Source organism: Peromyscus maniculatus, chromosome 12 (genome assembly GCF_049852395.1).
Source record: "Peromyscus maniculatus bairdii isolate BWxNUB_F1_BW_parent chromosome 12, HU_Pman_BW_mat_3.1, whole genome shotgun sequence".
Classification (NCBI taxonomy): Eukaryota; Metazoa; Chordata; class Mammalia; order Rodentia; family Cricetidae; genus Peromyscus; species Peromyscus maniculatus.
In genome coordinates, this window is record NC_134863.1 from 24,534,035 (window position 1) to 25,110,750 (window position 576,716).

Below are 576,716 nucleotides of genomic sequence, written 5' to 3' on the forward strand. Positions count from 1 at the left end.
AGATGTAATGTCAGAGAGCATTCTTAATCGCCACCTAGAAGGGGCTCTTGTGATTATTTAATCTCATATAATGGTTTTATTTGGTCCACGTGGAGAGAGGGCTATCAGTTCCCCTTGTGTGAAGAGTGAACAGTGTTCAAGTAGACTTTTATGTGCAGAGGATCTAGGCTCCAGAGCAGGAGCTGCTTCCCAATAGGCTGCCTCTTCATGGAAAAAGGTCATAAAAACAGAGGGCTCTCTGTGTGAACACACAATTTTGTCTATGTAGTCTTTTATTTATTTATTTATCTGTTTGTTTATTTTTGGTTTTTGGAGACAAGGTTTCTCTGCATAGACTCACAGAGATCTACCTGCCTCTGTCTCCTGAGTGCCATCACATCTGGCAGGTGTGAGGTTTTTTAGTGTGTCTGTGTCGATGTCCATGTCTGTCTGTGTTTGGTTTGGTTTTGGTCTAGCTATACAGAACAAAAACAGGTGAGTATTTTATTTGATAGGATAAATAGTGGCGGGGGAAATAAAAATAACACAAAATAATTTCTTTTTAAAAATCATCATAACTATCGAAGCATGATGGCTTACACCTGTATTCCCAGCTCTATGTGAGGCTAAAATAGAAGTATTGCTGTGGGTTTAAGACTAGCCTCGGCTACACAGAGAGACACTGTCTCAGAAATACCTACCCATGGGCCGGTGGCGCACGCCTTTAAACCCAACATCGGGAGGCAGAGCCAGGCAGATCTCTGTAAGTTTGAGACCAGCCTGGTCTACAGAGTGAGATCCAGGACAGACACCAAAACTACACAGAGAAACCCTGTCTCGAAAAAACAAAACAAAACAACAAAAAAGAGCCGGGCAGTGGTGGCGCACGCCTTTAATCCCAGCACTTGGGAGGCAGAGGCAGGCGGATCTCCGTGAGTTCGAGGCCAGCCTGGTCTCCAAAGAGAGTTCCAGGAAAGGCGCAAAGCTACACAGAGAAACTTTGTCTCGAAAAAAAAGGAAAAAAAAAAAAAGAAAAAAAAAGAAAACCCAAAAACAAACCCTACCCATCCCCACTCCACTATCCTGAAAATTTAAAATCTAATAAATTAGAAAAGATCGCATCCTTATATTCAGCTTCCTGGCAGAAGAGGTTAACGAGCTGCTCTTTGAGAGGCAGGGCACCACCACTGTAGAAGCCTGGTGACAGCTGACAAGGTGCTATTGAACCTTTGGACCTTGCTCAAAGCAAGCTGGACAGGTAAGGTAGCTCCAGCTTTTAATCCTAGCTACTCTAAAGGCTGAGGCAGGAGAATCACTACAAAGTGAGTTTCTAAGCCAGCCTAGCTACATACAGAGTGAGACTCTGGCAGAAACATAAAGCCAGTAAGTAGGGTTGGGAGACGGCCAATTGGCAGTTTCTGTTATGCAAGTATGAGACTCAGTTCGGCTTCCCAGCACCCGTGTGAAAGCCAGGTGCAGTGGCATCCGTCTTTAACTGCAGTGCCTGGGATCAGGTAGGGATGAAGACAGGCAGATACCTGGAGCTTACTGGCCGGCCAGCCTAGGAGAATTGGTAAACTCCAGGTCACTGAGAGAGATAGTCTGAAAAAACAAAGTGAAAAATAATAAAGGAAGGTCTCTGACATCAACCTCTGGCCTTCATATGTACACACATACACACACACACACACACACACACACACACACACACACACACACAGTCAGAACCGGAGTAGATGCATGCCTATAATTTGAGCATGTGGGAAGGAAATGCAAGAGAATCAGGAGTTCAAAGACATAGTAAGTTCAAGACCAACCTAGGCCATTTGAAACTCTCTATTTCAAAACAAACAAAAAAATTATTGAGCATTAAAGGCTAGCCTGGGCTACAGAGTGAAGCCCCACCCCACCCCTGCCTTCATCTGAAAACCCTAAAAAAATTAAAAGTAAGCTAGTAATAAATATGCAGTTGTTTAACTGGTCATTAGGAGCCAGTGAGATGGAAGTATACATTCAGTTGTGGGGGTGGGGAGTGGGGTGTTACTGATTAAAATGCTGCACAGAGGCCAGGCGGTGGCGGCAGGCAGTGTAGCTGCCTGACGAGCCACAGAGTTTTTATGTTATCTGGAATCCCTTTCCAACCACAGATCTTCTCAGGCAGGAGTCAACAGCAGAATAAGGCTAGATTTTTAGATCTGACATTGTGTGCATCCACCTTTCAGTTTTACTTTGTAGCTTTAGCTTAAACAAGGACAAACATTTAATCCCTAAAACTCTTGAACTTGGGGTTGGGGAGATGGCTCAGCAGTTAAGAGAGAATACTGCTCTTGAAGAGGGCCAGAGTATGGTTCTTAGTACTCACGTGGGGTGGCGCACAGCTCCAGATTCAGGGAATCTGTGGCCTCTGGCCTTTCTAGCACCTACACACACACACACACATACACACACACACACACACACACACGACATAAAATTTTTTAAATTAACAAAATGAAAATTTAAAACAAAGCCTCCAGAACTTAGCCAGGCCTGGTGGCTTTATGCCTGTAATCCTAAGATTTGGGAAGCTAAGGTCCAGGCCAGCTTGCCTTACATAGTGAGAGACTTTGTCTCAGAACAAACAAGCAGACAGAAATCACTTAAAATTGTAGATGTTGTTCCCAGACTAGGTTCAAAGCTGAGTTTATTCAGGGGGCATTCTTTGCTCTTTTAAGAAATACTGTTTCTATAAAATGAATGTATTTCAGCTGGGCATGTAGACACATTTCTGCGATCTCAGTACCCAGGAGACTAAGACAGGAGAATTGCCATAAGTTTGAAGCCAGCCTTGGATACATAGTGAGTGCTGGGTTAACGTGGTTACACAGTAAGACTGTGTCTTAGAAAACAAAAAAACATGTCACAGGCCCACAGTCTGTTCTCTACCAGCAATTGTGGGCTCTTGGAGGGAAATGTGTTTCTTGGCTTACTGATGGGAGTTGTGTCTTCAGAAGGGCTTTGCCCACCCTCTGATTTGTTTAGACCTAGTATAAATGTCTCCAAGGCCGAGTGATTTTTCTTTTCTTTTTTTCCATTTATTTATTTATTTTTCTATTATCAGCTTGATACAGTATAAATTCTTATCCTAATAGTGAAATGTTTCACTGAGGCTTGCCCAGCAATTGAGTAAAACCAAAACTTATTCTAAGCCACAGTCATCCTAGGGTTCCCCCCTGCTACATAGCCTCCCTGGTTCTGTGGGTTGCAGTCTGATTGTTCTTTGCTTTATATCTATAATCCACTTATGAGTGAGTACATACCATGTTTGTCCTTCTGGGTCTGGAGTGATTGTTTTTTTCTTAGTGAATGTCTATAAGTACTTACAATACCCGACTCCGCTCTCCACATCAAGGAACCTGAGGAAATTGATGCAGAGGATGAGATAGAGGACACCTGTGACAACAAGGAGGATGACCTGGGGGCCGTGGAGGAGCAGCGCAGTGTCATCCTGCATCTCCTGTCGCAGCTCAAGCTGGGCATGGACCTAACGAGAGTAAGTTACCGCTCAGGTGCTAGGAGGCCGGGCCTCTGCTCCTGCGCCTTACTGCTGACAGCAGCCGGCCAGTGTGAGGCTTCAATCTGCAGTCCTGGAGCAGGAGAGACCGAGGCCGGAGGATGGGAAAGTCACGGCCAGCCTGGGCTACTTAGATGTCTCTCACAAACAGATTTGGGTTTCATTGAAGGCTGTAAATGTAGAGATGAAAGATTGTTTCCCATGCTCATCTGTTATAGAACTTTAAATAGAAAGCTTTTTGCCTTCAGAATTCATTTTTCATCACTGAAAAGTCAAAAACACTGTTCTTTTGTATGTGTGGTTGGGAGCATTGTTTGTTTTAACTTAGACTTACTGTGCTTGATAGGAGCTTTTCCTTTATTTTTTATTTTTATTTTTTTTTAGACAGGGTTTCTCTATGTAGTAGCCCTGGCTGTCCTGGAACTCACTTTGTAGACCAGGCTGGCCTCGAACTCACAGAGATCCTTCTGGCTCTGCCTCCTGAGTGCTGGGATTAAAGGCGTGCGCCACCATGGCCCGGCTTGCACTATGTGTCTTTATGTGATGTGTGTGGTAGTGCAGGCAGGAGTCAGTTCTTTCCTTCAAACGTAGGTTACAGGGATTAAACTCAGGTGCTCAGGCTTGCAATACAAGCCCCCCTGCCTACAGGGCCATCTCACAGCCCTTGATGAAAGACTTAAAAGTCATTGGGTTCCATCAGAATTCTACCAAGGGCAGGCATTTAAGAATTAATTCCCTTATTAATCTACCACTTAGACTTCAGTTGCTATCATTCTGTTCAAGAAATACTTTCACATAATATTAGCAGTCCAGAAGAAATACTTATTTTACCAGCTATGGTTCTAGTTGAAATAGTGTAGCGAGGGATTATCTGGTTAGTATGGTATTTCTGTTCCTTACTAGACTTGAGGTTTAAAAACAGCATTGAGGTTTATGAGACATGAGAACACTTACGAAGAATGTTCCAGTAACTCAGGTGGAAAGCTCTCTTTGGATGTAGCTGTGTTGTGTCCTTATCTGTTCTTTATTAACTAAGAACTTACACTTTATTGTTAATTGAGCACCGTTCACACACATTTAAAGGACTGGTACTTCCAGGCAGTAAGGAGTGTGACTAAAATGCTGTCACATCTTCCTCCCACCCCCAGCAGACCGAGCCTTGAGTCTAGTGCAGACGCTGCTGAGGATTGGAGCAGCAGGGAGAAGATAGCCCGGGCCCAGCCTGGGTGACAAACAAGTGACTTAGCTCCCTTCTCTTCCCTTTGGGTCTTTTGATTACATTTGTTTATTTGATAGATGAGTGGAGTGAGTGTGTGTGTGTGTGTGTGTGTGTGTGTCTGTGTGTGTCTGTGTCTGTGTGTGTGTGTGTGTGTCTGTGTGTGTGTGTGCACCCCAGATGACAACTTGCAATAAGATAAGAGGGCTCTCCCTTCCACCATGTGACCCCAGGGACTGCACTTAGGTCATTGGCTTTGCAGCAGCTTTGAGCTAGCTCACCAGTCTCCATTTTGATGCATTTAAAATGATAATAAATGAGGATAGTTAAGCACTTCATAGACAGTTTGGGAAAATAAAGCCGGATCTGGTGGTACAGGCCTGTAACCTCAGCATTTGGGAGTCTGAGGCAAGAGGATTGCCATGAATTTGAAGGCAGCCAGGATGAGTAAGAGGTAATAGTCTCCCATCGTTCCTCTGTCCCTAATGCACAGGATTCTCTTCCAGTCGGTCTCTAAGTGTTTGGCTTCTTTTGCTTTTCTCGGTGATCGTTCTTTGAGGTGCATTGCACACAGAGGAGACCGAACAGAACAAGCGTTTCCAGCAATGGTGAAATTCAGGAAACCCTCCGACACTAGGCTCTGAGTGGTGCCGGAACTTGGAGTCTTGGCGCACCCTCCAGTTGTGGCTTCTTCCCGTGTCCTCCGTGTAGTGCCTCCCGTGAAGTTCAGTCAGTTCTACTTTCCTTATGGCTCTAACACGTGTGTCTGTACACCGTGACGATGTTCTTTGCCTTGTATGAAACAATCTGAAGAAATAATTGTGAGACATCATCATCCAATATACTACAGGCTGGCCCCAAACTCACTGTGTAGCCCGGGCTGCCCTTGAACTTGTTACTCTGCTGCCTCACCCTCTAGAGTCCTGTACTATCGCAGTGTGCCACTCTGCCGAGGCTCTATTACTTGGTTTAAGAAAAAGTGAATGGCCACCGCAAGTTTAATTAGCTTAAAGAAAGGGCTGTTTGATAGATGGCAGCTTCCAAAAGGAGGTAAACATCTGAGGCACTGGCTTCAGCTTCTTGTAACACCTTGCAAGAGTTGTTTTCTTCCTGAAGAAATGAGAAGGTAGTGTGTGAATCCTGGAAAGTACACGGCTCTCAGAGTTAGAGCATTTGGTGTAAACAAGCTCCTGGACATCCTGTGGGAGGGGAGGGTTAGGAGCTGTGCGGTATTCCCCACTTCTAAGCAAGCTGTGGCCTGTCTCCAGCTGTGTGGAGCAGATGAAGCCAGGAGGCATCTGGTGGGTGAGCATCTTCCCGAAGCATAAAAGACAGCAGAGCCTGGGAGGAAGGAGCTGGCTCTGGAGCCTCTCCAGGAACCCACAGTGCAGACTGCTTAAGATTAACCCTTCTAGTTCCCGGATCTAAATAGTGTTCCTTTTTCTCCCCTTTCTGAGTTCTTCGGGGCTTGTCTGTGTATGGATTTACTTGGTGCCATTTTAATGGACTTCCAGTAAGAGGGGAGAAGCTAAGCATTGTTAACTGTGTTAGCTATCCGTCCAGTTCTGTCACTTTAAAGAACCGTGATAGTCTCGTGAAAGCTCCAAAGATCATAGTTTAAAATATACATCAATGTAATTAATTTAGTTATTTTTATTTTTCACATTTGGGTCTGGGCATGGGCACAAATGCCAGTGTGGGTCAGAGGACAACTTGCTTCTCTCCTGCCACAGTGTGGTTCTGAGGATCAAACTCTGGTCTTCAGACTTGGTGGCAAGTGCCTTTACCTGCTGGGCTGTTGGGTTTTTTGAGACAAGAGCTTCACTATGTGGCTTAGGCTGGCCTTGAACTCTTGATCCCCCTGCCTCTGCTTCCTGAATGCTGGGATTACAGCCTGAGCCATCATGCCTGGCTCTTTATTATTGTTTTTATTGTATTGTTTTATTTACATTCCTTTTTTTCATTCATATCATTTCTTTCCTTTAAGAAATTAACAGAGCCAGACGGTGGTAGCGAACGTCTTTAATCCCAGCACTCGGGAGGCAGAGCCTGGTGGATATCCCTGAATTTGAGGCCAGCCTGGTCTACAGAGTGAGATCCAGGACAGCCAGGGTTACACAGAGAAAACCTGTCTCGAAAAACCAAAAAAAAAAAAAAAAGTTCTTAGATGATAGAGATAATTATTTGTGGATATGTATGTGGATTAATTCTCCTTCTTAATTGGTTTGCATTGATGTTTTAGGTGGTGCTTCCTACATTTATCCTGGAGAAGCGTTCCTTACTGGAGATGTATGCAGATTTCATGTCTCATCCAGATCTGTTCATAGGCATCACCGATGGAGCCACACCCGAAGACCGCATGATCCGCTTCGTTGAGTACTACCTGACCTCCTTTCATGAAGGCCGAAAGGGAGCCATTGCCAAGAAGCCGTACAACCCTATCCTTGGGGAGACCTTCCACTGCTCCTGGAGGATGCCCAAAAGGGAGGTGGCATCCAGTTTGAGCAGCGGCTCCTCCACCCCAGCCGTCACAAATCATGCTCCTCTGTCGGAGGATGCTCCCACCCAGGGGGTCTCAGACTGCTACACTGTCAGATTCGTGGCTGAGCAGGTCTCTCATCATCCGCCAGTCTCAGGATTTTACGCAGAATGTGCAGAAAGGAAGATGTGTGTAAATGCACATGTCTGGACTAAAAGCAAGTTCTTAGGCATGTCAATAGGTGTGACGATGGCTGGAGAAGGTGAGTAGAAAATCGATCTCCGGTCTTTATATCAAACTCGGTACATTTGGAAAGGCTGTGGGTATTGGTCGTAGAGTTTTGAGATTCGTTTGCATGTGTGTGAGTGTTTTGCCTACATATATGCAAGTGCGCCGTGTACACGCAGTAACCACAACTGGAGTTACAGGCAGTTGTGAGCTCGCATCTGGGGACTGGGGACTGAGCCCTTAGGTGCTCTGCAAGAGCAGCCAGGGCCTGAAACTGCTGAGTTAGAAATCTGAAATGTTGCATGTACTACTTTTTTTGCTCTGGTTTGTGCTCCAGAATAAGTGTTGACACACCAGAGTCATATGCTATTACTATGGACAAATAGAAATTCTCCTTGAAATTATAATTGTGAAAATTTAAATATAAAGATTTGGGGGTTGTTTGTTTTTAGATATGGTCTCGCTGTGTGTAGCTCTGGCTGGCCTGGAACTCACTGAAATTAAAGGTATTCACCACTACACCTATAAAGTTTTTTGTTTTTTTGTTTTGTTTTGTTTTTTTGTTTTTCAAGACAGGGTTTCTCTGTGTAGCTTTGGAGCCTGTCCTGGAACTCACTCTGTAGACCAGGCTGGCCTCGAACTCACAGAGATCTGTCTGCCTCTACCTCCCGAGTGCCGGGATTAAAGGTGTGCACCACCACCACCCAGCAAGTATTTTTATTGTAGAAACTTTGCAGCGTGGTGGCGCACGCCTTTAAGCACAGCACTCTGGAAGCAGAAGCAGGCAGGTCTCTGTGAGTTCGAGGCTAGCATGATCTACCAATCAAATTTCAGGCTAGCCAGAAGTACATAGTTGGACCATGTTTCAAACCAACAAACAAAATCAGAGGAGGAAATAAAAGCATCACTAACCCATTAATCCAGAGATAGATAATTTGAACTGACTTTTAATATTTCTTTCGGTGCCTATATGTTCAGTTTTAGTTTTTAAGATTAGGAGAGGTGATGGGACATGGACCTGTGAAGGATGGGCATTCTTTGTCACGTGCTTCCAAAGGAGCGCTGTTCTTGCTAGTTTTTAACAGAGCAATCTGGCAGTATAGCCTCTGCTTCTCAAATATGTAAGGAGGAGCATGTGCCATTTCCAACTCTTTGAATCACGAGGGGAGGTACAGTGACTTCTTTATTATCTAATGCCTTCATGTATACAGTCACTGCCTTTTGGAAATGAAGCTGCCATTTGTTACCCTTAGCAACAAGTAAATAAAATGAAGGAATGGAAAAATGGTGAGATGCTCAGTCTGTTAGGTGCTTGCCTTACAAACATGAGCACCCAAGTTCAGGTCCCCAGCACCATGACAGGAGAGCCTGGCATGGCAATGGGTAAGCAGTAAGAGACCGCCTCAAAAGGTGGAGCTGGGCGGGGCAACACTCAGAGGCTGAGGCAAGCAGAGCTCTGTGATTTCAGGGCTAGCCTTGTTACAGGGAGATGCTGGGTGTTGACCTCTGGCCTCCATACACATGCACAAGCAAGTGCACACACACACACACACACACACACACACACACACACACCACTCACACTCACACAATTAATTGAACTATAATAGATAAACATAGACGTTCTAACGAAGCTTTGGTGTACTTAGTGTCTTACACAGGTCAGTTATTCACTCTTATAAATCCCTTTGTATACGTTTTGGCTACTTTAATATAACATCGTTAATATAGAAGAAGCCCCCAATAGAATAATATTTGTTTTAAAAATCATCATTTCAATCTCTTACACCTCTTATAGCTTCAGAATTTAGCAAATAAAACATGGGATGATCATTGTTCTTGATGAAAAGATCACGTCTGGGTCTTTCACATATGTAGACAAGAATGAAGAACATTTTCTCATCATACTGTAAGTGACTCCCAGGCTGCTGGTGACCAAGCCTTAGCATGATGCTGCACAGCAGAGCTCCCCCAAGCCCAGGGCTTTATTTTATTTTAGGAGCATTGGTGGGACACTTAGACCGCTTGCTCTGTAACAGTTACAGGTCCCATGAACCCCAGAGGAACAGGAAGGTCACGGTGAAAGTAACCCTGATTCGGTGTTGTCTGGAAATGCTCCTAGAGGTCAATACTATCAGAAGACAAATGAGTAGAAAATAAGAATGTTTATTACTAGACAGGGAAAGAACTGTTTCTTGGAAGAGACGTTAACCACCCTCATGCTTTTACACTCAGGTGTCCTTAGTCTGTTGGAGCACGGAGAAGAGTACACGTTTTCCCTGCCTTGTGCCTATGCCCGGTCCATTCTGACCGTCCCTTGGGTGGAACTGGGTGGCAAAGTCAGCGTCAACTGTGCAAAGACGGGGTACTCAGCCAGCATCACTTTTCACACTAAGCCGTTTTATGGCGGCAAACTGCACCGGTAAGAACACTTCAGTGGTGTCTGGCTCTTGCTCTGCTCTCTGACCTTGTATTATATATAACTCCTTGCTCTTTTCCTGCTGTGTCTTTTGTGGAGGAAACTGTGCAACAGCTCTGGCTGTCCTGGAACTTGGTTTGTAGATGAGGCTTTTCTTGAACTGACCGACGTGTGCCACCGCACCCAGCTAACAACCGCACTTGGGCACGCACACACACACACACACACACACACACACAATAGGAAAGCAAGCACGATCTAGTTTTAAAACAGTAATGATGTTAGCACACTAACTCATGCAATGTCTTACTTGCTCCTATGAAATCGCTAACGACTTGTAAACTAGATGAGTACGTGGTCTGTGGCACAGTTCAGATGAAGGGAATTCAGAATCAGATTCAGAGCTCAGTGAAGGAAGCCACTACTACAAGCCAGGGTAAAAATATATCTGTAAACATGAGACTGGCAGGAGCCACTCAGGTTGGAGGTGTGGGTCCAGGTGCCGGTCCTCGGTGGACTTCGGATTCCGTCTGGGAATCAGCTCCTGTGTCCTCTCCTGCAGTCAGTCTCTGCAGCGCTGGCTCGTCCAAAACAAGTTTTCTAATAGGACCTGGAGGCTGCCCACTCTTTCCTCAAGACTTTGATGGCTGTTCTGGAAGTGTGGGGTACTTTTCCTATAAATTCTTTATCTAAAAATGGCATCCATACAGGAATATACAAAGTCATGAATTTTCACGGAGTACAAGTCTGAGTATCCTTACCCTACCGCGGTAGATTCCTGACATTCCCAAAGACTTTCTCTCCCTCCTCTCGTGGGCTAGCCTGCCACCCTCCCACTTTGGGTAGCCACTATGTGATTTCTAACACCACACATTAGTTTTAAACCCTGTATAAATTGTATCATACACTGTGTTGTCTTTTATACCCTACTTATTTTGTTCACTGTTAGGTTTTAGAGATTTATCCATGTATACTTGCAGGGTTTTTTTTCTCCTTACCAAGGCCATTATCCCATTGTGTAACTATGCCACAACTGAGAATTCATTCTTGTTTGTTTACTTTTAAGTGTGTGTGTGTGTGTGTGTGTGTGTGTGTGTGCGCGCGCGCGCGCGCGCGCGCGCGCGCGTGCCTGGGAGTTATGTATGTAAGTCACGAGCATGCAGGTGCCCACAGAAGCCAGAAGAGGGTGTCAGATCCCCTGGAACTGGAGTAACAGGCAACTGTAAGCCACTCAGTGTGGGTGCTGGACACCAAAACGGGTCCTTTGCGGGAGCAACAAGTGCCCTTAACCACTGAGCCGTCTCTGTAGCCTTCATTCTTCATTTTAATTTTGACAGGTGTTTATGTAGCTTCTAACTCTTGGCTGTGACAAATCGTCCTTCTGGATAGGGTTGGGGATGCGGCTCAGAGGTAAAACAGGTACCGAGCATGCACAAGGCCTGTGTTCTCCTACCAGCACACACCCCCTCGTGCTTGTATGTATACACAGGAGTGCTGCGAGCAGACGTTGGTGAATGCATATGCATGAGAAGAATGTATAGCACAGGGAACAGGCTTGTCAGAGGTACCCATGTTGACATGTACAGTGAGTTAGATGAAAAGATAGTGTGGACATTCTTAAATTAGACTAGAGATGGGTGACAGTTGTGTCCTTTAATTTCCTTATCTTCTCTGGCTGCCTGTATAGTATAATGACCAAGTTTAGTAACTATGAAGAGACGGTCTGGTCTGTCCTGTAAGTGTCTGCTAATGTCGCATTAAACTGTTGTAAAAGAGTGTCATCAGGAAAAGGTACCTGTGTAATTCAGTGCTTGTGGGCAGAGACTTGGGAGGTTATGTGATGAGTAGAAAGGCTTGGGAGGTAGCTGTATCATCCCGGATTGTGTAAGGCTGTAAAGGTCTCATCAGCCAGCTTGGTGGCTCACTCCTGTGGGTTCAGTTACTTGGAAGGCTGAGGCCAGGGAGGATGGCATGAGCCTGTTTGTTTGAGACCAGCCTGAACAACATAATGAGACACTATAACTAGACTGTCAGAAGAAAATCAGCAATTTTTCTGATTAGTCGATCCGCAGTCCTCATGTCCTTCGGGTTACGTGTGCCTAGCAGGAGGACTAGTCGTTCTCAGTCCTCGGTGTAGTTCTGGTTACGTGTGCCTAGCAAGCGGACTAGTCATTCTCAGTCCTCGGTGTAGTTCTGGTTACATGTGCCTAGCAGGAGGACTAGTCGTTCTCAGTCCTCGGCGTCCTTCTGGTTGCGTGTGTCTAGAGAATGGGAAGAAGAGGTGAGTACTCAGCACCATCTCTTCACAGCCTGTGGTTAGAGCTGAGTCTTCCAGGAGTGGGAAGGTGTTGCGAGTGGGATCAGAGAGGAGATCTGCAGAGACCGCTCAGCGGGTAAGAGCACTGACTGCCCTTGCAGAGGACTTAGGTCAGTTCCCAGCACCCACAGTGCAGCTCACAACCATCTGCAACTCCAGTCTTGGGGATCCAGCACCCTCTCTGGCCTCCGCAGGCTCCAGGCATGCACATGGTGCTCACACATATATACAGACTAAACACCCATTCACATCAAATAAATAAATCTAAGTTTTTTTGAGAAATAATGAAGTGACCTCTTAACAAACATTCTGTGTGGCTTCTGAGGAACGCTTTGCAATACACTTCTGTTTGTTCACATGGTTTGAAATACAACCTAGAGTTCCCGCTCCTATAACCAAGCAGACTGTAGCTTTGCCCTCTGTGTCCAGGGAACCCCAGTTAGCAGTCACTTCTGACTCACCATTTGGAATGTTTGCTCTTCACTCCAAACCATCATGCACCCTGGCCCCCAGGATCGGGCCCCCAGATCCTTGGTTATTGGGCTCTTTGCCCACCTGCCTTGAGCTCAGAGTTTGCAGCTCCTGCCCTTCCTTCCTTCCTTCCTGGGGTCCATCCTGTTTACACATGGCAAGTGCTGCCTCAGTCCTTGGGATGCCCTGGGCCTCCCAGGTTCTCTTTGGGACCCAAATAAATCAGAGTCCCTAGACATCCATTGGACCTTAACCTTTACCTTCTGCCTGCTGTTCCTGAGTTTTGAACTGGTCTTGCCTGTGTCCTACAGGAAACATAGACTTTGTTAAACGTGTTGAAGCCATTTTTCTTTGTGCCTTCCACCTAGCTGCCTCAGCACTGCTGTCTGTGGCGGCCAGGTGACGCCATTCATAGGTTACCACTTTATATGAGCTCCATGTACGTTCTTAGACTACTGCTCCTCACTTTTCTGGCTTAGCCAGGGAACTTACAATTTTAACTGTATTTAGTATTTTTCTAACTCTTAATGATTTATCCAGGTTTTGTATTGAATTTAAAATGGGGTTTTTTTGGGGGAGGGTGCCTAGGCATGGTGGCACATGCCTTTAATTCCAGCACTTAGGAGGCAGAGGCAGGAGGATCTCTGTGAGTTTGAGGCCAGCCTGGTCTACAGAGTGAGTTCCAGTTCAGCCAGGGCTACATGTGAGAAACCCTGTCTCAGGGAAAGAAAATCACTAATTAATAAATATTGGGTGCTTGATCTCTAGAACTGCAGATCTTTTAGGTAGATGGGCCGGTGGGAGAGAGCTAGATTATAGTGCCGTCACATTTTTAGATTGTAACAAACACGTTAGACATGATTTTCTGTTGATACTGATGAAGTCCAGTGTGATGCCTAATAGTCTTTCTGAAGAATAACCCTGACACACCGGAACAGGCATCTGGGGATCCGGCCCGGGATTGGTTCTCACTGACTTGGGGACTGACAAGTGGAAACGTGCTCTGTAACTAGTCTGAAGTGGACTTGGAGATGTGTCCCTGGGCTTCAGAACTGAGGGGGAGCCTTTGCTTCCCGCCCTCTAGAGTCACAGCTGAGGTGAAGCACAGCGTCACCAACACGGTGGTGTGCAGAGTGCAGGGAGAGTGGAACAGCCTTCTGGAGTTCACCTACAGCAACGGCGAGACCAAGGCCGTGGACCTGACCAAACTGGCCGTGACCAAGAAGAGGGTCAGGCCCCTGGAGAAGCAGGGGCCCTTCGAGTCCAGGTAGGTCACCCTCGCCCAGTCAGGCCGCGTCCCTGTGTCACCGTCTGATGGGGAAGAGTTGGTCTGATTTACTCCACTTTAAACCCCTTGCCAGCTGTGACATTTTGTGGTATATAATCACTTCAGTATGAAAAATTCTGTCAAGTTTTTGTCTCCTGCATTAAAACTAACCTTGGAACTGCCAGTTGCCTGGCTGGCAAGATGGCTCTGAGTGAAGGCTCTTTCTGTGCATGGCCGACAACCCGAGTTCCGTCCTCAGAACCACGGAAAAGGTAGAAGGGAAGCACTAACTGCACGAGGCTGACCTCTGACCCTCACAGCACACTGCAGCTCCTCCCCCAAAACAGTGAAAATTCCAGAAGCACACTACCACTGGCCAAGTTTTCACGTAATATCAAAGATCTGAATTACTTGAAAACTTCATTAAAATATTCTCTTTTGCAAGCCGGATGGAGTGGTGGCTCACACCTTTAATCCCAGCACTCTGGAGGCAGAGGCAGGTGGATCTCTGTGAGTTCGAGGCCAGCCTGGTCTACAGAGTGAGTTCCAGGACAGCCAGGGCTACACAAGAAACCCTGTCTCAAAAAACTAAAAAACCGCCGGGCGGTGGTGGCGCACGCCTTTAATCCCAGCACTCGGGAGGCAGAGCCAGGCGGATCTCTGTGAGTTCGAGGCCAGCCTGGGCTACCAAGTGAGTCCCAGGAAAGGCGCAAAGCTACACAGAGAAACCCTGTCTCGAAAAACCCAAAAAAAAAAAAAAAAAAAAAAAAAAAAAAAACTAAAAAACCAAAAGCAAAACCAAAAACCTCACAGCTGTGTCTGTCAAAGCCAGCTTTTCTTTGTCTGCTTACACCAGAGTATCCCAGTAGACCGGATGTAGAGATGGATACTGTTATTAAACCAGACACTGAAGAGGTAGATACTGCTGGATTGGAGTTCCCTAAATCCATCTGAAGGGTTTTGGTATGAGTCTTCTGAAGAAAAGTTTGACTGCGTCTTCAGTGTCTAGGGCTTCCACAGTTACTTTTTTTGAGTCAGTGTCTCACTGTAGCATAGCCTTGGCTGGTCTGGAACTTACAGAGGTCCACTTACCTCTGCCTCCCAAGTGCTGAGATTAAGGGTGTGCACCACCACGTGAGTCAAACTTTGCTAGTTAGTATCTTTTTTTTTTTTTTTTTTTTTGGTGTTTTTGAGACAGGGTTTCTCTGTGTAGCTTTGTGCCTTTCCTGGAACTCACTCTATAGCCCAGGCTGGCCTCGAACTCACAGAGATCCGCCTGCCTCTGTCTCCTGAGTGCTGGGATTAAAGGCGTGTGCCACCACCGCCTGGCCCTTGTAATGTTAAAGTGAACGTTTTAAGTCAGACTTTTTTTAGCAGTGTGTGCATGGGCTCTCTCTTTCCCCCTTTCCCTGGGTTCTGAGGCTCAAACTCAGGTCACCTGGCATATGCTGTGAGTGTCTTCCCCTGCTGAGCCCGGGGATTTTTCTAAACCTGGACAGAGCCTTATGTATTGAGGCTTAATGGTCCAGATGGTGTCTGCCACAACTGCTCAATTCTGCCATGGTAACAAGAAAGCCACGGACTTGCACGTAAACAGCTGGACACTGTTGGAAGGTTTTCTCCACAAAAAACAGGCAGTGGCCACAGTGTGACTCCTGGCTAGATCATCATGGTTTGTTTGTTTGTTTCCCTAAATGTTTAATGCAACATGTTTTCCTTTAAAGGCTGTTTTATTTGTATCCATTCCTTTGTGTTTTTGAACAGTCTCTGTAGTCCAGACCTTGAGCTGCTCCACTCATCTACCGCATAGCCGGTATCAGTAGTCAGTTTCTTTATTTTAATTGCTGAATAGTATTCCATTATGTGGGTATGTCAAATCCGGTCTGCTGCTGATACACATTGCTACTAATACACATTGAGGCTATGATGAATCATAAAACTGAACATTTTACAACCAGCATTTGTGTAGACATGCGTTTTCATTTTTCCTGGGGAAATGTCCAGGAGTAGAATGGCTGGACTGTAGACTGCTGTTTTACAAAGTTAGTGTACCATTTTACATTCCCGTTGGTTTTGGGTTACACTTCAGTCTCTCCACATCCCCCGGTGTCTCTCCTACTCTCACTCTTAATAGGAATGAAGCGCTAGTGGTTATGATTCATAGTTCCCAGTGACCAATGTGTTGATCATATTTCATGGCAATCTGAAGTTAACAAGGCATTGGCCATTTCTGTCTTATACAAAGCATGTTTTTTTTAATTGGATTATTTGTCTTCTCTTTATGTTGTGGGAGTTCTGTGTACCTCAGGCTGGCCAGGAACTCTGTGTAGCCTTAGGATAGCCTTGAACTTCTCATTCTCATGCTTCTACCTTCTACGCACTAGGATTATGGGGTGCAGCCCATGCTCAGGGTTATATGGCGCTGGGACTGAAAGCACTACCACATGTGTTGGACAAAGCATAGCCTCAGCCTTTTAAAAATATCTCATGTTAGTTAATTTCTGAAAGTTGCCTAAAAACAAAAGTTTTTTTTTTTTTTTTTTTTTTTTTTAAGGAAACTTAAGAAAGTGCTTCTTAACTGAACTTCTCAATTTAAAATCCATCAACAGTAGCCACAGTAATCTGGGCATTGACAACAGGACCCTGTCTGTGCTCTCAAAATTCATAGCTCTGAAGTGTAGATCTGATTTAGGAAAATGTCATGTTACAAATTACTGGGGGAGAGAAGGAAGGAGAAGCTGTGGTCAGAATAAATAAAAGAAAAAAAATACTGTGACTCTTAAATTATCCCTTTTTAAAGAATGTTTGTAAAATGGGCTGTTTTCTATTTTAGACGATTGTGGAAAAATGTAACAGATTCTCTGAGGGAATCTGAAATTGACAAGGCCACGGAGCACAAGCGTACCTTGGAAGAACGCCAGAGAACTGAAGAAAGACATCGCACTGAAACAGGCAGACCCTGGGAAACCAAATACTTTATCAAAGAGGTATGTGCTGCACGCGCTCAGAAAGAACTCTGGCTTACCTGAGTCGCTAGCTCTTGTCCTCATTTTTAAAAGAAGTCCAGCTGGGGGCTGGGGAGACGGCCGGTCAGTGAGGCACAAGGCAGGGTGAGAAATGGTGAAGTGACGGGGCTTAAGTTGGGTGGGTTCGCATAAACTGGTCCTGGGGATTCTTTGTTAACCCAGGGCCCAGCGTCAAAGACAAGGCTTACTCAAGACAGCTCCCAGGAACCTGACTGGTTGTTACATTAGGAATGAAGTGACGGAGACGTGGGGAATACAGAGTTCAAGCCTGACTGCCGCATGCTCTGAACACGGGCCTGCAGTCCTCATTAGCCTGACCTGGACTGCCACACTCTGCTCTGTCTGCTGCACTCTGCCTTTCTGCCTTATAACCACAGCTCTTTCCTCCCTCTGCTCCTCGGTCTTTTCTTCATGAGCATGTCCTTGTGCTCTGCCTGCTCCCTCTAATTCTGCAGCATCTTGGCACATGGCAGAATTGCTGCAGGTGACCTCTGCAGCGTTACGTGCTCCAGAGTCACGAACGGTGTTTCCACACAGCACGGTTGCATTCCCTGACTCTGACAGAATCGCTGACACTGAGGTGGCGGGGAGGGCGGGAGTGCTGCCTTCTGCTCACGATTCAGGGCGGTAGTCTGTTTTGGTGGCAGGCAGGGACAAGCTGAGAGCTGGAGAAGGGTGGTTGTGTCACCTTGGCAGTCAGGTCAGTAGGAAGCAGAGCTGGGCACCCCCCAAAGACCCCAACTCCCCCAGCAGCCCACTGCCTCCAGTGAGGCCTCACTTCTGAAAGGTCCCATGGCCTCCTAATCACACCGTCAGCCTGTACGGGACAACCCACATTCAGACCGTAGCATCCCCCTAAGCTACAGGCATGGTCTAAGGTCTCGAGCACGGAGGCCCTGGAGAGCTCCATTTTGCTGTTGCTCCTGGCTGGATTTCTGATTGGAGATGCTGGAGGGTGCTGCTTTAATCCCTTTTCCTTGTTTCAGGGAGATGGCTGGGTTTATCACAAACCCCTCTGGAAAGTAATTCCATCACAACCAGCAGAGTGACACATGCTTTCTAAGACTGGACCAAACGAGGTTCTCCTCTGTGTACCCCAAGCCCTCTCAGACAGAGTTGTTGCACTGAGTGACCTGCCTCCTAATTTGTACAGCCTGAAACTAGCTGAACACGAATGTACTACTCGGGCCCATCATCCTGCAGCAAGACCAAAGTGTTAAGGACCCGCGATGGGCTTCTCGGCAGCCCGTTCACCAACACGAGCAATACCATCTTCAGCCTTCCACCCACCAGAACATGTCATCTTGTATCCGGTAACAGCAGGGAGAACCCAGTGACTTTGGTTCCAGTGTAGGGAAGAGTAAAGTCTCTTGCAGAGGTTTCTGCTTTCTGTTACTGAAGTAGTCACTGTTCTTCTAAACCCAGCAGGAGGGAGACAGACGTGACCGACAAGTGGATTCAGCCATTGTGCCTGAAGTCAGTGTTCACACATCACAAGGCCTCTTTTCCTCCCGAGGCTGTGCCTGCCCCCGAGGAAGCCCATCACTTGCTCTGTTGGAACTCTCTTTTAAAAGTGTATTTATAATTAGAATTGTAACCATGGAGGAATTTTTTCTTCTGAGCATTTTAATATACTTGAAAACAACATTGACTTGAAAAATTTCAGAACATTTTTCAATACCTAGTTTTATTAAATATTACACTTAAGAGACATTTTTTTAAATGTGTTCATGTCAATATGGGATTTTGGCCTTTCTCAAGAACTAAGGCATTAAAAAATAGCAAATATTAAAAAAGAAAACTGTTACTTTTTCCTTAACCTATCTTCATTTATAGGTTCATATTCAGTATTATGTGCTATCTGAGCAAGTTTGCTTTATCTGACCTCTGTTCACTCAAAAGTTCAAACTGAAACCTGTTCATATCTGTCAGTAATTCAATTATGTCTGTGACTGAGTGCACGTAAAGTATGGTTTTATTTTACTTTCAAGGAAATTTCAATGCTAAAGAAAGGGTGTGAAATAAAAAGCAGGAATTTACATTCAGGTACAAATTGGTTTTTGTAATCGGTGTTTTATTGGAGTTGAATTGCTGGCAATGAGCAGAATAGTGCTAATTATGGTTTTCATTTCTTTGAGTATTTGCTGAGCACCCACTCAGGTGCTGACCCTTGTTACTGCGAGCTACCTTCACTGTCCAGAGTGGTGCCTTACCCTGCTCCTGCCCATGGTCTTCCAGTCGGCGTGCGCAGCACGCACCTGTCACTCATCGGCCGTGCCGGGCGGCTGCGCCTGTGCTCTGAGAAACTCTTTGTTAGAAGGGTTAAAGGGATGAAAACAGCGACAATGATTTTTCAGCAAATTGTAAATTAAAAGAATTGGTTTGTGTACAACCATTTCGATGACTCCCTTTTCATTTTTGCTGTGAAGTGCACTGAAAAAAAATCTCAAAATGAGCTATAGTTCATGTGTTGGGAAAATTGAAAAATAAAAAAATAGAGAACAGCAGTGTTATTGTCTGCTTTATGAGGGGAGAGAAATAGAAAGTTGGTATTTGTGACATGTGCTACCCACCCACCCAGAAGCCATCTCTAACTGATAGCCACCTGAAAATGAAAAATTAGTTCTTTCCAGGGGAATCTCACCACAGAAACAAACCGCTCTTAAGGGTAGGCCCCATGGCCAGATGGCCAGCACAAATGAGCTTAATGGCATCTTTGGCTTTGTTTTTATGGGATGCCTAAATGTGCAGACGTGTGTTGTGTCTGTCTCTGTGTCTCTGTATGTTTCTTATGTTTTTTCTTTGGCTCTTTTTCTTGTTTTGTTCTATTCCAATTTGTTTTTGTTTTATTGTATTATTTTTGTTTGTTTGATCTATGAAACAGGATTTCTCTGTGTAACCCTGGCTGTCCTGAAACTAGCTCTGTAGACCAGGCTGGCATCAGACTCACCTCTGCCTTCTGAGTGGTGGGATTAAAGGCGTGTGCTGCCACCATATGGCTTATTGTATTTTTATTTTATTTATTTATTTATTTAAAGATTTATTTATTTACTATGTATACAGCATTTTGCCTACACACCAGGAGAGGGCATCAGATCATTTTAGATGGTTGTGAGCCACCATGTGGGAATTGAACTCAAGACCTCTGGAAGAACAGCCAGTGCTCTTAACCTCTGAGCCATCTCTCCAGCCCTGTATTGTATTTTATTGTTACTCCTTAGATGCCTGTTTGTTTTCTAATGAGAGGGTGTGGGAGGAGTAAGGGGAGGGAAACTATACTAGATGAAAAAATTGTCTTAGAAAGGGTGTGTGTGTGTGTGTGTGTGTGTGTGTGTGTGTGTGTGTGTGTAAAACAGTTGAAAAAAGTTTAGATTTGGTGGTTGGAGAAGGATTGATTTTAAACTAGTACATGCTGAAATCCTGAGGCTAGGGTGGGAGCATTGTGAACTTGAAACAAGCCTACGCTACATAGCAGGACCGTGACTCCAAATGGAAAAAAAAACAAAAAACAAAAAAAACTTAACCCTTCAGAATCCCAAGCTTGTTTTTGTTGTTATTTTTGAGATGAGTCTCAGTATATAGCCTGGCTAGCCTGGAAAACTCTGTGTAGGCATGGCTGGCTTTTAACCCACAAGAGACCAAACCTGGCAGTGGTGGCACACACCTTTAATGCCAGCATTCAGGAGGCAGAGGAAGAACTCAGAGGATCTCTGAATTCTAGGCCAGCCTGGTCTACAGAGTGATTTCCAAAACAGCCAGGGCTACACAGAGGAACCCTGTCTCAAATAAATAAATAAATAAATAAATAAACAAATAAATAAGAAAATAAATAAATAAATAGATAATACTCTCAGAGACCCACAGAGAAACCCTGTCTCAAATACATACATACATACATACATACATACATACATACATACATACATACATACATACATAACTTTCAGAGTCCCACCTGCCTCTGCCTCCTGAGTTCTAAGATTAAAAGAAAGCTTGCACCACCATGCCTGGCTAGATTTAATGAGTTTATTTTATTTTTATGTATGCTTGTGGGTAACTCAGGCCCTCTGAGAGAGCAGCCGTTTTTTCTAGACCTCACCTGTACATGCACATGTGGAGGCCAGAAGAGGATGTTGATCTCATGGAGCCAGAGTTACAGGTGTTTGTGAGCCTGCTGATTTGCATCTTGGAAACCAAGTCTCAGTCCTCCAGAGGAGCTGTAAGTGCTCTTAACCCCTGAGCCATCTCACTAGCACCAATATTTAATGAGTGTTTTAAGGGTCACAGTTTTTTAATTTTTTGAATTTATTTTTATTTTATGTGCATTGGTGTTTTGCCTACATGTATGTGTAAAGATGTCAGATCTTGGAGTTACAGACAGTTGTGAGCTGCCACGTGGGTGCTGGGAATTGAAAGAGGTCCTCTGAAAGAGCAATCAGTGCTCTTAACTGCTGAGCCATCTCTCCAGCCCCCAAGGGCCACAGTTTTTAACTATTAATGTGTCCGGCAGTGGTGATGAAAACCTTTAATCCCAGCACTCAGGAGGCAGAGGCAGGAGGATCTTTGAGTTCTGGAACTCAACTACAGAGCGAGTTCCAGGACAGCTAGAGCTGTTACACAGAGAAACCCTGTCTCAGGAAAAAACAAAACAAAGAATTTTAACTATTAATATACAGAAGCAAGAATGCCTGGAGCATACTTTGGAAGCCAATTTAATAAACTCCCTTTTTATGTATGACACACACTTTGCATTTATCAATTCTGTCCCTGTCTTAGGGTTTTTAATGGTGTGAAGAGACCCCATGACCAGAGTAGCACTTATAAAGGAAATATTTAATTGGGGTGGCTTGCTAACAGTTTCACAGGTTTAGTCTATTATAATGGGTAGCATGGTGGCATGCACACAGATGTGCTGGCTACATCTTGACCAGAAGGCAGCAGGAAGTCGACAGAAAGTCACACTCAGGGAGCTTGATCAAAACAAACAAACAAAAAACCTTAAAACCTACCCACAATGACACTTCCTCCAGCAAAGCCACACCTCTTAATAGTGCCACTCCCTATGAGGTTATGGGGACCAATTACATTCAACTATTACATTGTTCCTTTAGAGAGCTCTAACATGGCAGCTCAATAAAATAATAATACAATTCAATTGGGTATGGACATCTGCTACATTCCCAGTACTTAGGAAACTGAAGTAGGAGCATCTTGCCAATCTGGACTCATAGCCTGACAACCTCGATTTTATGCCTGCTACCTACATGGTGGAAGGAGAGAAATCGCTCCTGCAAGGTGTCCTCTGACTTCTGGGCACCAGTGCCAGAAGCTGGGAACCTCACGCGAGAGGGACCTGAGATGCAGCGCCAGGCCCACCCTGATGGTCTAGAAGTTCCTGGAGAGCTGATGGAGTGAGTCCACATTGGAGGGTCAATGGAGCCTGATATGTCTGGACCCTGGCACCAGCCAAACTGCACCAGCTGAAGATGGATGAAGCTGTCTTAGTCACTGTTCTGTTGCTGTGAAGAGACGCCATGACCAAGGCAACTCCTATAAAGGAAAGCATTTAATTGGGGCTGGCTTTCAGTTTCAAAGGTTTAGTCCATGATCGTCATGGTGCATGGAGGCGTACTTGCAGGCACTGGAACTGTATCCTCATCCATAGGTGCAGAGAGAGAGGGCCTGGGGTGGGCTTTTGAACCCTCAGCTCCCCCAGTGACACTTCCTCCAATAAGGCCACGCCTCCTAATCCTTTTCAAATAGTGTCACTCCCTGATGGCTGAGCATTCAAATATGTGAGTCTGGGGGGCCGTTCTCATTCACACCACCACAGCTGGCATGTGTGCAAGTGAACATCTGCTTTTCATTCTGCCCAGGCCCCATCTTACTGGATGTAGGTCTCCCCTCACTTCGCTGACCCACATGCCAGTCATCTCTGGAAATACTCTCACAAACAAATCAAAACACATCTAGGCACCTTTCAGGCCAGTGAGTGATTCGTCATTTACAGGCCGAATCCAAGTCTAACATACAGGGCAGGAAGAGGATCCCAGATGAATGAAAGGGAAGATCATTTTAATTTCCCAGAAGGCAATGGTATAAATCTAAACTTCAAATGTCAGAGATACCCTACAGATTAAGAGGAAAATAAGGCCAAACCCAAGCACATCACTGTAACACTGAGATGAGGAGATTCTGGGCTGACAAGATGGCACAGTGGGAAGAGTGAGGGGCCACTGCTGCTAAGCCTGATGCCACAAGTTCAAGCCCATGGGCACCCATGCCCATGCACATACACACTCTGGTAGTTTGAATTAAAATGACCCCCAAGCTCTTAGATTTGAAGGCTTGGTCACCGGGGAGCAGCACCGTTTGAAAGGATGAGGAGGTGTGGCCTTGTTGAAGGAAGTGTGTCACTGGGGGTGGGCCTTCAGGTTTTAAAAACCCACGCCAAGACCAGAGTCTCTCTCCTGGCCAGTGGATCAGGGGGTCGCCCTCAGCTCCTTCTCCAGCACCTTGTCTGCCTGTGTGCTGCCACGCTCCCTGCCATGGTGACAACGGACTAAACCTCTGAAACTGTAAGCCAGCCCCCAATGAAATGCTTTCATTTTATAAGGGTTGCCTAAGTCATGGTGTCTCTTCACGGCAACAGAACACTGACAGATATACAGATGACACACTGACAACACAGATACACACATACCAAATAAGTAAATAAATCTTTTTAAAAGAAGTACAATTTGGGGCTGGAGAGATGGCTCAGTGGTTAAGAGCACTGGCTGTTCTTCCAAAGGTCCGGAGTTCAATTCCCAGCAACCACATGGTGGCTCACAACCATCTGTAATGAGATTTGGTGCCCTCTTCTGGTCTATAGGCAAAACATGCAGACAGAACATTATATACATAATAAATAAATAAATCTTTAAAAAAATTATAAAAAAAAAAAGTACAATTTGGCCAGGCGGTGGTGGTGCACACCTTTAATCCCAGCACTCGGGAGGCAGAGGCAGGAGGATCTCTGTGAGTTCGAGGCCAGCCTGGTCTCCAAAGCGAGTTTCAGGAAAGGCGCAAACTACACAGAGAAACCCTGTCTCAAAAAAACAAACAAAAAGAAAGAAGTACAGTTTATTTATATTTTACTGGTATCCCGCCCTTTTAAACTAATTACTTCAGGCAGCTTTTCTGTAGATTCCTATTTTCTACATAGATGATAATTATCTGAATAAACCAGCATAGTTTTACTCTCCTTAGCCACTTTTATTTTAGTTTTTCAAGACAGAGTTTGTCTGTACAGCCCTGGCTGTCCTGGATCTCGCTCTACAGGCTGGCCTCGAAATCAAGAGACCCACCTTCCTCTGCCTCCCAAGTGCTGGGATTAAAGGTGTGCACCACCATCACCCGGCTAAGATTTGTTTTCATTTGATGTGTATGGCTGGTTGTTTTTTTTTCTGTGTGTATATCTGTATACCATATGCATGCAGTGCCCACAGAGCCCCAAAGAGAGCATCAGATCCCCCAGAACTGGAGTTACAGATGGCTGTGAGTCACCACGTGGGTGGCTGATACTCCAACCTGGGTCCTCTGGAGCCAGTGCCCTTAACTGCTGAGCCATCTCTCCAGCCCCCAACATTTTTTTTTCATTTTTCTCTTTTTCATGTGTATGTGTGGGTGTTTGCATTCATTCATGTATGCATGTTGGCATGTGTATGGGCACACCCGTGTGAGAGTGTGTGTGTGTGTGCACATGTACAAGTGCACATGGAGGCTAGAGGTTGCTATCAGGAATCCTTGATTGTTCTGCCTTAGCCACTGAGGCAGGGTCCCTCAATCAAACCCAGAGCCTGTTGATAGAGACAGTCTCACCAGCCAGCTTGCTCTGGCCATCCCATGACAGGTTTAGGGAGAGCACTGAGCGGAAGCAGCAGCCAGGGCAGTGACAGGGGACAGCCCGGCCCAACGCCTTCCTATGCCTGCTTTTAGTGCAACAGTTATGACTTCCAGCACCAGACCGAACAGAAGCAGAGGCAACAGACACATCTTGCCTTGTTCTAACCTTAGAGCAGAAGCAATCTTTCATCATTAAGTGTAATGTTCTTTATTGGTGCCTCTTATTGCTTTGAGGACATTCCCTTGAATCCTTACCATGCAAAGATTTTTATTGTTTTTTTTTTTTTTTTTTTTTTTTGTGTGTGTGTGTGTGTGTGTGTGAGAGAGAGAGAGAGAGAGAGAGAGAGAGAGAGAGAGAGAGAGAGAGAGAGAGAGAGAGAGAGAGAGAGAGAGACAAACAGACAGACAGACAGAGACAGGATCTCAAGTAGCCCAGGTTGGCCCTGAACACCCAATCTCCTACCTCCCAAGTGCTGGGATTCCAGGCATCATCCACCACACCCAGCTTTCCCAGAGCCCCCCCACTGTCCTGAAGCAGCTACTCTTGAGTTCAGTCACAGACCATTATTTGCTGTAAACACAGTATGATGAAATCATACAGAATGTACTCGTGTTCTTCGCTGTGATCTAGTCAAGTCTGCTTGGAGTCTAGTATTCCCCCTCCCTCTCGACTGCTTAAGAGTACAGCTGTGATGACTCCCATTCACATTCACGCCGATTGATCGTATCTATGAGTCTCCAATTGCAAAAGGCCACGCATGCCAGGAGGGAATTACAAATCACTGGTTGCAACTCCTTTCTGTGACTGTGGGCAAGAGGTGGGCTATAAAGTCTACCCCATAGAGATTTTATAGCTTTCTATAATTTTATTTAATTCCATTAGTAAAACTAGCTATAATCCTCATGAGAGTTGGGAATTTAAATGTCTCAGTTTAGCTAAATGTGGGGTATTTATTCTGGTGAGAGACTCTCCCTCTGAGCTTGGTGTTTAAATGGCCTTGTATGTAGCTTCCTTTGAACTCAGAGGACACTGTGAAGTCCCAATATCCAGACGGAAAAGCTATTAGCTGGCTAGCATGCAATATTTCTAAGACCAAATACTTTTTTTTCTGGAAAAATCCTGTAGTAATTGCCTAGAGGTTAGAAGGTGAGAAACTGCAGACTAGAGGCCGAAGGATGGTGTTTGTTCCTTGCTGCATTCTGTCCCAGGCCACCTCTGTCCCCAGGACGTGCGTTAGTGTCTCTGAAAGCTTAATTAAAATTTAAAAGAAAAAGGAACTAAAGTTACACTACTGAGTCATCCGTGGGGTACACATAATCTCGGCACTTGTGAGGAGGGGGCAGGAGCATCAGGAAGGAGTTTAAAGTCACCCTCTGCTACGAGGTTCTCTGTCTCAAGAAACAAACAAAAAACAGCAAGCACCAAGAGGACCGAACAAGAGACAGACAGACAGGCCTTTCCTCCCTCCTGACCACCATACCCACTTCAAACAACACCATTAGATGACTTTCCTCATTTGAGGAAAGAAATATTTGAAGGATTTTTGTTTTTCCATTACTGAGAGTCAAGCCCAGGTACTTGCTCATTCAAGGCAAGCACTCTACCACTGAACTATACTGCAACCCAGGGAAAACTACTCCAGGAGACATAGCACAGTGGTAGAGCGCTTGCCTCAAATATACATAAGGCCTTGGGTTCAATTCCCAGTACTGTACAAAGAAAGAATAAGAGAAACTGTCCAGCAGTACTTGAGTTCATTTTCTCCTGGAAAAGGTTCCAAGCACAGATGCTGTGGGCGACAAAAGGTCTGTGCACACAGATAAGCACCGGAGAAGCCAGAAAAGTTAGCCACACAGTGGGATGAGGTGCACAGTGGCGCTTCCTGAAATGCTGGGAACGAAGGTAGTGTACAACCTGCTGATCTTTTGCTGTCTGATGAGCCAGGCTCTGCCCAGATCTTCCAGAATTTACGCTTTACTTATCCCAGACCTTTTCCCCCTAAACCTTGAGCCTTACTTCTAGTCCATAAACCCCATCCTTTTAAGAGATGTCCCCTGTACTTTACAACAGCCTACGTGACTTCTGTGTTATCTCAGGGCCAGGCCAATTCTGGCACCCACAGACATCTTGTTTACCTCAGTCAGTCTCCCTAGTAGCCAAATCTTAGGCACTATCTCTGAGTCAACAATACCCATTCCTGTCAAAGAAGCCAGATGTACTTGTAAAGAATCTCAAGGTAAACATGTCTTAAAATGGTTGTGCAATTGGGACTGAGTTAATTGTTATCAGAAAACTTCTTTTCAAACTGTGCTGTTCTTAAATGCAGCTAAAGTAAACTGATCTGGGTCAGACTCCAAGAAGTCTTGGCCCACATTGTCTGTGCAAATTGTGCTGACAGAGTCTCGTTCTTACCTCGCCTCGATTGTTTTTCCCTGACTGCTGTAAAGCCTGCAGGAGACTGCCGTGGAACAATCTTTGTACACTATAAATATGTATTATGCTCATTGGCTAATAAAAAAGCTGACTGGCCAGGCGGTGGCACACGCCTGTAATCCCAGCACTTGGGAGGCAGAGGCAGGTGGATCTTTGTGAGTTTGAGGCCAGCCTGGTCTACAGAGTGAGATCCGGGAAAGGCCCCAAAACTATGCAGAGAAACCCTGTCTTGAAGCTGATGCTGTGGGATGTTCTGTATGCTGTGAATGTGTTGCTCTGATTGATTGATAAATAAAATGCTGATTGGCCAGTAGCCAGGCAGGAAGTATAGTATAGACGGGATAAGCAAAGAGGAGAATTCTGGGAAGTAGAAGGCTGATTCAGGAGACGCTGACAGACACTGCCACCATGAGAAATAAGATGTAAAGTACCAATAAGCCCCTCCAGCTTCCTTTCCCATCCGTTTCCTATGTGTGCACATGCATCTATGTGGTGTGTCACAAAGACATGACATGCTGTCCTTGCCAGAGTCACCTCCTTTCTCTCCGGACATCCAGTGCTTTGAGGGACATCAGGGCAGAGGCTGAGTGGATGAGCCTCTCCTGGATCCTGGTTCGCAATGGGGTAAAATCCAAACCCACTCTCAGGTGTGTAAAATTATTGCTTCCAGCCTGAATCACCCCCCTCTAGACTGAATGAGTGTTCCTTCCCTTCCAGGAAGCCTTGCTCTGAATAAGACAGGAATTTTCCGGAATGTACTTCCAGGTAGAGAGTTTCTACCCAGGTGTGGTGGCACTCACTCACCTGTTTTCGCAGCACTCGGTGGTGGAGGAGGTCCAACAGTCTGGGGCTAGCCCTGGGGACACAGTAAACCCCTGGGTGGGAGCAGGGGAGGGAGGCCAGAAGGGCTTTCTTTCCCAATTTTCTGCCAGGAACTCTCAGTCCTCAGTAGACCATACTTCCCTTCTCCAAGAATTCAAGCCAGAGCTTTCTACCTGCCTGCCCTACCCCTTCCTGTCTCCTTTACTGGGGAACTATGTCACACACCGACGCACCTGTTGTCACCCCCTGGCCTGGAGGTGGCTACACTGAGTTTCCTGCCCACTTTTGAGACTAACTGGCACTCTGTACGGTCATAGGCAGCTCACTCAACTGGCCGGGCTTCAGCCTCCCGCCCCTGTAGACGTGCCCGCCTCAAGGAGGCTCAGCTGGCTCTGGGTGGGACGCTCCCCACCCCCTCTAGCTATCGTGGGAATCCGAGCTCCGTTTCCGCTCGGGTACGAACAAGCTGTTGGTAGTGACTATAGCCAAGATTCTCTCTCCACGCCTGCACAATGAGGGGTTAGATTAGGCAATGCCTTGATTTATCCACAGAAGGAAGAAACAAAACAAACGCACAAAACCCACTTTCCACTCCCATTCCCCTGGGGCCCGAGGTCTGTGGTTCCTATGGTTAATCAGCTGACTCAGAGCTCTGGTCTCTGACCAAAGGGAGGGAGGAGGGCAAGGTGGCTCAGAACCTTCTGTTAGAGGATGAAACCGGGGAAACACCAACAAGCCCTCCGGCTTCACTTGCTTTTAGGAACTTGCACACAGTGGACTTTAAAATCACCAGCGTAGGGCAGGTGAGGTGGCTCAGGCGGTGAGGGCACTTGGTGCCAAGCCTGACAACCCGGGTTCGAACCCTGTGACCCACACAGTGGGAGGTGAGAACAGTCCTGTAAGCTGTCTTCTGACTTCTACATACATGGCCCGGGTGGGAAAGCTAACATGGGCCGGAGGCCAGGAAACTAGAAAGCTGGCCCTCTTGACTAGCTGGCTTTAATAAAGAAGAGCTAAGACTTATTATTTGTCTTATTATTTCTCTGATCCCTCCCTTCCCTTCCCCTCCCCTCCCTTCCCCCTTCCCTCCCCTCCCCTTCCCTCCCCTCCCCTTCCCACATACTGATTTATTACTTCTGCAGACTCACAGTAAACAGCTACCAGGACCAGTAGGAAAGGCTGGGGGCCATCATGTCCATCTAAATTACAGTAACTTTTTATTATAGAATTCTACATGGCCATTACAAAGGTCATGTAGAAATAGATCTATTTATGAGTTGCTTTCTGAGGTAGCATGAGATTCTGCCCAGGCAAACCATGGCCAGGTCTCAAAGTGTCTGCATGAATGTGTGTGCATCATATGCATGCAGTGTCCAAGGTGGCCAGAAGAGAGCACCAAATCCTTTTTTTTCCTCTTTTTTTTTTAAATTTTATTTTACAATACCATTCAGTTCTACATGTCAGCCACGGGTTCCCCTATTTTCCCCCCTCCCACACCCTCCCCTTACCCCCAGTCCACCTCCTCCAGGGCAAATCCTCCCCCGAGGACTGCAATCAACCTGGTAGACTCAGTCCAGGCAGGTCCAGTCCCTTCCTCCCAGACTGAGCCAAGTGTCCCTGCATAAGCTCCAGGTTTCAAACAGCCAACTCATGCAATGAGCCCAGGACCTGGTACCACTGCCTAGTTGCCTCCCAAACTGATCAAGCCAATCAACTGTCTCACCTATTCAGAGGGCCTGATCCAGCTGGGGGCCTCTCAGCCTTTGGTTCATAGTTCATGTGTTTCCATTCATTTGGCTATTTTTTTCAATAATTGAGTAGAACCGAAATTTATTATAAGCCACAGTCGTCCTAGGGACCTCCATACTATATATATAGCCTCTATGGTTCTATGGGCTGTGGTCTGATTGTTCTTTATTTTATATCTAGAATCCACTTATGAGTGAGTACATACCATGACTGTCTTTCTGGGTTTGGGATACCTCACTCAGGATGATTTTTTCTAGTTCCATCCATTTGCCTGCAAATTTCATGCTTTCATTGTTTTTCTCTGCTGAGTAGTACTCCATTGTGTATATGTACCACATTTTTTTCCATCCATTCTTCCATTGATGGGCATCTAGGTTGTTTCCAGGTTCTGGCTATTACAAATAGTGCTGCTATGAACATAGCTGAGCATGTATCTTTATGGTATGAATCAGCATTCCTTGGGTATATGCCCAAGAGTGGGATGGCTGGGTCTTGAGGTAGTTCGATTCCTAATTTTCTGAGAAACTGCCATACTGATTTCCACAGTGGTTGTACAAGTTTACATTCCCACCAACAGTGGAGGAGTGTTCCCTTTGCTCCACATCCTCTCCAACATTGGCTGTCATTGGTGTTTTTGATCGTAGCCATTCTAACAGGTGTAAGGTGGTATCTCAGAGTCGTTTTGATTTGCATTTCTCTGATGATTAAGGATGTTGAGCATTTCTTTAAATGTCTTTCAGCCATTTGTAGTTCTTGTTTTGTGAATTCTCTGTTTAGCTCTTTAGCCCATTTTTTAATTGGACTGTTCAGTATTTTGATGTCTAGTTTCTTGAGTTCTTTATATACTGTGGAGATCAATCCTCTGTCAGATGTGGGGTTGGTGAAGATCTTTTCCCATTCTGTTGGCTGTCTTTTTGTCTTATTGATTGTGTCTTTTGCCCTGCAAAAGCTTCTCAATTTCGAGAGGTCCCATTTATTAATTGTTGTGCTCAGGGTCTGTGCTGTTGGTGTTTTATTTAGGAAATGGTCTCCAGTGCCAATGCATTCAAGAGTGCTTCCTACTTTCTTTTCTATTAAGTTTAGTGTAACTGGATTTATGTTCAGGTCTTTGATCCACTTGGACTCGAGTTTTGTGCATGGTGACAGATATGGATCTATTTGTAATCTTTTACATATTGACATCCAGTTATGCCAGCACCATTTGTTGAAGATACTTTCTTTTTTCCATTGTATAGTTTTGGCTCCTTTGTCATAAACCAGGTGTTCATATGTGCATGGATTAATGTCAGGGTCTTCAATTCAATTCCATTGGTCCATATGTCGGTTTTTATACCAGTACCAAGCTGTTTTTATTACTATAGCTCTATAGTAGAGTTTGAGGTCAGGGATGGTGATGCCTCCAAAGGTTGCTTTATCATATAGGATTCTTTTAGCTATCCTGGGTCTTTTGTTTTTCCATATGAAGTTGAGTATTTTTCTTTCCAAGTCTGTGAAGAATTGTGTTGGGATTTTGATGGGGATTGCATTGAATCTGTAGATTGCTTTTGGTAAGATTGCCATTTTTACTATGTTAATCCTACCTATCCATGAGCATGGGAGATCCTTCCATTTTCTGATATCTTCTTCAATTTCTTTCTTTAGAGATTTAAAGTTCTTATCAAAAAGGTCCTTCACTTGTTTAGTTAGTGTTATCCCAAGGTATTTTATATTATTTGTGGCTATTGTAAAGGCACCAAATCCTTTTGAACTGGACTTACAGAAGGTTATCACAGCAGTCTGTTATGGGTGCTGGAAACCCACAATAGTAGTTATAACTTTGGATGCCACAAAAGGATGTCTTTTGTGGGGCATCCATCAGAGAAGACTACCTGAGCATGGATTTAAGCCAACAGAATGTATTTCTTAGACATCTGGGGGCTACACTGGGTGTTTGGGATCCCAGTGTAACACTAAGCCTTTCTTGGGGTGAGTTTTTAGGCACAAAACCACATCTTGGGTTGACACACCTCAGTAAGCAAGAACAGTTAGCCAGAAGCAGAACTACAGAAGCCAAAAAGCAAGGTTAGTACATTTAGAGACTTGCCCAGAACTTTGGTGGGTTAGGTCTTGACAGGTGGTGCTGTCTACATGCTGAGTTTTATAGCCTGAATGGTACTTTCATCATGGCATTGGTTGTGCTAAAATCTGGGAGCTTCTTACAGGTGCTCTTAACCTCTGAGCCACCTCTCCAGCCCAAAGCTGGATTTTCTAATTTTATATCTTTACTTCTTTGGATACAGGATCTCACTTTGTAGCCCGATCTGGCCTAGAACTTTCTATGTAGTCCAAGATGGCCTCCAACTTGCCATTCTTTTGTCTCTGGTTCCCAAGTGCTGGGATTATAGGCATGTGCCACCATAGGAGGCTCCTTTTGCTCCATTAGATTCTTCAGGAACCCTTTTGGATAGGCATGTCTCTGTGAGCTAGAAGCCAGTCAGAACTACACAGTGAGACCATGTCTCAAAACAAACTTTACCAACTCTCCTTGCTCTCATTCTGGTATTGAAGCCAGAGCCTTGTACATGCTAGGCACCAACAGGTCCTTGTGGGTGTTAGGCAAGCACTCTACCACTTTGCTACCCCTAGTCATGAAGCTTTCATATTACAGAGCAAAAGAAAGTTCTGCCGGGCAGTGGTGGCGCACGCCTTTAATCCCGGCACTCAGGAGGCAGAAGCAGGTGGATCTCTGTGAGTTCCAGGCCAGCCTGGTCTACAGAGCGATTTCCAGGATAGCCAAGACTGTTATGTAGAGAAGCCCTGTCTCAAAAAACAAAACAATACAGAAGTCCTGAGTTAAGACACTTTGGAACTATTTTGGTGGGAACATCAGGTAGACAACACTAGGAAATTGCTATTAGGTTTTTGTTTTTTTCTTTTCTCTTTTTTTGGTTTTTTGAGACAGGGTTTCTCTGTGTAGTTTGTGCCTTTCCTGGAACTCAACTCCCTCCGCAGTCCAGGCTGGCCTCCTGTCTCTGCCTCCCAAGTGCTGGGATTAAAGGCATGCGCCACCACCGCCTGGCCTCGCTATTAGTTTCAAAAGATACATCCCCAGCCCTGAAATTTTTTCACACACAAAGGGATATAAAGGAATGAAGGTATCAAAGTATCCAGTGAATCTGCTCAGTTTTAGTATTTATTTATTTATTTATTTATTTATTTATTTATTATTTTTTGGTTTTTCAAGACAGGGTTTCTCTGTGTAGTTTTGGAGCCTGTCCTGGAACCCACTCTGTAGACCAGGCTGTCCTCGAACTCACAGAGTTCCTCCTGCCCCTGCCTCCCAAGTGCTGGGATTAAAGGCCTGTGCCACCACCACCCAGCTGGTTTTTATTTTTTAAACAAAACAAACAGTACACAGTGCCATGACCTCCTTCAGAGACTGCCTCACAAGCCCGGAGTCTTTCTCTTGCTCCCACTCACTGCAAGGCGAGCCCAGCGCATAGCTGACATCCTTCTGGTTTCAGGATCCAATGTTCTGAGACCAGAAATGGGAAAAGAGCACGGGATGCTGAGAACCAATCTACCCCTCCTGTGATTAATACGAGTCTTCTGATTTAAAAGTATGTTTCCTGGGAGTTTGCCTGGTGTAACTAATTCCTGGTAAACAAGAGAATACCTTCAAACTTAAGCTTTGTGAGGAGGGGAGAGGATAGGGAGAAGGGTCCCTGCTTTAAAGGAGTCCAAAGGCTAGCTAGCTGAGGGAGATGGACGTGAAAACCAATTATTATAAAATAACATGGCGGAGGCTTTGGGTATGAACTGAACTTTTCCAGCAAGAGGGGGGGAAGGGGGAGGGGGAGAGGGGGAGAGAAGGAGAGAGGGAGAGAGGGAGAGAGGGAGAGAGGGAGAGAGGGAGCGAGCATTCCAGGAGGAAGAAATTGTGATTCATAACTTGAAAAGGCTGTTTCGCCAGAAAGATTAGTTTGGGCCCTTGAAAAACGGAGAGCAGACTTTGTACAAAAACACCCACCCGAAGGTCCTATGTTTTGGCTCCAGCCAGTGAGCTTTCCCTTCAGGTCACCACAGTGAATCTTGTCAAGGGGTAGGCTCAGCAAATTAAGGACACTTTTGTAGAACGTTATCAGGTCTGTCTCCTGATTAACTTCTGTGTCTCAGGCTTAAACACCTTCAATAGGACTCTCTGCCCGCCCTCAAACCCTCAAGCGTTATCTTCTGCTGACAGTGTTACTCAACCCTCTGAAAGTTAATCATTGATTAGCTCTAGTCTTTGCGTGGGGAAACAGAACTGTGACTGCAAGGCAAGGGTGATGGTCGAGACGACCCTTCCTTTCTTTTGAATGACACAGTTACTTGAAGGGACCCCCAATTTTAATGATTTCTCTTTCTTTCTTTCTTTCTTTCTTTCTTTCTTTCTTTCTTTCTTTCTTTCTTTCTTTCTTTCTTTTTCTTTCTCTCTCTCTCCCTCTTCCTTCCTTCCTTCCTTCCTTCCTTCCTTTCTTTCTTTCTTTCTTTCTTTCTTTCTTTCTTTCTCTCTCTCTCTCTCTCTCTCTCTCTCTCTCTCTCTCTCTCTCTCTCTCTCTCTCCCTCCTCCTCCTCCTCCTCCTCGTCCTCCTCCTCGTCCTCGTCCTCGTCCTCGTCCTCCTCCTCCTCCTCCTCCTCCTCCTCCTCCTCCTCCTCCTCCTCCTCTTCTTCTTCTTCTTCTTCTTCTTCTTCTTCTTCTTCTTCTTTTCTTCAGGCTGGCCTGGAACTCAAGAGATCAGCCTGCCTCTGCCTCCTGAGTGCTGGGATTAAAGGCATGCGCCGCCACCGCCCAGCTATGATTTCTGCACTTATTCTTTGAGTTCACTTGACCTTCGTTTCTTTTTTTTTTTTTTTGTCTTCACCGGCTCTCCCAGATTTCCAGTTTCGTAGCGGACCAGTCCCTCTGTGGATTCCCCTTTGCTCTTCCTCACTTCCCTCCATCAAGTCCTGGACGCTGGCTGGGTCCCCACCTTCTGTGTTCTGGGCTGCTTGGGAGGAGCTTCCGTGGGCAGGGGCGGGGCTACAGAGGGTGAAGGGGCGGGGCTACAGGGAGCAGGGGGCGGGGCGAGGCACGGCACAGGCGCACTGGGCTCGCGGTGCCGAACGGCAGCTATGGAGCAGGCACCTCCGGACCCCGAGAGGCAATTGCAGCCGGCCCCCGTGGAGCCGCTGGGGGGCCCTGGCGCTTTGCTGGAAGCCGCGGTCGGTGAGGAGGAGACCGAGGGCAACCGGGAAGACAGCTCAGGGGTCGACACGGTGAGGAGAGGGGCGGCAGAGGCTTCGGGCCTGGGGCCGGGCCTAGCGGGCCCTGCCGGGCTGTCCCCTGGCTGGGACTGGTGGGCGCGGCCCCGGAGGCCGGAGGATGACCCTGAGCTGAGTGGAGACGGACCCCCGGGCGCGGCGCACGGGAGGGCCCCGTGGGCACGGTCTCCTGCGTGGCGTGGCCCGGGGGTTGTCAGTGGGCGCGGCCCCCCCGGGATCTGGCCACGGAGAGGCTGGCTGCGGTTTCCGGCCGGCCGAGGGGGTCGCTGGGAGGCGGCTCCACCCAGGGGGAGCGGGGAGTGTGCGCAGGGAGGGGGGCTGGGCCTGCTGCCCCGTCGGGAAGTGGACTTCAGCGTGGTGTTGAAGGGACAGACGAAGAAACGTTTGTTGAACTCGTTACTTGGCTGTACATTTGGGATCAGTGCCATGTCGTCCCCCCCCCCCCCCCCGCCCCCCGAAGACGGATCTGTTCTCTCCCTCTTCCCCCGCGCCCGCCGTCGTAGCTTTGAAGTCCCCTTTGGTTCCCTGTGCTTTTTTTTTTTTACTGATGGAGGAAAGGCGGGGAGTGTGGCGTTGTCTTGTCTGTGAATGCGTCCATCCCTAAGGGCCTTCACAGAATTGTAGACTCTGCTGAACAACGATTAGGGAGCTCATAATGGCGCCCCCGTATTGGAACTCCCTGCCCCTCTAGAGGCTCGACCCTCCGGGCATGGCCTATCCAGCCAAGTTGCTGCTGCTCCTGTTCCTAACTCTTTCCCCTCCCTTTTTTTTTAACCTCCCCCACCCCCCACAATAGGTGTCCATGCTAAAGAAACCAGTGTGCATTTGTATGAACGATGCCTTTCTAGAAAGGACTAAGTTTCAAGACGAACTAACCAGGAATTTCTCAGCAGCGTACTTATGAGTTAAAAACTTTAAATTCTTGCAACAGTTTTAAGTTCACCGTAAAATGGAAAGGAAAACGGAAAGATTATACGATAATGCTCTCTTCTCACATTCAGACTTCTACTTTATCAACACTGGTTTATGTTAAACTCGATGAGCCCACATTGGCACCCCAAGCCCATAGTTTAGAGTTCACTCTTGGTAACGAATGTTATGTGGGTTTGGGAATATGTATAATGTATAATGATCCATCAAATGCTATCGTACAGACTCTTTCAGTGTCCTAAAAATCCTGTATTTGGCCTGTTCTTCACTCTCTCCACCAAACCCCTCACCCACGGGTCCTTTTCTTTTGTTTTCCATCATTTCCATTGTTTTCCCTTTTCAGGAATGTCATGTAGATGTAATCATAAGTATGCAGTATTTTTTTCCTTAAGCTTTGTCTCTTTGTGTCACCATAGCTGGCCTGGAATGCATAGAGATCTGTCTCGAGATTAAAGGCATGAGCCACCGTGCTTGGTGACATTAGCTTCTTTTTTATTATGTGTTTTTTTTAAGGGGATCTCTTTCTGAGTATGGCTGTGTGACTCTCTGGAGCTGTAGTTACAGGGGCTGCCCAACATGGGTACTGGGAACTGAACTTGGGTCTTTATAAGAACACTGTACACTCTTTTTGTTGTTGTTTTGGGACAGGGATTCTCTGTGTAGTTTTGGTGCCTGTCCTGGATCTCATCCTGTAGACCAGGCTGGCCTCGAACTCACAGAGATCTGCCTGCCTCTGCCTCCTGAGTGCTGGGACTAAAGGTGTGCGCCACCCCCCCTCAGGTCACTATGTACTCTTAAGGTTTATTTTTTGTATGTGAGTATTTTGCCTCAATCAATCAATCAATCAATCAATCAATCTCTCTCTCTCTTTCTCTTACTCTTGTGTGTGTGTGTGTGTGTGTGCGTGTGCGCGTGCGCACGCGCGCACGCACGCGCGCGCGCGCACACACACACACACACACACACACACACACACACAATTGGGTCCTCTGGAAGTGGAGGTAGGGATGGTTGTGAGCCACCATGTGGATGCTGGGACCAGAATCTGCGTCTTCTGCAAGGCCACCTAATGCTCTTATTTCACTGAGCCACCTGTCCAGCCCAGATTTAGACTATTCTCATGTGTTTCTGTTTTGTCAAGTTTCCATGTAGTTCAGGGGTGGCCTGGAACTCCTGATCTTGGTGTTTTTGCTTTGTTTAGATAGAGTCTCACTCTAACCCAGGTTAGCCCTGAAGTTTTGCAGTCATCCTTCATCCTCCCAAGTGATGGGGTTCCAGGTTTGAGCTGCTGGACCGACCTCTTACTTGATGATGTGACTCTAAGTATCCCTAAAACATATATTCTTTACTTTTACCTGATTTTGAAGTTTCATAAATGAAATCTGTATGGTTTCTTTCTTTTAGGGTTTATCTCAAAAGTGTCTTAGCTCTTTTATTTTCATAGCTCTGTAGTTGTTTTTTTTTTTTTTCTGTGCACTCCACAGTTGATTTACCTTTTCTGTTTATGGGTAGTTGGATAATGAAAATTTTGCTGTTTCAAAGAGTTATTACTACCATGAACTTGCTCTTAAATATCTCTTATTTTAAAGAGTTCAAGGTTCCAGTCGAAATGTAGGAGCAGAATTGCAGGGTTGTAGGGTAGTAGTGTGTTCAGCTCCTGCAGTTAGGTGGTGCTAGATTGTTTCCACAGTGGCTTTCAATTTACACGCCCATCGCTAGTGGCAGATGTGTCCTTACGAATACTGAATACTGAATATTTCCAGGGTTTAAAATGTTTCCCAAACTTATGGTTATGTGCCCACCTCCACTCACCTCCACCCCTTTTCTGGTTCTGGGATTGAATCCAGAACCTCACACCTGGCAGGCAAATGCTTTACTCCAGAACTGCACACAGCCTTTGTGTCTTTTGGCTACATCATAAGGACTTTGAATTTGATCATGATGATAAAACTTTATTATTTTGTGAACATACTTAGATATTTAATCAATATGAACTTGCAGTATGGAATCTAAAATTCATTTGTTCATGTTAATTTGTGTGTACATGTTCATTTATATACAGGTGCATGCACGTAGGGAAGAGCACATTCATTAAAAAAAAAAAAAAAAAAACAGCAACAAAAAACTGTGGTCAATCCCAGCATTTAGGAGGCAGAGACAGGTGGAACTCTGAGTTTGAAGTCATCCTGGTCTACATAATGGGTTCCAGACAGACAGGGCTACATATAGCGACCGTCTGAAAAATAAACAAGAAACAAAAACCAAGAAGATAAATATATAAACCCCCAGACAAACAATAACAATAATTTAGAGAAGGAAAGAAACGGGAGAGGAGTCCAGTCTCTAAGAAAAGTATCGTATAGTCCTAGCAGGAGGGAAGAGAATCTGGGGAGAATGGAGGTCAGAGCACTCCTTCTCAGGTTGAAAGCTTTTCGGAGTTGGGAGACTGGGGGGGGGGTGGCGGCGGGACTGGGGGGTTGGGGCTTGTGTCCCCTGAGTGTGTTTGCCTGAGGAATTCGTAGTGGTTATTTGAAGGGAAAGGGCCCTAGGCCTGGGAGTGCTGGTGGAACCGAGAGAGTTTGCTCAGCCAGTGCTTAGAGACATTCCCATGCATGATTAACACCTTCCCCGATGGACAGCAGACCTGAGTGGAGCTCTGCAGGAGAGGATAACGTAAAAAGGAAGAGAGATTTTGCAGGTGCCGTGTTATAGCTTAACTTTGAAGGTCTCCAAAAGGATGTGTTTTAGAAGTTTGTTCTAGGACTCCTCAGCCTGAAAAGACTCTCTAGCCGAAAGGGCTGTCCTCAGCCGAAAAGCTTTAGTTCCTGTCCCCTCGGCCTTATATACCTCTCTCCACACAGCCATATCACTTCCTTCTTAGGGCTGGGATTAAAGGCGTGTGTGTGCTTTCCCACGCAAAGGCATGAGATCTCAAGTGCTGGGATTAAAGGCTTGTGATTCCTAAGTACTGGGATTAAAGGTGTGTGCCACCACTGCCTGGCTCTGTTTCTCTCCTAAACTCAATCAATCTCATGTAGTCCACAGTGGCTTTGAACTCACAGAGATCTAGAATGATCTCTGCTTTAGGATTAAAGGTGTGTGCCACCTCTGCCTGGCCTCTATGTTTAATCTAGTGGCTTGTTCTGTTCTCTGATCTTCAGGCAAATTTTATTAGGGTACACAATATATCACCCACCACAGATGAGGCTATAAATCCTTTCAAAGCCTACCTAAGTGATGGGCTTCCTCCAGAGGGCTTCACCTCCTTAAGGTTCCATAACCTCCCCAAACGGGCCACGAGCTGGGGACCAAGTATTCAGATACATGAGTCTATGGGGGACATTTCTCATTCAACTACCAAAATACCCTACTGTCCTTTCTCTTACCCCGCTCCCTTATTAGGACATGAGTACACTCACCTCCCAGCCAATGTATTCTGCCTTGCTACAGCCCCAAAACAAGAGCCAATTCATTAGTCTGAATCCTGCAAAGCTGCAAGCCAAAATAAACCTTTCTTTTAGATTGACCCCTCAGATATTTAATTTTAGTGACAGAGTGCTGACTAATATTAGTTAAGCTACAAATGACTAAATCATACTTTTTAGGGCTGGGAATATAGCTTGATTTGTAAAGTGCTTGCCTAGGATGCATGAAGTCCTGCATTTGCTCTCTAGCATCCTGTAAGCTAGACAGGCTGGTACATGTGGGTAATCCCAGCATTGAGGATGTGGAGAAAGAAAAATCAGAAGTTCAGATCATTCTTGGCTATGTAGTAAGTTTGAACCCAGCCTAGAGTGCTTGAGACTCTTATCTCTAATAGGTAAGTAGATAGAATTTTTTTTTAAAAGATTTAAATATTATACATAGAGTATTCTGTCTGCATGTATCCCTGCAGGCCAGAAGAGGGCACCAGATTTCATTACAGATGGTTGTGAGCCACTTTGTGGTTGTTGGGAACTGAACTCAGGACCTCTGGAAGAGCAGTCAGTGCTCTTAACCTCTGAGCCATCTCTCCAGCCCTAATAGAATTTTAAAAATAACTTTTATTGTGTGTATGTGCACATGTGTGTGTTTATGTGTGTGAGTACAAGTGTTTATGTGTGGTGTATATCTGCCTGTGGAGGCCAGAGGACAACTGTAGGTGTCCTTCATTCCTTAGATGCCATCTACTCTGTGTTTTCTTCTTTTGTTTTAAGACAGGGCATGGTTGTCCTGGAACTCACAGAGATCCGCCTGCCTCTGCCTCCCATGCTGGGCTTAAAAGGATGGGCCACCATGCCAGCTCCCACCTTGTTTTGAGACGGGGTTTCTCTATGTAGCTTTGCGCTTTTCCTGGAACTCACTTGGTAGCCCAGGCTGGCCTCGAACTCACAGAGATCCGCCTGCCTCTGCCTCCCGAGTGCTGGGATTAAAGGCATGGGCCACCACTGCCCAGCTAACAATACATTTTCTATTCACACTATGTGTGTGTGTGTGTGTGTGTGTTCGTGTATGTTTGAGACTTAGACATTGACTTCAGTTGACAGGCTCTAGTACTCAGAGATTAGGTAAGTGTACTTTTAGTGAGAAAAGCAAAGACTTGTGTAAATCTGGAGCTGGACAAGGTTGCACATGCCTTCAATCCCAGCATCGGCAGGCAGAGGAGGCATATTTCTGTTGTGAGTTCGAGGCCAGCCTGGTCTATATAATGAGATCCAAGACAGCCAGGGCTACATAGAGAGATCCTGTCTCAAAACAAAACAAACAATAGCAGCTTCAAAAACAAACAGAAAAAAAAGAGTTGCTGTTTACAGCTTTAGCTGTATGTGTATGCTTCATTCTGGATTCCTGATCCTGTCATCCCAGTCTGGGTTCTTGAAGTCATGAGGTCACAGTTACTTGTTGTTGGCCTTATGAAGGTGCAGGGAAGCGGGTGTGCTGGTTAATTTGTGTCCCCTTGACAGGTAACTAGAATCACCTGGGGAGAGGGACTCTCAGTTGAGGAACTGCCTCCATCAGCTTGGCCTGTCTGTGGGTGTGTCTGTGAGGCACTTTTGTGATTGCTAACTGACAGAGAGGGGCATAGCCCTCTCGGGGTGGTGCCAGCCCTGGACAGATGGTGTGGGTTTGTATAACAGAGCAACTGAGAAAGCCAGAGGGAGCAAGAGCCAGTAACAGTAACATTCTTCCATGGCCTCTTCTTCAGTTCCTGCCCTGACTCCCTCAGTAATGGACTGGGATGGGAAGTATGAGCCACACAAGCCTTTTCTCCCTCAGTTGGTTTTGGTCAGTGTTTTATCACAGCAACAGAGAGCAAACTAGAGTAGCCAGTGAAGGTTCTGCTCCAGTTCTACAATAAGGAAACTGAGGAAGAAAGGTTCAGTCACTGCTCAAGAGTTACACAGGAAACCCCTGATAAAGTTTCTGAGAAATTGGTACTTCTCTGATACTTACAGAGCTTTCTTACGGACCACCCCCCCAACAGAGTTTTCCTGTGTAGCCTCAACTGTCCTGGAACTCACTCTGTAGCCTAGGCTGGCCTTGAACTCAGAACTGAACTTGGGTCTTTATAAGAACACTATGCACTCTTTTTGTTGTTGTTTTGGAGACAGGGTTTCTCTGTGTAGTTTTGGTGCCTGTCCTGGATCTCACTCTGTAGACCAGGCTGGCCTCGAACTCACAGAGATCCACCTGCCTCTGCCTCCTGAGTGCTGGGACTAAAGGCGTGTGCCACCACCGCCAGCTCACTTATGGACTTTTGTTTTTTCTTGGTATCAGTGTCTGTTGGGCCTGAGGCTATCTGTTGTTGTCTTGTAATTTCTTTGCCTTGTCTTTTATTTGTCATTTTTCCGTTTTATGCCTTGTATAACTAATGTTTTATGTCTTTCTGTTACTTACCTTAGTCTTAGTTTTCAGTTGTTATGACAAAGTACCATGACCAAGGTAACTTATAAAAAAGAAAGCATTTAAGTTGGTGGCTCACAGTTCTACAGGGTTAGAGTTCCTGACCACGATGGCTGGGAACATGGCGGCAGGCAGGCAGGCAGGGAACTGGAGCAATAGCAAGATGTAGCAAGAGCTTACATCTTGACCCACATGCACCAGGCAAAGAGAAAGACACTGGGATGTCATCGGCTTTTGAATCCTCAAAGTCAGTCCCTAGTGACACACCTCCTCCATCAAGGATACGCCTAATGAATCTTCCCAAACAGCTCCACTAACTAGGGACCAAATATTTCATATATATGAAACAGTGGGTTCATTCACATCCAAACCACCACACATAGGGAGTTTGAAGTATTTGTATTCTTTAACTGACTTTATTTTTATTCTGTCATATTTTATGCTAACTTGGGGTTCTATTTATTTATTTAGTGCATTGGTGTTTTGCCTGTTTATATGTCTGTGTGAAGGGCATCAGATCCCCTGGAACTGGAATTACAGACAGTTGTGAGCTACCGTGTAGATGCTAGGAATTAAACCTGGGTCCTCTGGAAAATCAGTCAGTGCTCTTACCACTGAGCCATCTCTCCAGCTCCATAATCTGGGTTTCTGTTTAGGATTTAGTCTCATAACAGACTAAATGAGAGGTGTATTGTTTATTTTATTCTCTGCAATGATTTGAAGGTTGTTTATTGTTTTTTTTTCTTGAAACATAACTGAAACAAAATTTATGCTTCATATGACCATTTAAAATTGTTTTAGAGTATGTCTATAGTTCAAGGCCAGCCTGAGGTCTTTGTATTTTGAAATCTCAAATTTATAATTTGTACTTGGGTCATTGTGACAGAAACAACTTGAGGATTGATTGTAGCTCTTTGGTGTAACTGACTACTTGGCTTCATTCTGCCTGAGCAGAATAGTGGCCAGAGCATGTGAAGGCGGTTGTCCAGGGAGGAGCTGGAGAAGACAGATACCTACTTCAAAGACACTGCCCAGTAACCTAATTCCTCCGTGCAGGCTGTCCTTCCTAAGGTTTTCTTTAAATTATTTATTTATTTATTTAATGTTCACTGGTGTTTTGCCTGCATGCATGTCTGTGTGAGGGTGTCAGATCCCCTGGAACTAGAGTTACAGACAGTTGTGACCTGCCATGTGGGTGCTGGGAATCAAAGCCAGGTCCTCTGGAAGGGTAACGAGCTCTTAACCAGGGAGCCATCTCTCCAGCCCCAACAGGCTGAGTTACTCCACCAGTGGAGGACTCAGTATTCAACACAACAGCCTGGGGGACATTGCATAGTCAAACCGTAGCGTATGCAGGCTGTGCCTTTCTCTGAATCTGAGAGATCAGGTCTCAACGTGCTGCTCTTTATCTCTTCCCCAAGGATACTTCAGGACGAGCAAGGACAGTGTCCTGTGTAACCATCCGAAGGACAGCCAGCACCATCAGGGGCGTAGCATGCCAAAGCACATACTGTGTGCTGTCAGCTGAGAACACTTTGCCAGTTGGGTCTTAGTGTCCTTTAGTAGAAAGGTCAGTGCTGCACTGCTCATCCCAGGACTTGTTATTTCTTGGTTTCTTCTAGCCGGAAAAATCACTTGGTTTTTACCTTTGCAGTCTTAAATCTTTTCAGCATTAGAGAATGTTTGTAGAATTTTCCTCCGTTTAGGTCTGTCTTCTCTCTTTATTGTCAGGTCCCATCAGACCTGTTGAACAGTACTGAGTAGGGGAGTGAGCATTGAGAAAAAACAGATACAGAATAGACAAAGACAAAAAATGGAGTCAGGAGGGCTCTCAGTCAGTACTGCAGCAGCCCTGAGTTTATTTCTCACAGCCTTTTTATACCCAAAGTGGGGGGGGGCAAAAGAACCCCCTCCTCTCAAGGACACCATCGTTCAAGGAACAAATGAGCATAAAAACCTCCTTAATTCTCAAGACATTTGGCAACCATGCCTTTGGCGATACATCCTGTTATCCAGCCTTGAGGGGCAAAGACCTTGAGTCAAGATGGAATCAAGCCGCAAACTGGAGTCACTGTGGACTCCTACACTTTATGATTAAATTGGTGATTGGGTTCACTTTAGCAGAAATGCTGGCCATGTGGCTCCTGAGCATATTCCATTTTTGTCTGGATATATCTTCTTAACTTTGCAAATGATCTTCTTTGAGTGTGAGTGAATGAGTGTGTGTGTGTGTGTGTGTGTGTGTGTGTGTGTGTGTGTGTGTGTGTGCGCGTGTGTGTGTGTGTGTGTGTGTGTGTGTGTGTGTGTGTGTGTGTTAAGATATCCATGCTAGCCTTACACTGCTGATTCTTCTCTTTAGCCTCCCTAGCTGGGATTCCAGGTATGTGCCACCACCCCAACTGTCTGCCTAAGCACCCATATTACTTCACCCTTTTTCTGTGTGGAATTTTATGGGGACACACCTTGTTCCTTATTTAACTTTGTGTAATTTACTTGACAGTACAGCTTCATGGACTGCTTTTTCTTTTTGAAAATCATCATCTTCAAGGTCTAGTTTGTGGGCCAGTGAGATGGCTTAGCTGGCAAAGGTGCTTGCTGCCATGGTGATGACCTGAGTTTGACCCGGGGAACAGGGTAGGAAGATTTGATTCCTGCAAGTTGCCCTCTGACTTCTGCACGTGCACTGTGCATGTGCACCCACCCCTCCCTACATACATACACATGTGCATTAAAAAAATTTAGGTATAATTTGTACTCTGAAAAATGCATCCACTGTAAATGTGCAGTTCAGTGATTTCTACAACCATCTTCACAATCTAGTTTTATTTTTGTTTGGGAGCCTAGCCTTTAATGGTTGAGCCGTCTCTCCAGCCCCACAACCTAGTTTTAGAACACTGCTCTCACCCCAAGTTCCCTCCTCCCCCGTGGTGTTCAAGCTCTCCTTCCTACCCTCAGTCACCAACAGTGTCGTCCAGTCTGCTGTCGTTGGAGTCTGGCTTCTTAGATGCAGAGGAAAGTAGAAGGATACAGACTCAGTTTGCCCTCAACAGGAACAGTCTTTTGTTGGGTTGAGAGGTCGGTACATCCAAACCAAGGGTGCAGGAGAACATGCCATGCCGGTCTCTGGTCCAGAGCGGGGTGGGGTGGTAAAGGTAGGCCTGGAAATTGGTTTTCACAACTTGGGTGATGAGTCAAACTGTTTTGGGGACCACTGGGTTCCAGGGTGTATGGTGGTTACTGGCTTTTTGGATTTCCATGGGCAGCAGATTTCTTGAAGCCTTGAACCTGTTTAATGACCCTGTATGTGTGTGTGTGTGTGTGTGTGTGTGTGTGTGTGTGTGTGTGTGTGTGTGTGTATGTTCCTTTATTACTTACTTATAATATTTTTGAGGTTGATCCTTATAGCATGCCTTCCCCTCTCTCCCTCCCCCCCCTCTTTTTTTAAAGACAAGGTTTCTCTGTATGGCCCTGGCTGCCCTAGAACTCACTCTATAGACCAGCCTGGCCTGCAGCTCAGGAATCCACCTGCCTCTGCCTCCTGAGTGCTGAGACTAAAGGCATGTGCTACCACTGCCCAGCTGCATTCCTTTTTCTTACTGAATAATTTTTTTTTTGGCATTTTATATTTTGTTTATTCACCATTTGATGACATTGTGGTTGATTTGGGTTTTAGCTCTTAAGAATTTTGTCTGTTCCCCTGAGCAGATTTGTAGGACTGTAATGCTAATCATATGGTAAGTTTTTGTTTAACTGTTTGAGACAGGTCTCACTCTAGCCCAGCAGGTCTAGAAATTATGGCAGTGCTCCACAGAAAATACCTCTGTAGTATCAGGCTGGAGTGCTGTAATTAGACATGAACCACCATGCCTTTAACTTTCTGAGGTACTGACACTGTTTTCTTTTTTAACATTTTCGCTAGCAATTGTGTAATGGTTTCTTGTTGTGTTAGTTCCTTTTCTATTGCTGTGATGATACACCATGATCAAGGCAATGGTGTGTGCTAATTTTATGCTACCTTGACATAAGCTAGAGTCATCAAAGAGGAGGGAACTTCAATTGAGAAAATGCCTCCATAGTATCTAGCAAGCCTGTTGGGCGTTTTCTTAATCAGTGATTGATGTGGGAGACTCAATCTATTGTGGGTGGTGCCACCCCTGGGCTGGTGGTCCTATGATCTATAAGAAAGCAGGCTGAGCAAACCATGGGGAGCAAGCCTGTATGCAGCACTCCTCCATGGCCTCTGCATCAGCTCCTGCCTCCAGGTTCCTGCCCGGTTTGAGTTCTTGTCCTAACTTCCTTCAGTGATGTGTAGGTGGAGTTTTTTGTTGGGACCACCAAACAGCTCCCAAATAACCACACAGAGACTCAATTATAAATGCTTGGCCGATAGCTTAGGCTTGTTCCTGACTAGCTCTTACAACTTAAATTAACACATATTTCTTATCTAAGTTCTACCACATGTCTCATGGCTTGCTACTTCATTTTCTACATGTCCTGCTTCCTCTGTGTCTGGCTCAGGACACAAACTGGCCCTTCTTCCCAGTGTCCTCCTAGTCTGGCTCTCCAACCCCATCTCTTCTTGCCCAGCTATAGGCCTGTCAACTTTATTAACCAATGAGAGTAACACATATTTACAGTGTACAAAGATTGGTCCACAGCATTTCCCCCTTTATGTCTAATTAAAAAGGAAAGCTTTAGTTTTAACATAGTAAAATTATATACAACAAAAACATTTATCGGGCTGGAGAGATGGCTCAGAGGTTAAGAGCACTGGCTGCTCTTCCAGAGGTCATGAGTTCAATTCCCAGCAACTACATGGTGGCTCACAACCATCTGTAATGAAATCTGGTGCCCTCTTCTGGTGTGTGGGCAAAAATGCAGGCAGAACACTATACATAATAAATAAATCTTAAAAAAAACCCAACATTTATCAAGTAAGAATTACAGTTCATTTGTATTTGGCAAAATTAGAGAAAATATTATTTATCTTTGTGAATCTAAAGTTTTATACCTAATTTATCTTCTATCATAACTAAGGAAAACTATGACTATCTAGTCTTCAACTCTATCAAAGACTCCAGAAGGATATAATATTACCTTAGTAAACAGGAAGGGCAGAGCAAACAACTTTCAAAACTATAGAAAGGACAGAAAAGCTGGTTGCTTAGACAGTCACCGAAGGTTCCTCCTTAACATTGGGGCGTCTATCTTTGGCCTGCAGGCCTAGAATATCTGACAAACGTTTTTGTGAAACAGGAATTTTGAAGGACTATCTTACCTTGTCTTGGCAAAGTTTGATAGTCACTTTCTTTTGTGTCCTGCTTGTCCGATTTGGACAGCATACTGTCAGCAGTCGAGGCAAGGGCAGTTGCTTTGCCACAAAGAAAGTAAACTTCAATGCCCGTCATCTTCTCTGAAGTAGGTTGGTGCTGCCAGAAGCAGATGTGTCTCATTGTCATGAAAAGCCTTATGTTATGAAAACATTTTAAATGTCATATTCTGTAGGTCTTTGAACTGTTTGAAGATCACCTATCTATCTAAAATATATCTCTGTATGACCTTGAGAACATATCTAACATGACTATAAGTTTGATAGTTATAGATGACTATTAACCTGAATTTATTATCCCAAAAACTTTCAAAGACTAAAACTTCACATAACCTTTTTAAATGAGCTGTGTAGGTAAAATTCCTTAAACAAAAATAGAAACATACACAGTTTAACAAAAATAATCTTAAATTTCTATCAATATTACAAAAATCCATACCATTGTAAAATATTTGAGACTAGTCTAGGTTGTTTAAAAATACACAACATTACCCCCCCCCTTTTTTTTAAAGATTAATTTATTAGATATACAGTGTTCTGCCTGCATATATGTCTGCACACCAGAAGAGGGCACCAGATCTCATTATAGATGGTTGTGAGCCACCATGTGGTTGCTGGGAATTGAACTCAGGACCTCGGGAAGATCTATTGGTGCTCTTAACCTTTGAGCCATTTCTCCAGCCTACAATCCACCCTTTCATTTCATCATTTTTATACTATATCTTCCTTTTTTTTTCCTTCAGAAAGAGCCCCTTGAATCTAACTCCTTTGTTTAGCGTTTTCCTGACCATGACCAATAACAATTTGTAACCAACCTCCTTAAGCAATGACAAACATCTATAACACATTGGATGACCAAAAAGCCATCTATCATACCTCTTGGAATGTGCGTGTCTTGTTCTCAACACTGTTTCCTGTTGTCTGGGAGTGCTGGCATCTTTAGGAAACCCTGGGAAAATTGGGATAATGGTTAAGTTCTGGGAGAGGTAGCTGTTATTATTTGTTGTCCAGTCTCTGTGCAGTGGAAAAGTGCAAGCCTTAGCTGAAGTCTGGCTGGAGTAGCCTGTGAAGCTGGACCATCTCAGCCAGCAGCCTTGAAGCTGCTCAGGATGCAGAACTCTGAGGAAACTGCAACAGAAGCATCTGAGATGTTAGATCACCTGGGCCACCTGTTTTCATTGGTGTTTGGTTTCCTTGGTCTGAAAACACAAACTTTTAAAGGTAGCATTATGTATTTGTATTAATGCAAGTGTAGACTGTATGTTGTACACAAGTCAGCCAAAGATGATTTTTTGTTTTATATTTGAGCAGGTAAAATATATGTTACATGTTTTGTAGTTTTTCTAGGTTTATTTCTTTATGTCTGTAGCCAGGATTTTCAGGAGATCTTCCTCAATCAACTGATCCATATCTACCTGGAATGAATCCATAGCCTCTCATTTCCCATGGAAATAAAAGCAACACACCTTTTGACTTCTATTTTGAAGTCAAGATATTTTTTAAATATATAGGTTGGTTTAATTTAGCAGCTTTCATGATCCAATGTCTCTTAGCAGCTATCTCTCTTTCATCAGCAGTCAAAAAATTGAAAGACAGCACAATAACATGCATGATTCAGACTCGGTGTATTTCCCATCTTTACATGGCTTATTTATTTTTTTCTATTTTGCTTTACTCCTTTTTAAGGACTTTATTATCTTTAAACTTTTAAAATCTATGACTGTATATATCCTTTGTCTTTTCTCTCCCAAACCTATATATATTTTTAAACACACTGTAACCCGATTGAGTTTTTTTTTTCCCATCTTGATCTGTCTTTACTGAGCATCTGTATTGTTTTTGATCACATGAGATGAATCATAAATTGTTATGTCAGCTGCTGGCACTGCTCTGTTTAGTGCATGGCCCTAGCACGTGGCAGTTGGTGGCTGACTCCATCCCACAGGCAAGGGCCAGGAGATGCCTCTCTGTGCTGCAGCCTGGGTGAGAGACGAGGAACCCGCCACGTGCCTTAGCTTATGGCATGCTGGCAGGACCCATGCCGGTGGCTCAATTACAGGTATTGGTTATGTTAAATTTTGTCCATTTTATGCTACTAAGGAGGCACAAAGAATATGATATACATCTACCAGCCTGCTGGTATTGTTAATGAATGAAAAAATAAATAAAAAGGAAAGGATATGACTGCTCCTAGGTATAGTATAAGAGAAAGTTTACTGTAGATAAAAGGGGGAGCTTAGCCAGAGGCAGGGACATCTGGGAGAGTCCAGAGTGGACATGAACCTGAGCCATATGAGGAGAGGGAGAAGGGAGAAGGGAGAGGGGGTGTCTTACTTAGGGTTTCTATTGCTGTGAAGAGACACCATGACCATGGCAACTCTTACAAAGAAAAGCATTCAATTGGGTGTCTTACAGTTCAGAGGTTCAGTCCATTATCATCATGATGTGACATGGTAGCGTGTAGGCAGACATGATGCTGGAGAAGGAGCTGAAAATTCTTTATCTTGTACAGGCAACAGGAAGTAAACTGAGATACTATGCGTGGCTTGAGCATTTGTGAGACCTCAAAGCCCATCCCCACAGTGACACCTTCCTCCAACAAGGCCATACCTACTCCAACAAAGCTACACCTCCTAATAGTGCCACACCCCATGAACTTATGGGGGCCAATTACATTTAAACTGCCACAGAGAGGAACCAGATGCAGCAGCCAAGAGGGCAAAGGTACAAAATGGGTGGGTAACCAAAATGGCTAGATTATACAAGGAAGAGCCTCTGGGGGAAGGGCAGCCCAGCCCTTGGGCTAGGGAGTTCAGGGTAGAGACAAGCTGTTCCAGCCATAGCCTCTAACAGGTAGGGACTGGGGGGTGCTGGGAGAACCTGGAGGCCAGGTCCACTTTGATATGTTAGGCACCTCAGCCATTTGTCCTAGGATTTGAGACTTAACAGATACATGCCTGTGTACATTCTTTTGGTTTTATTATTTTTGAACTTAATGCTTTTTTTAATTTTGTGCTTATTATTACTGGATCATGTGACAGGCTAAAAATCATGATTAATGTGTTATTTTTTGGGCTGAAAAGGTGATTTGCTTTATCAGTACAGGTAGGTGCTTTTAAAATTCAGAGAATTCTCACTGGAGCAGATGGCGGTAAATCAGAAAGCATGGCTGTAGGCCAAGAGTGTACGGCTCTCTCAGCCAGTGTGGCCTTCATCACCCTGGCTTGTCTCGGGGAAGTTTTTGAGCTCTCTTCTGACTGAGGGCTTCTTTCTGTCTCCCTTTTTTTCTCTTCTTTATATAACTATACCTTGTTTTTCCATGTAGTGTCTCTCCCTGACCTGGAGCTAGCAGATTTGGCTAGGCTACCTAGCTGGAGATGCTCCTGTCTCCTCCTCCCCAGTTCTGGAACTGAAAGAGTATTTCAGTTGTGAGTGCTGGGGATCCAAACCCAGGTTCTCATGCATAAGCAGCACACACTTGACTGACCAAGTCATCATCACAGCCTGTGTAGCTTTTTAAAACTCTTCTGAGAGCTGGAGAGATGGCTCAGGGGTTAAGAGCACACTCTTGCAGGGGACCCAGGTTCGGTTTCCAGCACCAGTACCAGGTGGCTTACAAGGGTCTGAAGCTCCAGTTCTAGGGGATTTGCTGCCCTCTTCTGGCCTTTGCAGGTATCAGGCCTGCACATGGTACACATACATGGTGGCATTCATATGTACATGTAAAATAAAATAAATCTGAAATGTTGTGCTGTACCTGTAGCACTGCTGTTATCTCCTCCTTACAGACTGCCCTCGATGATTATCTGAGCAGTTTTTAGACTCCAAACCCACCCCTGAATTTGAGCAAGGGAGAAAGAAAGCTTAAAGCCCAGCGGCTCCACTCCCTCTCCCTTCTCCTGTGCTTGTGTCTGTCCTGCCTGTCCTTCGCCTTCCTTGGCACTCCCCAGCCTGAGGGCCTCCGTCTGATACAGACCTGGGAGAAAGGAGACTGAAAACTCTTTTGTTTTCAGATCTTGTTCTGTGTTATCTTTAAAGTTAACAAAGGCGCAAACAGTGAGTTTCCTTAGTGTATTTTAGCATGTGTGTATCCTTACTTTTTTCCTAATACATACCCCCTCCCTGCTGCCTTTCCGGAAAGGATCTGCTTTATTGGGGGGGGGGGAGTGTTGCCCACATGTGCACAGAAACAAAGGAGAACGTCAGGTGTCCTGTGCATGCACGGGAACGTGCATCCCCTCCCTCCTCCTCCTCCTCCTCCTCCTCCTCCTCCTCCATCTTATCCCTTTAGACGGAGTCTCTCCTTGAACCTGGAGCTCACTGGTTTGTTTTGTTTTGTTTGTGTTTTGAGACGGGTCCTACTGTAGCCTGGAAAGGTAGTGTGTGCTACTTGCTTTGTTTGTGAAGTTTGTTTTTTTTTTTTGTAGCTTTTTTCCTTTTTTTAGTTGAGGATATGTGACTGCTAGTTTTTTTTATTTTATTTTATTTTTTATTTATTTATTTATTTTTTGATTTTTTTGAGACAAGGTTTCTCTGTGTAGCTTTGTGGAGCTGAGGACCAAACCCAGGGCCTTGCACTTGCTAGGCAAGCACTTTTCCACTGAGCTAAATCCCCAACCTTGACTGCTAGTTTTTACATCAACTTGAAGCAAGCTAGTCATTTCAGAGGAAGGGAACCTCAATTAAGAACATGCCTTCAGGGTCTGGACCAATACCTGGGGCCACACTGCTGCTGGGGCCAGACTACTGCTCTGAGTGGCCTGTGCTGCCACCACTGGGGCTATGCGACATCTAGGTACGAGCTGCTGCTGAAGGCCATGTCTGGGTCTGTGGCCCTACACTAGCAAAGGTCTGAGTTGATGTCCATGACTGCTGTTACCACCAAGGGCCATACGGATACCCAGGGTCCGGTCAGCCACCTGAGACCATGTTGGTGTCAAGAGCCATGTTGCCACTGGTGCCATACTGATTTGGATGGCCTGTGCTGCCACTGGGACCATGGTGACATCTGGGTCCAAGCTGCTGCCGAGGGCCATGTCTGGGTCCATGGTCCCGCTGCAGCCAGGGTCTGTGTTGATCTTCATGGCCCATGTTACCACAGGGGGTCATAGGAACCACGAGTGTTGAAATCCAAGGGAACTGCTGAGCAGGCACTGCCCACCTGACCCCAGGATAGCTGGTTCTGCCCCTCCCAGGAGAGATGGCCCCACACGCCACCACAGGCCTGGGAGAGCTGGCCCTAATGGCATACGCATAGAAGAGTTGGTTCTGCCCCTTGCCTGAGGGAGGTGGTCCCAGCAGCCCAGACTGACCAAAGCAGCTGCCACCCAGACCCACATGCAGGGCTTTGAGTTGACTCATCCCGAAATCTACCCCATCTGTGACTTGCCAGAGTGTGCGATGGGACTGGTTCTTTGGAACCATAGCCTCAGGATCTCCATGACTGGGGCAACAGACTATTCAAGAGGCATTTTGGTGAGGGTCCAGTATTGATGGTGTACCAGAAGCCAGAGGCCTTGAACCTGACCAATAACTCATTGCAGTGAACATTTGCAAGTGCAGCTGAGGGGACCAAGGGGTCCACTTCGTGACACAGCACAGCTCCAATGCCACTAAGACATAGGAAGAGGTGTTGGAGAGGCAGCAAAGACTGAGGACCTAAGTGGGTTCTTTGTTTGTTTGTTTGTTTGTTTTGCTTGTTTTTTCAAGGCAGGGTTTTGCTGTTTGGAGCCTGCCCTGGAACTCTCTCTGTAGACCAGGCTGGCCTTGAACTCACACAGATCCGACTGTCTTTGCCTCTTGAGTACTGGGATTAAAGGCATGTGCCACCACCACCCAGCTTGCAAAAATAATGTTTTTTTTTTTTTTTTTGGTTTTTTCGAGACAGGGTTTCTCTGTGTAGCTTTGCGCCTTTCCTGGAGCTCACTTGGTAGCCCAGGCTGGCCTCGAACTCACAAAGATCCGCCTGCCTCTGCCTCCCAAGTGCTGGGATTAAAGGCGTGCGCCACCACGCCCGGCTCCAAAAATAATGTTTTTACAGACAGAATCTGTGCATTTATTGTCTGTATGTGTTAGCTGATACTTGGTACTTGACAATTCATCAGATGGTCTATCCAGAATCCTCTGCTTGTCATATAGCCTCAAGGTTTTTATTTTTGCAATGATGAAACTTGAACTCAGAGCCTCAAACATAGTAGGCAGGGCTCTACCCTTGAGCTGCACCCCATCTGAAGACTTTTTCTTACACATTCTTGTACAGATTTATCCTTGGTTACTTACACGAAATGTTGACTGTGTAATAATTAATATATGGTACCTATTAAAATACCTTTCAAGTAGTTGATAAAGAGAGGTTGTCACTTGCTGGTTTTTTTTTCTTTTCTTTTTTTTTTTTAAGATTTATTTATTTATTATGTATACAGTGTTCTGCCTGCATGTATGGCTGCAGGCCAGAATAGGGCACCAGATCTCGTTACAGATGGTTGTGAGCCACCATGTGGTTGCTGGGAATTGAACTCAAAACCTTTGGAAGAACAGCCAGTGCTCTGTTCATCTCTCCAGCCCGTCACTTGCTGTTGTTATTTAGTAACCTGTAACAACTTAGGAAGTATATATATATATGTGTGTGTGTGTGTGTTTGGTGTGCGTGTGTGTAGTTAGAGTGTAACCTTGGTTGCCATCCTCTCCTACCTTGTTTGAGATAGGGTCTCTTACAGTTCTTCAGTGCATAGGCTGGGCTAGTTTGCCCAGGAGCTTCTGGAAATTCTCCTGTCACTACCTCCTGTGGTGCTTTAGAAGGAGCATTGGAGTTACAGATGTGTGCTGCTCATTCAGCTTTTACAGAGAGCCTGGGGATTCAAACTCAAGTCCGCATGCTTGCCTAGCAGACACTTTACGAACTGAGCCGCCGTCCTGGCCCCCAAACCACCTTGAACTGTTGACCAGTGCTGGGTTTACTCGTGTGCCTGTGGGTTTTCCAGTGCCACCCTCACTAGCGGTTTGTTCCATTGTTGGCATGACTATAGTACCCTTTGATCACGTCCACCCTGGTCTCCTCGTTTATCAGGACCGTCTAAAGGCTTTACTGTTCCATTTATTTTTGTCCAGATGACGGGAAATCATTTTTGGTTGAAGAAAATAGAAATCAGTGTTTCCGAGGCAGAAAAGAGAACTGGAAGAAACGCCATGAACATGCAAGAAACGTACACTGCTTACCTCATCGAGACGCGGTGAGTTGCCGGGATGGGGCTTGATGGTAGATGGGAGGGAAGGGTTTTCTGGTAGCCATTGTCTGTGGCTTAACAGTTCAATAGCTGTTAGGTTGAGAAACTAACTTCCTTCAAGGCTTGGGTGTGTTTTCTTGTGATCGGAAATTGTTTCAAGATAAAAGTATGGGAATTTGTCTTTTAGAGCATATGGAAATGTCTTGGAAAGCAGTATGTTGTTATTAAATTCTTCTAGTTTGGAAGACAAGGCCAATGAAAACATTTGTAAGTTAGGATAAGATTAATTTTTCATGTTGAAGTTGGGAATCTGAACTGAAGTCTTTTCAGACATAGTTAATATGACGTAGTTAATTAATACCTCTCTAAACTGGACTGTGATCCAATATTCCTGTGTTTCTGCCATGGGAGGAGCCATTTCTGTGTTGTATATTTCATATTGTATTTCCTTTTTATTAATATGTAATTAATAAGCTTAGTGGTAAGCATATTGTATTTGTCTTAGTTATTTGTTTGTTGCTGTTTAGGCAGGGTCTCTATGTAGCCCCGGCTGTCTTGGAACTCACAGAGATCCACCTACCTCCTGCATCTGCACCGGTGCCCCCGTGCCCAGCCTTATGTATATATTTGCTGCTTACATGTAGGGCATGGTTAAGCACAACTGTAAACTAGCACTAAGAGCAAGAGGGTAAGGAGTTTAAGGCCAGCCTGGGCCATATAGTAAAATCCTGTCTCAAAATGATAATAATGAGAACAATAGCTGCTAAGACCTGTAGTGTGAGGGCTAAGAGATAGCTTCATGGTTACAAGTATATACTGCTCTTGCAGAGAACCTAGAGTTTGATTACCAGCACCCACATACAGTTGCCTGTAACTCCAGCTCCCAGAATCCAACACCAAGGCTTCAATGACACCTGCATGTAAATGGCATATACACACACAAAGACACACATAATTAAGAGTAATAAAATCAATCTTTTTTTTTTTTTTTTTGGTTGTTGTTGTTTTGTTTTTTTGAGACAGGGTTTCTACATGTAGCTTTGTACCTTTCCTGGAACTCACTCTGTAGCCCAGGCTGCCCAGGCTGGCCTCAAACTCACAGAGATCCACCTGGCTCTGCCTCCCTAGTGCTGGGATTAAAGGCATGCGCCACCACTGCCCAGCTAAAATCAATCTTTTTAAAAAGGGCAGTAGTGTACCATAAATCTAGTTACTGGGGAGGCTAAGGCAGGAAAATTATTATCTTTCCTCTCTTTTTCTCACTAACCTAGGCCTCATAGGCTGCCAGCCCATCCAGAAGGATCTCTTGTGGTGATATATTGTGTACCCTAATAAACGTGCCTGAGGATCAGAAGACAGAGCCAGATTAGACATAGAGGTCAGGCAGTGGTGGCACATACCTTTAATCCCAGCACTTGAGATCTCATGCCTTTGCTTGGGAGGCACACACACACACACACACACACACGCCTATAATCCCAGGAAGTAATATGGCTGGGTGGAGAAAGGTATACAAGGCCTGAGGAAGCCGGCGGTGGTGGCACACGCCTTTAATCCCAGCACTTGGGAGGCAGAGGCAGGCGGATCTTTGTGAGTTCGAGGCCAGCCTGATCTACAGAGTGAGATCCAGGAAAGGCACAAAGCTACACAGCGAAACCCTGTCTCAAAAAACAAAACAACAACAAAAAAAGTCGTGAGGAAACAGGAACTCACTCTCTGAGGAATTCGTAGAGGTAAGAACTAGTGACTGGCTGTTCTGCTTCTCTATCTTTCAGCTTTCACCCCAATATCTGGTACCAGGTTTTTTTTTTTATTAAAAGAACATCTAAGATTCAAACAACAATCTCTTGAATGTAGGCATTTGAGGTCAACTAGACCAGCATGGTAAAACCCACCTAAAAACCAAAACAAACTAACAGATAAGCAGCTACTGTGCTGAGCCTGACATGATTAGAAAGACTTCTCTAATGACTGATCCAGGACTAATTAGCTTCTTCTCTGTCACTGTGTCCTGGTGGACAGATGCACATTGTGGTTGTATGTGCATTTCTTAGAGGGAAAATAGGTTATTTTCAAGTGAATACTTGGAAAATAAGGAGGTCTTGATAAGGTTTCAAAATATTCTGCAGCTGGGCATGGTGGCACACTCCTTTTCTCTTTGCTGGGCATGGTGGCATACTCCTTTCTCTTTGCTGGGCATGGTGGCACACTCCTTTCTCTTTGCTGGTTATGGTGGCACACTCCTTTTCTCTTTGCTGGGCATGATGGCATACTCCTTTCTCTTTGCTGGGCATGGTGGCACACTCCTTTCTCTGCTGGGTATGGTGGCACACTCCTTTCTGTTTGTTGGGCATGGTGGCATACTCCTTTCTCTTTGCTGGGCATGGTGGCACACTCCTTTCTCTTTGCAATCAGGAGGCTGAAGCAGGTGAATCTTTGTGTTAGTTCCAGGTCAGCCTAGTCTACACCGCGAGTTCCAGGCTAGTCAGAACTGAGTAGGAAGACCTGTCTTAAACAACAGCGGAAACCAAAACCCTTCATTCATGATAGCAGCAGAAGTCTTGCGTGCCTTAAAATAGCCTTCACACGCTCTTACCCTAACTTCCTCCCAACTGCAGTTTGGACTTTGGTGTAGATAAAACATGAGGTGCCTGCCAGCTCTGAGAAGGAAAAAAGGAGACACGAGTTGTAAGCTTTCTTCCTTGGCTGGAGCTTTTAGAATGTTTCTAATATAGCTATTTCTCATGAGTGCAGACGGGTTCTCTGTAATGGAAGGAAAGCACTCAGGGCGAAAGCTTTGGACTCCGATGAATCTGAGTGCACAACACACAGAGCGTGTGTTTGTAGGCAGAGTGCAGCTGCATCCTCATTTGTCAAATGGGCACAGGAAATCTGTTTCCTGGGGTTGTAAGTCTGAAGGAGGTGTGTAAGACGAATTGCTAAACGGTATTGTTAATAAAAAACCCGGAGTCAGATATTGGGGTGAAAAATTGAGAGATCAGAGGAATAATAGGACAAGCCATAGACAGCCTCACCTTCCTGACCTTCAGTCTTTGTCCAAAGAGACCTACTTCCTGTACACCCATGCCTATATTCCTTTCCTTTGGCCATCTCACTTCCTCTGTCCGCCCAGCTACGTCACTTCCTCTCTGTCCGTACAGACCTCCAGACCTCTATGGTTAGTGCTGGGATTAAAGGCATGTGCCACCATGCCTGGCTCTGTTCCCAGTGTGGCCTTGAACTCACAGAGATCGGGATGGATCTCTGCCTCCCGAATGCTAGGATAAAAGGTGTGTGCTGCCAGTGCCTGACTTCCATGTTTAACATAGTGACTGGCTTTTCCTCTGATCTTCAGATAAGCTTTATTGGGGGACTCAGATAAAATATCACCACAGAGGTGGGATTGTGTGCTCTGGTTTGAAGTAACAGAAATGCTCTTGGATTCCTTTTCAGGTCAGTTGAGCATGCTGACGGTCAGAGTGTCCTCACAGACTCCCTGTGGAGGCGGTACAGTGAGTTCGAGTTGTTGAGAAACTACCTTCTAGTGTACTACCCCCATGTTGTTGTACCACCTCTTCCGGAAAAGCGGGTAAGACGCAGCAGTGGAGCTGAGAAGTGCCTGGGGTTGAGCCATTCATTTATCTGTCTGTCTTTCTTCTTTTTTGTGTTTGCTTTTCGAGATGGGGATTCTCTGTGTAGCCCTGACTGTCCTGAAACTTGTTCTGTAGACCAGGCTGGCCTTGAACTCGGAGATCTGCTTTCCTCTGCCTTCCATATATCTATATTTATATCTGTTTGTTTGTTTCTTCTTTTTCCTAAATAGATAGCTCTAACCTGCTCAGTCTGTATAATGTTATTTGTATGTGTATGATTTCAGGGTTGACCATTTGGTAGCTCTTCCATGGGAAGGACTGTTTCTCCCACTTTGAGCATTCATTAGTTGCCTAAAGTTTTCTCTCTAGGGCGGAGGCCCCATACATGATCCCCTTCCATGCTAGCATGTGTATTAGTGCTGATCTTGTACAGCCTTGTGTAGGCAGCCATGTTCATAGGTGTTGCTTCTCTGTTGTTCCCAGGAGATGGACTCCCAGCAGACTCCTGGTCCTCTGGCTCTCAGTCTTCCCACCCCTCTTCCCGATGTTCCCTGAGCCTTGGGTACAGAGATGTGCTGCAGATGCAGCGTCAGTTAGGGCGGGCCACCGCAGGGTCACTTGTTCTCTGCATTTTGATCAGCTCTGGTTTTCTTCAGTGGTAAAGAGAAGCTTCTTTTATGAGTGTGTGCTGGATAGTTTTATATCAGCCTGACACAAACCAGAGTCATCTGAGAGGAGGGAGTTCCAGTTGAGAAAATGCTTCTAGAAGAATTGAGCTGTAAGCACACAAGCCTGGGGGACATTTTCTTTTTCTTTTTCTTTTTTTTTTTTTTTTTTGGTTTTTTGAGACAGGGTTTCTCTGTGTAGTTTTGGTGCCTGTTCAAGACCTAGCTCTGTAGACCAGGCTGGCCTCGAACTCACAGAGATCCGCCTGGCTATGCCTCCTGAGTGCTGGGATCAAAGGTGTGCGCCACCACCGCCTGGCCAGTCTTAATTAGCGACTGATGTGGGACTGAGATAGGAGGGCCCAGCCTGTTGTGGGTGTGGCTATCCCTGGATAAGAAAGCAGGCTGAGCAAGCCAAGAGGAACAAGCCAGTAAGCAGCACCCCTCCATGGCCTCTGAATCAGTTCCTGCCTCCAGTTTCCTGTCCTGCTTGAGTTCCTGTCCTGACTTCCTTTGATGATGAACAGTGATTTGGGAGTGTGAGCCAAATAAACCCTTCCCTCCCAAGTTGCTTTGGTTGTGGTGTTTTGTCTTAGCAATAGTAGCCCTAGCTGAGATGGAGGGAGGGTGAGAGCTGTACTTACTTGTGGTTGAGCCTGTTCCTAATGGTTGTTCTGTTTACCCAGGCAGAGTTCGTGTGGCATAAGCTCTCAGCTGACAACATGGACCCGGACTTTGTGGAGAGACGGCGGATAGGCTTAGAGAACTTTCTCTTGAGGGTTGCTTCCCATCCTGTCCTTTGTAGAGACAAAATCTTCTATTTGTTTTTGACACAGGTATCTTCCTTTTAATTAGTCTTGAAACATTCATTTGAGTTAGACTTTTAAAAGATTATAAAGTGCTGATTCTTGAGACTTTTGAAGTAGCTTTTGGTAGGCACTTTATTGTGCTTGCTTTAGTCTGAATTGTGGGCTGTTGGACTCTGTCAATAGTTGAGGTTTTTTTAAATTTATGTATTATTAATGTGTGCGTGTGTTGTATGTTGTCTTGAGTGTGATATGGGGAGGGAGCACACCTGTCATGGCGCACATGTGGAGGTAGAGGCCAATTTTGTAGAGACCGTTTCCACCGTTACATGGGTTCTGGGAATTGATCTCAGTTGCCTGGCTTACATGGCAAATCTTTACCTAAGTACAGAGCCATCTCAGTAGCCCCATAGCTAAGCTTTCAAAAACATCATTTATTTAATTTTCTGTGTATGTGTGTGTGCCTGAGTGTATGCACAGCATGGGGGCAGGAGCTGGTGCGGGTCAGAGCGGGGCTGGATCCAGGAACTGGAGTTACACATGGTTGTGAGCCACAGTGTGGGCTCTGGGAACTAAACCTGGGCCTTCTGCGAGAGCAGTAACTGCTCTTTACTACTGAGCCGTCTCTGCAGCCACATCAGAGCTATAATCTTTACACTTAAAGATACTGTGACTTTATGTCTACTAAAATTCCCTAAATGAAAACTCAAAATTAATCTTCAGCGTTAGGAGGCTGAGTATCTAAAATCTTGGATGTTTTTCAGACTTTTGAAGTTCGTACTGTATGTTTGGTTTTGACCTCTCCCATATCACTTGAAATAAGAACAAAGTGGTAGATACTCAGTTTATTTCATGTGGAACATTATATAATGCTTGCTTGGCTTGTCAGAGATAATCTCTAAAGCTGACTCTGATTTTTAGGAAGGTAACTGGAAGGAGACTGTGAACGAGACTGGATTTCAGCTGAAGGTAAGGATATTTGTGTGAATCCACACCACACCCCTTTACAGTTCCCAGCATGGTAGCATTCTTTAATGGAGACGGGGCTTCGTTTGACTGAGTGAGTGGTGGGAATCAGCTTTGCATCTAACATCATTGGCAGGGTTTTCAAGAAAACACCTCAGTTCACTTTGGATTTGTGTAATTTTAGTGTTAGTTGGGCTATACACTTATAGTTTCTTAATCCTACCAGAAAATATTTTAAATCAGTAATTTAAATTCAGCCTGTCCATTTTTCCTACAGTGTACCAGCACGTCTACATTTTCATGTCCTTAAATTCTAGCTGACCACTTCACTTGTTCTGACTCCCACAGTCACTTAGTCTGGGAGGCAGGACACTTAGGGAAACCCACACTTGGTTTTCCCAACATTGGTAGACCTGGGATGAGACCTTAGGCAGGCTTCTGGAGCATGAGACGTGGTGGGCAGTTTGAAACGAAGTGTGGTGAAATGGCCTCTGTTAGTGATGCTGGTTCATAGTCATTAACTTTGGTGTTTGGAAAAGAGAACTTTGCCTGGAGATGGAGAGGCTCAGTGATGAAGAAATGGAGCTCTCCAGATCTTCCTGAAGGACAGCTAGCCCAGGTTATTGCATAGTCAAAAGGATTTGTCTGCTGTGAATCATGGGAGTGGGGTAGTGTAAGTTTGTAAAATATAGATTGAATATTCCTAAATTGAAAATCTGAAATTTGAAATATTGTGAAATACTAAATATTTCAAAGTTTAAACCATTTTAGTGGTGTGATTCCGTTTAGACTTAGGAAAATTCTGTGTTTCAGATTTTACAAACAGGGCTACTCAATTGGAAAGTCTGAAGACATTGTGAAGACCCAAACATTTCAGATAAGAGACACGGAACCTGTATTTAATATAAGATAGTAAATGATAGCCAGGTGTACAGGCACACACCGCTAATCCCAACCTAGGAAGCAGAGGCAGGCGGATCTCTGTGAGTTCGAGGCCAGCCTGGGCTACCAAGTTAGTTCCAGGAAAGGCGCAAAGCTACACAAGAGAAACCCTGTCTCGGAAAAAAAAAAAAAAAGGTGGTAAATGATGAATCAGTTCAGCAATAGTACACCCAGACAAGAACAACAAACCATGTTAGTAATTTAAAAGCACTTCCAGCTAGGCTTGGTGGTAAATAGTGAAATCCCTTGGGAGGTAGAAGCAAGAGGATTAGAAGTTGAAGGTCATCCTGAGCTATGTAGTAAGCTTGAGGATAGCCTGGGCTACCTGAAACTCAGTGTCAAAAAAACAAATACCAACTCCTGGAGCTTCAGACAGTGGCATATAGGAATTTGAAATTCAGCACAGAATAAACAGGAAACGTAATTAAGTGTTTGCTTCTAACAGCAGTTTCTTGATTGTTAATTCAGCACTTGGTGGTGCTTAGAGGGAAGTTGTCGTTTTAGTTTAGGAATGGATTTGAAATAATTCGAAAGTTTTATAAAGATTCATATTTTGAGTTTTCTGATAAATATTCTAAGATATATTACAAGTGAATAAGGAAAGATACGACTAATATCAAGTTATTTGGGTGATTTTCTGTACATAAGAAGATATTTAGTCACTGATTTGGCCATTAGTCACTTATCTGTCCTTGTACTCAGTTTTGTCCCCAATTTGGTGACATTGAGAAAATACCAAAGTTTGTCTGTTATTATAGAATGTGCTCTTTACAGAATCCTTTAAATCTTATGGGCAGGTGGCTTTTGAAGTATTTGTTTTGTATTCGCATAGCCTTGTGGTTTAAAACTTGTTTTGCTTTTATAAAGTATTTAAAAGGTAATACTTAATATAATACATAAAATTAATAATTCAAAAAGTCATGTGTTGAAAGACAGGAGATATTCCAGAAACTTATTTATTGCTTATTTTATTATGAATTCTTTCTGTTTCAAGTCTTTCTTCCATGAAAGAAATGACATCTTTTTGGACAGCCTCATAATGCACAAGTATACACACATGCATGTATATATGACACTGTATACATACATTGCTAGGTGTACACACACACACACACACACACACACACACACACACACACCCGGTCACATTTAATTTATATAAAGCTTGTATATCTAGCAGTTATAGTTCATCTGATCACTGAACGCTCCAATTAGGCACCACTGAGTTAGTTCTGCAGTGTTCAGATGGATGTAACGTGGGGTTACTGCTATACTTTTAGAAATAGTTGGTCCTCTCAAGCCTTGCTTCATGTTTTGGACATTTATATAAATACTCATGGATTATGATTCTGTGGAAGGAGAGCAAAGGATGTGTCCCTAGAGTAATGAGCACATGAAGTAATTGGTGAAGAGGAAAATTGTTTTCATTCAGTTACCATTGTCCGTCATGAGACTGCACTAGTGTGTGTGCCCAGGTCGTAATGAATAGAGGCAGATTCAGAAGACTTGGGAACCCTTCCTTATGCTTGGAGGAAGGAATGTCAGAGACAGGGTTCGGGCCCTCTGCTAATTTCTGAGATTGCACATTCTGGGTACCTGCAGAGTGTAAGGCGCTCTCTCCTCTAAGTGCTGTGCAGGCAGTGACTGGCACGTTCTTAAGCAGTGTGTAATGTGGTATTAAGGGAGGGTAAGTCATTTAAAAAGGTACTTTAAAGCCGGGTCACAAGGTGAACTTTAATCTCAGCACTCGGGGGCAGAGACAGGCAGCTCTCTGTGAGTTCATGGCCAGCCTGGTGTACAGAGTTTGAGAGCCCAGGTTAGCCAGGGCTACACAGAGAAACCTTGCGAAAAACAAAACAAAAAAATTTTTTTTGAATAGTGAAAAGCAGCATAAGAGAAGTAGACTGTGATTGTTGTTAATTAGACAGTAGGATTTATTTTCTGGAGTTATTTTTAGATGAGTTAGCCAGACAGTGGCTAGCAACACAAAACACAACCCCTTCCCAAAAGGATAAGGAAGTCCTCTAAGGCACACGTGAGCAAGTGTGGCCTGGGAGCACAGACTGGGATTTCCCAGAATGATGGCGGTGCTGTGGGGTGGGTCACAGAACGAGAGTCATACCCAGTGCCATTCGTTGTCAAACCCTGGGAGGGGGACAGAGAGCGGGGGTGGGTAACAGCCGAGCCAGGAGAGTGCTGCTCTGGGCCAGACGCCCTCGGAGGGCCTTCTTAACCTTTGGGTGGTGGAAGCCTGAGGTCTGCTAAGAACACATTCCGAGGGCTCTACCTGATAGTCCGAAGCTAGCTCCATTTCCCCAGAGAAGGGACTAGAGTCCAAGATCGTCTTGGCTGTCAACCTGTAACCTATAATTCCAGCTCTACACAGTCACAAAGTTTTCAACATAGAGCTGGAGTTACCCCACCCCCACCCAGGGAACTTCAGCTCTCATGGCTCACAGTTGTCATCCCAGCATTTGTGAGGCTGGGGCAGGAGGGTCATGAGTTCCGAACCACTCCAGGCTGTATATATGAGGAGAGCCTGACTCAAGAAAGGTGTGGACAGACTTTATTATCCAGATGGACCCTTTGTGGAGTATGGAGTGTACTGGGTATACAGTATAGAGGGCACCCTTACCAAGACAAGGACAAGAGGCACAGACTAGGACTATTTTGGGCAAGCTGGCCAATAGTCTCCCTTGAAGAGATGATTTTGAGTTGAGATCTGAATGATAGGACGTCTGCAGTGGAGCCAGCCTCAAGGTCAGAAAAGAACAGTTAGAGAGAAGCCCAGGCTGGAGAGTTTCCTTGGCAAGGTTTAGGAGAAAATGGAGAAAGCAGCTAAAAGTCTTGCCACAGCAGCCTTGTGCAACCCCAGAGTCAATGTGCATTCAAATTATGCTTTTTAGTGAAAAGAAAAAAAAAAAACTGGACAGTCCAGATCGCACAGGATGACTTCAGATAAGGCTGTTTAAAAGGAGAAAAACGAAGGTGCTATGAGCACCGGTAGGTTAGGGGCATCTTTGGGTGTTGAGTGGAGGGAGTCTGGGTAGGTAGATGCAGAGTAACCTGTCGGCGCTGCAGGGGGCCAGGAGACTCTTCAGAGTTGCCTTTGAAGGAGTCTCTGGTTTGGTCACGGTTTAAGCATCTCCTCTTTCTGTGTGATCTTAGAATGAGCCATGCTGATGGACCTAATCTGCCAGACATACTTGGAAAGGAAAGACTTAAAAGTAAGAAAAAAGAAGTTTTAGGATAAGAAAGTGAGACTTGGGGCTGGAGAGATGGCTCAGAGGTTGGGAGCACTGGCTGTTCTCCCAGAGGTCCAGAGTTCAATTCCCAGCAACCACATGGTGGCTCATGGCCATCTATGATGAGATCTGGCGCCCTCTTCTGGCATACAGGCATACATGCAGGCAGAACACTGAATACATAGTAGATAAATAGATCTCAAAAGAAGAAGAAAAAAAAGATTTGAACCTGGGCATGGTAGCGCACGCCTTTAATCCCAGCACTCAGGAAGCAGAGGCAGGTGGATCGCAGTGAGTTTGAGGCCAGCCTGGTCTACAGAGCTAGGTCTTGGATAACCAGGGCTACACAGAAAATCCCTGTCTCAAAAAATCAAACAAACAAAAGTGAGATTTTCGAGCACTGGAGAAATGGCTCAGTGGTTAGACACTGGCTCTTCTCACAGAGGACCAGAGGTCCAATTCCAGTACCCAAGTGACGGTAGCTCAACCACCTGTAACCAGGCCCAGCAAGTCCAGTGCTGCCTTCTGGCCTCCATAGGCACAGGCATGTACATGGAGCACAGACATGCCAGACATACATGTGGGCAAAACACCTCCGTACAGAAAGAAAGAAATGTATTTGTTTATTTGAAAGTGAGATTTGAGAGGTTGAAGAGATGGCCTAGCAGTCAAGAGCACTTGCTATCTTTGCAGGAGACCTGGGTTCTTTTCCCAGCCCCTACATGGTGCCTCAAAACCATCTGTCACTCCAGTTTCAGTCTTTGGCTTCTGGGCACCAGGCGCCCATGTGGTACACACACACACACACACACACAGGCAAACACTCATATACATAAACAGAATGGAATACATCGTTAGGCTTTTCAGTGTTCATTAGCTAGCTGTGCAGAGCCCTGGCCTCTCCTGGAGCTGTGGGCACTGAGTGTGGAGGAGGAGCTCAGTTGTTATTTGTTCCTATTTTCTTAGCCAAGTGACTCGGATGTCCTGGTGGTTTGGGTTACTTTGTTGTGTTAACTGAGAGTATTTGTAATTGTGGGTTGGAAATTGGAATAATATAAAATCTAAATGAGGATAGAGTTTTGTTTTGTTTTGTTTTTTTAAGCCAAACTACGCCGGGCGGTGGTGTCACACACCATTAATCCCAGCACTCAGGAGGCAGAGCCAGGCGGATCTCTGTGAGTTCAAGGCCAGCCTGGGCTACAGAGTGAGATCCAGGACAGCCACCAAAACTACACAGAGAAACCCTGTCGGGTGGGGGGGGGGGCACAACAACAACAAAAAACCAGAAAGCCAAACTACATTTTGAATTGATGTATAATTGAACTACTTTTTTTTTGATGATTACTAATTCCTGTGCCTTAGGCAAAAAAGTTTTGTTGTTGTATTTTTTTTTTTTTAAGATTTAAATTTATATTTTCTATGTATGCACCACATGCATGCCTGGTGCCCATAGTGACTAGAAAAAGGCATTCGATCCTCTGGAATTGGGATTACAGGCAGTAAGTAAGTAGTGAGCTGCTACGTGGGTGCTGAGAACCGAACCCAGGCCCTTGGGAAGAACAGCAAGTGCTCTTAACCATTAAACTATCTCTACAGTACCCTGATTTTGGTTTTTTGTTTGTTTGGGTTTGGTTTTATGTGTGTGTGTGTGTGGGGGGGCGGGTATTTGTTTTTGTTTTTGGAGATAAGTTATGTAGTTCTGCCTGAACTGGAACTCACTTTGAAGACCAGACTGGCCTCAGAGATCCACCTGCCTCTGCCTCCCAAGTGCTGGGATTAAAGGTGTGCACCGCCACCTTTTTGTTTTGTTTTTAAGACAAGATCTCTCTACATAGCCCTCACTAGCTGTCTTGGAACTCACTATCTAGACCAGGTTGGCTTAGATCCACAGAGGTCAACCTGCCTCTACTTTCCAAGTGCTGGGATAAAGATGTGCATGCACCATCATGCTTGGCTCAGTTTTCTTTTTTCTTTTTAAGTAAAAAATTAGGATTTGAGTATGTTAAGTATACATCTCATGCAGTGAAATTCTTATTTAGTATTTATCTGTCTATCTCTTCTTAGGGAACAATTATCTAGAAATAAGTTAAGATGTGTTGTTTTGTAAGACGGGCACCACACTGTCTCACACGTGTACTCCTGGTGCTAGGGAACTAGAGCTAAGAGGGTGAGGAGTTTAGGGCCAGCCTGGGCTACATGAGATCCTATCTCGAACACCAAAAAGAAAAGGATGCCTTTAACACTTCAAACTAGCTATATAGTAATGTGATGCCATCTAGCTTGCTTTATTTAGCATAGCATTACTTTAATGTAGGTATTTTCATTTTTTTCTTTTTCTGAGACATTGATTATGATAAGAAAAATGAAGGCCCACTTAGTTTGGATTCCACCTGAAAGGTACACTCAGAGCATACAGGATCTCCATAAAGCAGCAGGTTCACAGCCTGCCTAGGCAGGTCCTCGCTTTTCTTGGCTTAGAGATAATACAGAGCCATTGTCATTCCTGGTGCATTAGTGTTTACGGTTGTTTGTGTTGGAATCACTGAAGGCCACATATTCATTCTGACTTATAACATGCTTGTATAGTGTTCTCAAAAAAAGCTATCCTTTTCCAGAATGTTTAATGTGCTTACAACAAATGATTAAAAAAAAGTATTTGAACATTTAATTCTGAAGGGAAAGTAAAACTGTTTGAATTTTATACCCTGAAATGTAATTGTATTAAGTCAACAAATTATTTTTTCCAGGCAGACTCCAGGTTAAAAGCGCTTAATGCAACATTCAGAGTGAAAAACCCAGACAAGTAAGGCTTTGCTTTAATAACAGTTTACAATGTTGTTTTGAGTGGTGCCTATCAATCTATTTAATTTTTCATTTCTGAATGTATGCACTTAATTTGCTAAATATTTTGAATAATTTACAATTAGTGAAACCTTAAAAGTCTAAAACTGATTTTGAAATTCGGTAATTTAAGGTTGTGTCTGAAGTTATAGAAAATTAGACCACTGCTTTTTCTTCTAGAAAGATTTACTAAATGTTGAAGATATCAGAAAAATGAGAAAAGTAATTTCCTGTAGTTTTTCCTGCGTGACTGCTTATCAAATGTGCACAGTTTAATAAAATTATGTATTATATATATACAATAACAGTCTAGTTTGTATGCCAAAAAACCTGAGGATAAATGTACAAGTAAGGGTCCTTGACTTGATGACCGTCAGTCTGTGTTCTTGAGAGCTTTTCTGCCCTAGATGCCAGGGTTTGCAGCATGCCTTCTCGGGGATAAGACAATCCTAGAGATTTAGTTTAGCTCGCTCTGATCTGGTGGGTGGGCCAGCCGCTTCCTCACTTGCTCCTCCACAGGAAAAGCACGCTTCCGCTTCCGCTTCCGCTAGAGGTGGTTTATAGTTGCAGCTGCTTAGGTAGATGCAGATGGCAAATGGGTTAGGATTTCTCTAGTGAGTCAGTCCTTCAGCACTAATTCCTCGGGAAGCTAAATTCTTATCAAATGAAGTCCAAGTTTGCGCAGTTGATCACCTGTCCTGTCTAACTCTAATTTATACACTGACATTACTAATAATAATGTGGTGGGTACATTATTAGTAGGGACTAATAATGTTTTGTGGTAGGGATAGAACCCAGGGACTCTTGCATGCAAGGCAAGCCCTCGCCACCAAGCTAAATCTGTAGGCCTCCTTGACTTTCATCATAAATTTTGAATATAAAATATAAATGAATATCTCCAAGGTTTTGATCATTAGAAAATGGTAATGGCCAGGTGGCGGTGGCGCACACCTTTAATCCCAGCACTCCGGAGGCAGAGGCAGGCGGATCTCTGTGAGTTCGAGGCCAGCCCGGTCTGCAGAGTGAGATCCAGGACAGGCTCCAAAACTACACAGAGAAACCCTGTCTAAGGGGGGGGGAGTGATAATGATAACCATTGAACTTTTGTTTTGTTTTTTTAATTATGTGTATGTCTATGGGTATAGGATCAGCAACCATACTTATTTCCATTTTGTTGTTCTCTCTCTCTCTCTCTTTTTTTTAGATTTATTTATTTATTTATTTATTTATTTATTTATTTATTTATTTATTTATTTATTTATTTATTTATTTATTTATTTATTTATTTATTACGTACATAGTATTCTGCCTGCACATGTCCCTGCAGGCCAGAAGAGGGCACCAGATCTCATTATGGATGGTTGTGAGCTACCATGTGGTTGCTGGGAATTGAACTCAGGACCTCTGGAAGAGCAGTCAGTGCTCTTAACCTCTGAGCCATCTCTCCAGCCCCTTGTTTATTTCAAGACAGGGTTTCTCTATGTAGCTCTGGCTGTCCTGGAACTCCCTCTGTAGACCAGGCTGGCCTTAAACTCATAGAGATCCACCTGCCTCTGCCTCCCCAGTGCTGGGACTAAAGGGATGCACCACTACTGCCTGGCTAGTGTGTGCTTTAAAATATATATATATTTATTTATTTTTATTTTATGTGCATTGGTTTTTTTGCCTGCATGTCCTTCTATGTGAGGGTGTTGGGTCCCTTGGAACTGGAGTTACAGACAGTTGTGAGCTACCATGTGGATGCTGGGGATTGAACTTGGGTCCTCTGGAAGAGCAGCCCCTGGTTTTCCCTTTTTAAGAATGTCATACCAAATCATAGGTAGCCTTTCAGATTGGCTGCTTTCATTCAGCCGCCGTGGAGGTTTTTATAAGTGTCACAATGGCATGTGTGGCAAATACTCGGTATTCTGTAGATTAGAACTAAAATTCTAAGTTCCACTAAAGGAAACAAGCTAAGTTGGTGACACTGGTGGAGGAATATTCCTCAGAGGATCTGTTATTTTTATTGATACTTTAACATTAATGTTTTGCTAATTAACTTTTTTTATTTTATTAAATGTTAATGCAATGAAAAAGATTTTGTCAATTGAATTTCTTCTTTTTTTACTTTACAAGGTTATTTGAATTACTGGATTTTATTTATCCATATTGTTGGTTTTTAGAATTTTAGATGGGCTATGGCCAGTAATATTGTCAGAGTATAAAATCATGTCTAGTTGCAAGGAAACTTATTTGCCTTAAATTCCATTATAAGAGATTCTTAATATGTAAATTCTCTGTTCTAGGTCTGAACAGATCTAGATTAATAATTAAAACAGATTAATAATAATGTGAAACAATCACACCATTATTAAAGTAGTATGCATCACAAAAATCCTCCAAAACCAGAATAATTATTTCAGAGAGATGACCAAATGCTGTTTCTAGTTGCTTTAGCAAGTGTGTTTTCTCCCAGACTGATGTGACTGGTAAAGCAGCAAGAAAGGACCTTAGTCCAGGGGTTCCCAGCCTTCCTCTGCTGCGGTCCTTAATATTAATACAGTCATGTGTGGTCACCCCTGTATAAAATTATTTTCATTGCTACTTCATAACTGCAATTTTGCTACTGCTATGAATTGTAATGTAAATATCTGTGTTTTCCGATGGTTTTAAGGTGACCCTGTGAATGGGTAGTCCGACACCCTTGGGTTGTGACCCACAGATGCAGAACCAGTGCCTTAGGGTTCTGTAAATGTCATTTCTCTTGTGTTGACAGTATAAGTGCACCTAAGGTTGATTGTGGCCACTCATTGCCCGCTTACGTTGTATTGCAAATAAACCAAATCCATTAAAACAAAATCTACAGAATAAATCAGCCAGATTACTTAAATCACATGTTCTTTATCTAGTTATTTTTAAATCTATTAGTTTGTTTGATTTTATATAAACAAACAGTTCTAATCTTGTGCCCATCATAACCTTGCCAGGAAGTTTCATTTACTGTGATTGCTGGTTTTTCTTGTGTGGAAAAACAAAACACTGTCTTCAGTTAAATCACATATAAAACCATCATTTTTCTTTTAAAGGAAAACAAATCACATGGTCAGATATTTAATTATGAGTTTCTTAGGTCTTTTGTGTTTGTAGATTAATTGGAGCAGGGAGGATAGAAATTAATATAGAGTTGGAATTGTCTTTAAGTGGCTCGGGTCAAGGGTTTTGCAGTATAGTAAAATATGGGTAAAAGTGATTGCCACGTAGGCTTGACACCTTACTTTGATCCTAGAATCCATGTTAAAAAGCTAGATGTGGAGACTGGAGAGATGGAGGACCCAGGTTCAATCCCCAGCACCCACATGACAGCTCACAACTGTCTGTAACTCCAGTTCCAAGGGAGCTGACACTGTCACACCAATGCACATAAAATAAAGTTCAATAAATTAAAAACAAAACAAAACCAGATGTGACGACGCACATCTGTAATCCTAGCACTTTTATGGTGAGATGGGAGATGTAGTTAGGAGAATCTCCTAGAAGTTCACAGGCTAGGTAGTCATGACAGAAGGAAAGAACTAACCCCTGAAAGTTGTCCTTTGACCTCCACATGTGCACCATAGCACACCCGTGCTCACATTCACTCAAGCACAACCTCCACATGTGCATACACCATAGCACACCCGTGCTCACATTCACTCAAACACAGTAATAATAAATAGAAAAAAAAACACTAAAAAACAGCTCTTCAGATAGGCAGAGCGGTAGGAACTGGAAATGTAGAAGCTGAAGGAGGAAGGTTGGGAGCTGACATTTGTGAATTCTTAGTCATGAGACTCATAATACATTGAGCTCCTTTTCTGTGGGGTTTATTTTAGGTGATGGTTGATTGTACAGATTGTACAAAAGGTGTGAGTGAGGCCTGGAGAGATGCCTCAGTGGTGAAGAGCACTGGCTGCTCTTGCAGAGGACCTGGGCTCAGTACCCAAGCCCCCACATGGTGGCTCACAGACATCTGGACTCCAGTTCCAGGGGATCCCATGCCCTCCTCTGACCTGTGTGAGCACCAGGCACACACATGGTACACACACATACATGCAGGCAAAACACTCACACATAAAATGAGTAAATCTCTAAACTTTCTTCCTGTGTCAGGGAGACAAGGTCTCACTGTATCTGGCTGTCTTAGAACTCACTGCGTAAACCAGGCTGTCCTTGAATCCACCTGCTCTCCGCCTACCGAGTTCTGGAATTAAAGATATGCTCTACGATGCCTGGTTAAAAACAAACAAACAAACAAACAACAACAAACCTTCCGAAAAACGTTTAAGAGATTTGTATGACTTGACACCTTCAGTGTGATAGGATGGGGAAGACTAAAATCGTAAGAAAATACGAGGATGTGAAGTCAACAACAGTTGATTCCAAACTGTTTGTGCCTTTGTGCTCTCAGATTGAAGAGGAACAGCCTGTGGGGAGGTGATTCAGATAATGAATGAGATTTGCTGGGTGGGGTACCCCTGTCCAGGTTGAGAGGGTGCAGTGATTACAAAGTGCGGGAATGCAGAGACTGGGAAGATGGAAGGCAGCCTGTGGCTGGGATGACGATGGGACTGTTGTGAGAAGAATAGATGAAAAAAAGATGTAGACAGCCTCAGGCTTACGTTAGAATCTCTGAGTGTTGGGAGATGACAGAATCTGGCATTGTGTACGCTTCTTTAGTCTCTCTAACAATACCTTGTCACTAAGGTCATTAAGAATCAACTGTCCTTAGTTTCATGTGCAGACTGTGCTGGATTTTGGATCTAGATCTAGATCTCATTTCTGGAAAATCCATGCCTCCATTTCTTAACTGCTGCCTAAGGCTTGATGGATTCTTTGGTCTTCACCATTAAGCCTTCCCATCCCCAGTATCGAATTCCTCTGAAGATGCAGGGTTCGTTCTGCTGACCAATGCTGTGGGTATTTAGAATCTGAACTGTGACTCTCTGGGGATAGGATTGATACCGTGGGGATCCTGTTCCCTCCCTTACCTTTACAAGGAAGCAGATGGTGAAAGAGTGGTGGGTGGTTGTCTGCTCTTTTGGGAGGCCCACCACCCAGCTCCCAAATAAATCACTCATGGAGGCTTGTTCTTAATTAGGAATGCCTGGCCTTAGCTTGGCTTGTTGCTAGCCAGTTTTTCTTAACTTAAATTAGCCCAGCTACCTTTTGCTTTGTGGCTTTTCTCATTCCTCTTTCTTCTGTAAATATTACTCTTACTCCATGGCTTGCTGTGTAGCTGGGTGGATGGATGGATGGCTAGCCTCCTTCTCTGGCTGCTACTTCTTCCAGATTTCTCCTTCTGTTTATTCTCTCTGCCTGCCAGCCCCGCCTATCCTTTCTCCTGTCTTGCTATTGGCTCTTCAGTTCTTTATTAGACCATCAGGTGTTTTAGACAGGCACAGTAGCACAGCTTCACAGAGTTAAACAAATACAACATAAACTAAAGTAACACACCTTAAAATAATATTCTACTACAAATGATGGGCCTCGGGCATTCTGTCATTGAGATGCAAGAACCTCTGGATCACTTAATTAGGTGGGCTGCATGTTTAACTGTTTTATAGTCTTCTGAACTTTTTCATAACCCACTGTGACATTAAGAATTTTGTAGTTAAGCCTGCTCTAAAAGGAAAGGGCATTAGGGAGTCAGGCTTAGGGACTCCAGAGGAACCACATATAAAGGATTTCTGACTCCTGGTCCCCAGTACAACATTTGATAGAAGCTATACAGAATAGTGCACACCCTAGCCAGGCAGGCAATGGTGCACACGCCTTTAATCTCAGCACCCAGGAGGCAGAGGCAGGAAGATCTCTGAGGTCAAGGCCAACCTGGTCTACAGAGTGAGTTCCTGGACAGCCAGGGCTACACAGAGTAACCCTGTCTAGAAAAACAAGGGAAAAAAATAGTGCACATCTTTCATCTCAGCTCTTGGGTTCCAGGACAGCCAGGGTTATGTAGTGAAACCCTGTCTCAAAAAACAAAACAAAAAACAGATAAATAAGATTTGATAAAGGACTGATAGGTTTAATGATTTACCTCCTACCACTTCAATGTGTTAGTTTCTACAGGAAAATGCTACCAGCCAAACATTGGCTGTGTATAAAGAAAGGAGTTCACAATTGTTTAGGATAATATCCTGTTTTAAAACTTTAATTTAGACATCTAGAGCATGTTTGACTACGTACTGTACTCCAATAGCTTGTCAGGTATATGTGCAGATTGCTGTATATGGAAGATTATAACATGAAAAGTCTCAACTTGGTCCCTATCTGTCTATTCTCACTTCCTTCCCCAGAGTTTGATATCTCAGAAGTCTACAAATGTCAGCAAAATGAGTCCATTTTCTGCCTCTCCCTCCTGACTATAGACGTCTCTTTCCAGTAGGGTTGACTCTCAGTGGCAGTCGTACTTGCCCTCCCCTTAGTGCCCAGATTATTTCTCAGCTGAGAAGCACTGCCTTGAGAGGAGCGGGGGCTGTGTAGTCAGAGGTGGATTCCCTCCCGCAGGCCAGCAGCTTCTGGTGAGATGAGCCGTGGGGACTGTCAGCGGGAGCTCTGTGTCCTTTCCTAAGCCGCCTTAAAGAATTGAGACCTTAGGATCCCAGAGATGGTTCAGCAGGCAAGAGTGTTACTGTCAACCAGGTGGCAGTGGTGGCACATGCCTTCTATCCCAGCACTCGGGAGGCGGAGGCAGGCAGATCTCTGTGAGTTCAAGGCCAGCCTGGTTTACAGAGTGAGATCCAGGACAGCCAAGGCTGTTACACAGAGAAACCCTGTCTAAAAAAACCAAGAAAAGTGTTAAGCGATTCTAAAGAAGAGGATGGGATAATGTGGATTTGAGAAAGCTTTAAATGGACTAGCAGGAGTGAAAGTGAGGTCTTCCCACCTGATGCCTTCGGTTGTTTCTGTGGAGAATGGCCTTAGAATCCTGGTTCTTGAGCTGGGAAGATGGATCCATGGTTTAGAACACTTGTTGCTCTTCCAGAGGACCCGTGTTCAATTCCCAGCACCCACATGATGGTTTATAACCACGAGTAGACCAGTCCCAGGGTATCCAGTGTCCTCTTCTGACCCCCTTGAGGGTGCAAGTGGTATACATCACCATTCACATAAAATAAAACATTTAAATCTAGGCTGGGTGGTGGTGGGGCACGCCTCTAGTCTCAGAACTCAGGAGGCAGAGGCAGGTGGAGCTTTGTGAGTTCCAGACCAGCCTGGTCTACAGAGCAAGTTCTAGGACAGCCAGGGCTACACAGAAACCCTTTTGGGGGGTGGGGGGGATCTTAAATCTTGTTGTCTTTAGAGAATAGAGCTTTGAGTCTTTGTGAACAGTGGGAAACAAAGGTTACTAAGATTGTTAAGAATGTTGGAAACTGCTATTTAGCTTGCAGTATATTTTTTAGCAAGGTTTTCCTTTTTTTTTGTTTTCAAAATAATTTTCCATACCCACAGATTTTTATCTCTTATCTTAGTCCCATGATGTAAATTAAGAAGTTTGCCTCTTTCCTTGGCTTTCAGTATGTGTATGTACACTGCTTGATTTTAGACTGTTTCTCTGTTTGTATTGATTTGTAACGTTCAGGGACAGGGACAGGGTGCAGTTACATAGAGTGAGTTTCATTGTCCGAGGCACTGCCGTTTTGTACACAAACTCTGTGTGTTTTCCCGTTGCAGAAGATTTACTGAGCTGAAGCACTACAGTGATGAGCTGCAGTCCGTCATCTCCCATCTCCTTCGAGTCAGAGCCGTAAGTGATCAGAGCTCTGGGACGCATCGCTAAGGACAGCGCTGGCCGCTGAGTCACGTGCTTCTGAGGAGGGGGTGGCACTTATGCTGGATGACTGATTGCACATTTAAATTAGTAGGTGATAAGCAGACTGCCTTGTAAGAGAAGTGGGGAGGCTTGTCTTTAGAAACAGCTTGAAGAATTTGAGTCCGTTGTTTTCCTCCTGGTGTAGAATGGTGTAGTTGACTTGACAGCTTATCAAAAGGCCAGTCATTTGAGAGTGGAATGTAATAATGGAGGATCTGTAGAATAATGCCTCGGCCTTTGAGGTCTTTGAAGCTTTGTGGGATTATTTATGGATGTTAGGACATCTTGTGTCTGTGGCCCTTTAAGACAGGGTATTACTGTGCAGCCAAGGATGGCTTGAACTTAGCTATCCTCCTGCCTCACCTTTCTCATTGCATATAGCAGCACACCTGGTTCTTCGTGTGTGCCCCGAAATCCCACTGAGTACACTTACTTAAGGTACTGTCTGCCATGGCTAAAGGGCTGAGGAACAACAGCCATTGTACTTGCACATGACGTTGGTTGCAATGCACGTGGGGAAAAGTCTTTTTCAGTAAATGGAGTACCTGGAAAATTGGTTATCTAATCTTCCCAGAGACTTTCGAACCCGAGACAGGGTTACCAGGTGTAGGGTCACATCTTGTGGGCTGAAAGCTTCTGGAGAGGGAATACATTGACTAAGAGCACCCAGCAGTGAAGAATGGAATGCAGGGGCAGTTTTAGATGAAAATAGGTTGGCTGTATAATAATAATTGAGGTGGGTGCTGGGAAGTACGTGTGCAGTCTTCGTCCTTTATGAGAGGTAGAGGTACACTCTTGCTCTCTATACTTTAAATATATATTTTTTGATGTGTTGAATCTCCTAGAACTGGAGTTAAAGATGGCCGAGAGTTTTCCATGTGGGTGCTAGGATTGAACCTAGTCTTCTGGAAGAGCAGCCAGTGCTCTTAACTTTGGAGCCACCTCTCCAGCCCTTCTCTCTAGTCTTTCTTTGTTTGTCCCAGTCTTGGGGCTCGAAAAAAGGGGCCTCATGAATGCTAGACAAGTACTCTCCCACTGAACTACCCTTTTCTATACTTCCATATACTTGAACTTTTCCATGATAGCGTAGAAAAATAGGACTGGGGTGTGTAGCCCTATGGTAAAGTATACGACTAGCATGTTCAAGGCCTTGACTTGCATCTCTACACACACACACACACACACACACACACACACACACACACACACACACACACACACACACACACACACAGATACTCAGTGAATTGGTGAATTGCCCTGGTTGTCAGAGTCACCTGATGGAGGGCATGTCCTTATCTCCTGAGGCACAGTAAAGATTTGGAGCACGCTAGTCTCACAGTTCTACATAACAGCTGCACTCATGGGGCTGGGCGATGGCTCAGGTCAAGAGCACCTGGTGCTATTGTGGAAGACCAGGGTTGAGTTACCAGGGCCACAGGATGGGTAATAGCCATCTGTGACTCTAGTTCCAGGGGATCCAATACTTCTTCTATACTCATACACATAATGCCTAGGCATACATGCCGACAAAACACATGTACATGTAACTAAAAAGAAATCTTTTTTTTTTAAAGATTTATTTATTCATTATGTGTACAGTATTCTGCCTACACACCAGAAGAGGGAACCAGATCAAATTACAGATGGTTATGAGCCACCATGTGGTTGCTGGGACTTGAACTCAGGACCTTGGGAAGAGTGGCCAGTGCTCTTAACCTCTGAGCCATCTCTCCAGCCCCTAAAAAAAATCTTATTTTTAAATTTTTTAAAAATTTACTTATTTATTTAATGTATGAATGCTCTTTATGCAAGAAGAGAGCATCAGATCCCACTAGAGATGGTTGTGAGCCACCATGTGGTTTCTGGGACCTCTGGGAGAGCAGCCAGTGCTCTTAATCCTGGAGCCATGTCTCCAATTTTAAATAAATCTTTTAAAGAAAGAACTTGAATTCAACTACATTTCTATTTCCTATTGCACTCCATTGCTTCTTCTCCAGACGGAAACACATTTTTAATAAAACCTTGCTAAAATTCTAAAAATACACGTTTACTTCACTAACATTGTAAAGATGCAAATTATAGTCACTGACATCATATTTAACATTATTGTGTTGTTGTCTATAAATATGGTAATGTCTGGAGTTTGCAGCACAGTAAGAGGGTGGCAGGAGGGATCACACACAGCTCCTTCCTTTGGAACCTTTTTTCAGGAGTCTTTTTTTTTTTTTTTGAGATGGGTCTCACTGTGTAGACTTGTCTGGGCTAGGACTCACTCTGTAGACCGTACTATAGTTGAACTCAGAGATGGACCTGCCTGTGCCCTCTAGTGCTGGGATTGGAGGCGTGGGCCACTAGGCCCAGCTAGGGAGTTTAAATCTCAGAATCTCTGAAATCTGTTAGGAGACTCAAGGAAGAAAAGGCTGTGTGTGTCCAGCTTTTAAAGTTCACCATAGCCTGTCACAGACTGTCCTTTCCCGTGTCATCATGTCACAGACTGTCCTTTCCAGTGTCATCCTGTCACAGACTGTCCTTTCCAGTGTCAGCCTGTCACAGACTGTCCTTTCCAGTGTCATCCTGTCACAGACTGTCCTTTCCAGTGTCAGCCTGTCACAGACTGTCCTTTCCAGTGTCAGCCTGTCACAGACTGTCCTTTCCAGTGTCCGCCTGTCACAGACTGTCCTTTCCAGTGTCATGTCACAGACTGTCCTTTCCAGTGTCATCATGTCACAGACTGTCCTTTCCAGTGTCATCCTGTCACAGACTGTCCTTTCCAGTGTCCGCCTGTCACAGACTGTCCTTTCCAGTGTCATGTCACAGACTGTCCTTTCCAGTGTCATCATGTCACAGACTGTCCTTTCCAGTGTCAGCCTGTCAGAGACTGTCCTTTCCAGTGTCAGCCTGTCACAGACTGTCCTTTCCAGTGTCATCCTGTCACAGACTGTCCTTTCCAGTGTCATTCTGTCACAGACTGTCCTTTCCAGTGTCAGCCTGTCACAGACTGTCCTTTCCAGTGTCATCATGTCACAGACTGTCCTTTCCCGTGTCATCATGTCACAGACTGTCCTTTCCAGTGTCATCCTGTCACAGACTGTCCTTTCCAGTGTCATTCTGTCACAGACTGTCCTTTCCAGTGTCATTCTGTCACAGACTGTCCTTTCCAGTGTCATCCTGTCACAGACTGTCCTTTCCAGTGTCATGTCACAGACTGTCCTTTCCAGTGTCATGTCACAGACTGTCCTTTCCAGTGTCATCATGTCACAGACTGTCCTTTCCAGTGTCCGCCTGTCACAGACTGTCCTTTCCCGTGTCATCATGTCACAGACTGTCCTTTCCAGTGTCATTCTGTCACAGACTGTCCTTTCCAGTGTCATCCTGTCACAGACTGTCCTTTCCAGTGTCATCCTGTCACAGACTGTCCTTTCCAGTGTCATCATGTCACAGACTGTCCTTTCCAGTGTCCGCCTGTCACAGACTGTCCTTTCCAGTGTCATCATGTCACAGACTGTCCTTTCCAGTGTCATCATGTCACAGACTGTCCTTTCCAGTGTCACCTGTCACAGACTGTCCTTTCCAGTGTCACCTGTCACAGACTGTCCTTTCCAGTGTCATCATGTCACAGACTGTCCTTTCCAGTGTCATCCTGTCACAGACTGTCCTTTCCAGTGTCCGCCTGTCACAGACTGTCCTTTCCAGTGTCAGCCTGTCACAGACTGTCCTTTCCAGTGTCATGTCACAGACTGTCCTTTCCCGTGTCATCATGTCACAGACTGTCCTTTCCAGTGTCATCCTGTCACAGACTGTCCTTTCCAGTGTCATTCTGTCACAGACTGTCCTTTCCAGTGTCATCCTGTCACAGACTGTCCTTTCCAGTGTCATCCTGTCACAGACTGTCCTTTCCAGTGTCCGCCTGTCACAGACTGTCCTTTCCAGTGTCATCATGTCACAGACTGTCCTTTCCAGTGTCAGCCTGTCACAGACTGTCCTTTCCAGTGTCATCATGTCACAGACTGTCCTTTCCAGTGTCATCATGTCACAGACTGTCCTTTCCAGTGTCAGCCTGTCACAGACTGTCCTTTCCAGTGTCATGTCACAGACTGTCCTTTCCAGTGTCATCATGTCACAGACTGTCCTTTCCAGTGTCAGCCTGTCAGAGACTGTCCTTTCCAGTGTCAGCCTGTCACAGACTGTCCTTTCCAGTGTCATCCTGTCACAGACTGTCCTTTCCAGTGTCATTCTGTCACAGACTGTCCTTTCCAGTGTCAGCCTGTCACAGACTGTCCTTTCCAGTGTCATCATGTCACAGACTGTCCTTTCCCGTGTCATCATGTCACAGACTGTCCTTTCCAGTGTCATCCTGTCACAGACTGTCCTTTCCAGTGTCATTCTGTCACAGACTGTCCTTTCCAGTGTCATGTCACAGACTGTCCTTTCCAGTGTCATCCTGTCACAGACTGTCCTTTCCAGTGTCATTCTGTCACAGACTGTCCTTTCCAGTGTCATCCTGTCACAGACTGTCCTTTCCAGTGTCATCCTGTCACAGACTGTCCTTTCCAGTGTCCGCCTGTCACAGACTGTCCTTTCCAGTGTCATCATGTCACAGACTGTCCTTTCCAGTGTCAGCCTGTCACAGACTGTCCTTTCCAGTGTCATCATGTCACAGACTGTCCTTTCCAGTGTCATCATGTCACAGACTGTCCTTTCCAGTGTCAGCCTGTCACAGACTGTCCTTTCCAGTGTCATGTCACAGACTGTCCTTTCCAGTGTCATCATGTCACAGACTGTCCTTTCCAGTGTCAGCCTGTCAGAGACTGTCCTTTCCAGTGTCAGCCTGTCACAGACTGTCCTTTCCAGTGTCATCCTGTCACAGACTGTCCTTTCCAGTGTCAGCCTGTCAGAGACTGTCCTTTCCAGTGTCAGCCTGTCACAGACTGTCCTTTCCAGTGTCATCCTGTCACAGACTGTCCTTTCCAGTGTCATTCTGTCACAGACTGTCCTTTCCAGTGTCAGCCTGTCACAGACTGTCCTTTCCAGTGTCATCATGTCACAGACTGTCCTTTCCCGTGTCATCATGTCACAGACTGTCCTTTCCAGTGTCATCCTGTCACAGACTGTCCTTTCCAGTGTCATTCTGTCACAGACTGTCCTTTCCAGTGTCATGTCACAGACTGTCCTTTCCAGTGTCATCCTGTCACAGACTGTCCTTTCCAGTGTCATGTCACAGACTGTCCTTTCCAGTGTCATGTCACAGACTGTCCTTTCCAGTGTCATCATGTCACAGACTGTCCTTTCCAGTGTCATCATGTCACAGACTGTCCTTTCCAGTGTCCGCCTGTCACAGACTGTCCTTTCCCGTGTCATCATGTCACAGACTGTCCTTTCCAGTGTCATTCTGTCACAGACTGTCCTTTCCAGTGTCATCCTGTCACAGACTGTCCTTTCCAGTGTCATCCTGTCACAGACTGTCCTTTCCAGTGTCATCATGTCACAGACTGTCCTTTCCAGTGTCCGCCTGTCACAGACTGTCCTTTCCAGTGTCATCATGTCACAGACTGTCCTTTCCAGTGTCATCATGTCACAGACTGTCCTTTCCAGTGTCACCTGTCACAGACTGTCCTTTCCAGTGTCACCTGTCACAGACTGTCCTTTCCAGTGTCATCATGTCACAGACTGTCCTTTCCAGTGTCATCCTGTCACAGACTGTCCTTTCCAGTGTCCGCCTGTCACAGACTGTCCTTTCCAGTGTCAGCCTGTCACAGACTGTCCTTTCCAGTGTCATGTCACAGACTGTCCTTTCCCGTGTCATCATGTCACAGACTGTCCTTTCCAGTGTCATCCTGTCACAGACTGTCCTTTCCAGTGTCATTCTGTCACAGACTGTCCTTTCCAGTGTCATCCTGTCACAGACTGTCCTTTCCAGTGTCATCCTGTCACAGACTGTCCTTTCCAGTGTCCGCCTGTCACAGACTGTCCTTTCCAGTGTCATCATGTCACAGACTGTCCTTTCCAGTGTCAGCCTGTCACAGACTGTCCTTTCCAGTGTCATCATGTCACAGACTGTCCTTTCCAGTGTCATCATGTCACAGACTGTCCTTTCCAGTGTCAGCCTGTCACAGACTGTCCTTTCCAGTGTCATCCTGTCACAGACTGTCCTTTCCAGTGTCATTCTGTCACAGACTGTCCTTTCCAGTGTCAGCCTGTCACAGACTGTCCTTTCCAGTGTCATCCTGTCACAGACTGTCCTTTCCAGTGTCATCATGTCACAGACTGTCCTTTCCAGTGTCATCATGTCACAGACTGTCCTTTCCAGTGTCAGCCTGTCACAGACTGTCCTTTCCAGTGTCAGCCTGTCACAGACTGTCCTTTCCAGTGTCATCCTGTCACAGACTGTCCTTTCCAGTGTCATCATGTCACAGACTGTCCTTTCCAGTGTCATCATGTCACAGACTGTCCTTTCCAGTGTCAGCCTGTCACAGACTGTCCTTTCCAGTGTCAGCTTGTCACAGACTGTCCTTTCCAGTGTCAGCCTGTCACAGACTGTCCTTTCCAGTGTCCGCCTGTCACAGACTGTCCTTTCCAGTGTCCGCCTGTCACAGACTGTCCTTTCCAGTGTCAGCCTGTCACAGACTGTCCTTTCCAGTGTCATCCTGTCACAGACTGTCCTTTCCAGTGTCATTCTGTCACAGACTGTCCTTTCCAGTGTCATCCTGTCACAGACTGTCCTTTCCAGTGTCAGCCTGTCACAGACTGTCCTTTCCAGTGTCATCTTCTCATAGACTCTGTCCTTTTCAGTGTCCCAGCACTTGGGAGGCCGAGGCAGGTGAATCTCTGAGTCCGTGCCTAGCCTGGTCTACAGATCAAGTCCCATGGCAGCCAGGACTTCATAGAGAAACCCTGTCTCAAAAAACCAAAAACCAAAACAAGAATAAACAAAAAAGCCAACCAAAAAACTGCTAAAAAGAACTGTGGCAGCACAGTGAACGTGTCGGGCTGTGCTAGCTCTGTTTATGATGTGGTTTGAAGGGTATTTTTCTTTCCTGGTTTTTCTTGATCTCGTACTAAGCATGATCATTGGGTTTTTTCCCTACTCTTAAAAATGTATATGGATTTTTCGAAAGTAGTCTGTATGCAACTTCCACCTAACACCAGTTTCTGCTAATATTTCAGAGAGTAGCAGACCGACTCTATGGTGTGTATAAAGTGCATGGAAACTATGGGAGAGTTTTTAGGTAAGTGTCTTACAGACTTTTACAGACATTTCGCTCTGACTGGATTTTTGGCTTTAAAACCCTTACAATGTATGACTCAGAGGAGTACATTTTATTTATTGATTTATATTCTCTAATTGTAGTGTGTATGTGTTCACATGTTGGATGGTGTATACATGTCAAATGTGTGCACGTGTGTGTGGAATCCAGAGGTTTGTAGTAAGGTTTTTCTTTGGGCCACCAGCCTCAAATAATGATATGGAGACTTATTATTTATTAATTATGAAAGCTCAGGCTGCTTAAGCTTGTCCCATTAGCTCTTTTAGCTTAAATTAACCTGTTTATATTAATCTATGTTTTGCCTTGTGGCATTTTACTTTTCTTTCATCCTGTTATGTCCCTCTGTGTCTCATTGGTGTCTTTTTCTCTCGAGCCTAGAATCATCCCAAGTTCCTCTCTTTTTCCCGGAAGTCCCGCCTATCTCTCCTGCCTAGCTATCAGCCATTCAGCTTTTTATTACACCAATCACAGCAACACCTCCTCACAGGGTGTACAAATATCCTACAACAGAGGTTAGCATTGGGTATTGTTAGATCATTCTCCACCTTAACCTGAGGTGGGTTCTTTTACTTGACTCCAGAGCTCACCACTTTGGATTAGTCTGGCTAGCCAACTGGCTCTGTCCCTGCGTCCCAAGTGCTGGCATTATAAGTACGCTGTCACATTAGTGTAGTTGTAGCTTTCCAAGCTCTGGTCCCCGGGCTTCCCTGGGAAGCCCTGTATTCCCAAAGCCATATCCCTCAATTCCTGATCCTTTTGGAACAGGCTTTCACCCTGGACCTTCCTTACGTTGTAGCCCAGGCTCATCTCAGACTTGTAACACTCCACCGTCTCTGACTCATGTTGAGATTTACAGCCACGTTTCACTGTCCCTGGCAGAACTGTAGCCACTGGTGTCCTGTGGGAGTAGTTTTCACTGTTCAGGTAAATACTTTCATTTTAAAGCCCTTCTGTAAACAGGTGGTGCGGAAATTGTACCTGCTGAGTGAGAAACGCCCAACTGAAGGGGCCCAGGGCCTTTTACTTTCTCCGGTGATTGATTGCCTGGAGAGAATGGATCCCTGGAAACTGCTGTCCAATAGGATTGGATACTTTCTTTCTTTGCTTTGTTTTTGCCATTTTATAAGACTTTGGCCAGATGAGTTTTTCAGTCTGTGGTGTTTCAGTGATTAGAATACTTGTGTGAGGGTGGGGGTCAGCACAGGGTCAGAACAGTTGTCGAGTTTCTGTGAGGCCCTGGGTTCAGTCCTCAGTACCAAAGTGGGGAGGGTGGGATAGGGAAGTATGTGTGTATGACTTGCATGTTTTGGTTATTTAAATGGTTTGTAGCTTGGTTTATATTAGGGGTGTTTTGCCTACAAGCATGCATGGGTACCACATGTGTGCCGAGTGCCTGTGGAGGCCAGAAGTTCCTCTGGAACTAGAGCTACGGTATTGTGAGCTGCCATGTGGCTGCTGGGACTCTAACCCAGGTCATTTGAGACAGGGTCTTTCTGTGTAGCCCAGGCTGACTTGGAACTCACTCTGTAGACCAGGAGGCCTAGAACTTAGAGGATCTGCCTGCCTCTGCCTCTGCAGTGCTGGGGTAAAGACATGCACCACGATCCCAGCTTGACACGCTTTTCTTTTGTCAACTTTCTTTGGGGGGTGGTCCTTTTCTTTATTATTATTGTTTTGTTGTTGTTTTTTTGAGTGTAGCCCAGGCTGGCCTTATTTTGTCATGTAGTAATAAATGACCTTGAACTTCTGATCCTCCTGCCTCTGCCTTTCAAGTGCTTGGATTACAGGATGTGCCACCACATTTATTCTGCCAACTGCACTATATCCCTAGCCTTGTGTGTTTGTGGTCTTCCCTTTAATTACTAAATTTTAAGGGAACACCAGTATACTTGAATCACAGAAAGTAAATCCCAATATGGGTCCTAGCTAGAAAAAGATCTGTTAAACGCCTCCGTTGATTAACATGGGCTTCTGTCTTTCCCTTCCAGTGAATGGAGCGCCATCGAAAAGGAGATGGGTGACGGCCTGCAGAGTGCCGGGCACCACATGGACGTGTGAGTGACAGGAACTGGGTGCGGGCGGGGGGGGGGGGGGGGGGGGGGGGGGGGGGGGCGGCGGACACGACACGACAACGCTGCTGACTCCCGGTTACAGGTTACATCCAGTCAGCTGCATTTACAGTCAGGCTTGGTGTGTGGGGATGGGGCTTATTGCTCCTAGGAATGCAAGATTGCTTAATCCTTGTGTTCTGAAACTGCTCTAATTCATGTAGTAACAGAGTAAAGATAAAAATGGTGGTGGTGGTGGTGACTCACGCCATAAATCCCAGCACTGGGGAGATCTCTGTGGGTTTGAGGCCAGCCTGGTCTACAGAGCGAGTTCCAGGACAGCCAGGACTACACAGAGAAACCCCGTCTCCGAAAACGGAAAAACAAAGCAAACCTGTGTGTCCATTTCCGTGCACACAGAAGTTACTTGACAAACTCTAACCCTGTTAGCAGTAAAGTTGCAGGACGGCCTTCCCCTCCCGGCCTCTGCTGCCATGTCACGTAGCAGGGACCAGCCGTGGGGAGGCTGCAGCTCTGAGGTCCCCCTGATGAGCGTGGGCCCTCTCTGGCTGAACAGACCTTACTTAAGGCTGAAAGCTGTTAACTGGAGAAGGAAGGAGTCCAGGATCTAACCCTGAGGCACCAAAGCAGTAGCTGAGGAGCATGAGGAAGATTCAGAAGTGGAGGAAAGATGCCTGGAGCTTCTGTGGAGGCGTGCTCAGGGTGCTTTGCAGAGGACTGCTGAGTGCTTTTCTGAAGGAGCAGAGCCTCTGGACCAGAAATTTCTCACTCACGCTCTGGGTGAGAAAGCTGGGTTCCTAAAGAGTAAAGAGTAGAAATTCTCACCCAGACATGGTGGCGTGTGCCTGTAGGCTTGCTTACTCCAGAGGCTGAGAGGAGAGGGGCGCTTGAGCTCCGCACCTGGAAACCAGCCTGAGCACTATAACAAGAGTCCATGAATAAAATATATATACCGTGCTTAGCCGTGGAGGAATGAAACGCTCATGTTCCGAGGTCAAGGACGGGGCAAGGTTGTGTGTTCTCACCTCTACTAGTAAGTGCATTGGTGCCTGTCAGTGAGGGGGTGAAGAGTGGAGAAGCGGTGTGTGCGTTAGAGAGGAAGACGTGAAACTGTCTTTGTCACAGTTGAGATCTTTTACACAGAAAATAGTGATGAGTCGGCCGATGAGTTCGTGAAAGTTCAGGAGATCACGTGATCCCTTCAAAATCAATTATTTTCACACACTGCAATCAACAGCTGGACAGTAAAGTTAGAACAATACTGTTTATAACAACACATGATATGAAAGATTAGAAAGCCCCACCCACACTGATGGTAACTATGTAAGTGTGAATTCCATAATTGGGATTGTAGAGTCATTATTGAGGTGCCCGTTCTTGGGGGACTGGAGCTATGGCTCAGGGGCTGAGCACTGGATGCTCTACCAGAGGACCCAGGTTTGATTCCCAGCACTCACGTGGTAGCTCACAACCATCTGTATCCCTGGTCAGGGGTGTCTAACTCTTGGCCTCTGGGAGCACTGCACACACACAGTGCACACACACGGTGCACACACATGCCGGAAAAGCACTCATACACATAAGGTCTTGTTTGAAAAGATGTCTGTTCTCCTAGAACAGCAGGCCTAGTAAAAGTCCCACTGATTTCTTCTTTCCCTCAGTGGTAATTAATGAGCTGAGTCTGAACCACATGTGGCATCACACACCTTTAAGCAAAAACAAATCTGAATTTCAGGCAAGTTCCAGGACTAGAGAGTGAGATCCTGTCTTAAAAACAAAACAAGAAAATGATCTAAAATTTATATGATGTTGAAATAGCCAAAACCAGTTTTGACAAAGAATCCAGCTTTCAAGATTGACTGTAGAACTATATTATGACTATAAAGAGTTCAGTTGAGGGGCTGGAGAGATGGCTCAGCGGTTAAGGGCACTGGCTGCTCTTCCAGAGGTCCTGAGTTCAAGTCCCAGCAACCACATGGTGGTTCACAACTGTCTATAATGAGATCTGGTGCCCTCTTCTGGTGTGCAGGCATACATGCACATACATGCAGGCAGGATACTGTATCCATAATTAATAAATAAATAAATAAATAAATAAATAAATAAATCTTTAAAAAGAAAGGAAAGCCAGCAGGAAGGCTGATGAGGTAGTTCAGTGGGTAAAGGCCCTTGCTTCCCAGCCTGATAACTTGAGTTTGGTTCCCAGGTGTCCCACACCCTGGAAGGAAAGGACCAACTCCCAAAAGTTGTTCTCTCTCCTCTACCATACCCTATGGCACACATGTGCCCCCTTTATATAAATAAAATGTAATTGCCATATTTAAGTAGCTACTTAAAGCCAATAATAGAAAGTTCAAAAAGGTCTTAAATACTCTCATGAAAAAGATGAGTATGTCAGGTGATAGGTCTGTGACTTAGCTTGAGTCAATCATGCCACAGGGCCTGTCTGAAGTCATCATCAATTTTACATTGTGAATGCACAGTCTTTGTCCATGCAGCTTAAGCTGCTGGGTGGTGGTGAGAAAGTATTTTATTTAAATATTACTTTTCCATATTCCATAGTCAAGCTAACTAGCTTTTTTTGTAAAGATTTAAAAAAGTTATTAGCTGGGTGGTGGCGGCGGCGGCGGTGGCGGCGGCGGCGGCGGCGCACGCCTTTAATCCCAGCACTCAGGAAGCAGAGGCAGGTGGATCTCTGTGGGTTTGAGACCAGCCCGGTCTACAGAGCAAGATCCAGAACAGCTAGGGCTACACTGAGAAACCCTGTCTTGAAAAATAAAACAAACAAAAAATGTATTTATGTTTATGTGTGTGTGTATGTGTGTGCGTGTGCCTGTGCATATGTGTAGGAGCCATGTGTGTGTAGATGCCGCAGAGACCAGGAGAGGGTGTGAGATCCCTGGAGAATTCTAGTTACCAGTAAGCTGCCCCATCCTTAAAACACTAATTCTTGTGGACACGGTTGGAGTTACTCATGTTTCTTAAACAGGTACGCGTCCTCCATTGACGACATTCTGGAAGACGAAGAACACTATGCAGACCAGCTAAAGGAGTATCTCTTCTATGCAGAGGCCCTGCGGTGAGTCCATGACAGCCTCAAATGTAGACAAGAGGTTGCTTCCTGAGTCAGGTCACAGTGTCAGACCCCTGGCAGGCCTAAAAACCAGAAGTTCTGCCCTTCGAGCATCTTCTTGACAAGAGCTTCCTGTTCGTGCTGATGGCCTGCCTATTTCTTCCTGCTTTTCCCAGTTTGAAGATTGGGAGCAAAATACAGACAGAGTGTAGAGCCCTACAGAGACAAACAGAACTCGCTGCTAGACAGATTTAGTGGATAAGAAAAAGTTAGCATGTTTTCCTCCCTCCATGTCTTAATTGCTTTCTGTTGCTTTGGAGAGACACCATTACCAAGGCAGCTTACAAAAGAAAGCATTTATTTGGGCTTGTGAGGGTTAGTCCGTGAACATCATGGCAGGAACATGGCAGCAGGCAGGCAGACCTGGTGCAGGCACAGTAGATTAGAGTTTACATCTGATCCACAAGCAGCAGGAAGAGAGAAACGGGGAGCTAACTTGAGTGGCATGGGTTTGAAGCCTCAGAGCCTTCCCCAGTGACACACCTACTAATCCTTGCCAGACAGTTCCACCAACTGGAGACCAGTCATTCATATATATGAGCCTCTAGGGGCCACTCTCATTCAGACCACCACTCTTTCTTTCTTCCTTTCTTTGACCTTTTTTTTTTTTTTTTTTTTAAATTTAATTCAAGTTAGAAAAACCATTTTCCTGAAAGTGTTAGCTTTTGATTAGTTTTTTCTGTCCCTTTGAAAAGAATCCTGTTGGAGGCAGGGCATGGTGTGCATACCTTCAGTCACAGTGCTCAGGAGGCAGAGGTAGATGGAGCTCTGTGAGGTCAAGGCCCTCCTTGTCTACATTGTGAGTTCTAGGTCAGCCAGGGCTACATACTAAAAATAGCCTGTTTCCAAATTGAAGGAAAAAAAAAAAAAAGAACTCTTGGTGGGGCTGGAGAGATGGCTCAGTGGTTAAGAGTTTGTACTGTTCTTCCAGAGGACAGAGTTCAATTCCTAGTACCTATGTCAAGCAGCTTACAACTAACTACCTGTAACTCCAGCTCCAGGAGATCCAGTGCCTCTGGTCTCTGCACGCATCTGCACTCACATGAACACACCAACACACACACACACACACACACACACACACACACACACACACACATACACACACACAAGTAAAAATACATCTTTAAAAAAAAGAATTTCACTGGACAGACAGAAGAGCTGTATTCATTAGCTTGTCAGCATGAAAGCTTTTTGGTAGGTGGTTAGCTTTTTCCTTGCCTGCTTTGTGTAGAGGTAAGTTTCACCAAAGTGTTTTCAAGTTACGAAGCAAAAGAAACTTGATGAATACAGTGAAGTTCTGTGTAGTTCCTACAAATTACAAAATGATTACTGTGTGTTGACATGAAAAGGTGCTCACTGTTTGTGGCTAAGTGTGAAAGTGTAGGCACAGTGAGGTGTTGGTATGTGTTATAAATGCCTAGCTGGGTTTTGGAAGGTTATCCACACTTAGGTGTGTGGATTGTATGTGAATAGTGTGGTTATAAGGTGTTCTGGTACTGTTCCTATTTTGTGCATTTCTGTATTAGAATTGTTAGAATAAGCATAGTTCATTATTATGATGACTTAAAGCTATTTCTAGATAGAAAAGGAAGACAACGTTGAGATCTTAACCCTTTCAAAGAATGCTCACTTGGCACATGAGACCACAGAGTGAGCTCCTGAGTTGGGGATGGTGGTGCATGCCTGTAACCCAGCAGCTCAGGAGGCAGAGGCAAGAGGGTTTGAAATCCAAAGATAGCTTTGACTATATCTAATGAGACTTATCTCAGAAAGAGTTTGAACAATTGATAGTGGTGTGTTTATTGAAAATAATTACATAGTCCATCTTTTTTTTTGTAAAGTTTTTATACTTAGATTCTGTTAGATTTAATTTTCAAGGTTGGACTACTACTTTTTAAACTTGAAAGTTGTGTCACAAAAGCCCTGAACCTAGTTAGGCATTATAAATGCCTCTCCCTGCACCCCTAAAACATTTCTGATATGTTAAAGAAGCTAGAAAAGCTTAATGACTGTGCTTGTTCACCCCAAGGGCTGTATGCAGGAAGCATGAGCTTATGCAGTATGACCTGGAGACGGCTGCTCAGGACCTGGCTTCCAAGAAACAGCAGTGTGAGGAGCTGGCCACTGGGGTGAGTGCTCTTCAGGTTCCTGGTGATTGTGAAGCGAGGGTGTGGTGCAATGTGCGGGGATGCCTGTGCCTCTCAGGGGGTCAGGAAGGAGAACTTTATCAGTTTTTGGTTGCCTTTTTTTCCTGGAAAGGTATATTACTGATTATAAAATCACTGCATAGGGGTGTGTGTGTGTGTGCTCTCTCGTGCCCATATCCTGCATGAGTGCAGTACCAGTAGAAGGCACTGGATCCCTTAGAACTGGAGTTGAAGGCAGTTGTGAGCCACCATCTTCCAGATGTGGGGCTAGGAACTGAACCTTGTCCTCTGAAAGAACAGCAGATACTCTAACCACTGGACCATCTCTCCTGCCTCTTTTGGTTGCTTTCTTGGTATAAAATGATAGCAGCCATCAAAGCTGTGCTCCTTTTAGTTCTGTCTAGTTGGGTAAGGTGTTTTACAGGAATTTTAGATCAGGAGCTGGGGAAATGCTCAGTGGTTAAAAGAGCTTATTGCTCTTGTAGAGGACCGGAACTTCCTAGCACTTAAGTCAGGCAGCTCCCAACTGCCTTTAACTCCAGCTCCAGGGGATCTGATGCCATCTGCTGGCTTCTTTGGGCTCTGAATGCCCCTGCACATGCCCACACACATACATACAAATTTTAAAAACTTAAGATTCTTTTAAAACTTGGTTTACTTTGGAAAGCCTTACCCAGTCAGAATCACCTCCACCTCTCACCAGTCACCTCTCCTATGAAGGGATTTGTCCTCCTTAATGCTTATGGTGTGGTGTTTACTGGGGTGATATTGTGTTCCCCAAAATATTGGTTTACTTTGGAAAGCCTTACCCAGTCAGAATCACCTCCACCAATCACCAGTCACCTCTCCTATGAAGGGATTTGTCCTCCTTAATGCTTATGGTGTGGTGTTTACTGGGGTGATATTGTGTTCCCCAAAATATTGTGCACCCTAATAAACTTACCTGGGGTCAGAGAACAGAACAGCCACTAGATACAGAGGCCAGAAAATGGTGGCACACACACCTTTAATCCCAGCATTCCGAAGGCAGAGATTTATCTAGATCTCTGTGAGTTCAAAGCCACACTGGAAACAGCCAGGCATGGTGACTCACGCCTTTATCCCAGGAAGTGATGGCAGAAAACAGAAAGGTATATAAAGTGTGAGGACCAGGAACTAGAGCCTTTTTAAGCTTTTAGGCTTTGAACAGCACAGTACAGCTGAGATCCATTTGGATGAGGACTCAGAAGCTTCCAGTCTGAGGAAACAGGATCAGCTGAGGAACTGGCAAGGTGAGGAAGCTGTGGCTTGTTCTGCTTCTCTGACCTTCCAGCATTCACCCCAATACCTGCCTTCAGGTTTGTTTTTATTAATAAGACCCTTTAAGATTCCTGCTACAGTGTACTGGTGAAGAGAATTCCATATGTTGTATAAAGCTCTCTGTCCTGCCCAGAGACTTGACTAGAATACGTCGTCTGAGATGGCGGGAGACAGGTTCTAGGAACAGGGAAGAGCAGGAGCACACAAGTGCTTCAGTTCTAACAGTGCCTTCCGGAAGTCCGGTGTGGTGGCACCTGCCTTGAATCCCAGCACTGGGAGGCAGAGGCAGGTGCTCTCTGTTGGGTTTGAAGCACCAAAACAAACAACCAAGCAACCAGTCCCATAATGACCATTTTCAAGTAGTGTCAAGTATAATTGCATTGTTTACAACCAGTCCTTAGAACCTGGACATTTGACGAGACTAATTCCATCCTTGTTGAACAGCCCTGGAGGCCACAGTCCACCCCTGCCCCTGATTCGACCCTTCTAGACCCCTCGTCAGTGCGGTCAGACACGCTTGTCCACGTGGCTCTCACCAACCCTTGTCACGATGCCCCCGGGCTCACCTCTCTTGTAGCCCATGCCGGAGTTCTCTCCTTTAGCTGAGTCATGCTGTGTTCACGCCTTGTCTGTCCACGTTTCTGTTCCCTTTAGACTATAAGAACATTCTCACTGAAGGGAATGACTACCAAACTCTTTGGTCAAGAAACTCCAGAGCAGAGAGAAGCCAGAATAAAGGTGCTAGAAGAGCAGATAAATGAAGGGGAAGAGCAGCTGAAGTCTAAAAACCTGGAAGGCAGGTAAGACGCTGTGATGCTTAACGAGGCTAGAGGTGCCGGATCGTGTGTTCTTGAGTGACAGCTCCTGCTTGGGTCACCCCTCCCTAGAGTGACCTGTGTGCTGACTTCAGTTGGAGTAACAGAACTGTGTGTAAGGGGGCAGGGAGGGGTGGATAGGGTGGCAGCTCTTTATGCTCCCCACATTCTCTGAGCCTGTCTTCAATCCCGTTTAACAAAACCCGATCATCCTGCGGAACACAGCACGGTGCCACTTCCCGGGGAGCCGCCCAGACCGTCACGTCGGAACTCGTTCTCACCGTTGGTACTGGGTGGTAGGACGGACCTTCAGAGTCAGTGAGAGTTGTGCCCCCTTCATACATTGCATAAAGGCTTGGAATAGTTGTTCCATAAATATTCCTGGAAATTAGGATCTCAGAGATCGGCTTCCTCATTTGGCTATTTTCCTCTAAATGAGAAATAGATCAACACAAACAAGAATCTGTTGTTTTAGTCAGGCTTTGTGGCCCACACCTTTAATCCTAGTACTCAAGAGGCAGAGGCAGGTGAATCTCTGAGTTCGAGGCCAGCCTGGTCTACAAAGTGAGTTCTAAGATAGCCAGGGCTACACAGAGAAACCCTGTCTCAAAAAAAAAAAAAAAAAAAAATTTAAAGTGTGCCTTCATTAATTTCTAGAATTGTAGACTCAAAAAAGTCAGTTCTCAATATAATTAAAAGTTACCTATAGGGACTTTTTGTTTATTTATTCATTTATGGATTGATTGGTGAGGTTGGCGGTTTCGTCCCACTGTGTTACTCAGGCTCGTGTGAACTCCCGGGGTCCAGCTCACCTTCCACTTAGCCTCCCTAGTAGCTGGGCTACAGGTACCGCCACTGAGCCCAGCAGTCAGAGGTGAAGACCCAGCTCGTCCTTTAAGATGTATTTCTTTTTATTTGATCTGTGTGAGTGTTTTACCTCTTGTATGTGTGTACACAATGTACGTGCCTTGTGGCCATGAAGGCCAGAAGGGGCTGTTAGGTCCTCTGGATCTGGGGTTACAGACAGCTGTAGGCTGACATGTCAGTGCTGGGAACTGAACCCCCGTCCTCTGCAAGAGCAGCCAGTGCTCTCAACCACCGAGCCACCTCTCCAGCTCCAGGTTGTCATTTAAATCATACACCTGCTAATCAGGATTCATAATCAGTGCATATTTTCCAGTGGCCCAAGGCAGGCATTTCCTGTGGGGTCTGTAAGGCTGTAAGTGGTCAAGGAGCCATCCATATCTGTTTGAAGGTGGAACTGTTGTGGCAAAAAGTGTTAATGTACACAGAAATAGGAAGCATGATGTGGAGAGCATCCAGATACTTCTATTTCCCCTGACATACATTTTAGGAAAATACAACTGTTCTCCCCCCTTCCCCCCCAGGATTTCTCTGTGTAATTTTGGAGCCGGCCCTGGAACTCACTCTGTAGACCAGGCTGGCTTCGAACTCACAGAAATCCACCTGGCTCTGCCTCCATTAAAGATGTGAACAGATGTCTGTTTACTCCAGTCAGGGCGCAGAGGACACACCAAAGAGACAGTTCACCCTAGCTTGGTGAGCCTGTGAGTTCAGGGCGGTTGGTTATCTACAGGACATGGGTGCCGACTGGGGAAAGCACAGCCCGGAGCTCCTGCCCAGCTTGAGGCGGCTCCCCAGAAGGGAGCCTCTCCCCAGGAGGGAGTCTCTCCCCAGGAGGGAGTCTCTCCCCAGGAGGTTGCTCACTGCCTCTGTGACCTGGGGAAGAGCTTGTAGTCTTGCAGCTTCCTGAGAGTCCAGAGCCTTCTGAGTGTCCTTCGGTAGCTGCCCTCCTCCCTGTAGAAAGAGGGTGTGTCAGGTTGGGAAAATGGCTGCTTGAGCTGGTTGGTTGGGTTTGTCGTGTGCAGTGTCTTTAAGGGGGAATAAGCATGGCTGTCTGTTCTATTTCAGGGAATTTGTGAAGAACGCATGGGCTGATATCGAGCGCTTCAAAGAGCAGAAGAACCGAGACCTGAAGGAAGCCCTCATCAGCTATGCCGTCATGCAGATCAGCATGTGCAAAAAGGTAGCCAGCCCCAGGACAGCTGCATGCTCAGGAGGGCATGCCTGCTAGGGGGGCGGAGTTAGGAGAGCCAGTGCCGCCCCGTAGAGCAGGAGGTGGGACGACGGAGGCGTGAGAGCCTCTCGGAAAACGGCCCTGTGGGTGAAGGTGCTGCTGTCAGGACTGCCTGCTCACACTGGATTCCCACTTCCACACACTCACCGTGGCATGTGTGTGCCACACAGAGAGAAAAATAAAAATAAGACAGGGTTAGACATTGAGTAAGCTCTCTTACTAACTTCTCCTCATTCACAACTGCATTGTGACGGAAGAGAACTGCTAGAACCCACTATTTGGCCCAGGCTAGCCCAAAACTCACTGTGCAGCACAGGCTGACCTCAGACTCTGACTCCTGCCTCCACTTCCCAGGTGTTACCATTACAAGCACAAACTGGATGGGCAGTGGTGGTGCACCCTTTAATCCTGGCACTCAGGAGACAGAGGCAGGTGGATCTCTGTGAGTTCAAGGCCAGCCTGGTCTAAAGTGAGTTCCAGGACAGCCAGAACTGTTACAAAGAGAAACCCTGTCTCAAAACAAAACAAACAAACAAAAAGATTACACCATACCTGTGCCTAATAGTTTGTTTTTCTTTAGAAACTTAAAATTAAGTGCCCAAAGTTAAGATTAACATATTAGTTTATTCTTGGCTAAATATGAGTGTCTATATTTTACATAAAATGTTGTTGTCGATGTATCATTATTGATGAACTATAACTTAAGTTCCTTGACTGTAATCACATGACTGAATTGCAGTAATGATGAAAAAGCAAAAGCTCACAAGTCACAAAGCTTTTAAAGTAAGTAGCTGGGCTGGGGGTATAGCTCAGTTAGTGGGGTGCTTGCTGAGCACGCACAGAGCCCTGGGATGGGTCCCCAGCACCACATGCAGCTAGGCATGCAGATGCACCCTTAGACCCAGCACAGGGCAGGTAGATCTGAGGCGGGAAGACCAGAAGTTCCCACATACTAAGTTGAGGAGTACTCTGGGCTAATGAGCCCCTCCCCTACTCCAGAGCAAAAAGTGCATAGTACTTCTGTTTTTGTTCAAGTTTGTAATATGGGTTAAATCTAATCAAATCAACTAGGCTAACGTTTTTGGACTTTCTTTACTTCTTTAAAAGATGTATTTTGATTTCCAGTCGTGTGTGTGTGTGTGTGTGTGTGTGTGTGTGTGTGTGTGTGTGTGTGTGTGTTTTACGTATGGGTATGTGCACATGAGTGCAGGTACCTGAAGAGGCTGGAGGCAGCAGGTCCCCCACAGCTGGAGTTAATGGTTGTGAGCAGCCTGATGTGGGCACTGGGAACCAAATTCAGGTCCTCTGCAAGAGCAGTACATAGTCATAGCCACTAAGCTATCTCTCTAGTCCTAGGCTGAAGTTAAAAAAAAAAAAATGATTGGACAAGCATGGCCATGCATACCTTCAATTCTAGTGCTCTGGAGGCAGAAGCGGCCAGGTCTTTATGAGCTTGAAGCCAGCCTGGTCTGTATAGTGAGTTCCTGGCTATCGAAGGCTACATAGTAAGACACCTGCCTCAGAACAAACAAGCAAGTTAAAATTTGATTTTTCAATTATTTTACAGGTTTTCTCTCTCTTTTTTTTTTTTTTTTTTTTTTTTTGTTGAGCTGATGATAGAACCCACTATCTAAACCCCCAACCTATTTTACAGATTTTAAGCAGCATAAAAATAGCACAGATAGCCGGGCGTTGGTGGCGCACGCCTTTAATCCCAGCACTCGGGAGGCAGAGCCAGGCGGATCTCTGTGAGTTCGAGGCCAGCCTGGGCTACCAAGTGAGCTCCAGGAAAGGCGCAAAGCTACACAGAGAAACCCTGTCTCGAAAAACCAAAAAAAAAAAAAAAAAAAAAAAAAAAAAAAAAAAAAAAAAAAAAATAGCACAGATAATGAAAATTTCAAAGTCCCAAGCACCAGGATTCCTTTTAAAAATTATTCCTCGGGTATACCTCAGTGTGTGTCCTCTTGGATATTTTGGTAGCTACGGTCACTTAGAAAACACATACATTTCTCCTTCTCCCAGACAAAACTGTTTTGTATGTGCTCACGTGACCCTCTTCTGTAACAGTGCTGAGATGGATCACATTTTTTCTTTTTTAAAAAAAGGCTTTAGCCGGGCGGTGGTGGTGCACGCCTTTAATCCCAGCACTCGGGAGGCAGAGCCAGGAGGATCTCTGTGAGTTCCAGGCCAGCCTGGGCTACCAAGTGAGTTCCAGGAAAGGCGCAAAGCTACACAGAGAAACCCTGTCTCAAAAAACCAAAAATAAATAAATAAATAAATAAATAAATAAATAAATAAATAAATAAATAAATAAATAAATAAAGGCTTTATGTAGAAGGTGGGCCATATGCATGTGGGTCCTGGTGAGCCACCTCACCTGCTCTCCATTTCTTTTCTCAGGGTAGCACCTAACAGGGTGACCCAGGGTGGTGGAGTCTCCTGTCCTTCAAGCAGGGTCATGTCCCCTGCAAATGGGGACAGTGTGACTTCTTGGTTTCCGTTTGTGTCTCTTTGATTTCTTTTCTTGACTCACAGCTCTGGCTAAGATGTCAAGACTGTTAGAGGGGTTTTCAAATTCCCCAGTCCCTGTGATGTTGGCTGTAGGTCTGTTGTGCAGAATCACATTGTAAAGTTTCTTTTGTTTTCAGGGCATTCAAGTTTGGACCAATGCTAAGGAATGTTTTAGCAAGATGTAATCCTGAGAAGTGACTTTCTCTCCAATCAAGTGCCCCAACCGAAGCACAAGTAAAGAGAAATCAGTTGCTCCCTAATAAACATAAAAGCATACAGTCAGTTGAACACATCAGCTTTCTTTAACTTAAATGTACTCATGTTCATATAGCACAAAAGGATACATTTTATTTAATGAAGAATAATTTGAGGTTTGGGGGACTGGTGCTGATTCCAAAAGTTAATTTAATAAGATATACCAACAGATTATTCATCAGGCTTCTGAACCAATGACTGAGTGTTAGGGTGTTAGTTAATTTCCATGTGCTCCTCTCAATACCAACTGTTCCAGATCTTTTCATGTAGGGGGTTCTTGCCAAGATGAGATTCCGGTATTGACTTGGTAGGACCCACTTCTGCTGTAGGGTTATCCTTATAGTTGAGCTGTTTGGTGTGACAAAGCTCAGCAGAAACTTGTTGTGAAATCGGAGGTCTTCTTCCCTGTTTGTAGACCCTGTACCATCTGCGTATACTAGACAATGCCTTCAGTTTCTGTTTCACCAAGATTTTGATACTGGTCAGAAATTTTATACTGCCAACAAAGAAGTCAGCTTCTGAAATATGCAGTGGGGTAAATACATTATTATGATCTAGGAATTGCTATAGAGAAAGTTTTAATTGAACACTATTATCCTCAAATAATTGTTAACCTCGGCAACGAGCCTCAGTTTCTTCCGCTTGGCTCTGTGCACATGGCATTTCAGGGTACGAGATGTAGCATTTTCGTGTGTAAGACACTCGTAGTGAACACATGTGGGCTGGTACCTTCATCATTAATGTGCTTTTCTATTGCCTGGCTGTGATTTTTGTAAAGATAAATTATGTTGTTGTGTTTTAATGTGTGTCTGTGGTACATGTTCAGAAGCCAAGCACTCTCTCTGCTAGCTTGCAGAATCTTAACTGTGCACTCGTTATTTCTAATGTTTTAAAACTATACTCAGTACTGTTTAACATTTGACTTTTTTACATGTTTAAAATGTTGCTGGATTTTTGTGCTGTTTGCCAAACTTATACAATAAATAAAGGAAGTGTGTGTTTATTTCCAGAAGATTCCTGTTATTTTATGATGATCCATACATGAAAATATATGATTTTCTGGTAGAAAATAATGCATGTCATATTTTGTTCTAAAGTGACCTAAATGTTGGTGTTTTGAAACGTAGACACTAAAATTAGAAAAGACTTAAAAAGTTTTGCTATGGTTTGGTTCTTTTTGAGATAGGATATCTATCATGTAGCCTTTGCTAATCCTGGAACTGGTTATGTAGACCAGGCTGGACTCAGAGAGATCCACCTGCCTCTGCCTCCCAAGTGAGTGCACCATCACACCTGGCTTTGTAATGGTTTTAGAAGCAACATTTTTAGAAGCAAAAGTCATCTGTGTGAACACAGGTAGCTGGAAGGTTCCCTGTAGCCGCCGGGCCCTGCAGTCAGGATGAATCTCTCTCCCCCATGGTCTTGCAGCTGTTCAGAGTAAACGCACAGGGGCTTATATTATTTACACACTGTATGGCCATGGCCTATGACTCAAACTTCTTGCTAGCTAGCTCTTGTAACTAAACTCAGCCCATTTCTATTAATCTATCTGTCACCACGTATTTTACCTGTGTGCCATCACATGCTGCTTCCTGCACGTTGGGATGGCATCTCCTCTGCCTCTGCCTTTCTTCCTGTCTCTCTCCTGGATTTCCTGCCTGCCTCTGAGCTGCCTTGCCATAGGCCAAACAGCATTATTTATCAACCAATCAGAGCAACACATATTCACAGCACACAGAAAGATATCTTACAGCAAATACACATTTTCTTCCTATGTGTTCTAAACTCTTAATACCGTTCTACTTGGTAGTTAAAAGTCACAAGCCTGGGGCTTGGGTTATAGCTCATTGTAGAGTGCTCACCTTCATGTGTGCAAGGCCCTAGCTTCAGTTCCTAACACCCCTACACACACACACACACACACACACACACACACACACACACACACACACTAGTAGAGGACAAGCTTGATCTCACTGTGGTGGGCCACGCCTGTAATCCCAGCACTCACCTGGTGGGGGCAGGGGGAACACAAGTTTGAAGTTAGCCTGGGCTACATAGTGAATTCCAAGCCAGCATGAGTTACAGAGTGAAGCCTTCCTTCCCCTGAGAAGAAGCCTCTTCCCTAAACTGGCTGTAACAAAACGTGGCAGATGGATGGTCTGTGTTTTGAAAGAAGAATTAAGGCCAGCTGTGGTGCTGTGTGCCTGTAATCCCAGCCACACAGGCTGGGACAGTAGGGTCCCTTCAACCAGGACTCAAGGCCAGCCAAGCCAGTGTACTCAGACCCAGTCTTAACTCTTATCTTTTTAAATGTGTGTGTGTGTGTGTGTGTGTGTATGAATATGGATTGGGATAAAATGTGACCTTTTCTAAAACATGCAAACATGCTTGATTGTATTTGACTGGGGACTGTCTTGATGGGTTCTGTTACTCAATTTTACAGGACTCATAAAGGAATTTTACAGTAGAATTTACTTTATATTATCTAGAGAAAATAATCTAGGATCAAGGAGACAGCTCAGTGGATAAAGCCGCCGCCGCCAGGCCCACCAGCCTGAGTTTGAGCCTGAGACCCAAGTTGTAGAGAGAATGACCTTTGCAGATGGCCATCTGACAACCACCCGAGCGCCATGGCACATGGACGTGGCACACACATACACAAAACCCTTTTTAGTATGTAAAAATCAGAATGGATTAGTAAAAGCCAGGTGCTTTCCAAAGATAAACATAGAAAGATAATAAGAACAATGACTAAAACAAGTGGCCCAGTGAGTTAACAGAAGTACTTACTTACAACAAAGGCGGGGGGGGGGGGGGGGGGGGGGGGCGGAGTTGGTAAAGGTAAAACTTAAAAGCTTAAAACTAACTAAAGTCATATTTAACCTTCATTTACATCCGAATTAACCATCACCTACATGGGGAAGCCTGAGGATAGGAATATTGAAGATACTTGATTCAACACCAGGATGGGACACACGGACACACACACACACACACACACACACACACGCACGCACGCACGCACGCACGCACGCACGCCGTGTGCACATAGGGGTAGAAAAGGTGGCTTGCACTGATGCTCAGATCACAAACATTCAGCAGGAGAATCTCGGGTACCATCAGGAGTGGATGCAGGAACTGGAAGACTGGGACAAGCTATGAGATACTGTGTTCCCCAACTTTGATGTGCTTATGAATCATGTGGTCTAGGTGAAATGTAAATTCTGGTTCAGTTACTTGAACTGGAGCTTGAGAGTTGCATTTCTCTCGATGAAACTGAAGATTCATTTTGGCTAGTCTGGCAGGCCAGGGATCTTCTGGTTTCTGTGGGTACCTGCAACGTGTGAGTTATATGCATACAAAGTTTTGTTTTTAGGTTTATTGTTTTATTTTTTATATGTATGAGTGTTTTGCCTACGTACATGTGTACGATTTGAATGTCTGAAGCATTAATTCTGTGAATGTGCATGATGATGTTTCTGGAGATTTACATTGGTCAGTAGACTGAGTACAGAAGGGGTACCCACCGCAGAGGGCGTGAGCAGAGTTGTCATATCTGTTGAGGGTCCACATACAACAAAAGGCTACTCTCAGTCTAAAACAACCAGTGTGGTTGAGGGTGTAGAGAAACAGGGACCTTGGGAAACCAGGAATGTGAAGTGAAACCTGATCCCTGGTATAAGACGGTATGGCAGTCCCCCCTCCCCAGAAATAAAACTAAGCTGGGTATGTCTGCACATACCTGTAATCCCAGCAGTTGGAAGAAGCAGGAAGATCAGGAGTTCAAGCTTATCTTCAGTTACATAGCAAGTTCAAGGCCAACCTGGGCAGCATGAAGTCTCAAACCAAAACAAAAGTTTTTTTGTTTTGTTTTTTAGACAGGGTTTCTCTATGTATCCCTGGCTGCCCTGGAACTTCTTCTGTAGACCAGACTGGCTTTGCACTCCTGAAAACTGGGATTAAAGGCGTGTTCTACCACTGCCTGGCCTCAAAACAAAAGTTTTAAAATATAATCACCAGGCTGGGGATGTGGCTGTGTTGGTAGAGTGCTGGCCTAGCTGGGGAGAGTCCTGAGTTGATCCCTAGCACCGGAAAAATGAGCCTGGCCTGTAATCCCAGCTCAGGAGCTGGAGGCGGGAAGATCAGAAGTTCGAGGTCATCTTTGGTCACTTAGTAAGTTTGAGGACAGACTGGCCTGCATAGGATGACCCTGCCTGCCTCAAGAGGAAGGAAAACTAGAACCACCATGTGAGCCAGTACTGCCATTTCTGAGTGAATACCTGAAAGAATGGAAAACAGGGTTTCAAAAGATGCATGCACCCATGCTCATAGCAGTATTCATCACAGCTAAACATGGAAGCAACACACATAGTTATTGATGGACAAATGGAGTTTTTAAAATGAGCTATGTGTGTATAATGGAGTATCATAACCTTAAAATGGAGAGAAATCCTGACACACTGTGAAGTGGGAAAACCTCCACTGCGTTACGCAGTATTAAGCCATAAATAGACAAATAACTGTGATTACAGTTTTGTGGTACTGAGAGTATCCCAACCACAGGGACAGAAATTAGAAGGGTGATGACCGGTCCTGGAGGTAGAATTTCAGATTAATAAAATGGAAATAAGTAAATATTGCCATCATTGTATATAACATGATGAATGTAACTAATACCAGTGAACTGTACATGTGAGATGATTAAAGTGATGGATTGAAAAAAAGAAAAAAAGAAAAGTGTGAAACAGGTGTGCATGCAGCTCGATGCTGGTGGAGGTCCTAGGTTGCTAACAGGTCAGTAGGTGTGTTGTTCAGAGTGTGTACATAGGATGTACCGGTAAGAGTCCCGGGTGCCAAGTGCAATTGTTGGAAGCAGAGTGTGCCTACAGCCCAAACCAAATGCAGCCCCAGGTTACTAAGCTTCTACCTCTGCTTTCCTGCTTCACTGACCTCGACTCAGAATCATGTGTGTATGTGTCAGGTAGAGAGGAAGAGGAGAGAAATCTCAGTTTTATATCTGTGTTCCTATCTATGTTTATAGTAAGTAGATTGATGTAGCAGATTACACCTCATTAGGACTGTCACATCAAAAATACTTGCCAGCCCCAGGCACTGTGCCTTTTGCTGTGTCTGGGTGCAAATCACTGGAGAACAGCTGGCTTCGTTCTCTGCATCTGGAGCAGCTCAAACGAGGGCTAATTCCTGAGCTTGGCTCAGCAAAGCCTTCCGCCTCCATCGCCTCCCATTGCACAGCACATCCAAAGAGCAGTGAGGGCCAGAGCTTCCGTTCAGAGCTTACTGGACCCCGAAACAGAGCCCGTTCTTTCAGAGAGAGGATTCTACAATCTTCAGAAACCTAGATGGATTTCCTCTCGTTTTAAAGACGAACTTCGGCCAGCTGTGTTGCTCACACCTGGGAGGATGAGGCGGGAGGATCATCCAGAGTTCAAGGCTAGTCTGAGCTACAGAGTCAGACCTTCTCAATCAATCAATCAGGAGGAAACCAGCTAGGTGCAGTAGCTACTTGGATCTGTAATTCAGCTATTCCTGAGACTCTGAGGCAGGAACGATCACGCAAGTCCATGAATTCCTGACCAACCTAGGCAACATGGTTAGATGCCCCCCAAAGCCCTCCCAAAAAACCCCAAAAAGCCATGAGTAATTAATTAAGACTAGAAGGGAAATGTCTTATTTGTGGTTGCATAGCCAATTGAAGCAGATTTTCAAGTTCTGGGTAGGGTGTCTCTCTGTCTCCTGAGCCTGTGTGGCTTTCCCAAGTGCCTGTGGCGGCGGCTTCCACTGCCTTCTCGGTAGCCTGGGAGGGTGACCCAGGAGGGATAAAGTGCGGCCCTTTGCTGTGGGCCGCAGGAATATCTTAAGAACTCAGCTGGTTATGGCAAAGTCACTACCTGGAGGAATCAGGGGATTCCTCCAGATGAAGCCAAATCCCAAGGAGTTTTTGGTGTTACTCGGCTTGTTGTATATCAGCTGTCTTCTGTTATGAAAATCATGTGTGCCTTCATAGATTTCCCAATTGACTTTTCCCTAAGAAGGGCTAACAGTGTGGACTGATCACTCTCTGGACATACACATTCCAGGTATTTGGAGAACAGCCTCAGGAAAGGCTTTCTCTGGAATCCGATATCTCCCTTAGCCACTTTCAAGGACTAGCAGTAATAACAGTCCACATGCAAGTCTCCTGATTTAAGGTAAATTCCACAAGGAGACACCACCTAGGTCAGGTGGACGTTAAGTAATAGCTTTACACAATTTAGCTCGGACCCTCCTTTCTTACAGCCTTACCAACTTTATAGACCGCTAACTCCTTACCTAACCACTTCTAGGAATATTTAGATAACCTTCTGCACTGACAGCTATGCTCAGCCAGAACCCCAGTTCAAGCCTCCCTGTAATTATCATCATTGGCAGCATCCGGCCAGGTCCATCCCCAGATGGAGGAAAGTACCTTATCAGAGATACCTCCATACTTTCTAAGAACAGACTTAACCATCCAGGCTACCTGTTTGAGAAGGCCTGGCGGATATACCAATTAAGCCTTACTTCCTCCTTTCCCAAACCTTACCTCTAGTTCCAGATCTCCCTTTAACTATCACCAGAGGCATCTAGCTGTACACAGGTTGCCTAGCGACCGAGCACACTTTCCCCCACCCTGCAGAAAAACGGCGGATAGCTTGGACAGATAGGAGTCACAGGAAAAAAGAAGACAGTTTTATTTTCTCCCATTGACCTAGCAACTTATAGATTCTTAACATTTTCTACCGATTACGTTTAAGATTATAGTTAAGCACATAAGAGCCCTCTTCTTAGATATTACCTGAATTCAGCCTTTAGTTAATTCATTTCCCCATTGGTCACTTCCCTTTGGGGTTGCAAATGATAATTAACGGTTATTGCTTCTCAATGTGATTCTTATCACCCCTCCGTTTGACCCTGGAAGCCTGGCTTTATATACCAGGACTTCCAGGGCACGGAGAGTCAGAGAAAAGAGTATGGGAGAACTAGACGGGTAAGAACTTGAGAGGAACAAACTGAGATGGGGAAGAACTAGATTGAAGGGCTAGAAGAGAGGACTAGAGGAACGAGATGGAAGATGAGGAAGAGCCAGATGGGGAAGTACTAGCTGGGTAAGAACAAGATGAGAAGGACTTAGATGAGGCAGAGTTAAGACGAGAGAATTAAGATAGAACTTAGAGGAAGCAATAGATAAATATAGAGAGAAATCAGGCAAGAAAGGAGCTAGACACAAGAACAGAACTGAAGCTGTGTATAAAGGATGTTATGCCAGAGGAATTAAAGCAAGTGGACTATAGAGCTCGGTGTGCTGAGATTCTGTTTCCTGAAAATAGTCCTCGCCATTAGTAGTTCTCTCTCCTGAGCCCCTGGGATGTATAATATTAAGGCTGGTCCCGCTAATACTATACAAGAGCCCTGAGCCTGGTAGACGCTACTCTGAGACCTGTGTGGGAAGGACCCAGGAAAACAAGTGCCTAAAAAGAGGCCTGAGGTGAATTCTGCTGCCTCAGTCACCCAGGGGCTAGAGGGTAGAGGCCTGCAAATTCCTCTCCAGTTCCTTCCTCAACATGAGCTGGTACATGTGACACCCCAGCAGGAAGCCAGCGATGACCTGTTCAAAAGCGTCCCTAGAGTGTCTAGAGACATGAGCTAGGCCCCACAGAGCAGGCCGGGTAGGCCTGGAGGTGTGCCTGACCCAACCTGCAGGCTTCCCAGCAGCCCCGTTCAGGAACTGGCAGCATCTCGGGAGCTCTCATAACTGCCTGACATCCTAGCCCTGGGCAGCTCCTCTGTGTGCCCAGCTCATGTTCAGTGTGAGGGATGTCCACTGGCCCAGGGGTAACCGAAGCGCCCTATCCTCTGGTAGAGGTGGAAACTGAAGCTCTTGGTGGGACACGTGGATATCCATGACAGGGACACTGGCAGGAAGCAGGCTAAGGAAGAAAGAGCAGACCCGGGAGGCAGTACGCAGACCTCATGGCCTGGGTTATGTGACTGTAACAGAAGATTCTAGATAGGATAAAGACATTTTCCAGGTGTAATCTCAGCACTTTAGGAGGCTGAGACAGGAGGATTGTTCTGAGTATAAAGTCAGGGCTACCTAGCAAGATCTGTATCAGAACAGCAAAACAGTTCTGGCGACTAGGAAGCCTAAGACAAGAGAGGCTGCATCTGCCTTCTAGATGTATCATCACGTGATAGAAGACAGACAGACAGACTACAGAAGGAATTGTGGGAGGATGAAGTGGGCATCAGAAGTGGAGGGGCACTCTCAGCTCTATAAAGAGTATGAGACCATCCTGGGCTACATGCAACCTTGTCTCAAAAACAGGTAGGTAGGTAGGTAGGTAGGTAGGTAGGTAGGTAGGTAGGTAGGTAGGTAGGTAGTTGGAAACCATTCCATGAATCAAGTTATCCAACAAGACAAATAGATAAGAGGACACTAGGCTGGCTATGAGTTCATTTGATTGTAACAACCTCCTCCTTCTTATAGTTTTGTTTCTATTTTAAGATATGGAAATTAAAATTCAGGGAGAAGACCTCTGTCCAGCTGCTTACCTTACTCTCTTGTGGGCGGTTCCAGACTCTAGCCCGGGCCCGGATTCTGGTGGGTGTCCCAGATGGCCAGCCCTACACTCTAGGAATATGTCACTAGGTGGCAGCAGAGCCAATGGACCTGGGAGGAGCCTCTGGTTGAAATGTTTTTTTGTTTTGTTTTTTTCTCCTATAAAAGTAGCACTGACTTTTATTGACGTGGCTAAAACTAGATCATTCAACAAAATAAACATTAACCAAACAACCACATTCCTTGGGGTAAAAAGATAATAAAGTAAACAGACCTTTAAACTTGGACCTTTCCACCTGGATTTCGGCAATGTAATTACTCAGAGGAATCTCTCTTCTGGGGACTCAGCCCTGTAGCAGGAATCTTAAAGAGTTCTTATTAATAAAATCAAACCTGAGCCAGGTATTGGGGTGAACTGGAAGATCAGAGAACCAGAACAAGCCAACGCTAACCTCACCTGGCCAACTTCTCAGCTGGTCTTGTTTCCTCAGACTGGAAGCTTCTGTGTCCTCATCCAGAATGAATCTCAGCTGAACTGCTGCTCAAAAGTCTGAAAGCTTAACAAGGCCAAATGCTTAACCAGCCAAATGCTGCTAGTTTCTGGTCCTCACGCCTTATATACCTTTCTGCTTTCTACCACCACTCCCTGGGATTAAAGGCTTGCTTTCTGGGATTAAAGGCATGATGAGTCACCATGCCTGTCTGTATCCCTGAACACATGGATTTCTGCCTCTGGAATGCTAGGATTAAAGGTGTGTGCTACCACTGCCTATCCTTTATGTTTAATATTGTGACTGCTCTGTCTCTGATCCCAGATAGGTTTATTAGCATGCACAATATTTGGGGGAATACAATCACACATCCCGATTACGATGCCTCTGTCCTGAACTGGCTCAGCCCCAGGGATGCTGGCTGTGAGATGACCCTTCCCTGGGAGAGGGTGTCAGAATCGGGACCCAGGGTGTAGACAGTGGGAGCATGGGGGCGGTAAAGCCTTGCCTTGCAAGAGGTGCGGATGTGCTTGCCTGTCTTCTAAGGGGGGGGGGCTCCCAGGTCTGGGAGAGAATCCCGACTCATCACATATCCAACCACCTTTTTTTTGTGGCGAAGCACATGCCATTTTTTCTGATCTATGCATGTGCAAGCCTCTCGTTTCTTCATTCTCCCAAGTGTGGCGGGTAACTCTTCTCCCTTTGGAATACAGTTACAAAAAGGATCCAGCAATGGTGGCATATGGGCATATATTCCCAGCCTGGGCATGGCAAGTCCCCTTCTGAGAAGGGTCGGAGCATGGTTCAACGGTAGAGTACCTGCCTAGCATATATGAACTAGAATATACTGAGATTCTTACCACACAGTGCACACACACACACACACACACACACAAAGTGCATGGCTTTCTTCATGCCATAGTCATTGTGTGTGTGTGTGTGTGTGTGTGTGTGTGTGTGTTTAGGTCAGAGAAGAACTCTGTGGGGTTTATTCTTTCCACCTTTACGTGGGTTCTGGGATCAAACTCAGGTCATCAGCCTTACATACAATCTTTTTACCCACCATCGCCCCCGCCCTCCTCTCTTTCTTTTTAGCATGGGGATTTGCTTGCTGAGTTCCCTCTCAATTGATAGCATCTTTTTTAAACCATTTACACATCCAAAATATTTTTGTAAGATTTTTTTAAAAATGTATATGGGTGTTTTGCCTGCCTGCTTATCTGGGCAGCATGTGTATGCAGTGCCCATGGACGCCAGAAGAGGGCATTAGATCCTCAGAACTGGAGTTACAGAAGGTCGGGAACCACCACGTGGGTGCTGGGAATTGAACAAGAGTCCTCTGAAAAAGCAGCCAGTGCTCCTAACCGCAGAGCCATCTCCCCAGTCCACATCCAAATTCTAGAACTGCCTCACGGCTGAAGCAGAACACGGACAGGACTTTCCTAAGGGTCCTCCACACCTTTCTCCTGTCTGGACACTGCAGTCTTCAACTCCAAGCCATCCCCTGCAGTGTCCCAGGCTGGGGGAGGACTGCCCAGGCCCCCTGCCTAGGGATGGTACTGTTCACAGTTGGCTGGTTCAATTAACAGCCAAGAATATGCCCCCATAGATCCTCCAAAGGCCAAACCAATGGAGGCAATTCCTCACTTGAGGGGTATCCTCAAGCATGTCAGGCTGACAGCTGAAGAAGCTAACTATGACAGCCCATAAGAACATGGTCCTAAGCCGGGCGGTGGTGGCGCATGCCTTTAATCCCAGCACTCGGGAGGCAGAGCCAGGCGGATCTTTGTGAGTTCGAGGCCAGCCTGGGCTACCAAGTGAGTTCCAGGAAAGGCGCAAAGCTACACAGAGAAACCCTGTCTCGAAAAACCAAAAAAAAAAAAAAAAAAAAAAAAAGAACATGGTCCAGTTCCCTCAAATAACCCCCGTGCCTTGCCACCTTGAATGAAAACAAAAATTATTTCTTTTTTACGATAAGTGACTGGAGGCTCTTCACGCTGCTTTGAAGCTTATGCCCTGCTGGGATTCCCCCTGCAGCACGCTACAGACCCCTACAAACCCTAGTCATGGTTACTTTGCTCTCTGACAAGAAATAAATGGGGCCAACGAGATAGCTCAATGGGTAGACACTTGCCCATAAGTCTGCATCCTGAGTCCAATCCCTGAGGCCTACACAATGGAAGGAATTGTCCTCTGACCTCCACGTGTGTGCCATGATGGGCACACACACATTCTCTCTCTCTCTCTCTCTCTCTCTCTCTCTCTCTCTCTCTCTCTCTCTCTCTCTCAATGAATGGCTTAAAAGGTCATTTTTCACTTGACTGTGGCTGACAAAGCAGGTGGCCCCAGAGCCAGGCCACGCCCACTCATGAAAGAGCTGCCTTGAGGGTGGGACCTGTCTCCTCAGGAAGCATTCAGCTTAGGACTGGGATGCAGACATCTCTTTTCACATGGTCGCTCTCTGCCTAAGACCAGCCTGGCCCCACCTTCACGGTGTTGTAGGGACGGAGATCTTTGAACTCACTCGCCTAGGATGGATTGGTCACAGCCAGGTGCTGGTCATACTGTACCTGTCCACTCTACAGCCAGAAAGGTTTCCAGGCCCCAGGCACTGCCACAAAGCTGGAGGCTGCTCCTCACAGCCCATGTCTGCACAAGTAAAATGGTGGCCCAGTGGTTTGAGGAGTCCCCACCAGTCAGCTAGGATCCGGTCTCCCCTGAGCCATGGCTACCCCATCCTCTTGACATCCTAGTCCCAAACCTGGCAGTCTGGGCATGGGGCCCATGCCTGTCATACTAGCACTTAGGAAGCTGAACAAGCCGGTTGATGTGACTTTGAGGCCATCCTGGGCTACATAAGTGAGTGCTAGGCTAGCCCAGGCAATGTAACAACATTCCCAAGAACCATGCACATCTGTGTTCCCAGCAGGGCCTCTCTTTGCCTTGAGAAAACAACCCCACTTTCCCAGGATTTGTGAGAAAACTGAAGCCGGAGAGAAAAGGCAGCTTTGCCAAGTCTGCAGCCCCACATCTGGACACAGATCTTCCTCAGGGATCACAGGGCTCAGTCAGAGTGGTCTCACTAGGAGGACGTGGGCATCAGAGCAGGCCAGTGAGGTCTGAGGCGGGAGCTGGGCTGCGGCTGAGCCTGCTGCTGGTGAAGGCCAGGGGAGGGAGGAGCAGAGGCTCATGGGAGACTGGGTTTTCGTTTTTGATGGGAACTTCCCTCCTGAGCTGTGCAGTGAGACACCCAATGAATCAGAAACACTGCTTTTTCGAGGACTTGAAGGAACTAGCCTGTGCTGGCCCATGAGCTGAGGGCTATTTGGAAACGCAAATCCAAACCAGGAGGCTGGCGGACGTGGAGTCCATTTATTTGCAATCGAGAGGTGACATTAATTTGTAAATCCCCATTTGGGGCCCTAACTAGGCATACACGAAATGAATGAACTCATTAGTGCAAATGTCCGCAGCCGCTCCCAGAACAATTACTCGAGGAGGGAGCGGGAGAGCGGTAGGGACTTGAGGACCGAGTTCTTTCCCCGACATCCATGCTGAGCTGCAAAAAATCATGGCTACAAATAGCACAAGGCCTTCGGGCAACCATGACGGTGCCACACCTGGTCTCACCGCAGCTTCGGCTCGCCCAGAGTTGACCCCTACTTACTAGAAAGCTCCAGGCCCCTTCCCAACGCGTTCCTCCCTGACCCCTGGGGTGGCTGAGAAAACCTGGCTTCAAGGTGCTGGGTACAGGTGAGCCCCGGGGGCTGACTCCAGGTTGGAGGGTCTCAGAATCATGGGGTGCAGGATAGGGCATCTTCTGGAAGCTCCTCATCACGGGCCAGCAGAGAAGAATCTAGAGAAGGGAGTGCGTTGGGGGTGGGTGGGTGGGATGGGGATCCTTCTACTTTGATATGTTTTAGATCTTTTAAAAAGAATTAATTTAACTGGGCAGGGTGGCACACGCTTTTAATTCCTGCACTTGGGAGGCAGAAGCAAATGGCTTTCTGTGAGTTCAAGGCCAGCCTGGTCTACATAGACAATTTCAGGCCAGCCAGTGCTATATAATAAGGCCATGTCTCAGAAAATTTATTCATATTTATTATTAATATTATTATTATTTGTAGTAGTAGTAGTGTGTGTGTGTGTGTGTGTGTGTGCTCACACCAGGACACACATACGAAGGTCAGAGGACAGCTCTGAGAGTCAGTTTTCTCCTACCATGTGGATCCAGAGGATCCAACTCAGGTTGGCAGACTCGGTATGAAGTGTCTACCCTGAGTCATCTTACTGAACTCTGCTTTCGTTTTAAATACACCCCAAGCCGGGAGGTGGTGGCGCACGCCTTTAACCCCAGCACTTGGGAGGCAGAGGCAGGCAGATCTCTTTGAGTTCAAGGCCAGCCTGGGCTACATAGTGAGTTCCAGGAAAGGCGCAAAACTGCACAGAGAAACCCTGTCTCGAAAAATACCAAAAAAAAAAAAAAAAAAAAAAAAAACCACCCCAAAGGCCCATGTGCCAAAGGCTTGGTTGCCAGCCAAGGCAGTCATTACTGGGAGGAGCTAAAAACAGCTTCCTAGTTGTATTTTTCAGGTAAGCCGTGAGCTACAGTATGGGGGGGAGGGGAGCTGCAGTGGTGTGTGGGCTTGACCTGCAGCATGGCAGATTCCTGCCACAGTACACAGAGGCATCTCCAAGCTGTGCAGTATACTGCGTGTAGTGTGTAGTGGATTTAGCTTTTGCTAGTGCAGACAAAAAAAAAAAAAAAAAAAAAAAGCAGGTTTCTGGGCTACACGCTGCTTTAACGGAGGCATAGACCCACTGCTTCCAAGAGTTGATGGTACACATGGCCCAGAGATGGAGGTGAATTACCTCTGCCAGGTTGAAAAGCTGAAATGGGCAGAGTCAGCAGCCAAGGCTTCTGCTTTTTTACCTAGCCAGTTTAACAATTTAACATCTCTCCTGGCCAGAAAAGGATTATACATTCACAATAATGAAGATTCAGGTGGAATAAGACTTTAAACAGTTTACAATGTGTGTAAAAATGTACGTAGGCTTGAAAGAAAGAAAGAAAGAAAAAAAAGAGGATAGACAGTTAAATAAAGAAATAGATAGTTTTAAAAAATAAAGTCCTGGGGCTGGGGATTTCACTCAGTGGTAGAGCAAGCTCAAGGCCGTGGGTTTGGTCCTCAGCTCCAAAATAAATAAATAAATAAATAAATAAATAAATAAATAAAGTCCTTAAAGAGACAGTAAAAGTAATTATAAAAAGTAAGCCATGTGGGGCTGGAGAGATGGCTCAGAGGTTAAGAACACTGGCTGCTCTTCCCGAGGTCCTGAGTTCAATTCCCAGCACCCATATGGTGGCTCACAACCATCTGTAATGAGATCTGGCTCCCTCTTCTGGCCTGCAGGGACACATGCAAACAGAACACTGTATACATAATAAATAAATAAATCTTTAAATAAAACAGTAAGCCATGTAAAGATGGAAATCACACAAGGAGTCTGGATTACATTGTCTTTGGGATTTCTAACTGCAGAAAGACATCTGATTGTAAAGTCTACTGAGATAAACCAATATGTATATTTTAAAGGTATCTTGACTTCAAAATTTGGATCTAAGGATATGTTGCTTTGGAAAGGAGGCTCTGCTTTTGTTTCCACAGGAAGCAAGAGGCTATGGAATTGTTCCAGGTTAAGATGGATCACATTTGATCAAGTCAGACGTCCTGAACCTTAACAGATGGTACCTATCAACAAAGGTTATAGCCAGTTTTCTCAGGACTTGACCATAATTCTTAATTTTCTCAGGATCCCCATAAGATTGCCAATGCCCTCAATCAACAGGAAGTAGTATGAGAAGCTACACTCCAATTTCCCAAAAAATTGTTTATAAATGTTTGTTTTTATTTAAAGAGGGTTGATTATAAATGCAATCTCTTTCTAAAGAAGAAAAGAGGATATGGATATGATGGGATGAAAGGGTAGATTATTGAATCTACTTTTAAAGAGCAACTTGTTTAAAATGTTTTACATTGTTATAGATTTTAGTACATTACAAATTTAAAGTTAATTTTGTTATACTGTATGTATATTTCTACTCTTTTTTTTTTTTTTGGTTTTTCGAGACAGGGTTTCTCTGTGTAGCTTTGCGCCTTTCCTGGAGCTCACTTGGTAGCCCAGGCTGGCCTCGAACTCACAGAGATCCGCCTGGCTCTGCTTCCCGAGTGCTGGGATTAAAGGTGTGTGCCACCAACGCCCGGCTGTATATTTCTACTCTTATTTAAAGTATTATGCTTGTGCAGCTCATTGAAATTGTAATGTACAATTAAGAAATACAGATTAATAATTAGTCATCTATGGTAGTCACACTTATAGTTATGTTAGTTTAATTTTCTAGGTATACATTGATATATTTCAATTAGGTAGGTAATCTTCAAGCACTTCAAAGACCTACAGAATGTGGCATTTAAAATGTTTTAAAAACTTAGACTTCTCTGGACAATGAGACATGTCTGCTCCTGGCAGCACCAATTACTTCAAGAAGAATGATGGACATTGAATAAACTCATTATAAAGTTTGCTTTCTTTATGCCAAAAGTTAGTCACTGGGCAAAAAAGTGCCCTTTGCTTCAACTGATTGACAGTATGTTGTATTAATTGGACATGTAGGACCCATAGAAAGATGACCACTGAACTTTGCAAGGCAAAATGGTCTTTCAGGTTCCTGCTTTAGAAGAAACTGCCAAAAATTCTTCAGGACACAGGAAGAAGCAGCTAAAAAACTCTAGGTCTATTGGCTGAAGATGGAATGCCTCAATGTTACAGAGGAACTTTGGGTGACTGTCCAGGCAGGCAGCTGTTTCTGTCATTTCCAGAATTTTGGAAGTTGCTTACAATGCATTTCCCAACTACTTAGGTAATATTATATCCTTCTGGGGTCTTTGATGTAGTTGAAGACTAGTAGTAGATAGTTATAATTTTCCTTGGTTATGATAGAAGATAAATTAGATATGAAACTTTAGACTCACAAATATAGGATAGATAGAATATTTTCTTTAATTTTGCCAAATACCAATGTGTTGTCAGGGGCCAGAAGAGGGCATCAGATTCCCTGGAACTAGAGTTAGAGACACTCCTGAGTCACTATATGGGTGCAGGGAGCCAAACCTAGGTCCTCTGTGAAAGCATCCAGTGCTCTTAACAACTGTCTCTCCAATCCCACAATTCTATTTTTTTTAATACCCAAAAGTCCTAGGCAGAGAAAGGGCCCACATGGTAGGGGCTGAACAGTCTGCTCGGTGACTCAGCATGCAGAAGTCCTTAGCACATGTCTCATGCAGCGCCTGTGCCAAATGGGAAGCTTCAACCCTCTCATTGAGAGCCTTGTCATTTGAGTGAGGTCAGCCCTGCCCAGTGCCACCCAGAGATGCTCTCCAGGGGACATCAGGTAGGTGACAGCCAGTCAAACACTAGGGCTTAACAGCTCCTTCTGGAATAATAAATATTGGTTCTTGCCTCAGTCACACTCTGATGTTTACACCTGTGTGTGGCAGCAGTTAGCTCTGCTGTCTGGATAGTAAGTAAGTCCAGCTCCTAAATGGACATTGAAGGAACTCATTATAGAGTTTGCTTTCTTTATGGCAAAAGTTAGTCACTGGGCAAAAAAGTGCCATTTGCTTCGACCGATTGACAGTATGTTGTATTAAATGGACGTGTAGGACCCATAGGAAGATGACCACTGAACTTTGCAAGGCAAAATGGTCTTTCAGGTTCAAGTCTCAGCTACTGAGAACTAAAACAATATAAAATAAAAAAATAAAAATCAACCAAAGCCTATGTAGCCTCCTCCTCTAGAAGTCAGGAGAATATACAATGTTCTGTCCCAGGACAGTTGACAATGGAAAAGAAGCAGTTTAGTCCTCTAGAGTCCTGGCTAAACATCAAATTACCATGATGTGTCTGTGGAGGTGGGGGATTGGAGGGAAATGTCCAACATCGCCTGCCAAGGGATACTCAAATTGGATAAATACAGCCCAACCTCTCAGAGCATCAATTTTGGTCTAGGTTCTAAGGAAGAAAACACATTTTTGCTATAAACACATTATGAAACTGACTGTAAAACTCACATGGATTTTTAAAATATAAATTGCAAATTTTCAAAGACATTTTTAGCTTACAGCTGGCCTTTTTTGGGCTATACAACCTTTCCTCATCCGCCTCCAGCTTGGATGCATGTGAGGGTGCTTTCGTGGCAAAGCTGAGGCTCTGGGGAAGGGCCTCAGAGGTGCAGGAACTCTGAGGGTGACAACGATCCCCCCACCCATTCCCGTGGGCGCATAAACATTTGCTTTGCTTAGGAGCTGATGTCTCACTGTGAGCTTTTGGGCAACTTCCCAGAGCGCCCTCCAGGCGAATGGGTTCAAGAGGCTTTCTTCATAAACTGTTAGATATGGTCCTCGGCTTCCCTCCATGTCCTCTCTACAAGGAGTCATGTTATAAATTCCCGCTTGATTCCAGATCTCCGCTACAGCTGCCTCCACACAATGAGTTAGAATTCTTTGTCTTAATTGGACAATGAAGATTATGTAACTCACTGTGTTCCTTTCTGCTTCCTTGCCAGGCGGCTTGGAACCAAACTCTCCAGTTTTGTAATGCATTCAACCCCGCGCCAGAAAATGCACACCCATATCACCATCAGGCGGTTTGTCCCGTGCACACTAGATCTGGCTCTAGGTTGTAAATGGCGGGCGGGAGGTGCGGGGTGGCATGCTTTTCGGTGTAAATATGCTTCAATGAACTTTCAAAAGAATATGATAAGTTTGTAATTAAAATTAAGATGCATGACCAAAAGCTCTCAACACAAACTAAGACAAAAGTCAAGCCTCAGAGAAGAATACCTGTTTGTCCCCGACTCTCACCCCATATAGTCCTGTCTGCCCTTGATGTGTTACCTGGGCTGACCTTGAACTCTGACCCCTCTACCTTTAGCTTTAAAGTACTGAGATTACAGACTGCATGCCTGGTTCATGTGGTGCTGGGGACGGAAGCCAGGGTCTTGAGCGTGTGAGGCCAGCAGTCTACCAACTGAGCTCCACCTAGTCTCTGATATTTTTTTTTCAAAAGGAAAATTTGTGCAAATTAAAACAGATTTTGCAATGATAAAGAGTACTGAAGCCGTGGTGGCATACAACTTTAATCCCAGCACTTGGGAGGCAGAAGCAGGCGGATCTCTGTGAGTTCAAGGTCACCCTGGTCTACAGAGCCAGATCCAGGACAACCAAGGCTACATAGAGAAACTGTGTCTTGAGTCCCCCCCCCAAAAGAAGTACTTTGGTGAATACCTCTGTGCATCCTTTCCTGATTAGTTCCTGAAGGTATTTTGTGGGGGCTGGAAAGATGTCTCATCGATTAAGAGCAACTCTGCTCATCCAGTTCCCAGCACCCATATCTGTGCCGGCAATCACCTAAACTCCAGCTCCCAGGGATCTGCTGCCGCCATCTTCTGGGGTCTGCTGCAGTACGTACATATACACATTCACATGCAGACAAAACACTCGCATACATAAAATAGGAAAAATAAATATTTTCAAAATCCTTAAAATCCATCTCTTCCCAGGCTAGGGGTGTAGCTCTGTTGGTAGTGTTTTGTAGTGTGAACACATGAATCTTTGTTCAGTCCCCAGCATCACCTAAACCTGATGTGATGGTGCACACCTAAACCTGATGTGATGTGCACACCTAAACCTGATGTGATAGTGCACACCTAAACCTGATGTGATGTGCACACCTAAACCTGATGTGATGTGCACACCTAAACCTGATGTGATGTGCACACCTAAACCCGATGTGATGTGCACACCTAAACCTGATGTGATGTGCACACCTATCGGCAGCAGTAAGTTTGCTGCCTTAATTTTAAATGCCCTTTTTTGTCCTGTCCCAGTTAAGTTGTTTGTGTGAAAAATGTGCAGTTGGGTTCCGGAGGGTGCTGGGGATCAGTTCCCCTGTGGTTTTCCCTGTTTGGAAAACAGTGTCCGGCTTGCCTCCGGATACAGAGTAACCAATCCCTGACCCCTGCTGTTGGAGGGGTACATAAGCCCATGTTGGTACGAATAAAGAGAGCTGCTTCCCTGACAAACTGAAACGGGGTGTCTAGGGTGCTGTTTAACCTCGGTGTCCCTCGCCAGATTTCGTGCTCCAGCTGCCCGGGCCACAGCAAGTGGAGGTCACCACCGGGACCTGGAAAGAGGAGTAAGCGAATGAGGCTCACCCTACAAGGAGGGGTGGAGGATTGAAACATTGGTACGTACCATGGGTAATTCTACTGCAAAAGCTCAGTTGGCCACTGAGGAACAGGAATTAAGTTAAGTTAGGCAAGGAACAGGAATTAAGTCTGGCTGCGCACTTACATTTGTGGACACCATAGCTGAAGCAAGTCCTTGGTTTCTGACGGGAGGAGGTTTGAAAGATGTTGCAAGAGAAGGGCGCAGATAAATTTCCTACAGCTGCATTTTCTCTATGGAGACTTGTGAAAGATGCTCTTCTGAAAGTGGAAGTGAAAGAGCAACTTTCAGAGTGCGAGCAAGCATTCGCTAACGCTCAGGAGGCAGAGATGAATGAATCTCTGAAAGGGGAAAAGGAAGAGGTCGAGGTCCCCTGTAAAGAGCGTATAAGGATATTTGTGAAAGATTTAATGGATGAGGAAGAAGACGATGATCTTGCCTCTGTCTCAGATTTAGTAGAGGAGGAAGAGCAGCTAGAAAAAGAGAGGAACTACAACAGAAATTGTGCCGTGCAAAAGTGAAAGCACAGTCAGCACCTTCTGTGCCTCTATTGTCTTGACCCCGCCAAGAAATCCTCATTGGATAGGGGAGGAAAAAGAATCAGAGGAAAGATATAGGCAAAAAAAAGGGGGGGGAGGGGTGTGGTATGAAACATATCCAGTCATTGAAACTCAGAATCAAGCTGGACAGGTGGTCTGAGAGCATGTTCCTTTAACTTTAAAAGATGATGCCTCGGGGAGAAGCTGAGCCATTATGGAGTTTAGTAAGAAATCCACCTGTGAGTATTGATAGCCCTGTTTTTCCTGCTGTATTTTCTTCTAATTGGACAATTGGTACTGCTGCCAGCAATGTAAAACTCTAAGAAGGTTTTGTAAATATTACTTTGCAGTTAAAAAAATACTCTTTGTTTTGAGAAAAATAGTACAGCTGGCAAGAATAATACCAATGATACCTCCTTGAATCTGAAAGGCAGCTTTCATGATTGCCTAGTCCTGAATAATACTTCTTTGGAAGACTTTGTAGGTAGTTCCAGCATGTCCCATGCTGTGGGTTTCCAAGTGCTCCTTTCCCTTTTGTTGTTTGGAATGGTGATGTGGGAGGGGAGGGACTACTAAACTGTTCAGTTCTAAATTGTAGCTTGAATAATTGCTGGAGTGCAAATTGGTCCCATGCAATGATTGTGAGAATACCTGCAATTGCAGTGATGCCTCTGGAGAGTCCTTCTGATCAGTTTCCACTGCTACTGAAGAGGACAAGAAGAGACTTTGGTATCACTGCTGCAATTGTTGCAGCTGTGGGTGCATCTGCTGTTGCTGCTACAGCTGCTGGGCTTGCATTATCTCAGACTGTTCAACAGGCTGCTGTTATCAACACATTATCTGAGAGGGTGGCTGGTGCCTTGGACATTTAGCAAACATTGAATGGACAATTACACTTTGGAATCCTGATGCTTAATCAGCAAGCAGCACTGTTACAAGAACAAATAGATATGTTGTGGATATGCCAACATATGTTAGGTGCTTATGGAATGCCAGAAGTTTGTATAATGGAACATTTTTGAATTATACAATTCAGTTAGTACATGCCATTGTAAGGATTAATGAAACTAGAGTTGTTCCTGTAAATGAGCAGACCTGATGGTCATTAATGCCTAAAGCTGATGGGTGGATCACTGGATGGGCAGGGTCTGTTTCCCTCTTATTACTCTGTGCAGGCGGTATGGGAATTGGGTTATTTCTGCTATGCCGATGGCAACGCCAGTTCACTCGACACCGACAAGTAACCAAGCAAGTCCTTCTGGCCGTGTCACCCTCTGAATCTGCACAAGTGTGGTTACAAATGTTGCACAGATAGTACCCAGAGACGGGCAACTCCTGTGGTCCTCATGCGACCTAAGGCAGGGGGCATAAGGGCAGCCCCTTTTAACAGGTAAGTTTGGGGATTGCAACAGGTGACCTAAGACAGGGACTACCTGATCTTCCACAGGCTGTTCTAACCCATGTGTTCCTTTTGAAAATAAAAAGGGGAGGACATGTCGGCAGCAGTAAGTTTGCTGCCTTCATTTCAAATGCCCTTTTTTGTCCTGTCCCAGTTAAGTTGTTTGTGTGAAAAATGTGCAGTTGGGTTCCAGAGGGTGCTGGGGATCAGTTCCCCTGTGGTTTTCCCTGTTTGGAAAACAGTGTCCGGCTTGCCTCCGGATACAGAGTAACCAATCCCTGACCCCTGCTGTTAGAGGGGTATATAAGCCCATGTTGGTCCGAATAAAGAGAGCTGCTTCCCTGACGAACTGAAACTGGGTGTCTAGAGTGCTGTTTAACCTCGGTGTCCCTCACCAGATTTCCTGCTCCAGCTGCACGGGCTGCAGCACATACCTAAACCTGATGTGGTGTACACACCTAAACCTGATGTGATGTGCACACCTAAACCTGATGTGGTGTACACACCTAAACCTGATGTGGTGTGCACACCTAAACCTGAAGTGATGGTGCACATCTGGGACCTGATGTGATAGTGCACACCTAAACCTGATGTGATGTGCACATCTGGAACCTCAGCCCTTATGAGGGAGACCAGAATTTCAAGCACTTCCTCAGTTACATATTGAGTTTGAGGACAGCCTGGAATACCTAAGAGGTGGGGGATTATTGAGGACTATGGGGGTCCAGCCCCTCGATAGTCTCCTCTCAGGGTCCGGGAAGAATCTACAATCAGCTGATAATTAATCTTTAATGGGAAGAAATGAATCTATGTACACGAAACTCCTTAGTTCATACACTTTATTATTATTCTGTGATAGTTCTCTCTCTACACATTTTCTATTCTGCTCTCTTGCCTAGCTCCTTCCTTGCCTGATTTCTCTATATTTGTCTACTATCCCCTCTAGGTTCTATCTTAATTCCTTTATCTAGTTCTGTCCCTGCTAGGTTCTCATCTATCTAGTTCTTTCCCCTATCAGCTCCTCTCCCGTCTCCTTCTCTCTCATCTGGCTCTTCCTCATCTTGTTCTTCCCCATCTGGCTCTTCCCCATCTTCCATCTCGTTCCTCCTTTTCTAGCCCTTCAATCTAGTTCTTCCCCATCTCAGTTCATTCCTGTCAAGTTTTTACCCATCTAGTTCTTCCATTCTCTTCTCCCTTCCCTCTCTATGTCCTGGAAGTCCCGGTATATAAAGGGAGGGTCCGAGCTAAATTGTGTAAAGCTATTACTTAACGTCCACCTCTCTTAGGCGGTGTCCTCTTGTGGAATTTACCATAAGTCAGGAGACTTGCATGTGGGCTGTTATCATTGTTAGTCCTCGGACGTTGGGCGCCCCCCTGGGTGGTGTTTCCTGTAGTCCTTGAAAGTGGCTAAGGGAGATAATCTGATTCCAGAGAAAGCCTTTCCTGAGGCTGTTCTCCAAATACCTGGAATGTGCATGTCCAGAGAGTGATCAGTCCACACTGTTAGCCCTTCTTAGGGAAAAGTCAATTGGGAAAACTATGAAGGCACACATGATTTTCATAACAGAATACAGCTGATATATAACAAGCCAAGTAACACCAAAAACTCCTTGGGATTTGGCTTCCTCTGGAGGAATTCCCTGATCCCTCCAGGTAGTGACTTTGCCATAACCAGCTGAGTTCTTATGATATATTCCTGTGGCCCACAGCAGGGGATGTTTCTGGAAGTTCACTTCTTGCTCATCTGATGTTAACATTCTCTCTCTCTCTCTCATTTTTTTTTTTTCAAGACAGGGTTTCTCTGTGTAACAATCCTGGCTATCCTGAAACTAGTTCTGTAGCCAGACTGGCCTTGAATTCACAGAGGTCCACTTGCCTCTGCCTCTCGAGTGCTGGAATTAAAGGTATGCACCACCACCACCGGGCTAATATCTTTTCTCTTATTTTCTTTCTTTCTTTCTTTCTTCCTTCCTTCCTTCCTTCCTTCCTTCCTTCCTTCCTTCCTTCCTTCCTTCCTTCCTTCCTTCCTTCCTTCCTCTCTCTCTCTCTCTCTCTCTCTCTCTCTCTCTCTCTCTCTTTCTTTTAAAGATTTATTTAATTATGTATACAGTGTTCTACATGTATGCGTGCATGCCAGAAGAGGGCACCAGATCTCATTACAGATGGTTGTGAGCCACCATGTGGTTGCTGGGGATTGAACTCAGGGCCTCTGGAAGAGCAGCCAGTGCTCTTAACCTCTGAGCCATCTCTCCAGCCCTAATACTTTCTTTTTTAAAGATTTATGTATTTTGATTTTATATGTGTGTGTGAGTGTCTGCATGTATGAAGATGTACTGGGTACATGTCTGGTGTCCGTGAAGAGGCCAGAAGAGGAACTGTAATCACAGGTGGTTGTGAACCACCATGTGGGTGCGTGGAACTGAGCCCAGGTTATTGGCTGAAACAGCCGATGGCTCTCTGATGAAGCAGTGTTGATATTTTCAAGGGCAAATTAATTTGCTGTGTCTGTGAGGCTCTTTGGGTCCCAAGAGACATGCAGCACACCTGCACGTATATATGCTCACCTGTATGTGAACATATACACACATGTGTGCGCACACATAGAGATAGAGAGATAGAGATAGAGAGAGAGAGAGACAGACAGACAGACAGAAAGATTGGCTCTGACTGCCTTTCCTTCTACCAACCAACCCTTTACCGTGAAATCTGGTCCCCTAGCCAGCTACTTACCACCATCCTCTGTTCTTGTCATAGTAATCCAGGTCATGCTGGTCACTATATCCAACAGACCCTTTTAGCCTTTGTCTTTCTTAATCTCTTGGGACTATTTGATTGAGTTAGCCACAGATATTTTAGGAAGCGAGAACAGAATATTCAAAGACCTGATGGTGCCCGAGGGCAGGGAACACTCCAGATGAAACCCTGTGGGCACTCCTCAGAGCTCACCCTGCTTGTCTCCTGGCTCTGTCAGGCCGTGTGTTCTCTGGGCTCCACCCAACCTCTCTGGTTACTCCTTCTGAGGGCTTTTTCCTCCATCTCCTAACATCGGCTCCCTCCTCAGGGGTCTCTGCTCGGCTCCTCCCCTCCTCCCTCCATATGTTCCTTCTAGAAGATCTTCGCTCTTTTCCAAAGTTTCAATGACAGTCCTGTGAGGGCTAATATTGTCAGTCTGACAGGATCTAGACTCACCTAGGAGACAAACCCCTGCACATGCCTGTGAGTTTCTAAATCGGGTTAGTTGCGATGGGAAGCTCCATTCTAAATGCGGGTGGCCCCCGTCCATTGCCCTGCGTCCTAGACTAAATAAAAAGGAGGCGAGCCGAAGGCAGCCTTCATCTCTCTGCTTCCTCTCAGCGATGAGTAAAGTAACTAATACAAGCCCAATGCAGGACCGCAGCTCAGGCCCCCAGCAGAGCCCATGCTCTGTGTATTAAACAGTGCCACCCGGATTTTGTAGGTACTTTTTCCAGGGATTTTGCAGGGACTCCGAAGGCAATATCACTCAGCTCACTCATGCATCTTTCTCTCGTGTGTGCCACTGGCTGCTAAAGTCAGAAAGAAGGGAGCCATCCTTGACTACCCCCACCCCCTCCCCCCACACAACATAAAACAACGTCTTCCACGTGGAAGCTGCATGTCTACTGGCTTCTTCACACCTCACCTCCGGCACTCTCGTCTAGTCCCCTGGCCTTGCTCGCCCGAGCAGTTGAGTGGCTTCCAAACCAGTCTCCCGGCTAACTGCGATGGCCTCCAATCCAATGTGCATTGAACTCTAGATGTCTTCTTTTACATCAGGGGGAAAAAAATGAGTTCTTACCTTGGCACCCCTTAAAGTGCTCTGTGGAGAAGCCCTTTGTGAGCATCCAGGAAGCGGCTTTCATCTCGGGGTGCCGCAGTCCGGTCTTTGAACACGATGTTCTGTCTCCCTCTTGCCTTTGCCGGTCTTAGCCTAACTCTTTATTTCCTGATCTCAAAGTTAATGTCACCTGTTCAGGTTAGGCTTTGAGGTCATGTGCTTCCTTATCAACATATTCTTTTCTTTAACGCCTAGCACAGAAGCTTGAAGTTTCATATTTAATTGTTGTGTTTTTTCCTGTTAGATCATAAGGTCCACGAAGATATACGACGTATTGGCTTTTTTTCTTTTCTGCTGCCAGCACTGGGCAATAATCAACCGATGATCAATAGCTACAGAATCTGGGCCAGGTGCATGAGGATGTGTACACTTTGTGTTGTTCATAATGGCAATGAAAATAATTCTGAATAAAGCATCATTTTCTTAATTCTCTGTGTGTATGTGTGTGCTTGTGGTTATTTGTGCATGTGTACCTATTTATATGCAAGGCCTATGTGGGTGCCTGTGTGCATTTGTGTATGTTTGTGCCTCTGGGTGTGCATGTATGTATGTATGTGTGTGTGTGTGCATGTTTCTCTGTGTGTGTATATATGTGTATGTGTTTCTGGGTGCGTATGTAGACAGGAGGTCAACTTCCAATGTCTTACTCAACCTTATATTTTTGAGACAGGGTTTCTCACTGAACCTGGGGTTTGTTTATTCCCCGGAATGGGCTGGCCAGCAAGCCCCCCCCCCCCCCCCCGGGATCCCCCTGTCTCTGCTTTTCCAGTGCTAGGATTACAGGTGCACACTGCCTTGCCCAGCTTTTTAACATGGGTTCTGGGGAAACTGAACTCAGGCTCTCATGTTTGGGTTAAAAGCACTCTCTGATGAAGCCATCTCCTGAACCCCAAATAATGCATACTTCTCTACTACAAGAGGTTAAATTAAGGGAAGCTTCATATGCTGAATTGCCAATGCTGTCCAGTCATAGAAATATCATAGAATAAAAGGGCCTAATGACAAGGAAAGTCATTTCTTGTGTATTCTTAGGTGAAAATGAGAGTATCTTATGAGAGGAGAGAGAAAGAATCTCTCTCTCTCTCTCTCTCTCTCTCTCTCTCTCTCTCTCTGTGTGTGTGTGTGTGTGTGTGTGTGTGTGTGTGTGTGTGTCTGTATATTTAGACAAGAATGCACTGAGCTGCTGCTGGGCTGTCTCCAAAAGAAGGGAGAGGAGCCGTCACAAAGGGGGGTTCGGGGTTTTATAGGGCAGTTTTAGTTGAATGGGAGAGCGGCCAGGGAGCGTCAAGGGAAAAGGAACTGCTACAAGCAAACATTGTTGTAAGCAAAATTGTTTTACGAGGGGACTTCTGGTCATTAAGATATGAGGATGTCGTGGTCAAGCAGCTCTCCTGAATTAAGGGTCCGAGGATGTCTCTCCAGTTCCAGTGGATCCAGTGCCCTCTTCTGACCTCCATGTAGAGCTTTCCGTTTCTACTTCCTGGAAGGGGCTGGTCCCTACATGGGTCTTCTCTCTTGGTGTCTTAGATGACTCAATCTTGGGCCAGGTTAAGAAATTAGACCGCATACAAAGCCCTTAAGCTTTTTATTTATTATTTATTCATTAAAAGAAATTGTGGGGGCTGGAGAGATGGGTCAGAGGTAAAGAACACTGGCTGTTCTTTCAGAGGTCCCGAGTTCAATTCCCAGCAACCACATGGTGACTCACAACCATCTGTAATAAGATCTGGTGCCCTCTTCTGGCCTGCAGACAGAACACTCACTGTATACATAATAAATAAATAAATCTAAAAGAAAAGAAAAGAAAAGAAAGAAAGAAAGAAAGAAAGAAAGAAAGAAAGAAAGAAAGAAAGAAAGAAAGAAAGAAAGAAGAAAGAAAGAAAGAAAGTTGTGGTACAGGGGATTGAGACAGGGCTCCGCCCTGGCTGAGGAAGTACTCTTGTTTCTGGGTTCCATGTTAGTCCCTTTCAACACACTGAGAGTGCGCTCCACTGCTCCCCGCAGGCTACTCCCACCTCGGTCCGCTGTGTTCGCCCAGGTGTGCTGACTGCACCACTGTTCCCAGAAGACGCCCACCCTGTCGCTCTTTCTGACTTCTCTGCGCACAGACGCCCTTCCGATTGCTCCCACCGGGTCCTTGCCCTGAGCACAGCCCCACACTTCTCGGTACTTCCGCTCCTATTTGCCCTGCCTTTTAAAATGTTTTTATTAGCATACACTAATTATACATAATGGATTTATATTATGACATTTCCACGCGTGGACAGAATGTATTTCAACCAGTCACCCCTGTTAGTCTCTCCTGTCCCCTTCCAGGCAGCTGATTCCCTTTCTCCTCTACTTCCAAGTCTTTTTTTTTTTTTAAATCCAATGAATTTTGTTAGGGTTGTTGCCGTTGTACGGATGAGGGTTTGTTTACAGAAACTTGAGCATCTTATCAGTTACTTTACTTTTTTTCTGTAAGACTGTAGCTGCTAGGACTCTGGTCCCATACAGACGGTGAGAAGATAACTGTATTTAAACTGTGTTGTTTTATGCCACTATATTTTGGGATACTTTCTCCTCCTCCTCTTCCTCCTCCTCCTTGTTTTCTTTTGTTTTTCGAGACAGGCTTTCTCTCTGTAGCCTTGGCTGTCCTGGAACTCACTCTGTAACCCAGGCTGGCCTCGAACTCGCAGAGATCTACCTGCCTCTGCCTCCCGAGTGCTGGGATTAGCGGTGTGTGCCACCACACCTGGCCAATTTTCAGGTGTAATTTTTTACACAGCCATGGTTGAGTAAGACAGATGTTGGGTGAGTACTTGGTCTGCCTCCCCATCCCTAATCCTCCCAGAGGTTGGGACAGTGTGGAAGAGTTTCTTGAACACACAGGCACTTTCTGCAAAGGGCAGGGTGTGCATCTCAGAGCTGGTGACAAGCTGGGTGATTGTGATCTGTAACAATGGCCCTTTGATTAGGAACTTGAAGGCTGCACTTCCCAGAACACTAACCTGCAGGTTAGCAATCACAGGTTATTGTTGCAGGCCACCTGGATTTCATCTCTCCTCTTCTGGTCTGCCTACCTGTGGATGTGGTCCACCTCGAGCAGCCTTCTTCAAAGTGACACAGAACAGGGACTTCTCTGGAGCCACTCCTAAGATGAACACCTATCCATTAACATTTAGTCCCTTGTTTTGAATCCCAGCCAGAGAGGGTGGTGAACATGGGGTCTGACATGTGACTACTTGCACGCCCATATCAACCCGTGCATGCCTATTGAGTCACAGTGGATTTCTTTCATCAGGAAATGAACAGAGTCTCAAAGGGCAAACTTCTCCATGGTGCCAGCCAGAGACTTGGGGAAAGGCTGTCGTCTCTGCCAAGTCCTGTGGTCAGAACCAGCTAGAGAGAGAGCTAGAACGCACCAATAGAATACTCCCTTTTAGAAACAGGCCTCCCTCTTCCCTGCGGGTAATATGAGAGCCGACAGAAAGGTGAGAGGTCAGAATCTGTTCACCAAATGTCACATTCTGTGTCCCAGGAAAGAATTTCTGTTTGCTTCGTGGTATGTGTTAAGCCCTAGGACCGAGAGAATGCAGCTGTGTGGGTATTTTTATTTTTATTTTTTAACCCATATTTCATGCTTCTCTAATGGCTGAGTGCTCTCACTGCCAGGCTGGATGTGACTAGCTCCCCACCCCCTCTTTAATATTAGAATAAAAATCACAAAATTCCCAAGCAGCTTTCTCTGTGGAAGAGACAGACATGGTGACATTAGACAGACAGGCAGAGCAGGGTGTTACTGGTAAACCTGGAATTATGCAAGGGTGGGGATCAGACTTGAGACCTTGGCTAAAGTGAGGAGATTTGAGAGGGGCTCTCTGTGAAATGAAGGGGTGAGTTGAGAGCACATCAGTCCGGTCAATAGCAGAGTGAGGGCCTGGAGACACGGCTCAGTGGCTAAGCGTGCTTCCTGCTCTTTCAGGGGATGTTGGCAGCTTCCGTTCCCAGGACCAGCGTGGCGGCTCACAGTCATCTGAAACTCTAGTTGCAGAGGACCCAGTGCCCTCTTCTGGCCTCCTAGGGTACTACACTCAGGTACTTCACATACATGCAGGAGAGCACACATCTATGCACATAAAACAGCACAACAACAACAAAACCTTCCAAAATAGAGTCTAACAGTCAATTGTTATTGTCGGTTAAAATGGATTTGGAATCGGCTACAAGACTTTTCCGGATATCTGAGGATACTCCCAGAGAAGTTTAATTCAGCCTGAATGAAGATGGTACCCGTCATCCCTGGGCTGGGATTATCAACTGAATACAAATGGGAGAAGGAACTAGGCGGTGGTGGCGCACGCTTTTAATCCCAGCACTCGGGAGGCAGAGGCAGGAAGGTCTCTGTGAGTTTGAAGCCAGCCTGGGCTACAGAGTGAGTTCCAGGATAGCCAGGACTACACAGAGAAACTCTGAGGGAAAAAAAAGGTAGGGTGGGGAAGACCACTAGTGTCTATCTCTCTCTTCCTGACTGAGGATGCAAGATGACCAGCAACAGCACACTCCTGTCACCGTGACTCCCGGCCACCATGGCTGTATCCCTGTCTTAGTTACTTTTCTATTTCCTGTGGTAAAACTCCAGGACCAGGGCAGTATGGAGGGAAGGGTTCATGCGGGGCTTACAGTTCCAGAGGGACAGGAGTCCATCGCCATCACGCTGGTGGGGTGTGGCAACAGGCAGGCGTGGCGACGGGAGCTGGAAGCTGAGAGCAGAGGGCTCACATCTTAAACCACACACAGGAGGCTGTAGCTGGAGTTTTCTCCAGTCCTGCCTGGCCCACGGTCAGGACAAATCTCTCTCGACCGCCAGTCCCACAGCCACTCAGACCCAACTGAGTAAACACACAGAGACTTACATTGCTTACACACTGTATGGCCGTGGCAGGCTTCTTGTTATCTAGTTTTGCTATCTTAAATTAACCCATTTCTATAAATCCATACCTTGCCACACGGCTCGTGGCTCACCAGTATCTTACATGTTGGTACTCATGGTGGTGGCTGGCAGCATCTCCTGGCTCAGCCTTCCTGTTCCCAGAATTCTCTTCTCTGCTTGTCCTGCCTATACTTCCTGCCTGGCTTCTGGCCAATCAGCATTTTATTTATACAGAGTATCCACAGCAGGAGGCAGAGAGAGTACCCTCTCAAAGTCCCCCCCCCCCCCGAGTGATGCCCTTCCTTCAGCAAGGACACACCTCCTAAGCCTCCCCAGACAGTGCCACTGAGGACCAAGTATTCAGATGTCAGGGCCTGTGGGTGATATGCTCATTCAAACCACCACAATCCCCTCAAAGTGGAAACAGAACCAAACTCTTCTTTCAGTCGATGTAGTCATGTTTTTGGTTACGGTAATGGGAAAGTAACTAATACATTTGGAAATCCTAGTTCCGGTGAAGTGTCTCTGAGGAGGAAGCTTTAATGATGCTGAGGCTGAAAGGGCCTGGGGCTATGGGACTCCACTGAGGACAGAATCCAGACTGTTGTGGTTTGAATCTGAAACGTCCCCCATAGACTTGTGGTTGGAATACCTGTTCCACTGTTTCTGGAGGGCTGTGCAACCTTTCGGATGTATGAGCCTTGCTGGGGGAACGCAGGTTACTAAGGATGGTTTTTTTCTTTTTCTTTTTTCTTTTTTTGTTTGTTTGAGACAAGGTCTCTGTCGGGAGTGTGTGCACACCTGTATGAATGTGTACTCATGACATGAGCATGGCCATGTCACAGACCTCAGTGCCTCACATCTGTGGTCCCAGAACAGATGTTAACATGTGTGCAGAACGGATCGACCACAGCACCTCCTCCCATACGTTAGCCTGAGGCTGCTCTCTATGGAGACTCCCTGTGTGATTGGCTAACAGACCTCCTCATTCAACTGTACAGAATACATGGGGAGAGTCTCTGGGTCTGTGGCCCACCTGTTCCCAGCTTTTCTGTCGGTCCCAAAGCCATTTGGGTCTCATTCATTTTTTTGTTTTTGTTTTTTTGTATTTTTGAGACAAGATTTCTCTGTGTAGCTCTGGCTGTCCTGGAACTTACTCTGTAGATCAGGCTAGCCTCGAACTCAGAGATCTGCCTGCCTCTGCCTTCTAAGTGCTAGGATTAAAGGCATCGGCCACCACCACCTGGCTCTCACTATGTATCCTTGGCTGTCCTGGAACTCACTATATACACCAGGCTGGCCTTGAACTCACAGAGATCCTCCTGCCTCTGCCTCTCGAGTGCTGAGATTAAAGGTGTCCACCACCATACCAAACTAAAGATGGTCTTTGAAGGTTTTGGTCCAGTCCTTGGTTCTAGCCCTTTTCTGCTTCCTAGTCTACCACAGTGTGATGCCTCACACCCACCATTACGTAAAGACAGAGATGCTCTGCTGTGCCTTTCCTACTCCGGTGATGTTACATCAAAATTTCCCTTTGAAATTTAGACTAAGGAAGGGAGGCTCATTAAGACTCCAGGATGTTCGAAAACCCTGATCCCCAAAACTGTGAGCCCAAATAAGTCTCTTCCCTAAGTTGTTTCTCTCATGTATTTTGGTCACAGTGACAGTCTGATTATTTAGTTAGTCAAGTAAAAATCACATTTATTTATTTATTATTGATTGATTGTGTGTGTGTGTGTGTGTGTGTGTGTGTGTGTGTGTGTGTGTGTGTATGTGTGCATGCCAAGGCACACATGTAGAGGTCAGAGGACAACTTGCAGGACTTGGTTCTCTCTTTCTACCATGTGTGCCCAGGGATTGAACTCTCGCTATCAGGCTTGGCAGCGCTGCCTTTACCCTGAGCCCCTCCCCCACCAATTTCTTTATTTTTTGATGAAGTCTCACTGTGCTGCACCACAGGCCTGGATCAGGCTGTGTAGCCTGGCCTGACCTTGAATCCAGAATTCTCCTGCCTCAGCCTCTCACGTGCCAAGACTAGAGGAGTGTGCCAGCCCACCTGGGCTGAGCGGTACTTCAGAAGGGATCCGAGGCTCCTCACAGCCTGGCTTGTCGGTTCTGTCGGTTCTGGCCACCTCAATCCTCACTTGCCTGGTCCATGGAGACGTTCAAAGGCTTCTGCCCTCCCCCCTCCCTACTGTGACGGGACAGAAGGTTTGTTTTCCTTTTGAGTGAACTTGACAGCATTTAGCGTTCTGTCTAGACCCTGAGTATCACTTAACTCATTTGCTTACTCATTCCATCTTTTATTGAATACATTTCTTTCTTTCTTTCTTTCTTTCTTTTTTTTTTTTTTTTTTTTTTTTTTTTGATTTTTTGAGACAGGGTTTCTCTGTGTAGCTTTGTGCCTTTCCTGGAACTCACTTGGTAGCCCAGGCTGGCCTCGAACTCACAGAGATCCACCTGGCTCTGCCTCCCGAGTGCTGGGATTAAAGGCGTGTGACACCACTGCCCGGTTTATTGAATACATTTCTTAAGCACTCACCTTGTGTTGGCTCTTACATGTACACACTCCCAACAGATACATAAAATTATATATGTATGCACATAATTTAAAATATTTTTAAAATATAATTTTTTAAAAAGCCTCCTGCCTGGCATGGTGGTGCATATCTTTAATCCAAGCACTCAGGAGACAAAAGCAAGCAGATTTATGTGGGTCTGAGGCCAGCCTAGTCCACATAGCAAGTTCTGGTTAGCCAAGGTTACATAGTGAGACTCTTTTTTTTTTTTTCTAGAGACTTGATCAGATGCACAGAATTTTCTTCAAGAATTAATTAGAGAAGGGGGCTGGGGACATAGTTCAGTGGTTAAGAGCACTGGCTGCTCTTTCAGAGGACCCGGGGTTCAATTCCCAGCACCCATATGCCAGCTCACAACAGTCTGTAACTCCAGTTCCAGGAGATCTGACACTTTCATACCAATGCACATAAAATAAAGTTCAATAAGAATTAATAAAAAAAAATCAGAGAAGAAATATGAATGTATCTTATCACTTCAGGACCGTATTTTTTTTTTTTTTTTTTTTTTTTGGTTTTTCGAAACAGGGTTTCTCTCTGTAGCTTTGTTCCTTTCCTGGAACTCACTTTGTAGCCCAGGCTGGCCTCGAACTCACAGAGATCCACCTGCCTCTGCCTCCCGAGGACTGGAATTAAAGGTGTGCGCTACCACCGCCCGGCTCAGGACCGTATCTTAAAGAAAAAAAAAAAAAAGAAAAGAAAAAACCTACTCCCTAGAGTGGTGTGTTCTCTTTTTAAAAACATGTTTATTTTATTTTATGTGTATAGGCATGTGCCTGAGCATATGTATGTGCAGCATGTGTGTAGGATTCCTCAGAGGTCAGCAGAGAGCGGAGAGCATCGGATGCCCTGGAGCTGGAGTAGCAGGCAGTTGCGATCCACTGTGTAGATGGTAGGGACTGAACCCAGGTCCTGCACATGCGCAGAAAGTTGTTAACGGCTGAGCCGTCTTCCCAGCCCGTCTTCTTTTTTGGAACAGTGAGGGGCTGGGAAGAGGTGTTGTACACAGGTGGACAAAGCTGTGTTGGCAAGAGTCACGGACGGGAAACTGAAAACACCTGTAGATGTTTAAAACCTCTTACTTCTGTCAAGAAAGATGTTAAATAGCCCTCAGCCTCCGCTCCATTCAGCCCACCATCTGAACTGGGTCTATGAGGCTCAGGCCCGCTGGAGATTAGAACAACCAATGGGAAGATGTCATCAGCAGCCAGGCATGGTGACCCACAGCCACCGGTTCTAAGTGCTTGGGAGGCTGAGGCGAGAGGATGACCGCAAGTCTGAAGTCAGCCTGAGCTGAACAGTAAGTCACAGGCTAGCCCTGAGATACAGCGTCAATCTCCGTCCTCAACCGAAGACAACAAAACAAAAAACTAATCCATCTGAGGCTGAGGTCATAATGCAATGGTCAAGTGCTACTTATTCACATACGAGGTCAAAGTGCTACTTATTCACATACGAGCTTCACCGGTTCTGTCCCAGCACACAGGAAAAGAAGGATGTGGGGAAGCAGGAGAAGGTAGCACTGTGAAGAAGACAAGGCCTGAGGGTGTGCCTCAGTGGGTAGAGGGCTTGCCTAGCCTGCACAAGGCCCTGGGTTCGGTCTCTGGCATCAGAGACAACAGGCGTGATGGTGGATGCCTGGAACCTAAGCATCCGGGGAGCAGAGGTAAGGATATTGCAAGTTCAAGGTTATCTGAACAAAAGCTGTTCCTGAGTAGCATTTTGAAATGAACGCTATTGATGTTCTAGAACCCAAGTAAACTGGTTGGTCTGAAGAGATGTCTGAGAGGAAATGGGTCAAGCGGTGACGCTAAACCCTCAGGGAGGGTCTTCTCCTCCTGCATGACTCATCAGTGTATCGGTGCCTGAGCCTACGCCAGCTCGGCTAAGTTGGTAGCTGGGAAGCTGTGAGGGTGTACGTGTGCAGTCCCTTTTTTTTTGAGAGCTCTTGGAGATGTGGGATGGGCACCTCTGGCTTACCCTGCTCTAGAATGACCTAAGATGCTCTAGGTGGACCAGAGGTAGACCTCTCCTTCCAGAGCAAAGGCAACTTCATGGGGATGCCTGTGCATGCCGGAAGGATGGCCGAGCTAACCAGCAAGTTGATTCACAAGACCTAAACTTCAAAAGCAAATAGTTCAAGTCACTTTCCCTATGGCTAGAAACCTTTAAGATGTTAAAAAAGCGAACCTTTCTGCTCCAAAGCAGCTTTGAAGTTTAAAAATGTAAAGCAAGCAGGCCATCACCCTACGGAAGGGAACATTTGAAATTCCTAGGGAGCTTGTCAGGATTTCAAAGGATAATAATAATAGGTGAAAGCTGACTGATGTCTGGAGGCAGAGAAGCAGTGAGGGCTAACAGATCCAGTCACCCAAAACTTCCAGGTCTTACTGTCTTCTGCCTAGAAATAGTTATAGGACTGGAAGACCAGTCTCCCACCAGACAAGAAAATTGTCCAGAATGACTCCTCTGTAGGGCCAGATGATACCTGCAAGGGAAAAAAAAATCTCAGTAAAGAGACCTTTAATGTCCTCTTAGAATGGTCCACACTACTTGTGTGACAGTATTCCTGGAGAGACATGAACGTCTACTCACCCCAGGTAGGGAACCAAGGATAGACCAAAGTGCAGATACCACCAAAGACCAGCTTGGTGACCCAAAGAGTTTTACTGGGGTTGGATAGAAGAATATGGATGAGGGGTTATGTATAGAAGCAGAAATGACTTAAAGACAGTTGCATCACCAGAGCTCACCCTAGCATGGGCTGATGGCTCACGAAAGCTGTAGTGTGCCACCCAGCCTGCAGGAGACTCAGGAGGTTGGAGTGTCCTTTGCAGGTAGTTCAGTTGGTCTGAGCCTCTTCGAGACAGTTTATCTTCTCTGAATGTCTCTGAGCAGTCCTTACAGCTTGTATTTGCTTGGGGAGGGAGGGGCCCTGTGAATTTAGTCAGTTTCAGGGACTTCCTGAAGCTTACAGGTGTTTACTTCCTCAGCTTAATGAGCTTCCCTGTAGGATGGAGTATTTTCACCTCCCTGTAAACATTCTGTATCTTCGTGAGCTTCCCTCCAAGGTGAAAGGTTTTAACCTTGGAGGAAACTGCTACACAGTAGCACATAAATAGAACTGGGTGATGTAAGAAGAGTCCTTTAGGATGCTCTCAAACTAGACAATTCTGCCTTCATCCTGTGTTGGAGTACCCAGGCATCCACAAGCCACAAACCCTCTCTCTTCTGGTGGGTTTTTTCCTTCTTGGCATAAGATGGTTTACAGATTCCTCATCACCTGGTGCTCTATCCAATCTGTCAGTGTGCTTCTTAAAAACTGATACCCAGAACCAAACACTGGGTATGAAATATCAGATGCACGGGGTGTGCGGAGGGAAGGGGAGAGGGGGGGGACGGGGACTTAGACACCCAAGCATCTGAGGTTTGCTTCTCTGTAATTAGAAAGAAAGCCAATCCCAGGCCAGGTCAGCACTGGGACAGTGGCATGCACGGAGACAGGCTTTGAGAAGGCCTCTCTCAGGGAGAGCATAAATATATGGTTGGAGAAGAATGGGTAAAATTTAGCTCCCATGGGTAAGGTTGTTGCACCCAGGAGGAGATATGAATGTTGCTTTGCAGTTGACACCTTTAGTTTTCATTAGCAAACATCTTGAAAATGTGTGTCTGCTCAGGTATTGTCTATGGGGATGACGAAGAGGAAGGTCACAGAAGAGCAGATAGATGGAGTACCGGGTGAGAAAGTGCTCCTGTTTCCTGGGCACAAACAGCTCAATTGGCCTTGCTGTGGTGTTGGCTGAAAAGCCAGAGGCTTTGATGTCCAACCAGAAATGATATAGCGTCATTGGCTGGTCCCTAGCTAGAAGCTGGTAGAATATTCTAGAAGGCAGGTGGGAACTGAGAGCAATGGTGAGTATTGGCTTTGGTCTCCTGATCCCCTGCCTGGAACATTGGGAAGCTCAGTGTTCTGGGAGAGCAGGCCAGAGGCCAAGGTAGTATCCTCAAAATATTCACCCATGCTGTTCCTCTTGGAGCAGGGGGGTGGTTCCCTTAGTCCCCTTGTTCAATTCTGTCCTGTGCCAGAGAGTCAGGGCTCCGAAGAATGCTCTAGCCCTGTGGTTCTCAACCTTCCCAATGCTGCAAATCTTTAATACAGTTCCTCATATTGTGGTGACCTTCAACCATAAAATTGTTTCATTGCTACTTGATTACACTAATTTTGCTACTGTTATGAATCGTAATGTAAATATCTGCATTTTCAGATGGTCTTAGGCGACCCCTGTGAAAGGGTTGTTCAACCCCCGAAGGGGTCATGGCTCACAGGTTGAGAACCACCGCTCTAGAGGGTGTCCTGTCTACTAAGTACAGTGGCACACACCTGTAACCCCAGCACTTGGGAGGTAGAGGCAGAATGATCGAGGGGTTCAAAGCAGCTACAATTGCAAATTCTGGGCCAGCCTGGGCTACGTGAGAAAAGCCTTGGGGGAAAAAAAACAAAACATAAGAAACATAAGAAAGAAGAGAATGTCTCCTATGGAAAGAGACAAGAGGCAGATTTCCGAAAGCAGTGACCCGGAGACAGCTCTGACCTTCAGCAGGAAGCTGCTTGGAGAGCTGGCAGTCCCACAGCGCAGCCAAAAGCAAAGGCTCTCTCTCTGAGCCCTGCAGCAGGAGGCAGGCAGCATGCAAACCAAAGGTGATGTCATCGTTTGGCTTGCTCAGAATTTCTGCAGTTTGAAAGCTGAACCTGGAGACTGTGTCGTGATCATGTGCGGCACATCGTAAGGCGGACCAGGCTTCAGACAGAAGCCCGGGGGAGGGCCACAGTCTCCAGAGGTCCCCGGGGTAGGGACCGTCCCACAGGAGGGCGTCTCTGAGCCAATTAGGCAGCAGCTCCCTGGTCTTTGTCGTTTGGTTTATATTTAGTCACTAACACACCGCCACTTTATAATTTGAGATTTCCTGGTTTTGTGAGTGGCCCGGGGTGGATCAGGCAGCATTTGAGCTGCTTTCCCTGACTGTCTTCCTGGAAGTAGTCTCCTAAAATGAAAAGGCAAAGAGGAGAAAGCACTGGAGAGTGGTGATGAGGGGAGTTGGTTCTGTTTGCTTGTTTGTGTCTGAAATACCTGAGTGTGCCCAGGTTGTGACGCTGTCTCAAAACCAAACCAAACAGGGTCTGTGGGAGGCTTAGCCCACAAAGGCGTTGGCTTTTAAGCCTGACACACTGAGTTCAAGCCCTGGAACCCACACGCTAGGAGAGAAACAAGTCCTGCAAGGTGTCCTCTCAGCTCCACACACACGACATTCACATCCCCTGCCCACAAACACACATGCAAAATACATAAATATAACAATAAAAATAAATTTAAGGGACTGGAGAGATGGCTCAGCAGTTAAGAGCACTGGCTGCTCTTCCAGAGGTCCTGAGTTCAATTCCTAGCAACCACCTGGTGGCTCACAACTATCTGTAATGAGATCTGGCGCCCTCTCCTCTCTGATGTCCTCTTCTGTCATGCAGGCATACATGCAAATTACATAAAAAATACATGGATAAATAAATCTTTAAAAAATAAATAAATGTAAAATCACAAAAAGGAAAAAAAAAATACAGAGGACTTCCATCAAGGGTTGGTCACCTTTTGGAGGGAGAAAATGCTGCAGCAAGCTCAACCTATTGTTTAAATCTTCCCCCACCACGTTGGGACTCGAATCAGTGCCCTTTCCAAGCACTCTCCCACTGAACTACAGTCCTAGCCCATACCACATCTTTAAACATAGGGAGCCGGCAGCGGCCCACGTGGATCCTCACAATCTAATAGCTCCAACACATGGCCCAAATGCTGCCTAGTAAAATCCACACCGCCTCAGCAACACCAGGCTCGCGTTTAAGAGAAGGAAGCAGGCTTGCAAATGGAAATCCGTGAGACGAGAGTCAGCCCCAAGGAACAGCCGTGTTTGAGGAGGAATTTAAATGTGCCGAAGCTCGTGTGCCCGTCCAGAGTCACCGAGAGCAAAACGTGTTTGTTCATTCATTCATGCATATGCTCAGTGAACAAATATTTGTCCAGGGCGACTCTGTGTCCACAGTGTCTGTTTGGCTTGCAGGTTAGAAGCGGCTCAGCCATAGCTCTCCAGCTCTGCAGAGGGAGGTACAGCATATTGGTTAGTCTCCTGTGAGAGGCAGGGTGGTCCTGGGCAAGATGGAACACCGTTTTGTGAGCTCTCAGCAGCCATGTGAGGAAATGCAGGCAGGTGACCTCACATGCATGGCTGGGATTAGGGTACGTGAGTCCAGGCTTGCTCAACGTTCCCATTCTTTATATCCAAATGTCTCCATCTCTCTCTGTCTCTGTCTCTCTCTTAAGGACTTATTTATTTATTTATTATTTGGTTTTGTTTAGTTTTTTTTTTTTGAGACAGGGTTTCTCTGTGTAGCCCTGACTGTCCTGGAACCAGCCCTGTAGATCCACCTGCCTCTGCCTCCCTAGGACTGGGATTAGATGTGTGTGCCACCACCACCTGGCTTAAAGATTTATTTTATTTTACTTATGTATCTCTCTCTCTCTCTGTGTGTGTGTGTGTGTGTGTGTGTGTGTGTGTGTGTGTGTGTGTGGTTTATGCACATGTGAGTACAGTTGCCCTCAGAAACTAGAAGAGGGTGTCCAGTCCTCTGGAGCTGCAGTTATAGGCAGTTAGTTGTGAGTTTCCCAGCATAGTGCTGGGAACCAAACTCTGGCCTTTTTCAGCAGTAGCCAGTGCTCTTAACCACTGAACCGTTCCCTCCAGCCCTGTCTCTATCCCTTGACTCATTGTCTTCTCTTTCTCTTTTATTGCAAGAAAAAAAAAAAAACGTGAAAGGCTAACCTTTCCAAGTGCCTCCTCAGCCCCTTCTCCTTCTGACTTTGGCCTTCCTCCACCAACCGCTTTCGCCCTGGCCGACAGAGTCTCTTCTCTCCTCATTCCCTCCACCGCACCCCTCAACCCCTGACCTCTGAAAACATCCCTAGTCTCCCCTCCTCTTTTCTTACACAAACCTCCCTGTTTGGCCACTCTTCAAACTACCAAGCTCTTCCATTTCCAGGGGCAACCGGCTTTTTCTCCGATGCAGCTTTCTTGCAGTTCACGCCATCCTTCCCAGCAGACCCGCAGATCCTCTCAGTGATACCAACACTGTGAAGGCGACTCCTGGCGTCTAAGGAGAGAGCATTTCCTCAGAGCTGTCATTCTCCTCTTCCTTTTGAAACAGACCCCTCCGTTTCAACTGTGTAAGGGACTGTTTCCCAGGATCCCTTGCAGCTAGCTGTTGCCACCTTTGTCCTTCTGGGTCACCTCTATAAAAGGGAAGTGGACACTGTCCATCTTTGCTTTCTTTCATCTTCATAGTGACAGGCATGTGAACAAACACCTCAGCAGATCATTTTACATCTGAGATATCAACAGCAGGCTGCAGGTTGCAGGACAAGCTAGAAGGAATATACGGGCTGGGAATGTAGCTCAGCTGGTAGAGAGCTTGCCTTGCACTCCTGAGGCCCTGGGTTGATTGTTGGAACCTGTTCAATCAGATGGTAGCTTATACCCCTCATCCCAGCATTTGGGAGGTGAGGCCAAGTGAATCAGGAGCGCAAGAGCATCCTTGGCTATGTAGTTTGAAGCCAGCCTGGGATACATGGGACCCTATATGAACACACACACACACACACACACACACACACACACACACACACACACAATCAAGACAGAGTTTCTCTGTGTAGCCCTGGCTGTCCTGGAACCCACTCTGTAGACCAAGCTTCCCTTGAACTCAGGGATTTACCTGACTCTGCCTCCCAAGTGCTGGGATTAAAGGCGTGCACCATCACTTCCAGGCTCAAACAAATAATTTTGCTTTTGTGTTTTTTTTTTTTTTTCTTTTTCAAGACAGGGTTTCTCTGTGCAGCTTTGGAGCCTATCCTGGAACTCACTCTGTAGACCAGGCTGGCCTCACACTCACAGAGATCTGCCTGCCTCTGCCTCCCGAGTTCTGGGATTAAAGGCGTGCGCCACCACTGCCCGGCTCAAACAATTTTTAAAAGATGGAATACGTGAGGAAAAAAGTGGAATGTGGGACAGGCATGATGGCAGATTCCTTTAATCCCAGCACTTGGGAGTCAGAGGCAGGAAGATTTCTAGGAATTCAAGGTCAACTTGGTTCACACAGCAAGTTCTAAGCCAACCAGGGTACACAGTGAGACCCTGACTTCAAAAAAAAAAAAATTAAACAAATCCCCTTCTTAATATAAATGTCCCGCATAGGCTCATGGGTTTGAACACTTGTTCCCCAGCTAGTGGTGGTGTTTGGGAGATTTGGGGCCTGGCTGCTGAAGGTAGGGTGCTGAAGGTGAGCCTTTGAGGGCCTAGCTTCCCTCTGCTGCTGGGTAGCATCCTGCCGCTGTTGTGCACCCAGGTCACCTCTGTGAGTCCCAGCCATCACGCGCTTATCCACTCCAGCTAGCTACCACGCCTTTCCCACCATGACAGGCTGAGCCCTTCATAGCTGAGAACGGAAACCAAGCTCTTTCATCCTCAGTTGCTTCTGCTGGGCATTTGTCTCGGGGACAGGAAAGGTAGTTAACTCGGCCCCTAACGACACACAGCGGCCCGCCTTTGGCTCCAAACTGGCTGTGCTACACCGCAGTGTGTGAGAAGCATACTTCCCACGGTGATTAATATTTTGGCTTTTATTAAAGTCAATACATCTGTACCCTTGAACAGCTCAGATCTTCAGCAGCTGCAGAGCTTGTCTCAGGCCTCGCTCCCCGGCTCTTACCCTTCCTGGTGCAGCTGCTAATGCCTGGTCATCTTCCACTTCCCTGGTCCTTTGTGGATGTCAGTGGTTTTCCTGGCTCCCTCCCTTCCTCTATCTACAGCCGCCCTCCTCTGCATTATGTGCCCTTCCGTGGGAAACTGATTCCCACTCACAACCCTTTAGACTTTCTTTAGACTTTCCTAACACTGCCTTGTTCCTGCTTCTGGACAAGGGTAGAACACATCAGTCTGACCTGAAGGTTAGGATTGATGTGGGGTTAGAGAGCTGGCTCGGCAGTTAAGAATGCTTACTGTTTTTCAAGAGGACTAGAGTTCAGTCCCCAGCTTCCACATTTGGAGACTCACAATCCTCTAACTCTTAAAACTCGGGGAAGCTGACACTCTCCCCTGGCCTCTGAGGGCCATACATGTGGCTGAGACATAAATACAAATAAATCATTTTTAGGAAGACTCTTAACTGGGGCCTGGAGAGATGGCTCAGCGGTTAAGAGCATTGACTGCTCTTCCAGAGGACCCAGGTTCAATTCCTAGAACCCACATAGCAGCTCACAACTGTCTGTAACTCGAGTTCCAGGGCTTCTGACACCCTCACACAGACACACACAGGCAAAACACCAATGAACACAAAACAAAAAACAAAAACCCAGACCCTTAACTGAATCCCATCTCTGCTGCTTTTTGGGGCCTTGGATTATTTAACCCTTTTGTTTAATTTCTTCATTTCCAAAAAAGGGTATAAGGGTAATTCTCTCACATGGAATTGGGGGAAGTAGGAAGATTGGGGTAGATTTGAGAGGCTTTGAGAGGAGTTGGAGGAGAAATGTGACCAAAATACATTGTATTAATTCTCAAAGTATTAATAAAGATATTATAGTCTTAACAAGAGAATTCATAAACCAGGTGTTGGTGGCTCACACCTTTAATCCCATCACTCAGAAGGCAGAGGCAGGTGGATCTCTGAATTCCAGGGCAGCTTGGTCTACAGAGTGAGTTCCAGGACAGCCAGGGTTACACAGAGAAACCCTGTCTCAAAAAAACAAAACCCAAAACAGACAAACAAAACAAAACAAACAAATAAAAAATGAGAGAGAGGTCCGGACAGTGGTGGCACACGCCTTTAATCACAGCACTCTGGAAGCAGAGGCAGGAGGACCTCTGTGAGTTCAAGGACAGCCTGGTCTACAGAGCGAGTTCCAGCTAGGGTTGTTATACAGAGAAAACCTGTCTCGAAACTGCCCCTCTCCAGAGAGAGAGAGAGAGAGAGAGAGAGAGAGAGAGAGAGAGAGAGAGAGAGAGAGAACTTATCTCACAGCATTGTTTTAAAGATAAAATGAGTGAATGGGTATGCAGTTCTCAGAGCAGAGTTTGGCCTGGGAAAGGCCCCTCTGAAGTATTCCTTCTTGTTGTTTTTGGCATTTGTATCTGAGGACATAGGACCCAGTTTCTGGCCGTGGCTGGCCCAGACATTACCTCAGAACTGCAGGCACCTCTGTGCCCCGTGGTGGCTAGAAAGATACTTGGACTCCGCATTTCTGCCCTGCAGTTACGGGATAACCGTGTTTTCTTCTGGGCCAGCTCTCTTTGGACACCCATCTCTGTTCTGAGCCTTTGCTCAAGCCCGCTTCTGCCCTTTGAGCTATGTCCGGCCAGGCACCAGCACCTCCACTTTGCTGTGTTCTGTGGCTGCCCTGATGGGTTCTGGGGTTTGGTGGGATCAGGCCCGGTATCGTGGGGCTGATCCAGTATGATGATTGCCACATGCTACTGAGCATTCTTTTGGGGAAATGTCTCTTTTGTTCTGGATGATCATGGTATGAGATCGGTATGGATTAGGAAGGTGACCTCTGACCCCACCCCAGAATCAGACCAATCTGAATTTAAATCCAAGCTCCCCAATTGGGCAAATTCCTGAACCGTTTAGAGTCTCTTAAACAATTTACAAGTATGTTAATAATGTGCTCTGTGTGTGTGTGTATGTGTGTGTGTGTGTGTTATGTGTGTGTGCTGTGTATGTGTGTGTGCTCTGTGTATGTGTGTGTGTCCTGTGTTTGTGTGTGTATGTATGTATGTGTGCTGTGTGTGTGTACTGTGTATGTGTGTGCTATGTGTGTGTGCTGTGTATGTGTGTGTGTGTACTGTGTATGTGTGTTCTATGTGTGTGTGCTGTGTATGTGTGTACTGTGTGTGTGTGCTATGTGAGTGTGTGCTGTGTGTGTGTGTGTGTACGCTCTGTGTATGTGTGTATCCTGCGTTTATGTGTGCTGTGTGTGTGTCCTGTGTATGTGTGTGCTGTGTGTGTGCTGTGTGTGTGTGTGCTGTTTGCTGTGTATGTGTGTGCTATGTGTGTGTGTGTGTACTGTGTGTGTATTTTGTGTGTGTGTGCTGTGTATGTGTGTACTGTGTGTGCTGTGTATGTGTGTACTATGTGTGTGTGTGCTCTGTATGTGTGTGCTGTGTGTGTGTACTGTGTGTATGTGCTGTGTGAGTGTGTGCTGTGTGTGTATGTGTGTGTGCTGTTTGCTGTGTATGTGTGTGCTATGTGTGTGTGTGTACTGTGTGTATTGTGTGTATGTGTACTGTGTATGTGTGTGCTGTATGTGTGTGCTGTGTATGTGGGTGCTGTGTATGTGTATGCTCTGTGTGTGTGTGTACTATGTGTGTGTGTACTGTGTGTGGGTATACTGTGTGTGTATGTGCTGGGTATTGAACCTGGGGTCTCCCACATGCAAGACAAGTACTCTACAGTTGGACTACAACACCCCAGCCCCAAGTTAGGTATTTTAGATAATAGACACAGGGGGCCCGGCTCACAGGAGATGCTCACTAAATACCTATTTTTAAAGTTGTTTATTCTATTTACCTTTACTATATTTTTTCTTTCCTATAACCTGGGGGTGGATTGGGGTGGGGGTGGGCTGAGGGTTTCACTGCAGTGACATCCTTACCTGTATGGGAAAGTTACCTTAGCCTGGTTGCCATCGGGTGCAAAGACTCAAAGTATTAGATTTCAGCAATGGGTTTGTGTTGAACTGCTCCCAGGAAATGAATTGATGTAGACTTATAATAAAGATGAGCTCGCTTCCTTCCCTGGCTATACCATATGGTCAGTCTTGCATCTGACTCTCCATGAGGCAGTCAGAGGCAGTTTGAGGTTTTTTTTTGGTTTTCCATAGTGTGTTCCTGAAAGGTAGGTCACTGGCGCTTTATACTTCTAAAGCCTGGTGGCGGATGCAGCAGTAGTAGGCAGCTATGTATGCCCTGCGCCTCAGAAAGCAAGCAAGCCTAGATCCACAAGACATCATCAGCTAGGCTCTTGGCAGTCCCCCGAAGCAAAAGATGAACTTTCTGAATAAAGAGAACCTGGCCCCCAATGCCACCACGGACAAGGTCTCCGCATAAATTGCACGAGACATTGCATTAAGAAATTACTGTTGGGCGGTGGTGGCGCACGCCTTTAATCCCAGCACTCGGGAGGCAGAGGCAGGCGGATCTTTGTGAGTTCGAGGCCAGCCTGGGCTACCAAGTGAGTTCCAGGAAAGGTGCAAAGCTACACAGAGAAACCCTGTTTCGAAAAACCAAAAAAAAAAAAAAAGAAATTACTGAGGTTGGAAATCTAGTTCAGTTGTGAAGTGTGTGATTAGCATTAAACACACACACATACATACACACACACACACACAGCAATAATAAAATTCAAACGTACAGGGCGGTCTGTATTTTGGGGGGCACATAACAGGAGGGGAGGACAGGCAGTGTGGTGACAGGTTCCGTTCTGGAAGAGGAGGAAACAGGGACATGGCAGGGCCGGCGCCCACTTGTGAAACAAACCAGACTTCTGTGGAGGGCCGGTTTTAGTAAGCCCGGCAGCTGGAGTCCGAGGCTGGGAGCCATCCAGGGCTGGGGATTGTTTCTCTCCTTTTCCTGCTTTAGAGATCACGCCTGTCAGAGGCCTCTGCATCCCACTGTCCTCAGAGAATGGAACTCTGCATGCGGCCCGCATTCATTTGCTCTTTGAAGGACCTTCTGAGGAATGGAACACTAAGGGGGGGGGGGGGAGAAAATACAGACGTATACACCGTGAAGAGCCTAAAGTATAACCTAATCTGGGCCAAATGTAGCCCACAGGATCCTAAAAATGAGACACGTGGGCACCTCCAGCCTCTAATTACATGGCGAGGATGACGCAGATTGGCTGAAGCCTGGGTTGAGAGCACACAAAGCCTGCTGCCTCTTTCCTTATGGGAGGCAGGGAGACGAGAACAGGGGCGGAGGAGGCCTGTCTGTCATTCCTGTCAGTGAGAACATGTATGTCTCTACCTGTCTACTGGAGTTTGCTGTCGTTGTTATAAGATTTCCAAGCACTCAAAACAGCTTATGTTTTATAAAGTGAAACCAAAAAAAAAAAAAAAAAAAAAAAAGGTGCTTCACATTGCTAGACATTAGGGAGACTGCAAATTAAAAGCACATTCCGAGTGGGATGTGTTCTGATCCTGCAGTCTCAGCCACAGGAAGGCTAAGAAAGATCACTCGGGCTGGAAGTTCAAGGCCAGTCTAGCTGACATGTCTCCATGCCAGGCTCCATGGCACATGCCTCTAATCCCAGCACTAGGGAGGTAGAGGCAGGAATTCAGGGGTCCAGGGCTGCATGAAACCGTGTCTCAAGAAGGGAGAGGGGGCTGAGAGGTTGGCTCAGTGAGAAGTTTTCTGCGTATGCATGAGGCGTTTGGATTCTCAACACACTTGTGAAATCCAGACCCCGCAGCCTGTCATCCCAGCCCTGGGGAGGTGGAGATAAGAGATCCCTGGGGCTTATTTGGCCAGCCAATCTAGCTGAATCACTGAGCAACAGGGTCGGGGAGAGACCCTGTCTAAAAGATGAGGCGGAGCCCACGAGGCGGAGCCCACGAGGCGGAGCCCACGAGGCGGAGCCCACGAGGCGGAGCCCACGAGGCGGAGCCCACGAGGTGGCTCATTAGGTAAAAGACCCCGCTGCAAGCGTGACAAGGCGAGCTGGATCCCTGGAACCCATGTGGTAGGAGGAGAACCGACGCCCTCAAGCTGACCCTGGCCTGGGCACCCCACAACCCCCATCAAGATACCATTCAATCTGCTGTCTAGAATGACTGACATTGAAAAATAAAGCAACCTTTATTTTTTTATAGAAATAAGGAAATTTCTCTTTGCAACAGATAGAGACCACAATAGAAAACCACAACCAATCAAAATGCAGAGCTGTGGCGCCCAGTCCCGATGGAAATGTCTACAAATAACTCCCACACCTAAGGCTCAGGGATCATTGTGGAAGGGGGGGCGGCGCAGAAGGGCTGTAAGAGCCAGAGGAACGGGGAGTTTGCCGTGAGATTTTGTCTCCTAAGAATTTCAGAAGCTGCACCCATAGAGTCTCACCAGCACGACTGCCTAAAAACGAGCTAAACAAGGACACCCTCCCTAGACGTGCTAAAGTAAACGGCGGGATGGGGGGGGGGCGGAGCCCACGAGGTCTTGATCCCACACAAAGAAACACGGGAACCTAAGGAATGCTGAGAGCAGGAGAAAGAAATCGTCTTCCCCAGAAAGAAGCGTATCCGTTAGTTATCCAATCCCAAATGGCTGAAAACGTGTGGGCTGGCCAGTTTCACGTCCACTTGACACACGCTAGAGTCATCAGAGAGGAGGGATCCTTGGTTCAGAAAGTTCCTGCATAAGGTTGGTCTGTAGGGCATTTTCTAAATCAGGGACTGATGTTGGAAGACCCAGCCAGTGGTGGGTGGAGCCGTCCCTGGGTCTGTAAGAAAGCAGGCTGCGCAAGCCATGAGGAGCAAGCCAGTAAGCAGCACCCCTCCATGGCCTCTGCATCAGCTCCTGCCTCCAGGTTCCTGCCCTGTTTGAGTTCCTGTCCGGACTTCCTTTGATGATGACCAGTGATGTGGAACTTGTTTTTTGGTCACGGTGCTTCATCGCAGCAATAGAAACCCTAACTAGGACACAACGAATACAAATAACATTATATAGGCTGAGTGGGTTGAATTTAAAAATAAACGTATGCATTCAATAACAATTAGTGAAAAGAGGGGCCGGGCGGTGGTGGCGCACGCCTTTAATCCCAGCACTCGGGAGGCAGAGCCAGGTGAATCTTTGTGAGTTCGAGGCCAGCCTGGGCAACCAAGTGAGTCCCAGGAAAGGCGCAAAGCTACACAGAGAAACCCTGTCTCAAAAAACGAAAAAAAGAAAGAAAGAAAGAAAGAAAAGAAAAAAGACAAAAAAGAGGGACTATGAATTTGAAAGAGAACAAGGAGGGATATATGAGAGGGTTGGGAGGGAGAAAAGGGAAAGAAGAAGTGATGTAATTATAAAAGAAATATTTTGAAAAAATATAAAGTGAGACAAAGATCTGAAAACTCTATTGCCATCAAGGATGTGGATCGACAGAACAAAGCATAGTGTGGAAACTATAAACTGTCTTTCTATCAAAGGGTTAAGACAAAACTCCATAAAAAAAAAAATGTAGAGAAACCACTTGGCAGAAATTCAAATTCGTCCAGGGTTAGCACTTCTCGAGATCAAAATATGTACTCAGGTTTCACTTCTCCCTGGAAACTGCACAAATCTGTGCTAGCCAATCCTGTAAGAGTGTGAGGCTGAACCCTGGCCACTCAAGAGTGAGGCACAGGATCCCTCTGCACTGAAATGAAAACCCTATAGCACCCCTGAGGACGTGTGTGCTGGATAGTTTTATACCAACTTGACACAAACTAGAGTCATCCGAGAGGAAGGAGCCTCAACTGAGAAAATGCCTCCACAAGGTCGGACTGTGGACAAGCCTGGAGGGCATTGTCTTAATGATTGATGTTGGAAGACCCAGCCCATTGTGGGTGAGGCCACCCCTGGGCTGGTAGGTCCTGAGTTCTCTAAGAAAAGCAGGTTGAGCGAGCCATGAGGAGCAAGCCAGTAAGCAACACTCCTCCATGGCCTCTGTGTCAGCTCCCGCCTTCAGGTTCCTGCCCTGCTTGAGTTCCTGTCTTGACTTCCTTCAATGAGGAACAATGATGTGGAGGAGTGAGCCAAATAGATCCCTTCCTCCCCACGTTGCTTTCGGTCATGGTGCATCATCGTAGCAATAGCAACCCTAACCAAGTATGTTTGCTTGCCTGATTTAGCGTGGTTCCACACCCTTCTGCACAAGTACAGCGTCTGAGCTTGCTGGAATACTTTGAATTGTGTGGTCACCTTCTCGAGACCTCAGACCTGTTTCTTAACAATAGTCAATTTGGAAACCACTTGGCAATTTGTTAATAAAGCTGAACACCCCTTAACATAGGATTTAGCAATCCCACTCCTACTGAGAAACTGAAGAGTTCACCAACTCTCAATAAACCCAGGAATGGTGTTAAATCCAAATCATGAAATGCTGCTATTCCAATACAGAGGAGCAGGGCCACTGATACAGACGAGTCATGGGTGAGGCTAAACATACATGTGAAAGGTCAGACTCAAGGGGCTGCATGCTGAGCCAAGTGTGGTGGCACGGGCCTATAATTTCAGAACGTGGGGTCCTGGTCAAAGGAGGGAGTTTAAGCCCGACTTGGGGTACATAGGGAAACTACCTCAAAAACAAACACAAAAAACAACCAAAAAAGTCTTGTTCTGTGATCCTATCTATTACATACTGCCTTTCAAAACCCACAGGGACAGAGAGCAGGGTCTTAGGTGCCGGTGCCTGGGGATTTTTTGTTTGGTTTTGGTTTTTGTGGGAATCGAACTCAGGGCTTCAGACACACTGGGCATTTGCACTATTGTTGAGTTATATCTCCAGCCTGGATGAAGATGTTCTCTAGAAGGAATCCTGGAAGAATCTATCGAGACCGAGGAGGCTGCTTGGTGGCTTGATGAAGACGGTGTCTGTTACACAATTGTATACATTTGTCAAACTCAGTGAAAGAGTTTGACTTAAAAAGATGGATGTTGCTGGGCGGTGGTGGCTCATTCCTTTGATCCCAGAACTCAGGAGGTAGAGCCAGGCGGATCTCTTGTGAGTTCAAGGCCAGCCTGGTCTACAGAGTGAGTTCCAGGACAGCCAGGGCTACACAGAGAAACCCTGTCTTGGGGGGCAGGGAGGAAAGAGGAATGTTGTTCTCTGTACATTCAACATCATAAATCAGCTTTAGAAGTATATTTCATGCTTATTTTGTGTGTGTGTGTGTGTGTGTGTGTGTGTTTTATGCAGCAGTACAATGTTGTTCATTAAGCGGCACTGTTTACTGCTCCAGAAAAGCCATGAAGCAAAACAAACCCACTATAAGAGTTTATTAAGGAGAAGGGAACAGAAGAGAAGGTGCTTAGGCCTATGGTAGATTTTGCAGGGATAGGGGGTAAGAAGAAGAAGAGGGGAGGAGTCTGTGACCCGCTTTTTATGGAATCCCCCCACATGCGCATATGGGCTTACATAGCTACGCCACACATGCACATAGATTGCGAAATCACACTGCACCCAAATTACGTGACCATGCAGCGCACTGATTACTAGGACGTAAGGCCCTGGGATGACTAATCATTTTGCCAGTGCATGCACAGTCAGTATCTGCATGGGTGCTTGTGGAGACCAGCATGCATGGTCAATGTGTGCATGGGTGCTTGTGGAGACCAGCATGCATGGTCAATGTGTGCATGGGTGCTTGTGGAGACCAGCATGTATGGTCAATGTGTGCAGGGGTGCTTGTGGAGACCAGCGAAGTGTATAGGTCCCCTGGGACTGGAGTTACAGGCAGTTGTGAGCTGCCAGATGTGGGTGCTGGGAATTGAATTTGGGCCCTCTGGAAGAGCAGGAAGCATTCCTATCCACTAGGCCATCTCTCCAGCCCTGTAAAATGGATTTTAAAAATCCCAAGGGAGCTGGCATGGTGGGACAGGCCTGTGAACTTGGCACTAGGGAGGTGGAGGCAGGAAAAATCAAGAGAATCAAGACTTCAAGGTAATAGTTACCTAGCAAGTTTGAGACTGGCCTGGCATCTATAAGACCTGGCTCAAAAAACATGTAAAACATATATTTAATTTATACATTTCTTCATTTTTGTTGAAAACATCTCTTTTTATATACTTTTAATGAAGTTACATAATTTTATTTAAAGGATTATTTTGAAGTGTGTGTGTGTGTGTGTGTGTGTGTGTGTGTGTGTGTGTGTGCTTGTGTCTATGCACATGGGTTCAGGCGCTCATGCAGGCTAGTCGAGGACATCCTAGAGTTGGAGTGACAGGTGGTTGTGAACTGCCTGAAGTGGGTGCTAGGAACTGAACCTTGGTCCTCTGGAAGGACAGCAAGCACTCTTAACTGCTGAGTCAACTCTCTGGCCTTATGTTACATCATTTTTAATATTTTAAGTTGCTGGGCAGTGGTGGTGCACATGTTTAATCCCAGCACTCGGGAGGCAGAGACTGGAGGATCTCTGTGAGTTGGAGGCCAGCCTGGGCTACAGAGCACGATCCAGGACAGGAACCAAAACTACACAGAGAAACCCTGTTTTGAAAAACCAAAATAAATGAAAGAATGAATGAATGAATGAATGAATGAATGAAATATTTTAAGTTACTATTGTCAATAGAATACAAATTATATTAAAATCTTAATTTTAATTAAATACTGAGGGCTGGAGAGATGGCTCAGCAGTGAAGAGCACTGGCTGCTCTTCCAGAGGTCCTGGGTTTAACTCCCAACACCCACATGGCAGCTCACAACTGTCTGTCTGTAACTCTAGTTCCAGGGGATCTGACGCCTTCACACAGACATACATGCAGGCAAAACACCAATATATATAAAATTAAAATTAAAAATAAAATAAAATAGCTGCTTTTAAAAAGCTGAATATATTTCTAAAGTAAAAATAACTTTCGTGGAAGAAATATATACTAATTCATGTATTACATGTGCCCCATATGACATGCCAAAATTGCTGACCCATTGACAGAATTCCTGGCTTCTCTTTGATACTTTGCCAGCTTCCATTCACATAAAAGCCACTGCTTTATACATAATTAAAATTTTCTGTCATTATGAAAATATATTTATCAAAATAAAAAATACATTGAATTTGATTTAGGAATAAGTTATAGTTCGGGGTACAGCTCAATGGCAGAGGCACAAGGCCCTGAGTTATATCCTTAATCCTGTTTTTTTAAAAAAGTGTTGTACTCATTTGGTCTATAACTAATTTGTAGTGGTTAGACCTGTTATGAGGGTTTTCGGACTCATGCCTCAGGCCCCACACATGTTATGGACAGGCCACCTCTGTCAAGGCCTTTTCTTCACACATGCTTCCTATATTCACTAGTATAAAATTTAATGTGTGTGTGTGTGTGTGTGTGTGTGTGTGTGTGTGTGTGTGTCCGTCCGTGCATTCCACAGCACACTGTGGAGCTTAGAGAGCAGCTTTTGGGAGTGAATTTCTTCTTCCATCCTGGCTTCCAGGGCTTGGAACTCAGGCCGTCACCATTGCACAGCACATGCTTTTTACCTGCTGATCCATCCTGACAGCCCTATTCTTCTTATCTTCTGATGTGTACATTCATTTCTCTAATAGATAGCGTCATTCGTTTGCCGATAAGTACTCCAAATTCATTATCTAAGATGGACTTTCTCATCTTCTGGAGATTTCTCCACCAGTTACTGAGCTAGGAAATCATCCTGTTTTTCCCTACCCAGGCTGTGGGAGGGTGGTGGGGGTCGTGGGGTGGTGCACACCTTTAATCCCAGCACTGGGGAAGCAGTGGCAGGTGGATCTCCAAGTTTGAGGCCAGCCTGGTCTACAGAGCAAGTTCTAGAACAGTCAGGGCTACACAGAGAAACTCTGCCTTAAAACAGAATAATACTTGGGAGGCAGAGCCAGGCGGATCTCTGTGAGTTCGAGGCCAGCCTGGGCTACCAAGTGAGTTCCAGGAAAGGCGCAAAGCTACACAGAGAAACCCTGTGTCTCAAAAAAAAAAACCAAAAAAAAAAAAAAAAAAAAAAAAAACCAAAACAACAACAACAAAAAAAAAAAAAAAACAAAAAAAAAACAGAACAATAACAAAAAACCAAACCAAACCACAAACAAAACGAAACCAGCTTGGAAAGAAAAAGGGTTTATTTCAGCTCACAGGTTATAGTCCACCATTGAGGGAAGCCTGAGCAGGAACTCAAGGCAGGAGCCTGGAGCAGAGATCAGTGAATTATTTTTGCTTGCTTTCTTCTTTGGCTTGTTTAGTGACCTTTCTTATGTAGGCTCATCTGTCTAGAAATGACACTGCCCACCAGAGACTGGTTTCTAGGAATGACATTGCCCATTGTAGACTGGTTTCTCCAATATCAATTAGCAATTGAGAAAATGCCTGGAAGACATGGTCATAGGCCAGTCTGATATGAACAATTTTTCAGTTGAGGTTCCCTCATCTCAGAAAACCTTTATTTATTTATTGTTTGTTTGTTTGGTTTTTTTTTTTTGTCAAGTTGACAGCTGAAGCTAACTATAACATTCTTGTCAACTTTGACACATGTCCTTTTTAAGTTTCCTGTTGCTTTGACAAACACCATAACCAAAAGCAAATTGGAGAGAAAAGTGTTTATTTGGTGTATAGGTTATAGTCCATCTTTTAAGAACACCAAGGCAGGAGCCTGGATGTAAGAACTGAAGAAGAGACCATGAAAGAATGATGCTTACTGGCTTGTTCTTCATAGCTTGCTCAGCTTGATTTCTATATAACTTAGGACTACCTGACCATGGGTAAAAACAATCTTAGTGTACTGGGACCTCACACATCAATCATTAATCAAGAAAATGCCCTACAGACATATCCACAGTCCAATCAGATGGAGGCAATCTCTTAATTCAGATTCTGTCTTCCCAGATGACCCTAGTTTGCTTCAAGTTGACAAAAACTAACCAGAACAACACATGTCACTTTAAACCATAACCTTTCCTTTCTGATTTGTCCCCAAGACCTCATGTTAATATCATAATATAAAATACAATACAACTTTAAAAATACTATTTTTTTTTAATTCCAGTGCTTTAAAAGTTCAATCTCTCTTTAAAATATCCAGTCTCTTAACTATGGGCTAAATTAAAAACAATGAGTTAAATACTTATTTCAAAAATGAAGAACCAGAATACAGTTAAGACTCATAAATGAGGAAACTCAAGATCCAGTAGAATAAATCAAATCCCTTAGCTTAGTGTCCAGCATCTTGGACTTACTCATAATCTTCTGGCCTTCAAAGGGGTTGGGGAGTTCCACTCCTCCAGCTCTGCCATCCACACACACAGCTACCTCACAGGCTCAGGCTGCCTCCACCCCACATGTGTCACTGTCCTCGGTGGTCATCCAACAGTCCTGCATTTCCAATATCCTGGAGTCTCCACTGTAACTGAGGCTGTGTCTTTACCAGTGGCCTCTCTTAGCTTCTCACAATGCCGAGACTCACTCTCTCTTCGTGATTGCCCTTAGGCTTTCAAAACCAGGAGTGGGGAGACACACACACTGCCAGATCCCGCTCCCCAGCTTGAGACGCATGCTTGACACCCTCTGGACTACACTTTCCATATACTCACGCTGAGGAAATATTTTCCCTCAGCTATGCTGGTTTCTTACCAAGTAGCTGATTTTTCAGCTGCAGCTAACCAACGTCTGTTGTCCCAGGACAGGCAATGCTTCATTTCCATAGGTCCGTAATTGAAAACATAACACAAACAACCCCCATCGTGTCTTTGCTTCCCTCCAAAAGTTCACAAGCCAGGCCTCCTCCGTTGTTTGCGCCTCTCTCCTCATTCCTATCTCCCAAGCTTCTACAACAGCTCATTAAGCTCTGAGCACTCAACACTTCTGGCCCAAAGTTCCCTGTGCTTCCATAATCTTTTCCAAAGCAACCTGCTGAGATCTATCCCAGGGGCACCTCACTTTCCTGGGATCCCTGTCTGTCCTTGTTTGTTTTCTGTGCTGTGACAACAGCAGCCAAAAGCAACTTGAAGGGTGACAAGACTTGTTTGACTTATGGGTCACAGCCAGTCACTGAGGGAAGCAAAGGCAGAGGAGCTCGAGGCAGGAACCTGGACACAGAAGGTAAAGCAGACGCCATGGGGGAATGCCGCTTGCTGCCTTGTGCTGGGCTGCTTTCCTGACACAGCCCAAGCCAGCGCCACCCACAGGGACTTGGTCCCTGGTGCATCAATTAGCCATTAAGAAAATGCCTCAAGCCAGCAGTGGTGGTGTATGCCTTTAATCCCAGCACTCAGGAGATGGAGACAGTCAGATCTTTGTGAGTTCGAGGCCAGCCTGGTCTGCAGAGCGAGACCCAGGACAGCCAGGGCTACACAGAGAAATCCTGTCTCAAAAAAACAAAAATAAACAAACAAAAAAGAAAATGCCTCAAGCCAGGTGCTGGTGGCGCACACCTTTAATCCCAGCACTTTGGAGGCAGAGGCAGGTGGATCTCTGTGAGTTTGAGGACAGCCTGATGTGCAAATCAAGTTCCAGGACAGCCAGGGCTACACAGAGGGACCCTCTTCCCAGGTTACTCTAGATCTGTGTCAGACGGACAGTTGAAGTTGACCATGACACAATCACTTTCCCATAACTTTTAAAATCGTCCTCCAGTCTGTCCTTTTTTCTGACCTTTATCAGACCCGCACCAGCCTGGCTCCCTGAGGTCCTGTCTTCCCAAGCTTCTGCATTCTTCAGTTTCTGAAAGTGCAGTGACGCGTGAATCACATCCCAGCACTGCAGATCCTGGGAAAGACTACTAGAGTCTCTACCAGAGGATGGTTCCTTTGCTGTGACTACACTCTGAGACTCCATGGCCCAGAGGTGGAGTTCAAATTTTACTTTTTTTTTAAAAAGATTTATTTATTTATTATGTATACAGTATTCTGGCTGCATGTTTTGCCTGCACTACAGGCCAGAAGAGGGCGCTAGATCTCATTACAGATGTTTGTGAGCCACCATGTGGTTGCTGGGAATTGAGCTCAGGACCTTTGGAAGAGCCATCTCTCCAGCCCAAATTTTTCCCTTCTTAAGCTGGGCAGTGGCAGTGGCTGAGTTTGAGCCCAGCCTGCCCTACAGAGCAAATTTCAGGACAGTCAGGGCTACACAGAGAAACCCTGTCTCAATAAAAACAGACAAACAGATAATCAAATTTTACCCTTCTTTACTGAGCGACCTTGGGCACGTTCCTTGCTTTCTCTTGGCCTCTTTCCTCATCTTTAACATGGTGGTAAATATTAATTTTTCTTTTTTGTGAGACAGGGTTTCTCCGTGTAGCTTTGGAGCCTGTCTTGGATCTCACTATGTAGACAAGGCTGGCCTCAAACTCACGAAGACCCACCTGCCTCTGCCTCCTGAGTGCTGGGATTAAAGGCATGCGCTACCACCACTCGGCGGTAAACATTACTTTTAAATGAGATTATATAGGTCAAACATGCAGCACTGTTAGCCTGGGCAAATAAATACTTAAGAAATGGTTCCTACCCCAGACTCAGCACTGATTTTCTCCACACCTTATGAAGCAGCCATCCAAGTGGTTATCTCAGAACACAGTGTCTGCAAAGCTCGGCTTCTTGCTCCATTTTTTTCCTTGTGCCTGGTCTAGTTAGATGGAGGCTTTAGCTCTTTGACTGTCTCTCTGACCCCCACACCCTCACCGGGGGCTGCATGAGTGTGAAAGACCCTGCTGACTGCCTCACCTGGCTGGTGGGACTATCAGGGGTGTGGAGAGCCGAAGTGTGGTAGGTTAAGATCGGAAGTCATCCTGGGCATTCCCGGACTGTTGCTAGCCATTTGCCTTTGCTTTTGTATCCGGACCAATCTTCCTGTAGCTAATGGATAAACTCCGTTAAGCTGGACAGACCTCTAGCCTCCGTCACCCCCAAAGCTAAGGACAGCTGCACAGTAGGAATCTTTTGCTCTGCTGTGGCTCATCTTGCTGATGCTCTACAATGTAGTTGACAAATGCATTGAATTATGACTTCTTGTCATGAATTCTGTGAAAATTCTGTAAAAGCTCATGTAACCCACTTGTATGGTAAAACATGTCATTGAGGGGAACTTGAATCTGTGTCCCTGGACCATGGTCACTCATATGTGACTTCGAGTAAAGCTACTTCCTTAACTTAGAGTCACAATTTTCTTTTCTTTTCATTCTTTCTTTCTTGTTATGGTCAGATCACTAGTTTATATCAACACTAACTAGACCACAGTGTCTTTTCCTTTTGATTCTCTCCCTATAATTCTTCCCCCGTGAAAACTTGACTTTGATTCAGTGTGACTTCTAAATGAGACCCACTAAATGGCCTTTTTTTTTAAAAAAAAAAAAACTTTTCTTTTCCTTTCTTCCTTTCTTTTAAAGGTCTCGTGTAGTCTAGGCTGACTTCAAACTCACTATGTTGCCAAGGATGACATTGAATTGTTGGCCTTCCACCTCCCATGTGCTGAGATTACAGGCATGAGTGACCATGGTTGGTTGTAGCATGAATCTTAAAGGGTCTTGTTAAAAAAAAACAAAAAAAAAAAAAAACAAAACAAGGGGCTGGAGAGATGGCTCAGTGGTTAAGAGCACAGACTGTTCTTCCAAAGGTCCTGAGTTCAATTCCCAGCAACCACATGGTGGCTCACAACCATCTGTAATGATATCTGGTGCCCTCTTCTGGCCTGCAGGGATACATGCAGACAGAACACTGTATACATAATAAATAAATATTTAAAAACAAAACAAAACAAAAACATGGAGCCAGGTATTGGGGTGAATGCTGGAAGATCAGAGAAGCAGAACAAGTCACAGCTAGCTCACCTTGCCAGATCCTCAGCTGATCCTGTTTCCTCAGACTGGAGGACTCTGAGTCCTCATCCAAATGGAACTCAGCTGAACTGCTGCTTGTAAGCCTGAATGCTTAACCAGCCAAATGCTTCTAGTTTCTGGTCCTCACACCTTATATATCTTCCTGTTTTCTGCCATCACTCCCTCGATTAAAGGCTCCTTTCTGGGATTAAAGGCGTGAGTCACCATGCCTGGCTGTATCCTTGTGGCCTTGAACTCACAGAGATCCAGAGGGATTTCTGCCTCTGGAATGCTAGGATTAAAGGCATGTGCTACCACTGCCTATCCTCTATGTTTAATATTGTGGCTGTTCTGTCTCTGACCCCAGATAAGTTTATTAGGGTGCACAGTATTTCAGGGAACACAATACCACCACAGTTGGCTTTGCTACCGTCTTTTTCTTCAGTCTCTTTCTGGCTACCCAGTGTCATCCCAACACAGTCGAATCCCTGAAGTTGAGAACCTCGATCTGACCTTGGCCAGAGTCCTTCTTCCTTTTCTTCACATTGAAAACATCCTGAAAATTGTCTGTGCTGCCCGTCTCCTTCATGCCGATCCATTCTTCGGTCCGTGCATCACAGTCTGTCCATTGCCCCCACCTCTACGCCATCTCCCTGAAGTCCTGAAGGCTCCCCCCATGGCCCCATCTCTTGGCAACTCTTCAACCAATTCAGACGCACCTTCCATCGAAGCTCTATCAGAAGGACTCCCCCATGCTCGCCTCCTCCCTTTGTTCCCTTTTGAAATCTCTTTCCCCTGTATTGGCTGCACCGAATAACTTGACGCAGATACATAGAGCCAGAGAGAAGTGGGATGGGGTGGCCTGGCTCTGCTGAGCGCAGGTTAAATTGGACTTTGTAAGAAGTGCTCCCCAGAGGCCCAGGTACTTGAATATTTGGCCCACAATGGTGAGTTGTACTGTGCGAGAGGCCCGCACGAGAAGGCGCCCACCGCAGTCTGTCTGCCACCCCCCCAGGGAAACGGAATGCTCCAACTGTTTGGAAAAGGGTCACTTCCCAGGCAGGCCTCCAGATGACATGACAGTCAGGGCTTATAGTTGGCTGCTGCCTCGTAAGGGACCCTGTAAGAGGGGACCCAGCTAAGCAATGCAGGTTCCTCATCCAGAGAGTCATGGGGCGGGTGATGATGAAGTTTGGTCCTTGTCTGTCCCTGACATGGACCTCCTAAGCCTCCTGGGTAATACACCCCCACCTCCTGTCTCCCAATCTCTCCTCTCTCCCCTCTCCCTCATCTCCATCGTCTTCCCCCTCCATTCTCCGTCTCTCTTTCTCTCTTTCCTCTCTCTCCCCCATCTCTCCCCTCTCTCCTGTCTCCCTCTCTTTCTTCTCCACTTTCCCCACTTCTGCCCCCCTCTGTTCCCGTCTCCCCTCTTCCCCTTCTCTCTCACCCTCCTCACTTCTCTCCCCTCCCCTTTATGTCCGTCTTATCTGGTGCTGGAGCACCAGATCTGCTACACACGCTGTTAATGTAAACGTTGATTTCAACTTGACAAACATCTGCTCTCACCCGGGAGATGGGCCTCTGGGCATAGCTGTGGGGGATTATCTTAGTTGAGATGAGAAGGCTTTCCCACTGTGGGCGGAACCATTCCCTGCCCAGGTTCTGGACAGCATAAATGGAGAAAGGGAGCTGTGCACATGCGTGCATTCGTCTCTCTGCTTCTTTACTGTGGCTGCACTGTGACCAGCTGCCCCAAGCTCCTGCCTCTGTGACTTCCCCCATGGAGATGACGGTGACCTTGAACTGTGAGCTGAAATGAGCCTCTTCCTCCCCCCCCCCCCCCCCGAAAGCTACGTTTGTTGGAGTATTTTATCACTACAGCAGAAAAGACACTAGCGGAGATGTTCTGCTGCAGGCCCATAGCTGCTGAGTAAGAAGAGTGTCTCGTTATTTAGAACGAGCCCTCTTTTTAAAAACTTGTTTCCCACTTTCTTTATTTGGTGTGTGTCCACGCACATGTGCTGTGGTGTGAGTGGAAAGGATAACTTGCAGAGATGATTTTTTTCCCTTTCATCCTGTGGATCCTGGGCATTGATCTCAAGCTGTCAGGCTTGGCTGCAAGAGCCTGAATCAATCGGGCCTTCTTACCGGTCCACTATGAGCACCTCCCTCACTTCTCTCTCTCTCTCTCTCTCTCTCTCTCTCTCTCTCTCTCTCTCTCTCTCTCTCCCTCTCTCTCTCTCTCCCTCTCCTGTATATATGTCTGTGTGAGGGGGTTGGATCCCCTGGAACTGGAGTTACAGACAGTTGTGAGCTGCCATGTGGGTGCTAGGAATTCAACCCAGGACCTCTGGAAGAGCAGTCAGTGCTCCTAACCACTGAGCATCTCTCTAGTCAAACCTCCCCCACACCTGAGTTTACATGTCTGAACTAACTCCCTTCCACAGGGGGCTAGTCACCAGAACAAACAACAGACTTCTCTCAGCCCTAAATGCTGACATCCTGTAAAGAGCTGGAGATTAAGTTCTAAAAAAAACATCTTGACGTACTGGATTTGGTGAGTTTCTGAGTTGGTAAATGCATCCTCATTTGCCCCCACAAGTGGGTGCCATATCCAAACTCCACAGAGGTAGTTTCCTATAATCCAGACTCTTCTAGACCTCTCTGTATGGGCTGTCTGTCTGTCCTGTATAATAATCTGGTGAGTGGGACAAAGTGTTTCTTTGAGATCTGTGAGCCATTTAGTAAAGTATCCTGTCTGAGGAGGGAGTCCCAGGAAATTCCAATCCAGGAAGACTAGACTTGGAACTGGCATCTGAAGAGGGGTGAGGGGAGACCTCCGAGGCACTGAGGCCCTAGATTGTGAGATCTGGCCCTGATTCTAGGTAAAATAGGGTTGGAATTGAAGTTTGGAGTGTCTATCCGGAGTCAGAGAATTAACTGTGGTGGGGGAACCTTATACAGTTAGCGTTAGCAGTGTCCATTCTGTGTACTGACTTATTAGAAAACTAGAGACAAATGTGTTTTGTTTTAAGGTATTAAGTTTGAGTTTGTTTATTCAGAGATGGGGGTCTCCCTAATGTAGCCCAGGCTGTCCTAGAACTTGATATGTAGACCAGGCTGGCCTCGAACTCACAGAGCTCTGCCTTCCTGTCTTTCCTCGCCCTTTTCCCTCGCAGCTCTGTGATTTTGCTCTCTCTCTCTCTCTTACCTCTTGCTGTTTCTTAAGGTTCTCTTTGCTGAGGCTCCAAGGGTTCCTCCCAGTCTTATCCATTCAACGCCTTGTGAGCCAGGGACCCTAAATGTTTACCTCCGATTCTTTTGCTCACCAGATCCGAGTATGGCACTGCCTTGCTGATGTTGCCACCTGGGTGCTGGTCTCGCAGGACACTGGGACACAGCATGTCCAAACCTGAACTTGCGCTTCCCTCACATCCTACATCCTCCGCACTGTCTGTCTCCACAAATCGCTATTGCTCAGTTTGTTCAAGATAGAGAGAGCTTGTGGGGAGTTGGTTTTTGGTTATTCACCAGTATTTCCTGCCGGGTGTGGTGGTGCATGCCTGCAATCCTAGCCTATGGGAGGCACACACAGTAAGGAGCTCCACACATTAGCCTGGTGTACATAGTGAGACCTTCTGTTTTACACACACACACACACACACACACACACACACACACACACACACACACACAGGGAGATGGAGAGAGAAAGTTTCATCAAGCTATAAGGTGCCCTGTAGTGCTCTAGGGTCAAGGGAAGTGACATTCTTGTGGGGAGGGAGACAATGATGGACGTTATATAGCCTGTCAGAGTCTCTGTATCCGTCCATCCATCTCCCAAGAAGGGCTATCGAGGAAAATTGAGCAGGTGACGGGGTTGGTATGGCACGTTCATTATAGCATCAGGCAGATGGTGAGAAAACGAGAGACTTTAAAAAGGCCAGGACTGTGCCGTCTGGCTATTTTGGCTCAAAAGAACAGTTCGTTCAGAGGCCTTGACCAGGACCCTAACTGGGGACTTGAGAACGGCAAGGTGGCTTGAGTGGCTGGAACAGAAAAACGGGGGAGCTTACCAGAGAGAGAACTGGTGCATCCTGATCTTGTAGGGCCTTGATTAAGGAGTCGGGGTTTTACTCTGAGTACTACAGGGCCCTGTGGGAGGGTTTGGCTCAGAGGAGTCACGTGGCCACTCTGGCTACTATGTTTAGCACAGGCTGGAGGGAGATCGTCCCTGTTCTGTTTTTATCTCTCAGCCCTCGGTCTATTTTTCTCACCTGTTTGTTTCACCTCTGAAATATGCAGCGAGCCATCTGCTTCTCCCAATTTCTGTTGTCACTTCTCAAGTCAAACCAGCCACATCCTTCATCCTTTTTTTTTTTTTTTTTTCTCTCTTGAGGCAGGGTTTCTGTGTGTAGCTTTGGAGCCTGTCCTGGAACTCACTCTGTAGCACAGGCTGGCCTCGAACTCACAGAGATCCGCCTGCCTCTGCCTCCCGAGTGCTGGGATTAAAGGCGTGCGCCATCACCGCCCGGCCAGCACATCCCTCATCCTTTTGTTCCTTTGGGTGACATTCTGGGAGCAGCTTCTGAGTGGTCCAGGCTTGGGAGCTTTGGACACAGCAGTGGCAAAATAGACTTTGTGGCACCTATGGTCTCCCTTGAATTTATTTATTATTATTATTATTATTTTCTTTTGAGACCTGGGTCTCACCATATAGCCCTAGATGTCCTGGAAAGTTCACTACATAGACCAGGCTGGCCCCAAACTCACAAGAGTTTGCTAAATGTTGGGATTAAGGCATGCACCACCACACCCAGCTTGAATTTATTTTTAATTTTTATGTTTTTTTTTTTTTTTTTTTAAATTTAAGACAGGGTTTCTCTATTTAGTCTTGACTGCCCTGGAACTCACTTTGTAAACCAGGCTGGCCTTGAACTCACACACATCCTCCTGCCTCTGCCTCCCGAATGCTGGGACTAAAGGCGTGCGCTGCCACTGCCCAGCCCCTAAATTTATTGGTTTTAAGAGCCTGCCATCTCTTACATTGTTTAGAGTTTTAGTTGGTCACTTGTTCATGGCAGCCCCACCTCACCCAAGTGGAAGCTTTCAGGGTGGGGCATAGCATAGTGGGAGGGTGTCTGCTCTGTAGCTAGAGTTTTCCTGCCTGGCCCACAGTCAGGACAAATCTTTGTCACCTGCCAGTCCCACAGCCACTCAGACCCAACCAAGTAAACACAGAGACTTATATTGCTTACAAACTGTATGGCTGTGGCAGGCTTCTTGCTAACTGTTCTTATAGCTTAAATTAATCCATTTCCATAAATCTATACCTTACCACATGGCTCGTGGCTTACCAGCATTTTCACAGGCTCCTTGTCATGGTGGTGGCTAGCAGTGACCCTTCCTGTTCATTCTTTTCTCCTCTCTGTTACTCCTGCCTATACTTCCTGCCTGGCCACTGGCCAATCAGTGTTTTGTTTATTGACCAATCAGAGCAACACATTTGCCATACAGAACATCCCACAGCAGTGCTTTGCCTGTGTGAGGTCTCAGACCCCCAGCACCAGAAAAGAAGTACCTGGTTTGTTCGCCATCTATAATCTCAGGGCCCCGAACAGTGCTAACTGAATGCATAAATAAACGAACTATTGCAACAGTCTCCTAAATGACCTAACAGTTTTCAACTGTCTGTGTGGGACCAGAGAGATGGCTCAGCAGCTACAGGCCGCTCTTGCCAAACCTAAGGCCCTGTGCTCGATCCCTGGAACCCGTATCACCGAAGAGAACCAAGTTTTCTGACCTCCACATGTGCACCACGGTGTGGCACCCCCAATAAATACATGAAATGTAATGAAAAATGAACATTACGGTGTGAGCAAAGGCTCACATGCATGCTTATGTGCAGGCTGGCATTTGCAGAAGGGTCCCCGAAGGACCACGCGTCGATGGTTTGGACGCTGACCTAGGGCATTGTTCAGAAATGGTGACGAGAACAACAATATGTGCTGGAGAGGTGGTAAGATAAGCACTGCTCTCGCGGAGGACCTGAGTTCTATTCCCGAAGCCCGCACTGGGCAGCTCACAACCACCTGTAACTGTGGCTCCAGGGGATCCAACACCCTCTCCTGTGCAGCATACTGGGCAAGTTTCTGGCCTTAATAGACACTGTCCTCGTGTGGCATAACCACACAGGGACACATATATGTAACTTAAAAATAAGACACACCTTTAAAAAGAAAAGTGGCAGGGCTGGAGAGATGGCTCAGAGGTTAAGAGCACTGGCTGTTCTTCCAGAGGTCTTGAGTTCAATTCCCAGCACCCACATGGTGGCCCACAACCATTTATAATGAGATCTGGTGCCCTCTTCTGGCGGGCAGGCATACACGCAGGCAGAACACTGTACACATAATAAATAAATACATCTTAAAAAAAAAAAAAAGAGCGGGATCGTGGTGGGGAAAAGGAATGTTGGAATGTTGGGGCTTCAGCTTCCTTCTCTTCCTTTCTTTAACATACTGGTCATGAGGCAGAGGCAGGTCGATCTCTGTGTGTTCAAAGCCAGCCTGGTCTACATCAAGCATACCAGGACAGCCTGGGCTACACAGTGAGACCATGTCAGTTGCTTTAACTTAGCATCAGGTGCACTGGTGCTTGTTGGTCCTCTCTGCTGACACATACCATGTACATGTACATATAAATAAAACATATCCTAAAATTCTTACCATGTAGCAATAAAATATTAAGTTAATTAAAAATAAAAATATTGTATTGTATAATATACTAACATCACAAGTGTATTATATGATACATAATTGTACATTATACAATGAATACATTTGTATTGCTAGTATATAGTATTATAGATATTGAAAAGAAAAAGTTGTCATTGTATATATTACAAAATATTATAGACATAATAGTTATCTATTGTACACAATGTTATATATAATAAGCCCTTATTCTATCATTTCAATTGCATTATATATGTAACTTTTTCCATTTCCTGAATAGATTCTAAATAATCTGCAGGCCCCCGAAAGCAGTGCATGTTTCTGGCAATAGGGTTGTATGCAGGCCATTTTCTTTCTCTCCAGAATGCCACGTACCACGCCCTTTCAGGTCTCAGCTCCAATGTCACCTTGGGGAAGCTGTTCTGGCTCTGGGCTGGGCTGTATCCGCCCCCAGCATCCTGTGCTCATCCCTGGGTTAGAGTACTTCCTGAACTGAATCACATGCTTTACTCCTCCAACTGGGCACGGTTGTTTCTCTTTGTGGTAGGAGTGTTCTTTTTTGTTATAGCATTTCTAGCCTCAATTACCAGACGTTCAATTACAAATTGTTCTGTGAATCAAAGAACAAATGCCTAGAGTTCTCAGTGGAATTATTATCCTTCACACTAGTCCATTCCCCGGCACATAGGAGGCATCCAGGACCTACTGCTGCGTGGTTGCCAGATGTGAGTCCTGATCCTCACCCAAGCATCCTTAGAAAAGTGGAGGGTGGTCTCCAGTTCCAGTGTGTTCACGCTGTGTGGCTATATCCCTCCTTTCTGCTTGGACAGAGGTCAGGAATGGAGTAAAGTGTGGACTTGCAGCCTGAAACCTGTGTGCTTCTCCATGTGTGAGCCTGCCATGGCAGTGATGGGAAGCCGCAGCAGATGGATGGACATTCTCTGCCTTCTTTTTACTGGGTGCATGGAAGCTGTAACGCAAACACCACACATTTGATCTAATAGTAAAGTCAATACTTCTTGTGTGTTTTCAGTGCATTTAACGTTATAGTTACTATATAATCAGAGTTTTATACCATCGCCTCCCCTTCTGAGGTGATTTGTGGGACTAGTGGTGATGTGCCTCGGATAGACAGTAAAGGAAGCGGAGGTTTGTATCTTCTTCTCTGCTGTGTTCTACGGTTCTCTGGGGGATGTGGAATAAATGATTCCACAGATAACTGACCTTTCATTTTATAAACATTAAAATATTAAAAACGTAAAAAAGATGGAAACTTTCCCAGTATGCTGCACTATTACATTGACTTTCCAAAATAAAATGTTTCAAATATTATATTAACTATCCTTGCCAATCGGGCTATCGTAATATACTCCAGCCATGTGCACGTCACATCTGTCTTTGCTAGAGAGGACATGCAGGCAGGGTGGACATATGCAGGCATATGGTATGTGGCCTGAGGCCAAGTGGGCAATGATTTTAACAGTAACACTGAAACTTGTCTTTTTCCTGTTGTTTGAGACAGGCTCTCCTTCTATAGCCCAGGCTGTCCAATGACTCATTATGTCCCCTAGGCTGGTCTTGAACTTTCAGCAATCCTCACGCCTCAGCTTTCAGAGTTCTGGGATTATAGGTGTGCGCCACCCCACTTGCCTGACCGTTATCTTTTCATAACCCAAACGAAAACTCAAAACAGCTGATGTTTGAGCTTTTCTCTGTGCACTCCTTCCTTTTTGTAAGGGGAGAACAAAGCTTATACAGATGCGTAATCTTCCAGAGAGGGTAAAATGGCTGCCTCCAGGAAGCAGTATTTATTAAAAAGAAAGTGAGTCACTTCATGGGGTGTATGATGAAGAGGGATTTGCCTGGGGGTTTAGACACTTTAAATCCTCTCTGTCTCCTGCAGCAGTCGGTGAGTTTAGTCTGTGTCTTCTCTGAACCCTAGCTGTGGAGGATTTTCTGGCCTTGGGTTTTAGGATTGGGGGCGCTGGGGTTGAACCCAGGCAAGTGCTTGCTCTGCCGATGAACTACGCTCCCAGGTCAGCCCTTCAGTTCTCAGAGTGGCTACGGAATTCTCTTTAGGAAGGCGTGAAATGGTTGCTGTTGGGAATAACCAGCCAATGAGTGAGAAGGTAAAATAGCCACCCTTCTTCCCATGTCCCCCCACCTCCACTACTCCATGTCTTCCTGTGACCTCGGCGTCACGTGGTGGACGTTAGTGTAACCCAGTACCTTCATTACCCTTTCGAGTGTCTTTTCACTTTTTTTCCATGTGGACTTTTAATAAATACTTAACTTTCTACCAGCCAATATTCAGTTTTTTTTTTCCAAACCGCCCAGCCTTTGTGCTGATCTAAACAATTGTTTACTTACAGGGTGGCTTTAATATGCTTTGATACCTTCTTAAATATATCACTGGGGCTTGACGGCTATCAGCCTGCTAAAGAATTTGAGCTCGGGGTGCAGGAAGAGACGCTGCCTCTAAGGATAGAGGACACTGGATGCCTTCTGGCCTCCACACACATGCACAGGCAAGTACATGTGCACACAAAAGCCGTGTACATGAGTACACTCACACACCTTAGTAATAAATGTGTGGAATCTTTATTTTTTTTAATCATCAGAAATCTTATTTACTTAGAATCCTTTGTAGTCCCAGCTGGCCTTGAACTTCCTATGAAGTGGATGCTAACCTTGAACTCAGGATCCCACTGCCTCCACATCTTGAGGGCTGGATTTACAGTCATGCACTGCTGAACCAGGCTTTGAAATGTTATTGGTTGTTCCTTCATTTTTAAGACTTGTTTTGCTTAGGCTAGCCTCAAACTCCCGGACCAGTTCTCCTGCCTCAGCCTTGCCAGTGGCTAAAACTACAGGTGCTTACCGCCCTCGTCTGGTTTAAATAAGCAGAATCTTTGAACACACTAGAAAAATAAAGACTTTGAATTGACACTCTTTCTGTTTAATAGAAACCCACAGCTTTAATGTGTGAAAGAGTAGTCAGCTTGTCTTCATTCTGATTAAACCTTTGAGATTCCTTTCCTTCTTTCTTTCCTTCCTCTCTGACAGGGTCTCACTATGTAGCCTTGGCTGGCCTAGAACTCTCCATGTAGACAGGCTGGCCTTAGGCTCACAGAGATTGGCCTGCCTCTGCCCAATCTCTGGGGTTAAAGGCCTGGGCCACCATGCTGGTAGAGCATAGCAGGTAACTTAACAATAAGCCAACTTCATCAGCCTTACCCAACTGTTCAGCCAAAGACCATGCGCAGAAGGGGATCCTCTGAAAACTGTTCTATAGTTTTTCCCTGCAGCCTCATGGTTTAGTTTGCCCTCGGCTGCAAGTACGACTTCCATGCTAAACGTTCTGCAGAGTTTCTCACCCAAAGCGTACTTCTCATGTTCTTTTTGTGGAGCTGAAGCGACATCTGTATAGTTTTTGCTTTTTCTCTCACCCCCAGCTGCTCGCAGGAACTTTTTCCCTCCCAAATTTATAAATGTTAGTTTTCAGAAATTTGGCCGGTCACATTCCTAATAATACCAACAACATATCTACAACATTCAACTGTATAACTGGATATTATCCTAAATATTTGCATTAATATTTAATATACACAACAGCCTTTGCAGGAGACTCCGCCTAGTGTTGTAGCTGGGTCACTGTCCAGCACAGCACAGAGCAGTTAAGTGAGTATTGCCACTAACTGACTGTCTTAGCCCATGTTCTATCGCTGTGAAGAGACACCATGACCACGGCAGCTCTTACAAAGGAAAACATTTAATGGAGTGGCTTACAGTTCAGAGGTTCAGTCCATCATCACCACGGTGTAACATGGTGGTGTGCAGGCAGACATGGTGCTGGAGGAGGAGCTGAGAGTTCTACATCTTTGATCCTCAGGCAACAGGAAGTAAACTGAGACACTGGGCATGGCTTGAGCATTTATGAGCCCTCAGAGCCTCCCTCCACAGTGACACACTTCCTCCCACAAGGCCATACCTACTTCAACAAAGCCACACCTCCTCATAGTTCCTCTCCCTTTGGGGGGCCTTTTCTTTCAAATCACCACAGTGATAGAGTCAAGATTTCAACACAGGAGGCTTCAGCCAGAGCCTGTGAATTTTACCCAGGGTAACCGCTAGGCCCTAAAAGAGAGCATCCTAATTCTCTTACTCGCCCCCCCCCCCTCCAGTTTGGTTAATACCAGCTTGATCATTCTTCTGCTACATATCTTGACTTTTCACTCTGGTGCTGCCTAGTTTTCTGTCAACTGACACAGCCAGAATCATTTTGGAAGAGGGAACTTCAATTGAGAAAATGTCCCCACCAGACTGACCTGTGGGCAAGCCCGTGGTGAGGTCTTGACTGGTAACTGATGTGGGATGGCCCAGCTCACTGTGCTGATGACACTTCTGGCCTGGTGGTCCTGGGTTTTATAAGAAAGCAGGCTGAGCAAGGCATGGGGAGCAAGCCAGTAAGCAGCACCCCTCCATGGCCTCTGCATCAGGTTTCTGCTCCAGCGGCCCTGGAGGATGGGTTACAAGCTGTGAGAGAATAGAAACCATTTTGTCATCAAGTTGCATTTGGTCATGATGTTTCATGACAGCAGGAGCCCTCACCAAGACAACTTGAGTTTTCCAAACCATGATCGTCTCCTAGCCAGGGAACTTTGGTGTCCATGTCAGAAACACTATTTTTTTTTTTTATTTTTTATTTTTAAATCAAAGGTAGTCAGTCAACAAGTACTCATATTTTCTGAGCATCCTCTGGCTCCTTTGTGCCAATTAGCCAACGGCACCAGATTGAGAAGTGGAGCTTCCACAGATGGGATGAGACACTGTCGCCACCTGTCAGGGATGAGAGACAGGAGCCACGTTGGCCAGGGTGCGTTGCTAGCCTTGTCTGCATTTGGCACACCCTTTCCCCCGAAACAACTGCCTTTCAAGTCACTTTCTCTTTGTGTGTCCCTTTGTGGAACACAGAGATTATTCTTGGTTTCTCACACAGCCTGGAGGCACCCCACCCCCACCCCCGGGGGTGCTTCTGAGGAGCCGTGGGCTTTCGATTGTCCTGGACTCAAGAACCCACCTATGCTCTGTATTTTGAGTAGGAGACAGGAGGCCATTCACTTAGCTTTAGAAACAGGATGGTCAGCTCTTAGCAGTGTGAGGGGGTGAGTTCCAGGACTCCCTACAGATACCAAAGTCTATGCATGTTCAAATGCCTTATATAAAATAGCACTTGAAGCCGGACTGTGGTGGTGCATGCCTTTAATCCCAGCACTCACTCAGGAGGCAAAGGCAGGCAGGTCTCTGTGAGTTCGAGGCCAGCTTGATCTACAGAGTGAGTACCAGGACAGCCTCCAAAGCTACACAGAGAAATCCTGTCTTCAAACAAACAAACAAACAAACAAACAAAAATAGCACTTGAATCCAGCTCTGGTTTCTTCTAATACCTCATACAATGTAAATGCTTATACTGTAGTGTTAAGGTTAGAAGGAAGACAAGGTAAAAAATCTGTATGGTATTTTCCCCAAATATTTTTTATTCCTAGGTGACTGAATCCACTGATATCTGGAAAGCTGAGTGTATTCCACTGACCTTGAACTGTCTTTCATATCTGAAGGGCTCAGGAGAGGTGTCCCAGGTAAAGAGAGCTCTTAGGAGCAGGACAAGCTAGAGGGACTCACAAGGTTTAATGGTGCAGGTTCCTCCAGTCCAGTCTCTGATAAGGCCTGGAATTTCATGCTTCGAAAAAGGAAGCCAAGTTTCTGGGCCAGGTAGAACCAGTCCCGAAAATGTCCTCAGGCAGTGGGTGGAGAAGGTGCAGCCCATACAGTCCTGAGCCTGGGTCCAAGGAAGCTCAGAAGACAGTTTAGGGGTGTCTGGAGCCCTGGAGAAGTCTTCGGGGATGGGGATAAAGGTATATTGCTTTGAGAAAGAAGCCCGGGATCAGGGTCTAAGAGAATACATTCCAGAGGCGGAGTCTAGGAGGGACTGTGGGGGGGCTCTGCACGCCTCCAGCGGAGCGGCTGTTCCATGCAGCCCTCTGTGGGCTGGGCCACACCATGGGGGGAAAACAAGGATGTCTGCAGGCTGAATCTAGCCCACAGACATATTTTGTCTGACATGTTTTTGTAGTCTCCAAAAGTGGAGTGAAAGCTGGGCACAGCAGCACATGCCTATAATCGAGACACTTGGAGCACAGAGACAGGAAGATCCCAGTGCTCATAGCCAGTTTGGGCTATGTGAGACTTTCTCAAAATAAACAAAATAAACAAACAAACGCTGAGTGTGTTGATGCGCACCAGTAAACTCAGCACCTGGGAGGTGGAGGCAGGAGGATCAGACATTCCAAATGGCCAGTGGAGGCTATATAGTAAGTTTGTAGCAAGTTTTAAACCAGCCTGCGCTGCATGAGACCTTGTTTTTTGTTTTTGTTTTTTGAGACAGGGTTTCTCTGGGTAACAGCCCCTGCTGTCCTGGAACTTTGTAGACCAGGCTGGTTTCAAACTCACAGTGATCCCCCTGCCTCTGCCTCCCAAGTGATAGGATTATAGGTGTGCGCCACTTAGCCCAGGTATAGGAAAAAAAAAATGGAAATCAATAAATGAATAAATAGTTACTAATTCACCCTCAATTGAGATTCCTGATTTCTCTTATTTCCTCATCTTCATGTTCCTACCTTGGAAAGCACTCAGCTGGTATTGAGAGGCTGTGGCCGTGACCTTTAGACCAGCTAGAGTGTTCTGCCTCTCCTGTCCCTTTCACTATCAACGGTTTCCACATCCGCTTCATTCCATTCACCTTATCTGCCTGGCTTGCCGCACATGGGGTTTGCTACCTGTGTGGCTCCTGACCAGCTCCTTTTAATTTCTACTACCTCTCAAGAGTAATTGGTCCATTTAACAAGAGATCCTGGTGCCATCTCAACAGGCGAGGTAAGGGCTAGCAAGGTGGTTCCGTTGGCACCGGTGCATGCTGCGCAGGCCTGGCGACCCAAGTTCCATCCCTGGAATCCACATGAAGGCGCGCGCGAGAGGTGACATGGCATGGACTGCACCCCCCACCAGACACACACAGATAAAGAAATTAAAAAAGCTGAGACACGAAGTATACCATTTTAAGAGACTTCCCAACTTACCAACGATAGTTGTCTGCAAGGTAATCTTTCAACAAAAGGTGTCTGTGCACTTTCACAAGCCCGTGGATGAAAGCAGGAGTCGGGAGAGTGAGTGCCCCGCCCCACAGCCAGTGTTTTTAAGAGGAAAAGAACTGAACTAATACTCACTTATGAAATGTCACAAAATCAACACCGCTCACTTGAGAATGCCAGCCAGGATGGGGAAGGACTGGATTTCTCAAACATTGCTGCTGGATGGAAAATGACAGGACCAGGGATGAGAGATCTCAGTGGGGAAAGGCATTGTGGCCTCCGTTCAATCCCACATGGTGGCTGGGAGCACCGACTCCAGCAGGATGTCCTCTGATGTCCAAACGTCTGAAAGGGCTTGTACTCGCCCCCACACCCAAATAAAGAAATGCATGTAATAGAATTATTTTGAAATAGAGCATCACTCTGGAACATCTCTTTTCCTCCCTCTTCCTTCTCCCTCCCTCTCTCTCTCCCTCGCCTTTCTTTAACGGGCTCTCATATATCGCAGAATGCCCTTGGGTTCACTATGTAGCTGAGGATGGCATTGAGCCTCTGCCCCTCCTGCCTCTACCTGCTCAGTGCTGGGAATAAGGGCACGTGCCACCAGGCCTGGTTTTATGAGGTGCTTGGGATGGAAACCAAACCAAGGCTTTGTGTATGCTAGGCAAACACTCTACCAACCGAGTTACATCCCTAACTTGGTGTAGGAGTTTCTTAAGAAAAGTATGCTGCTGAGTGTGATGCTCACACCTTTAATCTCAGCTCTCAGGAGGACCAGGAGGAAGGATCTTGTGGTTTTGAGGCCAGCCTGCTCTACATAGCAAGTTCCAGGACAGCCAGGTCTACATAGTGAGAACCCATTTAAAAAAAAAAAAGTATGTACCATATGACACATTAGTCATACTCCTGGGCATTTATCCTAGAGAAATAGAAACTTAAGTTTACACAGAAACCTATATACAGGGACTGGGGAATGTAGCTCAGAACAGCATATTCCTAGTGCATGTAAGGTACAGGATTTAATCCCCAGCACTTCTAAAAACCAACCAACAAACGAAAACAAAAATCTGTGTATAACAGTGATTGCAGCAGTTTGATTAATACTAGCCAATAAACTAGAAACAATTTATATGTACATGGAGAGTGGATGAATGGACTCTGGTGTATCCACACAATAGAGTAATACTCGGCAATAAAACAAATGAACATTTGACATGTGTGGCAAATTATATGAATCACAAAGGCATTGCATTTAGGTAAAAGCACCAACAGCAAAAGGTCACATGAGGTATGGGGCTTTTGATCAGTGGAAGGCCAAATCCCTAGTACAGCTGGGAAAAAGGTCACACACATACATGTATATATATGTGTGTGTGTATATGTGTGTGTTACATGATTTGTGCTTATCTAACATTTTTGAAAAAACAAGCCCATAGAAATATAAAATGAAAACAAAAACCGAACAAATAGTAAAGAAGAAATAGAGAATAGCTACCTGTTTTGTCCAACCAGGGCTCACTTCCTAATGTCTCTACTCTACTTCTCGGAAGTACATTAAACTATATTTTAGTAATCTTTTGCTAAGGTTAGAGCCCAGAGGCGCTAATCACCGCACATAGGCCCCACCTCTGAACACCACCAAGTCTTTAACACATGAGCTGCTGAGGGACAGACAGTTCAGATAAAAATGGTAATAGGTGGTATGAGGGGGTTCTTTTGTGATAAAGGAGTGATTCCTTTTTTTTTTTTTTTTGGACAGGGTTTCTCTGTATAGCCTTGGCTGTCCTGGAACTCACTTTGTAGACCAGGCTGGCCTCCAACTCAGATCTGACTGTCTCTGCCTCCCAAGCACTGGGATTAAAGGCGTGGGCCACCAAGGAATGGTTCTATATTTTCATTGTAGAGACAGGAGCACAGATCTATACACAGGAATAGCAGTAAACTCTAAACACACATGTAAAAGTACATGGGTTAAAAGGTCACAGATACGGAAGAGTTCTGTGGACTAGTTAATGGGCATATGCTCCTGTCCATTTGTTAATTTTGATGTCTTCCTAGAGTTTTGTTATACCATTGGGAAAAGGTGGGTGAAGAATAAGTGAAGTGTTTTGCACTGTACCTGTAACTTATGAGTCTACAGTTGTTTTTAAATTTTTATTTATTATTAGTGTGTGTACACGTGGAGGCGAAGAGGGAACTCTGCGGAGTTGGTTTCCTCCATCTACCTTTAATGGGCGCTGAGTTCAGGTTGCCAGTCTTGTGCCGTTCAGTGCCTGTACCTGCGGAGCCCTCTTGCTGGTCCCTTTTTGTTGTTGTTTTTATTCATGGGTATGGTGTGTGCCATCTGCCATGTGTCGCTGGAGCAATGCGGTGGATGACAGGAACCAAGTTTGGTTCTCTGAGAGTGGCAAGTGCTCTGGAATGCCGAGCTACCTCTCCAGCCTCTTGTTATTGTTTTAAAAGGGGAAAAAAAAAGAAGAAACTAAGAAGGAAAGGAGGCAAGCTGATGGTTAGGACTGACAATGGGAAGGGGAGCAGCGGCGGCAGCGGTGTGGACAGCAAACCGGCCAGAAGTGTTTCCAGAGGTTTAAGCTCTCAAGGGCCTATGCTCACTCTTTGGCTGTCACTGTCTGTAGTCTTCTTTATTTTGCCCACTTTTAGATGATTGTTTCTTCATTGCCTCTTATGTTCAGAAACCAAGAATTAGAGCTGTTCCTAGTGGCAACCCTATCCACCTTAGTCCAATGGGTGGAACCCTACCTAGACTTTCAGTTCTTTCTAATTGTCAGCTTCTCCACAGCTTAAAACTCAAAGTCGGCTTCTTTGCTGCCCGTCTCTCTCTCTCTTTTTTTTTAAATCTCAATTTGATGCCATTGCAGTTGCCAGAAGTTGCCAGAAGGCTGTCCTCCAGATAACTGTCCCTTGCTCTAGCTTATATCACTGTTTTGTTACAATTAGCCTTCAGAATATGCACTGTCATCTTATTAAAATGTATGTTTTAGCTGAGAAAGTGAATGGAAAGTTTATTGTGGAGCTGTTGGCTCATCCCTGCATTTCTTAGTTACCTGTGTCTGAATTCAGATGAACTTCTGAGCCTCAGCTATTTCAAACGGGCATCATGACTGACTAAGGGTAATGCCTGGGGGGCATAGTAACCTTGCAGACAGTAATCTAATTCAGTGTCATCACAAGTGCATAATTTGAGAGTTTGGAGTTTTGCCAAAACACACTATTCAAATGAACATTCAGGGGTGGGGAGGTGGGTGTGGACAAGGAGAGAATTCCAGAAATGGTTATGCAGCTATTTTAATGTCCTTTCCCTCTCACCTCAAAGGTTATGTTTAAGTATTGCAGCGAGGTGCTAAATAAAGCCTTGAGATTAATGAAGAAATCATAATGAAGGCACTCCATCTCAGAAAGTTCCTGATAACCTAATACGTTCGGTAACTGTTGAACGGTTACCTAGCTGACCTTGTACTAGTGGGTGGGTAAAAGTTGAGTAATTGTATGCCATCCCTTCGCATAGGCAAGTCAGGGCCCTGATGTCAGTTTAAAGAGGGCAGGAAGGACACCATTTAATGAAGGTCACCAAAGAGTCTCCAAAAGCCGGGACAAGTGAGCAATCTTAGGTCTGTACCGATATAACCAAGTCTTTGTTGGCACGCAGAACGAGGTTTGGGCCCAACAAAGTCCTGACTGGGGTCTCTTGCTTTTTCTCGGTGCCCACATCCTGTATCACGGTTTGCAGACTCCAACAAGGTTTTCTAGTTTCAAGGGTGCAAGGGTTGCATCTCCCGGAAAAGGTGACACTTGGGGTCGCAGAGGAGAGGCTCGGTAAGAGGAGTAAAGGAAGATGCACGAAATTCTGGACAAACCTTTCATCTACCTTCTCGCCCCTTCCTCTTCCCCGGGCCCGGACTGCTCTTAATCCCCATTCCTCACTTCTCAGGGCAACCAGGCACGCACCCAGCCTCAAGGGGTGGACGTTCCTCCCAGGAGCTTTCTCAGCTCCGATCTAGTCCAAAGCGTCTTCCTTCCAGGCCCATCAGGGGCACCCGCGGCGCGGGGCCAGCTTCCCCGGGCCACGCTGCGCCGCTGCTGACACGCAGGCGCCGGAATCGGAGCCACGCCGGGTCTCGCAGCCAGGTTCTCCGCGCCAGGCGAGGGCGGGCGGCCCGGAGCGCTTCCTGTGTGCGGGGCTTCCCACAATGCCCCGCGCCGGCAGCGGCGGCGACCGCGGCGGCGCTCTAGCCGCGCCATGTCTGCCTCTCGACTGCTCTGGGAGGAGGAAGAGAAGGAGGAAGAGGAGGAGGAGGAGGGGGAGGAAGAGGAGAAAGGCGCAGGGGTGGGAGCTGTCGCCGGAGCTGCCACAGCAAAAGTTCTCTCCCCTCCCCCTCGCCCTCCTTGCCGGGCCCGTGGGAAGGTCGGAGCCGCCGCCGCCGCCTGCAGTCGGTGACCGCGCGCCTCGGCGCCCGCCCCGCGGTAAACGCTCGGCCTGGCAGGCCCGGGCCCGGGAGGGCGGGGGAGGGGAGGGGGCGGCGCGCGGGGCGGCGGGGGGGGGGGGGGAGCGCGGCGGCGACGGCCCTGACCCGCGGGAGCGGCGGGCCAGCCGGGGGCGCGTGGGGGGGGGGGCGGCCCGGGAGGCGGCGGGCGCAGGCCGCGGGGAGGCGCGGGGCTGGGGGACGCGAGGAAAGCGGGGCGAGGATGGTGGGTCGGGGCTTGGAGAACGGAGAATGACGGGGGCGGCGGCGGAGGCGAGCTGGCGGCCTCCGAGGCCTGAAGGCCGGTGTCGGGTAGGAAGGAGGTGGGATGCTCGCGGGGAGGCCTCGGGGTGCCCAGGCTGCGGGCGAGGAGGCCGGCCAGACCCCAGGGCTCTCCGCCGCCTTGGTGCAGTGCTTTATGCACCGCAGGCCTCGGTCGCCGCTGCTGTCTCGGTGTGCTCTGGGGCTGCAGGGAAGGGCAGGGGCTGGAGAAAGGGGATTGCTTGCAGGAAGCATAGTGGGAGTGCGAAAGGGGAGAAAGGGACCGGAGGGAAGATGCCGGATAGGTGGAGGAATGCCGGGGGTGGCCGTGGAGCAGTCTTGAGGATTCTGGGGGTGTTCATTGTGCAGATGTTAGGTGTTTCATTATGGAAAGAGCCGAACCGTTTCCAAGGCAAGGAAGGAAGGCATAGAGTAGTTTCTGCGGATATAAGGGAGGGCATTTGCAACTAGAGGAGTGCTAAATATTAGAGAAGATGCAGGGAATGCATAATAGAATAGACAGATGTAGCATAATTATCCAATGCTGGCCCAAGGTCTAAAGAGTTATTCCAGATGGGCCAGAGTGGCCTAGTTCGGAACCTGTTTGGGCTCTTCAGTAGATGACATCCGGTAAGTGTGGGTCCCCGCTGTGGTTGGGGTCATTGAGAATTAGTTACTTAGCTTGTAGATTGGCTTGAGACATTTTAGTGCCGCACTACTGAACTGCAAATCTTTGAAAGAGACCTTGAGAAACAGCCTGGCCTGTGGGGATTCTTTAGGCCACGGAGTTTAGAATTTTAGCAGATTTGGAGTATTGTCGCTTACCGGAGACTGGATGAACACGGTCCTGGCAGACACTGGAATAGGAATTACTTGGCCTGAGGTTTTCTTCTTCACTCCCTGGCTTCCATGGTTCCAGGAGAGCCGGTGCTGTATTTCAGCCTAGGTTGCAGGACACAAAATTATAATCGTTTGTGTTGAGAGTCGGTGCATTATAGTCCCGTCTTTGGAGGCTCTATTTGTAGCCCAAAGGAGTCTAGTTGGATTGGTTCTATACCTCGGGTTGGCGGGAGATCCTTTTCCATTCACAATTCCGGATGTACTTTGTCATCAAGGCATGGTGTTATTGAAGAAAATAACATCTGCCAGCAAAATGTAGGCGTGCAGAAGGGAGGCTGTATAATATCTGTGTTGATCTTAGGTTATAAGGAGGTCAAGAGTAGTTAGTTAATCATGATGTCTTAGGAAACTTGAGGTGACAGGATGAGTCTAGGTCTGTTGAGGAGGGACAGTTAGCATCTCTATGTCAGGAAACCAGGTTCTTTCTGTTGTATTTACTGAGTGCACATTAGATCTGATTTTCAAGAAGGAACACTGGGTGAGGACAATGTCTTGGTGTTGGTCTCCCCCCCCCCCCCCCCCAGGACAGGGTTTCTCTGTGTAGTTCTGGCTGTCCTGGAAACTCACTTTGTAAACTGGCCTCGAACTCAGAGATCCATCTGCCTCTGCCTCCCAAGTGCTAGGATTAAAAGTGTGCACCACTGCATGGCCAGGTCAGTGTCTTAAAATCTACCTGAATACTGTTCACCTTTTGTTATTAAGAGGAATTACATACATAATATGTTATAATATTACTTCAGCTGAAGAGAAGATAATAAGTGTATTACATGTGACAAATCTTTTTATAGAAGTTGAAGGAAAAGAGATTAATGGGGAAGATGGAGTGAAATTTGGGAGAGGAATGGGAAACTCGGGCATCATTCATTCCATTAGCAAAGATTTCATTTCTCAGCTAAGGTGCTACTGAAGGTGGGGAGATTTTTTTTTTTCCATTACAATTTTTCTTATAGAAATAATCGGGATTTTTGTTTTACAACAGTCGGGAAAATTTCTTGTCAGTGCATTTAGATTTGCTCACTTTTTAAAGATTTTTATTTATGTGTATGTGTTTGTGTGAACATAGGCCACAGGTTTGCGGGTACCCAAGGAGGCTAGAAGAGAATGTTGGCTCCCCTGGATCCAACTGCCTGATGTGGGTGCTGGGAACTGAACTTGGGTCCTTTGGAAGAAGCACTCTTAACTGATTACTTGTTTCTCCAACCTGATTTGGTCACTTTTAAAAAGGGCTTACTTGATGCGATGTACCAATTTTCTTTTTTCCTTTTTTTTTTGTTATCATGGTATGAGAAGTTCAGTCCCCCCCCCCACTAGTACTGTATAGTCAGTTCTTTTACTACAACACAGCTAAATATAGTGCGTTGTTTTTCTCATGAAAATAATATGACTACATATGTCATTTAAACAATTGTTCTGAGGGGACTGACAAAGAAGAGCAAACCCTGTCTATTGCAGTTTTCCTTTCTAGAGACTGTTGCCTGCTGTGCAGTGTGACACCCCCCTTCCTGCCCCCTTTCCTGAGACAGGGTATCACCATGTAACTCTGGCTGCTCTAGAACTGGTTTTGTAGACCAGGCTGGCCTGAAACTCAACAGAGACCCACCCTTCCAGGAGCTGGGATTAAAGGCGCGCGCGCACCACCATACCTGGTTTACTTTGTTGTTGTTGTTCAGGACTTCTGTCACCTAGACTGGCCTCTTAAGTGTGTAGGAGGAAGATGGCCTTAGCTTTCTGAACCGTTTGCCTCCTTAAGTTTGGCATTAAAGGTGTGAATTCCACATCTAGTTTATGCAGTGCTGGGAATTGAACCCAGAACTTTTTTTTTTTTTTTGGGCGGGGGGGGGGGTGAAGTTTGAAACAGGGTTTCTCTGTGTAGCTCTGGCTGTTCTGAACTGGCTCTGTAGACCAGGCTGGCCTTGAACTCACAGAGATCTGCCTGCCTCTGCCTCCCGACTGCTGGGATTAAACACGTGTGCCGTCACCGCCCTCTGAACCCAAGACTTTTTGCCTGCTGGGTGAACACTACCAGCTGAGCTGCAACTCCAGCCCACTGTTTTTTCCTGACCTTGTTCTCACCTTACACCTTAAGAAAATAAACACACTTTGTACAGACTAACCGGTCACCTTCTGGCATTTCCATACATGTATATAATGTGCTTTGCTCATACTTACCTCTCTGCTACCTCATGCTGTCCCTCACTGTCCTTGTCCTCTGTCACCGGCTGCTACTCCTAAGCATTAATTTTTTGAAGTTCATGTTTTTCTCCAGCTCTCCTAAGTAGCTGGTAGGCTCCTATCATTTCTGTCTGGCTCATGTAGCCCAGGGTGGTCTCGGACTGACTCCTCTTGCCCTTATCCTCTCAGATGCTAGGGTTAGAGATGTATGTCACCATGGCATGCTCCATCATTTCTCTCTTTACCAAAATGACCCTAGGCATCAGCTTTCCCTAAGTGACATGGATGAATGGATGTCATTGACATGTTTTCTTCTTTTTTGTTCTCCATTCTGATCTTTAGTTATTTTTGTTTATTAGATGCCTTATACTTTCAAATGATGTGCTTAAGTCTTGATATTGAAAGTTTTACTTTAAATTTAATTTTTATTTAAATTAAAAATATCATTGTGTGTGGGCACATGTGCAGCAGGGTGAATGTGTTTGGAGGTCAGAGGGCAGCTTTCAGGAGTTGTTGTTTCTCTTTCACCTTTGTGTGGGTGCCGAGGATTGAACTCAGGTCATCAGACTAGCATCATTAAGCAGCAAAGCACTCTCTCCCCTGAACCATCTCGCTGGCCCTACCTAAGCCTTGAGTTTTAGAGGCTTTAATCCAACTACTTGAGGTTGTATCCCTTGACTTCCCCACTGTGTTAAAAGAGGCTTTAAGGGGCTGGAGAGATGGCTCAGTAGTTAAGAGCACTGGCTGCTCTTCCAGATAACCCGGGTTCGATTCCCAGGACTCACATGGCAGCTCACAACTATCTTTAACTCCAGTTCCAGGAGCTCTGGCACCTTCAAACAGACGCACATGCAGGCAAAACACCAGTGTACATAAAATAAAAATTTAAAGAAAAAGAGAGACTTTAAACTCTTTTAACCTTAAAGAGGACTTTGTTAAAGTAGTTAGAAGTATTGGGTGAAATGATAGAGGGAAGTTTGGACCCAAACAAGACTTGTAGGAAACAGCATCTTGGCAGTGTTAGATTTGCTGGTTTGAGATGGGGAGGAGTTGCTTTAAGGTAGTAATTGCTTGTTCATCTTGGAATCACCTCCTAGGTTGCGTATTTATTCTTTGGCGGTCTTCTGGAGAGTTTTAGCTGATGAAATATGGGAACGTGTTAAAGTGACCCCCGAATGTTCATTCCAGATGTCTGAGGTGGTGGTGTTTGTTCGTTCATTGTTCCTTCATTCATTCTTTGGCGATAGGACCTCGCTAAACCGTTCCACACTGACCTGGAACTTGCTAAGTTGTCCAGGCTTACCTTGGTCTTGGAATCCCTCTGTTTCAGTCTTTTGGATTACAGGCATGCACTACCATGCCTGGCTGTAACATTTTTTTTTAATTGCACTTATTTATTGTGTGTGTGCATATACATGCACCATGATGCAAGTATGGAGGACAATTTGAGTGAGTCAGTTCTACCTTGTGGGCCTGTGGGATTAAACTCAGGTCCGCAGGCTTTGCAGCAGACACCTTTCCCCACTCAGCCATTTCCCTGGCCCTTTGCTCTAACCCCTGTGTTTTTATTAAATAATGGATTGGTGGGGACATATGGTGGACAAATCATCAGGGCTGGTGAGATGGCTCAGCTTGCTGCCAAGTGTGATGACCTGAGTTCAATTCCCTGGACCTATGTGGTAGAAGGAGAGAGCTGACTCCTGCACATTGTCCACTGACCTCTACATGCAAGTGACATGTGTGTGCATGTGTACACACATAATAAATAATAAGTAATAAAAATGTTTTCAGAATTTGTATATGGAGTTAAGTTCAGCATGATAGATGTGGGGAGTAAGATACTGTTCTTTTAGGAAATCTTATTTAAGTAAACTTGGAAGCCTCTTACTCTTAATAATGTCAAGATTTCTTTCACATGTAGGTGTGAAGACTGAATATCTTATGTGCAGTATTCTCTTAAAAATTTTTTTCTTTTTGGTATTGCAGATTACATCTAGGGTCTTTTTGCATTTTAGGCAAGGACTCTGCCACTGAGCTAGCTTTATCCCCTTTTCGTATTCATTTATATTAATTCTCTCCCTTTTCTTCTCTTTGAAAATGCTAACTAGATTGTAACCTGTTCTAGAACTGAGACTTTATCTTTGGGGAAACTGAGCAGTTGGTTTTTTTTGTTTTTCTCTGTTTGTTATTTGAGGCAGGGTTTCTCTGTGTAGCCTGGTTGTCCTGGAACTCACTCTGTAGACCAGGCTGGCCTTGAACTGACAGAGATCCACCTGCCTCTGCCTCCCGAGAGCTGGTATTAAAGGCGTGTGCCACCACTGCCTGCTAACAGTTTGGTTTTCAGTAAATACTTGTTGAATGCTTGCTAGAAGGTAGTGTTGCGTTAGTAATGATAATGACGCTTCATGAAATGACTGACTCTGTGAGTGTTATAGACAAAAGCATATAGCTGAGTGTTCGGTGCACACCTTTAGTCATAGCACTCGGGAGGCAGAGGCAGGAGGATCTCTGGGAGTTTCAGGCCATCCTGTTCCCATATAGGGAGTTCCAGGCCAGCCAGGACTACAAAACAGTACCTTGTCTCAGTGAACAAACCAACACAGGTGTGTGTCTGAACGTGAGTTTGAGAGCATGGAGGACAAAAGAGGTGTCTACGCTCATGGAAGAAGATGGAATGGATGAGATTGGAGCTCTCATCTGGTGTAAGCAGTGAAGGGTTAAGATCAAAGGGCTGCTTCTATGAGCTGCCTGGAGAAGGGTGCTGGTTTTAGTTTGCATTTTCTTAACTCTCTGTTTTAAGAATCTTGATTTAAGGGCTAGGGAGATGTCTCAGAGGATAAGAACCCTTGCTGTGTGAGGTTTGAGGATCCACGTTTCAATCCCCAGGGCCCAGAAAAAGCTAGAGTGGTTGCACCCATGCCTGGAACCAACCCCAGCACTGTGTGTAGGATGGAGGGTGGGGTTTGGGGGTGGGCAGAGACAGAACAGCTAAGTAGTTCAGCTTCATTGAGAGACCTTGTCTCAAGGGAAGAAGGCAGAGAGCAGGACACTGGCCTTCCAGTACATACCTGTTTACACACATACCTGTATACACCACACATACACACCCGCATACATATGCACCCCCCCCCCCCAAAAAAAAAAAAAGATTTACAGGCATGATGACCAAAGTCTGTAATTGAGAGGTAGAGGGTGAGGCAGGAAGATTTTGAGTTCTGGGTTAGCCATAACTATAGTGTGAGACTGTGTCCGTCTTTACCCAAGCCCCAAACAATCTGATTTAATTCATTTTGAGAAAAAAATAGATGAGGTCTCCCTCACCCCCCACCCCATTAGGTGAGAATAGCAATTGTGGAATAATTCACTAAGATTTTAGGAAATTGATTTATTTTTTAAAATTATTTATTTCCATGTGTACATGTGTGTGAGCACACATACCACAGTGCATGTGGAAGTCACAGGACAACTTGCAGGAGTCAGTTCTCTCCAACCCTGTAGGTCCCAGGGATAAACTCTGGTCGTCAGCCTTGGCAGCAGGTGCCTTTACCTGCTGAGCATCTCACTAGACTGAAACAGATCTTTTGAAATATAAATATTGCCAGATGCGAATTTTAATGTTTCATAGTAGTGTTGAGACCCTTTGTGGACACCTTCTCTGAATTACCTTTCAACCTGTAGCCACTTTGTACAACTGTTACTGAGTGTCTATTGCACACTGTTCGGGAGGTTTTTAAAGTATACTTGAGATGTGGTCTTTTTGAATACGTAATTCTTTCAGGGTGGCACATTTAAAAGCAGTACAAAGTGTAATATTTTGAGGACCCTCATTGTTGACAAGTCTTTAAAACCATATTTTTTGTTTGTTTATTTTGTGCATGTGGCGGTCAGAAGACAACTTGTGAGAGTCTGTTTTCTTCTTCCATTGAGTGGATCCCAGAGATCCACCTCAGGTTGTCAGGCTTAGTGGCAAGTGTCATCACTTGGTGGGCCATCTTACTGGCCCCTGACTAGTCTTTTTACTCCACAAGTTTTGATTTTTAGAAGTGATAAAGACCAATCAGTGTCAAATAGAGAACATAGAAAATAGTTTTACTTATAATTAATTCAGTTGCTCAAAGACACAGGAATGATTTTCTTGGTTGACTTAATTGGCTTTAGAAAATACTCTCAAAAAAAGCAGTTGGGAGTATTTTGGACAGCAGTGACTACAGTTAGACACTTGTAAGTGTTAGTTGAGCAAAATTAGATGGGTGGAATGCGTGAATAAAAAATAAGGGATAGGTGTGTGTGTGTGTGTGTGTGTGTGTGTGTATGTGTGTGTACACACATGTATACACATGCACATTTTGAGTCAGGGTCTCACTGTGTAGCCCTGGCTGTTCTGGAACTCTATATAGACCAGGATGGCCTTGAATTCACAGAGATCCTCCTACTTCTGCCTCCTAAGTATTGGGATTAAAGATGTACACCACCACACCTGGCTAGACATCGGAGTTTTGAAGACTGTCAATAGCATCGGAGTTCAGATTATTGGGAATATTAATAGTTAATAGTACTGGGAAAGAATAAGATGATGCTGTAGATGTTTGTGGGACTCCCTAAGGTGGTGGTTCTCAACCTGTGGGTTGTGACCCTTTTGGAACCACAGTAGCAAAATGACAGTTATGAAGTAGCATTGAAATGATTTTATGGTTGGGAGTCACCGCAACACGAGGAGCCATATTAAAGGGTCTCAGCATCAGGAAGGTTGAGAACTGTTGTCCTAAGGAGTTTCAGAGTGGAACCCAAGGGCTCCAGGTTTCTTGGACAGCTAGAGTGAGCCTACCGTCTGGATCTGTTTGAATGCTTTCTTCCTGTTTCCTCTTAACTGTTCCTGCTGGTCTGTTTCTTTTTGAATTAGTTGGGTATATTTTTGAGCCCCCTGCAACAATTTTGGGGTCTTTCCCATCTTTATGTAGTGCAACTTTTAGTTTATTTTCTGAGCCTACCTTGCAGATTCCTCGGTTAGTGAGTGAAGAACACGAGTCTGGCATTTTCCTGCACACTTTCCTTAGAGCTGCTGTCAGAATTGCAGATGGACTGATAGGACTGAAAGCGTGTGTGCAGTGGACACACACATGCCTGTGGAATAAATAAGTGACCCGAAACTAGTTCAGGAGAGCCGAATTCTCCGTTTTCTGTTTAGTTTTATTTATTTATAATTTGCCTTTTTATACAAACAATGATAAAAATGGGCGCACTAGAAAGGAGTGAACATAATTTGAGGAGATATGGTTGAAGAAAAATACATTAACTATAAAATTGTTCAATATGACTGGTGGCTCGTGCCTGTAATCCTAGCGCCACAGAAGCGGGAGGATTGCTGCTGGTTGAGGGGCAGCCTTGTCTGCATAGCAGGCTCCAGGCCAGCTAGGATACAGAGGGAGATGCTGGACCCACCGCCCACCCCGCTTCCAGAAGGGGAAGCGATTGGTTTAGATGATGGGGAACTCTGGACTTACCCACCGCACACCCCTGCCTCCAGAAGGGGAATCAATTGGTTTAGATGATGGGGAACTCTGGACTTACCCACCGCCCACCCCTGCCTCCAGAAGGGGAATCAATTGGTTTAGATGATGGGGAACTCTAGACTTACCCACCGCCCACCCCTGCCTCCAAAAGGGAAATCGATTGGTTTAGATGATGGGGAACTAGAGCTAATGTGGAAGAGAATCAGTGTTTCTACAAGAAGGGAATGGTGAAGATAAGTCATGTCTAGTGAGAAGCAGGGGAAGGTGGGAGACAGGGAAAGAGGGTTGCTCGAGGAGGAGGATGGTAAGACTACTTGAAGCATGAGAGTTAACAGAAAGCTTGGAATATACCAGAGATTATTTACATAATTTATAGATAAGGAGTTTAGAAAATGGAAGAATGATTAGGTACCTCATATATGAAAGCACTGTTAGATTCTGTCAGGAGTGAACTCTTTGGGAATTATATTCTGGGGGAGCTAGACCTGAGCACAAATACACAGTGATTACAAGTGTACCATAAAGAGCAAATTGTGCCATAAGAAAATACCCGCTGTTACTGAAGTTGTAAGAATGTGCTTGACTAGGGATGAACTTGGGGCAGCATTGCTGTGCCACAGAAGTGGGATTTTAAAGCCTGGTGTATTGGTACAGGTCTGTAATTCCAGCACCCAAAGGCAGAGGCAGGGACAGGAGGATCCAGCTTTCCAGGCCAATTTGGCCTACATAGGTAGTTCAAAGTCAGTCTAGGCTACATAGTGAGACCTTGTCTCGAAAAAAAGGAAAAAAAAAGATATAAATACATAAAATAATTTAAAAGAACATTTTAGTCTGAGAGCTTGGAGATGAGACAGCTAAGGTCTATGGGGAATGCTATAATATTTAAATGATGACCCACAGTAAGAAATACAAGGCACATCTCAGTTAATATATGTGTATATGAATATGTGTATATGTAAAACAAAAACTTTCCAACATAACCAAAACCATCTTTACCAAGTTGGATGTTCTCGAATAATATGTATTCTTTAAAAAAGTTATATTATTTTGTGTGTATGGATGCTTTGCCTGCATGTATGTCTGCACCCACGTGTATGCAGTGCCCCTGGAGATCAGAAGAGGGCATTGGATCCCTTGGGATTGGAGTTACAGATAGTTGGGAGCTGCCTTGTGGGTGCTGGAGATTACACCCAGGTCATCTGGAAGAGCAGCCAGTGTTCTTCTGGGCTATCCCTCTAGCACCGCCCCCCCCTTTTTTTTTTAAAGACAGGGTCTCATTATGTATAGCCTTGGCTCACTATGTAGACCAGGCCTTGAATTCTTAGATCCACCTGCCTCTGCTTCTTGAGTGCTGTGATGAAAGACTTGTGCCACTCTAGATAGTATCTAAAAGGAAAAATACCCCCCACTCCCCAGCACCCCCAAAAAAGCAAAACTGGCTTAGGGGGTTTGGGGTAGGAGCCTAATTATCACCCATGAAGTGGGTTTCATGAGTTTCTAAATAATCACAACCTGTAGTGAGAAGAGCAGAGGGGTCAGTCCATGAGTTGGGCATATCACGTTTTAAAGTAGGTAGAGTTAGTTTGGGTTGGGTAGAGTATGAGAGATCTGAGAGCTGAGTAAATAGTTTGTATTTGGTGTGTTAGTGTTGTGCTTTGTAAGCAAATCAAAGCTGGGTTTTTGTCTGGGCCTTTGTATCTCACATTCTATAATTGTAGAATAATTCTCAATGATTCTCAACCTGTGGGGCTGCAACCCTTTGGGTCGCATATCAGATATTTACATTACAATTCATAACAGCAGCAAAATTACAGTTATGAAATAGCAGCAAAATAATTGTATACTTCCACCACAACAGGAGGAACTGTATTAAAGGGTCACAGCATCAGCAAGGTTGAGAAACCACTGTTGTAGAGACTTACTTCCTTTCCTGAACCTCTGCTTTCTTACCAAGAAATTGATAATCGTACCTTTCTGATAAGGTTGTTATGGGGCTTTGATGATTAAAATATGTTAACATAGCATTGAGGTATGTTAGCATATATCATAAATGTATAGCTATGGAATTTTGAGTAGAGAATTTAAGTCAAGAACTATTTATTAGACTTTCTTTCCCTTAGTGCTAAGGATTGAAACTGGGGCTTTGCACATGCTAGGCAAATGCTCTACCACCGAGTTATGACCCTAGGCTTATTTATTCAATCTGACAGTACCCTACAGTGCTGGGGCAGTGTGGGAACCCAATAAGATAGGAGATGAGAAGACCAGTTAGGAGCTCATAATGAAGCCCCGAAGGGCTTGAGTTAGGTAGCAGTAGGATTAGGGATGAGGATGGGATAGCGTTATTGTAGCGGAGAGACTGCGTGACTAGGAAAATTCAAATGGCAGCCGCTGAAATTGGATTGTATTTTTGGGTAGCACAGTGGGTGCATTAGACAGTTTCTTTCATGTAGTAAGGACTTAAACATTTTGTATGATTAAATTTGCAAACTGGGATGGATTGTGAGTAGAAATAGCAATGAGTAGGATATGAGAAGGAGGGGTTAGATTACAGGATATTTTTTGATGGACTAACAGAGTTTACTCAAGAATCTTTGGATACTTACTGTACAAGGTTTTATGGTAGGCAACAAAAGGATATATCTGTTTATGAATGTACAATCCATTTTCCTGAGGCATTTATCTAGGGATGAAATATATGCATCCGTCTATGACACAAATTATATGACAGCTTTGATCAGGCTTTGTGGAGGAATTGGTGTGTACTTAGAACTTGAAGGACGGGTAGGGCTGTATAGGCAAGATGATGAGGGCAGTAGACAAGACAATTCTGGGTGTGTTGAGGGGCTGGTGGTTTAAATCGGTGGTAATTAAGGTTCATGTTGAGGAATGGAGAGAAATAAAGCTAGAAAATAGTAGAGGAATAGCCCAAAATCTGGACCAGAATGATTTAAAGCATTTATTGAAATATGCCCAATAAGGTACTCTAATCCTAAAGGCATAGCATAATATGTTTTGCAGCTTACTTATTTACGTATCCATTTACACAGCTACCTCCTAGCTTAATATATAGGAGGTTTCTAACATTTCTTACATCCCCATAAGCTCCTTGTGTGTCGCCTCCAAGTTGGAAGAGGTCTCCTCCAAACTGCAGTAATGATTCTAATCTCTGTCATTCTCTGTGACTTTGAACTTCATATAAATGCAATATCACCTCTGTGTCTGTTTTCTTTTGCTTAAAATTATTTCTGTTGCATATAGCAGTAGTTTATTTTTTATCCCTCCTTAGGTGTCTTCTATATTACTGTTCAACAGTGTATTTACCCATTCTACAGTTGTCGGACAGTTGAATAGTCTGTAATTTGGAGAACTCGTAGGAGCTGTAACTTGACTTAAGATATAGTGGGGAATCATTGATGAAGTTTTGTTTTAACTGATGAGTTTTGAGTGGAGAAGTGAGAAGAGGGTTTAAGAATGGAGTCTTAAGATCTTTTCCTTGTGTGATGGAGACATAACTGGAAGACATGTATAAGGCTGTGGCAAAGTGAAGAAGTATTGAGGATGGAAGTTGGCGGCAATGGTAGTTGAATAAAGGTGACTGAGGACTGTGATCCTGCTAAGAGATCATTTGGTTATGCTGTACTGGTTCAGTGTGTGAAGACGTTGGGCCAGGTGTCGGGATCACACCTTAGTCCCAGCACTGGAGTGGCTGAAGTAGGAAGAGTGCAGTGACTCTGATGCCAGCTTGGGCTACATAAGGAGATTTGGGTTTAAGACAAAACCACAACAAACTAAAGAGAAGTATAGAGGGTAGGCTGTCTAGCAAGAGTTAAAGTACTGGGTGTAGAGCCAAGAGGTCCAGCAGAGACTTCCGATCACGTGTGAGGTTGGTTACTGACACTACTCCTGTATTTGGTAGGGCACTCACTGGTGGCCAGGAAATAATTTGGGCTGACACTCTAAGTGTTAATTGAAGCAGTAGTAGAAGGGTTGGGTTAAAAACTCGGTATATGGGGTTGGAGAGATGGCTAAGCAGCCTTGGCTGCTGTTCCAAAGGAGCCAGATTCAAGTCCAAGCACCTGCATGGTGGTCACAAGCAGCTTTTACTCCAGTCCTCGGGGATCAGTCACCCTTTCTTTGTGTCTGTTGCTTGCATGTGGTGCACAGATAGACACCAAGACAAAACACCCATACACAGAAATAAATGTATTTATTTATTTATTGTCTTTTTTCTTTTCCTTTTCAGGCAGTTCCCCTACATAGCCCTGGTTGTCCTGGAACTTGCTCTGTAGACCAGGCTGGCCTCAGACTCACAGAGATCCACCTGTCTCTTGTGTCCTGAGTTCTGACTTTAAAGATGTGTGCCATTATACCTGGCTTTATAAGTAAGTAAAATAAAAAAGAGCCGGGCGGTGATGGCGCATGCCTTTAATCCCAGTACTTGGGAGGCAGAGGCAGGCGGATCTCTGAGTTCGAGGCCAGTCTGGTCTCCAAAGCGAGTTCCAGGGAAAGGCGCAAAGCAACACACAGAAACCCTGTCTTGAAAAAAAGATAATAATAATAAAAAAATAAAAAAGAAATCAATGTATGTTCAGTTTCCTTAGGAATAATAGATTGTAGCAGAGGGTGATGACTGAAAGGTTATTTTTGGGGAACTGTGGAAGATCTCCATATGAAAAAGGAAGAAAAGGTTGAGGCAGTATTAAGAGGGAGAGTACTGAGCTGGGCATGGTGGCGCACGCCTTTAATCCCAGCTCTTGGGAGGCAGAAGCAGGAGGATCTCTCTGAGTTCAAGGCCAGACTGGTCTACAAAGTGAGTTCCAGGACAGCCAGAACTACACAGAGAAACCCTGTCTCAAATAGAGAAAATACCTACAATTTGGGTTAAGAGGAGTGGTCTTGACATAAGCCAAGGCCAGTGCAGAATTGTGAACCATGAATCTAGTGTAAGAATGCAGTGTGCAAACCAAGGTCTTATGTGTCTCTGCCAAAGAGATAAGGACTTGGTACATGGAACTTTCGTTTTCTGTTGTGGTCTTCAAGAAAGCCAGTCACCAGAATGCATGGAGGTGTACTCAGTGAGCTAGGAGAGTGTGGAAGTAATGGACGTAGGGACTGGATTGAGTTTACTTTAACAAGGATGGATATGTTATTCCGAAACTGGAGGCAAGAAGTAGCAGATGGATGGAGGTACCACATTTTAGAAGCTGTAAAGAGGATTATAGGTACCAAAGGTATGATCTGAGAATTTCATGGAAGGACTTGAGTATTTGAATAGGATTAAGCATTTCAGTATGGAAATGTAGATTAGTTGATAGGATAGTTATACTTAGAATAAATTGTGGAAGATTTAATGTGTTTCTGCTGATTTTTGTCGAGACAGGGTTTCTCTCTGTAACAGTCCTGGCTGTCCTGGAACTTGCTTTGTAGACCACACTGGCCCTGAGCTCACAGAGATCCATCGGCCTCTGCCTCCCTAGTGTTGGGATTAAAAGTGTGTGCTACCACTGCCACCATGGGGCTGTCTCCTTTTATATATATATATATTATGAACATTAGTGTTTTGCCTTCATGTATGGCTGTATGAGGGTGTCAGATCTGGAACTGGTGTTACAGACAATTGTGAGCTGCCATGTGAGTGCTAGGAATTGAACCCAGGTCCTCTGGAAAAGCAGTTGGTGCTCTTAACCACAGAGCCATCTCTCCAGCCCTCTCCTGGTATTTTTAATACATAGTGTGTGAGTGGAGAAAACAGGTGAGGATAGACTCACTGAGGAGCTGCCGAGTGGGTATTGTAGAACAGTGACATTCTGAGGAGGGCAGTACTGAAGGGGTTGATAGTGAAACTGAATGCCAGGAAAAAGCAGCTGTAAAGCAAGGTACGGTGATGCATGCTTGTAATTCCAGCACTCAGTAAACGGAGGCAGGAAGACTTCGAAGCCAGCCCGAGCTCCATAGCGAGGCTCCGTCAAAAAGATGACATGTCGCCGGGCGTTGGTGGCGCACGCCTTTAATCCCAGCACTCGGGAGGCAGAGCCAGGCGGATCTCTGTGAGTTCGAGGCCAGCCTGGGCTACCAAGTGAGCTCCAGGAAAGGCGCAAAGCTACACAGAGAAACCCTGTCTCGAAAAACCAAAAAAAAAAAAAAAAAAAAAAAAAAAAAAAAAAAAAAGATGACATGTCTAACTAGACTCTGTATGGTGGTGGCTAACAAGTCTCAGAGGCTATGAAGCACGCCGAGTTGGCGGGTTGATTTTCAGTGTGTGTGTGTGTGTGTGGATAGCTGAAGTGAGGAAGGTGCTGAGGCAAGTGTTTGAGCATATCGTTGATCACTGAGAAGAGTGGTTAATTTAAACAAAGTCATTGGGGGAGGACAGGAACGTATTTCAGAGGTTGGTGGAGGTGCAGAAGGGATGGGAGAAGTGCAGAGTGGGACTACCCAGCAAGTGATAGCGTAGCAACAGGAGAAGCGGAAAGAGATCCCACCAGAGGAGTGGGAGAAAGGGACTCTAGACAGGAGAGAAGCAGTTAGGGAGGAAAGAGCAAGTGTGAGAGAAGAGGAAGTGGTCACAGCAGTCTGCTCGGGGGGTGACAAAAATCCCAGTTTGTTTTTGAGGTATGGGATTGAGAGAAATAGATAGACTTGTTAGTAGTCAGCAGTTCTTTACTTTCTGTACAAAATAACATTTGTAGAGTCATCGCCCTTTATATGTAATACACAGATAAATTTAGCTGAGAGAGATGTGCATTAGAAAGAGCATAAAATGAGTAGACGTATATGAAAGATGAGACGTAAGGCTTGTATTTGTTGACTGTAGAGTATGGACAAGTACCCCTCCCCTTTTTTTCTTCTTTGAGAGAGGATGATCTTGAATTTTTGATTCTCCTATCTCTCCCTTCCAAGTGCTAGATTATAGGTTTGTGTACCATACCTGGTTTTATGTGCTACTTGGGTCAAATCCAGAGTTTGGTACATGCTAGTGATGCCCTCTAGCAACTGAGCCACGTCCCCTGCCAGCATACCAGCATTGCCATAAGTTGGTAGGAGCAGGTCAGATAGACTGGAAATGAATAGGAGGGAAGGAAGAGCATCTTGCAGAGCAAATGTGGAGAAGACAGGCTGCCTAGGAAACACCCTGTATATGGTATATGAAGGACAGACTCGAAGGAACGGGTAGACAGAATTTGTAAAAGCCCCCTTCGTGTGTCAAGTCTTTTAGCTCACTGTCAGTCTCCTGCGTGTTTTCTTTGCTTTCCCTAGGCTGGCCCGAAACTGCCACCCTTCTGTCTCCGACTCCCCCCCGGCCCCCAGGGGCTGAGACTGTGCTTTCATACCTCACTTATGTCATACACTTTCTTAGTTTTAGGAGGTAGCTTTTCCTCCCATTAATTACCGATGTATAGACGCCTCCTCCACACAATTCTAAATATGTTTTCTTGGGTTATTTCTAGTTTTCTTTAGTGACAATTTCGTACATGTATATTCTAGTCTTACTTATCTATTGAACATCTCTAAAGGCATTGACTTGCTAATCTCCAAGACAAAATACAGTTTAAATGGAAACTTTGCCACCTAAAAAGAACTTCCATGTGCTCGCCATCCCTGACGGTGTTTAAGACCCAGCCCTGGCCTCTTTGCTTTGCCTGCATCTCTGCTCCCAAACGTGGCCTGTCCAGCTCTGTAATGGCACTCACCGATTTTTGTCAGTTTTACTGTCTGTCACTTTTCCTTTGTACTATCCAGGGTTTGATTCTATAGAAAGTGCCTTTAGTGTATGTGTGCTGCACGGACACTTTGTGGAACCACTTCTCCGCTTTGTTGCGGGTCTGGGGGATGAGGGGTTCCATTGACTTTTTAGAGAACGTTTGTAAACATTTTAAGGGTGGATGATAAGTTGTTGAAGGCTGGATTGGAGCTAAAGTGGTTGGAGATACAGCTCAGTGGTGGAGTGCTTGTCTCGAGTTCTGCCCTAGGTTCAGTTCTCTCCCTAGTGCTGGCAAAGGGAAAAACATGGAGGTGGGCAGACCTAGGAAGTTGGTTGTTTCAAGTGACTCCTTTCTGCAGTAGTTTCACAGAATATGAATTATTAGCTTTGAGAGAATGAGAGAACAGACCAGAGAAATGAGTGACCGAGGAGGCAGTTTTATGAGTTATTTGGTAGGAGCTGGTACAAATTATAAGTTAAATTTGGTGAGATTTTGACTAGCAAAGTGGGAGTGTCCTGGAAGAGACTTAGGAAACTTGTTGGGTAGATTCAAGAGTGAGTGGAAAGATGGGCTAGAGAGAAATTCCTTAAGGAAAAATACAGTTCCTGTGTAAAGCCAGAGGGAGGGAAGACTGAGTAAAGTCAGGGATGGAGAAGTAGTCAGAGGAGGGTTTCCTCCTGGAGGCCGTGTGCCTCCATGTGCCTAGTAACTGGACGGCAGTCGGCTGCCGTTTGTGGGGATGCAGGCTTTCACCAAGACTCCAGAAGCCTCACTTTGCATTTTAGACACCCGGGAATAGGAGTCCTCAAGGCCCCTGGGGTTTTGGAGCTCTAGACGACCCAGGGAGCCTGGCCGCAGGGAGCGGAGGCACGGGGAGGAGGCGGAGGCGAGCCGCGGGCCCGCGGGATCTACGCGCTTGCGGCCAAGGCCCCTTGGCGCGGTCAAGGGAGCCAAGTGAGCCGGGAGGAGGAGCCTTTGTGTGGAGCGCGTGCGCCCCGAGGCCTCTCGGCGCTGCTTCCGGATCGGATCGGCGGCGCTGGGCCGCTCTGCCAGGGTACCTCGGTGCAGTGTCTGTGCTGGGGTGGTGCTGCCGGGCCAGGGGCTGCTGCTGCTGCTACTCCTGCTGGCCGCACCGTGTTTACAGCTTTATGGTTTGTGAGAAGAAGGTCAGGCTGGAACTTGGTCTACTAGACAACTTTGTTTAAAACTCTGTGTGTGCCGCAGTCCTTATGTTGGCCGTGCTAGTAAAACCTGCATGGTTAGTGGTGAGGACGCTCTAGAGGCCTTTCCAGGATTAGGCAGTGGGGTAAACTTTTGCTCTCCAAACTGCGAAGTACTTTTTACAGTCACAGAATGGCTGCTTGTGTAGCAGACCAAAGTTAGGAAATGCAAACTGAAAGCCTTCCCCTCCCGCTTGCATTTGCCTTTTTTATATCTAATAATTATGACTTGTTCAGTTTCTCATATATAACTTTGAGAAAGACTTACTAAATTTGTGGAGAGCAATGATAAAAGTACCACGTTTTTGAAATTTCAAATGTGTTGAATGTTACCATAAATAAGTTAAACAGAATTTTAGAGCTAATACATCTAAAAATATGTTTGCAATTGTTTTTTAGGTGTCCAAGGCAGTCCTGGGTTTTTCTGCCGTTTCTGGATAGTATTATCAGCATGGTCTGAGTGTAGAACTTCAATCTGAGGGAGTACTTTGTTGAGATTACCAGTGTGTTTTGCAGCTGGGAATAGACTCTGGGTCTCTTATTCCCAGTCTGGTGACCTATCCAAGAATAGACTAATGAAACTGGCTATTTATCTGTTTGGAGTGAAATGTGGCTGAGTTGGTTTTGTAGTAAGCATTGGAAAGCTAAGGAAATGAATGTGGCAATGTTTTAATTTATTGTTGAAATGTGTAACCTTAAGTGTAATTTATTTGCATGGGGTTTCTTTGGCCTTTAAAAACATAAAGGCCTTGAGAATATTCCTCAGTGTGATTCCTTTTATGGGATTTGTGCTGCATTGCATTTGATTAAATGGATCGATATAGATGCTTGTGGCATTTAACTGGGTGGCTGTGTTTTTCATGTGGATATTCTCAGTGGTTACAAGTAATTCGAATGCTTAGCTTTTTCAGAACGCCAGGGAGAAGAGGACTTGTTTACCAGTCTTTTCAGTTGAAAACCTGGTCTGGCCATAGCACAGGCCTGTGAGGCTTGAGGCAGGAGGATTACTACTTCCAGGTGAGTTTGGGCTACATAGCCAGACTGTCTCGCAATAAAAATGAAAATAAAGCTTTTGGCCAGGCACTTGGGAGGCAGAGGCAGGCAGATCTCTGAGTTCGAGGCCAGCCTGGTCTACAGAGCCAGTTCCTGGACAACTCCAAAGCTACAGAGAAACCCTGTCTCGAAAAACCAAACAAAAACAAAAAGCCTTTGAACCTCTTTATTGAGGATGCTTAACAAGGTACAAATAGAAATATTTATGACTGTCTCTCACAGCTTTTAAGAATAATTAAAAGATTTTTGTTAAATTTTAATGTGCGTGGATGTTCTGCTTGAATGCATGTATGTGCACCACATGTGTGCAGTGTCCCCAGAGGCCAGAGACAAGGGTGTCAGAGCCTGTGGAACTGGAGTGACACCAGTTGTGAGCTGCCATGTGGGTGCTGGGAATTAAACCTGGACCCTTTGGTAGAGGGGTAACTGCTTTTGACTGTGAAACTCAGGTCTCTCCCACAGTTTGTATGCTGTTATTCTCATTTTCACATTGGCCATATACTAGTATTTGGTTAATGGTCTTTTTTAGTTTTTCGAGACAGGGTTTCTCTGTGTAGCCCTGGCTGTCCTAGGACTCACTCTGTAGAGCAGGCTGGCCTCCAACTCAGAGATCTGCCTGCCTCTGCCTCTCCAGTGCTGGAACTAAAAGTATGCGCCACTATGCTTGGGTGATGTTTTTAATTGAGCCTCATACAGAACTAGTAGTTGTAATTAGGCATTTTTGTTTTGTTAAAAAGTGCTCCTAGCCTTTCTTCTCTTTCCACCTGTGTCTCCAAAGAGAAAGGAGCCACCATCTCTCCCGTCTTCAAAAGGCCTTGGAACATTCACGTTTCATCTCAAACCAGAAATGATTTTGGCATTATCAGCAGGGTTTTTTTTTTTTCTCGCTGGGAGATTCTTCTAGTTTTGGTGGATAGATGTTAAATATGCTACAATGCACATGACAACCTCTATAAGAAGTAAATGGTTGAGAAATTATGAGCTAATATTGAGAGTAACCTTCCATCTAAATGTATGTCTATGAAAGGTACTTATAGTGTAACTACTTGTCATTACCATATGCATGGCTGATCCTTCCCCAAAGGAGTCCTCATGATCACAGGTAGAGGGTATTGGAACACAAGATTTCTCTGTGTAGCCTGAGCTGTCCTAGGACTCACTCTGTAGAGCAGGCTGGACTCCAACTCAGAGATCTGCCTGCCTCTGCCTCCCGAGTGCTGGGATTAAAGGCGTGCGCCACCACCGCCCGGCTGGAGCTGAAAATGTAATAAGTGTCACTCCTTTGGTTTGTAGATGATGGAATATTGGGACTTACCCAGGGTCCCATAGAGAACTCAGAACTTGCCTTTTGTTATTTTATATATAATTTAGTTTTAATTAACTTATTTTATTGAAATTAATTTTTTTTCCCTGAGACATGTTTCTCTGTGTAGTTTTGGTGCCTGTCCTGGATCTCCCTCTGTAGACCAGGCTGGCCTCCATCTCAGAGAGATCCCTGCCTCCCAAGTGCTGGGATTAAGGGTGCATATTAATGGCACCACCATTGCCCAGCCCTGAAATTACTTTTAATCATCACTAAGGGAAAGATGTAATTATATTACCTTGATATAATTAAAGTAATCAAATTAAAAAAATTAAGCACTTGCATGACAAGAAGTATTCTTTTTCAGTATCCATTGAATTATTGTTACTTCATATGCACATACATTTGTTGAATTTTTCAGCAAATTATAATCATTGTGCAGTTTTTAATATTTCCTTTTAATATTTTGTGTGTGTACATGCATTTGCACATGGTGCCTTTCTTGTTCTCCCTTATTTATTTATTTATTTATTTATTTATTTATTTATTTATTTATTTATTTAAGTTTTTTTAAGACAGGGTTTCTCTGTGTAGCTTTGGTGCCTGTCCTGGATCTCGCTCTGTAGCCCAGGCTGGCCTTGAATTCCCAGAGATCCATCGCCGCCGCCGCCGCCGCCGCCGCCACCACCACCACCACCACCACCACCGCCGCCACCGCCACCCGGCCTCCCTTATTTTTTGAGACAAGGTCTTTCATTGAATTTGGCTACGCTGGTTGGCAGTGACCTCTAGGATCTGCCTTCTCAGCACTGGGTTACAAATGTGCACTATTGCCCCTGGGTGCTGGGGACCCAGACTCAGGTCTCCATGTTTACATAGCACGTGTGTTATTCCCAGAGCTATCTTCGAGTCTCCTCCTTAATAGCTACTTTTAAAAAATGTTCAAAAAGTTAAAAAGACTATACACAATTTTAAAACAAGATCACTTAATGTTAATTTTAACTTAGGCAAAAACTTCTCCCTCTCTCTGTGCCCTCTTCTCCCCTGTCTTCTTGCCTTCCTCCCTCCCTCCTCTCCCTTCTTTTTTCTCTTCCTTCCTTTGGTTGGCTCTCACTTAAAGCAGGTCTTAGCTTCTAGGCCCAGGCAAGCCTGGCTGCCTCCCTCCGCCCTTCTGAGCAGCTGGGGTTACAGGTCCATGCTGACATGCTGCCTTTAGTAGACAAAACTCCTAACATGCGCCTAGAGCTATTAAAACATCTTTGAGCAGCCGGGTGGTGGTGGCGAACGCCTTTAATCCCAGCACTCGGGAGGCAGAGCCAGGTGGATTTCTGTGAGTTCCAGGCCAGCCTGGGCTACCAAGTGACCTCCAGGAAAGGCGCAAAGCTACGCAGAGAAACCCTGTCTCGAAAAACCAAAAAAAAAAAAAAAAAACATCTTTGAGCATATCTATGTTTGTTTCCTGTTTTATGAGGATCACTGTAATAGCGACTGGTGTGTTACTGTAAATCTTCTCTAGCAGGGTCTCTTTGGTTAATTTTAGAAAAAATTTTTTGGAATCTTCAGGAACATAGTTGTGTAGAACATCAATTGGATATTAGGTTAACTATTTTCACATTATGTAATCAGTGTGCTGTAGGGGGGAATTGTCAGGGTTCTCGTCACGTTCAACACGACACCTCCCACTGTCACAAAGGAAGAGAAGGACAAGATACAGGCATCAGTTGATCTTAGCCTGCTACAGGCATTCTGTGTTACTTTATTTAAAATCAGATTATTACTGTGTGAGTGTACATGGTGTGTGGGTGCTGTGGTGTAGGTGAGGGCAGGCGACAGTTCGGTGGAGCCAGTTCTCACCTGCTTTCTAGGGATTGAGCTAAGGTTGTCAAGATTTACAGTAAGAGCCTTGACCCACTGAGCCAGCCCAAAAATCATCGTACAGAAACACACTTATTTTACAGAGTTGAAATGCATGTTAGAAAAAGAAAAAAATGAGAAACTGTTCAGTTAATACTTTGGCTTGAAGATGGAATGACTTTCTTACATTTTTATTAGTGTTTTATTATAGACACATTTAAGTAGAGGAAAGCAAAGTCTAGGAACTCTACAGTTAGTAATTGTTGGCCATTCTTGTTTCATTTAGACTTCTACCTTTCCTGTTTTCTACCCTCTTGTTAGTCCTTTAAAGATTTCATCTGTTTACTTGTGTGTGTATGCGTCTTGTGAATGATGTGCACATGAATATATGGGTGCCTGTGCTTGTACATGAGCAGAGGCTGGAGGAGCATGTCAGATCCCTTGGCGCTGGGCTTCATAGGTATTTGAGGCTTGTTTCCTAGGTGCTGGGATCTGAACTCCAGTCTTAATGATTGTGCTGCAAACACTTAACTGCTGATCCATCTGCCTGTCCTCTCAGTGTTTAGTTTATTTGCTTGTTGTGTGTGTGCTTGAGTGCACACCCATGTGCCCTGGTTTACCTGTTGAGGTCAAAGGACAGCTTATATGAGTACCATGTGGGGCCCAAGGATCAAACTCTCGGGTCCGTTTAAAAAAAAAAGTCAGTAAAAACTTGCTTTTACGTGCCAAGAACCTTTACTCGCCGAGCCTGCTGGTCCCACGGCTCCTGTTACTTTTAGGATAACTTTATTTTGAAAAATTACAGGAAGTGGCAAAATTAGTATAGAAGGCTGTGTAACTGGGTGTGGTAGTCCACACCTGTATCCCAGCACTCAGGAGGCAGAAGTACGCATATCTCTGTGAGTTAGAGAGCAACCTGGTCTGCATAGCAATTTCATGCCAGACCCTGTCTGGGCAGGGGGGGTGGGGGGGTGGTGAAGAAAAATGCTAGAGACCTGCTTTGGCAGGGGAGTTCAGGTACCAAAGAGGATGTGTGGAGTCCGTGGTGGTGGTGTGGGGAAGGAGGAGGAGATGGATCTGAGGGTGAATCAGGATGGCTGCCAGCAGCATTTAATTGAAACGAGACTACACTTTATATACTGTATAGCTGCTCATAGGATTAAATGGGAGACGAGGGTCATCTGAGCTGGAGTGTGGCTTGAGATGGGGGTGGAAGAAACTAGTTTTGACCTTGACAGTAGGCACCACTCATCCGTTAATGAAAGGCCCTAAGTTCCTCTTGCTAGAGATAAGAATGATTGCTTTAGCAAGCAGGAACTCCTCAAGCCCCCAAAGGAATGGAGACCCCTATCCAAATGCCTGACCTTAGGGAAGGGACTTCTGGGGAACAGGCACTATATTACAGTTGCCTCACTACAGGCCTTACTACACGGACCCGTTCCCTTATATGCTCCCAGAAGGGAAGGCCTGGTGCCTTCCTCTTTTCTCGTTACACCATACCATTCGGATTTCTCTGTATTTATGAACTGAACTCTTGCCCTTAATGGCCTCAGCTCTGGATCTGAATCGTAGGCCTTTCATCCTTGGGATCAGGTGTGTCCAGTAAACCTCAACCGTTCCTGTTCTTGGTGTAATTAGGAGGGCACTATGGAATTCATTCCTGGGTCCACAGTGGTGGGGATTTTTTTTTCCGAAAGAATTATTTTGTTTAGAGAGCCAGACATTCTACACATTTTCACCCTTTACCAAAACCCCCACAAAATTTCCCAAAGGGAAAGGCATTAACAGTGAGAATTAAAAATTCATTAAAGATAAAAGTAAAAAAGTACTGGAGAAGTTTGTCAAGCAGCAATGGTTGCCATTTGGTTCATGCCAGAAAAAATAAATAAATAAAAAAGAATGCTGTGCTTTCTTCATCCAGACATCTTATAATAAGTCACCAAACCCAGAAAATTGACATGCTACTTTATGGTTAATAAGACTACTAAATTCACAGTTTCTACAATTCTGAGACCTACACTAATAGTGAATATATAATTTTGTGCCATTTTTCTCTCATGTAGAAATTTATGTAGCTGGGCTGGAGAGATGGCTCAGAGGTTAGGAGCACTGGCTGCTCTTCCAAAGGTCCTGAGTTCAATTCCCAGCAACCACATGGTAGCTCACAACCATCTGTAATGAGATCTGGTGCCCTCTTCTGGCCTGCAGGCATACATGCTGTATACATAATAAATAAATAAATCTTTAAAAAAAATTTATGTAGCTACTACAATGAAGATACAAACTTGAGTTATCACAAAGGCCACCCCTCTTGCCACACCCTGTGACAGTCCCTTCACAACGTTGCTCTCTGACCCCTGGCAGCCTGTTCCCTAGCTCTATGGTTTTGCCATTTCCAGAATGGTATGTAGTGGTAAGTTCTGATACTTTGTTTGACCTTCCACCTTATGAGCTGGTTGTGTGCAGTGTATGTGCATGTGTGGACGTGCGGAGGCCCGAGGAGGACTCTTGCTACTCTTTGTCCTGTTTCGGTGAGACAGGGTCTCTTGGTGAACCTGGAGCTCGGCTGGCGGGCAGCAGGCCTTTGTCCACCCGCTCCCAGTGCTGGGATTGCAGGCCCACCTGGCTTTCATGTGAGTTCTGGAGACTTGAACTCGGGTCTTTGTGCGTACGGAGCCAGTGCTCTTATCTGCTGAGCCGTCCCTCCAGCCTGAGGGATGTTCAGAGTTTTCTGTTGTAAACCTAGGGCTGGCGAACATTAGTACAGGAAATGTGAGGATTTTGTGTAAATAAAAGTTTTCCTTTTTTCCTTAAATATCGAAGGGTAAGATCGCCGAGTTGTGTGCTGTGTGTGTGTTAGTGCTTCTCTGATGGCTGACGGTTCTGAGATCGCCGAGTTGTGTGCTGTGTGTGTGTGTGTGTGTGTGTGTGTGTGTGTGTTAGTGCTTCTCTGATGGCTGATGGTTTTGGACATCTTTCCATGTTTTTATTCTTCTCACTCTTTTTTTTTTTTTGGTGAAATGCTTTGATATCTTTTGTTCAGTCAGAATAATTTGCTTGCTTACTGTTGAGTTTTGAGAGTTCTCTCCCCCATCCCCTTTCCCTTCCCTCTCCCCCATCCCCTTTCCCTTCCCTCTCCCCCTAGACAGGGTTTCTCTGTGTAGCCTTGGCTGTTCTGGAACCCTCCTGAGGACCAGGCTGACCTCAAACTCAAAGATCCTCCTGCCTCTGCCTTCCGAGTGCTGGGATTAAAGGCTTGCGTCACTACCTGTCCACTTAAGACTTTTGTTAGGTGTGTTTTGCAAATGTTTTCCTTGAGTTTATAAGCAGAAGATACTGCTTTTTAAAATATTCTTAGAGACCTCATCTTAACACAGTCCACACTTTGATAAGCTCTGACTTGTGACTCTCTCCATGCAATATAGCATGCCTCTGGTGCCAAGTTCAAGAGCCCTGCCCCGTGCTTCAGTTCCAAGGTTTCCCCCGTCATCCTCTATCAATTGTGTAGTTCTGTGTTTCCTATTTAAATGCCTGATTGCTTTTGAATTTGAGATGTGGCTGTATGGCTTAGAGGTTGCTGTTTGCCCTCTAGGTGCCCCATTGTTCCAGGACCGTTAGTTAAAATGACGATCCTTTCTCAGTTGAACTGTTCCTGCCTCCTTCTCACAACCATTTGATGTGTTGTAGCCCGGCTCTGGCGCTCTGATTTGTTCGTTGGTCTCCGTGTCTTCGGTCTTTCAGGGCCTGCTTGCCTGAGCCATAGCTGTGTGGACTTAGAAGGCAGATTGCTTCCTCCACTTTAGCCTTGGCAAGATTATTGCAGCTTTGTGGTGCCTTTGCCTTTCATACACATTCTAGAATCTCAATAAAATCTGTGAAAACTGCCTTGCCATGAGCTTGATAGGAGTTCAGTAAGCCTGTAGTTCAGCTTGGGATACATTGCTTTATTGTGTAGACTTTCAATCAGTGACCAGCGATTCCTGTTTACTTAAACCTTCCCTGTTATTTTTGAAACACATTGTGAGCATCATTGAGTTTTCCTTAAACAGATTTGAGGTAGCTCTAACAGACAATGTAATTCATCTATTTAAAAGAGTGGTGTAGTTTTATTATTCACAGGGCTATGCGGCGATCACCATAATCAATTTTAGAATATTTAGCATATAAAATATTTAGAGTATTTTCACTATCTTAAAAAGAAACTGCCCTGGCCAGGTGGTGATGGCACATGCCTTTAATCCCAGCACTCAGGAGGCAGAGCCAGTCGGATCTCTGTGAGTTCGAGGACAGGCACCAAAACTACACAGAGAAATCCTGTCTCATAAAACAAAAAACAAAAAACAAAAAACAAAAAAAAAAAAAAAGAAAGAAACTGCCCTTATTTTTTCTTCCACTGAGTCTCTGGCAGTTACTAATCTTTCTGCTTCTAGGAGTTGTTTGGTTTGAACATTTTGTTTATTTGTTACTATTGTTATTGTCATTGTTGTTTCAAGACAAGTTTCTCTGTATAGTCCTGGTTGTCCTGGAACTCGCTCTGTAGACCAGGCTGGCCTTAAACTCAGAGATCCGCCTGCCTCTGTCCACTGAGTGCTGGGATTAAAGGTGTGTGCCACCACTGCCCAGCTGTTTTGAACATTTTAATGGAATCATAGAGTAGATGGTTTTCTATGTTCTGTAAAGTACACTCTTACATGATGTAGGATGTATCAATAGTTCATTACTTTTTAATGGATTAGTAATAGCCTGTATGAACATACTACATTTTGTCTATTAACTGATCAGCATTTGGGTTGTTTAGACTTTTTAGGTTTTATGAATAATTCTGTTTTGAATCTATGTGTCTATATTTTTAAAGAGTATTTTTCTCTTTGGTATGCTGTATGTATGTTGACATTTGCATGTTAGTGAGCATATATGCATATTGATATCTGGGATCTTCCTAATCATTCTTCCACCTTAATATTTGAGGCAAGTTCTCTTAGTCAAACCCAGAGCTCATAGCTAGCTTGCTCTAGGACTGTTTCTAGTCTCCGGTTTTTGAGGCTGAAATTACATGTGTGCTGCTATGCCCACTTACCACTCATTTGCTTATTTGTGTGGTTCTGGGGACCTGCACTCTGTAAGCACTTTGACCACAGAGCTGTGTTCCCCAGGCCACCTCCTGACCCATTCCCCCTTTTGTTTGTTTTTGGTTTTTTCGAGACAGGGTTTCTCTGAGTAGCTTTGGAGCCTGTCCTGGAACTCACTCTGTAGCCCAGCCTGTCCTGGAACTCACAGAGATCCGCCTGCCTCTGCCTCCTGAGTGCTGGGATTAAAGGCACCATGGCCCGGCCTGTTGGTTTGGTTTTTTGAGACAGATTCTCACTATGTAGCCCTGACTGGCTTGGCGATGTAGTCCACGCTGGACTTGAACTCATAGAGATCCACCTCCTTCTGGGATTAAAAGTGTGCACCACCACACTCTGCTGAAAAGATCCTTTTGACAGGCTCCCTCCAACTGAGCTACACCTTCAGTCCCTGTCTTTGGTGTAAGCCTTTGCCTTCAGCTTTCTTGTCTCTGCCTAGCAGCAGAGCTGCCGAGTATTGCACCGTCTCAGTCTTTAGTCAGTTAAGAACTTAAGCCTTTTCCAAAGTGGCTTTACTATTTTACATCTCCATCAGCAGGTATGAACTCTTCAATTTTCCCACATCTTGCCAATATCACCTGAGTGCCCCCTCCTCCAAAGTAGCCCTTGCTTCTAATTTAGGATATTTTTACCCCACCTTCCCTAGTGCTGGGGTGAAAGGGATGTATCACTATGCCAGGCTGGTAACAGCCTTTTTGATTACAGCATTCTTTGTGGGCGTGAAGTATTATTTAATGATGTGGTGTTGTGAAATGTGTGTTTGGGCTTTATCCATTTCTTGGCATGTAACTTCTAAAATGCTTGGAATTGCTAATGAGTTTTATTGAGTGTAGCTATGCTTGTAACCCCCTAGCTAGCTTTAGGATGGGGACTGGTCACAGGAAAGAACTAGGTATGATTTATGTGTTCCAAGGAGGTGAGGAACAAAGGATGAAAAGATTATCATTGGACAGTAGTATAATAACTTATGCTTACTCAGGGAGACCTCCTTTTGAACCCCAAAGAATTGAGTTGGGGAGCTTCTGGATAGCTCAACTTGTGGAGCATGTTGTGCTTAAGAGGGCATGGAAGCAAGGCCATCCTTCCCATGGTCCTTGTGCATGTGTGTCTCATCTGGTGTTTATCAGTATCTTTGGCATATCCTTTGCAGTGGGCCAATAATTGTGTTTTCCTGAGTTCCTTGAGAAGCTCAAGCAAATTAATTGGACCAAACAACATGGGGTTCATGGGAACCCTGATTTATAGCAGGCTTATCATAAATAAACATTAAGTCCACCAACCTGAGGGTGCATCATTGACACTTTAAGATAAACAGCTTATCTCCAGATTGGGTTGATTTAAGGTCCGTGTAACACCATGACTGAAAACAGCTTGGGAGGGAAGGACTTATTTCATCTTCCAATTCTCAGGTCACACCCTATCAATGAAGGAACGGGGCAGGAACTCAAGGCAGGACTGTGGAGGCAGGAACTGAAGCAGAGGCCATGGAGCAAGGGGTGCTGTTCCCTGGCTTGCTCCTCATGCTCAGCCTGCTTTCTTACACAATCTTGGACCAACTGCCAAGGAGGGAAGCCTCCCACATCAGTCATTAATCAAGACAATACCCTATAGACTTGCCTATATACAGGCCAGTCTTAGGGAGGCATTTTCTCAATTAAGATTCCCTTTTCCTGGATATGTTTAGGTTTGTGTCAAGTTGACAAAAGACAGCCAGCACAGATGCCCAGCTAGTGTCTGCTGTGGAATTTGGAGAAATCCCTCCCATACTTCTTGGTGACAGAAAGTCAGAATCTTTGTATATTCTGGATATTGTGACATGGTTTGTACATACTTCTCTGTGTAAGGGTTGTCTTCACTTTCTTGATGGTGTTTTTGAAGTTCAACGTAAGATTTTTGGTTTTAAAAATACACAGTATGAGATCAATGCTCTCCAGATTTTGTTTAGAGCATGAAGTTAACTAGAGGCAGTGCTGTAAAGTGGAGCCCAGAAGCTTTTCCCTTTTGAATCACTGCAATTCTAGACCATGCAGTCCAACTCTTCCTTTTACGCCCTCCGCCCTGGCAGCCCGCATGCACTCTGCCTCACTCCCGTGGTTGCTTTAGATTCCTCCTGGTGGAGTCATACGCGAGCTGACCTTCTGGGGCTGGCTTATTTTATGTATCATTTTGTTCTCAAGGCTTGTCCATGTTGAATATCCCTTTTTAAGCGCTGAATATTTCACCGTATGTTTATGCAACACTATTTATATTTTAACATGACATTATTTATCTTATGTGTGTGTACACGTGTGCATGCCTGTGCATGGAGGTCAGAAAAACTTGTAGGAATGGCACTCAAGCTGTCAGGCTTGGAGGCTGTGCCTTTCCCTGCTGAACTGGCCCATATCATACATATTTTCCTTATTCCTTATCTGTTGGCCTTCATTTGGTTTGTTTCCACATTTTAGTTATTGTGAACAATGTCTAAGTTCCTCCTTGGGAATGATTTCAGTTCTTTTGGATAAATACCCTCAGGCAGGTTTACTGGAGTAGGATTTTGTCTTTGAGGAGCCTCTGTAAACTTTCCATAGTGCTTTATCATTTTGTATTCCCGTTAGCAGTGCACAAGGTTTTCAAGTTTTTCTTATTCTCTCAACATTTATTTTACCTTTTTGATCATGGCCATCCTAATAGGTATGAGGTAATGGTTGGGTGTGATTTTTTTTTTTTTAAAGTTAAGTTTTCCTAGTGATTATGGTTGTCAAGTGTCTTTTCATGGTTTTATTTTAAAAGGATTTGTTTTTATTTTCTGTGTTTGTGTGTGCATATACCTGTGAGGGCCAGAAGAGAGAGTTGGATTCCCTGGAGCTGGAGTTACCGCCGACTTTGTGAGCTGCCCAGTGTGGGTGTGGGAAGCCATAGCAAGCGCTGCTAACTGCTGAGCCATCTCACCACCCAAGATAAAGAGTTTCTTTGTGTAGTTTGGCTGTCCTGGAGCTAGCTCTGTAGACCAGAGATCCCCCTGCCTCTGCCTCCTGACTTGTGGGATTAAACCCTGATGTTTGGATGGGTTTGTTTGTAAACCAGGTATTGATTTGTGGGAGTTTCTTCTGTAGGGTGGATGTTTGTTCTCTCATCAGATGCAGCTTGCGCATCTCTTGCTGTGTCCCATAGGGCACCCTTCACCTGATGGTTTTCTTTACTCAGGAGAATCCTTTCAATTGGATGTAGTTTCACGTGTAGGGTTTGCTTTTGTTGCACTCTTGGGGGATCATGTCCAAGAAACCGTTGATGTGTTCTGGGTCTTTCCCTCTTCCCCCAGGAGATTGATGGCTTCCGGTCTTGTGTGTAAGGCTCTAAGAGGTGAGGTAGTGGCAGGCTTGCTGGAGTTGAAGCTAGAGCCTTGCTGTGAGAAGCACGTGCTGGGTCCCCACGCTGCAGGCCTTTGTGTGTTTGTTGCATTTGAATCTGTAGATGAGCTGGTAAAGTATTCACCTAACAGTACTAAAGTTTCTGATCTGTAAATACCAGATACCTGTATTGATCGTTCTTAATTCCTTTCAGTCATGTTCTGTAATTTTCAGTTAAAGTATCTGTTTTGTTAACTTTGTAAGTAGGGGCTTTGTATACTTTTGGTGGTATGTAGTGACTTTTCATTTGAGATGTAGTTTCACACTGTAATTCAGGCTGGCCTGTAATTTATTAATACAGCCTGGCCTTGAACTTTTGAGTCCTCCTGCCTCAGCTCCTGAGTACTCGGATTCCAAGCATGTGCCTGATTTATAAATGCCATTCTTTTGCCCCCTCCCCTCCGCTTTGGTGGTTCCATGGTGTTGCACAAGTCTGTACCACTGAGCTCCATTCTTAGCCAACACAGGCATATAACAGGGTTGTTTGTTGTTGTTGAGATAGGGCCTTGGGTATCCCAAGCTGTCCTGGAGCTCACTAGGTGGCCAAGAATGATCTCAAACTTGATTCTCTTGCCTCCTCCCCCCAAGTGAAAGGATTACAGGCATGCACCACTATGCCCAGTGTGGAGCGAGAGCAAACCCAGGGCTTTGTTCATACAAGGAAGGAAGGACTCTACCGCCTGAGCTGCCTCCCCAGCCTGATCTTGTGGTTTTGTTGCATCACGCAGCGTTGTTGAGTTCATTAGTCCTAATTTTGTAGTGGGTTCTCTAGGCATGTCTGTTCTCTAGAGCATGCCACCTATAGCCGTTCACTCCCTTCGCAGGGTTGACGCCTTTGACTTGATTTTCTTAACATTCTGTGACCTCACTTTCTAGAAGTAGCAAGAGCAGACATGCTTATTTCTGATCTTAGAGAGAAGCGTTTACTATTTTAGCATTAATTATGTGGCTTTCTGATAGACAGTGTTTATTTGATTGCAGCAATTTGATCAGTCTGTTCTCTTTCTGGTTTGTGTGTGTGCATGTGTGCACGTGCACTCACACACAAAGGTGCTACATTTTACTAAAAGTTTTTCCATGTTTCTTGAGATGATTTGTTCAAAGTAATGATTTGACTTTTAGTTCGTTGTTTTGATGTGACATATGTTTTAGTTTTCTTCTGCTGTGATAAAACACCATGACCAAAAGCAACTTGGGAGGAAAGGGTTTATTTTATCTTGTAACTCTCAGGTCACTCCATCACTGAGGGAAAGTCAGGGTAGGAAGTCTAGGCAGGAACCTACTGAAGCGGAAGCCTTGGAGGAATGCTGCTTATTGTCTTGCTCCTTATGACTTGCTCGATGTGCTTTATCAAACAATTCAGGACCACTTGCCCAGGTGGCACCTTCTCCTGTAGACTGGGCCCTGCACATTAGTCATTAATTAAGAAAATGTCCTATAGACTTTTGCCTGCAGGCAGTTTAGATAGAGGCATTTTCTCAATTGAGAGTCTTTTTCCCAAATATGTCTAGATTTGTGTCATGTTGACAAGAAATAACCAGAACAGCATATTACCTTGACTTTCAGAGTTAAACCAACCTGGCATTTCTAAAATGACTTCTATTTGGCCATGGTTCATAATCCTTTTATGTGCTGGTGGTTTTGGTCTGCTAATATTTTTTTGGTGAGGATTTTTTCATCCATACTCATAAGTGATATGACTTGTCTTTTCATGTGGTATGTTTGTCTTGTTTTGGTTTCAATAGCACTGAATTTTTCATTTATTTATTTATTTATTTTTGAGACAGGGTCTTTCAATGTAGTTCTGGCTGGTCTCGAACTCAATGAACATTCCTCTCCCTGTTTTGGGAAAAATATGTGAACATTTGGTTTCAATTCTTCATTAACTATTAGGTAGAAATAACTAATGAATCCATCTTAGCCTAGAAATTTTTTAGGGGGGAGAAACTTTTCTTTAATGGTTATAGAACTATATATTATTACTTTCTTCTTTTACTTTCTTGGTTTTTCAAGACAGTATTACTTTCTTCTTGATTGAGTTTTGGTAGCAGTTCTCAGTACTTGAAGAGCATAAAAATGTTTGCAGCATCCCCTTATCTTCTTAATGCAGGATCTATATTGATAAAGTCATTTTATTCTTGATGTTGCTGTGAGCCTCCTGCTTTGTTAGTTTGTTAGAGGCGTATGTGGGGGGTGCTAAACAGGGTTAGAGGTAGCCCAGGCTAACCTCAAACTCCTTTTGGGCCTTAAATGGCCTTTGGGTCTTGAATTTGCTGTGTATCTGAGGATGACAAACTTTTGATCCTCCTGTCCCCATCTCTGAAGTGCTGGGATTACAGGTGTGTGCTCTCACATCTGGTTTATGTGATGCTGAGGATAGAACATTGGGCTTTGTACATGTTGGCAAGCACTCTTCTCCTGATTTGTGTCCTTAGCCAGGTTTATAAAGTTTATGTAAATGTTCTCTCTTTCCTGTCTCATTGATTTCTGCTCTGCTTGTTTAAAGTTCACTTTGCATTTTTACAGTTTGCGTGAGTGTGAATGCACATGTGCGTATATATTCCTGTGCATGTGTGTGCAGTACCAGAAGTCACTGTTGGGTGTCATCTTCATTTGCTCTCCATCTTATTTTAAAATCTTTGATACATTTGTTTTTTCCAAGATTTATTTTGTTATTTTAAATTGTGTGCATGCATGTGTGTCTTTGTGAGGGTATATACACATGAGTGCAGATGCCTAGGAAGGTCTAGACACTTAGACCCCTAAGATGGGTGCTAGGAACTAAATTTGGGTGCTCTGCAATAGCAGTATGTGCTCTTAACTTCTCAGTCATCTCTACAACTTGCTATTTATTTATTTATGCATTTATTTGCACGCACACACACACATAAGTACACTGCTCATGTTCCACACTGCACATGGATAGATAGGTTAAGGACAACTTTCAAGAGTCAGTTCTCTGCTTCCATCATACGGGGCCCAGGGATTGAACTCAGCTGCTCAGGCTTGGTGGCAAGCATCTTTACCAGCCTAGCCATCTCACTGGCCCACCACCTCATTTATTCATTTATTTGTTTATTTCCTTTTTTAAAGAATTTTATCAATTTATGTGCATGGATGTTTTGCCTGTGTCTGTGCACCACTTGCTTCAGGAAGCCAGAGGAGGGTCTTTGACCTCTCTGGAACTGGAGTTCAGACGCTTGTGAGCTGCTGTGTGGGTGCTGAGAATTGAGCTGCGGTCTTCTGGAAGAGTAGTCTGTGCTCTTAATGTCTAGGCCATCTCTCTGGCCATAAGGTGTATTTATTTACTTAATTAGATTTATTTTATTTGAATGAGAGTTTTGCCTGCATATGTGTATGAGTACCATGTGTGTGCCCGATGTCCAAAAAAGTCAGAGGGTCTTTGATCTCTTGGAACTGGAGTCATGGATGGTCGTGCTGCCGTGGGTTTGCTGTTTGCTGGGAGTTGAGCCTGGGCACTGTGCAAGAGCATCAAGTGTCTTAACCATTGAACCATCTCTTCAGCCCCCCAAGGTTTATTTTTAATTATGTATTGTATGGGTATATGCATGTGAATGTAGGTATGGGGTGATCTCCTGGAGTTGGAGTCAGAGGTGGCTGTGAGCCACCTGAAGTGGATACTGGGAACTAAACTCTAGTCTTCTGCATGAGCAATGTGTGCTCTTAACACTAACCCATCTCTAGCCTCCCATGTTCAGTTTGGAGAAAGGGTCTCTCAGCAGATCTGTAGCTCACTAATTTTGCTAGCTTGGCCAGCCGGTGAGGTCCAGAGTCCCTCAGTCTTCATTTCCTAAGTATGGGATTATACACACATGCTGCCGTGCCTGGCTTGTTTTGTTTTTTGAGACAGAGTTTCTGCTGTCCTGGAGCTTGCTCTGTAGACCAGGCTGGCCTCGAACTCACAGAGGTCCACCTGCCTCTACCTCCTGAGTGCTGGGATTAAAGGTGTGGGCCACCACTGCCTGGTGTGCCTGGCCTTTTATGTGTGTTCTGGGACCCAAACTTGGGTTGTTGTCCTTGCCCCTAGCACTGTGTCAACTGAACCAGCCCCCCCCCCCTCCGTTTTAGTTTTTTGTGGTAGATTAAACAAGGTTGGTTTGAGATACCAGTTTTTAATGTATCATCTCATTCTGTTGACTTGTACATTTATTTATTGCCTGTCTCTGTGCATGAGCCAAGGTGCACATGTGGAGGTCAGAGGACAGCTCATGGGAGTTGCTTCTCCCTTTCGGTCACATGCACTCGGGGATTGAACTCACGTCCTCAGTTTCACCTGAGGAGCTATCTTGTTGGCTTTGTCAATTTCTCTGTTGTTATTTTTAGGTGTATCTCACATATTGTGATGCTTTCTGTTTTTATTTTCATTTACTTTTTATATTTAAAAATTTTCTTTGAGATTTATTTGACCCATGAATTTGTGTGTGTGTGTGTGTGTGTGTGTGTGTGTGTGTGTGTGTGAAACCCATGAACTTTTTTAAAATGTGTTTTATTTCTCTGTTTAGAGTTTTTGTGTTGCCTATTACTTATTTCTAGTCTTCGTTGATCATAGTCAGAGACTAAACTCAGTTCTCAGTACATTTTTAAGGTGCACTGTGTGACAGACAGTGCCTGGGTGCCTGGGTTAATGTTTCATCCGTGCTTGAGAAAAATGGGTATTCTGCTGCTCCTTACTGGAGCATTAGTTAGAGCCTCTTGGTGGATGGTGATGTTAATGTAGCTACTCCTGTTTTAAAAAACAAAGCATCTAGGGCCTGGCAAGATGGCTCAGCCAGTAAGGGAGCTTGTCTCCAATTCTGATGACCTGAGTTTGCTCCTTGGAGCCCACATCACGGAAGGAGGGGACTGATTCCTGCAAGTCACCCCCTGACCTCCACATGTATGCTGTGGTGTGTGTGCACACACATTTTTAAACATTAAAGGGATTATAAAGTATTAACATATATTACATTTTTCCCATTCAACTTAAGTTGCTGATTTTGAATTTCTTAATTATTTTGCACTGTGTGTGGTGTGTGTGTGTGTGTATGTGTGTTCATGTGCATGCGCATGCACACAGGCAGGCATGCATATGCCACACTAGGTGTGTGGAGGTCAGAGGATGACTTTGAGGAGTTGGCTCTCCTTCCTTATTTGGTTGCTGGGCGTTCTGAACTCAGGTCGTCAGGCTTTATCCACTGGCCTCTGATTTTTATTTGTTGTTTTTGTTTTTTTTGAGACAGGGTTTCTCTGTGTAGTCCTGGGTGTCCTGGAACTCACTCTGTAGACCAGGCTGGCCTCAAACTCAGAGATCTGCCTGCCTCTGCCTGCTGAGTGCTGGGGTTAAAGGCGTGTGCTACCGCACTTGGCTATGGCCCCTGATTTTGAATTTCTTGAATGTGATATAGAATCATTAAAACAATAGCAACAAAGCCTTTTTCAGTTCATCTTCAGGTTAGTTAACGTTAGACCTGTCTGCCTTGAAGTACTTCTCCCTGTGTTGCCACCCACTGTTCCCTTTGCTCTGGTTCACTCCTCTTTGCCCGCCGCCTCACTTGAGGTGTGGAGAAGGGTCTCACAGAGCCACCGTACCCAGTTCATTTTTGGTATTCTGAGATACTGTCTGGCTACTTAGCCCATGTTGACCTTGAATTTAGACCCTCCTTCCTCTGCTGCTTCGTTAGGGAATTACAGATCTAGGCTGCCACATCTGGCTTCTGTTTATTTTCTTGCCTTCTTGTGGATTACTTGAGCATTTCCTGGGATTCGTCATTATCTATAAAGTTCTGGAGTCTGTCTTTTGTATAATGTTCCCAATGATTGTTCTCATTATAATATGCATATATGCCTTCAAGCTGTCTTATTTATATTAGCCTTGTTTTACTTGTAGGGAAAGTATCTCAACCTCACCTTTTTGTTTTTACTTTCTCCAGCTTTAAGTTGTCCTAAGTATTAGCTAGTCTTATCCACTGTTTCAAATCACCAAACATTATCTAGAAAACCAGCGAGGGGGGGCGGTCCGTCGTGTGTATGCAGCGGGGTCTCCTCCTCTGTCTCTCCTTTCCCATACTTCAAGCTGCAGCTTCTCCTCCCGTGTGGGAAGTCGAGTTAAGCTAACCTTTTCAAAAATATTTATTTGAAAGATTTATTGTATTTGTATGAATGTTTTGCCTGCATGTATGTCTGTTTAACACATGTGTGTCTGGTGCCAGCCAAGGTCAGAAGAGGTTGTCAAGCCCTGGAAATCAAGTCACCAATGGTTGTGAGCCACTATGTGGGTGCTGGGACCTCTGTAAGAACAGCAAGTGCTTTTAGTCACTGAGCCATCTCTTCAGCCCTCCTTCAGGCAGTCATGATGAGTCGGTCTGCCAGCAATGTGTGGTTTTGGTTTTCTTCTTCTGAGAGTTACTTATTTGACTATTTCTAAAGGACAGTTTTACTGAGTATGGTACTAAATCTTCAGTGGCGCCTCCCTTCAGTTATTTGAAAAACAGAGCGCCCCTCATCCTTGTGGTGTCTGCTTCCAGGGGAGGAAAGAGTGTGAGCCCGGGAGTGAGGTGCTGCCGAGGCCAGAACAGGTCGCCTGTGGACGGGGCTGGAGTCGGGAGTGCCTGTGAGCTGCCCAGCGGGACTGCTGAGGCTGACCTGGGGTCCTCGGGAGAGCAGCGAAGCCACCTTAGCTGCTCAGCCATTGCTCCAGCCCCCGTGCCCAAGTTTAAATAAGCGTATCTCATGTTAAAGGCACCAGTTTGAGTTTTCTTTTTGACTTTTCCTAATTGTTTGGTTTTTTTAAGACGGTCTTGTTCTGTAGTTCAAGCTCAAAAGAACTTAAGCTTCTCCTATTTCAGCTTTCCAAGTGCTGAGATGATAGATGTGTACCACATACCTTGTTTTCGTCGTGTTCTTTATTATTATGTGCCTTTTGTTCAGGGAGAATTGACACCTTCGGAGGTGTGTGGTGCACATGTAGATGCCAGAGATTTACACAAATGTCTTCTATTGCTTTCCGCCTTAATTTTGAATCTTTAAAAAGTTACATACTTATTGTATGTGTGTGTACACACAGAAGCGTGGCCTGGTGCACATGTGGGGGTCAGAGAACAACTGTGGGTTGCTTCTGAGTCCTGGGGGTCAAACTCAGGGCAGCAGGCGTGGCATCGGGGTGGCCCTTTAGCTCTTTCTTTCCTTTTTAAATTTTTAAAAAGATTGTGTGTGTGTGTGTGTGTGTGTGTACACGTACATGTACACATGCACAAATGCCTGTGGAGACTCCTGGAGACAGAGTTAAACAGTAGATACTTATAAGCTGCCCATTGTGAGTATTGGGAATCAAATTTGAGTCCTCTGGAAGAGCAGTCGGCACTTGTAGCTGCTAAGCCATATCTCCAGTCCTTTTGCTTATTTTGTAAGATAGGATTGCTCATTAGGACCCACGGGTCACTGATTGGCTAGACTAAATGTCTAGGAAGCCTCCTGGATCCTCGTTTGCTGGTGTTGGGAGTGGAGATATACACTGCACACGTGGCTTTTAGGTCCTTAGGGTTGACTAGCAGCAGGGTTATGGCTTTGAACCACTACAATCATTGGGTATCTAATGTGGATGATGGTTGATTTCTTTTGTTTGTTTGAAAAATACTGTTTTTAGTAATAGCTTATACCATAATTTGGTAGACTGAAAGTCTCCATAAACAACATACAGATATACTTTGGGATTTCTTTTAGCTGCAGAAGTTAATCTGATTTTCCTGGAACCAAACAAGAAGCATCTGGCATAAAAACAAACAAACAAACAAACAAACAAAGAAACGTCCCAAACCCAAAACTTCCTGTCTATTCCAAGTTCATGCACTTTCTAAAATGTGGCTGAAAGAGAATTTTGTCAGTTAAGTGCATTAAAGATAGCCTCAGAGGCACCAGTATGTGTCTGTCTCAATAAGGAAAAAAACAAAGCACTTCCTCCCCTTGGATTGGTTTGAGTGAGCGGAAGCCCAAGTTTGGATTCTTCACTTCTTCCCCCTGCATCTTCCATCTGTAGTTTATGGTTTCTGGCTTGTCTGTAATCTGTCTGTGTCTGTCTGTGCTGCCTGATGTCTGACTGTCCTGGCCCTAACAGAGGGCTTTGTTCTGAATTTATTGACCAGCACACAAAGCATCCTATGGGGAAGGAATGAGGAGCACCTTACAGAAATCTTTGTCAGGGATTCAGTCACTCCAGTTGACCCAGCTGATCCAGATAGCAAACAGTACTATAAACATTCCATTAGCAAGCAATATCTGTTCCAGCCTTTGGCGGTGATATTTGCTGTATAAGATCATTTTTGAAAAATTTGCTGTTTTCAACAAATGATTATCATAACACACATACACACACATTTTCCTGTGGGTCAGTGGCATGGAAGAATACATAATTTAGGTTAGGTTGTTAAAGCTGATTACATGGGAAATCCAAGGCAAGGAGGACTGGTTACAAATTTCTTTAAAGGCGGGGTAAACGAATAGGCTGAATACACAACAGAATATCAGTCAGTCTTAAGTGACCTCAGTGCCTATTATTAACAGTGCCAGTCTCTTTTAATATAAGAGATCTTATCATAAAATAGATTACCACAAATAAAAACCTCCGAAATTAGTTGTTATTCTTTTAAAATAAGCACTGTAAAATAAGTTCTGTAGTAATAAATTATTCTTCGCCTCATGCTTTTAAAACGACATTAAGCTAGATAGACTGAACTATTCTTTACATAGCTAAGGCTGATCATGGTGTATTTGCAAGGCAGGTGGAGCTCTCAGTTCAAGGCCAGCCTGGTCTACAGAGTGAGTTCCAGGACAGCCAGGGATATACAGAGAAACCTTGTGTGAAAAAAAGACCAGAAGCCTTTGAAGGGGAATTTCTGAACATGGAATACTGACACTTCCTAGTTGCTAGTCCTGTATTTTTTAATAAATTGTCTTCTGATTTGTAAAATGTGAGTAGAAGTAGGAGTAGTGACCAGTAACAGTATGGATTGACTATCCCTTATCTGAGGTATCTAGGGCCAGAAGTGTTTTGGGTGGTGGACTGTCTGTCTGTCTGTCTGTCTTTCAAATGAGAGAATATTTGCATACATGTAATGAGATATTTTAGAGAAGACACCCAAATCTAAACATAAAATTCATTCATTTTTCATGTATACCTAATGTACATAAACTGACAGCAATTTTAAATAGTATTTAAAAAATAAAATTTTGTGCATGTAACAAAGTTTTATGGTATGGAATTTTTTTTTTTGGTATCAAATTGCCACTCAAAAAAGGCTGAGATTTTAGAGCATTTTGAATTTCACATCAGAGATACTCAACTTTTGTATCAGTTACAGATTTATTTCTTGAATACCTGTAAGTTCTTGGGAATATTGCTCAGCAAACTCTAAATAATGTTCTCTATATCTTGTATGTGAGATCAACATTAAAAGGTCACCCTTGTTTTTGGTTTTGAAAAGTTAGCAAAGGAGATTAATCGCTCTCATTTTGATTTTCCTGTGATAAATTGCTTAAACTTCTGTTATACAACTTAGTACTTTATTACCCCAAACCCTTGCTGTGTGTACTCACTACTGCAAGATTGTAGACACCTATGGACACAGTGTCCAGTCTCCTCCCTCCTGTTGCTATAACAACATACTAGGACAAGAGCAACTTAGGAGAGAAAGGGTTGCTCTCTGGGTCACAGTTCAAGGCGCAGTACACCATGACAGGGAGGTCAGGGCAGCAGAGCTTGAAGCAGCTGGTCACATGAAGTTCATGGCTGGGAAACGGGTGAATGTGCATACTGGTGTTCAGTTCTTTGTCCATTTTATACAGTCCAGAATCCCAGCCCTGGGAGTGGGCAGGTAATCCCCTGCCAGCAAGCTCAGAGACACAAACACACACACCCTTCTCCCTTTTATATTAATAACACTAGTAATAATAATAATGAATAGTGTGTGACGGGAATGATAGCACACAAAATAATGCTGATGATTTCAGACTGTATTTTGTGTTATGTGCAGCTTGTTTCTTTTTCCTTCTTGCTTCATTATTTTGTTTTTCCTTTTTAATAAAGCTGGTTACATTCTTTGTTATGTGACAACCTTTACTTGTATGTTCAGGAAAAAGTTATGTAAAAAAAGTAAGGGTTCTTTTTGTGAATATGTTCTGCAGAACTTGGAACATTTCAGAATCATTTCTCCAGGCAATAGCTGCTAACACATCTTGTGATTAGATAGTAATAATGTCCTGATTGTGGAGGGGTATGTCTAAAAAAAAGCTCAGATGGAAATGTATGTTTGTTTGTTTTCCTTTTTTTTTTTTTTGTTGATTTTTTTGAGGTGGTTTTTCTATATAGCCCTAGCTATCCTAGAACTTACTCTGTAGACCAGGCTGGCCTTGAACTCAGATATCCACCTGTCTCTGCTGCCAGAATGCTGGGATTAAAGACGTCTTCCACCACCACCTGCCTGTTTATGTATTTTTAAAATTTCATTTTTGTGTATGAGAGTTTTGCCTGCATGGTATATATCAGCAGGTGTGTGCCTGGTGCCTTGGAGTTCAGAAGAGGGGTCAGATCCTCTGAACTGGAGTTACAGATGGTTGTTAGCCATCATGTTGGTGCTGGGAATTGAACCTGGGGCTGATGCAAGAGCAACAAGTGCTCTTAACCTGCGCCATCTCTCCAGCCCCAGAAGTCTATAATTTGATAACAAGTTTTACTTTCTATATATAGATTTTGCAGTTATATTTAGTCATGCAGCTATGTTAGCAGTCGTGAAAACCGAATAGTGATGAATGTAGAAACAGAGAATGTAATCTAATAGGATAGGATAGAATAGTGGCAGTGTAGTACAGTGCAGATACTTAGTGTAGTTTTGAATTTCATGGCTTCTGTTTTTCTGTTCTGTTACTGTAGAAATACCTATTTTGTGTGTGGCACAGTAACATGTTTCTAAAGTTCTGAATGTTTGGAGCCTGAAGCAGGAGGATTGCTGAAGCTTAGGTATTTGAGGTCAGTCTGGGTAGCGTAGTAGAACTCTGTTCCAACAGTAGTGAGAGGTGCAGTGATAGGACTGACATACAGGCTCTTTTGAGTGCTTAACTTCGGGGCAGGCAATGAGAGCTTATTAGAAACTGTTGTTGTTGTTCCAGGAACAGAGCTGTTGTGTGACAAAACTTTTTCTGGGGAGATACCCCTCCTCCACACATGTACTCATCCCAGATAGGGATCCCATGACAGACCAAAGTACAGATACCACCAAAGTCTGATGGTATCTGATGAACTGATGAGTTTATTGGGGTTACTTATGAATACAGGTGAGGGGTCACTTACAGGAGCAGAAATAACTCAAAGACAGCTGCATCCCCAAAGCCCATCCCAGCATGGCTGACAGCTTACAAAGCTGGGAACCTGGAGCACAATGCACAGCCTGCAGGCAGCTTAGCAGATGGGAGAGTGTCCTTTCCAGGTGCCTCAGTTGGTCTACACCTCTTCCAGGCAGCTCTGCAGGTTTCTGCTTCTTGTAGGCAGCTGGTCTGGTCTTAGTATTCTCTGCAGCTTGTCTTGTCAGAGAGTCTTTAGGGAGGGGCCTAGTTAATCTTGTCAGTTTCAAGGACTTCCTGTAAAGTCACCCATGGGGGGGCGCTTTGATATATTGTGGGATTTCTATCTGGGGTGAGTAGGGGTGTGTGTGTGTGTGTGTGTGTGTGTGTGTGTGTGTGTGTGTGTGTGTGTGTGTGTGTGTGTGTTGTGTCTCCCAAGGAAAAGTTTAGTCACAAGAGCTCAGCGTGTTGAGTGTACTAGGCAAGTGCTCTATCATTCAACTACATTACTGCCCCATGAAACGAATTACTTTAAAATAGAGAAAATAATTATAACTAGGTCAGCAGCTGAGCTACTCATATCAACAGAACTTTTAATTACTAGTTCCTAGATATTGCTTTGATGGCTTTTATTTATTTCCAAGTACCAAGGCCTAAGAATGGGTTAGGGAGTAGTGAGATGCCTCAGTAGGTGAAGGGCTTGAGGACCTGAGTACAGGTATGGTGGTTGCCTGTAATCCCAGGACTTGGGAGGCAGAGACAAGAGATCCCTGGGACAAATGGCTAGCTAGACTATTCAAATTGTCTAGTTCTAGGTTCAGGTCAGAGACCCTGCCACAGTAAATGAAGTGGAGAGAGAATGAGAAAGGCCTTAATATCAACTTTGCGTTTTCACGTGCGCATGCGTATATGCCTCATGTACTGGTGGTACCCTAGTGTTAAGGCTGACACGTGAAATGCCACATCTGTTATTTCTGAATATAAAGTTACTTTTGGCCTGTTCTATGTTTCTGATAATTCAGCTTTTAATTTTCATGGCATTCGTTTCCTATACCTGGAAAGATATTCTAGTTGATGTGAAGAAAGTGGATCTGTGTCCTGTGTCAGTACAATTCAAATGGAATGTTAATTTTAGTTTTTGCTAAAAGCTTGATTATTATATATAAATTAAAAATCATCCATGGAATATTTTAACACTATTAAATAATATTTGCTGTACAATTTATATATGTGCGTGTGTATATGTGTATATTTGTGTGTGTATACACACATACACACTTTCTCAAGCTACATTCTTCTGTTTATTTTCTTTTTGGAGAACAAGAGGAAGAGGATGTGAGTAACCAAAGTCTCATATAGGTTAGGATGGCTGTGAACTTGTTATGCACTCAAGGATGACCTTGGATTTCTGATCTCTTGCCTCCTCAAGTTCTAGGGTTATAGACATGTACAACCATGCTTTGTTTACACAGTTCTGGATAATGAACCCAGGGCTTTCTGGATGTTAGACAGGCACATTCACAACTACCTGCCCTGTATCGTCATCAAACCCCACCCCCCAGGTTTTTTTTTTTTTTTTTTTTTTTTTTTTTTTTTTTTTTTTTTAAAGATGGGATCTTGCTGTGTAGCTCTGGGTGGCTTAGACTTTACTATGTAGCTCCCGTCAACCGTGATGGCCTCTTTCTGGCTCAGCTTCTGGAATGATAGAAACATGGGTGTGAGCCATCATTTTGTGTGCGTGCATGTGTGTGTGCGCATGCGAGTGAGTGATATGAGTTCAGGTGCCTGTGGAGTCCAGAATAGGTTATTGGATCCCTTGGAGCTGGAGTTACACGCTTCCCAGTATGAATGCTGAGAATTGAACTTGGGTCCTTTGCAAGAGCAATGATTGCTCTTCACCATCTCTCCAGCCCCAAAACTGCATTGTTAATACATTTAGCCGTTTCAGCAAGAGGTGGTGTTGCTGTGGGCTTTTATCAAGAAATAGTACTATGTGAGTAATCAGTGCATGGAGAGCATCAGTGTGTTTTGTTTTTATATTTTTATTTCTTTTTGAGACAAGTTTTCCCAAGTTGTTTGTGACCCTCCTGCTCGTCTCTTTGTATCAGCAATACATTTGTGTTTTTTTTTCTTTCTCTACTTTAAAATGACTCAAAATTATTTTTCTAACTTCCAAGACATCTTAATCCTTAACTAGAAGTTTGAAAAAGTGTAACTTAACATCTTTGATAATCAGTTAGTACTGATGGGCCTTTGTAGTTGAAGCACTAGTTATGAATTATGTTTAATCTACTTATGAAAAGAATTTTGTTAGATTTTGCACGTTTAATTAGAATTCTTTTGCCTAGCTGTAAGAATGTGTTTAATTTGATTCTTTTGGGTGACTAACTTGTATTTTTATACTTTGCAGAACAGAAGAGAAGAATCGGTGGCTTGGAAATTGAGCCAAGTGACCTGGCGGGATGGGCATTTGCCTGACACATTTTATAGAGGTAATCCAGCAGTGTTTTGTCCTGGCTCTCGTTTTTACAGAAGTTGTCCTCAGCCTTGCACAGCTGCTCTTCGTTCCCTGGATAGCCCCGTTCTACTGCTTAGGCATAACATAAGCTTTAAAGACTAGCAGGCCAGTGCTGTATCTTCTGTGCAGCTATACACTGAAGAGAGTTAGTGTACTGACTTGGGAGGTGAAGCCCCATTGGCTTTTCATTTAACCAGATTGCTTTTTTAGCCCCCAATTCCTTTGTTAGGAGGACAGTTGATTCTTTTCCTTCTTTGTCGCCTATCTTGATGTTTGTATTAACCTGTGCCTTTATCAGACAACATGAAAGAAAGTGAAATATTTAACACAGTATTTGTATATCTGCCATTAGCACTTATTTATTTATTTTTTTAAGACACAATTTCTCTATATAGCCCTGATTGTCTTGGAACTTGCTTTGTAGACCAGACTAGCCTTGAACTCAGATCCGCCTGCCTCTGCTGGGATTAAAGGTGTGCACCACACATGGCTTGTAACATGTCAGTTATTAATGGTCCTAAGAATTTTAAAGTTGTATTATGAATTTTTAAATTTGTTTTGAGAATTCTTTTAGAACTTGAGGATTGAAAATCTTAGCAGTTTTGATGTCTATATTTTAGGGTTTTCTTCTTTGTCCATGTCTTCTGGCAAATGTAGTACCTGCTACTTATAACCCCCTTACCTAGATTTCCTTGTAAGCAGTAGAGATTGCCACAGTGTTAAAAACAAACAGACAGAAAAATGATCTCCTTTCTATTCTTTTTTTTTTTTTTTTAAAGATTTATTTATTTATTATATATACAGCATGTATGACTGCAGGCCAGAAGAGGGCATCAGGTTTCATTGCAGATGGTTATGAGCCACCATGTGGTTGCTGGGAATTGAACTCAGGACCTCTGGAAGAGCAGTCAGTGCTCTTAACCTCTGAGCCATCTCTCCAGCCCCATCCCTTTCTATTCTTTACTAATATTGTATATTCTCCCAGACACCTCTCTGGATACACAAGCACCTATTTACTCCCCCAAAATTATTTATTTACTTATTCATTTGTTTGTTTATTTACTTATTTATTTATTTTTGAAACAGGGTTTCTCTGTGAAACAGTCCTGGCTATCCTGGATCTCACTCTGTAGACCAGGCTGGCCTCAAACTCACAGAGATCCACCTGGCTCTGCCTCCTGAGTGCTGGGATTAAAGGCGTGCACCACCACCGCCTGGCATAGTTATTTAGGTTTTCAGAGTTTTTCATGTAGTGCAAATTCTTGCACACTATAGAGGTACACACTCATCCAAGCTGTCAATCTTATCCACCACTCTTTGACCAACAATTTTCCCTTAGAAATTTAAGCAGTAGAGGCTGAAGAGATGACTGAGCAGTTCAAAGTGCTTATTCCAAAACCATGATGACTAGAGTTTAGCACCCACACAAGCCAGGCATCCCTCACATGCCTGCAACTCCAGCCCCAAGGGTCCCAGAGACAGCAGTCTACCCATGCAAACAAAGTCTAGTGTAGTGCAAAAATTTGTACATATTTTTAATATACCTACCGTTTAAATTCCTTTTATAAGCATTTTTTCCCCATTTGTGCGTGTGTCTGTCTGTGTGAATATTCTAGCCTGCAGGTCTGTCTGTATGAGCACACTAGCCCTCAGGTGCTTACGCTTCTCCTGAATACAAGCCCAGAGGCCAGAAGATGACAATCAGTATTCCTGTTTATCACTCCTTACTTCCTTTGTTCTTTTTTTTAATTAGTTAATTATTTATTTTTATGTGCATTGCTGTTTTGCCATGGGTGTTGGATCCCTTGGTACTGGAGTTACAGACAGTTATGAGCTGTCATGTGGGTGCTGGGAATTGAACCTGGGTCCTCCTGAAGAGCAGCCAGGGGTCTTACCCACTGAGCCATCTCTCCAGCCCCACTCCTCACTTCGTTTGAGGTTAGGTCTCTCCTTGAACCTAGGCTTTGTTTGCGTGGGTAGACTGCTGTCTCTGGGACCCTTGGGGCTGGAGTTGCAGGCATGTGAGGGATGCCTGGCTTGTGTGGGTGCTAAACTCTAGTCATCATGGTTTTGGAATAAGCACTTTGAACTGCTCAGTCATCTCTCCAGCCTCTACTGCTTTAATTTCTAAGGGAAAATTGTTGGTCGAAGAGTGGTGGATAAGATTGACAGCTTGGATGAGTGTGCACCTCTATAGTGTGTGCCCAGTACTACTGGTTATCAGTGTGAGCATTGGCTTATTTCTTTGACAACACTAGCAAATGATTTGTTTGTCGGGTGTTTTTGGGGGGAGGTCCTTTTATGCTTTCTTTTTTGTATATTTGTGTATTAGGGGTAGGAGGATCCTTGTCACTATGTTAGGAAAATTATTTTTTCTTAATATTTGCTTTTCTTGTGATTTTGGTTTGATTTCAGTCCTGTAGAAGCTTAATTTTTTTTTTCTACATTGTTAGATATTTCTTATCCTTCTTGGCTCTGGCAAATGTAGAGTGGAGAATTCTGCATAAACTTGAAGAGACTGTCATCCTTGAGTATATGACTATACTTACCCCTCTACATTCTAATCTCTGAGAATGACTCACATTCCTAACTTGTTCTAGTACGACATTCTTTTTCTCTCTTGGTGGTATAAAATAGTTGTGTATAATACTAGTAGTTTTAGATTTAGTAAATTGTGATACTTAAAAAGTCAACCGTAGATCATAAAAGTAGATACATAGAAAATGTAGTCCATGGGCTACCCATCATGATGTACACCTGTGTTCTAAGACTTGGGATGTGGAGGCAGGAGCAGGGCTTGTTGAAGGCTAGTTTTGGATACATGGTAAATTCGAGGTCAGGCTGAGCTACATGAAACCATGTCTAAGAAAAAGGAGAAAACTTAATAAGTTTAATGTTTAAAAAATGTAGAAAAGAAAATAATAACCTACAAGGCCTCCTTGACTGATCCGTCTGCGTTTGTGGCTGCGGCCCCGACTGCTCCCGCGGCCCCGACTGCTCCCGTGGCCCCAGCCAAGGCAGTGTCAAGGAAGAGTTGGAAGAGTGGTGAGGGGATGGAATTTGTCTCTTTGACTGATCCCTCCGAAGCACCCAACTCAAGCAGCTTTGTTTGAACAACGTGGGAAGAAAAGCTCTCTTCTTCACAAACAAACGAAGGAGACGAGTTGCCTGGTAACAAGTCAGATAGTTGGCTTATCCTGGAAAATTGGAGTGCTGGATCTTTGCATTGGTTGCTTATATGAAGATATCCATAAATTCAGATTTTATTTTTGTTTATTTCTTTGAGACAGGGTCTCACCATGTAGCCCTGCCTGAACTTGCTGTGTAGACCAGGCTGTCTTCGACTCATTAGAACTCTGCCTTCCTCTTCCTCCCGTGTACTGGGATTGAAGGTGTATGCTTCCATGTCTAACTCATAAATTCAGATTTTAAACAATTCAAGTTACAAAAAGTAATAGAACCTTTATTTATCTAATTAAAATTCATGTGGTTGGAGAACATATTTTATAGGAGTTGAGTCCTTTCAATTTTACTGAGGCTGTCTTACTGGTTAGTATAGTGTCTGGACTGGAGAATGTCTTACGCTTTGACGGATAGTCTGCTGGAGATTGTTAACAGTGTGGTTTCTGCTGGAGAGTACGTTCAGAAGCAATATCCTCTCTCTTGTCCAGCTTCCCGCTGTGAGTCTGTGATTCCACCATCTTCCAACTTCTGTTGTTATGGTTGGAAGTTGATCATTGATCTTCTTGATAGTTGTATTGGTTACTGTTGCTGTGAATAAACACCATGACCAAAGCCACTTAAAAAAGAAGACATTTAATTGGCTCATGGTTTAGAGGGTTAGAATCCATGATGGTGGAACAAACACATGGAGGCAGGAAGAGCCGACACCTCACATCTCCAACAGAGCAGGAGGCAGAGAATGCGCTGGGAATGGCTTACTCTGAAACCCCAAAGCCCGCCCCCAGCGGCATGTCTCTCCTGACAAGGCCACACCTCCTAATCTTCCCAAACAGTTCTGCCAACTGGGGACCAAGTATTCAAACGTGAGCCTATGGGCCATTCTCATTCAGACCACCACAGTGAGTTCCTGCACACTGCCTTTTTCCTCCGTTTGAGATCCTTTTCTCCTTGTGTTTACTTTCAGCGGTTTATTTTGGTGGACCCAGGAATAGGCCCTTTTCTCTCTATTGCAATAGATGTTCATTGAGCTTGGATTTGTAAGCTTATTTCCGTTTTATTAAATTTTACTTCTTTTTCTCTTTCATCCTTAAGAAACACTCATAAGCAGGATGTTGGTTCACATACCTCTGGGGCTTTCTTTTCTTCATTTTTTTTCTTTGTATTTAATTGAATAATTTTCTTTCCCTCCCTCTTTCCCCCTCCCTCCCTCCCTTCCTCCCTCCTTCCCTCTTTTTCTCCCTCTCTCCCTCCTTTCCTTTTTCCCTCCTTCCCTCCCTCCCTCACCTCCCTCCTTCCCTTTCTCCCTCCCTCCTTCCCTCCCTCCCTCTCTTTCTTCCTTCCGTTCTTTTTTTTTTTTTTTTTAATAAAGATTAGCGTACTACATGTATTTATTTGTTTGTTCTTGTTTGTGCAGAGGTTGCATGTATGGAAGGCATGACAATTTGTAGGAGTTGCCTCTTTCCTTCCACTCAGCTCCTCAGGCTTGCCAGCAAGCACCCGACCCACTGAGCAGTCTGGTCAACCCTAATTGGGTAATTTCTGTAGCTGTACATTTAAGGCTACTGGTTTTATTTCTATTTATTTATTTTTTGCAATTGTGAGTTTGTTTTTGAATACTTGGCATACGGTTTTGTATTTCAATAACCATATTCTTCAACCCCCAAATTTCCATTAGGTTCTTTGAAATAATTTCTTTGCTTTATTGAGAATTTTACTTGGTAGCTGATTGTTTTCATAGTTAAAGTTGAACATGAATTAAGTTCATTTAACTTAATGTTTTGAAATCTTTTTTTAAACCAACCCATGAGGGCACTTAGCAACACTTTATACTGCCTGTTGCTTTTGATGAGTGTGTATGTCCCTGCCTGCCTGCCTACCTGCCTTACTGCTTTTTTGAGACAGTCTTTCTATGTAGCTCTGGTTGTCCTGGCACTGGATATATAGACCAGGATGGCCTTGAACTCCCAGAGATCTGCCTGCCTCTGCCTCCCAAGTGCTGGGGTAAAGGGTATGAGCTGCCACCCCTGGCTTGTGTTACTGTTTTTTGGTTCATACTGGGCTGAATCTAGGCCTCAGTAGAAACTATACAAGTACTCTACTATGGACCCAGTGGTATAAGTTAGATTTGCTGTTATTTTTAAGTATCTTATGATTGTTAAAATGAGTATTTTGCATGGTGTATGTTATACATACATACATAAGATTGCAAGTCTAGATTGCTGTTGCTCCCTACTTCTCATGTAGTTGTTGTTATTTTTAGTATTGTTTATATGTGCTAACAGTTCTGTTGAAAAGAGAGTGTTTTATTTTGTACATTTTTTTTGCTTTAGGAAAAATAAGCATAAATATCCAGGAAAATTTAGGAATGGAATACTAAGTAAGAAGAGGTCTGTCTTTTAATTTTCAGACGCTTATAGAAATTTCAGAAGTTTCTCTTTTGTTTGTTTGTTATAACAGGCCTCACCGTAGCCCTGGCTGGGCTGGAACTCACACACACACACACACACACACACACACACACACACACACACACACACACACACATATACACACACACACAGCCAGCCTCAAACTCAAGAGAGATCACCTGCTTCTGTTTCCTGAATGCTGGGGAATTACTATTGTTCTTGCTTTAGGTGGGCAAAACTATTCTTATCTTTGTGCTGTGGTAAACATAGGCTGTTTTGTAAATCCAGTGCACACTGTCCATGGACTCTCGGAGTTAGGACATTTCAGTCATTAGTTTGATACTTTGCTCAGAAGTACTGCTGCCAGAAGGATTTCTTGTGCATAGCCTGTGCTCTTTGGTGTTGGTTATAGTGCACATTTTCTGAATGATTATTTTCATCTAAGATTACCCTGATGAACACATTTGGATATCTAGATGCTTATATGATTTTAAGATGGTACTCTTTCTATTGTGAATACACACACTACTTATGCTTGATATTTTTGAGACCTACATTTGTGTACTTCTCTTTCACTTCAGACTTCTTTTTTTTGAGACCAAGCTGGCCTAGAAATGAAAGAGATGTACATACCTCTGCCTTTCTAGTACTGGGGCTAAAGGTGTACACCACCGCATCAGTCCACAGACCTAATAAAGTAGATATGACTAGTGTCTTTGTGTGGGTGCTTACTCTTTGTTTTCCATTTTCTTATCTTTTAGTAGAATTTTGATGCATGATTTCATATCTCAGAGTTGTAGGTTCCTGATCTAGACAAATTATATCTGCCTAAAATCTTATCCATCTGTCCGTCCATCCATCCATCGTCCATCCGTCCACCCATCCATCCTCTGTTAATGCACATGACATGTAAGGGAGGGAGAACTTGTAGAGGTCAGAGGACAACTTGCTGGAATTAGTTCCCTTCTTCCAGGAATGTGGGTTCCAGGAATGAAACTCAGGACAATCAGGCTTGATATCAAGCATCTTTACCTGTAGAGCCCTCTTTCTGGCCCCAAGGTAAATTATTTCTTAAAAAGCCGGGGTTGTTTCTCATTTCCTATCTGCCACTATTGTATTTTCTCAGTTTCATCCCTAAAAAACAAGTCAGTATGTTCTCATTCAGACATGGCTCGTTAGATTTCCAGATCGTCCCTGCAGTGTTCATGGAGTCTATACACACTGGGTCACAACATTGGTCCTTCGGAATGTAATAGAGCTTGCTTGTTGTGTATGTGTTTTATTTTAGGAATTGGATGGCACAAGTGACTGAGAGGATCTGGAGAGTTTCTGGAGCCTGGGAAAGGTAGAAACTCAACCATGATTTCTTTCTCAACTCAACAGCATTCCTTTCCTTGAAGTCTTCATTTTTACTTCGGACTCAGGTAACTTATTTCTCAGAATCTTGAAAAAGGACATTCTAGTTACTTTTTTTTAAAACCGTATTTTAATTAAGTCTTGAATAAGAACAGCACACAGTTTGAGGCAGCCATTCTAACTGTATAGTTCACTGATGTACAGAGTTTTGGATTGGTCAAGTGTTTTGAGTGGCTCCTTAAACCCATTGTGTTAAATAAGTTAATTTTTTAAATATATATAAACTTTTCTGTTGGATGATAGGTTTCATGTTGGGTTTGTATAGTAGTTTCAGTTTGGATTTTTATGTCTGGAGGAGACTTTAGTATTTTTCTTAAGAGTTTTTATTTTATTTTATTTTTTGTTTTTCGAGACAGGGTCTCTCACTATGTAGCTCTGGCTGTCCTGGAACTCACAGAAATCCACCTGCCTCTGCCTCCCGAGTGCTTGGATTAAAGGAATGCACCACTATGCCAGGATTCCTAAGAGGTTTTTAAAAATACAACTGATTAATATATTGTGTAATGATAAGTGAAGTTTAAGTAGTAGTTGTTCTCTTGGTTAATCTTCCTTAACAAAGATTGCACTTGTTTGTTTTAAACAAAGATTACACTTTTACCCCACTCTCCTAACATTACATTTCTCAGAATGTCTAGAGAAACTTTTTATACCTGAAGAAACTTAGACTATTAATAATTATATTATTATATAATATTATGATTGTATCTACCATATATTTTTTGAAATATTCATAGAAATGTAAGTGATGGTTAATGTTGTCAACTTGTTAGAATCTAGAATTATCTAGAAGCTAAGCCTCTAGACTTACCAGTAAGGAATTATCTAGATAAAGGTTAACTTCTGAGAATGTCTGTGGGGGTTAATTGATGTGGGGAGAGTCATTGAAGTTGTAGATGGAACCATGCCATGAATACTGGGTAAAACTCAGCAAGTGAGCTGCGCGCTAGCTAGTGGGCTTCCTTTGTTGTCACTGTGTGACAGTGGATGAAGGGGATTAGGGTAGTCCATCGTAGTCCGTCGCCTGCTGCCTCTACGTCCCCACTGTGAACGGTGAGCCAGAATGAGCCCTTTTTCTCTTGAGTTGCTTTTGTCTGAGAATTTTATCACAACAAAAGGAAAAGAAACTAAGATAACATAGTGCTTTAAATGTGTACATATTGTGTGTTTACCGGTAGTAAAATAAGCAAGCAGTCTGGTGTAGCATATATTAGCATATAGAATTGGCTGCTGGGGAGCTGGAGAGATGGCTCAGCAGTTAAGAGCACTAGCTGCTCTTCCAAAGGACCTGAGTTCATTCTCAGCACCCACATGATGGTCCACAACCATCTGTAATAGGATCTGATGCCCTCTTCTGTTATGCAGGCATGCATGCAAGTAGAGCACTCATTTACAAAAAGAAATAAATATTGGGGGGGGGGGCGAGGAATTGGCTACTGTGATAGGTTTATAATCGTAGAAATACAGTTTCATCTACCTGAAAGCTTATTGTAAACTATCTCATGGTTGTATGGAGGGTCCACAGTTGTGATGCTCCAGGGTACTTTTGCTTGGCATTGCTGTGCTTTCTTTGGGGAGTGGGGTAGGGTAAGGTTGTTGAGGATGGTTGAGCCTAGAGCATTGTTCGTTCTAAATGCATTATACTGTGTCACTGAGTTATGTCCTCAGCCTTTGCTATTCTGAGTATTAAAAAAAAAAAAAATTTAAGATTTTTTTTTTAACTGTATGAACATTTTGCCAGCTTGTGGGTAGATGCATCATGAATGAAGTGCCCATAGAAGCCAGAAGAGGGCAGTGGTTCCCTTGAAACGAGCTACAAGTGGTTGTCGGCCTCCATGGCTGCTGAGAATCCAGCCCAGGATTTTGTAATAGCAGGAAGTGCTTTTAACCCCTGGAGCATCTCTCCAGTCCCTATTAATAATATTTAGATTCCACCCATTGAGTGTGGTTACTATAGTGCCTGCCAGTGGAGAGAAGAAAACTGAGGAGCACTTTGCAATTTATTATTTTGTTTTATGTGTATGGGTGTTTTACCTGCATGCGTAGCTGTAATCCATGTGCTTGCCTGGTGCCTGCAGAGGGTGTCGGATCTCCTGGAACTGGAGTTACAGATGGTTGGGAGCTGATGTGTGTGGATGCTGGGAATTGAAACCAGGTTCTCTGAAAGATCAGTCAGTGCCTTTCACTGCTAGACCATCTCCAGCTCCCTTTTGCTTTGCTTTTAAAGGAATTGTATGTATCTCTTCTTCCACTTATATCCCACTGGCTATACCTTTGTTATTTGACCACCGCCTGCAAGGGAAGCTGGGTAATAAGTTTTATCTTGGCAGCTTTGCCCATAAAACAAAGTTTTCTTTTGTTGTTATTTATTGTTATGAGTGCTTTGCCTTTGTGTATATATGTGTACCATGTGCATGCCTGCTGCCTATAGAGCTCAGAAGATGGAGTCAGATTCCTTGGAACTAAAGTTACAGATGGTTGTGAGCCACTGTGTGGGTGCTGGGAATCAAACCCAAGTCCCTCTATAAGGGGAGCTGTGTTTTGGTTTTTGAGACAAAAAGGTTTTTTGTTTTTCTTCCTAGTTGTCCTGGATCTCACTCTGTAGACCAGGCTGGCCTTGGACTCACAGAGATCCGCCTGCCTCTGCCTCCTGAGTGCTGGGATTAAAGGCGCGGTCCACCGCCTATGTTCTTAACTACTGATCGTCTCTAGCCCCATCACGTAGCTTATTCTTATTATCAGGTAGGAGACAATAGATTTTGGGTGTGGGGTTGGGCAGCCAGCTGTCTGTCACAATAGAGTTTGTGTCAGACTTAATTTTATTAAAAGCAGTAATAAAATTATATTAATTTTAACTAGTTAATGCCTTTTCTGTTCTTAGATAAACCCTGGTCAGTAATCTAGCACATTAACAAAGCACTAGGTATTAAACACATCTTCAAGGAAAAAAGAAAAAAAAAAAAAAAAAGAAAAAGAAAGAAAAAGAAACAAAGAAAAAAAAAGAAAAGAAAAAAAAAAGAAAAAAAAAACAAAAAAAAAAACATATCTTCATTGTACCTAGGGAAATTTAAAGAAGTATTTCTCACATCTGTGTTACAAAGAATGATGGAATTCCGTTTTCTAATGGAATCTGTAGTTTGAGTTTGTGCTGGCAAATGTAATGAATGGATGCTGTATGTAACTAGGGCTCAGGGTGCGTGCCTGGTATGCCCCCCCCTCACCTCCTTGATACAGATAAATTATACCTCTTTCTTAAACAGTTTGAGTTGGCAAAAATGTAATGTTTTAATTTCTCTGTGCCACTGTTTTCTGGTTGTGTTGTTTTAGAAGACATTTTGATAAATATTTGGAATATATTATGTGCTTAGATCCTAGGTTTTCCTATTACATGAGAATGTCTACTAACTTTTCCTTAAATATTTATGGATTATTTTTCTATGGTTAAAAGTAGTCAGTTTTTGCTGGGCAGTGGTGGTGCACGCCTTTAATCCGAGCACTCAGGAGGCAGAGCCAGGAGGGTCTCAGTGATTTCGAGGCCGCCTGTTCTACAGAGCAAGATCTAGGATAGGCATCAAAACTACACAGAGAAACCCTGTCTCCAAAAACAAAAACAAAAAGTCAGTTTTATCTAAGTTGTTATTTACAAAATAGAGACCCTTATCGTGAAAAATCTCATTAATAATTTTATTAATAGCTGTTAAAATTATGTTTATTTCTTCAGTATCTTCTGCTGCTGGCACTGATCAGAAAGACCATTTTGTCTTGTTGCCATTATGAGCATGGCTCTTATAGACTGTTTTGAAATATTAACACTTAAAAATGTAGTTTTCAAGACTTTATAATATGCAAAATGATATTTATACAAAGATGTATCTGAGAGCTGGGCACAGTGTCATGCCTGTAATTCCAGTACTTGGAAGGCTGAGGCAGGAGGATTGCTATGAGTTCAGGACCAAACTGGGTTGCAGAGTAAAGACTGTTTCAGAAAACCAAAATAAAAAACAAAAAGTCATATTTGAGATGTATCTGAATATAGACTATGACTAGACAAGAAATATTTTGCTTTTTCAATGAAAAATAAGCCCCGTGGTAGTGGTGCATGCCTTTAATCCCAGCGCTCGGGAGGCACAGCCAGGTGGATCTCTGTGAGTTCGAGGCCAGCCTGGGCTACAGAGTGAGGTCCAGGACAGGCGCAAAGCTACACAGAGAAACCCTGTCTCAAAAAACAAACAAAAAAATAAAACAAAAAAGAAAAATAAGCAATTTTGAGTAGATCAAAACTTTATTTTTGAAGTGTGTGAGCATATAGCAAGCTTATTAGGAATGAAGTGTAAACTTGCCAAGGTTCATTCTGGTATTGATAGGGGTTTCTTCATTTCACGAAATGTGATATCATGAGGCTTATATGTTATGTACGCACATCACACACGCACGCACGCACATGCCGAGCACACCCACATACATATGTGTTTTGTTGTTTTGGGAGACAGGGTCTTGCTCTGTTTACCAGGCTGGCAGTAAACTTGTGGCGGTCTTCTTGCCTCTGCATCCCGTGTGCTCCAGTGTAGTCCTGCAGCCCCACACCCAGCCGGCTGCTTGATACTTGTATTTCTCGGGTTACATTTATAATGAGATTTCTCTCTGGTTTGTCAACAGAGTAGAACTATGAATATCCAGATTAATGTAACTGAATTCTTCCAAATAAACAAGGATTTGGTCAATATGTTTTGGTTCAGAAGTCATTTGTGAGGTCTGGGATATAGCTCAGTGGTGAATGCTTACCTCGCATGCACACACCTCTGGGTTCTATCCCTAGCACCTTGGTGGTTGGCCAGAGAAATAATTGATTTTCAGAATAAGTACCTTTGAGTGTCTGTCTAAAGAGAACTTTCTTTTTAGACCTAGTGGGTTCTGGTGTAAGGGTGACATATTGTTGACCCTCGGAGAATAATATTCTTAAGTTGAAAATTATTCTTTTCATAGAAAATAAAATGATATTTAGGTTCCTAAGCTTGATCACCATATTCTGTTTTGACTTATAATGTACATTTGAAGTTCCATATTTATCAGTGACAGAGAATAGGAAATAATGTTACTACCAAGCTCAGTAAATAAACAGAAAGGCAGGATCTTGAAATGAGAAGTTTTTTGTTTTTTTTAAATGCTTGAATTCAGGTTATTTAAATAGTTTGTGGCTGGTGGAGACAGGGACGATGTCCTTGCTTCCTCCAGCTAGGTCTCATTGCTTTAAACTTAAAGAATCTCTCCAAGCACCACCCCCACTGAGGTATCAACCTTTTTAATAAATAAGCCTCTTGGGGTAGGGGGAGCAATTCATAGTCAGACCAAATATTAGGTCAGTTTCCTGGGCAATGGTGGCACAAGACTTTAATCCCAGTACTTAGAGACAGAGGCAAGTGGATCTCTGTGAGTTCGAGACCAGCCTGGTCTACAGAGTGAGTTCCAGGACAGCCAGGGCTACACAGAGAAACCCTGTCTCGGGTTGGGATGGGGGGGCTACACACCGTTTTTCTTTTGATAAATGTTTCCAAAGCTTACTTTAAAGTCTGAGCCGTGATCATTGATACCAAAGTATTTTCTGATATTGCAGGAAAACTGTGTCCAACACAATTTGTAGTTACCCAATTTAAGTCTAAATATTTGACTTAATTTAGGATTGTAGGAGTAAGAGTGGGTGAGAGTTCATTGTGGCATCTAATTGTTTTCAGGAAGACTTTTGAAGAGGCCAGGTCTGTTTTCTCCTTGGACTATTTCTCCTGATTTGTAGTTTACCCGCTTCTTTGAAGCATGCTATTTTCCTCTTCTAAGACCCTTGCTGAAGTACTCTGCTTCCTCCACCCCAAATACCCTTTGTCTCTGAAGTGTGTCCTTAATTCTCATGTTTCAGCTTGATGTTCTGTTTCATTTGTTTGTTTGCCCCCCTCCCGAATTGATGCAAGTACAGGAACATAATTCTCAGTTGCTGATCAAAACTGGCAGCTAAGATCCTCTACTACAGAGAAGCATCGGGCTAGAGCAGCACTATCAGCAGGATGCGTTCTGTTGATAAAACTCAGAAACAAAAACTGACTTCCCCTAAACCACTTACTTTACTTTAAGTTGGTCTTTTTAAATGTCTTTTTACATCTTCCATATTTTCTAAAACTCCCAAGTTGTGTTGTTTTGACCAGTGGTGCATGTGACAGCAGTAGATGTGGTAAAGGTCTCGTTTGTGTGTGAGTTCCTGTGAGGGGACTTTCCACATTCAGAGAACAGTGGGTAGTTCAGAAATAAAGCAGATTTGCAAAGATTTCCAAAGAATTGGCCAGAATGGTCCACTTTTGGCCCTTTACACTGTTACTTAGTTGTCTGGTAGCTTCTTCTCTAAGAAATGTGTGCAGCAGTGTGAAGACACAAGCTGGAAAGGATTGGCCTCTAAGAGGTTGTTTGCTCTGTGCAGATTTTGGTTGTGAGCCTAGCCTTGAACGGCTGAGCTGTCCCTCCAGCCCTCCGTGAAGATTTTGAAAAGTAAAATCAGATATTGCTCTTTGTCATCACATATCCTCCAGCCTGATGACATCCGGTACGGGGAAGACAAGACATTTTATATTTCATGACACCATAATTAAGATGTTGAAATCTGAAGGTTCTTGAACTGAAGCTATAAATGTTTCCTCTAGTCTGTTTTGTGTAAGGTTCATTTTCAGTAATGAAATACATTAGGATTATGCCTTAATTTCAAAATGAAAACTCATTTTACTTTTCTGGCCTCTGGAAGTCAATCTTGGTAACTATATGAATTAGATGAGTTAAAATTTTCTATTTGAGTGTATACCTTTTATAATTTGAATTAAAAATCTACCAAGTGAGACATATAAACTAATTTGTCATACTTTGTTGCCAAACTTGGTCTTTCTAGGCAGTTATACTTAAGCATGAACATTGACGACAGACTGGAAGGATTGTTTCTTAAATGTGGCGGCATAGACGAAATGCAGTCTTCCAGGGCAACGGTTGGAATGGGTGGAGTGTCTGGCCAGTCCACCGTGTCTGGAGAACTGCAGGAGTCAGTACTTCAAGATCGGAGTTTGCCTCACCAGGAGATCCTTGCTGCAGATGAAGTGCTACAGGAGAGTGAAATGAGGCAACAGGACATGATATCGCACGATGAACTCATGGTCCACGAGGAGACGGTGAAAAACGATGAGGAGCAGATGGAAACGCACGAGCGCCTTCCTCAAGGGCTTCAGTATGCACTTAACGTCCCTGTAAGTACTAACTGTCTAAGACATTGAACTAAACTAGAAGGGTTGATACTGGAGTCACTAAAGAAATCACAAAGTTTAAAGACTAATCTTTTTTTAGTAGACCATCTAAGCTGTGACAGCTATCAGATTTGAAAGACAAAACTTTGTGTGTCATTATTTTAGAAATCTATCTTCTCCAACATTTATTTTTTTTGGTCATGGTTATGTGCCCTGGATTTTAAGTACTTGCTTTTGAAAGATGTTGAGTTTATTAGCATTTGGGTTTTTGTTGTTTGTTTTGGTTTTTCAAGACTGAGTTTCTCTGTGTAGATCAGGCTGGCCTTGAACTCACAGAGATCTGCCTGACTCTGCGTTGGGATTAGAAGAGTGCACCACCACCGCCAGGCCTAGCATCTGTGTTCTTAAAGAGCATAGAGTCTGAACCTTAACCGTGTTTAGAGAAAGGTCACACTCTGGGGTGTTCGTGCATCTTATTCCTGCCCTTTTCTTGTGTGCTACAGTTGACCCCAGGCTTCATGTGCCCTAAGAACAATGCACTGCCGCTCGCTTTCATTTTTCAAGATGCCTCATCTTGGCTTTGTACACACTTGGTTGAATTCTGTCTTTGGAAACTGACTGTATCAGCTCTTGACTCTTCCCTGCCTTAGACAGGGCTTGGCACTGAAGGTGTTCTCGTTGGCTTTTTGTTTTTGGTTGATATTTGTTTGTTTGCTTGTTTGTGGCAAACTGTCACTATATAGCCTAGGATGGCCTGGAATTTGCTGTGTGGACCAGGCCATCCTTAAATTTTCTGACATCTTCCTGCCTCTGCCTCTGCCTCTGCCTCCTTAGTGCTGGAATTTCACCCAGCCCCACGATAATCATTTTTAGGCATCTGTCTTTCTTGTCTTCTTCCACCTTTATATTTATTTATATTTTGTTGGTTTTGATGAAGAGTCTTGCTGTAAAGCTCAGGCTTGCCTCACATTCATTGACAGTGCTCTTGCTTCAGCTTTCCACCACGCCCAGCTGTCTGCTTTATTTTACACGGTGATGAGTCAAACCAGAACCGCCCGTATTCTTAGTGTTGGATCTTCCCCACTGATGCTGGATCCTGAGGGTCTTCCCCTGTGTTTCTAATGCTATACTCTTTCTTTGCTTGAGGACCATCAGATGCCCTGCCTGAACGTTTACATTAGCCATAGCTCCTTGCTGTTTGTCAGCATAGATAGTGCTTCTTCATCACCAGCCTGCCACTTCTACGGACTCAAGGTTGGGCCCTGAAGTGGAGACTTGTGATGGATTCTAGACGGCAGTAGTTTTGTCTGCTTTTTGCTGGATCCCAGGGGTTGAAACGTGGTGTAAACAGCTGGATAACCATTCACAGCTATGTACATGTGCCCCAACTTGTCCCTGCTCTATTGCACAGGTCCCTTTACATTGGATTACATGGAACTGGTGTTTGAGTATTGGGCCAGTTCATGCCTTTAATGAGCCCTTGTCTAATTCTTCTTATACATTATCAGATTTGATTTGATAATACTTTATTTTTCCAACTTATGAGAAAGAGTGTTCTGTAATTTTCTTTGCCTGGATGTCATTGTTTAGTTTTTATGTTTGGTATTGCAAAGCTCAGAATGAGTTAGGAACTAGTCTCTGTCCCCATTTTTTGGAAAAGAGGGGAGAGTTGATTCATATCCCCCTTACTTGCTTGCTAAAATTCATCAGGATCTGGTGCTTTTTATTTTGGAAGACTTAGAAAATCTTTGACAAATTCTCTTTTACAGATGTGGGCCTATTCAGATCATCTATTTCTTCTATGAGTCTTGGCAGTTTGTTTCAAGAAACTGGTCAATTCCGTCAACCTTTCCCAGGTTTTGGACACAAAATTGTTTGCAGTTTTCTTTTCTTACCCTTTTAATGCACATGGAGTTGCTTCTTCCTCTTTGATCTCAGTAGTGGTTTGTTTTCTTAGCCTGGCTGTAGGCGTGTGTTTCTTGTTTAGTTACCACCATTCTTACGTTTACACTTGAGGAGTGCTGAACTGTATGTGCAGTGTTGTATAGCAGGTCGCTAGAGCTCCCTTAGCTTGCACAGCTGACACTCCATCTGTTGTACTGCTCTGTGTCACCTCCCTCCAGAGGTGGCCTACTGATTTTATTGATATCTTTAAGAAACTTTTTTATTTCATTGTCTTTTCCTCCTGTTGATTTACTGGTTTTTTGTTTGTTTGTGTTATTTTTTATTATGTGTACATCTGTGTGTGTATATGTGTCTGTGCATGTGAGTGGGTCACTGTAGAGCCCACAAGAGGGCCTCTGATGCCCTGGAGCTGGAGTTAAAGGTGATGGCAAGTCATCTGATGTGGGTGCTGGGAACTGAACTCAGATCCTCTAGAAGAACAGCAAGTTCGTCAACCACGGAGCCATTTTTCCTGATGTTTTTGTTGTAATTTTAGTGTGTGTGTGTGTGTGTGTGTGTGTGTGTGTGTGTGTGTGTGTGTGTGTGTGTGTGTAGGTGCCTTTCCTGGTAGAGCCCTCTCACTGGCCCTGATCTTCCTTTGAATGGAATCAGGTCATTGATTTTTTTTTTTGGTTTTTCGAGACAGGGTTTTTCTGTGTTGTTTTGGAGCCTGTGCTGGAACTCACTTTGTAGACCAGGCTGGCCTTGAACTCACAGGGATCCACCTGCCTCTGCCTCCCAAGTGCTGGGATTAAAGGCATGCGCCACCACCTGGCCCATATTTTATTCTTAGGAACTTAGACTACATTAGTTCACCAGGTCCACTATGACTTCTTGTTTCTTTTGTACATGGTATATTTATGCCTGCAATATTCTTGTTGACATCTTAGCTTTTGAAAGCTTTCTTTGTATGATTTTTATTATGGCCAACTTACTTTGCATTTCTTTGCTTGTAAGATTATTGTTTCTCTCCTTTAAGGTTTATTTTCTAGGTCTTGCCTTTAAATTTTATGAATTTAAAAAATATTTTTTTTACTATTTTGATTATGTATATGTGTCTTTCTTTTTTCAAAACAGGGTCTTTCTGTTTTGTAACTCTGGCTCTCCTGGATCTCGCTCTGTAGACCAGGCAGACCTCAACTCACAGAGACCTGCTTGCCTCTGCCTCCCGAGTGCTGTGGTTAAGGTGTGGGCCACTATGTAAGGGTATATGTGTGTTCTGTATGTGGAGGCTCCCTGGAGCTGGAGTTACAGGCAGTTACAGTAAGCAGAGTGCTGAGAACTGAGCTCTGCTTCTTGGCAAGATCAGCACGCATTTTTAATCCCTGAGCCATCTTTCCAGTCTCAAATTTTGTGTTCTAAAAACCTGGACTATAGGAGGCAACCCAGGTTTTTGAGTGAAGATGCATTTTGTTTTTAATTGAGGAAACATTTAAATGGGAAAGCCTCTCTCCAGTTCAGAGTTCAGACAGCTCCACACATGTAATCCAAAACCCATCAAGAGATAACATTTTCATTATTCCAGAAGGTTGCTTTGTAATTCTTCCCATTCACTTACCTCCATAGTTGTTAGGATTTTTCCATTAGAGTTTATTGTCTCTCTTGGAAGTTTCATGTAGTGGAATTATATGTAGCTCTCATGTCTGGCTGCTTTGGTGCAACATGTTATTAGTTTATATCCGTGTTGACTGAGTGTTAACACTTCATTCTTTTTCCTTGTTGATTAATGTTTTATGGCTTTAATATCTGAATATTCATGGTCTTTCTCTTCCTTGTGTGTGCTTTCTCATTTTAATAAAGCTGTTATTAAATGTACTTATTGTACTTCTCTTTTTCTGCATCTTTGTATGTCTTCTCTTGAGTTTAAGTCAGAATCAGTTTTCGACTTTATCCTCCATGGAAAATTTGAGATCAGGGGAGTAATCCCTCTAGTTTTGTTCTTTGCAAGACTGTTAGGACAGCTTATGCTCCTGTATTCCATATGCAGACTCAGTCTTAGTTTAGAGACAGCTGGGTTTTTATTTGGGTCATGTTGATTCTAGGTATTGGTTTGATTATAATCACCATTTAAACAGTAGTGGCTTCTAATTCGTCAGATGGTATTCCTCTGCAGATTTTTAGGTTTTCTTTAATTTACCCCAGAATTGTCTGTAGTTTTCAGTGTTGTGTAATTAAACACATTTTGTTTGGATACTGTAGCAAATAATATTGTTTAAAGTATGGATTTTTAGTTGATGACAAGGGTGCAGAAGTGCAGTTGCTTTTCCTGTTGACTCTGTTCTGTGACACTGTGAGGGTTGCCTGTTAGCTCAGAGTCACGCTGTCTATCCCACCGGTTTGCCAACCAGCACACTTGCCTGAGCTTCCTTTCTTGTAGAGAACCTTGTTATCCTGCCTGGATTCTTACACTTGGAAAAACATCTTATAAGAAATGGATTTGCTTGCTGGCAATTGTATCTGGCACCTCAAGCCTGCCAGGCAAACACTACCCTTGACCTACACACCCTGAGTCCTGCTTTGACATCTTGCATTGGGTGAGCTTCCCATGCAGTACCCCTAGCTAAAAGCTTGGGGACTGAGAAGCTCTTGGGTAGGTGATAGGAAAGAGCAGAAAGGGGAAGAGACAAGAGATAAACATTTGTAATCAATCTCTACCCAACTCATAACCCTCTGCCCACCTCAAATCTGGCGTCCACTCTGTAATATTGGTCAATTTGAGGATGTTTTATTAATGAAAGCAACAATAAGTGACCTTTTGAGACTGACTTTTTCACTTGACAAATAAATAAATCAGAGCTGTCATCTGTAATCCATTCTTCTTGTTAGGTCACAGGTCAGCATTCTCTTACTGAAAGGATGTTGTGGTTGTTTCCAAGTTTTAGCTAGTACAAATAAAGCTGTTGTGGACATAGGTACATGGGTTTTTTGTGAATACAGGTGTATCTGCGGAATGACTGTCCTTCTATGTTCATAGCCCATCACTTACATATGATCACTCTTAATATTGTGCTCTGTCTGTTCATGTGTTTTTCATAGGCTATCACTTACAGGATTGTGAGGGCTTTCCCTCCTTATTAGCACATTGAAACTTTTCTCAACTCTATTCTTTTAAAAGGTCTGCTTGAGTCTAGGGAGAGGGCTCAGAGGTTAAGAATGCTCGTTGCTCTTTCCGAGGTCCAGAGTTCAATTCCCAGCAACCACATGGTGGCTCACAACCATCTGTAATGAGATCTGGTGCCCTCTTCTGGCTAGTAGTGCAGGCATGCATGCAGGCAGAACACTGTATACATAATAAATAAATCTTAAAAAAAAAAAAAAAGTCTGCTTGATATACCATTTGTATAGTTACCCAAACCGAGTCATCATTTCACTAAAATAATGATAAGTGAAACTTAAAAATTGGTCATTATCGAGGACTATGGGGGTCCAGCCCCTCGATAGTCCCCTCCCAGGGTCCGGGAAGAATCTACAACCAGCTGATAATCAATCTTTGATGAAAAGAAATGAATCTATGTACACGAAACTCCTTAGTCCATATACTTTATTATTCTGTGACAGTTACAAGCTTATATTCTGCTCTCATATTTAGGTCATCTTTAGCCTGATTTCTCTCTCTACACTTGTCTGCGATCCCCTCTAAGTTCTATCTTAATTCCTTTATCTAGTTCTGCTCCTTCTAGGTTCTCATCCATCTTGTTCCTTCCCATATCATCTCCTCTCCCGTCTCCTTCTCTCTCATCTTGTTCTTCCTCCTCTTCCATCTCGTTCCTCTAGTACTCTGCTGTAGCCCTTCAATCTACTTCTTCCCCATCTCAGTTTGTTCTCAAGTTCTTACCCATCTAGTTCTTCCATTCTCTTCTCCTCTCTCTGTCCTCTACTTTACAGTTATATATCTCCCCAAAATCACAATCCTCCCCTCCACCCAGGACACTCAGCCTGAACTTCCTCAGGCAGTGATTGTCCACTATCAGGATCAAATGGAGGGTTGATAAGAATTACAAAGAGGGGCACTAGTTGTTAATTACCATTTGTGACCCAAAGGGGAAGTGACTAATGAATTAACTAAAGGCTAAATATGGGTAATATCTAAGAAGAGGGATCTTACGTGCACAACTATAATCTTAAATGTGTTTGGTAAAAGATGTTAAAAATCTATAAGTTGCTAGGTCAAATGGGAGAAAATAAAACTGTCTTCTTTTTTCCTGTGGCTCCTATCTGTTCAAGCTATCTGCCGTTTTTCTGCAGGGTGGGGGAAAGTGTGCTCAGTCTCTAGGCAACCTGTGTACAGCTAGATGCCTCTGGTGATAGTTAAAGGGAGATCTGGAACTGGAGGTAAGGTTTGGGAAAGGAGGAAGTTAAGCTTAATTAGCACATCCACCAGGCCTTCTCAAACAGGTAGCCTGGATGCTTAAGTCTGTTCTTAGAGAGTACAGAGGTATCTCTGATAAGGTACTTTCCTCCATCCAGTGATGGACCTGGCCGGATGCTACCAATAGTGATAATTACAGGGAGGCTTGAACTGGGAGTTCTGGCTGAGCATAGCTGTTAGCACAGAAGGTTACCTAAATATTCCTAGAAGTGGTTAGGTAAGTAGTTAGAGGTCTATAAATTTAGTAAGACTGTAAGAAAGGAGGGGTCTGAGCTAAATTGTGTAAAGCTATTACTTAATGTCTACCTGACCTTGGCGGTGTCCCCTTGTGGAATTTACCTTAAGTCAGGAGACTCGCCTGTGGGTTGTTATCACTGTTAATCCTTGGAAATTGGGTGACCACCTGGGTGATGTCTCCTTTAGTCCTTGAAAGTGGCTAGGGGAGATATTTGATTCCAGAGAAAGCCTTTCCTGAGGCTGTTCTCCAAATGCCTGGAATGTGTATGTCTAGAGAGTGATCAGTCCACATTGTTAGCCCTTCTTAGGGAAAAGTCAATTGGGAAATCTATGAAGGCACACATGATTTTCATAACAGAATACAGCTGATATATAACAAGCCAGGTAACACCAAAAACTCCTTGGGATTTGGCTTCCTCTGGAGGAATTCCCTGATCCCTCCAGGTAGTGACTTTGCCATAACCAGCTGAGTTCTTATGATATTCCTGCGGCCCGCAGCAGGTCATGCCATTTAACAGATGGTCAGAATTTGGGATTTTATGTAACATTGTTTAATACTGGGATGTAAATAGACATGAGGAATTTTTTCTCTTCTTAGTGTTATATTGCTGTTGGTTGCAAGGGGTAGGGCTTAGAATTTAAGTATTCATTGTTTTTCATTGAAAAAGAAGTTTCACCTAGAACAGTGTGATCCTGTTTCTCAGTGTGTATAGACTTAGAGTAACAGGCTGCTCTCGACATTCCTTTTAGAGTGTTTTTAAAAAATGGCATTGAGTGTGATTTTCTTTCATTTGTTCACCACTTGGAAATCACAAAGAACCCCTTTTTATATTACCTCTGGTTAGTTAAGAATTAATAGTTGGGTTTTCTCAAATTGTTAATGACTTTAGGTTCTGTACCCTTAGTAAATTGAGTGTCTCTTGAAAGTTCTTTTTGTGGCAACTTCATTCTCAAGATTTATTTTGATTTTCTACTCTGAATCGGTAAAGACCAACTTTTTAGTGTGTGGTTCCCTCATTGGACATTTGTTCTTGGATTTGCTACACTTATACCGAACCGTCCTCACTCTCACCGGACAGACACTTCAGATGCTTGTCAGCCCTGTGGTGTCTGTGGGGCAGTGTCCATGCAGGCTGCTCGTCACTGCTGGCTGTCTCACTAGACAACCCAAACCCAGTTCATCTGAGAAAGCAAGCTCTCGTTTACTTCCTTACTCTTCCTAAGTTCATCGGGAGGGCTTGAGAGCGGATCAACGTCTGTGTTCTTTCTTCTTCCACTTGGATGACAAGTGTGTTAACCGGAAAGGTTTGTGTCTTTGTGGACAAACTGGAGCAAATTCTAACACACAATCGTTGTCTTTTCATAAATTGTTGAGTTGTATCACTTGAGTGAAAATACTTTATAAATTCATGTTCTTATCACAGATCATTATACAGAAAATATTTCAGGTATATATAACTCCTGAAAGATTTACTTCAGCAATTATGTGATATTCTCTTAAACATCTTTTTAAAACTTAATGTGTGAAGGTCTGAAGACAGCTTTCAGGAGTCAGTTCTTACCTTCCACCATGTGGGTCCCAAGATCAGGCTCCGGTCATCAGGCTTGGAGATGGGTGTTTGTGCCTGCTGCTGCTTCTCTGTGGCTGTGTGACAGTTTAAATCATGGGTTTCTGTGCTGTACAGCAGCATGATGGAATTGTAGCTAGACTTCAATGTGTTTGTTCCTGTGAATAAATCTTTAATAGGCTTGGAAACTCAAAATATATTTTAACATTGGAGTGAGACTTCTGTTTTGCTTTGGAGTTTTAAATTTTTCTGAAATTCTATCATTAAGGAAGATGGCATAGACAATTATAATTATAATGTATACCTTTTCAAAGTCATTTGTAAGTTATAGTCTGTTCTTAATTACTATTGCATATCTTTTTCAGATTCATTTGAGAGACTCAGTAGTAATGTATTACATTTGTGGGCTATTGATTCTTAGCTTTTGTTAGGGCTAAGTTTCCAGAGGATATGCATTTTTAACATTGAAATACTTCTTACTTCAGCAGAGTCTGGATATGATTTGTAGAGGCAGTTGAATTAGACTCATGTTGGATAGAATAGGTAATAACAGATTTGTCAGCTCCAGGCTTTCATTTTTCACTCCTGTGCGGAAAAAGCCCTTAGAAAACTTCCTTCATAGGAGTCCGTTTCTGAACAGAGAAAACATGACTGATTGAACCTTCATAGTCTTTGATGAGAATTATGGTATTGCTCACAATTACTGATGTCAGTTCTTTTTATTAACTTATGTATGTATTGAGACTAGGTTATACTGTGTAGCCTTAACTGGCCCAGAACTCACTTACTACAGTTCCAGGATAGCCTCAAGCCTACAGACATGTTCATCTCAGTCTGTAAGTGGATGAATTACAGTAACACTCTCACAGGTTGAGTTACTTTATCTGTAAGAAATATTTTAGATTTTGGCCTTTTCTTTTGGATTTTGGAATATTTACATATGAATACTAAGATTTTGGTGATAGGACCCAGGTTAAAACAGAATAGTCATTTTTGTTTCGTATACACTTTATTACACAGAGCCTGGAGATAATTTTATGCAAAATTTTTACTGTGTATTTTGAGTGCAGCCCTATACATGAAGCCAAGATCTCAAGGTTCCACTAGGGCCATCATGTCAGTACCCATGATGGAGATTTTGGAATTTGGAATATTTTGAGTTTTGGATTAGGAATGCTTGATTTGTGGTTGTTTCTTTTAGTGAGCAAACCCAACATACTCTGCTTTTCACTATTTTCCTCTGATCATAAAAGAATCTGACCCAATTCACCATCCTTTTACCCCTGTAGGTGGATACTGATTATTAACGGATTTCTCTCTAGATGACTTTATGAGAATTTGCAAGTTGGATTTCGTTTAGGTCAGGGCTAGAGGCTCAGCTTAGCTGGGTCAGAGGTGTCTGTTGTTCATGTATTCTATTACAAAGTGACCATGTAGTTACTACAAACGTTAAACTACTGTGACAAGAATGAAAACACAGAAAAAGCAAAAGTTCTTTAGGCTTTTTTGTAACTCATTTATAGCGTGCTTACCTAGGATGTGTAAGGTCCTGGCCAGGGTTCAATCTCCAGAAACACAAACACAAGTGTGTGCCAGGGTTCAGTCTCCAGAAAAACACATGCTTGTGTTGTGCATACGTGCGTGCATGCTTGTGTGCCTGCCTGGAAGGATGAATGGCTGGGGATTTCTTGTTTCTATCTTTGCCTATTCTGATCCCAAAGAGATTACAAATACTGATATCCTAGAAAAATTTCAATTTGTAGACAAATATTGGTATATTTATTTCTATATAGTATGCTTTAAAGATATTATATATTAGTGAGAATTCCATCACATTACATTTGAAATGGTACTTATTTAATGATATTTTGTATAGATTTTCATGCCATTGCACATAAAACTGCCTTGCTTATTTTTAATAGCCAATTAAATTGTATGCTATTTTTTTCCTTGACATTTAAGTTATTGCTAGGTCTGTTTGAGTAAAGTAATGATAAAAGGAATGCTTGTGCATGTATCTATACACACATATTTAGATTCTTTTGTATTTGCATGTACACAAGATTTAGACTCTTTCTGTACATGTGTTTATTAGATCAGAACATTTATAAAGAAAATGGGATAAATTGTTAGGTTCATAAATTTAAGTTACATAAATTTAGTCAAAAGCATCTCCCATGTACCTAGATCAAGGCATAGAACATCACTAGTGACCCTGAGACATGCCATCCTCCCCTTCTTATTACCATACCCTAAGGTTTTTATCATGGTCTGTTGGCTTGCTTGAGTTTGAATTTGATCTAAATATAACCATATATGTGTGTGTGTGGTTTTGTTTATTGCTATGAAATACAGCCATCGCATGCCTTTAGTAGGTTATTCTCATTCCTGAATTTTTGTTCATTCTAGTATTGTAGACAGACTGTTTCTAGAGTGGGCTGTAAGTGTGCTCAGTGGAGATTGTTTGCCCAGCCAGCACAGGGGGCTCGTTTCAATCCCCAGCACATCTTCCTTCCTCCCCTCCACCTCCCCAAAAGGCCTGTTTCTAGATACTGACTGTTGTGAGGGGCGGGCGCTGCTTTGAGTTTGCGTGCATATTTATACCCATTGCTTCTGGTTGTTCCTCGGGATACAGTTCTGTAGTTGGCAGTGTCCTGCTTACTGCCGAGTTTTTGATTGGTTCAGCAATTTATAAAAACTGCTCCATGTTCTTGGTATCTGGTCTTGACATGTACTAGATTTTAATTGTAGCCATTTTAGCTGTGTGGTGGAATGAAATACGATTTTAGTTTTTCTTTCACTGGTGACTAATGAAGTTCGGTACCTTGTCATGTTTAGTGACACTTCATGTAGTATTGTTTGAGTTGAGTTTTTGCAGGTGATGTGAGAATCAAAAAAACCTTTTTGATTACTGTTTAGTTTTTGAAAACTATCCCAGAGAGATTTTCTTTGTTTCCCATTGATAGCACCCTAGGGGTATTGTAAGGTAAGATATGGCTGACAGAGGTGCTTTTTTCCTTCATGCCTTCTTCCCCATCTCCCTGTCTCCTCCTTCCCTTCCTTTCTTTCCTCCCCTCCCTCCCCCCTCCCCCCTTTCCCTCTAACTTACTTGATCTTTTATTATGTCCAGGGTACCATGTAGGTTGGCCTCAAACTCACTGTAGCTGGGGAGGACCTTGAAGCCTTGCTTCTCTTGCCTCCACCTCCCTAGTGTGAGGATTGCAGCTGTGTGTTACCTACCATCCCTGGGAAGCCTTCTTCTGACAGTAAGGGCTGGTACTAGACTGGAGTGCAGGCCATTTTAGAGTAAGAACGTTATACACACTTACCGAGAAAATACTAAAAGTTTTAAACTGTAAACAACATGAAAATGGCTGCTGTAATCCCAATACCCTGGACTAACCACTATTAGTGTTTCTTAGGTAGTCTCTTAGTATTTCTTTTTGTTTTTGCTTTCCTGTGTGGGTGTTTGTGTGTTTGGGCATTGTTTGCCCGAAACATGTTAGTGTATCTGCGTAAAGTTGTAAAAATGTCTTTTCATACTTATTTCTATTTACCACTTAACCTTCACCGTGAATATTTCCTATTATTCATGTTAATCAAATGTGATATTTCTAATAACTGTACAATAGTCAAGTTTATTATTGACTATTAGATTTTGTAGTTTTTATTATCATAAATAATATTGTAGTATTATGTGAACATTGTAAGGGTTTTTGATTTCTTCAGTATGGAGTTTTTTAGGCTTTGAATATGTATTGGTTAAACTAATTAACAGCAGCAAAAAAACCAATGAATTCAGTTTTTTTGTAGTGGTATTTGAAAAGTCCAATTTCATATCTTTATAAACGATATAGCAGAAGAATTTTAAAATACATTTCTGATCCCAAGAACGTAACAAATTTTCTCATAGGCTAGAGAAGAAAAGTAAAAGAGAATCAGTAGATGGGAATACACACACACACACACACACACACACACACACACACACACACACACAATTTTTATTTAACTTTGTTTATTGTTATTTGGGGTGGGGGTATGTGCCATGTGGAGGTCAGAGGACAACCTTGTGGAAGTCAGTTCTGTCTCCTTTTGTCTTTTCATGGATTCTAGAATCAAACTCAGGTTGTCAGGCTAGTGTAACAAGCATTTTAGCTGCTGCACTGCCTTGCCAGTCCTGGAAATGGATATTATAGTGTCAGATTGTCTTTGGGAGATACTTTGACACACTGTATCTGTCATTTCAGTATGGCTGTTTATTCTGTAGGAGTATACTCCAGCACAGCCGTTGCTTGTTTGTTGGCACATATTGTTCAGTTTGGGCTTTTAGGAATTCTGTCCCTGACTCCTTTGGACATATCTGATCCTTTTTCTAACCCTTGAGGTTCTGGCAGCACAGTGTTTTAGTTTTCACCACATACTCTTTCTTCCTGTCCTAGATGTGGACTCAGCTATTTCCAAGTAGTCATTGGTTTGTTATACTTGGATACTGATAAATAGAAATGAAGTCCTGGGGGCTGGGTGCAGTGAGTGTCGTTCCTTCTCTGCCGACAGACCTAGGAAGTAGAGGTATGTCTGCTCACCCACATGTGTGAGCAGCATTTATACACGTGCCTTTATTTTATGGGGACAAGCATTTCTATGAAAAGAGATTGGATGGAGGAGGAAGAGGAGGAAAAGAACATGACTGAGGTGTGTCTAAATCAGCTGTCATTTTGGTGTGGGACACTCTTCACATGCTTAAAAAACTGAGGACTTGGAAGAGCTTTTGCTGTGTTGATTACATTAATATTTACTCTATCAGAAATTAAAATTTAGAAACAAAAGTATTATAGTTAATAATATCTTTGTTAATAAAAACTTTAGAAAGTTTTTAGATTTGCTTTTATTTTATGCTTTTGAGTATTGTTTCCTACATGTATGTCTTTGTGCCACATGTGTGTTTAGTACCAGTGGAGGTCATACAGATTGGAACTGGAGTTACCGGCAGTTTGAGCCACTGTGACGCTGGGAATCACACCCAGGTCCTCTGTAAATGCAGCACATGCTCCCAAACACTGAACCATTTTTTCGGTTCCTTTTTTGTTGTTTTGGTTTTGGGTTTGGTATTTTGAGACAGGATTTGTTTATGTTGTCTTGGTTGGCTTAAGAACTTGCTATGTAGAGCAGGATGGCTTTGAACTTAAAGAGATCTACCTGCCTCTGTTTCCTGAATTCTGGGAGACATCACAATGTCTGGCCTTGTTTTGTTTTAAAGATCTACTACTTATTATTCTTGTTTGTGTGTGTGTGTTTGTACCTGTGTAAATTTCTGTGCACCATGTGCATATAGGTGCCCTTGGAGGCCAGAAGTCATCTGATCCTCTGGGACTGGAGGTACAGGTGGTTTTGAGCAACCTAATGTAGGTGCTGGGAACCAAACCCAGGTCCTTTCCAAGAGAAGTAAGTCCTCTTAACTTCTCCACAACCCTGCAAAAACAGCTTTCATAAAACAGAAAATTGAATGAGATGTGAGTTGTGCGTTTTTGTAGCTCTCCTCATTGTCTGGCTCGATATAAAATGTTGGGATTTTATACTTACTAATGCATCCGGTCTTGGGTGCTGTCACTTGTTAAACAACCGTCAAATGATGCTGTCCTCATGAGAAAGCACGTGAGTAAAGAAAGTAGATGATGTGACTGCTGTTGATCAGGAAATGGGACAGAGAGCGTGTGTCAGGGCTCCTCAGGAGCTCCAGACTTGAGAATCACTGATGGAAATGGACTGAAACACTTACTGGAAGTGTGTTACTGAACCACTTCAGAGCAGTTGCCTTGAGGCACAGGAGAGAACTTCAGTTCATGCAGTGTCCTGAAAGTTAGAATAGAATGTCCAACTAGAAGTGGTCAACTTTACTTCATTAAGATAACTTGATTTACTCACTCTATTCCCTTTGTCTCTAGGTAACTATAGAATGCTGATACTAGAACAACATTGAAATTTATAGTAATAAGTATACTTGGGATTCCTCAGCCTCCTCACAGTCGATAACAACTGTCCACTTCTTCACCTGACAGATAGAGTTCCTTAGAAGAGTTTGCCTGTAATCGTGGGCCAGGCAGAAGGACTCCCAAGCTGCTGTCTGTCAGTGTGCAGCTTTACCTCCCTGCCCTATTCTGTAGCTTTGGGAGCTTAGAGTTCGAAATCTGCCTGTTGCCTGGTTATGTCTAGTTCTGTCAAGTGTCCAGTCAGTCTCTCTAGCTTTCCTTCCCTTCCTCTCTCCTCTCCTTCCGTTTCCGGCCTTAGATTTCGTCTTTCTTCTATTCCATAAACACCCCAGGCAGTGCTAGCATTCTTTCTTTAGTCCAGTCTGTTTGCAGTATTGTGTCATAGCTTCCTTTTCACGCTTAACGTTTGCTACACTTGGGATCGTCTTGATTCAGCAGTTTCCAGACTATGTTTTGGGACAGGTTCCTTCTGTTCCTATTTGCATAGCTATGTATTACTTTTATTCTCAGCATAACCATTTTTTTTTCTAAATTTGGAGTCAGTTATTTGTCTGGATATGCCAAATACAGATTATTCTTTCAAAATCTTTGACTTTAAGGAGGGTATTAATTAAAAAAGTTTTTATAGCAGACATTGCATTGTGTTTCTAAGAAGAGGAAAAGGAGCTGATGGAGCCAGGGGTGGCATTATAGACAGATGCTGAAGCCGCGAGCCTTGGTGATGGGCGGGGTGGGGTGGGGTGGAGAATCATTAGCAGAGTAGACCTCATTAATATGTCAGCCAATAGCTGTGTATATTACATTGTTAGCATCAGTGGGTCTGGGGACAGAGAGTTGGGGAGGGAGGCAAGTCTGGAAGTAAAAATTAGAAAGACTAAGATAACGACAGACTTGTCAATCTAAATAAGTCTCTCATCCCTGAAGCCTGTCAAGTTGTCATCTTTTTCCGATTCTCCCTTTGCTGTTTTTCCTCTGTACCATTCATTCAATTAGTTAGAGAATGGCGTGCTGTCTTGAAGTATTAGTGTTTTGTTGTACATTTAAAGACCTGGGAAAAGGAGACCTCATATTTAGAATGTGTTTTTTACATCTAGAGTGTCCACCCATAAGCACTCAGTAAGTGTTTTTGTTTTTGTTTTTGTTTTAAATTCTTCTAGCTTTACTGAATTTGGTACCAAACGGGCACTTAATAGGGATCAGAAGAGTGCAAGATACAGGAAATTACAACAAAGAGAGTTTGTGTGTACATGGCATCTTTAAATAGTAAGGTGTATATACTTCCTAGTGGAGAAATGAAACAAGTCTTAGAAAAGAAAGACGCTCTGGGCTTGAGAATTAAAGGAAGGGTTTCTAACAGCTAAGTCTCTCTATGTTCAAGCTTGCGAGAATAAAGAGGTGCATTGAGAACTGTAAGAGAACCACATGGGAGGGGAAGGAGTGGGGATTGCAGGGCTCAGGGGACTTGGACCACGGCAAGAGCAGAGGCTTTAGAGTTTTAGGTGGTGAAATATTTGGGTTTGGTTAATGGGTTTTGGAGTCACGGTGATAATTCTGAATAGAAAACTACAATGAAATTCAGGCTTCGAGGTAGCCCGAGGGTGTTGGGAGGGACTGGATGACCTGACTGAACTCAAAACACCAGGGAACACCAGGTATTTGTTTGTTTTTAAGTTTGATGTATTTTAGCTGGGTGGTGGTGGGGAACACCTTTAATGCCAGTACTGAGGAGGCAGAGGCAGGTGGATCTCTGTGAGTTCAAGGCTAGCCTGGTCTGCAGAGCGAGTTCCAGGAAAAACAAAAACAACAACAACAAAAATTGATGTGTATTGCAGACTGATTTTTTTTTTTTTTTACGATTCTATTATGGTTTTCAAAAATCTGGTAAGCTAGTCTTTTTAGACACTTACCCATTTCTTTTGTGTGTGTATGTGTTTTGAGACAGGATTTCTTTGTGTAATAGTTGGCTGTCCTGGAACTCAGTCTGTAGACCAGGCTGGCCCCGAACTCACAGAGATCTGCCTGCCTCTGTCTCCCGAATGCTGGAGACACTTGCTACTCCTTCAGAGAACCAGCATTCAAGTTCCAGGGCCTACATTGGGTGGTTCGGAGCCTCCAGGGGGCCCTGTGTCTTCTAGCCTCACTGGGCACCCATGCATGCACTCACATATATGTTCACAAAAATAAAATAAAAATAAAAGTTAACTTCAAAATGTTGAGGTCACCCAGGAGTACATGAGACTCTGTATATAAATTTATTAAAAAATGAAACCTCTCAAGGAAGAGGCAGGATGGCTTAATGAATGTCTCTTTGTCACATCTACAAAGTTTTGTTTTTGTTTTTTGTAGAGTACTGTTGTAGTCTTGCTTGGACCAAGGAAGGCAGAAATTCTTTCACATATTGTACGTTTTGCTCTGTGTTTGAGTTTCCCAGCATCTTTGAAAAATTTACGTATTTTATTGTTAGCTCCCTGTGTATGTGTTGTGTGTATGTGGGCACACATGCCATGGCATGTGTACAGAGGTCATAGGAGAACTCTATAGAGTCGGTTCTCTCCTTCACCTTTCCATTTTTCCAGGGATTGAACCCGTGTCTCCAGGATTGCTCAGCGGCGCCTTCGCTCCACTGAACAATCTCTGCATCCCTCCCCCACTGTCACATTCTGTAAATGGTTGCGGTGAGGAGCAGCTTGGCTGAAGTAGCTTATGTTAGAGATGGACTGTGTGTACTTGAGACCCGAGGCACCGTTAGAAGTCCTATGCGAAGGCGATTAGTTCATTCCATTTTGAGTAACAAACTTTTGGGACCATTCTAAAACTATAATTTACTGTCTGTCTGGGTTTGTGCCTTTTTTATAAGTGTGACTAATATTTGAAAATGATAGTATTAATATAATAATTTTTCATGTATGTGTAAATAAAACTGCATTATTATTATTTTTTCTTTTCAGCTGTGCTCGTAAAGACTTGAGTTTGTGAATAGCTGCTGATTGCAAACTTAGAGTGTGTCTTAACTGCACTAAAGAGTTCCTGTTGCTTTCCTTTGTCTGTTTGGGCTGTTTTGGGACAGGGCTTTGTTTAGTCCTGTCTGTATGGGAACTCACAGAGATCTGCCTGCCTCTGCTTCCTCCAAACTGGGATTAAAGACCTCCCTGCCCTGCGAGTTCCTGTTTCTAATTGCTGCAGGTTCTAGTTTCATGTTTGATTTTCTTTCCATCCGTTTAGAAACTGAAAGATATGTTTGAATGGCCTTTTGGAACCCTGTGAATCAGAGTAGTCCCCGCTGCTTTCTGTCTCTCGTCTCTATTTGTTGTACACCCCGCCTGAATATGTGGCCATGTTTCAGTGAGCCTCAGAGTCAAGGTGGTAATTTTACCACTCTGTGCTGTCTTCAAATAACTGACACCAAAAGAACTCGCTTGTTCTGTAGCCTAATAGAATTCTCATCTAGGTTGACCTGGGATTTCACAGTTCTTCACTTGAGGAGTTCATGACCCCTTCATTTCCTTGTTTTGCCATTCTGTTTGAACCTCTGGCTCCCAGAGCTTAAGCATTCTGCTCACACATCCCTAACAGCCACCTGTCTTCTAGTTTACACCAAGTCTGTAAGATGGTCTTTGTCTTTGGTACCACCTTTTTTGTAGTTTTTTGCAAATGTAGTCATGCTAACTGTTGATTTGGGGGCACAAGCCTGAGCCTTCGCAGCCCTAACAACTAGGCTTGGTCTCCTGTCCCCAGCTAACATACCAGCTCACAGAGGAGCAGCAGTGAATGCACAGAAAGGGAGTCAGTTGGTGTCCTCACACTGAGAAGAGGGTCTGAGAGAGGCCCAGTGACTTGCAAGGCCATGGTTGGGGTCTGAACAGAGAGCAGGAGCAGAAGGGCCTCACTAAGTAGTCATGGTCAAGGTGCGCTCCTACCTGGCATCACAGCCTTGTCTGGGCTTAGTCAGCCCTGAGGGGCTCTGGCAATTTGTCAGAATTGTGTGACTTCCCTTTCCCAGGAGACTGTTGCCCGCAGCTGGCATGTTGGGCTTTGGCTATCCCCTTCCCTAGCGGGAGATTGCTGGGGAAATAGCAATTCCTTGGGGCCAGTGTTTGAATGGTCTCGTAGGCCGTGAGAGGCTCTTTGTTCTGAGCACTTTTTGTGTACTTGGATGATTTTCAGAGACTTCTGCTGTATTTTGTAGCAGAATTTCAAAAATTTTGTTTTTAAGAATAAATTTAAAAGGTTGTGGTGAAGAGGTTGACCGAGCATCCTCAATCAGATGAGAATGGACTGCATCATTAGTGACCTTAGAACTCTGGCGTGTTAAGGACAAGCACTCTGGAACCAAGACTTGAAGACAGGACAACAGTGTTTGACATCGTGTGTTTCTTGGACTCTGTTTCTCTAATTAATTGTAAGCATTATGTCTTGAGTAAACCTTATACAGCTTCATAATTATACATTTGGTAATGATTTGTTGACAAGTCCAGGGAGAAAGTGGCTACTAGTCTGTAAAAGATATTGAGCATAGGAAGGGAAAAGAAAAATGTTGAGCATTGAAAACATTGTTTTCATTATTTGATTTAGTTTTCTTTTGATAGGATCAGTTTTTAAAATTTTGTACCTTTTTTTGATGTAAAAACAGACATCAAGATATGTAAAGTGGACTTCTAGTTCCTGATACTGTATTGACTTGTTGGAACCTAACCTTCTTTGTGCTTGTGACCTCAGCATTAGTCCTTAGTGTGACAATGAAATCGGAGTTGTTGACCTCCACTGCATGCTGTTAGGTCTTATGAACATCCCTGGCCAAGACCTCATTCATCAGTTTTTCCCTCTGGCTCAACAAAGTTTCTCAGGTTCATAAACTGTTTTTGTTTCTCACAGCCTATTAATTAGTTGGTTAGCACTTCCTTAATTTGCTGCACATATGCATACAGTCACTCTATGTAGGCTCAGCAAAAGATGAGAATACAGTTTTGGGGTGGGTGGTCACAAAAGACTATTTCATGTGTGCATGACAAGCAGAAATCAGGCAGGTTTATTCAGTGTGCGCACATTGGGAAGAGAGCTGTGTGAAGAGGTCCAGAGCTAAGCCGTGTTTTTAGACTGACATGAGCTTTAGGGTTAGAGGTAATTCAAGTTGAGCAGTCCTGTCATTGTCTTGGCTCTGTTTGATCTGGAAGAAGTCTTGCTTACAGGGATGGGGTGGTTACTAGGATAGGGTTACTTCAGCTCCGGGGGACTCCGTCCTGTGAGTGTCCTGGGTATCCACGGTGACACAGAAGAAAGGTTAAGGCCAGTGATTTATCTATGCCATCAACCATTCAGGAGATGAGCTAGATTACACAGACACGCCTGGAGAGGTAGACAGGTAACGCAAAGTAAAGGAGACAGACAGAATCATAGAGAAGCCAGGCTTTGATCTTGGATTTAGTTACCTTGAAGCCCAAGTGAGGAGCTAGTGCTTTTTAGCAAAGGTGGTCTGTTTCTAGTGCCCGTTACGATGCTCCCCTTGTGTATGAATACTCTCAGTCTGGAGGGAGCTATCACATCAGCTAATCTGCGCTTTTGCAGGGTGGGTGATAAACTACTTTATGTGAAAGGGCAGACCTTAATGACAGAGCATATAGGTGAACATAGTACTTTGTTTGTGTTCTGACAAATAAAGCTTGCCTGGAGATCAGAAGGTGGAGCTAGCCACTAGTTAACTATAGAGGTCAGGCAGTGGTGGCACACACCTGTAATCTCAGCACTTGGGAGGAGGAAGCAGGAAGATCAGGAGTTCGAGGCTACTCTGGGCTACAGGAGATTGAATCGGTCTACAAGAGAAGCGGAGTGCTCGCTTTTGATCCCAGCACTAGGGAGGTGGAGACAGAAATATAAAGTGGGTGGAGATAGAGTCTCCCGCATTCGGTCTGAGGATTTGTAGAGGTAAGAAGTTTCTAGTGGTTGCTGCTCTGCTTCTCTAATCTCCAGGCAAGCTAGACACAAGCAAAATACCATACAACAGAGAGCAGGATGTTTATGCTGAAAATAGGAGAGCCTCTATAGAGCAGAGCAAGGAGGTGGAGTCAGTTCTGTTGGGAGTCACACTTGTTACAAGATCTATTTCTCCATAACTTCCTGACTGTAGTTATGCCTAGAAGAGTTAACACAAGGCCTTCGTTTTTGTTACTGACTTTAAGGTAAGGTTTGCTATGTAGCCTGGGCTGGCCTCAGCCTCAGGATTCTTGTCTTTTAGTCTCCCAAGTGTTGGAACTCTAGGCATGTGTTACCATGCCATTTCATTTCTGATACCCACCTCCACACCCCTTGTCTCCGAACAGTTTTCTGTAATATTGTTATTTAACTATCCTATGGTTTGGTTTTATTTATCCCTCTTCGCCAGAGTGGACTTTATCGTGGTTGGTTTGATTTGATTGCCGTGTGTAGGAAGAAGGGACAGATGACAAGGAGTTAATACCAATAAACCTTTTTGGCTAAATTCAAGCAACTTAAGAAGTACAGAATGAGTAGGCAGAGCCTACTTGGAGTCCATCCTCAAGTTTCAGCCTGTCTGTCCTGTGGGTGATGTCCTAGCCTCCCAAACAATACCCCTCAGGTTATTCTGTTAGAAGTTGTACTTCTGCACAATGCACATTGGACATTATGCACTTCTAAAATCAGCTTTGTTTTTTTTAAACAGATAAGTGTAAAGCAGGAAATTACTTTTACTGATGTATCTGAGCAACTGATGAGAGACAAAAAACAAGTCAGAGAGCCAGTAGACTTACAGAAAAAGAAGAAGCGGAAACAACGCTCTCCTGCCAAAGTAAGAGAATGTGTTAAGGTGTGGTCACTAACCTTTTCATTTTCAGTTGTCGGTTTATCTTGTGGACAGGAACCTGTTGGGACCTTAAACCAGATGCAGAAGTCTTACCATGGTTTAGTACAGTTGGTGTGCTGCACCAGCTTCTGCAGGAGGGATAGAGGAGAGGCATACCTGTGTGGATGTGGTGGGCCATGACTTCATTTCTCTCTTCCACTCCTATCTCTTTCTTTCTAAAAATGAATTTCTCTCTTTCATTGTCTTCTTTGTATTTAAAAACTAACAAGATATGTAGGTTCTTGCTTGTTGTTCATATTTTAATACAAATGTTAATGTTTTGTGAAAGTTGACATTGACTATTCATCAGAGACACCTTTAATAGAATGTACGCTCCCTGAGGGCAGAGATCTCATTTTATTACTATATCAAGGGCCTGAAGGGGGAGGCTAAATGAACCCTTAATGTTTCGTGGCTCAGGAGTGGATTGGTAATAGATGCTATGAGGAGTTGGTCTGCTTTTGTATTTTTCCTCTTGCAGTGTCAATGTCTTGATGGTCTGTAGTATGTATGTGGCATTGACAAGTTATTTCTCCCACGGTTTCACCCTATGTGGTAAAGAAGCTGCCACCCCTTTGTCCCCTTTTTGGAAACAGGGTCTTATATAGCCGAAGCTAGCCTTGAAGATGAAACCCAGAATGACTTTGGGTTTCTCATTCTCCTGCTTCTCCTCCTAAGTGCTAGGATTACACAGGAGTGTCCTACCATGCATAGTTCTAGGCAGCGCTGGTATTGAACCCAGGGTTTTATGCATGCTGGACAAGTGCTTTGCATCCTGAGACACATCTTTGGTTCCCCCTTTAAAATATATATATATATATTATTTTATTTTATTTTTTTGAGGCAGAGTCTTGGTAGGACCTAGACTATACTGGCTTTGAACTTGGAATCTTCTACCTCTATCTCCTGATTACTAGCATGAACTACCATGCTGATTTAGTAGCAGGATCTTTTTGATGGCTGCTTACTGTAATTTTTATTTAAAATCATTATCGTGTACAATTATATACTATAATGGGCTAGAGCAACTAGTACTGTATTGCAAGAGCAGATTGCTCAAGTTTCAGCAGTTTTGTGAGTCAGTTGCTGAAGGCATTGTTAGCTCTTAGCATTAGCCAAGGTGAGGATGTTTACACCATGTGGATTGGGAACTGCTTCCTGCTGCTTTCATTTCCCGCTGTTAACACAGCCCTTGCTGCTGTCTTAGGGACATAGACCCCTATGGTGTCAAAGTTTGAAAATTACGGTATAAAATAATAGAGTTGTATTTCTAACTGATTATGATTCTCTGCCATATTTCCTTTCTGTCTTCAAAGTTTAGTGGATTTGTGTAAATCCACTTTTCTGATTTTTCAACTTGTACAGTGTGTTTAACCCATTTTTGCACTTAAAGTTAACAACAATATTTTTTGTTAGTTTCTACGGTGCTAGGGATGGCACACACTCATGCACACACTCACATGGGTCCTTGCTCATGCTAGGCAAGCATTATACCATTGAGCTATATTCCCAGCTCCATGAAGTTTCTTAAGTATTTTATTAGCTGCATAATACGTTACTTTGACAAGATCATGTTATAGTTCATGATTGTTTTGTTGAACATTGACAAGATCATGTTATAGTTCATGATTGTTTTGTTGAACATTGACAAGATCATGTTATAGTTTTGTTGAACATTGACAAGATCATGTTATAGTTTTGTTGAACATTGCTGTTGTATTCTCGCCTCCATTTGAAGTCCATGCTGTACATTTATCATTGTGTTATGGAATCAAAGGATATACACTCCATTCCATAATAGTTGTACAAGTTATAGCCCAACCGAGTGGATGTGACTGGTGCTGCCTGCACTCCCGAGAGCCTGAGGTCAGACTTGGTCTTCTGTAGCCCACCACAAGAGTCATACTGGAGTTGGAATCATATTTCTTCAGTTTGGGGTCATACTGAATTCATATTTCTCATTTGTCTGACATTTTGTGTTTCACATTTTATGGAATCCCTTCTTTCACCCTCACAGCCTTTCTTGTTTTGGAGTCTACTGTTTTTCTCAGTGATTAATGTCATTCATTTTTATTGTTACTGGTTTTTACATCAACAAATCAAATTCCTCAGTAATTTCAGGGCTTGTGAAAAATTAACTTCTATAATTATAGTAGTGGTTAATTGTGCTGCTTTGTGCTCATTGTTTACATATGGGGAATCTCTTCTAAGAATGTAAAGTTTATTTATTTTTTTATTGTATACATATGAGTGTTCTGCCTGCATGTGTGTCTTTACACTACATGCATGCCTGGTGCCTGCAGAGGCCAGGAAAGGTCATCAGAGCCACTGAACCTGGAGTTACAGGTGGTTGTGAGCTGCCATGTGAACACTTAGGAACTGAACCTGGGTTCTCAGGAAGAGCAGCCAGTGCTCTTAACCTGAGCCGTCCCTTCAGGCCCTCTGTTTTCAAGACTTTTAATCTATATATGTGCTAAGTTATATATTTTCCTAGATATTTTATTAATGTTTTTCCGGTGCTATTCTGTAATTTAATTCCTTTTTTTTAAAGGATTATTTTCATTATTTTAATTTTTTTTTAAATTTGATCTATTGTATGTGTAGGAGTATTTTACCTGAGTATATGTATGTGTATTACATGTATGCCTAGTGTCGATGGAAATCAGAAGAGGGCATTGGATCCCTTGGACCTGGAGTTATGGATGGTTGTGAGCCACTGTGTGGGTGCTGGGAATCAAACCCAGATCCTTTGCAAGAGCAATAAGTGCTGTTAACTACTGAACCATTGCTTCAGCCTATTATTAATTATTGTTGTGGTGGTTTTTTGAAGCAGGGTTTCTCTGTAACGGCCGTGGCTGTCCTGGAACTCGATTTGTAGACTAGGCTGGCCTCAAACTCACAAGATCCTAGTGCCTCTACTTCCTGAGTGCTGGTATTAAGACCTGCAGCACCACGCCCAGCAATTGTTTTTATTATGTATGTGTATGTGTGTGCATATGAATGCTGGTGCTCTTGGAGGACAGAAAAGGCTATTAGATTCCCTGCAGCTAGAGTTACAGGTAGTTGTGAGGTACCTGATCACAACTGGGAATCAAAACCAAGTCTTCTGCAGGAATGGCCCATGCTTTTAATCAAGTAACTCTCCAGCCCCAACTTAATGCCTTCTGAAATTCTCACTGAAACCTGGATCATTGCTGTCCAGTAGAGGATTACCCAGAACCTCTTTTGGTGATATACTCTCTAGGCCTTTGGTGGGTGTGTGGAGGGTGCTGAGAATGAAACCCAGGGTCTAATATGTGGTTGACAGATGCTTTACCTTTGAACGACATTCGCAGACCTACTGAAGCATTTCTAAATGTACATCATGTATTCAGAGTTTTGCTTGTCTAAGTCAGTTCTTTGAAGATTTCTGAAAGTACCACCAAGGTATTTTGTCCCAATCAGTGTAGTGGCCAGATGAGAGACAACCTGTTCTAAGTACAGTACACATAAGAGAGCATTTTAGGGCAGTCCTTTCAGGAAATTCTTAGAACAATGACATACTATAAATAATATAAATCAGACACAAATGAGTTACTTTAAAATTGTTCACAGCAGCCAAGCAGTAGCGACGCACGCCTTTAATCTCAGCATTTGGGAGGCAGAGGCACGCAGATCTCTTGAGGTCGAGGCCAATCTGGTGTGCTCCAGGATAGCCAGGGCTATGTGGAGACCCTGTCTTAAAAAGGAACAACAAATACAAATTTGTTCTTACATCTTATATATGGTGGGCAGAGAAAAGTGTGGTTAATTTGAACATTGATCTGCAGTGTCCCATGTCTGAAGTGTAGGACTTTGAGGTGTAAACTGAGTTCTTTTATATCTCCTCAAAAGTGTGTTAGTGCCATACTTCAGATGTTTCACTGAAGTAACTTATTCTGCCATTTTTTTCTTTTTTTTTTTTTTCTTTTTCTTTTTTTTTTTTTTTTTTGGTTTTTTCGAGACAGGGTTTCTCTGTGTAGCTTTGTGCCTTTCCTGGAGCTCACTTGGTAGCCCAGGCTGGCCTCGAACTCACAGAGATCCGCCTGGCTCTGCCTCCCGAGTGCTGGGATTAAAGGCGTGCGCCACCACACCCGGCTCTTATTCTGCCATTTTTGCATGAAGACAGACAAGTTTATCTTGGGTTTTATAGCTTATAAATCAATGCCTTGATTATTTGAAGTATTTTACAATTTTTAAACTTCTCAAAGGTCAAGGTGTAGTGTATGCTAAGGAAGTGTTTAAGACTTGGGGAAAGTTGTCAGAGGGTGGGATGTTTGGGAATAACATGTAGTAGATGGTGTGAGAACTAGAATCCATTATCTTTGAGGGCTAATCTCCTTTAAGACCTTTTCCAAACCTTGGTCTTTGCTCATCACCGGTATCTGAGGTCTATGCTGTCATTTCGTCAGATGGCATCTGGAGGGGAAATAAACCCAGAGTAACACAGTGGGACTCTCAGCAGATAGAGCCCCGGTCTGCTCAGCTGTGGAGGTGCGTCAGCTGTGGAGATGCGGTGCTTTGCCGACGTCAGCCGCTGCAGACAGCAAGCAGTTGTCAAAAGGCTTTGCAACTGGGTGGGGACTGTTACCTAGGTTAAGGTGTTTCCTCTATTCTGAACTAACCTGTTTATGAAGGTAGAGGAAATGGTGGTCACTTGTTTCTTTCAGATGTCCAGTTTCTCCTTGGGGTGAGGGGTGTAAAGAGCTGCTTTGATTGAAGTGGGTTGGGTTAAACCCCAGAGCCTCATGCATGCCAGATGAGTGCCCTACTGCTGAAGCACCTACTATAGCCCAACCCAAATATTATTCCATTCCTAACCTAAATAGTACATTTAATCATAAATCCTCCTTTGGTGTCTCAGTGCTGATGTAACAAACCTTTCAAACCCCATGTCTAGTACAGCAGCCCTGTGAGAAGGCTGTTCTTTCCCCTCACGGTGGAGCCTCAAGCACTGGACTTGGAAGTGTACTTGTTGACTGCTTCTGCCTGCTTCACTGACTTGTTCCTTAAGGACAGGCTACTCATTGTTCCATTGCTGGAGCTGTGGGCTACTCAGCATCACTTTGTTTTGCCTCTTTAAATCTGCATTGTTCTCTATTACAGCTAGCTGAAGTTATTAGAAGCCTGTGAAGTCTGTAAATGTAATACAGCCTCAGTGTATTAATGTCAGGGGTCGTACCCCCAACTCCCAGGTGTTGGTTGTCTGTGGTACATTTTCCAGTTACAGACATCTAGGCTCCCGCCCGTGAAGATTCTTACTTGGGGGTGTGTATATACTTGAAAAGAGCGTCAGATGATTAAGCTGAAGACCTTTAAGTCTTTGCCATCGCCATTGACCTTCATGAGACATTTTCCAGCTCAAAAGAATTTTGTTAGGATTGTTTCCTTAACATTCATGAATTCTAAGAAAGCTTTTTAATAAAATTTAATATTCCTGTTATCAGGTAGTATAAACAATTGCTAGGCTTTTCAAACTCTTTAGTAATCAATCAAAGGCAGTGTGATTTTAATTACTTCTATTCTGTTGTATTTCTCCTTTTTACTTAACAGATAATTTGAGTGCCAGTCTCTTGACAAAAGCTAAGGGAAGGAGGTGGGTTGTTATTAGATCCCTTTAGGAGATCTGAATAGGAACTGATTGTTAAGATTGGTGCTGAACTCTGGAAGGATTAGCATGCTGCACACAGAGATTATGAACCATATGGTCATTTCCCAACAGCTTAGTATATATCATGGGCCCAGGAAGAGAGTTGGACTTGGGGATCAAAAAGATTTAAGACAATGATTGTTAAATGAGAAAAAACTATCATCATTATCATCATCATCATCATCATCATCATCATCATCATCATCATCATCATCTTGGTTTTCAAATCGGAGTGTAACCCTGGCTATCCTTGATCTCGTTCTGTAGACCAGGCTGACCTTGAACTCACAGAGATCCACCTGTCTCTACCTCCCAAGTGCTGGGATTAAAGGTGTGCGCCACCACTGCCTGGCTGAAAACAGTTATTTTAAAAGGAGAAAATGGCTGTGTCAGACATTTGCCACACCTTCTCCATGCTTCTTCCTTGGGTTTTTGAAGAACTATCTTTGAAGATGAGACTAGTTAGGAAAGTAGGAAATCAGACATAATGCTAATGGGAAAATGAAGGAAGAAAATTAGAAAAATAGCACACTGGTAATTCATTAATCTGGTTTTCCCATAGACATGAACTATTCAAAGGATTCTGATGATGAAAACAAAAAAAAAAATCATCTTGTAGAGACTAACATGAAGGGACCTTTCTAAAACTAATGGTCAGAGGCCAGTGAGATGGTCTGACTCTGAGTTTGATTCAAGGCCCATACGATAGAAGGCCCATACGATAGGAGACTGATGCCTGCAAGTTGTCCTGTATGTCTGTGCGCACACGCACCCCTCCTCCAAACCTTTTAAACCTCAAGGCCAGTATGACGAATATGAGTCATATTCCATTCTTAGGACATAGTGAGTTTCATGTTCTGACACTGTTAAAGCTTGCCATTTGAAAATGAAATTTGCTAATAAGTAAAATGTAGTATAAAGACATAAATCCTGAATAAGGAGGTTATGAATGTGAGGGACTAGCTCTGACTAGTATAGCCAGATGACTTTTACTCTGGATGACCTTGTTAAATGCCTTTGGAGAAGGAAGAAAATCCTTTTTTTTTTTTCCTTTTTTCTTCTTTAAAAAGATTTATTTATTATGTATATAGTGTTCTGTCTGCATATAAGACTGCAGGCTAGAAGATGGCACCAGATCTCATTGCAGATGGTTGTGAGCCATCATGTGGTTGCTGGGAATTGAACTCGGGACCGTAGAAGGACAGTCAGTGCTCTTAACCTCTGAGCCATCTCTCCAGCCCCCCCTTTCCTTTTGGTTTCTCAAAACAGTTTCTCCATGTAGCTCTGGCTCTTACTCTGTAGACCAGGCTGGTCTTGAACTCAGAGATCCACCTACCTCTGCCTCCTGAGTACTGGGATTAAAGTTGTGCCCAACCACCACCTGACAGGAAGAAAATCTTTAAAGTCCTTTTCCCACCCTCAGTTGTAAGCAAAATGTCTCATAATTGGTGAGGATTTAAACCAGTGGTTCTTAGCCTTCCTAATGCTGCAACCCCTTAATACAGTTCCTCATGTTGTGGTGACCCCCAACCATAAAATTATTTCCTAGCTGCTTTATAACTGTAATTTTCCTGCTGTTATGATTGTAATGCAGATATCTAATATACAGGATATCTGATGCGATCCCTGCAAAAGGATCTTCCGGCCCCAAAGGGGTTGCGCCCCACAGGTTGAGAACCATCGATTTAAATCATCTCTAAGTTCTCTGAGTTTGAATGTCTTAAACATTGATGTCAGTTAATATTGGAAGGGATCCTAAAGTTCTTAGGCCTTAGATTAAAATATGAACGGATAATTTTAGTAATATGTACACACAATTAGAAAAGCCATGTGTGTCTTTTGACAAGAACCCTTTCTTATGGAGGAGTGTGATCGATCCTGGAGTGGAGTCTCTCAATTAAAGAGACAGAGTCTAGGCCTTTCCTTGATAAAAAGAGGTGTGATACTAAGAGAGCCTTCCTCACTCCTAAGACCCTCCCTCCTGCTCTCTGCATGCGCGCATGTGTAATAAATATATAAATAAATATATGTGGTGCTAGCTAGAAACAAAGTTGTCTCAAAATAAAAATACATAATGAACCATGAGAGTAGGGACACAGAATAACTAGGGAATTCCGTTAGATACCAACCAGGTTCTCCCTTTCTCTCTCTCTCTCTCTCTCCCTCTCTCTCTCTCTCTCTCTCTCTCTCTCTCTCTCTCTCTCTCTCCCTCTCTCTCTCTCTCTCTCTGTAAAATCTTAATTTAACACTATTGAACAATGGCTATTTAGATTACTGCTAATGTGTCCTCTTGGTAAGTGGAGAGCCTGACTGCTCGGTCTTTATAATCCACTGTCTGGGCTGAAGTAGCGGTGACAGGCAGCTAAAGCACCTAGGGTGGCTGCTGCTGTGAATGATTCCAGCCTTGGGGGACTCAGGACATTGCTGCCAACAAAATACAATCCCCAGCCAAACTACACAATGCTTTCTCCTGTGTCCTAGGAGTTAAACATTAACCTCCAGCCCCTTCTGCTGTAATGGAGACCGTATGTTGAGTTTGGGGGGCGGCGCAAAGCAAAAATAGTTTTTGGTACTAATAGCAAGTAAGACAGCTAATCTTTAGGGTAAATGTCTCAAACTATTGGATCACAATTTTAAAAGACCCTGACAGGGTATAAACAGGAATAAGTCAAGTTGGAGCTGAAGAGATGGCACAGCGGTTAAGAGGCCTGGCTGCTCTTCCAGAGGACCTGGGTTCAGTTCCCAGCAACCACATGGCTGCTCACAACCATCTATAATGGGGTCTGGTGCTCTCTTCTAGCATGCAGGCATACATGCAGATACAGTACTCATACATAAAATACATAAATAAATAAAAAGAATAAGTCAAGTGTATGCCGAGAAAGACAGATTGGCAGAATTCATCTTCTGCTCCTCCCATACCTGCACTTGGCCTTGGAATGCTCACCTCTCTATGGTACCTAGTCAGTGGATGATCTGAAAGCCAAAGATGGACAAGTACATTTTTAGCAAAGCTTTTTGTTTGTTTGTTTGTTTAAAGAATGAAGTGTTAAGCTGTGAGGGCTGTTTGGTATCGGTAGCAGGCAGCTCTCTCTCTCTCAGTGATAGGTGCAGAATCCACTGTACCCCAGACTCCAGGTTTAGACAGTGGGGTTATAGCAGTGAATGAAAGAGGCAAGTTCATGTGGATACATTTCCAAATTGGAAAACCAATAGATGCTTGTTTGTGGCAAGGTGGATTTTACTCTGTCCCTGTAAACAAAAATTCGAGTTCCACTTCCTAACAAAGGAGATGAAAATTAAATTTAGCATGTTTGAAAATTTGATATTTCTACTTGAACTTACAAATATGCTGGATTGGTTTTAGTGTGTTTGCTCATAAAATAGTGGTGGTGTCTGTTTCATTTCTATAGTTCTACCTTGAATGAAGATAGCATGATGACGTCCAGTGCTGAAAATAATGAACCAGAACTCGTAACTGTCCATAAAGGGCTTTGTATAGTCAGGGATTACATCCACTTCACAGTAGGCAACGTAGACCAGAGCTGTGCCTAACGAGACCTTTCCTTCCAGTTGCTGGGCTGCAGAAGCCATTGAATGCCATGGCTTTTGGCACTTAGATCTTATTTTTATCAACCTATGTGAAAAGAAGAAAGCCTGGTATTATTGTCCTATTTGTTATGTATAATACTTAGCATCATTTTCTTTTGCATATTTTGAATCCTATTTTAAGAGGGTTTATGTATTTTCTTTTTATACAGTGTTAACTTACATTATTATTATGTGACTTGGAGGAACTGAAAAAATTTAAACTTGACTAGCCAGAAATCAACTTTTATTCTCACTGTCTGTTCAGGAAGCTGTGACACCCACTTCCATTCTCCTGCCAAATGTGTCCCTTCTATGTGTTGGGTGCATAGACTTGAAGCATTGTTGACCATGTTGGCAATCTGCCCAGAACCCAAGTACCCTGTATAATTTGCATACTAATTATCATTGATTTGCATGCAGTGTAGGTTGGACTGTCTCCCTGAATTTAAAGTAAAAAGATACTCTAAAGATGAAAGCCGCTACCTTACTACTTCTCTCTTCTAGCTTGAGGAAGGGACTGGAGCTGTGTGTTTGTAGCCCCAGTCAGTTTCCACGGTCCCTCGTATTTCTTAAGATGGTGTCCAGATCTCTTCCTGTGTTAGGCAGTCTCTCACTTTACTTCCTTTCTTTCTCTCTCCCTTTTTTTGTTTTGTGTGTGAGAGGTGAAGTGTTGAGACAGGGTCTCTCTGTGTAGCCCTGAATGTCCTGGGACTCTCTCTGGAGACCAGGCTGGCCCTGGACTCACAGAGAAGAGATCCACTTGTCTCACCTCCTGAGTGCTGAGTTAGTGCACTACCAATCCCAGTTGACTTTCTGTAGTCTTTCACCTGCAAAGTTGTTTCCCGCCTCTGGCTCATGCCTCCTGATCTCATCCTGCTTTTTCCTCTTTTCGTCTTCGAGTTCTTGCTGTGTAGCCCAGGCTGACCTTGGACTCGCAATCCTCTGCCTCAGACTCCTGATCTCCACCACACCTGCCATTCTCCTGCTTTTCTATGCTTCTTCCCATCATCTGTGCCACCCTTTTTCTCACCTCGATAATGATAGAAGGAATCATTTTTCCTTCTCACTCTGCTGTGTGGCTACCGGGAGGCAGGACAATGCTACATGCTGAGTAAGTTGTTGATAAGGTAGCATTCGTGAGGCGGAAGGGCAGCTTTCACCGGTAATTGTCCAGACCAGACTCAGAGTATTCTTAATTGCAAGATACCCAGGGTAGTCAAATTGGTTTCTTTTCTCCTGTCTTCTTCCCACTCTGAATTATCTGACAAGTATTTTAGGACATGTTCAACAGTCTGGTTCTACAGTACCATAGAGATGCTAGACAAGACACCGTACTGGGAAACTTAATTTTCTCTTTTTTAAAAAAATAAGAAAATAATAACAAGTAAATTCTAACCTGACTCAAAAATGTTTTAAGTTTGTACAGTTATCCATTATTTTATCTGCTCAGTTCATTATCCCTCACAGTCAAGGTGTAAATACTTTTGAAGTAGTTATTAAACATCTACAAATAAACATTCATATGCACTTGGGCACTATATATCTAGGTAAATATATATATATATATATATGGCTAGACCATCATCTCTCTAGACACTATCCTTTTGTATCAAAAAATTATACAGTGGGTTCTGAACCTTTTTGTATAACAAATTCTGGTGTTTATTCCATTCAAGTAGATAAAATTTCTGTTTACAATCACCTAAAATTAAATTGTATTGGTTTTCTGAGCTTTAGCTGTTCTCAGTGATTGATTGATGCCTGACTTTTTCTCCTTGCACACATGAGAATTTAAAGTGGAAAATCAAACTGCTCACTCTAGCTGCCCCTCTGGGACCATCAGCATGACAAGGAGGTGGCAGGGTGCCCCCTGGTTTTTAGTCTGGTTTTACCTACTCTAAGTAAGCCATATTCTCCTGCATTAGAGGTACCACTATTCTAATAGTCTTTCCGGATTATTTCTGAACAGTTTACAAGCTCCACTGACCATTGCTTCTATTGTCCTTTTAAAACAGTATTTATTTACATTTTAAAAACTTTGTTTTGTTTTTGCCTTTTTTAAACTAGATCCTTACAATAAATGAGGATGGATCACTTGGTTTGAAAACCCCTAAATCTCACGTTTGTGAGCACTGCAATGCTGCCTTTAGAACCAACTATCACTTACAGAGACATGTCTTCATTCATACAGGTATTGACTACAAACGGCTTGTGGCCGCTAAGATTATTATCATTGTTCTTTTCATCTTCGTATAAATGTCATCTAGTCTTAAGACCGGAACTAACTTGGCATTGTCAATCAGAGTTTGTAGCCAGACTGTTAGGAGGAAACCAAGAAAGACTTTAAATGAGAAGACAATTAGCATGGATATATACATTTAATAATCTTAATTGGGTACTTACTTGGCTTAAAGCACTCTTTTTAACTAGCAGAACTGCTTAAGAATGTATTAAGAACCTGTCCCATTCATCTTTCTGTGCTAGGTGTATGACAGCACAGGCAGTGTTTGGAAATCAGGTATTAGAAATGATAGCTAACAAAAGTAGAAGTTGAAAATCGTGAAATTGTTGAAAATAGAACTAAAGAGTGATTTCACACCTTTGGAAAAGCAAGCTAGAAATGTTAGATGCCTTGGGGCAGGGGGTAGAGGAGAGGGAGTAAGGAGCGAGAGTTGATGAACTAGGAAAATGTGGTGATGGCCAGAAGCCAAAGGAGAGAGGATGCAAGGAGGCTGAGGAAGTGCCAGGCCCTCAGAGGCCGGAGCTGGCAGGGAGTCTGTGGAGCAACACCCAGGAGGTATTCTCTCTAAGGGTCTAGCCACAGTGGTGGAGGCATTGGAGGCTCGAGGCAGCTCCTGAAGGTGAGAGGAAGCTCCTGAAGGCAGGGAGAGGAAGGTGTCCAGGAGCCTTGCAGCATGAAGCCAGGCTTCCCAGTGGAGCAGACCCCAGCATTCTGGAATGAAGAGCGCTCCAGCAGAGAGGGAGGGAGGGAGTGTTTCCAAGGAGGGGTTTCCTTCAGGGTGTTGATACAGTTCTGAACTCGGGAGAAGATAGGTAAAAGGGCAAGGAGGGATGGTCAGCCACAGAACAGATAAGGAAGAGAGAGGAGATAGAGGACACGCTGGTGACCTGGAGAGTGCTTTATTGTATGTCTTTCTCTTTTCGTTAGAAGGATGTCAATTGAATTTTTTCTGTGTGTGATTGTGAAAATGTGAGATTGTAAATCATGGAGGAAATTTTTGAGGGAAAGTAGAACTGTTAATGAAAATGCTTTTTAAAATCATAAGGAGTTTTAGAATTTTCTAAAATTGGGGCTTCTAAGACTATATAGCCTCAGAAATAGTGAATTAAAATGTTGTTTTATTCATTAACTAATGCATGGATGTCAAATTATTTTAAGGCGAAAAACCGTTTCAATGTAGTCAATGTGACATGCGTTTCATTCAGAAGTACCTGCTCCAGAGACACGAGAAGATCCATACCGGTGAGTGCTGCGTCCTCCCTAAGCTCCTCGGTGGGCGGGCGGCCAGCGGCTCGGCAGGCGGAGGGAGGGCAGGTGTCTGAGAAGGCGCAGGTCTTGACAGCTCTAGTCGTCCCTGCTGGCTTAGAACCACCAGTCTCGGCTGTCCTTTCCTCTCCCTCAGTAGCGCTTCAGTGTCCTGTCCCGGTGAACTACTCTGAATAGTTCCACAATAACCTGAATTACGTAGGAGGAGGAAACTTTGCTGAAGAGCTAAGTGCAACGATCACTCACACTGATTAGCTCGTGGCCTAAACACTAGAGCGGTAGTACCCTCCATGTCTCTCCTTTCTGTGGCTACTGTAGTGAGAGAGACAACTAACTGCTGGTGGCTGCTCCTCGGGGTAATGATTTACAGACGAGTATTTCGGAAGATCACTTTTTAGTATATAGGATAACATTTGAAAGCAAGTGTGTTTTTTATTTTTTTTTAATGGAAGTAAAACCAAGTTTTAGAAGTGACTTGATTTAGTAGACTGTTGACTTTTCTTCTTTGATACCCCTAAGCATTGTGAAAGATGGTTCTTTGAAATTGAGTTATGATTTACAGTGTTTTTTTTGGGGGGGGGGAGACTGTGTGTGTGTGTGTGTGTGTGTGTGTGTGTGTGTGTGTGTGTGTGTGAGAGAGAGAGAGAGAGAGAGAGAGAGAGAGAGAGAGAGAGAGAGAGAGAGAGAGAGAGAGACTATGTGTGTGAGAGAGAGTGTGTGTGCAAAGTTGGTACATCTGTAGAGTTTTGGGGTTTTGTATTTCAGTGGAATTGAGAACGATGATGAAAAGGCACTAACACTGAAAATACTAAATTCTCTCTAGTTCTCTGTATTACCACTCAGTCGAGGCCCTGCCCTGGTGTTATTTCCATGTAGTTTCGTAGTAGGTGCAGCGCTGGTGAAATGGGTCCTTGGGCACTCTGTAGAAAAGCCTTTGTTGTTGGTAACTCCCCGCGTCTTTGCTGCCATCGGAGAGAGGCCTGACGGGGGCTGCTCTGGGGCCCAGTGCAGCCTTGCAGCAGGTCCGTCTGCAGTTGCTTTCCTTGTGAGACAGGCAAGAGCTCTGTATCTAAGATGGCCTGGAACTCAAGTCTGTCCTCAGCCTCAGCCTCTTGAGTGCTGGTATTATCAGCATGAGCCGCCATGCCTGGTTCAGCGTTCTGCTCTTTCACATACCATTTTGTATATCACTAAGTGAACATTTATCACTTTCATATATACAGTGGAAGAAAAAATGGGCGGATTTTATGTAACTAAATAGTTAAGTTGAAATTTCAATGTAATTATAAAACCACCACATAAAAGGTGAAAATAGACATTTTCATGTGTTTATTAGATTTTGATGATTTATTCATTCAACTGGTGATTGATTTTCCAATATTTTTCAGGTACTAAGAGGACACAGACTGTATGGAAGGGTCTTCTGTTTTCTTTTGTTTTGGAGAAAAGAGATGTAAATAAGCATGATGTGATTAAGTGCTGTAGGTTTCTTGAGAAGAACTACTCAGGGAAAGCCTCAGAAGCTGCTGAGGCTGTTAAAATCTGTGTGTGTGAATGGGTGGGTAAACAGGATCTGAAAAAGGAGACCGACTGCTCATCCTTAGGTCAGTCTGTCATGCTCACTCTGAATCGTAACGCCCTGATCACAGTCTTGTAGCAGCTCTGTCCTAGTCTCATTCCTGAGAGAACAATGTAGGGAAAGCGTTTATCCTAGGTCACAGTTGCAGGCTGCAGCCTGTCACAGGCAAGACAAAGCAGCAGAGAATGAGTGCATGCATGCTGGTTCAGCACTCTCCCCTCTAGGAGCAAACCGAGGAACGGTGCTCCTCACTTTTAGGCTGGGTCTTATGGCAGCAGTCAGTGTAATTAAGAAAATGCCCACAGACAGGCTTGCAGACCAACCTGTTCTAGACAATCCCTCATTGAGACTCTCTTCTCCGGTCATTCCAAAGTGCGGTACATTGACTGGTAAAACAAGTCCCATTTACTGATTGAAGACACCTGTGCGAGGCTGTGGGAGCATTTGGGGTTTGAGGATGATGGGGAGTTGATTGAGAAATTACTAAATACCAGGCACATTTAGTCCTCGCAGGAGTTTTGAAAGGCAGGAGGTGTTACTGTCCTCGTTTTGTCGGTCGAAAGGTGTTGGGAAGTGGAGAGAGACCGAGGACTTCCCTCACTTTCTACAGTCTAGTGGATGATGTTGCCCAGATTCCAGCTCAGGCTCTGTCACGGGAGACCAGGATGCAATCCCTAAGCAAAATGAGACAGGAAATAGAAATACAGCTTGTGGCTTTTTGAGTTTTTCTTCCTGTCACCCAGCCAGTTATGATTTAGCTTCTCTGTGTGTTTAGTAACATCTAAAAGGAATGGAAAGCAAAGGGCAGAGTCATCATCTTAAAAAACAACAGCTTAGAAGAACATAAAGACTCCAGAGGAGTCACAGCAAGGCTGAGTCATTAGGATCCCTTCTCAGTGAAAAGTCTGTCTGTCTGTCTCCTGTGTGTGTGCTCACATGTATACATGTGTGCTATAGTACATACCTAGACATTGCTTTCTTGCCTTCCATCTTGTTTTTAGACGGATCTTTCTTGTTTCTGCCATTGTGCTTTGTATCCCAGGCTGTGGTTTCCACCTCCCATCTCGCAGTACGAGGACAGGGATCCCAGGTGTGCACTGCTGCATCTGGCTTTCTATGTGGGTTTGGGTCGTCTGAACTCGGACCTCAGGCTCACACTGCACACACTTCTACCCCCTGAGCCATCTCTCCAGCTCCACGAGTTTCTCCTGAAGAAAGACTCTCCTTTGTCCCATTGTCCTTCCTTGTGCCCCATCACATTTCATACCAGAACTAATGAAAGCGAATCAACTTTCCTTCTTTAGTTAGTTTTCCATTCCTTGCGTAGATTTCTTTTTTCTTTTTTGGTTTTTCGAGATAGTAGGGTTTCTTTCTGTAGCTTTGGTGCCTGTCCTGGATCTCACTCTGTAGACCAGGCTGGCCTTGAACTCACAGAGATCCACCTGCCTCTGCCTCCCGAGCGCTGGGATTAAAGGTGTGCGCCACCACTGCCTGGCCTTGTAGATTGTTTTTAAAGACAGGAAAATATTTTTATCTTGAAATCAAATTACCTATTTTGGAACACATAAGAAAAATAGTCTCTGCTCTGTTGTTCTGCTTTGCTTTCTGTGGCTGTGATAAACACCATGACCAAAAGTAACTTGGGGAGGAAGCGATTTAGTTAACGTGACAGATTACAGGCCATCATTGAGGGAGGGTAGGCCAGTAACTAAGGCAGGAACCCAGAGTCAGGGACCGATGCAGACACCACAAAGGAATGATGTTTCCTGGCTGGCTTCCTCTGCCTTGTTCAGCTACCTTTCTTATACAGCCCACACCGACCTGCCCAAGGATGGCACTGCTCACAGTGGGCGAGATCCTTCAGTCTCCGTCAGCAACGGAGGAAATGCCTACAGACGCGCCCACAGGCCAATCTAATGGAGGCAGTTCCTCAAGTGAGATTCCCTCTTACCAGTTATGTTTAGGTTTGTGTCAAGTTTACAAAACTACGACATATACTTACCTACTTTTCAATTCTTGAACGAGAAATGAGTTACCCAAGGTCAGCTGATGTGAGGTTGTGCAGTGAAATGAGCCGTCAGTTTTTATTTGTTTTTGGAGATAGGGTTTCTTTGTGTAGCCCTGGCTGTCCTGGAACTCACTTTGTCCTTTGTAGACCAGGCTGGACTTGAACTCAGATCCTCCTGCCTCTGCCTCCAGAGTGCTGGGACTAAAGGTGTCCGTTTTTAAAGACTCCCATCTTCCTTACAGGCTTTTGCATCCTGGTAGACCTCATGATATGGTTTCCTCCTGTTCCCTCACCGCCCACCCCATTCTCTGTTCCATTGGCAACATGAATAAAATCATTACTGGCTTGGCTGATTTTACAAACAATACAATATTTTCTGAAACTCTTAAAAGCCAAGAATATAGCTAGCTTTGGCTTTTCTATTTCAAACATTTTAACCTGCCCTGGACTGATTATCACTTAAGCCTATTCCTAATAGTGGGCTTGTCTGTTCATCACTATCTTAGGGGAAAATACTTTGTCATCTAGAAGCTAATCCCAGAAATTTTGGTCCTTCTGGACTAGAGCCCTGAAAACTCATGATATGAGTCCGCTTGGGACTGCCATTTTCAGCACTTCTGAGAGATGTATTTCTCTGTAGGAATATTACAGGTCCTTTACTTTGTGTATGCTTTGGGAGTATGAGCAAGGAGGTGAGTGTCTGAGGCTGAGGCTGAAGACAGTGATTCCAGAACTCCTGCTTGGATATATGCTTCTACGACACTCCCGCTGTCCCTGTCCCTGGTGGGTTTACTTCTGAGCAGCTGCTTTTCCTCTGCATTTCACGAAGATACATAGATCAAGATAGAAAAGTGTGTGACTGGCTGTGGTCTTCTCTAAGACAGTGCCAGTCTGTTGTTCACCGTGGGGAAGGAGGGATTGAGGAGTAGGACTCTTAAGTAACAGTTTTTAATAAATTCCTGAATTTCTTTAGTAAGCCACAGAATACCTCTTCTGATACTCAGTTTTAGCAAACTATGGCTGCTTTTTATAGTGGCGACAATTTATTTCAGTAAAAATTGCATGAAGCCATGCCTATTTATAGGGAAGTTGATATAAATACCCCCTTCCAAATTACAGAATTTTTGGGGAAAAAAAGCCATATTATTGATAATTATCTTTATTGAGTAGGTTTCTTGTCTCCTAAAAATTTATTTCAGGGTCGGTGAGGTGGCTTGAGCGGGTAAGGCACTTACTGCCAAGCCTCAGGACGTTTTGTCCCCGGAACCTGCATAGTGGGAAGAGGAAACCGATTCCCACGGGTTGTCCTCTGACCCACACATATGCTGGGGGATATGTGATCCACTCTCCCAATATTTTTCTTTATGCACATATATTTTCTTTGTGAATATAGTAAGTAGATGTGATGACACACCTCGGATCCCAACCCTTGGGAGGTGGGGTCAGAATCAGGACTTCAAAGCCATCTTAACTCTAAGTGAATTCAAGGCCAGTCTGAAGTTCCTGTTTTATAAACAAAACAAACAGAAATATTAAGAAGCATTGGAAAACACGTTGATCCTCTCCTGACTTTGACACATTAACAGCCATGTGAAGTAGCTGGGCTGTGTGAGACCCTGTAACAAGAACAAACAGAAGAGCAGCAGCAAACCCACCAGTGCTTGAGACAGGCAAGGCGCCCCAGCAGAGGGAGTGGCTCGGAGCCTGTCACTTAGCCTGGGCTGCGCTCACGCTTCTGATAGTGCGCCTGGCAGGCTGGGCTGCTCACCTGCCTGCACTAGACACGCACACCACCGAACCCCATCCCATACAAGTGTCTCATGGAGCCTAGACTGCCAGGGATGACTTTGAAATTCCGATCCTCCTGCCTCCACCTGCAGAGTCCTGCTCTTGGAAACCTGTGCCAGCATAGCTGGTTTTATGAGGATAGGAAAGTGAACAGCGCAGTAGCCCCCAATTACTGTCCTGGGGACATCATCCCATCCCATCCTCATAGCAGTCCTCGGCAGCAAAGCGTGTTCCTGTTTGACAAATAAGGAAATGTAAGTTTTAAAACATTTGCTCTAATATATGCAGCTGGTTAATGACATCAACCAGCTCTTCTGAGTCCATGCTGTTAACCAGTTGCTATTGAAAGGGTACGTCAAGTTCAAAGGAAAATTTGAATTGGCAACTTTTGCTTCTAACAATAGAGGCTTTTATTTTGTTCATCCAAGAACACTGGCAGGCCTGCATCTGGCCTGTAGCCTATGGGTAATTGGGTGCGCTTGCCTAAAATGAAGTCTGTGGAGCAGATTGTATCCAGGATGGAGTGGACGGAGGCAGGAAGGATGGAGAGGGTGTAAATGATCATTCTGACTAAGCAGGAGGAGTGGGTAGAGGAGGATGAGAAGATAAGAAAGATTGATTTTAGAATTCTCTTAGCTAATCTTGATGTCAAGTTAACGAGTATTGGATTTCTTCTGTGGGTGTTATAAAGCATGGAGCATTGAATGCTGTGTTTAGAAGAACAGTGAAATTATGACACTATTGGGGTATTTTGTTATTTGTAACTAATAAGAGATTATAATATTTAAGATTTTTTTATAATTTATTCAGATAATTGGAAATGAATTAACCACATTTATCTTTAGACATGCAGAAATATTTCTTTCAAAACAATAAGACAACATTGCTAAACCTCAGAGGTATAGTATTACCTCAGTTTGAAAATTAGACAAGACTTAGAAGCCATAGTTTATTATGGCAAAACAGGAAAGGGAAGTGATTTTTCTGGGAGCTTAGATCTTTGCCACATTTGGATAGTATTGAAAGCCCTCATTTTCAGAAAAAAAAGCTGTGCATATTTCTCAAATTTAATAAATAGCACTTGTTTTGTAGTAGTAACTTGTGACAACAGCAGCTTTAGAAACCATGATGTCGGATACGATGAGCGCTTCTCCCCCTTCAGCTCAGACATTTGGAGACCTCTCAGACGTCCATATTTGAAGTCGCCTGTCTCATAGGTGATGTTTTACTGTGTCAGAGACTGGATTAAGTAGGTCATCAGCATTCGTGACCTATGTGGGTTTGCAGATGTTTAGATTGGGTGACAGAGACTTCCTGTTTGTCAATGAAGTTTTTCATAACACTTAGCCTTAAAATTCATGTATTTTATTTGAATTTTTTGACCCCTTAAAATTCATGTATTTTATTTGAATTTTTTGGTAAAGAAGAGAGTGTAGAATCCTTGAGTAAATGTAAGTTCTTGTGAGGTTATTTCTACTGTTCTGGATTCTTTTTTTTTTTTGGTTTTTCAAGACAGGGTTTCTCTGTGTAGCTTTGGAGCCTGTCCTGGATCCCCGCTCTGTAGCCCAGGCTGGCCTGGAATTCACAGAGATCCGCCTGCCTCTGCCTCCCGAGTGCTGGGATTAAAGGCATGTGCCGCCGCCACCCGGCTGTTCTGGATTCTTTGACAATCTTTACATAGTATCTCTGCCAAGTTTCTATTATTTTCTAAAACTGCTTTAATGTCATCATTGGAGTTTTTGAAAATGTTGTTTGTTTTGCCCTTGTGTTTAGTTATTGGAGAACGTCTCACTCTCATCCCTTTTGACTAAAGTCTTGTTCATAGTTGAATGAGATGGATTCGAGCGGCATTTAAAGAGCAGATCTGGGTAGGAACTGAAGTCTAAACATACGAGGGCTGAGATTTCCAAACCCCCACCTACCTATGACAGCAAACTTTTTTTTTTTTTTAAATCCAGCATTGAGAGCAGAGAGCAAGGCCTGACCGTGGTCCCCTGCACTGATAATGGAAACAGCAAAAGTTTAATGGTTTTCCTTAGCTCTTGATAAGTCAGTGAGCGACACCAGTTACTGTCATCTGTTTCTGCCTGGTGATGCCTCAGACACCAGTGTGGGGGGTGGGGCTGCGGGCACAGCTCAGTGGTGGTACAGGGTTTGTGTAGCCGAAGCGAGATCCTAGGGTGAGTGCCAGCGTTCCTCACACCCATACTCCAACAACCAGTTTTCTGACTCCTAGGACTCCGTTTGTGCCCTATAATTGAATGCAACTCTGATAGTACTTGAGCTAGAATCTAATCCCACAAAAGGGCCTGAACAAAACTACCCTCTCTTCAGCTGTAGTTTTAAGTCCTGTTGCCTGTACTTGTGACCTGTTGTCAACTGAAGGCTCCCTTGACCCCTACTTCAGTTTTATAACTCACAGAACTCAGAACAGCCTTTTACTTGTATTTTCCACTTTGCTGTAAAGGATATGGATGAACAGAAAGATACGGGGTGAGTCCAGAAGGGTCCAGAGTTGGAGTGCACACTCTGCTTGGTGTGTTGACCTGAGTGTTGTGCATGTAGGGGCTTTTAAGGGGAGGTTGGGGAAAGTATGATGAAAATTGAAGGCTAATTAAGGTCTGATCTTTTTGATGAACAGCCTCACCTTGAAGCTGTCCAGGGTGCTACCAAGAGACAACTCAATAAAACAAAAGAGGCTTCTCTAGTCCAGGAAATTCCCAGGGATTTAAGAGCTCTGTCTGCTTCGGGAACAGAAGACACTTCCCACACCCATCACTGAGGAAATTGAAAGGATTTCAGGCACTCTGTCAGGAATTGGGGGCAAAGACCGATACTGGGACAAAAGATACTGAATAGTTCCAACCACTCAGGAAGATATAAGGACTTAGGGAGCTGTGATCAGAACCTGGAGGCAAAGCCGTCATTTATGTGATTGTACTCATGGTCCCCCTTATACTGATGGGTACTAAACTACCCTGTCCATGATGTCTGTCTCCTGGCACCTGTCGTCATCACGTTTGCTCACACTGTTAGTACTTGGCTTTTAGGAGGCCTTTTCTCCACTAGGACCTACAAGTCAGTGATTCTGTCTCTTTTCTCATTGACCTTGTTGCTGAGATAAAACACTGACCAAAAGCCGCTCGGGTGAGGAAAAGGGCTTCGTCAGTGTACTGATTACAGTCCCTCATCACGGGAAGCCAAGGTATGAACTCCAGCCAGGAGCTGAAGCAGAGACTGAGGAGGGGGGCTGGAGAGATGGCTCAGAGGTTAAGAGCACTGCTTGTTCTTCCAAAGGTCCTGAGTTCAATTCCCAGCAACCACATGGTGGCTCACAACCATCTATAGTGAGATCTGGTGCCCTCTTCTGGCCTGCAGGGATATGTGCAGACAGAACACTGTATACATAATAAATAAATAAATCTTAAAAAAAAAAGAGACTGAGGAGGAAGAGCATTGACTACTGGCTTGTTCCCCTTGGCTTCCTCACTCATCTCCCTTCAGCAACTTGTGCCTCGCTGTCCAGCAGTGAACCCCACACGGTGGCCTGGGTCTTCTGCATAAATTAGGGTGAATAAGATGCCTGCAGATGTGCCCACAAGCCCATCTGATGAAGACAGTCGCTCAGCTGAGGCTCCCTTGTCTTAGGTGTGTCATGTTGAGAGTTCTGTGACAGTCTACTTTGTCGATTTTTGACTAGAAACATCACTTTAAACTATAATGTTTCCTTTCTTGTACTCAAGGTCTTATAATAATATCATAATATCAAGTACATTTATTTGTTTGTTTGAGACAGGGTTCCTCTGTGTAGTTTTGGTGCCTGCCCTGGATCTCGCTGGCCTCAAACTCACCGAGATCCCCCTGGCTCTGCCTCCTGAGTGTCAGGATTAAAGGTGTGTGCCACCACCACCCGGCAATGAAGTGCTTTTTAAAAAGTCTCATTGTCTTAAAAATTCCAATGATTTAAAAGTCAAAGATACCTTTTAAAATTAAAAAATCCAAAATAAGTAATATGTTTTCTTATTCCCGGAGGGAAGAACTGGGACACAGTTAAATTCAGATCAAAGCAAAACCAGCATTTAGCAGTGTAAATAGTGCCTGACATTTGGGACTTGCTCATGGTCTTCTAGACCCCGATGGACTGAGTAGTCCCTCCTCGGCAGCTCTGCCATCTTCAGCACACATAGATTGTTGGGTAGGCTCAGGCCAGCTGCACCCCGCCCTGCTCCTGCTGCGTGCGGTTGGTTATCCCATGGTTCTGGCATTTCCAGCATCCAGGGATCTCAGCAGCAGCCGAGGCTGCACCTTCTCCAATGACCTCTTAGTGTTTCTCCTGACAGTGCCTCATGGTGCCAAGCCTCAGCTTCTCCATGACCCCTTCGGTGCTGTGGCTTTCCTGCTGCTAGAACCAGAATGCACAGCTTCTCTGTTCAGCCCCAAGGAGTCCTTCCCAGAAGACTTGGCTGCAGTGCTGCTGCTCTCTTACTGCTCACAGCTGACTCCAGCTGAGCAGCATCCACTGTCACAGCGAGATACAGGGTCACTTCAGGGATGCTGCTCTCTTCTGACCCTTCAGCCCCAACTGACCAGAAACTGGGCTCGTTATTCAAAATCTAACACAAGTGGCCTGTCCTCTGTCAGAACTACTCCCTGGCTTATATCCATGTCCGTTGCCCCTTAAAAAGGTTTTTAATTATTATTTTGTATGTATATTGGTGGTTTTGCCTGCATGGAAATCTTTTCACCACATGCAGGCCTGGTGACTGAGGAGGCCGAAAGAGGGCGTCAGATTACCTGGAACTAGAGTTAGAGATGGTTGTGAGCCCACATGTGGGTGCTGTGAGTTGAACCCAGGTGGGTCCTTTGGAAGAACAGCCAGTTCTTGGCTTGATAAGACTTTGTTTTGTGTGGCTAGTGTCCTAGGGATTGAACTCATGACCTTGTGTGTCCTAGGCATGCACTCTACTACCAAGAGCTACCTTCTTGGTCTCTCTCCGACACTACCTCTCTTGTTCATAGTACTTACTTGGCTGGACTTGAATTTTAGTTCAATATAATTGTGTGTTTCTGGTTCTTTCACTTGGAATAAAAAGGCTATGCCAAATTAGAGTCAACTTACTCTACCAGTATTTTGTTTTTACAATTTGACTTATTTTGTAAGAGGACAAGAGTGGTATGTGTTTGTTACAGCTCATGTGTGGAGGTCACAGGCAAGTTCCATGAGTTGGTTCTTTCCATGGTGAGTTTCAAATTCAGCTTTGTCAGGCTTGGCAGCAAGTCTCTGTGCCCACTCAGCCATCCTGCTGGCCCCGTGAGTGAGGATCAGCTAACAACGGGTTCTGAATACCGGCTGTGAATGGTTTCTGTAGTTCACTCATCTGGAATGGGCCTGTCGTTGACTCAGTGGACCATTCCACCATCTGTTACTGTAGTGAACAGAGCTATGCCTACCTGATGTGTTGTCTTGTGTCTCCTTCTTCACTACGTGGCACACGGCAGAGCTGGGGAGCTGGGACAAGTGTGTGACCTCTCAAAGCCAGATTTATAATGTGGTTTGTTTTAACACATTGAAACTTTTATTTTATTTTATGTTTTGAGACAGGATCTTACTATCTAGCTCTGGCTGTCATGGAACTCACTGTTACTTAGGCTGGCCTCAAACTCAATAGAGATCGCCTGCCTCTGCCTCCAGGTGTGAGTTTACAGGCTGCGCCACCTCGCCTGGATGTACATAGTCCTCTTAAAGGGATGTTATCAGCTTTTTTCTCTTCAGCATGTTTACAGACTCTCTCCTTTCGAGCAAACACCAGCGTTCCGGTCTCCTTCTCACTTTTGATTGATTGCCTAGTTCCTGTGTAATGGAAAAGATTGGATTATCCAGACATTGAGATAAATTCCTAACACTACATGTACTCATCCACACGTTGGAAATTTTTAGTGGAAGATGAGCTAATAACCTTCCTTTGAATGATGGCAATTGAGAGTAGGTAAAGATAGTCAAGGTTTGCAAAACCAGAGTGGTGAAAGATGGAATCACCAGGTCACAGGTTCTGTGGAGGGCAAAGGATGGTTGACATCTAAGAAGTAGTGAGTGGAATAAACAGAAATGAGGAGGAAGAGTTTGGGAACATTTATTGTATTTTACAAATCATCTGAGGCTTTTCAGTGATTTGTATAGATATGGATAGAAGCAGCTTATTTATTTTTATTATTATTATTATAAATAGCTTTTTATTTATTATTTATTTAATTGGATTTTTGAGACAGGGTCTCTTGTGTAGCCCTGGCTGTTCTGGAACTTGCTCTGTAGACCAGGCTGGCCTTGAACTCAGAGGTCTGCCTGCCTCTGCCTCCCAAGTACTGGCATGAAAGATGTGCACCACCATCCAGCCAATAGAGAGCTATTTTAATTTTAGGGGAGAATGTATGTTGAGCTCAGACTTAACAAGATTTACATAGCAAACAGTATTACCACTTTTAGCGTCAGTTGTCTGTCTTTGTACATCTTTGTATAAACACGCTGTAGATTGATGAAGAAGTTGTGGCAAATTCTTCTGTCATACTTGATGATGGTACATTTTCTGTCTCTATGGTTTTGCCTCTTCCAGAATATTATTTAAATGAAAATGTATGATGTGTAGCCCTAAATCTGATTTCCCTCAGCATAGTAAATTTGAGTCTTTTGTGTTTTTGATAAATCAGTAATTTCTTCCTTCTTGTTGCTTTGCATTTTATGGACGTGAGCACTTGTTGAGCCATATTTAGAGTTGTGTCCAACTGTAAAAATTTCGTACAGGGGCTGGAGAGATGGCTCAGTGGTCAGCAGCACTTGTTGCTCTTGCAGAGGGACCAGGCTTAGATTCCCAGCACCCATATGGTGACTTAAAACCATCTCTAATTCCAGTTTCAGGAGATCTGATGCCCCCTTCTGACTTCCGTGGGTACCAAATAGGCACATAGTTACATAGGTAAACATGTAAGCAAACATTCATGCGAATTAAACAAATAAAATAAATATTTAGAAAATTTGCATATAGTTTTTTAGTGAACATGTGTTTGATTTTTGAAAAATATTTTGTAGTGGAATAACTGGTCTGTACAGCAAATGGACATTTGGTTTACACTTTGTATTATTGTGGTATTTTCATTTTAATTTAAAAATAAATTTTGTTTGATTTTATGTGTATGGGTGTTTTGCTTGCAAGTATGTCTGTGGATCATGTGGCACACACCTGGTTCTAATGGAGGCCAGAACAGAGCATTGGATTCCTTGAGGTTAGAGTTACAAAGAGTTGTGAGCCACCATGTGGGTTAAGTTCTGAGAATTAAACTCAGGTTCTATATAAGAGCAGCCAATGCTCTTCATTTGCATTTTCCTAAGGACCTAAAAGGTTGAATATTCTTTGTGTTTTTACCTGCATTGACGTAGTGAGAGTGACATGTTCAATTCTCTGACTCATTAAAGAAAATTGGATTATTTTCTTACTGTCCAGTTTTGAGATTATCAGTTATATCATTAGTGCCTTTTCTGCTATGGATTGATGGAAAAGACTTCATTCAGTCTTTTCCTGGATAATGTAACAATTAATATTGTTTACCATTAACTTTGTATTTCTTACTATGATATAAAAAATAGGATAATGAGTTTACATTAATATATTTTCTGAAATATAAGTCTAAAACTGACAGATACTAGATTTTGTTTTTCTTTTTATTACAATTTGAACATGTAAGAAAAAAGTTTGGAGCCCAAGTTTTATTACCTAGTTCAAAACCCAATAATTTAGGTGAATAACTCTGGTTTAGTCACCCCACCACCCCTGACTGTGTTCTGAGGCCTTTGAAGGGTTACCGCCTAGTGTACTAGCGTCCAAGTGTGGTACCCGTCTTCTCCAGTGGCTCACTTGTGGCCATAAAGACTATTGCCAACACTGCCTGGGCTCTGCCGCTAACAACAGCTTCTGCAAAGTGCTCCTCTACTCCAGAGAGGCTGTAACTCACCTTCTGCTCTCTCTGCCCTGGCTGGTGACAGATGGGCCTGCCTCTTCTTTGGGTAGTCCACCTCACAGTCATGGCCTTAGTGCTGAAATCCCGTGAGCTCTTGGCAGAATGTATCAGGATCTCTAGCAGCCAGTCAACAGCCCAGTGCCAGGCCTGTGCTAGCCTTTGTCTTGAATTGGCAAAACCACCAGCATAGGCTTTTGCGTTAATGGGCTAGAGCCAGGCCAGAAACCCGGCCCTGTAAAGCGGGCAGGAGACAGTATGCCGTGGACACGCAGGAACCGGAGAGCACCCCCATCTTTCACTGTGCTGTTCATTTAAAAGCTCATTTTATTATTTTATATATAGTATATGATACACTTATATTTACATGGCATATATTTTTCTAGAAGTCTAGTTAAACTTTTTTTTTTTTTTGAAATCCAACTGAAGCACTACAGAGAATTTAACTTGGCCAGCCATGGTGGCACACACACTTCTGAAATCTCAGCATTCAGGAGTTTGAGTCAGCATAGCCTGCATGTCAGAGCCACAGTGCAAGACTCCATCTAAAACAATGTAGGAATAGATAATTAGGAAAAATCAAATCAAATTGAAACCTGTCATCAAAATATTTCGACTATGACTATAATATTTTATACTTATGATTGTATAGAAAGATTCATGCTATGCTTATAGCTAAAGTGCAGCTACCACATTATATGTGAAATTACATTGTAATCTCAGTTAAAGACCTGCATTCATGTTGACTAAACTGAAAGTCAATAAAAATCATGAACCCTAGCTCCTGTTAGGAATAGTTCTATAAAGTTTTAGGTGTACTGTTTTAATACTGTTGAGCTTTTTGTTTCCAAATACTCTGTTGTAAATCATTAAGACAAGTTTCTTTTTATTGATTTTTTTTTCATGTAGAGTACTTTGATCACGGTTTTCCCTCCTCCATTTCTCCAGTCTTCCCTTCCCTCACCAGCTATTCAGCTCCCCACCCTCCCTTTGAGACGAGATCTTCATGTAGACCAGGCTGGCCTTGAACTGACAGGGATCTATCTGCCTGTCTCTGCCTCCCCTGTGCTGGGATTAAAGGTGTGTGCTGCCGTGCCTGACCTTTTCCCTTTAATCTTTTAAACAAACAGGCAAATGAAAATAAAACAAACGGGGTGGGGGTGGGGGGTGGGAGTGGGGGGGTGAAAAATCATGAGAGGCTCGTACACATGCAGAGACACATGCACACACAGAAAACACGTTTAAAAATTGGAAACCACTAATATACAAGCAGGAGAACAATAAGGGAAAAACTGTAAAAATCTCTCTCTCTGTCTCTGTCTCCACCCCACCCCCCAACCCCCACCCCCCACCCCCCACCCCCCACCCCCCACCCCCCACCCCGGTTTCTCTATATAGCTCTGGCTGTCCTGGAACTCACTCTGTAGCCCAGGCTGGCCTTGAACTCCCAGAGATCCACCTGCTTCTGTCTCCTGAATACTGTGATTAAAGGCATGCACCACCACCGCCAGACTAAAGTGGCTTTCTTATCACTGACCAGAGACTTTATAGAGTAGAAAAGAGGGAGGAAGGGAGCAGGATATAGAGGAGACAGACTCTAAGAATGAGAATAAAAACAAGTGAGGGTCTAGTACAAGGCTCAGTGTGTAAAAGAACTTGCTGATACCTGGCCTACGGTTGAAGGAGAGAATTGACTGACTACAGTTTGTAGTAGTTGTGTGTTTGTATATGCACATGTGCATGCGTGTGCACATGAATAAAAAACCTAAACTAGGTAAATACTGATACAGCCAAGTGATAATTTATGAACCATGGTAAGCTTTGGATGTCTGAAAGTATAAAAAGAAATTGAGGATAGAAATAGGAAGGAATGAAGCTTTTTGAAAGCCATAGTCTTGGACTTGTGGTAATGTAATCTAGATTTAAGCTGGCCTGCTCTTTGTCGTGTGCTTTGAAGAAGAAAGACTCCTCTTCAGTAGGTGCCACAGTAGGTGTTCCAGCACTCTGGGCTGTGTGGTCTTTTTGTTTTGTTTTTGAGGGGAGATGCACTGGTTATTTTCTATCACTGCGTTGAAATACCATGACCAAAAGCATTTTATGGTCGAGTTTATTTGTGCTTATGGTTCCAGAGGGAGAGTCCATAATCGCAGTGGAGGCATGGCAGTAGGCAGCCAGTGAGGAAGCAGAACGTGAACTGCAAGTGGGTGGAGGTTGTAAACCAGCGGTTCTCAACCTGTGGGTCAGGACCCCCTTGGGGTTGGCTTACCAGATAGTCTGCACATCAGATATTTACATTACGATTCCTAACAGTAGCAAAATTATAGCTATGAAGTTATTTAGTGTTAATAGGCTTAGGGGCCTATACCAGTGTGTGTGTGTGTGTGTGTGTGTTTATACATACATATACATACTTACTGTATAGCTTGGCTGACAGAAAAATGAAGTGTAAAGCATGGTTTGGTGGCACACACTTGTAATCCCAGCACTCCAGAGGCTGAGAGTTTGAGGCCAGACTGCATGGTATAGCAAGGCTCTATCTTTTAAGAGAGAGAGACGGATAGACAGAGAGACAGTATGTTACAATAGCTGTTTTCATGTGTTGCTCAGCATCTGAGTAAAGACGGTGGGTTGGTCTGTTTTGTATTTTTTATGTTTAAGTGCCTAGGCCAGTGGTTCTCAACCTGTGGGTTACAGCCCCCATGAGGGGGGTCACATGCCAGGTATCCTACATATCAGATATTTAAATTACTATTCATAGCAATAGCAAAATTACAGTTATAAAATAGCACCGAAATAATTTTATGGTTGGGGTCACCACAGCATGAGGAACTGTATTAAAGGGTCGCAGCGTTAGGAAGGTTGAGAACTGCTGCTCTAAACCCTCAAAACCCCACCCCAGTGATGTACTTCTCCAGCAGAGCCATACCTCCTAAAGGTTTCGTAAGCTCCCCAAACAACATCATCAGCTAGGGACCAAGTGTTCAAATACCCGAGCCTCGGGTCACTTCTCAACCACCGCGCAGCAGGCATCTCCCCAGCTCGGTCTCGGATTTGCTCTGTATCCAAGAATAGCATTGGATTTGTGGTGTGCCTTGGCATGACAGGCCTGTGCCCCATACCTGGCCCATGTTTCTCACAGAGATTATAGCAGCTTATAGATTATAGGAGGAAAAAACAGCCTGGAAATAGATCTGTTCTTTGTAGGGTTATCAGAAGGAGACTTTAAAAAATGTAAGGTGTCACTAGTGTTTTTTAGAAAATAGATGAAAAATGAATTTTACCAGAGAATTGCATCCTATGAATAAGGAACATGGAAGTTCTAGAATTGAACAGTATAATAAGTGATATAACATGCAAGCTTAATGGAAGAGTAGAGGCCGTAAAAGAGATTAGCAAATTGGAAGTCGTTGAGAGGAAAATAGCATGGAGAAGGGAAAAACCGATGAGCACTGGTGGAGGGTCAGTCCCTTGAGCAAGGACAACTTAGCAGTGACTGCGGCACTGGGGAACAGACTCCCCACACAAAGCCGGTAAGAGCCTAGAGGCCCTCAGAGTGTGGGAGGACCTCACAAGCTCTTCCCCATCCATGACTGAATGCCGATGGGCCCAGTTTTGTGGAAGTCTGAAGCAGTAGCCACCGATACCATGAATAAATGGATACAACAGCCATATTGTGTCAGGAAGGCCACACATAGCACTGATGCCTGTATCTTCAGGTTCTTACAGTGTGCTGGGCTTTGGAGGGGTGATAGAGTGTCCTGTTCAGGGTAAGGACTCAGTAGTCACTCACTCTCAGCACTTCGACCAGTCCATGAGTCGTCACATTAAGGCTTGTCACCACCAACAGGAGTGTCTCTGACCAGGGCTGAGAGCAGAATTAACCTATGGCTGTAGACATCTGTTTTTGTTTTTAGATAGACTTTCATGTATCCCACCCTGGTCTTAAACTCTCTTTGTAGTTGAAAATAATCTGGAATTTCTGATCCTCCTGTCTACCTCCCTAGTGCTGAGATTACAAACACACACAGCCACACTCTGTTTATGGTATTGGGGATCAAACCCACTGCCTTCTGTGTGCTAGGCAAACCCTCTGTCAACTAAGCTACATCACCAGCTCATTTTCTTTCCAGTAGAGATAATAAAGTCATCAGCTATTATATGGCATCTTCACAGTGTTGAAAATCAATATAGAATTCTGTACCCAAGGAATTGCCCATCAAAAGTGTGGGTAGAGTAAAAATGTATTCAGATGGACAGGAACTAAATATGTTTGTTATCAGTGGTCCCACACTGTACGAAACTAGAAGCAATTCCTTAGATGGAAGAAAAATAATCCCATTTGAAAACAAGGAAATGAAGCTAGCAACATGGTTCAGCAGTAAAAGTTCTTGCAAAGCAGCCTTAATGTTCCGAGTGCCATCCCTGTGTAAAATGGCCAGGTGTGGTGGCATGCATCTGTAATCCCACCACTTGTACAGTGAAGCAGGGGATGTGCCCGAATTTCACGGGCCAGCTTAGCCTGGAGTATACAGCCCAGCCCAGAAACGAGAAAGACCCTGACTCTACACGGTGCAAAGAGAACCAACTTCCTGAAGTTTCCTCTGACCTCCACATGCACACTGTGGTATCCATGTGCACCTTATACACCTACATCATACACACAGTAATAGATTTACAAAAAGAAAACATGGAAAGGCAGAAGAGTGGCATAGACATTAAATATGTGGTTAAGGAGAAGCAAGAAGCTCTTCAGAATGACAGCATCTTCTAGGCTCAAATTATTTTTAAGCATTGAAGTGTGTAGCTGTTGCAAAAGAAAAGAGTCAAGGAAATGGAAGTAATATTCTAAGTCCCTAGTGCTGCCATGGAAGTGGTGGTAATTTGTATTGGCATGAAATAGTTTATTTTCACATAGCCACTGCAAGAATAATAAAACAAAGCTGGGAGGTGGTGGCGCATGCCTTTAATCCCAGCACTCAGGAGGCAGAGGCAGGTGGATCTCTGTAAGTTTGAGGCCAGCCTGGTCTACAGAGCAAGTTCTAGGACAGCCAGGACTACACAGAGCCTGTCTCAAAAAACAAACAAACAAACAAAACAACAACAACAAAACAAGAAAGAAAGAATAATAAAACAAGGTACAGTCAGTATAATCAAATAGGGTAGAAAAAAAATTTAAGAGATACAGTTTGGGTGTCCTTTACCCTAAATGCTTGGGACCCAAAGTATTTAAAATTGAAATGGTTTAGGTTTTGTAATACTTGCTTTTACATAAAGTAGCTTAGGGTTGGGCCCAAGTAAAACATGAAATTCATTGCCATTACACACACAGCCTAAAGGTAATGTGATAAACCTTTTAATATGCCAGCACTATATTGTAACAATGGGAGGTTAAGTGTGGAATTTACTTGTTTGGTTTTGGCACTCAGAAAGTTTTGGATTTTGAAGCATTTCAGATTTCAAAATTGTGGGTTAGAGATGCTGAGACTGTGCCTGAGTTGCCCTAAAGCAGTAGAGAGGAGCAAAAGGAACAGAGAGCAAATGGTCACATAGCAAGCAAATGTTTAACCCAGAGTAGCTGAGAAAGTACCCTAAATGTGAATGGCTTAAATACTGCAGAATAGCCAGACTATGGCACAACAAAGCCCTGTGATTGAGAGGTGTATAAGGAACATTGTAATAGAAAAGCATACATTATGCCAACATTATCAGGTCAGAGGAATCGACACATTCATTCCCTCAAACAGTATCTTTTCTTGGTCAAAATCCTCGCTAGTAGGAATTGGCAATAAATTGCTTTAGACCACAGTTACCTTGCCCTGCTGTTGCCATTAGCCATCTTCCCTCCTCCCTCCCTGTCCCCCACCCTCCTCCGGGTTTACTGTTGATGATGTTTCCTACTTCTCTGACATAAACGTGTGAGTGAGTGAGTGAGTGAGTGAGTGTGTGTGTGTGGGGGGGAGATACACAGTGTAAAGTGCAGTTAATATGGACAAGCAAGTTTTGTTTTGTTATAAAATAACAAAACAATAAGGGCCAGGGAGTCAGCAGAAAGTCTAAGAGCCCTAATTAAGGCCCTGATAGGAAGAACATTTAGTGATGAATGTTTGCTTTTGAGGATGGCTCTTTATCCCTTGATACTATATATAATTAATAAGGAGAAACAGCAAGAAGACAGGTGCCTGTATACATGAAGAGAAGGAAAACAGTCTGGGGACAGGGAGTCATTTCCTGTTAGGAATTCAGTGTGTGTGTGTGTGTGTGTGTGTGTGTGTGTGTGTGTGTGTGTGTGTGTGTGTGTGTTGGGGGTGGTCAGCCGACTCTTATGCCCCCAGGACTGTCTTCATTGTTGATCTGTCTTGTAGAGCACCTCCAATCAAGAGGTGGCCAAATAGTTCAGAAACAGGCTGATTTGAAATGCTACAAGTCAGAACAGTGTTTACTTAAGCATTTTAAAATCTTTGTGTGTGTGTGTGTTTTGAAATTGCATAATCATTTCTTTTTGGTTAAGCACATAGTGATAAGAACAAAACCAGGCATTTTACTAGTTTTTAGTAATGGCACATTTAGATGGCATTTACTATAAATTAATAATATGCCCTAAGTTAGATCTGCTAGCTGCTATTGGGATGTTAGTTTGTGTTAATAGGCTCAGGGGCCTATACCAATATACATACTTACTGTATAGCTTGGCTGAAAGAAAAATGAAGTGTAAAGCTTAGTTTGGTGGCACACACTTGTAATCCCAGCACTCCAGAGACTGAAAGTTTGCAGCCAGACTGCATGGTCTAGCAAGGCTCTATCTTGGGAGAGAGGGAGGGAGAGAGGAAAAGAGGGAAGGAAGGAGGGGGGGAGAGAGGGGGGGGGGAGGGAGGGGCAGAGAAGACAGAGAAAAACTGTGTTATTCATGTGTTGCTTAGCATCTAAGTAAGGACAGTGGGTTTTCCTGTTTTGTGTTTTTCATAATTAGTGCCTAGACCATTGGTTCTCAACCTGTGGATCATGACCTCCACAGGGTCCACATACCAGGTGTTCTGCATGTCAGATGTTTGCACTACAATTCATAACAGTAGCAAAATTACAGTTCTGAAGTAGCAACAAAATAATTTTATGGTTGGGGGTCACCACAACATGAGGAATTGTATTAAAGGGTCACAGCATTAGGAAAGTTGAGAACCACTGACCTAGACCAACTCTTGGTTATTTGAAATTATGGATAGATTTTCTTGGGCTTTTTCCTCTTTCTAAGGCAATTATTTTTCTAGTGTTGTTGGGTTCATAAAGGAAAAGTCTAGACTCTAATCTTCAAAAGCTGAAAAATAGTTCTCTTATTAGCTATATTCTCAGGGTCTAGGAATAGACCACACATAGAGGCTTTATAAATAGATCTTTTCACAGCTTTGCGACTGTATTCATTTACTTCTCTGTAGCCTATACTGTTCTTGAACTTAGTTCTCTAGCTTCAGCCTCCTGAATGCTCTAGGTGTGTCCTGCTATGCCTGGCTCTAGCCTATATATATATATATATATATATATATATATATATAAATAAAATTATTATTAGGAAAACATTGAGAAGGGTTTTTTGTTGTTGTTTTTTGAGACAAGGTTTCTTTGTATAGCCTTGGCTGTCCTAGAACTAGCTCTGTAGACTAAGATGACCTTGAACTCACAGAGATCTGCCTGCCTCTGTCTCCCATGTGCTAGGATTAAAGGCGTGTGCCACCGCCATCCACCTAGCAATGTTTTTAGAATTTTAATTCTTGCCACCTTTTAGGTAGGGAAAAGCATTCTATATTATAAAATAGGTTTTAAAGTTGCTTCCCACTAAAGTTACTTGAAGTTACTTTTTTCTTTCTTTTTTTAAATTTATTATTGTTGTTGTTGTTGTTCTTGTTATTATTATTAGAGACAAGGTTTCACTATGTGGCCCTGACTGTCGTGGAATTCATCCTGTAGACCAGGCTGGCCTCGAACTCAGAGATCTGTCTGCCTTTGCACCTCCTCCCCGCCCCCCCGCCCCCCCCAGTGCTAGGATTAAAGGCATGCACTACCACCTTTTTTCATTGAGACTCTTCAAACTACAGTTCTTTTTCCAGTTCAGCTGAACTGACACTGACGTATTTTCATGTTACTGTGGCATGTCTAGTTTTTATTTAATAAGCTGATTTCTACTTCATGGTTTATAATTTTTCTCAAGTGATTTCCTATAGAATGTAATTTCCTCGGTAATGCATGGGCTCTTAGCCTGTTAAATGGCTCTTTTGAACCCCCAGAAAGACCTATGTTAAAAGTCTGTCTTGGTGCTCCCCAAAGTTAGGAGCACAATTGCTGGAGGCGCAGTTACTAATCCCTGTGTTCAGTGATTTCTGTTCCAGCGTCGCCCAAGTGCAGCTTACTGCTATTTTCAGTTGGTGTGTGGCCCAGTTGCTGGATTACACCTCTAAGCAGTCTTCAGATGTAATAACATTAATTGACTGCCAGCCTCTTCATTTTATTGTTAATAGCTAACATTTTTTAATGCATTGTGTTAGATTTCATTCTCAAATCACTAATTTCCTAAGTTGTCTGCTTCATGTTTGGTTCTGAGATAAGCTCTAAGGTTCCATTTAGAGATGAGACTATCAGCTCTGGAGGTTTACTTAACATCTGGTTTTTAGTTAGATACTGAAACTAACTTGAAGCCTAGCTCTTGGCTGGAGAACCTATACTCTCAAGTACTATTATGTTGCTTCTCTTAATACCATATGATCTTACTTTTACATAATAGTTTATTTTCCTGATACATTTTAATATCTACTTTTTTTTTTTTTATTGTCGTTGTTGTTTTGTATTTTCAAGACAGGGTTTCTCTGTGTAGCTTTGGAGTCTGTCCTGGATCTCTCTCTGTAAACCAGGCTGGCCTCAAACTCACAGAGATCCACCTGGCTCTGCTTCCTGAACGCTGGGATTAAAGGCATGTGCCACCACTGCCTGGCTTAATGTCTACTCTTTTTTTTTTTATTGTTTAAAATTAATTAATTTATTTTTCTATTATCATCTTGATAGAGTATGTATTCTTATCTTAATAGTGAGATGTTTCATTGAGGCTTGCTCAGTAATTGAGTAAAACCGAAATTTATTATTAGCCACAGTCGTCCTAGGGACCTCCATGCTATATATATAGCCTTCATGGTTCTATGGGTTGTAGTCTGATTGTTTTTTTATTTTATATCTAGAATCCACTTATGAGTGAGTACATACCATGACTGTCTTTCCGGGTTTGGGTTACCTCACTCAGGATGATTTTTTCTAGTTCCATCCATTTGCCTGCAAATTTCATGCTTTCATTGTTTTTCTCTGCTGAGTAGTACTCCATTGTGTATTTGTACCACATTTTTTTCATCCATTCTTTCGTTGACGGGCATCTAGGTTGTTTCCAGGTTCTGGCTATTACAAATAGTGCTGCTATGAACATAGCTGAGCATGTATCTTTATGGTATGAATTTAATGTCTACTCTTTTTAAAACATTTTAACAAATAAATGACACCAACCATGGTACCTCATACCTATGATACCAGCACTTGTCACTGAGACAGGTGGATTGCCATGAGGTTGAGCCAGCCTGGGTTACAGAGTAAGACCCTGTCAAAATAAAGTTGTATGGTATATACATTGCTTGTCAAGAATGTATTACTCAGACCAAGTGAACTTTTCAGAGGTGTGGTTTTTTTCTTTCCTCTTCCTTTGGCAGAGTGAGTGAGACAGGATCTCTTATATTCAGACTGGTCTTGAACTCACTGTGTAGCCAAAGGTACCCTTGAACCTGCTTCTACTTCCCAAGTACTGGGATTCTCAGCTTGTGCCACTGTGCCTAGGTCATAAATATATAGGACTTAGGTTTTTTGTAGAGTTTATTATTTAGAAATTTTACTTACAATGTAGTTAATAATAGATAATTTTTTTGACTATTAAATATTTTCTGCTCATTAAAATAAAGAACTAATTTGGAGGAGTTTTGTGGTGTGTTGGAAAATACATGTGGCAGCTTTTGGAATTGAAGAAAGGTTAGTGCTTGAGAAGTCAAGTTCGAGGCCAGCCTGGTCTACAGAGTGAGTTCCAGGCCAGCCAGGGCTGCACAGAGAAACCCTGTCTCAGCAAAACAACAAAACAAAACAAATGGAGAGAGCGAGCAGCAGTGCTAGGCTTTTACCTGGTCAGTGTCACTTCTGTCGACAGTCCCCTGCTGGGTTGTGGAGTCAGAAGAGGAGCTTGTGTCCTGGCAGCACCCCTGGTGTTAGGGTTTAAGAACCAAATGTCTTCCAGAAGGCTTGTGTGATGAAGGTTGGCCCTCAGCTGGTGGACTCCAGTCACTGAGAACTGGTCCAGTTGTGGGGCCTCTGACCTGGTCAATGGATTATCCTTTGATGGATTTATAATATGATATTATTGGGAGATAGTAAAAAATTAAAGTAAGGCCTAGTTGAGGGAAAGGGGTCATGGGGGGTGGGTAGTACCTTGGAAGGCTACAACTTCTCCTGTTCTTTCCTGTTTTCTCTGCTTCTTGGCCACCATGAGGTGAGCAGTTCTGTTTGACCAGTCCCTTATTTAAAAGTACTTAATTTATCACGGGGATGTGTGTGTGTGTGTGTGTGTGTGTGTGTGTGTGTGTGTGTGTGTGTGTGTGTGTGGTGTGGTGTGGTGTGGTGTGGTGTGGTGTGCAATGTGTACATGAGTTTGGGGATGCACATGCATGGCACATATGTGGAGGTCAGAGGATAAGACACACAGTCAGTTCTCTGATTTCACTCTGGGTTCTAGGACTGAATCCACTTGTTGGGTGTATGTGGTGTTCTGGTTTGTTTTTCTGTCAGTGATAAAATGCTCTGGCCAGAAGCAACTGAGAGGAGGTTTTTTAGTTGACACTTCCAGATCACAATCCATCCTTTAGGGATTCCGGATAGAAACTGAAGAGAATCCATGGAGGAATGCTGCTTACCCTCTCACACAACCGACCCATGCTCAGCTGGCTTTCTTACACTCTCCAGACCGGTGTGTGTGGGAATGATGCCACCCACAGTAGACTGGCCTCCCACAGACATGGCCACAGGCCAGCTGATGGAGGCAGTCCTTCCGTTCAGGCTCTAGATGTAGCCTTGATGATAACAACTGATGGGCGCACAGGGCATGCCTCACACTCTGATGGCTGCCGCCACCGCCTTCAGCTTCTACCTCAGCACACACACAAACAGTGGGGCAGCAAGGAGAGGGTAACTAACACAACTAGTGAGAAGGCCTTACATCACTTTCTAGGGCAGGGGGAACTAAGAGGAATCAGGAGGATGTGTTAACTGGGTGAATACAGAGCGACAGAGTAAAGTTGTCCAGGCCTCTGGCTTGCGCAGCTAAGTGAAGTAGCACCATTGTGATCTAAGCTGTGGTGGAAGGTCTCAAGTTTAATGTGAGATGGGATGTATTTGAGATGCTTAAGTGTCAGAAATGTCAGGAGTGGAGAGATGGCTTAGTGGTTAAAAAGCTCTGGCTGCTCTTGCAGAGGACCCAGGTTCAATTCCCAGCATTCGCATGGTGGCTCCCAACTACCTGAAACTCCAGTTCCAGGGTGATCTGACACCTGCTTATGGCCTCCTCCAGCACCAGACTCACATGTGTAAACATATATACATGCAAGCAAGTACTCATACACATAAAATGAGTCTAAAATGAAAAAGAAAGAAATGGATATGTTGAATAGGCAGATTGGAGGTGAGGGTCTGGAGATCAGAGTTGAGCATAATTGAAGCCGTGACCGTAGCTGAGCTTCCCTCTTGCCAAAGAAAAGAACGCAGAACACGAGAAAGGCAGAAGGCTCTGGTCCTCGCAGTACCCACCCAGATAATCTACCCAGTAACTACCGTGGGTGTTGTGGAGAGTGCTGAGATGAAGAAGCATGGGCTAGTGGGTACTTCATAGAGAAGAGAGAGCGGGTTCTGTTCGCTCGCCAGTTAGAGGCTAAAAGTCAAGACTATATAGCCCACCCCTAACCACATCCCATCATGTCAGGTGGCATCATGGCAGAGTGTGAGTAATTAGAAGGCGAAACAGAAGGCCAGAACAACCATTTCGTTTTCTTGAAAGAAGTAACTGTAGGAACTACAAAAAATGTTAGTTCCTTTCAGGGGCGTTGTCCTGGGTGATGTAATCACCACATAGGCTCCACCCTGCCTGCCTCCCAGTGCTGTTACCAGGAACCTTTGTGGGACACACTCAAACCATAGCAGGTGCCATCTGTTACATCCTTACCCAGAGGCTGCTGGTGGGCTGCAATGTCATGTGACCAGAGTGAACCCCCACAGTCAGGACTAAGAAAGTCCAGAGCCCCTGGCAATGGGAACAGTGTCTGTGGGACACACTGAGATTGCCTTTCTCACGTGTTCTGCTTTCCTGAATGAGTTTGAAAAGATCACACACTTACTCCTTTTCACGTCAGTCTTCCAATCATTTAAGTCATCTGTATAGATTGGCTTCCTTTTCCAACAGAGAGTCAGTCTCAAGCCCTCCGAGGAAAAAGCAGTCAAGAGATTTCTCCAAAAGAAGTTTCATTCAGCTTTTTAATTTTTCATAAAGAAGATGTGTCAGTCATTTTATCTCCACTTCATTCAGCAAAGACACCCAAGTGCTCAAACCAGGAACAAGACATCAGCGTTACTACTTTTTTATATAACGTGTAGGAACAGTAGCTAAGCTAGGCAGGTAAATCAGAAAGATACAGGTGAAAATCCTGTTCTGCAGGGTACCTGGGCTACGCAGTAAGTAAGACATTATCTCAAGAGAAACATGGGAGTCAACTGAAAAAAACACTACAGACAAATGATTTCATTAGCGTAGTGAAAGGTACACCTTGTACACACACACATGGGGGTGTAAGGAAAGAGAACATTTTTAACAGAGTCAGTAACATTCTGTTGAGTGTGTGATGGGGAACATTAGTTTCCTGGAAAGCATTCAAGGTGACTCTGCTACTCCGTTGTTCACTCAGACATCCTCGTTCATCAGGACAAGCTATTGGAACTCACAGTATTGTCGCCCTCCAGCTCAGAAATCCTTAGAGATTAAAGAAAGGTGATGAGGACAGTTGTATGTCCAGGTGACAGCACTCAGGATAGACACCAGAACTCAGGGGTGAGTCAAGAAAGAGAAGCAGAGAAACCTTTCTTTTGTTTGGTTTTTGCAGTAGTTCTAGGCCTGACACTCAGGACTGCGTATGTGCTGTGCAGCGCACACACCACAAACGGTTTCCCAACCCGACGCTGAGTGGGCAATTCTGTCCCAGTACTGTTGGTGCTGGTGAACTGTTTTTAAGAGCTACTTCCTAGGATCCAGATTTCATTTTACTCACAAGTACTTTGAAAGGAACAACTCTTAGGACTTGAGTTCAATCCCTAGGGCCCTCCCTCATGGTGGGGGAGCAAGCGGGTCCCTCAGACTGTCCTCTCACTTCCACACGTTCAGCAGCACACGTGTCTGTCTCCAGGTAGAGGGAGTGATTTGAAAATTCGAAAGGAAAGACACTGAGACTTAAATAGCTGCACCCAGGCTGGCAAGGTAGCTCAGCCACGTTGTGGCTGGCTGTCCAGACTGGCTGTCCAGACTGGCTGAGCCTGAAAGTTCAAACCCCGAGACCTCCGTGCTGGAAGGAGAGAACCGGCTCCAAGGTTGTCTTTTGACCACCGTATGTGTCCATGTTGTATGGCGAATGAATGAATGAGTGAGTGAGTGAGTGAGTGAGTGAGTGAGTGAGTGAGTGAGTGAGTGAGTGAAATCTCCAGGTGTGGTACAATAATTTAACAAAATCTGTACCCAGGAGTTGTGTCAGATTGCATGGGTGACGGTCTGTTAGCGTGCCTGCTGTCAACCTTTAGTATGTGGAAGGCATCTTTTGTCATGTAAACGGAGCAGAGTATTGTGCCTGTCAGAAGCTGTTTGTTATGAGATCTTTAGGCAAAGCAGTCCATGATTTTACAGTGTTTTGTTTTGAATTTTTTAAATCATTTATTAGGTGAAAAACCATTTCGCTGTGATGAATGTGGTATGAGATTCATACAGAAATATCACATGGAAAGGCACAAGAGAACCCACAGTGGAGAAAAGCCTTACCAGTGTGAATACTGCTTACAGGTAAGTCAGCCAGTTTGAATTCTCCTCCCTAACTGCAGTGTGAAGTAACTAACAGGCACAACTTAGTACTAGAGCCATTTGAGGTTTTAAGCTCTTTGATTAGATTTATAATAGAAACTTGATCAGTGAATTGGTTTGGGACTATTTATATTGTTATTAATTATCTTGTTTCTTTTCTTCTCTTCCTTGTTGACAAAAACAATCATAAAAACAACAACAAAAAAACTACTTCCAACTTCTGATTTCAACAGTATTTTTCCAGAACAGATCGTGTATTGAAACATAAACGTATGTGCCATGAAAATCATGACAAAAAACTCAACAGATGTGCCATCAAAGGTGGCCTTCTAACGTCAGAGGAGGATTCTGGCTTCTCTACGTCACCAAAAGATAATTCACTGCCAAAAAAGAAAAGGCAGAAAACTGAGAAGAAATCATCTGGACTGGACAAAGAGAGTGCATTGGACAAATCGGACCTGAAGAAAGACAAAAATGATTACCTGCCTCTCTACTCTTCAAGCACTAAAGTAAAAGATGAGTACATGGTCGCAGAGTATGCTGTTGAAATGCCACATTCTTCAGTTGGAGGGTCTCATTTAGAAGATGCATCTGGAGAAATACACCCACCCAAGTTGGTTCTCAAAAAAATCAATAGTAAGAGAAGTCTGAAACAGCCCCTGGAGCAAAATCAAACCATTTCACCCCTATCCACTTACGAAGACAGCAAAGTCTCAAAGTATGCGTTTGAACTTGTGGATAAGCAGGCTTTACTGGACTCAGAAGGCAGTGCCGACATCGATCAGGTGGACAACTTGCAGGAGGGGCCCAGCAAACCTGTGCACAGCAGCACTAATTATGACGATGCCATGCAGTTTCTGAAGAAGAAGCGCTATCTTCAAGCTGCAAGTAACAACAGCAGGGAGTATGCACTGAATGTGGGTACCATAGCTTCGCAGCCTTCTGTAACACAAGCAGCTGTGGCCAGCGTCATTGATGAAAGCACCACAGCGTCCATATTGGATTCCCAGGCACTGAATGTGGAGATTAAGAGCAATCATGACAAAAATGTCATTCCAGATGAGGTCCTGCAGACTCTGCTGGACCATTATTCCCACAAAGCTAATGGACAGCATGAGATTTCCTTCAGTGTTGCAGATACGGAAGTGACGTCTAGCATATCAATCAATTCTTCTGACGTCCCTGAAGTCACCCAGTCAGAGAATGTTGGATCAAGCTCCCAAGCATCCTCATCAGATAAAGCTAACATGTTGCAGGAGTACTCCAAGTTTCTGCAGCAGGCTTTGGACAGAACTAGCCAAAACGATGCCTATTTGAATAGCCCGAGCCTTAACTTTGTGACTGATAACCAGACCCTTCCAAATCCGCCAGCATTCTCCTCCATAGACAAGCAAGTCTATGCAGCCATGCCCATCAATAGCTTTCGATCAGGAATGAATTCTCCACTAAGAACAACTCCAGATAAGTCTCACTTTGGACTGATAGTCGGTGACTCACAGCACCCGTTTCCCTTTTCAGGTGACGAGACAAACCACGCCTCTGCCACATCAACAGCAGACTTTTTGGATCAAGTGACTTCTCAGAAGAAAGCTGAGGCCCAGCCTGTCCACCAGGCTTACCAAATGAGCTCCTTTGAACAGCCCTTCCGCGCTCCTTATCATGGATCCAGAGCTGGAATAGCGACTCAGTTTAGCACTGCCAATGGACAGGTGAACCTTCGGGGACCAGGGACAAGTGCTGAATTTTCAGAATTCCCCTTGGTGAATGTAAACGATAATAGAGCTGGGATGACATCTTCACCAGATGCCACAACTGGCCAGACTTTTGGCTAAAAAAAAAAAAAATGATGTGTAAATAATACTGGCACTTTAGAACAGATTAATCGAGAGTGGGGTTACTCTGTGTAAAATGGAGTGCTATACAGATTTCAGAGCATTGCGTTCATAGCAAGCTGGTAAGAATAGCAAGATAATCCACTAACTGCATTTTGTTTGGTTAGCCCGCATTCCTTGAACTGCCTTACGTGTTGTCACCGTTAGAGTCTGGAGCGATGCATTACTTGTTTTAGATCAGAACCTTGCTATTCACCCACACCAAGATAAAAAAGGAGAAAAGACTTCGCACAATTGTTTCCTAACTGAGAACATTGTACATTCTTAGGAGAGTAGTAATTGTGTGAAATTTCCTCATGCTGTTTCTAAGGTTTTCAGCATAGTATTGCACTTCAGCAGGGAATCTGAGGAGACTTCACAGGCGACAGTGAACTTAAAGTTTCAATGTCAAGAGATTATGGCTTAAATAAGTAGTTTGTCCTATAGGGGAATAAAAAGAAACCACCTTAAAAATGATATGCCATATACCCTTGATTTTCAGTTTGCATTATATTGACATGTGTTTTTTTTTTTTTTGAAGAAAAAAATAATAAAAATCTGATAGTCTTAAGACTCCACTATTTAAAAGCCTAATTACTTTTAAAGTATGCATACTTTCAAAACTTTTACCAAAACACACAACTGTTGAAGCATTTACTTCTCTATGGAAGTATGCATATTGGTGTCAGTTTCTTTGTACAGGTATACTTAGATATTTTTTATGATTTTTCATGTGCAAGTATCAAGGTTTGAAGTTTTAGTAAAAAAGAAATATTCTGTAGATTACATTCCCAAGAAAATAATGCTTACACAAAATGTATATTCCACGTTTTAAAGCTGAAATGTATTTTACTTTACACACTTCAGTTGACATAGAGCACTTAGGATTAATCTGGTATTTTTGATTTCTCAAAGTTAAAAAAAAAATAGATTTTTTAGGTTTGATATGGTTGTGTCATAATCATCTCGTAATTGACAATTTTGCTTTTTGGCAATAAAAGGAAGTTGGGATATCTTTGGACTGTAAAACCTGGTTTAATTCTTCTCTTTCTGGACTCTTGATAGATTGGATAATTAAACAGTATCCCAAGAAACTAAAGAAATGGGCATTTTAATTGCTTACTTAAGTTACTTTTAAGTGAATACTGCTCATGACAGTTTTACAAAGCGGAAGTACTTACTGATTCCAGTAACTGCAATTTCTTTTTCAGCTAGATGAGTGATCGGAAATTTTTTGTTGCATTTCAAAATCTAAATAAACTATAGACTTTATCCTTATACCACGAATGTTTTTTTTATATATGTATACTTTGTCTTAAAATAATACAGCATGGTACAATAAATAGTGCTTTTATATACATATATATTATACACTTTTATGAAGAATGATGGTTTGAGATACACATTGGACAGGTTTAATTTTTGGAGACTTATTAGTTACACTGACTCTCCTCTTTCATTTGTTCCACCTTTTTGGGTTTTGTACTTACATTTCTGCCATCTTTATCACAGTGCACCAGTGGTGACCCGAAACTAGTCCCCTTGGGAAACGGAGCTTTCGCTGACCTCCCTTTGACTTGCTGTTGACCCTGTAGATCTGTGTGCTTTGTTCTAGTGTTGAATATGTTATCCATTTAAATTATTGTTCTTTTATTTAATGCTATCCCAAGACTGTTCTCATTAAGAAAGGGAACAAAGAGATATCCTTCCCCAGTATCCTTCACTCACTTATTTTTTAATATGTTGGTGTTTTTATGACAAGGAATATAAGTTATGTTTAATGTGGTTTCTCTACATTTTGTAATGAAACTTGGCTTGAAATCATAGTTTTCCCATCTGACAGCTTTGCTGTCAGGGCTTCAAGAACTTTAAGACTTCTTTGAAGTAAATATTTTAAGTTCTGCCATTATTGATCTGAAGACTGATGTGTGTCTATGACGCATCATGTGACCGCAGGAATGCTTCATCAGATGAGGTGTTATGGGACCGTGCTCATCCTCGATGGGCGTTTGTATTTTTCTCATAGTACTTTTGATAAGAGTAGACATTTATTTCCTAAGTTGAGCCTGATTTTAAAAACACGTAGTTCCACTGAGAACTGAATGTGTTTCTTGTACAGTGGAAGGGGTTTGTTTGTAACATCACCAGCACAGGTTTAAGAATGTGACGGCTGCTGAGCCGTTCAGGTAAGCTTAGGAAGAAAAGCCTTTGAAAATGGAAGTTCTGTAAACAGAATTTCAGGCGTTGCATTCCTGTCTTAAACACATTTCTTTAAATCGACACGATGGCAGCCTTTCCTGCCAGGTTAAGCATCTGAGATACCCGATAGCCAGCATAACTTATTGACTTACCATTTCAGTACAGCCATCACTCTTACTGTGAAGTCCTGAATGCCTGCCAGGCTCAGCCTGTCTCTTCACCATGTGAGAAGCATCTCAAAAGTTTGGGGTTCTCCACTTTGGTTCAGAAAGTTCTGGGCATTAGAGGAAGGAGGTGGGTGGCCTTGTGTGCTGCTGTAGCTGACCCCTGTCAGTTCACACTTCTCATCTCTCTCCGTGAGCAAATTCCTGTAGAGGAGTAGCTCCCAGTGCCCTTCAGCTTTTGCTCACCACGAACCTGTTCCGCTCTCTCTCACAGGTTCTTCCTGGCCTGGTCTGGGCTTGGGAGACCTCCCACTAGACAAGGCAGGAACTCTCCAGCATCTGAAAGCATTGTTGCTTTTTGAACTTCAGTTCTTACTGCACATGTATTTCGTTGGGTTTGGAATAGCTGAGTGGCTCCTGCTTTTTTTTTTTTTTTTTTGGATCTACAGTGTGCATGTGCTAACTAGTCAGGTAGGGACCCACCATCTTAGCTCTGACTCAGGGTGCCAGCGATGGGTCATTTCATCTCCTGAGAGGTAGAAGAGGCCTTGTGCTCAGGGCAAGCTTTCATTCCCACAGATGAGAGACACTTGCAAAGTGCCAGTGAGGTTAGATCTTTTGCCATTTCTTTGGTTTTTAATAATTTGGGTTTTTAAAGGGCTGTTTTAAAAATAATAAAAAATAAATAAAAAGAGGCCGGGAACCTTTGCGTAGGCACGCTGCATACTGCACTCCCTAGAACCGTTAAACTAGAGCGCATCCTTTTCCAGTGTATTTACTTGAAGAAGCACTATTATAATCAGTGAGAATTTATTTGAGTCTGCAATTTAATTTAAACCTTTTCCGTTTCAAATTGCTTTATTTCAGGGAAATAATTTTCCAGTTGTTTTTGCTATATTCTGCAAATAAAAACCGTATGTTTCCTTTTTCCATCTAAACTTTGGTAGGAAACAAACTAAAGCAGACAAACATTTCTTGTTGTGTTTGTTGCTTTCTTTAATCCAATGGATAAAAAAGTAAAACCCTGTAAACATTATTTTATTTTTTTATGCAATACCATGCTGTAAATATGGTTCATCGAGTAAGGATGTACCTATGATTGAATCTTTAATTCTGCACAGTTAGAGTTTATATATAAACGTGTCTTGACAATCAAGGACTTTGATGTGAGTCTTCCTTTATGATGTTTATTAATGTTATGCATTCCATTTGTTTGAAGTGAGTACCAATGTGCTAATTTGTATTGTCTGGAAGTATGTAATGTTTTTACAGCTTGTTTTTAAGACTCTGTAAATATGTACAAACCAATCACAGTACGGCTTTATGTTAGAAGGCGTGTGATGTTGTACTGTATGTAAGCAATAATACATAGCAGTGCTAACTTTACAAGTAGCATCAGGAACGTTCTATAGAGACATTTCAGAGTTATTAGTTATCCTTATTTCATTTAATAATGATTATCTTTAATCAGTTTTTATAAGCAAATTCCATTGTTCCTTCTGTTGGAACGTAACACTGTTTACACAGCATAATTGACGTTGCAGGGGAGACAGGCTAGACCTGAGCCCATCTGCACTCACTCTCACTAAGCATTGAATGGCCTTACCACTCTTGTGCAGAGTTGGAGGGAGACTGCAGAACTTAGTGCCCATCACACTGAAGGAAGGGATGTGTTTTTTTCCTGCTTCTGTACCGCTACCTAACTCTGTGGTTTGCTTTGGGTTTTAATATATGTTTCTGTTTTAGATTCAAGCCCGTAAGTGTTCAGGTAACTTCAGTTCAATTGTGAAGTAGATAAATTTCTTCATATTTCATAGCTACATTTCAATGATTCTAAACTTTCTACTTTGGTTTTTAGATACTTATTTTTCAAGCTTGATTTCTCAGCTGACCAGATGAATTTACTCAACTTCAATACAAAGAAAGACAAACTTAGAGCTTGAAGTGAGTAGATACTGTACTGTACAGAACAGCTCTCTGAACACCCGTCACTGCTTTAGAAATGAAGCCGCCAATTTATAAATGATTATGACCTACATTTTATAGGGAACTGTTTTTAATGCTAGTCATTTCTATAATGTGCTTTGAAGGATTTGCTAGTCCACTCCTGTCACTTTTTAGTACACTGGTACCTTTTCTATGTAATGTATGCTTTTTATTATTGTAGCAAAGCATTTCAGTAGAAAGAATTTTGCAACAATATGGGGGAAATTTTTCATTGTCGGGTTTGAATTATACTGGATTTTATCTGTCTAGTCTTACTTGTCTTTATTTTAATGCTGTCTGGAAGGGACCTTGGTACCCAAATAAAGCAGGTTAACCTCATTGCTTCAAGGGCATACTGTGTAGTGCTGAGTTTCACCTGGAAATCTGATGACTTTGAAAAGAAAAACACATTTATAAAAATTGTACAGAAGAAATTAAATGTGTGATGGAAATCCTGATGGTGGAGCACGTTGAATTTTCTGAGACATAGTGTTATTTTCCTGGAATCCCTTATGCCTTCTTTGTATTCCAACCAATAAAAGAAAACCTTGTCATTGAAAGTGGTAGGCTGATAGGATATTCTGACTATACATATACAGTATTACTTTTCCTGTCTTATTCTCTGACCCCTTCTCAATCACTGTAAATTTTTATTTTCTATTTCCTATTGCTAATTAAACATGTATATAATGTAGAGGCCGTTGTATAGAACTGAATGAATTGGGTTGCTATGCTTGAATGGGTAGCTACATGGAAATATTTGATGGATACTGAGAATTCCTAAGATGCCAGAGTAAATTTTCATGGGAAAGGGAAGGCCACAGCAGATCCATCCTGCACCCCTAGAGGGTCCGTGGGAGAATCAGCTGCAAACTCAGTATCAGACACAAAGCGGGCTTCCCTTCCCTTCCCCAAAACATGAGCACTAGATTTCAAAGTCTACTCAGGTGAAATCGCTTCACAGTGAAACTTAACCACATTGAAATTTTCACTGTTAAATACTATATTTGTGATATTTTTAAATACAAACTTTTACACTGCATTCAGCAGCCTAACCATTGAAATTTAGCCAAGATATTTTAAAATATAATTGTCCTCCATGTATAATTGTTTTTAAACAATTGGGAGGATTTTTTGTTTAAAGATTTTTTATTGTCATTGTAAAAAAAACAACCAAAACCATCTTGCTTGACCCCACATTATCCCATGAGTGAATCACTGAGCCATTTGAATACAGTGGTGGCTTGTTTCATGCCTGGTCATGAAACATGAGCTGACATTACGAGGTTTAATGAGTTCATAGCTTTTGACACTGTCGTCATCAAGTTCACCTCGCCTCTTGGAGTTTATAATACCGTTTTATGTATTGTGATACTAAAGGAAGCTGTTTGACTTTATTTTAAATTGAATTATTAGATTAACTTATATTTGCAAATTCTGCATTTTCAATGTGGACACTTGGCTGTTTGAAAATAAAATACAGAATACAGTTTTATGAATAATTTTCTAGCTGAATTTTTCACAGTACTTTGAACCAAATGACTAATGGTAAATATGCAAAAACAAAATGTGGTACACAGTTACTAAGAGGAAAGGCTGTCCGTGTGGAATGACTGGTTCCGTGGGTTAGGTAACAATATCAGGGCCTTTACCCTGGCTTGCTGTAGAATGTCACTATTCTAAGATCAAGTTAACTGTTAACTGTCATCAACTATTTCAGAGTGAACCATGTTGAACTTAGAGCTAGGAATATGTGTGGCTTTTCCTTTACAGATAAGACTCCATTAACCTTTTACCAGTAGCGCACATGGGATTTCTTTTTTTTTCTCCATTAGTGTAGATAGATTTGTTTCCATTCACCAACCACCTTGCCAGGACCTTGTCTTCTGACAGTGGGGTGCGTTGTAAGAAAGCAGTCTGCAGTTAACAGTGCTGCTCAGGTCCTTGGGACAAACTTGAGTTAATTGGCCCTTGCAGGAGTCAGTGCTCAGACCCTGGCTTAGTAGCATGGTGCTGTAACCCACTGTACGTAATGGTACCACTGATGGTCTACTATTGCATTTCCTAGATCCCAGTTCTTGAGTGATTGGCTTGGTGGGGAGAGGGCTGGGGAGATACTCTACCTGACACTTCCCCACCTTCTGAAGATTATACAAAAAAATAATAATAAAATTGAAGTCACTTGAATTAATGTGTTGTCCCTGAGTCTTACTTGACATTTACCGCTCACACAATGATTTTTCTGATGAGTGCCTGGATAGAATCTACACTTCCCAGCTGTTCCCTGCTTAGCTGAACCTGATGGGCACTAGCATAAACAGCATCCACTCCTGGATCAAGAGTCAGTGGAGGCGAGAGCTTTAAGTGAAGTAAAGCGAACATGAGGGTCTCCTAATTGTAGTGGGTTTCCCCTCCGCCTGCCCTCACCCTATCATTTGAAGACAAAATGGGTGATTGGGACAAAACCTTTTATCCATAGACTTAAGCAGATCTATACATGCCGGTGTGTAAAGGGCTGGGATGAAAAAAATGTAACACTGTAAACAAGAATGACATTTCAAATGCTGGGAAAATGCACGTTTTCAAATGGCCTTGACTTGTAAAACGGAGAACATTGAACCTTTGCCTGTTTACTCACTTACACAGATGAGCTTTGAAAGTTGTAACCTTAATGTTCCTAACTTGTCATGTTCTTAAAGCTGAAGCCAATGCTGCTGCTGCGGTGTAGGGAAGGGAGCCAAGAGCATTCCCTGGGATAGGACTTGCAATTCCTGTTGACTTGGATCTTCGTTGGCTGGGGCTCAGAACCTTCTCCTACATTCAGCACTGATCACCTACTTACGAGACACTGCTAAGTGCAAATAATAGATGGCTGAGGCTCCTAGTGTCTTATTTTTTTTAAAGATTTATCTATTTTGCGTGTTTTGCCTGCATGTATGTCTGTGCACCGTGTGAGTGCAATGCTGGTGGGATGCAGAAGAGAGCATCAGAGCCTCTGGAACTGGCGTTTCAGGGAGCTGTGAGCCACAATCTGGGTGCCGGGAATCGAACCTGGAGCCTCTGGAAGAGCAGCCAGTGCTCTTAACCACTGAGCCATTGCTCCAGCCTGGCTACTAGTATCTTAATCTGAAAGCATTGATTGTGGTATCAACTGTAGATTACATGTCACACTGTTGTACTCTATATGACTAAAGCAAACACTGAGTTTAAAGATGTATCGGTACTGTGCTACATACTTTAGATCACTCTCCTCAATAACTGGGTAAGTGGGAAAGGATGGTTATTCTCTGCTTTGGTGTGATTTTATAAGAAGAATGGAATTTAATAAACCAGCTCCAGAAGTTAAGGTATGTGGAAACCATTACAGAGGAAACAGAACATTGTCAAAAAGTTACCCCCAATGGAAATGACTGGATTTGTGGGTAGCATTCAAGACTGGAGTGTGCGGCTGCTGAAATAGTCTGAGGGAACTGGCCTGTTATGGGTCTGGGTAATCAATGGATGCTGTACGGATTTACAAATGAGGGAAGCTATCCAGAGGATCACCTCTTACACTAGGACTCGGAAGGCCAGTGCTGGGGATCCTAAGAGCCAAGGCCTCCATGGAAAGGTGTTAATATGTTGAATGTTCTGTGCTCACACACTGCTGCACGTTCCTTCCAGACTACACTTGTGTTTACAGCACTCTCCCACTCCAAAGTCTTTGAGCGGCTAAACTCAAACCTCCCGTGTGGCGACCTCCCTTTGTGTGTGGGAGCTGCAAGACCAGCGCTTAGGCAAACCGCTCTGCCAGGCTAGAGCACAGAATAAAAGGCAGAGGACACAGCAATGCAGTCAGGGCGATTCAGGAGCTCTCAGATGACAGGGCGAACTGGGGGGTGGGGGGTGGGGTGCGTTTTATCCAGTTGGGCCTCTTGGTTGAGAGTGGGTGTTGGTGTCCAAATCATGAGGGGAACACAGAGAAAATCGTATTGTTCAGGAAAGACTTGTCGACAGCATGAGCAGTGGTAGTGGGGCGGCTTTAAATGAAGCAAGGGTGTGTCTTGTTAGGGCCATGGTGAGACACCGGATGTGGCTTGGTGACCATCTCCAGGCTGTGTGGGCAAAAGGAAGCAGGTGGGTCTTACAGTCAAAGGACTTGGACTGGTTGTCCTCAATCTTCCTAAATGACCTTGTTGAAGCCGTTGACCTTTTCTAATCCTCAACGACTTCTTCCATTTACACCATTGACAACCTGTGTGTTTTACCATCAAATTATTTGAGGCCAAAATATGTAAACTAGAATGAGGTAAAGACAAGCAAGACCCTAACTGGGCAAATGCTGGTTGCCTCGCTTCATGTGAAGCATGGCATTAGGAATTTCTGGCTGGAAGATCACACAAGTTGAACAACTTCAATCCATAAAGAAACGTCCCCACATCCAAGACTTTGAGCCCTAATGTCTTAGAAATGGAAATTTCCAATACCTTACTGATGGATTGCTGACAAGATACAGGCACACTAAAAGATGCCTCATTATAGTTACGAAAATATTCCAAGTACATCTTGTCCCAAGTATTTTGTATACTCCACGTCTCTCAGAAGATTGGAGATAGAATGTATTCAGTTGACCAACGGAAAAGGAACTAGCCCACAAGGTGGGTAGAAGTGGTGTTAACGTCTGTAGGGAGAACAGTGGTTACAATTTGTGTTTGCCAACAAGTGTGTTACAGAGTCGTCAGGACGCCACTTCAGGAACAGATTGAAAAGCTCAAAGTAGGAGTGATTCTGAAGCTGGAGCGAGTTCATTTGCTGCAGGGGTCTGTGTGTGTGTTGGGGGTATGTGCACACGAGTACAGGTGCCCAGTAGAAGCCAGAAGGTGTCGGATCCCTTTGAAACTCAAGTGACAGGTAGTTGTAATCAGGTAGTTGTAATCTGCCAAACCTGAGTACTAGGAACGAAAGTCCTCTGCAAGGGCAGTGTATGCTTTTAACCAGTGAGCCATTCATTTCTCCAGCCCCCTTAGAGGCAGGCTGAACGCTGCTTTGTATGGCAACATTGAAGGAACAAAAAGCAGAAACACTCTCTAAAAGTAAGGGAATAAATCAATCAAAGTGGAAGTCTGCGATTGCTCACATCTGTTTGGAAGTGGGCTTTTCTTGCTTTTTCTAACTTCTTAGTTGAGCCTTTCATCATCTCATCCCCACTTCCCAACTCTTGCTAGCTCCTTTGTTTTTACTTGGTGGAACAATCATGTATGTGCTGTCACAGGAACATGCTAAAGAACCAAGTTAAGCTATAGAATGCCCTGCCTCATTAAGGTTAACTCGTGTGTGCTTAAATGATAGTAAATAAAAATGCAAATTATTAACCTCTCATGGAGAGAAGATCAGGGACCCATGGTGTTGTTGGTTGGGTCTTTGGTCTTTACTTTGGGGGCCCTGCCGCCCAGTTCCCAAATAAATCATACACAGAGGCTTAGTCTTAATTATGAATGCCTGACCTAAGCTTGGCTTGTTCCTTGCCAGCTTTTCTTAAATTATCCTGTCTACCTTTTGCCTCTGGGCTTTTCCTGTTCTCTTCTGTAAATCTTACTCTTACTCCGTGGCTTGCTTTGTACTGGGTGGCTGGACCCTGGAGTCCTCCTCTTTCTCTGGCTACCTCCCCTTTCAGATTTTTTCCTTATATATATTCTCTCTGCCTGCCAGCCCTGCCTATCCTTTCTCCTGCCTTGCTATTGGCTGTTAAGTTCTTTATTAGACCATCAGGTGTTTTAGACAGGCATAGTAGCACAGCTTCACAGAGTTAAACAAATGCAACATAAAAGTAATATCCCACAACACATGGGTTAGTTTGTAAGCTTCTCAAAGGTATTTAGTTCACAGCCTTAAGCTGCCTCCCATAAACATGCGTCAGTAATCGATGACATGTTTTACATGGTAAAATACCCTTAAAGGTATCAAGGGTACTGTTTGAATTAATCAGAAGTGGCATTAATGAGGCCATGATTGGGTGGAATTCTCCACTTAATGCAACCTTCTATACACAGGATTCCCAAAGGAGATTCGAGAATCCAGGGACAGAAAGAGGTGGAATATACCTGTAATCCCAGCATTCTTGAGGCTGAGGCTAGTGACCTTGTGTTCAAGGCCAGCCTGGACACCATAGTGAGACCCTGTTGCAAAAAAAAAAAAGAAGACAGAATCCAAGGTTACTGGGAAATGAGGGACCGTCTTAAAGACATGTTGGAACTGTTTCCCAAACCTCAATGTGAAAAGGGACAGGGGAGCGGGGCAGGACAAAAAGACGGAGGTTTGCACCCTCAGGCTGAGCAGAGCAGCTTCAGAGTGAATAGACTAGGACGGCCAGGGCTCCATCAATGGCCTAGTGGTTCCAGCCCCTTCCCAGCTGCACAGGGACAAAGGCGGAAGCGGAAGCTGGGGATTTGGTCGATATGCTTCGTACCCTATAGTTGACTACTCAGGGTGAGAACAGGCTTGGGAATGCTACCCCAACCCTTTGGGAACCCTCTTCCCTTGACCACCACCATAGCCTAAGCCATCCCAGGTTTTCCTGGCTTCCTGCAAGTTTCTGTATACCCACACTGGCCTCCAGTCCTTACCCTCGATGGGCCATGTGAAATCCTTTCAGAAGCTCCACAGCTGTCTGGGCCAACTGCGCTCCTGTCCTTGGTCCTGCACAGACGTCTGCTTCCCGGTACCATCCTTCCCCACGAAGGCCTCGGGACTGTCTGCCTTCCCGAAGGTTCTCAGTGCTTGGTCACGGTTCCTCATGCTACAGCGCCTTCTCTCCACATTCTGCTAAATCTCCCCTCTCCATCCTGTCTTTGGATCCTCAGAGGAGCTTATCCTGATTTGACTGATGAGATCACTTTAACTATGAATGAGTTCTCACCACCATGTATGTTTTCCTAACCTGGTCCGCTATCTACAATGCTGTGCTCATCAGTAGGAGAATTTGAGTAATGTCTGTCTTCTTCACCTGTTCAAAGTGGTTTTGCTCCTGTGTCTGTTCCATGTTGACCCCGGTGGTCAGCCATGCACAGGTATTTGATGGGTGTGCCTGAGAAGGACTAGAGATAATGAGGGTGCAAAGAGATCCCCTACAAGGTGCAAGGCCCAGGAGCTTGGGGTTCTGGGATGACAGCATTAGGTGGTCTGGTTTTCAAAATGAAAGGTTTACAGAGGTATAAAACAACAGGCCACACTGCTCCTGGGCCATTTTCAATCCCCAGCAAAATGGCCCATAACTCTTGCAGGTTGGCGTGGCATGTGTTAGTATGAACTCTGTGTAAGGCGTGAGGAGCCTGGGCCTTGAATACATTAAGGACCTTGGGCAAGGTCATAGTAAAAAGAGCCAGGCTCTGGTCCAGGCCTGACTTTGCTCATCTACTCTCTCAACGGTCTGCCATTGGGACCTCTGCGTGTGACCTTTAAGGAGATAACAGAATGCCAATCAGTGCCATTGCAGTCCGGAAAGGCCGCCACTGTCGTCATAAAACAAACAGGACCTCTGCGTATGCTGCTTTCTTAAGCTTCCAGGTCCTGGCCTGTGACAGGTGGCAGGTGGCTGGCACCAGGAGAATGACTTTCTCTTGTTGCAAGGCAAACTCCCAGAGTCAACAAGTGCCTTAGATCCTGGAGGAGACACCAGCTGGACAGGAGCGGGGGACACCTGAGAGAAGGGCCTGCCCTGTGTAGTCAGCCCTGCCCAGGAAGCCAAGCAGGATTCCGTTCTCCCTAGGGTCCTGCCTCTGCTCCTCTAAGACCCAGGAGCTTCCGTGTCCCACGTCCAGGAGTGCCCCGTAGTGCTTCTGACAGGTGTCCCTCCCTTGGGCTTACCCAGGACTTTGAAGCACAATTCAAAACCCAGAAAGGAGCCAGGCAGGGTGACGCACACCTGCAATCCCAAACGAGGCAGGAGAATTGATGAAAGTGTTGAGGTCAGTCTAGGCTACATACTGAGTTCTAGATCAACCTGACTATTCTGAGTAAGACCCTGTGTTAGAAACCACAAATGCAGGACTAGACAGATGGCGGTGAAGAGCATGTACTGCTCCTGCAGAGGACCTGGGCTTGGTTCCTAACGCCTAGGTCGGGAGGCCCACAACCACCTAACTTCAGCTTCAGGGGACCCTTCTGACCTTCAAGGGTTCATGCACACATGTTCATACACACACACACACACACACACACACACACAAGCATGCATGCACATACTCTCAAGTAAATGTAAAAAAATAAATAAATAACAGAACTTTAAACTTTAGAAAATATATTTCAATGACCAGCTAAATATTACCATGGAGCATACTGCCTCTCTCGGGGACAACATTTGCAATCTTTCTGGCCATTAAAGTTTTAATAAGAGGGCTAGAGAGATGGCTCGCTGGTGAAGAACATTGCTGCCCTTCCAAAGGACCTGAGTTCAGTTCCCAGCACCCACATCAGGCGGTTCACAACTGTCTGTAACTCCAGCTCCAGGGCATCTGACACCTCTGGTTTCTGCGGGCACCTGCCCTCGTGTGCACAGATGTGCACACAGACCCACACCTACAGAAAATGAAAAACACTAAATTTTTAAAAATGTACCTAGAGGAAGACAGCCCTGTAGAGTGGTATTTTGGATAAAGACAAAAACTGTAGGACTAGAATTCTGTGATTTTCATAGATGGCTATCCACTGGCCATGGAGGAGTTTAAAGGAAATGTCAATGTGTCCATCTCCACCTCAGACCCGTCAAGTGAGGAGGTCAGAATCCACGGGGCAGGTCCCCAGGTGGGGTGTTCTGAACCCACTCCTAGATGTGGAGGACAGCCGGGGATTGGGAAGCACATGCCAGTCCAGCCAATCCCTCCTTGAGGCGGTTGGCGCTGGAGTCCAGACCGTGAGATATGTTGAACGTTTTCAGCCTGCTTTCACATTTCTGTTCTGCTTTACTCTGCCCAGGCTCCGATTCTCCCCCCACTCCCCCGCGTCAGACTTTCAGACAAAAGAGGTCGTCTTCTAAGACAGTGGTTCTCAACCTTCCTAACGCTGTGACCCTTTAACACAGTTCCTCATATTATGGTGACCCCCCCAACCATAAAATTATTTTTGTCTCTACCCCATAACTGTAATGTAAATAAATACCTGTGTTTTCCAATGGTCTTAGGTGACTCCTGTGAAAATGTTGGACTCCAAGGGGGTCGAGACCCACAGGCTGAGAACCCTCTGCTCTAAGCCATGATTTCTTTGCCAGCCTTCATGCAGAGGGCAGCTCTCCGCGGCAGCCTCTGGAAGGAAGGAAGTGAACGGGGCTTCTACACACAGCTCGGCTGGGTGAAAGGCACAGAGCTACAGCCTCACTCCGGCACTGGTCCACTGGAGCTTGGGTTGTTACTCAGTTGACGAAAAAGAGCTTAATAGCCATATTGTGTGTTTACATAACTGGCTGTGGGCTGGAATAACAGTGAATCCAAACAGCAAAACGGAAAGGAAGTATTTTTTTTTTTGTGGGGAGGTCACTTTTATCGTGGTTGGAATTTTTATGTGATTGCTCTCTATTGCTATGTGACAAATTACTCCCAAACTGATTTGCACCGGACGGTGGTGGCGCACGCCTTTAATCCCAGCACTGGGGAGGCAGAGCCAGGTGGATCTCTGTGAGTTCGAGGCCAGTCTGGGCTACCAAGTGAGTCCCAGGAAAGGTGCAAAGCTACACAGAGAAACCCTGTCTTGAAAAAACAAAAAAAAAAAAACCAAACAAACAAAAATTGATTTGCTTCAAGCAGCCACTATCTTTTATTCAGTCTGTGAGTAAGGAATTCAGAACAAGCACAGCTTGCTCTCCCACCGCCTGGGACCCATCTGCCGGGGGCTGGAATCACTTAGAGGCCTGCTTCACTCACAGTCGGTTAATCCCGGCTATGGCCTGGACCATCTCTCCGCACACCTCACAACGTGGAGTCTCGGCCAGATGAACACCTGCTGCCTTTGTTTTTTGGCCGGTGAAGCCCAACAGCGTTACTTCTTCCATTTCGTTTGCCGGCCGAGGCACTTGTGAAAGCCCACTCGGGTCATGAGAACAAACGGAGGCCCATCTCCTCCGGGAATCTCATTTCCTATTTTAAGAAAAGCAGATGCGAGGGGATGTGTTAGTGCAGCCATCTTGGGAAAATACCATCGGCCCCACGTTATTTGTCTTTCTAACTTTCTTAGTCGTTTCCACTTCAGATTCTAAAGTGACATGTACTTGTTGTAAGGGAAAAAAGTCAATAAAAATCCAGATGTATCTATCAAAGCGGGTTTCCTCTCCTACATCACCATCTTGGCTCCTCGCTGGAGAGAGAAACACAATAGATTGGTGGTGTTTTGTGTGCAAATGATTCGCATAGAGACGTGGATTATGGCACACCACTCACATTGTCCTACATTTTTATTGGATATATGACAGGCAGGGCTCAGTGTCAGTACACAGAAAACCACCTGACAATAAACATTGGCTGTCCTCGTATGCCTCTGTCCTAAAGTGACCAGTCTTCTGCTCATGCGTTTTAGGCTCTCACGTTTTCAAGTATGACAAGTAAATGATGCAGTGAACACCCTTCTAGTAGGTCACATAGGGTGATAGCTTAGAAATGGAGTTTTTTTTTTTTTTTTTTTTTTTTTTATTCTAAGACTATATAAGATACCATTTTTGGGCACAGGAAGGTTTTTTGTGGTTTTTTTTAAAGGTGGTTATTCTTTTTCTTTCTTTCTTTCTTTTTTTTTTTTTTTTTATAAATTAAGTTGACATCAAGCAGGGTATACTATTTTTTTTTTCCTTGCAAACAACTGAGTTTCTCTATTTAGCCTTAAATGACATGAACACACGTGTTCTAAGGTTTAGAAGACACTTAACAAGCTTTGAAGGAAGCAATTCTTTATTTAGAAAAGGGTTAACCGCAGGAAGTAGTGGTTATAAAGAGAGGTGCGTTTCCGTTTCTCAGGTTGTAAACTCAGGCTGAGGTGAACTTGAATGTGGATTTCCCAAAGTTCAGGTTGATGCTCAGCAGGAGGCTCCCCGATCCCGACCCCCCACCCCCACCCCCGACCCGAAGTTGGCAGCAAACAGGAACCTAGTTAAAGTTAAAAAAAGTGAGGAAGGAAGAAAGCTTTACTGGCTGGGCAGGTGACCAGATGGCCATGTGGTGGATCTAGCAGTATACCATCCTGTCTGTCTGTCTGTCCATCGTCTTCTCACAGACGGCTAATCTGTGATTCCTTCTGGGGGGAAGTGGCGGGTCTTGCTTCTGGCAGAGATGGGTTATGAAAACTCCTCTGCAAGCTGGGGATAAAGCTCAGGGGTAGCAGAGAGCCTAGCCGGGACAAAGCTCTGGATTCCACTCCCAGCCCTGGGAAGCCCAAAGTGAAAACGAAACCCCACCAACACATGAAAACCTAGTTTCCTGCAGTGCGGTGCCGATGCTCCCAGCCGAGAATGGACGTTGGGGACTTGGTGCTCAAGTGTGGCGAGCCAGGAACAAAACGATAAATATTGTACTATGCTATTTAGAGGCTGGCTATATCGAGAGGAGACAAAAAGATAGGAAGTGGGTGGGGGCGGGGGAGCGCGCCTTTTCGGTATGGGGGTGATGGAAAGGGCTTTGGACGGAGCGGCGATGGCTTCGTTGCGCAACACGGTGAGCGAGATTAACCACGCTGAACAGTGCGGTGAAAATGGATCAGACGGCAAACTTTACGTAAGACACCTTCGCAGGAACAACTTCGCTGGGGCAGCAAAGAGAGGATAGGGCGCCGCCAGCGTTCCCGGGGCTCTGCCTTCCCTTTGTTTTAAAAGAACAGCCTCTATTTTTAGGTATTTCACACAAAGGCTTGTGGGCGTGGGAAGTACTCCCAGCTGCCCTCCCGTTTCTCAGAAGCCCACATGGAAGCCTCGCAAGTTATTTAAGGTTTCGGAACTATGCCAGCTTGAAAATGGAGATGATTTAATCTCTCTGTAGGTTAATTCCCCTCTCCCCACTGCACCCCCAGACCCTGGGAACCTTATTTCACCCCTAGGGAAGGCAGTTCGCGGGGGGGGGGGGGGGTCCTTACTGAAGTGGTGAGGGTCATCCCCCTGCCTCTCAAGCATGCCTGGGGCGCTTTCATGTCCCTAGAAGCTCCATCCCCTGCCTGTTCGGTGACACCTGGCTGAACCGCCGCCCTTCAGGACAGGTGGTGCCCGGGGCCCGGGTCTCCGGTCCAGATGCTGTGCGGGGGCGCTGGGGCGGGGTGCGTGAGCCGCAAGGCAGGTGACCCGGAGCGCGGCCACGTGGCGGGGCGGGGTGGGGCGGGCGGGGCCGCGGGAGCCCGGGCAGGAGCAGGTGAGGGCGGAGGGCAAGTGCGGCCGGGGTCGTGAGGACCTGACCCTGGCCCCCAAAGCCTCACCCCGCAGCCCTCAGCTCTTCTTGGGGTGATGCGTCCCACACCCAGACCTTGGACGGGAATCTTCCCCAGTTCCTCTCCCTTCATTCGCTCTGGAATCTTCTCCCCGCAGGATGGGGGAGCAGGGTCCCCTCCGCCCTTCTCTCTCGCTCCTTTTCTTCTTCCAAAGGACAGGTTCCCCCAGGAAAGCCAGGGCCGACTCCTCTGGTGGGCCAGAACTTCGCTGACTGGGCATCTTTTTCTCACCTGCCCTGTGCTGGCCAGGCTCTGGGGGGACTCTCAAGACACCCCCCCCCCCCAATCTTCCCTTTCCCCCTCTGCCTAGGGTCCATTCCACCTTCACTCACCACCAGCACGGGTTCCAGCGAGACCGCCCTTTGCTCTGGACAACGTGTTCCCAAGGCTTAGGGAATGGAGTGTGGGGCTGTGTCTTTAAGGGCTGGGCGGCTGGACAGTCACCCTCCACCCCATCCCCGTCCCCCGCCCCATATTTCAGGAGTTCTAGGAGGCGGGAGTTGTAGGGGTTCCTGTGGCTTCGGTACAGCAGGAAATGAGCAGGTGGGCTCTGGATCATGATTGAGGTACCAAAGGGGCCACTGGGGACGGAGTCCCTAGATGGGGTCAGAACAAGGTCTCTGCTTCACTCAGGGTCTTACTTACTTAGTGCAAAGGAAGGCTGGACAGAGGAGAGAAGCCGCAAGGGAGGGAGGAGCTGGCCTGACCAAGAGTGATGTTTGCTTTCCAGGTGGTCCCCCCACCTAGAGTATCAGGACCTCACTTCCTGGAGAATGGCCCAGAGGTCTCCACAGGAACTCTTTCATGAAGCAGCCCAGCAGGTAAGCCTGGTGTAGGGATGGTGATGGAGCTGCCCGAGGCGTGTGAGCCAGGTGCCATCAGGCCAGGAGCAGAGGGGGCAGTGCAAGATTTTTAAATCTCAGAAGTTTACTTAGGCGTCGAGAAAATACTATGGGCAACCTTTAACCATGTGCAGAAAGTCTTCTTTGGCATTATTTGCAATGCTCTTGGTCCTCCATCCGCCACCTTGTCATGGGGCATCTTCCTGGAACGGAGCAGACTCAGATGTTGTGAACTCCTTTTAATATCGAATCAGACCGATGTGAGAAAATAAGTTGATTTCTGGGAAGAGCTCGTCTACTGAAGTCAGAGGGGTTCTGGGCTCCCTGATGTCTGTTTGTTCGTTTCTTAAGCCCTTCCTGCTGGTTATTAGTTACAGTAAATATTCAGCGTGTGGTCGGTATGGAATTGAAGGCTTGATCCCTTAAGAAACGAAAGCCCATACCTAGGTGCTGATAAGATCTCTGCCAGCTGTGTTCACTCACCCTGGCGGTTCATTGCCCTTGGATTTCACCAATGCTTTGTAGTGAGGCGGGGAGGTTTTCCTGCATTCCCAGAGGGAATAAGCCCTTCAGAAGGGGAGAATCAACTCAGAGCCTCTGCAGATAGCAAGAGCGGGGTCTGGAGCCCAAAGTCAGGAGGTGGTAGGGGAGTCCAAACTGTTCACCCCCTTGTCATATGCGCAGGTGTGTGTGTGATGGAAAGCTGCCTGGTGACAGGCAGGCAGTAAATGCTCAGTAAAATAAATATACTGCTCCTCTCCCTCATCGGGCGCGCAGAATTTATTCCCCTGGCCTTGTCACTGACTCTCAGTCCTCACACGGCCCTGGGAGTGGTCAGGCTGCTTAGACATGAATGAGTAGGAACTTAGAGGGTACTTCATCACAGGCTGGGGTGTAGCTCAGAGGTACAGTACTTGCTCAGTGCATCCCACTGCAAAAAGACCAAATGAAACACAGCAAGATAATTACTCCTGGCTAGAGCTGTCGATTCCTGGGCAGAGGGGCTTGGGGCCATGTTCTTGGTGTGCTTGGGGGACCCTAAGCGAGCTTCTTCTTTTTATTTTTATTTATTTATTTATTGGTTTTTCGAGACAGGGTTTCTCTGTGTAGCTTTGTGCCTTTCCTAGGACTCACTTGGTAGCCCAGGCTGGCCTCGAACTCACAGAGATCCGCCTGCCTCTGCCTCCCGAGTGCTGGGATTAAAGGCGTGCGCCACCACCGCCCGGCTTCTTTTTATTTTTACATTACACTGTATCTATTTATTTGTGTGCGCGCGCGCATGCCACTGCGTGAGTGTGGAGGTCAGGGGCCAGCTGGCAGAAGTCAGGGTTCGGGTCGGCAGCTGCTCTTTTACCCACTGAGTCCTGTCACTGGCCCTCAGAGAGCTTCCTTTGTCCAGGGTCACATATGTGTTGGCTTTGACCAGTCTCTCACATAGTTCCCCTGTGTGTTCTTCGGGTAATAAGACCCAGTATGTGCCAGGCGTGGCCTCAGTCCTGTAATCCAAGCACTTTGGGGACTAAGGCAGGATGATTTTTGAGCTCAAATTCAGTCTGGGCTACATAGCAATACCATATTTTAAAAGAGAGAGAGAGAGAGAGAGAGAGAGAGAGAGAGAGAGAGAATGTGATTACATACTCTCAACATTTGTTTATGGTCTATCCTTTGTTGTTGTCAAATATTTATTTATTTATTATGTATACAGTGTTCTGCCTGCATGTATGCCTGCCCGCTAGAAGAGGGTACCAGATCTCATTACAGATGGTTGTGAGCCTCCATGTGGTTACTGGGAATTGAACTCAGGACCTCTGGAAGGGCAGCCTGTGCTCTTAACCTCTGAGCCATCTCTCCATCCCCTATGGTTTATTCTTAATAAGCACTGTGTTGATCATGAAGAAGAATCCCAGGTAGGAAACAGGAGGTCTCAAGGGAGTCTAACAGGATGAACGAAGAAGACAACCCGGTTCTGTCTGAGGGGATATGATCGGGTGAGCTCTGGTCCTCTCTCCCCTGCTGAAAACCTTCAGAGGCTCCCTATATCCACCACGAAGTTGGGAGTCCTCTACTCACGCCTGCGCGGCCTGGTGTGGTCTGAATCTCCAGCATCTCCCTCTCCTCACTCTACCTCCCAGGCAGACCACGCCACACCCCAGAGCTGTGTCTTCCTCTGGTCTTAGCTGATCCTTTCTCACTAGACTGGTTCTCGTTGGAACCCTCCCAGTACCCGAGCAGCGCCTGGCATCTAAGTGGACAGTGAACGTCAGTTGACTGGCCAAACGAACCAACAAAAGGCAGTGATGGTGCCAAGCCAGTCAGCTCCAGTTTCCAAGGAGAACGTCCACTTTCAAAAAGTGTGCAAATGTTGTCCTTTATGTAAATGGTTGCTGCCTTTTAAGCCACAGCTCTCTGAGTCAGCAACCGCAAATCCTCCGCTGCCAGCAGCGATTAGGCCGCAAGGGCCGAGGGAAATCTGTTTCCTCATGCTCCAACTCTCACAAAGCTACAAAGGGAACTTAACAAAACCTCTCTCCCTCTAAAGAACTCAAGATTCAAAGGTTAAGGTGGAATTCTGTTCACCCAGGGCTCCTTCTGCAACATTGGGGCATCCATCTCCCCATTTGATAGACTTCTCAGTGAAGCAGGAAATTTGAAGGACTGTCCTGCCTCGTATCGGCAAAGTTCATCAATCGCTTTTCTCTGTGTCCTGCAGAATGCCTGACGGACTCTTCTGTGAAGCAGGAATTTTGAAGGACTGTCCTGCCTTGTTTCGGCAAAGTTCAACAGTCTTTTTCCTGTGTGTCCTGACAGCTATCTTTTGCTTCTCAGCAGTCAAAAAGTTCAGAGTCAACACAGACAGGATTCAGACTACCTGTGTATTTCCCACCTTCCGTGGCTTTTTTCTTTTACTCTCTCTTTAAAGAATTTATTTTATAAACTATTGGGTCTTTTTTCCCTATGACTATACCCTTTTCCTTTTTTTTTTTTAAAGAATGGAATTATTTATTTATTTATTTATTTATTTATTTATTTATTTATTTATTTATTTATTATGTATACAGTGTTCTGCCTGCATATATGCCTGCAGGCCAGAAGAGGGCACCAGATCTCATTACAGGTGGTTGTGAGCCACCATGTGGTTGCTGGGAATTGAACTCAGGACCTCTGGAAGAGCAGTCAGTGCTCTTAACCTCTGAGCCATCTCTCCAGACCCGAAATCCATCACTTTTTAAAGAGTTTTAAAAGTTATGTGTATGTGCTTGTGATTGAACTCCTCTGCTGCAAGCCTTTAAGTAGCCCCTCTTACCTCAGTTTCCAGTTCAAGCTTTTTGTTGTGGCCATCAAACCCACTGAGATCTGACCAGCTACCCCTCCCATTGTACCTGGGCCACTGCACTTGCTGCATAGCATGGCGATGAGTCATTTCTGTCCTCTTTCTTTAGGGGAGCATCGGGAGCATCCTCAATGCTCACCCATGCTGGTTGTGTGTCTGGGATTGGCTACGCTGCCATTTGCCTTGGGTCTTGAAGTGTTGGTAGAACTAGGGCACGTGTTAAATTTGGGAAACGCATCCTAGACGAGAGAGGAAGAAAATGATGATAGCCAATTAGTGAGCACTTTCTTCTTCTAAGCACTTAATATCCTTGACCTTCACATTCTGGGATGGGTCCAATTACTTTGGTTTGATTGACAAGGACTGGAGGAGCACTTCAAGTGCAGGCATATCATCTTTTCTGGTCTATGCCTTCTACTCCAAAGTTACGAAGAAATCTACCCAGACAGTAAATCAAGGCCTCTGTGGGAGACAGAGTAGCAAGGCGGCTAATGTCTTTGAAGCTGAACTCTGGGAGTGGCTGGCCCTCAGTAAATGTCCCTTTACTCCAGCCATGGTGATTGGAAATTCTGGGAAGAGCTTTGGGACCTGAATGGTTTAAGGAGGTGGAGCCCAGTAGAAAGATGGGCTAGGGGGTGTTGGGCAAACCCTTCAGTCTTGACCTCCTTTCTCTTCATCACCATGAGTAGGAAGCAGCCCAGGGCTGTGAGTTAGGGAGAGAAGTGGAGGACTGGATTCTTGGTTTAGCTTTAAGCTTTGAGGATTAAATAGGGGTAGGAGTGTGTGTGTGTGTGTGTGTGTGTGTGTGTGTGTGTGTGTGTGTGTGTGTGTGTGTGATGTGTGTGTGTGTGATGTGTGTGTGTGTGTGTGTGTGTGTGTGATGTGTGTGTGTGTGTGTGTGTGTGTGTGTGTGTGTGTGTAATGAAATCACTGAGAAGGGGTTGTAGATTTAAGGGTTAGCAGTCTGATGGTCAAGGTCACGGTGCAGCAGCCTGGGCTCAATGCTGACTCTACCCTCTGTGAGTTTGGGCAGGTTTCTTACATCACTGACCCTGTTTCCTCACCTTTGAAATGGCTATAATGACCGAGCCTCTTCTAACGATTAAGAAACGTAAAGGAGAAAATTCATGTAAATTATCACATGGGACTTGGTTCATAGTAAGCCTTCGGTAAACAGGGGCCAGAAATAGCCCTAAGGTAGGGAGGCGACATTTAGTCCATGGGGCAGCTGTATACATGACCAGGAGGACCAGCTGGCAAATGGACGCATGATTTAGCACAGCGAAGTCAGGCAGAAAAAGGACAAAGGCAGGAATGTCAGATCCAGCGTGGCCCTGGGGAGGAAGTGCTCCCCGGTGTCTGAGCCTGCCGGGGTCCCAGACTGTGGACCTCGCCCCCCATCCTGCCCTTGTCTCTTATGATGTTTGCCCAGCAATGCTGCACTTACAGCTCTTCCCTCTGCCTTCTCCAGTCCACGTAAGTTAGCTTGACCAGTAATGGAAAGAAAGTCGGGTCAAGTTAGAGCGCAGTGGTCAGCCATAAGATAGTGCTGGTAAGAGAGATGTCTTAGTCGGGGTGACTACCGCCGTGATGAAACACCATGACCCAGGACAACGTGGGGAGGAAAGGGTTCCTTTGGCTTACACTTGTATTTCACAAGTTCATCATGTAAGTCAGTCAAGGCAGGAACCTGGAGGCAGGAGCTGATGCAGAGGCCATGGATGGGTGCTGCTTACTGGCTTGAACCTGATGGCTCGCTCAGCCTGCTTTCTTATAGAACCCAGGACCACCAGCCCAGGGGTGGCATCACCCACAATGGACTGGGCCCCTCCCACATCAGTCATTGATTATGACAATGCCCTATAGGCATGTCTGATTTTATGGAAACGTGAGGTTCCCTCCTCTCAGATGACTCCAGCTTGTGTCAAGTTGACATAAAAACTGGCTAGCACAGGCCGGGCGGTGGTGGCGCACGCCTTTAATCCCAGCACTCGGGAGGCAGAGACAGGTGGATCTCTGTGAGTTTGAGGCCAGCCTGGGCTACCAAGTGAGTAAGTGAGTCCCAGGAAAGGCGCAAAGCTACACAGAGAAACCCTGTCTGGAAAAAAAAAAAAAAAATCCTGGCTAGCACAAGAGGCAAATCAAAGCAAACATGTCAGGGGACGGGCGGTCCTCAGAGATCCTATGGCCCAGCCTCTTGCTTAGCATGTCAGAGAATAAGCCCAGAGATGTCAAATTGCTTGCTCTAAAACCTGTAACATGTAAGGAGTGTCAGGGCTAGGCTGGAGCCAAGTGATGACTTCAAAATGCAGTCAGGGATGATCCAGTCTCCAAGTTACAGTATTCTACCTTCCACACATGGGTGCTGGACTGTATCATTAAAAAACAAAACAAAAAGAAAACTCTCCGCTCTCATTTCTGAGTCCCTATTAGCCAGTCCTCACCAGGTTTGGTCAGGTGGCCAAAGTCAGGGATGAGAGGGACCCAAGACTTCCGCTGGGGTTCTGCAGGAACAGGAAGGCAGGGTGTATTGAACAGTTTGGAATGGGCCAGTCTGAAGAATTTCTCTGGACTCTGGATTGTAGCAGTGGTCTCTATTTCCCTAGTAACTGGCCCTGGGATAGTTTAAGTCCAAAGAAATATTGACTTGGTGTTCAAGAGTTCGTGACTGCGGCTGTAGACTCAGAGTAGGTTTGTTTACAGATGGAAGGCACATTCCTGGCTAAGCCGTGGCTCTCTGTGATAGCCAGCAGGATTTGATTTTGCCTACTTGTGAATGGGTGGATGGCTCGGGTTACTTAAAATATTTGCATTGCCTTTTGGAACATTTCATCCATGGCCAGAAGCAGGGGGAGACTGCTCTCTTTGTCACTCTATGTTAGATTGGGGTTTGTAAGGAGGAGTCTAGATGTTAACGACGCTGAAGTACTATTCTTGTAATTTCAGGGAGGTGCCACTAGGTGGTGCTTAGGCGCTGGTCTGACTTCCTACTGGGGGGGGGGCTGCTATCTGAGTTTTAGCTTCATTTCATACTTTTTCTGACCAAAATATCTCTCTTTATGAATGAAAATGAAAGAAAAGGAGGAGGACATGACTACTACAGTATGGAGATGTTCATTGTAGATACAGTGGAGAAAGCAGGCAGAGGGAGGAGTCCAGGCTGAGCATGGCTGGCAGGCTAAACCAAACCTCAAGAGGAAAGAGGGGAAGGATGAGCAAAAGAGAGCCGCCAACCAAAAGACGCTGCCTAGGCCACGAAGCCAGGAGACCCGAATGGCTGATTTATATAGCGATCAGGATTAGGGAGGGGAAGCGGAAGCCCAGCCCTGGAAGGGGAGAGGTTTAGGGTAGGGGGCGGAGTAAGAAGGGCTGGGAGGAGCCACAGGTGCTGAGCCGGGAGGAGCCATAGGTACAGCGTGATGCTGGGAGAGCTGGCCAGCATCCGCTTTGATATGTTAGCAGGCACCTAAATTAGCCATTTGCCCTCGGGTTTCTGAGACCTAACACCTCAGATTAATAGCTTACACACTATAGCTCTATATTCATAAAGCAGTGTGAATTGTGCTAAGCAAATACACATATCTCCGTATACTTCAACTGAATATCTCCTTTTGCTCTTCAATAATCATGAAGTATAATTACATCTATTACAAATCAACTTCAGATTTTCCCGTCTGGAGGTTTAACGCCCTATTCAGAAGGTGCAGTGTGGTGGCGGTGGTACAGGATAGTTTTACAGGAATAGTCTTTGGAGGCAGCACTCAGGCAGCGTGCAATGCACGCCAGAGAGGACAGTGATTTGAGCTACCACTTCTCAGGGGGAAAGATCCTGTGTTAGTCAGGGCCTGTCACTACAAGGAAATCCCTGAGCCAAGTAACTTACAGAGCTTTTCTTCCCCACAAGCAAAAACCAAAACCAACCAAACAAAAAAGAATGGGGATAGAGGGATTAAACAACCCCTCATTTATATGAAAATTTGGGATGCTCTTCCTAGCTCCCCCCCACACCTTGTAAACCACACCTGTGGTCGCCATGGTTACTGGCTGTACAAGTGCGGGAGCTTACTGACCCGCCAGGGGCTGTGGAGACCTAGCACCCTTCTGTAAGCAGGAAATAATTGTGTCCTTGCTGTAACAAGAATTCCCATATTTACAGATTTTTAACTCAAAGAAAACAATGTCATGGCTCATTTGAGACATTTTAATTTTATGTGGCTCTTGGTTAACGAATAATGGGAAACAATAGCAAATTACAATTCATTTTAAAGGCACAGAGGCCGTGGGAGCAGGCATTCATTTTACAAAGGGCTTCATGCAACGCGTTTAAAATGTGATTTGGAAGGAAGAAATTGTCCTTGTGACCCAGCCACTGAATACCATAAACAGATTTACTGACATCAGCTCAGCAAAATAAAGCCAAACAAACAAACGAAAAACAAAAACCCGGATCTGTTTAAAATATTTCTAATATGCAGTTGTTTTTTCTTGAAATAAAAACCAAGTGTTTTTGTCATTGAAGTACTTCATGCGTGCAGGAAGAAGCCCTTAAGCATACACAAGGGCATGCTGTCAAAATCCCCTTCTTCCCTGCGGTTTCCCAGGGCCGCCACCGCAAGCTTTCTGGTCTCTGTTTCCTCTGCTGCCGATCATTAGCACTTGAAATAAAATACTGATACCTCAGTTTCCGGGTTATTAATTTACTACCCGTTTACTTATTGCTTCCTGATACCAAAAATAAGACCTTGGCACACCTGCCGACCGTCGTCCCCCGCTCTCCTCTCTTTTCTGAGTTTCGTCGGCTGGCTTGTGGTTTTGACATGGTTGAGGCTTACATGTCTGTGTTTTCTGTAACTGTAATGAGCACTTTCTTCCTTAATACAGTTGGTTCTAAGTTTTAAGCCAGCGAACGGTGTTTCTATGGTGAGGTTGTGCGCATGCGTTCGACTGGATCACCAAGGGGCCCCACAGACTGGATGCCTTTGCTGTCTGAAGTCTTGATTTCTTTCTTTTTTTCCACTTGCTCATACGCTGCTATCTTGATTTTTTTATACCCTTGTCACCTTTGGGGGGGTTCTTTTATCTTTTGATTGACTCATTTTTTCCCCCCACTCATGGATCAGAGGTAACAAATTAGTCTTTCGTTTCTGACATAGAAACTAGGGGTGTTTTTTCCCCTTCTTCTCTTGTACTTCAAAAATGACATTTTGCAGCAGATTGAATACAGAATACATATGAAAATATGAAAAGCCAGGGCTGCTCTCAGGCTGCATATTAAGATTTGTAAAGTGTCTATCACTGTCTTTCTTCTCACAATAAAAAATGATTTTGTGTTGCAAAATAGTTCTTCCACTAAAGCCATCTATCTTATTAAGAAAAAAACTGTTACATTAAATAAATTCTTAAACATCTTGAGTTCTTAATATGGTAAATATTGGATAGATTCTAGTCCACATAAGCAAATCCTCTGCTTCCCAAGTGCTGGGATCAAAGCTGTGCATGACCATGCTTGGCTGATTTTTTTGTTTGTTTGTTTGTTTGTTTGGTTTGTTTTTGTGAGACAAGTTTTCACTCTGTAGTCCCCACTGGCCTGGGACTCACTGTGTAGCCCAAACTAATGGCAGTCCTCCTGCTTTGGACTCCCAAGTGCCAGGATTACCGGTACAAGTCACCATGCCCAGCTGAACGTGATAGTCTTTAAATACGCGTCCAGTTGTTTGGTAGAGTGTTCTGAAGATTGTGACCTGCTCCTTCATGCTTAGGTTGTGAGTCAAGCACGCTGACAGGAACCCCACTGATGTGGGGGTGTGTTCTCCAGGCATTGTGGTCCCACGGTGATGTCACCTGGTACATCAGGTGGAGTCTTGTAGGTGTACCCAACCGTCTTATTAAATAAGAAACACAGAAACAATGTAAAAGAGAAAGCCAAGAGGTCAGAGCTCAGAGCTAAAATCTCACCCTTCCACCTTCGGTGTCCCAGCTTCCCGAAAGAGAGCTATTTCCCTGTGTGTAAGTCGTTTCATAGTCATTCTGCCTTCTCATTGGTTGTAAACCCAAACACGTGACTGCCTCATCACTGTCTGTAAGTACAGCCCCCTAGGTCTTAAAGGCATATGTCTCCAATGCTGGCTGTATCCCTGAACACACAGAGATCTATGGGATTAAAGGCGTGCGCCACCACTGCCACACTCTGTCTATGGCTCTAATAGCTCTGAACCCCGGACAACTTTATTTATTAACATACAATCAAAATCACATTTCAGTACAATTAGAATACCACCACAGAGTCTCATAACCAATAAACCAGTTGTGAGAGCTGCCCCGAGACCCACAGCTTTGGCCCTGTGGAGAGCTGGCCGTCTGTGGGTCCTGTGACTGGCTGTCACTGCTTCTCGGCTGCAGATGGTAGTTTTCTAATTCCATGAATTCCTCCCCCCACACCTTAGTTTGTTTTTCAATGTAAAAAAGGGCTGTCTAAACCCAGCATAGCACTCTGGAGGCTGAGGCAGGAGGATTACATGTTCAAGGCCAGCCTCGGTTACATAATAAGACTGGGTCTGACGAAAGGGTGGAGGTGGGGGTCTTGTTTATTTCAGTTTGTTTATTTGTTTCTATCTGCATGGACTTAAACTTCTTCATTTTTTAATTTGTAATTTTTTATTTTTTTATGCACATGTGGTGTGTGTGTGTGTGTGTGTGTGTGTGTGTGTGTACCGTGTGTGTACCAAGTGTGTACCAGGTGTGTACAGTGCCTGCAGAGGCCGGAAGAGGGTTCGAGTCTCCTGGAACTACAGTTACAAGCACTGGTGATGTGCCTCTTGAGGATGCTGGGAACTGAACATTGGTCCTCTGCGGATGAAGCAAGGCTCTCAACTGTTCAGCATCTTTCCAGCCTTCAGATTTCTTTCATCTTTTCATATGTGTTCATGTTTCTGTGTGAATGTGGGGATGTGCATGCCATGGTTCACATGTGAAGGTCAGAGAACAACCTTGTGAGTCTCTCCTTGCCTTCCATGTTGCTTGAGACGGGGTCACTTTATTGTGCACCACTGTAAACGCCAGGTTAGTAGCCCTTGACTTTTTCAGAATTCTCCTGTCTCTGCCTCCCATGGGGAGCTCACTGCAGCAGCAATGAGATCACCAGCTTTGCATCAGTTCTGTGGGCTTGAACTCAGATCCTCACACTTGCATGGCAAGTATTTCACCTCCTGAGCTCTCTCCCTAGCCCTGGATCCAAAATTGTATTCTACTGCTATTATTCTATGGAGTTACTATTATTTTTCATTTATTTGGTAATCACTGTGCCACATATGGCTAGTGAGAATCCTTCAAATCTGACTCCTGTGTTTTATTAACATTTCCTTGTCTCCCTCCCTCCCTCCCTCCCTCCCTCCCTCCCTCCCTCCCTCCCTCCCTCCCTCCCTTCCTCTTTCTCCTTTTTAAAAAGCAACTCCTTACTTTGATGTAGAATATTTAACTATGCAAAGATGTATTACATTTGTTAATGCTGTGGACTATGACTTTAACTGTGTAAAGATGTGTTACATTTGTTAATGCCGTGGACTATTACTTTAACTGTGTGCTACATTTGTTTATGCTGCATTTGTTTAACAATGTAAAGATGCAGTGCTTTTGTTTCACCTTGCCTGCCTAAGGCACCTCATTGGTCTAATTAAAAGCTGAATGGCCAATAGCTAGGCAGGAGAGGGATAGGCGGGGCTGGCGGGCAGAGAGAATAAATAGGAGGAGAAATCTAGGAACAAGAGAGAAGAAGAGAGAAGAGAATTGGGTGAAAGAGGGGAACACACCCAGGTCCAGAAGTCAGGCATGAGAAGCAGTGAAAGTGAGATGTATAGAAGGAAAGAAAAATAAAAAGCCCCAAGGCAAAAGGTAGATACAGAGAAACAGGTTAATATAAGTTAAAGAACTAGCCAGAAATGAGCCTAAGCAAGCCCGAGCATTCATAACTGATAAGAACTCTCCATGTCATGATTTGGGAGCTGGTTGGTGGCCTCAAAGAAAAAGCCTACTACTTCTGGCACCCAGTGTGGGGCTTGAACCCACAACCCTGAGATTAAGTCTCATGACCTACTGACTGAGCTAGCCAGACATTCATAACTAATAAGAAGTCTCCGTGTCATGATTTGGGAGCTGGTTCATGGCCCCAAAAGAAAAACCCTGGTACATTACTTTCTGGTAGGAGCCACTGTACATTCTTCCTATAATTGTTTTCCCTGAACTTGCATTGGCAACTTCTTTAAAGAGCCCTGGTTCCTTAAGAACAGTATCCAGAAGTGAAGACCTGAGTTCTAGGCATGCCCTTTGCCATAGGAATGTCTTTGATTGTAGATCCTTTAGAGGGAGAGAAGGAGGATGGGTTTGTACGCATCACATCAATACTTACCTTTCTCCATATATATACACACATATACATATATATTAAAAAACATAAATTCAAACTGTTAGCTCTAGTTCCATTTTCTCACAGAATGCATTCTCTTTTTTTTCCTTAGTTGGAACCTGAGGTGGTCATTTATTTATTTGTGAGAGCCCGTTTTCGGGTTCCTCATGGCTTTACCCAGCAGGTCCACATAGAGGATGATTAGGACCACGGGCCTGAGTGCAGGTGTCTGAGATGGTCTGCACTTGGCTGTGCTGGGGGAGGAGGTCTTTTGCTCCACCCCTTGGTGTCTCTATAAAAACCCTGGGGCAGAGACAGTCGGGACCCGTTGGAAAAGGGTCCAGGCCCTCTCTAGGCTATCCTTTTTTTCTTTTATCTCTGCAAGATTCTCCGCAATAAACCCTTCTATCTAATATTTCCTGCTGCTCACACTCAAGAAAGCTCTGGGGAACTGTGAGGTTGGTGGGTAGACACCCCACATTTATCTATCTATCTATCTATCTATAGTGTGTAAATGTGTGGGTGTGCATGTGTGGATGTGTACAGTGTGAATGTGGAGGTCAGAGGACAACCCCCATGGGAATCAGGTATCTCTTTCTTCCTTGTGGGTTCCAGGGATCAAATTCAGGTCATTGACTTGGGCACCATGTTTCCTTATCTAGTGAACCATTAGCCCTGAGATGCTTAATTTTGACTATCAATTTGATTGCATTGAGAATTGATTAGTAAATTGATTAGGCATTTCCTGAGACAGATCACGAGTATTCTCAACTAGTCAATTGATTAATTTTCTGATAGATCCATAATATGGCCATGTTGAGAGGTTGTAAAAGGTAGAAGGTAGGGCCTGTGAGGAATTAGTTCAGTGGGGGTGTGTCCTTGGACTGCATCTCCTGCTCTGGCCTCTTCCTGTATTTCCTTTTTCACACTGGTCAGCCATGATGTGGGCAGCTGCCTTCCACTACACACGCTGGCTGCTGTGAAGCTCTGTTCGAGCACATGGGCCCAGCAAACATGGGCTGAAACCACGTGATAAAATAAATCCCTCCTCCCTTAAGTGGCCTTGGTCGGGCATTTTTGTCCTGAACCAGACCATTGCTCCGTTGGATTCTTGGTCCTCTCCTGCCGAGTGTGCTGTGCATCTGTCATCAGTGAGGTTGAAGAAATCCTTATCGATGTTTAGGCCACCTGTGCTGTATGTCCCCTCTACAAAGCTTTCACAGTGGTCGTCTCAGAGTTAAACTTTGCACATTGCCCATGATACAACTGTGTTGTTGTCTGTACTTGTGGGTACCCTAGGTGGCCTCTGCCCCCTAAATCCTTGGTCACGTAACCCTGGTGCTCAGCTTTCTGTCCCAGTGATCTAGCCCTTGACGCCTGTTCAGCTCCAGGGTCAAGGAATGAAGTATTCCAACCATTCCATTGCATCACGGGTCAGCAGCAGCTTGGGCATATCCTCTGATGGCCAGTTAAATAGTCAAGCCACCGGAAAACGAGCTACAGGTTCCTGTGCATGAGATGTAATCCAGAGAGACCCACTCCGTCTTAGCAGGAGGACTCTGCAAAGGTGTGTCCTGCTTCAAGTCACCCCTGACCTGTCTCTTTTTCATCCCGTTACCAGAAGAGTGATAAGGTGTTCTCTCACAGTTCAGGTGTGTTCATTAAAGCCTGGCAGGTGACTGTGGGAACGAAGGGGTCAAGGACCTGCATTCATGTGTCGCCTTTGGCAGGAGTGTTGCGTCTTACTTAGCTCAGCTTGCTGGTACAGAAGGACAGCACTTCCCTGTTCGTATTGGGAGAGTCTCTTTCACGTACCTCCCTCTCAGAACTGAAAGCCATGGTTATCTCAGCGTTGGGTACAGACCTTTAATGCAGACAGCCAGAATCTGGCTTCTTGACCCAGGGGCTTGGGAACGACTCTGGCAGTGAGCAGTTCCAGGTGTACTCGTCCCAGGGACCAGACTCCCGTTGGCTTCTCAGAGGACTCAGGGTCCTCAGGAGAGTGAGGGGTCCATGTCTAAGCATCCTTTTCTGTGCTCTTTCTGAGGGACTGATGTTACAGTTTAGCTTCAGCTGTTATCTTGACACAGAGTCACCTGGGCACAGGGAACGTCAGCTGAGGAATTGCCTGGATCACATAGGCCTGGGGCTGTGTCTGTAAGGTCTTTTCTCAATTCGGAATTGGTGTCGGAGGGCCCAGCCCACCGTGGGTGGTGCCATCCCTTGGCAGTTGGGTCTGAGCTGTGTAAGAAAGGTAGTGGAGCAAGCCAGGGAAAACAAGCCAGAAAGCAGTGTTCGTTCCGTGACCTCTGCTTCAGTTCCTGCTGGCTTTTCCTCGGTGATGGACTGGAGCGTATAAGCTGAAATGAGCTCTGTCCTCCCCGAGCTGGTTTCGGACGGGGTTATGACAGCAACCCAAAAACAGACTGGGATGACAAACTTGTTCCTCACGCGTTCATCCTGCTCCGCCAGCACATCTGTTTCCCGGGGACCCTGCACCAGGCCCACGTCTCTCTACCACTTCCCGTGGCTCAGTCTGCGTGTCCGTGTGAGCCAGGGAATGAGAGTCTTGGGGTTTCGGAATTGCCAAGGTCAATTACAGTCTATAGTCGTTAGTTGCCAACAACTGGGATCAGAGCACCCCCGACACACCCCCAGGGCTGGCTTAACGTCGGCGCCTCCCATCCTAGCCTCTTTTCTCATCCTTTCTCTCCTCCTCCAGGGAAGTGAGGGGAGCACTGACTTGTGCTCCCCAGTTCCTATTGCAGATGACGGTGGCTCTGCCCCTCACAATACCTGAGCTGGCAGCCGCTGTGCGCGTCTAGTGGTCTGGACCACACCCTCCTAGACAGTAACTGGGACAGGCATGTGAGGAGCATGACATTGCATGTGTGGTGAGGCTGCACTAGGTGCTGGTGCTTCTGTGGGACGTCTGGGAGGCAGTGTCGCTTCCACAGGCTCTGCAGTTAACTGGAGGCTCTGTGGTACCTACTGGCATTTTATGCTAAGCGTCTCCACCCCATTCTCGCTCTTTGCCTGTCTGCCTGCCTCCTCCTCCCCTCCCTTCCTCTCCCCTCCCCTCCTCTCCTCTCTCCCCTTCCCCTTCCTCCTCCTCTTCCCTCTCTTCCTCCCCTCCTCCTTTCTTCCTTCTCCCCTCCTCTCCCCTCCTTCCCTCCTCCTCCCTCCCCTCCCCTCCTCTCCTCTTTTGCAGGGCTTTAAGGGGTCTTTCTCCCTAAGAACACTGGAATTGTAACTGTGGGGGAAGGCTTTGGATAGCCTTTGACCACTTTTTAAAAATGGCGGAAGCCTCCCTCCCAGCATCCTGAAACACGCAACTGTGGCTCCGTCACCAAGCCACTTCAGAGCAGTTCTGCCGCCTTTCTCAAGGTAAAGTGTCCTGAAGTGTGAGTCTGCTGTAGACGTAAAGCGCTCTTCCGGGTGATGGACTGGAGTGTGAGGTCAAGGCTTTCCACAGCCTCCTGAGTGGAAAGATGAGTGAGTAGTCACATAGGCATTCACGGGGTAGACCAGATGGACACAGTTACGCCCAGAGTGTTAGGGCCCAAATTCAGGAAAGAAGAGGACACATCACCTTTAAGTGAGTGTGATGTGGTGTAGAGTACAGGTCCCACCATCCGGGCCTGGGTTGGAGCCCCAGCTGGAAGACTTAAGACAACCAGGCATCTCCTCAGCTCTAGAGAGGACCATCCCACCACCCCCAGGGCTCTGTCCCAGGACTATGGGGATTAAAGCAGCACAGAGCACTGACTTGGAAGCCGACTGTTAACTCTTTCTACTGCTGATGGCTGTCTCTAGGAATAATAGATCTGGAGCAGGCCCTGACAGGAAGCTGGTACATGCAGAGGCAGCGAGTTGGGCTGTGTCCTCAGCTCCGAGACTGGGATCCTAGTTAACAGTGCTGTGTTCACCAGCCCTGTCCCTGGGTGGTTCAAGGACAGTCTCAGGTGGCAGACGCCCCAGTCACTGAGCTTCCTTCCGCACTTGTGGTTTGTGAAAGACAGATGAATTAGTAATGAATAAACAGACGTCAGCGGAGCTGAGAACCGGCAGTCGGGGCTGACCAGAGTCTCACAGGGCCTTCCGCACCACGGCCTAATTAACTCCCCAGTTATTTCTGGGAGCCTCCCTCCCTCCCCCTCCCTCCCTCCCTCTCTCCCTCCGTTTCTCCCTTTCTTTCCCTCTCTCATTCCTTTCCTCCTTTGCACTCTCCCTGCCTCTTCCTTTTCCCCTCTCTCATATATCTTTAAAATTAAATTGTATTATATTAGTGTGTGTGTGTGTGTGTGTGTGTGTGTGTGTGTGTGTAGAGGGAGAGAAGGGGGAGCGCACATGCCATTGCACACACATGGAGATCAGAAGTCAACTTTCAGGAAACAATTTCTCTCCCTGTGGGAACCAGGTAATGAACTCAAGCCATCGGGCTTGTGTAGGAAGCTCTGCTAGCTGCCGGCCCCAGGTTAAAATGTCAGTTAACCTAAAGTGTGCACAGTGTACGCGGTACAGTACACTACTTAAACACCGCCTGGAGTGATCAGAGGGGGTGCTTAGGACTCCCGTGTCCAACACCATCGTTCTTTGTGCTGGAAACCTTAGGCTCCTCCCATTGGGCATCTGTGACAAATCACTGGAGACAATAGTCTGTCAGTTCCTCCTCCCCAATCATGTGCCTGGTGCCCATTATCCAGACTCCTCCACCCCTCCTCCTGTCCTCCCTCCCTCCTCCTGTCCCCCCTCCCTCCTCCTGTCCCCCCTCCCTCCTCCTGTCCTCCCTCCCTCCTCCTGTCCTCCCTCCCTCCTGTCCTCCCTCCCTCCCTCCTCCTGTCCTCCCTCCCTCCTGTCCTCCCTCCCTCCCTCCTCCTGTCCTCCCTCCCTTTCTCCTCCTGTCCTCCCTCCCTCCATCCTCCTGTCCTCCCTCCCTCCCTCCCCTGTCCTTCTTCCCTTGTTCTGGCTGGTTTTGTGTGTCAACATGAACGAGAGTCATCAGAGGAAGGAGCCTCATTTGAGGAAATGCCCCCATGCGATCCAGCTGTAAGGCATTTTCCCAATTAGTGATCAATGCCAGAGGGATCAGCTGATCGTGGGTGGAGCTATCCCTTGGCTTTGGTCCATAGTTCTTTTTTTTTTTTTTTTTAGATTTATTTATTTATTATGTATACAGTGGTCTGCATGCATGTGTCCTTGCAGGCCAGAAGAGGGCACCAGATCTCATTACAGATGGTTGTGAGCCACCATGTGGTTGCTGAGAATTGAACTCAGGTCCTCTGGAAGAGCAGTCAATGCTCTTAACCACTGAGCCACCTCTCCAGCCCGGTCCTTAATTCTTTAAGAAAGCAGGCGGAAGCAGCCAGTAACCAGTACCCCTCCACCGCCATCAGCTCCTGCCTCCAGGTTCCTGCCCTGCTTGAGTTCCTGTCCTGACTTCCTTCAATGAACAGCAGTATGGAAGTGTAAGCCAAATAAACCCTTTTCTCCCCAACTTGCTTTTTGGTCACAGGTTTCCTCACAGCAATAGAACCCTAACTAAGGACATCCCTCAGTCCCTCCGCTGTCCTTCCCCGCCTCTAGTGAGCAGGACTCACTGGGAGGCCCTTCCGTGGTCTGTTAGTGTGGGGTAGGGAGAAGGAACTTTTGGGCTCTTTTGTTTAAGCAGTGTGGTTGTCTAGCGTTGACTGAGGTCACAGGTGTGTCCTTGTTCTCAGCCATCACAAAGTCAGGCCCTTTTGGCTCCGGATCTTAGGTTTTCTCCTGTTTCTTGCTTTTTTCTGCCTTCTCTTTGGTTTGTAGATAATGTAACTAGGGTTTTTAGGGCCAAAGTTTAGGTTTCAGCAGCATAAGTCTTGGCTGCCCATCCCTGACGTACAGCTAAAGAAGCAATGTTGAATAGCAGAGATTTAGTCAGTTGCCTACCTTTGAGAGACAAGGGATCCAGGGACTCCAAGTCCGTCTTTGGGAATACTGACGTGAGTCTTGTGTTTAAACAGAGAAAGATTTGGGGCAGAGGGAGCAAGAAGTATGCCTAAATAAGCAGTCCTGGTCAGGGAGTGGCCTGCCTCTGCAGGGTGGTCTAAAGAAGTCTTCGTTGCTGTCACTGGTTGGACAGTCTGGCCCTAGAAGATGATCACTTCTGCTGTAGGGTGTATCCTCACCACTATGGAGAGTCACCTTCATCTGGTCCCCTACGAGGGACTGTTGTTGCTGGGATTCAAGGTGACTGGAGATTTAGGACAGTAAGTTACTTCTGTGCCTTCAGCCTTGAAAGAGTGTGGGTTAGGCTAGACAGACATGCCTTGAGTGATTAACATGCCTGTGTGGTGAGCGGGTGAGCCTCAGTAAGGAAGCCAGCCACAAGGTGAAGGCGGAAATACCAGGCACTCTTACCTTCTGGGCCCAAGTGAGGAGTCAACGCAGTTGGTCAGAAGCAGCTTTTAAATGCCCGCTCCAGGCCCATGTGCTCACCGGCTGCACACACGGTTGAGACCCTCCTCTCTCCTGTCCTGCCAAGGATCCTTAAGCTTTGCGGCATGGTTTTAGGGGACAGGGGACTCTGCAGATGCCCAAATGTAAATTAATGACTCAGCCTGTGCAAGAGCATTTCCCAAGATGAGTGGCTGCTGATTTTGTGTATGTTTTAGTATCCCATAGCTTTCAGTCATTTTAGTAAAGGGCTTCCATTTGAGGGTTTGTCTTAGTTAGGTTTCTATTGCTGTGATAAAACACCGTGACCAAAAGAATTTGGGGGAGAAACGGTTTATTTTACAGTTCCACATTACTGTCTGTCACAGAGGGGATTCGGGGCAGGAACTGCTGCAGAGGTCACCGAGGAATGCAGCTTACTGACTTGCTCCTAATGGCTTGCTCAGCTTGGTTTCTTAGAGCACCCTAGACCACCTGCCCACAGGGGGCTGGACCCTCCCCTGTCAATCCTCACTCAAGAAAATACTCCAAAGGCTTGCTTCGGGCTAACCCGGTGGGGGATTTCCTCAACTGAGGCTCCTCCATCTGTGTCAAAATGACACAGAAACCAGCTAGCATGGGGTTTAGACATGCTTTTGTTACTTTTGCATTGGAAAAAGTGGCCAGAGAACCCACAGAACCACTGGTCTATCTCTGGTTCTAAGCTAGGCAGGCAAAGCATCCTTTTGGACCCCAGGATCTTGGAAAGAAAGGAGGCATGGGAAGCACCATGTCAGTGTTCAGGCAGAGAAACCAATCACTCAGGTCTTTTGAACAGAAGAGCCTGGTGACAGAAAGGGCTGACGGAGTGAGTGACAAGTGCCCTTCATCAGCAGGATGACGTCATCAGCAGGCGCCTTTGCTAGAAGCTGCCCTCACTCCTGGGGCTGGAAGATGGAAGGGGGTGCAAACTGCTGGGAGCCAGAGATGCTGTCTTAGCTGGTCGGGCCCCAACCCACCAATCCAAACCTGCTATTGCTCCTGAAGACCTACCCCCAGTCACGTGGTCTCACCTGCAAAGAGGCTGGGTGTTTGTTGAACTAACTACACATGGATGCAACAACCCTGCCACTAAGAGGGAATAGAGATCTCTTTATAGAGTCATTCCCTACCCACAGATGCAGACACACACACACACAGACAGGCACACACACACACACACACACACACACACACACACACACACACACAGAGGCACACACACACCTGAGACAGAGTCTCCCACTGAAACACTCAAAGCCTGTTCTGGCTAGGCTGGCTAGCTAATGAGTTCCTGGCATCTCCCTGTGTCTGCCCCACAATGCTGGGGTTTCAGCATGTGTAGCCACATACAGCTTTTCATATGAGCACTGGAGATTTGAACTCAGGTCCTACTGCTCGCATAACAAATACCCACTGACCCATCTTCCCAGTCCCGGGGTGGCAGTTTGCTTTTTTTTTTTTTTTTAAGGTCAGTGTCCTCCCCTTTCCTGTTCCCCTTCAGTTTTCTCCCCTCCCCCGGCGCCCCCAGTCCTTCTCTTGGCTGCTCGCCTGACGTCATGATCTTCTTTGCAGGGCATCCTAGCCCAGCCCCAGCCTTGGTGGAAGATCCAGTTGTTCATGTGGGAACCAGTGCTGTTTGGGACCTGGGATGGTGTGTTCACATCCTGCATGATCAACATTTTCGGGGTTGTCCTGTTCCTGAGGACCGGCTGGCTGGTGGTGAGTAAAGAGCTGGTGACCTTGGAACTTCCGGTGGGCCTGTGACGTGGAAAAGCATCTTGGACCCCACAACTTAGGGAACAGAGTCCCGAAGCACAGATTCTCCTGAAGGGAGAAGCAGGAAGCACACAGTCCAAGGCTGGCAGTGCTTTTCGAGTCCCTGGAGCCTGGCCCTCAGAGGCTCCCCAGTGAGAGCCTCAGCATGGACCTGACTCTATGGAGTCAGGGCTCATTGTAGGTGGGAATAGAGATAGGGCAAGGATCAGAGAGATGGTGGTTTTTACTCTGGTTTGTGACCCTTCTGGGCTTCCCAGCGTTTGTCACATCACCTTGTGCCCCGCTGAAATACCAGCTCCCATGACATGTTCCTCTCATACTGCTCCTGGCCTTGTTTGTAGAGCCGCTGGGTTGGAGGTACAAGCGCCTACCTCTCAGGATTTATTACCCAGGACAGACCCTCTTGTACCAGAACCTGATGGGCAGTTCATCCTCAGCACAGGGCACAAAGGACCTCTCCTTATGCCTTGGGCAAAAATATCCCAGAGCTTCCCTTGCAGATGTGCGCCCGGAGCTGGGTTCCCAGACCTCTCACACCTCGTCTTCTCACACAGGGGACTTCAATGGGCCGAACAGGCTGCCCAGAACCAAAGACCACCCAGTTAAAAATTACACCCCTAGTGTGTAATGCCTAGTGTGTGCAGACAGTAGTGCTGCCAGTGGGATCGTGAAACACAAGCCTTTGCTCCTCTGGTGGTGCAGACTCACACTAGGAGAGATCTCCGGAGCACTAAGGCCCCAGGAGGGCAGCCCTGCAGTGGATGTAAGGTGCCTGGGAAAGCTGCCTGGAGGAGGGGTTGCAGGAGGCTTGAAGGCTGGATTGGGTTGGAGAGAGTGTTCAGGGAGACTATTGTCTGCAAGTGCTCACCAGAGAATTAGCCAATGGGAGACACACACCCCTGAGGGAAGACCTGAGTCAAGACAAGACACTAGGAGGCATTTCTGTTGAAGTCTAGAGGCAGAAGGCCTCCTTGGGAAGCCTCGGCTTAAATCTCTTTGTTGTTGTTTTTTCTGAAGTTATCAGTGTCAGGAAGGAAGACAGCTCTACATTCTTTAGCCATCTCTGTTTGTTTATTTGATATTTAAGAAATGGGTATCTAGCCGGGCGGTGGTGGCGCACGCCTTTAATCCCAGCACTCGGGAGGCAGAGCCAGGCGGATCTCTGTGAGTTCGAGGCCAGCCTGGGCTACCAAGTGAGTCCCAGGAAAGGCGCAAAGCTACACAGAGAAACCCTGTCTCGAAAAACCAAAAAAAAAAAAAAAAAAAAAAGGCTATCTAAAATGAGCTCCACCCCCAAAGTGAAGGTGTAAGTCGTATTCACTGTTTATCGTTGGGTAACGAGTTGCCCCATCATCATCAGCGTACGGCAGCACTGTGTATTCTGTGGTTCTGAGGAACACGTACTCCAGGCCCCTGTGAGGGGTGCTGTCGGTCAGGCACATGTGAAGTCTCTACTGGATCACCCACTACCATTGGGCAGGCTTTGGCCACATCACTGGTCTCCTTGTGGGGTTGTCTCTTTCCGAGGCTGCAGACTCCCACCAAGACCACAGACAGAGCAGGAGAAAACTCCTGCCTGCAATGGCGGCCAGCATCTCTTCAATGTCCTAGCCTCGGAAATGATGTGCCATCCCTTCTGTGGGACCCGGAAAGCAGGTCCACACAGGACAGAGGCCACACAAGGACGGGAACACCAGAGGCAGGGGTCACAGGCCATCTTTGAGCTTGTCTGTCCTTTTGTCCTGAAATAAACTCTACCTTTCAGCTCTGCTATTGGTATCGTATTTTTGATCATGAAAAGAAAAGATAAATGTGAAATGCCAAAAAAACGAGACAGAGCATCCAGGGAACTGCATGAAATTGAAATAGATATAATGCCAAAAGCATTTCTTAAATAGAAAAACATTAGCTCTAAAACAACTTGGAGACATAGTTTATAAACTGTTATAGTGACAGGTCTGTTCTGAAGACCCAAGGTTGGTCTTGGAGCGGGGTATTTATATTCCCATGCAGACAGGTTTCAAGGATGAACAAAAGAAGAAAATGGTTCTGTAGGATTTCATTGAAAGTGTAATATTAGCAAAGTCAATAGTGCAAACACTCCCATGTCACGCCCCTGGACACCGGTGTCCTGGGGAGCTGGGGCTGTGCCATGAGTGGAGGAGGGAGCCACACAGGCACTTTGGTTCCTGGCAGCCCTTCTCCACCCTCGGTCTCGCCACTACTGGCTAGTAACTGCCACCACACCCAGGAGTTCAGCAGCGGCGGCCTTTGCCATCTGGCAGTAGCTGGGCTTTGCACACGTGGCTGTTGGCATTCTCTTTCTGAAGGAAGCTCACGGCCGCCCTTATGCACCAGACTAGGCCGTGGGGACATTCAGAGGGTGTGGTATTCATAAGCTGTGTAACAATAATTAATAACAATCGTGTAACATTTTATAGCAAAATAAGATATAGCAAGTAAGGCTTATCAAGCCCTTATGTGGCAGGCGGCAGGCAACGCGAAGTAAATATGTTTGATTCTCTAAACTTTAAGATTTCCTGACTGCTATGAAGCAGATATCGTCTGTTTTAGGAGGAGACAACCCGGGGCTGTGGAGTAGCAGAAGGGATAGTTGAGGAATCCCTTCCGGTCTGCTCACACTGCACACAGTTGGCATGCAGCGCTCAGCAATCTGTAGACAGATGTCCCCTAAGGGACCCTCCCCTGGCTTGGGTCTCCACACTGGGTTTTGTGTGACTGGTAGTGACTAATGCTGCATCGGTCAGGCTGTTTGTTCTGCTCTGGTGCAGCCCTGAGCCTCCTGTGGAGTTTTTGTTTTCTTTCTCTGTTGGTTTTTCCCTGCTGGGCTTGAACCCAGGCTTCCTAATGGGCAAGCGCTCTGTCAGAGAGCTACATCTTCGGCCCTGCGTTTCATTTCTGCTCTGGTTTATTCCCTGAAGGAGCTGGACATAGCTAATGAAGATACCTGTAATACTTTAAAGAATAAACAAAACTGTGAGAGGGAGGGAGTCCTTGAAGGGCCTGTGCTTGTCGTCTGAGCTGTCCCCGTTGGCCGGGTCTCACTGGCGGGGTCACTCCAAAGCCAGGTGAACAGTGTGTCTCTGGGAGTGCCTGTCCCAGTGGCCTCAGAGGGGACAGTGGACAGAGGGCCCTGCTTCTAGGCCTACTGTGTGGCAGGATGATAGGGGCGGGGGACATGTTACTAGAAAGAGAAAAGCAGAATTGGCCCATGTGAGATCCACAGTTAAGAGAGTTAGAGCGCAAATATCCTCCTGAGTGTCTACGAAACCCCACTGATTAGCGAGGACAGGGTAGCAAAATGCTGGGGCTCAGGAGAGGAAGGACCCTGCCTCCCTGCCGTCTTCCTTTCCATCCCAGACCAGCCATGCAGCCTGAGCACCCCTCAATTGCAGGGCACCCCTCCAGCTCATTTTAAGGCCCCTCTGCCCTCCCTTCATTCTCTCTCCATCACTCAGTACACCTTCCAGGGGTCTCCATTGCCTATGGTCTCACAAAGCATGCAGTCCCGCAAAGGGCTTGCACTGTGCCCTCCTCCTGATTTTCACACTGAGATGTGTCTCTGTGTGTGTACGTGTCAACATGCATGTCCAGGCATGTGGGCTTATATGCTCAGCAAGCGTTTAGTGAGCACCTAGTGTGTGGCGGTGCGAAGCCCGGCGGGCATGAAGGGGGGTGGAAATGTGTCCTGTTCTCACGTGGGACATGGGCAGAGAGACTAGAGACTGTGATAAGTAAGCACCGTGATAGAAAGCACTAAGCTGTGAGTACTGGAGGGCTCAGGGGAGGGATGCTTACGACAGCTACTGGTGGAAGAAGTCCTGGATACTGAGTCTTTAAGGCTGCTTTGGGGCTAACCTGGCAGGCAGAGGGACTAGTGTGGGTAAGAGGATGGCAGGGGGAGAGCATATCCTATCCCGAGAGGTCAAGGTCACCTGCACGGTAGATTTGCAGGCTCCTGGTGAATCTCTCCTTTTTAGTTTTATTTTTGTGTATAGGAGTGTTTGACTACATGTATGTGCACCACATGCATGCCTGGCGCCTGAGGGGTCAGGAGATCAGTCTCCTGGATTCCCTAGAACTGGAGTCAACAGATAGCTGTGAACTACCATGTGGGTGCTGGGCACCGAACCCGATCTTCTCCAAGAACCACAAGTGCTCTTAACTGTGGAGCATCTCACCTCTCCAGCCCGGCTGGAGAGTCTCCTGAGTTGCCTTCACTTTAGCCACATGTGGTATGAAGTCATTAGTGTTTGAGTGTGGACTTTCCACCTGTCTGAAACTTCCTGCAGGCCTTAGCTCAGGAGAAGAACCAGGAGGTACCTGGCGCTTCTTTTCTCCTGGCTCCTCTGCGGTCCCCCTGCCCCGGTGGATAACCCAGTGGGTGGAGGCGTGCAGTGCTGCTGCTGGGAACAGCTCCAGTGAGATGTCTCTCCTAAATCTGACACCCTTCCCCCACTCTGCTGCAGGGAAACACAGGTGTGCTCCTGGGCTTGCTCCTGGTATCCTTCGTCGTCCTGGTGGCCCTCATCACGGTGCTGTCTGGCATTGGCGTCGCGGAGCATGGCGGGATAGGCAGCGGTGGCGTCTACTCCATGATCTCCTCCGTCCTTGGTGGGCAGATGGGAGGCACCGTCGGGCTGTTGTACGTGTTTGGACAGGTGAGGCCCCAGCACGAGTCAACTCCTTGTGGACTCCATGAGTCAGGGCCTCTGCCTGTTCATTGGCCTTCGTCTCCTCGTCCCCTTCCTAATTTGATCTGGGGGAGGGAAGTGTGGGGACAAGGGCCCCACCTGACAGAGGACCGCACTGGGCTCTGAGGGGGAGCTCGCGCCAGCGATCTAGGTGGAGAGCCTGAACTCCAGAGCTCCGGTCTCCTCCTGCCTCTGCCTCATGAATTCCCGGTGTGCCCAGGCCAGGGGCTGGCAGCGTCTCACTTCTGCGGCCTTTCCAGGAGGGGTGTGCATGGCAGGGAGCCCTCAGCACTTTGTACCATGGGTGGGCATTGTGCCTCTGCCAGACGCCTTTCCTGGAAGCAGCCCCTTCCTCTGCAGGTGAAGCTCTGACAGGTCTGATGACTTGGGTGGCCTTAGGCAGGCCAGAGGCCCTCGTGTGGATGCTTAGACTGAGGCGCATGCCAGTGAGAAGGCCACGCATTGGGGTGGACACAGCAGGGGGAAATCAGCAGGCAGGGAGACATTCCAAGGCTCATGTAAAGCTTAGTTAGCTGGGACACAGGGATGGAGATTTGATGCTGGCAAGGCAACATGCAGACATTAAGAAGTAGCTTTTTGTAAGTGTGGCTTGGACCAAAGGGGTTTTTTATGGAAAAACAAATGGTGGCAGGTGGCCAATTAAAAAAGAACAAATGGGCATTGTTACTTTTCATTTGAAGCAGCAGAGGCATCAGCATAGATATGTAGCTAATGTTTCCCTGGTCCTGCCTGGCCCACGGTCAGGACAAATCTCTCTCACCCGCCAGTCCCACAGCCAAATAAACACAGAGAGACTTACATTACTTATAAACTGTATGGCCATGGCAGGCTTCTTGCTATCTTAAATTAACGCATTTCTATTAATCTATACCTTGCCACGTGGCCTGTGGCTTACTGGTATCTTAACATTTGCTTCTCATGGCGGCTGGCAGCATCTCTTGCCTCAGCCTTCCACTTCCCAGAATTCTCCTCTCTCCTTGTCCCGCCTATACTTCCTGCCTGGCTATTGGCCAATCAGTGTTTTATTTATCAATCAATCATCCACAGCATAAATACATCATATTCCCTAAGGGCACAAAGCTGAGTGCATGAATGTGTATGAGTGTGCATGTATGTGTGCACATGTATTTGTGTGTGCATGAGTGTGTATGAGAAAGTATGTGTGTGTGTGAATTTGTATTTATGTGCATAGGTGTGTGAGTGTGAGAAAGTATGTGTGTGTGTACATTTGTTTTTGTGTGTGCATGGGTGTTTGAGTGTGAGAAAGTATGTGTGTGTGTGTGTGTGTGTGTGTGTGTGTGTGTGTGTTTGTGTGTGTAGGACAGGTGCATGGGAGGTACCTCATCACTTGCTCAGAAAAGGCAGTTGTTTTTACTGGAGAAAATCTAGAAATATAATATGTTGAGCACCCTCAATAAAAAAGCCCAAAATCCATAATGCTCAAAAAATCGAAAACTTTTTGAGCATCGTATCGAGCAGGGTAGAAATATTCAGAGTTTGAAGTTGGATGTGGTGGACATGCCTGTAATCCCAGCGTCTGAGAGGTTAAAGCAGGGGGGTTGTGACCGAGAGGTCAGCTTGGCAAAATAGTGAGATCCCGTCTCTAAAGATGAAAAAAAAAAAAGCCCCACACCAAACAAAAACCCAAACAACAGAAAACCCCTCCCAAGCCAATCCACGCCAAACTCTCAGACGACAGAAAACAGCAAACAAACCAAACGAAACCCACCAACTTTCAGATGGTGGAGCGTTTTTGAAGCTGGATTTTCCACAGGAGGAAAAGCTTAGTCAACAATGTAAGACTTTCGTAAATGTTCCAAAATCCAGGAGTTCGAAACATGCATCGCCTCTGTGACAGCCGTTTGGGAATGGCTAGCAGTCTACCCTAAGGGCTGCTTTCCTCTTCTGTCAGGTGGCCACAGGGGCTGCAGGCTGGTCACACGGACAGCCCCACTTTCCCACTCTCTGGGCAGACAGGAGACGAGGACAAGGGCTGAACACCCTATGGGGAGAGGACGCGGGCGGGCTGGAAGGAAGTGTTCACAAAGGTTTGCCTGGCATAGGCAGCCCTGGGGAGAAACTTCTGGGCCCAGGCCTCTGACAGCAGTCCCTGTAGTCAGTGTTGTCTGAGCTCGTCTGGGCCGAGTCTCTGACCAGGGTGCCTTACCTTCCTGTCCTTAGTCGACGTCTGGGTTTGGTTTGCCTGGACTTTGCTGAGGATGTTGGCGCACACACTTCCAAGGATGCTGGCCTGCAGCTCTTGGGAGATGCCTTTGTCTGGTTGTGGTGTGGGGCTGACACTGGCTTTAAGGACTCACTTGGTGGGGGCTGGGGGGTTCCCTTCTCTCTGGTCTTTGGAAGCGTGTGTAAAGGGTTGGCACTAACTCTTTAAATGCTAAGTGGAGCATAGTGTGGCCATCTGGTCCTGGTTTTCTTGGTGGCCACTGTTTCAAATCTCCCAATTATTAGCATACTCTCCACCTGCAAGGGGGTGTCCTGATTCTGTTTTGTGTAGTGTTGGTAGGTTGTGTCTTTCTGCATATCCAGGTTATCTGGAGTACTGACATATTATCTGATCCCCTGTAATCCTCCTTATTTCTCTCTGTCTGGTGATGACACTTCTTCCTTCCTTCCTTCCTTCCTTCCTTCCTTCCTTCCTTCCTTCCTTCCTTCCTTCCTTCCTTCCTTCCTTCCTTCCTTCCTTCCTTTAATCATTTGAATTCACCTCTCTTCTCAACCAATCTAGATAGAGTTGTCCCATAATTTCATTTCATCTGAAGTCGCAAAGAACGAGGTTTCCACTGTGACATTTTCCCTGGAAATCTGTCACTGTCAATGCCCCCCTCTCCCACCCCTGCTTCCTTCCTTGTGTCCCCCACTTCCCGTAGCCTTCTTTCTTATTTCATGTTGCATGTTAAACAACCAACTCTTTGGGAGACACGGTCTCACTATGTAGCCCTGGCTGGCCTGGAACTCACGAGGTAGTCTGTGCTGGTCTTGAACTTAACAGAGATCTGTCGTCTGTCTTTCCATCTCCTGAGTTCTGGGATTAAAGGCATGGGCCACCACCACCTGGCATTACTTTTAATTTTTAATTATGTGTGTGTGGTGGTGGTGTTGAGGGGATGTGCCTATGAGGGCAGTGCTCCTGGAGGTCTGTAGAGGGTGTGCCTATGAGGGCGGTGCTCCTGGAGGTCTGTAGAGGGTGCTGGGTTCCTGGAGCTGGGGTTAGCAGGTGGTTGGAGACCTGTTATGTGGGATATGTCCTATTAGCCACTGACCCATCTCTAGCGCCTGTATTTTAAAACTATTATTATTAGTCCTTTGAGAATTTCACACGATGTGTTTTGATCATATTCAAACACACCCCAGCTCTTCCCAATTCACCCCTCTTTCCTTACCTACCTAACTTCGTGTGTGTGTGTGTGTGTGTGTGTGTGTGTGTGTGTGTGTGTGTGTGTATGTTTTAGTGGTAAGTATTTTGAACCCCCAGTAATGGGTTTCTCCACCGATGTAATAAGCCAAATCAAGTTGAATTAATAGGACCAAGTTTGGTCTGAGCAAAGCATTCCCGGGTGGTCTATGGACTGGAGCTTAAATACCCTGTAGGCTTGGTCTGGAGCTGCTGGGGGGAGGGGGAGGAGCTGCTGAAAGGGGCAGGGTTTGGAGAGGGAGGAGGGGAGCTGAGCTTCCATCCGGACACCTAGGATGACCTTGAACCCATGGTAGCCCCCTTACCTCTGCCTCTTAAGTGCTAGAATTACAGGCTTCCATGCCTGATGAGAATCATGATTTTAAAATCTTGCTGTGAGGTCTGGAGAGATGGCTCAGCAGTTAAGAAAGAGCTCTCCCAGAAGACCTGAGTTCGATCCCCAGCACCCACATGATGGTCCACAGCCACCTGTGACACAGTGTCAGGGGATCTGACTTCCTCTTTGGGCCTTCGCGGGCACCAGTTACCCAAGTGGTGCTTAGGACATACACGCAAGCAAAGCCCCCATCCACGTAAAATAAAAATTAATACAATTAATAAAAAGCCTCATATGAAACAGCAAAAATATAAAAAAAAAAATCTTGCCGTGTCCTGGACACACTCAATCCTTCCTCCCGCACTTTGGAGGCCTGGCTAGCCGCCCTCCCCTATGGGACCAGATCCACGGCCAGAGGGGAAGATTGCAGCTAGAAACACTCCTCCCCCCCTATGCCACCCATCTGTGGGGCATCCGAGGAGCCTCTTTGGGGCTACTTACTTGGATGTGAAAATGTCTGGCTTCAGCCTGTGTTGACTGTGTCCAAAACATTCGTCATGGCTAATGTGCTCCTCGCTGGATTCTCTACGGCAAGAGTGGAGGATCAGAAAGCCTTTCTAGACCAGAGAGAGGCCTGGGTTTTCCATGGTGGGAGTGAGCAGCTCCACGATCCATACCCGCTGCCTACTGCAGCCTAATTAGGATTTGTGCCTGAAGGAGAGAGAGTGGAGGGCTGTGCCTGTCTCAGGTCTCCTGAGCACCCGATTCAGCCAAAACAAGTACCCTGGGAGGGATGGAGGTGTCCTACCCTGAGAAGATGCCTCTTCCTCCCTTTCAAATGCTGAGCACCGCCCCACCTTATGTGACAGGCCGTTACAGATGTTTCTATGTTGAGAATGGTAAGAAGAAAAGTCCCTGATTATGTTAGAAGGAAATGAAAACTCTTCCCAACTATAATGAGCTCTGGGAATGTTTACAGAAACTCAGCAATGCTTTCCAAGGAAGAGCATTTTCCAGCGTGGATGCCTTAGGGCAGCTGGCTTGCTCGGGAAGGCTTGGAGTTCAGACCCGCCCTGTGTCAGCTGTCTCAAGCCGGATGTGGGCTAAGCCATGAGTTCTGAGCCAGAAGGGAATATCCTTTTTCATTGTAGGAGCTTGTGCACAGGCTCCTCTTTCCCAGAGATGGGTTTACTTTGTAATACAAGGCGCCATTGTCAGTACGCCCCAAAAGTATGCTGGTATTCCAGTTCCATGGCGATGGGTGTGTCTACCAGCTAGAAATGTAAAGGTCTTACAATAACTCTGATCGTGGGGTGGCTCTCCCCTTTCTCCCTACTCAGGATCTTGCTATATAGCCTAATCTATCTGAATATTGCCAAGTAATCCAAGCTAGTCTTGAGTTCACAACCCTCCTGCCTCTACCGTCTTCGTGCTGGGCTATTAGACAAGTGCCCTCATCCCTAGCTTGATAGTTGACCTTGACTTGGTTGGAGATAGAGGAACTTAGTAAAGACCACCTCTTGCGGTGTCTGTGAGGGTGGACAGCTGAGGGGCAAAGGAGCTGTCCTGACCGTGGGTGCCACCGTCCTGTAAGCTGGGAATTAGACGGAACAAAAACAGAGGAAGTCAGAGCGGATGGTAAGGTCTTCCTCAGCAGGTGCGTAAATGCTGCTACCACCGCCCATGGACATCAGACTCCAGTTTTGGCAGCCTTTTGACGCAGACCCACTCCAGTGACTTCCACAGAGCTTCCAGACCCTTGGCTTGAGACTGAGGCTGCATTTTGGTCCCTCTTGTTTGGAGGTTTCCATCTTCTTGGACTCAGCAGCCATTCACTTATCTGGCTTTCCAGCTTGTAAATGACCGTTGTGGGACTACCCAGTCTCTGTCTCTGCAAGCCACTAAATCCCCTTTTGGAATCCCATGTGCATTCACTGATTCTGTTCCTCAGCTGAACCCTGGCTGGGAGAGAGTCCTTATGCTTTTCTGTGTTCACCTTGGAAGACAGGCTTCCTTGTGTGGAGCGTATGGTGACATTGTACTGTGTTGTCAGAAGCTGGCCAAGTCAACAGGACTTCTCCCAGCCAGATCTATCTGAGTGGTAGGAATGGTCACAGAGAAGGGCACTTGACTATGAAAGTTAACATATCACACAGTGGTCACTGAAGGCTTGCACCGTGCTCAGCAAATGGAGGATACCCAAGAGGTGAAACCAATACAGACTCTTTTAACCTGTATTTGGTGTGCACTTGCTTGATCATGTGCTCACATGGTTATAGGTGCATGTGTGTGCGCGCGTGTGTGTGCATGTTGTATACGTCTGAGGTTGACATTGCCATTTTCCTGGGTTACTCTTTATTTATTGAGGCAGGGTTTCTTGCTGAACTCAGAACTGGCTGATTCCAGCTGGGGAGTCTCTGGAGATCCCCTTTGTGTGCCTCAGAGCGGAATGCTAGGATTACCATCGGCCACCACACCTGACCAGCTTTTTCCACGGGTTCTGGGGATCTGAACTCTGTCCTCACACGTGTGCAGCAAGTGTTTTATCCACTGAGCCATCTCCCCAGCCCAAGTGCTTTGTTTTGAAAGGGTGTTGGTATTCCTGGTGCAGGAGATAGTAGAGTCTGGACTCAGATAATTACATAGCAGTGGCAGTACATGTAACATTTACTGAGTGATGGGAAGTTCATGGAAAAGGAAGAGCTTGAATAGGCTCAAGCTGAATTTGTCCCTGGGATAATGGCAAGGGCAGGACTGTAACTGATGAGGGTGACCAGCAGAGCCTGGGGGTCAGTGAAGTGACCAAGCTCGGGAGAGAAGGGGACTGAGGTTGATGATTGCACAAAATGATGCTCATGCCACTAGCATTTTATTACATTTGTTTATTGTGTGTGTGTATTAATGTATGTATGTGTATGTAAATATTGTGTGTATGTGTATATTGTGTATGTGTATGTATATTGTATATGTGTGTATATATATTGTGTATGTGTGTATGTATATTGTGTATGCATGTATTGTGCATTGTGTATTATGTGTATGTGTGTATTGTGTATGTGTGTGCATGTGGTGGTCAAAGAACAACTTGCAGGACCTGGCTTTCTCTTTCAACCCTATGAGTCCTAGAACTCAAACTCATGTCATTGGGGTTGGTGGCAAGTGCCTTTACCTGATGAGCTGTCTTGCTGGCCCACACATGATACTTTTTTTTTTTTTTTTTTTTTTTTTTTAAAAGACAGGGTCTCACTGTGTGGCTCAGTAGACCAGGCTGGCCTTGAACTCACAGAGATCTGCCTGGCCCTGCCTCCCAAGTGCTGGGATTACAGTGTCCACCACCACACTCGGCTCATGTCACTCTTATTTGGACCTGCCTTTCAAATTTTCCAACTAATGTAAAACCATGATGCTAGTATATGAATGAGTGCAGCCTACTAGTAAGATGTTTGCGAGCACGGAGGAGTGAGGCGTGGGGCCAGAGGGACAGATCAAATCTGCACATTCACAGTTAGGCACTTTAGTCAGTAAATGGGAAGTCAAGTTTGCTGGCTTGGACCCCAAGCTAGCCACTGTTATAGAACTGCAAACCATAATCCTCCGGGCTATCTGGTCTACCAGGCAGAAGTTATTTCTGCATCTGCTATAGATTAGTGTGGGGATATTTAGAGTCAATGTAATCAATAGTGAGTCATGAACCAGACCCTGACTTCACCTGGATAGCCTATGGATACCCTTGTCACATTGAAAAGATGTGCCACCCACTCTTTTTTATTCTAGTTCTAAATTTCATATTATTCATTCATAGCCCTGCTTGGACTAGACTGGCCTCAGCTTTCAGTGATCCTCCTGCTTCTGCCTCTTGAGTACTGGGGTTATAGCTACGTGCTACCATGCCTGACAGCTAGATAAGCAAAAGACTAATACTACCAGGGATTGTGGCTCATGTCTGGAATTCCAGCAGTCAGGAGGCTGCGGCAGAAGGATTACTCGAGTTTGAAGTTAATTTGGGATCTATAGTGAGATCCGGGTCAGTCCGGGTCTTAAAGAACCAAAACCAAATGCTATAAACCAAACTAAAACAGCCTGATTTACAGGCCTGGGAAAATAGTGTAATTCAGTAATATGCTTGTTTGTATGCCTGGGGGCACACGTGTGATCCCCAGAACCAGGGTGAAAAACAAACACGGTGTGGTGGCATGCACTAGAGAGGCAGTGATAAGAGGCTCCATGGGCTGCTGGTCAGCCAGCCTGGCCTACTTGGCCAGTCCTAGGCCACTGAGAGACCCTGTTTTGAAAAAGAGGTGGACATGCTCACACACGCAAGTTAAAATAAATGGTGTTCCTATGTTTCTGGAGTGCGCTGCTGGACTCTGAGGACAGGGCCCTGTGTGCACATGTTTGTTGTAGAGATTTAGTTCTTGAATAGTGCAGGCAGAAAGCCAAAGGCCTTTTGACCCAGTATCCCATAATCTTTTTGCCTTGGTTACCATTGACAGCTCTCAACCCGGGGCTCATTCCTTTCTTGTTCAAGATGTGAATGAGCAGAAATGGGACCCCGAGGCAGGTTCCCCTGTGGAAGAGCAGGTTTGACCTGGTGCTACTTCCCAGGCAGAGAGCCATAGTGCTGGTGTGTGTGTGTGTGTGTGTGTGTGTGTGTGTGTGTGTGTGTGTGTGCATGCGCACATGCATGCATGCGTGCAGGCAGGTCTGCAGCTGATGCCTCTCTGTTGCTGGCTCTTCCCATCGGGAATTGCCTGGCAGTGTGTTGCAGGTGCCATGTACATCACAGGCTTTGCCGAGTCAATCTCAGATCTGCTGGGCCTTGGGAACATCTGGGCTGTGCGAGGAATTTCAGTTGCTGTACTTCTGGCTTTGCTGGGCATCAACCTAGCAGGTGTGAAGTGGATAATCCGCCTCCAACTGCTGCTGCTGTTCCTGCTGGCTGTCTCAACCCTGGACTTCGTGGTGGGCTCTTTCACCCACCTGGACCCAGGTAGGCCCTTGGAGTACAGTGCTTTGTAGATGTTGATGGGTATAATTTGCAGAGTACCCTCCCTTTCCCCAGGCTGTACCTACAATTATTGGGGGCTGGGTCCTCACCAGGTGAACAGCTGTACCTTGGTGCAGCTCCCTGGGCCCAGAAGCCCCACTATATACACATAGGCGCGCACACACACATAGGTACCCACACACATAGGCATGCATATGAGCACACACACACATAGGTACCCACACACATAGGCATGCATATGAGCACACACACACACACACACATACACACACACACGAGTTTTACTTCATGTATTTTCCCTGATTCTCTTTCATTTAAAAAAAATATTTATTTTTATTTTATGTCCATTGGTATTTTCCCTGCATGTGTGTCTGTGTGAGGGTGTCAGATCTTGGAGTTATAGACAGTTGTGAGCAGCCATGTGGGTGCTGGGAATTGAACCCAGGTCGTCTAGAAGAACAGTCAGTGCTCTTAACCGCTGAGCCATCCCTCCAGCCCCGAATTTCTTTCTATAAAAAAAAAAAAGGTACAGAAATGTAGATAACAGAACTTCCTCCAAACAAAAGCACAAACAGATGGGCAGAGACCAAATCCACAGCAATGACTGGGACACGAGCAGGAAAGAAATGTGGGGATAGAGAGGGAAACGGACTTCAAGGTATTCTGGAAGTTTTCTTTAAGAACTTGATGTAAACAGATGTTTCTGAGCATGGTGGCACCTGCCTGTAAATATTTGGGAGGCTGAGGCAGGAAGATTTCGAACAAAATTCCGAGACCTTATCTTGAAAAACAAGCAAACTGGGGACTGAAGAGATGGCTCAGTGGTTAAGAGCACTGGCTGCTCTTCCAGAGGACCCGGGTTCAATTCCCAGCATCCACATGGCAGTTCACAACTGTCCTTAACTGCGGTCTTAGGAGATTCAACCAACACCCTTCCACAGGCAAAACAAAACACCAATGCACGTTAAAAATAAATAATTAAAAAAAGAAAGAAAAACGAGCAAACTATGAAACTGTCATTTCACAGAGATGGTTACTGAAATGTTTGATAATCTGTTGCTTTATATGCTAAATTATTTCTCAAAATAAGAATAAGTGTTCCTTACCTAAGCTTAAACAATCAAGTGACCAGGGATAGCTTTTCACTCTTTGGGATCAGTAAATGGTTTTTCAAGTCAGGGTTTCTCTGTGTAGTTTTGGTGCCTGTCCTGGATCTCGCTCTGTAGACCAGGCTGGCCTCGAACTCACAGAAATCCACCTGGCTCTGCCTCCTGAGCGCTGGGATTAAAGGCATGCACCACTACCGTCCGGCTTATTTTCTTATTTTATTGAGACAGGGTTTCACTATGTAGCTCCTGGAACTCACTATGTAGACCAGGCTGGCCTCAAACTCACAGAGATCTGCCTGCCTCTGCCCCTCAAGTACTGGGACTGAAGGTGTGCACCACCATCCCCATTGAATATTGCAACTATTGAATGAACTCATCACTGACTAATCCAGCTGTTCACAACCTGTGGGTCAAGACCCTTTTGGGCTTCACAGAGATCACCTAAGACCATGGAAAAAGCACAGAGATTTACATTACAATTTATAACGGTAGCAAAATTACAGTTGTATTTATGTGAATGTATGTGTGTCTGTCTGTGTGTACGTCACAGGTGTGTTCGGGTGTCTGCTGGTATGAGATCCCTTCGATCTGGAGTTAGAGATGGTTGTGAACGGCTTGACATGGGTGTAGGGAATCAAACTCCGGTCCCCTGGAAGAACAGTCAGTGCTCTTAACTCCTGAGCCATCTCTCCAGCCCCCCAGTCTTGCCTTTTAAATGCTGTTGGTTGTAGACTACTATTCAGAGTTGAGTTGGCGTATAGTACCATTTCTTCAGATACTATCGTTCCAATGTCAGAAATTGCATATCCTTTGAATTCCCTGGCTGCGCCTCACTGACCTCCAGAAGTTCCCCCGACTTAGGGGCTGACTCCTGTACAGAAGGGGTCCTCAGGAGTCACTCCAGTGCCGAGGGCCTGGTGGTTCCCTGGCTGACCTGAAGTGCTGGCACGTGCTATCTGGGGCTTCTCTGCGGGAGGGAAGGTGTGCTGTTCCCTGGCCTTGCCCCATCCTGCCGCAATGGCTCTGAGGGAAACAGTCTGCCCAGTCCCTGACTCCCAGGTGCCCTCCCCTCCCCTGACATGGTTGCTAGGAAACCACAGTTGACTGGCAGGGCAGTGCTGCTGGCCACCTTGAGCTTAGCTAGGCTCGTGTGTTCTCCTTCTTGATTGGAAATGCTCTTGGCTGCTCTTCTAAGTGACTTCAAATGCTTGTTCTTCCTTCTGGTCAATACATTAGCGGGGTGTAGTAGGAGCTGAAATTTATTTTCAATAATTCCCATAGCAACGGGCCCTTCTTGTATCTGTTTTCGGCATCATTGGTTTTTATCAAACAGACTGTTTTCTCTGCGGTCAAAAGCCCACGTTGAAACCAGACCATAAACCTTCAGGATGGATTTAGCAGATAGATGACTTCAACTATTAAGGGGGAAAAGACATTTAAAGAAAGACGGGAAGGAACTGTGCCTGGATGTTAGCAGTGGTTGTTGAGATTATGTGAGGCTATATTATTTCAATTCTGCTTTTCCTTCTGTTGGCTGGTGTTACTTAATTTTTTTAAGATAGATTTATTTGTTTGTTTGTTTGTGTGTGTGTGTGTTTTGCCTGCATGTGTGTCTATGCACTGTGTGCATGCCTGGCGCCTGAAGAGGCCAAAAGAGGGAATCAATCAAATCCCCTGGAACTGGAGTTACAGATGATTGGGAACTGTCATGTGGGTTCTGGGAACTGAACCTGGATCCTTTGTAAGAGCAGTGGGAGCCCTTAGCCTCTGAGCCATCTCTTCAGACTGTAATATATATGTAATTATATATGTAAATATATATTACATATACATACATGTGTGTATATATACACATATACATACATGTGTATATATATGCGTGTGTGTGTGTGTGTGTGTGTGTGTGTGTGTATGGGGCTGGAGAATTGGTGGCCCTGACACCCTCTTCTGGCCTCCCGGGGCACCAGGCACACATGTGGTACACACACATACAGACAGATAAAACACCCATACTCAAAAATTAACACTTGAAAAATTTATAAAAAAAAAAAGGACAAAAATTTTTAGATCTACTTGTACTGTGGTTCCCCTTTATTTGTATTTTAAAGGTAAGACAAGTCAGGCATGGCTGCATGCCTATGATCTCAGGAAGCTGAGGCAGGAGGATTGGCATGAGTTTAAGGTCAGCCTGGGCTACAGAGTAAGACCCTGTCTCAAAAAAGGAGGGAAGGAATGGGGGGGGGGGGTGAGAAAAAAGCAAGGAAAGGAAACTGTTTCTTTTTTATATTATGAACCCCCCTGAATCTTGACGCCTATAAAAGGAAGAGTATTTCTTCCCTGCTCCCTTCTTCCCCTCCTGTGGCCAGGAGGAGATGGACATGTATGTCCTGGGAGGAGATGGGCATGTGTGGCCCGGGAGGAGATGAGCACACAGGACTGCACTTGCTACTGTCCCAGCTCCTGTTCTGAGGCACCTTGTGGGCATCCTTCTGTCCGTATGGAATTTAGTCACTCTAAAAAATATATTTCTTTTATCTTTTTGAGATCATAATATGTCATTTCCCCTTTGCCTTTTCCCCCTCCAAACCCTCCCCTGCATCTCTCCTTACTTGCTTTCAAATTCATGCCTCTTTTTTCTCTAATTGTTGTTATGTGCACATACGGATACACACACTGCGTAACATTTCCCTGTTACCGACTTAAACATACTTTGAGTCTGAAGTCTTGTTACTGAAGTTTAGATTTCTCCATCTTGAGCCTTTACAATATGGCTGATGTGAACATCCTGTTCAGACGTGGGAGCCTGTTTCTGCAGGGGCAAATCATACATAGAATTCACAGGAGGAAGATCAAGAGCACTTTGAATTGTGCTGGGTTCTGCCACGCTGCCTTCCAATTAGATTGTTCTGAACTCACACCAGATAAGAGTTATTGATTACCTATATCTTGGAAAATATTGGGTAGGCGTAATCTTTTAAATTTCTGCCGTGTCATGGATTAAAGTGTGTATTCCTTTCCTTTCAATTTGCTTTTTGTAAACCATTGAGGATATCTTTTCACATTTTTATTGCATCTTTTATTTCTTTCCTCTTGAATTGTTTATAATCTCCCCCTGTTCTTTTCCACTGGCTTCTCTAGTTCCCTGATGGTCCCTAAAGCTCTCTACCTTAGCAGTGAATCCGACACAGACAATGTCGGCTTACTTCTTACTCAGGCTAGGTACGTGCTACAGGCATCAAGGCTTTCCCCTGATGTCATCCGTCCTTTTAAAATTAGATGTAAAGCAGTAATACATACATAAAATACCCATTTTGATCCGAGCTATATACTCTGTTTACTTCCTTGTGTATTTTCCTGAAATTAAATGGACTCTGTGTGTTAGGTCCCTGGGGCTGTCTTAACCAACTGCTACAACCATGGCGCTTAAAACAACAGAAATATATTTTCACAGAGTTCTGAAGGCCAGAAGTCTGGAATCAAAAGTGTCTTGGGGTCACCATCCCCGTCCCCCCAGGTCTCTAGAAGAGACCCCTTCCTTGCCCTCCTCCAGTTTCCAGAAGCCCAGGTGTCCCTTAGGAGTGGCTGATGATTCTAGTCTCTGCCTTCCTCTTCACATGGCTCTCATGTATGCAGCGTTTCAACAAAATAATGTAATGTGTCACTGTGAATACAGCCAACCCGCTAATCCAGACAGATTCCCACCTGGGGATCCTTAGGTACGCCGCAAAGACCCCCTTTTTCCCAATGAGGCCTTCTTTACAGGTTCTTAGGTTTGGGGTGAGAACACACGCTTGGAGGCCACCATTCGCCCTGCCACACATCGCTTCTCATTTGCTTTCTTTTCTATGGCCCATTACTGTGGAGAAAATGCCCCACAGAGGCATCTTCTTTCAGTTGCCCCTGGTGTCAGCCCAGAGCCTCCCTTGTGGGAGCCTTTCTCCAGCCTTGCTTTTCCTAGAGAAGCCACTCTGCTGGGTCCCTGCTGGTATACTGGAGCTCCCCATCTCCCTTCCCAGGTCCCTCTCTCGGGTCCCAGAAAGTGTCACTTCTCCATCTTCAGCTGTGATTGACGTTGGATAAAAAAAATTCCAAGTTGAAAATACTTTGGACTAGAACTGTGAAATCATTTTGCTTCACTTTCTAGCTTTCCACGGCGTCAGGCGCTATTCTGATTCCCATGCCTGTTTCTTCTTCAAGTGTTAAACATCTCCTGTCTACCCATGATGCCCTATAATTCCCATAACAAAAATTCGTTAGATTTAAATTTTTTTTGAAATTATATGTTTGTGTGTATATGTGAACGTGCACGTGGCTTCCCGCAGAACACAGGAAAGGGTGTCAGATCCCTTAGAGCTGGAGTTACAGGTAGTTGTGAGCCACCCTGTGGGTGCAGAGAACCAAACTCGGGTCCTTTGGAAGAGCAGCCAGTACTCTTAACCACTGAACCATCTCCCACACCCCTGTAACAACAACAACAACAACAACAAAATCTATTTATCAGCTTGAGCACCTTCAATTTGTGGGTTACGGCTATTTCTTTTATAGTCTATCCATCCACATTTTGTATGTTGTTTAAATCACTCCTACTGCTGGCCTTGAACTCCCAATCCTCGACGTCCTGAGTGCTACAATTACAGGTGTGTACCGCCACACCCACCCAGCTTACCCCCCACTTTCCCCCTTTAAATTCTGACCGTAGCAATCCTCCTTTAAAAACAATTTTAATTTCTGAAGCTTAGGTTACCCACCAAAAGTATTAAATGGAAAATTCAAGATGTAATTCATGGATTTCTATCAACATTTCATGAATCATTCATAAGGTTCCCAATTATTCGGTTTTGTTTTTGTTAGCCTCTTACTGTACCTAATTTATAAATTAACTTCTTCACAGGTATGCATAGGAAAATGCAGGGTTTAGTGAGGTTTGCAGGTTCGGGCATCCCTGGGACCTTGGACCTGTTCCCTGGGGATCATCGATGAGCACAACAGTTGGATATTAGAATTCTTGGCTTGAACATTTGTCTTTTAAAAATGTTTTTAAATTGTAAATTATTTACATACATATATGTGTGTGCATGTGTGGGTGGGTGGCTGTGTGCACTGTGTCCTTCTGTCTCAAGACAAGGGTCTCTCTGTGTCGTGTTCTCTGCCCTGACTTGCCTTACCACCTCTCTCCCTCACTGCCTGGTTCTGACCGTAGGCTGGCAGCAAGGGTCCGTCTTTCTTTCTCCGCCCTCTCCTGTCTTTCCCAAAGCACAAACCACAGCACCAGACACCGAGTGGCACCGTACAAAGCTGAACAGCATGGTGGTTGAGACACGACACCCTCAAACATTTGTCTTAAAGTTCCTCAAATGCCATGTGAGGGCTCATATGTTCATTTATGTAAGACGAGTCTCGGGCCAAAATGATCTCACTGCCATGAAACTCGGGCAGATATAGAGAAAATACGTTTTAGAAGATGAAGTGACATGTGGTGCATTTTAATTCTAGGTTCTACATTTTAAAACGAAACTGTGAGTCTCCAGGCTTAATCCTTGGATTATCCAAGAAGGCGCGCGCCAAGGTTCTGAGACATAACCCTGCATTTCACAGCCCACGCGGCGTACTCCGCTCCACTCTGGTCCTCTGCTGTCTCCTCTCAGTCAGTTGTCAGTCAGGGCAGCCTGGAGCAGGCTCATCTCATGCAAAATCCAGCAGGTGGAAGCCGCTTGGTGAGGTTGGGGACTTGGTTTTGGCTATGTGAAGGCCAAAGTCACTGCTTGGGAGCGCTAAAAAGGGAGCAGCAAGCATGCCTGCCCCTGCTCTCTGCTGAAATTATTGTCTCGAGGTTCCGTTGAGTTCTTGATCTCTAAATATAGGACCTTTGCTCCACTCTGATTCCTTTCTGTTTGTTTGTTAGTTTTTTTGTTTTGTTTTTTTCTTTTGGTGAGGTCTCACTGTGGTCCAGGCTTGACTCTTAGATTCTTTCTGCCTCTCTTCCGAGATGGTCTCTGAACCTTGAGGGTGGGATGGAGTGCTCATTAGTCACTTAGTTTTAGCACTTCGACTAGTTATGAGTCCCTGGCCAAGGTTGAGGGCAGCACTAATCTATGGGTTTACATATTACTATTTAGAGGCAGCCTGGACAATATATCCACTTATCAAAACCACACCGTGGCAGAAGCTGGGCAGGGCTACTTCCCTACCTAGAAATGCAGAAGCAGCAATCAAGAGAGGGAAATAATTTCTAGGGACCCAGGCTTCCATGTTCAGCTCCTTGCTGGTCCAGCATCCAAGAGAGGCAAATCTGTGAGTTGATAGACTTAGGTTCCTGACTAAGGCCTATGCCCCAAGTCATGGACTTTTGAGCAGGTTTATAATATAGGCGTGAGCTCCATCCTGTGGAGCAAGGTGAACGCAGACATTTTGGCTGCTCCTCTAGAGCTTAGAGTCAGCCCATGTGGTGGCTAAGAAGAGCAAGGCTTGGGCTTTCCAGAAATGCTCAGTACTGGCTTATGGAGATAGGCAGGAAACACTGGTATGCAGAGAGTCCGCTAAGTGAAAGACGCCAGACTGCAGGGCCTTTTCTGTCCCTGCAGGTGCAGTTGGCTAGGCTGTGGCAACCATGAGTGAGGCCTCCATGCCCTTACTGTGGGACACCTTCCTGTCTTGCACCCCATGGTTACCCCTGTGGCATTACCTTCCCAGCCTGGTGCCTTCCTACCTGGCTCCTGCCCCTTATGGTGGACACCAACTCCGCATGCTTTGTCTCCAAGTATTTCCCGGGCTGTGGGCAGGCCTGCCTGAAGGGCCTTGCAGTGCCCTCAGTGGCCTCTGTGTGGAGTTGCAGTCTGTCCGTTCCCTGGCCTCTGGGCAGGCGGCCTTATCCCAGGGCAGCACTCAGCCCTTTTCCCTTTCCCTGTCCTAGGCGGAAACACTCACTCCCGTGTGTGGATTGCTCCTCCTGAGCCAGTGTTTACATTTTGCACTGGGACTAGGGATGGGTGGTGCTATTCATCCAGAACTGTCACACACATGCTCTCAAGTGACCCTCATAAACAGCTCTGCTCAGGGACTGGGCAAGGTTAATTCAGAGAGGCAGAAGCAGCAGCCTGGAGAGGGGAAGTGGTTTCTGAGAACTCAGGCCTTCTGTGTACAAGTAGCTCCTTGCTGGTCCAGCAGAGAGAGGCAAAGTCTGGGAGTAGACAAAGAACAATTTCAACGAGGGTCCCCGGCTTCACTCCAGCCTTGGTCCCCAGGGCCCTGAACCCTGCCTGCACCCCAAAACACCAGTAGAGCCTGAGGGGAATCAGGGAGAATCCCAGGCCCTCCTAGTTCAGTCCTGTACCTGTGGGTGGAGATTGTCCGTCTGTTTCCAAACTGCTTGGGTTGGGGATCCCTGCCCAGTGTCCTCTGCTTGTACGGGCCTCTGCCCTGCCTCCTTCAGAGGGCAGTGAGGTACAGTGGGGACAAAGACCATGGCTGTCAGTGCTCAGGCTCGCGGAGACCTGGAGTCAAGAGTGGCCTGGAGTGTGCTGGGTAGGGGTTGATCTTTGATACAAACTTTTCTCGTGACTGACACTCAGCCAAGAGTTGCACTCACACATCCTTGCTCAGTATGTGTGTGTGGGGTGTGTGTGTGTGCGCGCGTGCGTGCGTGCGTGCGTGCATGCATGCACAAATGTGTGCGCACACACATGTGAGGAAACAGCAAACAGAACTGGCTGCCAGGCAGGCATTCTACACATACTACCCTAGCAACCCTTGAAACAACTAGTGTCGGGGTGGGTGGTAAGATGATGAGGCCTCCTTTATAGACAAGGGAGTTGAGGTCCCAAGAGCTTGAAAAACTTCCCTGAGATTGCATCGGATGCGGCTTGGCCAGTGTGATCTCAGAGGCACCTGTATGATTGTGTGCCATCGGATAAAGGTGGGGTTCCCAGACTGCTTCTATTCTTTCAGATCAAGAGGGTCTGAGAGCCTAAGTCCCAGCCAGTCTTCTCTTGCACGGTCAGATAGTCAGAGCTGAGCCCCTTGAAGGAGAAACAAGAGATAAGATGGAGAGCTGTGAACACCAGGCCGGGTTGTGACAAAGCGTGCTTTCCCGGTGCCCCCAGGGACAGAGCTCATGGACACGCTCAGCCAAGGAGTGCTAAATTCAGGTCCCAAACCAGGCGGGGTTAGTGTCAGACCGTCCAGGCCTGCCTCTGTGCAGCCTGCTTCCCCCCTCTGCCCCCCCCCCCTCCCCCGCAGCAGCCTTCTCCCTGGAGGGCATGGGGGTGGGGCAAATCTGGGAGCCACGAGTCTCCACACCAGCCCTCTGCATTGGCAGGCCGAAAGCCGCCTGACCTGGGCGGAGGTGAGCATTTCTGTCATTCCCTAGGATTCCCTGACAAGGTAGGCCGGCTTAGAAATAGACAAGGATTGCAGCTGCTGGTGGGGGCAGCAAACCTTTGAGATTTGAGGTCACAGTAAAAGGGAAGAGGAAGCGACGAATAGCATTTCTTTATTTTTGAGACAGGGTCTCACCGTGTAACCCTAGCTGGTCTGGACCGTGCTATGTGGATCAGGCTGGCTTTGAACTCAGAGATCTGTTTGTACCTCTGAGTGCTGAGGATAAAGGGCATGCCACCATGATGTTTTTATTATTATTATTATTATTATTATTATTATTATTATTATATTTCCTATCTTCTGCTTCTCCCCCATCTCTCCCCATACCTGATTCCTCTCCCGACTTCCTGTCCTTTTGGTTTTCTTCCAACTCTCTTTTATCTTCATGGTTGGATCCTTGGAATGAGCCAGGGTATGGGGGTTTCTGGCCTAGCCCAGACCATTTCTATTGCTGTCCTAAACCCTCTTGGTATTCTAAAGTTTCACCACAAATTGTATGTTAGTTTATTTAGCTAAAGACTTGATGCCTTGTGGACACAGGTAATGCGTATGTGTTTGGATGAATGGGAAGCAGGCATCACGGGCAATTTAGTCGTGAAGAGTTTGTTCATCCATTTATATTAGAGCTCAGCATATGCTATTCACCAGAGAGGGCCTGTGCGACAAGTTCTTGTTACAGATACTGGGCCGGAATCCGGAAGCTCTGCGAGAGCTGAAGTTGGGCCTGCCTGGATCCCCCTGCCTGGTCCCCTTCCTCACACCCCTCATTTTCTTTGACAGTGATCTGAGGCATGCTGCCGGGGTGTCACAGTGGGACAGGGGTGAGTGGAGCTCCAGAGGAGGCCCAGTTGCCAGGATTGTCCCTTCTGTGGCTTGTTACAACAACATGAATGCTCTGGAAACAGGGATGGATCTCAAGCACCTCTGTGTCCCCCCACCGGCAACAGGCTACAGCCTAGCAGGGTTTGAGACTCTGTTAATTGAGCAAATGAAGGCACCAGAGTGACCAGGGCCCTAGGGAAAGGTCCTGGAGCCTCAGTCGAGGTGGAGGACTGTCACCCTTGGCCCCTGCAGACCTGGGTGGCTGACCCTCCCCTGTCTCCCCCGGAGAGACGCCGGCCTTCCTGTTTTGGCAGTGGCTCTCAGGTATTCTGTCTGTACAGGCTCAGCTGGCAAGGGATCTCACAATGCTTTCACAGAGGGCCAGCCCTGGGTGGAGTCCGGCTGCAAGTTCAGTCAGACCTCCTTGGGCAGAAGGAAGGAAGACGGGTTACGGCTGTGAGACGCTGTGGCTTTGAAAGTCTTCCTCCTGAATTTTCTTGTTTGCAAGGCGTGGAGGTGCTTAGGGAAGCATTGCATATTTCATGAAAGAGTGGGGATGAGTCACTGGGAAATCAGGCTGCCCATCTTACCTACCCCAGGTCACAGCGCGACATCTGCGTCACAGGCTTGGTTACAATGGTATCTCTCCCTCCTCCTCCTCCTCCCTCCTCCCCCTTTCCGCCCCTCTTGGTACACATGTGGAGTATTACCCATATCTGCATGTAAGTAAGTTCAACCAGAATCTAGACAGCTGGGATAGGGGGTCTCCTGATTGGTTCTTTCCAACTGTGCAGGTCTGAGAGGAAGGCCAGGGATCTGGGATGTTGGCCAGACACTCCCACAAAGCAGCCAGAGTCTGGCTGGGGATTTGTGGGGGTCTGACGTGAATAGGCAGTCCACACACGAACCTGAGGGGGCAAAGACTAAAACCAGCCTGACTTAAACATCCCCTCTTTTGCTCTGGACCAGACACCAGGGGAGGCAAATGTAGGATGATGGGATGTAAATTGCCATTTGTTAGCCAATAGCCAGTTGTTCCTCCTCAGGCTCCTCCACACGGCACATAGGATTGCGGTGATCTCATTTTTGACCAATGGCCAGCGCATTCAGCTGTCTGGTGAAATAATCTATTAACTGGGCACCTGCCAATTGTCTGGAATAGGAACGAGTTCAGGCATATGTTTTAAAAAGTGATAACATTGTTATGGGTCCTGCCTAGACAAGGAGATGGGAAACATGAGCCAGCCAGTGCTAGCTCTGAAGTTAGATTTAGATGAGGTGTTGTGTTCGGCGTAGACGCGATACCCCACGACGGACCTCTTTTTTCTCTGCATAGTTTTGTGGCAGTGGTTCTCAACCTGTGGGTCACAACCCCTTTGGGGGAATCGAACAACTTTTCACAGGTGTCGTCTAAGACCACTGGAAAATACAGATGTTTACATTATAATTCATAACAGTAGAAAAATTACAGTTGTGAAGTAGCAACGGAAATAATCTTATGGTTGGAGGTCACCACAGCATGAGGAACTGTGTTAAAGGGTCACAGCCTTAGAAGGTTGAGAACCACTGTCCTATGGGATCCAAGGGCACACCAACATGTGCCCACAGCATCTGGACCTTGAGTGAGGACCTGGGCACAGGGAGCTAGAGGGCCATTTGCTGGGTCTCACAGCTGCAATAGAACTCACTTCTCCCGGCTCCTCATCCTGTGGCCACGTGAGCACCTGTGTTTTCAGAGAGGCCATCACTCACAACTGTGTGTTCACACTTCTTCAGGACCCCCCATGATGCTGGCTGGTGATGAGGGCAGCCGTGCTGATCCTCAGCCTACCACAAACTGAGTGTGTGATGTGAGGGACCCCTGCCTTTATCCTGGTTATGCAAGACTTAGGCAAGTGGTTACAAGTACCACTGCTTCATCCAAACTCTACACCTAGCTAGGGCAGGATGGGAAAGCCGGGGCCGCCAGACAGCTTCTGCATGAGGACTGAGCACAGCCAGGCCCTTTGGATGGAAAAAGCTTACAAAAGAGGCTCTTGTGTGGCCATTGCTTATCTGTGGTGATCATGACAACAGCTATCATTTATCAAGCACTACATAGGCCAGGCATTTCTTTATTTTACTTTTATTTTTGGCTTTATTTATACTCGTTTATTTAATTATTACACAGTAAATGTGTCCTTTGGTTATTCCCATTTTGTAGATGGGAAAATTGAGACAGTGAGTGAGAAGTACTTTCCCAATCACAAGGACAGATGAGACTCAACCTAAGCGCTTACCCACAATACCTTGCTATGGAGTCTGGGTTGAGGAGGAAGGCTGGGTGGCTGCTGCTTTCGTGATACAGTAGAAAAGCCCACTTGTGGTTCTGTTGGGTTGTGCCGGTTGCCTGGTGACCTCGGGATCTTCTCCAGGTCTTTTTTATTTTAACCTGTCATCTCTCAGACATCCATGAAGTCTGTCAGGTGCCGTCAGTCCCAAGGTCTTCGCACATTGTCTCTGTGGACTATGCTGGCTTCTTCCTTGGCTAACTTGACCTTCGGTTAGCACCAGCGCTCACACATCGACTTTTTAGCTTTCAAAATGTTGTTTCATATAAATCTTATGGATTTATATATTAAAAAATAAATCCATAAATCTTATGGATTTATATCCTTAAAGAAACCACAAACAAAAAATCCTCTTTGCTGCATATTATTTCAATTTAGAGAGGAAATAAATTTGCACGTGTATTTCATCTGCTGTCTTGACTCAGAAATTCTGTGTTAATAATTTTATATGACAAATCGACCGCATTTTGAAAATGCTTCATTTCATTTACTTCTTGCCTTCATAAAGTGTCATTTTCCACCCGGGGGTGGAGCATATTGGCTCATCTTTCTGGAGAGTGTGCTACCTCCCTTCTCTAGCAAAGCCCAAAGCCTTGCGTTCGGGACGGTCACTGCTACGTGGGTTATACCTTCGATTCCAGGGATGGGGGGTATTTGTGGAAACCTGAATAAAACTCTAAATAAAAGGCTTCAGGGCCTTCTAGAAGCCATTGGGGATAACACTGTAGAAGACTGGCAGTGTTTTCTCTTGGTTGGTTACTGGAGTGTGATTTCTGACAGTGTCAAAATAAATATTACAGAGCCCTTGCTATCCTCAGAGGGGTCGCTTTCTAGGCTGGCCTGTAGTCACAGCAGACAGAAGGTGTGAATTAGCACCGTGAGCAACGTCCAAGATGACTGTGAGAGCTCGGACCACACACACCGGAGAGTATTTGTAGGCTGTAGAGAAACCAGCGTCACGTCACGCATTGCTCTGGCGAAAACAGCAATGCTATGATTCCAGCCCCTGGAAACAGTATCAAGAGAAGAGCTCATGTTGTCCACAGAACATCCCACAGTCGTGGGCTACTCTCACAATCAGGGCTCCCTGGGGCTGAAATTAAGCCGAGAAATGGTCTCCTTGGTAGGGAAAACCTAGGGCCAGGTATGGTGGTGCGTGCCGGCAGCCCCAACACTTGGGGATCCTGAAGCAGGTCAGAGTTTGGGTTCAGCTTAGCAACACCATGAGACCCTTTCTCAAAACATCCCATCATCTCCCCAAAAGGGGAATGCAATGAACATTTAGGCTTAAATAGGAAAATGCACTTTTTTTTTTCTAAAAAATATTCTTGTCGTGGTACATTTTAAGGCTTGTCTAACTGGCATTCTTTCCTGGGCTCCTTTATTTCTTCTTGTCCTTCCTTGGTCCCATTTGCCTGTCTCCGGTGTCCCCCAGCCTGCCTCTGTTTCTTTCTCCTCTACTCGATCAGTTGACCAAAACATTTCGGCTTGAGTTCTGCTACGTGCAAACGCAATGCTCCGTGTTTAAGACACACATGAGAATGAGGGCCAGTCTCTCCTCTAACTGGGCAGCCTTTATATCCCGGGTAAGTGTTATGAAGAAAATCTCTGTGCTCTGGGAGCGGTGTGCAATGACCTTGACCTGAGGCTATCAGATCCATCGAAGAGAAAGTGCCTGGAAAATTCCAGAGGTGCAGAGTTAGCTATGTGCTGCTTAGGCCGCAGTGTAGGATGGTGTAGATGGAAGTGCTCTGGGCTTAAGGAGAGTCACTGCTTCCTGATGGCACTTTCCCCTGATCAGCTAGGTAGGCCTGTGACTTCCCAGGCTTCCAGAGTGGGTGTGTATCACAGACCTTGGAGAGAGCATTTTTTTTTTTTTTTGCCTCCAAAATGTAGCAGTGGAGGTGTAGAGTATGGATGTGTGGGGGGGGGTGAGGGGGTGTGGGGTATGGGTGTTGGGGGTATGTATATGTGGGTGTGGGAGGTGATATTTGCTCTTCTTTTTTGAATCTCTCTCTCTCTCTCTCTCTCTCTCTCTCTCTCTCTCTCTCTCTCCCCCCCCTCCCCACACACCTCCCTCCTGGCAAACTTCAAAGTCTCGTATTCAGGACAGTCATCACCACATGGGTTATGTCCTGATTCTAGGGGCCATTTGTGGACATCTTTTAATAAAACTCTGTAAATAAGAGGTTATAGAGGCTTCTGGAAGTCGTTTGGATAATAGTGTAGAAGAAATCAGAGTGTTTTCTTCTGGTGGGCTGCTGGAGAAGAAGGACCATAAACCATAAAAGTTAGCATCTGCGTTGGTCGGGATGTGAAAACAGACACAAAAAATAAACGAAACATTAGCATCCACCTTTGGGCTCACAGCCATGGCTGTCGCCTGCTGTCCTTTTGTGCCTTTGCGAAGGTCCCCTTCCTTTGCTCCCAGTGAGGGATCTGTCAGGACAGGGCCTCATGGGAAGTCTGAGCCTGCGGGCTCCCTGGGGACCAGCCTCTGCGTGCCCATCTCTCTCGGGAGACTGCGTTCATAGGACACAGGGAGATGTTGAACTAGAAACGACTTCTCATGGCCTGTGTCCTCAAAAGACATGGCCAGCACGGAGAGATCAAAGACCTCCTTGATCGTGTGAGGCAGTACAGACAGGTCGGGGTTCAGCCCGTCCAGGGGGAAGGGCCAACGTGAAAACGCAAAATAAAGTTTTTTCTCAAAGCAATGTATGCTCCTCTCAGAGAGAAAGATCAAAGCAGATGGAGGGGAAATGTCACTCAGAATCCTGCCACTCAGAGAAATAAAGGATAATCAGTCTCGTTACTTCCATATTTTTATTTCATATTTGTTTGTATTCATTAAATGCTGAACATAACTTGTAATTTATATTTGGAACAATGCATGCATATTTAAATTGTTTTTATATATATTTCTCTGTGTGTGTGGAGGTGTGTGTGGACCACAGGGCACATGTGGAGGTCAGAGGGCAGTCTATGGGGAGTTGGTTCTCTCTTCCCATCGTGTAGGTCCCAGGGATTGAACTCAGGTCGTTAGGCTTAGTGGCTGATGCCTTTCCCCTCTGACCCACCTCACTAGCGCACATGTTTCATTTAAAAATATGAAATAGAAAAGCCATCTCATCACAGTTTCTTTTCTGTCCTTGGAAACACAATTGAGTTCACGTAGTATATGTCATGTTCAAAGTTCAAGTTGAGCTGCAGTGTTCAGAGGTCTCAGACAGCTCTTGGCACAATACAGGCTCCGTGATGTGTCTCTGGGATTTTTTTTGAGTCTGTCTGGCTAGAAAAGCAAGAAAAAAAAAAATCAAAAAACCTGAGCAGAAGGTCAGGGGGTTTCCTTTTAAAGCCGGAAGTGGTTGAATTGGGAATTGCTCTTTGGAAACCTAGTGTGGGCAGAGTGGGGTGGGCGGAGTGCGATAAAACTCAGAGGGACTGTCCGGAGGTACACTGGAGAAGTCACAGCTGGGACTGTGGGGCTGCAGGGGACAGGCCTGGCTCATTTTGGAAACTATATATGTGTGTGTGTGTGTGTGTGTGTGTGTGTGTGTGTGTGTGTGTGTGTGTGTGTGTATGCCATCTTTCTATTGTTTCTACATACCTGTTGTGGATATCACTCTATATAAAGAAAACATTGGCCAGTGACCAGGCAGGAAGTATAGGCGGGACAAGGAGAGAGGAGAATTAGGGAAACAGGAAGAAGGAGGGAGAGACACTGCAAGCCACCGCCAGGACAAGCAGCATGTAAAGACGCCGGTAAGCCACCAGCCATGTGGCAAGGTATAGATTTATAGAAATGGGTTAATTTAAGATATAAGAACAGCTAGCAAGAAGCCTGCCACGGCCATACAGTTTATAAGTAATATAAGTGTCTGAGTGATTATTTTATACGTGGATTGTGGGACTGTGGGGCTTGGTGGGACCTGGAGAGAAACCCTCCAGCAACACATACCTATTTAGTTTCCCCATCTCCTCCATTCCCAGCCTATTTCCCACTTTGGGTTTTTGTTGTAGTTGCTGCCGTTTTCATCTACCTGTCTGTCTGCCTGTCTATCTAGCTATCTTTCTATCTATCTGTCTGTCTGTCTATCTATCTATCTATATTTTGGGTTTCTCTGTGTAGCTCTGGCTGTCCTGGAACTCACTCTGTAGACCAGGCTGGCCTCGAACTCACAGAGATCCGCCTGCCTCTGCCTCCCAAGTGCTGGGATTAAAGGCGTACACCCCCATACCAGACTCTGTTTCCAAATTTGGCCACTGCCACCATCCGGAGCATACACATTTGCAAATTCCAGCAACAATGTGTCTTTTAACCTGGGAATCTTAACTGACTTTTCCTCTTGTTAGTTTATGACCTAAAATGATAGCTTTCAAAGGGTTCCACAATCCCGCTATGAATATGTGTTTTATTCCACGTGACTCCTTGTGGGTAGACACGTGTGGGTAGGCACGCATGTAATCCCCAGCCCCGAAACCTATCCTGTCACAAGCACTGTGGCCCAGCCCCCTCATGTGCTGTGGAGAAACGAAGCGGCCAGTAGTGTCAGGCATACGAACTTCAGCATTTCTCTTCCCCCAGAGAACTCTGGTCAGCTCTGCCCGTGATGCAGTGGCCATGGCCGCTTACACTGAGCAGAATTCATTGGCAGGGTTTCCAGCGTGCCTCATGGTTTTAGGCCTCCACATAGGCAGCTTCTCCCACCACACATCCTGCAGGTTCCCTTGTCTCAGGACCGCAGCTCACTCACAGGCTGGCTGGATCAGCAGCATAAATGGACAGCTAGGGTCTCTGCCTGGCCCAGAGCCTGGATTCTCCTTGTATGTGGCCATGCTTTGCATGAGAAAATAATGTCTGTCTCAGACGTCTTCAGCCCAAACAGCAGTCTCCTTCACAGAGTCTAGAGATGTGAAGGGAAATTTCCCATTTCTCTGAAAAACTGTATCATTTAAATACTCTGTATGGATAGTGTGCATGTGTGTGTACCATTCCCCCACTCTTAATGTTTTCAAGTTCATTTCTAGTAGGCCCTCGGGTAAATGTCTACATCAATTGGCACATCAGAATCTCACAGGGCCCTTGTCAGACAATGCTTAAAAATGCCAGATAATTATTCTTTAAAACAATAAATATTGCATATTTCTATGTATAAGGAGCCAGGGTGGGTGATGACTGTTGAAAGCAGGATTTGTTATGTAGCCCAGGCTGGGTATAGTTTCCTTTTCTTCTCTCTTTCTCTCAATCTCTCTCTCTCTCTCTCTCTCTCTCTCTCTCTCTCTCTCTCTCTCTCTCTCTCTCTCTCTCTCTCTCTCTCTCTCGTCATCCTATGTAACTCTGGATGACCTGAAACTCACTATGTAGAACAGGCTGGTGTCAAACTCTGAGACCCCCTGCTTCTGCTTCCTGAGTTCTGGGGTTAAAGACATGCGCCACCACTGCCCATCAGGCTCCAAACTCCTGATCCTCCTCCTCCTGCCTCCCAAGTGCTGAGATCACAGCATACCTTGAGCTGTAGATTTGGAGGCGAAGCCGTGGAGCCCCAATTTTCTCCCTTTGACTGCTGGGGATGAGCTCAGGGTCTTACTCATGCTAAGCAAGCACGCTCCCATCGAGCTGTATCCCTACCCTGGTCCCTGTTCTGCTTAAACAACGGATTTAGTTTGTTCCTAACTAACTAACTGCTGGAACGCCCCCTTCCCCATGCTGTTCCTGACTAAGTTACAAAATGGCTATTATCCGATTGAAATTCAATTTGGAGAGCTGGGGGATAAAGCGCTCTCCTTGCAAGACTGAGGACCTGGGTCCAAGCCGTAGAACCCATACTCTAGATGCTGGGTGTGGTGGTGCCTCACTGTACTGCCCAGCCTGGCTCCCCACACACGCATCTACTGCCTCAGCCTCCTGAGTGCTGGGACTACAGATGGGCCCCACCATCCCTGGCTTCCCCTGTTCCCCTGTTCCCCTGGATCATCTTAAACCTACAAGAAACCCAAATGCTGGATTTCCTGAGGTGCTCCAACTGCAAGAAATTCAGACAATCCAAAGTGAATAGAAGAGTACATTCAGGCAGGAAATCTGCTTGCTGTCTGAGTGAGCATTGTAAGCCCAGATGGCTGTTACATGAGGGGTACTCTTGTGTGTGTGTGTGTGCTCCAGTTCCTAAAGTAATGAGGAGGCACTAGTTATAACCCACCCACCCCCAAATCCCACAGGCATCCAGATAAACCCACCAAGCATGCTTCTCTTTGCCCCAATTCCTACTTGAAACAAGAGGGGAGCTGCAGAGAGGCAGAGTGGAGACGACTTCCCAGAGCAGCCCCCCCACAGTCCCGAGCCCCTGATCTATGAGCACACCCATCAGGGAGGAAGCAGCGGGCCCGGGACTTCGCTTTCTTTCCGGCTGTTCTATTTCCTCACTCTGTGACCTTGGGGAAATCACCTGTTGGCGCAGCAGCTTCTGAATCTGGAAACAGAGTCAGAGCACCCGCCTCACAGAGCACTGGAGATTAATGGATGTGATAGACTTTATTTCCTCAAGTCTAGACCGCTGTCAGTTGTAATCCACTCAAAAATTTGCAGGTGGAAAAAAACCTATCGTGCAAAATGTGTTCACTGTAAAACATTCAAACTGCAGCAAATCAGAATGTTAAAGGTTCATGGCCGGGAATACTCAAAAGGTCCCCAGTTCAATTCCCAGCCCTGAGGTTGCGGGTGAGGGAGAGAAAATCATACTCCTATTGGGGAAACAGGATAAATAAGCGCGCGTTGGCTGAGAGAAGATTCTAGACAGATGTTACTGTGGATGGCCTTCCAGGTTGAGGATCTGCATTCTGTGCTGGAGTTTCCATGTCACTGTCCAGCAGTCTGACACAAGGATGCCTCTCAGGCTGGGCGGTGGTGGTGCACGCCTTTAATCAGCACTCGGGAGGCAGAGCCAGGTGGATCTCTGTGAGTTCGAGGCCAGCCTGAGGGAGAGTTCCGGGACAGGCACCAAAACAAAACAGAGAAACCCTGTCTCCAAAACAAAACAACAACAAAAAGAATGCCAGTGTGTCCCATAGTTAGGTGCCAAATCCAGTGTGAACAGGTTTGGGCCCGTTGTGGTGTCTTTGCCATGTGGATGTTCCTGTTCTAGAAGGTCAGAGGGCCTCTCCTCATGTGCTCTGGATTGAGTGGCTCCTCGCTTTCCATCAGCTTCTTCACACCTGACCCATGCCTCCCAAGCCGCCCCATGCCACTGCAGTCAGGGCTGGATGGTACTGGTCCAGGTTCCAGGGAGGGACAGTGAGCCGGGAGGCGACTGTCTTCACCTTCTCCACTCAGTCTCTTCAGAGGAGAGAAAGAAGACACTGCAGGATGTAGCTCAGGGGTGGAACATGTGCGAGTGGGTGAGAGGCCCAGGAGTCCAACCCCAGCACCCCAGAAGACAGCAAACAGACAGACCGACAGACACTCTGGCAATGTCCACTGATTTTTGTTGAAGAGTTTTAAGAACATTTCGAATTTTGCAAAGCATTCTTATAATACCCTGGTATCTTCACGTGGGTACCATAACAAAATAAGCCTGTTTCCAACCCCATATCCTGATATATATATATATTAGATCTTACTTTGTAGCCCAGGCTGGTCTTCTTCTTGTTATGTAGCACAGGCTGGCCTCAAATTTGCAGTTGTGCCTTAGCCTCCCGAGTGCTGGGTTTATAGGTGTGAGCCACCAAACTCCACAAGTCCTGAAACCTGCTTGTGTTGTGTGTGTGTGTGTGTGTGTGTGTGTGTGTGTGTGTGTGTGTGTTCCCTAAGAGCCTGTGACCTAGGAATTTGGATTATGAGAAACACTCCTGGTGACTTTTAAATTTTTATTTCAAGTGAGCATACAAAGTAACAGATTCTTTAAGGCATTTTTCACACGTGTGCCATTGTGTGTTGTGTGTGCATCACTCTGGGAAGTGATGCCTTAAAGGACCCTGTGGGGTTTCGCCGTTTTCACTGTGAGGGGAACTTCACTGATGCAGGATCTGAAGCTAGTCTTGTAGTGTCCTTGCACACACACCTAGTCCTGCCCCAACGTGAGCAGCACGCATCAGCTAATGGGGCCGGAAGTTCAGCCTCCCAAGGCTTATTGATTTCCTGCAAGGACGTCACCGCAAAGCTCACAGCAATGGACTCAAAATTTGAGTCACAATCTGCATTTTACACAAACACACCGGTGATTCTTAAGCACGGTCAGATTTTGGAACGATTGATATTTAACAGTCCCATGGACCTGTAAAGGGTGAATCCAGGGTCCGCACAGGCGTATAGGGCTCCTGGGTCAAAGGCAGGCTTTAACTGGATATAGCCATCTGTGCACATGCCTGGCCCTGGGTCTTCCCTAGGGACAAGTCCTGGGGCCCCAAATGCTCTTAGTAACGCTAGTGTAACTACTGAAGCCACATCCCACCTCCCTTTTTAGGGGCTGGGAGCCTTGAAACTTGCAGACCAGACCAGCTTTGAACTTACAGAGATCCCCCTGCCGCAGCCTCCCAAGTGCTGAGATTCCAGCACACCCGGCCTCTCCCACCCTTTCTTTAATCTAATTCTGTTTAATTTAAATATTTTTATTTGGGCTATTAAGAGTTTCCCGATGAGACTGGAGTTCCTAGTTCCTAATATGGAGTCCAGGAGCCCCTGAAATCTCAAGAAGACTTGTAAGTGAATAAGAATATTTTTCTGGGAGAGAGTCCAGAACTGCTGCCAGATTCCCGAAGGCATCCTTGGCCCTAAAGGGAGAAAGATTGAGGATCGGAACACAGGAATTTTAGAAGATGAAACAGTGAGAAGTGATGAGCTGGGTGGGGATTTCTGAACTACCGACTGGACTGACCCAAAGCACAGTCTCATCTACACATTCCTCCTCCCTGCTTCCTCCTGCTTCTCTGTGTCCCTTTATTTCTCCCTCCCTCCCTCATTCCGATTTTCTTCTTTGTCCCATCTCACTGGCCCCCCTCTCCCCCACCCCCAGAGTATCTCCCTTGTTCACTGGAGTCGGAGGCAAATTGTACACTCAGTTTGTTCCCCTTATAGAGTGTCGATTTATGTGAGCGACTCTTGTTTTTAAGATTGTGTTGGACTCCTGCTGTTTCTCTGGTTGAGGGAGAAAACAGGGCTTTAGGTACCCCGAATCCCTGCTTTATGGATCTGGCCCGTTAGGAGGTTTTCCGTGGACAGAATGGCTGGGGGCGGGTACGATCAGCATGCATGTCTGCCTCTCCCCGCTCTTGTCCTGAGTTTGATTCTGATAAAGAGTGACTGGCCAGAATGCTAGCCCCCTGGCCACCTACCCCACCCTACAACTGAGATGTCTCCCCTGGATGGTTTCCATTTGAAGGCATTCGCTGAAGGGCCACAGGAGCCACAGGCTGAAGAGGCCGTGGGGCCTGATCAATGCTGCAGAGCGAGTGAGAGTCAGTGCTACCCAGTGTCTGCCCTTGTGTGGGATCCAACTCTGTGGGCAGGAGACAGGGCTGGACAGCCTCCCTGGCCAGAGTTCTGGAGATGGATGCCTGCTGTATGAAATCACTGGCTGGGGAGGTTTCTTGAACATTTTCTGAGCTCCAAAAAGCTGGAAGTTCCAAGGAAGTAGAGGGTGGAACTCTGAGGGGTGGGTCTGTGATCATGCCTGTGACCCCCCCACACACACACCTCTCACCCTGCAATGCTCAGCCAGGCTGGGCTCCTCTCAGTTCAGGGGCAGAGTTAGCGGCCTGTGGCATTGAGGAGTCTGAAGAATACTCTCCTGTGGCTGTGGGAGGTCAAGTCACGGCACTTTGGGAACCCTGTGTGGGAAGCATCATGACGGTGGGTCTGTGAGCCATGCCTTAGATCACTCACGTTTGGTTGGGGAAGGGGCAGTCGCTGTGAGGGGCTGGTGTAGAGCACCCATCCAAGGTTGGCTGGGGATCCAGGAGCCTGTGGAGGCTGGCCAGGTGGAGCTGGCAGAACCACGCTTCCTCCGGGGTTGGCATCATCACTTTGCAAGACAGCAATAAGGGGATTAGCGTGGTTCTCACCCTGCTTTCTCCCCTTGTGTCCCTCACTCTGGGGTCCAGTGCTGAGGTTTCTGAACTTACGGTGAAGGGGTCCCCAGGCCTGCCTGCTCCCCAGCTTCCCTGTCTCTCTAGTCCCAGACCCTCATACTCTCTGCAGGTGCACATGTGAGCTCTTCCTGGTGGGCAGCTTCTGAAAAGGTACTGAGAGCTCTACTTCAGGTCACAGCAGGCCAGGCCCAAGGAGTCTGGAACACCTCCCTGGGGAATCCATCTGCAAGTGAATTTCTGGGCCCTACCGGGAGTTGATGAGAGGCAGTAGCCACTGGTCCAGTGTGAGAGGTTGTATCGTGGTTACAACAGTCATCAGAGCCCTGCTTTTAAAGCTAGACCCCTCGAGACAAATCCCAGCTTAGCTGCAACTTGCTGTGCAGACCCCACCAACCTCTTTGTCCAGCTCTCCTCGCATCTGAAGACAGGCGACAAAGCCTGCCTTGCTGGACTGTCAAAGAATGAAATAAGAAACCGTCTGTATGGGGCCTAGTGTGGTACCTGGCATGCAGCAAGTGCCCCGCAGAGAATTATTGTCACCACCATGGCTTAGCCTAGAAGAAGCCCCTAGAAGTCACTGGGATATGAGCCAAGACTGCTTCTCAGGCCTCAGGATCCAGGGATCTTAGGAAAATGGGGATTCGTGTGGTGCAGGTCGGGGGTGAGGGAGGAGCAGAGCCTCTTTAAACAGTGCTCAGGCCCGGCTGCTTCCAGAACTAGGCTCTGCATCATGAGGCAGGCACCTGGACACTGTAATCCAGGCCAGCTGGATGAGACCCGCAGTCCTCTGCGCTCCTTTATGCCATCTGTCATTAGGACATTCCCTACCCTATTAACAAATACTCCAGGCGCCACACCCCAACGATGACATCCACTTGAGGTGAGAGATCGATGCAGAAGGAGGAGGGAACTTGTGGCTGACCTTGAGGCATCCTCTTCTTATAGGAGATGCTCTGGACAGCGCCTCGCTCTGCACGAGGAAGGCTTGCAAAGGAAATTGGTACAGGCAGGTACACCACCCCTGCCTGCTTCCTCTCCACATCTGAAGGCTGTGGGTACCTAGAGCAGTGAGCCCTGCCAGCCCCTGTGACGATGTGGGAGCAGCATGAAGCTTCAGAGCCAATATGCCGCCACTGTCTCCAGGCTGCCTACGACAACAGCACACTTTGCCAAGGCTAGCTCTGGCTCATGGGGACCCCTGTTAAATGCCAGGTCCTAGCTACCATGAGAGTCTTGGAAGTGGGAACATGAGGGCCAAGTGCAACTGGGGCAGGGGACCCCTGGGCTGCACCATAGTGTTAAATATGAGTTGGGAACGCCTGGCCCGGAGACACCCAGATCTCTGCTTCTTCATGGCTTTATGGCCAACGCTCTCACCTCCGCTGCTGTTACACCATGGTTTCCAGGCACCAGCAAAGGGTCCTCAGACTTCCACCTAAACTCATGAACATACAGGGCTCTGCCCACATCTGCCTCTGAGAGATGGATCACAGTGAGCCTCGCACTGGTCTTTGCCCTGGTGGGCTCCAGCTGGCCCTGTTGGGGAATTGGCCATGTCTGGGAGGCTATAGTTTTAGAGCTGATTTCACATTGGCCTTGACCAAGAAGTGCCCTTCATTCACCGTGTCTATATGTATAAAGCAGGCAGGAGCAAGGTCTAAATCAAGGCTGCAGGCTGTGATCCCTGAGGGGGCATGTGTAAAGAAATGGGCTCTTTTTTATTATCATAAAATATCTCTAAGGTGTGAATTGATGTTTAAACCATTTTTAGGTATACCGTTCAGTGGGGTTAATCACAGTCTCCCTGTATATATCAGTAACACCATCTGCTCCTCAAAGGTTCCCCTCCCCCTAAGGTTCCCTACCCCAAATAGACACTGAGTTCCTGGGCCCTGGGGAACTTCCCTTCTGCTGTGTGTCTCTGAATTTGTCTAGTTTGGCTGGATATTTCACGTGGATGGACACATATGACATTTGTCCTTTCTCTTGGCATGGTGCTGTTAAAGTCCACCTATGTTGTATCATGTCTAGTGTTTCATTACTATTGTGTATGGTGTGTGTGTGTGTGTGTGTGTGTGTGTCTGTCTGTCTGTCTGTCTGTCTGTCCATGAGTCTGTGCACACAAAGGCCAATCTAGGGTGGTGTTCCTCGGGTGCTGTCCATCTTGCTTTAGAGGCAGGGTCTCTCACTGGCCTCGAACTCACCAAGTAGGTAAGACTGACTAGCCAGTGAGCCCCAGGCATTATTTGCTGGCCTCTGTCTCCCCAGGGTTAGGTTTATAAGCACACGATACCACACCAGCTTTTAGGAATATTCGATTAGTGGGATCAGAGAGGCGACTCAGTGGTTGGAAGCATTGGCTGTAACTCCAGTTCCAGGAGACCTGACACCCTCTTCCGGCCTCTGCTGGCACCAGGCACACACACGGCACAGACATATAGGCAGGCCATACACAGACAATAAAACATTTGCTTAATTAACTAATTAGTTAATGTGTGTGCTCACATGTGTACAGGCAGCATGTGCAGAGGCTTGAAGCGGACATCAAGTGTCCTCTCCTCTCACGCTCTGTCTTTTCCTTTGAGTCAGAGTCTCTCCCTAAACCTGCAACTTATCTTCTCTCAGCTAGGCTGTAGGCATCAGAAGGGTACCCAACTTGTTATGTGGATGCTGGGATCCAAATCCCTGTCCTCGTGACCGTGGGACAAGTTTTCCTGACCTCTGAGTTATTTCTTTGGCCCTCTGGCTTTTTAAATGTGGGTTCTGGGATGCTGAGCTCAGGTCCTCATTGAAAGGATAAATGAAAAGAAAGGCGATAGTGGGTACCTTTTGGCAGGCCCCTGCCAAGGAACTAAGCAAACACACCACATGCAACACAGTTAGTGCAAGAGGTTTCCTGGGGGAGGGGGGAGGCCTGGGAGAGGTGGGAGCGAGAGGCCTTGTCAGGGTGGGGACTTGAGAGAGGCAGACAGACAAGAGGAAGAAGAGAAGCAGGAGAGAAGAGAAGAGACAAAGAGGAGTAAGAGGCAAGAGAGACGCGAGAGGCAAAGAGGGCGAGCAGTGCCTGGCGGGCACTTTTAAAGGGTGCGCATGTCCCCTAGCTCACGGTGGAAAGGCACCTGGCGACAGGCGGTGAGGGAACTGCTTTGGCAGCAGAGGCAGGCTGCTGCTGCGGCGGCGGTGGCCGCAGAAACTAACACTCGCATTTGCAAGGCAAGTGCTTCACCAGCTGTGCTTTCTTTCTAGCCCAGGCTTCATTCCTTTTGATGGCTGAATAATATTCCATTGCCTAAGCATACCGCATTTTGCCTTTGCCGGCAGCTGTTGATGGATGCTTGGCTTGCTCTCAATGTTATTATTAAGCATATTTTACATTTTTGCTTGTTCCACGGGGCTGGGAACTACAGCCATCCTAGGAAAATAGCTACCTGGTGCATAGTGTAATGGAAAAACAGGCCAGTAGCCACACATAATGACGACATACGTGATTGCTGCCACGGGGCCCGTGAGGACACACAGAGCTTGTTGAGTAGAGGTGTGGAATCCCTAGGTCCTGGGCTTGCCCGACCTGCTGCCAACCTTGTGGATAGGAGTCTCTCTTCCTGGGTCTCAACACCTCCATCTGTATAATGGATTTCAGGTTAAAGCCTCCTGGAATATTCTCAGGCAGAGGCTAGAAATCTTCATCTAGGACAGTGGTTCTCAACCTTTCTAATGCTGAGACCCCTTAATCCAGTTCCTCGTGTTGTGGTGACCCCCCCCCCAGCCATAAAATTATTTTTGTTGCGACTTCATAACTGTGATTTTGCTAATGTTAGGAATCGTAACGCCAATATTTTTGGAGCTTGAGGTTTGCCAGGGGGGCCGCGACCCACAGGTGGAGAACAACTTATGTAAGGGCCTTCTTTGTTGTTACCCTTGTTTGTTTTCTGTGTGACTGGGAATGGAGCCCAGGGTCTTGTGCATGCTAAGCACATACTCTACACTGATGTGCAGCCCCAGCTCCAGGCCCCGGCACTCTAGGAAGGCTTCTGCTTTGTTTCCTGGGTGGAACTGGGTTGGAGACTTGCAGGACAGGAGCTGCATGTTTCAGTATTGCAGCCTGGTGCTGGGCAGGACTGTAGCTCCGAGTGGCCATGGTCCTATGCTCTACAAGGCCACCTGGCCTCCTCAGCTGTCTGCTAGGTAGCGTAGCCGCAGAGGAATGGGCTAGGAGATGGACTTGTGAGTCAGAATTCCCCATCCACGTGGAGCTGTGAATGGGTAGCTAACTGGAGGTGGGGGGGGTGCACAGAATTGGCTTAGAATTCTGTTGGGGATGTCAGGTCAGAAGTTGAAGCCTGGGAAGTGGATGCCAGAGGCAGGGACAGCCAGAAGGAGTGAGTGGTGCCTGGGAGGAACCCACAGCTAGGGTGGAGACTTCCGGTCAAACAGACCCTTGTCCTGGCAGGAGAGCGAATTCCTTTCCCCCAGGAGATAAGAGGCCAGATTTTCCTTTCTCAGGGGCTCCTTTGGGCCACTAGTTACACAGGCCAGGGCGGGGGGGGGGGTCCCCCGCAGTGGGCAGAGCCTCTCCAGTCCCCTGTGCAGGGCCCCAGCTGACCCTGGAGCTAGGGCTCCCTTCCACCGCTCCCTGTATCCTCCGGGGAGTTGCAGGTCCTGCAGGAGCAGCACAGACTTAGAATCTGCGCCTGCTCCAGACAGGGATCCCTGTCTCTGTGTCTCCCATTTCACCTGACAAAATGCACCAGGTGGCTGGTGACTTAACCGCCCAGCTCGGGAAAGCATGGCACACAGGGTCTGGTCCAACCTTTTCTGTCCCGTTGCTGGCCTCACCTCAAGATACTGCTTTTCTCTTGGGCCCACGTCAGACTTGGTCCCCCTTCCTGGCACTTCACATTCCCATTTTTGGCCAGCCTCTCTGGGTGAAATCTCTTCTCATTTCAACGTATTGACACCAAGACCACTATAAGGGAAAAACTCAGTACAGTAAAAATAATTAAAAAATTATTTATGATTATTATTATTGTTGTTTTGGTTTTTTTGAGAAAGGATTTCTCTGTGTAGCCCTGGTTGTCCTGCAACTCATTCTATAGACCAGGCTGGACTTGAACTCAGAGATCCACCTGCCTGGATTCCCTCGTCCTGGGATTAAAGGCGTGTGCCACTCCCCCAACCCCCACCCCATTCCTGGCTAAAGTTTTTATTTTATGTTGTAGCTGGAGAAGGGGCTCAGAGGTGAAGAGTACTTGCTAAGTACCAGACTTGTTCCCAGCACCTATGAGTTCCCTGTCACTTCAGCTCCATGGGATCCCTCTGGCCTCCATAGGCAACTGAGCACATGTAGTATGTGCATCCAGACAGACATGCACATGCATACATATAAATACAAAATAGAAAATGTGTGTGTATGTGTGTGTGTGTGTAGGTGTTTTGCTTGCATGTATAACTATGTACCAAATGTGTGCCTGGTATCTGCAGAGTCCAGAAGAGGGTGTGGGATCCCCTAGAACTGGAGGTAACTGATGGTTGTGAGCTGCCACATAGGTGTTGAGAATTGAACCCTGGTCCTCTGGAAGAGCAGCCAGCAGTACTCTTAACTGCTAAGCCATCCCTCCAGCCCCAAGTACTTTTTAAAGCAGAGGCCGTGGTCCCAGATGGGATTAGCTTGCTGGCCGTTAGCAACCATCCTGCAATAGGAAACGGTCACCTTCCCTTCCACAAGAGAGAGTGCCTGGTTTAGAGAGGACCAGGCCGCTCTTCTAGAGTGTAGAGGTGGGTGGTAAGGGTCCAGTCACTGGACACTTAGTCACACACCCCTACCAAAGCATCGGCCACCCTGACGCCCCTCCCCTCTGGCGCCCTTCATCCCCTTGGTTGCTAGTATAAGGGGTGGGGTGGGGGTGGGGTGGGGTTTTTATTTTGCTGCTTCCTGGCAGCCTGCCCGGCTCAGGGTGGAGGCCTTCCCTAGGGCCAGAGGAGGCTCCAGGGCTCTGGGCTGTCCTCCCTGGGCAGTCTGGGAGGACCCCACAGGCCCAGCCCCGTTTCCATTTCCCTTCTGGCCCCTGCTGTGTGTTTTCTCTCTGGGTGGGGGCTCAGGCCCAGAGACCTGGTTCACCCCTCTCCCCACCCTCTCCTTGAAAGACCGAAGTTACCAGGGCCGAGGCCAGAGACTGACTCGAGGGCTGCTCCCAGCTCATGGCCCAGAATTCCTTGGGGGCCCCTTCTAAGCCTCCCCTCCTTCTCTGCAGGCCATGAGCTGTACACCCAAGTTGTGCTCCATTCTTTTTAGGGTTTTTTCAGACAACCTCTTGCTCTGAGGCCCAGGCCAGCCTCAAAGTCTTTACCCATCTGCCTCAGTTTGAGATTACAGGCAGGCACCACCATGTTCAGATTCAGTTCCAGGTCCTTGGACGCCTTTGATTGTGCCGAATGGGAGAACCCCTCATATCAGGACTTGGGGGTGGCTTTTACTCTTGCGTCTTCTAAACTCTCTGCTTCCACGGTGAGCTCCAGTGTCCTTGGTTGTTAAGGTGGCTCCGTCTCTGCAAGTTCCCACGTGTACCAGTCCTGTGGTGTCTGAGAAACGCTGTTTCCCTGAAGTTACCCGCCACCCCTGCCTCTCCCAGTCTTCTCACATCCTTCCTCCCAGACCTCTGAGCCTTCGGGGCGGGAGGTGTTTGATAAAGGTAGCGCATTTAGGACTGAGTGTTCCAGAGCCTCCCACTCTCTGAACATTGTCCAGGGGCGGGTCTCTTCGTTCCTATCTACTGCAAGAAGAGCAATGCACTGGGTATCTATGGATAATAATAATAATAATAATAATAAATTTACTTAATATAGACTAGATAATACACAATATATAACTATAACATATACGATTTTATATATGATATATTAAATATATATGATAGATTGTGGGAGGCCAGCTCCCACTTTTCCCAGGGTTCCTATGAGGAAGAGAGAGGGATAAGAAAATATTAGACAGAAAGATAGCAAAGAGGAGAAAGACAGAAACACAGGACAGCTTCGGGAGGACCTGGATCAAAACCCAGCGGTCCTTTTCCATTTATTCAAAAGGGCTTTTTATAACAATGCCAAGGGTCGGGGCAAAAGACCTCCCCCTTGATAAATCAAAGCACACCACACAGCCAAGTGTAGACCCTTCCAAACACCTGGTAACCACGACTGTGGTCAAATCACCCCCTTAGGCAGCCCTGCTGGGTAAAGCAAGCTCAGATTCTCGGACCCTGTGTAAGTTCTCACTAGGAAACCCCTGTGGCTCTCTACAATATATCTAGCACTATGTCCTTTTATTGCTGTTTCTTTAGCAGAATAATAGCAGTAGGTTTTCCCCTAAGGGCCGTGACCTATGTCCTCAGCAGGTTCTTGGGCATTTTAGCAGTACCAGATATGGGTATGTGCCAGACCCGCAGAGGCTCAGCCCAGACAAAATTCTGCACTGAGAAGGGGAAAGTGAGCTCTAGGTCGAACCCCTAACTAAGAAGCTCTATTGTAATTGGTGTATTCTGGGGTTGGACAAATCCAGTGGTTGTCACTGCATCTATCAGCACCCATGCATGCCCAGGAGTTGCTGGCCAACACAAAACAGTGTCTGTTTTTTGTTTTGTTTTGTTTTTGTTTGTTTTGTGTGTATGCTTTTTATTTTGTTTTGGTATTTTTTGTCTCATTGGTTTTCTTTCTTTGTCTGTTTTGATTTCGTGGTTTTATTTTATTTTTTTCCTATTTTATTTTTGTCTTTTATCAAGAGAGACAGAAAGAACATGAAGTTGGTTGTGTAGGGAGGTGGGGAGGAATTAGGAGAGGGGAAAGAATATGATTAAAATATATTGTATGGGAATTTTTTTTTAAATACAAAATTTTAAAAATGGCTCAGTCAACCAGACCACAGTCCCCTTCTCTCCTCCGCTCTCTTCCGTCTCTCATTATCTGCACTCAGGAAAGCCACCAACGTCACTGGTGATTCAATACAGTGGAAAGTAAAAAGCACCCAAGGCCAGTGAATGGCAGAGACTGGTCTAGCCGCTCTGTCAATGCCGGTGGTCATCCCGGTGGCAGGGCGGGGGCTGCGGGGCGGGGGCTGTGGGGCTGGGGCTTTGGGGCGGGGGCTTTGGGGCGGGGATTGTGGGGCAGGGGGCTGCTGCTGTGCCGGGGCTGCGGGGCGGGGGTTGTGGGGCAGGGGCTGTGGGGTGGGGGCTGTGGTGCCAGGGCTGCGGTGCCCGGGCTGCGGGGTGGAGACGGCTCATGGGCAAGCCAGCTTGGGTTTTGCAGCTGGCACAGGAATTCAAGCATGTATTTGGATGCCGTGTGCTGAGTCCGGAGAAGGAGGCAGCTTTCAGAGGGAGGGATCTCTGAAGAAATCCTCTCCTGCACCCCTCTGAGAGTGTGGCCGGCAGGCTGGGGCTTGGCATGGCCCGCGAACCTATTAGGAATGCAGAAGCCCTGGAGAGGAAGGGCTCATCCACAGTCCCACAGTGCGTCTGTGGCAGGACCAGGGTCTGCGGACTCATCTTCTTGCCACAGTTCTTGCCTTCTCCTCGGAGGGCTTTGGCAGTCTTACACCTGGAAAAGACCCTCACACCCCCCTACACCCAGGCAAGAGGAACCCAGCTGGGACCTCTCCCAAGGCCGTGCCTCTGTGTGATCAGCATCCTTCCTGCTGGCCCGTAGCCCCGCCCCGTTATCATCTGGTGCTCTGCCCGTAGCCCCGCCCCGTTATCATCTGGTGCTCTGGGAGCTCATGCCAAAGCCCATGCCTCTTGTTCACTGTTGTCTTTGTGGGCTCGGGCGGTGGCTCAGCATCTGGCTCCTGGTAGCCTGTGCAGCGAGATGGGGCTTTGAACACTTCCCTTTCCTCACCCTTCTCTGTCAGGCTATTTCAGATCCACACTCGGTCCCCGGAGTGTGGCCAGTAGTGAGGATACCGGGTTCTCGTCGATTTCAATCCAACTCCACAGCTGGAGGGGTGTGTGGGGGGGTGGTGGGGGGCGGGTCAGGAGGGCAGCATGCTGCAGGAGACTTGAGCAGTATTTCCTGCCATGACTGTACTGTACTTCCTTCTTCTTTGAGGATCCCAGCATGCTGGGCCTTGGTGGCCTTCCCTTGCCCTGCCCGGGTCCCTCCCGCCCCTCCCTCCGGGGCTGTTTTGGTTGCCTGTGCTTTCCCAGAACCGCGGGCCTCTCCTTTCCTCTTCCTCGCATAGTTACTCTTCCTGTGATCTCTCAGGCCCCACCCTCCCCTCCGTCTGGGGGGTGCCCGCCTCCCTCCCTTCCTCTCTCCAAGCCCTTCCTCCACTCTTTCTATTCCTGGTTGGACCAGCCCCCCCACCATTGTCCGTTCCCAGGAAAGGGATGTCTGGCTGGTCACTGGTCACTCACTGATTGCAGGGTGGGGGACCTGAGCCCATAAGAAAGCCAGCTCTGTGGGGAAACTCTGCCCGCAGCCCCGCAGTCCACAGCACCAACGCCAGCAGCAGTTTTAGAGACCTTATTTTCTAAGTTGGGCCGCAGTCACAGGCGGACACCCGCCCCAGAGTCTCAGCTGCCTCTGCTAATTTCACCATGCCCTGAGCTGTGTGTGTAGGGGCCTGGGTGAGTACCCACACCATAGTGGCCCCAGGGTGTTTCCCGGCAGCCACTGCACCAGGCTGGCTGAGTCTGTGAGCCTGGACAACTAACACTGAGACCCAGAGCTGCTCTTTGTCACTATGTGCGACCAGAACTGAAGATAACGGCGGAAGGATGAGGAGGGCTTCCATGAGCACCCCCTGGGAGCTAACACTAGGCTCCCCAGGACTACATACAGTCTATGGGCAGCATCATGGGAACCTGAGGGACCCCATTCTGGGGAGAAGTGAGGCCTTCCTACACACAGGCCTTCAAGGGCATCCCTCTGCCTCTTCCCGCCTGGACTTGTGACAGTTTGTTCTCTTCTTCCCCTCCGCTGTTCTGTTTCTGGTCTTCCTAAAAAGTACACAGCCCAGCCCAGAGAGGCCCGGGGTATTTTTACTCAGTGGATATAGAAGCAGATGTTCAGGTCAAGCCCAGACACATTCACATGCAGCAGCTGCAGGGTCTTAGCATCCCAGGCCCTTCAGGCTTGGAGATGGCAGCTGACAGGACCCAGCTTTTGCAGCAATCAAATGACATTGGGCTGCAGGAAGCAAGCTTAGGTTGGAGCTGTTGGTCAAGGCCAGGGCACTTGCCTAGCACCCTAGTCCTGCAAAACAGAGTCCCGAAGCCCTCTAGGAGAAAATAGAGTGAGACAACACACTGATTGGGAAACTGATCAGACAGAGCTGGCGTCCCAACAGCGCTGTGCATGCTCCCAGCTGTACCTCCACTGGTTCTTGTCCCCTATGGGGTACCTCTGACCTGCAATGCTCCACAGAGTCTGCCTGTCTTTCCCAGATGAGAGAGACACTGGCTTCTGGAACTGAAGAGGCACGTGCGCCACCTGTGTCTGTGAGGGAGGCAGTGTGGCACTCCATAGGAGCTGGCCCGGGACCAGAAGCCCTGAGAGGAAAGGAGGGGAATCAGGATGGACAAGAGTCACAAGGGCCTGGGAAATGGGGTCGTGTAGGACACAAGGCCAGTCTCAGACATTCCTTTTCATCTGAGAGAAAATGGCCTCTGTGGGGGCCAAGTCACCAGGCCCAATGCCTTGCTCCGTGAGCTTGGTCAGAACAATCACAGCTCATCTCCATAGGCCCCGAATTCTAGTCTCCAGGACATGGCTGCCGATTTCACTTCAAAGCCTTATTGAGCCCCTCCTTTGTAAACGCTATTTGCTCTATGCTGCTTATGATTTTTCTCATAAACCCACTCAAATAATTCTGGGAAGCAGGACAAGTATACGTGGAGAAAAAAAAGAGAAAGAAGGGGGCATGTCCGGAATGTCCCTGCAGACAGTTGGCCTTCACTTGGGGATCATTATGTTCCTGGAAGATCCAGGTTTTTGATAAGTAGATTACCTTCATTTTTTAAACTGTGGAAATTTTATGGGAACTTTTTGAAGGAAAAGAATTGCTGGATATAATGGTGAGTGCTAGTAATCTGAGCACTGGGGAGCCTGAGAGATAGATGGCCTATCATGAATTCCAGGCCAGCCTAAGATACATGATGAGATCTTTGGGGGAGGGAAAAGACAGACCAAGGAAGAAAAGGAGAGAAGGAGGGGGAAAGAAAGAGAGATCTTAAGGAGGAAGAGAGTGGGGAAGGAGGGAAGGAGGAGGGACAGAGAGAATGAGAATCGCCATAATTATATAGACAACCACAGTTAGCATTTTGGTGTGTTTCCATGTATATACTGGGTTTTCAAAACAGGGTTTCTCTGTGTGACCCTGGGTATCCTGGAACTCACTTCTGTAGACCAGGCTGGCCTCAAATTCACAGAGATCCACCTGCCTCTGCCTCCTGAGTGCTGGGATTAAAGGTGTGTGTCACCAGGCTTGGCATAGATACGTCTTAGATGTGTAAACTTATTTTTAGTATTTATAACATGGGAAGTTTTTATTTTTTTAAATTAGCATGCTAGTTATTACATATCCTTATGGCATAGCTGTAGGCAGACTTTTTGTCCTACCAGCCAGTTCCCAGATAACCAAACTGAGATTTCTTACTAATTATAAATGCTTGGCCAGTAGCTCAGGCTTGTTACTAGCTAATGCTTACATTTTTAAATTAACCCATATTTCTTATCTATGCTCTGCCACATGGCTTGGTACCTTTTCTCAGTACAGCAAATTCATCTCCTTCTTTCCACTTCTCCTCGAGATCCTTTGACTCTATCCTTCTTCTTCCTAGCATTCTATCTGCCCTGAAAATCCTGCCTAGCTACTGGCCAGTCAGTTCTTTACTAACAATGAGAACAATTTACAATTTACAGTGTGCAAAAAGATTATTCCATGATTATTCTAAGATTATGACATGTGCATGTCAGTGTTCTATGATAAGGTCTGTGGTGTCTGGCTCTGATACTGGTCCTTATGCATGCTAGGAGCTATACTATCAGTGCCCTCCCCCTTTAAATTTTTTATTTTGAGACAAAGTCTCATTCTATAACCCTGACTGGCCTTGAATTTTCAATCCTGTGTCTCAGCCTTTTGAGTGGCTGGGGTTAAGTGTTTTGGCCCCAGGCTCCAGCTTCAAATGTCTTCACTAACATCTAAAATATCTTAGTTCTCCATAGTTAGAGACTCAGATCTTTCCCCAAATTTACATCACTGCAAGAAAACATTGACAGTTATCTTTGTTCACAAAGTTCTTTTCAAAGGTAAGATGATTTCCCCGAGGAAGGTTGAGAACTAGACTCAGCCCAGAGCAGAGGGTTGGGGTAGCAGGATTTTGAGTGTACCAGTGTGGGTGTGTACCAAGTGCATGTGCTTGTGGATGTGTTGGTGTGAGTGTGTTGGTACGAATGTGCCCACGCATGTGCACATATAAGTGCATGTGTGTTTGTGAATGGGACAGTGTGAATGTGCACTTGTGAAACATCCTTGTGTATAGGTATGAGTGTGTGCCTGTGTGTCACTGTATGTGTGTATACAGATATAATGTATGCTTGTGAGCATGGCAGTGTCTGTGCTGGAGGAATTGTGTGTTAGTATATGCTTCTGAGTGTGTAATTGTGAGTGTGTGCTTACGAATATGTCATTGTCCCCGAGAGAGGACTAAAACACCTTTGAGCCTGCAGGCTGACCAGGCAAAGCCCTCAGGCTACGGGACCAGACCCTTCCTGTCTTAAGACCTCCTTTGAGGCTGTGGAGGTGAAGGGTACGGAATGAGGTGTTTATGTGCTGTGGGCTGGCCTGCTCAGGGTGCACAGACAGCCTTGGCCCAGATGTGCGTCATCCCAGCCTGGCTGAGCTGAGCTCCAAGGCAGGCTGCCTGGTTTTCTCCTCAGGAAGACTAGTCAATGGGGTCAGCCAGCGGGTAAGCTAAAGTTAACTTAGCTTGTTATTGCTTTTTGTTGATGAGGGGGAGGACCAGCTGCAGGGAGGCCGAGTACGCCAGCACAAAGTCTATATTCAGCCAAGAGAAAGCAATTGACGATGATTTGAAAGTCCGGACTGGACTCCCCAAGGCTCTCTGTGCTTCTCTGAGCTTCCACTTCATTATTTTCCTGAAGAATATTTTTCCTATGAAGTTATGACTCCTGGAAGCTGGGGAAGCGCATGGCCTCCTGGGAGCCATCAGAGGCTCCCTTTATTGGAGGAAGCTCCGACGTAGATGGGGGCGGGGCAAGATTCCTGCTGGGCTCTGTCCCCAAGCTCTGGGGCGCTGTGATGCATGATGGGGGGGGGGGGCAGCGGTTCATAGACAAAAGCTAGCTGGTTCTGGGGGGACAAGACTAAAAGGCAAAGCCGAATATCCTGGGTGTCCTTGAGCCAAGAACATTTTACTTGGGTGTCAGAATTCCATGGCCTGCTGGTGCATCGGGGCATGCTGCTGTTCAAAGGGACCTCTTTTGACAAGGAAGCAAAACGGATTGAAGGCACTTGAGAAGCTTAGTTCAGGTCAATGTGCAGACGCATGTAAAATACTTTGAAGACTTCAGACGTCAGATGTTCTTGTTAGGAAGTAGCTTGTGAGGGAGCGTAGCAGGAAGCCTGGATGTGCCCATGAGCTAGGAGATCTAAGAGAAGATGACGACGACGAGGTCTATTTACAGCCTTCCTATTGTGTGCCAGGTACAGCAGAGGCGTGCCAGAGTGGATTTCTCATCTCAGGAACTGTGGGTGAGGGGCTGGAGAGATGGATAAGTTCTGCTGCCACAGAGGACTCGAGTTCGGTTCCCGGCACTCACCTCACGTGGCTCACAACCGCCTATAACTCAAGCTCCGGGGGATCCAATGCCTTCTTTTGGCCTCCATGGGCACACACAGATGCAGCCACATAAATAAAATAAGTATTTTTAAAACAAGGACTGTGGTTGAGGCTTGGAACAAAGCTTCGCTGATAGCCTGAGGACTGCAGTACTGGACTACAGAATATCAGAGCCAGCTTGAGCAACTTAGAGAGCCCTGCCTCAAAATTAAAAAAAAAAAAAAAAAAACAACAACCAGGGCTAGAGATGTGTGATAGTCTGATTAGCATGCATGAGGTCCTGGGCTCAATACCTCCAAAAAAAAAAAAAAAAAGTGAGCATAATATTGATGCTCAGAGAGGGGGTTAGCAGTGCAGGGAACATGACCCCCAGTGGAGGCACAGGGGAGGTAAAGGGTGGAGGGGACATGGCAGGCTCTTTGCAGGATGTGGGGAGCTTTGATGTTCAACCTAAGGAGTCTGGACTTGATTCTTCAGCTCCCAGGGACTCAATGGGAGGTTTCCAAGCCGGGATTTGGTTTTATGGCAAGCAGTCACATAAATACACCCTCACTGAAAGATGCTGTCACTGTTCCAAAATCTATAAAGCAAAGATGGAAGTCTCCCCAACACCCCCCCCCCCCCGGCTCCCCTGTTATCTATGTCATTTCATTCCTGTTTAGCTATAGGTACAGATACACAAGTCAGGCTTCCAAGTCTGTCTGTCTGTCTCTCATACACACCCTGCCTTTAAGTGTTCAGTATCACATACCAGCACGTGGTGGCCTATGCCTATAATCCCAGCAACTCGGGAGGCTGAGGCAGTAGAATCACAGTAAATTTGAGGCTAGCCCAGGCCACACAGCCTGGGCTACAGAGTGTGTCACTGTCTCAAAGAGAAGGAAGCGACTATTTACCATACTATAAACCATTCTACCGCCTTGGGCACCCTGCAGTATCTGTCCTCTCTGTTGGCACTCCTTCATGTCGTTTCAGAACACGGCTTCGTTGGATACTCCCCAGAACTGCTAGAGAACAACACTCTGCCGGACTACAGCCCCGGGGAGTCTTTCTTCACTGTGTTTGGGGTGTTCTTCCCAGCAGCCACAGGTAGGTGCTACTGATTCTTTCTCACTCTTGCCTTAAGGGGTATGAATGCTTGACTCCCCCAAAGTTCAGCACCACAGTCGGCCTGCATGCGCTCTCCGAATATGTAGCTGACTTGACGATGTCTTAGCCCTGACCAAAAATCCATTATTTTCACAGTGGGTTTGCCTGCTCATAATGTCTGAGGGCCTCAACCTGATTTCGACAGTCTTTATGCCTTTGTACAAATTACTTATCCTGACCAAATTAGTAGAAGGGGCGTATTGCTCTTGAGGCAGAACAAGATGGATTCCTCAGCAGGACAAGCTGCCTCTGTCATTTCTAGAATGAGTTTGGACTGTCCTCCCTGCCCCCCTCCCTGTCCCATTATGTTTTCTCCCAGGGATCAGAGAAATTAGGCCCCTGGGCAGAGAGTCTACCTCATTATCCTGCCCCCCCCCCCCCCCCCGTTTTGCTCTGTATGACTTTGGAACAGACTATAGAAGAACTCTTGCCTCGTGTGTAGATAGATCCCTAGCCTGGAAGGCAAGAAGGTAACATGTGGCAGGTGGCCCATGGGAAATGCTCAGGACAGGGCTGGCTCCAGAGCACAGACCAGACAAGCATCTCTGTTGCTGACCCGGAGCCAGCCATCTCCTGTTCCCTGCTCCCTACGCATGTCATGCCCTTACTTGGTACCCTTTCCCCACATAGGCAAAGGGATGGGAAAAGGAAGCTCCCGGGACGTCTAACAGGAAAGAGACTCCACACGTGTTGACAGGGATGTGGAGAATCCAAACTCACCTGTCCTGATGGGAACATAAAATGGTGACACCACTTGAGAAAAGTTTGACCGTTTCTTAAAAATTCCATATGCCGTCCCACCTCTAATTATCTGGAAGCAAGTGCTTGTGTGGAAATTCAAAGCGATTTAATTTGGGCTGGAGAGAGATGGCTCCGTGGTCAAGAGCACCTACTGCTCTTGCAAAAGATGAGAACTTGGTTCCCAGCTCCCACATGGCTCACAACTGCCTGTAACCCCAATTCCAGGGGGTCAGATGCCCTCTTCTGGCCTCCGCAGGCACTGCACTCAGCACACACACACACACACACACACACACACACACACACACACACACACACACTAAAAATAAAAACAAAATACTTAAAATAGTCAAAGAAGCTTAATTTGTATAGTCTCCAAATGGAAATAGCCTGAATGCTTATCAATAGACGAACAGATAAATTGTGGTACAGCCACACAGCAAGGAAAACAGTATAAAGGGAAGAAATTATTAATAGGTGCAGCAAATATATATAAGCCTCAAAATAATTATGCTGAGCAAGTCGGATTTAAAAAAAGACTCAAAAAGTTAAAAAAGTAAACTCACATAAACCCTACTTATCTAACATTCTAGAAGATTCAAGCTTTAGTTTGCAGACAGCAGGAAGATGCCTGGGGATGGAGGTGAGGAGATTCCGGGTTATGCTGGTGGCTGCATGGGTGTATCTGGCTGTTTTGTTGAAAACATGCAGCTTACAGAGCCTGAGTTATGCTTGAATAAAGCTGCTGAAGTCATAGAAACACTTTTTAATCATCTTACCCAGCCCCGCCCTCTTCTCTGGTAAAGGCCCGAGGTAAGGAAGGTGGCTCCTATCTGCATTTCCTACCTCCTTCTGCTCAGCTCTGCCACACTCTCCGAGTGTCTCCCCAAATGAAATGGATCCTTCCGAGGTCGCTGCTGACTTCTGTGTTACTAAGAAGTGAGCAGATCTGATTTCCTGCCTTATTTGACCTCCCAGCAGCCACTGCTTCTGGTGACTTCCATGTTACTAAGCAGTGAGCAGATCTGATTTCCTGCCTTATTTGACCTCCCAGCAGCCACTGCTTCCTCTTCCTTTCGAAGGCCCATCACACACCACCTGTCTCCGTCCCCCGCTGCCTGCTTGCTTCTCTTCTCTGTCTGCCTGTCAGATGTTTGGCTTTCTCAAGCTACTCCGAGCCCCTTCTCCACGTTCCCACTTATTTTTGTGTGCGAGTGTGTGTGTGTGTGTGTGTGTGTGTGTGTGTGTGTGTGTGCGAGTGTGTGTGTGTGTGTATGGTATGCATATAGAGGTCAGAGGACAACCCCAGGGATCATTCCCCAGGTTCCAGCCACCTTGGTTTTTGAGACAAGGTCTGTTGCCGGCTTAGAACTTGCCAAGTCGGCCAGGCTGGCTGGCCAGTGAGGTCCAGGGACCTGCTTGCCTCTGACTCTTCAGTGCTGGGATTACAAACCCATGGACCCTACCAGGCTTTATCACATGGAGTCTAGAGACCCGGCTCAGGTCCTCTGTTTGCACAGGGCAAGCTCTTTACCAACGGAGCCGCCTCCCAGCCAGCCCTGCTTTCTTCTTAATCTTTCCCAATCCCCTTATTTAGCGATCACCCCAAAGCTGAGGACTCCCACATTCACCCCGCTAGCCCAGGTGTCTCCTCAGCACATCCCATAGTTTCTCCAGTGGCCTGTATAACATCGGGGATGCTTCAGACTCAATGAATTCAGAACCAAGCCATTTTTGCCAACTGGCTTTTCTCTTTCCTTCCCGTTCTCGGGGATGGCGTCCGGCAACAGGGACTTACCCTGACTTCTCCCTTCGTCCTCCTAGAAGTCTCCAGGTCCTGACAAGTTTACCTTGCAAATAGCACTGGATTCTCTTCACTTCCCCTCACCTCCACCACCTGACCACTCTGTTCTGAGCTACACCCCTCGCTTACATTGTTGCCCACCCTTACCCCACCCCCAGCCTTGGAAATGAGCCTGGAGCTAGGGCTGGGTAGGTAGACTCCTGGCCTGCAGATCCAGATTGGCCGGAACAACGCATCTCTTTGATTTCTATAAAACGAAAAGAGAGTTGGTCTCTGACTCTTAAGATTCTACCCAGCGCGACGATTTAAGATTCACCCCTACCCGGATGACTCAAAGCGAACATCAGTCATTCAGGATGCCACTGCCTGGTGCTGTCAAGTGTCCGTCAGCTCCAGCTTTTGGGCTCTCCCCCAGCGCCGAGGCACTTTAGGTGGTCTTACTGTTGGGCCTCTGTGTACAGAGCCAGGCCCGCCCACGTCCTCTCCACAGGGCCTTCACGGTTCTGCGGCCTTGAGCTTGTAATCCCAGATGCTTTGGGAGACCTGCTGAATTTGAGAACTCTGCATTTAGGGCCTAAGCATTTCCCAGGCCCTCCTTTTCGGGGGTTCTCTGGGTCCCTACCGGTACTGCCAGGGAGTGGGTCCCAGGCCCTCATTGTTTCAGAACTTGTGGGCCTGTCTTTCGCTACTCCTAACCCTCGGGCCAATCCTCTGTGGGGATGGGATGGGGAGCACTCCTGCCCGGGCCCATCTGCCTTAGGGTGTGCCTAGTGCAGTCACACCAGCTCCCTCACAGAGAAGGGCCACCCCTTGGTGTAATGCTTTGCCAAAATTCTTCATCGATTTTGAACAAGGGACCCCTGTCATTTTATTTGCTTGGGCCCCACAAATCATGTAGATCCTGTTTGCCCCCCCCCCCCCCGCGCCCCCCCCCCCCCCCCGCCCCATGCTGTCACCAGCCATCTGCCTGATTTTTTTTTCCCCACTGCTTTGAATCTGTGAAACATCCTAAGGACCCAGGCTGTGGAGGAACAAGCCCGAACAATAGTCAGGCGAACTCTGCACCTCTCCCACAAAGCCATCAATCAAATCTCCTCGGTCAGCTTCCACTTGAAGGGGCAGAAAAGGAATGGGGGAAAAGAGAAGAAATGGAAAAAAAAAAGATTGATATTTAAAACTGCCTGCCAGGCCCTCCTGCCCTGACCCTCCTGAGTGCTAATGAGCACACAGTCAAGGGGTTCCAGCGGAGTTTCCTGGGCCTGGCAGGGAGTCCCCACCAGGGGAAGACCCGGAACCAGAGAGGCCAGGGTAGCCATTGTGCCTGGGCTGTGCCTCGTGTGGCTGCCCATGCTGCTGTCCTCGCTGAGTGTGTCACTGGGTCCCCAGGAGGTTGTCCTTAGAGCATGGTCCTGATGTCTCCTAGTTGGTGAGTAAAATAAGGGAGCGGTGCCTGGTCTGAGTGAGGTGGGTGGCGGCCTCTCCAGATGAGAATTAGCAGTGGCCTGCAGCTTGGGAATGCCACTTGGCAGGCAGAGCTGAGCTGATTTAACTTTGAGATCAGTTGCCAGGGCAGCCACTCAACTTCCTATTTTTTCTTCCCTTTGTGTGTGTGTGTACGCGTGCGCACGCGGGTGTGTGTGTGTGTGTGTGTGTGTGTGTGTGTGTGTGTGTTGCTAGAGATGGAACCCATGGCCTGCTACATGCTAGACAAGTACTCCACCGCTGAGCTACATCTCAGTCCCTTCGACTTACTGTCTTTTTTTTTTTTTGGTTTTTTTTTCAAGACAGGGTTTCTCTTGTGTAGCTTTGCGCCTTTCCTGGAACTCACTTGGTAGCCCAGGCTGGCCTCGAACTCACAGAGATCCGCCTGCCTCTGCCTCCCGAGTGCTGGGATTAAAGGCGTGCGCCACCACCGCCCGGCTTCGACTTACTGTCTTTTAAATCACTTTTCCCTCTTGAAAATCACACTGCAAATTCTGCCCCAGGGAGGGTGTCTGGGTTTCTTTTGAGACCGCTGAGAATATTGGTTGAGATGTATTTCCTGAGGCTGAGGAGATGGCTCACTGGGCACAGTACTTGCCAAGCAAGCCCAGTAACCTGGGTTCTGATCACCGAAAGCCACATAAAAGCCAGACACAGGAGTTCCGGCGTGCCAACGGGAAGATGGGCAGTGGAGACACAAGAATCTCTAGAAGGTACCAGCCCGCTCACTTGTGTTATTCAAGGGCGTTGTCTCAAACATGGTGGGAAGGCAAGGGCTGACGCTGGAAGACTGTCCTGTCTGCCTGCCACACGCGCCATGGTACATGCTTGCACATGAAAAAGTATCCCCTCCCCACTCCCCAACACATACAAACATTCACAAACTCAGATTTATTTTTTGTGCTTTATGAAAGTGTGGTTTTGTAAGAATCCACAGTGAAACTGTAACACTGAATAGCGTGTCCGACACACACCATGTCTCTTCTTCCTCAGCCGCTCAACTGGGCTGAGAAACTCTGATTTGAGTTTGTTTTACTGACTGGGGAAGGATCGGGAAAGGACCCGATGAAGATCATACAGATAATTAGGAAGCGGGGGGGGGGGGGGGGCGCAGCTCCCCTCCCCTGGCTCTGTTTACTAGGGCCCCAAAGTAAACATGGAGGCAGGGTGACCGATTCGCACTGCTTGTTTTCCCTGGCAGATGTTCGGTTAAGCTATGAAAAGCATGGATGATTGGCAGTTTCCATGGTGATAGATTTGCCAGGGATTAGCCGTGAGTGAGTCATGGCTGGGGCTCCCTCCCGCACCATCCTGTCCCGGGCTGTGGGGAGGGGAGTTTTGAAGAATAAACATTTTTGCTGTGTCCGTCCCCACCCCCAGAGCTGTATCACTTCCGTAACCTAGATACTTTATCCAAGGTGGGGGATGACTTCAGAGGAGCCTCAGAGAGCAGAGAGAGCATTTGGTGGGGTGGCCCCACTGCATTCATGAAGCCTGACCTGCTGTTCTCACCAAGCTGGGTTCCACGGTGCCCTGGGGTCGGGCCTGCAGGGGTGAGAAGAGGAGCTGGCCTAGATTCTTCCTTTGCTTTGTTCTTCAAAGTAGTTTCCTTCTCCAGGCTGGACCACCAAATCCTCTGACCCCAAATAAACATCCCTCCATACAGGGTTTTCCCAAACACACCCTCACAGAGGCAGCCACTCCAGGAACCCAGGACCACAGTCCATGGAGGAAAATACCAGTTGTGTGGAGTCACTTAAACCTTGTCCTCAAATCCCAAACTCTTACTGGAAAGGGAAAGAGGCCCTCGGGCCGCCGTCGGCACTCAGGGCTGTGGTTGACCACACCCGGCATAAAGAACTTGGTGGGAAACCCAGCAGCAGCATTTACCAGAATGTCCTTAGTCTTTGTCAAGGTCTATTTCTGTGATGCCCTTGACTCTTGAGCCTGACTTCCTGTTTACTCCCATGTCCCCTGGGAAGCTGTCTGTCTGCAGGACTGAAGGAAGCCCGGGTTATGCCCCAGACCCTCCCCTCCCTGGCCCAGGCTGTTAGTGCTGACCCTACTAACCAGTCATCCCCCCAACTATTCCCCCCCCCCCCCCCCGTTGTGTGTTGTCTGTCATGAATGAGGACAAGCACCTGCCGGGCTGGAGGGGAGACTCCAGGTTTAGGGACCAGAGAGGACCAAGAAAGGATGGGGCAGATGCCGCTTCATTCTGATGGACCGTGGGCAGGGAAAGAGGAAGCTCTGCAATGACTACACACCTGGTTAATAATTTTATGGACGTTATGATTTTATCAAGACTATTGTAAGTATCTATAATTGTCATCGTCATAGCCTAGTATGTGACACACAGTGCTGGGCTCTGGATGGACAGCCTTTCATTTAAGCCCCCCAGTTCTGTGAGAAACAGGTGTGTGTTACCTTAGTCCTTTTGCTATTGCTATCACAAAACACCTGAGACTGGGTAATTTATAAAGAGTAGAAGTTTATTCGACTCGTGATTCTGGAGGCTGGGAAGTTCATCACATCCGATCGGCCTCTGGTAAACGCCTTGTGACCGTGTGAGAACATGCTGGAGGGGGTCCCATGGCGAATCACAGCACAGCAGGCTAGCTCAGCGTTTCTCTACACCCCCACCCTGCTGTAGTCCTCCTCCACCTTCCTAGGTTGGAATTACAGGCCTGTGCCACTGGGCTGGGCTAGGCAGCTGGGCTAGGTGCAGAGTGGAGCCCAGGGCTTCATCCATGCTAAGTAAGCGCTTTGCCACTGGGCCACACTCCTGGTCTTTTCTTCTTATAAAGCCGCTAATGTCACCATGTGGTCCCGTTCTTATGACGTCTTACCCTAATTACTTCTCAAGTTCCATCTCCAAATGCCATTAACACAAGCTCCTCCCCCTCCCCCCCCCAAGATAGCCCAGGTTAGCCCGGAACTTGCTGTGCAGCTGATCCTCCTGCCTCTGTCCTCCAAACGCTGAGATTACAGACGGGCACCGCCATGCTCAGCTAACACGAACTTTTCACTTCAGTTTCCAACATGTGAACCTTTGGAGGAATTCTGTGGCACCTGCCATGAAGTCGATGACCCTTGGTTTCAAGGTCCCTCATTTGCCCAAATTCCTGCTAAGGCCCCACCCTAATTTCATATTCATAGTCTTACATATCTACATCTGTACGTTTAGGCTCCATGTAACCTAGATCTTTACTTGAAGTCTACTGTCGTTCACCCAGATGGTAAACACGAACCCCATTATTCTCAAGCAGGAAGAGAGGACTCGGCAGGAGAGGACCCATGATGTCTAGGGCTATCCCTGTGCAGAAGCCAGCAAACCTTGCTTTGAGCCTTGGCATTTGCAAGGCCCTGTTCGATATTGTCTGTCCCAGCAGCATGCTTCCAGCTTGGAGGAGATGGAAGATTGACGAGTTCACTTTACCTGCAGAAAGAGTCGTGCTTGGGCCAGCAAGCGTCACCCCATGCTTCCCTTCTGGAACACCATCTTCTGGGTCTGTCTCATTCTTGTCTGGTGACATCAAGTCCTTTCTCTTCCCACTGAGCAGGAACCTAGCTCTTTCCCCCAAGGACCAATCGGCATTTGCTACTGATACAGAACCTGTCTGGAGCTAAAAGAGAGTGAGCATGAATCAGTCCCTCGTTTGGGGTTCTCATGGATCCTCAGTGACCTGAAGGAAGGTGTGACAGCGACATGACAAGCCACAGGAATACAGAGCGGGCAGGGATAGGACAGTGTGCCGTCTCCCAGAGCCGAGGGAATGTCCAGCCATGCTGGGGACTTGGGGGAGAATGGAGTCCATGCAGAGGAAGGAGGCAACGTGGTGACCAGTGAGGCACAGCAGCCAGTCAGCTGGTGATGGGTGGGGACCTTGCCAAAGGGCTGGATTTAGGAGGACCATGAAAGGGGTGGTTTTAGGGGTGGAGCTGGAGCTTGGGAAATACAGCCCTTGTGTGGCGGACCAGTCCCCACCATTATTTACCCCAGGGACTCTTGAGGGATGAGGGATACGAGACTTAGTTAGAAATAGAGGGGAGAGAAAACACAGGATGGACTCGGGTGGGCTTGGATCCTTAGCCACTGGCCCAGAACTTTATTCCAAAGGTCTATTTATAACAATGCCAAGGGGTGGAGCAAAAGACCTCCCCCTTGCTAGTTACCTAAGTGTAGACTGTTACAGGCACCTGATACTCAGGCCCGCGGTCCAATCAACCTGCTGTCCTGTCCAATTATGCAGTCCTGCTGGGTACAGCCACTAGGAACCCAGTGGGCCCCAACACCCTTGACATCAGATTGATCTGGCAGCAAGCAGTAGGGCCTCAGCTCTCCAGCTGAGCCTCCACCACAGGCCTGGGCCCCAGGAGGCAATAACACCTGCATAGGGTTGAATTATGCATATGCATAGATGTATATGCCTGTGTGTTTGCACGTAAACAGCCCACTGGTGCTTATAAAAGCCAAGCTCTCCCAACTCTCACTACTCCAGACACCACAGAGGCAACCCCGGGTGCGTTCACAGGTCACAAACCTTATCATTGCACCTGTACCTTTAGACACTAACTTCATGCTAGGAAATATGCATTTATGTTACCTAGGCCACCCCCGTCCACCTCCCCAATTTTGATAAAGTTTTAAAATTATTTGTTGGTTACTTTGATAACTTTAAATGCTTAAATGCCTGTTATTTTATCAAGTTTAGTTTACATCCCTTTATTCCTTCCTTTGGTTAGGGAGCTGAGATTCTCTGGGGTTTTTTTTTTTTTTTTTTGGTTTCTTATTTTGTCATTAAATATATTATGTGTAAAATATTTATGAGGAATACTTTAATTACTATCCTTATTTTAAGGGAATCTGTATGATCCTTTTATATTTGAGGTTCTGGGCAATGTCAGGAAATCTATAGTAAGTTGATTATACTCGGCGAGTGGACCAAACCTCATGAATAATTAAACTTTCAGTGAATAAACACAGTATCAGCCCCCCATCCTGCCCTGCCCCCCGCTAAACATTTTTCTTTGTTATGGTTACGAATGAACAGTCATTGGAATTATGAAAACAGACTGCTCAACATTACAGAAAATATCTTGTCTGTTTTATTTTATGTGTATGAGTGTTTCACCTGCGTGTTTATCTGCACACCATAGGCATGCCCTTGGACGCCAGAAGAGGGCGTCTGGGGCTGGAGTTACTGATGGGTGTGAGCCACCAATGCGGGTTCTGGGAATTGAACCCAGGTCCTTTGGGAGAGCAGTCAGTGCTCGGAATCTCTGAGCCATCATCTCTCCAGCCTGCTGTTTGTTCTTCTCTAGTCAACATTTAGAAATACAGTTTCCTGATTGATTTCAGCAGCTATATTAGTATTTTCCTAGTCTTTCCCTTCTCTGCCTTCACGGCTAACCCCAAATGCACACTGGAATTGCTTTTCACGTTTTTCTCAGTGAACTCTTGGAAGCTGAGGAAATTATAGCCACTGACTCTGAGTGAGACTTACACGACAGTGGTGTTTTAGTGGTTCCTCTCTATTTATGAGTTTTATTTTTATTCAGTATCAATGTGTATGGGGTACATGTGCCATAGCATGCTTGGGAGGGCAGGGGGCAACTCTGTGGAATCAGTTCTCACCTTCCACCTTTCCATGGGTTTTGGAGGTCAGACGGGGGTGGTTATGGTGTGAAGCAAGCGCATTTAACCACTGAGCCATCTGGCCTCCCTCTTTTAATGTCAGTGATCTGTAGCCTGACTTTGACATGGCCGAGGTGTGTGATATTCATCTGCTCTGTGATTACAGCGTTCTCTCTGTCTTCAGTTTCAAAGATGCCTGTGACTCTACAGTAGCTGTTTGCTGAAGAACGAATTAGTGGCTGGAATTCGGTATCCCCTGCAATTCCAAACTGGTCCTTGTGCCGTGCAGGGAATATTCTTAATTAGAAGGCTGAATTAACTTTCTTACCTCCAGTTAGTTAAGATCATGTCACATCCTGGTTTTCTTCACATTTAGACCTTGACTTGTTGTGGTTGTTTTTAAACTTTCCCTAAATTTTCAATAACATTTTTCTTTTCTTGTTGCGGAACAAGGAGTCCACAGGTCATTGTGTGTGTCCGTTTCCTACCCAGGACCTCCGTCTGTCCTTCTGCTTCCGTCTCCGCCTCTCTCTCTGTCTGTTGTCCACCTGTTATCTGGGGGCTTCATGTTGATCCCGGGTTATCACCACTGTTTTATTTTTCCTCTGTGACTGACATTTTCGTTTTGCTTGAGTACATACTTTAGCAGCTTTCTCGGACATGATATGGGAAGTTAAGGTGTCTGAGCTCTTGTTGGCATAACGTGACTTCCCCTTAATTGATAAGCTGGCCGAAACCCTAGTTTAAAGACAATCTTCCCTGCTGATTTCAAAATGAGTGTTTTTAGGGTTCAGTGTTGATGGGAAGCCTGGTGCTGGTCAGCTTTTAGTTCTCATGTTAATGTCCAGTTTTTTTTTAATCCTTGGCAGCACTTGGATTTCTCTGGAAATAGCACAATGATGTATGTAAGTGCTGGGAAGTTGTGGGAATGAAGACATGGGTCTTCTTCAGTTTGGGGAAACTTCTGTATCTTTACCTGGAACTTTCTTTTATCTTCTCTATTCTCTGTTTCTGTTATCTCTCTATTCTCTGGCTACTATACTCTCAAGGGTTCTCTCTGATTCAGTGAGCTTTCCTACCCCCTTTCTATTTCTATCTATTTTATCCTTTGTTGGTTTGTTTCAGCCAGGGTCTCCTGCTCAGGCTGACCTTGAACTCTACAGAGCAGAGGATAACCTTGAACTGATCTTCCTAAATCTACCTTCCAAGTTCCTGGATGACAGGCTTGTGCCACTACGCCCAGAGTATACATGCTTGGGCATACACTTAATTTTATTTTTTAGATCTATGGCATTTAAAATTTATTACATTTAATTAACTAGCTAATTAATTAATTGTATATACCTCCATGTAGGTCTCAGGGATCAAACTCCGGTAGTCAACCTTGGCGGCAAAAGCCCTAACCCACAGAATCATCTCACCAGCCCAGATCTAGGGCATTTTTTAACTGTAATGATCACATTTTTAACATCTAATTATTCTTCCTCGTTGCAGTCTTTTTCCTCAGCATTTTATTTTGCTGGAAGAATATTCCTCTTGGATGTATCCAGAGCTGCTAATTAGCAGTTTTTCTCCAAAATTCTCTCAGCCGTGATTTATGTGTTTCTTCCGTTGCTCCGTGTGTACCCCGGGTTTTGTTTGTTGGTTGTGGCTCTCCACCCACATCTGGTGAGCCCTGGTTGTTGTGTGGGCTCTTGTGTTGTCGTGGTTCAGTACTGTTTGCCTGCTGGATGGGAGGGTAAGGGCGGGCAACACGTTTGTGTGCCTGCTGATTCATGGGCAGGGCTTCCTCTGAGGCGCAGCATCCACACTGGCAGCCTGGCTGTCCTCAGGCCATATGCTGAGACTCCCTAGGAGCCTTCCAAAGCTGCCTTTTCCATCCCTTTCAGGCTGTTGTTATTTTATTATCTCTGTGTCCCAAACAGGGAGGTTTTGTCTTCTTAGAGTAGATGCATTCTCTTTGTACACAGGCACCTATGAGCCCCACCAACACCCTCTTAATAGTTCCTTTAAGGAGAAGGGGAATGAATAGAAAGAAAATGTGAATGACCTGCCAGGTCATTTCCAACCTTATTTTCCCCATATTGGAAAATCGTCTTGAGCTTAGATGTAGCTCAGTTGAGAGGGTGTGCCTTGTGTGCATGGGGCCCAGGTTGGTGCGTCAGCACTGTATACTCTGGGTATAGTGTCACAAGCCTGTCATCCAGGAGCTTGGAAGGTAGATTCAGGAAGATCAGTACTTCAAGGTTATCCTCTGCTCCATAGAGTTCAAGGTCAGCCTGGGCAGGAGACCCTGGCTGAAACAAACCAACAAAAGATAAAAATAGTCCCTGGGGAAATAGAAACAAATAGAATAAAAAAAGATATTCTTCCATCATGCAGAAATAGGATGATGATTTTTCAACATGTTCTACGTCCTCGTGTGTGTGTGTGTGTGTGTGTGTGTGTGTGTGTGTGTGTGTGTGTGTGTGTGTGAAGGGGTGTAGGCCAGAGGTCTCCCTCGGTCATTCTCCATTCTGTTTTCTGAGACAAGGTTTCCCCACTGAACCTGGAGCTTGCTCATTCCGCTAGACTGGCTGGTCACAAGTCCCAGGGGTGCTGTCTTGACCTCCCCAGGGCTGGGATTGCAGGTATGTGCTACCATTCCCTGTTATGTGGGGTGCTGGGGCCTCAAACTCAGGTCCTATTCTTCGTGTGGCAAGCACTTTGTGGACTGAGCCTCTTCCTCACCCTTCTCTGTTTCTGTCTCTCTGTCTGTCTCTGTCTCTGTCTCTCTCTCAGATAACAAGGGGAATGTGCCTTGTTCTGTTTCTGCTGAAGCTCTTGAACCAATAGCTTTACCTGCTCACCGTTCTGTGTCACGGCTCGTCCCATGCTGTATCTGAGTGCTGACATTTATTGAAAGGCATATCATCATCAATCACTTAGCCAATCCTCCAGTTTTAGACACGAGGCAGTTTGTAACTTTCACCGCTTAAACAAGTATTTATAAACCTGTTGTGCTACACCTTTATCCATACTTGTTCTGATTTGCTTTTCAGTGGCTGTGATAAAACATTCTGGCCAAAAGAAATTTGGAAGAGAAAGGGTTTATTTGGTGTCTTAGTTAGGGTTTCTATTGCTGCGATGAAACACCTTGACCAAAAAGCAAGTTGGGGAGGAAAGGGTTTTTTTGGCTCACACTTCAGCCTTGCTGTTCATCACTGCAGGAAGTCAGGACAGGAACTCAAACAGGGCAGGAACCTGGAGGCAGGAGCTGATGCAGAGGCCATGGAGGGGTGCTGCTTACTGGCTTGCTCCTCATGGCTTGCTCAGCCTGCTCTCTTATAGAGGCCAGGACCAGCAGCCCAGGGATGGCACCACCCACCATGGGCTGGGTCCTCCTCCCACATCAATCACTGGTTACCAGCCTGATCTTATGGAGGCATTTTCTTATTTGTGGTTCCTCCTCTCAGAAGAGTCTAGCTTGTGTCAAGTTCACCGAAAACTAACCAGTACCTTTGGGCTATCTTCCTACTAACAGTCCGTCACTGAGGGGACTCAAGGAAGGAACCTGGAGGAATGCTGCTTTCTGCCTCGCTTGCTGGTGTTGGCACATAGCCCAGGCCCACCTGCATAGGGATGGTGCTTCCCCACGGTGGGCTGGGCCCCCCCACATCAGTCATCAATCAGGATAACTCCTCACAGACGTGGCCACAGGCCAGTCTGATTGAGACAATTCTTCAGTTGAGGTTCCTTCTTCCAGGGTGACTTTAGGTTGTTCCAAGTTGACAATATGGACTACTCAGCACAGTACCTTTGGCTATTTGGGTAAACTCTTAGTGGTGGAAACCTGGGACAAAATGTGTGCAGACCCAAGTCTCGGTCCAGCATTCGGGGTTCTTTGGAAATAGGCCACCGTAGCTTTCTCTGACTCTGCTTCTCCCGGGTTCTCTGAGGCATCGCGGCAGAGGCATGAGAAATGAGAAGTGTGACTGACAGACCAGGGCTGAAGCCTGGCTTTGCCAGTTACCAAATGTGTGACTTCAGGCTGTTTCTGTCACCTTCTCTAGAGCTTTCCCACCAAACAAGGGGACGATTCCCTCTCTCTGGTGTGGCTGTGGTAGGGGTTAAACAAGAAGGAAAACGGCGTGAAGGCTGAGGGTCAGTCTACGACGAGGGTAGCGGACCCGTGTCATCCCCGAGTCCACGGAAGCCTCCTTCAGGGCCACGCCCCACATGCTGCCATCTCCACCTGCTGTGTGTCAGAGTTTCACGGCCACATTTCCCTTCTCATTGAGTTGACAGAGCGAGCACTCACGGGCTGGACCCTCATTCCACTCCAGAAGACTTTGTTCTGTTGAGTGGGTCTAGGGAGAGGAAATAGCCTCTCCCCAGCTGCTGTGCTATTGGTCCCTCACCACGATGGATGCGTTGATTTTCATTGTTTTTTTGTGTCCGGGGAGGGGATTAGTTTTTTGAGACAGGTTTTCACTATGTAGCTCTGGCTGTCCTGGAGCCTGCCATATAGACTAGGCTGGCCTCGAACTCACAGAGATCCGCCTGTCCCTGCCTATCAAGTGCTTCACTGGTGTTCTTGGGGACTGGAGGTAATAAGATAAAGGAGAGAGACACAGCGATCCCTCAGATTTTGTCATTTGGAGCCCTTTGGTAGGTCAGGAGCTCTGAATGTGGCACTTGGTCCTGGTTGCTGGATGATACCTAACCCTGGGGGTACTTGAACCCGCAGCGACATAGTTGGCAGCAGAGGCAATCTACAGGTCCTTTTGCTCCTACTGAGCCACTTTGGGCATTGTCTGAGCTCAGCAGGCGGAGCTCAGCATGGGGCATCAGGACTGTTGTGTGGCTTTGAGCACACCTCCCTCGCCCTTGGTACTTTCCCCGGAGTGATAAGGTGCTTTCATAGCTAGGAGGGATTTCCTCCTGAGCATAACACCATCCACAAAAGTCCCTTTCACCGCCCTGCAGATGCCTCCCCAGTTGCCAGGGGAGACGGGGAAGCGGCCTGCTTGCACCTCCTGCAGATGGCAGCTTCCAGTTAAGGGCCCAGAAGAGAGGAAGGGACCACCCCGGGGAGAGCTGTTTGATTCACGGGTACCCTGCCTCGCTCCATCCATCCCTTGTCTGGGTGTCTTTCAGGAGTCATGGCTGGCTTCAACATGGGAGGAGACCTGAGGGAGCCCGCTGCCAGCATACCTCTAGGCTCCCTGGCAGCGGTTGGCATCTCGTAAGTTCCCCTCTTTGCTAGCAGTCGGAGCTGGAGAATGGGAGAGAAAACCCCAGGCAGAAGCGGGGACTGCCCCTTTTGTTCGGAGAGTGCCCTGGCCGGGACCAACCTATTTCGTATTCCAATCCTCCTTTTTACACTCGGTGGGCTGGAAAATTCACGTCTGGTGGGTTCAGACACGGCCCCTTCACACCTCCTGCCTCAGAATGCTTTGGGAGGAGGAAGGTCATGAATGCAAAGCAGATCCTTCCCTTCCCCCGCCCCCTCAACCACCCTGCCCTCTCCTCAACCCTCATTTTGAATTTGAGGGTTTTTGTTTTTTTTAAACCACTGAGTTCCCAGGGTCGTGGTGGGCACATGGAGATGAAGCATGTTGCAGACACAGACTAACGTCTGCATCCCATTCATCAGCTTTCTGAATTTCTATGAGAGTATGAGAGTGTGAGTGTGAGTGTGTGTGTGTGTGTGTGTGTGTGTGTGTGTGTGTGTGTGTGTGTGTGACTGTGTGACTGTGTGACTGTGTGAGTGTATGTAGGTCGGTGTTTGAGTATGTGTGTGTGTTCTATATGTGTGCACCTTACGGATGGAGGGAGAGGCTGCGTGCTAGGGTGAGGAGGGGAAGCCCAGAGATGGGTGTCTTTCTTCCCCTCCTGGTCCTCCAGGGTTGTTAGTTTCTGGAGTTTTAGTTCCCACTGCGCCGCAGACTGGGACATGGCCTTGGGTCTGATTTTGATCCCCGAGAGTGTCCCGCTATTTCCCGTGTAGGGGCAGAAGGGTGCATCTCTGCCTTCACTGGATAGGTGGAAGACAGTCAGGTCGCGGGCCGAACCCTGATGTGAGCAGCTCACGGGGCCTGCACACCACAGTACTTTCAAACATTAAAATATCCACCTGCAAACGCTTACCACGGTGACTCCATTGCTACCAGCCAGGCACGGGGCTCCCGGCCATGTGTGTAAAATGAGGCAACAACATTGGGAAGAAAAGGAAGAGGACGGAAGAACGGAGTGGGGGGAGGAAGAGAAGGAAGGTTCCACATGAGCAGCCTGCCCTGCCTCAGAGGGAGTCGGAAGTCAGAGGAGTCTTGGTGTAGCCCATCATTGCCCAGATGGGAATGGGCGGACCTCCGGGTCACGTGACTTACTCTCCCACACAGAGCGGCTTGGTGGCTGAGCCAGGCTATGGCTCTGCCTTTTAATTTTCCCCTTGTGTATGAGTTTGAATTCTGTTGCTGTGATAAAACCCTGTGACCTTGGGGAGGAAAGGGTTTACTTCAAGCTTCCAGTTTATGGTCCACTCCAGAGGGAAGTCAGGCTGGGGGCAGGAACTAAAGCAGAGGATGGATGGAGGAGTGATGCTTACTGGCTTGCTCCCCAACCCACCCGGGGATGGCAGCGCCTTCAGTGGGCTGGACCCTCCACCACCCATCATTAATCAAGAAAATGCTCCACACCCACCTACAGGTCACAGGCCAACCTTACAGAGACATTTTCTCAGTTGAGGTTCCGTCTTCCCAGATGACACTAGCTTGTGCCCAGTTGACAAAATACTAAGTACTTGTTATCTGTGGACTAGAGACCAGAGGCCCGAGAGATGGCAGGGTAGTTCTTCTGATGGAGGGAGATGGATGGGCTGGGGGACAGCAGGTCGACCCCGGCCAAATCATGGCAGCTGGGCTTCCCGTTTCCCCACCTCAACATCCTTTTTTTAATGTAAGAATGAAAACACGGCTACCCTGGTTCCAGAGGAGAAGGAGTACAAAGTGCAGCTTCCCAGGCGAGCTCTGGGGTTTCACGGCTGATCTTCTTTCATGACACAGGCTCCACAGAAAACTGAGGCTTGGCGGGGTGGGCTGGGCTGGGCGGCAGCTCTCTCTCTCTCTCTCTCTCTTGGGTTTTGCAGGTGGTTCCTGTACATCATCTTCACCTTCCTGCTTGGTGCCATCTGCACCCGAGAGGCGCTCCGCTCTGACTTCCTGATAGCTGAAAAGGTGGGTGCATCCCTGCTCCCCAAAGGGCTCAATCTGCAGGACTTACTTGTCCCACGAATACACAGCTGCCTCCCTTGTAGTTCTGCCTGGGAATCTGTCTTCAGCCCAGGACCAAATCAGGCTTCGGGACAGGCATGTGGGAAATGTTCAGCATCTGTCCATGGATCCTTAGGATGTCCTCCGATCGCAGATCCCAGCATCCAGAGAGGGACACGATGCAGAAGACCGGATAATAGGGTCAAAGACATCAAGACAGAGGGTGGGTAGGCAGCTCTGTCGGTAAAATGTTTGAGTGCAAGCCTGAGGCCCCTCGCTGGTCCCCGGGACCCTGTAAAATGCTCGGAGTGGTGGCACCCACTTGCAGATCTAGCACCGGGCAGTGGACACAGGAGGATCTGGGGCTTTCTGGCCAACCAGCCTAGCCTGTGTAGTGAGTGCGGGTCTCAGGGAGAAAGAACCCGTCTCAGAAAACAAGGAGGAGGTGCAGCAAGGTGGCTCAGCAGGCTAGGGTTCTTTCTGCCAAGCTTGAGGACCTGAGTTACAGCTCCCAACTCCCATGATGGAAGGAGGAAAATGGAAATTTGTTCTCTTACCACACATGCTCCATGGCATGAACGTGCATAAGTGTACACACACACACACACACACACACACACACACACACACACACGTAAGTAAGTAAGTAAGTAAAAAAAAACATAAACAAATGGAGAGCTTCTGAGGTCAACACCCAAAGTTGACCTCTGCCCTCCACGTACTCACATGCACCTGTTCATGTCAAACATGCAGAGAGATGGGGGTAGGGTTGGGGGCAACAGAGAGGGAGGGAGACAGACACACACAGTGGGAGTGGTGGTGATCAGCGCTGACAGAAGAGTCCAGAACTTTGAGTTCTTGTCTCCTCAGTCTTTACATTTTTGCCTGTAGCTTCCGCTGCCACGTGGAAGTCCTGCTCAAAAGAGGTGGGGGAGGAGAGGAGAAGAGGGGTACAGTGGACAGGGAGAGGGAAGGAGAGGAGGGTGTAGTGGCCAGGGAGAGGGGGAGGAGAGGAGGAGAGGAGGGGAGGGGTGCAATGGACAGGGAGGGGAGGAGAGGAGGGTGCAGTGGACAGGGAGGTGGAGGACGGGAGGAGAGGAGGGGAGGGGTGCAATGGGCAGGGAGGTGGGGGAGGGGAGGAGGGTGCAGTGGGCAGGGAGGTGGGGGAGGGGAGGAGAGGAGGGGAGGAGGGTGCAGTGGGCAGGGAGGTGGGGGAGGGGAGGGTGCAGTGGGCAGGGAGAGGGGAGGGTGCAGTGGGCAGGGAGGTGGGGGAGGGGAGGAGGGTGCAGTGGGCAGGGAGGTGGGGGAGGGGAGGGTGCAGGGAAGGGCAGGCATGGCGTGGAGGCAGGCCGGTTCCCCTAAGAATCTCAGCAACTCTGGGTTGGCCTGGCTGCAACATCTTTGTTTCTGGGGTACACAATGGGTCAGATTAGTGAATTCCTTGAGTTCTGTAGCTTCGTTTACTGATGAGGTCATGTGACACCGTGGACACTTATTTGGCATTGCTAAAGTCACAAGAATAAGATTTTCTGAAAAATTCCCTAAAACTCCTCTTGTGCCTTAAGTTGGCGGAGGAAAAGCAGACTCTGAAATTCCCATCGTTTCCCGAGGATGACGGCCAGTTAGGGAGGGGGTCTCCTGAGAACACCCGCTCTGTTCTCTTGTGTGGAGCCGATCTGCATACAGGGCCAGGGATGGCAGGAAGCTGACGGGAAGAAATGTTTGTCTCCATTTATGTACACTCACACTCACACACACACACACACACACACACACACACACACACACACACACTCACACTCACACTCACACACTCTCACACACATGGTTTCATCAGCAGTTTGACCTTCACGGCCCCTTCTCAGAGTGACTGGTGTGGCTGTACCTGAGAAACAGGAAGCCGCTGAAGCCAAGAAGGAGACTTCACCAGAGACACCTGCTTGCTGCTTGTCTGCAGGCTGTGGGGTGGAGGGTGGTGGTGGTGGTGGGGCTGGCTAGCTCTGCCTGCCTCTGAAGCAGCTTCCTCTCTAGCAGCTCCCTCCATGATGCTCCCTCCACACATTAGAGGCTCTGGTCTGGAGAGAGGCAGGCAGATTTCCTGCTGGGGTGTGGCTCACTTTCCTCTGCTTTGGAGGCAAAGCTCAGCATGGACATGTGTGGCAGGCCAGCTCCTACTTTTAAAAGGTTCCTATGAGGAGGAGAGAGGAATGATAACCTTGTAGACAGAAAGATAGCGGAGAGGAGACAGACAGAAACACAGGACAGCTTCGGGAGGATCTGGGTCAGTCCTCAACGGCCCAGAACTTTATTCCAAAGGGCTTTTTATAACAATGCCAAGGGGTGCGGCAAAAGACCTCCTGCTTGCTAGATACAGTCAAGTGTAGACCCTTCCAAACACCTGGTAACCATGCCCGTGGTCGTCCAATCATCCCCTTATGCAGCCCTGCTGGGTAAAGCAAGGTCAGAGTCTCGGACTCTGAGTAATTTGGGCCTCCACAGACATGGGAGAGGCTTTGTAACCAAGGAAGACCATCACAGCGTAGGTCAAAAACATCTGCAGAGTTGCGGGCTACAGCCTCCAGAGCCGGTGGGTGGAAGGTCCTCAGTCAGTAATGAACTTGCCAACAGAGGGAACTCTCTTGGGAATGCCGCCTGTCTTGGACGCTGAGACAAATAGGCACGGCCAGTTGGTAGCACCCTCTCAGCAGGCTTGGCTGTGGTGTGTGGGGATGTCCATACGTGCACGTGCTAGGGTAAAAAGTGGAGCATGGGCTTTGGAGGGAACCCAAGAGACCATCTCCTGGGATAGGCCACTGTAAGGCCCACGAAGAAAAGCAAGTGGGTGTTCTTGGTTCTCGGTAGATGTAGTGCACGCGTGGACAGGGATGGACCAGCAGGGAAAACTCCAAGCGCAGCACGCATGGCAGGTGGTTATTAAACTTTAACCCCTTCACATTCCTCATGGGGACATCCTTATAGGTGGAGACATTTATTTTAGGGACACTTTGCCCCCACCTTGCATCCTCCATGTTTAATTCAGTAATAAAGTGGTCAATCCCACTATTCTCTGTACTAGAGGACCTGTCTAAAGAACAGTGTTAGTGGGAATAGATTATGTTCCAAAGTAAACACACTCCAGGAAGTGGGTATTTATAACAGGTCAAGAGGACCAAGAATCCTAAGACATGCCAGTTCACAGGATAGGAGCAAGTGAAGTAGAAGAAGAAGCCGAAGAGTCTTTGTTCCAGATGGAAATCCCCCAGAGTCAACCCCAATCCTTCAGGCTGGTGGTGGCTTCATGTATCCAGGAGGGACTGTGAAAGCCCATGAGTTTCACTACTGCGTGCTGTGGCTGGGATGGGCAGAGCCCATGGCTGGTGAGTGGTTGGGGGCATCTGCTCAGTGCCCACCACCCACCAGAGTGCCTGCTCCCAGCTGAGCTGTCTTTTGCTCACATCAAAGCCAGCGCCGCCTCTCAGAGGCCTCTTTGTGGGAACTGGTTGTCAAACAAAGGCAGGATTTCGGGGTGTGGAAGTAGTTTCCCTCTTCTTGTGGGGGCATGGGGGTACCCCCACAGTAGCATTCAGAGGCCACAGGAATTAGATGAGGCAAAATGAGTCCCTGAAGGGAGCGGCCACTGAGGTCGGGGAGCCCTTCTGTGGCTGAACCAAGTGGCTATCAGGAGCAGAGAGCCAGGTGTAACATATGTAATTAATTACTTCCATCAGTAGATACCAAAAAAAGGAATTTAGGGTTGTTTGCACCCATATAGTCTTTTAGAAAGATAGTTTTATGTGATGGCATGGATGTTGTCTTTTTTAAAAAAATAGAATTATTAACGCACATGTGCTCAAAATAAATTCTCATTTCCATGTCTACCAATATGCTTATCAAGTTTTCAACACGGCATCAATATGAAAATGACTATTTTACTCAATTATTGAAAAAAAAATAGCCAAATGAATGGAAACACATGAACTATGAACCAAAGACTGAGGGGCTCCCAGCTGGATCAGGCCCTCTGAATAGGTGAGACAGTTGATTGGCTTGATCAGTTTGGGAGGCATTTAGACAGTGGGACCAAGTCCTGTGCTCATTCCATGAGTTGGCTGTTTGAAACCAGGAACTTATGCAGGGACACTTGGCTCAGTCTGGGAGGAAGGGACTGGACCTCCCTGGACTGAGTCTACCAAGTCGATCACAGTCCTCGGGGGAGGACTTGTCCTGGAGGAGATGGGAATGGAGGGTGGGCTGGGGGTAAGGGGAGGGCGTGGGAGGGGGGAGAATAGGGGAACCCATGGCTGATATGTAGAACTGAATGGTATTGTAAAATAAAAAATATATATCACAAAAAAAAAAAAAAAAAAAAAAAAAAAAAGAAAATGACTAGGTTCTGCGGGAACCGGGAACAAGCCGTGGGCTTTATTCCTCATCTGTCTGCACTGCCTGCCGAGCCTTTACCAAGCCAGGACGGTAGCCTTAGTAAATGCTTCCTGCATGCCTGGGTGGATGGTAAAGGAAGAAGAGCTAGGATTCAGCGGAGAAAGAGGTGGATTGTAAGAATTCTGTCACTCATCTAGCTGTAAGGGCCAACAGTTTAGCTAATTTACAAAAATAGACTGAATAATACTTTTATATAAAAAGTAGTAACTGAGCAGACCATTCCAAACACAGTTCATCAACGGAACATAAACTAGTCATGCTTGGGCGGTCCCTGCTCTGACCCCAGCCCAAATGCTCTGGAAGAATCCCAGGGTGTATCTGTGGAAGGCAGCCCAAGATGAAGTCACCAGTGATGACCAGTCACGGAGATCACGGAGCCAGACGCCAACCAAGACCAAGTGCCTGGGGTCCAGCCAGCACTGGAGGGGTGCAGACTGGGGAGTCTCATTCCAGTGGACGGCCATGCTTTAATGAAAAGAAAAAGCTACACATACACACACACACACACACACACACACACACACACACACACACACAAGCATGCACACACACGTGCACATGCCTGCATGCACACATTTTTCTCACAGATTCCACATCTACACATTCAACCTCTAGATTAAAAACTTTTCAGAAAAAAATTGCAAGACTGCTGGGCGTGGTGGCGCACGCCTTTGATCCCAGCACTAGGAATGCAGAGGCAGGCGGATCTCTGTGAGTTCGAGGCCAGCCTGGTCTACAATAGTGAGTTCCAGGATAGCCAGAGCTACATAATAAGAGCCTGTTCTCAACACCCTGACCCCAATTGCATCTGTTCTACAGATAGCTTTTCTCTTCATTAGCGCCTAACGAATTTAACTATTTGCATTAGGTATGATGTAATCTAGAGATGAGTGAGAGTATATAGGAGGATGTAGGTGGACTATAGCTAGATATTATGCCATTTTATATCGGGCACCTGAGCATCCAGATTCAGATACCCTTGGGGTCCCGGAAGCCATCCTCCATCAACACTAAAGCGTGATTTCCTAGCCTCTTGGGTGAGAAGCAGTCAGGTTTCTGAAGGACGACAATGATCCATGCCTGCCTTTCTGAAACATGTCTTCCATGGAGGCAATGGTTGCACTATGCTGTGCCCAGCCACTCCTCAGGTGGACAACACAGTAGAATTACCTGGGAAACTTTTTACAAATCAGCGCCCGTGTCCCGCTGAGCACTCAATGAGTCAGACTCTCTGCAGTGATTTCTTAGGTAAAGGCTGAGAAGAGAGACACTGCGTTAAACTTTCAAAATGCTTTTTGATAAAATTGCATGTCTTTTTTTATTTATTTTTAAGTTGTCAGTGTTGGATGCATTTGGTAGAGAAGACACAAAAAAGATTACAGCTGGGTCCTCTCATGGAGAAATAACCACAGAGGCAGTTTCCCAAACAGTTGTGTAAAATATCCAGGGCTCAGACCCTGCCAAGTGCCCAGGCTTCGCTAATGCCAGCCTCTGCTGTGGGTGGAGACTGAGACACAATTCCAGTGTCCTTCTGAGGAGTGCAGGACACACTGGTGAGATAAACCACAAGCCTGATTGACTCTCCCACAGGGGAGAGAATAAAAAAAATGCCAGCAGAGATCACAAAGTGATGGGAAACATTGATAACAGTGATTTCCAATAACAAGGCCGTGAGAGAAGCAGGGACAAGCCCGAGAAACCCATGGCATTGAAGCAAGAGTCCGATGAGCTCCACCTGGGATGATATGATGTCCGTGGGAAAAGCTGTCCACGTGGAATTAAGGACAGGATGGCTCTGTAGGGGACCACATTGAGTCTGCCCAGGCTCTGACCACCTGACCTCCCGTTTTGCAGATTATGAGACCCCCATTTAATATTCAAAAGCTCAAAGAACCAGACTCTTTCTTAATGCCTTTCTGCAGCCCCAATAGGTCACATGACTGAGGTTGGGTGGATGACCACTTCAAGTGTGCTGAATGAAGAAACATTGATAATGAGATGGGGAGGGTCATCTGTAGGGTTCTGGGTACTGACAGTGCCCTGGCTGAACTGTGTTGGTGAGGAGTGTGAACGTCCAGTGTCCTGCAAATAGCCTCATGTATTTTAAGTTTACTTCTAGCTGGGAGGGTCACATGCACAGAGCTCAAGAGGACAACCTGTGGGCTGTGAGATCAAACTGGTTGCTGGGCTTGTAGCCAGTGCCTTGACCTGCTGAGGGATCTCACCAGCCTTGTTGTTTGTAAGTGCCCTCAAGTCAAGAAGCCTGATTAATGCAGGATTTGTTAATCAGATGATTTTAGTGATAACTTGTGAAACAGGAAGTAGGTTAACCAGGGCTTTTGGGTTCAGTATGACTTGACCACGTGGACTTGGCCCATTGCTGAAGCAAGGAAATAAAACCTAGTTGTCCTATTTGCATCTCTATTGCTATGATAAAACACTGACCACAAGCAGCTTGGGGAGGGAAGAGTTGATTTGCCTACAGGTTTCAGTCCGTTTATCAAGGAAAGCCAAGGCAAAAGCTTGAAACAGAAACCAGTGGAGGAACTGGTTGCTGGCTTGCTGCTCCCAGCTTGCTCAGGTCGCTCTCTTATGCTGCTCAGACTTAGCCGCCTGGGGATGGCGCTGCCCACAGTGGACTTGGTCCTCCTACATCGATGAACAATTAAGAAAATGTCTCAGACATGACCCCAGGCCAAACTGATCGAGGTGGTCCCTCACTTGAGACTCCCTCGGATAACCCTGGATTGCATCCAGTTGACACCTGAAGCTAGCTAGGATAATGGGAGACGGAGAATCTTCATCAAGAAGGCTGTAAGAGGCCAAGCTGAAAGTTACATCTAACCCATCTGTCCTTGTCATGCAAGTGAGCACTTGAAGTGCACGGTTCTGGCCACTAGGTCTGAAGTAAGGAGGGGGGTGCTGCCAGTTATCAGAAAAGAGAGGCTTCCCAAAGTCCAAATGAGGATTCGTGAGGTGGGTTCATGGCTCACCCAGGGCACTCCTGCATGGTCAGCAGCTCTGGTCCCTGGCCAGTTGGTACTAAGGGGAACAGCTTTGTTCTTTCTTGTCCTGTCTCCTGATACCTGTGCGATGTGTGGGTTGTGGATTACATCAATTAATTAATTAATTCACCATGTATATTCCTCTGTCAGGCACTGAGAATGCTGGTGTGAAAGATCATGAGGCCTGCCTAGTTGAAGACAACAGGGTGTAGAGGAGACTGTGAGAGGTCTATCCTACCCTCATGCCTCCTAAGAGTGTGGGGTAACCTCTGCTATGAGAAGTGAGATGTCTCAAAAGGAGATGGGGTTTGTCCTGAGCCTTTTTTTTTAAATTTTAAAACTATATGTGTATATGTATGTACCCAAATGAGTTTATGTGCGTTCAGATGCCTCTGGAGGCCAGGGGGCATCAGATCCCCTGGGACTGGAGTTACAGACTGTTATAAACTGCCTGATGTGGGGTGCTGGGGTTTGAACTCGGGTCCTCTGCAAGAACAGTAAGCACTCTTAATCACTGAGCCATCTCTCCAGGCCCCTTGTGGCGATTCTTGATGCTCAGTGTTGAACAATGAGCAGATGAGGGGTGGATGAGGGTCCCAACAGTGAGTGTGGTGCAGGGTGTGGGGCTGGGGGAGTCATGGACTGTTCAGGGTTCACTTATCAACCAATAGGAGTTGTAGCTGGGGCTTTAGGATTGGGGTTCAGTTTGTCACTCTGGTAGAAAATTCTCGAGCCTGACCGGAACCATAGCCAGCCACAAGTTAGTTCTCCAAGTGTGGTTTCTAGCCATGGCATCACCATTACCTTGGAGCCTTCAGGAAATCCATATTCTTAGGCAACCCCTACACATCTCCTGAATCTGAAATACTAAGAATAGGGCCCAGAAACCCATGGTTCAAGAGGCACTGAGATGAATCCAGCGCCTACCCAATTTGAGAACTAGTATATAGTTTGTATAAGACATGAACTAACCTGAACTTGTGGGCTGAGCGGAGTGGTGTAGCTAGAGTTTTCCTGACTTGCCCACAGTCAGGACAAATCTCTGTCACCCGCCAGTCCCCCAGCCGCTCAGACCCAACCAAGTAAACACAGAGACTTATATTGCTTACAAACTGTATGGCCGTGTCAGGCTTCTTGCTAACTGTTCTTATAGCTTAAATTAATCCATTTCCATAAATCTATACCTTGCCATGTGGCTCGTGGCTTACCGGCGTCTTCACATGCTGCTGGTCATGGCGGCAGCTGGCAGTGTCTCTTCCTGCCTTCCTGTTCCAATTCTCCTGTTACTCCCGCCTATACTTCCTGCCTGGCCACTGGCCAATCAGTGTTTTATTTATTGACCAATCAGAGCAATTTAACATACAGACCCTCCCACAGTAGAGTGGGCTGGGGAGTGGGGACTCTAGCCCTGAGGCTGAGCTGGGGGAAGCGGTGTATAAATAGGCGGTGAGTGGGAAGGTGCACCCGGGGTAGAAAGGTCGAGGCTTGGTCTGACTGGCCTAGCATGCCTGTAATCCCAGAACCGAGGAGGTGGAGGAAGGAGTATTGTGAATTAAGGACAACCAGGATTTATAGAAAGACTCTGTCTCAGTGGACAAAACAAACCCACAAAGTCAGCCAACACCAGGGTTAGGCCCTGGAAACATTCAGAGGCTCGGCTCTGGCTGTGCCGTCCTGATGACTTGATTGGGAATCCCTGGGACCCACGTGAAAAGCCAGATGGATTGTCATATGTCTGCAATCCCAGGATTTCTACAGCAAGATGGGAGGTGGAGGAAAGAGAACCCTCCAGAAGCTTGCAGGTCATCTAACCTAGAATGTTCAGTGCAGAGGCAAGCAAGAGAGACCCTGCCTCAAAGCGTACGGTGAGAAGTGATGTTCCAGGTCATCTTCCAACCTGCAAGGGGTACAGGGGTACAGAGCACCACCCCCCAGAGAAAGAGTAAATATTTGTAAAATATTTTTTTTTCCCGGCTGTATTATTTTATTCTTAATAGTGTACAGCATGATAGATTTCACAGTGACATTTTCACACACACTCACACACTCTTAGACTTAGTTATTTGCCCTTTACTGACCTCTTCCAGTTTAGAAGAGGTCTTTCCTCTGCTCTTACAATGTTCTTTCTCCTTCCATATCATATATGGTGGGGAGTACATGTGCACCCATGTAAATTTAATTTAGACTCTACAGATGAAAAAATGCAGTGTTTGTTATTTTTTTTAAAAAGCAGTGTTAGTCATTGAATAATTATATTAAATTCCAGTCACTATCGTACAAGGCCTGAGATAATAAATTTATGAAGAGAAAAGTTTGGGTCGGTGAGATGGCTCAGCAGGTAAAGAGACGCATGCAGTCAAGCCCAGTGGTTTCCGTTTGCTCCCCGGGACCCACATGGTAGAAGGAGCGAACCAATTTTCACAAGTTGTTCTCCGTTCTCCACATGCCCATCATGGGATGCATCCCCACACCTCTACACTAAACCGGTAAAATGTATAAAAGTCTTATTTTGCTTCGGTTCTGGGGTTTCATTCCATGACCCATTGTTTTGAGCCTCTTGCGGGGATGCCAGTGACTATGTGTGTGTAGCACCGCAAAACTGTCTTCTCCAAAGCAGAAGAGAAGGGCCTGAGACCCCACCATCCCCTTCAAGGGCACACCCCATCGCCTGAAGAGCTCCCACAGGCCCAGCCTTTTCAGCCTCATTACTGTTCATCGGTGCTGCCCTGGGGTGGGTACATTCAGGATCAGCCTGTGGTAATGGTGGACCATCTGCTCATGTAGGTGTCTCTGGTCGGCTTCCTCTTCCTGTTGGGCTTGTACATCTCATCCCTGGCCTCCTGTATGGGGGGACTCTACGGAGCCCCCCGGATCCTGCAGTGCATCGCCCAGGAGAAAGTGATTCCTGTGCTGGCCTTTCTGGGGCAAGGGGTGAGTGGCCCGTTTTGTTCTGTGTGTGTGTGTGTGTGTGTGTGTGTGTGTGTGTGTATGTGTGTGTCTGTGTCTGTGTCTCCCCCCCTCCCCCAGCCCCCCACCATGAGCTTATCTTACTACAGTTTTCTGGTCAGTGCCTCTGGTCTCTGTGGGGGACAGAGTGGAGTGCAGAGGTTGTATCTTTCAGCCCTGTACCTGGGTGGGCTGGCTAGCTGCTTAGATAAATATCTCACATATCATAGCCGCCCGGCTTCCTGGCGCTCAGCAGCGGTGAACAGAGCCCTTTCCTTCAATAGAAACACATCCGGGACCCTCCAAGTTTAGCATGAAAGAATCTCTTGTTTAGGAGAAGAGCAGGCCCTGCAACTGTGCCTTTCCCACAGGCTCTCTGTGTCCTGGGTGGTGGTGGTGGTGGTGGTGGTTGTGGTGGTGGTGGTGATGATGGTGATGATGACAGACAGTGGTGATGATAATGGCGGCGGTGGTGATGATGGTGATGGTGGTGATGGTGGTAGTGGTGGTGATGATGGTGGTGATGATAATGGGTGGTGGTGATGGTGATAATGATGGTGGTGGTGGTGGTGGTGGTGGTGGTGATGGTGGTGGTGGTGGTGGTGGTGGTGTTAGTGGTGGTGGTGATGACAGTGGTGGTGGCAGCAGTGGCTGTTCCATGAGGCTCACACTGTGGACCCTGGACTCTATGAGCTGCCATGAACCAAACTGTCACTGATGTGAATACCACGGTTGGGAGATGGCTGGGATGGCCAAACAAGACTTTCCTAAAAGCCGCTTCTCGGGAATAGGGTTTATAGGCTATGCTTTCTGTTTGTTGTTTTTGAGACAGGGTTTCTCTGCCTCCCAAGTGCTGGGATTAAAGGCTGCCCAGCCTCTTTATTTTTTTCTAATTAAAAAAATATTTCCTTAATCACTCTATTTATGTATTTAGTTATTGAGACAGGGTTTCTTTGTGTAACAGCCCTGACTGTCCTGGAATTTGATTTGTAGACCAGGCTGCCCTCGAACTTACAGAGATCTACCTGTGTCTGCCTCCCGAATGATGGGATTAAAGGTGTATGTCACCATGCCTGGCTCTATTTTTATTTTAAAAATTATTACGAAAAAACACATATATGTATTTATATCATATATTATGTTATATATATTGTATTATGAAAATACATATATATGCGTGTTGTGTCTACATGTATGTCTGTGCCACTTGCATGCAGTGTCTGTGAAGGCCACAAGAGGGCGTCAGATCACCAGAAACTGGAGTTAGAAATGATTGTGAGCTGCCATATGGGTGCTGGGAACTGAACCCAGGTCCTCTGGAAGAGGATCAAGGGCTTCTAACCACTGAGCCATCTCTCTAGCCACACCACCTTATTTTTTGAAGCAAAGTCTCTCACTGATACAGCTAGGGTAGCTGGCCAGTGAACTCCAGGGATCCTATTTCTGCGCCCCCACCAGCCCATGTTAGGTTACAGGTGCAAGCCTCCATGCCCAGATTAGATGGGTGCTGGGGGTCTGAATTCAGGTCCTCGGGATTATGTGGCAGACATTTACCAACTGGCTATGTCCTCAGGTTCCCATCTGTTTTTCAGATGAATCCTTCTGTTTCCACACTGCAGACAGTCCTCTCAGTATATTGTTTATAACTTCCATTTTTACAATTTCATATAGTTTAGAAATCCACCTTTTGTATTAATGTGAAGAGGATTTTCCCATTCTTTTTCCATTATGTTGATGTGGCATAGTTTATTTAATCCGTTCCCCACTGACTTACATGAGTGGCTTCCATTAAACGGCGTTGCAGTGGATAGCTCTCCCTTTCTACCACTACGACCGTATGCTGTAATTTACATCTGTCCTGGCAAACGCTTTGAATACATCTTTTTTGCGTGTGATAGTTTTTCTTATTTCTATATGCTCTGGCAGTTTCATACCTGTGTGCGATGTGTCTGGATCCTATCCATCTCCACCTCTCCCTCCCCTCACCCGAGAGGGCTTCCATTTTCATGTCCTTCCCTCCTGTTTGTACCCCCCCCCCATCCAGTTAGTACTGGCTGCTGGAATGTTGACTGGTCCTGTTGACTTCATTTTGTGCGGGTCACCATAGTTGCAGTTCGTGAGGACAACGGCCATGCCATGTCCCGAGGACAGCATGTCACAGCCCTGCTCTGCATCCTCTGGCTCTTACGTTCCTTCCACCCCTTCTCCCATGATGTCCTCTCAGCTCTGTGGTGGTTGGTGTAGACGTCCCATGTAGGGCTGAGCACTCAATAGTCACGTATGTTTGTGTGTCCCCACATCAACTGCTGCCCACTACAGAAAGAAACTTCTCTGAGATGAAGAACAGCACTAACACCTAATAATAAATATCTTGAAGGCAGTTTGACAATGTGTCCATTTAGCAAAATAACAGTAGTAGGTTCTCCCCTGTAGGGCCGATATCCTCCCCAGCCATGGGCTTTGGTATTGGTTAAATTATTAAGGCCACTCCACGTAGTTAAAAGGGAGGTTTATTTTGTGGGGTAACTTACAAGTGAAGGAATAGTTGACAGGGTCTGGGAAAGGTACAGCGCAATCTGGCAGTGTTCTCTGGAGAACTCTGCTCAGTCTACCTCCAGCGTCCAGGGTCCAGGAACCAAGAGAGCCAGCACATCCGGATCTCGGGTCTTCAGGGTCCTCTCTCGGCCCTGCCTTGTAGGCGTGACAGTTATCAAAGCCTCAAAGGGGTTGGAACTTCCAGGTCAAAGCTGGACTGGCTACCCACTACACTTTGGAGCAGCTTACATACTAGACTTGAATTCTTTCATCTGGAACAGTCCTCAAATTCAATCAGAAAGTGGTCGGTTACCTCCATATCTGTCACACCACTAGTTTTCCAACGGGCATATCTTTGTATGGCCCCACTTAAGGTTCACCGGGAGGCAATACCATTGGTAAGTTTTCTCTCCCAGCAGCCTGTACAGCATCTTTTGGCACTATGAGAGCAAAGGGAGGAAGTCCTGAGATTAGTTTCAACTTCATTCTCTATGTCCTGAAACCCAAATGGGGTGCGCCTCCGGCAACGGGGCCTTACCAACTGTATTAGTTACTTTTCTGTTCCTATAAGGAAATACCATGACCGGAAGCAACTTATGGTAGAAGGAATTTAGTTTTGCTTACATTTTTTTTGTTGTTGTTGTTCAATAACCCATGACTTCCAGGGGAATTGTTGTCTACCCGTGCAGCATGGATATGGGTTACTTGTGTTCAAACTCCTTCTTTAAAAAAAAAAAAAAAAGTATATATTTGAATTAGCTTACAAAGCAGTGGGTCTCCATAACGGGTTTTCACACATCCTTTGTGTTAGCCAAACCCCTCCCCCTCCTCTCCCCTGTCATCTGTCCTTTGACCTCCTTTGTTCCCACCCTTTACTTCCTTCTTTTCTTCCTTTTTTTTTTTTTTGGACAGGGTCTCTCTACATAGCTCTGGCTGTCCTAGAATTTACTCTGTAGACCAGGCTGGCCTTGCACTCATAAAGATCCACCTGCCTCTGCCTCCCGAGTGCTGGGGTTAAGCCACCACACCTGGCTCCCACCCTTTGCTTTCATATCACATGTTCCTCTGTCCTCTTAGCCTTAAAAGCTCCTTCCCTTCCACTTCCCATAGGGCCTTGCTAGATTCCTGGCTTATACAGGGGCTCCAGATTAAACACACAGATCTCAGAGTTTGAAGCTAGGATTCTCATGAGAGAGAATGTGTGGCATTTTCTGGGCCTGAGTGGCCTCCCTTGGTGTGACCTTTTCCAGTTCTAGCCATTTTCCTGCATATTTCGTAACTTCATTTCTCTTTACATCTGAATAAATCCCACTGTGTAGACGTAGCACATTTTCATTATCTGTTCATCAGCTGATGGACATCTAGGCGGATTCCATTTCCTGGCTGTTGTAAATAGAGCAGTAATGAACATGGCTGTGCCGGTACCCCTGTGAAAAAGAGACTGGGTCCATTGGGTATACGAGCAGGGCTTAGGTAGTGACGGCATCATATGGGGGTTCTGTTTTTAGTGTTTTGAGGAACCTTTACACTGATTTCTATAGTGGCTGCACCAATTTGCATTTCTAGCAACAGTGAATAAGCATTTCCCCTTCCCACATCCTCACCAGCATTCACTGTTTGTTTTCTTGAGACAGAGTCTCAAAGGTAGTATTAATTACATTTCTCTTATGGCTGATACGTGCACATATCACACACACACACACACACACACACACACACACACACACACAATCAAAAAAAAAAAAGAAAAAGAAAATGGAACTTATCACATGGATATTAGTGATTCAACCGGAGCCTGCATGATCAAATCGTCTCTGTAAATGCCCTCACAGACATTCAGAAGCATACTTGGCTCATTTGGTGTCTCTCAACCCAATCAAACTGACAATCAGCATTACCCATTGAGATAGGGTTCTGCTCCAGCTGCTGGATGTAAAAGGTTGTTGAGGCCATAGGAACCTCAATCCTGTGTAGATCCCAGGTACCTTCCTCTACACTGTGTCCAGGAAGCTGCCCTATAAAATTTCCTGCCCAGATGGCTTCCAGCCTACCTCCTCAGTCTGCAAAGGCTTCTCACCATCTAGATAGAGCCAAGGCATAGGGTGAAGAGTCCACATACCAATGTGAGTTCCCCCTACCCCAAGTGCGGTCTACAAAGAGATGGGGGTAGGCCCTGACCTGGAGGCTGAGTGTGAGCATCCACTAATGAGGAAGGATGGCTGGGCAGTGGTGGCTCAGGCCTTTAATCCCATCACTCGGGAGGCAGAGACTGCTGGATCTCAGCGTTCAAGGCCAGCCTGGTCTACAGAGTGAATTCCAGGACAGCTAAGGCTACATAGAGAAACCCTGTCTCGAAAAAAAAAAAAAAAAAACAAAACCCTGAAACCCAGCCTTCCTCCTCATCTTGTAGGTGTGTCTGACAAGGAGGGAGGATAGACATATTTGGTCATATTTGTGTTATTAGCTTGGTCTGTACTTGTAAATATTTAGACACAGTGTGTCTGAACCTCATTTGTACTGTTGCCTTGAGTGACAAAGACAGTGTAGCAAGGAGCATGTCTGTGGCTCATTGTTCTTTGTTTTGTTTTGTTTTGTTTTTTGAGACAGGGTTTCTCTGTGTAGCCCTGGCTGTCCTGGATCTTGCTCTGCAGACCAGACTGGCCTCGAACTCACAGAGATCCACCTGGCTCTGCCTCCCAAGTGCGCCATCACTGGCCAGCTTCTATGGCTCATTGTTAAGTGAAATGATTCGCCAGTGTACAGTAGAAATGGCCTTTCAGGATCCAAAGATTTGTGTTCCCTTTATTATGAATGAAGTTGATTATCTCTTCCTGTTTTGTAGCTGTTTGTATTTTTTTTTTCTTCTATCATTAGGGTTATTTTCAATTTCTAGAAGCTCTTTGTTAGGAAGGTTAACTCTTTGTGATCTGTATGCTAGCTATCTCCCTGCTTGTTGTGTGTCTTTTAACATTGGAAGTTTCCCTAAAAACTTCATGTATGATTAGATTATATTTGCTTATTTCCTTTCCTTAATGGCAGAACATTTGAAACTTAAACACATTTTTGGGTTATAGTGAACATCATATAAAATGTCATAACAATCAATGTCAGCAGTTTGAAGAATAACCCCGAGGTAAGCACCTTGTAGCCCCGACTCCGGAACCCTGCCAGCCTGCCTCAGCCACCGATGCTGTGCTCTTGAAACCCACCAGCTGCCACCGAGAGTCCCCAACCCTTGACCAAGGACACAAATCTAAATTTTATGTAATCCATGCCACAAAGCATTCTTCTCCTTTTGATTTCCCTCCAGTTGTTTATAAAATGCAAAGCCGCTCACAGCTCATGGCACAAACAGACACTGGGATTTGGCCCAGGGACCTCAGTTTGCAACTCCGCTCCCTCCCTATGCATCTCTAAGCAGCCTGCCTGATTTTGAAACCTTCCAATACAGATTAAGTTTTCCTTCTCTTTACTGTCTGGGGCCAGGAGCTTTTCAGAGTTGGGGGTTTGGGATATTTCTCTATTTATAATGCAGTATCTTTGGGGCCAAGTCTAAACACTCCATTCATTTATGTTTCATATATACCTAGCCACATAGCCTGCAGGTTATTAGACACAGCATTTTAGGCATGAAACAAAGTTTCATGGTGTTGGATTTCCCAATTAAATTTCCATACAAATCAACCACAGATTTTATGGAATTCCAGCATTTCAGGTACAGAATTTTTATACTGAGGCTATGCAGTCTGTACATGGAATTATGCGTGTGTGAGTGTGTGTGTGTGTGTGTGTGTGTGTGTGTGTGAGTGTGTGAGTGTGTGTGTGAGTGTGAGTATATGTGTATGAGTGTGTGTGTGAGTGTGTGTGAGTGTGTGTGAGTGTGTGAGTGTGTGTGTGTGTCCTTCTGTGCTGTACTCCGTTTCTCATCACCATGTTTCTGAGCATCCTCTTCCTCTTTGTTGTAGAAGCATCTTAGTATTGGGGGCGTCTATGAATGCTCTTTGTTCTGGTTGTAAATTTAGACTAATCCCAAACTGCATTCCTATTACTGGAATTTTTTTTCCAGACAGTGTTTTTCTGTGAAGCCTTGTCTGTCCTGGATCTTGCTCTGTAGACCAGGCTGGGCTTGAACTCAGAAATCCACATGCCTCTGCCTCCCGAGTGTTGGGATTAAAGACATGTGCTATCATCTCCAGCTTCTATTACCAGAATTTCTTTTCTTTTTTTTTTAAGGATTTATTTCTTTTTATTTTTATGTGCATTGATGTTTTGCCTGCATGTATGTCTGTGTGAGGGTATTGGATCCCCTGGAACAGGAGTTACAGACAGTTATGAGCTGCCATGTGGGTGCTGGAAATTGAACCTGGATCCCCCAGAAAAGCAACCAGTGCTCTTAACCATTGAGCCATGTCTCCAACCCCACCAGAATTTCTTAACTGCTCAATGTGTCTGTATTCACATGCTGAGTAACACCCGACCCTCTCCAGAGTATGTGTACTAATCAGTGTTGCTGTAGAGATGAGGGAGACATTTTAATCTTCTGTATTTTTACATGTTTGCCTTTCTCATGGGTATTTGGAAAATAGACACCTTTTGTAGTCAAACATTTCTCTCCCACCTGTCAGTTCCCAAACAACCACTCAGAGACTTAATATTACCTATAAATGCTTCAGCCAATAGCTCAGGCTTGTTGCTAGCTAACTCTTACACTTAAATTAACTTCTATTTCTATTTATGCTTTGCCACATGGCTCATGGCTTGTCACCTTATTTTTTACATGTCCTGCTTGCTCAGCAGCTGGTTGGTGTCTCTCCTGACTCTGCCCTCCTTCTTCAAATCATTCTCAGCTTGGCTTTCCCACCTATCTTCTTTCCCAGCTACTGGCCTGTCTGCTTTTTATTGACCAATGAGAGTAATACATATTCATAGTGTAGAAAAGGGTTGTCTCATAGCATTTCCCCCTTTTTGTCTAATTAAAAAATCTAGTAGTTTTACTATACTTAATATAGTAAAACTATACAACAAAAACAGTTATTAAGTAAGAATTATAGTAACAATATCCAATCCATTTGCATTTGACAAAATTAGAGAAAATAATTATCTGCCTTATCTTGGTGAGTCAAAAGTTTTTAATCTCATTTATTTTCTATTATAACTAAGGAAAACTATAATTATAACTATTTAGTCTTCAACTTAAAGACCCCAGAAGGGTGAAATGTTATCTAATGACAGGGACATCAGGCTGCCTGGACAGTCATCCAAAGTTCCCTTGTAATGTTGGGGCATCCAACTCTGTCCTACAGGCCTAGCATATCTGACAGACCTTCCTGTGAAGCAGGGAATTTTGAAGGACTATCCTACCTTGTTTTGGCAAAGTTTGGTTGTCTTTCTTATGTCTTGCTTGTTCAGTTTGGACAGTAACTGTCTGCAACTGTGGCAAGGGCAATTTCTTTGCCCACATGGCTAGCTTTTGCCATAAAGAAAACAAACTCCATATGGAGTTTCTTTAATGTTCATTATCATCTTTAAAGTAATTGGTTCTTCCAGGAGCAGAAGTGTCTCACTGCTGAGAAAATTCTAAGTTCTTACAACATTTTAAGTGCCATATTCTATAGGTCTTTGAAGTGTTTGAAAATTACTTATCTATCTGAAATATATCTCTGTATGACCTTGGAAACCTAACTAATATGACTATAAGTTTGTTATTATAGATGACTATTAATCTGTATTTCCTAATTATATTTTACATTTTTTAAATGAGCTGCATAAACATAGTACCCTAAACAGTGTAACAAAATTAAATTTGTATCAATAAACCAAAATCCATACTAATATAAAATATGTAAGATTAATAGTTGTTTTTTAGATTAAAGTAGATTCAATAATCTATACTTTCTCCCATATTTTCTATATAATATCCCCCTTTCTTCTTTTAGCAAGAGATCTCTGAATTTAACTTTTTTGTTTATTTTTTTTTACTATAATTAATAACAACTTGTAGCCAACCTACTTAAATGAAAACAAACATTTATAACCAATATTTTGAGAATGTGGACATAGTTTTCTAGACTACTTCCTGCTTATTGGGGACACTGATAATCTTTGGGGGACCCTGAGAAAATTCAGGATTATGGTCAAGTCCTGACTGGAGTATTCTTTGAGGTTGGATCATCTCAGCCAGCAACCTTCAAGCTGTTCTGAATGCAGAATTCTGAGGAGACTATAACAGAGGCATTTTTAGATGCTGGATCACCTGGGCCATCCATTTTTATTCTTCTGGTCCTCTTACTCTGAAAATACATAAACTTTTAAAGGTAACATACATATCTGCATTAATACAAGTATAGACTATGCATTGTACTTAAATTAGCCAAAGGTGATTTTTTTTTTGTTTTATGCCTGAGCAGGTAAAATATACATCATGAGTCTTATAGCTCTTTTAAGTTTATTTCTTTATGTTTGTAGCCAGGATTTTTCAGGGGGTGTCTTCCTTGATCAAATCTGATTTTCTTCAACCTGGAGTGAATCCACTGTTTCTCATTTCTTGTGAAAACAAAAGCATAACCTTTTTCTGAAAGCGACATATCTTTTGAAATCAAGATAATTTAAAAATATATAGGTTGGTTTAATCTAGCAGTTTTCATAATCCAAGTTCTCTTAGCAGCCAAAAAATTTAAAGACAACACATAATATATGTAATCCAGACTCTCTGTATTTTCCATCTTTACATGGCTTATTTCCTTTATATTACTTTATTCCCCCTTTTAAGGACTTTATTATTTTAAATCTGTCTTTTTAATCTAAGACTGTGTATACTCTTTATCTTCTCTCTCCCAAGATTTTTTTTTAAACACACTGTAACCTGTTTAGAGGTTTTTTCCATCTGAGTCTATCCTTACCATGTATCTATGTATCTGTAAACTTTTCTGTCTGCATGAGCAAAAAAACCCTGCTATGTAACTTAGATCCTGGCATGCTGGTGCTGGCTCCTCCCCCTCAGTTCCCTGAGAGTCTAGTCTCATGGTGGAGGCATGTTTACCACCAGCTCTGGGAACCATGTTTACTGTCCCAATCCTGGGCCAGGCAGTAGTAGTGCACACCTTTAGTCCCAGCACATGGGAGACAGAGGCAGGTGGATCACTGTGAGTTTGAGTCCAGCCTGGGCTACAGAGTGAGTTCCAGGAAAGGTGCCAGAGCTACACAGAGAAACCCTGTCTCGAAAAAAGAAAAGAAAGAAAGAAAAACAAAAAACTCTGGGAAGTTTCCGAGTCCATGCCTCCACCAAATAATGTGCCACTCACTGCTCAGAAACCCTATTTAAATGTTCAGTAGCAGGACCTCTCAAAAGAGCCATGCCTGTTTGCCACTAGCAAACAGAACCCACCTTAGAGAAAGCAGTTACTAAGAAGTTGCATTTGATTCTGGTTTTTGTTTTGGTGTGTGTGTGTGTGTGTGTGTGTGTGTGTGTTTAGAACTTTTTTAAAGCTTCCGTAAGTTTTATGTGGAAACTCTGGCCACACGTTGGAACACCATATGTAAATTGACATTTCTCTCATACTCACCAATTCCCAAATAACCACTCAGAGGCTTAATATTTCTTGTAGATGCTCGGCTGATAGCTCGGGCTTGTTACTAGCTAACTCTTACACTTAACCCATATTTCTATTTATGCTTTGCCACATGGCTCATGGCTTGTTACTTCATTTTTTACACATCCTGCTTGCTCAGTGGCTTGCTGGCATCTCTCCTGACTCTGCCTTCCTTCTTCCCATCATTCTCAATTTGGCTTTCCTACCTAACTTCCTTCCCAGCTACTGGCCTGCCAACTTTTTATGAACCAATGAGAGTAATACATATTCATAGTGTAGAAAAGGATTGCTCCACAGCAACCTTTACCCGCTGAGCCGTCTCACCTGCCCTGTCTTTTTCCAATTATACTGTAGTGATTCACTGTCCATTTTCCATATCTTTTTTTTTAACCAAAACTTCTTTTAAAGTTATGAGTTCCTAAGGACTTAGTTTATTCACAGTCATTTTATTGTTAGAAATCTGCTAAACCATTTTAACAAACTAGTTCTCAAACATTATAAAAGTTTTCTCTCCCTCTTTCCTCTCCTCCCCTCCCCTTCTCTCCTTTTTAAGAACTTCTGGGGAGAGTGTCTCAGGTTAGCACGGGTTCCGATACACCCTTAGAAGCTGAGATTGGTTTCAGAGGGGTGCTGGGAGTGTTTTGGGCTGGAAGTTCAAAGCTGGGAGCTGCCCAAGGAAAGCTGATGTCTAAAGCCATGAAGTGGGGTCAGAGCCTGGTGAGTTTAGGAAGAGAAAAGGAGTGGTCTGGAGGACAAGGCTGGGATGACTTTAGACACAGTCTCTGAGGCTTGGAGGGTGGTTTAGGAAGACCCCAAGGGAGCAGCTGGTGGAGAAGGAGGCAAATAGAGAGAAGCCAGGTATAGTGTCAGCCACAGAGGGGAAGGGCAGCTGGGTCACACGAGGCTCCTCAAGTGAAGAACAGAGGACCGAGAGGCCAATGCAGTTTTGGTTCCAGAACCATGAGTGGCTGTGATAGTTTCAAGGAAAGGCAGTTAAAACATCTCCCCACATCCATGCCCTCCTCCATGAATGCCGGGCATGTGTAACTATGTGTGCATGAGCACACATATGTTAGAAGAACTTCCCTGATCCAGTCACCCGTGATTCTGCTGTGTCTTCTGGGTGCATTTGAACAACTTGTTCCTGAGTTATGCACCTAACCTGAGTGAGCAGAGGAGGTCAGTGATTTGTAATCACACGGGGGCCTCCTATTTGGGCAGTTGAAACACCAAAACTTCCAAAGTTGTACAGTAGTGGCCCATGTTAATAGTGAAGTGCCCCATGCCTCTGGTGTTTTGGAGCTACTGTGTTTGTGGGATCATGCATTAACTCAGGTCTCACACTGACCCCAGGAGTTGGATGTTATTTTTCCAACTTCACATGGAAAGAATTTCCTGAGATATTACATTTGATTTTCATATCATTTAATTGTAAAATTTCCTTTCTGAAATTTCATAATTCTGTGTTTTGTTGTTGTTGTTCTCCTAGAAAGGGCCAAATAAAACACCTGTAGCAGCCATCTGCCTGACCAGCTTGGTGACCATGGCCTTTGTCCTTGTGGGCCAGGTGAACGTCCTGGCGCCCGTGGTCACCATCAACTTCATGCTCACCTACATCGCTGTGGACTATTCTTACTTTGCCCTCTCCATGGCTCCATGCAGTCTCCCCCAGTCTCCCGAGCCGGTGCCCAGAGACGGTCCAGATGCCCTGCGCTGCTCTGAGCACCTGCTCCAGGACAAGGCTCCCAGCTATGGCTCTGACTCCCCTGCTGGAAGCCTCCCTGAGGGCACTCTGCTGGAGTTCACCAAGGACATGGATCAGCTCCTCCAGCCCACAGGGAGGCCCGAGAGTGGTCAGCTTGGGTCAAGCGAGGGGAACCGGATCCCAAAGAGGCAGAAGAGGAAGTGTAAGAAAGGTGCCAAGCGAACCCTACGCGATAGCTTCCTCTTGGATGCCGGGTCTCCTTCGTCCTTTCCCGCAGAAGCCTCTGACGGGTGGCCCACTGCATCATGGGAGGAGCAAGCCTCCTGTCAGAACCAGCAGACTTCTAGGAGTGAATCACATGACCAACTTGGCCCCGATCTGTGTACCCAGCCTACAGTGAACAGAGAAGGTAAGTGCTCCAAATGTAAATGTTGGGGCCTCCAATTTTGGGGTGACCAACAGTTGCTTCATCTACCTGGCTATTACACCCCAGATTTCCCAAGTTTGGGTAATTTTAATATTTATTCCAAAATGTTGAAATTTAGGTGCCAGTTAAATTATTTATAACTCTACCCTGTTACATATACACTAGCTAATTTTAGACAAAAAATTCTGTCTATTGTGTGTAAGAGCTGGGAGCCAGAGCTAGACATTGAATATCATTTTCCTTTTAGTCAAAATGAGGTTGGAGCTTAAACCACCATGAATCGGACTAAGTTATCCTTTGGTGAGGACCCTTCTTATTGCTAAGGACTCACAAGGTTTTGTTGGCGGACGAGGACTCCCCTCACGCAGGCACCATGGACTGAAGGAATGGTAGTTACAGGAATCTAGTGTTTCTTAAACCTACAAGCACAGCATCACAAAGAAAGTCATTATAGGAAGTGAGAAATCCCGAGAGAGAGAGAAAATACCATCTTTGAGGACCTGCCATATCCTAGGTGCTTTGTATATTGCTCTAATTTGGAGGTGGAATGTCACCCAAAGGCCCATGTTAAATGTGCGGCCCGGGATGGTGCAATTAGGAGGTAACAGAATTTTTAAGAGAAGGGGCCTCTTGGGAGGTCTTCAGGTCCTTGGAGGTATGCTCATCAAGGAGGTTTGCGGACCATGCTTCCCTCCCTGCTCTCCTTTGCTCTATGGCCTGTGAGATAAGAAAGTTTTATTCTGTCACATCTTCCCACCACGGTATGATACACTGCTAGCAGGCCCAAAGCAGGGAGGCCAAGTAGTCATGGACTGACACCTCTGATACCGTGGGCCAAAATAAACATTTTTGCTTTAAAAGTTGGCGAATTCACGAACTTTTTATCACTATGGTAACATGCCTGAGAAAACGACTTAAGGGGGGAAGGGTTTATTTGGGCACCAGAGGTTTCTGTCCATACTCAGTTGAGGCCACTGCCTTGGAGCCTGTGGCAAGGTTAGGGCCTCACAGCAGAGAGGAACAGTGGGAGAAGGCTGCTCACCTTCTGGCAGCCAGGAAGAGAAAGGAGAACAGAAAAGAACCAGGGGCAGGACGTAACCTACTACTATACTTCCTCTAGTCAGTCCCCACTTCCTAAGAGCCCATTCAGTACAGACTCATCAATGAATTCATTGATACAGTCACACCCCGTCCCCTATAGCTCTACCAAGCTGGAGCCACGCCCTCAGCAATAAGACTTTAAAAAAAAAAGATTTATTTATTTATTATGTATGCAGTGTTCTGCCTGCGTACCAGAAGAGGGCACCAGATTTCATTATAGATGGTTGTGAGCCCCCATGTGGTTGCTGGGAATTGAACTCAGGACCTCTGGAAGAGCAGTCAGTGCTCTTAACCTTTGAGCTATCTCTCCAGCCCCAGCAATAAGACTTTAGGAGGACATTTTCTATTCAGATCATAATCAACTGAGTTGATCATCTCAGGTGTTGGTTACAGCGGCAGAAGTGGACTCATACATGTCTATTACTTCATGTAGTATAACAGAGACCAGCATCTTCCAGTTTACAAAGGAAGACTTCCAGTGAAGTCATAGAGAAGTTTGAACAGATTCTTTGCATGACTTGATATCCCGTGATCTCCAGGTTTACTGTGTGCATTTGATATTTAGGTACTTTGTATCACACCATCTCTGTGCAAAAAAGGTGTGGGCAGAGGGCAAGGCAGAGGTCGTAGAAAGAGACATCTAAAAACCAGCACTTTGTGTTCTCCTACTAACTAGCTTTTCCTCCTTTCTTTCTGACTTGGTGGGACACTTTTAGTGGTAGTAGTGTTATTAAAATATAAAGCATTATTTTATTTTTATCAAAATCGTAAACATACAGTTTGATAAGCCAAATGGCATTAAAAGTCACACTGTCAGGAACAGTGGTTCCCACACTTCCATACTGTCTTTCTTTGCTATTCATAACACCCAGTCCCACCCCCAGACCAAAAAAAAACCAAACCAAAACAAAACAAAAAAACTCAAGGCTCAGCCAAAGAGTTTCTTCTTCTGTTGCCTTTCTGTGATTTGTAGTGCCCCCCACCTTTTTTTTTTTTTTTAAGTGTTATGAGGCAGAGTCTTACTGGGTAGCCCTGGCTAGCCTAGAACTTGTAGACCAGGCTGGTCTCACACTCATAGAAATCCCCTGCCTCTGTTCCCTGGGTGCTTGGGATTAAAGTTGTATGCCACCATGCTTGGCAGTTTATAGACAATCCCTTTAACCACACATCAAATCTAGGGAACAAGAAATGTCTTGGCCACAATAGTATAGTGAACGATTGTCCTTTGCTGTTGTTGGATGCCCATCACTGAATGTCCTTTCTGTGTCTGAAGAATTTCTAACATCATGAATCTTGGGGGCAGGCTGAGGAAGCCTTTCATACTCAAATACCCAGGTTTATGGCATCAGCTGTAGCTGGAGCTCAGGCACAGGACCAAGGATATGCCAATCGGATAAACCCTCCTCAGACTGGGAACTGGGAATCGGGGGAAGTGAGGACGTCGGAGAACTCTCTGGAAGTATGTTGGAAGGTACAGGACAGTGCAGCAGCAGTATTTCCCGGATCCATACCATTTTTGAGTGTCAGCCTGGCTCTAGAGTCCTGACCATGCTCTTTAGTCTCTCCAGCTATTTTCAGAGATCCCTTTTAAAAACTTAGTTAAAATGCACTCAATATATAATTAATATCTGAGCCATTTCTAGTATACAGATTAGTGTTATAAATATGTTTATATTTAAGCGAGACAGCTACTACCATGGTCATTTTCTTCTGATAAAACTGAAACTATATCCATTAAACAATGGCTTCCATTCTCTTTTACTGAGCTCAGTGTTCACTGTTAGGGAATGTGCCCTGCTGAGCCTACATCCTTCATGTTGGAATGATGACTGTGCCTGTTAGTCTTGTGTTGACTTGAATCAGGCGGTGATGGTCTACACCTTTCATCCCAGCACTAGAGGCAGAGGCAGGTGGATCACTGAGTTTGAGGCCAGCCTGGTCTACAGAGCGAGTTCTAGGACAGCCAGGGCACAGAGGAATCTGTAGATGAATTTCTAATTGGTCTTATTAAATAAAAAACACAGAACCAAATATAGGGGTGAAAGCCTTAGAGATCAGGGAAATAGGAATAGCCACCAGCCAACCTTACCTCACCACGCCACAGCTTCCAAAGTGTGCTACTTCCTGTCTACCCATGCCTTTATTGCCTTGGTGTTCTGCCCTCTCATTGGCTCTTACCCCAGCTACCTCACTTCCTCGTCACTGCCTGTCTGTACAGACCTTTAGGTCTCTATGGTTGGTACTGGGACTAAAGGCGTGTGTCACCACACTTAGCTCTGTTCCCTAGTATGGCCTTGAACACACAGAGACCCTGTCTGCCAAGTGATCAGATTAAGGGCATGTGCTACCACTGCCTGCTATTTCCTCTGATCTCCAGGCAAACTTTATTTATTAACACACAAATATAGTATCAGCATAAGTTAAATATCACCACAGGAACCCTTTCTCAAAACAACAACAACAAGGTTTTTGTTAACTTGACACAAACCAAGTCACCTGGGAAGAGGAAACCTCAATGGAGGAAATGCCTCTATCTGATTGTCCTATAGATTAATAATTGTTGTGGGAGAGTCTATCCCGCTTGTGCGTGATGTCACCCCTGGGCGAGTGGCCCTGAGTTGTATAAGAAAGCAGACTGAGCACGCTACAGGGAGCAAGTCAGTGATCAGCACCCCTCCATGGCCTCTGCTTCAGTTCCTGCCTCCGGACTCCTGCCTTGAGTTCCTGTCCCGACTTCCCGTCGTGATGGACAATGAGCTGTAGGATGAGGCAAACCCTCTCCTCCCCAGTCGCCTTTGGTCCCAGTGTCTATCAGAGCAACAGAAAGCAACCTAGAGCAATGTCCGATCCCACTCTGTCATCTCCGCAGGTTTAGGACATTTTCTCCCTGCGGCCTCCCAGTTTGTCCTTTTCATCAGGACTGGAGACTGGATTGGGGGTGCGGGGGCGTTCTTGACTTCAGGTGTAGAGGGCTGAGAAGATCCTTGTTTAAAACAAACGTGATAAGTACTCCCACTAATTTCTCGATGCCTCTGCTTCCCTAAGACAAGACCTTTCTAGCTTTCTGGGTTTTGCTTGTTGTCTTTTGAGATCTCAGGGTCTCATTATATAACCCAGATTGGTTTTATAATTGTTATGTATCCGAGGCTAGCCTTAAACTCAGTTAGGGTCTTTAGTCTTGGAATTAGAGTTGTTCACCATGTTACCCAACAAGACCTTCCTTTATATCTTTGCAGATTTCTTCCTCACTCCATCATCCATCCATCCATATTGATACTTTGGGTATTTTTCTTTCTTCCACAGTATTTTTCAAGTGTATTATGTATATTTGTTAGTTCATTTTCCAGCTATCTTTTGCATTTAGTCACCTAAAACTGTTTTTCTGCTCTTGACAGGGCTGAAAATACAGGAGTAGCGTGGGAGTCAGCTCCCTTCCCAGGGCGCTGCACACCCCAACCAGTCTCCTACTGCTGTGGCTGTCAATGTTTATGTTTGTTAAGAAATGTCCCACCTGTTCACTGATTTCCTTGATAATTTCCTGAAGCTCTGCTGTCTCCCGTCCCCTGCTCTCCCACTCTATCTTGTTTAACAGCCCTTTCTTTTCTTGTCATCTTGTTCTCCTCTCTAGAACATGTCACAAATTCATTTCCCAGTTCTTCTGGTGATTTTTGTTTTAAATGTCGCTTGCTGTGTCCATCATAATGAGGCTTGATTACCAATAACAAAATCACAAGACAGTAGTGATTTAACTTGCCTCCTACAAAAGGAGCCTGAGGTGGGCACAGCAACTCCACAGTCCTGAGTCTTTACCACCCACACTTAGCAGGTTGTTCTGTGATCCACGGCGGGGCTACTGGAGGCTTGCCGTTACATCAGATCCAGGCAGTAGAAGAAAGAAAGAGGCACAAAAGACGAGCCTCCAAGCTGTGTCACGTGGGGCCTTCCTCGAAAGCCCATTCTGCCTTGCTGTGTTTCCATGCTTGGCGTTCAGTCACGTGATATGGTTAACACGCCCTGCAAGACAGGGCTAGCAGATGCCTTTTTACCCGGTGTCTCGCTGCCTATAAAATGATGCGCTGCATTTGGTTTCTTCACCAGGAAGGCGGGAAGGTGGAATCTGCGTCTGGGCCATGTCGTACTGTTTCTGATCTCCAGACACTGGGTTGTAACCTGACTTGTCCATGTCTTCATTTTCTTCTCTTACTTTGAATGTCGTCCTTGTTTGTCCTGTGGATATAACTGCTTCAGTTGTGTCCCTGACAAATATCGTCACTTCCTCCCTGTGAAAACCTTTCTGCCCTGCAATTTCTTCCTGTTTTCTCTAGATTCTTTTCCTTTGGTGTCCCCTCCCTTCCTCTGTCCTCCCTCCCCTCTTCCCTCTCTCCCTCCTCCCTCCCGCTTTCTCTCCTTCCATCCTTCTCTCTTTTATTGCAAGGACAATATAATACTTAAAGACAGTATAATACTCTGATCACAGTTTCCCCTCCATCATTTCCTCCGAGGTCTTCCCCTTCCTTACCCATCCAACTCCATACCTTTTTTCTTTCTCTCTCTAGAAGACAAATGGCCAATCAAAACCAAAGTAGAATAAAAACAAAGCAAACAGACAAATGGGGGGAGGGGCGGGGAATGCAAAGAAAAAGCATCACACACACACACACACACACACACACACACACACACACACACACACACACACACGTCACAGAACTGGAAACCACAAGAGGTAAGCAAAAAGCCAAGGAAGGTAAAAATGCTCAGAGCAAAGCGTTATGAGACAAACATCTCCAAAAGTCCCATGAGTTCGTTTTGTGTTGGCCAGCTATTACAGGTCTGGGGCCTCCCTTAAGTGTGGCTTGTTTACCCAGTGGGGTCTAATTGGAGGAAACTCATTTTTTCCTTTGCAAGCAGTTATCAATTGGAGATAGCTTCTGGGTTAGGGATGGAGGCCCAGGTCCATTTCCCTTCTGAGTGCTGGGGCCCGATCTGGCTTGGAACTGTGCAGGCCCTGTGCATGTTGCCACGGTCTGTGAGTTCATGAGTGCACCAGTCCTGTGGTGTCTGGCAGGCTTGGTCTCCTCCATCCCCTCTGGCTCTTCAATCTTTCTGCCTCCTCTCCTGCGTAGTTCCCTGAGTCCTAAGGGGAGAGGGAGGCTTGAACATGACATCCCCCTTCTAGCACTGAGTGTTCCAAGGCCTCTTACTCTCTGCATAGGTCCTGTTGTGGAGTCTCTGCATCAGTTCCCATCTCCTGCAGGAGGAAGCTTCTCTGATGCTGGCTGGGCATGACACTGAGCTATGGGTAGAGCAGAATGTCATTAGGAGTCATTTTATTGCCATGTTCCCTCAGCAGAACCATAGTCCTTGGTTTCCCCCTAGGTCCGTGACCTATCTAGTCTCAAGCTCTTGGTCACCCAAGCCTTATCAGGCATGAGCTCTGTCTCATGCAGTGGGTCATATCAAATCAAATCAAATCACGGTAATGGTTGGTTACTTCCACAACGTTTGTACCACTATTGTTACCAGCATATCATGCAGACAGGTCACCACTGTAGATCAAAGGGTTTTGGAACTGGGTTGGTGTTTACCTTTCTCCTTTGGTAGTGTGCAGAGTACTTTCCAGGACCACAGACACTAGTCAGTAGGGGTTACGGCTCTAGTTAGGCACCATCTTGACTCACTGCATTTAATGTGTTACGTAGATGATGTCTTAACAATAGGGCCTTACGGTCAGTTTGTGGAGAACAAGCAATAGCCCTGGCAATAGCCTGAGTTGTTTGGGAGTTTCCAGGTTTCACTTGGTGATGAGAGAGGTCTAGTTGGGTCTTTGTCTCCCTTGTTATTTGGTGATTCTATTTAGATTTCATACATATGTAATATATATAACATATATATTATATATATATAATATATATATATATATATTAAAGCTACTGTATCAGGTTTCATTATAACCCTCAAATGGCCCTTAGTGTTAGCTTCCCCTCCCTGTATTTCCTCCCTTACCCCCTCTTTGCTACCCCTCTCCATTTAATCCTCCTGTTCCAGTCTCCCTGCCAACCCCTGTCTCTCCATAACGGTATATTCTATTTCCCTTACACATAGAAGGAACATAGGGGTTCCTTCTACCCTGCCTAGTCCCTTACTCTATACTTAACCTCTGTTGTTATGCGGATAGTAGCATTTCTATCAAAGGCTTAAAATCTAACATCCAACATATAAGAGAATACACACCATATTTGTCTTTTAGGGTCTGGGTTATCTCACTCAGGATGATTTTTTTTCCCCATCTATTTACTTAAAAATTTCAATTTTTGAAAGCTGAGTAATATTTCATTGTGTAAATGTGCCACAGTTTCATTAGCCATTCATCTGTTGATGGACATCTAGGTTGTTCCCAGTTTCTAGCTATTATGAATAGAGCAGCAGTGAACATGGATGAGCAAGTGTCTCTGTAGTAGGGTGTCGAGTCCTGTGGGCATATCTAAGAGTGGAACAGCTGGATCTTGAGGTAGATCTAGTCCCAGCTTCCTGAGGAACTGCCACGCTGATTTCCATAGTTGCTGTACAAGTTTGCACTCCCACCAGCAATGTGGTGGTTTGGAAGAAAATGGCCCCCAGAGGGAGTGGCACTATTAGGAGGTGTGGCCTTGTTGGAGGAAGTGTGTCACTGTGGAGGTGGGCTTTGAGGTCTTATAGATGCTCAAGCCATGCTCAGTGTGATATTCAGTTCACTTCCTGTTGCCTTCTGATCAAGATGTAGCCAGCACCATGTCTGCCTGCACACCGCCCTGCTCCCCACCATGATGATAATGGACTGAACCTCAGAAAATGTAAGACACCACCTCAATTAAACGTTTTCCTTTATAAGAGTTGCTGTGGCCAGTCAGTGGTGGCACACGCCTTTAATCCTAGCACTTGGGAGGTAGAGGCAGGTGTAGCTCTGTGAGTTCAGAGCCAGCCTGGGCTACAGAGTGAATTCTAGGAAAGGTGCCAAAGCTACACAGAGAAACCCTGTCTCGAAAAACCAAAATTAAAACCAAAAAAAAAAAAAAAAAAAAAAAGAGTTGCTATGGTCATGGTGTTTCTTCACAACAATAGAAACCTTAACTAAGACACCCCATCCACTACAGCATGAGCTGTCTTTATTTTTATTGCCCTCAGCTATTTTTACTAGTGTAAGATGAATTCTCAAAGTCATTTTGGTTTGTGTATCCCTGATGACTAAGAATGCTGAACACTTCTTTAAGTGTTTCTCGATCATTGTGTTTCATCTTTTGAGAATTCTCTTTTTAGTTCTGTACCCTATTTTTTAAAAAAGATTTATTACTGGGGACTATGGGGCTCCAGCCCCTCGATAGACCCCTTCCAGGGTCCAGGAAGAATCTACAACCAGTTGATAATTTAATTTTTGATGAAAAGAAATGAGTCTATGCACACGAAACCCCTTAGTCCATACACTATTATTCTGAGTCAGTTCTCTCTCTACACAGCTTCAGTTCTGTTCTCGTGCCTAGCTCCTTTCTTGCCTGATTTCTCTCTTCCTTTATCTGCTGTCCCCTCTAAGTTCTATCTTAATTCTCTCATCTTAGTTCTGCCCCATGTAGGTTCTCATCCATCTAGTTCTTTCCCCCATCTCCTTTTCTCTCGTTTTGTTTTCCCTTGTTCATCCCCATCTGGCTCTTCCTCATCTTCCATCTTGTTCCTCTAGTATTCTCTTCTAGTCCTTCAATCTAGTTCTTCCCCATCTCAGTTTGTTCCTCTCCAGTTCTTACCCATCTTCTTCCATTCTCTTTTCTCTTCTGCGTCTAGCCTTTCTCTGAAAATAAAACTGCCCTTTTATCCCTTTGACCCTTAACTTTTCAAGCTATCTCTGCTCCTGCCGTTTCTGGCAAGTGTGCTCCGTCCGTCGCTAGGCAACATGGCTAGGCAACTTGCATAACAGCTAGATGTACCTGTAAGTTGGAACCCTTTAGTTCTGAGTTAGTTGTTAAGGGTGGATCTAAAACTAGAGATGAGACTTGAGAAGGGAGAAAGTTAAACTTAATTGGCACATCTGCCAGGCCTTCTCAAACAGGTAGTCTGGACACTTATGTCTGTTCTTAGAGAATACAGAGGTATCTCTGATAAGGTACTTTCCTCCATCTGGGGATGGACCTGGCCGGATGCTGCCAATGATAATAATTACAGGGAGTCTTGAACTGGGGTTCTGGCTGCGCATAGCTGTCAGCGCAGAAGGTTATCTAAATATTCCTAGAAGTGGTTAGGTAAGGAGTTAGAGGTCTATAAAGTTAGTAAGGCTGTAAGAAAGGAGGGTCTGAGCTAAACTGTGCGAAGCCATTAGGTCCACCTGACCTAGGCGGTGTCTGGTGTCTCCGTGTGTCTATGTGTCTCTGTGTCTGGTGTCTACCTTAATTCGGGAGACTTATTATAAGGTGGTTTGGACTGTTATTCCTGTTAGTCCTTGAATGTGGCTGAGGAAGATATCTGATTCCAGCTAAAAGGAGAAGAAACGGATGGGCCTGAGGGAAGGAAGTCTTTCCTGAGGAAAGGAAGTCTTTCCTGAGGGAAGGAAGCCTTTCCTGAGGGAAGGAAGTCTTTCCTGAGGGAAGGAAGCCTTTCCTGAGGGAAGGAAGCCTTTCCTGAGGGAAGGAAGCCTTTCCTGAGGGAAGGAAGCCTTTCCTGAGGGAAGGAAGTCTTTCCTGAGGGAAGGAAGTCTTTCCTGAGGGAAGGAAGTCTTTCCTGAGGGAAGGAAGTCTTTCCTGAGGGAAGGAAGAAGTCTTTCCTGAGGGAAGGAAGTCTTTCCTGAGGGAAGGAAGCCTTTCCTGAGGTTGTTCTCTAAATACCAGGAATGTGTATGTCCAGAGAGTGATCAGTCCACACTGTTAGCAATTCTTAGAAAAAAAATCAATTGGGAAAGCTATGGAGGCACAAATGATTTTCATAACAGAAGACAGCTGATATATAACAAGCCAAATAACACTAAATGCTTCCTCTGAAGGAATTCCTTGATCCCTTCAGGTAGTGGCTTTGCCATAACCAGTAGCAATTTATTTATTTAAGTATTGTATGTATATGGGTGTTTTGTCTGTATGTACATTTGCACTCTAGAAGAAGGCATCAGATCTCATGTGACTATAGTTATAGATAGTTGGGAGCCATCATGTGGGTGCTGGGAATTGAACTCAGGACCTCTTGAAGAGCAGCTCTTAACTGCTGAGCCATCCCTTCAGCCCCCTTACACCCCATTTTTAAGTGGGTTATTTGTTTTTGTTGTTGTTTTGTTTTGTTTTTTTTCAAGACAGGGTTCCTCTGTGTAACAGCCCTGACTGTCCTGGAACTCACTATGTAGGCAGGCCTTAAACTCAGAGATCTGCCTGCCTCTGCCTCCCTTTAACTGGGATTAAAGGAGTGTACCACCACCACCTGGAGGGTTATTTGTTTTCTTGATGATGTACAGGGTTTTGTTGTTGTTGTTGTTGTTTTTAGTTCTTTATGTATTTTAGGTATTAACGTTCTATTAGATGTGTAATTGGTAGATCTTTCCCATTCTATAGCTTGCTGCTTTGTCTGAATGAGGGTGTCCTTTGCCATATGGAAGCTTTTCAGTTTTATTAATTTTGGTTCTAATGCCTGTGCTATTGGTGTTCCATTTAGAAAGTCTTCTCCTGTGCCAGTGAGCTCAAGACCACTCCCCAGTTTCTCTGCTATCAGATTCAAAGATATATAAGAAGTTATGTGGATGTCCTTGATCCACTGGAGTTGAGTTTTGTGCAGGGTGATAAATATGGATCTATTTGCATTCTTCTACATGCAGTACCGTTTGTTGAAAATGCTGTCTTTTGTGTGTGTGTGTGTGTGTGTGTGTGTGTGTGTGTGTGTGTTTGTTTATATGAAACTGAAAATTGCCCTTTCAGTTTCTGTGAAGAATTGTGTTGGAATTTTGATGGAGATGGCTTCGAATCTGGACATTGCTTTAAATAGGATGGCCATGTTACTACATTAATCCTGCCATAGATCCGTGAGCATGGGGGTCTTCCCATCTTCTGATATCGTCTTCAATTTCCTTCTTCAGTGTCTTAGAGTTTTTATCAGACAAGACTTGCTTGGTTAGAGTTGCCCCAAGATATACAAAGGTTATTGTAAAAAATATTGCTTCCCTGATTTCTTTCTCTGTCTGTTATTTGTGTATATGAAGGCCACTAATTTTTTTGTGTAATTTTTGTATCCTGCTACTTTGCTGAAAGTGTTTATCAGCTATAGAACTTTCCTGGTGGAATTTTTTAAGGTTGCTTATATATATATACTATCATACGATCTGAGACTAAAGATTCTTGACTTCTTCCTTTCCAATTTGTATCCCCTTGGTCTCCTTCAGTTGTCTTATTGCTCTGGCTAAGACTTCAAGTACTGTATTAAACAGGTATGGAGAGAGTGGACAATCTTGTCTTATTCCTGATTTTAGTGGAATTGCTTTGAGTTTCTCTCCATTTAATTTGATGTTGGCTATGTGCTTACTGTAAATTGCCTTTATTATGTTGAGGTATGTCTCTTGTATCTCTAGTCTCTTCAGGACTTTTATCATGAAGGGGTGTTGGATTTTGTCAAAGGCCCTTTCTGCATCTAATGAGATAATCATATGGTTTTTGTCTTTCAGTTTGTTTATATGATAGATTACATCTATTGTCTTATTATGTTGAACCATCCCTGCATCTCTGGGATGAAGCCTTCTTGATGTGCTCTTGGATTCAGTTTGCAAGCATTTTATTGAGAATTTTTGTATCTATGTTCATAAGGGAAATTAGTCTGTAATTTTCTTTCTTTAGATGGTTTAGGTATCAGGGTAACTATGGCCTCATAAAATGAATTGGGCAATGTTCCTTCTGTTTCTCTCTTGTGGATAATTTGAGGAGTATTGGCATTAGCTCTTCCTTGAAGGGCTGGTAGAATTCTGTGCTAAAACCATTTGGTCCTGGGCTTTTTTGATTGGGAGATTTTTAATGACTGCTTCTATGTCGCTGTTTAAATTGCTTATCCTATCTTTAACTTTGGTAAGTGGTATGTATCAAGAAAAGTATTCATTTCTTTTAGATTTTCCAATTTGGTGGAATACAGATTTTTTAAAGTATGTTCTATGACTCTCTGGATTTCCTCAGTGTCTGTTGTTATGTCCCCCTTTTCATTTCTGATTTTGTTAATTTGGATACTCTCTCTCTCTCTGCCCTTTAGTTAATTTGAATAAGGGTTTGTCAATCATTGATTTTTCTCGAAGAACCAACTCTTTGTTTCATTGATCCTTTTCATTTGTTTGCTTCTATTTTATTGATTTCTGCCCTAAGTGGGATTATTCCTTGCTGTCTGCTTCTTTTGGTTGTTATTTCTTCTTTTTGTTCTAGAGCTTCCAGGTGTATTGCCAAGCTTTTATTAGATCACCTGTTTATCTTTTCATGGTTACAACTAATGTACACTTGGCCTTCTGTATCCGTGGTCTATATCTGTAGATTTAATCAAATACAGAAGAAAAGTATTTGAAAAAAAAAAAGTTAAATTGCCACTGTCCTTTTTTGTATTTAGTCCTGTGGTAATTGCATCTATACTGAATCAAACATTATTATTCCTTTTTAGTCTTACTCATTAAATAATACAATTTGATAACTAGTTACACAGCATTATATTGTATTTTTAGGTGCTATATGCAATGTAGACATAATTTACCATGTTAGAGAATGTGTAGGTTCTATGAAAACACTGCATTTCATATGTGAGATGTGAATTTTGGTATCCATGGGGATCCTGAAACAAGTTATCAGTGGACGACAAGGGACAGACGACTGTCCTGAGAACCATTTGGAAGACCTGAACGTAACAAGACCTGTTGTTGGGGGAGCCTTACTGCAGAATGACTGGGAGTAAGCTGGCCTCTTCACGGGCCCAACTGTGAACAGCTGAAGGCTTTCTCCGAGGCTCTCTTATTCCTTTTGGGTCTGGTCTGCGGGGGAGGGGGGACACAGATGGCAGCTTGCATTCTGGGAATGAAACAAGGGAGTTGGCAAGTCCTGCTGTGTAGGGCCCAGCCCTTCAGTCCCCCCATTTCCTTGTTCCTCTGTGTCAAGCACAGACACCATGGCTGGCTTTCTTCGGAGGAAGAACACCTTGGACAGAGGATTGCAAAAGCAGAGGTCGGTCCTTGGCTTGCTGGGAGTGGAGGGTCTTCGTCTACAGCAGAGACAGGCCTGTCATCAGCCAGCTGGCCTCAGCTCTGCTGACGTCCTCCAGGGGGAATGGCCGGCTTCTGTCAGCACCATCTGTGGGGCCCAGAGATGCTCCACATAGGCTACCCTCACTGTTACTTCATGTTCTAAGACTCTCTTCTCTCTCTGCTCTCTGTTTTTGGGTTTATGCTCGTTTCCCTGCCTTTCTGTCTTCTGTGTGGGTTTTCCAGACAGACGTGTGGTCAGTCTGTGAGTTAATTTTTTTTTCTATTTCTCTGTCATCTCTCTGTTTATGCGGATGCTCGTTCATGTGCCAAGGTGCGCAATGCTGGTGCAGAGGTCAAGGGGCAACCTGCAAGAGTTGGCTCTCTCCCTCTACCATGCGGCTCACGGGGATTGAACTCAGGTCACCAGGCTTGGCAGAAAGGGCCCATCCCTGCTGAGTCACCTCGCTGGGCCAGTCTGTGATCTGTAATGGATGAAGTGGGCACTGCTGTCCAGGCTTAGCCCTGCCACGGCTTTGGACGACTGTCCCCTCCGTCTCCCTCTCTGCTCCCTTTTCCTTGGCACAGCCTCGCCTCGCCTCCTTCTTGGACTTTTGCCAAGTCCCCAGACTAGAGTCCTACCTCCAGACTCTCCCCCTTGTCCTCCTTGAAGTGCCCATGGAGTGACTTTTCTATCTTGCTTAGAAGCCTCTGTGGACTCCCAGCCCTTCTGTCAGAAGTCCAGATCTGTGTCGTCGTCGTCGTCGTCGTCATCATCGGCACAGTTCTTCAGCCCTGCCCTCACCTTCCTCTGGGCTGCATAATCCTGACCACCCAAGTACGGAGCATCACAGTCGAGCCCAAGCTAGGGCCCTGAATCCATCCCATTCTGCTCCATCCTGTCTTTCACAGCCCATGCTGTCCCCTCAGACTGTTTCTCCTCCTCCTCCTTTCTCTATTTGGAAAACTCTGACGCTTAACATCCATCTGGCTTTTTAAAGACTTTCACCTCTTTTGAGGACTTAGAGAATTTTTCCACTGCAAGTGAAAACACTTGATTCCTAGGAGACGCCTAAGTCCTTATCACGTTGTGTTAGACATTTATATCAGGTTTGTTCCCACAGTCATATTCAGGCCCATTCATCTGCTTGTCTTAAGGAAAATAAACACTCCTTTTCTTTCTCCTCCATGGCCCTGGCACCTCTCTGGATCACACCCTGGACCTTTTGACCTTTGTGTCCATTAGTGTTCCCTCCTAGTCCAGGGGATGAAGCAAACATTTGGTAAGGTTTAGTAAATGGATGAACAGTTGAACAGATGTGGCCCAAAATGTGAACCACTGATCAGTAAACTAGACAAGAAGAGTTAAACTGTAGACAAACAGAGTTTTTAATAAGCCAAAGGCCATCAAATGATAAGAATGAGTTGGAATCAAATACTCTTGATTGCGTGGGTCAAAAATAACTTGGGACTGTATTTTATACCTTACATACACACAGAGTCCTTATTTTTACCAGCTGGGCAAGAGAGATACTCCTGATTTTCATCATCAAAGAAGAAAGGAGCTGATTAACTAGAAATAGAAAAACATTTGTACAATACAGTGTCACAGAAGGGAACGATTATCCTGCCAAGCACAGCTGATAAAAGTGTACCTTCTAAAGCACATTAGTCTTCAAAACAGGAAGGTTAGGCTCCAGGTTCTCCTCAGAGGTCAGGAGACATGAATACACAGTTTACATTGGAAACATTTGGGGACCAGATCCATTCATATCCATTCAACATTCAATAGGATTTTAGTCTTTTTTCTCTTTCTTTCTTTCTTTCTTTCTTTCTTTCTTTCTTTCTTTCTTTCTTTCTTTCTTTCTTTCTTTCTTTCTTTCTTTCTTTCTTTCTTCCTTCCTTCCTTCCTTCCTTCCTTCCTTCCTTCCTTCCTTCCTTCCTTCCTTCCTTCCTTCTTTTCTTTGTTTTTTGAGACAGAGTTTCTCTGTGTAGCTCTGGCTGTGCTGTGACTCACTCTATAGACCAGGCTGGCCTCAAAATCACAGAGATCTGCCTGCCTCTGCCTCCTGAGTGCTGGGGTTAAAGTTGTGTGCCACCACTGCATGGCTCAGAGTTTTATTCTTAAGTATATATTGCCAGTACCTAAAATTAGCAATCCTGTTGAGTGAGTCCCATGAGACTTTACAGCAGTAAGTCTTTAGTATGAATTATTTCATCCTGAAGCACAGAGACAGGCATTTGCTATTAGCCTTTTATGGATGATAGAACAGAAGCATGGAGAAGCTGGGTGCTCTTGATGTCAGACAGTCAGAGTATGAGCACAGGTTTGTCTGACTTCAAAAGCATGGTACTGAGTGCTTAGTGGTTTAGAGCACTTACTGCTCTTCCAGAGGACCCGGGTTCTATTCCCAGCACTGACATGGCAGCTCACAACCACTTGAAACTCCAGTTCTAAGGGAGCCAATGTCTCTGCAGGCACCTGAATGCTTGTGGTACAAATAAATGCATGCACACATACACATAAATTAAAAAAAATAAAATGCATAATACAGAAGTGCATGCCATGTACTGAGGGTACCTATTATGAACTAGACTGTGGTATGGATTAAATGAATACAACCTAAATCATTTTTTAGACATCACTGAAGCTGTGTGTAGTGGTCCACACCTGTAATCCCAGCATGCAGGAGGCTGAGGAAGGAAGATTACTAGGAATTTGCAGCCAGCCTGGGCTACCTAGTGAGTTCCAGGCTAGCCGGGGCTGTACAGCGAGAGACTGTCTCAAACAAAGACATGTCTGTTACATCAATAACAATTTAAATAAAAGGCACATGTGTGCTAACCGGATACAATTTGCTGTAAGCCACATCAGTTCATTCTTCTTGGACCCATTGATTCAACTTTTTCATCAAATTCAAGAGCACGTTGACCATTGTTTCAAGCGTTTCCTCCAGCACTGGCTTTCTCTTGTTCCCATGGAACTCCTGCTGCACGTCTTTGGACTCTGTCATTGTCCCACTGGTCACTGAGGCTGTTCCTCTCACCTCTCTGTTCTTTCTGTAATTTCTGCTGATCTGTCTTTCAGTTCACAGGCCCTTGATTTGCTGTTGAGTCTATCTAGCAAGCTTTTCACTCCCGTCTCTGCGCTTCTTAGCTGGACGTTTCATTCTGTCCCCCTTTACGGTCTATATTTCTCCACTGATAGCTCCTGTTCTTAAGGCTGTTGATATCATGGGCCTGAGGCCACTGGTGCTCTATTTTCCTGCAGTTCCCTGCATGCATTTACAATGAGTGCCCTGGAGTCTTTCTCAAATTTAACATGTGGGCTTACCCATAGTTTCTTTCACTTGATTTTTGTTTTCTCTAAGAATGGATCACAGTTTCCTGTTCCTTTGCATGATGTCTTATGATTTTGGGTTGAAAACTGGACCATGTACATAATATATTGTAGCATCTCTCAGTTTAAATTCTTGTAAGTTTTTGTGTATTGGTTTGCTTGTGGGATAAGTCTCCCTGTAGTGTATGTGCTGCTGCTACTGTCTTTTTTTTTTTTTAATGTATATTGGTATTTTGCCTTTGTGTATGTCTGTATGAGGGTGTCAGATCCCCTGGAACTGGAGTTACAAACAGTTATGAGCCACCATGTGAGTGCTGGGAATTGAACCCTTGTCCTCTGGGAGAGCAGCCAGTGCTCTTAACCTCTGAGCCATCTCTCCGGCCCTGCTGCTCATGTCTTTAGTTGGCTTTATAGTCTAGTTTTAATCTTCGACTTTTGAAGCCCGCTCCCCTCTCCCAGAAGGCGGTTCCGGTGTCTACAAGGTCCATAGACTTCTGCCACCTGCAGATGGACTTGTGCTGGGGCTGGAAAGCCTAATTAGTTTGGGATAGGTCTCCAGTCTTCCTTGGCTTTTCCATTTTTCCAGACATCCAGGCCTTCCCAGTAATCCAGGGAAACATGGGAGCTATCTGGTCCTGCCGCATCCTTCCAGGCTCTCCCAGTGAATTTCTAGACTACTGTTGGGCCTGATCGAGTCTCCCTCCTCGCATTAGCAAAGTGAAGAGGTGACAGATTCCCCATTTGTTTTTCCTGTGCCCACATACTTAGCTTCAAAAGCTAGCTCTCCTCCCTGATCGGAGTTCTTCGTCCCCTCCAGAAGCTGGCAAGAAGGTCACAGAATCACTGTCAACATCTTAAGCTACTGTTTTGTTTTGAAGTGTTTTAAATTTATTCTTTGATAATTTCATATGTGCACACAACATGTCTTGATCATATCCAGTAGTTTTTTGGTTTGGTTTCTGGTTTCGTTGGATACTTGGGATTGAGCAAGGGCCCTGGCTATCTCAGGCTATCCCTGGCTATCCCAGGCAAGCACTCTTCCACTGAACAACAGCCTCAGCATTGTTTTTACTTTTTATTTAGAGACAGGGTCTCACTAAATTCCTCATGCTGGCCTTGAACTTGTAATCCTCTTGCCCTGGTCTCCTGAGTATATGAAACTACATTCCTGCTATGCCACAGAGCCCTCCACTCCAGCAGGTTTTGAAAAATGAGTGCTTTTTAATTATTTTTCTCATTTGGTAAATTTCTGAAGCCCTGGAATAGTTGTGTGTGTGTGTGTGTGTGTTAACTTTTTTGTATTTTACACTTGTTTTGGGGGAGGAAGACTCACTGGTCTCTTCATATCGTCATAGCTGAATGTCCCTCTGGTTCTCTGATCATGGAAAGCAATCTTTAAAGATGTAACAAGAATTGGAAAACTGTATCATTGACCTGATGTGGAAAAATCGGCTTGGAGAATTGGGTATCAGGGAAACAACCCAACCCAAACAGCAAGCCAAAAAATGTGTTCACGATTGTTATGGTGACATGGTTTGTACTGATGACAAGCCAGAAATAAATGTTGAGCATTTGGGAAGTAGCTAAGCAAATTGTAATATCAATATGATAAAAATATCCCGTGGATTTTATACACACTTGTGCGGAGACTGTAACAGCATAAATCTTTGGTTTCTATATGGGGCTTAGGATCCTGTGTTTATATATTCCGATGAAGATACATAGGGAGAGCGGTGATGTGTCTTAGCAGTCGAGTGCTTGCTTATCACACACAGGCTCTGGATTTGATCCCCAGAATCACAAAAAGAGGGGAAGTGGGAGGGAGTCCATTTTCAAAGATGGTTTAGTAGAGATTTTAAGTAATTTCTACACAATTACTTAAATTCTTGACTTAAAAATGGACACAGTTGGGTTCCCCATGCTTAAAACGTTTGTCTGTACATGAGCTTCATGAACATAACACGTCATCGACATACCACTGGATTTGAAGTCAGCACTATGTATTGTTTATCGCTTTGCTGTTATTAATGTGTATGACGCACCCCACCACTTGCTCGCTTGGTGCTTTCCAACTGTATGTTTGAGAAAGTACAGCTGCCTTCCTGGCTACTACTCCCTAGGATTGCTGGCCTGAGGAACTAGCCCCTTCCCCTCAAAGGTCTGTGAGATTTACTTCTTACAGTACAATGTGCCAAGAGGAAAACCTCCCTTAGTCAGTCCATAAGGGAGCTGGGGCCCGGTCATCTAGAATTATGAGTGACCGCTTGTTTGTCACACTGTGCAGAGTCATTGAGGAGTCTGCTGAGAACTGTCTCTTCCATGGTGATGACTACAGGGACAGTGGGATGCACACCTCTATTCCAGCTCTTGGGAGGGAGAGACTGGGGATCGTAAGTGGAAGACCAGTCTAACCAGTGACTTTAAAGTCAGCCTGGGCTATGTGAGACTTCATCTCAAAATAGCAAAATCAAAACAAGGCTGTCTACTTGCCAAGGGAATAAACCCCTTCCTTCTCCTCCTCATGTTCTTGGACCACTCCCCCACATCCCCCACACACACCCCACATACGCACCCACACATACACACACACACAAACACACATACACACCCACACAAACACAAATACACACACACATATATACCCCCACACCCCTCTACATGCACACCCCTCATACGCACCCACACATACACACCCACATCCCCATATACCCACACGTACACACCCACACATACACCCCCACACTCACACTCACACATGCACACCCATACACAACACCCCACACACATGCACACCCACACATACACACCCACACAAACACACACACACATCTACACCCCCACACATACCCTCTCACCCACACCACACACATACACAGACCCCCACTCTCCCACTCCCACATATGCACCCGTACACATACACACCCACACATACTTCCTTTAGGAACAATACAGACACTTCTTTTGGCTTGCTCTAGAGGTGTGTCCTGATAAGCCCTTAGTAACTTGAAGATATGGTGGGTGGAAAATGCAGGGAACACACCCAGCCTACTGAATACCAGCCTCAGCAGCACAGGCCTGCTAAATGTCTGTTGTTGCCCTTCATGATGATGGGTTTGGATGGAAACTCTGGTACCATGCAATACAAGAGCATCATGCTGACCCAAGGACCACCCCCCAACCCCCCCAACCCTCCCCCAACCTCCGCTAAAGCCCAGTTCCCACTGGATGCACCTTGGACCAGCAGACAAATCTAAGCGGCACCATCTGGAGTCAGGAACTAATTATGTAATTGAGGTTGTATAAGATCAAGTGTTGGGAAAGAGAGAGCTTAACATCTGACACATCTCAGAGAGGCAGAAATGTGCATTCGTGGCCAATAGTGTTTCTTCTGAACCGAAAAGGCAACTGTATTTCATTAAGCCTGTGATTGAAAAGAATGAGTCACACAATGACATGTTAAAATTACACATCTTAAGTCATAGCACTCATAACCAAATTCCTTCTTTAAAAAAAAAAGTCATGGAGCCAGGCATGGTGGCTCGTACCTGAATCCCCACACCCAGGAGACTGAGGCAAGAAGATTCTGAGTTCTAGGCCCACCTGGCTTTCATAGCTAGAATCTATGTCAAAAAGAAAAAGTCATAAAGCCATCTGTTCAAACCAATGGTAAATCTTGCCAGCCTTTGCTTTAATCCACAATTAGGAGATGTACTAAGTACTTCTTATGCACAAACTTTTAAATGCCTGGAGGTTTAGAAGAGGCTATTTGTCACTGGAATTCAGATGTGTGGAGCTCCAGTAGAGTGCTTGTAAGCACACAAGGAAATCAAATGGGTTTTAAGAGCACGAAGAAGATGTCTTTGGGGCTTATTGGTTCAACCACATGTAGGGAGCATCCCCATTCCGCGGTCCATTTTAAGTGTTGGAAGAACATGCTGAGCAGATGCAGGAAGGTTTTGGTGTCATGGAGCTTTCCTTCTTGTGGGGGAAGATGCATAATTAGCAAACATACATTGCAATTTAAATGGTAAATACAATAAAGAGTCAAAAAAAAAAAAACCAGATACTGGGACGTAGACTGGGGTTATATCAGTTACTTTACACATTGCTGAGGCAAAGATACTTCACAAGAACAACTTAATTTACAGGAGAAAGGGTTTATTCCGGCTTCCAGTTCAAGAGTGGAGTCCACTGTGGTGGCAGGAGCTTGAGGAGGCAGCTGGTCAGGGCACCCACAGTCAAGCAACAGAGAGTGAGGAGGCCCACTTCTCAGTTAGCTTCTATATTTTCACCTCGTCTGGTATTCAAGCCCAAAGAAAGGTGCCATCCATTTTTATGATGGGTCTTCTCACCTCAATTAACCTAATCTTGACAATCCCTCATAGGCATGCTAGGGCTTGTTTCCTAGATATTCTAGATTCTGTCAAATTGGTAAAGAACACTAACCATCCCTGGCAGGAAGGAAGGTGTGGCATGTCACTCGCCTTTATCAGAAAACATCTTGTTGGGAGATGAGTAGGCTAATCTGTCTAATGAAATAAAAACATAGTGGTCTGCACACAACAGAAGGTTATTTCTCGATTGCATTAACAATCTAAGAAGAGTGTTCCAAGTCTGTGAGAGGTTCTTTTCCATGTACTGCTTCAGGGAACCAGGCTCCTTCAAAGATCTGAAGACACGCAGACCCCAGGATCTTGCCATGCTGACGTCATGGCTGAGTTAAACATTCAGATCTCAGGCAGAGGAAAAACAGAAAAGGCAAAGGCCTTGCCTCAGAAGTGACATTCTCCATGGCTGTTCTCTCTTGGTGAGATCTTGGTCATGTGGCCATGTAACTCCAAGAAACCCTTAGCAGTAAGGTAGCTGTGATATCCATCACAGGACCAGCCGTAGTCAGCTGATGAAGGAGGGAAGTGTCTTAGACAAGGAAGACAGCCAGAGAGGTGGTGAGGAATGTTCATATTCAGAATCTACTGGACTTACAGATGGAATAGAGGTAGAAGGGACAAAAAGAGAGGTCAGCGTGGATATTAGCTGTTTGCAGAAATCATATCACTGACTTGGTCTTCAAAGAGACTTGGGAAGGATAGATTTCTGTTTCAGCCTTGTTAAGTTTGAGGTGCTTAGCAACCTACCCAGGAGTATTAGCAAGGCAATTAGATATGAAAAACTTAAGTTCAAAGGTGATCTAGACTTGGAGTTCTTGTTGTGTGGCTAGCATTTAAAGCACAGGACAAGATGAGCTCTCTCAGAAGTGGGCACATAGGGAAAAAGAAGGGTGCTAAGGATTGGACATGGGGGTGCTCCTGCATTTTTGAAGAAGGAGAGGAAATAACAAAGGGGACTGAGAAGAGGGGGAGAGGAAAACAGGAAGGTAGGGTGCCCTGGAGAAGAAAACATTTCAAGGATATGTAATGATGAACAGGCATGAATGGGGTTTGAATTAGGTTCAGATCTTTGGCAAGCTCAGTAAGAGTACTTAGTGGAATCAGCTGTCTCCAGAGTGGATTAGTGAAACCATATTTGATGGTACATACCTATGATCTCAGCATTTGGAGGCTGAGGCAGAAGGATTGCAAGTTTAAGGCCAGCCTGGCTACACAGCAAGACCCTACTTCAAAAACAAATGAAGAAGGGATTGAAAACATAATGGGCTGTGGATACTGAACAAATAAAATGGTAACGGAGGTTTGCTGTCAGAGAAAGGGCTGTAGCTCATGAGTAGCCTGGAAGTACTTGTTTAGGTGAGAGAAATGGCATGGCAGTTGTGTGTAATAGGACTGATTCACAGGGGGATAGGAAAACTGGCAATGTGAGAACAAAGTTCTGAGCAGACCAAAAGCACTGAATCCAGGTTGTACTGAGTTGGGGGAATGTGTCTGAGGAAGAGGGGGACTGAGCATGTGCTGTAAAGGGGGGCAGTGGAGCAGAGGGTGCAGACCCAGGTGGGCCGAAGATACTGTGAGCAGAGAATGTGGAAGTTCTGTTTGCTATTTCAGCACTTAGGAGAAGGAGTTGAGTGGACAAGATCACTGAGAAGCTAACATGGAAGCAGATGCGTGTGCTAGGGAGCACCAGCATGTTGTGGGATGTTCTGTATGTCTTGTGGGAGCCCGTTCTTGGGTTCCTCGTGGCTTTACCCAGCAGGTCCACATAGAGGATGATGAGGACCACGGACCTGAGTGCAGGTGTCTGAGATGGTCTGCACTTGGCTGTGCTGGGGGATGGTCTGTATGTCAAATTGCTCTGATTGGTCAATAAACAAAACCTAATTGGCCAGTGGCTAGGCAGGAAGTATAGGCAGGACTAACAGAGAGGAGAAATAAAAGAACAGGAAGGCAGAAGGAGTCACTGCCAGCCGCCACCCTGACAAGCAGCATGAGAAGATGCCGGTAAGCCACGAGCCACGTGGCAAGGTATAGATTTATGGAAATGGATTAATTTAAGCTATAAGAACAGTTAGCAAGAAGCCTGCCACGGCCATACAGTTTGTAAGCAATATAAGTCTCTGTGTTTACTTGGTTGGGTCTGAGCGGCTGTGGGACTGGAGGGTGACAAAGATTTGTCCTGACTGTGGGCAAGGCAGGAAAACTCTAGCTACACCAGCAGTCTTAGACCGAGTAACCTGTGTCAGCAGTGTTGCATTACTACCACCACTGCATTACAACTGCATTACTGTAACAGCCGCATTACTACAACACCTCCATAACTACAACACCCCATTACTACAACACCCCATTACTACAACACCCCATTACTACAACACCCCATTACTACAACACCCCATTACTACAACACCCCATTACTACAACACCCCCATTACTACAACACCCCATTACTACAACACCCCATTACCACAACACCCCATTACTACAACACCCCCATTACCACAACACCCCATTACTACAACACCCCATTACTATAACACCCCATTACTACAACACCCCATTACTACAACACCCCATTACCACAACACCCCATTACTACAACACCCCCATTACCACAACACCCCATTACCACAACACCCCATTACTACAACACCCCATTACTATAACACCCCATTACTACAACACCCCATTACTATAACACCCCCATTACTCAACACCCCATAACTACAACACCCCCATTACCACAACACCCCATTACCACAACACCCCCATTACTATAACACCCCATAACTACAACACCCCCATTACTACAACACCCCCATTACCACAACACCCCATTACCACAACACCCCATTACCACAACACCCCATTACTATAACACCCCATTACCACAACACCCCCATTACTACAACACCCCCATTACCACAACACCCCATTACCACAACACCCCATTACTATAACACCCCATTACCACAACACCCCATAACTACAACACCCCCATTACTACAACACCCCATTACTACAACACCCCCATTACTATAACACTTGATGTAACAAACTTAAAAAGACCTAAGGTTCATTTTGGCTGACAGTTTGGGAAATTTTCACCCATAACCAGTTAGGCCGTGTTTGAAGGCCTGTATCACGATGACCCTTCACAACAGGAGTGTGTGTTGGGACATAACCACTCACATCATGGCCAGGCCACCAAAGAGAGAAAGAGGAGGAAGCCAGCGTCCCTTTCAAGAACATGCCTCAATGACCAAAAGACCTTGCACTGGACTCCTGGTGCTTGCCATGGTGAGCTTTGAGAGCACTAAATGTCTAAACTATGGCAGCACCTGAGCTAGGTAAGACGGTAGTGAAAACAGGAAGTAGGAAACAGCAGAAATATCCCAGGGTCCTTCTATGGACCAGGAGTGAAAGATGGTCGAACAGATTAGCTGAAAAAATATGATACACACACACACACATACACACACACACACACACTCACACACACACACACACACATACACACACACACACACATACACACACACCACACACACACACACACATACACACACACACACACACACACACACACACACACACACACACACCACACACACACATACATAAAAAGTATTAGTTACCTGTGATGACAGCTCTGAAGTGTGGCTAAGGAGGAGAAATCTGAGTGAGTGAAAGAAAGATGGATGGAGGGAAGCTTTCAAGGAACTGAGAGAGGAGGGTGCTGAGGGTGTTGTTTCTCTGAGAGCTGCCAAGAACGGAGGCGGAGAGCTGACAGAGAAAGATGCAGATCACGGGCTGAAATCTTTACTCAGAGATAACCAGGGAGACGGTGAAAGACTGTGACGATGGAGGGCAAACTGTTGGACTTGCTGATGCTGTTACGAGTACCCGAGGAAGGCGACCTCAAGGGAAGAGTTGTCTTTACTCTTCGCCTGACTCTTTAGTGGTTTCAGTCTACAGCTGTCTTGTTGTGTCACCTCTGGGTCTGTGGTGTCGCAGAATGTCACGGTGGCAGGAGCTTGTGGTCCGGGTTGCTCACCTCATAACGGATAGTAAACAGAGAAGAAGGGACAGGGGACACCACACCCTCCTCAGAGGCACGTCCCCATCCGAGTGACCTCCTCCCTCCAACTCAGACCCAGTTCTAATGGCTCTCTTACCTCCTAATAATGCTCTCGGGCTGTGAAACCATCAGTGGTTAATCCATTTATGACATCATGATCCAACTGCTTCCTGAAAATCCATCAGCAGGCAAATAAGCCTCCATGAGTACACCTTCAAACCATCACAGGGTGTGAAGTAATCTGATTCATCTGACATACTTCAGAGGGGCTAGGTCTGGTGTGGGTTAGTCTGGTTTGGTTTTTGCTTTTAAGTCACAGTCTCTTCGTGTAGCTCAGGCTGGCCTAGAACGTGTGATCCTTCTTTCTGCCCTAGCTTCTCAAGCACTGAGATTATAGGTTCCAGCGCCACAGCTGTCCAGAGGGACTAGTTCTAAAAGGCACAGGGCCCAGAGAAGACAGCAGACCTAACACTGAAACACAAAGCGATTGCCAGATGTGAGCCCTAGCCTCAAGATCAACATGGATCCTGTCCCCCTAGAAGCATGTACTCCAGGGGGTATAGACACATAGAAATAAGTATATAAGGACACGGATGCAAATGGCAGTACATTCTGTGAAAGAGGCTGTGGGACAAAGGAAATGTGAATACTATGAGGAATTAGATTGTTGTGAAAGGGATGAACTTCTGTGAGACAGTGATACGGACTATGACCTGAGGGATAGATAATAGGCAGGCAGAGAAATAAGGGGTCTATGAGAAGTGGATCCCAGCAGGATTATGAGAAGTGGATCCCAGCAGGATTCCCGAGACCTACCCATCTGAAGCAGTCCAAGGAAAGAAGAAACTTGGTGAGTGAGACAGGATCAGGGCACGGAGCGAAGAAGGAAGGATCGGGAGAGGGGCTGGCACAGTCTTCAGCTGAAGAATGAATTTGATGATGGAAAGTAAAGAGTTAAGGGATTGACACATTGCCTGAGCAACTAGCTATGGAAGTTTAGTGTCAAAATGAGGCACAAAGTTAATCCAACATTACCAGTTGTTTGAATCACCGTGCATAGCGGAGCTCATGGTGATTAGAGCACATTGTTAAACAATCTATATGCATTTTCATGGTTAAATGAGCATGTCTGGAATCATGTAAACTGAGAAGGCAGAGAGCTAAATTAAACATGCAACTCTGAGGAGCTCCGATGTGCCTGAAACCCACGATGAAGGGAGTGGAATGTGTATGTATTTGCGCTCAGATCTGTTTGTCCCCTCGGGCTCTTCTTTGCCGAAGGAAGGAGTAAGGGGAGGGTCCCCCTACTCCATCTCCTTTGCCAGCTTCTGGTCTGTATCTGAGGCCATGCTAACTTCAATGCCCAGCTGGTAGATGGTAGCAAAAACTATCCTGTCATAGACAAAAGCCAGCCTGGCCCTCTAGCTGGGTCACATTGGGACCCAAACACCAGGTGTCCAGCTCCCTGCTTTTGACCACCCCACCATCTGAAAGAGAGGGAAGATCTGGACTTGGAGTGCCCCCAGATGACAGATACGGACGAATGTGCAGTAGGCTTGGGGAGGCTCCCACTTCTAGTCTGGCCTTTCTTCGAATTCTTTTCAGGTCTGTGCCTGGCATGAGGCCCTAAGCCCTTCATCCTTCCTTCTCTGTGAGCAAGTGCTTGGAGCTAGCTCTAGGCTGAATTGCAAAACCAGGGCCCATGAGCCTGTAGATATTTGCTAATAAAAATAGAGAGGGATTGGTAGTAAGTCCATAATGAAGGATTTGGCTAATTCATTTTTTAGATTTCGTTCTGAAATGCAGACTTCAGGAACAAGAGGTCCAGAGGAGACCAAATGCTTTCTACACTTGCATGTGTAACCCTTGGGTCTCCCTGTTAGGGGTAAGTCCATCTTGATCTCAGTGTCCTGAGAAATGATTCAGGTGAAGGTGTGTGTGTGTGTGTGTGTGTGTGTGTGTGTGTGTGAGAGAGAGAGAGAGAGAGAGAGAGAGAGAGAGATTTGGGGAAAGAAAAATTGCTAATTAACATCAACATGATTAAATTGCTTGCTTTATTAGAATTAAGATGAGACCGCTATGACAAGATTTACATTTAATCAACCACTCACTTTAATCAATTATCTACTTTTTAACTAATTGTATCTGATAACCCCTGGGTTACTAATTTCATGCTAATTTATTGATTGTAAGGAGGAGTGTAAAATAGTGTGATAGTTAATCTCAAATGTCAACTTGATAAGCTCTAGAATGGACAGGGAGACAGGCTGTGGGGCTTGTCTGTGGGGCTTATCTTGATCACTTGAGGTGGGAAGAACTGCCCACTGTGGGTGGCACCATTCCTTAGGCTGGGATCCTGGACTGAGAAAGTGAGCTGTACAAGCATTCTTTACTCTGTGCTCTGGACTATGGGGACAGTGTGAATGGCTGCCTCAAGTCCCTGCTGTTGTGACTCCCCGCTGTGATGGACTATAACTGTGCGCCTCTAAACTGTGAGGCAAATTAGACCCTTTCTCCATTCAGCGGCTTTTGTCAGGATCGTAGATCACAGCAACAGGAAAATTAACTGAGACAGAGCGTCTGCTTGCTGGTGTTTTTGACTAAGGGGTTACCTTCAAAGGGTAGTTCTCCCAAAACTTGCTTGAGTATATGCATAGTTAGTTACCCTTTTCATTCAGAATCCAGAATCACGATTCTAGATCACAGTTTTAAAGTTGACCATTGAGACTAACCAATCACAAGTCCACCCCTCGTCAGGTTAACAACCAAACCACTAAGTTTAAAGCCATAGCTTTTCGCCCCTTGTCCTCATGCTCATGGCCATTTCATATGCATGATGGGTTTAGTTGACCTTGAGGGGCCCCATAACCTTTCACAGTTTCAACAATGTTTAATGCCCAACGTTAAAGTCTCATCTGAGAGGCTAGGCAGTCTCTTAACCAGGAACTCCTACAAAATTAAAACAGGTTACATACTTCCAGTATGCAATGGCACAGAATAAATATTTTCATTTCAAAATGGGAGGGATGGGGGTATAGCAAAGAATGATCTGAAAGAACCAAGACCAAAACCCAACAAAGCCAACATCAAATCCTGCAGCTTCATGCCTGCCCTCTTGGGGTTATGGAATCATATGGGCTCAGAAAGGTTTGGAGAGCCCCACCCAGACAGCTAGATCCTCTCCCTGTGGGAACTCAGTCTTTTTTCTTGGCCTGCTGTCCTTCATGCCTTGGCTTTCCTCTGCAGATACCCCAGTGGTCCAGGCATCTTCAATATTTCCAACAGGCTTCACCTCACAGTTTCACACCATGGCCTCTCAAGGCCTCTGTATAGGGGCTCCACCCTTGCAGCATATTGGCAGGTCTCAATGTCTCTTTGGCACTGTGGTTCAAGATGCCCCAACACCGCCAGTCTTGCATCTTCTATGCATAGAGGACCAATACTACATTGATGATTCTGCCAGATCCTGCTGCCAGCAAGGGACACAGCCTGGCCTCCTTGGACCACAGTTGTATCAGTTTTTGTGTGCTAATCCTGGGAAGCCATGTCTCTAGGGAGGTGCCTTTGAGGAATGGGGAACCCCCTTCGGTGGCAGTCTCTATTTCAATTTAGGCTCTCTCCTTTCCAATAAATTTGTGTTTTCACAAAATGGACCCTTCAATGGGTGTAGTCTTGCCCCAAGGACATCATTTCTGTTGTCCCAGTATGAAGCAGGATGCTTCTCTTTAACAGTTATAACCTCTTTTTCAGCATGCTCCTTGGTCTTATAGTTTAACTTGCTAAACTCTTATCCTTGACAAACCGGACTTTATTTCTACACCTTTATGCTCAACTTTTTATACCTTTTCACTGTAGACCCAGAAAAGTACAGCAGAAAGTAGTCAAACCATGGCCTGGATGAAAATTCCTGTCTTGAAATTCCTCTACCAAACAAATTAATCAGTCATCTTTACATTCAACTTCACTTACTTCACTTAAGTCCTTAGAGCATGGGCAGTCCTTAGAGCCATGGTATTGTCCAAACTGTCACATGAATGTCCTTTAGCCCAGTTTCTGACAGAGTCCTTGTTCCCATTAGAAACCTCAAGAGCTAGGTCTCCACCATCTTCATTTCTATTGGCATTCTTGTCTTCCAAGCTTGTCCCAGAATGGCCTGTTAATCTTACTTGTTGTAATCAATGACTTTACTATCACAAAGTTCTGAATGCTTCTACATTGTGCCTGCAAAACCAGTTCCAGAGTGCTAAGAACTATATGGTCAGGTTCATCACAGCAACAACCCCACTCCTGGTATGAGTTTTCTGTCGTAGTTAGGTTTCTTGTTATTCTGACAAAAGTAACTGAAGAGGAAAGGAGCTCAGTCTGGCTCATTGTTTGAGGGTAAAATCCATCACTATGGAGAAATCCTTGCAGGAGGAGCTTGAAGTAGCTCGTCACATTGTATCCACAGTCAGAAAGCAGAGGAAGATGAATGCCAGTGTTCAGCTGACTTCCTCCTTTTCATGCAGTCTAGGACCTAAGCCCAGGGGATGGTGTTAACTTTCATTACCTGGGTCTTAATGCCTCAACTGGTCTATCAAAATCACCTCTCACAGTCATGCCCAGGGGCTAATCCAATTTAAGTAAATTCCTCACAGATATGCCTAGAGGCTTCCTTCCTGGATAATTCCAGATCCTGTCAGGTTAGCACCCTGTCTTGGTTTGCTTTCTATGGATGTGGTAAACACTGTGACCAAATGTACCTTGGGGAGGAAGGGCTTTATGTCATCTTACAGCCCACCATGAAAAGAAGTCAGGAGCTGAAGCAGAGACCATGCTTACTGGCTTGCTCCCCATGGCTTGCTCAACCTGCTTTCTTATACAGTCCAGAACCACCCGCCACCAGCACCACCCGCAGTTGACTGGGTCCTTCTCCATCAATCAACAATAGTTTTTTTTTTTTTTAAAAAATGCCTAGAGGCTAATCTGATGAGGGCATTTTCTCAGCTGGGTTTCCTATTCCCAGATGACCCTAGTATAAGTTGACAAAAACAAAACAAACAAAACCCTACCAAACTAGCACACTACCACAGTAAACAAACTTTATTTATTATTTATTTATTGTAAGTATAAACTTTAATTATACAGACTTTTATTATAAGTATTTTTATTCGCTTTTATTATATTTACTTCTATTATTTATTTACTTTTATTTAATGTATTGTTTTAAATATTTAAGTATTATTTTGTTATAAGTAAACTTTAACTATTCAGAGCTCAGCCACTGTTAAGAGACCACTGTCTCCTAAGGTCTTAATCTTGTGTTTTGATTACCTTGTATGAAACCCTTAGGTGACTTACTCTTCCTATCTGTTTCTATAGGCTGTTGTATCCCTTCTCATTATGTTTGTGATCCAGTGGGTCTATACCCTATTTAGCATGGGTGTTGCTGTCGTGGTGTATTTCTACATTGGCCAGGCCAGTCCAGGTCTTTACCTTGGTAAGTGGCTAAGTCATTGTGCTGCCATTTCCCTTATTTTTTTTCTAGCTTTCACTGAAGAATTTTGCATTACATGTCATACACATAATTATAAATGAAATACATTAGCAACTAATTTGAGATTTATAAGACCTATAGAATTAAAATGGATGACAACAGTGGTGAAAGAGCCAGGGATGAAATAATATGCTGACATAAAGTATACTGGCGTAGCATAATGTTATACATTTCCTATGCTATGAGTTAGTGCTATACTATCATTTGATGATGGATTGGGTTAAGTTTAAGATGTATAATATACACCCTAAGCCAACCACTAGATAATTTAGTGAAGAGTTATGGCTAATAAGTCAACAGAGGGAAAAAGTGAGTGAAAAAAAAATATTAAGAACTGAAGAAATGGCTCAGTGGGTAAAGACACTTGATGCCAAGCCTGACAACCTGAGTTTGATCCTCAGGACTCCTACACGTTATCCTTTGACCTCCACACAGATACTGTAGCTAGAGAGAGAGAGAGAGTGTGTGTGTGTGTGTGTGTGTGTGTACATGGAAATAAATAAAATAATAAATATAATTTAAAAAAATTAAAAGCACATGAAAGACAAAAAGAGTAAAAATAAGTGTAATAAAAGAATATTTATTGATAATAATAAAACAAAGACATGACATGATGGTGTGTGCTAGCCCATGGGCAGCAAAAGTGGGAAGATAGCAGGTTCAAGGCCAGCCTGAGTTAAAGAGCAGCAGTGATTTATATAAGCCCATCTATATTGATTATCACAGTAAATATAGATAGTTTAAACACTCCCAAATAATTGGCAGTTAAATAAAAAGGGTGACCCAACTATGTGCTGCCTACAAGAAACTTCATTTAATTGATGAATTTATTTTTGCAGTGCTGGTGATCAAACCCAAGGCTTTTGTATACTAGGAAAGTACTTTGCCCTTGAACTACATCCCCAGCTAAAGAAATCTGTTTTAAATAAAAACCACACAAATAGGTTAAAAATAAAAAGGATGTGAAAATAAACCAGGCTAACACCAATCAAAAGACAGATGCAATGGCTACATTAACATCAGATAGATTTCAAAGGAAAGGCTGTTGCCAGTGATCAAGAGGGTGACTGGATAAGATGAGGGGGGGGCAAACTCATGGAGAAAACACAATAAACCTTAACCTTCATGTCCTTAAAAGCAGAGCTTTGGAATACATGAAAATGCAATCTGATAGAATGAAGGAAAAAATAGAAAAGATCATAGCCACATAAATTTCAACATCTGCCTCTAAATAATTGATATACACGGGCACACAGTTCGCAAGACCACAGAAGACTTGAGTAATACTGTCAACGAGCTTGTTCTAGTCTTTATGGAATCTTCTCCCCACAAACAGCAAAATCCACAGTCTTTTCAGTAACAGGAAACACTCACTAGAATATTACAGGACACAAAGTTTTGGTAAATTTAAAAGGATATAGGTCAATTGAAGAAAATATTTCTCTGAAAGGGGTAAATAATTAGAAATAAAAAACAGGAAGATAATGGGAAAATCCCCAAATATTTAGAAGCTAAAAAAATTAAATATCTAACAACAGTGAGCAAATTATAGAAACCAACTGAAGTTTCAAAGAAGAAAACAGAACTGAAGTTACAAAATACTTTGATCCTAATGAAACCAAAAATGCAAACTATCAAAGTTGTAAGATATAGCTAACAGAATTTCATAGCAGCATGTGTGTATGTCATCAAAGAAGAGAATTCTCGAAGCAGTGACCTTAGACTCCAGCTTTGAACTTAAGAAATTAGGAAAGGAGAAGAACATGAGGAGGAGGAGGAGGAGGAGAAAATTAAACCCAAAGTGGCAGGGAATGGGACGGGACAAGGACACAGTAAGTATCATAGTAGAAATCAATAAGGTACAAAACAGAAAAAACAACAACAACTGAGAACACTGACTGTATTAGTTACTTTTCTGTTGCTGTGGAAAGTGCCGTGACCAAGGCAACTTACAGAAGGAAGGGTTTATTTGGGCTTAGGGCTCCAGAGGGATAAGAGTCCACCATGGCAGCAAGCATCAGGCATGGAGGCAGGAACTGAATGCTGAGAGAGAACTCACATCCTGAACAAGTACAAAGCAGAAAGAGAGCACGGAGAATGGGGGGAGGCTTTAAAACTTCGGAGCCTGCCCCCAGTAACATACCCCCTCCAGCAGGGCCACATTTCCTAAACTTCCCCAAACAGCACCACTATCTGAGGATCGAGTGTTCAAACACTTGTGTATATGGAGAATGTTCTCATTCAAACTGCCACACCAGTGTAACAGATGATCGTGTCAGAAGATCAGCAAAATCAGTAGGCCAGACTGATCAGAATAAGGTAAGGTACAAATGATCCAAACCAGGAATAAAGGAGATTTTATCGTTGGAGATCCTATACATATGAAGAGGAAAATAGCTGAGTATGATGGCGCACGCCTTTAATCCCGGCACTCAAGAGACAGAGGCAAGCGGATCTCTGTGAGTTCAAGGCCAGCCTGGACTACAGAGTGAGTTATATAGGCCAGCCAGGGCTACACAATAAGACCCTGTCTGAAACAAAAACAAAACAAATACAGAAAATAGAAAATGTCTCCTTTCTAATAATAAAACAGAATACCATAAGCTGGGCAATTTATAAACAACAAAAAATTATTTGGCTGAGGGTTCTGGAGACTTGGAAGCCTAGGATCAGAAGCTACTTAGGTTAAGGCCTAATTGATGCATTATAACACAGAGAAAGACATCCCATGGCAGATGTGGATGTAGAGACAGGTATGAGAAGGAAGGAGAAGAAGAAAGATGAAATAATCTTTTTATCAGAAACCCACTCCCTAGATAACTAACCCATTCCCTAGATAACTAACCAGTTCCCAGGATAAAGCATCACTTCAGTTAAGAGAACAGAGCCACCATGGCTGAACCATCTAGGGATCCTGCCTTTCAACACTTACATTAGAGATTAAGTTCCCACACGTGAACTTTGGGGGATACATTTAAACCAGAGCACATAATTTATATTTTTCCTCAATAATAAAGCAATTTTAAAGATGCCGAGTAATACTCCATTGTGTAAATGTACCACATTTTCATTACCTATTCATCAGTTGATGGACATCTAAGCTGTTTCCATTTCCTGGCTATTGTGTATTTACACAATGGAATACTAGTCAGCTATTAAAGATGAAATTATGGGATGCACAGGTAAATGAATGAAACTAGAGTCATTGTAAGTAAGGTAACCCAGACTAAGAAAGACAAATGTTGCATGTTTTCTCTTGTATGTGGATATTAGCTTGGAATCTTTAAATAAGTATGATTCATTTGGAATTCCCATAGAGATTAGGAAACTAGGAAAGGACCATTGGGGGTGTGCTTTTAAGAGAGGGAACATACAATACAGCAATATAACAGGAGAAGAGAGAATAACGGATCAGGGGAGATTAAATGGAGTGGGAGGCGGGAGGCAGGGTAGAGGAGGGACTATGGGGAAGGATTACTAACACTTTTGAAAAAGCCATCCTTACTACTGTAGACACCTCATAAAATATACATATACACATATAAAAGTAGTTTAAAATGGAGTTACCCTACAATGATGGGACAATACTCCAACAAGATTCCATATACTAGCAAATAAGAACCCCAGAACCAGAATGGGTTATTTCTTTTTGAATTCTTGGCCGGTGAGGTCCCACAGACCCCCAAACATTACAGGTGATTTCCACTATTCTTGGTACCCCTCTAGAATCTGGCTAGCTTTCCTGGTGTTGGAAGGTGCTATGCATGGTACTGGAGGAGAAAAGTAATTGTCAGCCCCTCCCCAGCTGTGAACCCTGTGAACTACAATAATAACGGACCTGGCAGGATGTGCCCACCTGTGCAATAATGGTACAAATGTTAGGGGAGTAGCCAACCACCTTCTGATTGCTCTAAGGTCCACTCCATGAGATGGAACCCATATGTGGCACTGTAATGGGGCCAAGAACCTGTGGATAGGTAGGTCATAAGCCCCAAGGGAGAACCTAATACTATTAAATAGACATAGCATTGAAACATCCCTAATGACTTATTGCTGCACCCATAGATCAGTGTAGCTATCAGTCATACCAGAGAAACTTTTTCTTGAAGTGGATGGCAATGAACACAGTGACGCTCAACTGGTCAACATCTAGAGCATAAGAGTCTGGGGAGAACTTATCCCTGTATGGGCCATACATACCACATTCCTCACCCCAAGGCTCAAGATCTCCACACAGGGGCAGAAAGACCGAAGGTGGTAGAGAACTTCAAGGAAACCGTCCTTTCCAGACACAACAGGGCGGTTGCACTTATGGACTCACGATGATTAGGACTGTGCACAAGACTTGTTGCAAGCTCAAGCCAGACAAAATCCTGACATGGACAGAGGGAGGTAGGAACAAAATCCACTACTAGAAGACGAGCTATTTGGCATTTGAAAGCTACACAATACTTAGACAAAGCTGGCCTTGAATTCACAGAGATCCACCTGCCTCTGCTTCCCAAGTTCTGGGATTAAAGGCATGTGCCACTGTACCCAGCCTGCGAGTCAGTTTTCTTTAATGATGTGACCTCTCCTAGGTTAACCACACAGTGGGGTTGTCCCCATCCCCAGGGCAGTTGGGACATTCAATGGGTTTAAAGAAGAAAATTGGGAGTCTGGTGGGTAGGGAGGTGCGGATAGATCTGGAAGGCATTGAGAGAAAGAACAGTGAATATGATAAAAATTCATTGTATGAAATTCTCAAATAATTAATAAAACATTATTATTATTATTATTATTATTTGGTTTTTCGAGACAGGGTTTCTCTGTGTAGTTTTGGTGCCTGTCCTGGATCTCACTCTGTATACCAGGCTGGCCTCTTATTTTTTTAAAAAGATACATTAAGTGGGGAGAGGGACTGGAGAGATGGCTTGGGAGTTTAAAGTACCTTCTCTGCTTGCAGAGGAATCCAGTTCACCTCCCAGCACCCACATGGGGTGGTTCACAACTTCCTACAACTCTAGTTCAGGGGATTCAATGTCCTCTTCAGGCCTGAACTCTTGTGAACATACCCACACATATAGACATAGTTAAAAATAAAAAAGAAGTATTTTTGAAAAGATGTGTTGGAGGGCTATGAATGTAACTAAGTGATGGAGTGCTGGCATAGTATGCCCAAAGCCCTGAGTTTAATCCCTAGTAACACACACACACACACACACACACACACACACACACACACACACATACACACACACACACACACACACTGAGGAACCCTTTCCAGAAAACTCTATGATGTTCCAATTTAAAATAAAGCAGTTCCAAAAACAAACGAACAAAAAAAATCCCACACACAAGTAAAATAAATCAATATCACCAGATGTGGTGGTATATATCTTCAATTCCAACACCCAGGAGACAGAGATGGGCAGATCTCTGTGAGTTCAAGGACAGATCTCTGTGAGTTCAGGGCCAGCCTAGTCTACATAGTGAGTTCTGGGCCAGATAGAGCTACACAGCAAGGCCCTATCTCAAAAACAAAAAGTAATTAGTATCAAGTCCTAACCAAGTCAGATGGACAAGAACAGTCTAGACATATGGAAAAAAAGTTCTTCAGAATTACAGAAGTTTGGCATATTATTTTTACAGAAATGCACTTCAGATATTTAAAATGAAAACATGTACTAAAAATAATGTCTTAGAACAGCAGTAATGCTGTGAAGAGGTCCTGTATCATCTAATTTTACAGATAGAATATATTTTAATTAACATAATGATTACATCAATGATTGCTTCATCTTAGGAAATCTAAATATTTTCCCAGAAATCCAATCACAGGAAAGTATGAAATAAAATTTCAGGCCAGTGTCTATAATTTAGAATTTAAATGATCATATATAAATAAGATAAACTAATAACGGTTTTATTTTGTGTCGTCTTATAGAATGTATATTGACTACCTGAATGTATTAGGATTCTCTCTCTGCAATTACCCACACTATTGCAGATCTATAATGTTTGCTCCGTTTCACCACAGGAGCCCTACAAGATGCCAAGACAAGATTTTAATACAAGCATCTTGAAATACTGCTGATTTCCTGATTATGTATTAAACATGACCTCACTAGTCAATTTCAACTATATCTGTTCATATAATTGAGGAATGTCTTTTCTTAAATTATGGTTGATTGATTTTCCAAAATCATACATAATTTCAGCTGGGCATGGTGGTGCATGCCTGTAATCCTAGCACTTGGAATGCAGAGAAAGGAAGCCTGGACTAGCATGAACCCCTGTCTTGTGGGGGTGGTATTTTATATATAACTTATCATGCCAAGGTTGTGGTGGTTTGAAGGAAATGTCCTTCATAGTCTTGGGCATCTGAATACGTGGTCCCACTAGGTGGCGCTGTTTGGGGAGGCTGAGGAGATGTAGCCTTGCTTGGGGAAGTATGTCACTAGACATGTGCTGTGAGGTTTCAGAAACCACACAGGTTTTAAAGCCACATGCTGGTCCCAGTTTGATTTCTTGGCTTCCTGATTGTGGTTTAAGAGGTGAACTCTCAGCTCCAGACTCCCTGCCTGCCTGCTGCCATGCTTCCCTTCAGTGACAGTGATAGACTCTAACCCCCTGGAACCATAAGCCCAAATAAATCCTTCCTCCTGTAAGTTGTCTTGGTCCTGGGGTTTTTTGACAGCAACAGAAAAGTAAAAAGACAGATCATCAACAAAGGGATTTCGTTTTGTTTTGGTTTTTTGAGTTAGCATTTCTCTGTATAATAGACCAGGCTGTCCTGGAACTTGCTTTGTAGACCAGGCTAGCCTCAAACTCACAGAAATCTGCCCATCTCTGCCTCTGCCTCCTGAGTGCTGGAATTAAAGGTGAGCACCACCACCATCACCACCTGGTGAAGGGTTTATTTATTTATTTAATTTTTGGACAAGATCTTACTATGTAGCCCAGGCTGGCCTAGAGTTCTCTATGTAGACTAGATTGGCCTCAAACTCATGGAAATCTGCCTGCCTCTATCTCCTGAGTGCTGGGATTAAAGGTATGGCACCACACCAACCCAGATAAGGTGTTTTTATTTGTTTGATTGAGATGGGGTCTCACTTGGTAGCCTGTACTGGTCTGAAATTCAATATTTATGTAACATATAATATATAACATATATTCTATAATAATATATTATAGACTAATTATATAATATAACCATATAAATATGTTATATTTACAAATATATAATATTTATACGATATATTATACAGCATATTAATATGAATATAATAATTAAATATTATTTAGTATATAATTTATAATGCATAATAACTATATGCAATAACATATTGATATTATAAATAATATATAAATATATATTTTATATAAAACACATAGTATGTTATATATAATAAATATGTGATATAATGTTATATAAATATATATTTCACTATATATGTATATTTAAGGTTGAACTTAGATCAGTGTGTCATAGACAAAGGTTCTTTTGGCAAATACCAAAACCAAAAAAATGAAAACACCTCACTTCAACCATTTCTGCCCACTGGACTGTGTCGTTCACTTAACACCCGTTAGAACTTTCCTAAGTGCCAGATCCTGTGAGGTTATGAGGACGGAGAAGCCATGTTCCCTGTTCTCAGGGTGTGTGGTCCTGGTGGGGGATTGCACAGCATGCATTCAGCACACACATGTGACTGTAAGAGCGAGTACCGGGAGAATGTGTGTTAACTCCTAAGGCAGAAGCAGCACATGTCCTTCTTTCTCCACAGTAACCTCCACCCAGTCTCCTCCAAAGGTATTGTAGAAATGAGTTTCTGGAAACTGTCCATGAGCATGAGGAAGGCCACTGCCAGGCTCTATGATAGTGAATGCTCTTGGGTTCGAGTGGGAAAGCATGCTCATTCTGTGTATGTACACACACATGAAAGTTGTGTGTGAGTGTGTTAAGGGGTGTGTAAGCCCCTAATGAAGCTGGGGTTCAAAATGTCTATGACAAATCCTTGAAATGTATGCCCATGTCTTCCTCACAGGCTCAGCCTCCAACTTCAGCTTTTTCCGATGGATGAAGTCCCTCCTGATGCCCTCCTGCAGGTCTGTGCCCACGGGGCTGGTACAAGGGTGGACAAGGGGCCCAGTCTCGGGAGGTGCCCAGGGGTCTGGTTCCTGGCTGTGCTTGGGCCTGGGCTGTGGTGTAGAGCTTGACAGTGGAGAAGCTCTGGGAGGCTGGTGTTTGCTCCTCACGGTCCCCACGCTCAGTACCCAGCACCTGCTCCTCACAGTCCATACTCAGTACCCAGCACTCACACTTCACTGTCCTCACACTCAGTACTCAGCACCTGCTCCTCACGGTCCCCACACTCAGTACCCAGCACTCACTCCTCACTGTCCTCACTCAGTACCCAGCACCTGCTCCTCACGGTCCCCACACTCAGTACCCAGCACTCACTTCTCATGGTACTCCATACTCAGTACCCAGACCTCACTCCTCACTGTCCTCACTCAGTACCCAGCACCTGCTCCTCATGGTCCTCCACACTCAGTACCCAGCACTCACTCCTCACTGTCCTGCACACCTCTTTCCCAGCTTCGGCTCCTCAGAACCCCATACAGGCTCATGCCCTGTTCCTTCATGTCCTCAGTCTTCATGAGCCGAGCCTTCATCTAGAGTCTGAATATTGGGTGACAGGTCACCAGAGCTGATCTCAGGAGTTAACGGTCTGAGTCACATTCCCACCAGTCCTTAATCAGGCCCAAGATCAAAGCCTAAGGGGACATGAAATTGGATCTCATGTTTCCCATCTCAGGCCAAAGGTAGCTGGTGTCACTGTACTCGTGACAGACACTGTAAGTCAAGTATGGGCGTGGATGAGACGCTGTGAAGGACTGCAGTAAGCCTGGCATGTGTGCACAGGTGTCACACACACACACACATGTGCACACACACACACACACATGTGCACACACACACATGTGCGCACACACACACACACACATGTGCACACACACACATGCGCGCGCGCGCGCACACACACACACACACACACACACACACACACACACACACACACACAGAGGAACAGGAGACCTTATCCTGAAGGGAATGTTCCCTGATGCCCCTTCCCTCTGGCTCCTTCCCTCCCTAGTAGGAAGCCCAAACTTCCTCATCCTTTAAGGCCTCAGGGTTCTGCCCTGTGTCCCCTTTCACTGCCCGTGAGAAGCCAAAGCTGAAGGCCAGGCAAGCCCCAGCAGAATACAGCCCAGGGCTTATTTGATTTCATTTTGATGGTTTGGTTTTGAAACTCTAGACGTGCCGTTTGTGTTTGCCAATATCTGCACCTTCCACACCCAGTCACTGCTAATGAAATTAGGACCGGTTCCCATTGATTCCAGATGTAGGCGTGGATCCTTGCTCTCTCTTTGTGTTTCCCCCCTAGGGAATATATAAATGCATATTCATGGTATTAAATACAATCATATTGTCATATAGTCACTATTGTGTCATATTGTCATATTGTCACTACTCATCTCCAGAACCCCAACTCCAAGAACACTGAACCATCACTCGGCACCCCCTGACATCCTTTTTTCTTTTTGGTTTTTCGAGACAGGGTTTCTCTGTGTAGCTTTGGAGCCTGCCCTGGAACTCACTCTGTAGACCAGGCTGGCCTTGAATTCACAGAGATCCGCCTGCCTCTGCCTCCCAAGTGCCACCATGCCTGGCCTTTTTTTTTTTTTTAATTATATGTATTGGAGAAGGGAGTACATGCACATGAGTGTAGGTGCCTTAGGAGGCCAGAGTTATTAGATTCCTCTGGAACTGGAGTTACAGGCAGTTGTAAGCTCCCCGACTTGCGTGCTGGGAACAGAACTCGGGTCCCCTGCGAGAGCAGTGCTTTCTCTTAACTACCGAGCCATCTCTCCTGCATCCTTGTTGAGACAGCACTCTGAAAATACTGCTAATCTGTTCAAGCTGGCACAGGGAGTGGGAACTTGGTGCTATAGCTTGGGAGGACAGAGAGAACGGTGTAAGGTTATGGAACCAGAGGGAGGAGTCGAGATTTGAGGGCCCAGAAGTGGAAGATGGGAATAGAGTGAGAACTCTCTTGTCAGCCGCATTTCCTGGCTGCTGTGTGTCCTCCTTGGAGCTGTGGTGAATGTGGGGTAGCCTCTGCCTCTCTTCCTGTCTGAGGCACGAGGCTGGATGGCCCAGGTCGCAGCACACCAGAGAAAGTGGATTAAATGGAAATGGTTTGGTATAGAAGCCGCCTGCAAAGTTTTGAGCTTCAAATGTGTGGGTGGGGATATTTGGTATAATCTGATTTACGAGAATGTACTTAGTCATTTCTGGCTTGAAAGCCTAAAAGAAAAAAAAATGGCAGTGGAGTTCACCATGGGTCCTTCAGCTGTACTCTGAATTCCTGGGATGTCGCCGCCAAGGTCCCTGTATTAGGAGGGTGTTCCTAGGAAAAGACAGCCCCTTGGTTGGAACAGAGGTTACTCCACACAGCTCCTCGCTCAGTACCCAGCTCTGGACTAGTTCAGTGGAGTGTGGAGCCTTGGCCAAGTGAGCATCAAACTTGCTGGCCCCACCCCAGCTCCTGGGTGTGTTTTGTGATGGTTTAGGGGCGGGAAGGGCCAAGAAGTGACTTAAAAATAGAAATTGGTAGCCTTGCTTTCTGTTTTGTAGTTTTGACTTTTTCCAAAACGTCCTTCAGAACCAAGGGCGTGCCACTGTGAGGCGTGTTCGAGCCGAAGGGTTTGCTTACCTGTGCCTCACAGTTACAGTTACTCTGTGAGGTCAACCCTGACTTTTAGAAGGCTGTCTTCCCGGGAGCCGTAGCAACTGTCCAGATGAGAGTCTGCAAGCCGTTCTACGGAGCTGGTTTCCCTGAATCCAGAAGAGTGCGTGGCTTTTACCTGTTCAAAACAAAACACATATGATTGTCTAGTGTGGCATTTTGGCCGCTTCTGTTTTGCAGATTTCACTCTTACAGAAGCAAATTCAGTTTTTAGGAAGTCTTAGCCTAACTCATTCAGATAGGGTCTCAACAAATGGCTGTAGCACCTGGGTCATGTGATCGGAAGCTTTCCAGAGTCAGCGGACACTGCTGTTGAAGTTCTACCTTAGATGTCTGTCTTTTCACGTCGCTCTTGATCTTTTTTTTACATTCCTGATTTGAGCACTTGAACGTTACTCTGAGTGAAATAGCTGATTCTATTGAGGGGAAGATGTTCAGAGGAAATCTGTGCCTCTATGAGAATGCAACAACTTGACAGGCTATGGACCTGGAAGGGCCATGGAGGGGTGAGAAAACAGAGGCCTGTGGAGACAGAGGCATCCCACTAGCTGATGAGGGACAGAGCTAAGAGCAGCAATGCCTTCTCCAGCCCCTAACACCTTCCTCGGGAACCAGCCTAGAACATGATCTTCACTGGTGTATCCACCTGGATGTGTGGAGGCTGGTGTCAGTGGACTCTGAAACTGGGCTTCTCTTTGTCCTTGCCGGTGTGGTCCCCAAAGCCTTGGTGCTTTACCCCTTAGCTGCTTGCTGAGTAACCTTGGTGCCTTGGAAACCACTCCTCACTCAACTAACTTTCTCTCTTCCTTCCTTCCTTCCTTCCTTCCTTCCTTCCTTCCTTCCTTCCTTCCTTCCTTCCTTCCTTCCTTCCTTCTTTCCTTCCTTCCTTCCTTTCTCTCTTTCTTTCCTTCCTTTCTTTTTCTCCCTCTCTCTCTTTCCTTCCTTCTTTTCTATAGAATATCTTTTGTTTGTTTTTCTGTTAATAATTTCTTACACGTAAGCAATGCATCTTGATCATGTGTACCCAGTCTCCCAGCACCTGCAGCACACGCCCCTTCCCATCTCATGTCCTTTTGTAACAGCCCTGCATCCAGTGAGTGTTGCCCACCAGGCTGTCCATTGATCTTGCTGACTTGGCTGTGTGTGAGCAATCCCAGCTGCAGTGAGCTCACGAGGCAGTGGCCATGCCGTGTCCAAAGGACAGTATTTCACGGCACCCCAGCCTATTCTCTGGCTCCCTCATTCTGCCCCTGTTCCTTATGCTCCCTCAGCCTTGGTGACAAGGATTGACACAGACGTCTCATCTAGGGCTTAGTGCTCAATCGATACTCATTCTCAGCCCTTTGACTAGTTATGAGTCTTTGTATTAACAGATGCCAGCTGCAGAGCAAAGCTTCTCTGGCTAAGGTTGAGGGCAGCACTAATCTGTGCATGTAAACAATAAACTTAGAAGGCCATTTAACAACAGGTTCTTTAGTAAAACAACAGTAGTAGCTTCCTTCCTGGGTCCTGCAACCTCCTAAGCCATAACTCTCGACCAGGTTTATGGTACTTAGGCTTGATTCTTTCCTGTGATGCAGGCTCAAATCCAATCCGAAAGCATTGGTTACACCCACAGCCTTCCCACCACTATTGCAGCCATAGGCACATCCTGTCTGGAAAGGTGGCATTGTCGTATGCGAGGTTGGCTGTAGGGATACCCTGGATGCCTTTTCTCCCCAGCAGCCTGTGTAACACCTCAACTCACTTCCTAATGACTCAAAGTGGCTTCTCTTTCCACTCTTCTCCAGTCTGTAGATTTGCCATTCCGTTGTCTCATTTGACAAGAGCACAAGGAAAAGGTACAGAACTCTCGCTACACCGTCTTCAGTGTGGACCTCTCTTATCAGAAAGCACATTTTTATGCTGTCCCACTTAAGAACGGTTAATGTTACTCTCTTCACTTGCTGCCAAGTTTGAGTTCACAGACTGTTATAGCTCTCAACAGTTATGCTTTAAACATTTGAATACAGGCTGAAAGTTAGGACAGCTGGCATTTGCACAGTGTCTCTATGCAGGGAAGACTGGCTTCCACTGCTCATCTGCGTCTTCCTCTCTTCTCCCCATCCGTTGTCTCCCACTGAAGGAGCCTGAGGTCCGCCCGGGAGCAGATCATCTTGGCACCATCCCCAGCCAAGGTTGCCATGGCAATGACTCAGCTTACCCAGGAGAACACAGACTTTGCCACCCGAGATCGCTACCACCATTCCTCCCCCGTGAGTCGGGAACAGCTGATGCCTCCCTACTAGACCCTTGCTGGACTCCTCCTTTCTAGAAGCTGCCCTGGAGATGGGGGACCCAGATCTCAGAACCTTTGGAAACTGCTTCTACCAATGAGAAACCCCAAGACTGGTCTTCCCTCATAGCCTTGGATGGCGGAAATCACCTTCTAGTCTGAACTGGCTTGTCTCTCCAGGTGTGGCCATGGCTTCCACATGTACCCAACCTGAACAGCCCACAGGCTACCAGGGTGATCATTTGACACCAAGACAATCAGATGTGGAGAACCAAAACCAGATTTCTTATTGTAAGGGGCACAATAAATACTTATTTTAATTTTATTGTTTTTTTTTTTTTAAGTATACACTACACTCACATGGTTCCAAGTCTAATTATATGCAGGATAAAAGTCTCCTTCTCCTCCTTGGTCCTCATCTGCTTGGTGCCCACCTCCCACCACAGAGGCAACCACTTCTCACACACACAGCAGCCATCTCTTTACACATAGGAAAGGGGGTTCTTATACCTTCCTATCCACAAATGCAGTCTGCATACACATGCTCGACAACATCTTGCCTTGGAAGCATTTCCATGATGGTGCTTACACAGTTTCTTCATGATGTCTTGATGTCTGAATACATCATAATTTATTCAATCAGTCTCATGATGATGGCATTTTGATTCATTCTGATTTTCTTGCTATTACAGACACTTCTGCAATGAGTCAGTCATTATGTTTGTATGCACACTCATGAATCGTACCCCCAGATAAGTCCTCAGAAGGATCAGCAGGAATGTGCATTTGTGGGCTGTTACTGTTTGGAGAAGTGCTTTTTAGTTAGAGAGTCAAATAACGGGCCAGGCGGGCATGGTAGCCACCTGGAATCCCAGGACTCGAGAGATGGAGACAATCTGGGCTGTGTAACAAGACCCTTTATCAAAGCGGGTGGAGGGAAGAGAAGGAAATAAATGATTATGAATTGCCTAATATTGACTGGTGTTGTTAGAAATGTGTATAGTCCCTGACTTCCCGACACCTTTGCAGCTGTTTTGTGACCTGAATAGCGTGAGGTGACAGAACTCTTGGTTCCTCTGTGAGCTGGGCCTGGCACTCATCATGAGTATCCAGCACTGGGGGCCAGGCTTCCTGGTCAGTTGAGCCCCTGGCTCAGGCTCCAGTTCCACTGAGCATGGGGGGATGGACTGCTGGGTCTCTTTAGATTCTTCCCTACACTTTCCTGAGAGGCTGTGCTGACCTTGCCTGCGGCATGGGCTGCACATCTTTAACAAGTACTACCCACAATTCAGTGCGTGATACACTGTGAACACATTTTATAAAACACCTGTATATTAGAAGGGAAGGTGTGGTGATATATGTGTACCCTAATAAAATTTGCCTGAAGATCAGAGAGACAAAGGAACAAGCCACTGCCACGTCTCACCTCGCCAATTCCACAAATCCTCTGACTGAAATCCTCTGAGTCCTCACCCGAAAGACTCCAGCCAAAAAAGCCTCTAGTTCCTGTCTCCTCACACCTTATATACCTTTCTCTGCCCAGCCATCACTTCATGGGATTAAAGGCCTGCGTGTTTCCCAGTACTGGGATTAAGGTGTATGCCACCACTGCCTGGCTCTGTTTCTCTCCTAGACTGAGTCAATCTCATGTAGTCCAGGGTGGCTTTGAACTCAGAGATCCAGGCGGATCTCTGCTTCTGAGTGCTAGGATTAAAAGTGTGTGCCACCACTGCCTGACCTCTATGTCTAATCTAGTGGCTTGTTCTGTTCTCTGATCTTCAGGCAAATTTTAATAGGGTACACAATATATTATCACAGGAAGGCTTAGAGTAGATGAGGGCTGAGAAGAGCATGAGGAGTCAGCTAAAACTTAGAACCTTCTTTTCTAGAAAACAAGGTCTCATTTACTACGTCTGGAAACGATACCCAGCTTTGCTTAAAGAACAAATGTCTGAGCACTTTTAGACACTTTGAAAGAGTGCAGAATTTGGGATGGAATAAACTTGTGGGAATGGAAACACTGTTAAAAGAGACAGCAAGCTGGCCTGACCACCTGAGTTCTATTCCCAGAGTCCACATGATAGAAGGGGAGAACCATCTTTTGTAAGTTATCCTCTGACTTCTACAGGTGTGCTGTGATTTATACCACACATGAGCATGCACACACACACACACACACACACACACACACACACACACACACACACAGAGAGAGAGAGAGAGAGAGAGAGAGAGAGAGAGTAAAAAAAAAAACACCAAAAATCAGACTGAGGGGCTAGAGAAATGGGTTAGCGTTTAAGAGCACATAGGTACCTGTAAGTCCAATTCCAGAGAACCCAGTGCCTGCTGGCCTCCATGGGTACTTGCATGCATGCAGTACACATAACCTCATTTAGGCACACACATTCACATAAAGCTTTTAAATATTTTTAAAGGCTGGACAGGCTAGAGAGAGGGTTCCATGGTTAAGAACGCTTCTTGCTCTTCCAAAGGACCCAGGCTCAATTCCCAGGACCTATGTGGTGACTTACAACTGTCTGTAACTCTAGTTCTAGGGGATCAGAGACCCTCTCCTGGCCTTCGTTTGCACCAGAGAATGGAGTATACAGCCACACATGCAGGCTAACATCAATACACATAAAGTACAAAAAGGACAGGCTGAGCTGAGCTGGGCATGGTTAATAACAGCACTTAGGAGGCTGAGGTAGGAGATGTGAAATAAAGTTCATGAAAAGCTGAGGGCAGTGATCCCTGAGGACCTGTTTTGTTTTGTTTCATTGACAGGGTCTTAATGTGGTTCAGGCTAGCCTGGAACTCACTTTGTAGCCCAGGCTAGCATTGAATTTGTAGTCCTCTGGCCTCAGTGGCTATATCTGAAGGCCCTTTTAAAGAAGAACCTGTATTCGTGAAGTTTCCTGTGGCCACTGTAATTAATCACACAGACCAGATGCCTTTAAAACAATAGAAATACATTTTTCTTCCTAACTGCAGAGTATAGAAATCTCAAATCAGCCTTACTGAGTCAAAAACCAAGGCCAAGGAGCAGGATTGACCCCCCCCCACACACACACACACAAGCTCTGGAGGAATTTGTTTTGTGCCTTCTCTAGCTTTGATGGCTGCCAGCATTCCTGGATTTGTGACCACGTCACTACAATTCAAAGCCAACACCACAAGTCACAGCTCCCATGCATTGCCTTCTGGGGATGTGTGAAGTCCATCTTCATTTTTATCTGTTTTATAATGAGGCCCAAGATAACTTAGACTGAGCCCCAGCTCAAGAGCCTTGATTTAATCACATTTGCAAATGCATTTTTGAAGTGAGGAGACATTGGCAGGGCCTGAGAAACAGGACGTGGTATCTTTGGGGCCATTTTCTGCCCATCACAGAGGACTTGGGCTGCTTCTGCTTTTTCTGTTTTGAATTCTGCACACCAGGCTAAAAGAGCAACCACTCTGAAGAAAAAGGCAGGGAGCTGGAATATCCACAGAGCTTGAGTAAGATGATACCAAGGCCACAAATAATGCACAGAGACTCAAGAAGAGCATCCTTTGTCTGATGTGATTCATCTTACAGAGAGAAGAAAAAGAGAGGACCCGGTCATTATGATAACTGGAAACTGTATGCTCAGTGTTGGGACACCAAAATGAACAGCTCAGTGTTCTGGGGCAGGGGCAGGTGGTAAGCAGGTTGAACTTCTAATAGGATCCAAAGTTCTTGTATTTAACCCCAGCTAGATCACATAGCTGTAACATCTATTAGGCCTCAGCCTAGGTTCCTTGGAAAGTAAATGTTTACAAGCTACCACTTTAATAAGGAGTGAGAGGCAGAAGTGAGAGGAGAGAGAACGGAGGCAGAAAGGACAGGTTGACAGCCACGCAGGAGCTTTTGAAGGTCCGGAGAGACTGCAGAACACCTGTCTCAAGACCCTCTTCCAGATGGAGAAGGAGTCAGAATTTATCTCCTGGTTCCTATTTCCCCAAACTAAAGGGGGAGCCCAGGTGGACATTGGCCACCTGTACTTGTAATGTGCACATGCGTGAGTGCCTAATAGTTCTGTGTGAAGAGAGCCTGTCTGGAGTCTACCTGGAAGGAGTCACCCAGCTGAGATGGAACCAGTAGCCTGACCACTGACAGGTGGTGCAGATAGGACCTCAGATGGCACATTAACAAGTGTCATATAAAACCCATATATTGCAGGTCTCTATGATGACTAAACATGCCTGTCAGTGGCTCATTCAGAAAAGGTTTATGTATGTATTAGGGTTCTCTAGAGGAACAGAACTGAATGTGTGTGTGTGTGTGTGTGTGTGTGTGTGTATCTTATAGGCTGTGGTCCAGCTAGTCCAACATTGGCTGCCTCCTGATGGAAAGGCCCAAGTCTGGTACTTGTTCCATCCATGAGACTGGATGTCTCAGCTGGTCTGTCTACATTGGAAAGTTCTAATACCAGCGAAGGAATGCCTCAGTAGCAGGATAGATGAACTTGCCAATGAAAATCAGAGCAAACAGGCTAAAAGCAAAGGCTTCCTTCTTCCACGTCCTTTATGTAGACTGCCACCAGAAGATATAGCCTAGATTTAGGGTGGATCTTCTCACCTCAATAGATCCAGTCCAAAAAAAAGTTGTGCTCAACTGTTTGAGTTTAGTTGATTCTAGATGTGGTTGACAATAAAGATCAGCCATCATATAATCCTAAAGGATATTCATAAATGTCAGCCCAATTAGTGTATGCAGCACCATAAGCAGAATACTGACCTAAAAGTTTCACCAACAAGCCCATGGCTGTAGGAGGCGATGTCTGAATGAAGATGATTATCTTCATGAATGAGTCCCTCCCCTAAGCCATTTACTGACTGACCCACCTAGTAATCCATCTGCCTACTTTCCCACTATCCATTGATCTGATCATTAACATACCTATTGACTCCTCAGTCAACCCATCTGTCAGTCAACCCTTTCAACTATTCAAGGCTAAAGAAACTCTACTTGGTGCTCCATATTCAGTGCCTGACACCCACCTCACCTGCTCCAGGTAGCTCACCAATTGTAGAACTGTCGCAGGTAAAGATACAACCACAGGTCATTCCAAGAACTCCTCAGCCACCACCCTTGGCCTTTCTGTGTGTGTGTGTGTGTGTGTATACAGCCCAATTGCAGAGCATTCTTTTTTTTTGATGTTTTTAAATTTTTTATGTATATGAGTGTTTTACTTGCATGTCTGTCTGTATGTCTGTACACCACATGCATGCTTGGAGCCTATGGAGGCCAAAAGAGGATATCTGATCCCCTGAGACTAGGGTTACAGATGGTTGTGAGCCATCGTGTGGGTGCTGGGAAGCTGTCATGTAGGTACTAGTTAAGATCACTGGTCTTCTGGAAGAGCCATCCTCTCAGCCATCCTTTCAGCCCCGACGCCGGTCCCTTAGAGCACTGTTGAACTCAAGACTGGGAACCAGAACAGGGATCACTTTCTCAGGTGTCTCTGAAGGTCATGCTAATCTGCCCTCTAATTTACATAATGAGATGCAGCATATAATTTAAGTTGGTGGGGCGTCTGAGGTTCAGGGTTCAATCATCCTCTTCAGGATTCTCACTCAGAGGGTTTAAAGATGGGACAACAAGATGCCAGTTTATGTGTTAAACATTATTGTTTATTTGCATGTGAGAGATACCAGAATATCAAATGGAGTTAGAGGCAGCTGTGAGCTGCCTGATATGGGTGCTGGGATTTGAACTCACATCCTCTGCAAGAGTGGAATGGCTCTCTCAGCCACCCAGCCACCTTTCAGGTCCATTCTCTAGGGCGGGGTGCAACGCTTCGGTTGACAAGTAGTAGATAAACGCAGCTGATATCATCAGTTTGAGTCAAGGCCCCTGGTGTCTAATGCATTTCCTCTTGAGTCTGAACTCTAATGCCAAGGTCCCTTCAGTGAGGAGCCAGAACCAAGGCTCAGTCTGCCTTGTCACCAATAGCATATGAAAAGAGAGGTGACAACTTCACAATCCCTACCATTCAACTTAGCGAACTAATGAGCATGGGGACTAATGAACTAATCGAACCCAGGGCCTTATGCATGTTAGGCAAGCACTCTTCCAAATGAGCACTAGCTACATCCGGAGCCCAACTTTCTACTGCTGCTGCAACAAATTCACTGTCTTGAAACAACAAAAATACGTTCTCTTACAGTTATAGAGGTCAGAAACCCAAAATGGGTCTTGATGAAATAAATTGATGGTGCAAACAGAGCCATGGTCTCTAGAGCAGTGGTTCTCAACCTGTGGGTCTCAACCCCCTTGGCTAACCTCCGTCTCCAAAAACATTTACATTATGATTCATAACAGTAGGAAAATGACAGTTATGAAGTAGCAATGAAAATAATGTTATGGTTGGGGGGGGGTCACCACAACATGAGGAGCTGTATTAAAGGGTCACAGCATTAGGGAGGGTGAGGACCACTGCCCTAGATGCTCTAGAGGAGTTGATTGATTCCTCCAGCCTCTAGGAGCTGCTCTTATTCCTCGCTCTTGTGCGTTACCCAGCCGTCAGCAAGCACACTCTCTCCAGCCTCTGCCTCTCCATCACAGCTCTTTTTCTGACTCTCCTGCCTCCCTCTTCTGCTTTTAGGGGCCCTTATGATTATTCTGGACCCACCTAGCAACCCAGCATCATCTCCCCATCTCAGAATCTGTAGTCATATGTGCCCAGATCTTTGCTATGTCAGTCACATATCCACAGGTTCCAGGGACGAGGATACAGCCGTCTTTGAGGGGCATCCTCTGCCTGCCGTATCTGATATGCTTAGATGCAGAGGAGAATGATGCTTCACTCGGGAAATGGCTGAATGTATGTCCAAGGGGCTCAGCAGACAGCCAAGCCCTTTGCTTCAAGAGGACCTCAGGATTGCTGGGGAGACAAGGGAGGCAGGAACCAAGACTGTGAAGTGAATTTGAAACCATGTTTGTTAGACTATATGGGAAGAAAGGCTGAGAAGGTGGTTTAATATGTAAGAGGCCTTGCTGTGAAAGCATGAGGATCTGAGTTCAAATCCCCCACACCCACATAAAAGCCAGGCAAAGCCTCCTCACACATACATAGAAGTGTAAACACACACGTATGTGTGTATCACCCATGTACATATACACCACACACACACACATTTAAAATTTTTAATAATAAAAGATGTATAAACCTTAATACAGAAAAGAAAATACTAAAAGGCTTTTGAACCAAGGAACAAGAGGCACAGAAATAAATAAGATGCCACTCAGAAAAAGCAGGCTCACTTCAGTCTACCAACTGGTCTACCTCTTTCTTTAGGTGGGCTTACTGGTCTACCTCTTTCTTTAGGTGGGCTTACTGGTCTACCTCTTTCTTTTAGGTGCATTTACTAGTGTAAACTTTATGTTATCCTGGCTCTAGTACAATTACTAGTTTTGTGACCTTGGGCATGCTTTTTTCACTTGTCTCTGTGAGATGAGAATGGAAATTCCTACCAGCTAGTACATGGAGTTCTGAGTACTAAATGAAATGAGACTTTTATAAAAATAATTTGTTTGAGGAGGTAAAGATGGGGGAGTGGGCAGTAGTGTTAAGAGCCACCCTCACTAATTAAGTCAGTTACTGTGGGCAGCGTAGGAAGAATAAAAACCTCACACAAACTGCAATGCTTCTTGGCACTAGCTAGCCTGGAATTTCAGAGCCAAGTGGAGCCCTGCTGCTCCAGGAGGCCATGTGGCATTTTGTGAGCCACAGACCTAGCAGGACACCTTTGCCAGCCAACAGCAGATCTGGGGCATGTCCAGATCAGAGCAAGGAGAACCACAGAGAGCTCTACCCTTACTCTGCCCTCGGCCTGTCAGGTTCTTCTGGTTCCCTTCCTATCCCCTACACACTTCTCTCAATCTTCTCTCTGATGTGCCTAGAGCCTTGAGAATTTGTCTTTCTCGTTCTTCTGAGCCAGGGTAGATTCCAGAACAAGCACCCATCTCCTGGACTACCTTAACCCCTTCTAGTCTTGTCTCCCTGAAGTCCATAGGTGCCTGAGAAGAGAGGCCTGGCGTGGAGGTGGCATGCACTGGAGTTTCTCTATACTGTCCTCACTCCTCCAGAGAAAGGGGAAGCAGAGAAATCCCACTAAAGCTGCCCAGCACACCCATATCTTGAAAACATACATGGACTCCTTTAGGGAAACTTATCAGCAGAAATAGTTTCCAGTTCTCAGCTGAGGCATGTAAGGCCTGTAATTGGGTCTTGCTTTTGTTCTTACTCTTTGGGGGCCCAGATAATTACATGGAGACTTATTCTTTCTTATGAATGACTGGCCTTAACTTGGCTTGTTTCTAGCCAGGTTTTTTTTAACTTAAATTGTCCCATCTACCTTTCGCCTCTGGGCTTTTACCTTTCTCTATTCTATATAGCTTTCTTTCTTTCTTACTCCATGGCTAGCTGGGTGGCTGGCCTCTGGTGTCCTCCTCTCCTCCTTTTCTGGCTCCTCCTTCTTTTTCTCCTGAGCCTCAATTTCTCTTATTTATTCTCTCTGCCTGGCATCCCTGTCTACCCATCTCCTGCCTAGCTATAGGCCATTCAGCTCTTTATTGGATCAATCAGATGTTTTAGACAGGCAAAGTAACACAGCTTTACAGAGTTAAACAAATGCAACATAAAAGAATACAACACATCTTTGCATCATTAAACAAATATTCCACAGAATAAATGAATGTGACACACCTTAAGCTAATATTCCATGATAGAGTCCTAAGCCCCTAACTCTTGCTGAGGTATTCTTAGCAGGGCCATATCCAGGAAAAAGAACAGATAGCAAGGAAGACCCCCCCCCACCAGGGTCAGGGGTCCCCTGCTGGCTGTGCTCCTGGAAAAGTAGCCCATCTCACAACAGTGAGGCTGGTTCCATCTCTCTGTGCCCTGGATATGATGGACTGAACTGAGTGAATGACAGTGATTACTCCCATCATTCATGGAGTGACCGGGCATAGCCTCCTTTTTTTTTTTTTTTTTTTTTTTTTTGGTTTTTCGAGACAGGGTTTCTCTGTGTAGCTTTGCACCTTTCCTGGAACTCACTTGGTAGCCCAGGCTGGCCTCGAACTCACAGAGATCCACCTGGCTCTGCCTTCCAAGTGTTGGGATTAAAGGTGTGCGCCACCGCCGCCGCCGCCGCCGCCGCCGCCGCCGCCGCCGCCGCCCGGCTGCATAGCCTCCTTTTAAGAGAGGGAGAGTGGTTCCCTAAATGGGACCTAAAATAATGGGTAGCCTGTATTTCTTTCTCCTCTAAGATACTCTGTTTTGGGGCTAAAGAGATGGCTCAGTGGTTAGACGCCCTTCTGCTCTTGCAGAGGACCAGAGTTTGGTTCCCAGCGCCTGCATGGCACCCAGACCCTTCTGTAACCCCAGCTCAAGAGGATACAACACCCTCTTTTGGCTTCTTTGGGCACCTGCGCCCCCCGACATGCACGCACGCATGCACGCACGCACGCATGCACACACGCACACACGCACACACACATCTAAATAAAAATATTTAAAATTTTTAATTTTATTTTTAGTTGAGAGGGGTATACAGTGTGTGATGACATACATACCAGCCTGTGTTGAGGCCAGAGGACAACTTTGTGCAGTGGGTCCTGGGGATTAAACTCTGGTCATCAGGCTTGGCTGCAAGCATCTTTACCTGCTGAGCTGTAGAGCCATCCCAAAGTCACTTTCTTTCTCTTTTATTTGATAATACAATAACAACAATAACAACTATGTGTGTGTGTGCATGTGTGTATACACATGCATGCGTGTACCTGTGTTTCTGACCAGTTTTGCTAAAGAAGGCACCATATTAGAAGCTAGACTCACGAGTTGTGGAGACTGCCTTGACGTATGGGCCATGTGACGTACATCAGAGTCACTTGGGGAAGCCCTATGAGCTGGCGACATCTCAGAGGATTAGCCGTCATTCCCCAGCAACCAGCAGGAGGGCCTAGTGAGTGCTGATTAGTGAGATGTGACACAGAGCATGTGTGTTAGGAGGCTGGACGGAGCAAACAGCATTGGTTTCAAATACAGCCACCCAACTGAATGTCACAAGGCTGGTGCCCCAAATGGCGACATCAATTTGTAGTTGAACACTTCTGACATGGGCATCTCTGTGGTTCTGTATCAGTCAGGGCCCATGTGCTGGTATAATAAAGATGCATGAGCCTCAGTGACTTGACCCTAAATGCATTCCAGTCCGTGTTATCGTCTGATACAAGTCAGAGGGAGAGAGGGCTTCTGCACGGGCACCAGAGACACAGGCTTCTTCAACATCTCTGCCCTCCGCGGACAGGTAAGAGAAGACAGAACCAGGAAGGTCCCAGGGAGGTGAGGGAATCGGGACTGAGAGGGCCTGTGTTACCTCCTCCTCCTGTGTTCATTGGTCAGACTAGACACACCATCTATCTGACTGAAAGACAGGCTAGGAAATACAGGCCAGCTGGGTGCTGAGGACATGGAGGAACGGGCTTTAGAGGACATCCGGCCTGTTCCGTCACTGTGCTCCAGGACAAAACCAGATGCGCCACAGTCCTTACTGATGCGAATCTCTCGATCTGCCCTGAGTGGGTTTGTGTTTTCACTCACTCATCCAGTGACACAGCTGTCTTCATGTCATGCTTGGAACTCCATTTTCAGGACTCCCTAGAGCCCTTAAAACCCAGTGTGGTGACCTGTACTGATCGTCTGAGCCACTCAGTTGAATCCAGGAGCTTGGGACCAGCCTCGGATAGTAGAATTTCATCTCAAAACTAAAGTGAAGCCTGTGAACATTCTAATGGATGGCAAGTTTTTTTTATTTGGTTTCTGAGAGAACCTAAAACTATTTGGAACCAAATCTGGGCATAAAGCGATTCGCCAAGCTAAATTGTCTTCGTTGAGTGTGAAAAAAGAAAAAGAGTCTGCCTCAGCACATTTTGAAGCTTCACAGTGTTGTTGGAATGATTGCACAAGCCTCCCAAGGTACTGATTTTGAAGGAATGCCATTTATTTAGAGGCATTTCAGTAAACTGAGTATGTGATTGACTTTGTAACTTTAGTTTACATGCTATTATTTATTCACGTATATACTGGTCTTCTTTTGCCTTGTTGAAAATTATCACCATGTGTAATTTTAAGTATTCTTTTTTTTTCTTGTTATGTGTAAGTGTTGTTGTTGTATTATAAAACTTTTCCTGGGGAGATACAACACACACATCTACTCACTCCAGATAGGGAATCCACCACAGTACAGATACCACCAAAGTCCAACTTGGTGAACTGTGAGTTTTATCGGGGTTATTTACAGGGAGGGATATGAGTGAGAGGTCACTCAGAGGAGCAGAAATAACTCAACGACAGCTGCATTGCCAGAGCCCAGCCCAGCATGGGGACAGCTCACAGACACTGGGAACCTGGAGCACACTGCACAGCCTGCTTGCAGCTCAATAGATGGAAGGTATCCTTTCCAGGTGCCTCAGTTGGTCTACACCTCTTCCAGGCAGCTCAGCTGGCTTCTGTTTCTTGCAGGCAGCTGGTCTGGTCTGGGTCTTCTTTGCAGCTTGGCTTATCCCGGAGGGACTCTCAAGCAGTCATTATTATTTACTCTGTCAGGGAGGGGCCTAATGAATCTGGTCAGTTTCAGGTACTTCCTGAAGCTATTTTTTGTTTACCTTCCTGCTTAAGGAGCTTCCATACAGGATGGAAGGTTCCAATCTCCGAGGAAATTTTATATAACAGGTATGTGGACATGTGTGATTGCATATTCTTATGTGTGCATGTGTACTCGTGGAGGCCTGAAGATAATGTAGGAAACCCTCCTGGTTTTCTACCTTACTTATTAAGTAGAGTTTCTCAACCAAACCCAGAGCTCACTCATACGGCTGGCGCCAGTTTTTTCTGAAGCTGGAATTACAGGCAAGCTGCCATGCGAACCCAGCATGTCCCTGTGTTCTGAAGAACCCAATTCCACTCATCATGCTTGGCAGCAAAACCAGTGAGCCATATCTCCAACCCGATTTTAATTATCCTTGATGCGCCCTGTCAACCTAGCCAACCCATCACGGATTCATTCAGTCACTCAGTATTTTCTGAGTGTCTACATGCGCCACATTTTTTTTCTTTATTCACCTCTGATACTTGATGACCATCATTGCTCTCATGGCAGCCTGAGGTCCCACATACAGAGTGTTCTAAGATGAAGAGGCAAGAATGGAGTGCAGCTCTTGAGTGGCCAGCTGGCATTGGAATAGGCTGTACTTGGATGGTGCCACCAAAACCTTTTGAGAATAGTCACTACAGTGACGTGTAACTGGTCTCCCTACCCCTCGCTCTGTTTTCTAATCTGTCCTCCATGCCTTAACTTTTAAACGCCGAGAGATCAATGGAGTCCAAGCCCATGGTATTGCCTCACCATTTTTTCCTCACCTTTGTCCTTCTCCCTTCCAAGTAGATGCTTTCCCTGTTCAAATTCTGCACTAAAAACAACACAGCTCCCCCACTCCTCACCCCTGTAGTGACTGGACCAACTCACTCTGTCCACCAAAGCCAGCCCTCTTGAGACATTCTCTCAGTCAAATGGCCTTCATCTCTCACTCCTCTCCTCTCCCAACACTCTCTGGATCACCCTGGGAGGATGCAGCGCCTCTGTATTAGTCCTCTGCTAGAATTTCTGTTCTAGCTCGATGTGATAGCTCATGCCTATAATCCCCAAAGCCAGGAGACTGAAGCAGGGGGATTGCCATGAATTTAAGGCTAGCCTGGTCTCATAGCAAGTGCCAAGCCAACAAGGACTTCATAGGAAGACTCTGTCTCAAAATGAAAGAAAAAAAATAACATTCTCTGTTTGCTTTGCTTGGGAAACCCTGAAGTATCCTTCAGGAAAACGGTCTAATGTCTGAAGCTAAATCTTAGAATTAGAGCACTTGGTATTTATATAAAATAACTTACAGTAAACAAACTGACTCCATCCTTTCTCCTAATCTGCTAGCTCGTCATGGCTAGGGACTATCTCTTTTTGTTTTATGTGTATGGGTGTTTTGCCTGTATGTGTGTCTGTGTGCTACATGTGTGCAGTGCCCATAGAGGCAGAAGGGGAGAACATCAAATCCCTGTCACTGGATTTATAGATAGTTGTAAATAGTCCCATGGGTGCTGGGAAACAAACAGAAGAATTTTGCAAGAACAGCAAGTGCTCTTAACCACTGAGGCATCTCTCCAGACACACACACACACACACACACAAACACACACATCTTGTTCATCTTGCCAGAGCCTAGCATGACGCCTACTTGTGCAGAGTAGACTTACAGCAACTGCTTCTCGAATGACCATACCGATTGTGACTCTGCATCACCGGCCGATGCACACGCTCTCTGTTTCCTTACACATTGGGTAGGAGTGGTTTCGCCTGAGCTGTATGTTAGAATTGTTGGGGGAGCCCGTAAGGAATGCTGATGATATCCAAGCCCCATGACTGGGGAGTCTGGTTTAGTAAAAGAATTCTATGCAGTAGAATTTTGTGAAAAAGCCAATCCCCCACCCACAAGTCTATGTCCAGACATTGCTCTGATGTCCGTTTTTTCGGACTCTGCCTAATTTCTCTGTCTCTCAGGAAGCTCTTGGAGTTCTTCCCCCAGACACTCCTGTACATGTGGCTTATAGTTGGGGCCTTCTCGAATGTCTCTCTGTCCTCTGGCCACACCATCAGAGGCTGTGGAAGCATTCCACAAACCTAGGAGAAATGCATCTAGTTATGTGTCAACCAGCAGTTAAGGGAAAGAACTAGAAAGGGAAAGAGTAAAAATATGGAGAAGCTGATTGGACAAAAGGCACCCACAGAGGAAAGAGCCCGAGGAAGGGGTGGAGGAGAGGATGGTCCAGAGGCACTTGAACATAAAGAAAAACTGAGATGCCCAGAAACTGACCCACAGGCAAAACACCTCTGAACAGACAGCAGCACTTGGCTAGGCTCCAGCAGAATTCGGGGAGGATGGAAACTTCCAGGCTCATGTTGAGTGGGGTGGAGCAGAGTGGCCAGGGGAACGGCAGATCTGGGCTGCAGGAAGGTGAGTGTGTAGCACTAATGTGAGCTTGGACTGAGTGGGAGGAGAAAAGCATTGTAAAAGCAACGTTTTGCAGCTTTGGAGACTGGTCCCGGATCTGGCTCTTGAGAAGTGCCCCGCGATTGTTGATGATTGAACACTCTAATCTCTCTGCCCACAATGGGACTCTGGGCTTTCTGCTCCTTCCCTGGGGCCCTGGCCACTTTGCCCAGTGTCCCGGCATCCCAGGAATTTCCCTGCTGTTCCAGGGAGGATGTTTCATGCTGCAAGTTTTGCAAAATAGAGAAGGTTTATCAGAATCCTATTGCACCAGAGGAGAATGTTCCAGGCTCCTTGACGTTTACAGTGTGTAACTGATTTTATCGGGGGAATGTTGTTTGGAGTGGAAGGGCCTTCTCCAATGGGTAGACAAGAAACGGAAGGTCATTTGAGGATCCACCCCAAGCTATGTAAGTTGGTTTTCAGCATTGATGTACATAAGGCTTGGGACCCTGGCCAAACCATGAGCAACCCTTCCTCCCTGGAGGAGGTCCCAGCCAGTTTCCAGAGGGACTGGGTGTTTACATTCTCACCTTGGCCCTGAAGGGCAAAAGCCCTAAGCCTAGCACTGCTCTGCAGAGAAACAGCAAGGAAAGTCTCTCTAGCCATAGCTTAACTCTGTCTGGACAAAAGCAGACCATTCCTGACATTCCAGAAAGGGGGACAATAAGGCTTCTCCTGGGGGGATTGAAAATACAGAAGGGGGTTTTTATTCCTTTAGTTCTTTGGTCAGAATCCCAAAGGCCCTCGGCTTCCTGGAACTCTGAGCAAAAACCGCATAGGAGCAGCATGTGTTCCATGAGAAAGCTGGGGGTCGGCCCCTTCTAGTTCAATTCCTGGGAGGTTGGGTCAGCTCTGCAGCTGGCCTGCACTGAGCCTTCTGAGCAGTAGGTCTGTGGGCGGAGGAAGGTGCCAAAAGGCACGCAGAGACCCAGTCTGGGATGGAAAGCGGGGAGTAGACGAGAGATCAGATGTCCTCGTCCCTAGTGGCAGGGTAGCAAGCCTCTTTGGGGTGGACGAGGTGCCTCAAGAGCAGCTGAGGAACCCTCCCTCTTCCATGGCCCCACCACACCAGTCTGGGTGGGTTCCTGACAGGTCTAAATCATGTCACTACAGCTATTTTTTACCCTTTGTGTTCTAACTCCTAGAATATGTGGATGTGATCTTATTTGAAAATAGGCTTTGCTGATGTAATCAAGTTAAAACAAGGCCATACTGGATTCCAGAGGGCCCTAAACCACTGTCCAGGTCCTTAGGAGGAGGCATAGAGAGGGAGGGTGCCCATGTCATGCCGAGGGCACAGGACTGCAAGCCAAGGATCGCTGGGTACCACTAGATGCTAGGGAGAGGCGAGAGCCATTCCTGCCTTAGACCCCGCAGTCAGAATCCTGTCAGAGGATGGATTCCCGTCCTAAGTTTCCCCACATTGATGGTACCTTGGTAGGAAACTAGCTGCATGTTCTTCCCAGTCTCACATCCCTCTAGCCCATCACTTCAGCCCTTTCATCTCACAGATAGCCTTATCCCCTCACTCAGGAAATGGAGGTCCTGAGGCAGAGATTCGGACCCTTGGCTGGACCCTCGTCTCCCTGCTCCCCGCTCCATCCTCCCTTCCAGTCCTTATACCCACTGCAGCCTGCATCCCCTCCGACACCCCCTCCTGCATCCTCTGCCTTCCCATCATCACCTTCACACCTTTGTCCTTCTCCCTTCCAAGCAGATGCTTTCCCTGTCCAAATTCTGCACTGAAAAAAAAACACAGCTCCCCCACTCCTCACCCCTGTAGTGAGGAGCCCGACTCACTCTATCCACCAAAGCCAACCCTCTTGAGACATTCTCTCAGCCAGCCGGGTTTCACCTCTCACCCCTCTGCAAGCCTCTCATGTGGCTTCTGTTCCAGTCACCCTTCTTGTTATGATCCCTGGTCACAAAACGTTGCCAAAGCAATGGATTCTCTCAGTCTTTGCCTTACTTGACCTTCTTGGGGGTGATACACTGTTGACCACACCCTCCTTCTCTTGGCTCTGATGATACTACCACCACCCACTCACCAACGCCCCCCCCTCCACCCCTACTCTCCTCCACCCTCTCCATGGATCCGTTCCAGTCTCCTTCTGGCGGGGCCTGCTCTCTAGGGCATGTCATGTCGGGTTCTGTAGAACTCATGTTTGGGCTCTTTGACTAACTGTTCTCCCTTCCATAGGTGATCTCCCCACCTTCTACTTCAATTGAGACCTCAGACTTGGACTTCTCTCAGCTCCAATTCAACAGGCTCAAAGGTATACTTGACACTGCCATATGGATGTCTCCAGGTCACCTGGGACCAATGCCCAAAGCCCAATCAATGGTCTTGACTTCAAAGACCTACTGCTCATACCTTGTCCTCTCTTCCTTGTGAACGGCACCAGCGTCTACCCAACTATACAAGCCAGAAACTCGGAAAGCCTTGGCCACCATTGCTCGTGGATTTTTACTTCCCATGACCTCTCAAACGCATAGCATCCTTGGAACTTGCTGCTGTTACTCCTGTCAGAGAACTGTCCTTTCCTCACTCAACTTGAAGATACCAGCTCTCATTTCTGGACCATTCCTCTCATCACTGAATGATGATGTCCAATTGTGTATCATATCACCCCTCGCCCCACCCCTTACACCCCACTGTAACCAATCTCTACTGTACCCCATCTCTCTGAGCTAAAATCTGAGTGTGTCTTCCTAATCTCTTAAAGCACAGATTCTCTACACAATGCTGTTACCAGCAGGGCCTCTCACATGTGCCCACTCTGCTCCTGGGCATTCCTGGTCTAAGCAACCTCACAGTCTTTGGGCTGGGTCACCTTCCTGCTCTTCCTTGTTTACTGGGCTCCAGCCATCCTGGATTTCTTCTCTCACTTTTTTTAAAAAATGTAAAATCTTATTTTATATTATGGGTATTTCATCTGCTTGTCTGTCTATGCATCACATTCATGGAGTGCCTGTGAAGCCAGAAGAGGACATCAGATCTTCTGGAACTGGAGTTATAGACAGCTACAAGCTTCCACATGGGTGCTGGGGATTGAACCCAGTAGCAGCCAGTGCTCTTAACCTTTGAGCCATCTCTCCAGCTCCTGGTTTTCTTTTTTCTTTACATTTATCTTATTCCAAGTCTTCCTGCATTCAGGCTTGTGCATATTCTTCCAGTTCCCTATGGACCTGGCTAACAACCTAGACAGCGATCAGATCATGGCTCAACCTCATTTTACAGGGGCATGGCATGATCTCCTGAGTGCTCTTCTTCAGGGCCCTTCCCTAGACACAGGTTTACAGGGAGGCTCTTGTGATGGCTGTCTCCTTTAGACCTTTAAGCTCTGAGGTCAGAGACTCATCCCACCCCCAGCACGGAGCCAGGCACAGGGTAATCCCAGAATATTTATTGAATGACTAAATAAAAGGCGGCATTGTGTCGGGTTCTATTAGTAAAGTGCAGAAGTTCCAAGAAAGCAGCTCATAAATCGAGTGGGAGGAGAGACAAGCAGATGAGAAGATGAATAAACAAGACCCAGGATGGCTTAGCATGAGAAACTGGCTAGTCTTCCACAATGATGCCTAAAGCCAGCCCTCTGCCCCCAGGCTAAGCTCAATTCAAGTGTCTGTTGACTAAGTTGCCAACCTCTGGAACCCCCCCAGTCACCAGAATCTTGGGCATCCCGGGAATGGTCTGCCATGCAGTCACCACTGGATCCCAGCCATGGCAATGCTGTCCTGTGCTGCCACATGTGCCCAGGAGCAGAGTGGGCACCCTTGAGAGGCCCTGCTGGTAACAGCACTGTGTAGAGAGCACCATGGTGCTCAGAAGAGCTCTGGGTGACCTCATCATAGGCCAACCCCGGGGAGGCATCGGAAGGTAATGGATTTTCTTCTCAATGGACAATTGGGGACACTGAAGTCAAGAGCGATCACTTGACTTGGCTGAGGAATGGGAACAGCTTAGGGACAGAACTTGGAGAAAACCCAAGGTCCTCTCTGCTGACCAATGGGCAGAGGGCATGCCGCACTGGAGCCGGTTTTGCTTATTCACTTTGGGGCATCTTATGCAAACTGCAGACTATCTAAGTAGCTGGGCCCGGAGAGATCGCCCGATTCACTACCCTTTTTATACAAAGAAGGAAATGCTGGTGCTCCTTTTCCCTTCCACGCTCCCTGACGCCAGGTGGTAGACATCATCAGTGGTCCACCCGAACCTCTCCTCCTCCTCCTCCTCCTCCTCCTTCTCCTCCTCCTCCTCCTCCTCCTCCTCCTCTTTGCCTTTGTGTCTAGGCCCCGTTTCCCAGCTTCCTTCCCAGTTGGGTGCAGCCTATTGTCGTATTCTCCCTAGTGGACTGGAAGAGGAAGTGAGGCCTGCTCCTCCCAGGTCGGGCTCTCCTGCTTACCTCAATGTTCTTTTCACCCCTGGCTGATGGCAAGGCTGACTCCCAAAGCAAAGCTGGAAGCCATGTATTACAGAACGGCAGAGCCAGCAGACTGCACACCCCTAAAAGAGTCTGGGCAGGAGCCACCTCACAGACCTCACATCAGAGTGGAAGGCTGTTAAGTGACCAAGAAGGACACATCCTGGGGTTGAGGTGCTGAATGAAGGAAACTTGCTGTTTGCAAGTTTCTGTCCTAAGTATGGCCTCCTTGCTGATTCCTCTTGCTTTGTCCCAGGAGAGTCCTAGTTGTTAAAACCAAGGCATAAGCGCTTTGACGCCATGTAGTATCAGGAGGCAGACACCAGATTCCTGTCGACTTCCCTGAAAGCCCCATGGTGTGCCCTCACACCTACCTCTGCAGCCCTAGCCCACAGATCCCACGAGTTTGGCCTGAGATGTTTTCAGTCTTGATCAACAAAGAGTCCCAAGGCTGGACCAGGTCTGCGAGGCCATCTTATTTCTGCCCCTGGCTCCAGAGAGAAGCTCTTCTAAGTCACCTGAGATGATCAGGACTCTCGTCTGTGTTTTTGTATTGCAGGGGAAGAGACACCAAGCCCCAAAAGGCAGTGACTAGAAGGATTGCTGGTGGCATTCTTCAGAAACCTACCTGCCAGAAAGGGCCATTTCCCTTGATATAAAGCTGCGGTTATATACCAAAGTCCATGCTAACCTCCAGACTCCTCTATTCCCTGGTACCTGTTATGAATATCAAAGCCCCCACACTAGCCTTCTGGTCCTTCTCATTCCCCCCCCCCGCCCCCCACCCCCACGATGCTAGCTCCCAGGCTGTTCCAATCCCTCCTCCCACCCTGAAGTTACCTGTTCTCTGTGGGGTTTTCCCACTCTTGCTTCATCCCCTCATTCTTTCCCCATGTTTTTTCTCTGCTCCCAAGGCCAGTGTAATCCTCTTGTATCCCTTTGTCCCTGAGAGGGAGCCATGGCTGCTTTGGACTTCCCAAATGCCTCTGATTATTATTTTTTTTCTTTCACATTTACAATACACCTTTCTTTCAACTGCACCCACGGAGCGGTCCAGTTTGGTGGTTTCACTGTGCCCCACTTTTATGTCCTTAGGCACCTGTTACAACAGCCTTGCCCCTGCACCGTAAAACATCAGGGACAGAACATTCCGTAGCAATCATCTAGGACAGTCTGTTTTAAAGACGAAGAAGGTAAGGCCCAGATCAGTTAAACGGTGGTAAAATCAGGAGAAGAAGCAGTTTCTAAGACCAGGCTGATTGCTGTTTGCAAGTTTCTGCCCCAAGTATGGCCTCCCTGCTGATTCCTCTTGCTTTGTCCCAGGAGAGGAAAAGGTACCAGGACTCATCTACACTGTGGTCAACCTTTGCAGGGTCCCCCCTGGGTCTCCCCCTTTATCCACTGGTTAAGCTGGCAGTTATCCTGAATGTTCCATTGACTTAGATGGTAGAGAGATTAGAGAGATAAATCTGATGCATAATGGGAGGAGCAGGTGGCAGGTGCAATGCCCTGGGGCATCCATCGGGAGGCAAGGTGAGATTCCCAAGTGAGCTTTCTGAATGCACATAGAAGTCTTGAAAATCTTAAACTTTCCTGTTTGCCTGAAAGGGAGACTTGGTCTTTGGCTAGTCTTCCTTCCTGTTGAAGGGAGGGAGCTGGAGAGACCAGAGCCTCTGAGCACAGTGTACTGGCCTGTTGGAGCTTGTCTAGCTGGATCTGGGCTGCGGCATAGTCCTGCCCGTTAACAGGAGCTGTGCAAAGATGTTGAGCTGGGTCCATGCTTGGATTTATTTATTTATTTATTTATTTATTTATTTATTTATTTATTTATTTATTTATTTATTTATTTATTATTAAGGTCTGAACACTTCATGTGAGGACCTGAAAAGTTAGGTTTCTTCTGTACTTCCATAAACCCAAACCCAAACCCCAATTCTCTGCTCTTTGCCCACTGGTCCAAGGTAAGCTCGTTTATACCGAGCATCCTTTGTTTTCTGCCAAATGACTCACTCATACTGAGTCACCAGAAAATGGGTCTAGGCCCATCTGCAGCTGCCCTGGACATTCTGATCTCGGTCCCCTGGAGGTGGGTCATGGAGGCTTGGAGACAGAGGGAGGCAGAGAAATGGGGGGAAAGAGACAAGCCCGTTTCCTGAGCACTTGGTAAACAAAGGACCCCAGCACATCTGAGAGCATCCCGAGGGAGCTGTGGTTTCCATTTTGGTTGAGACATTGTCTGAATTATTGACAACTGTAAACTATGAGGCAAGAACGAAGCCACATGGTCGTTCAGTGAGAAATCCTTTAATTGTTGCTTCTTCTACAGCCTTAAGCAAGTTGTTTCCCCATTTTGAGCTGCTCTTTCTTACAAAGAGATCTGGGTCCTAAATTTTGGACACTGTATCATTTGTTTTCTAGGGGCGGGGAACTTTTTAAACCAGCAAATTTATTGACATCCAATCTTGCAACATCGCCCTTTCTAAAGATTTCCTTTCAACTTCAGTGTAGGCTGTGTATCTTTTTTTTTTTTTTTTTTTGTTTCATTTGCAAATTGCTATCCTTTTCCTTGCTGTGGGTTTGCCCCGCCCCCAGCCTCAGTTCACAGTTTTCTTTTCCCCGTGGCCTGTTGGAGTGTCCCGGCAGCGTCTCTGCAGAACTCCCGTGTAAGCCAAAGACAGTGACAGCAAGGGAAAGGAAGAAAGCTTGTGAACCTCAAAGAAGATGAGGGTTCCCGCCTCAGACACCAAGGGTGGCTGACACAAGCTTATCACTGGCGCTGGGGACCCAAAAGGGCAACGGTGGGTTGGGGCCTCTTTAGAGCCTTAAGGGCAGCGCAGGCGCATGGTGCGGAGCAGGGTCTAGGCTCCACTTCTCTGTCCTCTGAAATCACGCTGTGTACTCACCTGGTATCCATTACATTGCCAGGACCTACTTTTCGCAGACCTACTGTGTGACTAAGGAGCTGGGAAAGTGCCCCCCACCCCCCACCCCATTCCATTTCTCTAAAACCCAAAGCGATGCTCCAGGGCGTGGGCCCATGACAAAAGTTGCGCGGGGGCTCCATGAGCTCACCCGGGGGTTCCGTGAGCTCACCCGGGGGACCTAGACCGCCCCCGCCCTCTTCCTGCCCTCTCCCCGCCCCCGGGCCCCCGCGCGGGGCTGGTGATGTCAACCGAGGAGGAGCCGCCCGCCCCGCGACCCGCCCGGGCTGATTGGCGTGTGGTGGTGGCGCCGGGGCCGCCTCCGCCCTCCCGCGGCTCGCACAACTTTTGCGGCTGGGAGCGCGCTCGCACCCCGCTCCTCTCGCCGCCGCCCTCGGCCCGGCGCCCGGCATGTGAGCGCGGGCGGCCGCCGCCACCATGGCCTCGCCGCGCGCCCCGCGGTGGCCGCCGCCGCTGCTGCTGCTGCTGCTACCGCTGCTGCTGCCACCGCCCGCCACCCCCAGGACGCGGGGCCCCCTTCCCTCCCCGGCCGGCCGCGCGCCCCTCCCGGCCGCGGGGCCGCCTTCGCCGCCTGGCCCCGGACACACGGCCCCCGGGCCCGGCGTCATGACCCGGCGGGGACGTTCTGGCCGGGTCCCCAGAGACGTGAGCGCGGGTGAGTGAGAGCCACCAGCGTGGGGCAGGGGGCGTGGGCGCTCCGGGCCGTGGCTCCGTGGACCCCCGCGGGGGGGGGGAACTGTGAGAGTGGCCCGGGAGGGAGAGACGCTGTCCCTGGCCACTGGTAAGGTGTACCCATGCGTTTCCCTCCCGGAGCTTTGGAAGAAAACTCTTTCATTGGGGTAGCTCACACCCATGTCCCTTTTACAAAAAGAAGACCCCCAAAGCGCCTCTCCCACCTCGTGGGGTGGTAACTTCTGGCTACTGTCGCTCCAATGCAGCCTTTTCTCCCCGGACAGATGTAGAACTGGTCTGTCTCTCCAGGTCCAGAGCCTGACTTTCCAGAGTAACTAAATAACGGATTTCAGAGTTTGAAAGGCTTCTAGCACTTAGGATATCATAAAGGACAAAGGGTGCACTTTCAGAGAAAACGAGCTACCCAGCCAACCTTAACAGCAGGGGTACTGGGGGTGGGGAGAGGGGAGCTGCGAGGTTGAACCCCTTCTTCCAGACACTAGAGACTGTCTGGGAGCCCCTTCCTCCCCAACCAGCTGCTCTGCAGGCAGGCGCTGCCTGTCCCGGGTCACAGAATGGGAACCCAGCTCCTGTCCCTGCTGTCTTTGTTTCTAGTTCCTTTTTTCTGGTGGAAGAAAAATGCCACGGCCTGGGTGGAATCCTAATGTACTGCCCTTAGGACCTTGGCAGTGCCCTGTCCTTGGCTCTCAGTTTCCCCGTCTGTGAAATGGAAGGGCCTGGTTCCTCCTAGCCTTCTGGGTAAACTGAAAGTAAAAATAATAGAACGTGCTGTGAACAGAGTCGGGGTGCTGTTAGCCTCTGATCTTCCTGTGAGGGGTGCAGGGCTCGCACTGGGCTCTGCTGTTGCTACAGGCCTGGCTGGGATTGGCAAGACTTTGTCCAGTTTTCACTTTTTTTTTTTGTCTACCTCGCATGTTTCACAAATTTTCTTCCAACTTGCTCATCCTTGGAACATAGAGGTATTTCGTAGAATTGAGTAAGAAAAGATTTCCTACCCTCATAAAACCTCAAGGGCAAGTTCAACGGTACTCTTGCCGCCCCCCCCAGACTGCCTAGTACTTGTGAACTTCTGAGTCACTGGCCCAAGACAGGGAAATTGAGGCACCGTGAGCCATGGAGGGGAAAGCAGCTCTGGAGGTCCCTACAGACACATGCTGTGCAGACCCTTGTTTAGCTGAGTTCCAGAGGAAAGAATTAAGAGCTTGGAAGACATTTACTGACTTTCCCACTGCGGAAAAGTAACAGGGATACCGTAGGGCGTTTTGTGGGATGTTCTGGATACAGTGGTGTGTAAGGAACTGATAACTCGCAGGGCTACTCAGGAACCCAAGGCAGGTGTCAATAAGTCGGTGCTCAGGCTCAGGGCTTCATCTTGTGAGGGTAATTTGAGGGAGGGGTGCTGTTTTGTGAGGTCCAGCTTGAGGAGGCTGACACAGGAATCCCCTTCCTAAGGCAGGGACTCTCCCCAGCTCACAGGGAGGTGAGTGTAGCAAAGGGACTCCATCGGCGACTGAATTGGGGAAAATTCAATAAGGTAAGGATTGAAGCCTTAGGAGAGCCATGCTTGGGGCTGGAGAGATGGCTCAGTGGTTAAGAGCACTTGACTGCTCTTCCAGAGGTCCTGAGTTCAACTCCCAGCACCCACATGGTGGCTCACAACCATCTGTAATGAGATCGGATTCTTTCTTCTGGTGTATACATAAAATACATGAATAAATAAATCTAAGAAAAGAGAGAGAGAGAGAGCAAGCCATGCTGTCACGCTTTCCTCTTGCCCATGTAGCCTTTGTAGCCTTCTCTGTTCCGTTTGTTTTGGGGGTAAGCAGGATGGAGGCTTCAGGGAAAGGAGGAACCTAGGGAGGAACTGGAATAATCCGGATTTTATCCCAGGAGGTCTCCTGATCTCCTGGTGCCCCAGCAGACCATTGTCCACGTGGTGCCTACCCTCTGTTGCCCTAAGCCCAGCCTGGGCCAGGGACGTTTGAAGAGTAAGATTAGAAGAACTGAAATCCATGACCTGTTGCAAACGGCTCAAAGTTACACCAGTGTGGCCGAGGATTCAGGCATGGCCTCTGTCCGGTTTCTGCCAATGCCTCAAACGATGTCGCTTAGGAGAAAAAGGAAACGACAACCAAATACAACACAGTAGCCATTAGTGATTCAGGGAGCAAGAGTTTTACAATAATCTCTTAAGATTTTCCTGGCTGCTTTGATTGGTCATCACACACCACTCGGTAAGAAGACTAAGGGAAGCCTCACATCTGCAGAGATCCTGGAGTCCTTTGCGGACATCCAGCCTCCCTGGCCCCGGGACAGATGGTCACCCATGCTCTGCGTCCACATGGTTTGTGGGGAGGTGGGTGTTCCTGCTGGCAATGAGCCTTGAGTCGCACAGATAATGCCCTTAATCTGAGAGCTGGGGGAAACTGCCCTGAGATCTACGGGTGCTGGTGGTCAGTGCCTGGCTGTCTTGGTCTAGGCTTCCAAATACTCCTCCACAAGCCGCAGGGACTAGAGATTTTTTTTTTCCTTCCTAGAGAGTCATTCTAGCTCTCCTCTTCCCACAGAGTTCAAGGTTCTCACTGCCGGGAGGCTGTGTTTGCATTCCATTTGCCCGCTGTTTGCCTTTGTGACTCTGTCCTCCAAGGACAGCAGCCCCCTGTTTGGATAGCCATTGTTTGGCTTTGGTGCCCACCTGTCACCCTGTTCCGATGTGTTTGTTGCTGTCAGTGAAAGGAGGCTGAGAGTTAGACATTTCCTCTCTGTCTCCTTTCCTACGACCTAGCCTCCCGCCCCCCCCCCCCAGGCCACAGCTCTGAGCTGAGTCCTAACTTTAACTTCTCAATCCGTAGGCCATGCCTTTGTGAGATCCGCGGATGGTGGAAGGGGCGGGAAGGTGGGAAAGGAGACCAGACTCATCACGAGAATCCCCACAGAAGGAAAGGCCTTTCCCACCCAAAGGGGAGAAGATGCTAAGTAGTGAAGTAACCAGTCCAAGGAATACTAATCTTAGAAAAATGTGGCTCCCTGAAGGAAGGGCTATGAGCCCAGCCCCTCCTGAGCTGTGAAATGGCTCTTCCCAAATCGCTCTAAACCTTATGGTCTAACTTCATCATTCAGCTCGGCTGCCACAGGCACCACTGTAAGGTGCCATGGAGGCTGGCTGGGGAAGAGTCAGCCCTCTCAGGGACGGAAGAGTATCTTTCCCCCAGCAATGTGACCCTACTGCTTGAGGCTGAGAGGTGGTTCCGGGCATCAAGAAGCCTGCTTCTTTGCCTGGGGTTGTCACACGTACAGAGAGGGACTTGGTGTGTGCGGGTGCCGAAAAGCCACATCCTTTTAGCCTTTTAACCCCTCTCCTGGTGCATGCAGATGCTGACCATGTGTTTTCTGCACACCAGCTGACTTGTGTGGACAAGGGGAGACTTCACTGTGCCCATGCCAGCTGGGCAGTTACTGCTTGCTAAGCCCGAGGGCAAGGACGGGACCCTCTGCCCTCCCGGTGATCTCTCTCTGTTTTCCATCGGCACTGGCCAGCTGTCTGAGAGTGTCCTTATTCAGTCAGAGAGAAGGAACAGCAGACAGACGGCAGCTGCTGTGGTCTTATCTGCTCCCTGGCTTCCTCAGCACCTCCCCTCTGCTCCAGCATCTTCTCTGTATGAGCAGGACCTCTGAGTGTAATCAGTACCTTTCCTTGAAGACTCCTAAGGAGCCAGCAGGCAAGGAGACTGACTCACCCCTACCCTTGGAGCACCTCTGTGGGGTCAGCGCATTTATGTTTCTTACCCCATTTCACCCTCCAGACAGTCCTGCCGGGGGGGTCCCAGGGGTATTGCTTCCCATTGATTATCCCTCTATGGGAAATGAAGCCTAGAGAGGTTAGGTCTCAAGGGAACGGAAGGAGGCTGCGTTTAAGCTGATTTCAACCAAATGTATTAGCCCATCCCACCATGTTACAAGGTCTGTTCCTTACCTGTAGGAAGGACAGTCTTGTTAGAGATCCTTAGGGCCTTTCCAGTTCACCATTCTTGCCCTTCCCCTTGCCTAAGACTAGGGACCATGAGGTGGAAATTAAGATGCTGACGGGGAGATTTCTTTAAAAAAGATAATTTAGAAAGTATTTGTTTTTATTTGTGTGTGTGTGTGTGTGTGTGTGTGTGTGTGTGTGTGTGTGTGTGTGTGTTTGCACATGAGTGCAGATGCCTGTGGAGACCAAAGGTATCAGATCCTCTGGAACTGGAGTTAGTTATAGGTGGTTGTGAACTGGAGTTATAGGTGGTTGTGAACTGGAGTTATAGGTGGTTGTGAACTGCCCAATGTAGGTTCTTGAAACAGAACTCGGGTCCTCTAAAGACCATTATGTACTCTGAACCATCTCTCCAGCCCCAAGGCGGTAGATTTTAAGACTAGTTTTAGAGCCAGGGGGTGGTGGCGCAGCACTAGGGAGACAGAGGCAGGTGGATCTGAGTTCGAGGTCCGCCTGGGCTACAGAGGGAGTTCCAGGACAGTTCTCAGAAACCCTGTCTTGAGAATGAAAGTTATTTTTTTAGGAGTGGGGAGGGAGGGTCACATGTATAGAATGATATTTTATAATGCTATTATGATGTATGTCACACACACACACACACACACACACACACACACACACACACGCCAGTCCATAGGTTATGGGCCCCTGAAGCACCTACATTCATTATTGACCAAACTGAAATGAACTGTAGGCGCTCTGCTGGGGACATGGGACAGCGACTAATGCTGTGTGGCGGTTGTCAGTTGCTATCAGTACCTGTTCTGTGAAATGGAAAAGCATCCAGAAGCTGTCAAATCACTTTCATCTGAGCGTCTCTGCCCCCTCTGGCCACTCACTTTTCATTTTCCCAGAGACATAAACAAAGAGATCCCTGCCCTGTCTTCTCTCCCCTTCTTTTGTCAGGGTATGACAGATGTCTCCCGCTCCTAAAAATAACCTTAACATCTACCTTCTCAGGGCTGGAGAATGGCTCCATGGTTCAGAGTGCATACCGCTCTTTCAGAGGACCTGAGTTCAGTTCCCGGAACCTCAGTGGACAACCTCACAACCATCTGTAACTGCAGCTCCAGAGCATCTGATGCCTCTGGCCTCCACAGTCACCTGTACCCATGTGCAAACACACACACACACACACACACACACACACACACACACACACACACACACCAGAACACTAAAAATAACTAATTTTTAAATTATAAAAAAAAAATCTCTCCTCTGCAAGTTGTCAGCATCCCAGTTGCCAGCTCATTCTAATCATGGTCCCCAATCTTGTGAAAAGGTGCGAGCAAGCAATCCATGTCTTATTTGATTGGTTTATAAATCAGAAAATATTTACTGAAGCCTTACCATGTGTGGAGAGCTGAGTCAGGTGGTCTGGAGGTCGTAGGCACATTTACACCCCGCACCCCTAGGGATTTCTCTTGCTGGAACACAGCTGTTAAAGATGTAAAATATAGGGATGACTCATAACCTAAGAAGGATCCAAGATGGTACTGACCAAAGGAATGTTCTGGATAGAGGAGGCCGTGGTGTGGAGGTGGGAACCGTAGGGACTGGAGGGCTAGGGAGGCCTTGTGAGGGGTGGAGGGAGTGGACTGAGCTTCAGAAGGTTGACTGGGATGCTGATAGACAGAGGTGTGGAGAGGCCTTTCACATCAATAGAATTCCACATGTCCAAAAGCTCAGGACTGGTTTCTTCTTTTGTTTACGCTTTTGGCCTTATTTTCAGGTAGTGTACAAAAATAGTGAGTTTCACTGTGACACTTTCATACATGTATTATTATACATTGTTATATGTATAATATATAGATTATTACACATTGCTCGTGTTCCCCTCCCACTGGTCCCCTGTCTACCCTCAGCTAGGCCTCATTCTGTTTTCATGTCCTCTCTCTGTGTGTGTGTGTGTGTGTGTGTGTGTGTGTGTGTGTGTGTGTGTGTGTGTGTGTGTCTGTCTGTCTCTCTGTCTCTCTGTCTGTCTGTCTGTGTTCGTATGTACGTAGGTATGCACACATATGAGAGAAAACATGCAGGGTTTGTCTTCACCTTTCTTGAGTCTGGCTTATTTCACTCTACATGATCTATGTATTTCCCTGGAATAATTTCATTCTTCGCAGCTGAATAAAAGTTAATTTATACGCCACATTTTCTTTATCTCTTCATATATTGACAGCTGTCTAGGCTGGTTCCCTTAGCTCAAGACTTTTTTAATAGATGTGATTAACAACTGAGAAGGTCAGAGAAGAAGACCTGGGGACGTTAATTAGGATTGAGAATAATCAGTCGTTGAACACAGCCTGGAAAGGGGACGAGGGCCCGTTACAGAGGGTCTTAGAATCCTGTTAAGTTATTTGTCTTGTCCTGGCCACACAAAGCCCTCCGTGGCCTCAGAGGAGAGAGCAATGTTTTTTGTGTGTTCATGCTCATTTGTGTCTGGGGCGGGGGTCTTGCGGATGAACCCTGGCAGGTCTGCCTCACTCCAGCCCAGAAGGTATCCTGGAACTTGTGGAAGGCTATCAGATGTTAAATCCATGAGTTTGGAGGAAAAGACAAAAAAACAGGGCATGGGCTGGAGTAGGGGCTATGGGAATTGGCGGGTGAGAGCTACAAAGGCCTTTTAGGGGACTACAGGAGGGCACGAGGCTGCCAGCCAAGAAGATGTAGGGAGGGGAGGGAAGGGGAGGAGATAGGAGGCTATGGAGAAGGAAGGGGAGGGGAGGAGATGTCATGGATAAGGGTAGAGGGTGGAGGAGAGGCTATGGACAGGAGCCGTCCTGCTTTTAAGGAGTTTGTCTTCATTATAAAGACCCTCCGCAGGTCCCAGTGGAAGAATTCTGTAGTGCTTTGATGGGTGGTGTGTGTGTGGGGGCTGACCTAGAGAGGCCAAGGTCAGGTTCAGCCCAGGAGGGGCAGTTGTTGAAGCCACATGGGAAGAGGAAACTAGCCCTGCCTGGGTGGAGAGCATCCAGTCTAGATGACAAGGAGGAAGAAGCAGTGGTCTAGGCGCCAGCGTGGAGGCGCAGTGGGAGGTGGGGTGGTTGGAAGGCCAGCTGTGGATCGGAAGAACACTTGAATGTAGTGCTCAGTTTAACCATGGAACCCGGCAGCCTGTCAGTCTTACTTGTGAGAGTGAGTTAGTATGTTTCTGCTGGACATGTCCTTTCCTCCTGGCACATGGGGAGACTGAGGCTGAGGAATGCCACGCCAGTTGATTCGAGCTGTTTAGTAGGAATTGGCTAGAGTACAAGGTGAAGAAGCCTGTGTGCAGAATGGTGAGCATGGACGACATCACATGTGGCATCCCTGTGGCAAAAATGGTCAGTGAAATGGAGAAAAAAATCAGACATTCAACGTTCCTGATTCTCCACTCCAACCCTGCCATCCAGTCTCAGTTCTTCCCATGTCGGGAGCTGAGTGCAGCATCTACCTACTTAACCCAGAAGCCTGGATGACCCTCTACTGTCTCTGCCCTTCACCTTTTACGTCCCTCCGGGGGAGAACAATTCAGGTTGATTTGCTTCCAAAATACACCAGGAGTCTGACCTCTGCATCTCCCTGGCTCTTTTCTGTTCGCCTCATCCATTCTTTCCCACTAATCGATGCTCAGGAAAGCCACCTTAATCTTAAGATGTGATTCAGGTCACCCGATTCTTACCTTAAAACCTCTAAGAGCTCCGCAGGGCCCAAACTCTACCTCCATTGTAGACTCTTACTCTCACCCCACTTGTTACCCAAAGCAGACAGGGTTTTGTTTTGCTTTGTTGTTTTTTGAGACAGGGTTCCACCATGTAAGCCCGGAATGGCCTTGAACTTGAGATCCCGATCCCAAGTACTGGGATCACAGATGAGTATCACCACAACCAGTAGAGTATGTGTGTGTGTGTGTGTGTGTGTGTGTGTGTGTGTGTGTGTGTGTGTGTGTGTGTGCTAAATTTACTCCTGTCTTGGAGACTTGACGCTAGGTGTAACAGAAAGAGCTTTCCAAGCGGAGGGGACGGCCATTGCAAATGCCATAATGGCAGGACCGAGTTCACCTGCCTCAGGATCGGGAGGAAGGCAGACTGGCTGGCTGTGGGGACTGGACCCTGAAGGGCCAGGAAAACTGGAAGAAGGTCACAGTTCCTTCTGAGTGCCCTAGTGGGCTGTAGGGCTCTGGCTGCCAGATCCCTTGGGGGGGCTGAAAGACCATCTGCTAAGTCTGCAGAGGCTGCTAAAAACAGACACACTCTTTCTGCTTTACATTTTAGCTCTGGGGTACTTGAGCTCGGTAGCATTGTGTCACCCCTTTATCGTGTAGAGTTTCTGAGGAATGCACACGGGTGAGACACCATGGAAGTTGGGCAAGACCCTGTGTGTCTCCCTCCTGGGGCTGTTGGGGGGAGGGGGCAAGGCGTGAGAGACGCTCTGATCTTGCTCAGAAATCCCCTCCCTGTGTGAGGAAGGAGCTAGGCTTCGGGAGGTGGAGGGGTGGCTGTGGTGAGCTTACATGTTTCTCCTCGATGCTTCTGGTGAGTTGGGAGGTGAAGGACAAGGAGGAAGATGGATGGAGACTCGGCTCTCTAGGGCATCCTTGGAGGCATCCAGGCTTCTGGAAAGGGTAGAAAGCACCTAGGAGAGAGATGCTGGGTTGTCCCCTGAAGGGGTGACCTTTGAGCAAGGGGTGACTAGTAATTGTCGGTTAAGCAGTGTTGAAAGCCACGGTTTCCTCTGCCCAGGAGGTGATAGAGTAGCTTCCGCTGAGGAACGAGTTTCGTTCTTGCAGTCTCTGGGGCACCATGACATTTCCTGTCGCCATGGGGTAAGACTTTTTTGTGGGATCGTGTCTTGACAGTGTGTGGCTAGAGCCCGGCTGTCTTTACTGGCACAGACCCCAGTTGGGGTTCAAGTCCCGTCACTGCTGCTTGCCCGCTATGGGATTTTGGTAGGTTTTTAACCTCTTGGTGTCCTTGTTTTCTTATCTGTTAAATTAAAGAAAGAGCCTTCCCCAGGGAGTATAGGGACCATTCTACCCTGTAAAGCCCACAGCCCTGGCTGGGCTCAGTCAGGAAAGCACTATACATACTGCTGGTGATAGCTTCTACTACTGAAACTAGGGTCTGTTGACCTCGGACACTGTCTTAGTTTGGGTTCTGTTGTCTGAGGTCTAAAGCAATCTGGGGAGGAAAGGGTCTATTTCATTTTGCAGCTTGTGGTCCATCACTGAGGGGAGTCAGGGCAGGAACAGGAGGCAGGTACTGCAACAGAGGCTGTCGGGGATGCTGCTTACTGGCTTGCTCCCCTGAGCTGGCTCAGCCTGCTTTCGTATAGAACCCAGGACCACCTGCCCATGAGTGGCACTGCCCCCAGGTAAGCTGGGCCCTCCCACCTCAAACAATAATCTAGAGAATGCCCCTACCAGACTTGCCTACAGGCCAGTCTGATGGAGGCTGTTCTTTTGAAATTTCCTTTTCCACGGTATGGTTAGGTTTATGTCAGGCTGATACAACAACAACCAGCTTAGCCACTGTGTTGATGACACCCTGCCATGCACACACTTGTCTTCTGGGTGTTTTATTGGACAGGGTACCAGTTCTAAAAGCAAGGGGCTCAAGTCTGCTGCATTCTAGAGACCTCTGTTACCTGGCCTTCCTCCATGCCAGAGCCCGGCTGTCCTTATCTGCCCTTCGCTTTAAGCCAAGTGAAACGAGCCGGATTGAAAGTCAGAAGAGCTCAGTGTGGCCACCCTTGCCTGGGACCGGCTGAGACCCGATGACCCCACACAGAGGGCTTGTGATGGGGGACACAAGTGATGAGAGGTGTGACTGCAGAGTAATAAGGTGGGCTTGCACCTCTGCACAGTGAGCATTCTCCTCAGGTCAGAACCTCTGGGGATCCTTTTTTTAAAAAAAGGTTTATTTTTAATTATGTGTATATGTGTATGTCTGTGTGGATACGTGCACGTATTAAACCTTCTCAGGCTTTAGAAAACAGTGTGAGCGAGAACCTCCACTGGAGGAAGTATTGTTCCAGCGGGACTTCTTCGAAGAGGCCCCTACTTTCGTAGGTGAGGTTTGTGGTTTGTTAGGAATTATTTATAGTACAGTCTTGCCTCGAGGTCATGGAGGGCTGCTGTCTGGTAGAGTTATGGCAGAGAGATGCCAGTGGTGTCTCGGGAGCTCTGACGTGCGTCAGAGGACTGTCGGTATTAACCCCTTCTCCTTGAAGCTATGTGGTAGGGGCTGCTTCCTAGTGTCTGGGGGTTATGTTAAAAATGGAGCTAGTAATTTCTCTCTTAACAATCGTGACTCTGGTCGGGCAGCAGTGGCGCACGCCTTTAGTCCCAGCACTCGGGAGGCAGAGGCAGGCGGATCTCTGTGAGTTCGAGACCAGCCTGGTCTACGGAGCGAGATCCAGGAAAGGCACCAAAACTACACAGAGAAACCCTGTCTCGAAAAACAAAAAAACAAAAAAATAAAATCAAACCAAACCAAACTAAGACAAGTGTGACTGTGAAGGCATCAGTAACATAGTGAGTGAGTTTAGTCATAATACAGTGAACTGAGACCTTGGGCACATCCTTTGCTCTGGATCTGCCTCCACATCTGTAACCCAGAGATAACAGATCCAGTCCTGTTGATTTCGTGCTTGTAGACATGAAATAAAGCCACGTGGATGTGCTTTGTAAACGTGTGCATGCTGTGTTTACCACTGATGATGTTCATTGGACTGTTAGTCTAGTCTGAGGCGGGGCTTCGTGAAGGTAGGATGGGGAGAGCATTAGAAAGGGAGAGGAGAAAGGGATGACATTTGTAGTCAACGTCCGTGGCTTTTCTCAACCCTCTGTCTCTTTGTTCTTTTGTCTCTGGTTGGGTGCTGTGGCCAGTCCTCTTCGGCCTCCAAGAGAGACGCTCTTCACAGCTCCCTTGGCCTTTAGCCTCCAACTTAGCCCAGGGATTGTTTGGATAGCACCTCCTGTGAGCTAGCCTCTCAAATGAGACATAGGAGTGTGACCAGATAGTAAGACTGTGGTCAAGTAGACAAAAATCGTCTCACAAAGCAAACCTGGAGTCCTAAGGGAGAGTCTCCTTCCCGGGCACAGCTGGTGTTGTCTCCTGAGGGGCCCGAGGGTGTGGAGACCTGGATAGTTTCTGAACTGGTCCTAAGAAACAACCAGGTTTGGCTAGAAGGCTTGAAGTGAAGGGATGGGACCTGGTAGGCAGGGAGGACTCTGCAGGTCTACAGTCCTAAGGACTCTGTGGGACAGAGGTATGGTGGGAAGCCAGCTCGGCTTCACCTGCCCCTCTGTGTGGATGCTTCCTGAAGGGACTTTGCTCCTCTCAGAAGCTCAGTCCTGTGCCTTCAGCTGGCTGCCAAATGGGCACGTGTTTAAACCCACAGGTGGCAGTTACAGATGCAATGTGACAGCCCTTCTCCTCTGCTCCCCATCTCCCTCCTGATGGCCCTTCATCTCCCGTCCACACTACACCTCCATCATTCCTGCTCTTGACTTCTCCCATCTGCCAGCAGTTACCAACTCTTCCTCCCTCCTTGTTGGCATCCTCCCTTCCTCCCAAGTCCCGGCAGAACCCTGAGGCTCCTCCCAGCTGTGGGCTACGTAGGGCAGCCAGAGGTAACGTCCTCCTTTGTGCTGTAAAACCTGTCTGGATCTGTCTCCTCGCTAGGCCACCCTTGGAGCCCACCAGGGAGAGGACTGTTGGTTCTGGTTGAAGGGAATGAACACCTTTTAAAGAAACTTCTTAGTAAACTGTGCATGGTGCCGCATGCATTTAATCCCAGCACGTGGCAGGTAGAAGCAGGAGGGTCTCTGTGAGTTCGAGGCCAGTCTGGTAGTCTACATAGTGAGTTCCATGAGCAGCCAGGGCTAGATAGAACGACCTTGTCTCAAAACTAAACTAAACTAAACTAAACTAAACTAAACTAAACTAAACTAAACTAAAATAAAATAAAATAAAATAAAATAAAGCTTAACAACCTTATTTGTCTCTTTAACTGCTCTCATTCACACCTGGCTGAGCCCCCCAGTGACACCCCACCCAGGGAGAGCCAATGACCCTGCTCCCCTCCTCCTGCCCGAGCCCTGTGCCCCCCAGAGTCCGACACATTGATTTTTCCAACAGGCGTAAACAAATTATATTTCTACGATTCCCATGAGGCCAGAGCCACTTCACAGAAGTCTAGGGATACATCAGCTGCAGAACTTATAAAAAGTCACCCACAGGGCCGTGCAAATGTTTGAAGCCGGAGTCTCAGGCCCTGCTCACACCCACGGGGTACAGGCGGTTTCTTCCTCCCCCTTCTCGGCCCTGCTCTCCGGGCTTCCTCCTCGGAACCAGGATGTTTTTCCTTGCCTCTTTATTGTTTCACTAACCTGGCAGGTCTCCTTTGGTGGAGTTCTGCCCCAGCTTCCTCTCTGGATGTGAGCGAACACTCTGAGCACACAGGAGCTGGAGGTCTGCTCTTGCCCTGTGCCCTCCTCAGCTCTTGGCCAGGCCTGGCACAGGCTGCCAGGGTCGGTTTCCTTCCAGAGGTCCCCCTGAGCTGAGGATCCTCCTCTGCAGCCTTTTTTAAATTTGTTTTTCAAAGGATGGGGGGGGGGGAAGAAAAGGCAGGCTGCAAGGTTAGGTACCCCCTTTCCCCCACAAAAAAAGAAAGAAAAGAAAAAAACAAGGTAGACTAGGCATTGCAGAAAGCTTTTGTGTATACTTATTTAACTGAGTGGGAATCTTCTGACCCTTGACCCTGAGACTTTCCTACAAGATCAAAAAAAAAAAAAAAAAAAAGCCTTGTGAGTTAGTTTTAAAGCAAAGAGTCTGAGGATAGTCTAGCATCACGGTCTTTTAGCCTTTTCTCCTGCCTGGGTAGGCTATATCTCTCTAGAGTGGTCCTCAAGAACCCCTCCTGGCCAGCTCTGTTTTGGGGAGGCTGACCCCAGCCTTGGGGCCTAGCTGAGCTCAGACCTGCAGACCTGCCTCTTCCTGAGAGGAAAGGACGCTCTGGTGAACAGCTGACAGAGGCCGTCTCTCGTGGGCAGAGGGTGGTGGTGTGCCTTGTCAACTTGACACTTCCGTCGTTAGAGCCTGTCCCAAGGGACTCTTTTTTTTTTTAATGTCATCCTCAGACTTTACGTCCTAAGGCTTTGCAATGTGTATGGTTTTTCTAAGGGCTACTCCTTTTAGGATAAGAACAAGGAAGGAAGCAAAAGTCCCCAAGAGCCCTGGACTGTCCACATTGACGGCTGAGTCTTTTGTTCACACAAACTCATTTGGCTCCTAACCGTTCTCCACCCAAAATCATTACATCCGCAGCAACAGTTCAAAACACAGCCTGCTGGAGGGGCCGAGCAGGGTAGGCGGCCGCCTTTCTGGGGAGATTACAACCACCTTCCTCCCACACCCCCAGGTTCCTGCCTGCCCCTAGAATATCTGACCCCTGGCCATCTGGTCTGAAATACCCCTCGTTTGGAGGGTTCCTGGGAGGGGGAAAGCTGTGAGGCCCCTCTGGGGAAGGCCCCCAGCAGCTCTGTGTGCAAGGAAGGCTTTTCAGCTCCAGTTTTGCCTCTCAGACTCCCGGGGCACAGGCTTTGCTTCTTTGGGCAGTTACTCATACCCCAGAAGGACTCACAGCTCAGCCCTTGAGGCAGCATCTCTGTTTGACTCATCCTGGCAGCCCTCAGTGTCTTGCCTATGGCTGGTGCTCAATAAAAATATGTGTTCTGCTTTTTAAAGTGGCCAAATATACCTAACATGAAAGTTACCATTTGAACCATTCCTAAGGGCCATTCCACAATCACAATGTGATAGCCACCATCACATTCGTCTCCAGAAACTTTTTATCACAAATAGAAACTCTTAAGGAATAACCCCTGACCTCAAGCCCTGAGGAACCGCTGGTCCACTTTCCATCTGGATGAAGTTTTTATTCCAAGTACTTCATGGGCGGACTTGTACGGTATTTGTCCTTTTGTGTCTGGCTTGTTTCACTTAGGTTAAGGGTTGCTTTATATGGGTAGCTGTCTGCATATACCATGTCTTGTTAAATAGCCCATCATCTGCCTATACATCTTGTGAAAGCAGTCACCCACTGATTGTTTTCACCGTCTGCCTGCTGTGAATACAGCCGCTGTGAAAATGTGTCATGTTATCTGCTCCAGTCTCTGCTGTCAGTCACGTGAACTACAAACACACCCAGAAGAGATCATATGCGAACTCTATGTTTACATTTTTGGGGGGACTGCTATACTGTCTCCATGGTGGCCGAACCAGTTCACATTACTCCTGGCAGCACATATGAACTCCAGGCTCGCTACATCCTTACTGGCTCTTGTTTGTCTGCCTGCCTGCCTGTCTGACTGTCTGTCTGCCTGCCTGTCTGTGCCCACCTGCCTGCCTGCCACCTGCCTGCCTGCCTTTTTTTTTTTTTAATAGTAGCCATCCTTATGTGAGAGCAGATATTTTGAATCTATACATGCCACTCACTAGCTAGATAGTGGATTTAGAACTGTACCTCTCCCTCCTGAGCCTCCGTCCTGTCATCCGAGGCTAAGATTAATTAGTTATCATGGTCCCTAAAGGACCTGGTCACCTTTGGAGGGGACGAGGAGGGAGTCAGTGACAACCCAGCCAACAGTGGCCAGATTGAGTGGTACCAAGCAATGGTGTAGCCAAGTGACTTGGCCACGCACTGCACATTAATCCAGGAGGAGCTGGCTGGGCTTCTATCTGGGTCCCCCGCTGGTTTCGTCTGGGATTCGCTGAGAAAGAAAGACATCAGGAGCTGAGCTTCAGTCTCTCCTCTGCCACCATTTTCTGAGTTAACCTGGCTGGTGACTTTGATACCGTGCCTCAGTTTCCTCTTCCATTAAAGAGGGAAGAATTGCCCTCCTGCCTGCCTACTCCGCATCTAAAAGGATAATTGAGGGCCCTTAAATTCTCCTGTAAAAAGTGCCTTGTGGGGAGGCAAATAAATGTGTGGGATTCGTAATTGGCTCTCAGGATAGAAGCATAATTTCATCCTGTGGGAAGGGCCCGTGAGCTGTGTTCTCCTCTTACGCCCGTGGCAATCATCCACACACTGAAGGAACCAAAGGAGGGGAGAAAAAAAGGTCGTCCCCCCGCCCCCAGACTTTTCTCTCCTCCCTTGTGAGCAATCGAATTTTAGGAAAACCACTACACTGACAAAGAAACTCGTAACGGGAGAGAGACCCCCATTGCTGGAATCTGTAATAATTAGGGGCAAGGCCTCAAACCCACAGCTCAAAAGGGGCGTTTCAAGTTCAGGATCTCGGGGAGGCCGCAAGGGGAGGTGGGGATGGGGACTTCCAGGGCTAGGGATGAGGCCGGTACCGCCGCAGACCCTCACCTCTGGAGCCGTAACCCTAGCAACGTGACCTTCGCCAACAGACAGCCGGATGGCCTTTCTGCAGGACTGGTGCCCGTGGTGGTGGCCTCCGGTGGCCCTGCAGCAGACACCGCCTTCCTCTTCATAGGCCCTGCTTTAAACTCCATCCTGCCTTCCCCTTGGGTCTGTGTCCCTGTCGCTGGCTCTGCCCCTCCTGGCAGATTGAAATCTTTACATCGGACCCTGATCCTCCATTGCACCTTCACGTCGGCCTCTCTGCGGTCCTTCCTCATCAACAGCCCCAGGCATTAATCAGATGTTTGCGGTTGGAAGTCACAACATCACCCCAGCTCCATGTCTGAGAAGGAGACTTGTTCCCCTGAACCTCGGTCTCCGTGCGCACTCCGCTCTGTGTTACCATGCTTCCAGCATCCATAGGCATCATCTCTGCTGGAAGCTGGTTTAGAGATCCTCCTGCTCAGTCTTCCAGAGCATCCCATGCAGCTGTCGCCACACGGAGTCTGGGTTCTAAGCCCGTGCGATGGACGCCACGTCACGCCTCTTAGGGAGAAACAAGGTCGGCCAAGCTGGGTGAAAGCCTGGTTTGAAGGCCAGAGGGATTTTTGTTTTGTTTGTTTGGTTGGTTTTTGTTTTTTCCTTTGGCCCTACCAGCCAATGAATGGCCTGGAGCCTTGAGGAATAAGCTGGCGTGTACCAGGAAGCTAGGTTCAGATCATGTCTGCAGCGAACGGGCCAATCACTGACTCTTCCTGCTTCCTACTGTCCCCATGTGCCCAAAAAGGATAATAACACCAACCTGCCAGGATTGTCCCAATCCTTCCAGGAGGCCAGGCAAGTGAAAACTTCCAGCACGTGGCGGTGTTGGACCCAAGCTAGTGAAACTGGAGTTGGAATGGGGAGATGGGGAAATAAAGAGCTCATTCTTCAACTCTGCCCCCCCCAAACACAAGCTGGTACCAGACTGTGCTTGACATTTTGCCTTCTGCTGGGCTGGATGGTGAGGGTAGGGGTGAGAATTCCTCCAGAAGGAAATGGCACAGGCCCATCCCTGCTCAGGAACAAGCTAGCTGAACACACACACACACACACACACACACACACACACACACACACACACACACACACGTTCACTGGGATGGGGGATGGCGGTGTCGGGTGGGGATGTGGATTGGAGGAGCCGCCGCTGAAGCACCTGCTAATTAGGAAATCCGATTCCAGGCTATGCCAGTTTCTCTCATGAGTGCCGGTTCCTAAACAGATGTTTTAGAACATTAAGATGCTACAGAAGTGGAAGCTGTCAACTTGAGGGAAAAATATCCAAGCAAAGCAATATACCTCTTGTTAATTTAAACTCCATTCATGGTCCGGGGGGGGGGGGGTGTTCTGGCTGAGTACAGAAGAATAGAATCCTTGTTCAAGGTTGGCTGAATCCAGACACGCCAGCTCCGGTGGTTGGTGTGACACCGTAGTCATGGGCTTGAATGGGGTTTGGATGATTGTCTCTGACACAAAGCTGGGCTGGCAAGGCAAATGGACTAGCTGTGGCTGGGCTGCCCGGAGGCTGCCTCTGATCCTAAAGTGGGAAAAAGCCAGAGCCCAAGGCACAAAGAGACACTAAATGACTTCTTACCAATCTAGGCAGCGCTGATACCTACTAAGGAGATGGAGAGCAACCTCGGCCTGCAGGTCTCAGGCCACCTGGTGCAGCAATTGACCCAGGGTGAATCTCGTCTCTGGAGAGATGCTCACCGGCCTCTTCTCTTTGCCTGTTATGTCCACTGACGGCACCTACAGGGGCTGGGCATCTGGAGACCAAGCAGCCCAAACTGAAGTAATCTCGTGAGGCTTTCGGGCGTGGAGTCACAAGCCACTCACATGCCTCTGCTTTATAAAGGTCACTGGGGCCCCAACCCACATCACTCCTCATGAGTCTCTTGAACTGGCTTTGTATTTAAGGGCTACAGACCGCCTAGAGGGGGCATTTGGGGGTTCAGTGAAAGTTATTACAAAATGACTTCCCCGGGTCTCCAGCCTTTAGGTCCAGCAAAGATTCCAGATGTATTCCTTGCTTTTCTCTTGCTCTGATAAAACACCATGACTGAGACAACTTAGAGAAGAAGGAGTTTGTGTTAGTTTGGGTTCCAGAAGGTTAGCGTCCATAATGGCGGGCTCAGCAGGAACGGGGAGCTGAGAGCTCACTTCCTTGACTATAAGCACAAAGCAGAGAACAAGCTGGAAATGGCGAGAGGATTTTAGCTTTGAAAGCCCACCCCCAGTGATGTCCTCCCTCTAGTGAGGCTAGACCTCCCTAAACACCTAAACCTCCCAAACACCACCGCCAACCGGAAACCAAATATTAAAATAGGCCTATACGGCCACACAGTGAGTCCCAGGTCGCACGATGCTGCCGGTATACCCTGTCTTCCCATCATCTCTCGTTAATGTTTATTTTTATTAAGCCTGCATATAGTTTAACAATTAAGTGGACTTTACAAAGCTGAAGTGGAAATTTTGATCACTTTCAACCCTTCTAGTTGATCCCATTTCTAATTTTGTCCATATCTATTTATTTTATTTTGGTTTTGAGTGATGCCCACTCATTTCTCTCTATAGACATTTTATGTCCTAAGTCCACCAGGCTGGACATGACAGTCTAATTCTGCTCAGGGTTAGCTTCAGGTACGTCAGTGAAGTTACCCTTCTGCACCAAGGACTCTGACCACGCCCTGCATGCACCTGTTTGCCAGGGTTTGTTCCACCGTAATAATTCCATTACTTTAAAAAATGACATTTGAAGAATTGAATCCACTGTTTCTTAAGATGCACATGCACATTTACTTTGCATGTTGGGCCTCCTTGCCTCGGGTGTCTAGGATTGCTTTCTTGTTTGAAATCAAACCTCTATCATTTCTCTTAGCAAAGGTGTTAGGTCTCAAACCTGGGACAAGAGCTGAGATGCCTATTAACAGATCAAAGCTGAAGCTGGCCTTCAGGTTCTCCCAGCATCCCTCAGTCCCTATCTGTTACAGGCTATGGCTGGCATACCCCAATCCCTACCCTGAACTCTCCAGCCCAGAGGCTGGGCTGCCCTTCCCTATATAATCCAGCCATTTTGGTTACTTGGGTTTTTTTGGCCCTTTTCCCTCCTGGCCCCTCTTGGTCAGTGGCTCCTCTTTTGCCCTTCTTCCCACCTCCACATGGCCCAGCTCAGTCTGTCCATGTTCACTCTGGACTCTCCAAAATGTGCTCTCTTCTACATCTGTAATAAAAACCTCAACTCCTTAGGAGCAGTCATGTCCTCCTTTTTATTTCTTGTTTTCATTCGGGAGGGAGATTGATTAACTCACTTGTGAGTGAGAATCATTTTACCTGATGCTCTCAGGATACGTTTGAAAGATCATTTTGCTGTGTATGCGATTCCAGCTGTTTTCAGCACACTGCGAACGCTGATCTGCTGTCTTTTCCTTGGTTTCCGTTGCTGTAGTGGCTGGGTTACTTTTCCTTGTAGATAATTTGCTGGGTTTTGTTTTTGTTTTTGTTTCTGGGTGAGTTTAACTTAAAAACTTCTGTGGGTTTTGTGGCAGATTCACTATGATATCAGTATATATCAAACACACACACACACACACACACACACACACACACACACACACACACACACACATCCTCTAGGAGTTTTTTAGCTTGAAGATGTATGCTTTTCATTGGTTCTGGAAAATTCTCAGCTATTACCTTTGTGAATATTGACCTTTGGCCTTCTCTTCTCTTCAAACTCTCATTAGGGACTGGAGACATGGCTCATACATTAAGAGACATCGATGCTCTTTCAGAGGACCTGAGTTTGGTCCTCAGGACATGTGATTGCTAGGCAGCTCACAGCCTCCTGTAACTCTAGCTCTGGGGGATCCCACCTACTCTTCTGGCTTCCAGGGACATCCACCCACCCACCCCCACATGAATAAAAATAATTCAAAATAAAACTCCAGTTAGACATGTATTCGGCTTCTTATTCATTTATTTATTTATTTTTGGGTTTTCTAGACAGGGTTTCTCTGTGTAGCCTCAGCTGTCCTGGAACTCACTCTGTAGACCAGGCTGGCCTGGAACTCACAGAGATTTGCCTGCCTTTGCCTCCTGAGTGCTGGGATTTAAAGGCGTGCACCACCACTGCCTGGCTTTGACTTTTTTTTTCTAATTTGCTAAACTTTTGTTTATAATTTCTGTCTTTTTACCTGATTCTTAGCATTCTCTTATCTTTTTTTCTTTTTCTTTTTTAAATTACCTGTGTGACCATGTGTCTGTGCAGGAATATGTGGGTGTGAGTTCAGGCATCCATTTATATACATGTCTTCTTCAATGATTCTAGTATTTGAAATCTTACCTGATTTGCTGACTTTCTTTCAAGAATGACTTGTTTTCTAGTATATTTGTAATTTTTTTAAACTGCAATGTCTTATTAGAAGTTTTCTTTGTTGTTTGTTTGTTTTTGGTAAATGACAGAAATTGGTCTGGAAGTATGTTCACATAGAGAGTGTTTGCATGGTTTTGCCGGGTTCCTCAAGGCATTATCAGGGTCACTCCTCAGCTCCCCATTCTTCACTGATATGTGGAGGGGTGGGGTGCTGCGTACCTCTTTAAATCACCTTTGTAAAGATACAGTCTTTTTTAGTGTAGTCACAAGACCCCTCTCGAGCACACCCTCCACTTGAGGCTTGGATCGTGTAGGGAATGTCAGTCTGCACACCCTCAGGAGATGGCTTTGGGCTGATAGACTTGGATTGTGATCGCTTTAGCTTCCCTCTGAAGCCGAGATGGAAGGGTCAGCTTTCCTTGCTGTCCCTCTGTGGCTTAGTTCCTGTGTCTTGTCCAGGGTCTAGTCCTTCTGACTCCAGCGTGGCACAGTGGTTCCGCTTTAGTCTCCTGGAGAGTTTACACCGTCTACCCCCTGCAGCCCCGTGTCCATCAGAAGGTTAAGGCTAGAGATGTTGAAGAAATGCCAGCTTCAGTTTTTCTCACCTTTCTCTGTTCCTAGTCTGATTCTTTCCTTATTCACCAGCTCAGAAGTGCGTTTAGGATAATTTTTTTTATAGCTATTTTATTCAGCATTTTTAGCTGTTGATCGTGGCAGGGTTATTGAGGACATCGCAGAGGACTATTGTAAGCCTTGCGGCTTTATTTATAGCGTGCATCTTTCCGTTCTTACATCTTTCTGTAGTCTGCTCTCAGGGAGACAGTATGGTTCAATGTGAGCTGTGCTCCATCTGCCCGTGGCTAGTCTTTTCCTCCAGTGGAATTCCTGCAGCTGCTTGGGGGTCTGAGAATTCCACTCCTATCATCTCAGGAAGGGGCTATCACTGGGCTTCTGCCTTTTTTTTTTTTTTTTTTTAGGCTCTAATGGAGCTAAATTTATTATCTTCCTTTCACTCCTGGCTTCCTAGCCTTGGGGCATCCTTCTGACTTTCTGCAACTCCCTTTTTTTCTGATTTTTTTTGAGAGTCGTTTTTGTTACTGTGCACAGTTAATCAAGAGGGTAGAGAAAGCATCCTCATGCCTCGGTACCTCTTCACCTTTTCTGGGGATGCCAACTGCCTCCGAAGCAGAGAAAGAAGAGTAAGACTAGCATTCCCTGTGGGTCACTGCCATTCATAACCTTAGGGACTTCATGGCTGCCTCTGGTTCACATCCAACTTGTAGCTTACTGTGGGCCGTGCCCATCAAGCTGAGACCCCAGAGAAGCCCATGTGCCTGAGTGACTCCCCTCCCCTCCAGGGAACCTCTGTTCATTATCACCTCCAGGAAAGAGAACCAGAGCATGAACAGTCATTCTCAAGGAACTGGCGGAGGAAATAATCCCGCCCCCCCCCCCCCCCGAGAAAACTCTCAGACTCTCCTAGGGCAGTTTGTGTACTCCCCTCCCAACCCACCTCAAGTAACTAAGCCATTGGTCACGCTCCTTGTTATTGAACCCTTGAAACATGGCCAGCAAGGGGCTGGAGAGATGGCTCAGTGGTTATGAGCATTGGCTACTTTTCCAGGGGACCTGGGTTTGATTCCCAGCACCCACGTGGCAGCTCACAACCATCTGTAACTCCGGTCCCAAGAGATCCAATGCCTTCTTCCGGCCTCTAAGGGCACCAGATGTGAAAGTGATATACAGATGTACCTGAAGGCAAAACACCCACACACATAAAGAGGGCAGCAGTAAAATATGAACTGGACTTAAATGTTTAATACAAAAATTTATTGCTATTTTGATATTTCTTATATCAAGTTCCTTTTGGAATGATATTTTGAATATGTTGAATAAAATAAAATATTTCACATACATATATATTTTAAAGTGGCTACCAAAGTTAGTTTTGTGGATTGTGGGTTTCTCTCACTTAATCCTGTGGGCAATACTAATCTAAAAGATAACTTGTTCTTTTTGTTTCTTTGTTATATTTAGATACAAATGATTTTTCTGCCTGCCTGGGTCTCTGCTTATCAGATGGTTTAACATTTTTGCCTTGGCTTATAAACATAGAAATGACTTCATTCACTTCCCACTGAGAATTTCCCATGGTTTCACAGGCTCCAAGCCTAAGCACAAAGAGAAATATTCTCAAATAAGGAAAATAAAAATGGGGGGGGGTATAAAGATTTAATTTTTCAATTAGTGTGTGTGTGTGTGTGTGTGTGTGTGTGTGTGTGTGTGTGTGTGCAGTGCATGTGTGTGCAGGTGCCCTTGGAGGCCAGAAGAGGGTGTCAGACTCCCTGAAGCTAGAGAGCAAGGATTTGTGAGCCACTCAGTGTGGTGCTGGGCTGGACTCCAGTCCTCTGCAAGAGCAAAAAGTTCTCTTAACTGCAGAGCCATCCCCCCAGCCCCCCAGATGGAGTTTTTAAGAAGTCATGAAGTTGGCGATAACCTCCAGGGGTCCACTTGGGGTGCTGAAAGTTTCTTCATGTTTACTTTTCAAAAGCCATTGAGTTTCCCCTGATGTATTTGCTTGTTATTGCAGCCACCACAAGGAACCATTGGACAGAAAGCAACAACACTGAACCCCACACAGGAAACACTCCCTTTTATCAGAGTCAAGGGGACCATTCAGGTTCCAGGAAGGGAGTGACAACTCAGACTGCCAGAATGAGCCGCAGTTCTTCAGGAGCCCCAGAAAACCCCTCTTTCCTACCTGAGACAAGTGCTGAGGGGAGGAACAAGTCTTCCAGCCGAGGAAACGTCCCTGTTCTGCATGCCGGACGCTCGCCTGAGATCACCACGACCCTGACCGACGACGGCAGCTCCTCGTGTGAGTGTATCATGAGGTTCATTTATATATGTCCAGTCCTAGAAAACACATTTTCTGCCTCCTTCCCACCCCACCCCCACATCCAGAGCGACTGTGCCCATTTAGGGGTTCTGCATTGGGGTGTATCAGGCAAGTCCTCCTCAGGGCCAAGCTTGTAAAGTCAGACCAGCAGGAGGTGCAGATTTGCCCGACATCCTAGCGGGTCCTTTGACATCTAGGCTCCAAGGCAGTCTAAATCCATACCACCTCCCTCCTCCCGGGCTCCCGCCACGCAGTCGCACGTCCCAGGGGTGGGTAGGGAAGGATGGCGAGGCTTTGTTTGTGTCGATGGAGTTTGACTGGTTCTTGCTACTCCAGTCTACACAGTGGGTAACTTAATATTTTCAGCGAAAGGCTTCAAAACGAGGCCGCAGTCCTAAGAGTACAGCTCAACCTAAGAGCAAAGACAAAGAAAAGTAGCGCTAATTAGGCACACGCCTACGTAGCAACGACGAGCCTGCTCCCCCAAGCCTTCCAGCAGCCCGGTGAGGCCGTGTTGTTCCCACTCTAAGGTTTTGGAAACTGAGGCTCGGAGGCTAATTAACCCAGCATGTGGAGAGCAGGCAGCGGGTTTCCAAGTGAGGAGAGCCCGAAGTCCGTGTGTTGAGTGAGTGGGCCCTCCAGCTCAGGAATGGGGTGCCCAGTGTGAGCGAAGATAAATGAGAGAGCAAAGCACGTGTGGGCTTCCTGTGGGGCATCAGTGCCCGAGTCCTCCCTGGGAGAGTTACAGAACAGTGGGCAGGACAGCTAGCTCTGTGGAGGGTCGGGACAATGATGGTGTACTTTGCAAGCTCGGCAGTTTCGACGCGGTGTGCTGGGAAGACTCGCCGAAGGGTTTTGCACAATGGAGTGATGGTGTTAAAACAGTTTGAGAGAGGAGCCAGCCTCTAAGATGTCTAATATGGGAGTAAAGGGGACCTGAAGTGAGCTGAGCCATCCAGGTAGACATCTAGGCAGCAAGCGTTGACCAGGTGAAGGTGTTGAAAAATCGCTTAACAAAGGAGGGACAGGGGAGCCCACCAAACAGGCGCAGAAACCCTGGATTCAGTCCCTGGCGCCGTATAAACCACATGTGTGATCCCAGCATTCAGGAGGTGGAGGCAGGAGGATCAGAAGTTCAAGCTTGGGCTGAAGAGATGGCTCAGCGGCTACAATCACTTTTCTACAAGACCCAACTTTGCTTCACTGCACCCACATTGGACAGCTCACAACCACCAGTACTCTAGCTCCAGGGGATTCAATGTTCTCTTCTGGCTACCATAGGCACACACACCCACACCTAAAAATAAAAACAGATCTTAAGAAAAAAAAAGTTGCTAAAGTCATCTTTGAATTTGAGACCAGCCTGTGCTTCGTGAGACCCCACCTCAAAAACTAAAATTAAAAAAAAAAATGATCCTAGCACTCAGGAGGCAGAGGCAGGTGGATCTCAGTGAGTTCAAGGCCAGCCTGGTCTACGTAGTGAGTTCCAGGACAGCCAGAGCAACATAGTGAGACCCTGTCTCCAAAACAAAAACAAAACAAGAGCTGTGTCAACCAAAGGGAGGTTGATAGTTGGTGAAGACCTCAAAGAAGAGGTTGAAGCCATCGAAGGTGACCTTCTGGCTTCATAGCCTTGGGACAGGTCTGACTGGGGGCACTCAGCTCTGTAAGGGAAATGTATGAAGGTATTTCCTGTTCCATCTGTGAATGGAGACCGCAGAGCTCAGAAGTCCAGCATGGGATACTCTCTGGTTTGCCTGATTGTCCAGTGTGGGGAATTCTGCATACATTGAATTCTGGGACATTCTGGGACCCTTTATGGAAAGTGAGGGATAAGTCTTCAAGGTCCAACACTGATCTCTAACTCTAGATCGTCTAAGGCTTAGCATCAGAGAGCTCCATTCCTGGTAATTTCTTTCCCTGGTGAGGGCCACTGATGAGGTCAAAAGACCGTCTTTGGTTGGTGGTTTCTCTTGAAGTTCATTTTTCCTAAAATGAATGATTCTTCCCGCCTTCTCCTCACGTCTGTGTGTTTCATGGAAGCCGAAGTTGAGCCCTCTAGAGGTAATGAGACATTTGGAAGCCCGCTGGTGGGATTTTAATTGTTATTGTCTGCCTTTCAGCCTTGGAGAGCTTCCCCCAGTCTCCCGACAGTTCCAGGTCAGAAGGAAGAATCACCGTCCCTCAAACCGAGAGTGGAGTATCCCCGGACTTCCTGGAGAGGGCCAGGGAGCTCCCAGAAGAAGGGACTGTGCATACACAAGTGGTTGGCACTGGGGTGTCCAGCCAAGCCTCCCTTCCTGCACTGGAAACTGGGAAGCCAACCGTGCTCTTCCAGAAGAGAAATTCATCAGGCCAGGAGCACTCTGGGCTGCAGTTCTCTTGGACCCAGAGTCGACCACCTCCCTCAGACCATCCCTCGTGTGAGTATGCCTGTCCCCAGTTCACCCTTCCAATGTCACAATAACCCCAAATCGATGTGTATAACTAGCTGGTTAAGTACTGTGTCAGGCCAAGAGGGGAAGCAAAGAAAGATTTAAAAGCCATTCCTTCCACGTCAAGTGCTTTGGGTGGAAGTACAGTCTATGCAGTTTATCTCAGTATTGAGGATCATGCTCAAAATACGTTTTAACTGTATATGGAGGGAAATATCAGCCAGTTTGGTGGCTGCTGTGTCCCCCACCTCCTGTCCCCTTCCCGTCCCCCCTTCTCTATACACACGTACAACAAAGGTTAAGTGTGACAGATATGTGTGCTTACAGAAGAGGCCACGTGCCAGGGGGCTTGAATGAAGCGGGAGCCGGACACCGTTATACCATTTGATTAGCAGTTTGAGTTTCGTTTGTTTATTTTCGAAAAAGCAGTTTCTTTGATAGCAGAGAAAATAGGTCCGTAATTTTTCCTGGCATTGTTTGGAAAGAAACAGCCTACCCAGTACAGGTGTTTGCACGGCTTTCGGTCGGCGCTATGGCTGCAGAGAATTCCCCTGTCCCATTCCGCCATGCTGCTTCCTGTGCGCCAGCCTCGGCGAAGCCATTCTGTTCCACAAGCATTTCTCCTCTCTGCTAGGCCTCTACGCCACACGCTTCTCCAGCTTGTCTGAGGCCTGCCTGCCTGCCTAGAGACCGCCGTCCTCCCGAGGACACTTCTAGAGCAACGTTCAGTAGTTAAGGATTGGGGGCTCACATGTGCCCAAATTCCCCCGGGAGGCACATCCTGCCATGAGCCAAAGAGATGGTGTGAACTGCCCCTCTGTGTGCTGTTCAGGTTGTTTCTAGCCTTGGGCTGTGGGAAGCAAGACAGAGTGGCAGGATTGGCACTTTCAAGACCCTTTTAAGTCAGAGAGGTTTTTGTTTTGTTTTTATTTTTAAAAATATATATAGCATTTTATATATTCTTTGAAAATTCCATGCATGCATACATATTTCAATCATGTTTAGCCCCTCCCATAATCACCATCCAACTCCTCCAGACTCCTCCCAGATCACCATTTCCTAACTTCATGTATGCCCACCTTCCCTCCCTCCCTTCCTCATTCCCTCCCTCCCTCCATCCCTCCCTATGAATCCGTCCTTGCTGCCCATAAATGCATGGCTGTGGGGCCACCCACTGGAGCATGGTCAACCTACCAGGAACCACACACCTCTTAAAGAAAACTGACTCTCCTCCCCAAGCAACCATCAGCTATCAATAGTACCTCAGCTCAGGGTGAGGATTTATGTGCTGCTCCTCCAACCATGAAGGCAGAGGCTTCTTAAAGTATTCTGCAAGACTGGGAGTTTGCATTTATGCCATCAAAGTAAACACCGAGCCCAGAGGTCTTCTCTGGACTACCCATGGAAAGGGCCAGTCTTCTCGCATAGCCTTGCCGTGTACTTCTGGCTGTCGGGTGTGGACAGAATCCATGGTTCATGTTTGCAGGGGATTGCTTTTTAAGATGGTTCGTAAGTGGCTTGGAGAGACTCAGTGGTTAAGAGTCTTTTCTGCTCTTCCAGAGAACCCATATCAGGTGGCACACTGAAGTTACAACTGTCTGTAACTCAGAAGTCCTCTTCTAGACATACACAAGTACATGCACACAAACGTAGACATCTGTGTAAACAACAACAACAAAAAAAATCTTTTAAAAAAAGATTATTCATGAGCATTAGTTGCATTGGACAAAAGCTATGATCCTGGGCAGCCTGAGTTCTGTGGCTTGGTGGTTTACAACCAGCTTTGCTAAAAGGAAAAGAAGCATTTCCAAGGGATGTCCACTGTGGTTCTGGTCAGGGTCATTTAATATTAATAATATACATTAAACCTAGTACTGTGGTATATTCCAAAGGAGTCCACATTCCTAACTTTACTGGACCGGACTGGATCCTCATCTGTTTGTTTAAAAGGTAACTGACCCCCATAGTCTTCCTTTTTGTTTCTTTTTCTTTTCTTTTCATGGAGTTTTTTCTACATATGGAGTTCCTAGCTGTCCTGGAACTCCATATGTAGACCAGGCTGGCCTCGAACTCACAGAGACCTGCCTACCTCTGCCTCCTGAGTGCTGGGATCAAAGGCGTGCACCACCATGCCTGTCTCTGGCCCTCATTCTTTGAGTAGTTGTCCTTCAAGAGCAGTGATTCTCAACCTTCCTAATGCTGTGACCCTTTAATTCAGTTCCACGTGTTGCTGTGACCCCCAACCAGAAAATTTGCTGCTGTTCTGAATTATAATGTAAATATCTGTGTTTTCTAATGGCCTTAGGTGACCCCCTGTGAGAGGGCTGTTCGATCTCCCAAAGGGATCACAACCCACAAACTGAGAACTACTGTTCTAGAACCTTCCATTTCTAATGTTTGGAGTTTCACTATCTTTCATAGTCCTGGAGTCTTACTGAGGATGTCTCTCCCTTGGTGACCTGGGTGATCTGTTGTAGGTAGAGTCAGGCCACCCTCTAAAGTGGCCACTGAAGAGGACTTTGGTGCAGAGGACATACCCTACCCAGCACCTGAGGCCCCCAAAAGAGGAAACAAACTTCTGCTTTGTTTTTAAAGTTAGCCTGGCTCCTTCCGGCCTACCAAGCAAGCTCTGTCCACCTCTCCTTCTACTGAATGGAAATCCTGAAGGTCCTGCTGTCCCTTTCTGAGTCCATGATACAGGATACAGGCATGCAGGCAAGAATGCCAAAGGAGACCCAGCAGGACCTGTCGAGGCAGGCTTGGGGTCAACCTGCCTGGCTGGCCAGCTCAAGACAAGCCATGGAGTACCCGGTCGGGGGTGGTGAGGGGTTTCTAGCAATGAGGCCTAGGGAATAACCTAATACTCAGACCAGTCAGGTTGGTGATGCCCCTCCCAGGACGTGCACACAGGTGACAGGCTAAGGATGTGGCAAGGGATCAGCTGGTCTGGAAGGGGGCAACACTGGGTGGCCCATACACACTCAGGCTGTCAACTGCGCCTCCTGACTGCCACCTGGCTACACCCTGGCTGAGTTTCTGTCAACTCGACACAAACTAGGGTAATCTGGAAAGAGGGAACCTCCATTGAGAAGATGCCTCCATCAGATTGGCCCGTAGGCAAGTCTGTGGGGCATTTTTTATTTTTAATGGTTGGTGTAGAAGGGACCAGCCCACTGTGGGTGGCTCCACGACTGGGCAGGCGGTCCTGGGTTCTATAAGAGAGCAGACTGAGCAGGCCATGAGGAGCAAGCCAGTGAGCAGCACCCCTCCATGGTTCTATTTCAGGTCCAGCCTCAGTGATGGACTTTTTTACCTAGAACTTGAAAACAAACTGTTTCTTGCCCGAGTGGCTTTTGGCCAGTGTTTTATTAGGAGCACCAGAGCACAGACTAGAATGCATTGTTCAGTGCAGTCTCTTCCACACCCTGAACAGCCAGGGGTTAATCTGTTTCTGAACAGAAACTGCATCTTACAGCACCAAAGCAAGTCCAGGAAGATGAGCCAGGGGTTATAAGAAAGACCAGAAGGCATTGCTCTCCACCCTCTCCTGCTTCGGCCTCTCTAGACTTTCCGTCCTCTCTTCGACGATCATATACTGCTGTTTGATCACAGGGTGGGGGTGGGGGTGGGGGTGGGGGTGGGGCTGTCAACACAGCAACACATGGCAGGGGTGAGGGTGGAGGGGAGGAAGCTCTTCCCAAGGCAGAAATGTGTATGTTGAATTGTGTGAGCGCGACCACAATTGAGCACTAAATTTAGTATGAGCTTCCTGGAAATGGGGGCACAAAGGGAAGCAGGGTGGAGCATACGATTGTTGTTGGACAAAGTAAGCATACGGTTCACTCCATAGGCACGAATGTTTCAGGGGGCAGTAATTCCAAGAGGAATATTGACGTAAGGAATCTTTCCATTTCCGGTTTGTGAGAATCGCGCTAATGTCCTTTGAAGGTGACATTTTGTAAGGCTCAGTAAGAGCTGGGGCATCATAATGGGTCTTGACTTATGGAAGTCTTTCCTGTGGGCAGCTGAGCTGATGTGGTCCAGGTAAATTGCTTTGCGGTGATTTCGCTTTGTGAAGGGAGAGAACATTAATAACTTGGAAGATTTTGGATTCTGTCTGTCTCGTTCTAACACCAGCTGCCTCGGCTATTCTTCTGGGAAGTTCTGGATAATAGTCCAGGCTGAGCAATGAGATGATGCCTGAGGCTCTGGGGTTTGGTCCTGTGACTGGAGAGCGACTCGTGTGAGCAGGGCCTTCTCTCCATGGCCCGTGAGAAAGAAAGACTAGGAGCTTGGCTCGGGCCTTGTCCCAGTGGGTGGGGCAAGTTTTTAAATTTTTTTTAAAGATTTATTTATTATGTATACAGTATTCTGCCTGCATGTGTCCCTGCAGGCCAGAAGAGGGCACCAGATCTCATTACAGATGGTTGTGAGCCACCATGTGGGTGCGGGGAATTGAACTCAGGACCTCTGGAAGAGCAGTCAGTGCTCTTAACCACTGAGCCATCTCTCCAGCCCAAGTTTTTACATTTTTATTTATATTTTTTATTTGATTGATTGATTGATTGATTGACTGTGTAGGCGAGTGCACATGCTACAGTGTGTTTGGGCCAGAGAATAACTTGTAGGAGTCAGTTCTTCTCTTTCCACCTTGTAGGACACAGGGATTGAAGGCCTGTCAGGTTTGCTGAGCCATCTCACCAGCTGAGTTTTCCTTCTCTCTCTCCCTCCCCCTCTGTCTCTCACTCTGTCTCTGTTCCTTCCTTCCTTCCTTTTTTTTTTTTCTTTTTGCCTTTTCTGAGGTTCAAACTCCGAAGGTTTCCCATTTTTGAATGACTGCTTCCTGGGAGCCATCCAAGAAGGGTGATCATCCAGTGATCACGATGCCAGCTTACTGATTCAGAAGTGTGATGTGTTTCCTCCTAGCCGGTGCAGCAGGTGCCCGTGTGGGATCATAAGCATTCCCTTCTTTATCAGAGGCACTGCTTGGCAGAAGCAGTTACACACCTTTACCGTGAGAACTAAGTGAGATGCGTATATAAGGCACTTAGCACAATGCCTAAGGCATTGCAATTGCTCACTTCAGGGTAGCTGCTTGGCTGAATTTTTTTTTAAATTTTATTTATTTTATGTTCACTGGTGTTTTGCCTGCATGGATGTCTGTGTGAGGGCGTCAGATCCCCTGGAACTGGAGTTACAGACAGTTGTGAGCTGCCATGTAAGGTGCTGGGAATCGAACCCGGGTCCCCTGGAAGAGCAGCCAGTGCTCTCAACAGCTGAGCCTTCTTTCTCTCCAGCCACCGCTGGGTTTAGTTTTGAGACTGGGTCTTTGTAGTGGAGGTGGGCCTGGAACTTGCTGCGCGGACCAAACTAGCTTCCAGCTCATGATCTATCTTCCTGCCTCACCTCCCAAGATTGCAGCATGTGCTATCATGCCCAACCATGATGAGTGGGGTGGCAATGTGCTGCACAGCCCTTGGGGGTGTGGGAAATAGAGCTGGTTTCCTTAGTGACTCAGCTTTGGTGTGAACTTTGTGATTGTATTTCTGTGGCCATTTATTTGCTAAACTTACCAAAATGAGCAGGCCTGGGCTTTTCAAGCTGAATCCAATATAATCATCACAGTAGGTTTTGTTTTTAAGGTTTTGTTTGCAGTTGCATGTATATGTGCCTTTTTTTGAGGAGTTGCACATGAGTAAAGGTACCCTCAGAGGCCGGAAGAGGGTGTTGGACCCTCTGGAGCCAGAGTCTCACAGACAGTTGTGAGCCACCCAGTGTGAGTGCTGTCAACCGAACTCAGGTCCTCTGAAGGAGCGGTAAATACTCTTAATGCCAAGTCATCTCTATCCCCCCACCACTGTGTTTTGGTGGGAATATTGAACAAATGACAGAATGCAGTTGATTCGAAATAAAAATGCCTTTCAAGTAATTTGGAGACCATTTATGGGACCTATCTCTATCACTTCTCTCTTATAGAAAAGTGGCTTTGGGCTTTTGTTTGTGTTCCAGCAGGGTGGATGCCTCCGCATCCACATCTTTCTAATCCGTTATCTCTGTGGATAACCCGGGCCTGTGACTGTTTCCGTTAAGGTCCAGTAACCCACACAGCAGTCTGTGCTCCTGGTGTCAGGGGGTCTATGGTTTTGCGCGAGAATTAAAGGGACCCTTTCTTTCTCACACTTCCTCTCTAACTGTGTCTAAAATCTGTTTGTGCTTTTGGCCACAACTGCACGTAAGAATGGTCTTCAAAGAACGGTTTATAATGGCAGCTTCCTTTTTTTCCCTTTTTGGAGCCGTGATTGACAGCTGGAAGCCTTTTGCGGTATAGGTCTAGACAGCTCTTTATTGCTGTCGGCTTCGAGTGGAAAAGAAAGGAAAGCACCTTCTTTCTTTGCCTCCACTGTTTGGCTCCCCAGGCTTTCCTACACCTTGTTCTTGCCTTTAACAAGGACATCTTGTGGTGCTGGGGTTTGAACTCGGCCTCACGCATCCTAAGTGAGCTCTCTACCACTGAGCGGCATCCTTAGCCCTTGGCGTTGGGGCTGCGAGGTACCTTCCAGAGGACAGTTCTTAATACCTTTGGAAAGTCTCCCTGTGGAAGGGAGCTCTCAGCCAGATATCTATGGTGAGGAGCAGATTGTGCATTCTGCCAAAGGCATGTAACTGAAGTCTTGAGGCTGTTGACAGCTGTCTGAGGGCCGGCATCTGTTTCACTGATCAGAAAAAACTGTTCCCAGCCTAGTCTTTGGTCTCCTGGAGTGCCCTCTGGAGTTCTACACTGGTCTGAAGACATCTCTCTAAAGCTCAGTGAGATGAAGTAACTGCAATAATGAAATCTGTTTGCTTTTAGGTGAAATTAAATAAAACTCCCCGGAGCCATAATACATTCTCCTGTTGGTTAGTAGTTCTGCAGATGAATGTAGTTTGAATGGTTTCTCAAAGCGTCAGCTTTATGGTGGCCATGATGTAGGGACTAATAAAGAGCCTTTGGTGGTGACCATGTTGGGAACTACTGTCCTAGGCCAGTAATGTCTTGACTGTGTTCTGTAGAGCCTCGGTGCTGGCTGAGTGGCTGTATACCCCGTACTGGCTCACACTTGGTTCACAAACTGCTACGGACTGGATTTTAGTCTATGAGAGCATTTGAACAAAAGGGATCCAGTGCTAAAAAACAAACCAGCAGCCACAGTCTTATCACGGTGGCCTGTACGGTGGAGTTCCTACACTGTGGAATGCAGTGTCTCTCTAGAAAACAAGACAAATTATTTCTTTGTCTGAGATTCTCCTGTCTTCCTTTTCGCTTGCATAGAAAATGTAACTTGTGCATGGTGAGCGATCTGACTGTGTCTGTAGCCAGCTCTGTGGGATTCAGAACTGGTGAGGAGAAAGAGAAGGAGGGACCCTGGTCGCACTGGTGTGTATCAGCACGATACAAGTGTCTGCTCTTCAGATTCACACCCATGCTATTCAGATTTACGTATCAAGTGTAATAAGCATCATTTGTACCTAGATAGAATCCTGATTTTCTTAGCCATTCCAGTAGTTCTGAAGCACACTTTCTTCTCTTTTAGCTTCTGGAAGCATAAAGAATTTTAACAACTCCACTGCCCTCCAAAGCCCATCAGTCACCCAGACAAAGAGTACACATGTCACCAACACATTCACTAATGGTGTCCCAAGAATGCTCCGGTCTTTGACTGTCAGCATGGAACCTACAAATGAGACAGAGAGCTTCCCTGAGCACTCCAGAATTGCCATAACTTCAGCCTCAGTCCATTCTTCACCCTCTGTGGTTGACTCAAGGACACACAGCAGACTACCTGAGAGTCTGGGAGATGGAGAAGGCATGGGGCCATCTACAGAAAATGGGTTTGGACTTCCATCCGTGCACTGGCAAAGTGACTCCCACAGTAAGTAGTTCTCCTTTATTTGACTTGTGGACATTTTATAGAGTTGGATGTTCTGAGGGGGGTCTCCTCAAGACCATTTGCAGTCTCCAAGGAAAAGTGTGTCCTCAATGACATCAGATCCTTTCTGCCATGTCACACGATTGCATTTTGATCTTGGGGTGTGGACAAGTGCCATTCCTCAGATGAGAACACCAAGACCTGAAGGGCTTAAGTAAAGCAAACACAGCTTACTGAGCAGAGTGGAGACCTCAGCCCTGGGGCTCTCACGGTTCAGCCCATCTTCATCCTATAATGTCATCTGCAAAGTGAGATGCTGGCCTGCTCTTTACAGCTGGCTTCAGTGATTTTGTGTATAGATCATCTTTATAAATAAGTTGTCAGGCGTAAATGTATTTCCCAAATCATAGTTTGGCTTATTCCTTATAGTTTATTTTATTACACAGCAGAAATAGAAGAACGTTTATCAGTATTCCAGCTGTTGTTTTAGAAAAACACTCCACCTACAATATTTGTGAACAGTGAACTTTTTGGATGTCAGGACTCCTTCCTTGAGCTACTTTTCAAGGGACAGAGAGAAATACTGAAGCCTATAAATTACTGTTTGCCCATGCTGCCCTCAGGTCTCCTGTTCACAGCTTTAAGTTTTAATATTATTATATTGCTGACATCTAATAATTTTTTTTAAAAATTTAGAACATGGTGATGCTTGTAAGGTGACCCATATAAACACTGTCCAAGATTCCTTGGCAGAGGGAAGCTTGCCTCAGAGGAGATGCCGTCTTAGTTGTTAAGCATCTTTTCCAGGTCCACTAATGACCACCCCCCGCACCCCAATATCTTACAGCCTTTGGAGGACATCAGCTTGCCAGCAGCTCGGAAGCAGGAAATGGAAGTGCTGTACCTCTGACTGAACTGGCGTTTAGGTCAGTTCCCTCCATTGATGGTGGAGAGCACACAGGACAGTGGTTCCCCACCAAGAGCAAAACATCTACAGCTCCAGCAGAAAACTCTGCTTTGCATCCAGAAGCTGGGAGCCCTCGGGCTTTGACTCAGTTCTCACACACTGCACAACAGCCCCAAGGTGGGAGCTCAGGGTTGGATGGGAAGAGTTCCTCAGAGTCTTCATCCACGTCTTCCTCGGAAAGTCTGGATTCTGCAGCACCACGTGGAGGACACTCAAGTGAGTTCTTATTGCATGGAAGTCTACCGCAGGGACTTAGGATGTGTCTGGTCCTTTGATCTTCTAAAGCCTGCATTAGGAAAGTAATTTTCCTGGTCGCAGGCCATTCTCTTAGCTGGTTACTACAAATATGCCTGCATGTCCCACCCTTTTTAATCTGGTACATCTCAACTCTTTTTCTATGGTGTATGTATATGCACACACATGTGGGCGGGTGCCCAAGTGCACATGTGTAAATGGAGGTCAACCATCAGCCTTCGGTGTTGAACCTCAAAAGCAATCCACTTTTTTAGACAAGTCTGTCCCTTAGACTTGGGGATCACGATAAGGCTGGCCCCGTGTCCCTCGCGTGGAGCTTCCAGGAGCACGCCGCCATGCTCGGCTTTTTAATGTGAGTGCTGAGGATTGAACTTGGGTCCTCAGGCTTGCACGTCAGGTGCTTTTGCTGACGGAGCCGTCTCCCCAGCCCCAGGTCTAAGGAGCTTTGGATGCCGCCTCCCCTTCTGTCATATAGAACTTGGGGCCCTCTGTGTCCACACCCTCCCATGGTATATAGCCTGCCCCAAACCCCAATGCCTCCTAATCACAGGACTTCTGGACATTTCCTGTCAAAGCAATCATACCATACATGGCCTTTTGTGTATTTAATTTCACACGGCCTCAGGATTCATCAAGCATGTATCTGTCCTTCTGAATAATGTTCCATCCCCTGATTATTAATATTATTAATAATATTATTAATATTATTAAAGTGTCCCTATGATTGTTTGGGGACACTTTATATGGAGACGTGCTGTTTTGGAATTATCAAGTTATATACCAGTATCTTTTTGTTATTGTTGTTTGAGACAGGGTTTCTCTGGGTAACAACCCTGGCTTTCTGGAACTCATTTTGTAGACCAGGCTGGCGTTGAACTCAGAGATCCACCTGCCCCTGCCTCACAGGTGCTGGGGATGAAAGGTGTGCGCCACCACCACCCAGCATCCATGCTATTTTTTGATCCATGGTGACTGACACTCCACAGGCCAGGCCCTGAACTTGCCACCAGCTTCACTGATAAAACTCTGATTGTTATAATGTATCACCGAGCAAAAATCCAGTATTCTGGATCCCTTGGCTGGAGTAACAGTCCTTATGGTGACATTCAGGACACCCAAACAGAGAGGTGTCAGCCCTCTGGTCGCAGGTAAAGAGCCTCAGAGAAGCCTCTGGTTTCCAGTGGCCCAGAACGTGAGGCTAAAAGTCCTTGTCCCTGCATTTACCTCCCCTCTCTTTCCTGTAGGCCCGGAAGAAGATGGTGCGCTGCTGAGTGACAGCTCGGACCTGGCAGAGAGCACTTCCGTGGTGCGCGCCCCGCACACGTCTGCGATGCTCACCCGGGGCAGGGAACGCACGCTGCGGTCCCTCGGCCTCTCGCGCGCCGCCGCGACCCACCCAGCGCGCCCCACTCCGCGTGGGAACGTGACGGAGCACGCGGGCCTGCTGCCCCGGGCAGCTACCCTCGGAGGTGCGTCTTCCCACGGCCGCCTTCCTGTCTGTAGATTGGCTCTCAGCCCTGGGGTGGTTACGTTGGCTGGCAACCGGAAAAAGTAGCTTACGGCTTGCTCATTAGGAACCTTCGGGGTTCTCTGACCGCAGAAAGCGCCCCCACCCCCCATCGCCTAGTGCTTGCTTGAGGTAGATGGGGTGACAGGTTTAAAATAGAGGAGAGAGCAGTCACTGCGGAGAAGGCCATCTCCCGGGAAGAAATACCTCATTACACAGAGTGGAAAGTTGGGAGCCTTTTCCTTTTTCCATTTGATAATGGCAATAACTGTTTGGGATCTTGGGCGCCTTTCCATGGCAATTTACTTTTATTGAAACATGACGTGAAGAGGGGCTTTGGAAACAGTCCCTATTTTTAGGCTCTGCACTTCGCCTTTATTCCCATGTATGTCACTAGCGCTGGTCCTCACGGGAGGGATCTGCGCTGAGCCGACCCTGGCTGGTTTAGCCTCCAGCATCGTCTTGACTGAGAATGCGTACCAAGAGGAATCACCTCTCGGAGGCAGTGTCTCCCGCACTTAAGTTCGTGGATAGGACGCGAAGAACGTTTTCCAGCGCTTGTCGCAAAGACGTCTTGTTTACTTGACCAACTTTGTCTTTTCTCTTCGTAGTCACTGGACTGAACGACGGTCAAGAGCCCGGCTCAGACTCGGAACAGAGGACATCCGGTGACCACACAGACCACGCCTATGTTTCGTCTACTTTCACCAAAGGAGAACGGACATTACTGTCCATCACAGAAAACTCTTCCTCCTCAGACTCTGGCGAGAGCTCAACCTCTTATATTAGGATCTCAGACCCTCCACGCTTGGACTTTTCTTCTTCTCAGGCTCAGACTAAAAGAAGTAACGTGTCCTCCTATGATGGCGAACCTGCTCAGTCTTCCACCGAGTCACTGGATCTGCATACATCCCACCTTCCATCCCATACATCCACCGTTAATGTGCCAGACACCTTGGGTCTTGATGCCAGCACTCAGTCTGTTGAGGACCCCTCTGAGGCGGCCCCTTCTCCGCTCCCCTCAGTGTTACAACCCCACCAGTTTCCGTCAGCCTTACCATCAACCGGGTCTCCCACACAGCAGCTGAAGTCTACCTCTGAGCCAGCCACACCTTCAGCATCCTCCCCGTCACCTTCACCCATCTCCTTCGTGGTGTCAACCTTTGCCCCGCACTCTGTCCCGCAAACGACCGTCCCACATTCATCTTCTCCCCTGATCCCACACAGGGCAAGGGAGCCACGTGTAACTTCAGTCCAGATGTCAACAGTGGTATCCCCTGTAGTGGTGTTCCCCAGTAACCAGACAGCAGACCCCAAGAACCAGAGCACCCCACAGCAAGACAAAACCGTCACGGAAGCAAAGTCACCAAGCCTGGCGTCTCTGCCCACGGACTCTACCAAACCAGTAACGATGAGCCTTCCTCCAGGGACCCCTTGGTCCCCAGCCTTAATGGGGTTCTCCACAGAGCCAGCCCTACCAGCCACAAGCACCAGCTTAGCCCAGATGTCTCCAGCTTCGACGTCTCCCATTTCCCAGACGACTCGCTCTCCTGTGACCAGTCCCAGCACCCTGTCAAGTACAGAAGCTTTGACCCCAGGGGCTGTCATTGTGCCCACTACCCCTGAGGAACAGCACCTGCCAACCAACCCTGAAATTCTAGTGCTGCAAACCTCAACAGAACAGGCCGTCACCACAGAAGGGACCCGGGTGCATATGGATCCTACCACTCACTCTACCCCACTGACCACTACTCCCACATCGGCAGAAGTGACCACAGAGCTGGGCCAGGCAGAAGAGGCCAGCCCAGTTTCACCTTTTCTCAGAACATCTTCACCTCAAGCTACAGATGTTTCTACAGCCACAATGTTGACTTCCGAATATACCACCTTGGCTGCTCAGAGCCCCGCACAGTCACCAACAGCTCTGTCGCCTCCAGCCCCAGGTAAAAGCATCTTACAAACACACACACTGACCGTCAGGCCCTGACCAGCACTAGAGCTGCCAAGGGCTGGGGGTCTGTGTGAACGTGCAGACGTGGCTAGTGTTTGAAACAATGTCTGTCCTACAACCGAGAACGACTCTTATTGAAATACGAAGCATGAAGTATGGGCAGTGTGGGCCTAATTTTCTCCTAGTATCCCCCCCTCTCCAATTTCCATGATTCTTTCTGAAGAAAGAGGAGAGAGGACACTTGGGCCCTGTGTGACGTGCATAGAGGCTATAACCGTTGCCTTTCATGCTCTGTTATTGTCCAAGCTTTTTAAGCGTATCTTTAACTCATCTGAGGTCAGAGCCAGGCATAGATGTGGGTTTGGACAGTGGAGAGATTGAAGAGGCAGTGTTAGCGGGACTAGGATGTGGAATGGGGGTAGAGCACTCGCCTAGCGTGTGCACAGTCTCCAGCAAGTTCTCCAGCACCACCCAAGAACAAAGAAGCTCTCTAGGTGGTCCGTTAGAGGTAGAGCTGAATTGAATGCCTGCTCTTCAGAGACAGTCCAGAGCTTCCAAGCCAGTCAGCTCAGGGTCTTTCAGGGTCAAAGGCTTCTCTCCATCCAGGGAAGCCCAGAGTTCTTTGTCCCCTTGATGTTAGTTGGTAACCAGAGGATGTGTAAAAACAAAAGGATGTTCAGCAAACCTCTCCCCAGTGTTTCTTTACCTTGTCCATAAGATTATCTGCACAGCCGCGTTGAAGGTGCCGGTATAAGGAAAAGAAAGCTAACCCGGGGCAAAGAGAGGTAGAGGCAGGAAGTGGTGTTCACAGGGCACTTGTAGTTGACCCAGACTCGGTGAGGGAGAACCACCGTTGAAGATGGCAAGATGGACGCCATCTTAAGTAAGAGGGAGAGGAGGAACTGCTATGGGGCGGCTACAGCAGAGAGCTCAGTTAGTGGTACAGTCTCCGGGAGTCAGTGAAGACGAACCTGGGGTGCAGGGTCAGAAGCCATCCCCACTGCTAGTCAACGGTGCCCCCTTCTCAGCCATCCGAGTATGTCCAAGAAGTGAAAGATGAATCACTTCTCCAGAAAAAACATCTTCATTTCCACTGGCCAATACGTTCAATCCCAGGTTCACCAGACTCCCTGAAGGCAAGGGTTTAGTTGCTACAGTTCCTGTGGGTGGGTGTCTGCAATACAGTCACTGGAAACTACAGGATTATGTAATGGGCACCACATTTAATCATATAGATAGAGGCTCTGCTCACATAGGTGATGCTGGGTGACAAAGTGTGGGGCTGGAGAAATGACCCATTGTCTGATTATAGAGGGCATGGTGTTCTTATTCCCAGTACCCACACCAAGCAACTCACAACCACTTGTATGATTCCAACACCAGGGGATGCAATACCTTCCCCTGGCCTCCAGAAGCAGTGCGCCCACGTGCTCCTGCCCATCCCCCACATACACATAATTTCAGAAAAGCAAATTTCAGCCATAGCTGTGAAGAAGAGGACTGCCCTGTCTAGAGCAGCCCATTTGTTTCAGCTTACTCTTTGAAGGTCCGACTTCTGTTTTCTTTCCCTTGTTCCCCAAGGATTTCCTCCCTGCAAATGATGATGCCGTTTTGTAGGCTTTGGGCTTTTCTAAGAGTGTTTCAAAACCCCCAGGCATTTCACAGCTGGAGCACGGCCCTTTTAATGACATAGAAGAAAACAGGGTGTGGGCATCATGGGGCAGGGAATGAATAAGAGGCCAAGGCGACAGTAGAGTTTAACCACAGAGGCCCCCATGACTTCAGATGGGGCCTGTTTTTGTATATGGAAAGGAAGGGCTGATGGGACACCTGTGACCCTAGCACTTGGAAGGCAGAGACAGGAGGATCAGAAGTTCACTGTCGTCCCAGTCTACCTAGGAGTTTGAGACCAGCACGAACTCCATGAGACCCCGCCTCAGACAGTAAAGAAAAAAGAAGAGGCTTGGGCAATGTTTAACTGATAATTTTCCAGATGGTGTACAATCTGTGGAGGAGGCCAGGTTCAATTTCAAGACATCTGGAAGCTGAACATGGTGGTGAATGTGTATAATCCCAGCGCTTGGGAGGGTACCAAGTTAGGTGGGCCAGGGGTTCAATGCCAGCCTGAGCTTTATAATTAATTTGAGGTCAGCCTGGGCTACATGAGACCATCTCAAAATAAAACAAACAACAAAAAGCATAGCAACTACAAGTATATATGTTTCAAGATTTCCAGATAAAGGTTTCTATAGTTTTGACAAAATCCAAGAGAAGAAGTAAGCCGTGAGTATGTATTTGTGTAAACACAGAGTAAATCTTGGAGCAGGCAGGATAAATTGAGCAGGGATTCTTTCCACCTTAAAATGTGTTTTAAGTAGACATTTTAAGTAGTCTAGTATCACAAAGGCCATAGAATTATCAGTCCTGCACTGACTGGCTTGCAGGAAGCATTGAATGTGCTTCTTTGAATTTGGGGATCTAATTATCTAACACTTAACATGAACACACACTAGTATCAGTGCCCGGCTTCATCACCTCTGTCTTCAAACCTCTTGGGACTCTGTTCTATTTTAGTGGTGTGATTTTTCAGGGCAAGCAAACGAACATAGGCAGGAAGCAAACATTAGCTGTGAGAACGAGATGTTTACCGGGGCCGCTCTGACATGTCTGTGTTATTCCTGCGATGTGTTCAGTCAACAGCTGTACCGTGAACCCCTGTCTTCATGATGGCGAATGTCTCGTGGACCTCACCGGTCGTGGGTATCGATGTGTGTGCCCACCTGCCTGGCAAGGGGACAACTGCAGTGTGGGTAAGAGAGACAGGGACATTTATTATGATGTTACCGTGGGTTGTCGGGCTATTCAGTAAGATCCTTTTTCCAGGGTGGACAGCGAGTACTGTGCTCACTGAGGACCGAAGTTTGGGTCCTATCATCCATATCAGGCAGTTCAAAACTGCCTGTAATTTTAGCTCCAAAGGAATTAGATACCTCCGGCTTCTGGGGGCACCTGCACTCATGTGTTCACATACATATACATAATTGAAAACAACAATTTTTTTAAAGAGCCTTTTTTCTTCTAGAGTGTACTCAGGTAAGATTTTTAGTTTAATAGCCTCCTTGCTTGAGTGTTAGCATGCTTGTGTGTTGTATATGATAATATGAAGGACCACAGCATGATACAAACAAACTCTTGACCTGGTTCTATTCCGTAGCTTCTCTACGCCCCTGCAACACCCGACCATCTGAAGCTCCCTAAAGACACCTACCCTTCCCTGCCTTGGGCATCTACTCTGCTGGTCCCTCAGCTTGGAACCCTAGCCTACTCCCAAAATCTGCTTGTTGAAGTCCCGTTAGTCTTATTTATATTCAAATAGTATTTAAAGCAGTCTTGAATTCTCCCCTGCATCAAAGCCTACTATTTCTGCTGCGTGTGTCTTTAATCCCAGCACCCAGGCACCAGAAATAGTGGGATCTCTGTGAGTTCAAGGCCATCTTGGTCTACATGGTGAGTTCCCGGCCAGTCAGGCATAAGAGGATGAGACCCTGTCTCAAAACAACAACAACAAAACCAACAACAAACAATAAACTAGATCTATGTTCAGCTCTGTACATCCAAACCCTGTCTCATATTCTAGTTAATTCTTCATATGGCTGCCTCTGCCCTGACCGGTAGTCGTCCCCTGGAGGACAGGGTGGTTTCCTGCTCTTCTTTTGCCCCACACGCCACAGAGTGCCACTTGGTTCTCAGTAGGCACCGGATTATAACTCTTTGTCTGCCGCCCATCAACATGCTCTCCTTCTTTGTCCTCCGCAGATGTGAATGAGTGCCTCTCCAGCCCCTGCCCACCCCTAGCCACCTGCAGCAATACTCAGGGATCCTTCAGCTGCAGATGCCCAGTCGGGTATCAGTTGGAGAAAGGAATATGCAATCTGGGTAAGAGAGTGAACTCTATCTTGGCACTTCCTGTTTTTCTTCCTAATCACAGCCAATGTTTTTTTTCCCAAGATATAAAATGCAGAAATATAGAAGGAAGTGAAGCACAGTGCCTGTTATTCTAATACTTTTCTTCAGAGTTTGTTGATGTACGTTCTATTTTTACAAATTAAATTCAAGATACATCCGTAAGTATATGCAGGTTACTAAAAAGCACAACTATCTTAATGCCTGTGTAACAGGCTCATGTGTGTATAACATTACTTGCTCAACCATTTTACCCTGCAGTTAAGGAAATAAAAAGACCCGGAGGATATTCCGAGTACATAGTTGTTTTGTTTTGTTTTTGCAATTTTAGAGTGAGCACAGAGTAAAGTTCTGATTGCCCTCTGTGTGCACACATTCTTCTTGTTTTTAAAAGTGGTCCTCAGGTTGTTAGGCACAGACATACATTTTGACACAGCTGCTGCTGGAATCGGTCCGCCATATTGGCCTTATTTTGTTCCTCATTTGGCAGGTCTGTAGCTAGAGTTTTCCTGTCGTGCCCACAGTCAGGACAAATCTTTGTCACCCGCCAGTCCCACAGCCGCTCAGACCCAACCAAGTAAACACAGAGACTTATATTGCATACAAACTGTATGGCCGTGGCAGGCTTCTTGCTAACTGTTCTTATAGCTTAAATTAATCCATTTCCATAAATCTATACCTTGCCACGTGGCTGGTGGCTTACCGGCGTCTTCACATGCTGCTGGTCATGGCGGCGGCTGCAGTGTCTCTCTGCATCAGCCTTCCACTTCCCAGAATTCTCCTCTCTCGTTGTCCCACCTACTTCCTGCCTGGCCACTGGACAACCAGTGTTTTATTTATTGACCAATCAGAGCAATTTGATATACAGACTGTCCCACAGCACAGGTCCATGGAGCTTATTGGTTTTAAATTCATTCTTCATCTTACAGGTTAAAAAAAAAAAAAAACATATCAACAAACCCAGTGAGAACTAAGGTTCTCAAGAGAGGCTCCGCAGCCAAGCTTGGGTCACCGGGGATGAGTCCCAGTTCTCAGGCTGCAGTTCTTTCTGTTATACAAGAGTGTGTTCGCTATAAGAACATTCTTGCACACAGGGTGTGACCCTTGTTAGGTTGCTGAACTAATACCTTGCTTGCTGGAGAAATTCGAATGAGAAATACAGTTTCAAAGCTGTGGAAAGAAACTAGGTGAAATGGTCTGCCTTTGAGTCAGCTTTGGCTGCCCAGTGTGGCACTTCATACATGAATGCTCAGTCAATGTTTTTAGAGAATGGATACCTGTGTCTTCTGCAAGTGTTGCCTGCATGAATTCCTATTACCCAGAGGCAGAAAGGGCTTCATAAGGCTGACACTTTCCTAAAATAAAAATTTTGAAAATTGTTTGAAATACAGGAATTGAGCGTTATTTCAGAAAGAAAAGAAATCTACAGATACAGACATGAGTCCAAGTCAAGAATTGTTCTTATTGTAATAGTTGATATGCATTTGGGTAGCCTGGTTCATGTAGCCCCACCCTGTAGGGAGCTAGAGGAGAGTGTGCAGTCAAAGGATGGAGATGGGGATACTTTCATTTTATTTTGTGTTTTGAAGCCCTGTGGAAAGTACACCTGCCAGGTTTCAAGTGCCCGGCTTCAGGCTCCCAGCTACCACCTGCAACACATAGCCAGAACCTCTTATTTCCTCATCTGTAAAATTAGATTGCAGTCTGCTCCACCTCTCACTCAAGGTTTTGGGAATGTCGAATGAAATGACCTGTTTGAGCAAGCTCTGAGTGTGGTAAAGAGTGGTCCAGCTGGGAGGCAGCATCCACCAGACTGGATGCTATGAAAGCCGACTGCTCTCAATGCAGAGTAGTTGTTATAAGCAGTTAAATTGAGATACAAATCTGTCGTGGGCCAGTGAGAGGGTTCAACAGGTACAGGCACTTGCTGCCAAGTTTGACCATCTGAATTCGATTCCTGGGATTCACATGGGAGAAAGAGAGAACCAGTTCATGCACGCTGTTCTCTGACTTTCACACGGGTACTTTGGCACACGCACACACATGCACGCACGCATGCCCAAAGCACACACAAAGTAAATAAATGTAGTAATTTTTTCCAATGCCTGTCTTAAAGCTAGATGATGTAACTGCAGCCGTGGAAGTTGTCTTGAGTACGCTAACTATATTAGAAACACGGACACATCTGTGTCTTTCCACAATGTCAGAATTTATTGAGGAACAATGAATTCACAGGCTACTTCAATTTCATTTGCTATAATTTGCCAAGTTATTCTGATTTCCCTTGATAGCTGGCCGTTGGCAAGCGTAGGTTCTTCTATTCCAAATTGAATTACTAATATTAACTCTGAGATTAATGACATTACACATCACAGTGTGTGTGTGTGTGTGTGTGTGTGTGTGTGTGTGTGTGTGTGTGTGTGTGTGTAGGTTATAGAATGGCCGTGAAAGGGTTAAGGTGGCAGACAGCTGAGGCCAATGAGAAGAGAACTTTAGTTTTTACATCAGGAATCCAGTTGGAGAGTTGCTGAGGAGCGCACTGGGCCGCTGCTGGGCTCAGGCTTCAGCTGGGGCAGATGAGTTCTAGAGGAGCAGGACTGTGGAGGTGAAGCACAGGCCCGTGGAGGTCATAGGCATGAGGTCCTGTGCAGGACTGGGTCCAGATGGACAGAGGGACAGGGAATACCATGTCAACAGTGGAGACTGAGCCGAGCTGAAGCCCTATGGAGAGTCAGGCCGTCCCTGTGCATTCTGGGTGGTCAGATGCCAGGTTGCTGGGGGCAATGCCATAGCATGTCAAGTTTCACCTCTTTATGGGGTGCAGAAAAGAGTGTTGCAAACTTCCTTGGCGTGTTTCATAAGCTTTAGGGCCTTGCTTTCCAATAAGTTTTAGTAAGCTGTATACTCATACAGAAACCCAATTTAATTTGATATATTCTTGCAAGATATTTATCAGTCTGTGCCCCGTGGGTGGTTCTGGGCAGGAGGGAGTGTCTTTGTTCACAACATGAAGTGGAGTCAAATGCAGCTTGTAAAATGGAGTTACCCAGGCAAAGTGTAGGCTGAAAGTCACGGTTTTTACAATAACCAGCAACTTAAAGCCAAGCATAGCGTCCTCTCCACAGAGGTATAAATGCCTTCGGCAGCTGGGCGGTGAGGCTCACACCTTTAATCCCAGCGCTTGGAAGGCAGAAGCAGGCAGATCTCTGTGAGTTTGAGACTAGCCTGTCTACACAGAGTGAGTTCCAGGACAGCCAGGCCTCCACAGAGAAACCCTGTCTCAAAAAACATACATACATACATACATACATACATACATACATACATACATAAATAAATAAAAAATAAATAAATAAATAAATAAATGTGGGTTGGGGATTTAGCTCAGTGGTAGAGCGCTTGCCTAGCAAGCACAAGGCCCTGGGTTCGATCCTCAGCTCCAATAAATAAATAAATAAATAAATAGATAAATAAATAAATAAATGCCTCAGCCAAGCCCTTCTAGGAAAGAGGACAGGGCTTGGGAGAAGGCAGGCTCTATTTCTCAGGCTAAAAACAGAAGGCACATCCAGAAAACTTCTGTGTGCCCAACCCTTTCCCTGTGCACTTTTCTGTAGGGAGAGTCTGGATTTGAGCTTGGGCGTGTGAGACATGAGGATGACCGGGTCAGGCGACTGTCCTGGAAGCTTGTGTGCAGAGTGTCCCACAGGCTGCACAGATGGGAGGGACGCACTTCAGTTGTGTGGACAGCCATCTTTCCCTTTGCAAGCCACTTGGCTCCATTGTTCGTACACGTCACAGGAACATGCAAATTAGAGTGTGCTGAAATGCCTTCGCTTGGCCCAGAGTGTTTTCAAAGAGCGGCCTGCTGTTCAGAAAGAGTCCTAAGCAGCTGGCTTCACTGAACTGGAGAGCAAGCGAAAGGATGTTAAATAAGGATTAGGGGCCTTAGACAGTTAACTCTAAGATGTTAGATGTTTTCCCTGGCTCATTTGCTGGCCTCCCTCTTAATTCAGCATGCAAGGTTTCCAGGCTAGAAAGGCCTCATAGGCCTCTGTGTTTCGGGTTATTTTTTTTTTTTCCATCCAGAGGGAAAGATATATGAATTTAATATAATGAAAGATAAGAGCCAGCTTTAAAAAAAAAAACAGGCTGTGCTGATTTTTGGTTGTCTGCCCATTTTCAAGTCTCATTTCCCTTAGTGCCAATCAGCACAAATTGGTGTTAACTAGGATTTCATTTTATGAGTGAAATAGGCTTTAAAAATGGGGGTGCTTTCCCCATTTCTGGGCCCAGCCATGTTTCTAATGAGGGTTGTTTTCATTGTGTGGCTGAGAACGGTGGAATCTTGAGCACCTTGGAGCCTACACCTACTCCACATGTTTGCCCTGCTTCTTTGTCAGCCCTTGGCTACCTTCTCGAAGAGGAAGGTGTGGTCTTCACCCTCAAGAAGAGCACACAGATTGTCCTGGCGGGGAGTGAAGCTGGTCGTCCCAGAGGTTTACGAATACATAGCCTTGCGCTGGTCTCTCTGTTGTATGGTTCAACAGGCAACCTCTTCCTTTGCAGTTAGAACCTTCGTGACTGAGTTTAAATTAAAGAAGACTTTTCTCAATACGACCGTGGACAACCATTCCAGCACTCACGAGGTTGAGAACGAGATCGCTCACACGGTAAGTCTCCTGAAAGGCCTCCTCATGCCCGTCTTTCGTCCGTCCTAGGCCGGATTTCACTCAGAATTGGACGTTACTCAGGGTCATCTGTGCCCCCCAGACTTGCTTTTGTCCTTAGAGGGGAAAGTGTAAGGTGAGGCAAAAAGTGTCCCGGAAATAGGAGAAAGGTGTTGGGACCCGCGGAGTCCAGGACCAATGCTGCTCTGGATACAGGTTCATGCGCGGTTCCTATCTGCTAGGCTGGTTCTTTTTCATGTGCAGACACATAGATAACACAGGGATGCCCTGCACCAGTGTGGGCTTCGGGGGAAGAGGAAGGACCAGAAAACCTTCATGCCCCAACTGCTGTGGACACCGATGTGACTACCTTGTGTTTTGAGAGCTCAGAAAGGCCGCTTTTTCTCCTTGAAGGACGCCAGCGGCCTGATGCTATTCCAATTAGCTGGCCTCGTGAGCTCACAGTATATGTTATCTAGGGGCCTTAGATGCTGCTCCTTCCTACTTTGCCTTTCTGTCTGAAAAGAAAACTGGAGAAAAAGAAATCAAAACGAAACTCAGACAATGTGTTCTGTCCTCGGCTGCTGCCCAAGCCAAAGCCTTGGTGTTTTGAGAACCGAAGTTTGCCATTGTACTAAATCAGAGATGAAATGAAATGCAATTGGATTTGCCATTACATTAAATTGGAGTTCATATGTTAGCCAGGAATTAGATGTTCTTTTAGGACTGCGGGTTTTATTTGTATTTTAATTCCACTTCTGTGTCTACCGAGCATTTAATCTGTGACAGGGACTATGTGCCAGATGCTCAGTCCTGGAAGAGGGCAGGTGACACATTTTCAGATGGAAGACTGGGAGGCTCTGGACGTTGATGGCGTTGTCTGAATCCACACTAAGTGGAAGCCGAGCTGAAAGCAGTCCCCCTAGGTCACCTGTGTTGCTCACACTAACTACAAGTTTGGGGGTTTCTCAGTGCACTCTAAATTTCAGTAGTTTTTAGGACTCACAGAACTCATTGGAGGCCAGTATCTTCATATATATGCTTCACTGCACTGAAGGTTTTCAGTTAAACTTAGCTAAGGGAAGAAATGCCCGGGGCAGAGTCTAGGGGTTCCAAATGCAAAGCTTCTAGTTGCTCTGGCCCTGGGGTGTTATTGACATTGTTGGTACCTCTTGCCAACAGTGTGAGACTATATGAGTACTGCCCGCCACAATGCTCCTGAGCCTCGGTGTCCGAGGCATTTATTTGGACTTTGCCCTATAGACGTGGTTGGCTGCCCATGTGGCTGACTTCAGTCCTAGACCCTCTAGAGGCTGAGCCAATGCCGAATGACCCAGAGTTCCTTCTATTGTTCACACTGTTAGTGCGATCAGATGGCTAGTGATAGGGACTAGGCCAGATACTCCGGCCTGGCCCAGGAGTCCCAGCTCAGTAAAATCATTATTGTCAAGAAGGACACGGTGCGGCTTAGAAACGGCCTTGCAAGGGCAGAGGCATGACCGCTCTAGCCAAAAGCAGACTCACCGATGTACCGTTGCCCCCTCCTGGTTGTTCTGTAGGTAGATCTTTTCCTCTAACAGTGCAGGGGTTAGAGCCATGTGCAAAAGAGCAGTCCTTCATGGAACACTGTACCAAGCAACTAAGTATTTCTTGTTTGTTTGGCCCAATATCATCATATAACACACTGAACCACGACACACCTGACCCCAACTAACATGAAGAGTTAAGCAGCCATCGGAGAAGCCACTAGCATGGACTTTCCCAAGACAGCATCCTGTTCATACCTGGATTAAAAAGTTAATAATAAAGCACCAATAATAAACCATTGCTCTTAGACTAGAATGTAATGACTTACAGACCTGTCACCCATTCGATAACATTCTGTGCTTGACCCCATCTTCCCAAGTCAGAGGGCTCTGAACACTGACTTAGAAGACTGGTGGGTCTGCCTGGGATGAGATATCGAGACTCTCTGCTCCATAAAAAGGATTTCCAGCTTGGCTGCGGAGGGCTGCTGAGGAGGCAGGCACAATGCTTTCTGTGGCTGCGAGTCTTTCTGCTCTCTCTGGGGCACAAGGCAAACACACAGCTCTTCATTTATTCTCAACAAAAGAGCTCTTGACCCACGCCATCTAATTTCCCACAGAGAGCCTTTCTGAGGAAAACCTGTCTTTGAGTTAGGTCAACTCATTGTAGATTATGAGGAGCCTGGGGGGCCCATCAGACCTGGGGAGCCGAGAGGAGCTGAGCCTTTTGAGCGTGTTTGTTCACTATGCAGAGTCCAAATAAACAGTTACCTGGTTTTTTTTGAAACCCTGGATCTTAGAAGGGCTCCTCTCCTTTGAAGATGTTTTTTTTTTTCTGAGGGTGCTGCTCTGAACACCTTTTCCTGCCAAGCTTCCCCCCACTGTCTGCCCTGTTCCCTCTGTTCTCGGGGAACAACAGAAAGATATTCAGGAGGGGAACACAAGGCCACACACACTGCTTTGGGTAAAGCTGCCCTGCTGATAACCTGATGGCTAGAAACCACCTATTGTATTCTGAAAATCGGAAATTGCTTCTGGGTTCAGGGATGTCTGTCTGACGGCCCTGTTCTTCGTTTCAGTTAAACTTGTGTTTTTCATCGTTGCCTGGTTATATCCGATCTACAGTTGCTGTGTCCAGGTAAGAAACGGAATTTCTATTGCTTGTGAACCGGGCTATGGAATGGAGGCTGGGGGGAAGGGGAAGGGGGGATCCTGTTACCACATGGGTGATCAAAATAAAGCCAGTCTCTGTTTTATGACTAATCCACTGGGTAACCCAAGGGAAGGTCACTGGACCTTCATGCTGTCCTATCCTTTCACTGAAAAATGGCAGTAACATTTATTTTGCAAACTGGCTGGGACCCACATGTCACTTTGGGTCAGTTAAGGTTTTACTACCTTTGCCTACAGAGAGCCCAGTACAGAGGTGATCTCACTACAATCCACTTTTGCCCTGGCCTCCAATGTGACACTCTTTGACCTGGCTGACGGGATCCAGAAATATGTCAACTCCTGCAGGTCCTCTGCTGAAGTTTGCCAGCTCTTGGGGTCTCAGAGGCGGATCTTTAGAGGTAAGGAGGGATTCCTCTAGGACTCACATAGACCGGAGAGAAATGGGAGGTGGCCAGGGCTCAGGCTCAGGGAAGCTCCTTCGCAGAGCCTACCTTTAGAATGTCTGAAGCACAGGCCTTCGTGACACTCAGATGCACACTGTTCTGTCTGCACATGGCCTTTGGGCATCTAGTGCTTGGCGTCCGGTTCCTTCTGTTTCTTCTCTACAGTGCCGGAGTGAAGAAGATGCTACAGGAACTGATGAAACCAAAAGATATAACTCCTGTTTCCTAGGGAGACAGAAAGTGACGTACAGAGTGTGTAGACTTGTCAATGATCCAGCAAACTTCATATGGTGATTACTAAGAAAAAAACAGAGACCCATGTGCCGTATTACCTGTCTTTTGTTTGTTTCCTATCGTAAAAACATATGATCGGGAGAACGCACAGCAGGATGCTCCCAGGAATGCTGTGATGAGGCTCTCCCTTCCCTGGTTCTTGTCTATTTTGTCGGAGCTCTTGCCCTGTCTTCGGGTAAGGCCAACGACGAAGGTGATCAGAGACAAATCTTGGAGGCACACTTGCATCTCATGGGGATGGTTTTACATCTGGGAGAGGAAAACTGGCTGGAATCACAAAATGCCTCTAGGCAAAGAGAGCTAGTCCCTGTTGGCGCATTGTAAGTGATCAAAGTGGACTCTCGTTAGTTTGTTGTACCATTGGCTGAGGGCTGGCAAAGGAAAGAGAGCCTAGGCTAAGCCTCCCCATCTGGCATCCAGATGTTAGACATAAATTGAAGGTATCAGGTTTTGGTGCCATATCCGGTGGTTGGTCTAGGATATTCCCAGTAGGTCAGGGTTTTGAAACTGCTGGTCCAGGGCCTTTCTTTGCATGAGCAAGTGCGCTGCAGAGCTTGGGAGCTGGCACTTAACTTTTCATTGTCAGTTAAGCTCTTGGGGGTTGGCTGCTTAGTGATTGGGGGGGCAGGGGGGATGGACTAAACGTAGTAGAGTCGGAGTGTTCTGTTTCAGAGTTCATGCCCTGTTATAATGGGCTGGAAACTTTGAGGCTCTCTGGTTTTAGGGTTTTGTTTCTCTTGCCAAGGACTCAAGGGTACCAATTTTTTTTTCTCCCAGTCAGGTAGGTCCCCTTCAGTTTGCTAACCGTTTCTGGGCTGCCCGTTGTGTGGTCAGTGTTGAGCCAGGGTGCTTTTCTTGTGCCAGCACATGCATCTGTGCTTTGCGGGTCAAGTGGCCGGATGAGGAGGCTTTGCGAGAGCCTGTTCTGGCTGTGCTCACGCCGCTGCCTTGTTTGCACTGCCCCCGTGTGGTCACCCTGAGACCGTTCCCACTGCTCCTTCCCAATCTCTTGAGAATAAAGACAGCCAGGCACATTAGCCAACTCACATCCCTGCTTTTCCTCCAGACCTTTTCTAGGTTTGGTCAAGGCAGGTCCAGCCCTGTCTCTTGGTAATTTTTCTGGGACTAGAGAGGTAGGCTAGACCAGCGGGTGCTACACACCTGGATTTCCAGCATCTGGCTGCTCTGGACATTGCCACTGGCAAGCATGGTTTTCTCCCTTCAGTCCACTGAATGTCCACCTTCCTCCTTTCAAAGCACTTAAGTTCTCACGGTCTCCCGAGGTTCAGGGACTGTGGAAATCCCCTGTGGAATGCCTTAGCCTTAGACGCATGTGGGCGCCCATTGTCTGTTTGGATGGATGCTATGCCCGGGAAAGACCATGAGAATTGTGAACGCTGAAGACTCACATAACCAGGGATCGATTTAAGTAAGGCTCTGCAAGGTCCTGTTGGGTGGCTTTGTGAAAATGTCCTTTGAGAAGGCTGAGGAAAAGAGCTCCTCGTTGCAGGGCTAGGACCTGCCCTCCCTGTTGAAACAGGAATCTAATGCTGGGCAGGAAATGGTCGCTTTGGCATGGCAAGGGATATTTTTTTGCTAGCAGCCCAGATCAGTGGAGGGGATGGAAGGAAAACTTAACGTTGACTTCCAGAAAATACCTAATCAGACCGGGCAGTTCCCAGGCTAGGATGGCCTGGACAACGCTTTATCCTGGAGGTGCTGCTCGCTGCTAATTAGCTGACTGGCAGAGCCTTCAAAGAAGTCAGATGAGAAGTTGTGGAGGCTGAGGTCTTCCCTGGTGCCGGCTTGCAGTTTGCCTGGAGAGATTTTTTTTTTTCCGTTTAAAAGTTTCCTCTTAAATACAAACTTTTTACAATAAACAAAGGAACCCAGATCTAACACGTCAGCTTCCACTGATAAAGGCAGGAAGTTCAGCACGGAGAACTGAAGCTGTACCCTAACTCACCCCGCTGGGACCAGGCAGTCTCCCGGCCCCGGTTCTCAGGACTCTCAAAAGGGGTGGATGCTGGGAATTCCACCAGGGCTGTGAAGCGCTGGCATCAGCTCCCATCACCAGAACTTGCCCAGGCAAGGGTTAATTTTGCAGTGTTAATAACAGGAACCTTCTGAAGAGCGTGGGGGTCTTTGAGATAAACGAAGGGAGGGAGACTATGCCTACAAAATTGACGCCTCCTCTTGATCGTACAATGCACACGCTGCCCGTCTAATTGAAGTTGTCTTCCCATGTTGAACTTGCTGTTGACCCCCAACAGCAACAGCACACATGTGTCTTATTTACCTTGTACATGTATAGATAAGTTATTGGTCACTATCGAGTTGGTTTCATAGCTCTGCTCTCTCTGTGCACCCATTTACATGTGCCTCTTTGCTTACCTTGGGTGGTAAACTTGTGTTTGCTGCGTAAAACCTCATAAAGGACTTATGTGCCCAGCAGTGGATACTTTTTGATACTAACGAACTGATTCTTCATCGTCCGTGAGGTGAATAAAGCCCACAAATGAGCACGGAAGCGGCCTTAAAGCTGGCCTCCTTCCTCGCCTGCTTCTGTTTCTTCCCGTGATGGTGTGGTGCCTGATGGGTAGGACATCTGACCCCACCCCCGCCCCAGCACATGCTCACTGGCTGGTCTTTCTGTGCTGCAGACCCAGTGCTGAATGAACCTCGAGAAATCCCCACTGTAGTGGGAAGACAGCCAGACAAACAGCTTCCTGCCAGCCCCGGGGAATCGGATTACCATTCAAACCTGGCCCTGTGATAAACCCGAAAAAAAGGCGTTGGGGGGCAAAGGCCCTAACTCAAGGAGTGGTCCTGGGCCCCTGAGGACACACGGAGCCCCGACATGCTTCCACTTGAGAAGGGTCTGGCCAGAACTGGTTGGTTTGGGTCCAAGCTCTCAACTTCCCTAAGAACATGGTCACATTTTCTGGGTTTGTGGTGTATTCTGTACCTTCACGTTAAAGGATTGGGTGTAGGAGCAGGTACAGAATACACCACACCGAGGCTGTGTTTGTAGGCTGGGCAGTGCCCTCCGCTTCTTCGCTTTGGTTTCTCCATAGGGAATGCTTGTGAATATTTATTTGCCAGCAGTGCCAAGGAAATGAGTGGCAGAGGCTGGCTGTACCGAGCCTCTGAGAGGCATACGGCTCCACGGAGACTCTCGGCCTCTCGAAATGACGAGTGCGTGCATCGTAAGGTGTGGAGAAGAGGTTTGGTTTGGTTTCACTGTCTTGTTTTCCCATCCTAGCGGGCAGCTTGTGCAAGCGGAAGAGCCCGGAGTGCGACAGAGAGACCTCCGTCTGCACCGACCTGGATGGCATCGCCCTGTGTCAGTGCAAGTCCGGCTACTTTCAGTTCAACAAGATGGATCACTCTTGCCGAGGTAGCCACGGGTCCCCAGCAGCCCCAGATGCCTTCCTGGGACAGGCAGGTGCAGCGCCTGCCTTGCTGGCGGTCTCTGTGCTGGGTGTGACACTTCTAAACTGAGGGTAACAGCCCTTGGGCTCTCTCTATTTGGCTCGCAGCAGGAATGGATACGGTATCTCCCTGCATGTATCTCCTGGTGCAGGCTGGTCCCGCCAGGCCTATTCAAAAGGAAAGAGAATGGAAGCTATCACAAGGCCCCTTCCTCTCCCTTCCAGTTAGAAGAAGTTAGAAAAACTGTCTTTATCCCCAAAGCTCTGTCTGTTACCTGCTAATCACTAAAGGTGAAAATAACAGGCACAGAGCTGGGTCTTTCAGGGGCCACTGTGGCTCAGTAGTGAGTGTACTCACTGATGCCCGGGACACCGGGACACCGGGTCAGAGCCACACTCCGCCTCACCAGTTAGGTTTCATATTAAGCAGGCACTTCATTTCTCTGAGCCTGTTTCCTCTTCTTTGAAATGAGTGGTGATACTTCATTAGCTACCCTGAGGATGACAGGAAGCTGTGTCTAAAGCTGTGCTCTGTCACCCGTGGGGGGACATGCTCTTGTATTTATCTGGGTTGTTGTTGACTTGATGGGTTAACATTTTAAAGATTTCTTGGTGTGTTGGAGAGTAGAAATCTAATTCCGTCAACTTTTTTTTTTTTAAAGTTTATTTATTTATGATTTATATATGAGTGCTCTGCATGTGTGCCTGCAGGCCAGAAGAGGGCATCAGATCCCATTATAGATGATTGTGAGCCAGCATGTGGTTGCTGGGAATTGAACTCAGGACCTCTGGAAGAGCAGGCAGTGCTCTCAACCTCTGAGCCATCTCTCCAGCCCCATTCTGCCAGTCTTTTAGAAGAAGCCGAAGGCATTCACTCCATTTGAGACAAAGACCACATTCAGTGAGCGTGATCCAAAAAGTTTGCCTTAAAGTCAGTTTTATTCAGATCCAGAGTACCGTGTTCCCTGGCTCCAAAGACTGCTACAGTCTGTGATGGCCAGCAAGGATGACAGTATAGAGGCTACTTTTTCACAGAGCACCGTCTCCAGTTACAATGCGGATGGCACAGATTTCCTGCTCCATCAGCAGCTTGCTGGGGACAGATGTACTGGGATCCTAGAGAAAAATCACATACAAGGGCAAGGTGACATGCCACTTGAGTCAGGACTTCCCCTTAGAGGACTCATCTCATCAAAGGAATATAGAAACATATTTGAGGCAGTACTTTCATCTTGGCTTAGGTAGAAAATTATTCTGAGGTCCCATGTCAGCCTGTGACAGGGTTAGAAGAACACCCTCTTTCCGAGCGGGGCTTCACGCCTGGCATGACTGGTCCCCAGCCTCTCATTGCCATGCAGGACTGTTGCTTTGCATCCAGCTCCTAACTCCTTCTTATCGGCTTTCCTGCCCTTCTTAGACATGGGGCCTGGAGCTCGGCTGCGTGGGGACTGTGATGGCGCTGAAGTCTGTGTGTGTGTGTTGTGGTATTATACGGTGTGCTATGGTGCCTGTGACAAAGGTGAGCAGGACCATGAGTGTGCAGAGGAGCTACGCCCTGCCTGCTGCCCTTGCTCCTGACTGGCTGGGGCCACTTCTTTCTCCTTCCAAGTCAGCAATGTCCTAACTATCTCTTAGGCAGCCTCGGTCCGAGGTTGCATTGGGACAACCTCTGTAAGAAGGATGTCTACTTCAGTTCTACGTGTAGCTTTGAAAGTACGGCAAAGACAGTCTAGTGATGTCTGTGTGAGACAGAGGCATGTGTGTATATCATATAAAAACCTGGCAATGTATAGCTTGAATTACAGCAATTTAGAAAAAAAAAAAAAAACGCATTTCTCACTCCTCTGTTTACACTGAGATTTGGCCAGATCTGAGAAGACTTGAGAGGAGAGATAAGAAATGGTGTCATGTTGTGGCCTGAGCTCACCTGGAACTCAGCACATAGGTAGCTCCGTCCCCAAGCTCGTGATCTTCCTGTCTCGGCTTACCAAAGATTCCAGGCATATGTCACCATGATCCTTTTCAGGTTATCCTTTTCAGTATGTGTGCTTTAAGTGATGCAGGTGCCACCAACCTACGTTTACCCGGTAATGACTAAGAAACAACCCGGGGAGACCCTGACTAGCCTTGGGGCTTGTTGAGGAAGCCCCATTGAGGCCATGTCTCAAGCAGTGGTCACGGGCCTCTAATGAATGGATTCTGGAGTTTTGTGGTTAGCAGTGACATCTTCTGGCCATTGGTGCGGGAGCACAGACATTTACAATGAAAAGATGTGTCCTTCCTGGGCTTCTTAGCTTTCTTCCATCAGACAGACGTCAATTCTAGCAACCTTTTCCCCTGTTCTGACCAGGTTAAGACTAGCATTTTTAAAGGTTTTGGGGGTGGGGGTGGGGGAGGGTGATTTGTTTTTTAAAACAGGGTCTCACTAAGTAGTCCTGGCTGGTCTTGAAGAGAGATCTGCCTGCCTCTGCCCCTAGTGCTGGGATTAAAAACATGCACCATCACACCTGGTGAAATGTTATTTTAATTGTCTGTGTCTGTGTGTCTGTGTGTGTGCTACGTCTGTGCAAGTACCATAGGAGTCCCAAAGAGGGTCACATCCTCCAAAGTGGGAGTCATAGGTGGTTGGGAGCCAATTTCCTGCCTCCTGGCTTAGCAGTAAGTGCTCTCAGTCACTGAGCCATCTCTGCTGCCCAGATCCTAACAGTCTTGATCTCTTCAGATGGCAGGCGCCTTCAGGATAAAAAGTGTGTCTAGGATAGGGCTTAGCATATTGTAAGAAGGGTTCAAGGGTCTACTGAGGTGACCGTAGGGCACCAAATGTGTCTAAGGGTCAGTCTTGACGTAGTGTCCTACAAAGGAGTTATTAAAACTCCACCCTGTACTTTAAGCCTGATTTTGCTTTTTCCCTTACCAGTAGCAGAAACCCGGTGGGGCTGTATATGCAAATTCTCGCCACATGCGTTCTGTCCCTGATGCTCCGGGGACAGAGTCCCTCTGGGGTATGTGTGATGAGGAACTGGGAGGCCCTTTACCGGCAAGGTTTTCCCTAAGAGTCCTAAGAGCAACACCAGGCACACAGGGACACTCAGTCTTTGACAGATGATGGACACACCCTTTAAAAAAATATTTTACGTGTATATATCTGTTCCTTTGTTTGTTGTGATTGCATACATACACGCAGAGGTCAGAGGACATCTTAATGGAGTCGCTACTCTTTCCACCATGTGGGTCTTGGGGCTTAAACTCAGGCCATCAGGCTTGGTGGCGGCAAATGTCTTTACCCACCGAACAACCTCACCAGCTTATGTCCTTCTGATTAAAGAAATGCTGGGGCATCATGGAGTCAGGACACTTTCGATGCTAAGTGAAAATAGCTCAAGCCACCAGCTGGAGCGCGTAAGCAGGATGACAGATGGACCTTGCCCATGACTGGGTGATAGCCAGGAGCAGAGAGCTCCCACCCAGCAGATAGATGAGCGTTGGGTGTGTAGCTGGATGGAAAAATGTTTTCAGGAAGAAGTGTTCAGAATAGAATACAGGTGACATCAGCCAAAGCAGGTGGAGAGGTGAGCTGTCCCCGTGGGGTGCAGTCTGAGCCAGAAATCATCGCTCAGGGGCTTCCCTCACTCCCAAAGTCCCACTGTAGAACATGACACAGAGTAGGAGGGGGAGCATGAGTGAGGGCGTGAAGCTTTCTACTCAGGCCAGGAAAAGGCGGGAGCAGTCTGTTTGTTCCGTACGGGTGGGGGTGGGGGGGGTTGCTTCCCTAAGGCCAGCAGAGAACTCAAGGTGTCAAAGATGGGGCAATACAGCCTCATCTCCTCTCCAAATAGGATATGATTACACTCTCTTGTGGAATAAAGCATTTGCAATACCTATTACCTATTACCTATTGAAAACCCATATAATAAGCCAGGCAGTGGAGACAGATACTTTTAATCCCAGCAGGTGGATCTCTGAGTTCAAAGCCAGCCTGGTCTAAGGAGTAGTTTCAGGACAGCCAGGGCTACACAGAGGAACCCTGTCTCAAAAAACCAAAAAAGGTTAAAAAAAAAAAAAAGTCATATAAAGAAACAAGATTTTTAAATATTAAAAGGGGGCCAGCAGGATGGCTCAGTGGGCAGGGACATGGGCCTGATGACCTGAGTTCAATTCCCACATCCCCCAAAATAGCAGAAAAGAACTGACTTCTGAAAGTTGTTCTTTGACCTCTACTTGTGCCCCATGACATGCACACATCTGCACACACACACACACGTAAAAATAAATAAATAAATATGAACTTGAAAACATACTGCCTGGGCAGGGAGAATGAAATGTAATTCATTTACAAAGTAAATTTACTTGTAAATTACAAGTAATTCACAAAAGAAGGCACACAAACGGCAGTAACTATTTTTAAAAGTGCCCAGCATCCCTAGTCATCAGGGGAAAGCAAATTAAAACTACTTTGGGATAGCACCTCACCCCACTCAGAATGACCACAGATGTGGGGACAGGAGCCCCTGTTCCCTGCTGGCGGGGGTACAAATCAATACGTCAGTTTGGAAGTTCCCTAAAAGATTAAAAATAGAACTACAGGAGTCAGCTGTTTGGCTGCTGGCTTCTACCTGGAGAACCCCACGCCCTACCAGAGAGATGTCCACACACCCATGTTTATGGTGGCTCTGTTTACGAGGAAACGAAACCAACCTAGATGGCCATCAGCAGATAGAGAATAGAAATGTGGCCCAGGTACAAAAAAGAAATGGAACATTAATTCAGCTGTAAAGTAAAAGGAGAGCATGAGATTTCCGGGAATGAGAGGGAGTTAGAAGGTGTAATATTATGCAAGCTCACCCAAATTCTGAAAGAAGAGAAAGTGGCCTGTAATGTAGACATGTATACATGCCAACAGCTGTATGTGTGGGTGTAGTATAACATTTAGAAAGAAGACCTTAGGAAGGATAATGCCAGATAATGAGGAGCGTCCGAATGAGGCAAAAGGACATGAATCTTGAAGGTCTGCAAATGTACATAGTTAAGGGGTAAGTCAGGCTGAAGGGGAACCTGGCTGCTTTGTTAAGACTGGAAGGAAAGTGAACGTACAGAAGGCTAACAAGTGTATTTGCTGAGGTAAACCATACAGTCAAGACCTCAGCTCAGATACTAACGCCAAACCAGCAAGATCATGACTTTGAAAGGAGTCAGAGCGCATAAAGCAAAGCACCCTGGTGGTCCAGGAGACTCCCTATCTTTTGAGGCATTGAGACCCACAAGAAGTTTCTCTGGGCATGCTCACTGAGAGGTTACTGTGGTATCGTAGTGGTGTGGTCCATGGCATCCTGCAATGGGTGGTGCTGTAAGGCTTTCTTGTGGCTGCTGCTTAACGTAAACAGCCCGGAGTGCGTGAGACTGTCACCCAGGAAAGGTGAGTCTGCAGAGGCCACTGTGTATTCACGGCTCTTTAATGACGGGGTGAGATCAGTTTCGGGTTATTTGAACAGTGTTTTTCCAACTGTATTCCACAAAACTATTGCAGTTAATGGGTGATGTATGACAGCAAAGTGGATGCTAGAAATATTTAGCTTCTAGCATTAGAAACATAAAGAGGAAAAATATTAAGCGCATCTACCCAGTGAATACTGTAATGCACAAACTCATGGCAGAACACAGGGAGTCTGTGAGACCTCCTGTCCCAGCCTGCAGGGCTTGTTACCCCCCCCCCATCCCATTCCCATCCCCAGCCCATGCTGGCCTTTGCCGCTCACAGCTCACCCTACTGTATCTCTGCTGTCTGCTCCCTGTTGGCAGGCAGTTCTACATCTTGTGATTTTTTTTTTTTTTTTTTTGGTCTGACCTCTTATGTGATGTGTATCAGGCATTAATCATGAATCAAATTTTTATCATTCCTTGCAGCAGGGAATTTGTGTCCGGGGCCATTTTTCATGGTCTGCTCTCATCCGGGCACACATCACCATTGCTGGTGTTTGTCTGAGTTACTGGAATGTTGAAAGCATCCTGTGACCAGACAAGCTTGAGAATGGCTGACCCAGGAGAAGAGCTGGGCCTTAGTCTATCCAGGGGGCCCAGAGCTGTACCACCAGAGGGTTCAAATCTTTGTTCTTGGCAAGGTGAAAATAAGGACACTTCTAGATACATGTTGAGAGAGACCAGCTCCCTCTCCTTCCCCCAGGGTGCTCTTGAGGAGGGAGAAGTGAGAAGTTCGTAGATAGAAATATAGAGGAGAGAGACAGTTAGAAACACAGGGTAGCTCGGGAGGGCCTGGGTCCTAATCCACTGGCCCCTTCTGTCTCTACTAAAGGACTTTATAAAGGACTGCCAAGGGGTGGAGCAAAAGTCCCCCCCACCCCCAGCACAGCCAAGTGCAGACCATCTCAGACACCTGGTGACCTTTCATGTGGTCCAGCCATCCCCTAACTCAGCCCTGCTGTGTAAAGCAAGCTCAGCTCTCACTAGGAAACCTTTGTGGGCTCCCACAACACCTAGGATCTCAGGTTTTCATAAATGAATGGTAAGCATTATGAAAACCTGGGCATGGACCAGGACTGCGTTCCAGAGGGTGTCATCCACAGCACTTCTCCCTCCTGATGGAAGAGGGCTAAGATATTTCACCGCCTCTAAGAAATCATTACTATTATTATTCTCTCATAACCTCTTTTTACTGATGGGGAACTGAGCCACACTGAGGTCAAGAAGAGTTTCTTGATCACTGTAAGAATTGAGATGACACCGGTTCAGGTCAGGATATAGATAATTTTAAAACTTTTGGCTTCTGGAATATTCTTGTGGACTTTTAGGTGTTTAATTCGGTGTGAGTTTTGGTCCCATGGACCCTCATGAATTTCCTTTTCTCTTTCAGCATGTGAAGATGGATATAGGCTTGAAAATGAAACCTGTATGAGGTGAGTTCCCTATTCACTTTTTCTGGTGAAGTTTTTTAAAACTACCCTAAAAGACAGGCCATCTAGGCAGAGAGGGTGGTGGCGCACATCTTTAATCCCAGCACTTGGGAGGCAGAGGCAGGCGGATCTCTGAGTTCGAGGTCAGCCTGGTCTACAGAGTGAGTTCCAGGATGGCCAGGGCAACCCAAAATAACAAAACAGACGGACAGACCAGCCTAATAAAGGAACCTATCCTAAGTAAAGAAATTTCTCATATGCATTGCCTCGTTACGGCTTTTGAGATTTGAATGTGAGTCTCCTTTGTCTCTCTCGTCTACAGTTGCCCGTTCGGCCTGGGTGGTCTCAACTGTGGAAACCGTAAGTATCCCCAAGTGGAGAATTGTGACCAGGGGAGGGGCCCGGCCTGCTGACAGCCTCCTCCCGTCTCCACTGTGCTTATGTCCTGTGCTGGGTGTGTGAGAAAAACAGAGAGTACGCCCTGCATAGTGCTTTCCCAAGCTCAAATTCTAGAGGAAGAAGCAGACACCCCTGCACAGCTCTGCCTGTGCTCTGAGCGTGCTAAGTCAGGCATGCGGTGGAGGCGCGGAGCAGAGCCCACACCTGAGGGAGAAGCCAAGCTACTCAGGAGTGTTTCTTGTAAATAATGGAATTGGAGGGAGGTTTAGAAAGACTTTGGGCAGATACGGGGGATGGAGTGAGAGTAGGAAGGATGTCCCAGAGCTGGGCTGGTGGGGGAAGGGGCAGACGGGGCGGGGGTGGGGGGGATAGCACCATTTAGGACCCATTTACAGTCTTGGGGCAGCCACAGATCCATGGCGTTTTGGGTACAGTTTGTAAGTGGGTGTGCCCAAATTATGGAAGGAAAACCAGACGGGAAGTACAGCATTAGGTTTGCAAAGTACACAGGAAGTTCCTAGGCTGCAATCGGTAACTGCTAGGGAGCTAGCAATCTCAGCACGGGAGAGTTAGATTGGGGAAAAGCCGCTGAGACTGAAGTGAGCAAGAGAGAGCGTTAAGAGTCAGGAGACTTCAGTGGAGTGCCAGCTGGGGACAAGGACCAGCCTGGGAAGTCACCTGCTATCAGGAGGACTCTTACTCCCCGAAGTAAAGCTCAGCGTGGTCAGGGCTGACGGTGCGGCAAGCGTGACCCAGTCCCTCCTGAAGAGTAGTTTGAGACGTTTTAGATTGGCTTACACTGGCATTTTTTCAAGATGGAAGTTACCTTGAAATTCATGAAACAAAATTTGTGATACGGGATATGGTAGAGTAGAAGAAGAAGAGCAATTAAGACAGTTCCGGGTAGCTCTGCCTCCTGTTGTGCGGGTGAATGTGCGAATGGTAAACATCTACGTTTACCAGCTTGGAAGTAGACGTGATTTTATTCCATGTGTGTTAAGGCTCCCCAGTTGCGAGCCGGGCAGCGGTGGCGAACGCCTTTAATCCCAGCACTTGGGAGGCAGAGCCAGGCGGATCTCTGTGAGTTCCAGGTCAGCCTGAGCTACAGAGTGAGATCCAGGACAGGCACCAAAGCTACACAGAGAAACCCTGTCTCGAAAACAAAAACAAACAAAAAGACTCCCCGGTTGCCATTCCCCTCTGTGTGCCCCACTTCTTATGTCTTAAGTGTACACGGCAAACTTAGCTTAGCCTTTCTCCCCTACCCTGTCTGTCTTTTTATGGTTTGTTTTTGTTGTTGTTGTTGTTTTTGTTTTTGTTTTTTTGTTTTTTGTTTTTGAGACAAAGTCCCTATATGTAGCCCTGGCTGTCCTGGAACTCACTTTGTAGATCAGGCTGGCCTTGAACTCACAGAGATCCTCTTAACTCAGCCTCCTGAGTGCTGGGTTCTAGATCTTTCTAGTTTTGTGTTCAGGAGAATAGCTGTCATTCAGAAAGGTAGTATTGCATATGTCCATGTTCTGGGTTATGTGCCATTGCTGGGGTTTTTGTTTGTTTGTTTGTTTTTTTTTTTATATGACTGGCTGGTCTAGGAAATGCATACCCTGCATCCATTTACTCTCTCAGCTCTTATGGTGAGAAAATCATCATGTTATTTGTTTGTGAAGGTTTTGAAAATAACCAGGATTTCTCTCAGGTCCCTGAGACCACTTTTCCCTCCCCATTTATCCAAGTGGCCATCATTATGTCCAGCAGACACTGGACATAATTGCTTGGATTATTGGCTCTAGCCCACTTCAGGAACGGATACTGACAGTTTATCGTTAAACTGTGGTGACTTTGATGGCTACTTCAAGGTAGCGTTATAAAACATTTTATGGTAGCTGATAAAAATGTTATGACTTGTGATAACATGTCAAGTGACACTTGCTGTACATGCTTCAGCAGCACACGCTGAGAGACACTTGCCACCTGGCTCTTTATCTGAGGTCTGGACCCAGCCCTGGGTGTTGGTTACGGAGTTGGGGGCACCTGGACATTTCCCCGTTGGTGATGAAAGCCCCTGACTGAGGAAGCCATGACTCATCATTCAGTGTCTTATACCGCCCATCCCGGGGGCTGTCACCCAAGCTGATTTTGGTTTCCTTCTTTTAGTTTTGAGATGTGATCTTACTGTATATAGGCCAGGCTAGCCTCAAACTCACCATCATCCTGCCTCCGTCTCTCGGGTGCTAGGTTTACCAGTGTGCTCTCCCATGCCTGGTCTATCGATTTTCTGTAGGCAGGAAATGTCTCTAGATGATTGATTTCTTGGCACAACCCCAAGTGGGACAGATAAGCCAGCTTTTCCCAGCTACTTGCACGACCTTGACGTTCTCTCCTTCCTGCATTCCAGGCTGTCATCCAGTTTCTATATTCCAGGCATGGGCATCATCTGTCTGCATTTCGAAAGGCTCTTGCTGGCTTTCTGGCTTTGCCCAGGATCTACTCCTTATAGAAAATACCCTTCAAAGGGGTAGAATCCTCAAGACTTTAGTCCCCAAGGACACGCAGGCCACCCATACCCAAGGCTCGGGGCTCCCATCGGCTTATCCCTCTTCTTTCCACGGAACATTTCTTTGTCTCTGTTTGTCCCCCACATTCCAACGATTGTGTCTTCTTCTCCCGTGGTCCAGAATTCTTCCCCAGATGTGTGACAGACCTGTCCCTTGTCCTTTGCTCTTTTCTTAGATTTCACGTCTCCTTTGTTGCTTGAACTTCATGTTGGGTCCTCCGCACAGGTGTGTCGTGCCTCCCCTGACGCTTTGGGTTGCTTCACCTTTTGCCCCCTGTTCATGTGTGTTTGTATGTATACATGTAGTATGTATATGTATATTTATGTATGTGTGTATGTAATGTGTGTGTTTATATATGCGTGTATGTATATATATGTTTATTGAGTTATGATCTAACATATCTCCCATACTAGCCTAAAACTTACTTTGTAACTTAAGATGGCCTCAAATTCACAATCCTCCTGCTTCAGCCTTCCAAGTGCTGGGATTACAGGCAGGTGCCACTATGCCAGCCAATTTATTCTCTTTTTAAAATTTTTACTTTGTCATAGCATAGAATGATGTAAAATCATTGATTTTTCCCTTTTCAAACCCCAAATCAATTAGAGTACAGGTGTAAGGTAAGGAAAGAGGAGGATGCACACCATCCATCACCCATTGTACATCACACACCATCTCTGTGAGGACCAGCAGCCCCAGTTAGCAGGGAAAGAGGAGGATGCACGCCATCCATCACCCATTGTACACCACACACCGTCTTCGTGAGGACCAGCAGCCCCAGTCACCAGGCACCTACTAGACACAGTTCCAGATCTCCTCACTCCACACCTATGAAATCAGAATCTGGAAATTTACCAAACTCAGCAGCTTGCTTGCATGTTGCATTGCACACAGCCTACAGCTTGAAGAACACGCGTCATCCATGTGTAACTGTGCATCTCTTTTTCAAGGAATTGGACTTCACTGGATGTACTATTTTGTAGCCTGTTTTTCTAAACTTTTAAAATTAAGATTTTATTTCATGTAAATGAGTATTTTCCCTGCATGTGTGCACAGTGCATCCCTGGTGCCCACAGAAGCCAGAAGAGAGCCTCTAGAACTGGAGTTACAGATGGCTGTGAGCCACCACGTGGGTGTTGGAATTGAACTCAGGTCCTCTGAAGAGCAGCCAGTACCCAGGCATCTCTCCAGCCCTGTAACCTGTTTATAACTGTGCAGTGTTTTTGTTTATATACTCTTATTACGTCACTTTGGATAGTGCCATACTAGTCTATACTATAATTTACTTAAGTGCGTTGTCCCTCTGGTGACCTTTTTTATGGGCTCATCCTCTAAGCCATTTCTCTGATTTATGGCCACTGTTGCCTCATGACTGTTGTTCCAGATTAGTTTCTTACCAGGGACAGACATTCTTGACCATCCCTCTTTCGGACGCATTCCACGTGCCCTTTTTTTTCAAAGCCTCTGGCTCAGTGGAGGTCCCTTCCAAGTGTGGCTTTTAGAGCCATCTTTTCTGTTCGCAGTCTCTTCCAGTGAACTAGAGCTTTCCACCTAACGATACCCCGCACTGTCTTCCACCCACAACCTGGAACACAAGGAACTTTTCTCTCTGCTCTCCCTGTCGTCGTCGTTGCATGGGGCTGCACGGAGATTCAGGTCAGAGGAAGTGCTGGAGTCACTCAGCGCAGTTGTCCAGAAAGACACGAAACACTTAGGAGGAAGGAACGACCGATTTAAATCACGCGGAAGTCAGAGCAAGCAGTCATTCCGATGGCCTCAACTGGCTTCCTTTCCCATCATAACACGGGGGAAGCAGGGCTTGGGGGAGGAGAACCCTAGTCTGTGTTGGGTGTCCCCATGGCCTGGTGAGGTGGGAAGGGACAGGAACTCCAGCAGAGAGTGAGAGTCCCATGAACATCATCATAATGTCGTCAGTAGGCACTGGGTAGGTTCACACGTAGCCTGGAGACTTGGAAATTGGGAAACTTTAGAGGAAGGAAAGGAAGGGCCTTGAGCAGAGCTGTCGGAAGATGGGGAGGCTTCAAAGGCACCCCTCTGACCTTATGTGGTTAAGTACTGAACGAGTTTTAAAAGAAATCCAATAGGGCTGCCTAGAAAGCTCTGTTGCATGGTTTTAAAGGAAGAAAGCGTGTCCTTTTTAAAGGAAGTTCTTCTGGAGTAAAAAGCTTAAGCAGTTTGGAAGGCCTTGTCCTGGGACCCAGTGTCAGGCATGGTAGGAATCCCTGGAGTGGGCTCCTCTGGCAGCCCAGGTCTGAGCTTGCAGAGCGCCTACCAAGTGTGACTCCACCTCCTCTCTGCTTTTACCTGGCGTGGCTGTCCACAGGCTTCCTTCCCTTCCCAGGCCACGTGAAGGAAAACAGAGTCCCCCATATAGCTCTTGAGTGTGTGTGAAAGGGAAAGTTCTCTCTATTTTCCACTTGAGTGTGGGTCATGGATTCATTCCTCATCAGCCGTGGCCAAGGATGTCAACATGAGTGAGCACCCCCACTGCAGAGGGAGGGAGGAAGTCATTCCCAGAGGAGGTGGGCTCTACAGACAATGGGTTTCTTTCAAACAACCGTGTATCCAAAGCAAAGAGCTCCCGAGGAAGGGGGAGGCCCAGAGTGGGTTGGTTTGGTGGAAAAATACAAGCAGAGATCACAGCCTCAAGCTGAGAGGGCGGTGGAAGGAGCCATTGCCAGTGAGGCCTGAGGACCCCAGCTTCATCTCAAAGCATCTCCTCAGACTAGAGAGCACAGGACAGACAGATGGTGTCTCTGTCTCTGTCCTGCAAAGTTAGAAGTAAACTTGATCGTTGGCATTGGGGAAGAAAGGCCCCATGAAGCCCTGTGGCTCAGAAAACTAAAGTCAGTCTTTGCACCCAAAAGATCAGTTAAAATGATCCTGTAAGACAGTGCCCTTGGTAGAGATGGTGAAGGGTATGTGAGATCTCTTCTCCTGTTCATTTTATCATTATTTCCTTTATTTAAACATTTTTAATTAGCATATACACTTTCAGGTTTCACAATGGCATTTTCAAACATAATTCTTTTATGTTAATTCTTCTTACCCTACTGTAACCTGAGGCAAAGCCTTTCTGTCCTGATTGTCCAGTCCCAAATAATCATCCAGAGGCTTGTATTAATTATAAATGTTTGGCTGATGGCTCTGGCTTATTATTAGCTAAATCTTATGTTTAAATTAACCCAGTTCTATTAATCTATGCATCACCACATGGCCCATGGCTTACCGTTTCTCTGACATCTTGTTCCTTGGGTGGCTGGTTCACATCTGCCCGACTCCGCCCTCCCTCTCCCTGTATTTCCATTTGGCTTTCCCACCCAGCCTTATTCTGCCTGGCTACAGGCCAAATCAGCTTTATTTATCAACCAATGAGAGCACCACATATTCATAGCATACAGAAAGACCATCTCACAGCACCTTACCTGCTCCCGAGTACCCTTCCACCTCCCCACAGCCTCCTTTGCTCAGGTCACATGTGTCCTGTGGCCTCCCCGCTCGACTCCTTTTTTACCCCTCATGGTCTCCTTTCTAGTGTTCTAACTCCTGCTCACCCCACTCATATAAACATTGCAAGCTGGGTTCCAGATACCTGAGTCTGGGTTACTTCACTTGGTCCACAGTGAATATCTTTAAAAGAAAAAAAAAAGGCGGGGGAGGGGGGAGTATATGATAGTTGGTGCCTCAAGGGAAAGAAGGGGGACCAAGTGAGATTTTATTGTTTATTTAAAAAGCTATCCTGCTGGGTATGCTGGCACATGCTTGTAATTCTAGTACTTGGAAAGTTGGAGCAGGAGGATCGTGAGTTTGAGGCCAGCCTGGGCTACATAGTGAGTTCCAAGCTACCCTAGGCTGTATAACCTGAGTTATTCCTCCTCCTCCCTGTTCGCCTTCTCCTCTTCTGTCATTGTGTGTGTGTGTGTGTGTGAGAGTGTGTGTGTGAGAGTGAGAGAGAGAGAGAAAGAGAGAGAGAGTGTGTGTGTGAGAGTGAGAGAGAGAGTGTGTGTGTGTGAGAGTGTGTGTGTGTGATAGAGAGTGTGTGTGCGTGTGTGTGTGATAGAGAGAGTGTGTGAGAGTGTGTGTGTGTGAGAGAGAGTGTGTGTGTGTGTGTGAGAGAGAGAGAGAGAGAGTGTGTGTGTGTGTGTGTGTGAGAGAGAGAGAGAGAGAGAGAGAGAGATTTTAATTTAGATTTCTCAGTGTGAGAGAAAGCAGACAATATCCACATTTCTGAGCATGGCTTGTTTTACTTAAAATGATGTTATCCAGTTCCATCCATTTTCCTGCAAAATACGTTGTTTTTCAGACAAAATCATTGATTTCAGAGGGAACGTGCTGGAACCTGCATCCACTTACAGGGGTCAAATAGCGGACATTTGGTTGTTTTGCTGGAAGCGAGAAAATTTAGTGTGGTGTATGGGATAAATAAGAGTTAAAGTTTTTTGGTTTTTGAGACAGGTTCTCACTGTAGCTATGGTTATCCTGGATCTTGCTCTGTAGACCAAACTATTCTCGAACTCAGAGATCCACCTGCCTCTGCCTCCCAAGTGCTGGGATTAAAGACATGCGCCACTAAGCCTGACTTAGACTTCAATTTTTAAAAACAGAAGAAGCGGCTAGGCGGTGGTGGCACCTGGAACTTGTTCTGTAGACCAGGCTGGCCTCAAACTCATGGAGATCTGTCTGCCTCTGCCTCTCAAGTGCTGGGATTAAAGGCGTGCACAACCATGCCCAGCTAAAATAAATATTTTTTTTTAAAAAAAAAGAAAATCTAGTTACTAGCCTTTCATTCTAGATCTTGGAAACTGAGAAACCAATTTTCATTGTATTTCCACAAGAAAAAAATAGAATATTTAATGTAATTTATAAGGATTAATTTTGCTACAAATATACAGATATAAAACCCAATTAATCAGATCTTCCAGCATTATCTATCAGTGCTGATTTCTGGTAGTTAAGTTTATGTATAAGGAGCCTCCTGGGTCCCTAGCGTGGTTTATGCAGTGACCCCAGACCCTGCACTTAACAGACCAGTAATAGTTCTTCTGAAATTGAAGAGTTTAACTTGGCTCAGTTCTTTTACCAATTAAGACTCTAAAACTGAATCTAGCTCTGTTTTGTTGTTGTTTTGCCTTGTTTTTTGTTTTTTAGACAGCGTTTCCCTGTGTAGCCCTGGCTGTCCTGGAACTAGCTCTATAGACCACAGAGATCACAGAGATCCGCCTGGCTATAGATCACAGAGATCCGCCTAGCTCTGCCTTCCGTGTGTATCAAGCGTCTTTATCTCTACTGTCACCATCAAGATAACAAGCTAAATTCCCTCATGTATGCTTTTCACACAATAGAAGGCACCCATCTTAAATGAGAGAGGGAAACAAACTGTTGAGAATAAAATCTCTCAGAACAGTTTGGGGAAACGTAATGCTTGCCTGTCTCTTTCCCTTTTGTGGTCGAGTGACATCATCAGGCTGTCCCACAGCAAGAATCTCAGGGCCACCACCCTAGAAGGGGCTGAACCGGGGAATCCTGTCAAGACAGAGAAAGTGGAAGTCTAGCCTTAGCGATTTCTGGGCCAGCGACCTGGCAATGGGAGAGAGCAGCCGGGGCCTTGCAGGCAGGGGTGGGGGTGGGGTGGAAGCTTTTTACTCGAGACCTCCTGCCAATCTACCCTGTCTGTCTGTCCCTTTAGCCTACCAGCTCATCACCGTGGTGATAGCAGCCGCAGGAGGTGGCCTTCTTCTCATCCTGGGCATCGCACTGATTGTGACCTGTTGCAGGTGAGTGGTGAGAACTCACATCTCAATCCTGTTTTACCAGCCATGCTATAGAGAGGGTCAGCTTTTCACCTCGAGGAAACTAGCATTGGGGAAACTGAGGCAAAAGGAAAATGACTCTGAGGATGAGGCCAGCCTGGGTCGATAGCAAGTGCTAGGCGAGCCTGGGCTACATGATAAAAATCCTGTCTCCAAAGAACCAAAAAAAAAAAAAAATAACACAAGCAATGGGACTTTATCAAAATCCAGAACTTTCGGGCTGGAGAGATGGCTCAGAGATTAAGAGCACTGGCTGCTCTTCCTGAGATCCTGAGTTCAATTCCCAGCAACCACATAGTGGCTCACAACCATCTATAATGAGATCTGGTGCCCTCTTCTGGCCTGCAGGCATACATGCAGACAGAACACTGTATACACAATAAATAATTTAAAAAAAAAAAAAATCCAGAACTTTCACGCCCCAGAGCTGAGGACATATGTGGCTCCGTGACTAGAGGACTTGCCTGGCACACGGTGAAGCCCTGGGTTTGCTCTCCAGCCATGCAAAAACTAAGCGTGGTGTTGTCCTCTTCTGAACCAGCCCAGGAGGTAAAGGCAGGAGGAATCGATAATTCAAAGTCATCCTCAGCTAGGAAGCAAGCCCAAGGACAGCCAGGGATACGGGAGGCCGTTCTAAAAATACAACACAGCCGGATTCGGTGGCACACGTCTTTAATCCCAGCACTCTGGAGACAGAGACACTTGGATCTCCTTGAGTTAAAGGCCGATCTGATTTGGGAACACATCCACACAAGAACGTGTTTCTTGTGTATTCACAAGAAATATCCTGGTGTATTCACAGCGATTCTATTCCTAGAAGTCAAAAGGGGAAAACAATCCTAGTGTCTGTGGGCCGATGAATGTGACCCAGCAGTATCCCAGAGCCACAGTCAGCCATTGACGGACACATGGGCAGACCTTCACAATCTTATTCTAAGTGAAAAGGGGCATCTGACAGATCGTCGGGGGTGTGGTATGAATATGAGTTATTAAAGTAGTCTGGTCTAATAGAGACAGACTAGTTGGAGTCTACTTGGGAGGAGGGCAGGTTAGGGAGGTTGGAAGACGGGGTGGTTGCTAAGGGGTTGGTGACGAAATCGGTTTTGAAATTGTGAAGGTGGTCGCACCACTGTGCATATGTTAAAAACCATTGAAAGAGTAAATCGTAGGGTTGCGTCAATCGTCTCTCAGGGCTGTGTATATAGAGAGAAGCAGACGAAGACTCGGGAGCGAGGGGGCTGCCTGATCTCTGTTAGCGGTAAAGAGGCTGGAGCCATGGTTTGGATGAAAGTGACCTTCGCTCCGGGCTTCCTGTGATGGAGTTTCCATGGGAAGGGAAGAGAAAGGGGAGACTAGATCCCCCTTGTCTACAATTACCTGTTCAAGTAAAGGAAAATTAACAATCATTGATTTAGAGGATATCCAATGGAATTATTTGTACGTAACAGATGGAGGGACCTTATCAAAAATAGCTCTTTATCTTTTTGTGCCAGTGATATAAGGACATTTTAAGGCATCCCCTGCGTCCAGGAAGGCCACCAAGAATAACTTCCTGTAAGCACTCCCTCCCTCAGGAGTTCAGGGTGCATGGTACAGCCATCCCTTCTCACATAGAAATCAGAGATAAGCATGCGTGGAAATAAACCGGAGCAGTTATGTAGAGAAACAGAGCCTGGCAGCTGGGAGGACATAAGCCTTGTATTGGCAACATTCTCGGTCACACAGTGTAGTCATTTTTGGAGGGAGCCTGGACGCTTGGTTACTGAAAAGTGAAGACAGCAGTGGGGTCATCCTGTCCCACCTCAGTAGTGGCACCTCTGCTCTGAGCCCGAAGGAAGGACTGGTACTGAGGCCATGCTTTATGACGCTGAGTCATTTCTATCCTTTCCCGGAAACTTAAAGTGCAGGACAAACAGCGGGCTTCAGATTCTCTAACTCAGAGCAAATAATAATGAAACGTTCCTGGTCCTCCACCCACAAGACAGACAGTTGCCCTGACCATTTCTAGGCAGTGAAACCTCACGGTAGGGCTTCTGGGCCTGCTAAAATGAGAACGTGGAGAGTCTAGAAGCTGGGGGCCCCATCAAGGTTTTATGGTTTGTGAAGTTGTAAAGAAAACATGGCCAGGGAGAGGAGAGGCCAGCCCCGTCCCAGGTGGCTAGTAGCTGCAGGGGAGCCATGGGCTAAGTCTCCGGGAGCCAGAGCTGCCCGAGGCCTGGCTCCCCATTCTGGAACAGCATTGATGCTTCATCTGTGGCTACTGAGGTTTGGCCAGCATTGCGCTCCTTTCCTGCCCACAGGCACCTGTGAATGCTGATTCTTGTGCCCCTCGATAACCCAGGGCACAGTACCCTCTGCTCCCAGCGGACACGAATGGCTCCTTCGGGGCTGTCTTCATGTTCCGTTTGGACTCTTGAATTTAGGAAGTCTTTTTACATCTTCTTTTGGATGGCAGAGGGGGCACCTAATGTCAGTTTTAGGTTTTTTAGTCAAATAGTAAACTATAGTAGCCTTTCTGGTGGGCAAGCCACATGGGATTGCAGGGGCAGGCAGTTCCCCGTCTAATTGATGTTGCCAGACACACTCATCGGCCTTGTGGCCACAGGGGCCATTTCCTGACACAACTAACTGATAGAACTTGTCGCACGTTCTTTTAACATCTCACAGAAAGAGTAAAAATGACATAAGTAAGCTCATCTTCAAAAGCGGGGACTTCCAAATGTCCCCGTACGCCGAGTACCCCAAGAATCCTCGCTCACAAGAATGGGGCCGAGAAGCCATTGAAATGCACGAGAATGGGAGCACCAAAAACCTTCTGCAGATGACAGACGTGTACTACTCGGTAGGTGCCTGTGCCCAGCCGGCCTCGGGCCCCGGCTCAGAGCTCCTTGTGAAAGTGTCGGAGTTCATTAAGGCTCCAAGAGAACAGTGACGCAAGCCTCTCCGATACACAGTTTGTTTACCATTCAGCTTAACAATGGCCTGGTTGCACCGTATTTATCCGTTTGAGTATCAGGGATACTCCCACAGAGTGAATTACTGTTAGCAAGTGGGGAGTGGGGAGTCGTAATTCCTAAACTTGCTTTTCTGAGTAGGGACGGGAACTTCAAAGGAAGAGAGAATGTGGTTTTAGCCCTTTGCCCTCTCCTGTGGTTTGCTCTCTCGTGTATCTCACCCGCTGTGGTTTGTCAGTCAAAACTGGGAGCTGGGAAAGACGCGGCCAGAAGGGCTCCATGGCATCTTCACCTTGGAGGTTTTAGAAACTCAGTGGATAATCACTGGCTCCGTCCAGCCCTGGACTACACCATCGGGAAAGCTGGGAGCATGCCCTAAGCCAGTCAGTGCTTCTCAGCCTTCCCGATGCTGCGACTCTTTAAAACAGTTCCTCGTGTGGTGGTGTCCCCCAACCATACAATTATTTTCCTTGCTACTTCATAGCAGTAATTCTGCTACTGTTATGAATCATAGTGTAAATATCTGATGTGTGGGATATCTGATATGCAACCCCTGTGAAGAGTTGTTCAACCCACCCACCCCAGGGGTCTCGACCCACCAGGTGAGAACCACCGCCTTAAGCCCCTTTTCCTGTTCCACACTGAGGAAAATACAACTTTTATTCCTATGCCATTCAGTTCAGCTCGAGTTACAGTGCCAGCCATCAGCAGACGCAAATGCAGATATCTGAACAGAAAAATAAACATGTCAGGTGACTTCTCATCAGTTTGCTGTGTAGCAATAAACATGAGACCTTGCCCCGTGGGGACTTAATGGCGCTAGACATTTCGCTATAGAAACCATAATCCCTCTGGTTGCTATGGGGATGAACCAGGCGGATCAGACTTTGGATGGGAGGGGCAGGTTTGTCCCAGTGTGCTCTTTGGAAATTTTCAACCAGGAGGAAGAACAAGGAAGGGGGAGAAAATAAAGATGGACGTGTACCTATAGTTGAACATCCTGTTTCCGAGCAGGCATTGGTCTTTTTGCCTCTGTCAGGAATATTTTTTCCCTTCCCTCACTGATGCTGTAGTAAGTGTATCCTAACCCCACATCCTTTGCTAGGGACTCCTCAGCCCTGGCGGTGTGTGTTAATTCTAACAAACAAGCAGGCAGTATCCTGGGACCCTGCCTCTCTGCGCATACCCATGGCATTGTCTTAAGTCTCCTTAGGAGCTCAGGTGAACACGCTTAATTAGGGTTTCTATCGCTTCGAGGAAACCCCATGACCAAAAGCCACGTGGGAAGGAACAGGTTTATTCTGTTTACACTTTCACATTGCCACATCACCAAAGGGAGTCAGAACAGGAACTCAAGCAGGGCAGGAACCTAGAGGCAGGAGCTGATGCAGAGGCCATGGAGGGGTGCCGCTCCTCATGGCTTGCTCAGCTTGCTTTCTTATGAAACCCAGGACCACCAGCCCCGGGATGGCCCCACCCACCATGGGCTGGGTCCTCCCCCATCAATCACTAAGAAAATGCCGTGCAGCCGGATCTTATGGCGATATTTTGTCAGTTGAGATTCCTTCCTTTCAGATGACTCTAGTTTGTGTGTCAAGTTAACAAAACTAGCCAGCACAGGCCCTGTCTTCTCTTTATGGAAACAGAGCCCGAGTTGACAGCGTGATGCTGTCACCCGTGTGCCGCTGTCCCTCACAGTGGGTACAAAGTGGTCCAGGCAGTGCCACACTGGGCTCCCATAGGTACCATGTTTCTAATGCACCCTATCTAGTACTTTATTTCTACCAAAAGAAAAAAGCATTAACCTCTGATGCTGCTATGAAGAGTTTCTCATGGGGCCTTTATTGCTGTTTCAGATACCCGGCCTGACTCATGTTTTTTTAACCCCCTTTTAAAATGAAGTGAAATGCACCCCACATCCATAAAGAGATAAGCTTGTATGTTAGGTGTAGTGACACGTGCCCGTAATCCCAGCCCATGGTAGGAAGAGCCGAGAAGATTGTAGCGGGGGCTAGAGAGATGGCTCGGTGGTTAAGTCCCAGCACCCACATGGCGGCTCTCAGTTGTCTGTAACTCCAGGGAATCGGATGCCCTCTCTGGGCATCTCTGAGCACCGGGCTCACGAGTGAGGCACAGACAAACATGCGGGCAAAACATTCATATACATAAAATACAATTTAGAAAAGTAATGAAAGTAATTTTTTAAAAGAAGGAGATTGTGCATTTCAGGCCACCAGGAACAGATGGCGCGACTCTGCCCACCCCACCCCCATCTAAATACATAAATAGACCCGTGGGAGTTGCGTTTCCAGGTGAGCTGGTGCTTTGATATTTATAGCTGGCCCCAGTCTTAATTTACAGCTAGCCCCATCTTAAGTTCATGAAAATGTAAAATCGTTTAAACTTATTTAAGTCCGGGAATAATTATCTTTTTATCCTTTTCTCTTCGGCATCCAGCCCACAAACGTAAGGAACCCTGAACTTGAACGCAACGGACTCTACCCAGCCTACACTGGACTGCCCGGATCAAGGCACTCCTGCATTTTCCCGGGACAGTATAACCCGTCTTTCATCAGCGATGAGAGCAGGAGGAGAGACTACTTCTGAGTCCAGGAGAGAGAGGGGCCCGTGTCTCTGAGGCACATCCCCAGCCCTCTGGCTCAGAGAACGGCACCGGAAGGGAGCGCCGTGTACTGGCTGCCTCTAGGACTTGTCAGAGCCACACTTGAGGGGCATGACCACAGGGGAGGGGACAGATGGATGCGGAACTGCAGGCCACTCATCCAGCACTGGTATTACTGTGAACATGAACGTGGGCCAGTACTGAGTCTCCGAACGTCTGGCGCGCAGAATTGGCTGACTTCCGCAGGAGACCACTAGGCATCATTTCCAGGACCCAGTTCCCCTTTAATTTGCACTTTAATAGATCGGGCAGGGAGGTTTCATTCTTTGACTCATTTCCAGACTATTCCAGAAAGCCTTCCTTTTCTAGGATCCTTCTGCAGGCCTCAGTGTGGTGATTGATTGGCAGGCAGGTGCTGGCACTTTGGTTTCCCTGCCTGGTGGCTTGTGCTACACACCAGATGGAGTACACATACCGCTGTGGTCTAGTGATGCAGCAGTCAGGGGCATAGTCTTTCAAGGTTTCTAAGTTGCCTGAGCTCATTTCCAAGCTAACGCCCCAAACGAGAACTTGACCTTTGCAAGGTGAAGCACACACCTTCCATTTGTGTTGTAAGTCAAGGTGATACCTTGGCTTAGGATTTATTCATTTTACTTTTCCAAACAAGAATGAATCAGGGCGAAAGGACTCCCACTTGGTTTTCATTAGAAGTATCCAGCTGCCCCTTAGTAAGTCCTGGCAGGCAGTATCAAGCTGGTCCTCCGTGTGGGAGGGTGTTTTTGAACCACGCGGGAGTCGCATGGGGCCTGGGACTCTGACGCCAGAGTCTGCAGTTGTAGTAGGAAAAGGGAGGGTCGATCGCAGGTGCATCTGAGCTAGCTAGCGTCTCACCACTGAAGGATAAAGCAGCCTGCTGTGGTCCCCACAGCAGAGTGGGACAGAGGAATGGCCTGGATGACAGTATTTCCTGCATCACCCAGTGTTTTGAAAAGCTGGGGGGATTCCCCGAGGAAGAATAGGGAGCTGGGAGAGAGCCACAGGTAAGGGTGTGTACCTGCTAATCTTTGAACCCAGAATGTTGTCCACAAACTCACGGAAACTTTGGACCACTCAAAGCCATTTACTCACTGAAGAGAGAACTTGGCCATTTCTCTCGCCCGGCCGTCAATATGTCTTGTGTTCTTGTGCAGTGGCCCCTCGAGACTCAGTTATGGTCCAGGTCAGCTTTGGAGAACGAAAGCTTGGCCGGCTAGGGGCCTGAGAGCTTGCTTTGGGGGAAAGAGTTCTGTGTCTTGTTTATTGCACTGTGGTGGGGTCCTGTTGTGTGTGTGTGGAGGGGGAGGGCTCTGTCCCCTGTGGAACTACATTTATCAACTTGTGGAATATTGGAATACCCTGGTTTGGGATGAGTGAGGAGGGCAAAGCATTTCCCCACTCTGAAGCTGGAAATTCAGTGGCAGATCTTTCTGGAAATGGGGCAGCTGTTGGAGATGGATCTGTGTGTGTGTGTGTGTTTATGTGGGGTTCTCTGGTTCCTCCAAATTTTATGCAGGTCCCCATCCTGTTTTAAGTGTGAGCTGTGCCTTGTGGTCTCCACCACTCAGGACCACTAGTCAGGTGCAGTGGATTTTAACCATCAGAAGGCACTCATTAGTACAGGGAGGATTCTGTTGCTGTTAGTTGATGCTAACTTCAGGTTGCAAAGCAGTCCTCAAGAAGCCATGGGTCTTGCCTCTAGCTCACTGTGGAACTGATGGCTCCTTGTATCTTTGTGAGCTCCTGTGCTCGGCTTGCCTGGGCCCAGATCCCTTGTGAGGTAGCCTGGTTCTAGCCCTTCCCTCAATGTCCCTGTTTGTCCCCAGCCTCACTGCTGTTCCCACACACACTTCTAATGCCTTCAGCTGGCGTCACAGCTGCTGAACACCTGCTTAGGGGGCCAGGAGCCTCAAGCCTCACACAATGGAAATTCCCAGAAAAATTCCTGGGAAGAATCCCAGTGTCCAGAAAAAGTGTCCTGTGAGTTCCAAAAATGCTTGCTGACTCATGAGTTTGATCCAAATAGAGTTGATTAAGAGTGTTTCTTTTTTTTTCTTTTTTAACTGAAAAAAATGAGAGCGCCAAGCAAGGGTGAATTCATACTGACTCTACCGTTTCACGGGGGGCTTGAGATGAAGAATTTGTATAAGAGACATAACTTATCTGGACTCTCTGCCCACCATTGGAAGGAATGGGGTGACTGGGTGATCTGCTACTTGGGGTTACATCCAGATGGAGCCTGGAGATAGGACGTCAGTCAGCAGGCCATGTGCAGGACAGACAGGGTGAACCCGTGCCTAGACGTGCAGAGTCTCCGATGGACACAAGTGCTCAGAGTCCGTCCCCATTACCTAGAACGCATAATTCACGTGCACGGATGTGTCACAGTCCTGCATTGGGGTCCCAGAGTGGAGGAAGTGGGGGGAAGGGAAAGGGTACACTGCTTAGGAAATGCTTGTGTGCAAAAGAGCCAGGCCAGGCAGAACTTAGCCTATCCTGAGGGGTTCAGGAACAGGAAAGAAAGGGGGCTTTCCAAGGGGTCCTCTCTCTCTCTCTCTCTCTCTCTCTCTCTCTCTCTCTCTCTCTCTCTCTCCCTCCCTCCCTCCCTCCCTCCCTCCCCCCTCCTTCCCTCCCTCTCCTCCCCCTCTCTCCCCACAAGGCACCTCATGACACTGGAGCTTATCTCTTAAGAGGCTGAATAGCATCATGTGTTCCCACCATGCACCAGGCTCTCTGTGAGGTGTTTGGCCTTACCTGTGTTAGTGGGTGATGAGCATTCAGAGAGGGGCCCGGGAATGTAGCTTAGATGGCAGAGTGCTTGCCTAGCAATGTACAAGCCCTGGGTTTGAGCCTCGGCACCCTATAAACTGGGCATAGTGGTATACTCCTGTAACCCCAGCCCTCGGGGGTTGAGGCCAGAGGATCAGGACATCAAGGGTTTCCTGGAGCACATGACAATTGTCTCAAAAAGGAAACTATTGACTGGTTAGCAGTTGGCAAGAAGAATATTGGTATGTAGCTTGGGCTGCTAGAAGCGAAAGGGAGTGGTCTAGGTGGGTTTTTGACCAGCACAATCAGGCTGAGGTGCCCATTTGGGGGCTTCCTGCTTGACTCTCAAAGCGAGGCCATGGCTCCCACATATTAGATGTGTGAACCTTTTGGAGTTTGGAACACAGTTGAATGTCCGGGGTGCTGAAGGATCTTCCTTATTGGGGAGGTTATTTTTAGAAGCATCTAAGTCGTGGTGAACCAGAACTGTCGTATGATTGGTGCGGTCAAGCTGCCTCGTGGCATTGGAGGTCAAAGGTGACAGTTATGCTCTAAAAGAGGAAGTCATAAAAGTTGGCCCGTAGGAGAGAGCAGCATTGTTGGAAGGAGACTGGCGGACCACCAAGAGTAAAGTCTTCAAAGATGCTGTCTACTCAAGTGTGAGGTTCCCAAGTGGGCACACTAGGGTTACCCCGACACATGGCTTGGGGTGCCTCCTTAAGCCACCTTGCCCAGTTGTGAAGTTCCGGGGTCTCTGTAACTGTAGGACTTGGCCTAGCACAGTAAAGCTCTTCAGCAAAGTTGCCCTTGGCTAAGTGTCCCACAATACACTCAAAACTTGGGGCTTTACCCATAGTTCTGAATTTATATTGATTTGCCTTTCGAGACCAAAGCACTTCTTTGGGAAGAACAATGCAAAGTTCTGTGTTTTGGCATTTTATTTAAAATGGCCTGAAATAGCAGAGACATAGTCATCTACCTGTCTGTCTACCTGAATGCTTTTTGTTTTAGAAAAGGACATGCACATCCCTCTTTTCTCTTCCTCCTCCTCCTCCTCCCCGCCCCCTCCTCCTCCTCCTCATCCTTTTCATCCTCCTCTTCCTTCTGGAGGGTAGGACCAGGAATGGAACCCAGGCTTGCACATAGGGCAAGTGCTATGCTGTACCACGGAGCTGCGTCACACCACAGCCCTGTCTTGTCTTCTTCCTATCAGTAGCATTTTAAAGGGCTCACCAGCATGTTGGGAGACAGAAATGGTTTTGTAGTTTGTCGTTGGGGATGCGTGTTCTTTCTGTTCTCAAATCCCAATGGGAGGAAAAAAACAATAGGAACATTGAAGTTAAAATAGTAACTTTAAACTTTTTTTTAAAATAACCGGTTAAGATAATAGGAACATTGGAGTATTAAATGCCAATCAGTCCCTTGTACTTAAGTTCTCTTCAAGGTTACCCTCCTTTATGTCTGGTGGGAACTTTAGCCAACAGAATAAATAGCCTGTGCGACCAAAGGGAACCCTTGAGGTCTGAAAAGAGGCAGGTCCTGGACTGCACCTGTCAAGTGGGCATTTTCAAAGATGGCATTGCCAAAGGGCTGCCTGGTAGATTCTGCTATAATTTTAAATGACGGGCTTGATGCCCTTGTTGAGGATGGGGTGAGAATAGGGGTGGGGTGGAATCGGTTTGTCAGGGGAACTGAACCCACTCACTTAATCTTTGGGCATTACCTAGGCCTGGTCTACAGAGAAAATGACTGTTTCACCACAAGTTGCTGTGAGTTTTGGTGATGTGTGTGTGTGTGTGTGTGTGTGTGTGTGTGTGTGTGTGTGTGTGTGTGTGTGTGTGTGTGTGTCTGGCCTTGAGGTTCAGTGGAGATGAAGCTGCGATACGAACTCCATTCCCATTGTCCTGGATTTTGTTCTGTACTCCTTGAAACTGACTGTGTGAAACCCATCATGAGAATGTTATTTAAAGTTGTATTATAATGTCGCCTCCACTAATTATTCAGTACTGTAGCAGCAAAGTATTATTTGTAAGAATTCGGTTATTTTTATACTTATATCCACTCTAAGTCTGGCGTTCTAGTCAGCAAAAAAAATGATGCAATAAAATTAATATCATTCCCATTGGTTTTCTTTTAAAACAAGCAAATGTGTGTGGAAGTTTTTTTTAATCAGCACACCATTTAAATAGCTGAAGTGAATAGTGGACTTCTGAATTAAAAATGGAATCAGTGAGTTGACTCTCCATCTTCAGTGCCAGGAAGTGAAGGAACACTGTTGAAAGTGAATGGGTGGATGGATGGATGGATGGATGGGTGGGTGGGTGGGTGGATGGATGGATGGATGGATGGATGGATGGGTGGTGGGTGGGTGGATGGATGGATGGATGGATAGATGGGTAGGTGGGTTGATGGATGGGTGGGTGGGTGGATGGATGGATGGAATGGATGGATGATGTGTGGGTGGATGGATGGATGGGTGGGTTGATGGATGGATGGGTAGGTGGATGGATGGATGGATGGATGGATGGATGGATGGATGGATGGATGGATGGATGGATGGATATGTGGGTGGATGGACCTCCCTAAGTGATAAAGGCCTAATTCAGATATTACATTCTATCTCTAAATTGGAGGGTGTAACTAGGTCAGACACTGGATACTTGCTCCTGACTGTTGCCTGTGACCACTCCATGCCAACTCCTCTTGTCTTGGAGATGGGATGGTAAACAGCATGTTTAAGAATCTGTGGAACTTTAGAATCAGGCCATGGGATGTGGCTGCATGACTAGATAAATGTTCACTACTGTATTCATTAGTAGCTTCCGTGGAAGCCTCCCATATACTTTATGGGGAAAAAAACCTGGGTACTTGTGGAGGCCCATAACCACAGCCTGGGGCATGAGGACATCTTGTCAGCAGGTTCAACCAGGCTATAGCTCATCGAACACTCCTGATGGCCAGTACTATCTCTCCCTCCGACCCCTCCCTTCACTCAGCCTCTAGGAAACAGTCCCCACTGAGATCTTAACAGGGTCCTGATGTTGGTCCCTTCCTGTTCCTGCTCAGCTCAGCCAGACTTTGGAAACCATAACGATCCCCTCCAATTGTATTCATTTAAGGTGTGCATTATGATGTTTGATATGCATAAGGAAGTGGTTCCTATACAGGCAAGCACATCAACCTGTCGTCTGCCCTTGGATGTGTTTGTATAGGAACATAAGATCTTTCAGCAAATCTTAAGCCTTTAATACACTATAAACTATAGTATCCATGTATCTTCGTAACTTTTTAACCTTCTTCTCTCTGTTCCCCAACTGCCCCCCCATCATTCTCTCTATAGTGACTTTTTTCAGACTCCATGTGACTGAGGTCAGAACATGGTGGTCTTCCAAAGGTCCATGTATTGGAAACTTGATCCTCATCATGGCAATTTTGGGAGATGGCAGGACCTTGAGTAGGTGGGACCTGATAGAAGAGCCTTGGGGCAGTTAGAGATTATGAGTCCTCGGTGTCTCTTTGTCTTCCAGTTTTGTGTTGTGATCTCTTCCTCAGATATACACAGTCTCCTACCATGGTGTGACGTGGCCAGGAGGGCCATCCCCCCAAAGCTGAGTCTCAAGCTAATAATCAGTCAATCTCTCTCTCTCTCTCTCTCTCTCTCTCTCTCTCTCTCTCTCTCTCTCTCTCTCTCTCTCTCTCTGTGTGTGTGTGTGTGTGTGTGTGTGTCTCTCTCTCTCCCCCCATCATTCTTCCTCTTCCCCTCCCTTTCTCTCTTCATCTTTTTCACTCTTTGAAATATGGGCCCAGCGTCAAACCCAGACCTCTCCCACCTCTGTCTCTTGAGCACCGAGATTACAGACTTGGGCCACCACGCCTGGTAATCTCTTTTGTGTTCTTCCTGGGATCTTTCATAATAGCAGTGAACACACACGTATAACGTACGCTAATGCGTGCATGTAAGTCAGGTCGTGCAATGTTTATCTTTCTGCCTGGCTTGTTTCACTGACTACACTATTCTCCCCAGTTTCACACAACTCAAAACAGAAGAGCCCTCTCCCCTACTTTAGTGCTAAATAATATTCATTTTATATGCACACATACACACACACACACACACACACACACACACACACACACACACACACAATCAGTTTCTTTAGCCATTCATTAGTGGACACTAAGGTTATTTCTACAGCTTGGCTTCTGTGACTACATTTTGATAACTGTTTCAAAGCCCAGATAGGAAGGCTTTTGTCCACATGTCAGGCAAGGGTGCATGTTTAACCCACTCGTATCTCTGCCCTGCCTGAGCCTCTGTCCCAGGGTCTGATTTGCTGGGAAGGAACCTTCTCCATGTGTCTTCAGACTCTCAGCCTGAAGACTTCAGCACTCACAGTCATCTGTTTTCCAGCTTAGGGAGCAGAGCCTGGGTGTAGTGGTGAAGTGATCCTCCTGGGCAGAGTCCTCCGATGTTGGTAGGTGAAGGCCATGGCAGCTTTCAGCTCTAATAACAGCATTATGACATCATGCAACCCTCAGCATACCAGGAGTGAATGTCTATGCTGATTTTTTACTGGCTTTATAAATCATTCAGCTCTATCAGCTGGCATAAGACATTCTTCTATACATCCCTGCTATTTCTTCCCAAATGGCCATGGCAGGCCTGAGTCTACCACAGCATCTGAACCTCCGCATCCTGGTCGGTAGAATAGGATAATAATTTCTGCCTTAGGAAAGTTGCAAAGATTAAAAGAACACATATGAAATCATTTTATATAACTATCAAGAAATGATGCATTTTGGTTCTGATGAACAAGAACCTCCTGTCACCAAAAGAAGGAAGAACATGGAGCACTGGATGTCACTATTCACTGTCCCTGGAGACTTGAGCTTGGCCCCTTCACTTCCATAGCCTGCCCCCCCACAAACTCAATGTCAAGGGACCAATTAGCTCAGAATCATAACTGTGAGGAATTATAATTATAACTGTCAGAAACAAGACTTTCAGCAGTATAGTCTTGTCTGATAGTCTATGATCAAGGTCTGACCCACAGCTAGTAAGCAGTTACTAAAGTAAGGATGGGTTAGTGTGGGTACATGAATCCTAAAAAATACTTTAAAATCAAAGGTCCTGGGCTGGGAATAGTGGCTTGTACCTATAATCTTAGCACACTGGAGGCTGAGGCAGAGATATGACAGCAAGTTCAAGGCCAGCTTAGACTACATCATGAGTCAGAGGACAGACTGAGGTTCCCAGCAAGGCTTTATCTCTGACAGAAACAGAGACGGAGAGACAGATACAGAGGGAGACAGAGAGGGAGACTACCAGACATGTCGAACTTGTCGTCCACGGACCACATACATCCCAGGATAGATGTGCATAGGCTCAACACATTTGTAGAGGAAGCACTGTATTCCAGTGTCCAAAGGTTGTGCACCCTGTAGAGTTGTGGAATAACAATGCAACTGAGTCTCACCAAGCAATTAAAAAGAACAGACTATTATAACAGGCAGAGATGCCGCAGCAAGGCTAAGTCTCAGAAGCATTGTGTTAATTAAAAAAGAAAAAGTAAAGAAAAGAAAGCTGGGTGGGCTGGAAACATGGCTTAGCAGTCAAGAACACTCACTGCACTTGGACACGGGTTCTATTCCCAGCATCCACATGATAGCCCACAGCTGCCTATAACTCCAGTTCTAGGGGATTTGATGCCTTCTTTAGACCGATTTGGGCTCCTGCATGCATGTGGTACACATACATACACTGACACAAAAATACACAATTACATTTCTTTAAGCTAAACATAAAAGTCAACACATTGAGTCCATTTATAGTACATTCTGGAAAAGATAAAACTGTAGAAAGTAGAAGAGTGATTGACAGGAGGGTGCCAAGGAAATGGCTTCCTTCCAGTCATGTGGTAGTGTGCCTTTCCCCAGCCACTTGAAGGGACCTGCTTTGACTAAAGACATGTGAATGAAGGTGAAATGTGTCACTTCTGGGAAGATACTTTAAGAATTAGTATATGGGGCTAGGTGTGGCTTTAATGGCTTTAACCTCAGCACTTGGGAGGCAGAGGCAGGTGGGTCTCTTGAGTTCAAAGTCAGGCTAAACTACATAACAGGTATCATGAGACCACTTAAGAAATACAGGATTGCTTAATGTCAGAAGCACATTACAAAGCTGACTGGGTTTCAATGAAAACTCACAACAACAACAACAACAACAACAACAAAAGAATTCAAATTAAAAAGCCAGGCCTGGTAGCATAGGCCTGTAATCCTCTCTACTCAGGAGTCTGAGGCAGGAGGACCACTGTATAGCCAGTCTGGGCTGTACAGTGAATTCAAGGCTGGCTCAGGCAACTTAGTGGAACACTGTTTCAAAATTTAAAGAGTAAAAAAGATCTGGAGATACAGTTTAGTGGTTGTGTACTTGCCTAATATGAGCAAGGCCCTAGGTTCAGCCCCCGCACTAAACAGCACTGCAAAGGCAAACCAGAAAGCTGCACTTTACGGTCTGCAGAGCTTTGGGGGCTTTTAAACAAAAATTACCTCAGTTTGAAACTCACCAATACTGTTTATTAGCATTGGGGTACTGTGGGAGACCCGCTCCCACTTTTACCCCCAGATACTCTTGAGGAGGGAGAAGTGAGAAATATTTAAATAGAAATACAGAGGGAAGAGAGACAGATAGAAACACAAGATAGCTCAGGAGGGCTGGGAGGGCCAGGAGGGCCTGGATCCTTATCCACTGGCCCCTTCTGTCTCTTCTAAAGGGCCTTTTGAAGGAATGCCAAGGGGCAGGGCAAAAGGTCTCCCCTCGCTAGATCAAAGCACACTGCACATTTCAAGTGCAGACCCTTCCAAACACCTGGTAACCATGCATGTGGTCAATCCATCCCCTTATGCAGCCCTGCTGAGTAAAGCAAGCTCAGATTTTACTAGGAAACCTCTATGGGCTCCCACAGGTAACCTCCTCTTAATTTTTTAAAGAGCCCCTCAGGCCCCTCAGATAGACTGTGCCTACCTTAGGTTGTCGTCTTCAGTTAGACAAACCTTACCCGTCATGGAGAGATACTTTCCATCAAGTAAATTCTGTCTTAGATTGGAAGCAAGCAAGAAGAACGTTGCCCATCTCTGACTACCAACCTCTGACAGGAGGGGGTACAGAGCTTAACTCAACTCTGACTCGTGTCCCTACTAAGCTTGCAAGTAGTTTGAATAACCCAGCGATCCCTAGGCTGCCACACCCCCCAGTAAAGGAGTAGAGGATGACCAAGATAGAATGTTCTTTTTTTACATGGGTCTTAGCTGTACCAAGCCCTTTTTTAAAATCAATAAACTTAATGCAAACTGCATCAAACTTAAAGATTCCCTTAGCTTCATCAAACCCTCATTCATTAATATAAACATAATTCTAGTATGAACATTACATATTTATAACTAGCATGACTATTTACTATATGTATTTACACTTCTTACAAACTTACATTCAAAAGCAAACTCTCTATGGAATTACCTTGTAAACTTTAGCAAACATCTAAAACAGATCTTTTAACAGAACTATTTACATTTTCTTCCAATAAGACAGAGTACATGAATTGAGAATCACCACAGTTAAAATTGCAGGTGAACTCAAAACTGCTTTATTTCTGAAGTTCACAATCAGTTTTGATAACATCCTTAAAGTTCCCCTGACAGTTGGAAACCAGAGCCTAATTTGTCAATCTAGAGCTGTGGTATCCAACTCCCTTGACCCTGGGATTTGGTGAGTGCTATATCTAGGGGGTTGTAACACTCTGGGCAATGCCACTCCCCCAAAGTCACCTTTCCCACTGGCCCTTCCAGACATTCTAGAACTGGCAGAAATGGGCACAGTGTGGATGATTGCCAGTCAGGGGCTATCCCTTCACCCAACTCATTGCAGCTCCCCTGAGTGCCACAATTCAAACAAACATTGCTAAAACTTCACTCGGTTACAGTAGAACTTTTGGTTCACTCTACGGAAAAGCTTCACCTCAGGGCAAGGGTAAAATTATCAAACTGAGCTGCCATAAAGCTCTTGGAAAAAATTCCTGTGCATCTTTTAGGCACTGTCTCAAGGGAGCCTGCATTGATTCACTGCTAGTCAAAACAAAAGCAGTATGGCTCTGAGGTCTGTTTCCTTTCAGCTTTTACTAAATAGTGACAAAACCTTTCTCCCAAACTCCTCAGCAGTCTGGGGGTCCCCTTAGTTTCCTGCTTTTCCCAGACTGCAGGATGGAACCTCAATATCAGGAACATTGGTTCAACTGCTTTCACTCCAGTTCCTATGGAGGAGCATTATTGGAGCTGACATGCCTCTGTTCCACACTCCTCACCAACCACTCAGGCAGCCATTGAGCTTCACTTTCATCTTGTGAAAAAAACACAAACATGTCCTTGGCCCCATATTAAAACAGGGTCAGAACCCCTCCATAATCCCGAGCAAGGATCTTTCCATTTCACCTGAGCGAAAGTCATTTGGGTGCCATCATGCCAAAATCTATCTGTGGCAGATTGCTCACAGACATCCACATTTAAAAAAATTCAGAATGAAAAGAGCATAATTCAATTCATTATGTGGTGATTGAGGGTAAATTTCCCCCTTCTTTATTTTTTGAAGTTGTATTTTGAGACTGCCATGAGCTCTTTCCACTATGCCTTGTCCTTGAGGATTATAAGCAATGCCTGTTTTATGCTCAATTTTCCACTGGGCACAAAATTGCTGAAATGCTTTACTACTGTATCCAGAACCATTATCAGTTTTAATAATTTTTGTACTTTCATATAGGAAAAACACTTCAGGCAATGTGTAATTACATGTTTTGTAGCTTCCCCAGATTGTGCACTTGCCATTAGAAATCCTGAATAAGTGTCTATTGTTACATGTACATATTTTAACTTGCCAAATTCTGCAATATGAGTGACATCCATTTGTTATAAATAATTAGGAAAAAGACCTCGAGGGTTAACTCCTAACTGAGGGACAGGAAAATATTTTGGACATATCCCACATTGTTTAACTATTTGTTGAGCAGTTTCCTTAGTAAGATTGAATTGCTTTCTTAGACTTTTGATATTTTGATAAAGAAAAGCATGTGACTGTTGAGCCAGTTCTCCTTGGGATAAGGCGATCATCCATGTTAACTTGTCAGCTGATGCATTACCCTCAGCTAGAGGACCAGGAAGATTGGAATGAGCTCTAATATGACCCACAAGGCATGGTAGCTTTCTTGTGAATAGTATCTTGGATTTGCCAAAGTAACATTCTGACTTGACTGTTGCTAGTCCCAATGCATGCAACAGTTTCTATGACTTGAAGCACTCTATAAATATATCTGTATATAAATTAATGAACCGTTTACAAAAAACTGAAAAACCATGTTCACTGCCTGCAATTCCACTATCTGTGCAGAAACTGGGTTTTTTTGTACTACATAAATTTTTCCATTGATAATGTTAGAAGAACCATCAATAAAAACTAGTGTAGCATCTCTCACAGGATTTTTCATCACAACCTTAGGAAATACAAATGAATGCATTTAGGCGAATTATAACAATTGATCAGCTGGGAACTGATTATCAATTTGACCCCAAAACCAAGAAAAGGCAATTGCCCAAGAATCACTATTTTTAAAAAGCCAATCAATTTGCTGTTTCATAAAAGGAATACTAATTACACTTGGTTCTTTACCAAAATAACATCTAGATTCAATTCTGCTTTTCTGTACTAAACAAGCTACAGCTTCATAATATAGATTTAATGCCTTAATTGGTGAAACAGGAAGATGTAACCATAAAAGAGGATTATTTTGCCATAGTACTGCTGTGGGAGTATGTCTAGTGGGTAAAATATATGCATGCCAAGGGAGATCATAATTAATGTAATGTACTTGGTGATATTGAATAGCATTCTCTACTTGTAAAAGAACCTTGAGTTAACTATCTTGGCGAATTAGGGTCACTATGTCCATTTCAAAGATCACTTAAAAGTTTCCAATCACTGTTAGGTAGTTTCAAATAAGGTCATAACCATTGAATGTCTCCTCACAACTTTTAAAAACCATTTAAAATTTTTAACCCATCCTTTTGTATTTCCAACTTTTCAGTCCCAGATACTGAAAAGATGGCTGTCTTTGCACTTTCTCTGGCACAAGAGTAAGACAGTGCTGAAGCTGTTTATAAGTGTCAAGCAAAATTTCCTCATCTTTATGGACAAGCAAAATATCATCCATGTAGTGAATGATATAAACCTGCTGAAATTGCTCTCTAACTTTTTGGATAAAGCCACAAATTTCTGACACAGTGTTTGGCTGTTAACCATTCCCTGGGACAAAACCTTGCAACGGAATCTTTTCATGGGCTAAATGCAAATCTTTGACAGTCTTGGGAAGCCAAGGGTTTGGTAAAAAAACAGTCCTTTAAATCTAAAATAATTTTATAAGTATTTTTTGGTGTAGCAGTAGGTATAGGCAATCCAAGGTGCAAAGCTCCCATTGGCTGTGTAGTATCATTAATTTTTCTTAAGTCCTGTAATAATCTCCATTTCCCTAACTTTTTTTTGATCAGGAAAATAGAATTCTAAGGAGAATTAGAAGGTTTAATATGACCACCATCCAACTGTTCCTGTACTAACTGCTGGACAGCTTGTATTTTTTCTTCTGTTGGGAGCCATTGATCTATCCACACAGGATGGTCAGCTTTCCAAGTTATAGGATCTGCATGGAGTACAGGCTGCTCAATGACCCTTCCTAAAAATATTCTGACCCATC

General features: G+C 45.8%; 5 protein-coding genes, 1 long non-coding RNA gene and 1 other non-coding gene across 17 annotated transcripts in view; 6 read left to right on the forward strand and 1 right to left on the reverse strand.

Annotated features, from left to right (window-relative positions):
* The window catches only part of Osbpl11 (oxysterol binding protein like 11), a 58,538-nt gene extending 39,079 nt beyond the window's left edge, over positions 1-19,459 (forward strand). Inside the window, exons 8-13 of the mRNA XM_076548749.1 lie at positions 3,371-3,511; positions 6,991-7,489; positions 9,691-9,877; positions 13,747-13,929; positions 16,763-16,916; positions 17,942-19,459. Of these exons, the coding sequence (XP_076404864.1) occupies positions 3,371-3,511; positions 6,991-7,489; positions 9,691-9,877; positions 13,747-13,929; positions 16,763-16,916; positions 17,942-18,004 (1,227 nt within the window). The 3' untranslated portion in view covers positions 18,005-19,459. The remainder of the gene's footprint in view (positions 1-3,370; positions 3,512-6,990; positions 7,490-9,690; positions 9,878-13,746; positions 13,930-16,762; positions 16,917-17,941) is intronic.
* A 15,306-nt stretch (positions 19,460-34,765) lies between these two features.
* Snx4 (sorting nexin 4) lies at positions 34,766-98,139 on the forward strand. Of its 3 annotated transcripts, none has more exons than XM_076548750.1 (15): positions 34,981-35,124; positions 43,365-43,513; positions 54,380-54,501; positions 57,949-58,084; positions 59,440-59,589; positions 60,481-60,528; positions 67,460-67,515; positions 75,246-75,318; positions 82,552-82,613; positions 84,641-84,706; positions 87,711-87,800; positions 89,887-89,986; positions 91,958-92,103; positions 94,051-94,165; positions 96,865-98,139. In XM_076548750.1, the coding sequence occupies exons 3-15, from the start codon at positions 54,380-54,382 to the stop codon at positions 96,910-96,912; spliced, it is 1,212 nt and encodes a 403-aa protein (XP_076404865.1). In that variant the 5' UTR covers positions 34,981-35,124; positions 43,365-43,513; the 3' UTR covers positions 96,913-98,139. The 3 variants fall into 3 exon arrangements, with proteins under 3 accessions (XP_006974599.2, XP_076404865.1, XP_076404866.1); XM_076548751.1 differs by lacking the exon at positions 34,981-35,124 and adding an exon at positions 35,382-35,512; XM_006974537.4 differs by lacking the exon at positions 43,365-43,513 and having other exon boundaries at positions 34,766-35,124.
* Positions 98,140-172,346: 74,207 nt separating this feature from the next.
* Znf148 (zinc finger protein 148) lies at positions 172,347-300,221 on the forward strand. 6 transcript variants are annotated; one of them, XM_076548752.1, is made up of 10 exons: positions 172,413-172,614; positions 191,285-191,399; positions 216,846-216,927; positions 223,833-223,968; positions 230,877-231,225; positions 252,004-252,129; positions 263,510-263,633; positions 264,843-264,926; positions 292,363-292,481; positions 292,733-300,221. In XM_076548752.1, the coding sequence occupies exons 5-10, from the start codon at positions 230,893-230,895 to the stop codon at positions 294,329-294,331; spliced, it is 2,385 nt and encodes a 794-aa protein (XP_076404867.1). In that variant the 5' UTR covers positions 172,413-172,614; positions 191,285-191,399; positions 216,846-216,927; positions 223,833-223,968; positions 230,877-230,892; the 3' UTR covers positions 294,332-300,221. The 6 variants fall into 6 exon arrangements, 5 of the variants coding, with proteins under 5 accessions (XP_006974600.1, XP_042115146.1, XP_076404867.1 ...); XM_042259211.2 differs by lacking the exon at positions 172,413-172,614 and adding an exon at positions 190,093-190,328; XM_006974538.4 differs by lacking the exon at positions 191,285-191,399 and having other exon boundaries at positions 172,347-172,614.
* A 10,108-nt stretch (positions 300,222-310,329) lies between these two features.
* On the forward strand, positions 310,330-467,411 carry Slc12a8 (solute carrier family 12 member 8). Of its 2 annotated transcripts, none has more exons than XM_015993289.3 (14): positions 310,330-310,442; positions 311,873-311,963; positions 331,742-331,888; positions 336,436-336,627; positions 345,189-345,420; positions 382,981-383,094; positions 397,959-398,046; positions 399,949-400,036; positions 410,305-410,451; positions 422,080-422,704; positions 449,616-449,713; positions 453,190-453,307; positions 461,398-461,458; positions 466,292-467,411. In XM_015993289.3, the coding sequence occupies exons 1-14, from the start codon at positions 310,420-310,422 to the stop codon at positions 466,452-466,454; spliced, it is 2,187 nt and encodes a 728-aa protein (XP_015848775.3). In that variant the 5' UTR covers positions 310,330-310,419; the 3' UTR covers positions 466,455-467,411. The 2 variants fall into 2 exon arrangements, with proteins under 2 accessions (XP_015848775.3, XP_076404913.1); XM_076548798.1 differs by lacking the exon at positions 310,330-310,442 and adding an exon at positions 310,621-310,699.
* Positions 366,667-379,998, reverse strand: LOC121821708 (uncharacterized). The gene is made up of 4 exons (XR_006062518.2): positions 379,905-379,998; positions 372,995-373,124; positions 367,953-371,780; positions 366,667-366,841 (listed from the first exon to the last, which is right to left on the reverse strand). It is a non-coding gene; the product is annotated as an uncharacterized LOC121821708 (long non-coding RNA).
* Positions 467,412-488,235: 20,824 nt separating the features above from the next.
* Heg1 (heart development protein with EGF like domains 1) lies at positions 488,236-568,070 on the forward strand. 3 transcript variants are annotated; one of them, XM_042259214.2, is made up of 19 exons: positions 488,236-488,587; positions 511,018-511,305; positions 513,450-513,749; positions 521,333-521,671; positions 522,516-522,851; positions 524,135-524,359; positions 525,009-526,340; positions 529,042-529,158; positions 530,165-530,284; positions 534,881-534,984; positions 537,587-537,645; positions 537,918-538,078; positions 541,683-541,817; positions 548,717-548,759; positions 549,079-549,116; positions 557,418-557,505; positions 560,209-560,383; positions 562,725-562,807; positions 562,953-563,090. In XM_042259214.2, the coding sequence occupies exons 1-18, from the start codon at positions 488,350-488,352 to the stop codon at positions 562,770-562,772; spliced, it is 4,146 nt and encodes a 1,381-aa protein (XP_042115148.2). In that variant the 5' UTR covers positions 488,236-488,349; the 3' UTR covers positions 562,773-562,807; positions 562,953-563,090. The 3 variants fall into 3 exon arrangements, with proteins under 3 accessions (XP_042115148.2, XP_015848876.2, XP_006974604.2); XM_006974542.4 differs by lacking the exon at positions 562,725-562,807 and having other exon boundaries at positions 488,240-488,587; positions 562,953-568,070; XM_015993390.3 differs by lacking the exons at positions 560,209-560,383; positions 562,725-562,807 and having other exon boundaries at positions 562,953-563,104.
* Trnaa-agc (transfer RNA alanine (anticodon AGC)) lies at positions 533,682-533,756 on the forward strand. Its single transcript has one exon. It is a non-coding gene; the product is annotated as a tRNA-Ala (tRNA).
* Positions 568,071-576,716: the final 8,646 nt, after the last annotated feature.

Coding starts and splice junctions, on each gene's coding strand:
- Snx4 (XM_006974537.4), top strand. CDS start 34,981: ATGGAGCAGGCACCTCCGGACCCCGAGAGGCAATTGCAGCCGGCCCCC. Junction 67,516..75,245: donor AGAGTGAAAAACCCAGACAA/GTAAGGCTTTGC, acceptor TTCCCGTTGCAG/AAGATTTACTGAGCTGAAGC. Junction 87,801..89,886: donor TTCTATGCAGAGGCCCTGCG/GTGAGTCCATGA, acceptor GTTCACCCCAAG/GGCTGTATGCAGGAAGCATG.
- Znf148 (XM_006974538.4), top strand. CDS start 230,893: ATGAACATTGACGACAGACTGGAAGGATTGTTTCTTAAATGTGGCGGC. Junction 231,226..252,003: donor AGTATGCACTTAACGTCCCT/GTAAGTACTAAC, acceptor TTTTTTAAACAG/ATAAGTGTAAAGCAGGAAAT. Junction 252,130..263,509: donor AACAACGCTCTCCTGCCAAA/GTAAGAGAATGT, acceptor TTTTTAAACTAG/ATCCTTACAATAAATGAGGA.
- Slc12a8 (XM_015993289.3), top strand. CDS start 310,420: ATGGATCAGACGGCAAACTTTAC. Junction 331,889..336,435: donor TGAGGACCGGCTGGCTGGTG/GTGAGTAAAGAG, acceptor ACTCTGCTGCAG/GGAAACACAGGTGTGCTCCT. Junction 383,095..397,958: donor GTTCTTCCCAGCAGCCACAG/GTAGGTGCTACT, acceptor GGTGTCTTTCAG/GAGTCATGGCTGGCTTCAAC.
- Heg1 (XM_006974542.4), top strand. CDS start 488,350: ATGGCCTCGCCGCGCGCCCCGCGGTGGCCGCCGCCGCTGCTGCTGCTG. Junction 513,750..521,332: donor TCCCTCAGACCATCCCTCGT/GTGAGTATGCCT, acceptor CTTCTCTTTTAG/CTTCTGGAAGCATAAAGAAT. Junction 560,384..562,952: donor TGACAGACGTGTACTACTCG/GTAGGTGCCTGT, acceptor TTCGGCATCCAG/CCCACAAACGTAAGGAACCC.